We start from the raw sequence: 518,355 nt of genomic DNA on the forward strand, positions 1-518,355 counted from the left end.
CGTGAGGGGGGTGTAAAATAAAATGCACAAGTCAATCTGAAGGAATTTATAATCTAATTGGAGAACCAAGAACAATGAAACTGCTGAGCAATAATTCAAGATGGCACATTACTAAAACTACAAGACCAATCATGTGAATAATAATCCTTCTGTGTCAGAGTTCTAGAAATGCTATGTATTTCCAAACAATAGTTACCCAGCCTGTGTCATTCATATTCTATGGATAAAAGATTTATATATAATGAATGCTATAATGAATTGCATATAATGAATGCTAATTTGAAAAGTAATAAAACTTCAAGGGAAAATAAAAATAGAGGCATATAATTCTGTGGCGAGATAAAAAATATAATCCCCACAAGATTCTCCCCTCTTTTCATGCAGAATAGCATCTCATTTCAGAACATTCAAGCTATATGAGCCATTCCTGAAGTTAAGATATTTCCAAAAAAACATATTGATAATTTCCTTGGTTACAAAGTTATGTAACCTTAATTTCCACACAATTCAGGAAGGCCTGATTCTTTCTGGGCAAGCTCAAATTTAGATCAATTCATGTCTTCCACAAACATCTTTAAGTGCCTACTCTGTATCAGGCATGGGGCTAGGATCTGGGGATATGAACATAATGAGACAAAGTTCCAGACTCCCTATGCCAGCAGGGTTAAATGTCAGAGTGCCAGAGGCAGTAAGGTAAGGGGAAGAGCCTTAGAACTGACAAGTTCCCAGCCCTGGTCCCACTACTACCTAAGACTGTAAACTAGGCAAGCCATTGAGTTGGCCTGCAATCAAGTGTCTTCCTTTGTCAGTTAAGATCCACAGGCCTATCTCACCAAAGCTGCTGTGTGGGCTGAATGAAATAATAGCTTAAAGTGCTCTGAAATGCGAATCTGCAGAGATTTATGATGTCATTATCAGTTCCAGCACACTCAGAGGACTAGAAATGATTCCTATCTGACCATTAAATGCCATCTCTTCAATGGCACACTATTTTCATGGAGTCTAACTATGAAAGAGTATTTGGAAAACTGGTAAGATTTGAGTATTTTGTTCCTGGGCATTTAATTAGACTTTTTATTCACCCATTTAGGAGGGCTACGCACCATGTAGCAACACTGACAATGAAATTCATGCTTTTAGGCCAGTATTGACCAGAGAAATTCCTCCTCTTCCAATTCAAAATCACTTATGGAAGCCAGATGCATCTTCTTGTCTCTCTGGTGTGAACCACGCCCCCATAAGAAGTGTGGGTTTGAGGCTTCAAAGAAAAGGAAAGCTCACTTAAGAAAGCAATGGGGTTATGTATTCATTTGAAAAACCACCTCCAGTCTCATCATTCTTCTGGTGCTGATCCTTCTGCTTCTTCTGACCATCCCCGCCCTTTCTTCTCTCTATGATCTGCCTTTGGTTAGAATTTGACCCAAGAAAACACTCAGAACTGACGAATTATTCTACCAATGCCTGCTTATTATAGTCAAGAGGACCACACCCTCAGCTTCTTCTCCAGAGAAGTTTGACGGCATAATGTGATATCTGCAGGTGTTCTGGTATGGAGTCCTACACTCCACAGCTGGCCCTGAACTATCCCAGCCCTGAAGGCAGCTCCTGTCTGCCTCTTCGTCAAGATACAGAGGGGCTTTATGTTAGGAGAGCAACACTGCTTCCCCTGAATTCAGATAATAATATAATCCCCTGAAAAATCTAGTCTAGACTAGTTCACAGGTAAGCGAGTTCATTGAAGTATAATAACTGTGAAGATTATGTGTCAGAAACTCATTGTTTTAATTTTGGATATCCCACTAACTAGCTGGGTAAGGGTTAACCTTGCTCCTCCCTCCCCCCTTTTTTCAGCTGCAAGTGAAGTCCAAATAATGTCCAGCTCCCTCCGAGCCCTAAATATCGTATGATTTAGTATATTTTAATGAGGACTTGTAAAAGTGCAGCACTCGTTCCCAATGAGGGGCAAGTACGGTTAAATAAATTCTAAATGGATATACACTTCTTTCTCCAAAGAGAATCTACCCTCTTCCACCCATATTCCTCTCTTTGTCTAGCATGACCTGTCATTTACTGGCCATAACTTTCACTTTATTTTGGATGCTGTACAAATTTCTCTGTCATTAAAATGCCAATAAACCAACTCTGTCTCAAACTTAAACAACAGCATGTACTGTTGAGGTCATATGTTGGCTCTTATTTAAACAAACACTTGGAAGAAGAGGCAAAATGTCTTACTTTATGCAAGGGTAGAATGAACTTCAATTTCCAGTTAGAGAACAGTCTTCGGGTAAACAGAGCAGCTGAGGGAAATGGCTCAGTGGGGGGCGGGGAGAGGGGAGGGAGACAGGAGTTCTAGGGAGCAGAGCTGAAGCCACCTCCAGGAAAGACAAGGAAGTGACTGAGAACCCTGAGCCATGGAGTATGTGCCGGAGTCTTTGGGCCAGAGAGGGAAGTGTTTTTCCTCAACCAAAAGGCCAGAGGACACATCTGGGTTTTATAACCAGGTAACAGTAAAAAGGAAGGAAATTAGCAAGTCTTAGTTATATTGGGCAGCTTAATGAGTCAGTCTATGGAATTTCTACTCTATTAAATGATAGGCTAGGTTTGGTGGACCATCCATTCCCAGACAAGGTTATTGTACTTATGTCAAGACCCAGAAAATGAACATCTAGCTTCATTTCTACTTTAATAAAGTCTAGGGGCTGCCATTACAACACCTTCAAAATCTCCCATAACCAAAGAACTTTGTTTCTACATATTTTAGTGGTTCTCAACCTTAGCCACACATTAAACTTCCTAAAAGAGTTTGGAAAAAAATGGCAAACTCTGTGTTCCCTCCCATCCCAATCAAATAAGATCCCCTTTAAGGGAGGGGACAGAGGGGTAGAAAATTAAATCTCTCTAGGTTATTTTTTAAATATTTTTATTGATTTTTATAGAGGGAGCGAGAGAAATATTAATTAGGTACCTCCTGCCCGCCCCCTACCTGGGATCAAGCCCGAAACCCAGGCATGTGCCCTGACCAGGAATCAAACCAGCCAACTTTCAGTGCACTGGACAATACCCAACCAACTGAGCCAAACCAGCCAGAGTGATGTAACATGCGCTTGAGAGGTCCTTCTGTGCTCACTGGCAGTAAGTCCTTATAAAAGTAAAACAAATTTGTGTACTTTTTGCAAAGATTGCACATCAGAGAGAAGTTAGGAAATCAAAACCTGATTCTGAATCTGGTCCAAGGAAGAGATGAGATTTTGTTTTGATTGGCATTAGGAGACTTATGTAAAGATCCAAGGAATGCCAGGACACAAGCACGAGCTTCCTTCTGCTCCTTTTTCTGGCTTTGAGGTCATAGGCATTGCTTATCCTGGGGTCTTCACAGATGCTCCAGGCCACTTGGGGTAGAAGTTATCCAAATCCATCTGAGAGCCTCAGGGAGCAGTTCCTCTGGGCCTCAGGCTGCTTACCACTGCCTCATAGAGACACACAAAAAGGAGGAATGTCTTCTCAGAAACAGCTCCATAGAGGTAATTCTGGGAAAAACATGAACAATTAGCGTCATCTGATTACACAGAAGATGAATAAAAAGACCAATCATTTATGTTAATATTTACAAAGATGAAAAATATGAAAGCCCACATAGAGTCCTAAAGCAATGAAAACAGTTGCAAATCAAATCTAACTGCTAGCAGGATGCAAATCAAATCTAACCTTCCATAACATTTTTTTTTTAATGATGGATGACTTGTCTGGGATGTATGTTGTGATTTGATCAATTTGTAATAAAGTTGAAGTGTTTAGTCTTTTTCTTTTGCATCTACTTCCTAGTCTTTGTAAGACAAATGTATAACTTGAATCTTTAAAATTTTTTTAAAAAAGTGTTTGGATTTTCTGATGCTGATGATAAAACATGACAGATAAAAGATTATTGTTCATCCTATTTTCTTCCATAAAGAAAAAAAATTCGAAGGTGGCGTTCCTTTCCTGTAGATGTAGAACTTAAATGCAAACCAGCCTGTGACCGTGGAGAGTGGCTTCTCTAGCCTTTCTGCCAGCACTAGGCTGCCGGATGGCACAGCTCCGGGGGCACTTCTATGCTTTGTCCTCTCTGGCTGGCAGCCCGCCAGTGGGAAAGCGCCATGCCAGGCCGCTGTACGTGACAGCCTTGGGCAGCAGAGTTCTTAAGCAACCTTCTGAAAGCAATGCCAGGGTACGTGTCAGTTAAAATGTGGGGTGTTGGTTTCTTGTTGTCCATTACTGGAAATGAATGAGCTTCTTTAAAAATTAGTATATCGTAAATGGGTAGCTAGCCTTTCCCCAGGAACACTGGCCTGGAGGGCATCGGTACTGGTGACACCCACGGTAACTCGCTGGTGGCCAGCCAGCAGGTGATGCTCAGCTTGGTTGTCCTGACTGCACATTCGATCAGGAGTGTTGCTGGCAGGTGCAGGCAGCGATTCTTCCCACAATCCACCCTCGATCATGGAGTGGGAAAATGTTTCCTACCGAGGGCCCTGACCCAAAGGGAGGGAAGGAGTGATTGAGGGCCTCATACATAAGTAACAGCTGCCTGATGTTTTTACGGCGATAAAAACATTTTGTCCACTTTTAAAATTAAGAAAATATATCTTTTTGGAGTTTCAGATGATGCCAATTGAAAGAGGACACACCAGGAGATGGGAGAGAAGGACCAAAAAGGGGAGTTGGTAGAGGAGAGGGGAGATAAAGTGAAGAGAATGGAGAAGGAACTACAGGTATAAGAGGAGGAGGGGAAGGGAAATATTTACAAATGCAGGAAAGAGATACACGGCAAGAAGAATGGGAAGGAGATAAGGGGAGAAAAGAAAAGAGATACAGGACTCCAAGTCGAGTGAATGATTGTACTATGTGTGTATAGCTTGCATTCCTTTGGACTGTTAATATCCATTCACCTAGCATGCACTGCATACCTACTGTGTGCCGGGGTGTTGGGTAGGATTCAAACTTGCCTAGGCTAGTTCTTGCTATGATTTCAAAGGTATATACACACATCCAACAGCTCTCGTGCTAGGCAGAGCTGCAGCGAAGAGGGCAGCCAGGCCCTAGCATCTAGCAGGTGTTATTAAATGGTTCTTGGATGTGTTAAACGCTAACTTGTGATACAAATATATAAACATGAAAGAAGCACAAACTGTTTCTGGGGGGCGGGGGGGGGGGCGCGCACGGGGAAGGGGGAGGGGAAGGTAAGAAAGGTTTCCTAAAGATGGATGTTTGAAGGATAGGTGGGGCTTTTATAAGTCCAGTTGTGGGGCAAGACATTTTAGACAAAGGTCTCAGTGAGAAGCTGCAGAGCCTGTGTCGGTTTAGGGCCCGAAAATGAGAGATTATATGAATGCAGGGTTTGTATTAGGAAGGTGATATGGCTGAAAGCTGCTAATGTTAGGTTGTTCTGGTCCTTGAACATTGGTAAGAGATTACGTCTTATTTTGGACAAAAAGTGTGTGTGGGGGGGGACATTAGCAACCAAATGAAGGATTCGAATTAATGTTTCAAAAGATGAATTTGACAATGGCATTCAAAAATGTCTGACCTGGAGCAGAGTTTCTGACAGCATGATCTGTAATCCCATCTTTGATCCAATCACTAGGAGTGCTTGTTCAAAAGACAGATGTCTGGGCCATACAGATAATATATTTCTTAGCTCTGGGGTGAGGTCCCAGATCTGTGTTTAAATAGGTTACCCAGTGCATTAAATCTCCTATACTTGAAAGCTAGCCAAAACTGGCTTAGAAACAAGTCCGGCGAGGAGGTGTATTAGTTACCTATTGCTGGGTAACAAATTTCTCCAAATTTAGTGGCTTAATACAACACAAGTTTACTATCTCAATGTTCTAGTTCAGGAATTCAAGAGTGGCTTAATTGGGTGGTCTCATGAATTTGCACTGAAGCTACAGGCCAATGCTGCAGTCAGCTGAAGGTTTGACCAGGGCTGTGGAATCCACATCCAAGCCTATCCTGTGGCTATTGTCAGGAGTCCTCAGTCCCTCTCCACATGGGACTCTCCAGAGGATTGGTCATGACATAGCAGTTGGCTTTCCTAAGAGTAAATGATACAAGAGAGGGAGACACACATACAGGAAGACAAGCTACAAGGTCTTTTATGACTTAAAAAACCTTGACTTAAATCCATAAAGTAGTCTCTCCTTATTTGTTATTGGTCCTCAGTGCTAATATTAAATGGTAAATTCCAGGAAAAAACAAAACAAAACAAAACAACCAAAACTACAAACTCATAAGTTTTAAATTCTGTGCCATTCTAATGAAATCTCTCCTGCTCTGCCTCATCCTAGATGTAAATCTCCTTTTGTCCAGCATATTCACATTGCCTATGCTACCTGTTCCTTAGTCATGGAGAGTAGTCCTCTTGATTATTAGATCAATTGTCATGGTATGCAGTACTTGTGCTCAAGTAACCCTTATTTTATTTAATAATGACCCAAAGTCATTCACATAACGTTTATTATAGTATACTAGAGGCTCACTGCATGAAATTAATGCACATTAACAGGAGATTAATTAGAAGAAATATTTTAATATTGCTATTTGCCCTTTCTCTATAATAGAAGTGTCAGAGATGAAAGAAAATTAGTAAAATGTATATGAAAATCTTCCTCCTGTCAGAGTTTGGGGCACGCCATGGAACCTAGAGTCAAGTCCCTGCCCACCACCAGCAGCATGCCAAAATGCAGAAGACCCAGACCCAGCTGGCCCCACCCCTGTCAAGCCCCTCTGGACAGGGGGGTGCAGGCTCAGGTCCCCTGGCCAGATGCTGGGTGGGTGGGGGGCACAGTCTCAGGTCCTCCATCAAGCCCTGCCAGATGGGGGTGTGGCCTAAGGCAGGGGGGGGGAACACGACACACCTGCTTGAGGTCTCCCCAGCCCAGTGCCAGGGTGGGGGGTGCAGCCTGAGGTCCCCCATCAAGCCCTGCCAGGCGAGTGACGTGGCCTGAGGTCCCTGTCAAGCTCTATGGGGTGGGGGGCACGGCCTGAGGTCCCTCACCCCAACCAGATGCCATGCAGCCTTAGGTCCCTGCTGCTTGGTTGTGACATTATGGTCCCAGCTAATTTGCATATTCCTCTATTATATAGATAGACTGTTATAATTCTTCTATTTTATCACTAGTTACTGTTGTTAACCTCTTACTGTGCCTCATTTATAAATTAAACAATATCATAGGTTTGCATATATAGGAAGAAACAGGGTATATACAGGGTTTGGAACTATCCCAGGTTTTAGTCATCCACTGGTGATCTTGGAATGTAACCCCCACAGGAAAGGAAAGGATTATTATACTGGGAGGTGGGGATCACTGAGGCTAACTTGTAGTCTGGTACTACAGGAGGCAAAATCCACTACCTGGATATGAAGTGCTAACTTGAAACTATAGCGTGCGATGGGAAATACTATGAGCTAACGTGTTTGAACGCTTAGCACTTCCAGGAACGAGTGTAAGGCATGTGACATGTATTATCTCACTCAGCCCTGGAAACCACTCCATGGAGCAGGTAGGCACTGCTGTTATTCAGCGGGAGAGAGGGGGGAAATGGAAGGGCAGAGGGGTCAGCAGCAGTGTGGGAGCACTGCTACAAAGAAAGCCTTGTCAGGACGCGGAGAGAGATAGAGGGTAGCAGAAGGCAACTGGCTGTTACAAGTGTCCTATAGGATGTTTACTGGCTGATGAACCGCCCTTCACGGTTCATCAGCTGTTCACTTCACCACGTGTTCGGATGCATTTTGAGCTGGCAAAGCTGCTAACCAAGGGGGAAAGGACACTCCAGCCAAAAAACACCCCACAGGCCACTCGTTTAATAAGCAACGGGAACCGAACCCAGACCAGCAATCCTCCCTTGTTAGGATCCCTAAAATGATTCCTAAATCGCTAGTTCTCTTTCTAACCTTGACCTTCTGCAGTTTGGAGAAGCTGGGAATGAGAAAGTTTAATATTTTACCAGAACAAGTCAGGCTCCTGAATTTACTAGACGGGCTGTGGAGGGGGCGGGAGGTGGGGGGGTCTGATTGATGCTCACTGTTTTATCCTATCTTTCCCCAAGATAGGACGTGCAGTTTGGGCTTTACCACATCAAGTCACCCCCTTGGCCCACCCCACTTCCCTCCTCCTCTCCTCCCCACACACACCCTCTGTACGCTCTCCTTCAGTGGCACCTGAGTCTCTGCTTCTGCTCCAGTTCCCTGCAAGATTTCCTGTTCCCCTCCTGGGCTCCTCCCTTCAGCACCACCCTAACCTGTTCTTGCCTAAAATCACAAGATTCTTGACTTCTTCACCTCTCCTCCAGATTTCCTTTCTCCCCCCCCCCTTTCCCCCCCTCCCTGCTGCTGTTGTTTTCCATCCCCACCTCTCCAGCCTTTCTCCTCTTGTCCCACAAAGCCACACCTGTACCCGCAAGTGCCTGAGAGTCTGACCCGTTTATTGAATGGCCACAAGAGAAAGAAAGTAAGTTGCACGAGACGCAGGAGGAGCAGAACCTGACAGATGAGCCCACTTGGCTGCGGGCGCGACGACTCGGTGTAAGTGAGAAGGAGCGGGCGGAGGCGGGGGGCGGGAGCGCGGCGCGGGGGGCGGGCAGGGGCCGGGCTGCGGATATTAATAAGTTAAACCAACCGGGCCGGAATGGCGGGACCTGTGCTCCCAGGTGTCTGGGGGGAAGGAGGGGAAGGCGGGGGAGGCCCAGACCAGGCCTGACACCCCCGGGACCGCGGGCTTGGGGCTCAGCGCCGGCCCCGCCGCCCGGGCTGGAGCGCGGCCAGGGGCCGGGTGGGGCCAGGCGCGCAGCCAGTCACCCGGGCATGTGGCCGTGGGTGGGGCGGCGGCGCGGGCGGGCCGGGCCCAGGGACGCCGTTTGCCAACATCTCGCCGAGTGTTTGGAGTGTTTGTCCGGCAGCCGGTGCCGCTGGCTGTGCCTCTGTCTCCCCTCCCGCCCCGACAGACAGCTGCCGCCGCCCGCACCGCACTGGGCGGGGGCGCGCGGGGCCAGCCAGGTGAGCCCGGACCCTGCAGGGGGGCGCGGGGAGGGGAGGGAGGGGGCTGGGGAGTGGGGGCGATTGGGAGGAGGGGCGGCCGGGGGCTGGGTCCCCGGATCGTGGGGATGCCCCGGGGCTGAGTCTGGGTCCCGGGCCCGCGCCCTCCCCCCGGTAGCACCGCGCCCGGGCGGGCTCAGGTGCGGGGCCGGGCGGCGATCTCCGCCCCGGGAACCCGGCGGCCGGTGTCCGGTGTCCGGTGTCCTGTGTCTGGAGTCGCTGGCGGGTGAGCCCGAGGGCGAAAGGGGGGAGAGGGGGGCTCCTGGTGGCGGTAAGGGGTCCCCGATGGGGCGGCCGCGGGCACGTGGGGAGCCTCGGGCAGCTCTGGCTGCGGGCGGGGCTCCGGTCCCCGCGGGGCGTGTGCGCGCGCGTCAGCCGGGTTCCGCCCGCGGGGAGCTGGGGGAGGGCGGTGGCCGCGTTGGGGTGTCAGAGGGCGGTTCTCAGGGTTCTGGAGTCCCTGTAAGCAGGGCCTGGCGCCCCGCCGCCCCCGCGGCCAGGCCTTCCCGCGGCCCCCGATGGCGCCCCCGACGGCGCCCCACGTGGGGAGAGCCGTGGGGACCTCCTCCGCCCCAGACCTTCCCGGAGAGGCAGAGACGGGGTACTCCCTGCGGCTGGGGTGCGGAGGGCCGGCCTGCTTCGGACCGGACAGTGGCCACGTCCGTTGGGGGGAGGGGCGATAACCTTCCTCCACCAAGTGGGCATCCCTGACCCATCCCCCGTCCTGCCCTCCGGGGTCCTGCGGGAACCCAGGTGGACGGGCGCGGGGACCGTGACAGTGAGAAGTCACAACCTGTCCTGTTCTCGGAGGTGTCTCTCCCTCCCCAGGGTTAAAGGGAAGAGGTCAGGGAGGCAGCTTTCTCTGAACTTAGTCTCCTCGCCTCCTAAATGGCTGTTTTTATTTGATTGACTGCTCCATAGGAACGACTTAAGATACCAACATTTTTTAAGTGAATAAGTGGAAGGCATATGTGGGCATAGATTTGGCATGCGAATGGTATTTTCTAGATAAGTCCATGTGTACAGTCATCTCAAGTTTCTAAAGAATGGTATATATTTGCAAACCTTAACGAATTGCTCTCGCCTCTCATAGCTCGTTTTATCCTCAAAAAACGGCCCTTTTGCAGAAAGATGAATAGGGTAAAGTTGAACTAAGGTAGCTGAAAACCTGAAAACAGCTGGCTGTTTTACAGTAATGAAAATCCAAACTATTCATAATATGAAAGTAATACTGTCTGTACTATGGTGTTTTTGTGATTTAGGCTGTATCGAGGGCTGTTGTGTTTTTGTTTTGTCGCAGAGTTGAGAACAATTTTCATTTTGTGGAACAGGGTTGTAGAAGACCTCCCTGAGTTAATCCATGGGTGTCCTGGAAAACAACTGGTCCTGTGACCCTTCGATATTTATTTTTGGAGTAAATAGCAGATGTGGGCTTGGGGCTTGTCATTGCTGTCTTTTAAGAAAAGTGCTATTGTAGAAGAAAACTGAGTTAGCTAAGCCTTTTCTTTTTACCGGATCTTGAATAACTGGAAGTTTGCCGTGCTCAGTATGTTAGGGGATAGGCATTTGATTCAGTATCAGCAACAATTGTCCTGTCAGTCAGTGAAAGCGGGGGGAAAACCCTAGTGAATTAATTTCCTCGTTTCTATTTCCTCCACCCAGGCTGATTCCACTTGCCCCTGTAACTTCACATAGATTTCCTGGCATAGTCCTCAAATTATAAAGATTCTCGGGGCAGGCCTTCATTTCACAGATGAGGAAACTGAGTCCAGAGAAGTGAAGTCACAGCCAAAAGTCACTCAGTTCATGAGAGGCAGAGACGGAAGGAGGGGGGGGGGGTGTTTGTCCCTTGCTGGCTGTCCTCTGAGCACCCTGTGCTGGGTTGACTTTTCCATCTGAGAGCAGGGGAGGAAAGAGTTCATTCACAAGGAAGCCAGCGAGCATCTTTCCTTCAAGATCCACTAGGTAACCTCAATGCTGACAAGCCGTGTTGACTCGGACAGGCAACGCAAAAAGCTAAAACCGGAAAGAGCTGGAGCATCTCATCGCAAAGCTGCTGTGGGACCCTTCACACTGTGAGCGTCTATGCCGCTGGTGCTATGCCTCGTGGCTGAGTGAGAGGGGAGACTGAGGAGGAAACAGTGAGCAAACACCCACACCCGGGCCGGCCAGGGGGGTCTTTTCAACACCTGCCCTCCGGAAGCTTAGCTGCATGGCCAGGGTGAGGCTCCTGCCCCAGAGGCACTCTGCCAAACACACCTTCAGTTCAGCGTTTCCATGGCTGCGAGGAAAGTTCACAGGCAGAGCCACATCCTGACGATGCTTGCCTAGGTGCTCCACTGTGCGGCTGGAGGACAGTCGAGCCAACTCGGCCCCATGCTGCCCAGCTCCGCCATTTCCATCTTCTCCATCTGTGGTACTGGCGAGTGAGGGGCTGAACTCCTAGAATTAAAGGAGTGCGTGGGTGTACAGTGCTGAAGATAGTGGCTGGCACAGCAAGCGTATGTTCTTATTACCAGGAGTACTCTGAGCGGGGGGTAGGGGAGGAATGTGAACTTGGCACTCTCAGGGGACTTGTTTTTAGGCTTTACTCACGCTGTTACTGTGGCTAGGATTCACCCCATTCAAAATGGGGAACAGAGCAAAAGCCTCGGGCTTTAGTGGGCTCATTTTCTACCATATTTTATTTCCACCAAAGTCAGCGATTGGAGCCAGGGAAGGGCCAACAGAAGGACATTTACTGGAATGTTAAGGAGTTATTCACTTCCGCTCCTTATCTCTTCAGGAGTTAAGGGTTCCCAGGAACCAAATCTTCCTCTGGTTCCTGTCGGCTACAGACATGGAGGGCAGCCTCAGGACACCTCTCCCTGAGTGTGAATTTAGCTATTAGAACCCCAAAGTCAAAAAGCACGATCAGACATCAGTTCTCTGGCTGTTATATCCTTTGAGTGTCAAAGCAAAAAACAAAGACAGAACCTAAGATAGGCATGCCTGGCTGAATTGGAGTCAGACGCTGCTTTTAATTCTGTTTTCATTTTCTCTTAATACAGTGCTCCATTTGCATTCAGGTAGACGAATGCTGTGGGAGATAGGTTATAGGATGCAGTTAGCAAGAACAGTTGTAGACCCAGTAAAGGTCTTCGCGACTCAGTGAATCGTTAGTGAATGTAGGCAAGCCACACTTGTCTCAGGAGACGGGTGGGTGGAGGAACAGTTTGCAAGGAGGAGGAGGAGGAAGAGAGGAAACGCTAGGACACTCCCAGAGGGTGGGAGGAGCCACACAGTCTGGACTCATGGATGACAACAGGGGAAGGAAGGAACGAGGAGGCTGAGTGACTCGTCTCAAGTTTAAGAGCCTTTGAACTTAGTTTGGAGAAGTGACATTTGAGAGAGCAGGGCTACATGGTGAGATGATGGGGCATTACAAGCACCAAATTATTAATCAGTTTCTTAGAATTTGGGTGATCTTATCCTATTGAAATACCTGAATGGAATTGTATACATAATTTCCTTCTGATTACCAAAGTATGAAGGTTTGCTATTTAAACACACACACACACACACACACACACACACACACACACACGCAATCAAACAAATGTATAAGGTAGAATGAAACCTCAATGGAATTGTCAGCCATTGTGACTGCAGTAGTCTATGCTACACTTTGGTAAGAAATCAAAGTGAACGACTCCTTAACATTCCCATAAATGCCCTTCTACTGGCCCCTTCCACGACTCCAAATGCTGACTTTCACAGCCTTTTTAAAGGAGCCTCTACTCAACAAGGATCCGTTGTAATGCTCGCCATCCCCCCGTTTATCTGACCTGTAAATTTAGATTTTATTAAATTAGGTTATCTGGAGGAGGTACACCTAAAACCTGGTGGCCTTCCAGAATGTACGGGAGGGTTCTCTCCTGCACCTGCACTGTTTTCATGGTTCCAGTAGGCTGCCTGGACATTACATTGTCCTGTGAAGAGGAGAGTGCGTAATTGCATTTATTCAGTGTTGCTTTTAAAGGGGAATGGGAAAATAGCTTTAATATTTATTTCTTCCTTTTCCTTTCTCGAACATGGTTCTATTTCGATTCGGTTTGAGGTGGGTAATTCTGTATTTTGTTTTGAAATAAGTTGTTTGGAGAGAGCCTTTTCATTTCCTCCCTTGCCTTTTTAAAAAATTCTTTTCTCAGCCATACGGTTGGTTTGTTAGGCTCTGAGGTAATCATATGTTTGCTTGGTTGGGACAAGGCCAAACTTCTGTTAGTTTTTTTGTTTCCCTGAGATTGACCCGTAAAAAGTCAGGGTTTGTTTTGCTTTGATAAAGTATCTTTGGAAATTACGGGATAGAGGTTACACAAACTGTTAACAAAGTGTGCCTCAGCTATTCTTTCCTCTGCCCCAGAAACAAAAAGCGATACTGTATTTCCTCTAAGCTTTATTCATAAGCCCGTCCTTGCCCGGCACCTATATATTTTCATACTGCCTGTTGCTCTCTGCAGGTTTATGAACGGCACTGTGGGCATCGGCATGTTTGGTGCCAGGAACCAGGAGCCAGGCTGCTGAATTATCATCCCAAGCCTTCTTTCGGGATTGCTGTGAGTCTCTGAGGAAGGTCCCTCCAAGTGCCAGCCCCGGTGGAGGCACACCTGGGAGCCATTTTCAAGAACCTTTGCCACAGGTGTAAAAGACTCCAGGCCCGAGAAGATGCTGAAACAGATACTGTCGGAGATGTACATAGATCCCGATCTGCTGGCAGAGCTCAGCGAAGAGCAGAAACAGATCCTGTTCTTCAAGATGAGAGAGGAACAGATCCGCCGATGGAAAGAAAGAGAAGCAGCGATGGAAAAAAAGGAGTCCCTGCCAGTGAAATCCAGACCAAAGAAAGGTAAGCTTAGCTACGCGCTGGCTGTGGACGTGTCAGGAGAATGGCTTCTGGCTTGTTTTCACATTTCACACCAGTCAGATGCAAGCCAAGGTTGCGTTCTTAGATGGACTCTAAATGTTATGGAGATTCTAATAGTGCAGTGTATCAACTTGAAGTCAATACTTGGGTGCGTGCTCACACACACACACACACACACACACACACACACACACACAGCAGTTACCCTGGAGTTGTGTGAGCAGATCGTTTGCCTGAAACCAAACAGACATTCAGCTGAAGTACCAAGCCCCCAGGAGTGTGATGTGAGGGGCATTGAGGAAGGTTTCTGTCCCCCTGTTGTCATCCATGCCTAGTGCTCTACTCACCAGCATAGCAAGTGCTTGCGTCCGCATCTCTATGGCAATTGTGTTTGCATTTTTTAGACTTTAAGAGATTTTTCTTTGAGTTATCTTCTTTTTTTAAGGGAAAAATCCCTCTTAAAATACAAATACTGATATAAGGAAAAAGGTCATAATACCTTATAGTATTATAATTTTTTTTTTTAGTGTGAGTTAACCTATGTATTTTGTCCTGACCCAAATAAATCCCTTTGGTAGCCTGAGCGGGCCTTTGAGACCAAGGGGTAGGGAACACTTTGTACATCAAGACTTAAAATATAAACACATACACTCCTAGAAAAGCACATATTAACCCCGCCCCCAACCAGCCACTCTCCCTCCCCTCCGACTCCTTCTGTCAAATTCTGTTATGGATGAATAACTAAGTTGTTTTTTTAAAAAACACACAGTTTCAAGGTCACTTACACAGGTATTCAAGACCAATCTCTCCTCAGTTTTTTTTATTAAGCTTAGGGAAAATAAAATTTGATAAAACCATTCAGGGTTTTAAAGATTGAGAAAATGAGTCTTACTTGAATGCTGGTATGTACACAGACACTAAAGGAAGTCACTTTAATGACATTTGCCTTATGCTTTTTTACTAATAACTTTTCCGAATTAAGTTTTATAATGATCTATATTAATAAAAGGGTAATATGCTAATTAGACCAGACGTCCTTCCAGACAAAATCATGGTGGTGGGGCTGAGGCAGTGGCAGTTAGGGGCGATCAGGCCAGCAGAGGAGAGCAATTAGTGGGGTCGGGCCGGCAGAGGAGAGCAGTTAGAGGGATCAGGCTGGCAGGGGAGAGTAGTTAGGGATTAGGCCGGTAGGGGAGAGCAGTAAGAGGGATCAGGTTGGCAGGCAGGTAAATGGTTATGAGCCAGCTGTCCCGGATTGCGAGAATTGGGCCTAAACCAGCAATCAGACATCCCCCGAAGGGTCCCAGATTGGAGAGGGTGCAGGCCGGGCTGAGGGACACCCCCCACCCCCCATGCAGGAATTTCTTGCACCTGGTGTCTAGTATATTGTAGAAATAAATGAGTACCTCATTTATTATTGTTATTATCCATAACAACTATTGGTTAAATACTTGTTTTGTCAGACACTAGGCAAAGCCATTTATACACATATCTTACCTTCACAACACATCTGCAAAGTCAGTATTAATATTCCTATTTTACAGATGAATGAACTAGACTCAGGGAACATATGCAAGGTCACACCTGCAGTAGGTGCCGGTTCTGTTGGATCTCACAGTATTCTGCACTGTTCAAAATAGACTTTTTCTCTCAATACGCAACTTGGTATAGACAGAAGCATAACCCTTTCATCGTTCTGAACTGGTTTATGCCTCTCTGTGCATTCTTTTATTAATATAGATCAGATACACCTGGGCCTCTTTGGGCACCGTGGTCATTGTGGACATAGCATATTGATGTGGTGGGTGACTTTGAGGACTAGTGAGAGTAGAAAGGTTCAGTGGCCCAGATTCTGTTAGACTTTGGGCTTCTGCTGTTTGATGAATTGATCTCCTTGTGGTGACTTAACACATTGCGGACCAGTAGTTTTATTGCTAGCTTTACCCAGTGGCCAGATAAGTTTCTATTGAACGCGTACAAAAAAAACATTTTACATGAATGTTAAAGGCATACTTTAAAATTAAATACCCATTGCATTTTGAAGTCATTTATTACATGTTCTTGAAACTAATATCTTTTTAAAGTATGATACTCTGTAAAATACTGCGTAATGTGAAATGGAACTACACAAAGCTGGCAAATTCTCGTGATCCGTCCACAATGTTAAGAAGCAATTTCCATTTATTTGCTTACATTTTTTCTTGTGCAGAGCTTTGAATCTGCCTCTCAGAACACCTGTATGACTACGTTAGCTAAGTGATCGTGGAAATACATATTAATATATGAGGTGAAAGTTCTATCAGCGTTTCATGGGAGAAGTTTATTCCTCCCTTAAGTTTCATACTCGGAAAAATATTTTGCATTACCTAGTTCCTCTACTGATTACAGGAAAAGAGAGGTTTTGAGATTCTTTCCCTACTTCCCCTAAAAAAACAAACAAACAGCAGTTCCCTCTTTCCTGTTGTTCTGCCTCCCAAGTCAAAGCCGCAGATAAAGTCAGTATTATCAGGGCAGGTGGTTTCCAGAGAAGTGTTTGTGCTGCAAACTTACTAGCCTCCGTCACAGTTTGTCAGATGGCTCATTGTGGGCTTCTGCTCTTTTCAGACCTAAGCTCCCTGCCTCCCCTGCCTCCTCCGCCTCCCCTCTGCCTTCCCTCTTCCTTCCCCACCTCCATCCCCCCACCATCCTGCTTGCACCCAGCTGACTTGAGTACTGCTTTTTCTTGGCAGCTCTTAGCCAGGCTATGGCTTTGGAGACTGGCCTTTTCTCGGCTCTTTAGATCATCTTTGAGCTTGTTTTGTTTTGTGCATTTGTTACCCCAATAAATTTAATTTAAAAAATTCAAATACGTATATCTTATGCCCAACCCTTACTCCTTTACACCATTCCAGCTCATCACTCAGCCATGCTTACATTGTCACCTGGTCATTTTCTTATTTTATTTATTTATTTATTTATTTATTTATTTATTTATTTATTTATTTATTTTATCTCTAAATAGTTCACTGTGGTGAGTTTTGAAGGAGCATGACTAAAATGTTTGATATGGTGCATGCCAGATGCCTGTCCACTTTTTAGTAATCTTAGGGCTAACGTAGGAGGGGCTGAAAAATAATTGGAAGTATGGATTTAATTCTTTCTAGATCAGAAATTCATTTCCAAATGAATTCCAAAATGTGATTCTAAGAGAGACAGAGAAGTATGGACCTCCTCTCCCTGCTATTGAGCACATGAAATGAGGCTAGTATGATTGACGTGTGCTAGAAGTGTCGATTACTGATTTCAAAGGCTTGGTAAGAAGAAAATAATAATGTTATAGTCATTCTATATTGACATCATCTTTTGGATATTTTGGGTAAAATAAAACATTAAAATTCATTTCACCTGTTGTTTTGATTTTGTGATGGAGCTACTAGAAAATGAAGTTATAGATGTCATTCATTTGGACAGAGATACTCTAGACCTCACAGACCACAAGTGGTCCACAGACCACTGGTTGGCAACCGCTGCTCTAGACCATAAAAGCAGCACCAGCCAGTGTTTATTGATCTGATGGTGTATCGGACCCTGAGCTCAGTGCTTAACTATATCATCACATTGATAATCACCATCAAACATGAAACTCAATTAATGTTCACACTTTTGAGACTGAGGGGCATTAACTAACTTCTCCAGGGAAATAACTAGTAAGTAAGTGAAAGAGCTGAAGAGGACCTGGAGTCTGACTCTCCCAAAGCTGGTGCTGTGAACAGATATGTTACACGTTGAGCTTACCTGGAGCTTAATAACAGTCACTATTGTTTGCAGGCGCCTTTCGGAAACGTATGCTTGCATTGAGGCCCTGCCCTGGAGCCTTTCTTCTGTATGGTTTTTGCTTCTGGCACCACAAACAGAGGAGGCCGGTACTCAGTAGAGGGCTGCCTCGAATTTGTTTCCTTGGGTCTCTACAGTTGACGGAAACCTAGTGCCATAAGCTAGCATCTGGTCACTGCCTGTGTGCCCTTGAAATGGACTTGGAGCCCCGATACTTCATTTGCTAGATTTTCATTGTTATCAAGTGGACAGCTTCTTATACACAGAGCCTTCCCTTTTTTGTGAAACCACGATCAAGCCATTGGTTTGTGCCACTTGCAATGTTTACTTCCCATTCTCTTTACTCTCTGGGAGAAAAACTTACAACTAAGTGGAAGTGCTGCCCATTCTCTTTACTCCCAAGTGGAAGTGCTGCATAAACTTCCTTCTCATAAAATTCTCAGATTACAGAATGAACGTAATTTCAAGGTGAAGTTGGCAGAAAATCCAGAATGCCTCGATAGCACCATGTATATACATATGCTAATTTTAGGTTATTTTAACTTAGAATCAATAATTTTTTTATTTTTTATTTAAAATCATTACTTAATTACAATTAATATTCAACATTATATTAGTCTCAGGTAAACAACATAGTGGTTAGACATTACTATAACTTAGAAAGTGATCCCCCCATAAGTCTAGTAACCACCTGGCACCATACATAGTTATTACAATATTATTGATTATAATCCCTATGTTGTACTTTACATCACCATGACTGTTTTATAACTGTTAATGTGTACTTTAAATATATATACTAGAGGCCCGGTATAGTGCACTGGTGGTGTCCCTTGGCCTGGCCTATGATTATTGAGCTGAAACCGGCTCCCTGACATCCCCTGAGGGGTCCTGGATTGTGAGATGGTGCAGGCCAGACTGAGGGACCCCACCAGTGCACATCAGGGCCAAGAAGGGACACGAGAGGTTGGCCAGCCAGGGAGGGATCGTGGGAGGGCTCCAGGGCGTGTCTGGCCCATCTCACCCAGTCCTGATCTGCCAGACCACAGCAGCAAGCTAACTTACCAATGGAGCATCTGCCCCTGGTAGTCAGTGCAGGTCATAGTGACTGGTTGACCAATCGACTGTCTGCCTCCTGGTGGTCAGTGCACATCATAGCAAGTGGTTGAGTAGCCTTACCATATCATTAGCATATTATGCTTTGATTGGTTGAATACCCAACCAGACACTTATATATTAGGCTTTTATTATATAGGGTTTTATTTACTTCAGAGAGTGAGAGGGAGAGATAAAAACATCAATGATGAGAATCATCGACCATCTGCCTCTTGCACTCCCCCTGCTGGGAACCCAGGCACATGCCCTGACCAACAATCGAACTGTGACCTCCTGATTCATAGGTCAATGCTCAACCACTGAGGCACACTGGCCAGGTACAAATGTCTTTTCTTAATGTCACTGTTTCTGCTATCCACCCACTGACCTCCCAATTACTAAATCTCAAAATGCTGGCATCATCTTTGAGTCCTTCCTTGATTCAGCTGCTTGGATTTTACTGTCCTGTTTAACACTGTCATTTCCCTCAGCCAGGCTGCAATTACCGGTTACTTCCCTCCTAGCTTCTTCACCCCTCTGCTCTCCCCATTCTCTCTCCACTCAGTCACCCAAACACACATCTCCTACTACCTTGATTCACCTACATGCTGACATGCCCTAGTGCTTCCTAAGTCACTTCTCTGACCCTGGTACCACCTGCACAGACAGTCATGGACTCTATGTTGGTCAGTTGGTCAAGAACATGGAGCTAATACTTTCTGAGCCTTTGTCATGTGACAGTCCTGTGAGGTCAGATTTATTACCTCTCTCTTATCAAAGCAGGAACTCCGTTCAGAGCAGTAAAGTGACATGTTGGTAGAAACACTGGGATTTTAATACCACTTTCTGGTTTATGCAGTACAGGGCCTAAGTTTAAATCCTTCACCCATGTGTCTAGGACCTGTGCCTTGGGGGCCTCAGCTCCCTGGCAAGGTTCTTCCCCCATGGTCAGGTGACTTCTAAACCCTCTTCAGCTCTGTGTGAGACCTTCTTCCCTGTAGCCCCTCACTGATTCCCTTCTCTGTGCTTTGATCATGCTGTTCTTTGTGTTGGGCACCAAGCCCTTTCCTGCTCTAAGTTCCATATCCATCCACCAAAACTCAACACAAAGAACTTCTCTTATTACTTCTTTTCCATCCTTTGACTTCTGACTGGACTTAAACATTTAAGATGGTTATATAAGGTGGCCCTTCAAACTGGTTAGTTCATCTTAAGCATTCCCATAGTTCCTTTAACATCACCCTTCCCAATTCAATGCCTGCTTCCTCCAGCTAGAATGTAAGTTCCCTGAGAGCAGACAGTGGCTTGTTTTGTTTATAAGTGTTGACACGCATCTACCTCAGTGCTTGGCACATAGAGGTACACAATAAAATTTATTGAAGAAGTAACCCAATGCCTCATTTGCTCTCACAGACTCTAGGTGACTTGCAGGAAATGGCCACATCAGTGTTATCCACGCATCCCCAGCAGCATGGAGCTCTGCATTGTGCTCAGAGTTAGAAACTCTTACATTTTTGTGGAGTGAACTAAACAGAGGCCTTACTTATCTTCCCTCATGTTGGTCAGACACTGAGGGTGTCGGAGCCAACCCTCATGTTACTAGAATGACTTCCCTGCCTCCCCTAAGGTTTTATGGTGCTGTGTGGAGCCATTTGAAGCCTCTCCCATCTCTTTGCTTTCAGGCCCCTTTAAGAGCTCCTGCAAGTGAGGAATAGTCAGAGCAGAGATGATCAGCTGTGCCTCTCTGTCAAGACCCCATTATTTTGGCAACTGACTAAATCTGACATTTTACATCTAATTCTCTTTTTTCTTATTTCAAAACCACGATTTCTTCAGTGTCACCATACTTTCACCACCCGCCTCCTTTGAAAACGTCATGACTATCCTTTGGTTCTCTAAGTTTCTAAGCACCCTTCTCTGTTCACAGCAGCTCTGGGATTTCTCTCTCTCACTCTGCAGAGCCATGCCTTCTGCTCCTGCCTGCAGTTCATGGGACTCTTTGGAGATGGTTTTGGGGAAGCGTGTGCCATGCTACTGAGCAGAGCTGCTGGGATCCTTGGCCCTCCCCCCCGCCCCGGCCCATTTGGCACTCTGCAGTCTCCTCTCATGGCATATCCCTCCTGCTGTCAATACTGGTAGAGGATCACTTAGGTGAAGGTTGAGGAATGGACATAGTAAAACATACTATGAGTTGCCCTGAGAGAGTGATAAAGGGCATTTGGTGAGGTATGACAACTTTCTCAAGCTAATGAGCCATTTGGCATTTCCCCAAACAGAGCCCCAGCTCGTCCCCAGGAGGGCACATTCAGGATTGATCTTCCCTTTGTCCCTGGTGTCACCTCCCTGTCTCTCCCCTTGTGACACTGCGTGAGGTCAGCTTCCTTCGGAAGGAGGATTTGACTCCTTTTGTAGTGAAGACTAGGACTCAATCCCCCTGCCCCATATCCCAGTTAGAACGTTACCAGCCTGCAGAAAGTACCCACTGCATTGGGCAGAATGGGACGCCCAACACAGAGGACAAATCTGACTTTGAGCAGCCTGCTTGTTTAATGTATCCTCGGGCAGCAATAGGAAGTAGTCAACAATACCGTATATGGCAACACTTTCATTGAAAACTTTCCTCTAGCCAAAACCGGTTTGGTTCAGTGGATAGAGTGTCAGCCTACAGACTGAAAGGTCCCAGGTTCGATTCCAGTCAAGGGCATGTACCTGGGTTTCAGGCACATCCCCAGTAGGGAGTGTTCAGGAGGCAGCTAGTTGATGTTTCTCCTTCATCGACGTTTCTAGCTCTCTATCCCTCTCCCTTCCTCTCTGTAAAAAATCAATAAAATATATATTTTTAAAAAAAGAAAAGAAAACCTCCCTCTACTTTCTGTAAGGAGACAAGACAATCCCTGTGTGAATTTCTAACCTATAAGCATGGCTGCCTGTGTTCCAGTTGGGCACCCTTTCTTTTCATGTACCCAGCATCACTGGGCAGCTTGAGATCCTCAGGGCCCAGGGATCTTGACCAGATCCAACTGTGGACCCGGAAGCCCTGGGTAGGCCTGCTCTGAGACCTCCAGAGTAAGGGACTGTGCCTCTTGGCCTCTCCCAGGCGTCTCCACCTTCCCCACGGTTCAGGAGCATAACCTTGGTGGCCACATGTCAGGAGTAGGGCACTAGAATGTAACCCAATCCTTGCGACCAGTTGTAAACAAGGGTTATTTAAGTAGCTTCACCAAGTATCACACTACCTACCAGTAGCATTATCTTCTCTCCGCTGGTGTGAATCTCTGAGCAGCCATATAAGGAAACAATAGGAGAGTGATGATAGCAGTTAACCTCTCTTGAACTCCTGGTATATGGCAGGCACTAGGGGATATGCCTATACACCCAGCCTGCCTGCTCCTTCAGCAGTCCTGTGTAGTAGATATCCATATTCCCATGCTGCAGAGGAGGAAACAGAGGCTTAGAGAGATGACTAAGTAATTTGTCCAAGTCACACACCTAGTGAACGGCAAGGCTAGGATTTCAACGAAAGCCAGTCTAACTCTCAAAAGCGTGTTTTCGCCCAGCAGTGCAACTTATAAAGATAGTGGAAACACCAAATCCTGGGTGGGCTGTTAGTTCTCGGGTATAAGGAGATGCTTAGACTTCAGGGGTTCTGATATCTGATGTTAGCCCCGTTACCCTAAAGGTTGCTGCACACAATGCATGCTTTCATCCCATCTCGCCTCCTTCATTTATAAAGTGGGCATGTACAGAACCCATATTCATTGTCTTGGCTGGCGTGGCTTACTTAGTTGGTTGGAGCATTATCCCATATACCAAAAGGTGGTGGGTTCAAGTCCTGGTCAGGGAGATCCCCTGAAACTGATGGATGTGTCTTTCTCATCGATGTTTTTTTCTCTCTCCAATATTCTCTCTAAAAATCAATAAAAATATTTAAAAAATATATTCAAAACAAGCATCACTGCAGCTGCCATGTCCATTGTTCTCTAGGAAGTCTGCTTGTTCCTGGGCAGGTTGGAAGTGCTTCACTTCTTCTAATATCTGCATCCCCCCAAAGACCCTAAATACTATAATGATGGAAAACTTAGTAACCCCTGACTAGAGATATTGTTCAATCCGAATTTTGTTTTGCTTGCAGAGAACAGCAAATCTGTTCATTGGAAACTGGGAGCCGATAAGGAAGTCTGGGTGTGGGTGATGGGCGAACACCATCTAGACAAACCCTACAATGTGCTCTGTAATGAAGTCGTTGCCGAGAGCACCCAGCCCAGAGCACAGCAGGAAGCAGAAGAGCTCAGGTATGCAATCTGCAAACCCATGAGAGCCTCGTGCTCACAGGATCGGGTGGGAGAGTGGGGTTGGATTTCAAGGGTCACAAAAGAGACTTAGATCCCTCTGGAGAGTCTCTTTAGACTCCTGGTGATTCCTGTCCTTCCCATTGAACTAACGGTTTCCTTTTCCCACTTGTTGTTCACTTTGACGTGGATGTGGTTTTCCCAATGATCACTGCTTTCCCTGGAATCGTGCTAAAGCAACACAGGCCGGTACAGCTGGACATCAGGAATATAAGTGACCGTTCAAGCTTCTGGCCCTGTGGGCAGCGGATAAGCAGGCCTGTTAGGTGCTCCCCCCCTGCTGGGCACTGGGAATTCACAGATTAACATGGAGCTTCAGTCTGGCAGGAGAATCAGGCAGCTCCCTGCAGCCAATACAGACTGTGATATGTGCTACAATCAAGTTCTAAACAGAGCATTGACGGAGCCTGTGGTTCTCTAGGCAATGTTGAGTTCTGAGTATCTGGGGTACACATAGGCCTATAGTAGGAGATGGGGGCCATGCTCTAACGTGCCTCCAAGGCTAGGTTTAGGAGTTCGGACCAAATTCTGTGGACAGGGAAGAGGTACTCTGAATAAGGAAGTGACAGGATCAATGAGAGGTGATAGGGTAGGAGCAGTGAGTGGGGGATGGGTCCCCTCTGTATTCTGGTCGGGTGTCCTCTGTGAAGCCTGCTGTTCCTAGAGTGTTGACAGTCCTATCTGAGCTGGTGAAACAGAAACACACACATGGCCTTCAGTTCAGATCCTCAGGGCTGGTGATGCTGCCCTCCACCTCTGTACCTTAGAACTACACACGGACATACAGAACTAAAGAAATTACCCTCTGCTGATCACAGGAAGGTGGTATGCCCCGGCAGATGGGCAGACCTGGGTTTAAATCCTGGCTATCTGCTATGTGGCCTTGGATAAATTATATTATTATATTATTTTGAGCTATTATAAAAAGTAAAGGTGCCCAGTTGGCTAGGCTCAGTGGTTGAACCAGGAGGTCATGGTTCGATGCCCAGTCAGGGCACATGACTGAGTTGTGGTCTTGATCCCCTGTAGGGAGCATGTAGGAGGCAGCCATTTGATGATTCTCTGCCATCACGGATGTTTTTATCTCTCTCGTCCTCTCCTTTCCTCTAAAATCAATATATATATATATATATATATATATATATATATATATATATATATATTTATATTGTTTTGTTTTGTTTTTAAAGCAAAGGTAATGGGCCTTCCTCACAGGATTGTTCTGAGGATTAAGTTAATCTTTTTACAATACCAAGCCAAGAGCACAGCAGATTATAAGCATGCAGTCAATGGTATCTGTTCCTGGTTTTCACATCATCTGAATGTGGGCATCTGCTTTGGAAAAGCTGTCCCTGTTCAAGAATGTCTTTGATAATTCCACATTTGTTTCTCTTCAGCAAAACTCAGTCCACAGATTTCACCAACAGCTTGACCACGAAATCACACTACTGTGATCTGCAAACACCAGGTACCTGGGAGTCTCCGAGCATCTGTAAGAAAGCGTCAGGACAGGAGGAATCGGACCCAGGCTCGAGACCAGCACCGACCCTTAAAGAAGAGAAAACCCTGGTGAGTCTTTCCTGTCTGTAAATGTGCAGAATTTCATCCCTGGGGAGACAAAGGGATTGGGACCACTGAGACAAATGAGCTGGCAACACATTCTTAAATTGGCTTTTTTTTTTTTAAGAGGGGGAGCCCTCTTACTAGTAACTTGAAGGCCTTACTGTTCATTTCAGTTGGGGGATTTGGTTCACCTCTTCTTCATGGGACTGAAGGTGTGAAAAGAAAGAAGTCTAGGAACAAAATGTTATATGTTAATCTACTCTCAGGGTTTATTTTCCCCTGTTTTATGTCTTCTAATCAGGGGTCCGCAGCTTTTGCTGGGAAGGGCCAGATAGCAAAGGGTGTGGGCACTAGGGTCTTTGTCTCAGCTGAATGGGCTTGGCGGTTCCAGAAAAACCTTATCTACCAGGCGGGCAGAGAGCCGGGGTCAGCCCGCAGGCTGCAGTTTGCTGGCCCCCCTCCCATAACGCCGGCCCACTTGTGATCCACATTGCGTTCTCTTGAGTCTCCCCTTTTTGTTGAGGACAAACATCTGCACCTCTTTGGTTTCATAGGTTCTGCCTGTGGTTGTGGGGAACAGCTGTTTCCTCAACACAACAGAATTTTATACTCAGAACTGGTAGGGCTTCTCTCCTGCATCAGGTGTTTCAGAAGCTCAAACATAATTTGCTGCTTGGAGGATGGTCTGGAAGAACAAGGATACTATATTTTCAAGTACCTCCTGCTGCTAGGAATTTCATTACATTGAGAATTAGCAGGGGATTTGCATGTTGATTTCTACTCTGGTCCTCAGCTCTACCACACAAGTTACATATCTCAACCTCTCTGAGGCCATGGGAAAAGGGTTCAATTATCTGTCTTGGCTTATCCCATGGCCAGCACACTGCTGAATGTCTCCTTTCATTCTCAGCACAGGTATGAGCTAGGGCAGTGGTCTGCAAACTCATTAGTCAACAGAGCCAAATGTCAATAGTACAACGATTGAAATTTCTTTTGAGAACCAAATTTTTTAAACTTAAACTTCTTCTAACACCACTTCTTCAAAATAGACTCGCTCGGGCCAAAGAGTCGCACGTGGCTTAGTAGGGGGGTTTGTGTCTGTCCTTTTTACAGGTGAGGAAGCTGTGGTTAGGTGTGCTTACTATGTCATCTGCCCAAGGCCTTCTAGCTAGTAAAAGACCGAACTGGAATTCAAAACTAGGTCTGCTCCATCGCCTTATTCACCTGAGGAACGTGAAGAAGCTTTACAGAGGGCTGTCCATACGAGGCTCCAAATATTTAGGGCCAGAGAATCCTAAAATGTTGCTCATGCCCCAGGGTCAAACCTGAGTACTTTCAGGGACGCACCAGGTTTTCCTAGGCCTGCTCTGCCCTCAACACCTTTAATACCGAAGGGTCTCCAGCCGCCAGCCCCCTTCCCACCTCCCCTAAAGTGAAGAACAATAGCGACAACAAAACACCTCCTTCCAGAGCATTAAGTATGCACGCTTCTCCTTGGATTACAACACTTTCCTGGAAAACAAACTTCACTAGGAAAACAAAAAGATTAAAATACAAATTAGATATCACGGTTCCTCTTCTTTCCCCATGCCATAAATATCAGGACAGTGGCACTTCTTTAGATGCTTGCCAAACTCTCCTATGGAAAGAGATTGGGGGGGGGGGAGAGGGGGGGGCGGGGGGGCGAGGACATCTGTGGGTACAGGCGTGTGGGAAAAGCGAGTAGAAGTTTTTTCTGTTCCTGCCTTTCATCTTTACTTGCGTCAGAGAAAATGCTTCAAGGTCTTAGAAAAAAAATGTATAGACAGTGAGACGGCCTAAATGGACTGATTTACTCACTCATTTTAAAAGTGCCCATTATGTGTGTGGGAGGCAGTGAGATGACCACTTAGGAGTGAAAGCAGGGTCCCTGCTGCCGTGAGCTCTGTGGAGGAGGAAGCAGGGGAGACTGCAGGCAGCACCTCATTTCAGATGGCTCCTGCTCCAGGGAAAGGACGTGTTTCCATGGGCCCCATTGCGCTAGAACGGGAGCAGTGCAGGGACTGCAGGGCAGCTTTGCAGGGGACAAGCCGCTGGAGATGGCAAGACAGGATGACTGCGGCCGGCGGGTCCAGCGAAGGGACAGTGTGACAGGGTGTGTGCAGCTGGGGGAGCAGGGGGTTCTGACTGGATGTAGATGGGAAGGAGGAGAGGTTGTTGTGATTGAGTGAGAGGGTGGGGTGGGCAAGGCCAGGCAGGAGAGGGTCTTGGGGACAAGTTAAGTGTTTTGACCCTTTTTAATTTATTTTTATTTTTTTTTTATTTTTTTTTTATCAAGAACAATTGGAAATTGTCAGTGATTGTGGAGCGAGGGCTTGACCTGATCAGATTTCTATTTTGAAAGGGACTTAGCTGTCACTCAGCCAGGTTCTGAGACGTGTAGGTTGGGAAGCAGATGCCACTCTCAGGCAAAAAAAAACAAAAAAAAAAAAAAAAGTCTGATGAGGAGTTAATAAGGACCAGAGAAGATGACAGGCTGGGCGATGCATTGTGTGAGCAGACACCCTGCCTCCAACCCCGGGAGGGAGCTGGGGTAAGCACTGGACACTCAAGGCTGTGGATATCCTTAGGGACTCCAATGTGGACAGCCCTCCAAATGCAGTCAGTGCCAACCTCCACCCCCTCCTGCAAGAGAATTTGGGAGAGAACAGCAGTTCTGAGTGTGGCTGGGAGAATGGCAGAGAATGCTAATTCAGAGATAAACTCTTTTGTTTCTCTGTTATATCAAATTTGTAGGCTGGGAACTCTTTAATTGGTTGCCCGACTATCCTTGCCCTAAAGGGGACCTTGAATAAAACTGTATCTGCTCTCTTGTAGATTTTATTTCCAGAGAATCACTCACTATTTTTACAGAAATGGCCTTCAGAGTGGACCACACTGAAAAAACAGGAAATTAAAAAAATAAAACAACACAAACATCCAGGATGCAAAGCATTCAAAAAATAGTAAGACCTTGAAGATAACAGATTAAAAATCCTTGAGCAAGATTCTTCCCCTTCATATTCTCTTTAACCAAATGGAGTTGGAGGTGAAATCTTCTCACCCCTACTGTGTGCACACAGACACACACATTGCACAGGGAACACACAGGCAAAACACACACACACACACACTCTGCACACACTCCACATACTGCCACAAGGCTCTTGCACCAGCTTTTAAGTCTTTCATTTCATTATAACAACTGATAATAAAATCTGGCCACTAAAATGTACATTTTGCTTGTAAACTTGACCTTGAGACCATGGAGGTTTTCCAATATACTTTTAAGTGTTATTTTAATTCATATCATTCTGTTCCCATTAGTAGGTAGCAGTGAAGGAGCAACCCACCAAATGATTTTCAGACATACCAGTAATGAGACACTTCCACTTAGCATTCCCGTTGAGACCACAGTTTTCCTTGCAGCCTACTCAGAAACCGACAGTTCCCTAAAAGCAGATTTTGGTTTTCTGCTTTCTTAAAGGAGAGACTCAGAAACCAGAAACTAAGATCAGACCACTTCTCTGAAAGAGAAGAAAAGAATAAGCTGCCGAAACTGGTTTGGCTCATTGGATAGAGCGTCGGCTTGCGGACTGAAAGGTCCCAGGTTTGATTCCAGTCAAGGGCATGTACCTGGGTTGTGAGCACATCCCCTGTAGGGGGTGTGCAAGAGGCAGCTGGTCAATGTTTCTCTCTCATCGACGTTTCTAGCTCTCTGTATCTCTCCTTTCCTCTCTGTAAAAAATCAATAAAATAAAAAAAATAAAAAAAAAAAGAATATGCTGAATTGTCTGTTTGGACCCTTATTCATCTCCAGGTGCTCTTGCATAGCAACCAGAGTTTGGGGGTTGATCTGACTTAGACTTTCTGTAAAGGATGAAAAGCAGTATAAGAGCCCAGACCCTTAGGTGATTTAATTAGGAGTGAGTATGGCTCTAGCCGGTTTGGCTCAATGGATAGAGCATCAGAGCTTTGCAGTCAAGGGTCCTGGGTTTGATTCTGGTCAAGGCCACATGCCCAGGTTGCAGGCTCAATCCCTATTAGGGGGACATGCAGAAGGCAGCCGATCAATGATTCTCTCTCATCATTTATGTTCCTTTCTCTCTCTCTCCCTCTTCCTTCTCTGAAATCAATAAAATAAGTATGAAACCCTGGTGAGTAGGCAAGGTGGAGAAGCCTGCCCCACCCCAGAGAGATGCCCTTGCCTGGCCTGGAGGAACTAGCTTGGGGTCACCTGGCTCTCATCCATAAAAAGCCATACTGCCAACCCCGGAAAGTGAGTTAGGCTCCCACTTAGAGTCAGGAAGCCCACGGTAAGCAGGATGAGAAATGTGTTCCTGAAGTGCAAACTAGAATTTTGAGTTGAATATGAGAAAAAAGGAATAATCCCAAACCAGTAACTATTTCCCGTTTGTATGTTCCCTTCTACTATACATGCAGAACGCATGCCAATATTATTTTTTTGTGAGAGATAAAGTATTGCCTACACCAGGTAAAAAGAGATGAGGAATTCATTGTGCTCATTTTGTTAATGCAGGAGGACAGCCATAACCAGCGAGTAACACAATTACCATGTAGCTCTGTGTAACTGTAATAGAATTTTGTAATTTGTAAGATAAAAATTTACATGAGACGTATTTTTAAATCCTGGGCCTTAAAAGCCTTTTAAACTGTTGTGTTTGTATAAACAGGATGCTGCATGAAAAGCTTAACATAAATTACAGATGAGGAAAATATTTCTAGTCTTGAGAGTAGTACATTATGAAGTTGATGACACACTTCATTTTGTTGATATTTGCAGTAATTCACTTATCCAGCTCACTAGAGGTAGTGTTCCAGGAAAAACAGATGGAATCCTGAGTTAGGAGACATGGGATCCTATTGACCACTAGGAGTCAGTCATTTGATCTCTAAAAAAATGGAGGTTACCGTGGCTACATATCACTGGTTTGAATGTAAGAATGAAATGAAATCATAAACATAAAATTGTTATGTGAAGTATTATGTCTGATATAAATATTTTTTTCTATCATTGTTTATAGTTAGGTTCCTATTTTCCATTGTGTCAAAACTTCCAAAATCTACCATGTGTTTGAGACTCCTTGTCTATTCTCTTTTTTTTTCTTCTTCTTTTTTAAAATGTTTTATTGATTTTTTACAGAGAGGAAGAGAGAGGGATAGAGAGTTAGAAACATCGATAAGAGAGAAACATCAATCAGCTGCCTCTTGCACATGCCCTACTGGGTATGTGCCCGCAACCAAGGTACATCCCCTTGACCGGAATTGAACCTGGGACCCTTCAGTCTGCAGGCCAACGCTCTATCCACTGAGCCAAACCAGTCTCAGCCCTTGTCTATTCTCTTAACAGTCCTTTATTTATACCGATACTTTATATCAAATGATTTCTTTCTTTCCCTTGCTCTTCTTTTTTTTCATGGATCAGGCATCAGGGATCTCCCTAGTGAGAATGTAAGTGTGGCCTTTGAAACTCTCTTCTGTATGAAATGCTTTGCCTGAACAGCCCCTATCAGTCCTGCATTATTGCATTTTCTGGAGACATACTGCCCAGCTCTGCACTTGGCACATTGCTTTGAGGGGCTGTAGGGGGGAAGGTGTGATGGAAATAGATGGATGTTCATTTAGTGTGGCCATTCTGCGCTTTCATCTGCTTAAAATGAGCTCAAATAGTGTATTATTTAAAGGTGTGCCACCAGAGTACACATGGTATTAGAGTCTGTTGTACTTTAAAGACAGGCGATCCAGGAGTCTCTGTGCAGAGATTTTGCTAGAGAAACAAGGAGAAGACTCACAAGGGTCCCTGTTGTCCTAACTCGTGTCTCAGGAACAGCATCCCATGGGGACTGGGTGCTGTATTTTCAGCAGTAGAGCTGATTGTCCCGCTTTTCATCTTGTTAGTCCAGTTGGCCTTAGGAAAATACCTCCACTCTCTCTCTATTGTTATTCTCTGTCACTTTATCAAAGCGCAGTCCCATTGTTCTGACTCTCCCATTATGTTATAAAGAAAAAAGCGAATTCCCACTATGTTCAATAGCTGAATATTATAGTCAGCACTGGGAATTTCCTCTTTCATTTACAATGGCGGGGAATAGAATGATCTGATTGGCCCAGTGACCTGGCTAGCAAAATGGGTTAGTTATAAGCCATCAATTTTCAGATAAATTTGAATCCAGTCTATCTTGATTAGTATTAAAACTAGACTGGTATTTCTTTTAGTGTTTGAGAAAGTGTTTTACGAATCTATAATGTGTTCATCCATTCAACAAGTACTTATCGAGGCCTTACTAACTGCCAGTCCCTGCTGTGTCTGCTGAGACTCAAGATGTCAGCGAATTAAGCCAACCAGCTCTTTGCCACGGAGGTTATTATTCTGCCCATCTAGTAAAGAGCACCATAGATTTAAGAGGTTTTTAAGGACAGAGTGAGTAAATACTTAACCTAGTTTGTTGGCAAAAGTAAACTCTTGATTTTACTTTTTCATCTTCACAGTAAAAACTGAGTGTTAATAATGTTCTATTTATGGGAACTTTCTGCTTTACTTGGGGTTCAAGGTGTTTGGCATTTGGTTTGATTGCATAGCCCTGCTTTTAAATAGAGCAAACATTAACTTAGTGACCAGACTGAACTATTTTTTTTTTTAATAATACCGGTGTTTATTTTATTTTATTTAAATATATATTTTATTGATTTTTGTACAGAGAGGAAGGGAGAGAAATAGAGAGTTAGAAACATCGATGAGAATCATCGATCAGCTGCCTCTTGCACACCCCCTACTGGGGATATGCCCGCAACCAAGGTACATGCCCTTGACTGGAATCGAACCCGGGACCCTTCAGTCCCCAAGCCAATGCTCTATCCATTGAGCCAAATCATTCCCAGCTGAACTATTTTTCAAACCAGTTCTAAAAGTGTAATTAGAATAAATCCTCATACTACACAGAGTTTCTATGGAGATATAATTTATAACCATTTAACATTGATGTTGCCAGCTATCAATGTTGCTAGCAGCAACTTTTAATAAACAAACTGTTTATGTCAATTCAATTTGCCATACTTCTAAGTTTAAAGTAATTTTATATATATGTATATTCCACCCTTTGGCCAATATGGATGGACTCTACTCCCAGATTTAGTTGGGTCTGCACTAATTAGAGGGGCCATATTCTGACTCGGTGTCTGGAGGATATCCATTAGCCCCTAATGCCATTGGCTTTCAAGTTTTCTCTTTACTTATTTTTTTTGAGTTTTTGCATAAATACAATATAGAAATTTTTCATTTATTATTAAATTATTGGTTAATAACATTATATAAATCACAGGTATACAACCTTATCATATGACATCTGTGTGTGCTCTACTGTGTGCTCACCATCCTAAATTTAATCTCCTTCCATCACCATATATTTGATCCCCTTTTTCCTTCTTCATTCCCTCTCTTCCCCTCTGGTAACCACCATCCTGTTGTCTGTATCTATGAGTTTGGTTGTTGTTTGTTGTTTTGAAATCATACAGGAAATGTATGATTTCATGTCCTTTTCCATCTGACTTACTTTACTTAGCGTAATTCTCAAGATCCATCCATGTTGTCACAGATGGCAATATTTCATTTTTTTTATGGCTGAGTAGTATTCTATTATATATATAAAAGTGTTTACCACATCTTTTTTATCCAATCATCCATTGAAGGACACTTAGTTTACTTCCATGTCTTGGCTATTGCGAATAATGCCCCTGTTCATTGCAGCAATATAGTTTTTATCTATAAATAAAGCAAATATGAAGCAGATAAGATTGCTTTTACTCTTCCCACAGAGTTTAGCAGTTGCAGAAGTCTCTGTAATGTGGCAGATGGGAGGTGACTGCAGTGGCCTGCATGCATGAAGGCAGACATATGTTCTCTGGGACACCCTGCCGAAGGAGCAAGCTGTAGACATGGAGAGGACATGGGGTTCAGTCTCTGCTTTTCTACCTGTTATTATGTCACTTTGCCTTTTGAATAGAGGGAAAATACCAGTTTGACACCCTTATGGGGTTGATACGAAGGTCCAATGACGTGTTGGACTTGAAAGTGCTTTGTAAGCAAGCGTTATATAGGTAGAGGGGTAGTTTGCCCTCCTTCCTTGTGCTCTAAATAGGAACAACTGAAGAGCATATTCCCTGGAAGTCAGCATCCTGTGGAAGCTTCAGAGGTGGCATGGCACCTTCTCCCAGAAGCCTCTTCATCCCTCCTCTGGGCATGCTCAGAGAGGCAGCGGTACTCCTGAGGTTGTCTCCCTTCGGTATTGGTGTCATAAATGACCTCTTGTGAGCCACTAATCTGGCTGTCTTTTAATACAGGAAACCTCTTTTCTATTACACCATTTTCAGTCTGTTTCATTGTACTTGGTGTATTGCAGGGATTTGTAGCACATGTAAGTGTACCTGAATGAACCTGCTCTACACAAGTCGTGATTGTGTTCTTCATATTGTTTGAACACTTGAAAGTAATGGCAGATCTTCTTTCACCTTGAAAAATTAGTATTTTTATAAATGGGGTTCTTAGCATGTGTGAATGGTTTCAGAATTTACAATGTGTTTTCGACATATGGGTGCCCTTGAATGGAAATATCGATCTCTGGTCTGGTTGTTAAACGAATCCATTATTTAGGCTAAAACTCTTCTTCCCAAGAACCAGCTTTGGTAACTAAAACCAAAACCTAAAACTTCAAGCCAACGCTGACTGCCTGCCACCAGTAGATGGTGCTGACGGTCACTGTGGTCCCTTTAGTTTAGTCCCTGGCACCACAGCACCACATGCTTTCCATTGTCTGGTTCATGTGTCTGTGCTTACTTTTGAGTTATTTTAAGAATATTAATAGCCCATCATGCCTGGTAGGTGTAAAACCAATGAGTATATTGAAAGTGCTAGTAAGAAAAGGAATATGAAATGACAGGGGGAAAAATAATAAGGAAAAAGCAAGTAGTAAGAAAACACTGTTGAAGGGATAATTCCAAGGGACAAAGAATAGCTCATCAATAGGTTTAAAGGGTTGTGCCCACACAGATGGCTGTAACTGCCAGGTGATGGGGGAAGAACTGAAATACCCAACACGTTGGAATATATGGGTTAGAAGAGCAGTGCCAGAGACCTCTTAGCCTGATGCTAATCCAGGAAACAATTCACAGTTTGCTCAGCAATGGAAAGGCTGAGCCTGGTGGGGATGCGGCTGACTAAACCTTGGTCCAAAGTTCTAGTTGACAGGCCCAAATCCTCCTGAACCATATGATGGAGAGGCTCTGAGTGCAGTCAGTGCGGTCAGAGCAGTATTACAGTCCTTGAGGAAGATTTCCAACATTAAAGACACTGATTTTTTTTGCAAAATGGCGATCTCTCATAAATCCCATGTCATTGAGGAAAGGGAGGGTAAGCCTGTTTTTAAGCTCACATTCCTTATAATGGGCACATATTAAGGGACTGCAAGAATGAGCCCTCCAAAGCTATCTTGGACTTTTTTTATTTTTTATTTTATTTTATTGATTTTACACAAAGAGGAATTGAGAGAGATAGAGAGTTAGAAACGTCGATGAGAGAGAAACATCGACCAGCTGCCTTTTGCACACCCCCCACTGGGGATGTGCTTGAAACCAAGGCATGTGCCCTTGACCGGAATCGAACCCAGGACCTTTCAGTCCGCAGTCCGATGCTCTATCCACTGAGCCAAAATAGTTTTGGCTATCCTGGACTTTTGAACAGACGGACTTACACCAAAACCTGATAGAACAGTTCTAACCTGTTCACAAATAGAGGAACTGGATACTGTACTCTTCTGTTTTTGCTACAGAGCAGCAATGTATTTTTTTATAATATTGAAATAGGAAAAAGTGAGACAGTATGTAAGTAGCCATTGTGAAACCTATAGGATTCATTACTTTGCCAAGTGATATAAGCAACATAAATCTCTAACCTCCAACTTACTTTCCTATCATAATGTAAAAATGTTGACATAGTGGCAAAAGCATAAACTCTGGCACCAGCCAGCTGTGTGAGCTTAGAAAGCTACTCAGCTCCTCTGAGACTCACTTTCTTCATCTGAAGATTAGGCATGATGCTGCCCATCCATCAGAGATGTTGCCAGAAGTAAAAATACGACTATGTCACTAACACAGTGCCTGGTCATAGCAGGCCTCCAGTGACCAGTAGCCACTAGTGGAATTAGCATCAATAGCACTGCCTATGACTCATAAAACCTCTCAGCAGAGAGTTTGACAAGTGTGCAACCTGCAATTGTACCAGCTTTATTAGCTTATATAGACCAAACTTGTGCAACAAATCGACCAGAAAGGCAATGGTTAAAACACAATAAAAGTGACTCTTTCTCCCTTAAAACACCCGGGATGGGGTTCTGGTTCAGAAAGACTCTGTTGTCCTTATTACCAGTATGACTGCCACCTCGATTCCAGCCCAAAGGAAGGGGGGCGGGGGGAGGAAGGGGGCTGGATGCATGTATGAATGAGGTTCTAGGACCCGAATAGAAGTGGAAAATACCGTTACCTCCACTGTATTGGAGAAACCTTATCCAAGGGGTGCTTCAGTGGGCTGGGAAACATTTAGCTAGATCAGAAAGCAGGTCTAATTAAGCAAGTTTAGTGTGTGTGTGTGTGTGTAAATATGGCTAAGTTGACTTGCACAAGTATGATACATATAAAGCTCTTTCTAGTGCCAATCACACATGTGTATTTTGATCTGTCATTGTAAATCATGACATGCCAGCTACTGCGAAAAAAGGGGTGAAATTGAGGTAGCTGCACAGGTGTATTACACAGCATAGTAAATACCTAAAGTACCCTCTGTGCTCCATGCTGCTTCTTGTTACCAACCTTTTGCTGAAAATATGCAATTTCTAATCTATCCTAAAATTCAGTAATGAGTCCTCGAGCACAAGGCACAACGTCATGGTAATATGGTGTATGGGTGCCTATATTGGGCTCTGTACTCAAGCCAGGGACTGGGTGACAGGAGCCTGTGCACCTGACCTGGTTTTAAGAGGCACTTGGTGTGATATTCCAGCTTAGTCACAATGCCAGAGAGGTTGGCACGTGGCCAGCAGGAATGACATCAGGGAATCCAGACAGTGGATCTGGGAACCCTACTAACAGGAGTTGCCTCTTGGGAAATCCGTCTAGATTAGCAGAAACCCAGATACTGGGCTGGGTAACAGGGTCAGGGGAAAGGGAGGGGAGGAATGTGATCAGGCAGGGAAAGTGGGCAGAGTGCTCAGGCACCAAGCTGGTATTCCAAGCATGCCTCCAGTCTTAGATAGGGAGCAAGGCATATACAGTTAAATGGCAGAGACTAAGCATTTCCCTGGTCTGACCTAAAGCAGGGCATGGGTAGAGCAGGGATTAAGAGAGGAAGAAGAAAGTTTAAATTAAAAAGTAATATTGAGCCAGGCCAGCATGGCTCAGTGGCTAAGCATCAATCTATGAACCAGGAGGTTACAGTTCAGTTCCCAGTCAGGGCATGGGTTGTGGGCTCAATCCCCAGTGTGGGGCATGCAGGAGGCAGCTGATCAATGATTCTCATCATTGATGTTTCTATCTCTCTCTTCTTCTCTGAAATCAATATATATACTAGTGGTCTGGTGCATTGAAAGGAAATTAATTAGAAGTAATATTTTAATATTGCTATTCACCCTTTATTTATAATAGAAGTGTCAACCAAATTCATGATCTACAATGGCAGATCAAAATGCATGTGTGTGATTGGTGCCAGCAAGAGCTTTATATGTATCATGCATGTGCAAGTCAGCTTAGCCATATATATATATATATATATATATATATATATATATATATATATATATATATATATAACTTGCTTAATTAGACCTGCTTTCTGATTTAGCTAAACTTTTCCCAGCCCATTGAAGCACCCCAACTTCTCTTTGAGGTAATTGTTAGCAACACAGCAGTGAATATCAACATGAAGCAGATTATTATTGTAGATCATGCGGGGAGAACAAAGGTAAAATATTTAATTGCAGCAGAGTTTGACTATAGTCTGTGCAGTGAGAAAACCTGAAGTCATTTTCAAGTTACACCATTTCTTACTTCTTTTCAGTCAGGTCAAGTTTCTAAGCTTTCTAACTTCATTTTCCCACTAATGAAAAGAAAATAGGATTCCACCATGTCTCCTATCTACCTACTCCAGGACTTCTGTGAGGATCAAATGAGATGAGGCACAGGAAAATGTTTCACAGACATTTGGTTACAGTGCAAAATGTTTGCACCTGGCTATAAAGCAAGTTGTGTTCCTGGGCTGAAGAAACTCCAAGGAGGCTAGTTGCTAAGGAAAGGAAGCTGGATGTGGCTACATGATGTCATTACCCGGAAGGACATTTAGCATATTAGCCATATATATATATATATATATATATATATATATGTGTTTTAAAAAGCAGTAATGTTGACATCTAGAAGTCATCTCAGGGACCCCGGTGCCCACTGGCAGCAAGCCATGCAAACCTGCTTGTCATGAGCAAACCACCAGCTCCAGGCTCTGGGTAACACTTGATTGCTAAGCCCCACTGAGTTGGGGGCTGAGGCTGCACTTATCCCAGTGTCTCCGTCGGCATCTGCTCAGGAACTCAGGTGTTGATGGGAAACTGGTGGGTCCAACTGTGAGGGTGGGGGCAGCACTAGGGCACACTGAAAGGAGGGAAACATTAACTGATTCTTTTCTGAAACTGCATTGCAGCTCTAAATGGTATAAAAATGTGTTTCATTTAATTTTTAGTCACCCTCCAGTTCCTCAAGAAATATTCAGCAAATGTTGACAGATTCTATCAATCGTATGAAGACATATGGATTTCAGCAGGTAAAGGAATTTACATTCCATCTTCAGGGGGCTAAATGCATCGCCATTTCCACTAATGTTTCACAAATTGCTACATTAGTCTCATGCAGAAATGAAATTAAGCAGAGAATATGAAATCTGTCTTTAAAATCGTGTGAGCCTAGCTATTCATCTGGAGTTGAAGGAGTCCTGAGTGTCATGCAAAGAACAGATGCCAAGACAGAGCCGCTAGACTCCTGACGAGGTTCTAAAACGAGGCGATATCCTGGGCTGCTGCAAACACTGTGGGAAGACTGACTTCAGCGAGCGATAAATGAGGCACAGACTTGGCAGAAATAGTGACTTCAGACTAAGTTCCTTATGTGTTCATTGTTTCTATGAGCCTGTCCCTTTACAGTGACCAGCCTTGTGTACCACCTGTGTTCACTGTGCCAGAGGCCCTCCGACACTCAGAGCTCTCTCCCTTCGGCCAGACGTGGTCCTCCCTTGCAGGCCAGGCCCACTGCCTCACGGTGCTAGGCTGGAATTGCATTATCCATTGCGGACAATCAGTAGCATAGGCTGGTGCTTGCAAACTGTGGTAGGACTTGACCTGAAGAGAGTCTGGAAAAGCAGGATCAGATATGAGGCTGTACAGAGAAGGTCCCAAGTGACCACAGGCCTGAGATTGGGGCTGTGGTGAGGCAGGCCCCTGAGCTGTGTTCAAGTGGCCAGTGAGATCGATTCCCTGATTTCTCGGTAGGGACATACATGAACTTGGATAATTCACACAACTGAGACTTCAAGAAATCATAGTGAAGTTTTGGAGCTATAGTCCTCTAGGTATAACACGTACTTCTTTCTAAAAAAGCAGCAATAGCATATCTAAAGGAAAATTTCAGTAATGCTGCCTGGAGTACATGAAATCATTTTAAATAAGGACAGGTGAGAAAGACAAAGGATCTGTGTTCATTCTCCACCATTTATTGAGTTTCCCCCCAAATGCAAGGCACTGCTATGGGCATTGGAGACACAGTGAACAAAACAGATAAACGCCCTGCCCGGGGAAGCTTGTATTCCAGTAGGAGGATACAGACAGTAAACATTCCTACCAAGTCAGCTTGTCAGCAGTGGTGTGAAAGAAAACAAGTCAGGATAAGGGAGCTGAGGAATGCCAGGAGGGTGGGAATTGGTTTCTTAGGGCAGTGGTCAGCAAACTCGTTAGTCAACAGAGCCAAGTATCAACAGTACAACAATTGAAATTTCTTTGGAGAGCCACAATTTTAAAACTTAAACTTCTTCTAATGCCATTTCTTCAAAATAGACTCGCCCAGGCCATGATATTTTGTGGAAGAGCCACACTCAAGGGGCCAAAGAGCCGCATGTGGCTCATGAGCCGCAGTTTGCCGACCACTGTCCTGGGCACATGGCCAGAGAAAGCCACTCTGAGAAGGGGATATTGGAGTAGAGACCTGAAGAAATGAAGGAGAGGGAGCTATGTGGATGGATGGAAGGAAAGTGTGTTCCCAGCAGAGGGAATAGCAAGTATGAAGGCATAGAGGCTCACCTGACATGGCCACGGAATGGCAGAGAGCTCAGTAAGTGAGAAGAGAGATCAGGGTGAGGATCACAGAAACCCCTACTTATAAGGAATTTGGTGTCTGGGAATTATTTCAAGCCCTGATGATAGATGAGATCATCTGGAAAGTAAGTTTAGATGGAAAAAAGAAGTGGTCTGAGGTCGGAGGCACATCGGTGTCTAGGCTGTGCCTGAGGTTTCTTGTCTCTACAATGAGGACGGTGGACTAGACCAGTGGTGCTCACACACTTTAGGTCTGAGACAGCCAGGCTCTCACAGTGTTCATATCTTCTCACGGGAATGCCCAGGACGTGTGCCATTTCATTACTTCTCTAACTTAAGAAATTACATCACAATTTTAGAGAATGCCTGAGTAGGTCACATACCAAGCTTCTCTGTAGAACAAAGGTATTATAATAAAACAGGCCTCCCTATTGCAGGGTCAGGAGAGGGTCTTAGGAGGAACTGGTCGGCAGGCCAGGACGAGAGGCTTTCGGAAGGAGATTCCTTAGTAGCTGAATCTGCACCTGGCCCAGTGTCCAGCCTCAGCACAGCTGCCTCTGCACTCCCCATCTTCACCTGGACTCTCCCATGCCTGGCTCAGAGCCCCCATCCTGGGCCTTTACCTTGACTCTCCAAGCCTCCGTCCTGGGCCTATATGCTCCCAATAAAATACTTCTAAAGAGGACATGAAAGTTATCTAAATAGAGAAAGTAAAGATCAACCTATGAAGATTTGCTAAAAGTTTTCTGAAGGAATTCTTAAGAGACGCTCAGAACAAGTTAAGTTTTCTAGCTGCGTTGAGTAAGTACAGTGGTCAGGGTCAGATCTCATTCACTGTCACTCTGTGAAACTCATTAATTTTGTCTCCTTTCCCACGATGCCCATACATAATTACACTGTAGATTAAAAAGGAATATGATTTCCTAAAGATAGCACACTCAAACATTTTAGTATCAGCTGCATTATTAACTTAATATTTTCCCTTAGGTAGGCTCATTTTGTAAATTTTTCACTTCTTCTAAGCAATGATATTTATTATGTCATAGCCTAATGTTATAACCACATTTTTCCTAGGAATTTTAAATAATTTATTTTTAAAAAAAATATTTTTATTGATTTCAGACAGGAAGGAAAAGGGAGAGAGAAAAACATCAATGATGAGAGAGAATCATTGATGGGCTTCCTCCTGCATGCCCCATACTGGGGATTGAACCCACAACCTGGTCATATACTCTTGACAGGAATTGAACCCGAAACCCTTCAGTTCGCAGGCTGATGCTCTATCCACTGAGCCAAACTGGCTAGGGCTAATTTTAAATAACTTAAAAATATACATGTGGAGCCATAGCCAACTGGAATACAAAGCTCCACTTTTTAAAATTTTTATTTTTCAATTAGTATACTTTCAATATTATATTGTTTTAATTTGAGGTGAATAGGGTAAGAGTTAGACAAACATAGACTTTACCAAGTGTCCCCCGGATATTTCAAGTACCCATTTGGCACCATAGATGGTAATTACACTATAATTCACTATAAAGCTCCACTTCGTGTTTCAGGGTATGTTTTCTTTTTTCTTTTTTCTTTTTAAGCTTAGACATTGCTAGCAACACTTTATTTCTGTTGCAGGCTTGTAAACAGCTTCCATAAGGGGATGTCAAAGTTATGCAGTCATTTTAAATACCAAAAGCTGTTCTTTGGTTTTATAATATTGGTAAACCGAGGGGACTTAGTTCTAGGCAGAAACAGGGTATACGAAAAAAATGAAAACAGTAAACAAGAGTTTAGTAATATTTGAGGTAAAGTACAATTTATGAATTACCACCTTTTACATCAACTGTGATTTATGACTTCTCACAATAATTGAAAACAAGTTTCACAACACCAAGGTTTGGATTTTAATTCTAGTGAAACAGTTTAATAGCAAGAAAGCCTTTACCTTTCCAGAGGAAAACACAAAAGGACAAATTCCGCTGTCACTTTTGCGATGGAGAGTGAAACAATTGCCCTGCCCCTCTCAGTGTGTGCCCTTCCTTAGCGAACCAGGGCTTTCCTTTAGTGCCCCGAGGTTTTCTGATGAGTGCTCAGCGGCTGGATCCAAATAAACAAAGTACAGCTTAGGCCTCAGTGATTTGATGCGTTCGTCTCTCTTTAGTTAAAAATGAATTCCCTTGACTGTTCTTAATGCTACAGACCTGTACACTTAAAAGTGGTTAAGATGGTAAACTTTATGTCATGTATATCTTACCACAGAAAGACCCGAATTCCTTTTTTAAGGGAAGGCTTGTGTTTCTTTTCCATAGTTCTTATTTTACATTTCCCATTCTCAAAGAGGATGCTTTTAAAAAATATCTTATTTTTTTTATTAAAAAAAAAATCCCCTTTGAGTCACCTAAACCATGTGCAAGCACCATGTGTTCAGACGCAAGGTTTGAGGGCCCGTGAGACACAGCTAGGATGGCTGTAGGAAGCTGCCATTATGCTGTGGAGCCATCGGCAATCACAGTGTTTCACCTGCGACCATTCAATGGTATTTACACTCCACTGCAGGGGACTCCGTTTAAAGCAGACAAGTGCTATGTCTCAGAAAAATGAGTATTTATTGAATTCTTACTATCTGCTACACACTGTGCTAGGCACTTAAAAATAAGAATTATGTAACCCTCACTGTAACCCTATGAAATATTCTGAATTTTCTCATTTGTCTCCGGGGAAAGCAGCCTGAGAGAGGTTTGGTACCCGGCAGTGGAGATGGGCGATCCGATGGCACTGAGCCGGCTCCGGGTGCAGCAGGCACCTGCTCTCCCCGCAGTGCTCCATGGCCTCTGGGACCAGGGGCAGTTAGATAGGAGTCAGGTGCCTCGAGCCCTCCTCCTGGAGAGAAACTGCCCGCCCACTCACTCACTCGTGTTTGTTTCTGTTTTGTTTGTTTTTTTAATCAGAAGAAAGAATCCACGAAGAAAACACAAGATGAAGAAATAAAACAAATTGATGAGGAGAGAACCAAGCAGATTTATAAGAGCTGGAAGGAAGACTCGGAGTGGCAGGCATCTTGTGAGTACCCAGAGGCGGCTTCTCTGAGCCAATTGGTTCACAAAATGAAATGGTCCATCTGCAAAGCACTGAAAGAGGTCACTGAGAGACGTTTTCACATTAATTATTACTGATAGGCTCACGAGCCATTTTTTGAATTGCAAAAAGGTTCTCATTCATCTTTGGGCCATCAAAATGATGGTATGTCTACCTGATAGGATGCTATATTGCTGTGGAAAACAAAAACAAAAACACAGGTTTCCAAAGAGTGCTTTATGACCTTTGAATATGTTTATATTTTTTTAGCTTGGAGAAGAAAAAAGCATTATAGAATAGTATGCAAGCTGTCTCTATTTTCAGATGTCCAAATATCTAAAGGAAAAGATTTGGAAGGCTATTTATTAACGTGTTAACATTCGAGAAGTGGGGTTTGGGATTACTTATTTGAATTCTTCTTGTTATTCTGTGATTTTCTAAATTTCCAACAGTGAATACATCTTAACTTTGTAATCAGAAGAGCACAGGAGAAACAGGCTGGATATCTTAGCATCCTTCCCAAGCCTGTGACCCACCCTGACACCCTTTTGAATTAGCACGGCCAGAGGTAACCCCCTTGGGAAGAAGTCAAAGCAGGCGAGGGCAGAGCAGAGGTACAGAGGTTGCCTGACGAATTCAGGTTTGAAATGGGACTAGGGTTTCCATCGGACTCCGACAGAAGCCTGAACTGCCAGAGCAGCCCGGTGGCAGCTGGAGGAGGAGGGGTGGCAGTGTTTGCAAGATGCTGATAATCCTAAATCAATCTTCGGACCCATTACAAGGACAATTTTTGTGAAATGAAAACACTTGCAAGAGCCACTCATTTGTGTGCGGTGAAATCCTTGCATAATGGGATATCTTTGGCATCTCTTTGAAGTCAAACATAACAGGATTTGACTAATGATGCCTAAAAGGTAAATATACTCAAGAAAAATTATCCTTATATCCTGCATTACAGTCCTGTAATACTGTGTGACTGAACAAAAGCAAAATAAAACAATAAACCCTCTGTTTACAAAGCAAATAGAGAGAGGCAGCCTTGGGGTGCTTTTGTGTGTACCAACCCTCTCGGTGATGGTCTGTGGTCAGAATCACTTTACTTTATGGGCTGACAGGCTCAGCTCACTGTGGGCTCCGCCTGTGGCTGGTGGTAAACCTCCCTGCCCGACCGCCTCCTGCACAGCCTGAGCCACTGACAAGTTGCTAACAGCTTGATTCTTGCTCAGGACTCAGAGCACGTGTGACATCTTGAATTTTTATTTGTGTGAAAGGTTTATCGCCTCTTATGGTTTGAAGACCCTCTGCCAACTGGAATCCTCACCCGGGCTGTGACTCATCACTTAGTCTTGCCACCTGCAGGAAATTTTCCAACCAAGGGTTCCACGTTTCCATCTTGTTCCTTCCTCCTCCTCCTCCTCCTCCTCTCTCTCTCAGAAAGTCCCTGAACTCCCTCATTGAGAGGAATTCTGCACTGAGCACCAGGCAGTGGTGAACACCGAAGTCCTAACTACCTGAATAAGAGGCGGTGACCATGACTGCTCGTTCTTATCAGCAGATGCCAGAGTCCGCTCTCCAGCTGTGTTGCTGATTCTTCTAAGCTTCTCCAGGGGCTGGCAGGGGCCTTTCTCAGACCTTTTGTCATTCCAGTACGAAAATCCAAAGCGGCTGATGAGAAGAGACGCTCCTTGGCTAAGCAAGCACGGGAAGACTACAAGAGGTTATCCCAAAATGGAAGGAGCAGTGAGGGACTGCAGAGCCCCCCGAGTGTTCCTCTGAAACCAAAGAGACCGCCCCTTCCACCCAAGCCGAAATTCCTGAACCCAGCGGAATACCCTCCCAAGCCTTTCAGGTGAGAAGCCGCGAAGATGGCTTTAAGGATAAGGGTTGAAATGAGCTGAGTAACTCAGTTTAGCCTCTCCTCTAAGCCTGACTTCCTAAGATGCCTTGTCCGACTCTCCTCCCCTTCTTATCTCTAAAACATCCACAGTTGTTATAACTGACACTAGAGGCCTGATGCACGAAGATTCATGCAAGAATGGGCCTTCCTTCCCCACCTTTGTTCTGGCCAGAGCCGCCTTTCTGCCTTCCTCCTTTTCTCAGAGGCAGCTGGGGTGGTTTTGGAATGCCTGTGTATGCAAATTAACCTGGCATATTTATTGGGTTAATTTGCATACCCACTCCTGATTGGCTGGTGCATGTCACAAAGGTATGGTCAATTTGCATCTTATTCTTTTATCAGTGTAGAGATACCCAGTAATTTGGTGAAGGTGTGCCTTAAATTCGCTTACTTCCTGTGCCACCAGCCCATCCCCACCTGGTGGCAGCGAGTGAGCCAATGAAGGGACAGGAGGAGACAACTACAGTTCCATTGATTCCCAATATTGGTCTTAGCAGTGAAAGAATATCAGAGCAGGGCTGAAACCGGTTTGGCTCAGTGGATAAAGTGTCAGCCTGCGGACTGAAAGGTCCCGGGTTCGATTCTGGTCAAGGGCATGTACCTTGGTTGCAGGCACATCCCCAGTTGGGGGGGAGGGGTGCAAGAGGCAGCTGATTGATGTCTCTCTCATCGATGTTTCTAACTCTCTATCCCTGTCTCTTCCTTTCTGTAAAAAATCTATACAATATATAAATATATATATGTAATATATATATATATATATATATATATATATATGTGTGTGTGTGTGTGTGTGTGTGTGTGTGTGTGTGTGTGTAATATATATATATAAAGAATATCAGAGCAGGGACCTAAGGGCTTGCTGATTTCCATGTTGTCGGTAAAGCAATTTTCATTGCTCAGGATTCAAGGTTTGGTGGTAATTCTCATTCTGGGGTACGTAGGCAGCCTCACCTGTTGAGAATTTGGAAACATTCCTTTTTTGAATGAACTCTTTGCTGACTATGGTACTTTTGCCTCCTGGATTAGGCAAAACAATTCCTAAAGAAAAGGTACCATAAAAATCACAGCAGAAGCTGACTATAAAATTATTTTCTCCTGGTTACTAATATATGTTTGTTTATATTCTAATATATAGAAAGATGGCATGCAAAGTAACCAGGAGAAACCAAATATTGACTGAATGAAACAGGACTTTCTATAAAGCCTTGCCTTCTGAAATAAAAACTGAAAATGCTCCTTTGTTGTGAGAGTGGAGAAATAAAAAACAAAGTTTTCCTTCGCTCGGAGTCAGTAGTTTTCGGCAAGGTTTGTCCCTGATAGGTCTATGACCGCAGGGGTAACACAAGGTGCACCTTTTCCTATATAATTATTTCTGCTTACTCAACGGAAGAGGTGCCATTTGGGGACTAAATGACCATGTTTTACAAAGTGACAGTTTGGGGAACGACTTTTTTCTTATGGGCAACAAAACTAGGAAGGTAATCAGGAAGCAGGTCTCCTGGCAGTTTTGTGACCGAGTCACAAAGACGTGAGCTCCTGAGGGGGCCTGGCCAGCGCCTGAGCTGATCTGGGAGCATTGGCCAGGGACCCCGGCAGGAGGCGCGAGTACCCATGTCTGTTCTCCAGGCTTTACCGAGGCGGGAGAAAGACCTGTGCCCTCACCCGCTCTATTTTTAGAGCACAGTGTGTGTGACTGACAGCCATGAAAGTGGCCTTTACTGAGGGCAATTCTTGTTTTAAGCTGTGCTCATTTAGCTCATTCTTTCCAACTTAAGACTCTGGTTTGAAATGCTTCCTGTGAGGCAGCCAGACTGGATGGTTTTAGGGCTGGTGCTTTAAACGGTGGTGACCGAGGTCACCTAGGAGCCAGCCCAGGAAATCACAGAGACTGGCTGTCCTTGGAGTTCTCCCTTGATCTCCAAAGACTCTTCACGGAAAATAAAACTAATTTCAAAGCTAGTAAGAGAATTTATGTAATTTCAAGTGACACAGCGTCTGCTTCCAGGAAAGTCAAGTATCATAGGCTATTTTCTCCTAAATGTTCTGTATGTATGTAGATGCATATGTACATGCATGTATGTCCATCTGATATATATGTCCCATGTAACTCATGGAAGCATACCTATAATAATAAAAGGGTAATATGCTAATTAGACTGGACAGCCAAGTGACCTTCCGGATGACATTCTAGATGAACTTCCAAATGAAGCCGAGGCTGCCGTCTCAGCCCTCAGAGCCCCTTACGTGAATTTCATGCATCGGGCCTCTAGTGTTTCTGTAAAAGCATGAAGAGCCATAACATTAATTTACCATGAAAGGACATTTCAGTAGTTCATCCAAACTAGTTGTTGTTTTTACATGGAAATCTGTTCAAATAGTGGGCTGTTGTGTGGAATATGTGTATTCCATGGCAGTTGTACTTTTGTAATGGGACTTAAGTTCTGCTATTACCCAATTGCTTTCCGAAGGCTTCTGCTGCCTGCATCTTTCTCCTCCCAATCTCAAAACACTTGTCTTCCTTTAACTTTGTATTTCTCAGGCCATCTTTTAACAGAACTAAGCCTCTTCAAAGTGTGTTTGAGGAAAAAAAAAAAAAAAAAACATGTCAGGGAGCTGAGTGGATAGAGAAAGAAGGGAAAATCAAATAATGAAAATGTTAAGAAAAAACTTGTTTTATTGCATTTGATTTCTTTTGTTTGCAAGTGCATGCTCTCTAGAAAAACAGTGCTGGCTGCATTTTACTTTTTAAAAAAATATATTTTATTGATTTTTTTTTTATAGAGAGGAAGGGAGGGAGATAGAAGCATCATGAGAGAGATACATCGATCAGCTGCCCCCCTGCATACCCCCCACTGGGGATGTGCCTGCAACCAAGGTACATGCCCTTGACCGGGCCTTTCAGGGCCTTTCAGTCCACAGAGTGACACTCTATCCACTGAGCCAAACCGGTTTTTGCGCATTTTACTTTTTAATGTTTATTTTCTCAAGTTTTAATCAGGAGTTAATGGAGCTTCTAATTCGTACTAAAAATGAATTAAAATCTATGTGTTAACATACCCAAGACTAGCCCTGTTAGAGCTAGAAGGACACATGACAGATTTATTTTCTGCTTTTGAGGCGCGTGGCAGTGTGCAGATGTCCAGCCTCCCAATAGCTCAGCCCGTGTGATTAAATCTTTAAATGTCTATAATCCTCACCTCTCTCTTCCTCTCCCCACTCTCTCTTTTTTCTCTCCCTCTTCCCCCACTCCCTGGGGAAAAAGTAGGTTTACAGTGTTACAGTTGTTCATTGGAAAATAACACAACGATTAATTAATAAATAAGCATATACTCTCTTTTGCATACTTACAACTGTAAACCTACATTGGTCCCACTCTGTATATATGTTTCTGATGGCATTATTTTAAAATTAGATAAATATAACTTGATAAATGGTCCTGTAAATAACAGAACCCAGGGAGTGACAAGGACAGCACCCAGCTCTGCCCAGGAGGACATCATCCGATGGTTTAAAGAGGAGCAGCTACCCCTGCGAGCGGGCTACGAGAAGAACTCCGACGCCATAGCCCCCTGGTTCCACGGTGAGTGCGGCAGGCCCTCAGCGGCGCCTCCCCTGAGGGTGGCTAGAACTGCTGGCCCACCAGCAAGGCAAGAAGACACAGGCTTCCTTTTATTTGGGCTGCCCAAGAAGTCTTTGAAGTTATTTCCTCAAGGCAGTTTTCAAAGGTTTCTCAGTGAGTGACATTCTCATGTCTGTAGAAAGAGCCGGCAGCTATGGTGGTCGCTGCACGCACTGTGGGTTAATTCATCACCACAGATAAATCACCTCCAGGTGGGCGGGGAGAGCGGTGCCAGTGCTCTTGACTGTGATTCCCATCAAATGGCACTGCCTTCCGTCCACAGTCCATGGAGGGAGTCGGAGCTGGTCTTTGGGCATGGTGGGCAGGGCGTCGGTGGGGCACTAGGAAAGTCAGCTGTCCAATAACTCGTTGAGTGACCTTGAGCCCATCATCTTCCTTCTTTGGAGTAAATCAGTTTATCTGAGCCTCGTTTTTCCTCTTCTTTCACATAAAGAAGTTGAACTTAAAAATTCTGTGCTTTTGATCTTTGTTTCCAGTCATACATAGTGAAGGTTGCACAGTAGGTTCACTGGAACCTGAGCAGATATTGGCTAACAAACTATTTCTTTATATGACCCTAGAAACTTGATTAATTCAAGTCCCTATCTACTCAGCTCACATTTCACTGACCTCTCAGTTTCTTGGGCTTCAAAGAAAGGAAGTGTTGTTTTTGTTTCTTTGTGTGGTTGTTTCTGTTGGTTGTGTTTTATTGTTGTTTTTGGGTGGGCTTTTTTTTGTTTGATTTTTTTGTTTGTGTTTTTGTTTTTTTTGTTTTGTTTTGTTTTGTTTTTTTGTTTTTTTTTGCCTCATTTGGCTTCTTAAGTCTGTAGTTAAACTGGACCAAGTGGTTCTATCTACAATAAAAGTGCCTTAAACAAAAATAAAGTTTTCTCACAGAGCCAGTTTGTCCTGAAGGCTATTTCGGTTGGAATGATGTTAATGCCTCTTTTTTAAGTAGCATCATCTCACACATATTAGGAAATATGTCTACAAAAATAAGCTCCCAAACATATAACAGGCAAACTCTTCTAAAAAGAACACAATTATTTGTGGTAGGCTTTCTGCTGAAGGGCTGCTTTTGTAGTTAGAACGTTCCCGGAAAGCTGGCTATAACCTGGAAAACACTTGTTCTTGGGCAATTCAAGCTTTGGGAGGTGTCCCTTCCCAAAGGAACTCCCCTCCCTCCAAGGACCAGGTTGTAAAACTCCTTCCTTCCCATTTTGCTTAAAGAAATTGGGAGAAAGAGTGACAATATCATCAAAAGAGAAATAGAACACGGGTCAATTACCTACATGTCATGGCTATCACCACTTGTCTCAAATTGCATTTTTAATTTTCCTCTTTAAGATAAAAACTGAGGAAATCAGCTGCTATGTAGCTTCTGTGTCATTGGGAAGAAGATGCCTTCATCCCCAATGATGAGAGTGGTGGTTTAACAGCAGGGAGTGAGAAAATGTCCATTGATGTTATTAAAAATCCTGGTACTTTAACAGGCAGTTCTATTTTAAACTATTTGCTAAAATCTGGGACTAAAAATCCAGCTAGAACTTTGGTTTAAAAATAAGACTCTTGAGTTTTACATAAAAAAACTTATTAGTTGCATAATATTATGTCATCTGCAAATAATGACAGTATTACTTCTTCTTTTCCAATTTGGATACCTTTTATTTCTTCTACTTGTTTTTATCACTATGGCTAGCACTGCCAATACTATGTCAAATAGGAGTGGTGAAAGTGGGCATCCCTGTCTTGTTCCTCTTCTTAGGGGATACTGTTTTAGTTTTTGCCCATTGAGTATGATGTTAAAATACCTAGGAATAAACTTAACTAAGGAGGTAAAAAAATCTGTACTCAGAAAACTATAAGACATTGAAAAATGAGATTGAGGTAGATAAAATCAAGTAGAAGAATATACAATGTTCATGGATTGAGAGAACCAACATCCTTAAAATGTCCATACTACCCAAAGCTATCTATAGATTCAATGCAATCCCCATTAAAATACCAATGGCATATTTTACAGACCTAGAAGTCTCCAAAAATTTATATGGAATGAAAAAACAAACACCAAATAGCTGGATAAATCCTGAGAAAAAAGAAAAAGGTAGAGGGATCAAAATATCAGATATCAAGCCATATTACAATGCTACTGTTCTCAAAACAGTCTGGTACTGGCACAAGAACAGACATAGGCCAATGGAACAGAACAGAGAACCCAGAAATTGACCCAAGCTATTATGCTCAATTAATATTTGGCAAAGGAGGCAAGAGCATGTAAGAGCATGTAATGGAATCAATCAGTCTCTTCAATAAATGGCGTTGGGAAAATTGGACAAATACATGCAAAAAAAATTAAACTAGACCACCAACTTACACTATACACAAAAATAAACTCAAATGGATAAAAGACTTAAATGTAATATAGGAAACCATAAACATCTTAGAAGAACCCATAGGCAGCAAAATATCAGACATAACTCAAAACAGTATGTTTACCAACACATCTCCTAGGACCTAGGACAATGGAAACTAAAGAGCAAAACTTAGTTGCTTTTTTATTGATTTATTTTCATGCATACAAATATTTATCATGGAGTAAGCAAAATAAAATATGTATAAACATAATACATACACAACCATGTAGTCACTATAAGTCATTGTCTTCAGTTTTAGGAAGACAAATTTCACATATTTCTGAGATAAAGAGAGATTATATCTTTTTGAAGTATGATTATTTATCAGGAACCCTGTTTTGAAATATTGGAATAGAAACTCTCCTTTATTGGCTTACCATCTTCCTTTCATTATCATAAGTTATCCTTCCAAAGTTATTGCTTCAGTAACCTAACTTTTAACCTATAGAAGTTCATGTGCTCACCCTTTCTCTTAAGTAGCTTTAGATAATGATAGTCATGGGTCAGAGAGGACAAGGGAAATGATATTGGATCATTGGTTTGTGGGGCTAAGTGGAAGGTGGCCTGCTGTCAATTGAGAAAAGGAACATAGGAGGCTGAGGGAACTTAGGGAAGGGGAAAAGAGGGAAGATAATGAGCTCATTTGGGATAAAATGAGCTTGAAATGTCTTTGGGACAGTCATGTGAAAATATCCATTTGGCAGGTTAATGGATCAGTGCTAGATAACAGGTTGGAGTTGTCAGCACATGACTAAAAGCATGAGGGATGAAATATTTCCAGCAGTTGTGTTGAGAATAATGATAGAAGACCCAGGATAAATCCCAGGGAGTCCTAACATCCGGTGCAGCAGTAGAGAAGAGCAGAGAGCCCAGATCTCTGTCTCAGTTCTCCTTTTCCAGTTGGGATCATAATGAAGGAAAATGGTGTGTGGCTTGGAAATATCCTGCCATGGGTGCATGCTCGGTGATGCTAGTTTTGTAGTTGGTGAAGTAGGCATTGTCTCTGAACACCTAGATGTAGGATCTTGATGAAAAATCCCATGATCAAGCAAGATCCTGAAATGAAATGCAGACCTCAACTTCCTGAGCATCTTTTTGTGATCTCAAGCAAATCTAGATATGCAAAGAGTCCCAACATCTACCTCTCCCTCAGCAAGAATTAAAGTTTTTTTACAGACCATCAACCCTACATTTCACTGGAAGCACATGGAAGCCCCCACAGTTTTGGCAGAAGGCCTGTGAAGGAATTTTGTAGTTGGTGTTTTCGGATTTTTTAAAATATATATTCTGCAAATTAATGTTAGTGAATTTGGACATTTTATACTCAGTCATTTAGGAGGACTGTTGGGAATAATTTTAAACACAGTCATTAGAAGGACTATTGCTCAGATTTTTCAAAGGGACTTTATCATGTGATGATCAGGTTCATCTATGTCAATCCCTCATCTGGCCTCTAATATCAGCCTGCTAACTGGTCTCCATCTTTCTTCTGTGGTCCCCCCCAATCCTCCACATAGTCAAACTTCAATTACAGTAAAACCCAAGCTCCTCCTTATGGACCACAAGAGCCTACTTGTGCCAAAACCTGTTTGGGTCAGTGGATAGAGTGTTGGCCTGTGGACTGAAAGGTCCCAGGTTCAATTCCGATCAAGGGCATGTACCTTGGTTACAGGCATATTCCCAGTGGGGGGTGTGCAGGAGGCAGCTGATCGATGTATCTCATCAATGTATCTTGCTCTCTATCCCTCACCCTTCTTCTGTGTGAAAAATCAAGTGTATATATATATATATATATATATATATATATATATATATATATATATATAAAGCCTACTTGTTCAGCCTCCAACATTTGCTCCAGACTCATCTCAAATCGCTCTTCCTACCTTGCTCACTGCTCTCCACCATGTGTGTCACTTCTGAGGCTGAGACACCGCACTTGTCCCTTCCTAAGGGCCTTTGTAGTTGCTCTTCTTAAAGTTGCTTTTCTCAGGGCCACTTCCTAAGAAAGTGGCTCACATGACTGTGGAGGCTTACTGGATCCCAAATCTGCTGGGTAGGCGGACAGCCTGGAGACTCGGGAAGACTGGCAGCTTGAGGTCAAAGGCTGACCGCTGGCAGATTTCCTTCTTGCTCATTCATCTCCTAGTCTGTGATTTGTCATTTAACTTTTTGGCACATTTTGAAGCATTGGAGTTTTATACTTTAGTGAGGTTGAGTTTAGCTATTTTTCCTTCGTGGCTTTTACTTGTGGCATAATACACAATCCACCTGTAATTTATTTTGTATATGATATTTGGTGTAGAAACCTAATTTATTTCTTTGCATACAAAGTGGCCAGTTTTCCCAACATCATTCATTCAATAGCCCTTCTTTTCTCCACTGACTTACAATGCTGTCTCTGTTGAATGCCAAGATACTGTATGTGGGGATTACTAATAAGTCTCTGAATATCCTGCTTCTCTGAAATTGTCTTAATGACCCCTTTATATACTCACATGGCTTTTAGGGAAATATGTCAAGTTTTAAAAGCTTTGTTGAGATTTTGACTGGAATTACATTTAATTTGTAGATTAATTTAAAGAGGTAATTGCCATATTATGTTATGTATCTTTTCATCCATGAACATGGTAAATCTCTCCTTAGATTTATTTTAAATTGTTAAGTAAATTCCCCATGCCGAACAAGTACCTTTTATAAAAAGCAAGTTAGATTTAGTCCTGTGTGTTTATCATTATTTCTATTTTGAATTAAATTTTTAAAATCACATAATTGGTAGTTGTAGATGTAAGGAAATTATGTTTTTATATATTTAGCTTGAGTCCAGTAATACTTAGTGATTCTAATTGTCTGCCAGAAATTTTGTTGGAGCTATAATTTTTTTTTGAGATCCTAATGTGTGCCAAGCATTATGCTGAACACTTTAAAGGAGGTGATTTTTTAATAATATATTTTTATTGATTTCAGAGAGGAAGAGAGAGGGACAGAGAGATGAAACATCATTGATGAGAATCATTGTTTGCCTGCCTCCTGCATGCCCCCCACTGGGGATCAAACCTACAATCTGGGCATGTGCCCTGACCAGGAATCAAGCCACAGAGGCCAGGCTAAAGGAGATCATTTTTATTCCCATTTTATAGAGTAAGAAACTATTAAGTTCTTCTCCAGGCTTCTACCACTAGTTGTGGTAAAGTCAATAGTCAGGTCCAGATCTATTTACCTTCAAAGTCACAGCATGTCTGAGTTATTTTGGGTCTCTGAGGTCTATTTAACCTCTTTTTGTGCAACAACAACAACAACAACAAAAAGTTCTCCCGGGCCTGTCATGGAGCCCACCTTCACTCCAGAGGGCCTCAGAGCTGTGCCGTCCAATATGGTCGCCATTAGCCCTCTGTAGCTTTTTACATCAAAATGAATTAAAAATTAAATAAAATGAAAAGTTAAGTCCCTCAGTCACACTGGCCACAATTCAGGGGCTCCATGGCCACACGTGGCTAGTGGCTACCCATGGACAGCACACACAAGGCTTCCATCATCACAGAAAACCCTGTTGAGGTAGCACTGTCCTACAGGGTTCCTAGGCCTCATGCAGAGAGGAGTGGGCATTTTTCTCTGCTCCCTCTCAACCCCAGCTATTACGACCAGGCTTCCAGGAGCGTTAGCCCAGCTCTGCCCCAGGCTCTGCAGAGCTGGGAGCTGTCAGTAAGCTCCCGCATGGTGACACCTGCTTTCTTCTGGGCACTGTAGTTCAGCCCCGCCCTGCCTGGATTGAGCTCTAAATATAATAGACTGCCGCTGGGAGAGCTGGGTCGTTTCAAAAATTGGTGAAGTAAAAGCAAGCTTTTTAAATCACCCCCTTTTCACTAGCACAGAAATCCTCCTGCGACCGCAGATAAGTTCCGGTTTTGTAAGATGCGAGGAGAGAGCTGGTCAGGGGGGCGGAGGCCTGGAGGCCCTCAGCCTCTGTGGCTGCAGGGAGACCACTGCTTCTGGATTCTCAGTCGTGCCCAGGCACATCATGGGATGAAAAATGCTGAGGAGATTGCTCGAGTCCCTGGTGATTAATATCTGACACCGGATTTTGGCTTTGCCTTCACGAGCTCCCTTTGCGGGCACACAAAGTTCACTGCTTGGCGGTAATCGCCGCCGGGACTCCCTGGGTGCGCCCAGTGCTCTCATTGGGATCATGACAAATTGGCTGCCAGCTTTTATCATCAGATGCACCAAGAGGCTGTGCTTTTCAGGAATAATAATCCTGCCTAAAGCAAAAAGGACGAAGCCTCATTTCAGCAGCGCTTCCCTTCTGGACCTGCTGTCAGTTCCACCGTGTGTCAGGAGCCTCCGTGAGGACCTGTCCTGTGCTGCAGAGTCATTGTATTGTGTTCAGGTGTCTCTGGGGGAGTAGATGGTGCCAAGATCTGTGCGTCATGGGCAATCATTACAGATGCAGGGGCTTCAGGCGGTTTGATTTACAGCTACTGTATGACCTACTGATGTTAGGAGCAGTTTGACCTTAACCCAGGCTTAGGAATCCGAATCCATCTGTAGAACATCATGTTATGAAGTATAACATCTGCGCCATCTGTTGAAGCCGCTTGGGATTTCAGAGTGAGTCAGTACGTCAGGGAAGGGATAGAAATCTTACTCCAGCATGCCGCTTCTCCTTCACTCACGATTCATCAGTTCCTCGGCTCTGAGGGGAGTTTTCAGGGTCAGTGACAGATATCCCTGGTTTCAGAGGCAGTCAAATCCGGAGTCTTCAAACCTCCGTCATGTGCGGTCCCGGGGCTGGCCGGTTACCTATTGCCTTGTTTCAGCTTATGGTCATCATCTGTAACTTACCAGCAGGACTGGGTGTGCTTAGGAAGGTAAAACTGGCCAACAGAAGCACCGGTCCATGTCTGCAGGAGCTTATACAGGGATCATTGGAGCATCCAGCATGGACAGTGCAGGAGCTGAGCCCAGAGGCTCACTCAGTGTCTATAGTACCTGCATTGCCAATGGCTTGGTTGTAGCAGGGAAAGGGTGGAGAAGTGACCAGATGTGATGGGGACCAGGCACAGGCATCACCAGCCCTGCCCGGAGTTAGTGCAATGGAGCTGGGGGCCCTGGAAGGGAGGCCCTGAATCTTCTGTTCCAGGGACATTTCCTACCTCTGAGGGGGCGGCTGCCAGGCTTTTCACCGCCCCCAGTCCTTACCCCAGCATCTCACTGGGGCTGAGCCTCATGAACTGCACTTAGAGGTACAGGCTGGGTGTTGGGAGTGGTGCATGGCAGAAGAGAAGGCACAAGAAAGGCTGGCTGGTTGGTGTTGGCTGGGTGAGCTTCATACCACAAATCATCATCCGACAGGATTTCTCAAACCCTCCCTTAATTAGAGGTCTACTTAACAAAAAGATCATAGAAATATTTTTATTTTATGTTTTTCTCTGGGTAATTAGGATTCAAGTCTCAATTAACTTTACCACCAACAAGACTAAAGGGCTATGATAATCCATTGCCTTTTCACCAGGAGGTGTGTGTCTGTGTGTGTGTGTGTGTGTGTTTCCTAATGATGAGATGCTGAGTATCAGTGTGGTATGGGAGCTTAAGCCTGCTAAAAAGCAGAAGAGCACTAGGAGAATGCCGCCCCTTCCTCCCAGATCATAACTCCACTTCACCATCTTCCCAAGGTGTGTTTGGGCACATTCTATATACTTTAACATTATTGATTTATCTGAAGAATTACAATGGGGATAAAGGGAAATCTTGAATAGGAGTCAGACCTCATGAGTTTGAGCCAATTGGGGAAAAGTCTGGTCTGAGTTAGTGTGAATTCATGAGGCATCTAACGTATAGATATATGAAAAAATATGAAGATATATATGCAGATATTTACATATTAAGATAAATACATAAGCACACATACAACTGGGTAGTGCCTGTGTGTGTATATATGTATATATATTCATATTCATATATATGAAGAGTTTCATTCCTTTGAGTGTATATGAAGACAGATATGTGTGTGCGTATGTGTGCGTATGCTCTTATTCCTTCATGCCAATGAGCATCATTTAGGAGTAGCTATAGAGAAAGGGCTTTGTTGACCTGCATCTGTCCTGGATCCGTCACTGACTTGCTGACTTCTAGACGAGGGTTTCTCAGCTTCAGTACTATTGACATGTTGAGTTGGATGGTTGTTTGTGGTGGGAAGCTCTCCTGGCCACTGAGATGTTTAGCAGCATCCCTCGCCTCTATGTCCTGGATGCCAATAGAGCCCCACACCCTCCCTGCCCACGGACAACCAAAAAGCCTCTCAGTAATTTCCAGGCACGGCCCTCGTTGGGAACCATTGTTCTAGATCAAATGGGATCATTCCCAGGACATACACTGTCCACCAGTAGACTGAGGAGAGCACCTCCAAGGCCCCTTCCAGATCCCACACTCCCAGGCTGTCAAGGGTCCGGCCAGACTCAGAAGCCATCTGACCCCCCGTGTTGCTGTAACGGGGTGAATAAGTGGAAGTGTCTTCTTCTGAAGGTTAAACATTTACGTTCCTATCCATTTGCTTATGCAACCTACCCTGCCGACTTCCCAAAGACCAGAAGAGGAGTGATAGTGGACTCTTTTTAGGTGCCCCAAATGGACTTAAAAGTCATACTTATTTTCACTGAACTTGGTCCACACAGCTCTGTGTAACAGAGGAGAGGTTTGGGAATGAAAAGCCTGCCTTTCTCACCCACAGGAATCCTCACACTAACAAGAGCGAATGAACTCCTGAGCACGTGCCTGCCGGGCAGCTTCCTGATCCGAGTCAGCGAGAGGATCAAGGGCTATGCCCTGTCCTACCTATCTGAGGACGGCTGCAAACACTTCCTCATCGATGCCTCCTCCGACTCCTACAGCTTCCTGGGCGCGGACCAGCTGCAGCACGCCACCCTGGCGGAGCTGGTGGAGTACCACAGGGTGAGCCGGTGTGCAGACTTGACCTGCTCTGCGAATCCCTGTCCTGCAGCAGCTCGAGCTCTGAAAGGCAATTATAGAAAAATGATTGAGACAAGTACTGGGGGATTCGTTTTTGATAATTCCCCCCCCTCTCCCAGTCAGGATTCTTAATTGCATTTCCTTTATCCTCGAGCCTAGTTCCTCCTCAGATACTCAGAAAGACCTCACTGGGCAGAGAACATAGGAGATGCTAAAATCTCTACGCCTACACTGACCACATCTGAGAACACTCTCAAGTTACAATTCAGTGCAGGAGGTTTGCACATGAGAAAAATCTGTTTTGAAATGATCCTAGACTATAAAGCTTTGTATAAATCAGTGTCTCCCAAAGTGTGGTACGCGTACCCCCAGGGGTACGGGAAGAGTTTGGTGGGGGAACGCATTGCACCGGAGTTTGGTGGGGATATGCACTGCACTGTGCTTAGCTGCGCCTAATTCTACGTTCTCATGAGTATGAGGGGTACTCAGCATTACGAAAATTATAGAAGGGGTACACATATGTCAAAAGTTTGGGAAACACTGGTGTAAATCAAGGGTAGGCAGGAAGTTTTTGTGGGATCCCCTTTCCACATCCTGAGTAGTTTGGGGTTCCAATTCAGGGTTTGAGTTCTGGAGAAGTGCCGCACACAAATGAAAGGAGACTAGAAGAAATTTAATTTGGCAATAGGGGGGCCAGCTGGTAGTCCAACTCTAGTGGGAGAACCACACATTGCTCTGGTCTTGCTATCCCTTTTATTGAGGCTTTGGGGGAAACACCCATAGCGCTTAGGCAGGAAATCACAGTTTACACAGGACAAACAGAGGTGGAGGCTGCTTCAGCTAACAATGTCTCACCTACAGGGTGAGTGGTTAGAGCAATTAATGTTGTTGACAGCCTTCTTGGCTTCCTGTCCACATCTCTCTGTTAGCGAAACAGTAATTGGATTCTGGCAAGTTCTTTGTTCTCGAGAGGTAGGAGTGGCACGGCATCATTATTTACTCTCAACCTGCCCAGCCTGACCTGTGCCTTCTGATTCACAGGAGGAGCCCATCACCTCCCTGGGGAAGGAGCGCCTCCTGTACCCCTGCGGTCAGCAGGGCCAGCCTCCCGACTACCTGGAGCTCTTTGAGTGACAGCCCCCAGCGTGTCATCTGCAGCCCCCGGCTGGCATTTCCTGTGGACAGACACGGCTGAAATGGACATCAGTGTGTGAAGCCAAAATACCCTGCCGCAGAGCCAGTCCTGATCAGCCAACAGTACCCTTGTGGTCCTACAGAAATCCCTCTTCTGCATACACACTGGAGTTTGATGCTGAGAGATCACCTCTGCATCCTATGAACTCCGGAAGTGAAGGGAGATTCCCCATTTCAGCAACTGCCTAACATGAAGGATACCTCCTCAGAAATGTAGGGAAGGCAAAGGGAACAAAGAAGAAACGGGAGCCTTTTAGGAAGGAAGGTGTCCTTTAAAAGCAAGTAGCTCGTGGGAACTACTTCACGGCCTCCCCACTCTCCTTTTGCATCATCTCAAAAAGTCTCAGGGCCTGCTGATGTGAAGTTCCATGCTGGCTTTAGGGAGCTGGCAAAGGAAGCCTTTATGGATGGCTGAGATGACTCTCCAAACACACTTCATTTACTGTGCATGTTGGAGCCAGGATGTAAGAGACATAGCGAAACAAAGTCAGGAATGGAAGTTGAATGCGTTTTAAGTATAAGGTGAGGGGCTTAACAGGGACAAAAAAAAAGCACTATGGACCAGGAGAGCGAGCTGGTGTCTGAGTGTCCTCAGCCTGGAGAGGCAGGACATGTTGCCCATCTACCTTGGCTCTACCCAGAGTGCACTGGGGATGGAGTCTGTGCACACGTGAGGTCCTACGTGTTAGTGGTGACTGACATGAACACAATAGTGAACTGTGTGGATGCCACTTCTTGTGGGTTAAACTGCGTCCCCCAAAAGATATGTGGAAGTCCTAGCCCCCCATACCTGTGAACATGACCTTATTTGGACATGGGGTCTTTGCAGATGTAAGCAAGTTAAGATGAGGTCATACTGGACTAAGGTAGGGCCCCATAATCATTGCCTGGCATCTTCATAAGGAGAGAGGGGTTTGGGAACAGAGGCTCGCAGAGAGAAGGCCATGAGATGACAGCAGAGACCAGAGTGATGCAGTTGTCACCCAGCAATGCCAAGGACCACCGGCGACCGCCAGGAGCTGGGAGAGCCGCTTGGACAGGCCTTCAAAGGGAACCTCGCCCCGCCGACACCTTGATTTCAGACTTGTAGCCTCCAGAACTATGACAGAACAAATTTCTGCTGTCTTAAGCCATGACTTTATGGTACCCCTAGAAAACCAGGACAGACATTTGTGTAATTACAGAACCCGATGTGCGTTCTATACCATACAAATGGGAGATGTACAATCACAGACCGGCACCCAGCCCTCCTCATAATGAAGGGAAAATAGGAGATGAGAAGAACCTCCCACTGGCTCTGTTTAGCTCAGGACAAGAATTGCTCAGTCAGGAATCTTCTGGCCCATGCACCCCACCTCCACCCCACGCTCCATCAGGGGGAAGGCCTGACCTAGGAGGCTCGGGGTCACCGAGATCGTTCTCTGGGAAGATGGAGATCTACTCAGACTTCAGGCCTGCCTCCCCACATCAGCAGGAGGAAGGAGAAGGTGGTAGCAGTTTGTTCCCGAGGTCGTTGGTTGTCTAAAGCACTCGCCGACAGTGTGACCCACAAAGAGTCGGGCACCTGTCTGTGCGTATATATGTGTGAGTGTGCATGGGCGGAGATGTGTACGTTAGTGAGGAAGTGTTTAAACACAGAGTTGTTATGTTTCTTGAAATGTTCCATGTGTTTTCTATTGTCTGAGAGACAACTGTCCGTGAGTGTCCAAGAGTCTCTCCGCTTCCTCTCTGTGACTCAGCAACCATGAAGTGACAGGATTGCAGAGGTAGAGCTGGGCCAGAAGCCAAGAACTCCTGTTCCCACCTCTTCCCACCATGAGCTCTGTGGTCGTGGATAGGTCCCCTCACCTCTCTGAACCTCACCTCCCACTTCTAATGAAATAAAACAAGGGATTTTAACTTGATGATCTTTTTTATTTTCATTCAGCTCTGAAATCTTTAGGCTCTGGAATGAATAGAAATGTACCCTATAGTCACTACTAATTATGAAGACATACACTGAGTAACCAGATTATTATGATCTCTGAACACATAATAATCTGGCCACTCATTGTGTGTGTGTGTGTGTGTGTGTGTGTGTGTGTGTATGTGAATATATATATTTATTATATATATTAGAGGCCTAGTGTATGAATTCGTGCATGGGTGGAGTCCGGCCAGCCTGGCCAGGGGGAGGGGACATGGGCAGTTGGACGAGGGGATAATTTGCATATTAGCCTTTTATTATAGGATATACACTGAGTGGTCAGATTATTATGTGTTCAGAGATCATAATAATCTCACCACTCAGTGTATAAGATTCTAGAATCACCCTCTGCCTTAAATTATTTTGGAGGAAGTAAGTACAGTTATATGCAGATATAACTATACCAAGTGACCTCTTACTGGGGGAAGACTTAGAACATGAGAAATGACTGGGTGAATGTACCCTTACAAGGAGCAGCAGATTGGAGTTCTGCACTATTTTACCCTGGTGGTTACTGACTCTCAGAAGAATAAACTGCCCAGTGTTTGATGATATGCTAGTGAGGAGTAACACCTGAAGTTCTTAGGGAAGAAGGGTTTGCAGAATTCAGAAACTGATGACAACTAAATGGGTTGAGGAGGCCTGAATTATCATCCCAGCTCAGCTGGTAAGACCCAGTCTCCCTGTGTCTGACCCTAGTTATGGCCTAAGGCAGTGGTCAGCAAACTCATTAGTCAACAGAGCCAAATATCAACAGTACAACGATTGAAATTTCTTTGGAGAGCCAAATTTTTAAAACTTAAACTTGTAACGCCACTTCTTCAAAATAGACTCGCCCAGGCCGTGGTATTTTGTGAAAGAGCCACACTCAAGGTGCCAAAGAACTGCATGTGGCTCTCGAGTTTGCCAACAGTGGGCCTAAGGTGAGGCCATCCAAACCCTAGCCCTGGTCCCCCTTCATCTGTTCACTCAAGAAGCCCAGCACTGACCTCCCTGCCCAAGGTTTCTTGGTCTGGGATGTTCCCCTTAGGTCTGTCACGTGCCACAATCCCAGGTGCCCCAACCTGCCTGCCTCTTGGGACTGTGGCAGATGCCCTTCCCTGACCGTGTGGATTCTCCTCTCCCTCCACTGGATTCCGGCATCTCCTCTTAGAGCCATCCACACGCTCCGGCCGCCACCTCCCACTGCGGACCCTCCCTACCTGAGAGGCCCCTGGTCTGGCCACTTGCCCTGCCCTGCCGCAGGAAGATGCACGGAAAGGTTCTCTGTCCCTCAGCATCACCAGTAGCGCTGAGCAATATCAAGGAAGTGTGAGTAGGTCCAAACCTTACACCAAGAAGAGGAAAAACACAGGGGTAGTTAAGAAAAGGGATCAGACAAAGGAGGAAAAGTGAAAAGGGGCATGGACAGGCTACACCAGAGCCCCTCGGCACTGCCCTCAACAACCACGGGCCACGGCCAGTGTCTTATCTTCGAGGTGCTCTTGAGGGTGCGAGGGGCTCTGGGAAAGGCTTCCCATGCAGGTCGCTCTCTACCCTCAGGACAGACAGCCCCACAGGCTACAGGTGTGGCTTTCACGTGGCTCCGTGTGAGGCTAATAATTAGAACAAGCAGGTCCCTTTTCCCTCCAGCCTTCCTTTCCTTTCCTTGGAATCTGAGGGTTTTAGTTTGCTTTGTACTTATTTTTAAATTAAAAAAAAATTTTTTTCCCCTTAACCTTTGCCATTGGGGTTTAACATCCTAGCAGGCCAGGTGCTATTTACTATTCTCGTTCTTAAAACATGAGTTGGAGGGTAGTTTGGTTGTGGGCTGGAGGTGGGGTTAGAAACGGGGGATTGATGGTGGAGGTAGAGGGAGCTTCTGGAGTGTCTGTAGTCTCCTCCTTTCAAGCTATGGTATCCCTCTCAGGTGGCTGTAGAGTTAATCCATTTGCCATGCATCCCACCTGGGCACTGCCTGTAGCCAGCCAGACAGACGGACACTGGATGAGTCCTGGGAAGAGGCCGCAAGTGGCCTGTCCCTCCCTGAATGTCGGGGTGACTGTGGCCATGATGGCCTTGAGGCGGCACAGCGCTGGCTGCCCTCCCAGGCTGCCACCAGCACACACACACACACACACACACACACACCCCCTTAGAACAGCAGACAGGCAGACACAGCCGGGGGCACAAGGTGGACCACTCCAGAGGCCTGCAAGTACGAATGGCAACGCAGAGACTTTGAAAGGCACCTCTGCTGACTGAGATGATTTGCTGTGTTGAAACCACCACCCAAAGCCCCTAACCAAATGGCACAGTCCCCATAGATGTTGGCAGCTACACAAAGCAGGGATTCCTGGCAGTAAAAACAGCTTTGAATGCAAATAGGAAGCTAATCAGAAAAGGGATCACACAAATCTGATAGGTGTGGCAGTAAAACACACCCACCTTCTGAAGGACCGCCCCAGGGCTTTATCAGTTCTCAGCAACCTTGTCAAATCTTTTTCAAAAAGGAAACATTCCTACCTGCTCTCAGACAGTCTTTTAAGTCTCCTCTTGCCTTAGGATCCTGCCGGAGAGCCTGCTTCCACAGTTTCAGGGCCCTGACCTGGGTTAACACACAGCAGCTGGAGGGGGTGGGGCCAGCTCGCTCCTCGTTCCTGGGTGGCTGTTAACAACCTTTCATTCATTGATGGGATCCTGCAGGTGGGACTGGAGAAGGGGGTAACAGTGGGAGTCCTTCAAGCCACAGGCTCCTCACTGCTTCCCTTTGCTGTCTGCGGTTAAATTCCAAGCCTCTAATTACAGTGTTTCAGGGGGCCCTTTGTTAGTGCTTTTGGAAGAGCCACACTCAAGGGGCCAAAGAACCGCATGTGGCTCTCGCGCCGCAGTTTGCCGACCATGGGCCTAAGGTGAGGCCATCTAAACCCTGGCCCTGTTCCCCCTTCATCTGTTGACTCAAGAAGCCCAGCACTGACCTCCCTGCCCAAGGTTTCTTGGTCTGGGAGGGGTTGGGGAGAGGTCCTGCTATGGACTGCATGTGCCCCCAAGGGGATGGTATTAGGAGGTGGGGCCTTTGGGAGGCTCAAGAGGCCAGGCTTTAGACTCAGGCCAGGCCAAAGCTTCCCAACCCCCTTCCCAGAGACCTTCAGGCCCTCTGGAGCTGGGACGCTGATGGGAGCCTGCAGCCAGCCACTTCCTGGCTGGGCCCCTGAGCGAGCTCTTTACCATTCTTGAGCTTTGGGTTTTTGCACCTGTAAAATGGAAGTAATGACATCACCTACCTTAGGAGGTTGGCAGTACGTACATAAAGCGCCTGGCTATACTCCTTATTTCAAAAACCTGTAATGCCTCTTAACTGCCTAGGCCAGTGGTCGGCAAGCTCATTAGTCAACAAAGCGGTAAACCGAGGCTTACGAGCCGCATATGGCTCTTGAGTCTTAGTTTGCAGACCACTGGCCTAGGCCCTAGGTTTGCCTCTCTGTTGACTAATGAGTTTGCCAACCACTGCCCTAGGGGGTCATCAACTCCAAACACTGAGCACGGAATTTAAAGGAGAAATTATCCATTATATCTTGCTAGAGGCCCAGTGCACAAATCTGTGCACTGGGGGTAGGGGTCCCTCAGCAGGGCTGTGACCCAGGAATCGGGCCTCAACCAGCAGGTGGACATCCCTCTCGCAGCCCAGGACCCCTTGCTCCTTACTGCCCACCTGCTCACTGCTCCTTAGCGCTGTTGTAAGGTCAGGCCTGTTTCTAACTGCCCGGGAAACGGCCAAGAGATTGCAATCTCAACCTTATGTTTGCATTTCCCCAGGCCAATTTGCCAATTTCCCCAGGCCAATTTCCCCAGGCCACCTGCGTGTGGTTTCTGCCTATAAAAGCTTGTAACTAACCTCTGTTCAGGGCTCTCAAGCGGCAGTCTTTTTCTGGACTGCTGCTTGTGGGTCCCTGCGCAGCGCTTGGAATAAACCTCCTGCTCTTTGCATCAAGACTCGGGCTCTGCGTTTGATTTGGGGTCGCCGCTCATCCTTTGGACCGGGGGTCTTTCAGGCCTTACACTGTCATGGAGGCAGGAGAGGCTCCCACTGCCACCACTGCACTCACCAGCCATGAGCCCGGCCTCTGGCTGAGCAGCACTCCCCCTGTGGGAGCACACTGACCACCAGGGGACAGCTCCTGCATGGAGCACCTTCCCCCTGGTGGTCAGTGTGCATCATAGCAACTGGTCGTTCTGATCATTCCGCCGTTACGTTCACTTAGGATTTTATTATACAGGCACTCCTCGTAACCCTTCTTTTGATAGACTGAAATTGTTTTCAGAATGGCAGAAATAAAGGACAACAATGCACACACGATGGGCTCCTGGTCTGCAATGTGTGCCCCGCAGTGGCCCTCTGATCACACTGGAGAAATACTGGGCTTGGGAATTGATATTGAATAACAACGGCTGAACGTGAATGCCTGCCACGTGCCTGCCTGATGTGTCCCAAGGATGCCAGACAGACTAACTCACTTACTCTGTGGTGTGCCGGTAAACAATGAACAACCGGCTGGGGTTGGGGGTGAAGGATGGGGTTCTGAGGGGAGTCCTATGTGTACTGCCAGTCTCCATGGCATACGGGTAACTGCTCTTACTATGGCTGACTTCAAGGTCCCGACCAGCCGTTACTGCGTGAGGAATGGGAAGAGGCACTAACGATCGGCTCTCATGAGGCTGCCGGTTGAAGGAGTCTGAGGTTTATATTAGAGACCCCAGCTCCAGTAAGATGACTGGGGTGAGTTACTAGGCGGCTTAGTATAATAAGAACAGAGGGAGGATGCAGAGGGTGGGAAGGAAACTAATACATGCCCAAGACTCGGTGCCTCCTGGGCAGCATCCGGATGTTTGTGACTGGCTCCTTCAAGCCACAGGTTCATGACTGCTTCCCTTTGCTGTCTAAGGTTAAATTCCAAGCCCCTAACTACAGTGTTTCAGGAGGGCCTTTGCTAGTCCTTTGGGGGAGGGAATGGGGAGAGGTCCTGCTATGGACTGCATGTGCCCCCACAAAATTTATACGTAGAATCTCCAACGCGATGGTATTAGGAAGTGGGGCCTTTGGGAGGCAATTAGGCTGTGAGGGTGGGGCCCCTGTGAGGGGACCCGTGTCCTTTTTAAGAACAGGAGAGCTCTCTGCCCTGCGAGGACACTGACACTGTATCCGCTGGTGCCCTGATCTTGGGTTTCCCAGACTCCAAACCTTGAGAAATTAGCATCTGCTGTACAAGCCAGTCTACGCAATTTCTGGTAAAGCAGCCCAACTCAGACAGATCCCCGAGTGCACTGCTTTAAGAGGGTCCTTCCTACTTTTTGATAAAACTATCTTAACGGATTATGCTCTAAAAAGAGAAAAATAGTTTAGCATTGTGCTATTTCTTCTTCTTTTCTGCTACCACCAGCAACTTTAAAACCCAGTTATTTGCCGAAACCGGTTTGGCTCAGTGGATAGAGTGTCGGCCTGCGGAGTAGAAAGGTCCTGGGTTCGATTCTGGTCAAGGGCATGTACCTTGGTTGTGAGCAAATTCCCCTGTGGGGGGTGTGCAGGAGGCAGCTGATCGATGTTTCTCTCTCATCGATGTTTCTGATTCTCTATACCTCTCTCTTCTTCTCTGTAAAACCCAGGTCTTAGCCACTCTCTCAGGCACCTGTGACACCGCAATGTAAACCAGCACCACGGCCGGTGAGCCAGGGGCAGCTTGGGACTGCTCCCCGAGAGGTCCCTACGCCTGCCTGACCCTGGGCCAGACATTTGCTCCCTGCTGCCAGCCTGGTTGGAAACGCATCCCCGACTCTGGGAGGACACAAGCAGGGCAGAGTGTGCAGGTCCGCCCCACAAAGCCCTCCAGACCACTGGGGAGCGGTCCCGGGATTTCTAGGATCACTGTTACATGTAAAAATATGAAACACAATCAGAGTTTAAAGACACCTTGGAAATCATTTCTCATTTTCTTCTAATAAAAAGGACAAGTAAATTGTATTAAGGGCCTGGTTTATCATTATGGTTTTCTCCTCCCCCTAGACCCATAGTCGGCCAACAGCGGCTCTCAAGCCACATGCGGTTTTTTGGCCCCTTGAGTTTTTAGCAAAGACCAGCTTAGGAGGACCCTAATTAACTTAATAACAATGTACCTACCTATATAGTTTAAGTTTAAAAAATCTGGCTCTCAAAAGAAATTTCAATCATCCTACTGTTGATATTTGGCTCTGTTGACTAATGAGTTTGCCGACCACTGGCCTAGACCACTGGTTCTCAATCAGGGGTGGCTCTGTCCTCCAGGGACGTTTGGCAACGACTGATTGAGAGACCTCCTGGCATCTGGTGGGTAGAGGCCAGGGGTGCTGCTCAATATGCCACAGGGCACAGGGCAGCCCCACAATAGTGGTCTAGCCCCGAATGTCCACAGCGCCACAGCTGAGAAACCCTGGTCTATGCATAAAAGACTTTTCCAAAAACGAAAGATATGGCATTCTTATTCCAAGAAGAAATCATATCCACAAATCATATTTTATTAGCTGTCCAATGCCACCTTCCACTCATGCCCTGTGTTTCAATTAAACGTTAGGAACTAATTAAATTAAACTTTAATTGTAACGTTAGTACAAATCAATACAATGCTTCCCCCCCCACCCCCCCATCCCCCAACACACCAACAGCTTGAATGTTTCTGAAGCTTTTCAACAATGACTTGACTGTGGGCAAACAGAAGACAAGGAATCAGAGATAATTAGCTCGTGCAACTAGTGCTGGCTATTAAATAAATAATTTACACATGAATGTAGAAACCACTCAGTGTTAAGTGTATTTATTTTTTTTAAATAGTTGGAAATTGTAATAAAATGCAATTTTCAGAAGCATCTTGGCGATGGAGTAGAACAGCTTCGTTTAAAAAAGAATGAAGTTACTCCCCCCGGATGGGGGTGGGTGAACATGTAGAAAACCTCCCAGCCCCGGAGACTCGGGCCGATGGAGTGATCCTGCACAAAATACACTTTCCTGCAGTTCCTCTCGTGGAAGCCAGCAGCCAGGAAGAGCACCCTGCTTGGGAAAGAGAGCGTTTGGTTCACACAGTGTACTTTGGTTTATTTAAACAGGTAAGAAAGTAGTCCCCAGTTCTCTCTTGCCAAAAAAAAAAAGTGTGTTTTCTGACTTTTAAATAAATCAAGCTACTGCCAGCCTGAATGAGTTTTCTTTTCTGTTGAGGTTAAAAAAAAAAAAAAAAAAAAAGGATATTTGTATTTCCCTCCAGTGTTCAGTCGCTCCTCTTCGGAAATACTCTGCAGATACAGTCTGGTTATAGATTGGTCCTCGGCAGCCCCATGCCACGCCTCCCGCCTGCTGAAGGTCTGACGTGGTGCCTGACAGGCCCAGCGTCGGCCAGGTCCCCGGATGCGATATCCACCTCTGAATGGAAAGTTCTCCTAATGCATCTAAAAGTATCTTCTTAAAAAACATAAAAGTGTACGCTAGCTTGTGCTCCCTTTAGTAAGGCTTGCGAATGGGTCATTAAATAAGCAAAATATAACTATTAAGCAAAAGAAAAGTGCGTTTTTTAAATAAAAGAAACAAACGGAGATGGTTAAAACTACAACCGAAAAGATGAGATTATTTTTGGTTAATTTGGGGGAAAATGATAACAAGTTATGATTTCTTTGTTTTTTCTTTCTTTCTTTTTTTTTTTTAGTCCACTTGGTTTTGCTTAATACACTCACAAGGATCGTCAAGTTTACAGTCTCCTCGCCTGCCTTGTTTTAGCATTCCAAGACACCAGAGACTTACTGATACAATCATCCCGCTGGGGAGAAATGTTTGCCTTTCATTCTAGTGAACTTTTTACAAAACCGGTCTTCATTCATGAATATTGCCATGAGCACAGAAAGCAACAGGCCTCACTTCGCCGCAGACACAATCACAGCCTCCACGTGGCCGAGCGCACCACCTCAACGACCATTCTCCTTCCTCAGACACTGCAGAGGATCCTTGGGGCTACTTCTGCAGGCAAAGCGGGAGATGTGCATTCCTGCTGCATAGAACCACACAGGCAGAAATCGGAGGCAGAGCTCTCCCTTTGTCCATTACCAATCAGTTTTTTTTTTTTTTTAAACTTCTTTGTTGGCCCTTTATGGAAGTCGTTTCCTTGTTGCAGCCACTTGTTGCAGGTTCATTGCAAAAGGAAACAAACAAACAAACAAAAAACATCTCCCCCAACCGTAATCCTGGGAGTTCATGTCTTTTTGCTGCTGGACTTCTGTTTCTGCTTGCGAAGGTGAGCCTCGATCTCGTGCCGGAAGACCAGCATGCCCAGCTGCCCGTGGGAGGCCTCGTTCATGGCCTTGGACTGCATGCACATCTTGTACTGCTCGGGGGTCAGCTCGTCCACGCAGCGCTTCTCGTGCCAGAGGTGGAAGAGGCCCCGCACGGGCGTGCGCACCACTATGAGGTTGCTGTGCAGGTACTTGCGGTACAGGTGCACGTCCTCGCCGCCCCAGCCTTTGATGTCCAGGTCAAACCCACCTGAAAGGAGAGAACACACTGCTGAGTCACGCCAGCCCGCGTCCCCTGCTTCCCGGCGCCGCACACACACAGAACCGCATGAAGACAAGAAGCTGTCAGGAGAGCTGTGTGCGGCCGCCCCTCCGAGGTATGAGTGTCCATTCAGGTCAGAGAACTCAGAATTCTCGAACACAGAGGACCTTTATGGAAGCTCCCAGAGGTTGACCTGGCTGCAAACAGAATCCCAGCATTTGCCCGCCTCCGAGAGCTGTCGGCAGTGCTAGTGATGAGCCCCAGCCTCCAACCGAGAGCTGTAGAAGCACCCCACCTTCCACCCGAGACCTCCAGGTGAAAATTCCCGTGTTTCCGTGTGAATGTGACCTCCTCCTGCCACTTCAAATGGAATACACCAGAGGTGGGCAGTGGGAAATAGTAAAACAGGATCTCGGTGTACAAAAAAAAAAAAAAAAAAAAAAAAATCACATCCCACAAAAGCACCCTTCCTTTTGGAGACTAACGTGGTCCCCAAACGCTGGTGAAATGAGTCCTGTTAAAGGGACCAGCCCCAGGCAGTTCTGAGGTTCCATGCCAACAATCCTGTTTGACGTAGGAATGGACAAGGAGAGTAATGGTCCCCTAAACCCCTGGTCGGCAAACTGCGGCTCGTGAGCCACATGTGGCTCTTTGCCCCTTGAGTGTGGCTCTTCCACAAAATACCATGGCCTGGGCTAGTCTTATTTTGAAGAAGTGGTGTTAGAAGAAGTTTAAGTTTAAAAAATTTGGCTCTCAAGAGAAATTTCACATTGTACTGTTGATATTTGGCTCTGTTGACTAATGAGTTTGCCAACCAGTGCCCTAAACTCTCACCCAAGGTTGAGATGCCCCTGGTTGGTTCTTAACCTAAAGTCCGCCATGCCTCAAGCAGAACCAAAGAAAAGTTGGCCTCTCTTTGTCCTAGTTCCTTGTCTCCCCTGGGAGATTTCTCCAACTCATACAAGACAGAGAGGTGATTCTCAACACCTTCTCTCAGTTATCACAGAGCCCTTTGTCCCCACACCATGCTGCTCCGATCAAGGCTATTATTGTTGGACTCCTCACGGGGGGCTCCCCACACACAGAGACCACACTGCGCCCACCCCTGGTCCATGTATACGAGGGCTCCGTCTTCCCCCCAACAGTGTACAGGCAGAGACCATTCTGAGTCAGGGGTCTGGAATCTGAGTCTTGGTTCTCATCCAAGCTCCCACTTTACCTCTCGTGAGCTCTGGTTTCTCTATCCTGAAATGAAGTAGGTGTCATAACCCATGACGAGACAGTCATGTAAGTGCTTAGTTCGCTGTAACTGATTTATGATTCTCATCGGTATCATTACATCTTATTAAGTAAAAGTTATGCGAGTATGTGATGCTTGCAAATGAATGCAAGGTTGCAAAGAATAATGGGGGACAGATGTAACCCAAAGATTCTTTCTGAGCTCATAGCAACAGCCAACTGAGAAAGAGCACCTTCCCAGCTGCCATTCCCATGTTTTTTTCTGGTCTATCAACGCCCCGTCTTTAGGGGGGAAAAAATGTATCATCACCCCACATTTGATAAATAAGGATCATCACAAAATACTCTCTCCCTGTATAAAGAGCAAGGAAACAGCTTCTTAAAATGGAAATCTCCTTTAGAAATATATATATATATATATGTCATTTTGGAAACTGACTTGCACAAAATCATTTAGGCTTATTTCTTAAACAAATCAAAGCACACCTGTGGTTCGCTGCTGGTTATCCAGTCTCCCGCTCCTGGGAGACTGGCTTCCTAGGAGCACTGCGGCTGCTTACGAGACCTGACTGCAAGCCATTTGAGTTTTATTTTTATCTTTAACTGGTGATTCCTGCGAGCACTCTGCAGGCCCTGCAGACCACCTCTACCTCTGACCAAAACCGGGGCTGCTCAGATAGACTCATGCACCTTAAAAAGAGAAGCTGCAGGCCTTGGGCTGAAGGGGGAGTAGACAGGAGAGAGCAGGTGGAGCCAGAGCCCAAGATCGAGGTTTCTGGCCTGATCACTCACTCCCAAGTCACCTATCACCCACAATTCTACTCCCTTCAGAGGCCCATGAGTTACGACTGCCGTGGGGAGAGTGTGGAACTCCCAAGGGGGACAACATCCTGACGGTGTCCCTCACTTGGCCTCTGAGAACCTTGGTCTCCTCAACTGCAACCGAAGGGCCTGCCCTGTCTGTGCTCTGGGAATGTGTGTGTGTGTGTGTGTGTGTGTGTGTGTGTGTGTGTGCACAGTGATGGTACACTCAGAGCTTCAGGTGACATCTGGAATTTTTGAAGGTACAGCAGATTTCCCAAGATTTCCTGGTGTGTGATTTTCTAAAATTCCCCATGTTACCCTATATATTTTTTAATGGATTCCCCCTACTGGGGAGGCCCAGGATGGCCTCCATGATGGGGCACAGGAGCCAGACAGGTTGGAAGTCAGCACTAGGACTAGGGGAACCATCTGGACGCTGTCTTTATCCAATGAGCTGCCTCGAATCCGCAGAGGGGAGCCTTATGTGGGGTGGCTGAGAGGTGCTGGTGGAGATTACAGGGGTTAAAGCACCGCACACTCCCAGGCCACCTACTGGCCCAGCTCCAAGCCCCTGACAAGAGGAATGAACCTGAGCTGCCTTTTCTGAACAAGTGGCACCTCCTTTGCCATCAGGCAACTTGGAAGCTGAACGGCCAGGCTCCCTCACAGCCCTTCCCTGGCCTCTAGGTGGCAGTAGAGATGCAGACTGGTTGCCAGTGGGTCTGCCTTACCTATGTTGATGAAGTCTGACCGGTACTGACATGTCATCCCAAATCCAAAGTCCCTCCAAAATCCAGTTTCCTTCTTTATGACCTGCAGGGAGAGCACCGTCATTTGAGAGGGAAGGACAGAGTGGATAACAAGAAACAGAGCTTATCCACATTAAGCAATGTTAAAAAGCAAGCCCAGTCCCGCCCTGATAAACAGCCACAACCCCGTAGGGGAACTGCAGATGGGTTTGAGTCCTTCTGGACGATTAGGAACACAGTCGGCTCCCCAATCCCAACACAGGGCCTTGTGATTTTTGGCACCTCTGGGCTGGAATGTTTCTAGGGTACAAGGCATGGAAACACACACACACACACACACTCACACACACACACACACACACACACACACTCTCACTCACTCAAAAACAAACGGGGAGCAAGTTTTTGAGCGGCGCCATGGAAAAGCCACCTACGTGTCTGGCCCGACACCAGTGCCAGCGAGAATTGGAGGCCTCGGCCCCTCACACAGGGCCGGGCTGGGAGCCAGCAAAGGGCTCAGGAAGTTGAGAGAAGGGAGAGAGAACAACTCGGGATTCAGCTGCCCTGGCACCGCGCACACCCGGAGCTCCCCCGGGCAATGAAAGGAAAACCCGGGGCTGCAGCGTGTGACTCGGGCTCCGCTCCTGCTTGTGGAGGAAAGGGGCCCGGCGCGTCCAGGTTATGAAGGAAGACTCTGTCCATTCATCTTTGCTTTCCAGCCAAACGGCTCCCCAAAGCATCTGCCGGTCGTTGCCCAGGCGGCCAGGCTGCCGAGAGGCCATCCAAGCCGTGATGGCCTTCCAAAAGCCAGCCCTGGCCCTGCCCAACCTCTTACTTTGCGAGTAAATTTCCAAGGTTCTGGCTGAAGCAGCAGCAAGACGTTGACAAAGTTTGCTTCTATATTTTTGGCTGAGGTAATTCTGGGAATGGCTTGGGGGCCTATTTTAATCGCTATTTTTCATGACTCATTTTTGAGTTCACAGAGGTGCTTCCAGGAAAGGAAGTCCCCTGGGTGGGTGGGTGAAGGGGAGGCCGCACCAGGTCCCCATCCACACGGACTGCTGCCTTTCCCACCGGGGACGTCCGGCTCCATTCACAGCTAAGGAGACACAGTGTGTGTCTCGTCCCATGTTGACCACTGGCTGGCTTTTCTGCCTCAAGTAGGCCCCACACTTCTTCGAGTCCCTGTTTCCTTTCCAATAACTGAGGAGGTTGAGCTAAACCATCCCTAAGGTCTCTTCCAGCTCTAAGATCCAAACATTGATCCTATCACTACTATTTCACCTCCCTGAAGTTTCCCTGTATCTCTGCCACAGGCTACGCTGTACTGGACAAACGGCTTGCCAAAAGGCTGATGAACTTGAACCCTCTTTTACTCTGGGACCTAGGAAACAATCTTATTTTCACTATCACCTCCACGGGGATGCCGCTTGCACTGCCGCCAGCATGCATCAGGCCTGCCACAGAAAACCAAGACCACCAGCGGCTCTGCCGGCTACTGTGGTCCCCAGCACACACTCTCCAATCCTTCTTCAGAACAAAGGCCTGTGATACAAACTTCCCAAGTGACAAGACAATTTCATTAGTATCAACCACAAAGGTTTTCCAGGGCAGAAAAGTAAAAAAAGAAAAAAAGAAAGAAAAAAAAAAAAAGGAAGAAAATGACTCTACTGAGTCATTTTAAAAACTGATTTCTGCTTCATCCCTGATATACCAGGTAAGCTGTTCCAGAGTCATTTTAAAAACTGATTTCTGCTTCATCCCTGATATACCAGGTAAGCTGTTCCTGATGCAGCTACTGGCTTAATATCCCTTTTTTTCTCCCCAGGATGCAGACAAGTTTTCTAAGCTTCTGGATAAAAGTGGAGTCGAAGAATAGTGCCAGCATCCAACTTCACATACGTGGCGGAGGTGTATATGAGTGTAAATGAGAAAGGTCCAAACAGGGAAAACAATGTGCCAGGGCTTGGGAAGAAAGACAAAGGGGCGCAGGTTGCAAGAAGTAGCCACTCCAGGGCGGGGGTGAGTGGACACAGTCCCCGGTAACCCTGTGCATGGTGAGGAATGGCCCTCAGCTGCAGGCAGCGTGACAGAAACAAATGGAGGTGTGAGCTGGGAAGGAGCTACGTAAATACGTATGAACGTTGGCTTTAATGTGAGCAAGTCACTGTCTGAAGAGCTCATTGAAACGTAGCCCTGGGTGGGAACCGATCGTGCCCACAGCACATGCTGTCAGGGCGAGATGGAGCGCACTTATTAGAGTTCACTTATTAAGGGCCCACCCCACGCAGCTGCGCGGAGCCGCTGACTGGAGGGGTGCCCCGGACCAGCAGCCGAGCTGGTAGCGAGCGCTCCCCAGTGCACATCAGATCACAGCATGGTCCCATTTAAAGCCCTGCCAGGGTTTTAATTGCATGCTCTCTAATGCAATTAGAGTGAAATCCACGAGGAAACCTCCAGCCTGCAAAGGCCCCACGGCACCTGGCCCCTGCCTGCCTTGCCCAGCTCATGTGTCCCTTACATTACAGACCCCTTATATTCTGCCCCGTGAACTCGCCAAGCTGACAGGTCTCCACAGCTGAATACCCGCAGAGATCCCTCCCAGGTTCACCCTTTCCCTGCTCACCCTTGGGCTCTGCTCCAATGTCACTGCTCAGAGTCATTCATTCAGGCCCTTCCAGCCACTGTCAACCCTTCCCAGCCATGCCACACTCTACACCAATGTTCTCCAAACTTCTCTTATGATGAGAATCACCTGGTGGAATTGTTAAAATACAGATTCCTGAATCCCAACTAAGAAGTACTAAACTATGTAGAATTTTTGGGGACATATAGTAGGTAAAATCGTATACTTAACTAGTGCTTAACTAGTGTACACTTAACAACTCCACCAGGTGATTCTCATCATGAGAGAAGATTGGGAAACACTGCTCTACACCATCACCTGGCTGATGTTCTCTATGAACATCACCCTGTTGTATTTGTTTCTCAGCCGACTGTCTTTACCCACCACCTCTGGTGAGTGCAAGCTTGGTCTCCAGCACCCAGATCACTGTCTCCCACGTAGCGAGACTCAATAAATTTGGTAAGCCATCAGTTAACATCATCGATGGGTACTACGACTTCAAGCCCAATTATGTACATCAAAATCAATTTTACCATAGGCTAATTGATATAAACAGTTGAGTTCCTACTCAGGCACCTCATTAATATTATAATGAACCAACGCTGAACAAAATGAATTTATCTGAGGACCTGCTACACTTCTCCGATGAACAAATGAGGAGCAGAGACAACATCAAGCCAGTGGAAATGTACATGGTCCAAGCCCAGAATCTTGCCAGGGATTGGACCAATGAAGGCCTAGGAATTCCTTTGGGAAAGCCCTCAGAATTGTCACTCTGGACCAGCAGCCAAAAACATTCTCCCCTTCCCGGGGTCTAAGCAGAGGGCTTAACTTCTTAGCACCTTTGCTCGAGGCATAAGGAGAACCTCTCTTCTGGTCAAGCACTGAACAGACACACCAGTCTAGGAGGAAGAAGCAGCCCTACGATAGAGATTAGACTTTGGGAGAGAAACATCTCCCCCTTCTGTCCTGAATTTCCCGATGTCTTTTCAAGTGCTATCTTCACTTTTAACAATTTCTGTCCAGGGCCGGCCTCCTCTTAGCTCTCTGAACCTCCTTTCTCCCCCACCTTGGATCCCATCGGAGCACCGCAGGGCAGGAAAACACACCGGAAAGGACAGTTCTCCCTCAGGAAGTTGCGAGGCCTTCTGCTCTGTGGGTGATTCCTATGATTGGGGTGATTATTTTACATTAGGACCAAAACACAAGGCATACATCAGCACCTCCCTCCAAAGACAGGGGAAGGCCGCCACCCTGCAGGTACACGGGGGCTGGGGTTGCAGGCAGCGTCTGTCTGCTTTCATGGCACTGACTTGGACAACTACCCATGATGCAATCTGGGCCCTAAGATAAAATAAAAGTAACATATATTCAGGCGGAATATTTCCTCTAAAGACAAAAGAATCTCCAGAGACCTGAGGTAGTGTCTGAGGAGCCTCATGTTCACCAGAAATACTGAATGGTGTCCATTAACCTAATTTCTGCCCTCACTGCTGGCAGGCAGGCAGGCGAGCAGGCGGTGTGCAGTCCACAGGCCCCATGTGAGGAGGCTTCGGGCCTGGTTTAATGCTCTGCAATTGCCATCTTGAATTTCTTAATGAGTTTTGAATAAGGGCCCTGTGCTTTCACTGGGCCATGCAGGGTGAGTAGCCAGCCCTGTCTACAGACACCTTGAAATTCAGGGTCCTCTATGGCTCAGTTGGGTGCCTCCTGACCCCACACTATGCAGTTCTTATTCTCTGGTACCGAAGGCTTGATGAGCACACGGTGCAAGATTCCAAGGGCCAGCATGTGGTATGCATGTGCCCGAGGGCTGGGCGAGCACCCTGTGCACGATTCCAGGGGCTGCATATGGTACCCATGTGCCCAGAGGAAGGCATGGTGCCATGACCATGTCTATCTCTTGAATAAAGTATTCTGGCGCCAAAGCTTTCAAAGAATTGGCTTAAGAACAGACTCAAATGCCATCCCCTTCAAGATTTGTACTAACCCACACTTCCAACAAGGTGTCTTTTATCAATATCTGCATTAAACACATCAAGTGTCTTCTGAAGGGTAGCATGTTGGACAAGGAATGGTCCAAGTTTCCTCTGTTGGGGGTCTGTAACCAAAGGACAGACTCTGTGCTCTCCTGAAGCGCACTAAGGCCAAAGAACACGTCCCTTCGGCATCATCAGCCCTGTCTCCATCACACTGGTGGTACCTGCACTCCCGATCCTGCCACTCAGCAGTCTGGGCAAGTGACTTCTGCCTCTGAGTTTGAAGGTTCTCGTCTGTGAACTGAGCATAATGATGTCTCTTCGCATGCAGTAGATGGCCTGACCACTAACTCAAACCAGAGCACGACACGAGATAATGCGGGCACGGTGCTGGCTTACAAACCACTGCACGGATTGCCTCTGTTAACGTTACTCTTGGTGCTCAGTGAGTATCTGCTCCCCAAATAAATAAAAACAGACTGTGCCTGGCCAGCACTCTTCAGGAGTTTAAAGTGAAATGCTCAGACACAACCTCAGGCCTCGAGAGACTCTCTTGTCTTTAGAGGAAATACTCCGCCTGAATATATGTTATTTTATTTTAGGGCCCTAATTGCATCATGGGCAGTTTTCCAAGTCAGTGCCGTGAAAGTGTAGTGGTAAATACTTTTGGGCGGTAGAGGTAAGGGTTTAATCAGAAAGAGGGTGAGGACATACCATGACACACCGAACAGAGCGGCACAAAGTCATCAGACTGAAATGATGGGTGGGCCGCATGGCAGACTCTGATGCCAGGCACTGGGGGCAGTAGAAGAGGTGAGGAGATGGAAGGAGATGAGAAGGCACTGAGCAGGGTGCTCACCTGGCAGAGCGGCTGGCTTGGGTGTCTATCACTCTGGTACCCTGTGCCAGGTGCTGAGGTTTGCAAACATTTTCTCCATAATCAGTTTTAGGGTCAGTTTGTAGAAGAAAGTTAATCCCAACAAGGAATCGGGGCTATGCTAGAGCATCCAGGGTTGTGCAAGTTTCTTCCCAACTCTGTGTTGAGTGACATCACATCGGTAGCCTGGAATAGGCCTCAGTGGAGAAATTGACACCACGGGAAATGGCCAACGCTCTGAATCTGGGCCTTTCCCCCCATTTCAGAGAGTGGGCTGTTCAACATTTACTAGCACACCACTGGCTTTATGTCATGAAAAAAAAGTTTTTAATGGAATTAATCTTCACTTTGGAACTGTATCTCTGGCAGAGGATGAAGGAAAGACTGAGTACAGAAGAGGGAAGGAGTCTAAAGACAGAAGTGGTTAGAGGCTCCCCACCATGGCCCTAGCAAGAACTCACAAAGCTTGAGCCAGGAAAGTGGAATGTGAATAATTATTGAAGTTACAGCCATTTCTTTCTCAGAGAGCTGCTTCTACATGAAAGCACCAGCAAGTTTCGAGAAATTCAATATTCGGATAAAGTCCCATGATTTCACTTACTACTTATTACTAATTGGTCTGTACTCAAATGTAGAGAAACAAGTAGTCTGAACATACTCACAAATACCCTATGTGTGGTTTCTTGCTTGTGCCACCAGACAAAACATTATCCAATGAGAGTGGCAATGCTGGTAGCCAGGAGAAGTAATGGCCAGCACCTTGACGATGAGATCATATCTGCAGGGCTACTGGAAAAGATGCCTCTTGTTGGCAAGAATAAATAACTTTTGCTACAGTGACAATCGGGACCTATGTTCTCCCTTTGGACACTGATGTATTCCAGGAAGGCTATCACGAATGCATTAATATGCCGAAGCCAGTTTGGCTCAGTGATAGAGCATCGGTCTGTGAACTGAAAGGTCCCAGGTTCGATTCTGGTTAAAGGCATGAACATTGCGGCACAAGCCCGATAGGGGGTGTGCAGGAGGCAGCTGGCCGATGTTTCTCTCTCATTGACATTTCTAGCTCTCTATCCCTCTCCCTTCCTCTCTGTGGAAAAATCAATAAAATATAAGAATGCATTAATATACATTAATATACATGCACCATACACTTCTAGACTGAGTGCAAATGAACCCTTGGTAGGAAATTTTTCCTAATCTATCCCTCTCTTATAATTCCTCACCCAAGGATATTTTCCCCTTGATTTTTAGAGAGAATGAAAGGGATAGGGAGAGACAGAGAGAACCATCAATGTGAGAAAGACACATCGATTGGTTGCCTTCCCGCATGCACCCTAATGGGGCCAGAGATCAAGCCTGCAACCGAGGTACATGCTCCTGACCAGAATCGAACCTGGGACCCTTCAGCCCCAGGGCCTATGCTCTATCCACTGAGCCAAACCAGCTAAGGTTTATCATTCCTTTTTATTTTATAACTCATTAGCTCCTCCACATTCCATCTCTATATTAGCGTCTGTAGTTTGATGTTCTCCTTTGGGCTTTTTGTCAGGTCATTTCCTTTACATTTCAGCTCTCATCTAGACTCTAAGCAAATCTATTTATTCCCCCTGCACTAGAGTCAGGAAATCCTAGTTTGGGCCTGTGCTCAGCTACCAGCTGTCTGTGTGATCTTCAGTAAATCTATAGACAAGAGAGTAGTTGAAATTATATTGCAATCACTTCTGAGTACATAGAACTGTTTCAGTTCTCTGCTTCCCTAACACCTAACTAGTTCTCTGTAGGCAGCAAGTGCACAAAAAATGGCTCACCCAGTAAAGAACAAAATCAATACTTTCCTTTTTTGGATGGAGACCCCTGCATCGCACAGACAAATGCTGTGTTTCTCTGGACTAAATAGTCACAAATAGTGAACCCCGAAAGAGCAAACTTATGTGGTCTAGGAAATGTTAAAGGTTGCAGGATAACTTAGAGGTTCCAGCTGTCGATACAGCAATATGGCCTGACCTCTAATTCATACCTCTGGCTTCCCTTTCCTCCTGCTTCCCTGCAGGAATGGCAATACAGGATAAACCTATTAACCTGTAAAACGACAAGAATTCCTTGCAAGCAAATAAGGTCTTCAGGAGTTTAAAGTAAAAACTGTAATCTCATTTGATGTCAAATGTCATGTGGTATTTTATTCAACATCAAAGGGACTTTTATTCTGATTGGTTGAAGGAAAATAAATTGTTTCCCATTCCCCTCTCAAAACCTATCAGAAGCTTAGAACTCTTACAGAATGGGAATAAGAAGTTTTTCTGTCTCAATGAGGGTAGATAAAAATTGGTTTGGGGCCGAGGCCAGTTTGGCTCAGTGGATAGAGCGTTGGCCTGCGGACTGAAAGGTCCTGGATTCGATTCCGGTCAAGGGCATGTATCTTGGTTGCGGTCCCATCCCCAGTAGGGGGTGTGCAAGCGGCAGCTGATCGATGAATCTCTCTCACTGATGTTTCTAACTCTGTCCCTCTCTCTTCCTCTCTGTAAAAAATCAATAAAAATATATTTTTGTAAAAAATTGGTTTTGGGGAGTAAAACCTCTTACTGGTACATATGGTACATAAAGAGACATTCACCATATCCGGGGGAAGGGAAAGCTGTATTATTACTGTCCTGTATGGCTTGTGTCCCAAGTGAAACCGTGCTAGGACATGAGCTTGTCCAACCTGAAAGAACCCGAGCTGACACTTTCTGGAACATCCGCTGCCGGAGGTTAATTGGAGCGGGGCACAGGAAACGGCTGGGAAAACAGGTTTTGCTACTTTTGGAAGCTTGAACACAGAATCCATCCTACAAAAGAATCTCATAAAGCACATATTTTTACCCTAGCTGGTTTGGCTCAGTGGATAAAGCGTTGGCCTACGTACTGAAGGGTCCTAAGTTCAATTCTAGTCAAGGGCACAGGCCTGGGTTGCAGGCTCAATCCCTAGCAGTGGCTGTGCAGGAGGCAGCCAATCAGTGATTCTCTCTCATCACTAATGTTTCTATCTCTCTCTCTCCCTCTCTCTTCCTCTCCAAAATGAATAAAAACAGTGTGTGTGTGTGTGTGTGTGTGTGTGTGTGTGTGTGTTTAAAAAACAACAACAACATATATTTCCCATGAAAATCAGTTTCCTCTCCCATTGCACAGAAGCATGGGAGACGTGGTCCTGTCACATGACCATCCTCACACAGCAGTTTCCTGCCCAGCCTATGAGGTGCTCAATGGGAGGAAATATGGCTTTGCTTCAAACAGGAGACAGAGCGAACCAAGGCAACGAACAGACGACCCCAGGTCAGATGCTCCCCGGAGACCCAGCCTGAGCTGCAACACCACCTTGACAAGCCCAACTTGACAAGAACAGGAAGTTGATTCTCCGAGGGGCATGCCTCTGTGAGGCACAGAGACCCTCTTCTGGCTTGTCTCATCTTCCTGCTGCTGCCCTGCTTCTCTGCTAAGCGGACTGACTCCTGCCACCACCAATGGAGACAACTCGGCTTACAGAATGGTGGCTTTGTGGCTCCACCATCCATCGCCTGTGCAGCTAAGATCATAGCAGAGAAGCCACCCGCCTGTGACACTGCTGATGCTAATGTCCACCCCAGTCACCGTGATATGTGGGAATGACAGCATGATGGGAGGGTGCTGGATCTAGTCCCTGCTCCCCCACCGACTCGCTCCCTGTGTCCTGGGGTGACAACCCCTTTCTGACTTCCGGTTTCCATCTGCCAAATGGGAACACAATGTCACCTTTCTTACCTTGCAGGGTTTGTTAATAATAAAGAGAAAATGCGCTGCATCCATAACGCAAGAACATCGGTTTCTAAAAACCACAGGAGAAAACTAGGAAGGTGTGAAATTACCTTTCTGTAAGGTACTGTTCCTATCTGTTTTCCACTTTTAAATATTGCAAGCACTTTTCATCAACAAGGCACTGGGAGCAAAGGCCAGCGCGTCTGCCAAACGTGAAAATGAATACAGGACTCAATCCGCAGATTTCCACGCACCTGTACTCCTGGTCAGGCACCCTAGTAATGACAGACATGAAACAGCCCCAAAGAGGCACCTGCGGGGAGTTACTCACCAGCTGCTGCTCTAAGGGAGGGACCGCATCATGGTGGCCGTAGATGATGCCGGGGTTGTACTGACTGAAGAGGACTGGGTAAAATACTTTCTTCCCTGCAGACCAGAACACAAACATTCGCTGAAAGCAACAGATGAAACCTCTATAGGTGTGCTCATCTATAGTCAACCCACGGAAACATCCCAGGCATTTGCATCGGCTCTCCCTTTTCCCTCCACTCAAGTCTAACGCAGACCTTACAAGTTCTGCACCAGGGTGACTGGATGAACAGACTCTCAAAGATGTCTAGCCTCTGAGCCCAGGAGTGATATTCAAAATAGCAATATCAACCAATGAGAGTGGGTGTGAAAGACAGTCCTAATGTAAGGTGACCAGACGTCCCAATTTCTAACAATGTGTCCCACGGCGTTTTTAAAAAAGTCCCGATTTTTGGAAATCCAAAAATCGGGACTTTTTTAAAAACGCCGTGGGACACATTGTTAGAAATTGGGACTGTCCCACCAAAAGCGGGATGTCTGGTCACCTTATCCTAATGCCCTCTGCCCTGCCAGACATTAACCCTTTCATTGCTGGCTTGTGGGGAAGTCTGAAGGGTTCCCAGAGGCTGGGGTGACTTTGTGCAGCAGGCGCAGACGTAGGGAGTTCAGGGCGTTACTCTTTATCAATTTATCTGAAGAGTTTCAGTATTTTAACAACAGGCCTGCCCATTCCAGTAGTGATCAGCTGAATACCAATCTTGCCTATAAGTCAAACGCCATGAGAATAATTTCCACATTGTGAGTTATTGCTGCTCCACTCACTTCTTCCCTTGGTGACCACCCACAGCTACTCCTTTCCCTTTGGTTTCAGGAAGTTTCTCCAGGTCACACCCTCACTGTCTCTCTCCTGTGAATGTTCATGAAAGCCGGCTGGCCTCCCAGGTGAAAACGGAAAAGAAGTTAGCTTGGGACAAGGAGTCTTAGAATTCCGGTGGCTGACAAGCCCGCACTGTGGCACCGAAGGAGAAATCCAACCAGGTGGTCTTCCTTTCCTTTGTCCTTGGGGGGATTAAGGCCGAGTCAGAAGCAGGACAGCAGAGTGAATGGTGAAGAGAGTGATGCCCGGAGTGTGGGAGCCAAAGGCCCCCTGAGGGAGAGAGAGAGGAGCAGACGCCGCACACCCTTACCTGGCTGTGTGTTCAGCCGGCACGTGTTGAGGAACTCGGAGGTGAAGTGGATGTCGACATCACAGAAAAAGAGAAGGACGTTGCTCCCCTTCCAGAAGCGGGCTCCTACGTCCAGGCCCTTCCCCCGGGAAAACTCGCCGTTCAGCTGGATGAAGGTAAAGTTCCGGAAGTTGGCAGCTCTAAAGGGGAAGACAGACACAGTCCCTCAGGCTTCCCAGGTCAACAGAGACCCCTGGAAAATACACGACCAAGGCCGTCCACATCTGGACATGTTTCTTTTGTAACCCCGAGGGCAATGAGGCGACCAGGCAGTGACAGGATGACCCAGACTCTTTGGAAATACACGGGGATTAAAGGTACCAAGAACAAACACCTAGGGAAGTTTTAACAGCAGTTTATGTCTTGCTTCTCAGTAATTTTCCCAAATTGAAAACTGTACTGTCATGATTAATGAATATATGTGTGTGTGTGTGTGTGTGTGTGTGTGTGTGTGTGTGTGAGAGAGAGATGGAGAAAACTTGAACCAGTGAAGGCTATGTCAACAAAACCCAGGAAAATCTCCATACCTTCTGAGGCAATGAAACCACTAGGCCAAGGAAATGGAATCCTGTTGGAATGGCTCCACCTTGCATCCTCTCCTCTGTATTCAGCTCCAGGAGCCAGACCTGATAGTCTTGATACATGCCTATCCCCAAACCGATCTAAATCTGGATTCCTTTCCCACGCTCAGGACATGCAGAAGAGCGAGACAAGGAAAATGACAGACTTGGGTTCAGGAGACCAGAACGGCCTCAGATCTGGTTCTCGAAAGATTAACTCTGTGATCTAGGCATTCACCTCCCAGAACCTCAGCTGCCTCATCTGCTAAATAGGAATAATAACAGCTTCCTTAACCGTCTCATCAAGTTATTAGCTAAGTAAACACGGCCAGGAGTAGAAAGCACTATGTAAGCATCAGCTACTGCTGTCTCTGGCACGGGCGAGGATTCCCAGGCCCAGAGCAGTGAGGCCAAGACGTGTCTTCCTGATGCTGTTCTTTCCCAGGCACAGCAGGACCTTCTGAAATGGGACAGATCTCCGCACAAGTTCCAGGAATTCATTCAGTACCTAGTGGGATGGAGACTGTCTCCTACCAGGAAGAACTAGAGAACCACTTATAGTCCTGTCCTAGCTCCTAATTCCACCTTCACAGATGCCTGACACTTGGCAAATCCCCCTTTTCCTGCTGACATCACCCTTCTTTTCATATCTGAGCCCTCCCTATACCTGGCCTATCCCTATCCCTCAACTTCTCTCTAATCCTGATGTAGTAAAAAACAAGTTCAAAAACCTATTTCCATTTTTAAAAGTATGTCTTCCACTTGGGTAAAGTTCAACACAAATATAGAGTCATAAACTTGTCAAATGCTAAATTGCACTTATATTTTGTAACTTAATCAGCGGAACCAGTTCTGCTACCCCTTCCTAGACCTCTCATCTTCTTTCAGATCTGGGAGCGAGCTTGGGTTTTTATCTTGGTAATCTGTGGGCCCAACCTATCTGAGTCCGATGCCAGACATGCTTTTCAGATTCAGATCAAGGCAGGAGGCCTGGTGATGGGAAGGGCTCTGGCGGATGAGTCAGGAAACCCGGATCCAGGACCTAGAACCGTGCCTGGCCCCCACGAGTGAAGGTGTTTGTGAGTAAACATGTAAACAGATGAATTATTCTAATGCTAGCCCTGCCTCTAATGTATCGGGGGCGAATCACTTCATTTCTCTGGCCTCGGTGTCCTCACTGCACAAAGGCCCTTTCACCCTAACATTCAGCACTGCCCCACATTTACAGGCTCTCTCCTCTCCCTCAGGGCTTGACCTTCCCTCTTTTCTCCAGCCGGGGCCGAGGTCATCTCTCCTGTGAGTAGAACTGTGGTTGTGCTCCACAGCCTCTTCAGTCCTCGGTTGGCCTAAGTGAAGGACAGCTACCTCCCAGTCTCCCATACTGTCCAGATGCAGCCATCTTTGTCTCCCTGGGGGTTTCCAAAGCCCAGCTCCTGTAAGCCAGGCTCAACTCACTTCTCCCTGCCCTATTTGCTCAGTTTTCTGGAAAGTGTTACCCTGGGGCATTGCCTGGTCTTTCGTCTGTTCATCCAAGGGGGTCTCTAGGTTGCCCATGACTCATGTGCCATCTTGAGACCCATGTTTCTCTCAAAGCCAGGAGCAGGTCTCTTGCTTTGCTTGTCTTAAGGTTCATGCTCTTTGAGACCCTCCCAGACTGCGGGGTGAGCTATAGCTACTTTGCAGGGCAGAGAGGACTGACATGTCCAAATGCAGGGTAACAGCAAGGCTGTCCTCATTCAGGTTGTACCTGACTCATAATTCATGATCCCCCTCCAAGAGGTTAACCATATTAACTTGTGTACTGGGCAGTGATTGGACAGGGATGGGAACTAACACAGTTAGTTCTGCCCACACAGGAACCTCTCACCCCACGGAGCCAGTGCCCATCTGGCACCAGCAGCCTCTACTTCCCTCCAAACCCCACTCCTTCCTCTATACGAAACCCTGCCCTGACCAATGCTGCCCAGCAGGAGACACGCATTGTTACTGCGGGCCTGGTGGCACACATATGTGATGGCCTTATGTTTAAGGCCTCACCAGGGAGCTGGACATCAGTGCACACAGAGGCAGGGTGGGGACAGAGTCATTGATGGCCTGGGAAGCACATTAGCTGTCATGGGCACTGTGGTTCCCAGAGTGGTTGCCAGGTCACCGTGCTCAGCTATCCGTCCACCTGCGAATGGATAATGGTACTATCCTTCTTCTAATCACTCAACGCCGGCACTTCTTATAATTAACCATTATCTTGGGAACCCCACCTTCTTTTCTGCCATTGGGAAGGCACTCTGATCTTTAACAAGTATCCTCGACAAAGGAAGAGGGCTGATCTGGAAACTCCAGAAAAAGAAGAACCTGGAAGTGGGAGGCAGTCCTCCCATCTCAAGCTCATCGGAACCAGCACCAGAACACATGATGCAACAGGAAAAAGAGAAACCAGCTTCTGCAAGACCATCAGGCCTCTTCCCTCAAAACATCCCCTATTTTCACTCAGAAACACTGCTCGTTGGGCAGAAGATTCACATACTAGCACTCCTTGTTCAGTAGTATTTGAAACAGTGTATAAGAGGCAGCCAAGCCATGAAAAGCAAGGACATTCCAATGCAGAGCACTGATTTGCCCCAAAGTGGTCTGGCAGTTGTGGGTTTTAAAATGTGCACATGGCCACAGGGCTGCAACCCCCAAATGCAGACCATCAAGGTGCACAGACAGGGACCCTGTTTTGTCCTTGGTCTGTCCCCCACTGCCACACAGTGACCAGCCAGAAGATGGCTGTTCATGGCATGGACATGGCTGGGGCCTCCTGCCTCTGCTCGGTGGTTCCTCCCGGAATAGGTTTCCTCCACCCATTCCAGTGAAAGTCCCACTCAATCTTCATGGCCCATGTCAAGGGTCACTGCCTCTCTCGTGCCTTGTTGCAAACGAAAGCCCCTCTCTGGGCTCCTAGGCATCACTCCCAGTCCTGCCTCTGTCCTTCTGTGCCCAGTGCCTTCTTGTGCCTTTGCTTTGTGTAGACACGCACAGATGACCTTCCAGGCTCAATATCTTGGAGGCCAGGGATGCCTCACTTTGTGTTTCTATCTTCAGAGGTGATCTGACACCATGCAAGAAGAGGTACTCACAGGGACACAGTAGATGATCAAGAAACACTAGATTATTGATCTGTTTGGCTCTTGATTAAGAGCCAAATCAATGGGCAACACTGAGGCACCTCTCAACTCTGTCATTGTTGGAAGGCGCTGCCCCAAAATGCCACCGTCTTCCCTCAGGTGGGCACCGGAGAAGCCCCTGCACCTAAGTCCACCTCCCATACCACAGAGTCTTGACCAACAGATTCCAAAAAACAGACACAAACCTAAGCTTTTAACAAGACGACAAACAGATAAATAACAGAACAAAAGAGAGCCGAGGAAAACAAGATACACTCTGGTCTGAAATATTTAATTCACCCATGCAAAGAAATGTAATATTTCGAGGCACGTCTCATAAGGCACGGACATTTTTCATGGTAGAATGAGAGCACTGCATTCTATACTTGGTGATTTCCTATTATGCATCAGAGTCTGCAGTTTCAAAAGGACACATGATTACTCATAATTATTTCTTCTTTTCTTCTCGACTTGTATTATTGGCTGATGAACTCTTGAGTTCCTCATTGAATTCATTTCCTTTATATAGTAAGTCTGGTATATGGGGACTCCTCCAAGTTATACATAATCATTCTGATTGAAGGTTATAATGATCCGAGAAAGCTAGGGTTTCTGCTGAAGATTTAATTTCTCTAATTGACTTGCATTTCCCAGAACTGCTGGATTAAAAAAATGATGGAAGATCTTGCTGTCTAATATGATTTACTCTAATACATACTTCTTCTCACGACTGCAAGGAAATTCTCTTAACATGACACTTCCCACAACAACCCTTCATTTTAAAAAAGCACTTAAAAACTTACATAGGAACCAGCATTATAATCAGTGTATAATTTACAGTTTTAAATCTAAGAGCCCTAAATATTAAATCACCTGGAAATTCTACTTACTGAAGACATTTGAATACGTAAAGGATTTAAAATAGGCACACTGAACAATTAATTTAGAATTTTCTAGATTCTGAGCTTATACAAGGCTGCTATACGACTCTGTTTTAGCAAGTTCCTTTTGAAAAGATAAACAAGTAACAAGTCATTGGCTAGACTACCAAAGGAAAAGAGAACTCAAATTAATAAAAATTATAAACAAAAGAAGAGACATTGCAATTGGTAACACAGAAACACAAAGTATTACAAGACACTATGTGTAATTATATGCTAATAAATTACATAATTTAGAAAAAAATTAATTCATGAAACATACAACCCACCAAGTCTGAATCATGAAGTAATAGAAAATTCTGAACAGATCAATAATGAGCAAGCAGACTGAATCAGTAGTCAAAAATCTCCCAACAAATGAAAGCCCAGGACTGGAGAGCTTCACTAGTGAATTCCACCAATTCTTCTCAAAACTCTTCCAAAATACTGAAGAGTCCTCAGATAACATTGTTATGGCCAACAATGTTTTATTATAACACTAGAGGCCCAATGCACAAAATTCATGCAAGAGCAGTCCTTCCTTCCCCTAGCTGCTGGCACCAGCTTTCCTCTGGCACCTGGGACCCAGGCTTCCCTCACAGCCCTGGCTTTGTCCAGAAAGACTGAATGACGTCCAGAAGGACATCTGGTCTAATTAGCATATTATGCTTTTATTATTATAGACGGATGATAGGTCATAGGAACTTAACTCTTGTTCATATCAATTAGCCTATGGTAAAATTGGTTTCCTTATACATGTTTCACTTACAGTCACAGATCCTCTTGATGACATTGAGGACTTACTGTGTGTAGCTCCAAGCAAATGTCTACCTCTGCCAGCATTTCTCAAAGTGGGAGCCATGGACCACCCGCATCAACATATGGTACTCATTCTAAGTGTTGCTTCACAAGCTTCATCTCAGGCCTATCAACTCAGAATTTCTGGGGCTGGATCCCAGGAATGTGCATTTTTTAAAGCATCTCTGGTTATACAAAATGCATTTATATTTGAGAACCACTGAGTGTGATGCTGTACTTTGTGATTAACTGAAGCTTAATATGGAAAACTCTGTGGAATAAGAATCATATATTGAGAACTGATTTACACTGCTTTCTTTGGTAAATATTTTTTACCAAAGTCCTTATAAAGAAATATATATTATGACACACACACAAACACAAAAAAATTAATATTTAATGAAACAATATTTATCCTTACTACTTATATCTGCTATCTACTCTATTTCAATTATTTTATAATACTGAGCATAAATCTACTTCACAACCTTCTAATGAATCACAAATTTCAGTTTGCAAAACACTGATTTATAGCAATCAACTGAAAAGTAAAGCTCAACTGAGTGAGCATAAACTGAGTGAGTAAAACATTGCACACAGACATCAAAGTAGATTTTTAAAAGATATCCTTAAAATATATACAATTAGCTGCATTTAGAGCAGTTTAATCACAATGCTGATACTCAACTGAAATAAATTTCATTTATATTGATTTCATATTTCATTACTTTCAACTAACAACTATGGATTCCAGGATGGAGTACATTGGAGTGAAGATTTTAAGACATGAGTCCTGGAAGTTCACAGACAAGCTTCAGATCCTGGCTTTCCCAGGTGTCAGAGGGCAGCCTGAGTAACAACCTCTCTAAGCCTCAGTTTTTAAAACACAGCTAGTAGCATCTACTAGTCTCTCATAAGGTTGCTGTGAATATTAAATAAGATCCTCCACATAAATAATAATTATTATTATGCATGTGAACAAGAGTTATACCTTCTTAAAAGAATAATAAAGATGATTTTAAAAGCTTCTTACTTAAGTTTTCATCTAGATTACTATGGGCTCGGGCTGGCTGCAGAGAGTGGGGCATTCCTAGGGAGACAGTCTGATCAAAGCAACACAATGGAGGGTGTAGGCCAGGCCCCAACGCATCAGTGACATCAATATTGCAGATATCACCAGTTAACAGAATGAGGCCATCCGCAGAGAAAAACAGGGTTCCAATAAATGTTGCCAAGATTTCTGTAGCGCCTATTTCTTTAAAGAGGTCAGTTCAGTCTCTAACACTAATTCTCTGGGTAGATTAACCCCTAGAAATTTTTGAACATTTTAAGTAAAGGATCCCTACCACTCAAATGATGATAGTTTTCTTGATCAGACTCTCTTCATTCCTTCCTCACCAAGCACCCTGCTGACTGAGAATTTAGTTGCCAGGTAATTTGATATGGTGAAAAATGCCTTTGATAAAAGAGTCCATAAGCATTCTAATCATTTGAAAGGGTATTTCCCACAACAATATCTAAACAATCTCGCTAAACCTCAGTTTTTGAAATGGGGCTAATAGCATCTATCGAGTGACATTGCTGAGAATAGTAAAGATCATTCACATAAATAATAATAATGATTATTATTCAAAGATAAGATGCATGTGAATAAGAGTTATACCATCTTCAAAGAATGATAAAAATAATTTTTAAAGATTCTCATATAACTTTTCATATATACCATCCATCAGACTTGGGTAAATTTGGTTATATGTATCTATGAGCAAATGTCTTGTCATCCTTTGATGTTCTGGAAAGTGCCAGACCTAATAGGACTGAGAGTCACCTGGATAGCTATTAAAAAATTACCTTGGAGCCCTAGCTGGTTTGGCTCAGTGGATAGAGTGTTGGCCTGTGAACTGAAAGGTCTCAGGTTTGATTCTGGCTGAGGGCATATGCCCTGGATGTGGGTTCAATCCCTGGTGGAGGACTTGCAGGAGGCAGCCAATCTATGATTCTCTCTGATCATGGATGTTTCTATCTCTCTCTCTTCCTTTCTCTCTGAAATCAATAAAAATATATATATATTTTAAAAACCCTTGGAATGGGCAGCTGGCTGCAGCCCCTGGGATAGACTGCCACTTTCTCAAAGGCTCTCAACCCTGGCTGTGTGTTAGAATCATCTGGGAAATTTTTAAAAGATCAACTCCCAGGGATGGATATTCCAGAGACATTAAAACCTATCCACAGTGCAAAATACACGAATTCTAATAATTCATGCTCCCCATTCCTAAGCAGAGGTGAAAAGGATATTGCAACCCACTGCAGTTGAGATATTTCTATTTCACATTTAGGATGTTCAACTATTTTATTCTCTTTGATCTCCCTTCAACAGAGGCCATAGCTTTAAGCTGTTACTGGTTTTAAACTCTTAACTCATAATTGATTTAAAACAGAATTCAGCAAACTTTTTCTGGAGAGGACAAGAGAGGAGAGAGTTCACGCTTGGTGAGTCATACATTCTCTGTCACAACTATTCAGTTCTGCAGCTGCACCACAAAAGCCACCATAAATAGTATGTAAACAAATGAGCATGCCCGCATTCCAGCAAAACTTACAAAAAGAAGTGCTGGGCAAAATTTGGCTAGTGGACTGCCTCAGAATGATTGAATAAATATAATTAGCATTCTGTTTCTTCTGCTCATTAATACAAAATTAGTAACAAAGTGTGAAAATAAATACAGAGTGCGCCCAATCTTGGAATCTTATCCTTTGACTGTCACCCGATTACCCTTTACCAGAAATTCAAAACAGAGGCTCTGTTTATATTTAGGCCATATTGTGAGAATCAAAAAGTCTTTTCTGTCAAAGGTATAGTTTAGATACGAACTCCATTTCCTTTTTGTATAAACCTCTATTTTGTAGCTTAACCTAGAACGGTGGTCGGCAAACTGCGGCTCGAGAGCCATATGCAGCTCTTTGGCCCCTTGAGTGTGGCTCTTCCACAAAATACCACAGCCTGGGCGAGTCTATATTGAAGAAGTGGTGTTAGAAGAAGTTTAAGTTTTTAAAATGTGGCTCTCAAAAGAAATTCAATCCTTGTACTGTTGATATTTGGCTCTGCTGGCTAATGAGTTTGCCGACCACTGATCTAGAACAACCCCGCCCCTTTGTACCACCCCTCTTGAATTAGTTATTTGAATGTGAAGCCAGGCTCTTAAGCCAATCAGAGCACAGTGAAGCAGAGTCAGGGATAAAAGGAGAATGTGTGCCTCCATCACATTTTTTATGGGCTATGCACCAAGCTAAAGCCCAGAGAGGTTAAGACCAGTATCTGTCTCATCCTCTTGACACCACTTAAGAGCATTTCTAACAATTTGGATCTAGTCTGACTATTCCTGCCACTACTACCTTCTAAGCTTCACTTATAAGGAAACTACCTCCCATCCCCTCCCCCAATTACTCAACTGAAACCCTGCAAACCTCCGTAACAAACCACAAGGGATCATGGTAATACCATTCCAGCTTTCTTACTAGTAGTAAGTGCCATAGATGTTTATTTATTAAATAAATATTTGCATATTTGTAGGGGGGGAAATCCATCCCTGCTATCTTTGAACATATTTATTCCCTAACTACTGATCAATGGGGTATAAATACAAATCCTAAGTCTAAAGTTTTTAAATAATTTCTATTCAACTGAATAAATTTCACCAAGGACCCTGCCCCAGTTACCACTTCCTGCTTTCCTGTAATCTCTCGATATGCATAATGAATGAAAATCAGAAGAGTGAGACCACTGGTTAAGTGAATGCCACCCAAGCATGGATGCCACCCTTAGCCTTACCAGCTGGCTGAGATGGCGCTGCCTGCATGGCCGTACCCTCCCTAATTCCCACATTGTGACATAAAGACCTCAAACCTGCAGTGCTAAGAGTGCAGACATCCAATCATGCTCCCTAACCCTACCCTGGCTGCTCACGGCAGTTTATCTCAAAGTCAAAATCAACAACACCCTGCACCATGAGCACTGGTGTCAGGCAGATCTCCCCCTACACACAGCCAGCAACCGACCAACCTGGAAGTTCCCCCCCAGTGTTAAGGAAAATAAGACAGAAATAGGAATTTTAGCCTTAGATACGTGTATGAGCTCAGTGACCGTGATTCCTGATTACAGCCCCATGTCGAACTTACCTGGAAGTGTTTTCAAGTATTCCCTTGACCTCATTCATTTCTTCTTTCCCAAAGTAAACAACAGTGAGATGAATCCTCCCATCCTGTTGGATGCATGTCTCCCTAGAAAATAAAACATGTGTATGTCTGGACCTGTTTCCACAGTAACAGGAAAGGCCCAAGCAAATAACCTATTTTGTAAAGTACAAAAGGGTCTTAAAATAAGCCTGACCATCACGATGACTTGTATTTGCATTGATTTTTACCAAGAAACAATAAAATTTAAATGTGCAGATCTGATCAATGGAAACTCAAAGGCTACAGGGCCAATCTGCCATAAACCTGGCCCATTGGGACACCTAGAGTAGTCTATGAAATAAAGAACACACAAATTCCATGTACCGATGAGCAAGCTAAAGCCCAGAGAGGTTAAGACCAGAATCCTTGTCTATGGACTTTGCTCTTGTGTGCTAATCTGTCTTAAAGATTGAACACATAAAGGTAGAAACATTCTTCCATTTGGGACTCTAGAAACTCTTGGGAACACCCAGTGGCGTGACTGTCCAAGGGAAGGATAAGGCATAAGTACCGTTGCAATCTGTCACCCTTCCCAAGCAGATACATTTACCTTCACTACATCCCCATTTCTCCTCTCTGTGACTCTGTCCCAGGCACTGGCACCTCACACTCCAGGGTCCTGGCAGCCCGCTCGGTGCCGGGCCTCCGGCTCTGGACTGGTCTACACCTGCTGACCCCACTAAAGCTTGGCATTTGCCAGGTCCTGCTCTCTCAATGGTAACACCTAGTTTCTGTGTAGCTACCACGGTATGATCCTCTGCCGAGCACTTACTTCATCTATACTACAATAGTATGTGCAGTATGTATTCATGTATGTGCAGAAATGTGTAGGTCAAAGTATATGTGTAAACATGTGCTTTGGTGTACATGTCTGCATATACATATATGTGTATGTGTGTGTATAATTTCACAGGTGTTTTCTGGAAGCATGTTAATGGAAAGATTCTACTGGCAAGATGACTTTTTGTGCTATCTTGATATTTTGCATGTCCTTCCATTTTATTCCTTTTGTCTCTGTGTTAGCTACCTTTCTTAACCCCCAAACAACAGTCCATATCATCTCGTTCTGGAAATCTATGTGCTCTAATTGCAGAGGCCAATTTATTCAATGCATTTTATAATGACATAAAAAAGGAGTGATTGTCTAGTTCGGGTGACTGGGAGAAATTCAAAGAAATAGAAGATACAGTTCCTCACCTCAAAACACTTACATAAGGAATAAAATAAGCTCAAATAAAATAAGAACACCTCATGACAGTGATAAAAAATGTAGGGAACTCAGAAAACACAGGAAATTCTGTGGGCTGGGGCCTTGAAATATGGACTGGGTTTAAAAAGGTAGAGGAGGAAGAGAATTCCAAGTGGGAGAAATCTAATGCATGATTATATTGACCCTGGGCAACAGGTACGCATGGCCCAGCCTGCTCACAAGGCTTGGTTCTGAAAATTCTGTTTATTTCCTGTGGAAGAAAGGTAAGAGCTGCCTGTGAACCCAGGCTGATGGCAGAGCTCCTAGAAGCAGACTCAGGACCAAACACAGAGGCCCCGGATGCTTTAATACACAGAGCTTCCCTCGGAGCCCCAGTCCCTACAGACTGAATCATCACTTCCCGACAATAAAATCCTCTGTACATAAACGATCCCTTTTGTACACTCACCAGGTAGAACAAAAGCAAACACACAGCTCCAAGCACCCAAAAATCTGTTCTTTATAGAGTTGTGTTTGCAGTTGGAAAAAGTCCATCTCAGAATCATTAGAGGGTCACGCACTGAGCCTGAATAAAGAAGCATTCTCATGTGTTTGTGTTTCTCTCCCCTCCCCTCTCCCTTCCTGGGACATCTTTACTGGCATTTTAAAATCCATTCAAAACACTTCCTGTTTTCAAGGAATAGAACTGACACTTTGGACCTTTCCTTTCCCTTCACCAGCTGAGGTTTCCTGAGAAGGCAAAGCAGAATTTGTTCAGAGATCCACTCCGGGGTTCCTGGCCGTGTATTCACTTATTCCTTCCTGCATTCAGCTAACAATAATCAAACAAACAAACAACAGGCTGGGTGCCAGCTTCTCTACCAGGGGAGCTTAACAATGAGTCACACATTCCTGCCCTTGAGAAGCCTCCTCTTGTTCATGACTGAAACAGTCTGTGATGCAATAAACAAATGCTTGATGAGAGGAGGAGCATAGAGCTATGGAAACATCACTGACTGCCTGAATGGTCTTGTAATGTTTGTATTTTTCCAAGAATTCTCACTAGACTCCGTCCCAACGATGTGAATGAGAAAGGGTGTGCCTGGGGATGACTGTACATGAAGCTGTCGGTGTTTTGCTATAATGTTTTGTACCTGGACACAGCCTGCCTGGACCCCACGAGCTAATTTGGTTCTGCAATGCATTATTCTCATTGTGTGAATTGTAAGAAGAATATTCATGTATGGCCCTGTTGGGGAACCAACTATCCAGTTTCCCTGGGATTCTCCATGTTTTAGCACTGAAAGTCCACATGGCAGGAAAACTCTGTCCCAAGTGATGGGACAAATGGTCACCCCAATGGCCTGAGACTTCACAGTGCATTGGAAGAAATGGACTGCGGAAGAGCTATAGTACAAGGCAGGATGAAATGACTGCAGTAACAGTTGAGCAGTCTACGAAGGGTGTTTACCTTTTAAAAGATAATGATTTAAATAAATTAACTTCAAACAGTGACAACTGCAAACCATGTACCAAAAATGTGGAAAATAGCTAAGGTCTTGCTGCCACCAAATGATCAATGAAAGGGACATAATTCTATGCCTTAAATATCACAAATAGGAGACGAAGGAAAGAAACAGAAGATTTTATTTTAGCTTCATGTGCCTTCCAGCTCCAACAGCTGCCTCAGAAAGAGGAGCCGGGGTCGGGGGAAGGCAGCCCAGGGGGATGGCTACTCTGGGGAGAGACAGGAGCTTCAACTTCCACTTCAGGGTCTCAGCACCAGTAGAGCCACAATGGAATATTTGGTCTCTCCACATCAGATGGCAAGTAGAGAAGAAAGGTAGAACTAACCTAATTGTTCTTTGTGAAGGAACCCTTCCAAAAAGAGTGTACTTGGCAGAACCAAAGGACAAAAGACCATCACATTGTCATGATTCATCAAAAGAGAGGAAAGAGGAGAAGAGATAAGAGATACCAATAGCCAGATGACATATCTTATACATGTCTTACACACACACACACACACACACACACACACACACACACCTTTAAACAGAGGGCCAAAGCTTTATCTTTTCTCTTCTTTTGGACTTACAGGAGTTTTGGAAAGAGCTGCAGAAGACAAACACATAAATGAGTTAAGAAAGTAAACAAATGGGGCTGATTCTCTCTAATGAGAGAATAATCTGTCTCAATCCTTGGCCAAGGGCCCATTCTGAGAGACAAATAATCTGCCCTCTCAAGGAAAGGATCCATCCAGTTTGGATCAAGTGAGCCTGGTGCAGCTCCCAGATCAATACCAGAACGCAGAAGAACCACAGGAAGTGGGATCCTCCAAAAAAAGGCTGCACAAAACCCCAGCTGAGTTCTTTCTCTCTTTCACATGTTCTTTCAGTCCATAAATGAAGCAAATAGAACAATAAGTACCCTGTCCTCAGAATATCACTGGAAGTGGGACACAAACAGTTCTTAGTCAAGATGCAGAGGTAGCCAAGAAGAATCCACTTCTACATCAGAGCACACAGGCCGGATGGCCCTCTGTGTGCCATGCAGAAGAGGGATGAATACAAACATCATACCTACCACATCTCAAGAATAACAACAAAATTAAAGAAAGAAAGAGAAAGAGAATTAAGAGAGAAATAGCATTCAAAAAGTCAATGAAAAACCAAATCTGAAAGAAAAGATAACTCAAACAGAAGAAAATGTCTTACAAACATTTCACACTTTCTTAATAAAAATGTGAATTCTATTTTTAAAAGTTCAAAGAGGATATGACAAAAACAACAGTTCCTAGGCATATTCTATGCTCAGAAAATGCACTGATAAATGAACAAAAAACAAAACAGAATAATTAAAAATACCAAAGTACAGAATAGATATATCTGAAAATTAAAGACCTTATAAAGAAAAGGCTTGTGTGAAAATAGATACAATACAAAGCATTAAAAAAGAGAAGCTAAAAAAAATGAGAACACCTGAGAATATACAATTGTGTCTGCAAAACAGAGAAACCAAACAAATGAAGCAAGACAAGTACTCAAAATGAGAACAGCAAAAAAAAAAAAAAAAAAAAAAAAAAAAAAAAGTTCCCTGAAACAGAAAAATTTACACAGAAAAATAGGAAACTGAATTATAGGAAAATCTGAGAGAACACAATGACATTTCCCTGAGACATATCCTGATTAAGTTATTGTGATTCAAGGCAAAAGAAGGAATTCTTTGGACATTTAGGCAAAAGTAAGTCATTTTCAGGAGAGACTAAAATTGTCCTAACTCTTCTTCATGGTACCATTAGATACCAAAAGAATATCTACAAAGTCCTGAGGAAAGAAAGTGTTCCCTAAGAATTTTAAGTTTGGCCAGATATAAATATCAAGATAACAAGCAGACATTCTAGTCTGAAGAATGTCTGATCCTTCTTGAAGGAATTTCTTGACCATGAAATACAGTAAAAAAAACCAAGGCCTCAGAATTGAAGAAGTTATTGTTGGAGAACTGCTAATGAAAACACTGAATCCATGTAAGTATTGGAATTGTAGTTATAAAACAGAATCTAAACGTTACAAACCCTGAGAAGGTAAGACTAATACAAAGTTGAAAAAATTGGAAAATGGAACACAGGAGAAGGAGGAAGCATCACTGTACTGATTTTCTCTTCTTATTGTAATTTTCCAACCAATCCAGTCTAAAATTAAAAGTATTATGTAATAAAAATTGCATAGTAATTTCAATCTTCTTTGCAAAATCACTTATGCAACTTCAGAGGGATCTCTTATGGGAACTAATATCTCTTATAGTTGAGAAACACTTTCTTAAAGATCAGCAATTTATCCTATTGTACTTCAGATTCTCTTCTATAAATTTAAGTAAGGTAAATTTTAATTATTTAATTAAAAATAAAACATATAGTATATCTCATGTATTAAATTATTCCTAGTTAGCAAGTTATTCTTTTTTTTAATTTATTTTATTGATTATGGTCTCACATAATTGTCCTTATCCCCCCATTCCCATCCCAAACCCCTCCCTAGATATGCCCCCCACACCCCCATTGTCCATGGCCATTGGCTAGGCCCTTATGTATGCACACAAGTCCTTTGGTTGATCTCTTCCCCTTATCCCCATTCTCCCTTACTTTCCCTCTGAGGTTTGAGAGTCTGATCGCTGCTTCTTCTTCTTCTTTTTTTTTAATCCTCACCCAAGGATATTTTTTTTTCATTGAGTTTTAGAGAGAGTAGAGGAGAGAGGGAAAGACAGAGAGAAATATCGATGTGAGAGACATATTGATTGGTTGCCTCCTGCATGATCCCTGACCAGGCCCAGGCTGGGGAAGAGCCTGAAACCAAGATATGTGCACTTGATTGGCATCAAACCCGGGACCCTTCAGTCCACAGGCTGCTGCTCTATCCACTGAGTCAAACCAGCTAGAGCAGTAAGTTATTTTTATATATGCAAATATAAAAAAGGCACCTAGAACAATATTCAATTAATATTTAAAATGATGAATTTGGAGAGGAAGAATCAGGAGTGAATTTGTAAATAACTTAATCCTTGTTGTGTTCTATATTATTTAAAGGTCTTATAATAACCATGTATCACTTTTACAAACTAAAAAGTCATGTTTAAATTACAAAAGCAAAAAAACAACCCATCACCTGTCACTAAATTTTTTTTTTTTGTCTTTTTCGTTCTTTTTTTTGTTCCTCATTTTTTTTTATTAAGGTATTATATGTGTACTTATCTTACCATTACCCCCTCCCCCCACCCCCGCCACTAAATTTTTAAACAAAATATACGGTAACTATATATAAGACAGAGAGAATCCGAAAGAAGTGCCTACCACAGTTAATAACTTTCAGTCTTGGGATGGAAGGGACTTCATAAAGACAACATCAAATATTTAATAAATAGCCCTTTACATTTTCTCCCAATACTTTTTATGGTCATATTACCTGCATTTAAATATTTAATTGACCAGGATTTACTCTGGGTTTTGGTGTGAAGAATCAGATGTAATTAACAGTCCTAAAGCCATGACTGGGCAGTCCATCCTCTGTTGGCTGGTTGAAGCACCACCTTTACTGAGTTCTGACAGAATTAAACAGCCTCAGGTTGGAGTGCCATCTCCCACCTCATTTTTTTTCAGACCTCAGTGCACTCAGAAACCTGGACTACAGAGCACAATCCCCACTCAGGCTTCTGTTCCAGGGTCCTCTGTTCTGGGATGCCTCTCTGGGTCCCACTGTCCTTGTGTCTATTATTGCTGTAGCTTCCAGCTTCCTGTGAGTAGGTTTCCTCTCCACAAAGGCAGGCGCTACATCTCCATCTCCTCCTCTCAGCCCTGCGTTTGGTGGAGTGTCCGCCACACACACAGGCCCCCTAAGAATTCCCCCCACGTAACAGGTCTTCCCACCCACCATCTCCCGCCTACAGCAACAACAGGCGTCTCAAGAGTGACAGTCAAGGAAAAAGACCCTAGGATTTTTGTCTGTTTTTAAAACATTGACTACAATTATATTTCATGTTACCCTCTCAATTTTGGTGACTTGTGAGTTAGTTATTTACTTTTTTTCCAACAATATTTCCTTTCTAAGTTAATTCCTTGTAATACTCATGACACTAAGGCAATATATATCTTACATACATTGTGATATGTATGGCAGCCATACATATCTTACCATTCAAGGCTTCCAGGCCTCTGGGGTCCTAGGCAAAGAACTTGGCCCTTCACTGAGCAGACATTCCTTTAGCATAGCACTACCTTACCAAGCCCAGCACACTCAGAGACTAGCCTATGTGCAGTGAAGCAAATCTCAAGGCCCTTCATCTGGCAAGTGCTAGGCAGCTTCCTGGCTAAAGGAACTTACTTTGAGCTAGTCCTAGCCATGGCACACCAGCTGCTGGGAGTAGTGGTTTGGCTAAATGCCCAAGTGCCAGCCTCAGGTTTCATCCTTCTAAGCAGGTAATGCTTAATCAACCAGCAGGATCTGCCTTCCAAAAAGAACACAGGGAGAGAACATAGAAACACCAAAGGGAGACAGAAGCCAACGCCATAGTCTCTTCAGTACTAAAGCCAGAAGAATGTGGTCAACAGTCAAATAATGGTGCCCACTGGAGTATTCTACAAACTGGAGATGGATGAAAAGATCGCTCCAAAGGATACCACAGAAAAGATCAAAGGGCCGAAACTGGTTTGGCTCAGTGGATAGAACATCGGCCTGCAGACTGAAAGGTGCCAGGTTCGATTCTGGTCAAGGGCATGTATCTTTGTTGCTGGCACATCCCCAGTAGGGGGTGTGCAAGAGGCAGCTGATTGATGATTCTCTCTCATCGATGTTTCTAACTCTCTATCCCTTACTCTTCTTCTGTAAAAAATATCAATAAAACATATATATATTTTTTAAAAGATCAAAGGGAGTTATGATCACATTCTTCAAATATCTGAAAGGCTGGGATGTTTAATAGGAAATTAATTTGTTCAGTCCTTCCTTCAGAGCCACTGAGTAGAAATTACAGGAGGGTGGACTTCAGGACCTAATAAAAGTGAGCTTTCTATCTACAGCTGGTCAGCATAAAGACAGCCCACCTTGTTAAGAAGGTAGTTACCTGGCATACACACACATTGCACAGAAAAACCACATGCCAGGAGTGCCCTCAAGGATTCTGAACTGAGGGAGGATTAGACCAAATGACACTCAAAAGTCTCTTCTAAGACTACTGAATTCTGACCTTCAAATTTAACTACAGTAGAAAAGGTTCCTCTTCAATTGTAAAAATTAAAAAAGAGCACATTCACTATCCAGAATTTTGAGATGTATCAACCATATCTTTATATGAAGTGTTACTGGCTTTGAATAATGTGAATTTAATGATAACAGATTATAAAAATAAGTCTGATCTTCCAGTATTTATAATTAAACACCCACAACTTGCTATCTTGTGTGTGTGTGTGTGTGTGTGTGTGTGTGACTTGTTATCTTTAAAACAAGCTGGCTAAGTAAGTGAGCTGATTAACCTCGACCAGTACATGAATGTAACAGCTTATAAGCCCCAACACTGCACAAACCTTTAAAACAGCATTCCTGCATCTGAAAATAAAGCCCACTTAGTCTCCTTGAGAAGCTACAGAAATGAGTGCTTGGAAATTTCTTGGCACCATTCTAAATTTAATCTGAGGAGCCACAGATTAGAATAAAAAATAGATTCTGATTCAGTCCACTCCAGCCAATTGCTAGAGCAGGGCAGCCAATGAAGCCAGCTTCCAGCTCAAGTCCACGGCCACGTGGCGCCGGCTCTGAGAGCCCAGGAGCGGGCCCACTCTACTGGTGTGATAGCATGGTCCCTGCTGTCCCCAGGCCTGAGCCCAAACCCAAGTTAGAGCTGAAGGCCACAGGTGGGGTGAGGCCTTCTTTGTAGATCCCGAGGAAACCCCAATCCTTCCTAGTTTCCCTTTCCAAGGTAAATCTGCTTATCTGGCAGTTTTCTAATTGCTTTAGGGAAAGGCAAACTCAAATGATAAAGGCGATATGAAGAAAACAGAGTTGAACAAGGAGAGAAAGCCGCCTTTGTCCTCGGCGGGGGAAATGAGGGAGATGACGGGAAATGATATCAGCATTTAACGCGCACCCGTGGGGGAAGATAAGCAGGTGCAAACACACAAACCTGAAGTTCTGCATGAACTGTCGGAACTTGTCCACCCGCTTTGCCAGTGGCACGATGATGTTGATGAGCGTGTTGGCCATGTTGAGTTTTTCTTTTTTTACTTTCATGATGGGGCCAAACGGTCGGAACAGGACAAGGCGCCTGAATTCGTGCTTGTGGTCCCCTTTGAAAGTGAGCTCATACAAAGTGCCTTTATCCTTCTCTGTGCGGTAGATCCCTGTTAACAGAAACACGAGAAAAGACAGTGTTTTAATAGCTGAGATCTAGCATGAAATGCCTTTTAAACACACACACACACACACACACACACACACACACACACAAATAAATTAAATTACAATTAAGCCTCTACCTCAAATAATTATGAGAAAACTCAAAATGCTGCCACTTTCAAATATCCCCAAGGAAATCAAAATGCCATTAAATTTAAAAATCACAGTGATGAAGACTTCATAAAAACATGGGGGGAGAAGTTTGTAGTGTTGGAGACGAAACTATATTTAGACGCATTCAAGAAAGGACTGTAAAGCAGTATGTCTAAATAAGACTGGTTGTGATGCAGAGTTGGATAATGTGCTTTTTTCTGCCACTATTATCTTCACTTTCTGCAATATGATTTGGTAAATATAATTATTATACTTATTTAATTTAAATACTGTGTTAATATTTTCTCTTAAAATTTATCACAGCCATTTCAGATGAACTGACCAGAGTGGTCTCTTCAAGGTAACTTGGAGTGGCTCGGGGCCACTGCTATGGGTCACGTGGCCCTCTGGAAGCTTCTGGAAGCATTAAAGCAGAAAACAAAATACCTGTACTATGACAGGCACACATCTTACGTTCATATCGTCCTTCCTACCCCTGAGAAGCATCATAGGCCAGTGCTCCAGAGCAAGTCTATTGATGGCACCCCCGAAACTGTGCTCCATCCCATGTCACTGTTCCTGAAACTCCACAGTCCCACTTGTCTGGTTGAAGATGTGACGCAGCATCTAGCTCAGCTCAACTTTGAGGGTGAGCCTCCCATGGGCCTGGCCCAACAGAACTCTCCCATCTAGTGGGCACAGCTCCTGGGGCACCTCACTCCACGGCCTTCTCAATATCACCGGTATTATGGCGTTTTTTCCTATAGTTAAAAAAATAAAGTCAAATTCAACAAATCACCAGATAAGCTTCCCCATTTCTTATCTGTGATTTGCCATGGGTCCTGTCCCACCCCACCCCCCACCCCCCTTCCTTCCTCAGTCCCATTAGCTGGAAAGCACCTCCCAGTCTTTGATCAGCTATTATACAAAAGCAAGCTTCCAGGGAAAAGATCAGCGGGGTCAGCTCCAGTGTGCAAGGCCTCTCCCAAACCACTGCTCTCCGCTCCCTCCCGCTCCCTCCCTCTTTTCTTTTGTGGGAACCACAGGTCTTTGAAAATGCGGCCAAGTTCTGCTCTCTGTTCTCTGCTTCGCAGGAGCTTTCATCTCACACCCCGGGTTTACAGCCTCTTTGATCCTGCCCAGAGCTTGGATCTCCTTCAGGTGCCACAGAGAGGGCTTTGGCATTGCACATTTTCCGTGTCGTTTCTCACAGCTGCCCCACGGGCCTGTCTGGAGATGCAGAGCGTGCGATCTGCCTGCAGTGAGCGCGGTGACCCAGGGCCTGGAGCAGCCACAGGGACGGAGTCCTCTCTGAAGCCCTGGCCTCCCTGGGTGCCGGCAGGCTGCTCAGCAGCTCTCAGTGAGGGACCAGAGAGAAGTTCTGCTGTGCTGCTCCTGCTAGAACAGAATCCGGAGTCCCTGCAGGGGCCCCTCATGGGAGAAAGCAAGAGGTTCATTTCTTTTTCTTTGTCTTTCTTTTTAAAAAAATATATTTTATTGATAGAGGGATAGGAAGTTAGAGAGGGATAGGAAGTTAGAAACATTGATAAGGGAGAATCATCGATCAGCTGCCTCTTGCACACCCTCTACTGGGGATGTGCCCGCAACCAAGGTACATGCCCTTGACTGGAATTGAACCCAGAACCTTTAAGTCCACAGGCCGACGCTCTATCCACTGAGCCAAACTGGTTTCGGCGGGGGGTTCATTTCTAAAGAAGCTCCAAGGGCCTCTGTGAACATGTGAATGAGTCCCTTCCCAGCCTGCTGATTCTCTGGAGCAGTGGAAGGCAAACTTATTAGTCACCAGAGCCAAATATCAACAGTGCAACGATTGAAATTTCTTTGGAGAGCCACATTTTTTAAATGTAAACTCCTTCTAACGCCACTTCTTCAAAATAGACCCTCCCAGACCGTGGTATTTTTGTGGAAGAGCCACATTCAAGGGGACAAAGAGCCGCACGTGGCTCGCGAGCCACAGTTTGCCGACCACGGCTCTCACCGCGAAGGTGTCTACACAGCTGGGCAAACCACTGGCTCCCAGGGTCCAAACCAGGCTGGGCTGAGCCAGGAAGGATTCAGTTTGGTAACGGCATCTGTACCACCTAAACAGGCCTGCGGGGTCAGCGGTTGCTTCTTGTCAAACTTCTGTTACTCATGTCAGCGAGTGTCCCCTCTCCACTCAGCAATCAACGGGGGCGGGGGGGGGGGGGGGGGGCAACTGCTGACAGTTTAACGTGCAGATAAAAATGTACACCCTGCCTGGGATTTCTTTTTTTTTAACGGAATCATTTTCTTTCTCAGCACCAGGATAAGAATCATTCATTTTTTTAAAAACCTAAATCCCCAGATTTGAAAACACAGGTAGAAATATACAGAAACCCGTGTCAAGGGAGGACATCTATTTAGAAGGAACCCAGAGAAGGTAATAGTACCCATTAACGATTTTCCTTATAACCCTGTCAGGACGGCTGCCTCCGGGGAGCCTGTGTGACAGGCGATAACCGTGTGGCAGGCAGCCTTTGTTCCGGCTTCCGGGCGGGGCACTCCGCTATCAGGCAGGCCAGCACACCCCGGCTAATCCTGCAGCCGAGTTTCAGCTGCTGTCTCATTGTCTTCCACATCCTATGCCCTGAAACAGTTATTACATCAACTTTTTAAGCATATTTCCCCATCCTCTGTCTAATTAAGTTAACCATGGTGCATAGATCTGATTGTAGATCCCTTCATTCTATTTTAAATACGTCATTCAAAACTCCCTTGCAACCTGTCTCCACTAAAACCCACACCCAGCCATCTGCCCACTACACCCACTGGCTCAGAATCCCACACCTAGACACAAACAGCACTCAGTCCTCCAATAACACAAAGGACAACCCCTAACTGGACCCTTGCACCTTCTAGGAATCTTCAGTGGTGGAGACACCAAGGGACCGAGGGAAAGGGGCAGAAGCCTTCTGAGGCAGGAATGGTTTTCCACGGATAAGCTGGCTGGCGTGCACAATGGCTAATGCAAAGCGAACTGGCCACACAGACACCATCCCTGTAATATTCTGTAGGATCATTTTTATGCACTATGCAAATGGGAGATCAAAATGAGAACTTTGGAATTAGCTCACATTTTGGTTGAGACACCCTAACTGGCACCCTCTTTTCCCTTCTTTCCCTCCATACTTAGAGTTTGGTGTTTTCTGTTCCTTCTACAAGCATCGCTGGTCTTATCCTACTCAAGGGGGCCAAGCCCTAGGATGGTCAACTAGATGGGATTCCTCCAGCAACCCATGATATAGCTCCATGGTCTGTGGCAAATGCCTATGCCTTCAGTAAACAGGGAGCTAACTAGACGCAGTCCCCTCTAAACATCCTATCTTCAAGGTAGGACCTCAGAAACCATGAGGTCAAGGAGGTACCACTGCTTACACGTACATCCTTGTCCTCTCTCCACATAAGGGTGCACAGGTTGTGGCCAATGTTGCCCAAAAAAGTCTCCACTTTCATCCCCGCCTTTCCCACCTTCCTACAGCTGGATCACTGCCATCTTCTGACGACCATGCTCCAATTCTCGGGCCCAATACATCCTGCACGTATCCTTTGATCCTTAGCCTCCTGGAGGACTACTCTAATCCTGCTTTCCCCTGAGCTCAGGAGCCCTTACCAGCATCCCAAAGCCTACAGAATGAAGTACCAATCCCATGGCCAGCTCTTAAGATCTTCCTTAATCCAGCCTCGTGTAAAATCTGGGCCCCAGTCAAGCTGGTTTATACCGAGCACACACAGCTACTCCTGCCCCAGGAGAAGGTGGAACCCTCTTGCACTGCTGGTGGGAATATAAAATGGCGTGGCTTCTGTGGAAAACATTTGGTGGTTCCTCAAAAAGTCAAACACAGAATTATCATAAGATCCAGCAATTCCACTGCTGGGTATGTACCCAAAAGAAATGAACACAGAGACGCGGACAGATACTTGCACACACACGTTCGTGGCAGCATTCTTCACCCAAACCTCACCAACAGATGAATGGATAAACAAAATGGGGATTATACACACAATGGAATATTAGCCTCAAAAAGGAGATTAAACTAAGAATTTATATGCATATATGCACAGCCCATAAACAAACAATAGTGTGGGGGAGGTCTGGGGAGGGGGCAGGAGCAGGGTGAAGGGAGCAAAGGGGTGGGGGGAGAGAGGGAATAGGACATCTGTAATATTTTCAACAATAAAGATAAAAAAGAATGAAATTCTAATACACGCTATAAGATGATGAGCCTTGAAAACATGTGCTAAGTGAAATAAACCAGTCACAAAAGGATAAGTACTGTAGGATATTGTAGGATTCCACTTACATGAGGTACTTAGAAGAGTCAAACTCAGAGAGACAGAAAGTAGATTGGTGGTTAGGAGCACTGAATGTGGAATTAGTGTTTAATAGACATAGCATTCCTATTGGGCATGATGAGAAGTTCTATAAAATCTATATATAAAAACCCCAATATGGCCAAAACTGGTTTGGCTCAGTGGTAGAGCGTCGGTCTGCAGACTGAAAGGTCCCAGGTTCGATTCCGGTCAGGGGCATGTACGTTGGTTGCAGGCACATCCCTGGTAGGGGGTGTGCAAGAGGCAGCTGGTCGATGTTTCTCTCTCATCGACGTTTCTAGCTTTCTATCTCTCTCCCTTCCTCTCTGTAAAAAAATCAGTAAAATATATTAAAAAAACAAACAAACAAACAAACAAAAAACTCAATATGCAAATAGACTGAATGGCAGAACAACCGAGCAACCAAACAACCAGTCACTATGACGTGTGCTGACCACCCGGGGGCGCACACGAAACATGGTAGGCGCCAGCAGCCAGCAGAAGAGCATGGAACGTGGCGGGAGTCAGCCATGGTGGGCTGGTGGAGCAGGTGAGCAGGGACACCAGACCAAGGCGGGACACCGGTGGTTGTCATCAGAGTGAGCCTCTGGTGGTTACTGAAAATCCTTTGCTCTCATGTGCTGCATTCCTGCCCAGCACTTGCACCTGCTGTCAGCACCGGCCCTGCTTGTACCGTGGCTGGTGCCCATCACTGGTCCCAATCACTTGGCACTGTCAGGGGTGCAAGCTGGTTTGGCCCTGTCAGTACATGGAAGCGGCAGCAGCAGGAGTGGGCTGCTGGCAGACAGGGGATCAGGGCTGTGGTGAGAAGGGTTAGGCGGGGGCACAGAGAATGGGCCCAGACCTGCTCCTATGTTCACAACAGCCTCATGGCCAATAGTCCCTTTCAAGGTGCACGAATTCGTGCACTGAGCCCCTAGTGTGAATATACTTATGCCATGAAACTGCACACTTTAAAAAATTTACAATGGTAAATATTATGTAATGTGTATTTTACCACAATAACTATCCTCCTATGAAAAAGCCTTGCACTTTCTCAAGACATACTTCCTCACCAGTCAGCCTTTCTACTTCCACCCTCCTAAATCTGCCCTCCTCCTCTGAGAAGATTCCATGATGTTCTCAAACCAAAGTGCTCATTCAATCTCCGACACTTTGGTATAAGGGCTTTCAAACTCTTCTGTGCTGATCTACATTTCTGGCACATGCGAACGTGAAAGGATATCATCTAATCCAGCCTTCCGATTTTACAGATGGGCAAACTGAGACCCAGAGAAACTGCGGTTTGCCTGAGTTCACCAGATGTGCTAATGACTGACTAGAGCATCCTCCTGTGTGCAGTTTACCCCTTAGAGATCACTTTGACGTGCAACATCAGTAACTCAGATTGTAGAAAAGCAGGGACAGAAGTCAGAATAAACAACAGAATGTCTGCAGTAAAGTCTTACTTCATTTACCCACAGATAATCTTCACAGCTCGCTTAGGACTTTTCTTTTTATTTTAACACACAATAGTAACAGTTGCTAAACAACAATCATCTGAATTCATAGTCTATAACACATTCAAAGCAGCACATTCTGAAAGAAGGTGTGTTTTCATGAAAAAATATATTGCTTATAATAAAAAAATCAGTATGCCGGCAAAGAAAATCTATAACAAGCAGAAATGCAGACAGTAGTAAATAGTGGCAGGTCACCTCCTGACAGCCGGGGAGGAGGCAGATCATCATTTTAAAAAGAAATTTAAATGTCTGAGATAATTTAATACAAAGCAAAACACTCCACTCATGTAAATTGCCTTTGAAATATCACAAAGAACATATTCCTGCTTACTGTGTTTTTGCAAGAGCACATTATCCTACCCTGTTCAAGAAAGGAAACATGGAAATAACTTGAGAAAGATTTTACTCCAAAAGAATGCTTCAGTTATCCAGAAAACTCTTAGGTAGAATATCTCATTCCCAGACCACACGAGATAAATGAGACATAATTACAGTGCCATCTGTTGTCAACTCTGTTTTCTTAGAGGAAGTAGCTGACATTCAACATTGTTGAAAAGAAATGTTTTACACCTTCCAAATGCTCAGATACTATAATGTAAATAATTCCTTCCCACTTAAAATAATAATTAAAAAAGTAACCACTTTCAAGCTTTCTCTCACCTGCAGGGCTATAGACATGTCTGTCCATACTTTGCTTTCTCGAGCATGACAGTGCATCTGTGCACAGCAGCTTCTGGACAGGTCCTCATTCAAGTTTATCACCATTTTCAACATTCACTAAATGCTTCTTCCATTCGCTAAGACGTGCACCGACTGACATCCTTACTGAAATAATTCATGAAGCTCTTTTTTTATTTCCATGTATTGCATTTGGTGTATATATTCATGTCACAGATTAAGGCAGATAAATTTAACACTTGGTTCTTGATCAGAAATTTCTAACAGCTTCCCTTACTTGAAGCTCCTCCTGACTTCATCACTAGTGCTAGCTAGCAGTTGATTTTTTTGCAAGAACCACTTCCCCCTACCTACCTAGCCTACCTACCACTCCGTGAAAGTGATAGGTATTTGACAATAAGTAGGAAGCAAATGGGCCGGGCTCCTCACCAGGTGACCTACCAGCCTCCCCTGATTCATGTTCACTTGACATGGCTATTTTTTTTAAAATCCTTATTGATTTTTCTTATAGCTATTGTTTACTGTGGATGGTGTTCTATATTAGAGACATAAAGATGAACATGGCAAAAATCACTGTGCCATCAGGATTCCCATTCTAGAGAGGAAGGCAAGTAGGTAAATAAGACAGGCACAAATTATATACAAAGCACCTATGAGAGTCTGCCCAAGACATAAGGGAAGAGAAAGGAGGGCATCTCCACCTGCCAGAGGGCATGGACAGTTTGATATGAAGATATGTCAGCAGAACTGAAGTCTGAGTGGGTGTTTACCAAGGCGACACAATCAGAAGGGCATTCTACGGAAGATAACAGCATAAGCCAAGATACGGAGTAAACAAAACAAACAAAACCCAACATGTTATGCTTGGCAAACTTCAACAAGGCTGGAGCGTGGAAGGTAGGTGTGGGAGAGAGGTGGGAGATGAGGCTGGCAGGTCAGGTGGTGCTCACTGGCCGGCCCACGAGGTCATCTTCACAGACCTGGAGCTCAGGGAGCACGCTAGGCCTTTCACAGGAATGAGACGCGGCCATTTCAGTACCATCACCTCACAGCAGTGTGAAGTGTGGATGGACGACACGGAATGAGATCAGAGAGCAATGAGGAAAGAATCACAACGATTCAGCAAGAAATGAAGCGTCAGTAGAGATGATGAAAAGTGGGCACAGGTTGGAGAAATTGGTTAGAAATGGGATGGCAGGGGAGGGATGGGGAAAAGGTGGTGTGACTCCCTTCAGTTACAGGTGAGAAAAGAAATATGAGTTAAGCGCTGGATATGCCCATTTGAGGAGCTGCCTGATAAGATCTGAAGCTCAGAAGGCAGGCTTTTTAAAACAGAGTTAGGTGCCCCCAATACGTAAGATGAAGCTGAGGGTGGGGGTCAGATCACCCAGGAAACCTGGGATCTCAGGGTGCAGGCCTGCGATAGCCCAGCCACGCAGGTGCAGAGTGCTCAGGTCCACAAAGACAGGAGACAGCGAGGCCCATGGCATTGAGAGAAGCACAGAGAGAGGCAGGAGAGAGCATCAGGGAGACCACCCCACCAGTGAGGAGGGGCTGCTCAACATACAGTTGTTAATCAAGATTTAGAACAATGAGAACAAGCCTAAACTGGTTTGGCTCAGTGGATAGAGCGTCGGCCTGCTGACTGAAAGGTCCCAGGTTCAATTCCGGTCAAGGGCATGTACCTTGGTTGCAGGCACATCCCCAGTAGGGGGCGTGCAAGAGGCAGCTGATCGATGTTTCTCATCGATGTTTCTAACTCTCTATCCCTCTCTATTCCTCTCTGTCCCTCTCTCTTCCTCTCTGTAAAAAAAATCAATAAAATATATTTTTTAAAAAGAAAAAAAAAAACTATGAGAACATAATACTTTAAAATTTTAAAAATAAAGAATAATGAGAACAAAATGAGCCACTGGCCAAGCGGGCCACTGGTGACCTGACCAATAACTATTTCAGGTAAGTGACAGGAACGAAGCCCGATTTGAGAAATAATGAGAGATGAAGTGGCGAGAGTAGGCTGAGTAAGTATTTTTCTATTGTTTTCCTTGACACAAGCACCGTCTTTGTGTCTCAAGTACCTTTGCTTTGCCCATCCTTTCCCCTCTGCCTGGGATGCTTTCCCCCAGGCTCCTAGCATGACAGGTCCTTCTTCCCTTTCAGGTCTCAACCCAATGCCACCTCCTCAAAGAGGCCTTCCCTAGTCTCACTCTCTGAAGCCACCCCTCCCCCAGTCCCTCTCTGTTACCCTATTTTTATTGCACATGAGCTGAAGGTGCTTACAGTGCTTACCCACCTGTTTATTACTGTTCTCTTCACTGAAAGATAAGCACCACGAAAACCAGAAATCTGTTTCTGCAAAATGAATTCCTGCTGCGCAGAACAGAAGGAAGTGGGGAGGGAGGGAAGAAGGTGCTTGGATAGGGAAGGAATGCCATAGAGTAGTAGCCGGAGTTAACAGTGTTTTGGTTTTTGTAAGGGAGGCAGGGAGAAACAAATCCATATGCCAAGAGGGAGGAACAAATAGAAATATATGATGAGAATGCAGGCTGGAATGAGAAAAATGGAGGTGGGTGGAATCTACAAGCCAAGGAAGGACCTGGTCTTGGACAGAGAAGGGTCAGCTGTTTGCCAAAGGAGGACCTCAGGCTGAGAGCAGGGTTGCAGGTGTGGGGCAAGGAGCCAAAGGAACTCCTTGAGAACGCATGTCGGTAATTTCTCAGTGGAGCAGGAGAAAGCAATCAGACTTGGAGAGGAGTCATGAAGGGCTGGGATGGTGACAGTGGGATTGGGGGTCACTGGTCCAGGACTAGGCGCTGCGGGCCTGGGCTCAGCAGGGAAGCGTGGTGGGCCAGGAGAAAGTGGCTGAGGGAGAATAATATGGGGTCCAGCAGAGGGAGGAGTAAAGCCTAAAGGCAGGGTCACAGGACGTGAAATGGGTCAACGTGAGAATAAACAATGAAGTCTGGAGTGACCACAGAAGCCATGGGAAAGAATGGATTTCTGAAGAGTGTGAGTTTAAAGAGAAAATGTTGAATGTTCCAGGAGGTGAACAGACCCAGGATGGGGCTGCCCTGGAGATCGGGCCTCTGCACTTCCTCCCCCTCAAGGCACTCACGTTAGTCAGACCAGACAACGTGCTGCTCGAGACCCCAGCTACACAGACCTCTTTTCACCCCGAGTTCCTATTCAAGGATTGGTGAGTTTTTAGAATAAATGGCGGGTCTGTCTCTTTCCATAACCCGAGTTTAAGACACCGGCGGTGAAAATGTACACAGACTAGACGTCTAGCTGAACGACCAAGTTTAAGAGGCTGGATCAAGTGGTGGGGACTAAGATAGCAGAGAGTCCTGCGGGGATTCCAGAACAAACACCGAGGAAGGGAAGTCAGCGCGGCCATTGTCAGGGTACACTTCCGAACAGCTGCAGGACTTCCTTTCCAAACACTGCGAGACAGTACATCCAGAATGTTGTTGAAAAGCAGAAAATTTAAGATAGAGGCAGCAGGAATGAGCAAGGTCAGAGATCAAGGAGTGTGTGCCCACACCATTGTCTTTGGCTAACCATTGAGCTACTCATGCACAACTGCTGAAACAACTTATCACCAAATTAGAGGCCAAAACAGCCTCACTGTATTTACATTACTGCGACTCACGGCTGTTTCTCAAACCCCATTCACAACTATCATCTTAAATCTAAAAACTCTTCCGAAGAGGTAAGCCATCTATCTACCTATTTCCTTTTACTGGAGCCTTTAGGTACGCTGATTAAGTAACTTGTTCAAGATTACAAATCATGTGCACACAGACTGATGGGCATAATGACTGAATTTAAGAGCATGCCATGGTACAGCTCTTTAAAGGCAAATTAACTTTACAATCAAAAGAATATTTATAACTCTCTGTTCTGTTCTTTTTGAAACTGACTTTTGAAAAATAGAAAAACATCAATAAAGATACTACAGAAAACTAACCAACTTTCTAAGGCAGTGGTTCTCAACCTTTCTAATGTCTCAACCCTTTAATACAGTTCCTCATGTTGTGGTAATCCCCGACCATAAAATTATTTTCATTGCTACTTCATACCTGTAATTTTGCTACTGTTAATGAACCGTAATATAAATATCTGAGTTTTCTTTTTAAAAAAATATATTTTATTGATTTTTTTTTTGTACAGAGAGGAAGGGAGAGGGATAGAGAGCCAGAAACGTCGATGAGAGAGAAACAACAACCAGCTGCCTCTTGCACACCTCCTACTGGGGATGTGCCTGCAACCAAAGTACATGCCCCCGACCGGAATCGAACCTGGGACCTTTCAGTCTGCAGACCGACGCTCTACCACTGAGCCAAACCGGCTTTGGCTAAATATCTGTGTTTTCAAAAGTCTTAGGCGACCCTGCTAGCAGTTCTCAACCTGTGGGTCACGACACAGGTTGAGAACCGCTGCTGTAGAGCCTAAGACCATCAGAAAACACAGATATTTAGCCGAAGCCAGTTTGGCTTAGCCGAAGTCGCCTAAGACTTTTGAAAACACAGATATTTACATTATGATTCATAACAGCAGCAAAATTACAGTTATGAAGTAGCAACGAAAATAATTTTATGGTTGGGGGTCACCACAACATGGGAACTGTATGAAAGGTCGCGACATTAGAAAAGTTGAGAACCACTGTTCTAAGGTATAATAGACAAGTCCTACTTAACACTTGCCTTTGAAGATTAAGATAATACATTATTGATTGAGTCACTGACATCTATTTCCTCATCTTTAAAATGTGGGACTAATAGTAATACATACTGCTTCCTAGAGCTGTTGAGAAGATTAAATAAATTCATACATGTAAACATGCAAGCCTGGAACATGGGAGGGGCTTAGTGATGTCAGCAACAGCAATAGCGATAACAACTGTCAACGCTGTTACCCGTGTTTCCCCGAAAATAAGACATTCTCTGAAAATAAGACCTAGCGCATGGAAAGATAAGACATCCCCTGAAAATAAGACCTAGCGCAACTTTGGGAGAAAAATTAATATAAGACACTGCCTTATTTTCGGGGAAACAGGGTATTGTGTTATCATCCCATTTTGCTTCATTAGCCATTTAATGCCATAGTGCTCTCGGTCAGACAAGTCACACACAGCTCAGGGGCAAGCCCCCTCTTGTGTTATCACTGACATGAAATATGCTTGGAAGCTGAATCCAGTCACTTATTTTTTTTAAAGCTGTCATAACTGGATCCAGAGGTGAGAGGATTCTTGGTATTCTGGTAAAGAGCCTGGTGATACACAACATAGCACATGTAATATTTGAGTCTCGGTAATCTTTTAGCGATATTCCAATAATATATCTTTAGCTGTTGTTTGAGAAATGCCCATTATCTTCCCCCACCCCCCTTATTTTTTTGGCTGAAAACAACAGGAATGTATTATCTCCATTCTGGAGGCCAGAAAAGTCCAAGACAAGGTGTAGGCAGGGTTCGTTCCATGTTTTAAAATTAAATATATTGGAGGGATGTTGGTAACTAAAATTATATAGGTTTCAGGCATACAATTCTATAATACATCATCTGTATATTATATCATGTGTTCACCGCCACAACTCAAGTCTCCTTCCATCACCATTTATCCCCCTTTAATCTCTCCCTCTTCTCCCCAGCCCCTTTCCCCTCTTGTAATCAACATACTGTTGTTGTCTGTGTCTATGAGTCTTCTTTTTCTTTGCTTACTCCCTTCACCTTTACACAATCCTCAACCACCCTCCCCCCTGACAACTGTCAGTCTGTTCTCTGAACCTATGAGTCTGTCTCTACTTTGTTTGTTAGTTTCTTTTGTTCATTAGTTTTCAGATGTAAGTGAAATCATGTGGTATTTGTCTTTCTCCGACTGGCTTATTTCACTTAGCTTAATATTTTCTAGATATATCCATACTGTTGCAAAAGGTAAGATTTCCTTCTTTTTTACAGCTGAGCAGCATTCTTTTATGTAAACGTACACAGCTTTTTTAATCCATTCATCTACTGATGGCATTTGGGGTGCTTCCAAATCTTGGCTATTGTAAATAATGCTGCGATGAACATATGGGTGCATATATTCTTACATATTCACCAATACATCTGATAAGGGCTTGATATCCAAAATTTATAGGGAACATAAAACTCAACACCAAAAAGATAAGCAATCCAATTAGGAAATGGGTCAAGGACCTGAATAGACACTTCTCCAAAGAGGACATTCAGATGGCAAATAGACATATGAAAAGACGCTCAACATCACTAATCATCAGAGAAATGCAAATTAAAACCACAATGAGCTATTCTATCATCAATAAATCAACAAACAAGTTTTGGTGAGGATGTGGAGAAAAGGGAACCCTGGTGCACTGCTGGTGGGAATGCAGACTGGTACAGCCACTGTGGAAAGCAGTTATAAAATTACCTCAAAAAATAAAAAATGGAACTGCCTTATGACTCAGCAATTCCACTTCTGGGAATATACCCAAAAGAAACTCATTTTTAATGTATAATATCAATGGGAATTTTCAAGTTGTAGATTGGAACTAATAGCCCTTTATCAGATATAATGACCTTTTATCTCACTATACTACCTTCTCATACTGGTTTGCACAACTCCACCATCTCCCCGAACCCAATCATTAATATAGTTAGAACAGCCTCCTTCCCAATGCCTGAGATTCCCAACCTCCAGACTAATGCTGAGCCTCTGTTGCTTGGCCAACGCCTATGCCAGAGGCTCAGATCTAACCCTGACTTTGCCATTGACTTTGTACCACCTTGAACAAGATATTTAATGACTCTGGGTTCCTACAACCAAGTCTTAAAAATCAAGTCACAGTGTATATTTAAAGCACTAACTTCTTTGTGCTTCAAGGAAAATAGTAAGGCATCTCTTATAGGCATTAATCGATATTTTATTTAGTCAGTGGTAAGAATTCATTTTAGTGAGACAAAGACAAATACCATATGATTTCACTTAAGTGTGGAATCTAAAACAAAATAAACAAGCAAACAACACAGAAACAGACTCATAGATACAGAGAACAAACTGATGGTTGCCACGAGGGAGTGAGATTGGGGGTTTGTGTGAAGAAGTTGAAGGGATCAAGAAGTATAAATTGGTAGTTTTACAATCATGGGGATGTAAAGTACAGCATAGTCACTTATATTGTAACAACTATGTATGGTGTCAGGTGGGTACTAGATTTATAAGGAGGATCATTTTGTAAATTATATAAATGTCTAATCACTTTGCTATATAACTGAAACTAATATAAAATAATATTGAAGGCCAACTGCAATTTAAAATTCTTTTTCAAAGAATTCTTTTTAACTTAACAAACAGGCTATGTAAGATTGACTCACTGAATATTTGGGGGAAATAATGTGTATTTTTGTAGAACTTCTGAACTACAGATAAGCCACATCAAACTGAAGAGCAAGAAAGAAATCTGAAGGCCTAGAATATAGGTCACAATGTTCTACTGTAACAGACACTAGTCAATGCCAGTACAAACTGCCAAGCTTTAGAAAAGATAGATTTGTGAACCTCACACCAGACCTATTAAATTGAGTCTGAGGACTAGCTTCTGGAAAATCACTTCTTTACCCCAAATTTGTTCAAATGTTAGATAGTAAAATGGAAAATTAGCCATCATAATCTATATTATAAAGATAATATGCAAATTAAGCCAGGACTCCGTAATAGATCAGGACCAGATAGGAGGGGGTTACATATGCAGGTGAGGCCCGGAATGGAGACAGAGACAGAGGCAGGGGGCCTTCCCGAGCTGGCGCGGTGGCTCAGGTGGCCCCAGAGCAAACACAGACAGGGGGACCAGGGGACAGGCGCCAGTCCAGCCTCCCACAGCACCAATCCAGCCTCCCACAGCACTGATCTGGCCTGACTCCTGCGATGGCCAGTGCTGTGTGAGTCAGGCTTGGGTCCCAGCCCCCTATGGTGTGCCTCCTCGAGCGCCTCTAGTCCTATATAATAAAAGCCCAGCAACCAAAATGGTGGAACGATCAGAATGACCATGGCCCCTCACCCTGGCCAGCCGCTCCCAGCGAGCAGTTAGGGGCGATTAGGGAGGCAGGCAGAGGCGGTTAGGTGCTAGCAGGCGGGCAGAGTGGTTAGAAGCAATTAGGCAAGCAGGCGAGTGGTTAGGTGTGATAAGGCAGGCAAGCAAGCAGTTAGGGGCCAGTGGTCCTGGAATGGGAGAGGGATGTCTGACAGCTGATTTAAGCCCGATCTGCAGGAATACCTGCAGTATCAAGCCTAAACTGGCAGTCGGGCATCCCCCGAGGGATCCCAGATTTTGAGAGGGTGCAGGCTGGGCTGAGGGATGCCCCCGCCATGCACACATTTTGTGCACCGGTCCTCTAGTAAGTAGTAATAGTCCAAGTCTGTCTAGTTTCTGATGAGAGACAAGCTATGACCAATGCCCGCTAAACATGCACTGTGACAGGGCTGGACCTGTTATCCTTGTTGCTTCTATAACAGTCACAAAATGGGAGAGGAGCTGATGCCCACACCATCCTATAATGGGTAGGGAGTGAGGTTTTCTGTAAAGTTTGCGCAGCTAAATCCTGAAAATGTTAATATGTCAATAGTTTGGTTTTTCTCTCATTGCTGTGTTGCATTGGCATTGTTTTGTTATTATATTATTAATAGCCAGAGTTTTGTTCTCTTTTGTTGCTGTATTACATTAACATTACTCTGTTGATTGTTCTGTTAATAGCCAGAAGTTTGTTCTTGATGTTTTGGTTATGGTAAATAATTTGCCTAGAGCTTTTGATGATGTAAATAGGAGTGTTTAAAAACAAGGAAAAACAGGGGTGATATGTGGAGAGCAGCTCCAGTGTCTGGACAGGTTCAAGCCTTGGACTAATGAGAGGGCACAGTCCAGGTGCATATAATTGAGTAAGATTGAGACCCATGAGAATGTCTAAACATCTTAACCATGCCCTTACTTTACCTCGTGGAATCTGCCTATAAAATAAAGACACGGCTTGTAGTCCATGGCGCTGTCGCTAGCTCTCCAACAGAGAGGCTCTCTATCAGAGAGGACAGTGTCCCACCCAGACCCAGCTTTCTTCTCTTGTCTGTCTTTTCTCAATCCTTCACCACCCCCTCTCAGGATCACCAAACCTGGCTGAGCTGGCACACAAGGCGCCCAATGTGGGGCTGAGTATGCCATGGCCGTGCCGGCTCAGCACCAGAGTCTGTAAAGACAAGTAAAGCATGCCTGTCCCAGAAGGCACATGAACATAAATGAGCAGCCACAGCATTGTGGTCAGGGCTTCTGAGACACCCCAAACTCTGTTTGGAAGACTTAGGGACAGCCATTCAAGAGAGGCATATCTGCGATAAGACAGGCACATCTGTGATAAGATAGGAGGAGCAGCTGAATAGCAGATAAAGCTAATATGGGACAGGAGAGGACTCTGTAGGCAGATTGACCATCATCTATAATAAGGTACAATAGAATGGAGGAAGAATATGGAACATACTCTATACAAAACGACAGAAGTTCTGGAAAGCTGGGAGAGGGGCCAGGTGAAGAACATGGCAAGACATGAGGTGAAGGGTCAGGCAGATTACACATCATGAAAGGTCTTATGAATCACACCAAGGAGGCCTGACCATGTGCCACCATGCAGGCTTTTGGTTTTGTTGGGATATTAGTTTGTGGATTTTCTTTTATTCGGGGGACAATCACAACAGCTAAAATATAGAAATCCGTATCTTTATACAGAAGTATGTTTAACCACCACCAGATTTTAAAGAAAAAAACCTGGAGATCAGCTTTTAATTGGAAGAATGAATCCTATGTTATACTTTCCTTCAGTTCCTTAGAAACAAAGTCTCAGACATGGACACACTTCAACTTGGTCACCAAGGGAAAACACAACACACAATGAGTGTAAAAAGCATTTGGGTGAAAACACACTAGAAAACAACTGACTATCAGGAGCTATTAAGTTTTTCAGTCCAATAGAACACTAATACAATAATCTGCTCAGAGCACTAAGCTATGTCTGGAACGTGGTAAAACCCTGTGAGGTGGCAAGTCATAAAATGACAACTTAGGTTACAAAGCCAAGGAAAGTTCTTTTTTAAATGTATTTATTGATTTTTGGAGAGAGAAGAGAAAAGGATAGAAACATAAAAATATCCATGAGAGAGAAACATCATCTACCGGCTGCCTCCTGCACACCCCCCACTGGGCATCGAGCCTGCAACCTGGGCATTGAACCCACAAGCTGGGCATGTGCCCTGAATCAAACTGGTGACCTCTTGGTTCATTGGTTGAAGCTCAACCACTGAGCCAAACTGGCCAGGCAGCCAAGGAAAGTTCTTAGAAAAACAGGCCCAGGAGAAAGAGAGACCTAAATTTTCACTCCATTCAACCATTAAGTCACTCTATGACTTTGGACAAAGTCAATTGTCAAAGTTTCACTTTTCCCAACTGTACAAAGCAGGCACTAAACAACACATGACTCACTCTGTCCATGAAATAACCATAAACCAGGAGAAACACAATTGTAATCTAAGTGGCTTGAGATCACCATTTTTATATGCTGGTGGCCAGGAATTCAGAAAGGATGGCTTGTCCCTGTTCCAGCATGTCTGGGGCCTCGTCTGGGAATGCTGGAAGGCTGGGGGTGACTGGACAGCTGAATGCATAATCCTCAATCTTAGGACTATGAGAGTCGCTGCCTCTACAAAACTCTTTCGGTAACTTAAGCAACATATCATAAGACTGAAGTTGTACAGCTAAAACATAAAACCAATTCCATAGGATATCAAAACAATGTGGTATCAAACCCACGTGATCCATTAGACATGCAGTTTTCAGATGGCAGTTTATATATGGATTTTTTTAAACTATAGAATTATAACAATAGGTACTATTTAACCTATTTAGGCAGTAACTCCCTAAATATTTTTTCTCAGGTAAGTCATGGCCACCAAACTTTTTGACAATGTTCCCATCAAGGGTAGGTCTCTGTCCCCTTGAATCTGAGTGGGCTTGTGATGGCTTTGCTTAGCAGACAGCAGGGTGATGCATCTTCCCCTTTGTTTGCTGGCACATTTTCTCTGAGAGCCCAGAATGCCATGTAAGAAGTTCTATTGCCCCGAGCTTGCCATGAAGAAGTCACACTCCAGGGACAGCCCACGCACAGACACTCCTGTTGGCAGTCCTGATCCTCGTGTCACCACATCCCAGCTGCCAGGTCTGTGAGTAAATGAGCTTTCAGACGATTCTAGACCCCAGCTGTCCAGTCACACCCAGCCTTCCAACACTTCCAGACGAGGCCCCAGGCGTGCAGGAACGGGGACAAGCCATCCCCACTGGGTTCTTTCTGAATTCCTGGCCTTCATCATATACAAATGGTGATCTCAAGCCACCAAATTCTGGGATAATTTGTAATGCAGCAATAATAACGAGACACGAGTAACTGATGATGACATGTATGCCGCTCAGTAAGAGTAGATACAAACACTCAGTATCAGTTCCTGTGCTTGTGGTGTTATTGGCATCCTCTTACCACACATTCACTAGAACATAAGGCCACCCCACCTCTGCACGGAGCTGGTCTAAGAGAATTCCCCAAATAGGACTATAATTTTCCTCATTAAAAAGTTCTGGTCCTACTAAACTCATGGGCAAATGGGCAGCTAAGACCCCTAAATCCCACACAATGAGCATGGCTGCAATAAATTTAGCCTAGAAGACTTTTCAAGTGGATTATATCAAACTCTTATTTGGACCATAAAATCACATAGCAAAGACCCCTTGCCCAAATACCCACAGGTAGCTACTTTAATTAGTCTCTTAATGAACTCTCTAAAATAAAAATGTACCCTGGTTATGTAAATAGTTAACTTGGAAGACAAAAACTCTAGCATATCAATAATTACCTTAAGCCTAAGTGGTCTAAATTCACAATTTAAAAGGAAGACGTTGGCAGAATAGATTAAAAACACACACATACAACACAACTATAGGCTAGTCCCACACACACACACACAAAACAAACTCACTTCAAATTCATTGAGTGACATAGTTATGTTGAAAGAAAAAGGATAGAGAAAGATATACCATGCAAACATTAGTAAAAAAGAAAAAATGGCTATGTAAGATAAAATAGATTTTAGAACAAAGAAAATGACTAGAGATAAAGAGGCACATTCTAAAATGATTTTTAAAAATGGACACCCCAGGAAGATATAATGATCCTAAACTGTTATGCACCGAACAGCAGAGCTTCAAAGTACACAGAACAAAAACTGATAAAGCTGAAAAGAGAAACAGACAATTCCACAGTCATAGTTGGGGACTTCAATTCCCTTGTCAGCAGCTGATAGAGCTACTAGACGTGAAATCATGAAAGACAGATAAAATGTGAACAACACCATCAACAAACAAGATCGAATCGACATATATAGAATATTCTACCCGCCAGTAGCATATGACAAATATCTTTCGAGCATCTATGGAACATTCTCCAAGGTAAGACTATTTTGGGGGCCATAAAGCAAATGAAAAATTTTAAAAGAACTGAAACTAGATTGAGTGTACTCTCTCATCATCATAATTCAAAGTAGAAATCAATAATATTAAGAAAGTCTCTAAACACATGGACATTAAACACACTTCTAAATAATCCATGGGTCAAAGAGGGATTCTCAAAAAAAATTTTTTAATACATTCAATTAAATAGTTGTATACAGTTGTTAGATGCAGAAGAATTGATATTATGGGATATCGAACCAGGAATAATTCTATTGAAACCCCTGATGTTAAGTCATTTCTCTGACAATGTAACATATCGATAGGTCTGTTATCTTTTAAGTATTCATAACAATAAAGGTATAAATAAGTGTACCCAAACATTCTAGAGCAGTGCCTGGCACATTATAGGTGCTCACATACATATTTGTTGAAAGATTCAATGTTTAGCTTTCTCGCTGTGTGGCCTTCGAGGCAGTAGATAGGAGCACAGAAGCTAGAGCCAGGGTGAATGGGTTCAAGTTCCAGCTGTGTACTAGCAATCCTGGGCAAGCGACTGAATCTTTGCCTCTGCGGCCACAGTCATAAAATAAGATTGATCATAATAAAAGACCTATGTCATAAGATCATTGTGAGGACTGAAGTGCATATACAGCACTCCATACACAAGGTATTTTAAGCACTCAATAAGTGTTAGCTAGCATACTAGTATTATTTGGGGGTCTGGGAAGAAATTTTTCAGTCCTGCCACCAAAGAAGATTATGTACTCGTTAAAGAGAGAAGGGCAACATATTTCACTGGTTTTTATAAAAAGAGTATCACAATTTCCAGGGACCAGCCTCCTGGACAGGCACAGGCTTGAGAACCACCACCTTCAAAGCTATTCCAGCTCTATATCTTGTGATTCCTGTAAAGCAATGCTCACGAGCATGGCTGCACACTGGAATCACACGGGGAGCCCTAAAAAGATTGATGCCCTGCTCCCACCCCTCAAGATTCTGATTTAAATGGTCTGTAGTGCGGGCCTAGCGTGGGCCTGGACTATCCCCAAGAGACTGCATTGTGTGCCCAAGGTTGGAAAGCACTGCCTTAGGGAATGCAATTTCAATGCCTCCACAATGTACTGATTCCCAAATGGAGGCACAGCCACTCACAGGCAGTCAAGGAGCACACTGGGACTCTTCGGTGTGATTCTGGGAAGTAATGGCCAAAGTAATGTCTTCCCTTTCTCCACCACTGAACTGCTCCCCGACTGAATTACACTGGTATAACGGAGCTTTAATGTTGCAGGGGCCTAATGCAATGGGAGTTTTTATCCCTGGAAGGCCTAATCACCAAATACAACTAGAGTGAACAACACTGAAATCAATAGAGCTGCCAGCCCTGTTACTCTCTTTAAAAGGACCTTTAAGAACATTGTGCATCTTTGCCATGCATGTAATGGTAATGACCTTGGTAAGCGCCGGTTCTGCCCGTTATATAAAACACACTGGGAGTTAGTGTCTGGATGGTGGACATTTCTATAAGAGCACAGAGAGAAAATATTGGGAACACAAGGAGAGCGTGAGTGCCCGGAGGCTGGCTTAGTGGGTGGTGTTTTGGACGGGGAATACAGATAGGAAAGCCCAATGGTAAATGGCCTTGTGGATGACTATGGTTATGAGATGTGGGTTGTTATGATGTGAAGAGATGGAAGGTGGAAGAGATATGAGAAAATATTATACTTTGAGACAGGGACCCATCTGTAAAACTTTTGTAAAGGTTGTCTTCCGGGTTCAGGGCCCATTTATCCCAGTGAAGAGGGCAGTCATCAGCTGTCACTGACACAGAATAAGACAACTCAAAGGCCACCGCTATTTAAAAAAAAAAAAAAGACTCCAGACTCCGTCCTCCTTTGTATGACAGTCTATTCTCCAAGTACATCTGGGGGGAGGGTCTCAGAGGATTGGGCGGCCACGGTGAGAGCCAGGGTTCTCAGAGCATCATTTGTGGGCCAGTGGGCCACGTGCCCTGCAGACGGGCCTTTGGTTTCATCCATGTTAATAATCTGGTACATCCGGATTTCTTTTTCTCCCATTGTTATCACAGGTAAAATCTGCTTTACCTCCCCCCCCCCCCCCCACACACACACACTTCTTTTTTCTCACTAGTTCTTCTTCATATGCTTCTGGCATCTTAACTATAGTAGTTGAGGCTTATAAAGAAATCTGGTGCTACAGAACAGCACAGTTCAAAGGTGTAAAAAGTGCTGTAATAACCAGGCACATACCCAGAATTAAGGGACATGCATGCAACAGATACAGACTGTTAGTATTCCCCATTAAGTGTCTTTAGAAGCTATGGGATTCCTGGAGGACCTGTGGGAGAGCCACATTTCCTGACTTAGGTAAAAAGGATTTCTACCCGTGAATCACACAAACACCTATCTTCAGGAAAGAACTTTTCCCTGCACATCTGGACTATTAAAGAACAGGTGTGGGATAAACAGTGGGATGACAGATGCCTCTACAGCAGGGGATATTTCTCAATGTGGTGGGGAGGCTTATTTTCAGTTTAAATTATAGATACCTACAGCAATGGCCATTTCAGTTGCCTCCTTCTGAAATTCAAATAAGGACACAAGTAATGTATTTTATGCAAATCTGGTGAAGCACACTGACGCTGAATCATCACCGGGAAGCTCTGACGATGAGTAATTTGGTCTTCAGGAGTGACTAGTGCTAAGGAGTAAGATGTGAGTGTGTAGAAGGACTGGTTTCTCTTGAGGTCTCACCTCCCCAGCAAGCTGACCCAGCAGTGACTACCTGTGAGATCAGAAGCAATTCTAACAACATTGGGAGGAGCGAGGAGGAATCTTTGTTCCTCATAAATAGTGACACTGGAGTTTCCACAGTGACAGGCCCAGGCAGAGCAATGCACTCTGTCCCTGCTCTCCGAGACTCCCAGCTGACATGCTAGTAGTGAAGGTCGCTGGGCCCATGCACTTAGCGAGTTCCCCTCACATCAGGCTAACTCACTGAACAAGCACCTGTGATGCTCTCTGCAGCTGGAAATAACTTTAAAATTCTTTCCCAAGTTTTAAAGGCTGTCCTTACCCTTAATCAGACACCAGCCTTTGATGTGGCAAATTCTTGTGTGTGGCTGGCAAAGTTACATCTCACTCCTAGGCAGCCTGTTTATGAGAAAATATTACACTTCACCTGTGCACCTACAATGCATATAATTTCTCAAAATTTCTCCATGTGCTGGCCCCCACGTGTCCTGGATGTCTGCCCTCCCTTCCGCCCCTCACTCCCTGTCCACACCTTCCTAATCTCCATCCTGATTTATCTTCATGCGTTTACAATGTCTCTTATTCCCAACCAGAGTAGGGGTTTTATCTTATTTTAAAATCTTTGCTGCACTTTTAAGACCTAGCAGATGGGCAGGCATTTAGCAGAAACTCAGTAAACACATGTGGACAGGTGTGAACTGAGAGAACGCTATGCAGTCGGGCAGCTAAGGCCCCAGGCCTCTAGCTAAATGGACTTTAGAACTGCCCTGGGGGAAGAGAGTGTGAAACTGTGGACACGAATACGCTCTTATAGTGAGAAGCCATCTCTATATCCTCAGTAGGCAGCACAGCAGTCGGAGCACAGAGAGTCGGCGTGATTATGCAGGGATTACATCACTAGCACAATCATGCCCAAGAGCAATTCAGTTTGAATCAACAAATATGCATCAACTCCTTTTATGTGCAAAGTGAAGAACTGTAGAGAGACAGAGATAAACAATATTTTCTCTTCCTAACACAGACACATGCACGCACACCCCTGAAAACACACACACAGAGTTCAGAATAGTTATCAGTATTTCTTTCCTCTCCCTCACTGCTCTGCCTCTAGACCAGCACTGTCAAATACAGCCACCTGTCGTAATGGAAATATTCTTAATCTGTGTTTTTTCCAAATGGCTACTGGGCACTTGAAATGTGCTTAGTGGAAGTGAGGAACTAAGTTTTCATTTTATATAATTTTAATTTTAAACAGCCACACTGGACAGGAATACTAGACCATGTCATCTATATCCGAGGATTCCACTTCCTTTCCTTCTTTTCCTCAGCCCACTGCAATCTTATTCCTGCCCTGTTACCACACTAACAGTGTCCTTACCAACCCACCAACAGTGATGACCACCATCAGTTACACAGGGGTCTACCTCCCAAGAACAAATCGTGTGTGTGTGTGTGTGTGTGTGTGTGTGAATCTATTATCAAATTTTGTTTCTAACAATTTGCTAAAAAAAGAAAAAAACAACAAAAAACAAGCTTCATGTAGCTTAGACATCTGAAAGACACCTACAACTTGCAAAAGACACCCATGTTTTTATACACACACACACACACACACTCCACCTAGAGTCTTCCCATCTCCTTTAAGAACAAAGGACCCTTTTGGTTACTCAGGCTAAAATCCCCAGTCATCTCCGACTCCTCTCTTTCTATCATCAAGCTATTAGCAAACCATGCAGGTTCTGTCCTCAAAATGTGCTCAGAATCTGACCACTCCTAACCACCTCCACTGTCGCCAATGCCTGGTTGCCACCTAACCATTGCCACTGCAATAACCACCAATGGCCTCCTCACTTCCACCCTGCCTGCCCACAATTTACTCTCAGCACCCACCCCACCCCCAAATAATCCTTTGGAAGTGTAAGCCACATCATGTTACCCTTTGCTTCAAACTAGCCAGGGCCTTCCCAGTCCACTGAAGGTAAAAGCTGAGTTCCCCACAATGATTCACCTGGGACTCCCTCTCCTCCTCTCCTCTCTCTCACCCACTCTGATCCGCATGCCAGGCCAGCTCCTGTCCAGAGCCAGGGCACCAGCTGTTCTCTCGGGCACCTTCTCCCTCCAGAGGCACGCATGACCTGCTCCCTCGCCTCCTCAAGTTCCTCTTCAGATGTCACCTTCTCAACAAGGCCTAGTCTGCACACCTTATGTAAGGCTGGAGTATTCACCCCAGCAATTCCCCCTCCTTTATTTTTCCCCTATAAAGGGAATTACCTCTTACCATATAATATGCTTGCTTAGGTTTATTCTCTTCCACTATTAGAACTTAATTAAAGCTGGGCTTTTTTGTCTAGATTTCCCTTCTGGGTCTCCAATACCTATGACAGTGCCTGAGTGGGTGCTCGATAATGTTGTTGAATAACTGGGACTGAAAACACTGCCTACTATTTAATGCCCGTGTCAGTACATGTCCTCCCAAGAAAACCAAGGTGAGGAGAAATCCTTTACCCATTATTTTTAGAGAAGAATGTTAACCTACATTCAGATGCCAACTCACACTTTTACGTGCTGCTTCTTTCCTAAAGAATTGCCTTATTTTTTCTCAAGCTGACAGCTCTAAAGAGCTTATATTTTATCCCTGAGAGCTGTGCTTTACCACTTACTCATGTTCTGACTCATAGACTCATCTATCATGTTAACATTTAAAAAGCACTATGAACTAGGCCCTAAAACACAGTCTTGCCTTAAAAATAATTTCACGATAGACAACCAACGCTCAAAAGAGGTCACCTGTTCACCTCCTAGCAGTCACTGTGGTGTCTGGATGTGAAAGGAGAGTTTCTTTTACTGCTACTCTTGCTTAGCCAAACAGGTGCCAGATCCAAAGAGCACTGGATGCCCGTCTCCGTGACAGGGAGGCCCCAGACACAGCTCGACCTGCAGGAAGGGCCCCACATGTCAAGACTGTGGCAGAGTCTGCACTGAGCACAGAAAGCAAAACAAATGAACCCCAGGCCAGAGAAACTATAATCAAATAGCAATTAACACAACAAATGGAAAGCTGATAAGAATGATGGGTAAAATTCCAGACAAGAATAATGGTCAAGCTTTGAGAGGCTCAGCTGTTCATAAACTCCAACAGGTGAAAAGTCACAGCCCTAATAAACCTGCCTGCAGCTTCAGCTAAGGGGCCTGGTGCGCATCTGCTCTTCACACTGCTTCTCAGCCCAGAGTGTCTCTTCATGTGCCAACTGCGCTATCCTGCCTATGCCATCCACCTCCTATTAGGATTCTAACTAGGAAACATTGTGGGGAATCACAAAATCATAGTGCTCTCTAGCCAGAGGGCTTCGGAATGGAACACAGCAGCCCAAAGAAGGAAATGAAGAAGAAAGAAAACTCACCTTCCAATGTATGCTGGAATAATTGTGAGTGAATAGTGATATTCATCCTAGATCCTAAATTTCCCACACCATACAGTTCCCAAGAGATACCCTCCCACTTCAACAGTTGCTGTATGTACAAAAACTGTGATTTATAGACTGCAGACATTTGACCACAGATCACCATATTACCTTTGGGTTAGATCACAATTTCAACTTTGTGATCTTCTCAAACCTTCTTCACCGAGAAACCTGTCATTTTGCTTATGTTAAATATTTTGGAGATGAGTCAGGAAAGGGAAATAAACCCACCACTATCTCAGCGTAGTGTCTGAGAGAAGTTCAACTATAATTCCAGAGGGTATGAGGAGCCAGGGAAGGAGTCTAAAGTTTCTGGGACAATAAAAATGCTTTCCCCAGGCCACCAACAAGTAGTAAAAATAATAGTAATAATTATTAACATTGTTATGTCAGGTACTGCTATCAAAGCATTCTGTGTAATAACCCTTATATTACTTGCAAAAGCCCATGAAGCTCTTATTTTACAAATAAAAAAATTGAGGAGCTGAGGGGTTAAGCACCATGCCCACATGACACAATTAGCTAAATGGCTCAATGAGATATAAATCCATGCAGCCCGACTCTAAAACCAAACTTATGAAAGAAGATAGTACAGGGATGGGAATGTCTAATAAATATTCCCCACTGAGATAATAGACAACAGAGCTCCTAAAACTCTTTCCTAAGTGAGAAGCACACTAAGGAACACCTTTTGTTCTAATATTTGGTCTCTGAACCCAGCTCTTCACAAAGGGTTCCTGAAACCCTTCTAATCTACTTGGGTGGTAGGACTGCGTTTTGTTTGTTTTTCTTTTTCTTTTTCTTTTTTAATATATTTTATTGATTTTTAACAGAGAGGAAGGGAAAGGGATAGAGAGCTAGAAATGTCGATGAGAGAGAAACATCAGACAGCTGCCTCTTGCACACCCCCTACAGGGGATGTGCCCACAACCAATGTACATGCCCTTGACCGGAATCGAACCTGGGACCTTTCAGTCTGCAGACCGACGCTTTACCACTGAGCCAAACTGGCTTCAGCAGAATGCGTTTTGTTTCAATGTGGTGACTCTGAGTGGGCTCCTGGGTGACTCCTGGATGAGGGGTAGTCAACAGAAAGACCAAGTCATGATCAGAAGCTCAGAATTTTCAGCCCCATCCCCATTCTCTAGAGAAGGGAGAAGGATTGAAAATGGAGTTAATGATGTCTGCATGGTGAGACCTCCATAAAATCCCAAACATATGGGGTTCAGGGGGCTTCAAGGTTGATGGACAGGTAGACGTGCAGGAAAGAGGTAGGCCTGGAGAGGGCACGGAAGCTCTGCACCCCATATTCCACATACCCTGCCCTAGGCATCTCTTCCATCTGGATGTTCATCTGCATCCTTTATCACATTCTTTCATAATACACCAGTAATCTAGTAAGTAAAATGCTTTTCTGAGTTCTGGGAGCTGCTGTAGCAAATTAATCAAACCCAAGAAGTTGGGTTGTTGGTAGTAGATCGGTCAGAAGCACTGGTGATAAATGGCACCCTAAGTGGTTGTTAGGGACATGGAGGATCTTGTGGGACTGAACCCTTAACCTGTGGAGTCCCAGGTAGACAGTGTTGGAATTGAGTTGAATTGTATGACACCCAGCTGGTGTGAGAGAACTGCTTGCTGGCTGTGTGCGGAACCCCCCAACCCCCACAACACACACATACACACACACACACACACACACACACACACACACACACTGGAATTGAGCGTAGAATCCTTTTATCTGCCCATGAGTCACAGTAGAATTGAAGGGATTTCATTTTACATAGAGCCAAGATTACTGAAAATTACTTATATGCAATTATAATTGTGTGTAAATATGGCCAAGAAGAAATAATAGCCCCCATGCGAAGGGTAGAAGACAGGTCCAGTATGAAGATGAGAGATGGGGTACCTAAGATGGCTTAATAGGAGAGAAAGTGGTGTGAATAACAGTGAGGAAAGAGTGTCCTTGGAAGAGAGGAAAGATGGGCCAAGTGAAAGAACCAGAATGATTCCTGGAACACCAAATGCACACATTAGCTTTCTACTTTAAAGCCTCAAATAAAAATACATAGAGATATAAAGGAGTAAAAGCGTCATATGAAATCATCACTGTTAAACATTTACTGAATAGTACAGTGGTTATTTTTATGTGTTTAGTCCTTAAATTCTTAGTCTCTGTCTTAGAGGAAAAATCAAATAAGCAAACATAATTCGTCATATGGCAGAGCCACCAAAGGAAGTGACCTTCTTCCTCTTGCGCAAGGCCAACCCCTCTACTGTGCCCTTGCTCCTACACCCTCTGTGAGTTCATTCATTCAGTCAACAAATATTTGTCAGTGTCTGTGTGTTAGGGCTTCACATTAGGGATAACCAGTGGTATGAGGAATGTTTCCTTATCTTAGTCTAGTGAGGTGGGCACAGAAAACTTAATCACAGGACACAAATACTATGAAAGTGAATGGGGTATGCACCAAGGGTCCCATCTTGTATTTTCACTGGCTCCCACATCTTTGACAATCACATCTTTCCTTTGTCTCACAGAACAGAGCTGAGTATGCATCTCCAACTTTAAATTAAAAAGAAACACCTCCCCTTAAATCCTTCCATCATTTTGCTAGGAAGCTTTTACTCAGGAAGCCAAGCTGAGCTGTTATCTATCAGCTGTGATGATTCATTTGCACACATTCCTTACCCTCTGAGTTCTAACCAAAGCCTCTGTCCACAACTTGAATGGCATAAACAGAAGCAGAATTCTGCTCCAAGCTCAGAAAATGACTGATTGCCTCTGTGGACTAATTACCACATGGACCAGCTGCCTTCACAGATATCCCCCAAATATCTCTAACTTCTGGGTTTCGAGCATAAGAGCCAACGCCATGCACAAGCCAATCCTGATCAATAGCCTTGTTCCTCCAGCCGACTTTCCAGCCTCTGGAAATAGCACATGAAGCACCACTCATTTAGGCATTTTAAATATATGGCCCGCAATACGACCAAGCTGCAGATGGCAGCCACCTAGGAGAGGCTGCTGCAGCTCACACCACTTCTCACAAATTGACTGGAAAACATATTTTTGGGAAAGGAGGGAAACGGAAGAGGCAGGTTGTAAAAGAAAAGGCACGGTTGACAGCAGGTTCTTTTTTTAAGAGAAGGAAGAAGAGGTGTTTTCTTCTTCCGTCTTGCCATTTCAAACTCCCATCCCTCTCCTAGGAGTACTGGGAGGCTCAAAAAAACAAGTTAAAAATAATGTAAGAAGCCAGAAGGAAAGAGACTCCGGCAGAGAGCGCCAGAGCTGCTGGCAATGTCAAACGCAGGCTCTGCCAAACGGTGGTTTGGGGCCATGAGAACCGAAGGCCATCGCCCCTCAGAGCTCATAGTTGAGGGTAACCCTGCATCCACGTGGAGCTTTATGTTGAGTTCTTCCCTCAGCTTGGATACCTGCAATCGATCATGATCAAGGCAGACATGGAACTTAGGGCACACAAAAGCTATGTTCAAACTTCTCCCCAGGGGCTGATCATGTGAATCTTAAGGACTAAGAAGGACCCGGGACCAAATTATAAAAATTAAATTAAATTTAAAAAGCAGAACCTAGCAGTCATTGCTGCTCAGGGGTCTTTCATGCAAACTGAGCTTCACAGAGAAGCCTCGGTGCTAAACTGCCTGCCTCCCTGCTACTACCAGCCTGCACTGTGCTCCTGCCATCTGAGCCAACCCTTACAAAGCTGTTCCTGAAGTCCTATTGCAACCAACAAGACTGAGGCTTTCCCGTCCAATTGGAGCTATGCAGATTTGGTCAACCAAAGCAGCCCTATTCTGACCAATCAGGAACCAGGGGTGGGACTTCTGTCTATATAAGCCAGCTCCCCTCTGGCTTATTATTGTCAAACTGTTTGCACTAAATAAAGTTTCCTTCTTCACCACACCCCAAACTGAAGCTTCAGTTGACACCTTCCTAAAAACAGCTTCCTCCAGTCTTGGTATTTAGGGTAAAGATTGGTCAAGACTAAGAAAGTGACCTATAATTTTTTTTTTTTCCTTCTTGATTCTCCAGATGGACCAGGAAGCAGGAAGGAAATGCACTAATACCACCACCAGGAATTCTGTGTGTGTTTCAATCACCAGGATTTGTCACTAGGAGGAAGTCAAACATAGTTTCTTCTCCAATCATAGCAACATGATTCAAACATTGTTAAATGTCTTTTTGCAAATTTTCAAAGTAGAATGTCCAAAAAATAGAGCATAGCCTATAATTTTACCATGGAGGAATAAAACCATAAATGCTTTGGTAGTATTTTCATCCTACAGATCTTTTTCTTTACACAGATAGAAGTACATTTTACAATTATTTTTCACGATTAAAATTATAGTTATTTTCAGGGCATACGCTTTGCCCCATTTTACTTAATAATTACTGAGTAGATGATTTTTAGTTGCTACATAGTATTCCACTATAGAGATGCCACATGATTTTACCAGTCTCCTATTGTTAAACATTCAGGTTGTTTCTACTTACTCATATTCATTAGAGGCCCTCTCATAATCTGGGACCCCTCAGGGGATGTTAAACTCTTGGTTTCGACTGGATCCCTGCAGGCCAGGCCTTATCCCTGCAGGCCAGACAGAGGGACCCCACCTGTGCATGAATCCGTGCACCACGCCTCTAGTATGCATATAAGATCTTTGGTTAGTCTATTCTCACCTTTCCTCCTTCCCCCTTCCCTCTGAGATTCATCAATCTGTTCCATGTTTCCATGCCTATGCATTGAGTGTCTGCCCCCTGGTGGTCAGTGCACATCATAGCTACCAGTCAAATGGTTGGATGGTCACTTAGGTTTATGTATATCTAGATTATAAATACTTCTATAATAAATGTTCTTGATATAAATATTCATATGCATTTCTGAGAATAAATTTTCAGAGATGAAAATACTGGGGAAAGGTATAAATATTTTAAAGGCTCTTGATACAAATTACCTTACACAATAGTTGAACTAATTTGCATCTCATTACTCAGTATACACGTTCATTTCACCTCACCCTCACCAATGCTATGTATTGTCATTTTTTAAATGATGGCAATTTACTTTTCTACTTTCATTTTAACTTTGATCTATTTCTCGCCTTTTCATATGTGTATCAGATACTCATGTCTCTTCTTTTGTGATCTGTTGATATATTTGCCCATTTGTCATCATGATGTGTGTCTGGATTTAAGTTAAAGCCAGAACTTGTATCATGCTCATGTGTACCTTTAACCAAATAAAGAGAGATCTTTTTAGATTTCACCCTTGGTTTTTCACGTGTGTCTCTCTATTGAGAGTTGCAAAAGACATGAGTGATCCTTTTTTTTTTAATTTTTATATATTTATTGATTATTTACAGAGAGAAGAGAGAGGGACAGAGAATTAGAAACATCGATGAGAGAGAATCATTGATCAGCTGCCTCCTGCTGGGGATGTGCCCGCAACCAAGGTACATGCCCTTGACCAGAATCGAACCCGGGACCCTTCAGTCCACAGGCTGATGCTCTACCCACTGAGCCAAACTGGTTTCAGCATGACATGACTGATTCTGAATAACTTTGGTACCTAATTGAAGGGTACTAAGACATACTTTTACATCCACACACTTTATAAGAGGCTATAGTCGGCTATTTTTCATGAATTCTGGTGCAACTGGAGATTACAGAGATTAACAATTTCCTTAAACATGGAGAAAAGGCCAAAGTACACTCTGTACTATTAAGAAAATCTAGTTACTTGTTGACCATAAACATATTCATACCTCAAAGAGGTTCAGCCATGAACTTGAAAATGAATCATGTTTATAAACTACAGCCTTATAGGGACATTGGCAACTTCTGAGAATCCTTTAGAAAATGCCTAGAAATTCATAGGACTTAAGTAACAAAATATTAAGTGCATGAGAGTCATAAAGGCTCCTTTTCAGAAAAGCACATAGCCCTCATCCTGAGATCAACCAGCATACCCGTGAGCTATATCTAGTAAACAAGCAATAAATGTTTGGGTAGTAAACCCACTGGCCTCTTCAGATTCCAGCACACTACCCCTGACCTCCAGTTTCAGGTCTCATCTCTTGCTTGTTTCTTGGTGTCTAGCTGAACTCCAAATCTCTATCCCTGTCCAACCCCTTGAACTCTGTGCCATCTGCCTGGGCCCCCCTGCCAACTGGTGCCAGCCAAGCCTTGCCTGCGTTGGGCCCGATGCCCCTCGCCTCACTTGGTTTTGTCCTCAAGGCTTTCATGCTATCGGCATATTCCACTTCAGCAGCAGCTGCAGGCCCAGCTGTGTTTTGGTCTCTGGAGCTGTTCTAGCTGCCAGCCCAGCTTCTATCTCCTCCCCATCCCTCCTCTGACAGCTACCCACCCAGGGAGGCAAACATGCTTTCAGTTACTACGCCTGAATGTTTAGCTTCAAACTAATGATAGTGTGTTTGGAAAATTAGTTCCAAATTGGAAGTTCATTTTTAAGGTGATCAGTTGATTCCATGGTCAGAAACATATAAACAGAGATGCTTCCTATTTCTGCCCGTTGAATTAATCTTAGAGTAAAAACAAGATTGAGCTCTTCCTTCGTTCAGCCTCTGCCCCAGCCCTCTGCTCAGTGTCTGCCTATATCGTATATAATAAGAAGGATAGGATCTAGCACTTACATAAGTTGAGAAGATATTTGACATCAATAAATACCATAAAGCCTTAAATTCTTTTTGGAAAAAGACAGGATATAAATAAATATGTTCATAGTAACGTATTCATTAAAAACTCTTGAGACATGTCTATGGAAAAACCCTAGGAGTCTATGGTTAGATCTAAAGAACTGCCATCTCCTGAACAAATATAGCATCCCTCCTCTCCTCCTACCCCACTGCCAGCCTCAATTCAGGAGTCCTCATCACCTACTTTTAAAAAGTCTTTTCATTAGTCTCCCGGCATTCACTCTTTTTTTTTTTTTAAAGGTCAGAGATTGTGTCAGATTTATTTTTATGTATTTATAAGTGGCTCTATTGAGATAGAATCCACAAACCAAACAATTTACCATTTGAAGTATACAGTCATTTTTTTTACTATATCCACATAGCTGTGCAACCACAATCTAATTTTAGACCATTCATCTCCCTAAAAAAGAACCCTGTACTATTAGAGTCACTCTTCTGCCCCATCCACCCACCTGGAGTCCCAGGCAACTAGTTCTATCTCTATAGATTTGCCTGTTTTTGGCATTTCATACTAATGGGGTCATACACTATGTCATCTTTTATTTTTTTGATTTTTTACACAGAGGAAGAGAGAGGGATAGTTAGAAACATCGATGAGAGAGAATCATTGATCAGCTGCCTCTTGCACACCCCTACTGGGGATGTGCCCACAACCAAGGTACATGCCCTTGACTGGAATCGAACCCGGGATCTTTCAGTCCGCAGGCTGACGCTCTATCCACTGAGCCAAACCGGTTTCAGTTATGTCATCTTTTATATATGGATTCTTTCATTCAACATAACGTTTTCAGGAAACATCTGTGTTGGAATGTGTATCATTTCTTTCTATGGCAAATAGTTTTCTGTTGTATGGATATGTCACATTTTATTAATCCATCCATTGATGAACTTTTGGGATGTTGCCACCATTGGGCTATTATGAACAATGCCACTAAACACATTTGTGTACAAGTTTTTGTGTGAATATATGTCCTCATGTCTCTTGAGTGGAGTTGTTGGGTCACATACTAACTCTATGTTTAACACTTTGCCCTACAGGGTACACTATAAACCCTTAGATCATTTCGGACCATGCAACCTTACGGCTAATTCTTTCTCCCCTGTGCCACTTGTGTAAGGTGTGACTCTGTGCTTCCATTGCCTGTGTACATGAGCGTCCCTCCCCCTGGGCTATGGGGCTTGTGAGGGGCAGGGACTGCGTATAACTTTGTCCATTCCCAGCTCTGACAATGCCTGTTACATAGGGCATGTCCAATGAGTGAATAGACCACTTAATATTCAAGTCTTTAAAAATCTCAAACCAATTAAGTCTCACTGTCTCCCATTACCCCATCTATTCCTACATTTAACAAATTTTGAAGTTTCAAGTGGTGCTTAACCTAATTACCTCCTCCTGCAATTTAATTTCCTCTTGGCTCTGTTCTCTGCCATCCGTATTCCCCCTACAAAGCCCTCCAGATGAAGTCACCTCTCAGAATCATATCTCACATACCAAAGAGAGCTCTGCAAGGTTGGGAGAGGGTCTATTCCTTCCCTTCCAGCCCACAGAAACACCAAGGGGCTGGGGACAGAAGGAGAGCCAGGTAGGATTCAGGTAAGCATTTCCATGATGGAGTCCCTCTTGTTGGTGTTCACCCCCCTCCCACCTCAGCTCCTGGAAGTCCTATAAAGAGCATAAAGTCATCTGGCCAAAAGACTCAACGGATCTTTCCCACGGAAGAACACGCCCATATCGCTCTGTGGATGGAGACTTCCGATCGGCAGCCTTTGTGGAAACAGATGGAGCGCGAGGAAAGATGCCTCACAGGCCCTGTCTACTGCTTACAGTCAGGATCATCTCAGCGCTGCCATCCATCTGCTCCCTTCCCTGCGTAAATCAGAGAAACGCTGTCTGCTCTACGGAGACATTTACAGCGAAAAGGAAATGAGGGTGGGTCGTCATCTATTTACAAATGGGTTATGTCTAAACGTTCATCTGTAAGTCACTGAGAAGACACAGAAACAATGCGATCTGTGCGGGGACATCCAGCCCAGCCCACAGAAACCCCTCCAGCCCACTTCGCGCCTGTGGTAGGGCATGTATTGTCCTCTGTACATCAACCCAAGCCTCGCTGTGAAATCCATTCAGTTATCACTTCATAAGTTAGAAAGGGACAGCCCCTGTCCCACAGGACAGGTGGCAGACTAGGGACTGGGGGCTGTAAGCCAATGGCTCCTCAGGACACAGGCTCCGGACCAGAGGGATGGATGCGCAAGGAAGGAAGGAAGAAAGCAGAGGTGACTGCCAGGGACAGGGCCCCAGAGGAAGGAGCACAGCAGGATTGTAAGAGAGTGCACAGCTCCCTGGGTTGTAAGTCTTCACTTTATTTCCTAACCAAGGGTTTCTGTAGGGTAGGGATACAGAGATGGGCAGGCATTGACACTTCGGCCACCAGTGTGTCTCCAGGCCTGCAGGGGGAGGGGAAATACAGGGAAGGTGGATAACTGAGGTGGGAACAAGATATTCCCTTTTCCCTTCCCTCCTCCTATCCTTTTCCTTCCCCTAATCTAGCGATGGTGGGACTGGCATCTACACTGGCGGGAGGGGAATGGGGATTCTCCGCAGACCAAAGTGAAAAGAAAAGGATGGAAAAGAATAGCCTCAAATTCTGGCAACGAGGAAGGAGATGGCCCATCACCCTGTGTTTGCAGGAGTTTGCTTGTAAATTATAAATTGTCACTATGAGAATCATTTTACTTGTAGGGTCATGTGGCATTTGAGAGAATAAATCTATTTGCCCAACACTTCAACATTAAAGCTCAAACAAACAGTAGAGATAGGGTTACCAGATGGGGTTTGGGGCAACAATGTCATTTCTTTGATTCATGGCTACAGAAAAGAGGTCATCACGTTTGGGGTTTCATTCAAACTCTAACCATGGACTCCAGATTTAGGATGTTGCCACAGCATTCCCATTCACGAGTAAAATCAGTGCACGTGAGCTCTTTTAAATGGCTGGATTGCGCGTGATGCTTGAAACTAGATTGTGAGAAGAGATTACTGATTTGTAGAGAAATGGAAGTAGACAAGGTGATCAATAGGTTTCAAATTATTCCTTTAAAAAGTGGTTGCATACTTCCACCTCCACTCCGGGATATATAATAATAAGCTTGAATACGCATCTCTTACAACAGAGATGAGCAGGTTATTTTCAAATACAAGACATTTTGAACTTAATGGAGAGCTGGGGTCACAGAACTAATAGCTGTCCCTAAACCTGCGAACGATGGGAACCTGCAGGGAGAGGAGAGGCAGGAGCACTTGCCCGCTGGGCCAGATGCCCTGCACACTGGTAAGAAGAGATAAAACAAATGATGAAGGCCAAGTGCCGGCTGGCAGGACAGGAAGTCCCTGGGGCTCCAAACAGTAGAGGAATCCGGACTCTGGGGCAGGCTCTTTCTCCAGGAACCTCACTGGGTACCTCAGAGAAATTAGTGTCCATGCGGTGTCAGCCCCAGCGAGGGAACAGCAGCCATGTGGGAGGAGGCAAGACTCCCATCAAGCCTTTCTCCGCTCTCTCCCCCTAGGGAACAAAAGCCTTATTGGTGGGGAAAGGGCAACAAACCTTGCCACCCTCAGGGAACTGGTGAAAACTCCTTGGGGCTGGGGGAAAGGAGGAGTCAAAAAGCCTTATTGCTGGGAGCGGGACACGAGAACACCCCAAGACCCAGTGACATGGTGTCTGTTTAGGACTGAGAATTAATCAGAGATGAGATGACCCCAAATGGGAAAGATTGCTATGAACGCTGTGCAGTTAATGAATTAAAATACCTACTGTGGCCGAAACGGGTTTGGCTCAGTGGATAGAGCTTCGGCCTGTGGAATGGGGGGTCCTGGGTTCGATTCCGGTCAAGGGCCCGTACCTTGGTTTCGGGCACATCCCCAGTCGGGGGTGTGAAGAAGGCAGCTGATTGATGCTTCTTTCTCATCGATGTTTCTCTCTCTCTCTCTCTCTCTCTCTCTCTCTCTCTCTCTCCTCTCCTCTCCTCTCCTCTCCTCTCCTCTCCTCTCTCCTCTCCTCTCTCCTCTCTCTCTCTCCCTTCCTCTCTGTAAAAAATCAATGATATATTTTTTTAAAATACCTACTATGTGGCAATTACTACTGTTGGAAGCTGTCCATAAAGACTGACTGGAGGTAAATGAAGAACCGTAAACCTAGATGGGAAGTGGGAAGTACCCTCGAGTGCAATATACTACTTTAAGAAGAATGAGGGAGGACTTCCTGAGGGAGGAAGAACGAGGACAGATTTCTGAGAGGGAGGTCTTACAGAAGGCCCAACACTGGGGGGTAGAGAACCCTAGCTTTTCCAGAAAGGAACTGCACAGGGAAGCAGGACTGTCCGGGCACACAAAAGAGAGTAAGCCTTCAGTGGCAGCAGGGGGAGAGCAGGGAGGAGCAGTAGAAAGTGAAGCTAAGAAGATTCGTTGGGATCAGAAGGTGGAAGCCTTCCAGGACTGCCTACACCGTGGATTTAGATAAAATCCCAATCCAGGCAAGTGGTCTATTTGGGAGAACATAACAGAAACAGAAACCTTGCTTCCTCTCTTAAGGAACAGACAAGCTCACCCACCAGCTAGCTCCCTCAGGGGTCTCAACCAGCGGGTTTGAGTTCAATATTCTCTCCCGACTCTTTCAACTCCCTGCCTCTTCCCATCCACGATGGTGAGAAGACACTTGTCAGAGCAGTTCAAAGCTTTCCGTGGTAAAGGATCCTGGACCTGCACCCCTTCCCTCGGTGAGCGAACCACCACTTGTCTTCTGCGGCTTCTTCCTGGGACTCTTTCTGCTGGTCTCCCCCAGGATCCTGTGTTTTTCCTTCTCTTCCTACCAAACCTCTTCCCAAGAAAATGTATACAACTCACCAGAGTAGGTCTTTCTCCCAAAAGGGTTTACACATCTGGATGTGTTTTTAAGAGGGTTTTCCACGTCATCCGGGACTGGAGCAGCACGTGTGCTGCGTCAGAGACCCCGAGGGTGGAGGGGGTGGGGTTGGTGGGTGGGGAGTAGGCCTCAGTGAGGAGCTAAGATCTGAAGTTCTAGCCCTCTTCTGCTGAGTGACCCTGAGGATGTTAATCTTTGTGTTTCCAATTCCACACTGACAAAAGGAAGATGAAAGTGTCCACCTCACTCACAGAAGGGGAGTCAGAAAACTGGTGTTTGTGCAATGTCAGAAACAGTGCCAGGTGCAGACAGGAGGTGAGTGAGAAAAACGCCGCCCCCGGCTCTGATCCGTGGGGCCTCCAAGATGCTACAATTGTTTGAGCATCTGAGCACCAAAGCAGGTGAGAGGGGAGGCGGGCTCTTTGGGACTCAAGAGCTGAGCTCACTGCCTTCGGAGGAGAAAGGACCTGCCACCTCCAGATGCAGACAAACCCTGTGAGCCCTGCTCTTGTCCAGCTCAGGTTCCCTGTGAGCTGTATTCCTAGTGACTCCTGGGTCCTGCTGGCTAAGGTGGTCTTTGCCCTAACCCCACACCACCACCTGTTGGAAGCTGCCCATTGCCTTCACTAGCAGAGAGGGGTGGACCAGGAACCCGGAAGGCTGATTATCCTTGAAGGCTCTGAAAGGTCAGAGCCAAGCACCTACTGTCTCACTGACACAAAGGAAGCTGAAGCAAATTCCACCTTAAATCCTTACTGATGGGCTGTCTTTGGAATTGCCTGCCTAAGGGCTATGGGTGTATCCGCAATCTGAATAAATGGAATAGCAAGGCCAGAGTGCGGTGGAGTCCTTCTTCTTGAGCTGGGCTCCCACGTGGCCCCCAATATTCCCAAATTAAATTTTCTAGTCTCTTTCATTTGTGTGCAGCCTCCTCCAAAGCCCGAACCCTAAACCTGAACCCTGAACAACATGGGACATGAGGGGGCGGGGGGGGGGGATGGGGAGAAGGAGACACTCGCAACCACCCTATTCTTGAGTCAGCTGGCTTTCTGGTACCCCACCCCCCTGCTGCCAACCCTTTCCCCACCTCACTCCCTCTCCAGAAACCTCTTCCTATCCTTTGAGACTGGCTCAGGTCCCACCTCCCTCAACATCTTCTCTGACCACCTGCTTGCATCCAGCCACCAATTCTGAAGCCCAGGCAGTTCCCCCAACTGAGCCCTCAATCACTCAGCTTTCTGTCTCCTTGTGAAGGTGCTCTGGTTCTTCAGGGGCAAGGCCTGGCTTTACCCTCCTTTCCCAGCCCCCAACCAGGCGGGGAGGCTCTGCACACACAGCAGGTGCCCCATCCAGCATGTTGACAAGGCCTTGGTGCAGGACCTGACCTGCGAGCCCAGCAGAGGACAAAGGAGGGGTCTGCTTAAAAACTCCGGGTCCTTTCTGCAAACACCACTTCCTCCCCACACGGCAGCACAGGCTGAAGGTGAGCAGCCGCAGCCACGTCATCAGGGCAGCAGCGTTCCTGCGAAGGTGGCCTTGCCTGCCTATCTCCCCCACCCCTCCCACTGCTATTTGTGGGCGTGCGCCCCAGTTCAGGCTCTCTCCATCCAGCCTTTGCTCCCCTCTCCTGCTGAAGCCAAGCTCCTCTGTCTTGGACAACCCAGAGCACCACAAGCGCCCTCTTGCAGCTCATTCTTCATAGAACCCAAAGGCATGCAGAGCAGTGAGTCCTCAATTTAAAAAAAAAAAAAAAAACTCCCCTGAGAACAAAGCAGTGTTGAATGAGTACAATAAAAGTACTAACCCCAAAATCATCATAAAACCAAGTCTGACTCACCGGCTCCTGCCGTTTTGTAACAAAACACTCTGTACACACAGGAGGTACATAAAAATTGGGCTCCATTCATCCCAGTCCAGGGAGGGTCCACAGAACTGATGCTCAACACAGGCGTCAGCATCACACGTGAACCTTCTAGTTCTATCTCCTCTCTCTTTCCCTCTCCCTCCTGTCTTCTCAACCAGGGAAGTAGGACCTCGATAGCAGGGCTCAGTGCAAAATGAAAAGGTAGGGTCCTTTGTCTAAAAATGATGGAGAATTTCTTTTACTCCCTGGAGGGCTGGGATCCTGCCCACTGGCAGAAATCCAAAGCTGTGAAACTCTCCTCTCAGCATCACCACTGGATGAATTCGCCGGACAAAGTGTAGCATTAAACCATTTATTTGCATGAAAGTCTCTCTAGTTTCAGAATAACTTGCATTTCTCTCTCAGAGGAGCTCAAAGCATCAGAAACAAATGAGATTTGTGGGAGGAAGCAGGAGAGATGGGACAGGCAGGGTGAGATGGGATAGAGTGGCAGGGAGAAGTGACAGAGAAACCTAGAAGCAGGCCAGCCTGTTCAAAACTTAGCAGCAAACCAGCGTGGTGGGTCCAGTACACAGTGACGTGAGGGTGCTCAGAAGGGCGTGCTGAGTCTTAACGCCCTCACTTCCTGTGGAGACGCTGGCTGAGAACCGAGGCCCAACGCAGGACCTGAAGTTCTGTCAGCTGGCCTCCCCGCCCCATGTTCTCTTCCACACACACAGGCAAGGCCCACCCACCGTGCAGAATCCTGCCCTCCTGTATTTCTGCTCCGAGATCCCCAGAGGCCCAGAAACGCACCTGAATGTCTGCCTAACCATTTCTACCTCAAGGCACAAAGTTGCTGACGAAGAAGCGTATCACAGAAGGCACACTGAGGAATGGACCTATATTCCCTGTCCACACAGTCCAGGTACCTGGTTCTCCAAGCATCCAGGACCTGGAAGTAGATTTGACTTGTCTAAAAAAAAATTAAAAAAAAATATAGCCACGTGGTCACAGGGTGTCCCTTCGAGGTCATGATGAGACTTAGACAAGGGGAGTCAAACACTCAGTATCTTCACACCTTTGCCTTCGCTCCCTAGGAAGCACCAAGGCCTGGCTGTAGAGCACAGGAGGTTGGGATTGCTGTGCAGACAGCGACTAAGGTTTTACAGCTATTTCCATTGCCCCCTTGGTTTACAACACATCGGAGGGTGCCCTCAAAACCTTCAGCTTCTTGGGGATCGTGGCTTGGCTCCCTCTCGCCCCCAAATCAAGTCCTCTAGCCCCCGACAGCCCTCTCTTGCCACCACTAACCCTGAGAAAACTGCAGGAGGGTGAGCTGCAGAGGCTGGTGACAGAAGAGCAACCCCGTGAAGACAGACGTTAGAAATGCCTCACACAGGATTCCTATGACCAGCTGTTTGGATTATAAAAGAGGGATCATGGAGAAAGCTAAACTGTTTTATGGGACGACATCAAATGTATGTTTAAAACAAAATGAAAGCCAAAAGTTCTGCCATGCAGAGTCTGTGTACCCCACACTGAAGGAATAACTAAACCACAAGCACAGAGAAGGAGTTTCTGTTGACTGGAGGAGATAAACAGCCAGGCTTCTAGGGCATAGGACATGATCATGTTTTTCTACGTTAGCTTTGTTTCCCAGATGGTTACAAAAAAAATTCATGCGAGAATCCAGCATAAAAATCAGTGCCAATGAAACATCTGGGGAAAGGGAAAAAGGAGGCAAATGTTGTTCCCTATGTGTTTTAGAGATCCATAAGAATTAAAGCAATCCTATATAATAAAAGGCTAATATGCAAATCGACCAAACGGAGGAACAGCCTGTCACTATGACGCACACTGACCAGCAAGAGGCAGAAGCTCAATGCAGGAGCTGCCCCCTGGTGGTCAGTGCACTCCCAGAAACCAGGCTCACGGCTGTTTGTCGAGTGCAGCAGCGGTGGCAAGAGCCTCTCCCGCCTCCGAGCAGTGCTAAGGACCCCTCGGGGGATGTCCGACTGCTGACTTAGGCCTGTTCTCTGCAGGGCTCAGGCCCCCACCCCATGCAGCACACAAATGCACCGGGCCTCTAGTATACATAATAAATTAGACAGTCGCCAAGGAGGTATTCTCCTGCTGCAGGCTTCACAGAATTGTAGAAAGTGGCCACAGTGAGACAGGACTATAAATCATCTACTTGAATTCCTCCTTTTATGGAGGAAGAACCCACTGGGTAGGTGGGGCATCCTCAGTCAGCCAGCAGCGTGGGCAGCAGAGCACCCCTCAGGGATGGCACCTTGGCAAAGCCAAGAAGAAAAGAAGTTAAAGCAACGCTCTATATTTTGCAGAAGGCTGGGGCTGGGCAGGGCCTTGGAAGACACCCAAGTCCAGTTGAGGAGACCGAGTCTCAGGGAGCTTAAGGGTGTTGGTCAAAGTCACACAGTTTCCCACGCTCATGTCATCATGCTACCTGCCTCACTGCTGGCTTTACGTTTTATGTGACTATTATCATCTGGGAGCATCCCAGGGGCTTTTATTATTATTTCTTTAAACACAAACAATCCCCGTGTTCACTGTATTAGTTCAGAGGTCAGCAAATCGGCCGCCTTCGTTTAAAGCTCTGAGAGTCTGGACCACCCCCCTGGTAACATAAAATTTTCCCGGGGACTTCTAAATTACTCCAACTTTTGGACTACGAATCACTCCCCAAACACAAACTCAGTTTCTCTAAGGTTATGTTTAGAAACCCAAATAAGGTACATTGAAGATATATTTCACCCTTGTAAGGTCCTATCACTTGCTCTAACTCGTGGCGGAAAACAGACTTCATATCAGACCCTTTCCATTCCCTTCTTCCTCCGTGACTAGGTGTAGATCAGAGAATCGTGATTCAGGATTAGAAAGGTCCTCAAACGTCAGTCAGTCCAACTGCCTCTCTGAGTTATACCCGCCTCACCTCGGAGCCATCTATTCGTGTTTGTCGTCCCAGGAGTCCCACTTTGTTCTAAACATCACTATGTGGCAGAGACTGGTTTGGCTCAGTGGATAGAGCATTGGCCTGCAGACTGAAGGGTCCTGGGTTCGATTCCGGTCAAGGGCATGCACCTTGGTTGCGGGCACATCCCTAGTGGGGGGTGTGCAGGAGGCGGCTGATCGATGTTTCTCTCTCATTGATGTTTTTAACTCTCTGTCTCTCTCCCTTCTTCTCTGTAAAAAAAATCAATAAAAATATTTTTTTAATAAAATAAAACATCACTATGTGGAAAGCGCTCCTCCGCTGAATTTACCTCCACCCCCCTGTACCTTCCTCTGACTAGCGGGGGTCTTTTACCAGGTCCCGTTTGCTGAGAATATAAAGGATGGCCTCCACAATCTTCTGTGACAAGAATGGAAACATGACATAAACGGCTTCTTATGACACTCAAACATGTATCAATACAGGGGTGGGCTAAAGAAGGTCACAGATGGAAAACAAAACAATAAGATTAATAAACAGTAATATAAAAATAAACTCTGTGTTTCACTTACTCACAACTGCAGACCTGCCTTTACCCACCCCTGTATATTTAAAGGGCTTGTGCCCATTTTCTCATCCTATGAAAACAGCTGACTAGACTTTCACCAAATGTAGAGTGATCTGCTTTGAAACGCAGGCTGTGTGCTGCATGTGAAACCAATGTCACGCAGCTATGATTACGGGGCCTCTGAGAGAAAGTCAGGCGTATCTCAGGGCAAAGAAACTCAGGGTCAGAGGCCTACGTCACTGCCGATCAAGAACAAGAGTCCTTGTGTATTAAGCTGCTGTATCAGAAAAGCAGACGGAGATTTCAAATATGAATGCAGATTAAAGATCGGAAGAACAAACGTTCCAAATTATAGGCGCTAATGTATAATCAAGTTCTTTTGAAATGGCTTTGTACGTAGGCAGCTTCTGTAGCATACTCCAGTGGCAACCAGGATTCATTATTCAAGGATATTTAATGATTTCCCTGGGGATCAGCTAGTAAGATAATATATGTGGAAATGTTTCATAAACTCTAAAACTATAAAATCTGATGCTGTATCATCATGATATTTCTGTCTCTGAGTGTTCACCGTGAGCATATACTTACTGTCAAAGGTGCTAGGCATTTTTAACATTATATACAAGTGAATAAAAAACAAACAAACAAAAAATCCCAACCCTGACACCAAAAGCTTGGTCTTGTAAAAGATTTCTTTACCTGGCTCTAGGTGTATGAAAAATGATACTATGGCAAAATTGCATGAATTTATGGTTCACATATAAAGTTGAAAAAAAATCCTAAGACAGGAAAATTCCCAAAGAAAACAGGCATAAATAACAGTGGGAGGGTTTTTGCTACAACTGAACAGAGTCTACCTTGCCATGCAGGCTGAGAGATGGTGGCTCAGAACCAAGCAGGGAGTGAAGAAATGTGGGCCCAGAGACATGTCTGGGAAGCTGTAATGAACTCTATCATGAAACAGGGGAAAGAGCTGGATGCCCTTGAAGGTACTTCCTCTCCCAAATTATTAGTTGACTATAGGCCCTGTGCATGAAATTCATGCATGGGGAGGGGCCCCTCAGCTCAGCCTGCACCTTCTCCAATCCAGGACCCCTCAGGAGGTGTCCGACTGTTGGTTTAGGCCTGATCCCTCTCACAATCCAGAATACTGGCTCCTAACCACTCGCCTGCCTTCCTGCCTGATCGCCTCCTAACTGCCTCTACCTGCCAGCCTGATCAACCCCTAACTGCCCTCCCCTGCCGGCCTGATCACCCTCTAACTGCTCCCCAACTGTCCTCCCCTGATGACTTGATCGCATCCCTAACTGCCTTCCCCTGCCAGCCTGATCGCCCCTAACTGCTCTCCCCTGCCGGCCTGGTCATCCCTAACTCTCTCCCCTGCCAGCCTGATCGCCCCTAATCACCTCTGCCTTGACCCCTGCCACTGTGGCTTTGTCTGGATGTCCGGAAGATGCCCAGTCTAATTGGAATATTACCCTTTTATTAGTATAGATGTTGAACCACTGACAATAGGAAAACTGATAGGGAAGATGATTCTAACGAGTCTTCCAAGAAACTAGACAAGCTGCTTTCTTGTGAAGTTGGACACAATCAACCACAAATTAATACTAGCTTGTTCTGTGCCTATTAAAAAAAAAAGAAAAGAAAAGACTCACTCATTCATCTCACTATATTCATGTGTTCCTTAGGGCCCATCTATACAATATAACCTGATGGTTAAGAGCATGGCTTAACAAGACTTCCCAGATTCAAATCCTGGCTCTGTCACCTGCTAATTGAGTAGCAACCTTAGGTAATTTACTTCATTTGAACCTTCATTCCCTTATTCACTAATGGAGTCATTACGAGGAAAAGGTGAATTAATAAGTAAGAAGTCCCTGGAACAGTGCCTGGTGTATGGCACGTTACCACCTTTCTGTTCCTGGGCCTCACAGCCAGGCCCCATCTCAAGGAGAGAAGCGCCTGTGAGAAGAGATCAATTAAAACTGCCTCTCATACTCCGCTGGGGTTTCAAAGTTTTAAAGTTTTATGTTTACATTTTGTTTTACGTGTTTCTCTTCTTCTTCTTTTTTTTTTTTTTTAAATGAAAGCAAGAAGTTTACTTTCTTCTGCCAAAGAACAATGAATCTATCCACTCAATGATTGTGGTTTCCATGAGAAAGTAAGTGGAAACAGATGTTTCTGAAAAATAAAAACCATACTATATAGCACTGGTGTCGCTCACATAAAACTTTCCACCAGCCACCCCCAGAGCCAGCTGCCAGCCCCCCACAACTGTGACCCCCCCTTCCCCGCTCCCAGATGCCTGGGCCCAGACACCTCTTCTTCTACTTTCTACCCCAATCCACAACGTGCCAACCTTCGATGAAATCTGAGGCCGTGTAAGGATGCTGGTTTGGGCTGTTCTCTGCGGGGCTGTTGAGGGTCTCCAAGGCTGATTCGATGGCCTCCACCAACTCATCCCGCTTGTCCTTCCTCACGGGTTTCTCTTCAGGGTGGCGGGTCAGGCCCATCTCCAACTGGTACACCTTCTGCAGGGTGAAACTGTCGAAAGGCACTGCGGCGTACTCGGTGGCCAGCTTGACGCCGGCGTGCACCTCCGCCTTGTCCACCTGCGAGTGCAGGAAGGCCAGCAGGTCGGCCTGGGTTTTCTCGGGAGCGCCCGGCTCGGGGCCCAGGCCCGCGGCATCGCTGGCCTGGTACTGCGCATTCCGGAGCTGCTCACTCCTCTCCTGCAGCTCCTCCTTGAGCTGTGCGATCTGCCTCTTGAGGCTGCTGATGTAGTTGCGGTGCTGCTCCTCCCACTCCTGCAGGGCGGCCTGGTACCCTTCCTTGCCTGTGGGGCCGTTGGCCCTGGGCAGCCCCAGCTGCTCCTCGTTGCCTTTGGGAGTGCAGGCCAACATGTAGAGGACGGAGACGGCACAGCAGAGAAGCACGAGCAAAACCACCACCCGAGAGATCCACGCAAGCAGCCCCCGGCGAACCATCGTCATTCAGGAATCAGCCATGCGTCCAGAACTGGCGACATCCCAGAACCTCAGGGCCCCATGGAAGGGCTTGCCCTGGACTAGACCACGGGAAGCATGCGTTTGGGGCCCCCTGAGCTGCCTTCATCCATTTCTTTCTACAACACGTCTTGTCTCTCGAAGTCAAGCATCCCGTGGGGCACGTTTTCTCCTTCTACAGGATGGTCTTCCAGGCAGAAGCAACAAGTTAGCTGAAACCTCCAAATGGTCACACTCAGACCCATCCTAGCCTTCCAAATGCGCAGCAGGCAACAACAGGGGACCTAGGGAGAGACCAAATGACAAAACACTTCATCAAGATAAGAACACTCTTATGTTCACGATGCCAATCAATGTTCAATAGACCGCCCATGGGGTTTACAGGAAAATGCTTATAACAGGTGATTAAATATTGTTAGATGTTTGGAAATCATAATGCAAAGATGCATCTGCAGAGCAATGCATATAAATAATAAAGGATAGCAAAAAAAAAAAAGATTGGAAAGAAATATGGCGAAAATTGAAATCTCTCTGGATGGAAATATTAATGGTGATTTTTCTGTTTCTCTACACTTTTCTGTATCTTGTAAACTTTCCACAGTGGCACCTATTATTTTGGTGGTTAAAAGGGGGAAAGCAAATTTTAATGACATTTAAAATTGAAGGCAGGGACTTCTCTGGCCAGGTCAGCCCAGGCTGCAAAAGGTGAGGCGTGAATGGGCTCACCCTGGTGCATTCATACAGGACAGGGTTCCAAGCTGGCTCAAGGGTCTTCAAGCTTATGATCAGGAGACAGGGAAGTTCAAATACACAAATAATAAATGTGGGTGATAATATATTCGGGAGGAGTCAGGGGACAATGGTTTTAGTGAACTCTCCAATTCTCCTGTGGACTGGAGATGGTGAGTTTCCCATAGAAAAGGATGGGGCTGGGAGAAGAACAGAGACCAGATATACTGTCTGCTCGGGACTCAAATCCCAGGCATGTCTCCACTCCAGCCTCCAGGAGGAATTCTGTGTCCTGACTCTCATCAGAAATATCCAGACAGATCATAGGGCCTTCCATTTGACTACATGCTCTGCCCCTCGACTCCAAATGCCTGTAACATGTGAGTCAGCCTAACTTGCCATTCCCATTTCCCCAGGCATCCCTCCTTTTCCTCCACCCATCACGGTCATCACTACAACACTGCTTCTTCTGTGTTCTCCCCCAGTACCTATCTGAGCCAGAAAAAAAAAAAATAAGGAATGATAAATGGAAAATAGATCAAATAACATTTATTGTTTAGAGAGATTTTTATAAGATCTTCCTAGATGCATCTTTTTTTGTCACTTCTCTTAAAAACAAGTTCCCTGGGGGTACCATGCCCTGCCCTTTTTATAAAAATTTGACATTTTCAATAAGCCACAAATGAAAATATGAATTATTCTTTTAAAAATATATTTTATTGATTTCAGAGAGGAAGGGAGAGATAGAAACATCAATAAAGAGAGAGAATCATTGATCGGCTGCATCCTACACGGCCCCTACTGGGAATCAAGCGGACAACCCAGGCATGTGTCCTTTGGGAATTGAACTGTGACCTCCTGGTTCATAGGTCAATGCTCAACAGCTGAGCCACACTGGCCAGGCAATAAGTAAATTTTCTTTACATAGTTTTCACCCAACCCAGAAATCCAGGTTTTGGGCCAATAACCATATAATCATCTCATTTACTGGCAGGTCTGTCCCATTTACTCGAAGGAGGGCTCCAGGGAATTAGAAACTTCAGGGTCTCTGGGAGAAGAGAGTGATGTTCCTTCTAGCATTCTCTCTATGCTGATAATATAGTAAACAATAAAGGCTCATTGGCATGTATGCACCTGCTATATGCCATGGCCACACACGAGAGTCTCCTTCTGTTACCCTGGTGATGCAACCCTTACCGATATTATTATGTTATCAAAATAATTTATTTCTTAATTTCCTTAAAGATTCAGCACATAATACTCTCTCCAATATTTCCCTGGGCCTGAAAATTTTCTTTTGTATAACTGAGAACAATATGCAGTTATTATTGCTGAGTTTAAAGTATATTTTAGCCCTGGAAGCCTTTTCTATCTGGTGAAAATCTTGGGATTCATATAATTACTATAATTCTGTGATTAAAAACATCTCAGCTTTGGTATTCAGGCACCTTGCTGTTTTTAATGAAATCTCTCAGATGAACTCATTACATCCAAGTATTAAATTACTAGGGAAGACATGTTATCACATTATTCTGCCACTTTAAAGACTTTTTACTTTAAATGAGTTGTCATTAAAAACAAAATAAGCAAATCAAAAACCAAAAATGAAATACTCAACGTAATTTATTGGGTGGCAGAAACCCAATCTTTCCAACAGATTTTTTAAATGGAATAATTGTCACATTTGCATAATAAATTGAAATCATGTTGGTTAGCTGAAGCAATGTATTAAAACTAAAGAAACTTAAAACTGCACAATAATTATTTTGTGTTCCATAAGGCTCTTTTAACATCTAGTCTGGCTTTTGAAATCCACTAGTACACTTTTCTAAGTTATTTAATACCAGTGACCCGGTGCACAGTCTCGTGCACATTGAAAATAAATTAATTAGAAGGTGGCCGGAGGGTGGGGACTAGATGAGACAGTGTCAGACCTGCCCTGGAACCAACTTCCTGTGGGCCCTCCCCCACGTCTGAGGAGTGAGCAAGGGTCCCTCCAGCAGGAAGGGAATCGGGCCAAAACCCTTTGTCCAGACTGAGGTTTTTATTTTGCTATAAAAAATGCTGCACAGTGTAACATCTAACACAAAACCCTTTGGCCAGGAATCGGGCCAAAACCGGCTCCCCATATCCCCCCGAGAGATTCCAGAGTAGGGAGGGCACTCTACAAAGTTTCTGACATACACGGTGTGGAACGTAAACGCAAGTGCGCAGTAAACAACATTCAGGGCCGACAGTGCCCCAGCAACAACATACCCCATGGCCAAAGGTGGAATCATGTGGCCTTGTGAGGAATCAGGCTCCCTCCTCTCTGGTTTCAGGGTGCGTCACCCAAAAACCACCACTGCCAAATCACCGCAGCTTGGCAGCTCCTACATCGAGCGTCTGCCCCCTAGTGGTCAGTGCATATCACAGCGACCGATCAGATGGTCAGACTTTTATATATAGCCTTTTATATATAGAGATAGATTCCATTCTTCAGGATTCAAAAGGAGGAAAAAAAAACATATTTAGAAAGAAATGACTTATTTTTAAAAATATTTTTATATTTTCATTGATTTCAGAGAGGAAAAGCGAGATAGAAACATCAATGATGAGAGAGAATCATTGATTGGCTGCCTCCTCCATGGCCCCCACTGGGGACTGAGCCCACAACCCAGGCATATGCCCTTGACCGGAAATGAACCTATGACCCTTCAGTTGGCAGGTCGACACTTTATCCACTGAGTCAAGCCAGACAAGGCTGACTATTTTAAATGAACAATAAAAAGCCTCATAAATTACTACCAGAGAAGCAGGAATGAATTTCCCTTTTTACGTGTCAGGAGCAGAAACTGTAGGTGAGAAACAAAGTTCTGCATCCTTTCACAGATACGATGTTTTGCCATGTGTCTAGCAATCAAAATAGTAACAACTGGCCACGCTATAGAGACCGGGGGTATCTGTGTGCTGAGGTCAGACGCCTATCCTTCGGCTGACCCTCGCTTCTACGGAAACTTCAAGGGGCAGCACAGGAGGCCACTCTTAAGAGCAGATGGTACTTCACCAGCTGCACCACATCGAGGAGAGAACACCTCGATGAGATGCAACCAGACCAAACAAACAGCTCAGCCCCACAGGCACGGGGCAACCTCTCCCTCTCCCCCCGCAGAGGTGCCGGGAGAATTAGACAGTTAACTTTTCTAATGTGTTTACAGACCATGCCATTACCGAGCACTGTTACAAGTGAGAGAAGACAGGGAAAAGACAGCTTCGTGGAGCCACGGCAGCACTGTGCTACTGTTTTTAAAATTTATAAAGGCACCCAGATTACAGCTCAGTCTTTGGGGTGGTTGGGGACAGAGAAGGAATGGAGAGCAAGAAGGATCCCCTGTCAATAGCAATTTTAAGACCTTTGGGAGAAGAGCGATGCATGTTCCTTTCTCTGTTTGTTTTAAATATAGAAAATCCTTTGTGCTGATCAGGTTCCTTGCCACTCGCATTTTTAAATGTCCTTCCTTACTCATTGCTTTCCCACTTCCTGTCCTGGCCAAATCCCTGAGGATGGTTCTGTGATGCATTCTGTCCAAAACCCCAGAATCATTGAGAACTAAAGGGAACAGCCAATCCAGGCCAGGGGTTGCCCAATGAGGTCACAGCACTTCATAAAGCTTTAAGGAGGAGAATCTCAAAGCCAAGTGGGCCTATGCTCTGGGGGCCAGCAAGGGAGCGGGCTCCAGACTCCAGGTGGAAGTCGTCTGACGGCCTTGACATCCTGCCCCGGCCAGGAAGTGTCCCAGGCGTCCCCCAGGTCTCCACATCACACAGCACTGACTCACCAACAGGTCACATCACAGTCTGCTCCATCTGGGATACTGCCATTACTCACCCTTATTAATAACTCCGACTATGTTCTATGCGATGCATAAGAAAGTACAGCAGACAAAACGATGAACCAAAAACAAACTCCAGCATCAGCAAGTTCATAAGCTTAATGGGGAATTACGGCCTCACCAATAACTATGAGCCCAGAGAGACAAACACCACTAGAATAGATACAAGGTGTTAAAGCCAGTGCTCCTCCCTACTAAATGAGGGTGTGTTGAGGAAGGAAGAGGGTTGAGACATATAAACAAATACATTTTAAAGTGATATAAGCTTAAGCAGAAACCGGGTTGGCTCAGTGATAGAGAGTCGGCCTGCAGACTGAAAGGTCCCAGGTTCGATTCTGGTCAAGGGCATGCACCTTGGTTGCGGGCACATCCCCAGTAAGGGGTATGCAAGAGGCAGCTGATCAATGATTCTCTCTCATCGATGTTTTTAACTCTCTATCCCTCTCTCTTCTTCTCTGTAAAAAAAATCAATAAAATATTTTTAAAAAATAAAAATAAAGTGACATTAGCTTAAAACAAATGTGAGGCACCAACACTATGTGTTAAAATAAGATAGGCAAGTGGCTATAGGTACAGTGTATCATCTCATCTTAGAGTGGAAGCTCTTCAGAGCGTGAAACTAAGACACTCTAAGTTTGGTCCAGAGACTAACACTTACCCCAGATGGGGATGGTGGAAATTAGAATTTGTGTGGCCAGAACAGAAGCAGCCAGAAGCATGGGTGTATGCATGTCATTCTACAGGTCCTGGTGAACATTTAGATCATGAGAGCTGCACGCTGTGGTGGAGAGCGCCAGACGTGTCTATTAATGTCCACGAGATGCTCAGAGACCTGAAGGGTCCCAGGACAAGCCCTGCTGACGAAATGCTGTCAGGAAAGCAGCAGGCAGGAGGGACAGTGGTGTCAGGGTGAGACCGGGTCAGGCAGCAGCACATACTACAAGGACAGGCCTTGTGAGTGATAAAGACGACGATTCAAGGAGTGGCAATAAAATCTACAAGACACCTCCACCCGGAGTGCAGGCCCAGCCAAAGGGGTGATGGGGAAAAGAGCCAAGCAGTGTCCCCTGGGCCAGGACGTGGTGGACCAAAGCCCAGGGCGGCCGCGGGAGTCGGCCCCACACAATCGGCCCTTTGATGACAAGGACACAAGCTCACCTTCAGTCCAAGGGCGAGCTGTACTAACAGAGCGTAAACTGAGGTCATATCTCCTGTATAAATATACCATCTGGGATGTGTGTGGGGAAGGCATCGTGCAAGGATTCTTACTCAGAGAGTTTTTAAATGCTCTCAGAAATGTACATAAAGCTAACATTGTACTCCTGACTCCAACACACAGCTTCATTTAGAATTCCCTGCACCACGGTTTAACTCCTGGGTGCAGGGTGTGGTGGCCAGCTTCCGAGAAGGCCCTCAAGGATCCCTGCCTCCTGGTCTTCACAACACTGTGTGTTTGCCTCCCACACTGGGGTGGGGCGGGGGAGGGGGGGGAGAGGGAGGGGAAGAAAGGGGTGTTGAGGGGAGCAACCAGCATCAGATGGCAGAAGTGGAGAAAATGCTGCACAGGTAACAGAAGACAGACCAAAGCCACAGTAAGAGCTTAAAGATCCTGGATGTCTAGGCCACATGTGTACAGACTTTTCTGTCCAATTTTCTTTTCCATCTGCCTTCTCTTAAAGGAAATGAGTATATATACAACCCACTCCTGCCACGGCTTTGTGGAGTTCGCAGTAATCTGCCTCTTGGACACACGTTAGTCGTTTAGGGCTGAGTACTTGCAGAGAAGTAAAAATAGTCGGGAAATGGGTATGACCAGAGCTCCCCCTCTCCCTAAGCCACATCCACCGGGAGCTTTAGAAAAGGGTTTCCCAGCTGTCACAGCTCTTCCTGGGACTCAGGTTCCTTTCTTCTTATAATCATTAGTTTGTTAAATCGACCGGGGTAACGCTGGTGAATTACACTAAATACACAACTTTACGATATCTGTATTCTCTATCCTCAGACTTCCTTTTCCCACTGAAGTCTTTCGTCAGCTTGTACTCATGTGCCAAGTGCTTCATCCTCAAGAGTGTCCTGGTAGCAACTGCAAAGTCGGGGCAAGGTTAGCAGCTCAGTGTCACTGTCTACACATGAAGAGGTGCTAAAGCCACAGCCCACAGGAGGGACAGGGCTGTCACGCAACGTCAGCAAACGTCCAGCGTGTCGGGTTGGCTGGAAGAGGCTGAAGCAACATCCCCCGACCGCCCCCAGCACTGACACCAGGTGACCTGGCCCGACCTGGTCAGCCTCACACAGAAGGGGATCCACGCGGGTGGGTGCAGCCCAGGACAGCCCGGCAGTTTCGCTGCTTCCCTCATCTGGCCTTGGCGCTCAAGATCAAGTATGTTCAACCTAAACAGCACATGCCAGGCACTACATAGCTTTTGAACAAGTTCCTGTATGGAATTTATTCATTTACACGTTAGACGCAAGTTTTACAGTATGGTTGTATTACATATTCACAGAACAATACCCTATAATAATGGCGTGCAAATTTTGTAAATGTTTTCTCACCCTGAGGACCATCCTGGGCACCCCAGGGACCCTGCCCCAGGCTCCCACGAACCTGACCTCCCTGACTGTGCTCCAGGTTTCCAGGGGACAGACGCAGCCACAGCGATTCCAGAGCCCCTGCGCCAGGCTCCTGCCTCGCTGCCTGCTCCTCAGGGTGACTTGCCTGCCTCCGGACCCCTCAGCCTCCAGACCAGGGTCCCCAACACCTACGGCCAGGCCACACATCCAGACCCCCCTGCCAGGCCCCTGCAGGACCATGCTCCCTCCCTTCCTAACCCGGAGGACTTGGACTTGGCATTCAAGACGGCCCACGAGGGTCTTCTCTGTGAGGTCCTCCCTCTAACTGGGCTCTGAGCTCCAGGGACCAGCATGAAGCAACCCCCCAAAAACCGGCCCGATCGCTTCTCTGTCGGGAATGCCCTGGTTGAGAGGTGCCCCTCCGTCCACTCCGCTCCACACTGGCCTCCCGAAGGAATCATTCTGATTCCTTTCTCTTCACTTTGCAGCAGGAAAAGGGAAATGTGACAAAAAGAAGCTGGGGTCCGCTAGTCGGAAGGTGAAGACACAGAAATGAATTACAGCCCCATATGCCCAAAACGCAGGAAACAGCTGCAAATCCTCTTTTGTTTTTACTTTGGTTTTTAATTGTTGGCCCACTTCTGTAGGGAAGGCTTGATAGGGAGGGTCTTCCTGAATATGCATAGATTCCCCACCCCCACGCCACCCACTACCCCCCATCCTCCACCCCCCTGCACCCCCTTCCCCGTTGCCACCCCCAACCTTGTTTCAGTGAGCATCTCAGGCAGGCAGTTGGCCTAGGAGGTGGGCCTGCAGGTGGAGTGAAAAGAGAAGACACTTAAAGCGACTTAGGCCCTAGCCAGGCTGGCTCAATGGATAGAGCGCCAGCCTGCCAACTGAAGGGTCTCAGGTTCAATTCCAGTCAAGGATACATACCTCAGTTGCTGGTTCCTCCCTGGCCCAGCCCTGGTCAGGGTGCAGCAGGGGGCAACCAATCGATGTGTTTCTCTCACATCGATGTTTCTCTCTTTCACTCTCCCTAAAAATTGATGGAAAAATATCCCTGAGAGAGGATTAACCAAACAAAAAAAATCAGCTTAGAATCTGGAGGAGTATCATGAACCCTTTCCAGGCAGGAAGGGGTCTCAGGCACACATGTGGGGCACACACATGTCAGCGGCCCAGAGTCCACGGAGACACCGGGCTCGGTCCCACGGGGCTCTGGCTCTCTGTGGCTCACCTGCATGGCCAAGTGAGAACCCCCCGAAACCGGCCTCCCACCCCCTCCTGCTGCTCACAATCACAACCACTTAGTGGGCCTTTACTTCAGGCCAGACATCACAGTAAGCACTTACACACATTATCTCATCTAATCCCCCCAACAATCCCAGGGGCTGAGTCTCATTCATGATCCCCATTAGAGATAAGGAAACCGAGGCTTAGCGCAGTGAAGTAATTTGCCCTCGGCTCACCGCTGGCAGGTAGCCAAGCCTGGGTTTAAATCCAGCTCAGTCTGGTGCTAAAGCCCTGGTCTTAACCCAGGAGGCTAAACTGTTCATCACCCTTAATGATCCTGGTAAAAGCTGACGCCTCATTCTGCACCCACCGTGTCCAACTTTTCTTGCTTCTGAACTCACCAGGAGTCCTCCCATTTAAGCAGGCTTGGCCCCTTAGATGTGGCAGGAAGCACTGTTTCTGTGTAACTTTTTTTGCCTCCCCAACCAGCTTTGCTCTGCAGTCCCACAGCCCTTACAGCTGTGCGCTCTCCCTGTTCCTGGAAAGAATGCTGGTCCCGCTGAGCCCAAGGGCAAGCCTGGCTGTGGCCCCTCGGAGGGGCGGGGGCAGAGCTCTCAGCAGCCCGGGGCTTCTGAGCAGATGCCAGAAGCTTATCCCCACATCTCAGGTTGAAGATGGCGCAACTAAAAAGCATCCCGGCAAACAAAATCTTCAACCCTCGGAGAGATGGTCTTCTTTGAAAGGAAAAGAGAGAGCACCTCTAGGTCGGTGAAGGTGCTGGCTGACATCACCACGAATTCTCTTGCCAAACACCGAGTCCTCGCTCTTTCCTCCAAGCGTGACAGATGAGATGCCCAGGCACTGGCTGGCCCCACATGTCAGCTCACACGCCACGCTCAAGTGCAGGCAGCTCAGCCCTGACATCATGCCGGCTCGGGGAGGTGCGCCCTTGGGGAGAGCAGGTCCCGGTCCCGCAGCCCAGTGCAGCTTCTAGGGAAATGCACTCTGCTAATTGGCAAGGAGAGGACTAATTAAAAGTGAGCAATGCTCTGCAGCCGGGCGCCTTCTGGCTAAGCAATAAGCACGAGGCCCTGGGCGGAGGCCAGGTGGAGTGCTGAGGGCAGAGGTAAGAATGAATCACAGCACACTGTGCGTCCAGCTGAGGTGGCTCCAGGGGAGAGGGCCTTGACTTCACTGTAGTGAAGGCAGAACAGGGAGGACTAACGGAGCCCCCTTATTAGCAGACAGAGGGGGAGAGGAAGAGAGAAATAACGTTGACCACATGTGTCTACCAGGTACCAAAGCAACGGTTTTAAAACATCTCTAAACACAGAAATCCCAGAACAAAGCATTATGGAAAGCCTAATGCAGCCACAGCTAAAGGTAACTTACTTGGGGTCAAAGTTAGTCAGTCACCTGGTGTCCTTTCGGACAGATCACCCCAAAGAGGGGGCTCCACCGAGGACCATGAGGGAATCCCTAGATCTCGTGCATTATCTGCTCGGCACCTACATTCCTGTGAGTGGTTGATCCCTATTCTCTAAGAGTAGGACACTAGGGTTTGGGGAGGCCGGGTGACCTACCCACACAGCAGCCCCCAACACTACTTCAGTCATCTACTCGGTCAACCTGCCATTTCAGAGGGTAGACGGAGCCACACAACATGAGCACAATTCAAACCAGGGAGGCAGTGCCCACAAGCAGAGCCACCAAAAAAGAGCAGGACAGCTGGGAAGACATGAAGCAGGGGATGCCTCAGAAAAAGGACAAAACAGCCCTTCAAGAGAACCAGATTGCAGACACCCGTCTTTTTTTTAAAAAAAGTGCAAAATGGGGATCCAGCTGCAGGCGAGAGGTTGGAGGTGGGTCCAGCACTCTCGCCCTCTCCATCGTGGCCCCGGGTGAGTCCACAGAGCTGGGCAAAGCTGTTAGCTCTCGCACTTGTCACCTCGTGCTGGCCTGAGCTGCCCTCTCCCAGGGGTGTCACTCTAGCCCCTTCACCCCAATCCTGGGCATCCGTCAGCATGCTTCAGGAGTTGTCCCGCCCCAGATCCATGAAAGAAGAGAGTGAGCACAGCTGGGTCCCCATCCCCAGCAGCGAGGCCAAAGGACCAACCCCTGGAAACATCTGGACTCAGAGGTGGTGACGCCCACACTCGTGAGCCTTTGTGTGTCCTGCTGGCCTGTGTGAAGTGAGGAGGGCTAAGAAGGAAACTGCTACTTTGAGTCCAGACAAAAATACACGGCGTGGCTGCTCTCACTCCCCTTTTCCTTCCCCACCTACAAGGAAGACATCAGCACACGGACAGGGCTTTCTTTGGAAAGTGGTTATTAGGCCTCGGTCTAGAGAAAGCACAGATTGTGCAGATTATTTTAGAAACCCCATGAAGCTGGAGCGGTGAAGCCTTCTCTCTTTGTGCCTGAGTGTGGAAACAGAACCAGTAACAGAAAAAAATAACGGGGATGCCCGCAGCTACCTAAAGGCAAGATGGCCCCTGTTATGTAAATAAACATTACATAGTTATTATTTTTCACACAAAAACTAAAGCTGATTGCAGGCCATATCATGAAGGCTCCAGTTCCAGCCCAATATGCCTCCAGCCCCTCCCAGTGTCCCCTACCTTTTCCTCAGGTCCCCACTTCCAGCACCTGTGCCAAGCCTGCCTGTAGTCAGCTATCCCTGCTAGGCAGTTAACTGATTATTAAAGGATTCACTGAAAATATTTTAAGATATTACTCCTATAAAGAAATTTATCTGCAGCCCTGGCCAGGTGGCCCAGTTGATTGGAGCATCGTCCCATACACCAAAACATTGTGGGTTCGATTCCCTGTCAGGGCACATACCTATGTTGCAGGTTAGATCCCTGGTTCAGGTGTGCACAGCAGGCAACTAATTGATGTCTCTCTCTCTCTCTCTCTCTCTCTCTCTCTCTCTCTCTCTCTCTCCTTCTTTCTTTTCTTCCCCCCCCCCCCTCCCTCTCTCTTTCTGAAACTCAATAAACATATCCTCAGGTGCAGATTTTAAAAAATTTATCTGCAATAGACATTGTCCTATTTCTACACAAAATAGATGGCACCGAGTACTTATTTAATACAAGGTTGTTTTATAGTTTAATGCCATTTAACAGCCCACTAACATGTTCACTCTGCACAACTCTTCAAATATTCCATGTTCTGTAAACTTTCACCTTGCTCTCTACGACCTTACTCTCCCTGCCTCTTCCTCCTACTTCTCCGGTGTCTCCTATGAGGCAGGTTCTATTAATATTTTGCAGATAAGGACATTTAGGCAGACATTAGTCACCTCCCAAGTCACCCAGCAACGAAACGACAACACTGGGTTTCTAATCCAAGCAGGGTCTCTGCTCTTGATTACTATGCCACCCTGCCTCTCTGTCATTTCCCATGAGCTTTAACAGCGGCGTGTTCGTTGTAAAGGGAAAGCACAGAGGTAGGGAAGGCTGACCTGGGGATGCACAGGTGAGGGTGTAAGGGCAGGAGGGGAGTGGGACAGGTTTTACAGCAAAGGGCCCTGAGGGGAAGACAATTCTCATCAGAACCCAACCTATGATGGCACCGACCTCAGACTTCAGCTTCCAGAACCACGAGAAATAAATGTTTGTTATTTAAGCCACCAGCCGACGTCATTTTATATTAGCATCCTGCGCTGACTACAACAGGCCCTCATATCATGGCAGGGAATTTAAATTTTACTCTTTAGGTCCGTGGTCGGCAAACTGCGGCTCATGAGCCACATGCAGCTCTTTGGCCCCTTGAGTGTGGCTCTTCCACAGAATACCACAGCCTGGGCAAGTCTATTTTGAAGAAGTGGCGCTAGAAGAAGTTTAAGTTTAAAAAATTTGACTCTCAAAAGAAATTTCAATCGTTGCACTGTTGATATGGGGCTCTGTTGACTAATGAGTTTGCCGACCACTGCTTAGGTGATGGTCAGCCAGCCCTCTAAGTTTTGAAAGAAGACAGTCACAGGGCCAGGAATTAATGTTAGCCACGGTCAGTGCTGAGATGAATTGGAGAGGGAAAGCCCAGCAGGAGGGAGCCAGGTCTGAGGCCACCACACCACCTCTGCGCTCTAAGTAAGGGACATGGAGCCACAGTGCTCACTGGAGGTGCATTCAAACTATTTCTGGACTTGGGGACCATTCAGATGAGGGGAGAAAGAGAGCCTCCATTGAGCACGAGGCCCCGGGTGTAGCTTGTGTGACTCAGAGGAAGAGCTACATTGAAAGGGACACACACAAGAGAAGGTTCAGCAGAAACACGAGTTTGGTTTCAGACACGCCAACGTCACCTTCAGATCTGCTTTCACTCTCTGTAGGGCTTTCCCGGCATGTATCTCCCACTGACCTATTGGTATGTTCATAGTTCAGTGGCTGAGAGCGCACGGGTGCTGGGGTTCAGCCCATTTGAACCCCAGTTATGTGACATCTCTTGTGTCCTGAACACAGAAAGCACGAGGCCCAGCTCATAGGGTCCTTGTGACCAGTAAATGAGATGGTGTGTGCGGTGCTCAGCACAGCGTCTGGCACAAAGGTGATATGCAACCAACGTGAGCCAAAACCGTACCTGAGAGAGAAGCCTGGCATGCATGTTGTTTTACTGATGAGGAAAATTACCCATGAAGAAGCAGCTGGTGGGCAGACGAAGTTACGAAGCTGGCTTAGAGCGCAGTCAGAGCCAGAATCCACAACTCCACACTCCCAGGCTCTTGTCTCTTATGTTAAACCAAAGTAACTCTCATAGCCTTATCACCCCACAACGCCCAGTTTATTTCTTAAAAGAAAACTGGTCGTGTGCTGGAACATTCTCCCCATGCTGCCCTTTAAACAAGGTGGGATGGATCTCACGGGCGTTGCCGGGAGAGCTTTCAAAGACAATTGCATGTCAAAGGCTCCGCTCAGTGCCCCTCAAACAGCGGAAGGGTACAGGGCTGGCTTTCTGTATGTGTCCTGACACCACTGGGGCTGCGGGATGCTATATTTCACAGCTGTAGATGGGAGACTGCAAGCAGTAAGCAAACTTTTGTGACCAGAGCACTGATCCTTCAGGCTCTGCCAAGTCACCATGAGAAGCTGGGCAGATACTATCAGAGGGAAATCTCAGAACCTCCTAAGGCTCAGAACCGGTGTTCTAATTTCAGCTGCGGGCACTAGAGATATTCCTGGGGTGCAAAAGGAAAGTTAAAACAACAAGAGAAGCTGCTTCCCAAAATAAGGCTTTGAGATGTCTCCTTCAGCTCCTCTTTTGTCTGCACCTCATTATCCTGATACAGAACAGCTCTCAGTCCAAAGCTGCCGGGACGGGCACAAGATGCCCCTTCCTGAAAGATAAATAGGAATAGCATCCTCTGGGATACTCCAAATTGAAACTGTAATAACTGCTGAAGTTACTACAACTGTACTAGCCCAGTGGTCGGCAAACTCATTAGTCAACAGAGCCCAATATCAACAGTACAACGATTGGCATTTCTTTGGAGAGCCACATTTTTTAAACTTAAACTTCTAATCCCACTACTTCAAAATAGACTCGCCCAGGCCGTGGTATTTTGTGGAAGAGCCACACTCAAGGGGCCAAATAGCTGCATGTGGCTCAGGAGTCGCAGTTTGCCAACAGTCTGCAAGGAACAACACAAACACAGGTCCAATGCCACGCCACAAGGACGAGGGCCCCCCCTGAAGCAGCCCCTGTGGATGAGGGTTCGACACCAGCCCCTGTGCCACCGCCGACGTGGCATGTGGGGCGGGCTCTCCTGAGAAGCACGTCCTCCACAGAAACACGAACACAGGAAAAAGCTCTTCTGAAATGCAGCAATGGTATCACAATGAACGTGACTTTTATCCATCAGCCACCAAATACGCACTGAACGCTTACCATGTGAAAGGGACCCTGTCAGCTTTAGTAGGGGATTAAGAGAAAGGTCATTGTCCCTGTCCTCACAAAGGTAGCAGCGGGCAGCGGGAGGGACGGGTATGAAAGTAACTATGGTGCCAGGGGAGTGTGATCAATCATTAGGAATATAAAACAAAAGGCTGCTGTAGTTCAGAGAAGATGATTGTTGCCGAAACCGGTTTGGCTCAGTGGATAGAGCGTCAGCCTGCAGATTGAAAGGTCTTGGGTTTAATTCCGGTCAAGAGCATGTACGTTGGTTGTGGGCACATCCCCAGTAGGGGGTGTGCAGGAGGCAGCTGGTCAATGTCTCTCTCTCATCGATGTTTCTAACTCTCTATTTCTCTCCCTTCTCTCTGTAAAAAATCAATAAAATATACTATGAAAAAAAGATGATTGTTCTGGTTGGAAGGACACAGAAGTTTCATGGGATCCTTTCAAGGTGGGTCTTCTTTATTAGGTAGCGATGAGGACACTTGGATGAAGCCCTAAATGATGATGACATAAAATATGCAGCAGATCTAATTAAGGTTTTTCCACTCTGACTCCAATTCCACTACAAAGGATGCATATTGTCTTACTAAAAAAGGAGGGAAATAGAGAACTCTAAAAAATTCACCATTTTATTGACAGTGTCTATTTTTTTTTCCTCTAGATATGTTTCCGGACTGTGTCGGCTAGTATTCAAACCTTTTCCTTATGCCCCAGGGCAGGGTGAAGATGCGACAGACCTTGTCACAGTTCTTATTAATTATTTTAATATTAGTTCCCTCTATATATTGTAGAAACAAAAAAAAGAGTTGGAGTTTTGTCGGGTTTTTTTTTTTTTCTTGAAATCAAGCTAATCGGTCTCAAAGATTGATGTAAATGCAATTATCCTTGGAGAAGTGCATCTAAGGAGGGCTGAGCCTGTAATGAGCATTGCTTTATCTCTATTAAAAGCCTATAATGAGATAAGATTTTTAGGGAGTTGCCTTCGCTACAGAGGCTAATTCTGTTGCTTGCCAACCCTTAGCAGATGTTTACTGCCAACGTTCTGGCTCAGAGATGGGCCTGACATAAGCAAAAGCATAACAAAACAACGCAGAGGATAACACCTTTGTCAAACATTCCACAATCTCAGCTTAAGGACCAGACCTATGATGCTGAAAAGAAAAAAAAGAAGGCCATTTCCACCGCATAACTTATAAATCAGCACTTCGGCTCTGAGAAGCGACCATGGGAATCTAGAAACAGTGGGAAATGCAAAGGAACCCCACCTTCGGGCCTCACCCTCGAGGGCAATGAATTGCCTCCGTTTTCTCTGGCAAGTCAGAGAAGCAGGCAAGGCCCTCCTGTCTACACGGTTTGCCTCGTTTCTTTGCCAGGCCACGGTCTCCTCCCAGGGCATTACAGTCTCAGTTGCAAAGCTGACCAAGAAGTAACGTCAATTTTCTTTAAACAAATGTGAAAATAAATGCTTTTCAGAGTAAAAACTACAACCCTCACAATGGGGGGCGGGAGGGGGGGGAGGGGGGGGAAGAGGGGGGTCGCAGGAGGGGGCGGTATGATCACTGCTTTTATCTTCATTAAGAACCTGCAGACATTCCAAAGGGGTATCACTGGAGGTAACCAAATTTAGAGGCGAGAATCAAGAAAAATAAATCCTTGTTTACAAAAGAACTGCAGTTCAAGCCCGAGTCTGGTCTCAGACCACGGACACCTGCCGCCTCTCCCAGCTTTTTCCTGCCTGCTCCCCAATGGCAGCGCGCACCCCCCCCCTCCCCCAACACACACACACACACACACACACACACACACACACTCACACACACTGTCCTTCCCTACCTGGCGCCAGGTGTGTTCTGAGGCCTTTCCTGTAGGGCCCTGCCCAAGCAGCTGCACTCAGCCTCCCCTCAGAGACAGGGCGGGCAGCTGGCAGAGGCTGCTCAGTGTGTGGTCCAGCCCACAGAGGTGAGCAGAGACCCTAAGCCTTGCTCAGGAAGGTGAGTAACTGGCCCAGGGGGAAGATGCCAAGTGGGAGCAGGGCCAGAGCAGCCAGACCTGGGAAGTAGCTGAGTCACAGGAAGGCCCAGAGCCACAGGTCCACAGCCTGAGCGCCTGTCAGCGCCAGAGGGTGAGGCCAGAGCATCTCCCCTCCCTCCCCTGGAGGGACTCCCATCAGGGCCCACCAATGCTGCTCCCTGTCCAATCCCACCTCCAATCCCACCCACCTTTCTGTCCCTAAATCAACAGGTTCCAGGGACAAGAACACGGCCCTGGGAGGCAGGAGCCCGGTTCCTCCCAGAATCTTGTATCCCTTAACCGGGAGGTAGGACAGCCACTCTCCACAGCAGCTCACTTCACCCAACTGAGGCTGGCTAGGCTCAGGGTCAAGCCTGGAACTTTAGCTGTGCTGGGGGTTCTAAGAAACCGAGTCAGTGGTTACTTGGTAAGGCTGCCATTTCCTAGTAAATGAAAACGTGATGATGCTAAATTAAAAACTTGAGATGAATTCCAGGGGGCTGGAAACTCTTCATAGATAAGATGATGTCCTAAATCCTCATGACATGCTACTAAGGGAGCAAGGATCTATCTTTCTTTTTTTAAGACATGGAAAAACTTAAGTCCCAAAAGCACCACCTTTCTAAACGAATGTAACATAATCAATCAGCCTGCCAGAATGTCCATTCATATCTACACATAATTAAGAAAGAAAATGTATGTCAAGTAAATTAGATGTTAATTTTGCCATGTGGATCAGACACATACGGGACTGGTGAAGAAACTGCAGAATGCCCAACTCAACCCTAACTCAATATACGACTTTGAGTGAATCACTTCAGTTATTGACGTTCCCTTATTTGGAAAACATTCTAGGGTTGGACTAGATCAATTCTGATGTCCCTTTGGCTCTCAATCAAAAAATGTATGATTCAATGGCATCTCCACGCCTCCTATCAACTAAACAACCTTGGCCAATCGCTGAACTTCTCTGGGCCAATCAATTCCTTCTCTGGGCCCACGTTTCTCAAGTGTAAAAGGGAGGTAGAAATTTACCCACCTCTAAGCGGCAGATCTGAATGTCTTAGTTCCTCAGAGGGTAGCCAAGGTAAAATTTTCTTTATCAACTGTGACTTCCGTGGAAGAAAAGGACTTTATTTTCTACGACTGAATTGGACTTGGCTTCACATCGCTATACTGCACTGAGCAGACTGCCTCTGCTACCCGGTTTGGGTGTACTCACTGCAATGCAGGGATTCTTTCCTGTTGGATTCAAGTGTTACACTGCGTCAGTCCGAAGCTCCATCCCTTTGCAGGCGACGGAGCCCAAGGCTTCTGCTGCCTTCTCCCTGGGAGCACCGGCTCCTGGGAGGGAGTGGAAGAGCCTGTCTCTCTCGACCTCCTGCCACCTGGCTGCCTGAGTTTTTCTTTTCCATGCTCAAGAAAAACAATCTTATGTCATATCCTGCATCAATACTACAGTTACTGTAAATTCTATGCTTAGGCTGCCAGCTTTGGTTTGTAAGAAAACACAGGTCCTTTTTGGTTGTTGCATTATTCCCTTCTTTCTCTCTCCCAACAAAGCCTGGCTTTTGGAAACAGAAGCTGCTTGCTTTCAGATTATTGTCTCACCATGGGCCTCAGAACAAACTCTCCTTTGGAGCCTGGAAGCCCAGCCATGGCTCCTTTATCCAGGCAGTAGCCACCTCCTCCAGAGAGAATGGAGACCCTAGTTCCAACGGGAGGAACGCTGCAGGGCGATGAGGAATAATTAGGGATTACTGGGAACAAGAACACTTGAGCTGGGTGTTTTCAAAACTATCACCCATGTTACAAAAGCCTTTTGTACGTGTCTTCTCTTTTGGATTCCCTGAAACCGCTCTCTACATTAGGTTTTGATCATTACAAAAGAGCTCCCTAGCCATCTCCCCACCCCAATTTCCAGCCCTGCCTTGTTCCATAATCTAATGGTAGGCGTGCTCAGATGACTGATGGTGCTCAGATTACCAAAAAGGAAGTGAGTCTCTCCCTCCCCCCGCCCCATGGAAGTGCATGTTCAGGCTGATCATCCCCTTGACAGAGATGGATAGAGAGCTAGGTATGGGCTGACATGCCTGCTTTGGGATCCATCTAGCCCTGAGGACAGGGTTTGCACATACCCCCCATCTCTCTGTACTCTAGTTCAACCAGAAAACAAGCTGCTTGTCAATCGTACTCAGTACTTTCCCACTGCCATACCTTCGTTCACATTGTCATCTTTATAACAGTCTTCTCTTTTTCATTTCCTACTTTTAATTTACCCATTTCCAAATCCTACTCCTCCTTTGAGAATACCCTTAAAAGCCTAATTGTTCATGAAGCTTTTCTTTACTGAGAAAAAAACAGACCCTAAGTGCTAGTTGGAAAGCTCGGTTGATTCGAGTAGTGGTCGGCTAATTGCGGCTCTTTGGCCTCTTGAGATTTTAGCAAAGGCCAGCTTAGGAGTATCCTAATTAAGTTAATAACAATGTACCTACCTATATAGTTTAAGTTTAAAAAATTTAGCCCTCAAGAGAAAATTCAATTGTTGTACTGCTGATATTTGGCTCTGTTGACTAATGAGTTTGCCGACCACTGGGTTATTGTTCCAATAAGCCACGGCATGTGCTCTCTTCACACAGGGACCTCTCCTGCAAACTGCACTTCACAGGGAAGGCTGCACTGAGCCACCTGCCTCTGCACTGAACTGCCTGCCTGCCCCGTAATTCTGCCATCTGAGCCAGGCCATATAAAGGAGTTTTTGGAGTCCTATTTCAACCAATAAGATTGAAGCTTTCCCCATCCAATTAAAGTTATGCAGCACCAACCAACCAGAGAAGCTCTAATTGTCCTGACCAATCAGGACAATTGGTCATTGTCCTGACCAATCAGGACAATGCCTATTGGACCAATCAAACTATGAAGATTTGGAGTCCTCATTTGCATGGAGGCAGACCAATCAGGGATAAGGGGCCAGGGACTTATGTCCATATAAACCAGCTCTCCTCTGGCTCTAAGAGTACACTTTCCTTTTCCACCTAAGACTGAAGACTTTGTCTCCCTAGCTGAGCTGAAACTCGAATGTCTCCCCAGAGCAAAGCAGAGCAGATGAGGGCAGCACAAAGCAGACCAGCCATAGAGCACTGAGGAGCAGAGCTGTCTAGCCAGAGAGGCACCTCGCCCCCAGGGCCACCTGCCCCAGGGCTGTTTCACAGATGTGCTGTACCACAATTGAGCGGTTTTGCAGTGAATACAGTTTTCTTCTTCACCACATCCCAAATTGAAAATTCCTAGTGGTGTCAAATTGGTGCCAACGACCCATCAGTTGACAACTGTTATATAGTCTATCCAGCTTGTTTCAAACATTTTGATTGCATATTTCTTGTGGCTCATACCATATTCTGTCTCCAATAATATATTTTTATACCTCACCTCCTCCCAACAGATTTAAGCTCTCTGAAAACAAAGACTAAACCCATTTTATAAATGAACAGTATAGAGGACATAGAATAACATGCTGTTTCAATCTTGGAACATGTATATTTTTAATGCCTCTTGCTGTGTGAATATAGGATAAATTTGTAAAGATTCTTTTCTTCAAGAATGTGCAGTCTAATTGAAGAACAAAGAATTAGAAACATGAAAAACAAGCTTAAATAGAATTTAATTAGAATTCTTAAAGATGCCAGCATAATAAGATGCCTAAAACCACTAGGGCAGTCAAAAAAAGAATTTTTAGTGTTAAGTAAATCTTTCTGGCAAGTCTCTCTCGCCCTCTTCCAACACCAGATCAACTGTTTTGGGTACTAAGATCCAACATTTGGTCTTCTTTCCTAAAGGTCCAAATTTAAAATAAGCATAATAGGGAAATGATATCTTGTCCAGTGATATGTGAAAAATAGGATAAAGTTAGGGGAAAAAATCCACTTGATACTAGAAATCTCACATATGGATATAATATTCAGCTGCATAAGAGTGGTTATGTAATAAAGAAGCACACTGCAGGGAAATCAAGTGCCCATCCCTCGCTCTGCTGGGGATGGTGTTATGTAAACAGGACAGAACACCGATCACCAAACTGCAGAAGCCATTAAGCCAGGGGCCAGAAAAGATGAAATGAAATATACCAAGAACCATTTCTTAGCAGAACTAAAGGCAAAAGGACTAGAAAATTGAATCAGAAGTGGAAGAGCCCCAAGTGACCTAAACTTATTCCGGAGTATTTAAAATGCACAGGGAATGACAGTTTAAAGAGGCATAAAAAGTGCCTAGAAGAAACCAAATAATACTAACAGACATCTTATTTGAACTAATCTTGTATGTAGCAAGATTTTTTCCTTTTCAAGTCAAGTGGTGATTGTGATCCACACTGTTGTGCTGATTATCAATATAACAATATACTCTGTGTATATCCATTGCCCTTCATCACAGTTCCTTCCAGGAGAAGCTTCAAACCCCAGAAAGCTGCCCACAGAGCCGTGGTGACTGACACAGCCAACGCCTCTGCTGGTTAAAGTGGGTAAGGGCACAGAGGTAGCCGAGGGGACCAAGAGTGTTTACAAAGAACAGTGAAGGCTTAAAACCATCTGTGACAAGAGAAAGACTGTAACAACAGATGGATTTCCAATAGATTTAAAAATTTTAAACCTATTTCCAAATTATAAGCCCTGTGATTATTATCTGAAAATAGCTGACATCACACAATAAATAAGAGTCTCTGACATGTTTAATGTTATGGAATAATTAGTGAAGCTTTATAGCTCTCTACAGGCCTGTTAAAAAATGTTAAAGAAGTTCATCGTGCCTTAAAGAATTCATCGTCCACGCTGCTCCCTAAACTGATGGTCTAAGATAACTTCGTAATTTACAACTTCTGTTCCAATGACAGTGGTAAGAGAGAGAGAGAGATTGATTGCTATGTAAAATAGATCCCCTTGTAATGAGTGATCCATCAACTGAACTCTCCTGATTAAAAGGTTTAGGGAAAAAATATATACTCAATCTCAAAATGACCAGTTGAATTAAATGTCCATTAATAATAACAGTAATAACATTTTAAACATGTGCAATCATTAAGCAATGATTAATAGCCCCAGATAGATTAACAACTGAAAATTAAGATTTTGTTTCCTATAACTGAACTAAACATCATATTCCAATTCAATTTCTGGAAATTTAAAAACTAATCATGATTCCAATTGCAAGATGGTGGCTTGAACCATGCACTTAAGCTAATGTAATACACCATATTAACATAGTGTAGGAGAAAAACCACATGATTTTATCAAGTTGGCACAAAAAAGCACTTGACAAAATTGAACATCCACTCATAATAAAAACTCTCAGACAACTAAGATTAGAGGGAACTTCCTTAACTTGATCAAATATATCTACCAAACAAACAAACAAAGCAAAACAAAAAACAACAACAAAACAAAACAAAACAAAAAAACCCTATAATTCAAATTATATTTATTGGTAAAATACTGATTTTGGAACAAAGCAAGGATGTCTATTTCACAACTTTCATTAGATATAGTACTGACAGTTATAGCTAATATAATAGTCAAGAAAATAAAAGGCCTATAGATTGGATGTGAAGAAGTAAAATGCCCTTATTTGCAGATGACATGATTAAGTAGAAAATACAAAAGTCAATTGTATTTACACATACTATCAATGAACATGTGGACACTAGAATTAAAAAAATAATGTTTGCAATCACTCAAAAAATTAGAATACTCAGTATAAATCTAAGAAAACATACATGATTTAAGTCCCTAAAACTACAAAACAGTGATAAGAATTCAAAGGTCTAAATAAAAGAATTCAGGGATCAGAAAACATATTCGTGGATTAGAAGACTCAATGTAGGAAATATACAAATTCTCCCCAAATTGGCATACAAATCTAATGCAACCCCAATAAAAAGCTTAGCAAAAATGACTTATACATATAGACAAGATTATTCTAAAGTTTACATGAGAAAGTGAAGGAACTAGAATAGCTAAAACAATTTTTAAAAGAAAATTAGAATTATTCTACTCATTTCAAGAATGATTATATAGCTACAGTGATTAAGTATGTGATACTGTCAGAAGGACAGACACACAGACTAATGAAAGAAAATAGAAAAATTGAAATAGACCCCAGTAATATGCCCTACTAATTTTTTGTACAAGTGCAAAAGAAATTCACTGGAGGACAAATAGCCTTTTCAACAAGTCAAATTAAACATCTATAGTCTCCTACCTCAACAAAACAACCTGAACCTAAATATCACACCTTAAATAAAAATTAACTCAAATTGATCACAGATTCAAATATAAGATGTTAAACTATAGAGCTTTCAGAAAAGGAAAAAAAGCCACATGGGACAAAATCTTTGAGAACTAAGGCTAGATAAAGAGGATCTTTGATTTAGCACCAAAAGTATTCCTATATAATAAAAGCCTAATATGTTAAGTGTATGGTCGTCCAGTCAGCTGTTCAACAAATCAAAGTATAATATGCTAATGATATGCTAAGGATGCTCAACTGCTCGCTCTGACAGCACTGACCTCCAGGGGGCAGACAGTCAACTGGTTGACCAGTCACTATGACATGCATGCACTGACCACCAGGGGGCAGATGCTCCAACCAGTAGGGTTAGCTTGCTGCTCAGGTCTGGCCAATAGGGACTGAGTGAGACAGGCCGGACATGCCCTGGAGCCCTTCCAAGGTCCCTCCCCACCAGGGGTCAAATGTAGCGAGCCAACCAGTAAGGAGCAGTGAGCAGGTGGGCAGTAAAGAGCAAGGGGTCCCGGACTGAAGAGGATGTAGGCCAGCCTGAGGAACTCCCAACCCCCTGCCAAGTGCACGAATTCCATGAACCAGGCCTCTAGACCATAATAATAAAAGCATAATATGCAAATCAATTGAACAGCAGAACAGTGGAACAACAATCCAGACAAATTTCTGGACGACCTTCCGGATGAAGCTGGGGCTGCGAGGGCTGAGGGGCAGCTGCCGAGGTGGCGGGGCTGGGAGGGCCATGGCAGCTGAGGCTGTGAAGGCCTACCCTTGCACAAAGTTTGTGCACTGGGCCTCTAGTAATGAATAAAAGGAAAAACAGGTCAATTGGACTTCATCGAAATTAAAAACTTTTGCTCTGGAAGAAAAGCTTTGTTAAAAGGATGAAAAGACAAGCTAAATATTGGGAGGAAACATTTGCTAAATACAGATTTAAGGAAGGACTAATATCTAGGATATATAAAGATCTCTCAAAATTCAACAGTAAAAAACACACACAAATAATCCAATTACAAAAAGGGCAAAATGGCATAAACAGACATTTTGCAATCGTGGAAATAAGCCAGGAGGCCAAGGCAATGATCCAAACAGAAGATAACCATGGTTTGAATGAGGATAAGTGAAAGAACTTGAGCTCTCTATTGGATGTAGAATTGAAGGACTGGCAAATTTGGACTGGGAAATGAGAAAAGGGAGGTGTTATGGATAACATGAGCCTTTGGAGGGTTTAGTTTCCCAAAGTAAAGAGGCTGGAAAAGGCTAGGAGGGGAAAAACAACCAGTTGTGCTTTGGGCAAGGCCAGTCGAAGATGACGATGAGAAGAGTGGAAATGGCAGGTTTTACGTCATTCTCTCTGCACACTGGGTCTAGGTTATAAAGTAGGCCTTCTATCCTGTCCAACTGCTCCTACCATGATTTGCTGTCTCTCCTCTGAGCCCTCCAAGCTCATACTTGCCCCCATGCTGGTAAATATATCTTCTCTCTGCCCGGAACATTCTTCTGGAGACCTTTGCCTAAGGGCTCCTTCTGTCTGTCAGGGCTCAGCTGAGACATTTTCTCCTTAGAGGCCACATGCTGAGCATACACCAGGAAGTAGTACTTGACTTCCAATCACTCTCTATCACATTTTGTTTAATTTTCTTCTCAGAAGCAGCTATCAGAAATTATCTTTTATTATTATTATTAATTTGGGGGAGAGAGAGAGAGAGAGAGAGAGAGAGAGAGAGGCATTCATTGGTTGATTCTTGTATACAACCTACCCTGACCAAGGATTAAACCCAAAATCTTGGTGTGTCAGGACAATGCTCTAACCAACTGAGCTAACTGCCCAGGGCAGAAATTATATTATTATTAATTTTCTTATTTTTTGCCTTCCCTCCAAGAAATTTAAGCCCATTAGACTAGGGATCTTTGGTGTCTTATTCTCTGCCATAATCTTAGTGTCTACAATAGGATGTGGCATATAGAAAGCACCAAATAAGCGCTTTTTTACTAAAAGTGAGGGAATTTAGACCGAGTTTTCTATAAATCTTGTATAGCAGAAGGACTGTTAAGTAGAAAAAAAAATTGCCTCTTAATATATTGCAAACAAGACTGTCTGATAAATATATGCTTTCCAGATCAAAGGAGGTAGTTGTCCCACTAAATACTGAACTATCAAGACCATATGGGGAATATGCAGAGTGAGGGACATCACAACAATATCTGCCCTTGAGAAAAGAAAATCAAAATGACTGATACTGGAAATATTAGCCTTGGAGACTGTGCTTCTTCCTGACCCATTCTATAAAATGTGATGCACCTCCTGTACCCCCTACTGAGGGCCATCTTAGGCTACTGAACACAGGTGGCCAGTGAGATGACCTCAGGAGAAGGGAGAGAAGGGGATATGAGGTAGACTGGAAGAAAGGTCTGACTCAAAGTGGTCGTAAGTGTATGGGCCCATCACATTCATTCCTCTGAAATGAAGAAATATGGACAGAACTGGTCAACTCGTTGATGGAAGTTAAGAGTCATGGGGAGAGTAGCAGGGCTACAAAACACTAGATTAAAGGTCATAAATTCCTGATACGAAACTCTTAAGATAACATCTCTACAATGGTCCCAGGTTCTGAAAAATGAACATGCCTGGTTTCCACGAGATTCCTATCTCCCTCGTGTTTCTTGACAATTTCTTAGCTTCATGCATTATTTAGAAGTTTGTTCCTTGCTATCAATATTGTTTAACAACCTACACATGCAGCCAGAAAATCAGGTCCTACCCCCGTTAATTATGGTCCTTCCATCTGTTGGATTATTCTATGGATGCTTAAAACGATTGTTAAAAGGGCTGAGTGGTAACATGGGGAGAACAGTGACGCTATCATGTCCCCTGTGTCAGGAATTAAAGTAGGTCTTCCCCTCTCCCTGTTTCCTTGCCCCCTGGGTTCTCACCACAGTGGCTCACTTGCAGATATGAAAATGACTAAATTTGAGTTCAAGTCTCTGGCACATAGTAAATGCTTAAAAGCCTCTGTAAATGAATACATGTTTGCATTGTGATCATAACTGGAGAAACACTGTAATGCATAAGAGGCTGGGAGGAAAAACACCAAAATGATCATTCCCAAACTTTGTAGTGATCCAGTCTCAACCCTCAGCCCTCATTTCACAGACTCCATGATTCAGCCACACTGGCTGATGCCACGGATTTCTCAATATCCAACACCTTCTCCTCACCTGCAGAGCTTTGTTTCTCCTTGCTCCTTTTACCTGGGAAATCTTCCTCTCCCTCCACCACCTTTGCCTGAATGATCCCCATGCATCCTTCAGCATCCAGGAAGCCCCCCCGCCCCCCCCCCCCCGACCCCATGCACTCACCTAAAATAGCACACCTCACATTGCACTGTGGTTCCCTGTTCACCCAACCCTCTCCACCCACCCACCCCCTTCTTCGCTGGTGCCTCCACTGTAGGTCATGCATGTATCAGTATCCATGAAGCAATCACATATATTTTCTCCCGGTAATAGAGCAATAAAAATTTTTTACTGTTGTTAGCTTGGTCCTTAGAGGTTTTCAGTATTTATTTTCATAAAAATGTGTTTTGTAGTAGGAAATAAATATAATTCTGAAATGTTTCCATATTTCCATTCCTTGAAACGAGTGTCTGAAATGGCAGGATGAAGGGCCACTTTTAAATGAAGTCCCTTTAGGCTCGTGTCAAACATGGCTTTTGGCAGTTCTCATTTGGATCTCATAGCATTTGACAGAAAAGGTCTTCAGTTATCAACAAATACTGGAATGGGGACAAGACATATTTATTAAAAAGAAGAGGAAACTTAGGCATGGGTAGATTTTATTATGAAAAATATTTCCAGTCCAAGGAGATTGCCTAGTGTTTTATGGAAATAAAAGTATTTGAATGAAAAGGAATCATTCTCTAAAAATATCCCAGAAAGAACAGTGAAAGAGCAAAGAAAATCTCCCTCCCTCACCCCCCCCCCCCCCCCCCGCCACCTCTCTCTCTCTCATTTATTATTCACTGAAGTTTATTAGGAAAGCCATTTAAATTCCCTATAAAGAAAACACTGTCAGTCAAACCAGAGCTGTGTCATGTAAGCCATAAAAGAAGGGAAGAATGTTCATTTCACAGGAGATTGAAACTGTGTTAGTGGCAAAGGGATCATTAAATATTTTAAACAGCACGTTCCATGGTATGGTTCCTTCTGACAGTCTCCCAAGCCCCAGATCCCTCAACTTATTTTTCTCCTTGCCTCCACAAGCGCTTTCCGCCCTCCCACTTAGCAACCTCCTCAGGCTCAGAATGACACCTGGTGAAATCCTAACGGAGTTATGGAGACAAGAGATGATGATTAATTTGTGCAGGGGGGGGGGGGGGGGGGGGGGGGAATGTCAGAGTTTTCAGAATCTGTGTGGGTGGCAGTGCAAAACACCTTCCCGGCTTCAGCATCAAGACACACAGGCAGCCACTGCTGCCAGCCTTTCCTTCGCCATCGCATCATTTTTCTTTATGGGAAGCCTCTCCCATCGTTCTATCTCTTTGGAATAGTTGCTATTCAAAACAAAACCAATAAAGAAGACAATATAATTTCTTAATTGTTTTAATTGCCTAAATGTTACTAAAAGGATCGGGTGCCTTTTATAACAATGACATTATAAGACCTCATGAAGCCCAACCCTAGATTCCAATTCCGTTTCCTGACAAATGCAATTTCGGTTTCATGTTTCAATAATGAAATATCAAAGAGGTGAGAGCGCTTCCTAGACTGTTCACCCACTGGTGTGACTGTTCAGTGGCAGAGAGCGTGGTCAAAGCAGAGCTCCTGGCACTAAATCCAATTTAAACTGTAGGACACCCACGTCCAAGAGTCTGAGAAGCCAGCACCTGCACATGCAAATGGTAACCCAGATCCTGACTGAATTGTAATTTTTTAAATATTAGGTTTGGCCTGGCCAGGCAGCTCACGTGGTTAGAGCATCATCCAGATACTCCAAGGTTGTGGGTCTCATTTCTGGTCAGGGCACATACAAGAATCAACCAATAAATACATAAATAAGTGGAACAACAAATTGATGTCTCTCTCTGCCTTCCTCTTTCTCTAAAATCAACAAATAAGAAACAAAATAAAATATTAGGCCCCTAAGAATTCTAAAAATAGAAGTTTATTTATACAAAGAATACTCACATTTTCTCATCTTTGGCTCCAGATACCCTTATCCAAGGCAAAGTCTGATCCTGGTGACAGTTCAGAGAAACAAACACATTGTCTTTCGCCATCACTACCACCTACTTCAGAGTATTTTCGTAAACACCGCAGGCCCGCGGCTGCTGACCTTAGAAAGGCCTGCCTACAAGGCTGGTCCCTGACCGGAGTCAGGCAAGTCTGCTTGTAGAAAGTTCCCTAGGCCAATATGAAGAGCTTCCTTACTGATAAGGTTGTTTGCTGTGCCTCAGCTGTTGGTATAAACAAAGTTATTTATGGTCAACACCTGCTTTCATTCTGAGAGCATGGCATTCTAGTAGGGGTTGCTAGGCAGAAAATGCCTGCATGACCCCAAAAACAGCACTACATTCAGTCTCAAATGGGCTTTTCTGGGCAGAAACACCGGAGACCGTGGGCTGCGTTTTCACTCTTAGGGAGCCTGCACTCTGTGGGACCTTTCACACAGCACCCAGGGGAAGACAGCATGCGGACTCCTCCTTACACCTGGCTGTGCATCCTGCTGTCACTGTCATCCATCCTAGCCACAGTCTGGCTACATGCTGTGCGTCCTTCTAGCAAATCACCCAATGTGCTGGCTGATGGTTTGGAGGACCCTCAAAAACATGGCTTAAAACAAAACATCAGCTATTCCTGTGTAAATACTGTGCGTTTGTTAATGTTTCTCATGGGGAAAAACGATGCCATCATTGCATCCGGCCTACATTACAGCCTCATGCTGCTAATGTAACAGGTTTCTATCACGGAGACATGACTGTAACTTTTTACAGGTTGTTCGCTGCTATTTAGGTGACAGAAAATCAGCAGTTTGATGACCGCAAGGTCATACATGACTGTCAAACTATAGATTTAGACAGAGCCCCAATAATAAACCTGCTCCTTGCCAGAGACAACAATGTAAAGCAGGGCAGATGGCGGGAATGTGTGCTGCCACCCCCCAGACTTGGACTCTGTTCCTCTAATTCAATCTTACGAAAATTATAACTTAATAGGACTGCCCTCCACTACCCTTTAAATATCCAGTTAAAGAGATATTGGTTACCAATGATCTCTGAGTAACGTTTATTACTGAAACAGTGAACATGATAAACATGAAGATGCAGATGTTTAAAATAGAATGCGCAACTTTACTTTTTTTTCTGCAATGGTGAAGAAAGAAACTATGGAGAGCTTCCTGATCGCTCTGAAAGAAGAAAACTCTGGTATTTAGCCCTTTAGGAATACACAAAACTAAACCAATGCTGACCGCAAATAAATATGCACCGTTGGAATCATCTGTTTTTTTTAAATACTCTGATGTTAAAAATCCTAGAGAGGTTCTAAAACTGGTTAACCCAAATATTTCATTATATTTCCAGAGAAATAGGGAACATGGCCCCATAGCTATGGAGACAGCCAGGGGTAGAATAATCAACTCTGTTGGCTAAAAGCTGAAACAATTCTTGCAGAGTTTTGACTATGTAGTAGGGTTGATCTTCAGCCATCCTGCTAAAAAACTATGGACACACTACCTTGTACTCTTATCTAAGAAACAAGAAAAGCCCTCTGAGGAGACAATAAACAAATAAAATATAGAGTACAGAAAAAAAGTTAGGCCTCATTCCTTTTAAAAAGAAAACGTCCTTTTAAGAGACAAAGAGTGAAAACCATGAAAGGAGCCAGCCCGTTCTTTCTGGCACTTTCCATTTCCAATAACTTAGCTCCTAGGACAGCGGTCGGCAAACGCATTAGTCAACAGAGCCAAATATCAACAGTACAATGATTGAAATTTCTTTTGAGAGCCAAATTTTTTAAACTTAAACTTCTTCCTACGTCACTTCTTCAAAACAGACTCGCCCAGGTGGTGGTATTTTGTGGAAGAGCCACACTCAAGGAGCCAAAGAGCCTCATGTGGCTCGCAAGCCGCAGTTCACCATGGTCCTAGGACAAGGGTGAAACCAGAGGTGCCCAGAGATTCCCACAGTTGGGACTGGAACACAGCAAGGTCATGCCCACCTCATTCCCGAGGCTGGAAATACATTGCTCTCCAAGGAACCTACTGAAGTCACATTTCTGGACTTGACTGACTAAAGGCCAAATCTCTGCAGGCTCATTCACAGCAATGAAACAGCTGCCATATTTGGCATTTCCTCTGTTTCACAGGATGTAAGCTAGCCTCTTGGCTGAGCAGAGGTGAAACAAATTAAATTCCCCAATAAAGATTTTTCTATAGCCCCACCAGTGTGATTCAGTGGTTGAGCATCAACTCATGAACTTGAAGGTGACAGTTCAATTCCTGGTCAGGGCACATGCCCAGGTTGTGGACTTGATCCCCAATAGAGGAACAAGAGGCAGGGAGCAGCCCATCCATGATTCTCTCTCATCACTGAAGTTTCTCTCTCTCTCTCCTTCTACCTTCCTCTTTGAAATCAATAAAAAATATTTAAAAGAAAAATATTTTTCTATAGAACAAATAGCATTTAATTGAAGGTTTAAATTCATACATAAGACTTTCATGGAGAACAAGATTTTGCGAGTTTTCTCACAGACTTATCCTGGAATAGCAACCTTTTGCCTCTGACTTTTCTTTTTTAATTAATAACTAATGCTGAGAATGTATGAAATGCCATCATTGATTTTGTCAGATGAATTAGTGAATGGCAAGTTTGCTGACAGCAAGGACTCTGCCTTGTATTATTCCTTCCTGATGCCTAGAGCAGGACAGTCAATAAATGTTTCTGGATGAATGAAATTAGTATATTAAAGACATAGGAAGTAAAAAAAATATAGGAAAGAAAAAAACTTTCAAAAAGTAAGTTAAAGTATCGGACAAAACCATAATATGCTTTTCCTTCCAAAGTCTCCACGCAGCCAAAGATGGAAGATTCTGAGAGGAGCTCACCAGGAACCGCTATGGCAAGCCCAAAATAAACAAATAAGCAAGGCACACAGTTTGTAAATGGCAACTGTAGTTTTGGGTCTGATAAAGTTTGAAATCCAAATAACCCAGAAAAATTCATGACACGTGGTTGCCATAGTATTGAATCAAATGACTATAGTACTTTTCATTGTTTTATCACAAGGGAAAAATAATTTTTACAAGGAAACCAGGAAAGGTTTAATATGTTTTACATACTTAATTCAATTAGATGTATGTACATAATAAATGTGTGTACATAAACTCAGTCAAATAACTAGTATTTTTACCCAATTTGTATATTCTGGAGACCCAGGGACCAAAGACAATCACTTTCAACTCTTTTAGCTGTTTCTCTTAGTATGTACATGCATATTTTAACAAATATTCTTCAACTGTCATTTCTTATTCATTTTTAATGTTTATTGGCTTCCTGCTGTGACAGATGAAAATATAGCTCTCTTATCTTCTACACATATTTTCCTGCATCCCACCAAAATCCTCTCAATTTAACTATATCATCATTTTGGTTACCATAATATTTAGTATTTGTATTACATTATTATGTCTGTTCAAATACTGTTCATAACTGAACCCTATAGTATTCCATGATTATATTTCTTTTCTTGCACAATCTTTTGTTTTGCCTACTGTGAATAGTTACCTCAATTTTCCATTTGCTTTCTTTTCTTTTCTTATGTATTTAATGTTAATTTTCCCCAAACTTTAGCACAGAACTAGAAGATTCATCTCGTCAAAGATAAACATATTACATACGTAACCTTTTGGATTTGTTTGTTTCCTTATTCCCTGGCCTCTTTAGCCTCCGATCTGATCTGGAAAGGTTGTTCTCCAGCCCTCCAGGTGTCACCTGACCTTCCCTTCACTTCTTATCAGTGATCTTCCCTCACTTTGCCCTACTTGCTGCGAAATTTTTGACTTATTCTCTCATGTTGGTAGAGCACTTCCTCCAAGAACTACCCAAGAAAGAGTGCAAGGGAGGCTAATTTTTGAAACCTTTCATGTCTGTCTGGAAATAGCCTTATTTTGCCCTTGCATTTGGTTGACAGTTTGGCCAGATACAAGATCCCAAATTGGAAATTATTTTCCCTCTGATTTGGAAAGCCTAGTTCTATTTCTTCTAAATTCACCATCACAGTTGAGAAGTCAGACACCAGCCTGCTTCCTGAGTCTTTGTCTATAACCTACTTTTTTGCTCTGTTAAAACTTTTAGGAAAAATTTATCTTATTCACAGACTTTATCAGATGTGTCTTGGAATTGGCTTTTTTTTTTAAATGTGTTGTGCTTGGAACACAATGTACCACAATGTACCCTTTCCATATGAAAATTAATGCCCTTCAATTTTAGAAAAGTATTCATATAATTCTATCACTTTCTCCCCTGCATTTTCTTTATTTCCTTTCTAAAACTCTATGATTAATCAGATTTTGATCTCCCTAAATGGAGCTTCTTATTTCCTCTTTTCTCTCATGTTTGCTGTCTCTGCCTTTTCATTCAATTTCTGGACCGTGCCATCCACATTCCAACTCTTTGCTGAATTTTTAATTTCTGTTATTATATTTAATTTTGAAACCCTGTTTCATGAATGCAATATCTTCTCTAATCTCTCAAAGAATAGCAATTATAATTTTTGGAAGTTTTTCCTCCCTGCTTTGCCCTCTTTCCTCTGAAGCTCCTTTCATGATTGTTTTAATCTCATTCATTCATTATCCTTAAATATGTGATGATCTTTGGCAGTCCACTGTGAGACCTACAAAGTTGAACTTCTGTGGTATTGGGTGGGGTGCCCAGCTATTTTATGGGAGACCTCCAAATAGGAGGTCAGTGGTTACCTGTAACTGTAGTTCAATTACTCAATTGGTCAGTTTCCCAGACAAGGATCTTCTCATTTTCTAATCCAGGGATAGGGAAATATAAACCTGGTTGTCAGAGTTTTGGGTGCCCAAAAGATATCTCATCTGTATCTTGTTTCCAAGTCCAAAACCTCTCTAATTTCTCTAGAAATTATACCTACCAGGGGTATCTGTCCAGCCACCTGGAATAGGAAGGGGTTTAACTAACATCACCAGTTTTCAACTTCACCCTTCAAACCTGTCTTTCTAGCACAGCTTGTGGTTCCAAGTGCAGAGACTTCCGTGTCCTGACCACAAACCATCCCTTCAGATTGACTTCCCTCTCGGTGGGCAACTGGCTTTCAATTTTCCACCCTCTGCTAATTCAATTCCCATTCATCCATGTGCTTTCTACCTGCCAAAAATGTGTTAGCATCCCTTATCCTCCGAGCTGAGCCCGAGCTGAGCCTCCCATTTTCCTTGTCCATGTAGATTTATGCCTTTTTTTTTTTTTTTTTTTTTTTTTTGGTTACCTACCATTTTGGGTAGTCTCAGGAAGCAGAGATAAATAAGTATGTTGAAACTGCCATATATAGCCATAAGTCCAAAAATCTTTTTAATCATAAAAAAAAAAATCAGGTTAGAAGTCTTAGAAGACTCTCTAAAATAGAATATCATCCCTACTGATTTACTAACATTTGGCCATACATTGGCAGAAATACTGTGTTCAATTTTTGATTCTATAAATCATGATTTATAGATGGCATGAGAAGAATTCAGATGGAACAAGAACTTAAATAGATGATTCAGAAACTGGCTTAAAAGAAAGAGCTAAACAAACATTAGGTTATACTAAATAGAGGAGGTAGATGGATTTAGTAATGACCATCAAGTAGATAAAGAATTACTATAGACACAGATGGTTGGCCCCATCTCTCTGTCTCCATTTAAAACAGAATAAGAAAACAGACTTAAGACATAGCGTAAAAAAAAAAATCATTTGACAGTGAAAGTATATTAAATATTAGCAGGAGAGAGAGTGGAATTTTCTTTTCTGGATCGTATTAAAAGTGAGAAGAGTCCACTCCTTCAAGGTGAAATCCTGCACTAGATGACATTTAAATTCCTTCCAGCTGCATATTTCCTTTCTTTCCAATAGACCTGTATGCAGAAAATAATCACTACTACTCCAAGTTTCTTTTTTTTTCTTTCTTTCTAATAGAGACAATCGTTTCTGAGGATAAGAAAGATTATTTCTAAAGCAAGTTCAGTTCCATTTTAAAATTCACACTGGCAACTTTCAATAAATTTTTTAGCAAAATTAAAGATCTACATGTTAAAAGCATCACTATACTCAAAATGTGGATAGCACTTCAATATTGAGACAAAAATTAGCATAGCTCAATTATGTGTGTGTGTGTGTGTGTGTGTGTGTGTGTGTAATTTTGGGGAGGAAGGGAGAGGGAGAGAGATAGAAACATCAATGATGAGAGAGAATCATTGATGGGCTGCCTCCTACACTCCCCACACAGGGGATCAAATCTGCAACACGGGCATGTGTCCTGACTGGGAATCAAACCCTGACCTCCTGGTTCATAGCTAGATGCTCAATCACTGAGCCATGCCAGCCAAACATTATTGTTCAAGTTTTAGATTTTGCTTTGCAATAAGTTGCACTTTAAAAAAAATATTAGTTTCCTGTGTAAACACAAACTGAAAATAAACTCAAAAGTTCAGTTAAATAGAATGCTTATAAGATTAGAAGGTAAATTATTTCTCCTTCCCATTTGCCTTTAAGAATTCACTGACCAGAGCAGGACAATGGCTAATAAGGGGTCACGAGGAGGGACGGGGCAGCAGAAGATGTACTTAGGATAGTTGAGCCTTTGAGGACTCGCAAAGGCTCAACTACATGAAGCCCTGCCTCCATCACATGCTTGATGTTTATGTTGCTGCTAAAGAAATATAGTTTTGTGTCTATTTGTTTTTAGTACATAAATATGGGCTCACCTCATGCCTCTCAGAAATCTATTCCAGGTAGGCTGAAGACCTAAATGTGAGAGACAAAACAAAGCTTTTAGGGGGGGAAAAAAAATTCAAATTGCCTTTGTGACCTCTGATTAAGAAACAAAAAGTGCTAACTACAAAATACTGATCAACTGGATCACAACAAAATTAAAAAACTATTTATTAACAGATACCCTCAAAGAAGGAGAAAGGTAAGTCAGATAGTGGAAGAAAGATGTTTGTAATATATATAACTTACAGACAATTAAAATCCAAAATACATCACTGGCAGTTTGACATTTCCCAAGGGGTCCCGGATTGCGAGAGGGTACAGGCAGGTGGAGGGACCCCACCAGTGCACAAATCTGTGCACTGGGCCTCTGGTATTCATAAAGTGGAATATTTTACAGCAATAAAAGTGAACGAACTACAGTTACAGGTAACCGTGGAATGAACCTCACAAAAACAAAGTTAAGCAAAAGAAGCCAGACACAAATGACTCCGTTTAAATGATTCTACTTAAATTAATTTCAAAGTAGTCATTTGAAGTCCATTATTTCAGAGGTAAAACTATAAATAAATCCAAATAACTAACATTTGTACAAATGTGTACAGTGATTACTCTGGGGTTAGAGAGGGCATTGTAACTGGGAAAGACCACAATCAAGCTTCTGTGGGACTGGTGGTGTCTTGTACTTTAAACGAGACAGTGGCTAAATAATTATTTTGACCGTATTTTATGTTTCTATGTACTTTTCTTTACTAGGTTATATTTCAAAATTTAAATAGTAAATATAAGCAAATATAGTATTACATACAGTAAATACTCTGACTCCGTAGCCCATACTAACAAAGGAACTACTGTTAACTATTTGGTGTGTATCTTTCCAGATGTGTCTGCATGTGTTTTTTTTTATAACTTAAAAAAAAAAAACTACTGCGAAGACATCCAAAATGAAATAATGCAATACCAAATTCACTGCAGGGGTTTACAGGGAGATGTCGCTGTACCTCCTTCTCATAAGAGGCAATCAAAATTTCACTGAGACCCTTGGAACTTATAAACAATTATAGCAAGGTCTCAGGATAGAAAGGTAATATGCAAAAGTCAACCACTTTCCTGTAAATAAATAGAATCTGAAATTAAAAATACAATACCATTTACTTTGTGCCACAAAATATGACATTCTTGGGTATAAACTTAACAAAATATGTAAAATATCTACCCTGTTTCCCCGAAAATAAGACAGCGTCTTATATTAATTTTTGCTCCCAAAGAAGTGTTAGGTCTTATTTTCAGGGGATGTCTTATTTTTCCATGAAGAAGAATACGGTACACATTTATTGCTAAATGAAAATAAAGGAAATTTATTACCTGTATACGGTACGGTAGTACGGTAGTTGTCAACACAAACCAGACAAACTGTGAATCCTACAGTATCAAGAATTTACTCATTTATTCAATGACAATCATGTCATCATTTTCTGGAACATCATCATAACAATCCAATTCCTGAATTTCCTGGTGAATTTCTTATGACTCCATTTCTTTCAGAATCAGTGGACCAAATCTCTCATGTTTAGCCTAGGAGGGGCCTTATTTTCAGGGGGATGCCTTATATTTCACTCAAAAGGAAACCTGTAAGTAGGTCTAATTTTTGGAGGATGTCTTATTTTTGGGGAAACATGGTACGCTTAACAAAATCATAGGAGAACTAAATAAATGGAGAAATGTTCCATATGAAAATACTCTAGAATTTAGGGGTGTCGAACTCAATCAGAGAAGGGGCCAAAATCTAAAATTCAGCCTAAATCTCGGGCCGAATGGTTTACTGAACAGTCATAAACTGTCATTGTGATGGAAACGCAGCGGAGTGCAGTGATGACAGCGCGGTGCGGGCCACATTGCAAGGCCTGGCGGGACGGATTTGGCCCTCGGGCCTTGTGTTTGACACATGTGCTCTAGATGATACTATAAAGATGCACACATGTCATTATGCATATGCCCAAAATCATAGAATGCACAGCACCAATAGTGAATCCTAATATAAACTATGGACTTTGGGTGATTCTGATGTGTCAATGTAGGTTCATCAATTATACCATATACTTTGGTAGGGAATGGTGATAATGGAGAAGGCTATGCATGTGTGGGAACAGACGGTATTTGGGAAATGTCTGTACCTTTAAAAGAAATTTTAAAAATGGTCCCAGGTTCGATTCTGATCAGGGGCGTGTGCATTGGTTGCGGGCACATCATCAGTGGGGGATGTGCAGGAGGCAGCTGGTCGATGTTTCTCTCTCATCGATGTTTCCAGTTCTCTATCCTTCTCCCTTCCTCTCTGTAAAAAATTCAATAAAATATATTAAAAAAATAAAAAATAAAAAAAAAAGAAATTTTAAAAATGTAATTATTATTCTCAAAGAGCTGATAAAATATTGCATTCATAAAAATAAGTGCAGGATGATATAGAAAATAAAAAAAAACACTTTTCAGAATACAGCAAAAGAAGAAAATATAAGCATCTAAAAAAAAATTTCCAGTTTGTCCAATAGGAATCCTAGAAAAAAGTGAACAGAAAAAAGCGGGAGAAAACTAGTAAGAGAAAACTGGAAAATGAATGAAACACAAATGGGGAAATTTCAGAAACCCAAAGTAAAAGAAAATATCCTAAAGTTTTCCAAAGAGAAAGCATACATCAATTGCAATCAGATTGGTATAAGACTTATCAGCAACATTGGATATCAAAAGGGAGCAATATCTCAAAGCTCTCAGGAAATCCACTTATTAATTTATCAAATACATAGTATCAATTTTGGTAACTGTAAAGTCAGTGCCCATGACAGGAGAGGATGGGAAATTGGGAAGAGAGGAGCTGAAGGTAAGGGTGGTGGTGCAAGACCCTCACCAGGTAAGTCAGGGACCAAGTGATGCCATCTAACGGTGATGAGCAAGATATAAAATATTACTTAAATTACTTAAAGAGAGGAACAAAAAATTGTGGTATCACTATGCTGAGTAAAGGAGGAAGGTGAGATAGAAGTGTGGCAGAAAACCAGTAGACACTGTCTAAATTGACACATGAGGAAATAACTGTTAAATGATATATAACTAGCGGCAGAGTGCATGAAAATTCATGCACTGGACGGGGGCTGGAGGGGGGGGGTGTCCCTCAGCCCAGCCTGCCCTCTCTCACAGTCCGGAACCTCAGGGGTGGGAGGCGACCCAGTGATTAGAAGGTGACACCCTATCACACTTCTGCTACTGCCACTGCCAGAAGCATAAGCTTTGGGTGGCCCTGGTTACCTGAGCCTCGGGTGGCCTTGGGCAGCTGAGCAGCCACCATCTGAGGCTTGCCTACGCCTCAGACCGGCCCTCAGCAGCTGGGGACTACGGAGGCAGGCGCATGGAATGGCCTGGCCTGCCTGGGGGTGGGCTCAGCCTTGCCATGCACCTGCCACTCTAGCGGGGCTGAGGGGACTGGGCACTGCCATCTTGCGGCTATGGGCACTGCCATCTTTGAGGGTTTGGCAGTCAATTAGCATATTCCCTCCTTACTGGCTATGGGTGCCTCCATCTTTGTGACAGTGTGAGGGTCAATTAGCATATTCCCTCTTTATTAGATAGGACAACTATCATAAAAAGCAGTCACAGCAGTTAACAGTGGTCCCTTTTGGCAAGAAGACATGGGGATGGAAAGGAAGTGAGGCAAAGAAACCATTGGGTTTTTTTTTTTTTTTTCTAAGCCATTCTGCATGATTTGACTTTTTAACCATGAGCATGAGTTACCTTGATAAAAAATTAAAATGAAGCATTAGTGAAAGATATATTTATAACTTGGCTATTGATCTGTTGTTACAAGAGAAGCTGTGAGGACTAAGAAATAGATGGTGAGGCCACCAACAAAGACAGCACTCAGACAGAAGACGAGACCCTGCAGCACGATGAAGAGTCCGGTGGAGAAGCCATAGTCTGAGGTACCTCTGGCACACCCAGAAAGAGATGACTAAGGACCCGTGGATGTGCAGATCAAAGGCTCAGGGAGAGGGCTGGGCTGGCGATGACAGTTTGACAGCAGTCTGTCTACAGGCCAGTGAAAGCCAAGCGTGTGAGCGAGACCATCCAGGAAGAACATGTGGTGGGACGCATAGAATGGGCCAAAGGCGAAGCCCTAGAGAACATCCATGTCACGTGGACGGAGAAGCTGCAGAAGAGAAGCAGGAATGTTTGGTACATGGAAGCCAAAGGGCTGGAGTTAGAAAAGTAACAAACTATTATATCAGAGGCAATAGAGAGGTCCACTTTAAAGACCCATATCTCCCAAACCTTTCAAGATTCCATATGCTTCCCATAAGTCCTCTCTGACCTAAGCATTTGAAGTCTGTCCAATCGACTGAAGCATAATTCCCACAGAACTAACAAGGAACTAAAGCAAGACCCGACACTGGCTCCGCTGGCCACATCTGCAAGCATTCAAACGCATCTCTGTGGTGAAGGCGCTGCGTGGTGCTCCAAACAATACACTTGAGGGCTTCACGTGGCGTGTTCCAGATGGCTAGGTTCTAGGGGAATTAAAGAGACCCATTTCCACTCATATTTCCTTAAGAAATGAAATTGTCACCCTTAGAGACTCTGCCTAAAAAGATGGTGCACCTGCTTTGTGGGAAATATTCAACCTGATGTGTAAGCTACTCAAAATGCAACTTTGTGGAAACACTCACTGCACACACTCCTCCCCTTGGAAGCTCAGCCATGGGGGAGAGTCACAGACACGGAAGAAGCAAAATGCTTATCTTCACTTTGCCTCCGGAGCCCCGTTGTAAAGCATAGGAAACCCATCTGGACTGTGTGTTTTTTTCCCCTCCAAGAAAAAGAACAATAACACCGCAAGGCTGTGAGGACAAGCACGTGCAACATCCTGCATTAGCAAACGACATGAAAAGTGTGTTCTGAGCGGATGCAATCCTGATTTAACCTGTGTTCCTTTTGCCCTGGAAGGGAGAAGATACAGACGGCATTCACACATCCAATGGATCTGCCTTTGGTATAAATTCAGCATCAAGGACCTGTCCCTGCACCGCAGCGGAGGGGCCGGCTCCCCAGCAGAGCTCTTTTCCAGTCCAGCTAATGAGCTGGCACAATCGGAACTCTGCATGTTGGGGCTATTCTGTATGCAGGCTTGTATCTGCTGCAAACAGGCACAAACTAAATAGATTCTCTTTTTTCCCCCCAGGATAATTTCTTTAGTGCCAATACGCAGAGCTACAGTAATCATATTAATGCTCTATCTATCTTGAAGCAAATCTCACCTCAAGACTTAGCAATTTTTAGGTCAGTGCAGAAATCAAAGTAGAATGTTATGGAGTTTCCAAATGCAGACAGCTATGTAAATCAGATACAAAGTCACTGGCACCTGTAGGCAGATGTGCCGCAAACAAATCCTATGCTACTGCAGATGTGAAAGATCACGCAGCTGGCAAACAGTCACCTGTACATCCTTCAGAAAAGAGCAAAATTAAACCCTGGAAAAGCATTGTAATAAGGCCTCGTCGGGTGAAAGGGAACAGGCAAAATGGTTGAGGAGCCTGGATATCCCTTATATCCCACATTCCATTCTTCTGCAAAGCTTGATGCTCCACCTTTAAGATATATCAAGAAGTCACCAAGCTGTCACTATCTCACTCCCTGCTCCCAATTTCCATCTCCTTGGCCTCTTACCATAAAACTGCAGTAGCCTGTTCACCTCCATGTCACTTCCCTCCTTGTCTCTCTGCAGAGTGTCCCTTTCAAAACTGCAGTCAGACTGTGCAGTTTCCCCGCACAAACTCTCCAATGTCTGCACTTAAAATGAATCCCAAAGTACACCTGACACTTGAACAGCCTGGGAGTTAGGGGAGCTGACCACCAAGCAGTTGAAAAATAGCGTATAACTTTTGACTCTCCCCAACTACTAATAGTTTACTATTGACCGGAAGTCTTACTAATAACATAAAAGTCAAATAACACATATTTTGAATGCTCTAAGAATGAACAAAAGGGACCACATACTAACCTGAAAACCTCAGGGAAGGCCTGCATGGTAGTCTTGGGAACGCAAAGACCTAAAGTAACCACAAAGGATGGTCTGAAATTAAAATTTAACTAAAAGCAGTTGTGGTGGGTAGTCACCTCCAGTCAGGGGTCCTCAAACTTTTTAAAGTGGGGGCCAGATCACGGTCCCTCAGAGAGCTGGAGGGCCGGACTATATGAACAACTAATTCCTACTGTAACACCTTGGCTGCGCTCACTGCCCAAAAAACCTGGCGGGCCGGATCAGACTCCTCTGCGGGCCGCATGTGGCCCGCGGGTCATAGTTTGAAGACGCCTGTAGGTGGTATCTTCCCTGACAAGGTCAATTTTACCTAGGCTGAGCTTATTGTCTTTTTTGCATCTATGACAAATCATTGAAATGTCACAGTAACTTGTAACTTCCCTTTTTTCCAGACCCCTCAGGGTGCAACCAACTGCCCTGGGTGCCAGGACAGAGACCAGGAATTCCTTCATTGTTATTGTTATCATGTTGTTGACTATTCTGTACCCACCTAAGTAAAAGAAGTATGTGTCTGTCATTTTACTCTTTATCAATCCTTGAGCTTCCCCCAGCCCCCCTCCCCCCCTTGCTTTCTCCTGCATCTCTATTCTATCATCAATGGATTTCATGTAACCAACCAACATCTCCTCCTTGGATTCTAATGTATAAAAATAGGTGAAAAACCACCATTCTCCAGAGCATTATCCCAGAGCATTATCCCAATCCATTGAGATTCTGCTTCCCGACAATTGTCAACAGTGTGCATCAAATAAACACACAAAAATTCTTTCTGGATTTGAATGTTTTTACATTAACATGTGTATTATGTTCTGTATTCTTATAATAAAGTAAGAATATTATTTAAAGGAAAGGAAAGTGTTATTTAAAAATTCATAAAGAAGAGAAAATACATTTACAATATTCTATGTATTTATTGAAAAGATCTACATATGACTGGATCCACTCAGTTCAAATTGTGTTGTGAAAGGTTGACTGTACTTACTATAAGGTTCTCCCTCCTCCCAACTGGTGGGCGGAGTTATGACATTACTGGCATCGGTCACAGAGACATCTCCAAGACATTGAGCCATCAATCAGTGCGTGCCAAAGTGTCCTGGAGCCCACCCCTTCCTGTTCTGCCCTGGTTTGGCTCAGTGGATAGAGCGTCCGGACTGCAGACTGAAAGGTCCCAGGTTCGATTCCCGTCAAGGGCATGTACCTTGGTTGCGAGCACATCCCCAGTAGGGTGTGTGCAGGAGGCAGCTGATCGATGATCCTCTCTCATCGATGTTTCTAACTCTCTATCACGCTCTCTTCCTCTCTGTAAAAAATCAATAAAATATATTAAAAACAAAAACAAAAAAAGCTACCTCTTAGCACACTTAACTTTCCTTTCTTATGGATTTATGGTTCTTTAACAGATCCCATTTATTTCTGTTGTCAATAGTATCATTATATATATTGTGTAAACACACACACACACACACACACACACACACGCACACACACAACTTCAGAGCCACTCCTGTGAGATACAAAGCCTTTCCTCAACTGACTACTTGACTCTTTGTTCTTGCCAACATAATTGCAGAATTAATATTTATTTAATAATTTGGAATCCAAGGTTTCCTATAACTGACCACATTATACCATCAGGATTTTCAGGTAGTTTCTAAATATGCTTGAAAAAGAATACGTTAATACAGAAACATAAATATAGATGATCTGGAAAGTTAATTAACATCAATCAAAACTGTCATATTTTACATCATATTGCTTTTGTCTAGGTTTTATTTTTTTAAACTTACAATACTTGTCTTTTGCTTCCAGAAATGAAAACTAGTTTTAGAATATACACTACTCAACTACTGACTCAATACTCAAGTCATTAGTGTCACAAGTTATCTAAAATAAGAAAAATTCTTTCTACAGGACACTTAATTTAGAAACTGAAATGGAATAATAACAAACTTTAAATATAATTGTCTTTTTAAATGTTTTTTCAAAGGATAAATCCATGAAACAATTTATATAAAGAAATTTTCTCATCATAAGCCAAACTAAAACATTCTGAGCACGATTTGAAAGGAGGCTAGTTTCCAAATATTTGATATTCCTTGAACTACATGGTTGGATAAATTGTTCTATTTCAATGCAACTGTGCCTTTCACATCAAAAACCTTAACTTTTATTCCTCGGGGAACTTCAGAGTGAAGTGAAATATTTCAATGTCTTATTTTAACAAATATGGTACAAGAAAGGAAAACTATTATCTCTCATGGGCATAGATACAAAATACCCCACTCAAAATTTTAGCAAACTGCATCTGATAATATACAAAATATCAAGATGATTTTATTTCAGGTACTAAGTAGGTTTAACGTGTTGAAATCATGAATTTAATTTCTCATATTAACAGTCTCGAGCAGAAAAATTATATAATCTCAATAAGTCTAGAAAATATATCTAATAAAATACAATATGCATGATTTGAACCCCCTTAGAAAAGTAGGAATAAAAAATCACCTCTTTCTTCTTTATTAAATTGTCTACACTCTCTCTCTCTCTCAAAAAAAAAAAAAAAAGCTATAGGAAACAGCATACTTAATGCTTAAATGCAGAAAATTTCTCATTGTGATTAAGAGGAAGAAAAGGAAGCCCACCAACAGATCTTATAGATAACAATGAACCAGGGGCCTAGCCAGTGTAGTAGGCATAAGTACATGGTGTAAAGACTAGAAAAGAAGAAACAAAGCTATCATTATTCACAAATGATGTTTGTAGAATATCCAAAAGTTCTTACAGATAAGTTGAATGTAGAAAATCAATTAGCAATGTAGAAAAGCCAACTCAGTTTCTATATAACAGCAAACAGAAAATTAAATCCTAAAAAATATGACATACCTAACAATAAATCTAACAAAAGATATGTAAGACTTCTGAGGGAATAATGTATTGAGCCATTTTGAAAGACAAATAGAGGAAGACTCAATATTGTAAAGATATCAGTTTTCCTCAAATTAATTTATAGATGCAATGCAATCCTACTCTAAATCCCAAAACTTTATGAGGGGTGTAGAACTAAAACAAGTTGATTCTAAAATTGTACATAGAAATGTTAAGGGCCAATACAAGTTAAGACTCTCTTTAAGAGCAAGAATGCCTTCTCAGCACAGCTGGTGTTGCTCAATGGTTGAGTGCCAACCTATGAACAAGAATGTCAGTTTGATTCCCTGTCAGGGCACATGCCCAGGTTGTGGGCTCAATCCCCAGTAGGGAGTGTTTAGGAGGCAACCAATAGATGATGTTTCTCTCTCATTGATGTTTCTATCTCTCTATCCTTCTCTTCTTTCTGAAATCAATAATATATGTATATATGTGCCCTGACAGAGAATCAAACATATACATATATATACTTTTTTTAAAAAAAAAAAAATGCCTTCTCAAATATCAAGACTTATTTTTTCAAATAAACCAGTGTGGTCTAAGCATAGAATAGACCAACAAAACAAACTAAATGCTCAGAAAGAGACTTATACTCATGATGATATGTGATATATCACAGAGGTGGAAAATACCACTCACAAATCTCAGAGGGAAGGTGGGAGGGGAGCAGGAAGACATTCACCAAAGAACTTACATGCATATACGCATAACCCATGGACACAGACACTATAGGGTGGTGAAGGCCTGGGGTAGAGCCAATGCAGGTGAAAGGAGGGCAATGTGGGGGTGGGGCAAATGGAGGGACATCTATAACACACTCAAAAATAAAGACATAAAAAAATAAATAATATATGTAAACCGCAGTAACAAAAATGGATGCCAGGTTCCACCCTCAGAGATTTAGATTTAATTTGTTTTGGTTGAGATCTAGGTAAGTTTTTTAAGTTCCTGCAGATGTAAGTTTTTGAAGTTCCTGTAATGTGAACCTGGGCTGAGAACCACAGAACCAGGTGACCGGCCCCAACTCCCTCTCCAAACTCATTAATCCCCACAGACCCCTCAGCCACCACCCTTTGTCGTTTGGCTCCTCAAAAAGGTCAAGCTCATTCTGGCCTCGGGGCTTTTGCAAGAGTTGCTCTCCTTGCCTTATATGTTCTGTACTTTATCTGCCTGCCCATCATGCACTTCAAGGGGTCTCCTTGGATAACCAATCAAAAGAAGCCGCAGTGACTCTGCAGCATACCTTACTTTAGTTTGCTACATAGTACTTATTCCCAAATATTTTTCTTGTTTGTTTATTATCTGTTCTCTCCACTAGAACACAAGCTCCATAAAAGCAAAGCCCTTATCGGTGTTGTTCGTCATAGCTTCCCCAGCAGCTGGAGCAGTGCCTGGAACATGGTAGGGATCTCGTAAACATGAGTTGGATAAATGAGTGATAAGCACATGGACAATCCCGGTCACCTCTACTGCACAACGTGCCTGGCACAGAGAAGGGCCTCAGAGTGCATTCCAATTCAGGCTGAAAAGAACCATTATGCTATAGATTTGGCCAAATGTTGAAGGTCATAGTCATCCTTGCTGAAAAATATCCTTTTCCCAACCTGTATACACAATATAATCCAGTGTTACTTTAAACACTAAATATAAGCCTATGATTGTCTAACCATTATGCTATACACCTGAAACTAATACAAAATAATATTGACTATAAACTGTAATTGAAAAAAAAAAAAAAAGACTAAAATCCAACTTTCAGAAAAGTTCTAAAATGGATAAACATCTTACAGAAAATTACCAGTCTATCTGCATCCCAGAGTGATCCAATGTAAAGTACCTCTCCCATGTCCCCTAGCATAACTGTCACCTCTCTGGGCAGTGAGCATGGCTGCTTACTCACCAGGCTGTAAATCTTCTCAATTAAATCTTTCAACCTATACTTACAATATGCATTCATATCTATAATCATGTTGTTAGAGATACCTTTTAAACTCAAGATCCTCTCATAATCAATTTTAGTGAAAATAAAATAGGAAGTCCAAGGTTAAATGAGAAAGAGAGATTCAAACATTATATTCTTTAGCTGGGTACCAAAAGTAGAGGCACCTCTATTCATAAGTAAAAAAAAAAAAAAAATCAAGGCTGATCTAGTTTTTAAGTGCCCATTTCTAAATTTATTGAGAAAATCATCATTATCAAAAAGTAGTTTCTACTTTTTAGTGGGCTGAATGGTGGTCTCCAAAAAAATCCATCTACGTCCTAATCCCTAAAACACCTGTGCATATTATTTTATAGGGCAAAAGAGTGATTGTTACATTATACAGCAAAAGATGTGATTACTTAATATTCTTGAGAGGAGGATTATCCAAAGAGACCCAAACGCATCCCCATGTATCCTTAGAAGAGAGGAACAGAGAGGATTCTGACACAGAGAAGGCCATGTGATCATGGAAGAAGAGACAGATGCCTAGAATTTCCAAATGCTACAATATGCAAAAAAAGGATCCTCCCCTAGAGCCTTCGAGGAAACACAGCCCTGCCAGCACCTTGATTTTAGACTCCAGCCTCCAGGACGGGGAGAGAATACATTTATTTTAAGTCTCCTAATTTGTGGTCACGTGATACTACCACCACAGGAAACTAATACACACTTAATTGATCATTAATACGCACTAGACATTATGAAAGCACGATACAAGAAATTTGACAGGTATCCAAAAAAGGTTTTGTTTCAAAGTAAATACATTTCTTTAACATTTACATTTTAAATAAGAACATATCGAACATATTCAATTCCCATTTTGAAGGACAGATCTAGAATCCAGTGCTCTGTTCTCATTATGATTTGAAGCCACACACTTGGAGCCTCTGTAAGGTAGTTTCCCTTCTGAAAACGTCAGGTTAAAATCCTTGACTCCCTCAGGGTTGTGGGGAGAATGTGGAAAAGGATGATAAGGGCTTGCCCTCAAGGATTCATGGAGTCTTAGAGCTAAACTCTCCCTTGAAGAGTACTGAACGCTAATCCTCGTTCTAGGGAAAGGAACACAAAAGCTCGTGAGGGTGAGGTCTTTGCCAGGAAAGAGTTAGCGAGATGCCAGGTATCTGGATTCTGGCTCAGAGCCCTTTGCACAGCAATGTGCTGCCTCTGGAAGCTTGAGGGTGCTATTCCCAACTCAACCAAACTCTGCTTTCTTCCTCCAGTAATAGGCATGAGTTTTCTCTGATTCCATGCATGTACCTGCTCACCTTTAGGGATAATGGCAACATGTGGGGTTGGGATACAGACTGTTTCAACGGAAAAGACTCAAGCCTAGGCTTGATAGAAGAAAAAAAATGACAAAACCAAACCCTAAGGTGTACTGTGATGATAATGAGCCGGTCCTTGCTCAGAACCAATTTCCAGCAGCCCGTAGAGGAAGCCTTAGGCAACTATAAACACCAATTCTTCCAGCATCAATCAGCCAAGAATGAGTGAACTGATCTGTCTGGAATCCATCCCAGGGAATAACAAACAATCTAAAAGACCATATCTTAGGGAATAAGGGTCAGTATTGCCATCTTCCCATTAAAGAGACAGTGTGATACCCAAAGGCAAAGTGTGTGCTAAAGTTGATCATCTAATCAGGATAAAAACTTAATTACTGGGACTAGGAGGCAACTTTCTTAATCTGATGAAGAATATTTGCACAAATCCCAAACAGGCATCATACCTATTGATGAAATGCTAAAGTTTTTCCATTCGAAAGACATATGCATCCATATGTTTATTGCAGCATTATTTACAATAGCCAAGATATGGAAGCAACCTGTATCCATCAATAGATGAATGAATAAAGAAAAGGTGCAGCCAAAACTGGTTTGGCTCAATGGATAAGAGCATCGGCCTGCAGACTGAAGGGTGCCAGGTTCGATTCCAATCAGGGGCATGTACCTTGGTTGCGGGCACATCCCCAGTGGGGGATTTGCAGGAGGCAGCTGATTGAATTTTCTCTCTCATCGATATTTCTAATTCTCTATCTCTCTCTCTTCCTCTTTGTAAAAACTCAATAAAACAGTGGTGTATATATACAATGGAATATAACTCAGCCATGAAAAAGAATAACCTAGAGGATTGTTGGGCTGTGTGAAATAAGTCAGACAGAAATAGACAAAGGCCATATGATATCAACTGCATTTCAATATATCAGCACACAGAGTTAGAAAATAAAATATTTTTAAAAGATACCAACAACTGCCGAAACCGGTTTGGCTCAGTGGATAGAGCATAGGCCTGCGGACTGAAAGGTCCCGGGTTGGATTCCAGTCAAGGGCACGTACCTTGGTTACGGGCACATCCCCAGTGGGCGGTGTGCAAGAGGCAGCTGGTCGATGTTCTCTCCCATCGACATTTCTAACTCTCTATCCCTCTCAATTCCTTTCTGTGTAAAATCAATAAAATATATTTTTTTTAAAGATAACAACAACTATATCATTAAAAATATAAAGTACCTACAAATAATTTTAACAAAAAAATTGCAAAACCTATACTAGAAAAATTACACAACTTTACTGAGTTCTCTTAAAGCAACTCAGGTGTATGCATAGGTTTTAGTGATAACAAAATGAAAGAAAAAAAAATTTAATGTAAATATCATATCTTCTCATTCAAACATTAGTTTTTGAAAACTAGAGGTTTCTTGATGTGCTTTATAAGAATTCTGATCAGACAGGAGCAATGTATGTTCTTATGGTAGACTAGAATTCTTACTATTATTCTATATTTTAACTAAACATTGAAAAGTATTTGAGTTTCCACATTAGGTATTATATTAATTGGGGGGAAAAAGACTATCTAAAGGGGAATTTTATGGATATATTAAACTTTAACACATCTGAGAACCTACTCAGTGAATCCATTTGTAAGTGGCCTTAAACAATGGATATACATTTGGGTAAACTCATCCTTGCATGGGAAATATCTGAATTGTCTGCCTTATGTTTTAGTCATTCCCCTGTTAAGGCTACCTTCAAATATAGGTGGAATGAACTGCTTCCTTTACTGTGGTATTTATAAAGTAGCCTTCTCAAAATGATCCATTAGCCTAAAAGCATCAAACAGCCAAGCATCAATGGCTAAATCCTTTGAGCTACAGTGCTATGGCTCCTGCAATCCATTTTTAAAAGAAAAATATTCCTTGGAGGAGATAACAATGAGTCACTATCCAATTTTAATACCAAATTTAATTTACCCAACTCAGAAACAAGATTGTGGGGAGTCAACTGACAGTGCAGAAAAAAAAAAAAAAAAGCAGAGCACTCTTAGGGACAGATCTGGAGTACCTGCTGCTTCCATTGGGCAGACGGGTTGGCACAGTGAGGTATCCTAGAAAACACATGACATTACAGTGCTGAAGGAAAAGTGGAAAGATGCTAGAGACAAGCATAATGCACTTGGCAGTTCAGCTGAGGAAGCATTCCTGCTGTCACGATGTGTTTGAGAGATTATTGATTATGGCACTTTATCATATCCTCACTGGCACTGCTGATGGCCTACTCCCCGTGGCACCCTAGTGGAACGTGGTAAAACCATGAAAGCAAAGGTTGTTTTATTCTCTTATAGATGCCACAGCACAATAAAGCACTTTGAACCCAGTAGGCACTCAATAATACCACTTGATGGATTAAAATTCATTTAAAAACAAGTTCTGAAAATACAAAATGTGTATTTTTAAATTAGAGCTAGCATTTTTCTTTAACGTTAAAAGGCTGGTTGTTTACAACACCAAGTGTTGACAAAGAGGTGGAACAACTGGACCCTTCAATGATTGCTGGTAGGCATCTAAATTGACACAATCAATTTGTAAATTGTTTATTAGTACATTCTAAAGATAAACATAGATCTACTCTGTGACCCAGAAAAATTAAGAACACATACGTCTACCAGAAAACATGTACAAGGATATTCAGAGCAGCTTTATGTGTAATAGCCAAAAACCAGAAAACACAAATTGTCCATCAGCAATAGAGTAGATATATACATCTTAGAATAGTCACTCAATGGAATATTACACAACAACAAAAAGAACAAACTACTTTTGTGCAGCAACATCGATCAATCTCACACACACAGCAAAAGAAGCCAGACATGAAGGAATACATATCGTATGATGCCATTTACATGAAGTTCAAAAATAGGCAAAACTAATCTGAGAAGTGTTAGGAGGTTAGAATAACGGTTATCTTTGGGAGAGGGAATATTAAGTGTGAGAGAGAGGTGAATAGAGAGCTTTTTTTTTTTAATTCTTTATTATTGAAAGTATGACATTATGTCTCCTTTTCCCCCCATTGACTTCTCCCAGGCCGATCCTGCCTCTCAGCACAGGAACTCACCTACTGTCTTTGTCCATCGGTTATGCTTATAAGCACGCACACAAGTCTTTTGGTTGCTCTCTTACCTCCCACCTTCACTCCCTTTCCTATCTTCCTTCTGAGGTAGGTCTGATGGTCTGTTTGATGCTTCTATGTCTCTGGATCTACTTTTGTTCATCAGTTTATGTTGCTCATTAAATTCCACAAATGAGTGATAGCATGTGATACTTCTCCTTCTCCAACTGGCTTATTTCACTTAGCATTACGCTCTGTAGGTCCATCCATGTGGCTGCAAATGAGAAGCATTCTTCCTTTTTTATAGCAGCATCGTACTCCATTGTGTAGGTGTACCAGTTTTTTAATCCACTCATCTGCTCATGGGTACTTAGGCTGTTTCAAATCTTAGCTATGTAAATTGTACATAGGGGTGCATGTATTCTTTCTGATTGGTGTTTCTGATTTCCAGGTATATATTCCTAGGCTAAGGGAATGTATTACCACCAAGCAATGCAAGAAATGCTCAAGGGACTGCTGTGAAAAGAATAGAAGGGGAAGAAGGAATACAGGTATAAAAAAAAGGTACCTATCAATAATTACCTTAAATGTAAATGGATTAAATGCAACAATCAAAAGACATAGGGTAGCTGAATGGATAAGAAAACATGTCGCATATATATGAGCTGTCTACAAGAGACCCACATTAGAACAAAGGACTCACACAGACTAACAGTGAAGGGATGGACCTGAGAGCCTTTTTTGTGTCTAGATATGTTGTAGATCTTGATTTCTGTGAAGATCACATAGGTATATTCATATGTAAAACTTCCCTGAGCTTCACATTTAAGATTTGGGTACTTTATGTAAATCATACCTCATTAAAAAGATAAATAAGAAAAAATGTTTGCTGTTTTCCAATGCATAGCATATGTTTTAATCACCTTAATTAGTAGAAACCAATTTTTAAAAATCTATGGTTGCTTTAGGCTAGGGGTGTCGAACTCAATCAGAGAAGGGGCCAAAATCTAAAATCCAGCCTAAATCGCGGGCCGAATGGTTTACTGAACAGTCATAAACTGTCATTGTGATGGAAACGCAGCGGAGTGCAGTGATGACAGCGCGGTGCGGGCCACATTGCAAGGCCTGGCGGGACGGATTTGGCCCGCGGGCCTTGTGTTTGACACATGTGCTTTAGGCTATGAACACTGGATAGGACCTTTCAGCCAATGAAATAAATAATAGTATTTTTTCTCCTACACAGATACATAAGCTGTTCAGTCTCAATAGTTTGCTCTTCATTAACATATAAAAACAGCTCTAATCAAAATCCAGACATAAGCAGAGAGTAAAAGGTAATGAGGACAGGCACAGAAAGGAGCAGACCCCTCAGCTTCATGGCTGAAGAGCTTCCTTAGGGCTGAGGGCAGCAAGCAGCTCACGCTATCCCTGAGGGTCCTCCTACCTTAGTGAGACAGGTCCAGAGATGTCTCTGATTCCGGAAGCTCTCCATTTGTCACGCGTGCAACACCCATCTGCTAAACCCTCTCTCTCACGTGAGCCCTTCCCTGGCTACAGACCTGCTAGTCAGGAAGTCACAGAAACCTCGCGTGGGAGCACTCGCAGCCAGAAATCTCAGCCAGGGAAAGAGTTGCCACCTCTTTCTCTGCTGAGTAATATGGCCAATATGGCATTTGCACCAAAAGGACGCTAAACATATTTTAAGTTAATGCGTAAGACAGAAAAGAGATTTTTTTTTTAAATTAACTCCAGGTGAAAATTAGCAGTATTTGAAACAATCCTATGGAAAAGCCACAGGCAGGCCATGAACTTCAGCTCTCACAGCCAAGGCTCATGGAAAACAGCCTCAGCTACTTCAGCCCCTGGCTTTTCAGAGACCTTTAAAGCAACCTACAGTCCATCAGCAAAATAGGAACAGAAACCTTTGCCCTTTTTGCTACCAGACAGTGGCCATCTGAAAAGCTATTATGCGATACGTCTGAAATTCTTAGAAGAAAGTGCTGTACATTCTGGGCTTCGATAGGTAAGATGGATTCAGTTGAAAACCTTTCAGTTCAAACTGTGGGTCTCATTTTCACCAACAAACAAGTGATCATACTGTTTTCCCCTGTAGCTGACTCCCCAAATGAATGAAACTCATCTTATGTCACATAATATTTTAAATGACTAGATAAAACCATCCACCAACAAGTGTTGTTCTCAGGTTGAAAATTGTGCACTAGCCAGTTTGGCTCAGTGGACAGCATCGGCCCTCAGACCAAAGGATCCTGGGTTCGATACCTCAGTTGCAGACTGGATCTCCAGTGTGTGATCTGACTCTCTTACATCGATGTTTCTCTCTGTCTCCCCCTCTTCCTTCCACTCTCTCTCAGGTGAGGATCAACAAAAACCAAAAAAATTTACTAAAATCTGCCAATTGACTAGAAAAACGGCAGCAACAACGAAGAAATGTGAACATTTCCCCTTAAAATAACAATTGTTTCCATGTTCTTTTAATTTTATAGCTCGATCTCCCCATCCCCATAGCATCAAGGATCCTCTTCCCCAGAAGGCCTAAATGTTTATCTATAAAAATTCATCTTCTCTGGCTTAGATGGTGTGGCTCAATGGTCGAATCAGGAGGTCACAGCTCAATTCTTGACCAGGGCACATGCCCAGGTTGCGGGCTTGATCCCCAGGGGGAGAGGAGGGGTGCAGGAGGCAGCCAATCAATGATTCTCTCTCATCATTGATGTTTTTATCTCTTTCTCCCTTTCCTTTCCTCTCTGAAAATAATAAAAAATATTTTAAAAAATAAAATTCATCTCCTCTGATAAAGGGGATGAAAACTTTCAAATTCACGCCATTAATGTTCTCCCTTCCTGGTCATTTTTTATGGCTGTAATGCAGCAAAATAATAGCAGTATCTCAGGGTTACACTAACTATGAGAAAAATCACAGTAATTTTTAGCACAGGTTAGCATAGTCAAGAGAGCAAAAAGCAACATGATTCAAGAGTCCCTTCTAGGGTAGGAAGAATCACTTTGCAAATTATATAATTGTCTAACCATATGCTTAACACCTGAAACTAATATAAAATAATATTGAGAAAGAAAAAAAAAGAGTCCCTTCTGGGAAGCTAGCCTTACTGATATAAAGGCTCAAATACCAATAAATGGACAAAGTCTCCTTTGGCAGCAAAAGAAACACTTTATGTGTATACACCACTCACAAAGAAAAAGTTTTAATTCAGCAGCATAATAAAATATTCCATTAATAAAACATTCCATTAATTCAGCAGTATAATAAAACATTCAAACTAATTCTACTTATCAACTACAAATAATTTTACCCTTTGGTGGGTAATGTGGCAAGGCATACATCCTGCGCAAAAGGGAAGAAACTGAATAGCAACTCTAAAAACGGAATTTCATAAGGACTATTAAATGTTTGTAAAACTTAATGTTTTATTATCTGGGGCCACTTATGACTGATCCATACTCAAGTGTTTCATAGCAGTCCATAAAAGACAAAAGATATTATTTTTCATTCTGTCCCAGTTAAGATAAATAACCTGGAATGAGATATGGTTGTTGGGTACTTTCTCTAGAAAACGACCATGATCCAAAAAATCATAGTTAGAAAGCAAGAAGGCAATACAAGGGATTTCGTATCAAAACTGTACTTGTAACAACTCGTGGAAATGACACGAAATGACAACTACATAGAGGACAAAGGATGGAATGAATCAAGGGTGGGGTTTGAATCTCCCACCAACAAATCATTTAAAGTAGGGGTGTCGAACTCAATCAGAGAAGGGGCCAAAATCTAAAATCCAGCCTAAATCACGGGCCAAATGGTTTACTGAACAGTCATAAACTGTCATTGTGATGGAAACGCAGCGGAGTGCAGTGATGACAGCGCGGTGCGGGCCACATTGCAAGGCCTGGCGGGACGGGTTTGGCCCGCGGGCCTTGTGTTTGACACATGTGATTTAAAGGGATACACCCCCACAGCTGTAGCAATCCAAAGTTTTACTTTTATTTCAGGACATAAAAAAAAAAAAAAATTAAAAAAAAATGAAGTCAGTTTGCTTCATCCTCTTCTCACCTAGCCACACCCAGGAAATTAACCCGGACCCACCATTCCTTCTCTCAAATGCTGTCTGAGCAATCACAACCAGAGACTGTGATCCAAACACCTTCTCCCTCTGCCCTTTCAAACATCGGTCAGTGGATGGGGGCCTTCCCTTTGCTCCAGATGAAAACTCGGGCGGTGACAGGTCCTTTCTGTTCACTCTTACATAGCCGAGTCACCTAAAGTCATAAAACAATCTTAATTTGGAGATTACTTCCTTCCCTGTCCCTTTTAATAATCAATACTTCAGCCAAAACCGGCTTGGCTCAGTGGATAGAGTGTCGGTCTGCAGATTCAAGGGTCCCAGGTTCGATTTCGGTCAGAGGCATGTACATTGGTTGCAGGCATATTCCCGGTAGGGGGTGTGCAGGAGGCAGCTGGTTGATGTTTCTCTCTCATCGATGTTTCTAGCTTTCTATCTGTCTCCCTTCCTTTCTGTGAAAAATCAATAAAATATATTTTATAAATAAATAAATAAATAAATAAATAAATAAATAAATAAATAAAATAAAATAATCAATATTTCAGATCTGTTTTTGAGATCCAGCCTCCCTTCCAGGACCAGGCTGGTTTCAGACCCATAGTCTTGGGGAAGGGGTGGGTCAGGCTTTCCTCCTTACCGCTGCTGATCCCCTCAGGACAGGAGACAGAAGTAAGGAGAAGGGCAAAGGAATGAGAAAGTTCTCACAAGCCTGACTCCAGCATAAGCTGATATCCCGTTCACTGGGCCTGTCAAATACCCACAGCGCATCCTTCCCTGTGAGCTGCCTCAGCGGGTTGTTAAGGGGTGTCATTGCCAGAAACCTCTCTTCTCCAGGTCCCCTGACCCGGACAAGCTCATCTCAGTGCTGTCAGCCTCCACAGGCCTTGGAATATAGTGTCTATTTCCATCCTCTTGCTCCTGGGGGCCCTCTTCATGGCCCGCCTTCTCGGCAGTCACACCGCTCTCGTGTGTGTGTGTGTGTGTGTGTGTGTGTGTGTGTGTGTGTCTTACTTCTGGTGCACAGACAACAATCACTTAGCTTCTCTTGGCTCCAGTAATGCTCCTGGGCAGGCGGTCGAAATGTCAAAGGCCAAGGTCACAGCCAGCCCATTCCTGGCGCCTGAGGTTTAGGAGCCCCACAGCATAGTCCCCGCCAGCTGTCAGGCCACAGAACTGCTGCTCCGAGGAGCCCTGCCCCTCCCACGAGGTGGGAGTAAAAGGGCAGGCTGTGGCTAAAATTCGCTCTCCTTTCCACAGTCTGATGGTTAGAGCTGTGAGGCTGGTTTTCAGAACTGCCTTGCCTGCCAACTCACACGTCTATTGAATTTGGATCCCTAGTGGAAAATGCAATTTTAAAATTCTATTACACCTCTCCATTACAATCAGAATGGCCAAAGAGGCTCAACTTATTGAGTAATAAAGCCAGGGGTTTTATTTTTTCCAATAACTACTACCATTTGCTACATACTGTGTGTTGCCTTTCCCCTTGGAAAGTTGAGTCGTTTTTACTCTCAGTCCATCCCAAAACGTTTTAGTCCCTTTTGGTTGTTAAAATAGTCTAGTATATACAGCACTAACTGAAGTATTCTCGTCTAAAAATAATGGAATCTGAACCTAACCGAGTTTCTAAATCTACCTAACAGGTAAGACAAGGGACAGTGAGACAAGTTAAATGTCACCAGAAAGAAGCAACCAGTAAGGAGTTTTAGCCTTGGATACGTGTATGAGTGAAATAGGAGAATAGCTACGTAATAAAACTTACAAAATACAGTAACCAAATGCACAATGTGCTTGAATTACATACAAATTTTAAAAGAAATTGAAAACCATACCTTTGAAACAATTAGGGAAATCTGAATGTGAATTAGGTGCTATATGATATTAATTAATATGAATTTTGCCAGAAACAATAATGGCATACTGGTTTTTGCAAAAAAAATGAAAGTCCTTATCTGTCATTTTTACATGTAAAATGGCATAATGGTTAGAATTTGCTTTAAAATGTTCCCATAAAAAGTTTAATAAAATAAAAGTTGGAGAAGGGCAGATGAAATAAGATTGGCAAATTATTGATCATTGTTGAGGCTGGGTAATGAGTGCATGGGAATTCATTTTAGTCTACTTTTGTGTATATTTGAAGATTTTCGTAATTAAAAATATATTTAAGTTCATGCAACATTTCAAACTCATGTTCAATTCTAAGATCCCTTCCTCTCTGCAGAGCAGACCATGCTGGTGGTTCTACTGGCTCAGAAGAGGGGAGGGAGGGAGGGAAGGAAGGAGGGAGGGAGGGAGGCAAAGGTAGGGTTGCTGTCTGCTCTGTACCTCCCTCTTCCCTGTGCTCACTCATCTGACAACAAAACAGAGAAACCGGTTATACCACCACATCTTCTCTCACCAAGGCCCGGGGAGACCTCTCCCTCAGCAATCAGTTGTCATTTCCTTTGTTGGAACCCTGCTCTTTCACATGACTGACACCTATTGCAGCTTGATAAAGATGGACAGGTGGAAGACCCAAAAAGCCCTGCTGGCAGGGGTATCGATTCTGAATGGCAACTCTGGGCATTGATGGTCCCTTGTTAGATCTCATTGCATCCTCCAGCTGACCTCCAGCAGACAGCCTCTCTCATTGACATGAGAGCCTTTTTACGCCACCAGGTGATAGCTCAAGGTATTCTTCCCTCTGCAGGCCAAGGTCAATACTTGGGTCTGCTCATGAGTGGAATGCTACTTGCATCTCTTTCAGAGACCATACATTTGAGGAGGTTGTCTTGCTTCTTCTGCAATGGGTTATACCATCACACCTTTTCTCACCAACACTCTCCACACTCTGTTAGCACTGGGGCAGTTCAGCAAGTCCTATGAGAACTAGTAAGAGAAGACACAGTCTTCACTTCTTAGAGACCCCAAGAATTTTTTGAGCAATCCTCTTGCTCCTCCAAACCCCCTTAGCATCTCTGCCCTCCTTTGGGGATGAGAGAGGGGTGGTTGTTATTTACAAAGGTTGTACTCAGAAACATCCCTCCCTCTCTATCCCACATCTCCACTTATCACTGTATAGATTCTACAAGTTAGTGCCCCTTGCACTTATAATTGGACTGGGGGTCGTATCGGGCCTTGAAGAACTTAAAATGTTGTTTTCAACAGGATACTAGCTCTACTGTTGGAGCTGGAGCACATGGCTTAAAAGATTTCAATTAGCACTTCCCACTGCTCTGCTGCATCTTTAGGTATCAGGATACCTTGCCAGGCAATGAAAATATGAAGGGAAATAAGACACATCTCCACTGGCCTTGAAATCACAAGGAATTAATCTGGATACAGGATCTGCCACTTCTTAGATGTCTGACTTAAGTAAGAAACTGGAGCTGCTGGTGGAGTAAGATTTGTGTCTATAACCAGAAAATGAGAGGTGGCTGAGATGACTCCCAGATCCCGGAGTACTCTCAACTAACGATGACCAAAACTACTGACAACATGAGTCCCAACTTCCACCATGGTTCATCCGAAAGTGAAATAAGTAAAGAGCTGGTTGCCATGCAAGGTAAGTGGATCCTGTTGTGCACTGAATGGATCAATAGGAAAAATTATGCCATGACCAGCTGGTGCAGGTCCACACCAGCCACATCCCTCCTGGTTCAGGAACAGGTGGTGTGCACTAGCCATCCCTGAGGCATAAGGCAGCATGCAGACTGCAGATACCATCCTTAAATTCTATTCCCCCAGCTCTGCCAAGGTATTTAGAATAATTATTTATCATAATTTCTAACATTATCTCTCTCAAAAGCCAAGCCAGCACACAACCAGCTGAAAGGACTGTGAGATAAGCTATTGCAGTGGGCATTTGTCATGCTCTGAGACTTTGTGTACACCCTTCCTGTTCTTAGGAATCAGTTGCCTATGAACCTCTTGCACCAAGGAAGAGGCATTTATCTTCTCAGCCTCTCTTGCATTTAGGGTGAAACATTACCTCTAACTTTAAGTAAAAACATATTAGCTTTTATTTAAGTCACTGTACTTGGGGGTAGCTTAGCCCAATCTCTAAGACATAAGCAAAATGAAGACTTTCAGTTCTACAGAACTGCAGACCATATTACCTCAAATTACTTATAAACTTCCATGAGGCAGAGAAAGAAGGGGGAGAGAGAAAAAGGAGAAGGAGGAGGAGGAGGAAGAGGAGGAAGAGGAGGAGGAGGAGGAGGAGGAGGAGGAGGAGGAGGAGGAGAGGAAGAGGAGGAGGAGAAGGAGAAGGAGGAGGAGGAGGGGAGGAAGAGGAGGAGAAGGAGGAGGAGGAAAAGGAGGAGGAGGAGAAGGAGGAGGGGAGGAAGAGGAGAAGGAGGAGGAGGAGGAGGAGGAGGAGGAGGAGAGAGCTTTAGACAGAGAGATATTGACTTAAAACTGTGTTACAAATCTTCCTCTAGCCCTGCACAGCCAAGTTCTCAAAATAGTGCCAGCCCTAGTTGTCTCCATTTTCTCATCTCTCAGTTCCTCTGTCTGGCTTCCACCTCCTCCATTCCACTCAAGCTATTCTTCCTGAAGTCACCGCTGATTTCTTTTCCAAAGCCTTGACTGTCCAATGCCTTAGCAGTCAGGTTAACAAAAATATACCAGCCTGAAACTCCACTTGAATCTCTATGTGTTGACAGTATCTAAATGAATACATAGCTGCATTCTGCTACACACCAGAAAATATTAAATCTTCTGTAGAGAAAGATAACAGCGTTCAGAGATACTGCAAATTTTTCTATACAATGTCAAGTAGTTAATAAAAACTTATAAGCATGACGACAATGATCAAAAACTAAGAGAAAAAAATGGATAATATACATACTCCAGATGTAATATCTAGGCAATCTAGACATTGCAATTACAAAAGACATTTTCATAGAAATATGTTTAAGAAAATAGATCATAGATGGAGAATTTTATTAGATATCTGGAATTTATGTGAAAGAATCAAATGGAGATATCATAATTGAAATAAAAACCCAATAGTTAGGTTTAACAGCAGATTAGAAATAGTCCAGTGGGGTTTACTAAAGTGGAAAAGGTGTCAGCAGAAAACATCCAAATAGGAGCACAGAAAGAAAAAAATTCAAAAAACAGAAAATGGTTCAAGTGGTTCAAGCAGAACAACCGATCAATATGATGAGCACTGACCATCATGAGATGTGGATAAAATAACTAACATACATATAATTAGAATCTCAAAAGGAGAAAGGAGAAAAAAGCAATAGCTGTAAAAATAGTCACCAAGCATTTTCCAAAATAGATACAAAAGGCTCCATGAACCATAATTAAGAGAAATATAAAGAAAACACACCGAAAGCTCATCACAGCAAAACTTCTAAAAACCAATTACAAACAGAAAGTCATAGAAGAATCCAGGACTGAAGGGGAATGTGGAAAGGTAGAAATAGCAGACATTAAAATAAAAAATAAAAAAAATAAAAAAGCATGGTTAGGCCTGACTTATAGTTTCATGCTCAATTATAAACTGTTGATAACCTCTCTCACTCACTTCCCCTTAATTGAAACTAAGGATAAAAGGTCAGATCATGCCCTCTTAAAATCTCAATGTTCCAGTGTTTCCCAAAGTGTGGTACGCATACCCCCAAGGGTACGAGAAGAGTTTGGTGGGGATATGCACTGCACCGTGCTTAGCTGTGCCTAATTCTACGTTCTCAGGAGTACAAGGGGTACTCAGGGTTACGAAAATTATAGAAGGGGTACACATATGTCAAAAGTTTGGGAAACACTGGTTTGGGGCAAAATTCTGCAAGATTATCAACTATAACATATAAATTATTTTCTTTGTTTCTTTTTTTTTTAGTTTTTTAAAAGATTTTTAAATTGCTTTTTAGAGCAAAAAAAAAGGGGGGGGGGAGAGAGGAAGAGAGAGAGAGAAAAACATTGATCAGCTGCCTCTTGCAGCCCTACCCACCCATCCCCACTCCCCACTGGGGACCAAACCCGCAACCTGGACAAGTACCCTGATAGGGAATGGAACCAGAAACCTTTTGGTGCATGGGATGATGCCCAGCCAACTGAACCATACTAGCAAGTTCTTTTTTAGTTTAAAAAACCTGTCATCCTATATAATAAAAGCCTAATATGCAAATCAACCAAACTATGGAACGATCAGCAGAACAACTGATCAATATGATGCGCACTGACCATCAGGGGGAAGATGCTCAACAGAGGAACTGCCCCCAGCCCTCAGGCCCCAGGCCAGCTAGGGAAGGTGCCAGTGGGGGCCTCCTGTGCCCCCACAGAGGGAGGTGACTGGCAGCAGCAGCAGGGGGCAGGTCCAGCAAGCGGGCAGTGCCAAGCCAGCCAAGGCAGGTGCCAGCTAGGGGCCCTCCTATCACCCCATTGCTTGCCTCACAGATCGGCTCTGGTTGCCGGCCAGGCCTAGAGACCTTACCCATGCATGAATTTTGTGCACTGGGCCTCCAGTATACTTTATAATATAAAGATAAAAGGATTTGAAGTCTGATGCATCTCTAAGTCCTAAAGTGAATATAAAAATACATCAACTACTGAGTATCATCAGTATACCAATATATTATCATAATTTGACTTTCTAGGAAATCAAGGTCCATTAAGTAGAGAATAAAAATGAGTTATTATTCTGGTGTGGTGAGATTGATCTTTTAACACGTAGACAGAGAGCTGCTATTGTTGATATTTAAAAGTGGTGAGCTCATCATAATTTCAGAAGATTCAGTAATTTATTCTGATTTTCCAACAACTTGGAAAATTATTCATCTTAGTTAACAGGGGGGAAAAATCAGATGGAAATGCTTAAAGACACTTTTATGATAATAATCTACCAGCCCAGATTCTGTGTGAGTGATGTAACTTACCCAAATGAGTCCTGGAAATGCTGGGACAAAATAATGAGGCTTGAAAACACAAGTGTCCTGTCACTTAGCCTTTTCTCAAAAAACCCATCACTGCTACTAGGCACTACAGCTGCCCTATGTGTCCCCACTGACTGAGATTTTTAGAGATTGTTCTGGTAAATGAGAGCATAATAGAAGAATATGACTCCTTAGACCACTCAAAACCTGTAATGCACATTAATGACACTATAGCGTGCAGGCTGAGGGAAAGAACCCCTGCTATGCACTTCCCCTTAAAGTCCTGAAATTTTAATTTAAAGATCTTGAGAGCATCTACTGAAAGCAACATTTTCTCCAGCTCACACTGAAGGAAATCATCCAGCTTCAAGAATGATATACCTGATCAAGACCTGGTCAACTGAGTAATCCCCCTCAACCCTTCCTCCCAAGCCTAGTGATTGGTTTAGAGATGGAAACATAACCCAATCAAAGCCAATGAGAGTCATTCTTGAGATTTGCTATCGATAGAATGTTAAGAAGCAGCATGCTCACCCTTCAGCTATAACTAGGTCTAGAGACACTGTAACTTTTGCTACTACCTAAAATGAAGCCAATATAAAGAATAGAGCCAATAGCTCTGAGTCCCTGAATCAAAGATTCCGAGAATCCAGTTGCATCCTTGGATGTTTATATAAACCAATACATTCCCTTTTTTTTTGCTTGAGCCATTATGAACTGTTTTTTTTTTTTTTTTTTTAATATCTTGTAGAAAGAGTTTCTACTAATATGCTAAACTCTGAAGAAAGACAGACATTTTAACAGGTGCCATTGCGAGATGCCTCAAAAGATTTGGCTAGTTAGTGAATAGAGTGGACCAACAGCCAAACGAGACCACAGAGGGCAGGCACTGACAAGGACACACATACTTTGGAGAGGGGGAAAAAAGTCTAAGATGCACTGAACTTAATATAAACCTATGAAGTGTATATAATATCAAACCAGCCTCTAACATGACAATAAAAGTAAGGTCATTCGATCTCATGCTAAGTGACCTTTTCTCAAAACTTAGCAGGCGACGAATGTCTCAGTCCATTCCGTTAATAAGCAGCAAGCATCCAGAACAATGTAACGGCAGAGAGCTACGTTCGGTTTTCATCACAATTGCCAGCCACCACAAATCCAATTCCATTGCAGGTCTTGCTTTGGCTTATGCTCACTCGCAGGTATTCAGTTTCGGCTTATGTAAACTCTCCGGTCCCCTTTCCTGCTGCCTAGCACTAGACAAGCCACACAACCTCCACATTTCAATGGACACTGCCAACAAAAACCCAAGGGTCGCTCTGCCGTAACTGGGCAACTAGAATAAAATGTCAAAAGGTTTACAAATTCTGCTGGCCACCTGCTTTTACTCTGGGTCTGACAGAACACAACTCAATGAGGCTGAACACTGACAACTGTCACTCTGTGCAGCCTGCAGCGTCGGGGTGTGTTTATGTCGCTCAGTTGTGACTGAATGACACATTAGAAGCACAAAGCGGGCCAAGCCCAATAGTCTGCTACATGAATAGCCTTGGCTGAAGTGTTTCTTAAAAATACTTGAAGGCAACACTCCCTAAGGCGACGGAAGTCTTGAGACTCTGGAGAGGTCTCTCACCTCTACACATTTTTCACCTGTAGAACGTTAAGAGTCACACTAAATGATCACCAGCCAGAGCTAATATTTGAGAAATCTGTGATCCTTAAACCTGGAAGCTTCCAGTCATGTGCCTCCCGGGCAACAGTATCTGGTATTCTGTAATTAAATTATGGGGACAGTTAATATTACTCATACTGCATTTTTGCAAGTCTATGGTGATTTTCCCATTAGCATTTCAAACCGAGCAGTAATAAAGTACTTTTTTTTTTAATAGAGCAAGGCTTAGCTTGGATTTTGAATTAAGAGAAAGCTTAAGCTAACAGTTAACGTTGGATTAATGTTTACTTTGCTAATGTTCGCTTTACATCATCTGGTGATATTCCATTTCCTCCAAGAAAATGTTTATGCCATTATAAAGTTCTAGCTAATGCCGCTCAATTCTAGACGCGAGACCCGCTGCTAGTGAGCACGATTAACTGCTTATTCAAAAACCAAATGCTTATTTACAAAATCAAAAGACACGTAGCCTAAATAGACTCTGCAGAGAAAAATAAACCAATCCCCCGCAACCATATTCTTTTCTTTCAGAGTCTGTCCCAGATTGGCTGGTAACAGAAAGCATTTTCGGCTCAGGGCTGTAGTACTAAAGAATAAGCAATAAAGCATTGTAAGCCCTCTCTTTATTTTTTTTATTAAGAGCTTGTTAGCCTGCTCAACTGCAAAGAAAATATTCGGACGCAGGAGTGATGGCACCCCTACTATGTGTACAACCAGCACCAGACAGCACGATGGGCCGGGGGAGCATCAGTGTGGACTTCAGCAGACTTAAAAGTGGGTTTACATTTGAATTCCGGCCCCATCACTTTCTCTCTGGGTACCGCTGGACAACTTCTCTCTCTGAGCCGCCACGTCTCATCTTTATTTAAAACACTAATAAGGAATAGCTCCAGGGGCTGTTCTAGGGAATAAATAAGGGAATTTTACATGTAAAGTAAACTACATCGTGCTTGGAACATCCTGCAAAAATTGGTTCCCAGTTGTTTTCCTCTGGCCCACACTTAGGCGAGTCACCCAGAGCGCCCCAGAGAGAACGCAGGCCTCCCCTGGTCTCTCCTCCAACCCTGAGTGAACAGGAAGGGGCTGCTTTCCGTTAGAGGAACTAGTGGTGCAATTTTTGTGGCAAGACTAATGAGCACATGGAAATGAAGAAGGAAAAGCAAAAATGATCCTCATCGAGGCACCTCATCAACCACACGCAGACAAGCTTGCTTTTCCTGCTTCCGATGACACATGTAGCTGGCGGGGCCTTTCCCACAAGCTGTCACCCAGCCTTTGCGGCGTGGGTAGGCTGGGTGGATTCTGACTCCGTTTCCGTGCCCTGCGTTCCCACCTGGGCCCTTTCTTAGAGAAATCCACCCGCAGCCTGTGGCTGCACCACGCCGCTTCTCTATCCCTGTGTCAATTCCCGGGGTGGTTACTCTCAAACCACTAATCTTACTGAGCTATTTCCTGCCTGGTTTCTCACGGGCTGCTGGGGAGGAGCAGAGATTCTGGAAGACGCTGGGCCATGAGATATAAGATGGGAAGAACCGTAACAGAGAACCTTTCTCCAAGGGAACATCCAGGTCAACGCCACATTACCAAATCCTCGCTTCCTGACCGAGCAGAGCTCCCGGTCCTAGCAGCACCCACGTGAGGGGTTTGGGAACAGGACCCTGACAGCGGTCCTCCTCGTTACCATGTACGCCCTTCCCGCAACATCCGGGACCACGCCTGCAAAGGAGCGGTGCCAGGCCCAGGCATGCCCTCCGGGCGAGGCCCAGAGGCTGAGCCATCACGTCACATCAGTGTTTTTTTTTTTTGTTTGTTTTTTTTAAGGATTTTTTTAAAATATTTTTTAATAGATTTTTTACAGAAAGGAAGAGAGAGGGATAGAGAGTTAGAAACAAAGCTGAGAGAGAATCATCGATCAGCTGCCTCTTGCACACCCCCTACTGGGGATGTGCCCGCAACTAAGGTACATGCCCTTGACAGGAATCGAACCTGGGACCTTTCAGTCCTCAGGCCGATGCTTAATCCACTGAGCCAAACCGGTTTCGGCTATCAGTGTTCTTTCAACAGGAAACCAAGTCCCTTTAGGAAGCATGCTCACCATCAAAAAGAATTAGGAGGTGGACACACCTGCTGCAGCCTTAGAGAAAAGGAATGAAACGTAGAGACCTTTTCCAGGTAGAGTGGTTTTCAACCTCTAGAAACAGAAAGACCACGTACAGAGCTTCTCAAAAATGGTGACAACTTGGCACCAGCCCAGACACACAGAATCAGAAACTCGGGGGATGGGCTGGGAAATGTGCATTTTCTAAAAGCTGCAAATCAAAGGTTGAGAAACGCTGGCAGAGTCTAGGACCACGAGTGGGGTGCAAAGCAAACTCAGAATCGGGTTTTGGATTATGGGCGGTATTTTCAAAGGCCGGTTGGTGGCACACTGCTCTTAAAGGGGCAAAGACATGGCATAAAGGAGCCTTCGAAGAAGAAAGCCGGGAACTGTGAGGTTCAACCAGCATGTGTCTTTATTTTAAAACTCCCAGATCTTTATTAGGCAAAGTGCCTTGTACCCTACAAGGTAGAGGACCTTTTCCAAATGTGTCTGATCGCCAAAACCTCCCTTTGAAAAGCATCCATAGCACTTACCATCTCTGGAAAACACTTTGGGGACCACTAATCAGATGTATTTGTTCTCCATTAACTGTCTCTAGAGGTTTCCTGAAAGGACAGTGTATTGAAAAACTTCATTTCAAACCACGTTTGCCTTGCCACCCTCAGGGCTGGAGTGCAAGGAGGTGCAATGGTTGAAAACTGACTGCACTTGGAGATGAGTTTGGAATCAGGTGATGAGGTTCCTGTTTCCCCCGTCTCCCCACCTGGGATGCTACTCTAAACCACTCACTCCTTCTCCATCTTGGTCTGAACACAAGGAAAAATAAAATCTACAAAGTTGTGAGTGAGAAGAAGACTGTGTATACACATCACCCAATTTCGTGGAATGAAGTTGCCAAGGGCATCCACATTTCAGTAAACCTCCTTCTGTAAAGATGATGCAACAGAAGCCCCAGGTGCTGTGATCCTAGGAGCTGGTGCTAAGGGCATAAATGCCTCTGCATTGCAAGAGAGATCCTTAAGAGAGAGATGCCTTCCAACTTTGGGTCAGGTAATGCCAGTTATCAATCAAAGGCCTACCTTTCTTCTCTGATTTCCCACCTTGGGAATCAGAAATGCAACCTTTCAACACAAGCAACAGACGTCCGGCTATGATCAATTACATACTCTCTTTTGTGACCAGCATTTCAAATACATAACAACAGCAAAAATGCCACATGCAGGGTGATGACGACGATATTAATATCGTAATACCACCCTCAATATCATATTCTAGCCAGTGAGAACTCATCACAGACACTATTTTTCCTGTAGGTCATTATTTGGTTCTGAGCAACATGAAATGAAGTTCAGCTAAGCAAACTTCGGAAGAATCCAGTAACGTATACTCTTCCGGGAATACTAATCACTTAAGTGTAAATATTACCGTAATCAACAAATTTGCTGAGTGTCTCCTCTGCACCTGGCAGTATTGCAGGAGTGGGAAACAGCCATGAACAAGAGATTAAATAAGCTGCCATCAATGCAGCTCTTATTCTAGATCTAGGAATCTAAATTTTTAGAAAGTTAACTAGATTTTTGTCCATTTCCATTTTCTTTCAAGGTTTACTCATGATTATAAACCCAATCTCCCCTTGATTCCCCCAAATTCTGAATTGTTAGAGCTGAAAGAAATGTCTTTGGCAGCTCTGTGCATGGCGTGAATTCCAGGCAGGCAGGCAGGGGACCTAGATCTTAGCTGTGTTTGTATGTCTGACCGTAGATGAGCCCTTTACTAATTAATCTGAGCCTTAATTTCTACATCTGTTAAATGAGGACTGGATTCGAGTCCGACTCAAGCACAGTAGTCTAGGATGTTTGGAAATATATGGGGGGTGGGGGGGTAGAGAGAGGATGCAACCTTCTGGCTGACATGATGGCTGAGTAGGCCCAGGAATGCTGAGCATCCTGCACATCACAGGACAAGCCTGGCCTAGGTCACCGAGCTTGTGAGAGCTGAGCTGGGAGCAGGACCAAGATCTGCTACACCCAGTTTGGGGTCCTTTTCAGGACACCATGCCAGTTCATTCTTTTAAGGATTATCTAGAGTGCCATACTCGCTGATTTCCATTCATTTGAAAATAGGCCAGGTAAGATCGCGAAGGTGCCTCTGATGGGAAAGCTGTCTGCCAAGATCCTCTACTCTGAAATCCTCGGACTGGGTAGAGCAGGTCACCTCTAGTTATTGTTCCAAGACTAGCTCGATTTTTAAAACTTCTCCTAATTCCTATCAGGAAAGTCTTTTCACAGCTGAAGCTCATAAAAATAAAATAAAATTATTATGTCACCTAGATCTAATGTCTACTAAGATCTAGCTCATTTGCACAGCTATTGTATCTTGTTACACAAAGATATAAACCTTATTATAGCCCTGGTTTTCTTCCAAAGCCCGAAGGGGATAATGCTAAAATATTTTACAAGCAAATTCTCACTCCACGGAATTATAAGCAGCTGTGGGGAGAATAATACGGGAGCCAAGCAAAAACCTTAAGTAAAAACATCTTATCAAGTAAGCAGTGTAGTTAAACAGCTAATCTTTTGATTCTCTGGTAAGAGGGTGCAATGCTGGCTGGCTGAGCGGTGAAAATCAGACATTTCCCTGATATGTATCATAAATGAAAGGAGGATTTTGCATCTTCAGCCAATTAGGTTGAAATGTCATCTCTGCCTCCTGTCCGTGTGTGGCGAAATTAAAATCTGGCTCCTTACAGTTATTTAACCTCTAACCTGCCCTTAAGGCATATATTCGGGTGGGCGGATGGCTATAGAAAGATTATAAAATATCTCCAGAAAGATTCTTATCCCTAAATTGATGGTTCTCAAACTGTGCACTGAGGCACCCCGGGGCACCAAAGAGAACTCAGTGTGCTTCAGAATAGTTTAAGTTTCTAAGCAAAGCACTGTGTTACTAGACACCTGCTGGACATCACGCAGACTCCTAGCTCAAGGGAGTTCACATTTCCACATTAGAGTGAGCTACGTTCCTTCTGATGATATGACTGCTTTGCGAAACTACATTGCAGCAGTCACTGTGATAAAAAGCAACTGCTGCACAAAACGAAGCGGCAGTTTGTAATCTGATTCCAACGGTTTAGAAGCTGTGCGGTGCCCAAGAGATGCACACATCCCGTCATTAAGTAATCGGGCTTAGGAATGAGAGCCAACTATTATTTTTTCAATTTACTGTATTTTTTCCCCCAAACAGCTACTAAGTTGTTAAGACACATGCATAAACTAGTGGACCTAACTAATTAATGAAAAACAAAAACAAAACACGGTTAGCCATTTCTATTAGTGTTAGGAACATTAATGAGACACTAATGGCATCATGAACTGAGAACGTTAAACCTCTGACCTAAACATTTTGGACAAGCTCCAAAAGACGGTGGAAATAGGGAAGTTTCTTTTTCAAAGAGCAGCTATTTGGAAAGAGATCAGCTCCTGGGCCACCTCTCTGAGCAGTCACAGCGGCAGCAACAGCGGAAGGGCCAGCACCGCCAGGTCCCAGCTCCCCACGCCACGTTGGTCGCTGCCACCTGTGTGGAGGGTTCAAATACAGAGGGATCTGCATCCCAGAACACTCAGCTGCAGCGGCCCACGGACCACTCCATGCACTCTGTGAGAACAAGGATGTCTCCCTCCTCCCGGAATCTCCCGCATCTTGCAATGGCTGACTAATGGTGGATATCCAATTAACTAATTAATGAACCAACAAACAAATGAATTATCTCAATTATGTAAGAAGGGAAAGAAAAAGGGAAGAACCAATGAACAGAGATCTCCCCCCCCCCCCATTTCAGAATGTGAAAATGCATATAATGCTAATGTTGATAAGAATTTATTGCATACCTACTATGTGCCACGTACTTCACATGGCACATAGTAGGTATTATAAACATTAATCTCAATCCTTAAAACAATTCTAAAAAATACCATGCATTCCATTTTCCAGAAACAGAAAAGGAAGGGCAGAGGGGACAAGTAATTTGGACGGACTCACATTGCTATTATACTACTAAGGTTCCTCTCCTCCAGAAACACCCAAGAATGGTCCCACCACCAAACTGCTCAATAGCCATGTGCACCCCTAACTTAAGAAATTCAGTAAAAAGGGTATGTCTAGCTATCACCTTCACTCTGCTTCAAAGGGAATTAAACTACCTGAATAAACCTAGCACGTTGAATACAAGTATCAGGTTGGTGGTTGTGCACTTTTGATTTTGTTCCCCAAACCAACATAAGACAATGGATAGCTGGAAATTAGAAGTGTAGCAAATAGGGTAACCAAGAAGCTATTTTCCTGATGCACTTTTGACTCTTCCTCAAATTCAGTTATCTTCTTGCCCCTAGCCAGTTTGGCTCAGTGGATAGAGTGTGGGCCTGTGGACTAAAGGGTCCCAAGTTTGATTCCGGCCAAGGGCACATGCCTGGGTTGTGGGCTTGATCCCCTCCAGTAGGGGGCGTGCAGGAGGCAGCCAGTCAATGATTCTCTCTCATCATTGATGTTTCTATCTCTTTATCACTCTCCCTTCCTTTCTGAAATCAGTAAAAAAAAAAAAAAAAAAAAAAAAAAAAAAAAAACCTATTTTTAAACATTTTCAGTTATCTTCTTTCATTCATCTACTTTTTTGTCTCAACTTTCTCCCTGATTTTACTCGGGGAAAATTTTGAGACCTTCGTTGAGGGGGAAGGTATAGACTAAAAAAAGAGGTTAGAAGAAAAATACTGTTTGAAATGAACTGAAGACTTAAATCCTTTGCCGTTTTATCACCTTCCTTATCAAAACTTCAGGAAGCTCCATTCATCCAGCCCATATGTAATCTGCTAATCTATACCCAAGTACAGTTCTCACTCCAACAGTAGGTCAGAACTCAAATTAGGAGAAGGCTATAGGTGAGTGTTTTATTTTGCTCTGTTGTAATAAATTATTATAAAAGTCACATGTCATAAATTGTGTGATGGTCCTTAATCAACTTTTCATTTAATCCCTTTTCTCCCCCTATCAAGACTTTTACTTCTTGGTTATATCTCACAGGCTTGGGACAAAGTGGGCTATTGGCACATATTATAAATGTAGAAAACATATTTAAAGGTATAAGCAGTCCTGACTGCCAGTGTTTATTATACTGTATATGAGATCCTGGTTCTCCTATCCATTCTCTGGGAAATTTCCCAATAGATTGTCTTCCTGTGTAAGTAAGTCTGGTTGATTTCTATTTCTTGGAACCAAGAATCCTATTAAATTATATCCAACACTTTAATTTGCCAACAAATAGAATTTTAAACATTAACTACCATTATAGTTTTTAAATAGGTATTATAGTCTCAATATATGTTTCTTGAATTGAAAATATGCAACTTTTTTTTTCAATTTAAATCCTCACCCAAGGACATGCTTAGAGAGAGGAAAAGAGAGAAGAGGGAGAGATGTGAGAGAGAAGTATCAACTGGTTGCCTTCCATTAGTACCCCAAATGGGGATCAAACCCGTAACCTAGATATGTGCTCTGACTGGAATCGAACCACAACCTTTTGGTGCACTTGACAATACTCAGCCAACAGAGGCACTCCAACCGGGCGAAAATATGCAACTCTTTATTAAAATACTTACATGTAAACATTAATATTCCTAATTACCATATATATGTTTAAAGAACTTCAGGAAAAATATTAAAACATCAACTTGGGTTGAATGTTTTTTTCTGGTGACCTTGACCATATGATCATGTTTGTAATGCTATGAAAATCTAAGTAACGATTGAGCTGCAAGTTTCCAGAAGGTTAAAATTATTTCGTTTGTCCACCCTCCATCTCTGATTTTCATCCCCACGTGCCCCCCAACCCTCGCACACACAGCCCCATCAGCTCCTTGCCCTCCTCCTTCTGCACAAGCCTAGGCTGTCCGGATTCAAGGTTCACTCTCAATTCTTCAGGAAAGCTATTACATAGCAGGTCAGGGCCTTTCCGTGAACAGAAAACTGCCTCCTAAGTGTCAGCTAAACATTTTGAAATGGTGCTCTTTCAAGCACCAGAGTGTAATTTACAGTTTTAGAGTCATGATTTTCCACATGAAAGGTCCATTAGTGTGATGAAAAAAAAAAAAAGAAAGAAAGAAAAAGAAAAATAGCTGGCTCTTTTAGAACAGTCAAAATCAAAGCCTGGAGTTTGTCATGCCCTCTCACTGCGTCAGACCAAACATTTCCACTCTTAATCATAAAAATAAATTTTTAAGTGTCATACAAGCATTTCTGGATGAGCAATAAGATCCTATTTGTTGAAGAAAAACAAGTGAGGAAGTGGGTAATGTTGAATCAGATTTTAACTGCAAATATAAGCAAATTAGGAAAAGAAATAACAAGGTCTAAAATTAAGTTTCAAAGATCTTATCAATGTAAACACAGTTTGTTTTATTACATAATATACTTTAAAATAAAAAATGATTTTTTAAAATTTGAGCAAATGAAAAATAAAGCTCAAGGAAAGAAAAGTCTCCAAACAAAATAAATCCCTTTTGATTGATTTAATTATTTAAGTGTGAACCTTGAGGGGAAAAAAAGACACCTACTAAGAAGGACTCCTAGTGGCTAATTGGAATCAATTAAAAAACAAAAAAAAAAACAAAAAAAAAAGCCTCGTAGCCATTTCCACACAGGGGCCTCTCCTGCAGACTGCACTTCATGGAGAAGGCCGCACTGAAGCACCAGCCCCTGCACTGAACTGCCTGCCCACCCTGTTTTGGATCCTATTTCAAACTTAGAAAGGAGTTCCTGACATCCTATTTCAACCAATAGGACTGAGACTTTCCCCATCCAATCAGAACTGCTCAGCCTAACCAACCAGAACAAATCTATTATGAACAATCAAGACAGTGCCTTTTGGACCAATCAAGGTGTGAGGATTTGGAGTCCTTGTTTGCATGAGGACAGACCAATAAGGGACCAGGGGTGGGGACTTTTGGGCATATAAACCAGCTCCCTTCTGGCTCTGAGAGCACACTTTCCTTTCTCACCTAAGAATGAAAATTTAGTCTCCCCAGCTGAGCTGAAACACAGAGAATGTCTCAGCAGAACAGAGCAGACCAGCACAGAGAAGAGCAATCTAACCAGAGAGGGGCCTGGCCCTGGCCGCCTAGCCCCAGGCCTGCCTCACAGCCAAGCTGTATCACAACTGAGCTGTTTACACCGAAAAAAGTTTCCTTCTTCACTGCACCCCCAATTGGGGATACCTGCTGCTGTTGAATTGGCACCAATAATCATTAGTTGACAAAAAGATTAATTATATTTTGTAAAGTAATGTCTTTAACTTACCTTATTTTTAACTATGGTAAAATACACACAACATAAGATTTACCATCTCAACAATTCTTCAATATACGGCTCAATAGTGTTAAGTACATTCACACTGTTGTGCCACCAATCTCCATAAGTTTTCATCTTGCAAAAACTAAAACTCTTTACCAACTAAACAACACTCCATCCTCCCCTCAGCCTCTGGCAACCAGCATTCTTCTGTGTCTTTAAGATTTCTGACTACCGCCTCATATAAGTGGAATCAAGTCCTTTTGTGACTGGCTTCTTTCACTTAGCAAAATGACCTCAAGATCCATCTACGTTGTAGCATGTGTCAGAATATCCTTCCTGTTTAAGGTGGAATACTATTTCATTGTACGCACACACCGCATTTCTCTATCCACTCATTTATGGATGGAAATTTGGTTTGCTTCCAGCCTTCTTTGACTTTTTAGACAATTTAAGTAAGCAGGCACTGGGGCTGGAGCCAGGCCACCTGGGTTCCACTCCCTCCCCTCCATGGCAGCACAGAAAATACAAATGTTAGAAAGAAAGAAGGTAGAGGAAAGAAGGGTACACTGTGAAGCAAGCACCCAGCAAGTTAAAATACTGACACTGCTGGGCTCTGATGAGGACTTTCAAATACCGGAATGTTTGTTTTACAATATGAATATGAACAAACGTATGTTATATGCTGACCATGCAGAGACAGTGCCTCCTTTGAGGGCAACGATGGCCAAAGGACAGATATCTAACAGATAAACAACAGAGTAACAGGGAAAATAGATGCAAGAGGGACACAATGGCCCAGCCCCATCCCAGACCAAGACTCTAGAAAGGCTTCCCAGAGCCGAGTCCTAGAGAAGGAACAGTCAGGAGGACACACAGGAAGGAGAGGCACTGCCAAGATGGGACAGCAGAATAAGACATGGACATGAGAGGGTGAAGCACAGCCTTAGAGGCGAGATACTAACTTGAAGAAAAGGAGATCTCAATATGCAGGGCCTCAAATGAACAGAAAAGAAAAAAAACAACAACACAAGGCCTAATTAAGTGTCGATCAATAGGAAGAAATGAAAATCCACCAGAAGTCAGGCATCACTGGATACCCATTCTGGTGCCAATATGAATCTCCTGGCCCTTGGCTGGAGTAGCTAAAAACAAATTTCGGCTCAGAGGTGCATGTTAAAAGCCTAGCAGCAAAAGCTGAAATTCATTAAAAGCTCACAGACCTGATGTCACACATTCCATTATATGGAAACTAGTAGCCCCATGCACGAAATTCCTGCACATTAAAAAGGAAATTAAAGGAATATTTTAATACTGCTATTTGCCCTTTCTCTATAATAAAAGTGTCAGAGATGAAAGAAAATTAGTAAAATGTATATGAAAATCTTCCTCCTGTCAGAGTCTGGGGTGCGCTGCAGGATCCAGAGTCAAGTCCCTGCCCATCAGTGCAGGCCTCAAAATCACGAGAGACCCAGACCCGGCCAGCCCCACCCCCATTGGGAGAGATCCACACCCAGCCAGCCCCATCCCCGTCAAGCCCTACCAGGTGGGGGGGGTGCAGCCTCAGGTTCCCCGACCTGAGGTGTAAGGTGCAGCCTGAGGTCCCCCAACCCAGTACCGGGGCAGGGGCGTGCCTTGAGGTGCCCTGTCAAGCCCCGCCAGGCAAGGTGCATGGCTCGAGGTCCCCTGTCCCAGCCTGGCTCCACCCAGCCTCAAGTCCCTGCTGATTGCTCGTTAAGGCTCATTATGGGATCTTGGCCTCCACTGTGGGTGCAGCCATATTGTGTTACGGAAACCCCACCTCTGCTGTGGGCGCCATCTGTGAGAGCGTGATGGTTAATTTATATATTCTCTCTTTATTAGATAGAATACTCTTAAAGTCCACTACATGTCCAAAAGAAGGCCACCTTACCAAACACTAAGTGATCTACTCAAGTCTCTACCTTTTCAAATATAAGCAACTTGCCAAGTTACTACATTATAGTTTTGTATTAGTATTTACTTACAACACCTGCTTCGTTCCAAAAAATATTGAATCTACTACTGTTTCATTTTATCTGGTAGTTGTATCACAGGGGCTCAAAGAACTTTGAAGACCTATAAGGTTATTGTCTATAGTTTCTATTCCCCAGGAACTACACAGGAACTAATTAGACCAGTGATCGGCAAACTCATTAGTCAACAGAGACAAATATCGACAGTACAATGACTGAAAATTCTTTTGAGAGCCAAATTTTTTAAACTTAAACTTCTTCTAATGCCACTTCTTCAAAATAGACTCACCCAGGCTGTGGTATTTTGTGGAAGAGCCACACTTAAGGGACCGAGGAGTATCATGTGGCTCTCGAGCTGCAGTTTGCTGACCACTGAACTACACCATGAAAATGAGAAGACCAAGATCTGTGCCCTGCTCAGGTCTGAGTCCAAGAGACCATCCTGCAAACAGCGATGATAATGCAATGACACGTGCCAGTATAGAAGGATGTGGAAGGGGTTAACAGAATAAAAAGAGGCACCTTCAGGTCCGGGACATACCTTTGTTCACTTTTCGGGTCACTCACTCACCCTGACACTCATTCATTCCTTTCTTCAGTGACTTATAGGCACCAGGAGATTTTTCTAAGTCAGTGGTCGCCAACCTTTCAGACCTCATGGATCAGTGGTCTGCGCCACCACGAGTTGGCGGCCACTGTTCTAAGTGTTAAGATACCTGTACAGGAATGCTCCACAGATGGCTGCTGAAGGATGAATAAAAGTTCCTTGGGTTGGGGGTGGGAGGATGGGAAGGAAGAAAGTATTCCAGGTAGAAAAAAAGAGTTTGGTGACCAACACAGCTTCCAGCAGTCACAATGAGTGGAGGAGGGACAGGCAAGAGAGAGAGATGGAAGGTGGGACACATGAAAGGGTGTGATTAGGAGCACAGGTTGCAAAACAACCTTAACAGGAGGACCAGGATTAAGGATGCGTGGAAATGTGGATGGATTTCAGGATAGAGAGAGACAAAACACCAACATGCCCCACCAGTGTGGCTCAGTGGTGAGCATCGACCTATGAACCAGGAAGTCACGGTTCCATGTCCAGGTTACGTGCTCGATCCCTGGTAGGGGGTGTGCAGGAGACAGCCAATAAATGAATCTCTTTCACCACTGATGTTTCTATCTGTCCCTCTCTCTTCCTCTCTAAAATAAATAAATAAATAAGTATATATATATATATATATATATATATATATATATATTTTTTTTTTTTTTTTTTTTTAAAGAAATACACCAACAAAATGGGGTAAAAACATGATGAAAAGCAATTCACTGAGAAGGAACGAACCATGGTTGAACAGGCTTTGTGAAGGGCATGTATAGGACACAAGGACGTATGTCAAGCATGTCAAACTCAAAGGCTAACATGGGCCAAACAAACAACCTTTAAGTTTATGTGGGCCACAAAAAAACAAAAGCTTCAATTTTCATAGAAACGTAGGTTTATTTTGATAGAGACAAGCTGAATACAAAGGGCTGAAATAAATGTAATCGTTAACATAAAATAATAGAGCATTTTAATAAAAATTAATATTTTTTCTTGAATATTAACTTACCAGACACTGAATAACTACACAAATTAATAAGGGTAACACAAATAAACCTACTTTTCTTGTTCTCCAAAAGTGAAATATTTCCTGTTGTGCACACCAAACAAGTCAGTCCAAGACTAGTGACATGGCAATTGGTTGCTAAAATATTCACTGCTAGTATTAGTGGAGAGAAATGATGTACCTACCTTTAAGGCGAGTTAAGGGAAATGAATGCAACACAATTATTGTAATCAGTCAACAGTGAACGTTGTAGTTCATTATTAATAATTATGTATAACAGAATATTGTAAAATCAAGTGACGAAATTTTTATTAAAATGATTCTTACATACTGTTATATTAGCTGGGCCGCAAAAATATTCATTGTGGGCCACAAGTGTGACATGCTTGATGTATGTATTGCAAACTTTTTATGGCCTCACGTTATTAAATATTTGGATCAAACAATTGAAACAGGAATTTGGGGGATAAAATAGGACAGGTTTAGGAAATTTGGGAAATTAAGGGGACCATAAAGGAAAGCACAGGGCTGCAGAGCAGCAGAAGGTATATTTCCATAGAATAGAAAAGCTGAAAAGCTGCAACAGGTACATTTCCATAGAAGAGGGAGCTGGGAGCAGCAAAAGGTCTATATTTACATAATAAAAAGGAAGCCCTTCATCCAGAAGAAGAAAGCCCAAAGGGAATAGGAAAACAATAAGGAAGGGATGGGTGGGAACCTCACGTCTCAAGTTAGGTCCAACCTTTGAACCCAGGAGTTACTAGAGTAACCAGTCTAAGGGAATGGTGACCAATCAGAGGAGATATCAAGGCACCAGGATCTGCAGCCTTCATAAGCCACAGGGAAAAGGAACTCATTCAGTGGGATCTTCCCCCACCCCCTCCCTATCTGGGGAGTCCATTCTCTGGGACTCTTTCCCTCTCCCCACATTGGAGTCTGTACTTGTTCTTCGATGAATCTCCACCTTAGCTATACTCCCTCTGTCCGTGGATTAATTCTTTGATTCCGGCGGACAAAGAATCCGGGTTCCAGTCCAAAAATTCCGTTTCCCAATCAAGCCTGTCCTTGATTGCATTCCATGACCTCCATGCATTTGGTATGGATTTTCTGCCCACCGGAGGGAGAAACAACCCTGACACTTTTCCCAATGTATCGTTTGTTTCTTGCAGGTCTGCTGAAGGTCCACACTCTGAGTCTATAAAAGACTGAGTCAATAGGAGCAACTCCTGGAAAACTGACTCTCCCAAGCTAAGACTGCCCCGGTGGAGACTCGGTAACATTCTATTTCTGTGACCATCACTAAACCCACCTTGTGATGTCCAGCCCTGCCCATTTGCTTCCCACTCCCCACTCCAAGCACTTCCTGTCTTACTACTCTAATAGCTTCATATTAAAGCACAAACATCCCATAACTTTGCATTGGCCCAAGTAGACCTCAATCGTTTATTCTTTCATACAGTTAACTCAGGGTGTTAATAATTATAGTCTACATTGTCTTCTAATGACATTGTTCTCTTCTACATCATCCAAGCCATTCACAAAAACATCAAAAGGTCACAAAACCTAAAATTAGAACAATTCCAGATGCCCTACAGGTTGGCCCTAAATCACTCAGTCCTCTTAACCTCTCGACCTTCTGCTCAGAAAAGAACTTGTGAAAAAATTATTCTTTGGTTATTTTTGCATGTATTATTAACCTCTGGCCAAGGTTGTTTTTATTTTTCTATTTTTGGCAATTCAGACACAAGCCCTTTTAAACTCCTCATATTCTATTGTTTTAGTACAAAGCACTTCATTAATACAAAATCAAATGTTTTGACTTCCACTTTTTGAATATAACCAGTGTGACGAAAGTGAAAACTAAAAAAATACAAACAGTGAACAAAACCTCCACAGAATCGTGTTAAATGAAGAGGAAGAGCGAAGGGAGTTTTCTTGCTGATAAGCGCATGCTGAGCACAGCTTACCTATTTTCATTATGATGTCTATTGACTAATTTCTAAAGAAAACCAAGGAAGGTTTGCTCTGCTGAAGATAAGAGTCATATTTATAACTTCCCAATTCATACTGCTGCATTTCACCATCTATGATGTCTCAAGGTTCCTTTTTTTAAAAAAGTTCAGTTTTGCCAGATGTAATAAAATATCTTATTGCAGAGAAACACAAAATTACTGGTTACAAGAGCCGAACTAAAGCAACTTTCCAGAGACTGACATCGGTCCCCACACTAACACCAACCATGTAATCCACTGGGGGACGAGTCTCCCAGAGTTCTAGAAAGTATACCCCTTCGTTGTTATAAGTCAGAAAGGGTGATCACTCTTCAATTTCCTAAGCCATTCTATTGAAATAATTATTTGGAGACATGGTCAAAAATTAGGGGCTACATATTTGAGAAAACTTAATATTCTGTCACAAGTTCCAAAAGGAGAACAAATGCTCCTATTCAAGCGAACAGTTTTGTTGTTTGTTTGTTTTTAAGAGTCCTGCCGTTCTTCTAAGTGCATGATTGGTTTAAGTCATTTGCCACTTTGGGAAGAGAGAAATTCTGAAGAAGTTGGTAAAGTCAAATGTAGATTACAAGCCTTTACAAAATGAATAAAAGGACTCAAAGCAGCTAAGTAATTTCATTACTTTGAAACAGTTTCCATATCTTAAAATAATAGCTTGCTATTAATCCAACTATTGAGAGTGAAATGAAATTAACATATTTCAAACATAGCCAGAATACCGAGTTCAATCAAACCAGGCAAAGCTCATTTCTTGAGTAATTTATGATTAAGAGGCTCACTTACCTGGAAGCATGTAAGAAAAGAAGGTTGTGGATGGAACTACATCATTCCTCTACTGGGTAAAAAATACTTCGGCTTCTCTGCTTGACACGGAAAGGACTCTAAAAAAAACAAAAAACAAAAATAAAATAAAAAATAAAATAAAGAAAAAGAAATAGGAGGGTAGCCCCTGTGGATTTCCATGTCTTAAATGTAGGTGGTAACATCTTAAGTCACTTACGATTTAAAATACAAAGCATCTAAAGTATTGCCCCCAAAATCAGAATGGCAACGGGTACAAAAAAAACACAAACATTTGTTTAAAAAAAAATCACAGAATCATGGTTTAACAAATAGTGAAAGCCATGAAGAAGTGTATGTAAAAGCAAAGCGGAGGACTCATAAGAAAAAAGAGAGAGAAAAAAGAAAGAATGAAAGAAAGAAAGGTGCCCGCTGCCCGCGCTGAGACCTACCTAACGGGCAGCTGGGGCCGGAGCGGCACTGAGGCCAGAGCTGCCAGGTGGGGCAGGAGCTGAGCGCTGCCGCCTCCGAAAGGACCGCGCTCAGCGCCACCAGGTTGTCTAATGGTTGTGCAATGATTTAAAAAAAAATAGCAAATCCTCCTGGAAGTTCTCCACGAGGGAGGGGAAGGGATCACACGTTTCGAAAGAATCCGGAGGGGGGCAGGAGAGCCAGATTCCCAGGACCAGCCGGCAGCGCGGCTGCTCGGCAGCCAAGGCGGCCCCAGCAGCTCCGATGCAGCGGAGCTCAGCGCAGCGCAGCGCAGCGCAGCGCAGCGCAGCCCCGGGCTGGGGGGCGTGCTCGCCGCTGGGCCCCTGGGAACCGCGGGCACAGCCCCAGCCCCGCCCGCCGCCCTCCCGCCCTGGGCCCAACGCCCGCCTGTCTTCCCAGCAGAAGGAGGCAGGAGAGATCGAGCCACACCGCGTGCCCCCACACCAGCCCTGCCTCGAAGGAATCCCACTGGAGGACACAGATGTGTCCAGGAAGATTTAAAAAAAAAAAAAAAACAGATGGAAAGGAGATAGCAGGCCAGGCACTCTGGAAGCAAAAGCAAGGGGAATGTCCTGGAAAAGGGACTCCGCCCTCCTGGTCGGTGTGTGAATAATGCTATCTTCAATTAGTTACCGCAGAGCCGGGTCTTTCCCAAGAGTTTTCAGATTTTATCTCACCTGTCTTTGTACTTCAAGTAATAGCGAAAAGTAAAAAAAAAAAAAAAAAGTTAGAAAACATGATCACTCTTCAATTTCCTAAGCCATTGTATTGAAATAATTATTTTGGGATATGGTAAAAAATTATGGGCTACATATTTGAAAAAAATGTGTGCCCGTTTTGCTGCAAGAATTAAAAAAGGTGCCCAAAGAGAGAGACGTAACCCACTCAGGCCTGCATCCTCTCTTCAAGGGGGACCATCTCCTGGAGGCTGAAGCTGATCTCTCACAATTGCATGTCTTCCTTCACCTCCGTTTGAAGGTTTTCCCTGAAGCACGGACATTAACAAGGTCAGCAGGAGGATGAGATGCATCGCTAAAGGTTTGGAGTCCATGTGTATCCACACACTGCAATCAGTGGGTTTCCTGTTCAGTGGGTTCTCTCCAGTCCTCCCTGGCAGCGCCCTCTAGAGGCTGCAGCGGCAGCCCAGCCCCTTCTGGCTTTGATCTCCCGGAGTGCACTTCCCTCCCCACTTGGCTAATTAATCTATGTCTAAATGGAATTGCAGTTGGCAGAAAGGCAGCAATGCCCAAGTGGAATAATCGCATGAACCCGGATCTGAGTTGTTTTCCATCCCTGACAACAAATGTTACTCTGGAGCCTGCAGGCCAAGAGTGGAAATGAGTTTATAATTTGGCTTTCCATCTCATAGTCTTATTCTCAGCCACTTAAATTTTCTTCTCTTTTAGCATGCAGGGGGGGGGGGGGGGAGCTTTGGAGGCTAAGTCACCAGCATGGTCTTTCTGGATCCTTAATACATTTTCTTTGCCATCTAAATAAAAGCAGGGTGAAATCCCCATTATTCTAACCCACTCTTGGTTTTTGTTTTCTTTCTTTTCTTTCTTTCTTTCTTTCTTTCTTTCTTTCTTTCTTTCTTTCTTTCTTTCTTTCTTTCTTTCTTTCTCTTTCTTTCTTTCTTTCCTTCCTTCCTTCCTTCCTTCCTTCCTTCCTTCCTTCCTTCCTTCCTTCTTTCTTTCTTTCTGCTTTTCTTCCTTCCTTCCTTCCTTTCTTTCTTTCTCTCTTTCTTTCTCTCTTTCTTTCTTTCTTTCTTTCTAGGGTTGGCAGAGCCAGTTGAGACTTTATTTGGGGGAGGAGGGAGAAACACTTGATTTGGCTTTTACTTGGGGGCACAGGAAAGAGGTGGTCCCCCAGGCAATAAACTCCCCCCACCCCAAGGGTGAGCGGAGGACCGGGGCTGAGCCTCAGGCAGGGCTTCCTGTGCCCACAGCTTCGGGGCACAGCTCCTTTCCCGAGGCTTGGAGGATCGGAGGGCCCACAGTCATCATTCACTTGGGAGGAACATCAGAGGATTCAGACACCAGCTTCCCATCGCGGGTCAACATCTTCTTCACAACCACCATCTTGGAGGAGCTGGTGCTGCTGAAGCAGCCAGAGCTCCCACCAGAGCCCATGTTGGCCTGGAAGCCCAGGCCATCGTTGAGGTTCCCATAGAGGGGGTCATCAGCTCACCTGAGTAGCAGCTGGTAGTCTTGGTGTGGATACTCATGTCCTGCATCCCCGATTCCAGCCGGTTCTCCTCGGCCTCAGCAGCTTGCAGTAGGTGGCATCTCCACCTCCAGGGCCAGCTTGTTGTTCATAAGCTCCTGGTACTCACACAGCTTCTGGGCCGTGTCCCGAGTGGTGTTTCTCAGAGCAGCCTCCAGCTCAGCCACCTTGGACTGAGCATCCTTGGCGGGCAGCTCCCCACGCTGCTCAGCATCAGCAATGGCAGCCTCCAGGGAAGCCCTCTGGCCTTTGAGCCCTCCATCTCAGCCTGGAGTCGGCTGATATTCCAATTCATCTCAGAAATCTGAGTCTTCGTGCGATGCAGGTCATTCCCATGCTTCCCAGCCAACATCTGCAGCTCCTCATACTTGATATGGTACGTGGTCTCAGCCTCAGCCCAGCGCGCGGTTGGCGTTGTCCTCATACGGGTCCTTGACCTCGGCGATGATGCCCTCAAGGTCCAGAGAGCGGTGGTTGTCCTTGGACAGCTCCACAGATGTGTTGGAGGTCTGGGACTGCAGTTCACAAACCTCCTCCTCACACAGCTGCCTGTAGAAGTTGATGTCATCAGTCAGCCCTTCCAGGTGGGACTCCAGCTCTACCCTGTTCATATAAGCTTCAACCACATCCTTCTTGATGAGGACAAATTCATTCTCCATCTCTGTGCGCTTGTGGATCTGCTCCTCGTACTTATTCTTCAAGTCCTCCACCAGCCCCTGCATGCTGCCAAACCTTGCTTCCGGTCTCAGTTTCTCCTGACCCAGCGTGTCCAGCTGCCGCTGAAGGATGTTGATGAGGCTCTCAAACATGTTGTCCATGTTACTGAGAGTCATTTTCTGCTGCTGCAGGAGGTTCCATTTGGTCTTCAGAATCTTATTCTGCTGCTCCAGGCACCACATCTTATTAATGAAGGAAGCAAGCTTGTTGTTGAGGGTCTTGATGTGCCCCTTCTCCTGGTTGTGCACAACCTGGATGTTGGGGTCCACCTCCAGCTTCAGGGGGCTCAGCAGGCTCTGGTTCACTTGGACAGCCATGATGCTCCCCATACCCCCAACCCCGCTATAACCCCTGGCCAGACTCATGCTGGTGCCCAGGCCACCTCGGTAGCTGCTGCCCACGTGGGAAAAGCACGGTTGAGGAGCTGATCCAAGTGCCCTGTCCACTGGAGTATGAGCGGCTGCTGAAGGCCTTCTGGGTCATCCTGTGGACATGGTGGAGGCTGGAGTGGAGGCGAGAAGGCTGAACCAGACAGAGATTCGAGAAGCCAAAAAGTTGCTTGTCCAAACCACTCTTGTTTTAATAATGAGACTAAGTAGACTTTTAGCTCTTACCTCCAACTGATGATTAACAATCTAATTTGTTCTTCTCGCACCAAACACTTGAAGAGAAAGGCTTAGTTTCTCATCTACACACTGTAGTTTACATTCATCCCGCCTCTAAGAGTCTGGTCCTAGGAATGCCAAACTGCAGGTGAAGAGCTACAGGATGGCTCAGCTCCTCCCTCTTTTCCTACTAACAAACTTATTAAAAGTGTGGTCCTTGGCTCTCAGAAGTACATTGTCTCCTTAGCGATTGCACACATCACGTTCCCCAAGAAGGTAGTCATTCAAGCTAGAGATGGAAAAGGAAAAAGACAGGAAGGCAGAGCCACTGACAAGACTCCCTTGGAGATCACTGTGGGAGGATTGCTGAAGGTGAACCACATGCTAAGGAAACGTGGGTGTATTCAACTGGACACATCCGCCATGAAACCTCAACTGCACACCTATCACATTCCATACACTGTGCCAGCTGCATTACACATGAACTTATTTGACCCCCACAACAATGCTATGGATACATGCATAATATTCCCATTGTATAATACAAATGGGAAAAGTGAGGCTCAAAGGTGTTAGGAAACCTTCCCAACTAGTATATGGTAAAACTGGGACTTTTCTGACTTCAAAACCTAAGCTCCCATCAACAGATGAGTGGATAACAAAGCTGTGGTACATTTATACCATGGAATACTATGCAGCTGTAACAAAGAAAGATCTCTTACCCTTTGAGACAGCATGGAGGGATCTGGAGAGCATCATGCTGAGCTAAATAAACCAGTCACAGAAAGAAAAGTATCACATGATTTCACTCATACATGGAGTCTAATGTAAGCTCATGAACAAAATAGATCCAGAGACAAAGAAGCATGGAACAGACTGACGAATCTCAGAGGGAAGGAGGGTGGGGAGAGATTAACTGGGGAACATATATGCATATATGCATAGCCCATGGACACAGACAATAGTATGTTGAAGGTGTGAGAAGGGTGGGTATAGGGTGGAGAGAGTCAATGGGGGGGAAATGGGAGACATCTGTAATACTTTCAATAAAGATAAATAAATCTATATAAAAGCCTATGTGACTGAATGGCCAGTCGCTATGATGCGTACTGACCACCAGGGGGCAGATGCTCAAAGCAGAAGCTGGTGATCAGTGCACTCCCACAATAGATGCACCGGAGCACATGGCTGGTGAGCACAGCTGAGGCAGTTCAAGGCTCTTCTGCATCCGCAGCAGTGCTAGCCAGCAGCCCAGCAGTGGGGCAGAATGAGCAGGAGCAGCATGGTGCTGGAACTTGGGCGCCTTCCCAGCCGCCTGGGGTGCACTACTACATCCCTTGGGGGATGCGGACTGCAGTTTTGGCTGATTCTCACAGGCCTCTAAATCAGGCCAAAAACGGCGGTCCAACATCCCCCAAGGGGTCCCAGATTGTGAGAAGGCCCAGGCCAGGCTGAGGGATCCCACCAGTGCACAAATCCATGCACCAGGCCTCTAGTAAGTAAATAAGCCTAAATTCTAAAAAGAAAAAAAGAAAAAAACAAGTCTTTACTTTCTCTATTATGCAACACTGCCTTATCTATAGGTGCTAGTTCTCGGATTCCCTAACAGAGGTAGGTATTTGCTTCATTAAGGTGGTAACCTGGCAGAGACTGGGCCATGGGAACTAAGGCCATGGGAACAAAGACCCTCCCCAATGTCCTGAATCCCTCATTCTTCATAAGAAATCACAGTGACAAAAGCACACTCTTGGACAAGTCTTCCTGAGTATCAAAGAAAAAGACAACAAGAATGTGCTAAAAATTAAAACAAATTTCAGCAAAGCAACTGAAGGTACACGGAGTAAAGTTACCTTGCTTTGTCCAATTAAAAAAAAATAGCTCTCAGTAATATTCCCTCGGTCTAAATACTTGTATCCAGGACTGAGGTCCCCTCTCCTGTCAACAGATGCCCAATGTGTTCTCGAGAGAGTGAGGATTATAGAGGAGCTTCTGTGATGGTTCCATGAGTTATAGTAACAAGAGAAAGCAAGATGTGCATGAGAGTAACTTGGAGAATGTCCATGGAAACATCACATACTTGGGTTTTGGAAATGTCCCAGGAAGTCTGCCCCACCCCACAGTAACAGAGTTCGTCATACATCTACTAGCAGTGCTCCATACATAAGTCAGCTTTCCATCATGCTAAAAGAAGACTACCAAAAGCCAACTATTAAAAAGAGCAGTTGAAAATGAGGACACTGAGACCAAGGATATTTTAACAGTCTAGGAACTGGCTTTACTCACTGTGCAATGCATAAGGGAAAGTCCCCAGCATTTTCATCTCCAAGGAACTTCAAAAACATGACTGGCCCAGTGGTGCAACAATACCCATCCATGAGCCTTGTAAGTTCCGAAGCTCCCTCACCTTCACAAGTGTAAATCTTTAAATCTTTATTTAATCTAAACCATATGTCAGACACATGGATTCCTGAAATGTGAAAAGTAAGAAGGGAAAACTAAAAAGCCCTTTCATCATCAATGTGCCTCAAATAACAAATGAAAAGCACTAAGAGACTAAGTATGTGTCTGCCAAATGAACCTGCCTCATGAAATTTTCTTTGTGCACATGTAGATAATAGCATGTGTGTTTTTAAATCTTGATGGTAATGTTCTTTTATTTGCATAAATCAATGGCGTCCTCTTTGTTATGGTACTGGAAGACAGAGCAGGGTTAGGGTCAAGAACTGTGTAGCAACTTCTAAAATTATCTTTCTCAAGAATTTGTTTCCAGAAATAACATGCTTTTGGATGCTACACATTACAAATCACATGTCACTATATTCTTGATCACGTTCCTTTCATATTAAATAAAGTTACTGAAAATAATAGGTTTTAGGACACAACTAACTTTAAAAGCCATGAGCTCTTCCCCCAAAATGTTGTTCTCTATTATTCTGTGAAATGAAAAACAGGATCTCTGTGACCTGGTCTTATGTCTCAGAAGCAGACCAAATGAGAAGGTATCTGTTTCTTTCTTTCTTTAAAAAAATAAAATAAAATAAAATAAATAAAAAATAAAAAAGATATATATATATATATATATATATATATATATATATATATATATATACATATATATATATATATATACACACACACACACACATATATATATATATATATATATATATATATATATATATATATATATTTGATTTTTTTACAGAGAGAAAGGTAGAGGGATAGAGAGTTAGAAACATTGATGAGAGAGAAACATTGATCAGCTGCCTCCTGCACACCCTCCACTGGGGATGTGCTCGCAATCAAGGTACATGCCCTTGACCAGAATCGAACCCGGGACCCTTCAAACCACAGGCAGATGCTCTATCCACTAGGCCAAACCGGTTTCTGCAAAGTATCTGTTTCTTATTCCTAATCCTTCCAGGGCAGGTAACTATTACTTTTTTCACTTCAATTTCTTACTCTGATGAATGGGGATAATCTCAGATACTATTTAGCAGAGCTATTAAGACTATGAACAAAATTATCTTATACTAAATTATCTGAAGTCTCTTTTAAAATGTATGGGTTTGTTATCTTTAAGAGTATCAAATAATTTTTCCTTATACTCCAAAGATTTATCCAGTGCCTCCTAAGCTAGGCAATGCGGGGGAAGGGGGGAGGTTGCTCCTGTGAGTTTCCTCTTTGAATCATCTGCACATTATCAACACGGGAACCACTAACATGATGAAGGAGGAAATGACTCACCTGCTAAATAGAGATACAAATTATATGCTGTTAGACAGTCTGATTTGGATTGGAGAAGAACAGAGCAATATCTAGTCTCTTGGAGAGAAACTAAATTGCTCTGTTTGCCATTGGTTGTGAGACCAATAACCCAATTGTTTCCCTAAATCAGTTAAGATGCAGACAGACAATTGATGTACCTCCATAAAAGAGAGCTGTTTCCCAGTACACTGTCTGCAGTGTCATAGTTATACTCACATGCAATTGTTCCGTTTATGAGATACCCTCTCCCAATAAATTCTTCCAGCCAGCCCTGCTCCTGTTAGATCTTGCAGCTGCTCGACACGTGTTAGGTATCATCACAGATGCTAATGAGGCATGAACAGTGTTTCAGAGAGACCTGCTACAAGGAATCCTGTGCAGAACAAGATATTGTGTGTTCATCTGTTGTGGACTAACTGGGTCCCCTCCAAACTCATATGTTGAAATTCTACCATGTTTCCCTGAAAATAAGACATCCCCTGAAAATAAGACCTAGCACATCTTTGGGAGCAAAAATTAATATAAGACACTGTTTTATTTTCGGGGAGACAGGGTAGACCCAGTGTGATGATATTTGGAGGGTAGGGTCTTCAGGATCTAATTCTGTCATGAGGGTGGAGCCCCCATGAGTGGGATTAGTGTCCTTCGAAGAAGAGGCCAGAGGGCTAGCTAGTTCTTTTTTCACCATGTGAGGATACAAAGACATGTCAGCTGTCTGCAACCCCCAAGAGGACTCTCACCAGAACCCAGCCATGCTCACACCATGGTCTTGGACTTCCAATCTCCAGAACTGTGAGAAATAAGTTTGTGTTACCCAGTTTATGGTGTTCTGTTATAGCAGCCCAAGCTGACTAAGACATCGTCATAAATGCTTTACTATAAGACTTCAGACAAGTCTATAACTTGAGTCTCCACTTTCAGATATGAATAATAAAGGCGTTGGACTAAATCAGTGAATTCAGTAAAAGAAGATGATCTATTCGTTGTCTTCCCACCCCCATTGAGAATCCCGGAGCATAAGAAGATATGTTACAGATGGGATATGTTACAGCATTTAGACTTAGATGTTAAGACTTGGAAATGGGAGCTTAAAAATAGTACAAGCTCTTGTAAGAATTAAAATTGTGGCTTTCTGAATAGAAAGATTTTACCAGACTACTTGATGATAGGAATCATTTGGCAATCAAAACCATGAGTTTATCCATTAAACAAGTGTTACATCTTGTCGTTGCCTTTCTGACACATAGCTGGCTGGTAGAATCAAGCATGCACAACTCTCCATTCAGCAAAGTAAACTCACCCCCAAAGAAGACATAATCTCAAGGTTACAATGTCCCAGGCAAAAGAGGCCTTTGCATAGGACAACTCAACAAGAACAAATCCTGTATTCCAACACCCTACACACCAACGGACCAGCCCCAATAGAACAGAAGTAGCAACGAGGAGATGGCACAAGTGTGTGGTTCATAAATACCAGACCAAGTCCCAGTTCTGCCAGTGAGTTATTGTTTGACCTTGGGCAAGTCACCTGCAACATAAAAGTGTGGACCAAATAATCTCCAAGTTACCTTCCAATTCAGAAACTGCACTTCCTTTTTATTGTTCCCCATAAAAATCTATTGCCACTAGAATGCTTGCAGCATCTTTAAGGTCAGTATACACATCTCCATTACGGGCCATTTTTCAATTCCCGCATTCCCAGTCTTCTCGGGAAGAGTGCACTCAGGACAATTGCCCAGGACACAAGTTTGAGATGCAGAATGGATAACGTTTGTTTTCTCTGGCTTCTTTATGATCCCCTCTGGCTAAATGCTACCCTCTGCGCTGCCAAGTCTCCGTACTCCTGGCACTGAGGCATGATCTATAGTATTCATAGGACTGGTGACAAGGTGATAGATGAAGAAATTAAATCTTTCACCAAACTTGAAGGGGCATTTTGAATGGGAATTTTTAGCCTCTTCCTTCCCAGATGCAGGAATGTCAATAGTTGAGAGATACTATGATGTTGGGGGGGGGGGGGGGGGAATCATTCCAAAAATGGACTTGCCTCCCAAATGATCTGTTATTATCTTGCAAATGTATTACTTTTGCTATATCAATTTTTTTTTAGTTTATTTCATGTTATGCTCCAGCTGAGAGGGAATTGGGAACACACTGTCTACATTTTCAAATAAAGGACTGAACAGAATAACTATTTCACCATGAAAATGAAAACTATGTGTAAATATTTATACAATTGAATTTAAGTCAATTCATTGGATGAGGCCAATGGAAGGATGCTTTCTTTATACTGAGAGCCAACAGGACAGGAGAAAAATTTAATCTCAACATTCAAATAAATAAATAGTAATACTGCTTATAGACACTGTTTTAAAAATATGCATATGGAATATAAATGGGCATTATTCTCAGGGATTCTACAATTGCTATATACTCTTTACTATGTATACAGAATAACAATGAAATGGGTAGGGGTAAGAACAGAAAACACAGATATTTAATCAATAAATATTTTTTTAAATATATTTTATTGATATTTTACAGAGAGGAGGAAGGGAGAGAGATAGAGAGCTAGAAACATCGATGAGAGAGAAACATCGACCAGCTGCCTCTTGCACACCCCCTACCGGAGACGTGCCCGCAACCAATGTACATGCCCTTGACCAGAATCGAACCTGGGACCTTTCCGTCCGCAGACTGACGCTCTACCACTGAGTCAAACCGGTTTCAGCTAATCAATAAATATTTTTAATTATTTAAAAATTATTCTCACTCCATACCATGGCCAGTTTTGCAGTACAGAGCAATAAAAAGAAATGAACTATTTGTACACAGATCAACATGGATGATAATTATGCTGAGTGAAAGAAGACAGACAAATAGCAAACATCCTGTATGATTTCATTTATATAAAATTCTAGCAAATCAGTTTTGCCTATGAATGAAGTGGAGGGTTGGGAGGGGCCAAGAGGGATCAGAAGTGGCAAAATGGCAAGATTCCCAAGAGGGACATGAAATTTTCCTGGTGATATATGTGTTCATTGTCTTGATTTTGGTGATGGTTTTGTGTATATATCAAAGCTAATCTAACTGTTTTATATGCTGAGTTTATACATCGATGGGACGATGCTGTAGATCATGATTTACTGATTCAGAACTCTGATGGCTTAAAGAAACCGTGCATCAAACAGCTGTATTTATAAGTCTGAAGGCTGATCTTTTGCATGGTAGCAGCAGAGAAGGTCATTCATGAAGAGATGGTGGAAGGTGGGGGAAGACAGCCAGATAGAGCAAGAACAGAAATGGCCACACAGCAACAGACTTGATTTTGCCCGTGACTGTAAACCTGGGCAAGTCATTGCTCCTTAAATCTGTTTCCTCTTTGGTAAAATTAAGGGTTTGGACCTAGTCAAATTCTAAGACTCCTTCCAACTCTGTGATTCTGCCAGGCCACTTTTGGGGAGCACTCCTTATATTTTGTAACTGGGGTCAAAATTTTCCCATGATATCCCAGCCAGTGTGGGTCAACAGTTGAGCATTGATCTAGGAACCAGCAGGTCCCAGTTGGATTTCTGGTCAGAGCACATTCCCTGGGTTGCAGGTTCGATCCCCAGTGGGAGGTGTGCAGGAGGCAGCCAATCAATGATTCTCTCTCATCGTTGATGTTTCTATTGCTCTTTCCCTCTCCCTTTTCCTCTGAGATCAGTAAAATATAATTTTTAAAACATTTCCTACATAACAACTGCTGGAAACAAATCAGTTTCACTAAAAGAGATGTTGACAGGAAGCCAGGAAGGCTGGTCAACAACCTTAATTGCTCCAACCACTCACCCTTTAGTTGAGACATTGTTAGCTGAAGCAGCCTCCACCTTGTTTGTCCCATGTAAGTTGCTGTTATTTCCTGCCTAAGGGCTACATGTAAATTTCTATTTATGTTGCCTAAGATGTTTTCCCCAACACCTCAAAAAAAGGGATGGCAGAGCCAGAGCAAGGAGTAGTTCTCCCACTAGAGGTGGACTACCGCCTGGCCCCCCATATCGCCAAATTGAATTTCTTCAGTCTCTTTTCATTTGTGTGTGGCCCTTCTCCAGAACCCAAACCCTGAATAGTAATCCTTCCCATGTGGGACGTGAAAGAGATTCCTACAGACAACAAACATACTTCAGACACAAAGCTTCCTCCATCCCCTCCAACACCTGGATGCCCCCTCCACACCTAGCAAATTCCTTCATTACTTCCCTAAGGTAGTCTCTTCCCAAGAGCCAGCCCTGAGGGAAGGCCAGGAGAGAGGGAAGGTTTCTCAGGCAGGGCCCGCCATGTTCTCCCATGCACTCGGGCAATCTCTTCTCTTCAGAACCACTGAAGAGCTGACTTGGACTTTTAGGTGGTGAAAAGGAGGCACCCCACCACCCAGCACTCATTCTATTTTCCCTGTGACGCTTCTGACATCTGAGATGATCCAAAGTACTTAGGATGCCCTGGCGATAGGTGCCAGACTCCATTTATTCCATCCCTGTTGGTTCTCTAAAGTGGCCATTCTTCTTACACTAAAACCACATCATTTCCTCCTTTTAAATGATAGATTTTGTGACCCTCTGGGAGACATAAGAAATAAGAGCAACTAAATAAGGCAATTTTAAACCATTTCAGAATCCATAAAACCTTCTCCTTTATCACAAAAGAAAAGAAACAACAGCAGCTTCAGGGGATGGTGGGGTGGAGAGAAATGTAGCCAACAGGGGACTTGAAATCTTTAAGAACAACTTCTCCCTTCACCTTTTGGGGAAAAAACAAAAAACTCAGGTACAGATAAGTATTGTGTTTATCAAAGGGAAAGGAGGGAGGGCACAGGTAGAAGAGGGTAAATGTGATGGAAGGAGACTGCACTGTGGTAGTGAGCACACAATGGAATATACAGGTGATGTATTACAGAATTGTACACCTGAAACCTATGTAACCCTATTAACCAATGTCACCCCAGTACATTCAATAAATAATTTTTTAATTAAAAAAAGAATAATTTCTCCCATGGATTTTTGTCTCCATATTTAGCTGACAATTATTTCTGGTTTTAGCTGACAATTATTTCTGAGATAAGCATTTCTCAAGTACGGTAGAAGGTGAGAATGAGGGAGTTGGAGGAGAGAGCTTAACCGAAGAACTCAGATGCATATATGTATAACCCATGGACACAGACAATAGTGTGGTGAAGGCCTGGGAGAAGTGCAGGGTGTAGGGGGTCAGTGGGAAACAGGAGAGATCTGTAATACTTTCAACAGTAAAGAGTTTGCCTCCCCAATGTATTTTGGAAAGTAGTTTTGTTTTGTTAAAACAAAACAAAACTACTTTCCAAAATACATTGGGGAGGCAAACTTCAAAAAATATGTTCAAAGAAATAAAGCCATCTTGGTTATCACATTGACAACTGTGGCATTGCAGCCTTAGGTTCAAGGAACCCTTTTCTGACGATGTAATGGCCTCAAAGCCATTCACACAACTTTTATTACAGTAGACTGTGATAAGAGCTCTATTTTTATCGTGAATGTTAGTATTGCTGTTCAGCTCATACTGTGACAGACTTACAAGTTAAACTTTCCCGTAGGTATGTATGTATAGAAAAAACAGAGCCTATGTAGGGTTCTGTATCACTCGTGGTTTTAGACATCTACTTGGGATGTTGGAAAGTATTCCCAGTGAATAAGGAGGAACTGACTATATAATAAACCAGAAATTAAAATATAGATGACCCACAACAGCCAGAGATTTACTGAATTCATTCCAGCTTTTGTCACTGCACAAACATGGGTTTTATGTGTTTGTGTTCACTAGGAGCACAATTTTCTAATTTTTTGCTCGAATTCTCCATCTATCCATGTAATCCATTTATCAGTCATTTTAAATGCATCCATATTCCACTGTTTTGCTAAATGGTTTAACTAATCATCTTCCAGGTAGTTGTTTCCACACATTATAACCTAGTCAAGCATTTTTTTTTCTTTTTCACTGAATTTATTGGGGTGACACTGGTTAATAAAATTATATAGGTTTCACCATGCAGGCCAGACAGGAATGGCAAGAAATATTCAAGGTGATAAATAACAAGAACCTACAGCCAAAGATATCTACCCAGCAAAGCTATCACTCAGAATCAAAGGACAGATAAAGAGCTTCACAAATAAGAAAAAGCTAAAGGAGTTCATCATTGCCAAACCAGAATTATATGAATTGCTGAAGGGGGTTCTTTAGGAAGAGGAAGAAAATAAATATAAAAATAATGAACAACAAATACGTAACTATCAACAAGTAAATCTAAAAACCAAGGGAGTTAAAAAATCTGATGAACAATATTAACTGTTGAATATAATAGAATCAGAGGTATGGAAGGGGAGTAGACTGATGATTCTCAGGGAAAAGGGGAGTGGGGGGTGCGGGAAGAGACTGAACAAAAACTGTGCACCTATGGATGAGGACAATGGGGGGTGGGGAAAGGGCAGAGAGTGGGGTGGGAACCTGGTGGAGGGGAGCAATTGAGGGGGGGGGGAGAGGAACATTTGTAATAATCTGAACAATAAAGATTTATTTTAAAAAATTATATAGGTTTCAGGTGTACAATTCTATAATACATCATCTGTATGTATACCTGGCATTGCATCATGTGTTCACCACCCCAAATCACGTCTCCTTCCGTCACTATTTTTTTTTTTCCAATCACCATTTATCCCCATCCCCTCTTCTCCCTTCCCACTCCTCTTTCCCTCGGATAAGCACCATTCTGTTGTCTGTGTCTATGAATTTTGTTTTGTTGCTTAATCCCTTCACCTTTTCACCCAACCCTGCACCACCCCTTCCCTCTGACAGCTGCCAGTCTGTTCTCTCTCTCTGAGTCTGTTTTTATTTTGTTTGTTAGCTTTTGCCCATTAGATTCCACCTATGAGTGAAATCATGCAGTCTTTGTCTTTTCTCTGACTGGCTTATTGCACTTAGCATAATGCTCTCCAGGTCCATCCATGCTGTCACAACGCATTTTTAAATACATAAATTTTAGTTTTCCTCTTTGAGCTATTTTCTTAGGCTATGATCTGAAAAATGGGATTAACAGTCTAAAGACCATTATCGGCTAGGTGGTTTTTATTATAAATTACCAGGTGGCTCTCGAAAGGAGATATTACAAATTTGTAATGTCACCAGAAATATATGAGCTTAGCTTTTCTTCATAGCGAACACTGGGCTTTCTGGGTTCTATTTATGTTGGGGTAATTTCAAAAGAATGATGTAAAATCCTTTTGTTCTTTGAATCTGTCATATGTTTGCTTAATACCCTCTTACTGCATCTTTTGAAAAATATGTATTGATTACCTACTACCTGCCAGGTGCTTAATGTGCCTTATAATTCACTCAATACCCCTGACTGTCTCATAAAATAGAAACTACAAATGTCATTTTTACTAAGGAAACTGAGTCTCAAAAGATTAAATACTATGCACAAGATTTCAAGGCTAGCCGAAACTGGTTTGGCTCAGTGGATAGAGCGTCGGTCTGCCAACTGAAAGGTCCCAGGTTCGATTCTGGTCAGGGGCATGTGCATTGGTTGCGGGCACATCCCCAGTGTGGGGGTGTGCAAGAGGCAGCTGATCGATGTTTCTTTCTCATCGATGTTTCTGGCTCTCTATCCCTCTCCCTTTCTCTCTGTGGAAAATCAATAAAATATATATATTTTTTAAAAGATTGCAAGGCTAATATTTGATGCTGTCAGGATTCAAACTCACTATCTACTTCCTGTGGGTCTCCATTACATCATCCTGCCTCAAAAGCACAACCTTTAAACATCTGACTAGTTGTTCTTTTCTTCTCAAACATCTTTAACAGTTTGCCTTTTCTTTCTTCCTCCTTCCCTCCCTCCCATTCTCCCTCCCTTCCTTTCTTTTTTTTTTTTTTCTTTTCTTTTTTGTTTAGTTTTCCTATCTATTGAGGAGTAAATTACCTGCTTACATACAGCCTAGTGAGTTTTTACATACCATCACAATGTAAGTACCACTCGGATCAAGGTACAGAATCTTTTATCAGCTTAGAATTTTCTTTTTTTTCTTTCTTTTTAATACATCGATTGGCTTTGTGCTTCTCATTCTATATAGATCTAGTATTGAAGCTATGCAAGTTGGTCCTTAATAAACTCTGTTTAATTGTTGAAGGTCAAAAGAATGAGAAGTGACCTCAGATATTATGTGTTCCCACCTCTTAAACTTCCTCCAGATGTGGAAACTGAAGCCCAGAAGGAAAGTGACCTATCCAGGTTTTAACAATTCAGAGCTGTTTCTGCCAAACCATACCACTCCCACTTCCAATGGCTGGTTGCTCTCCACTCCTTACAATAAAGACACAATGAGTGCTGACAAAGAAGGCAGGGTATATAGCAGAGAAAGAGGGCCGAGATGAAGATTTTTTTAATTGTAATCATTATTTTTATTTTAAACTAGGGGTCCCTCAGCCCAGTCTGCCCCCTCTCACATACTGAGAGCCCTCAGGAGATGTCCTACTGATGGCCACCGGGCTTATCAGGGGATGGTGCCAAGTCCATCACCCCGCTGCTACAGCTGCCAAGGTATTTTCATCAACATGGACTCCAGTCCCTTCACCATGAAAAAAATGACAACTTTCTTTAGGCATTTTCAAGATGTATCTTTCATAGGATATGACATTTCTTTCTTTATTTTTATTTTTATCCTCACCTGAGGATATGTTTCTATTGATATTTTCCCCTTCCTAAGCCTAAAGCCTCCGCCCCAGGCGTTAGGCTTGGGAAGGGGTCTCCCCCACTCAGAACCTCCAATCACAGGTTTGGCCCCTTCCCAAGCCTAAAGCCTCTGCCCGATGGCCAGCTGTGAGTGATCTGGGGGCCAAGGAGGTTCCCTGGACCCATGTATGTATGCAAATTAACCGCCATCTTTGTTGGGTTAATTTGCATACTCACTCTGATTGGCTGTGGGTGTAGAAAAGGAATGGTCAATTTACATGTTTCTCTATTATTAGATAAGATTAGTCTTGCAAAGTACCCAAAAGGTCAGATTGATGAACAGAGGCTCTTTAAACTGACCTGACTATAAAACACTATTTTTTAACCTAAAAGTATCACACTTGAAATAACATAAGTTTGCCCTTCAGCATAATCTACTTATGAGGAGGGACACTTATTCCAATGATGCACCATTGCTCGTGACTCCTATTGAATGCCTCCTTTTAAATGAACTTTCAGAGCTAATTAGAGTGAAACCAATTTTATTTTTACAAACTGCAAAATTAGCAACAACAGAATAAAAACAATGTGTTCCTTTTAAATCACTAGGGAAAAAAACAACAATAGCAATCCATATAACAATATCATAAAGAATGTTATTTTGATTTACAGAACCTATCAAAAATGACAATAAATGTGAATTGGTGAAACATCCTCCATTAGGCTAATCAGACTCACACTTGAAATACAGGTAGGCATGCAGATAAGGGAATAAACAGGAGACAGGAAAACAGCATTCTAGGCGGGAAGAAGCACAGACATGCGGAAGTATGGCAGAGTTTGGGACCTGCAAGGAACTCAACCATGACTGGAACTGCAGATGCCCATGGGAAAGTGAAAGCAGGTAAGGTGCTTAGAGAAGGCTGGGGGCCTCCTTAGTGAAAGAATCATGTCTTTCTGAACCCAGTTTGGCTCAGTGGATATAGCGTCAGCCTGTGGACTGAAGGGTCCCAGGTTCGATTCCGGTCAAGGGCATGTACCTTGGTTGCAGGCACATCCCCAGTGGGGGGTGTGCAAGAGGCAGCTGATTGATGATTCTCTCTTATCGATGTTTCTAACTCTCTATCCCTCTCTCTTCCTCTCTGTAAAAAATTAATAAAATATATATTTTTTAAAAATCGAACTCAAAAAAAAAAAATAGTTTAAGAATCATGTCCTAAAGGAAACAAAGCCACTAAAGGAATTTAGCAAGAAACTGAAATGGTCATATTTCTGTTTTAAATGCTCATTGTTGAGCGGGAAAGGTGAAGACTCAGACATGGAACAAACCAGAAGGCTCCAGAAGTTCCCCAACTGAGAACTGGCAGCAGGTGCCAGGCGAGGGACAGCTTTCAGAAATATCTAGACATGGAATCCAGACTTGGTGATCATTTCCACATGGGGTGAGGGAAGGGGAGGGATCTACTCAAAGTTTCAAGTCTCTTCTTTAAAAAAAACAAACAAACAAAAAAAAAAACACATTTTGAATCATTTACACATTCATGTCACAATAACAAAGTGGCCCTGTCCTCAGACTTTAAATTTTAAGAAATACTGACTGAATTCTGACAACCAAAAGGGAAGCGGAAGCCAATGAGTTGCTTGAGAAACTAAGAAGAAACAGAACAGCCCTGTTGACAAGACACGGAATAATACAGTAGTTATGAGGCCAGATGAGCTTGGGTTCAAAACCCAACCAGTCCACTTGAAACCCTGGCAAGTTATCCTTTTTGAATCTCAGTTTCCTCGTGTCTAAAATAAGGATAATAATGAGGCCTACCTAAGGAGGTGAATCAGGAGATTGAAAGTGCAAAATGCAGCACCTAATACAATGAGTACTCACTAAATTATCATATTATACAGACAGGAGTTCCTAGGGCTTGAAAAGAATAACCTTTTAATTAAAAATATTAGCTTTCATTGTTAAGATATCCCAAGTTCTGGGTATTGGGCAAAAGAGAGCCTCAACACCCTGGTAGGTAGCAGTTGTTCTAAAACTATTGTCAGATGCTCCTTCTCAGTTTTGTGAGAATCAGCAAGCAATCTTTTCTGTCAAAGTGGATAGAGGAGTTTCTTAAGTCCCACCATTTTGACTTGCATGACTTGCAGTTGCCCAGGAGGCCACTATCTTAAGTTTTGGTTTCCCAGAAGCCGAGGTTTCATTTTGCCAATGTCAATCCCTCCCCATACATTGAATTAACCAATTGTGCAAGAATATGAACGCAAGCTCTGACCAATCAAATCAGAGTGAGGGGCAGACAGCATCCTATCTAATAAAAGGGTAATATGCACATTAACCATCACTCCGTCACAGAGATGGCAGCACCCATAGCCACAAGATGGCGGCACCCAGTCCTCTCAGCCCCGCCAGAGTCCCCCAGTCCGGAGAGCGTGGCCGCGGAGAGCAGGCAGCATGAGAAGCCTGGTGGAATGCTTGCTTTGTTGCCCCAACGATGAGGCAAGCATTCCGCGCCTGGCCATGGATGGGCCTCTGGGCCATGGAGAGCCTCTGGGCAGTGGGCATGGAGCGGCCAGGCCCCACAGAGAGCTCTGGCACACGAATTTGTGCACAGGGCAACTAGTCAGACATAAAATCCGAGTGGACTTCCATTTCAGTGTGCTCACTTATCAGACCTTCTGTTGGTTGTGCACCCTTCTGCAGAAGTAAAGATATGTGCCTTGCAATCTGGTTCCCAAGTATCCTTTACCAGGACCCCCGGCTCTGGGGCTCACCATCTTTCTGACACTTTTAAACAGGGTCATCAGAAAGAGCCAAGGTCCTCACCTGGGGCTATGAGATGTTCCCACATCCAAAATCTACCAGAAAAACTTTGGAAATTAGAGCTTAAATGATGATGACACAGTAACAAACATCTTTTAGGTAAAAGGATAGGAATTATCTATTTTATATTTTGAATTGATAAGCAGAGAAAACCAATACTATGAAGAAAAAAAAGTTGTAAAAATATTGTGAAAACCTTGAGACCTTGGTAATTTTGACAGAGGTGATAAGGGATTAGTCCATATTCTAGGAAACCCTAGTAGAATAAAGAAATGTATAAGAAGCCATTGCTTGCCGAAACCGGTTTGGCTCAGTGAATAGAGCATCGGCCTTTGGGATGAAAGGTCCCAGGTTTGATTCCAGTCAAGGGCATGTACCTTGGTTGCGGGCACATCCCCAGTAGGGGGTGTACAAGAGGCAGCTGATCGATGATGTAAAAGAGGCAGCTGATCGATGATTCTCTCTCAGCGATGTTTCTAACTCTCTTTCCTTCTCTTCTTCCTCTCTGTAAAAAATCAATAAAATGTTTTTTTGTGTTTTTTTTAAAGAAGCCATTGCTTTAGTTAAGTCAGTAACATCTGTTAACTTTCTTCCTAGCATTCCTAGGGAAGTCAGTAGGTACAATAACAACACTTTTTACTGCAGTTTTGGGAGAAGGAGGGCAGTGGCATTTTGGCAAATGTTTAACAACTAGCTCTCCCAGGAAAATACTGCATGCATATCTATCTATATCTGGTGCATAGTTCATTATAAATTTTATTGATATAAAATATTACTACACAATTTTAAAAATAAAATATATACTGTTCTTTATTCTAACTTCAATACAGCTGATTCATTTATTCATTTTTGCCAATTCTTGCATCTGTAGATCTATGGTTGACCAATGAGTGTAGTTCCAACATAAATGCTTGATGTTTTATTTTACATTAAGAATAAGACACCAAAACCAGTTTGGCTCAGTGGATAGAGTATTGGCCTGGGGACTGAAGGGTCCCAGGTTCGATTCCAGTCAAGGGCATGTGCCTTGGTTGCGGGCACATGCCCAGTGGGGGGTGTGCAGAAAGTGGCTGATCGATGTTTCTGACTCTCTCTCCCTCTCCCTTCCTCTCTGTAAAAAATCAATAAAAATTTTTAAAAAATAAAAAAAATCAAAAAACACCAGAATAAGACAACAGATCACTCGTTTATCAATGGCAGGAATGATTTTTTTTTTCTGAGTCATATAATTGTTTTTGAATATTAGAAGAGTATTTCCACAGCTTTTTTTGCTATTCATGTTGTAATGCTACAGATAGGAGACACCATTAAGTTTAATTGGCAATTGTCTTCATTTTCTTAGATCTAGAAAACAAAGCAATAAATCATGTCCTGACATATAGTCAATACTCTCATGAAGTACATAGTTCAACATGGCCAATTTAAAGCTGGAACATGAGGACCGCTAAAGGAGTACGCAGCAACATACCATAACATTGTTATATAGTATTTCTACCTTTGTACCTCATGGTTGCACATGCATGCACTCCAGGGGTCCTCAAACTTTTTAAAGTCGGGGCCAGATCACGGTCCCTCAGAGAGCTGGAGGGCCGGACTATATGAACTACTAATTCCTACTGTAACACCTCGGCTGCGCTCACTGCCCAAAAAACCTGGCGGGCCGGATCAGACTCCTCTGCGGGCCGCATGTGGCCTGCGGGCCGTAGTTTGAAGACGCCTGCAACCCCTTCTCAATGTCTTCATCCAGGTCATCAGTAAAAATGTGCCCCTTTTTGATGGAATTCATAAAACATGGTGGTTGTTTTACTATTTGGGAATCACATATATCCATGCTGAGATAGTTGGAATTCCAAGGATTATCTTTCTTATATTTGGCCTCCATTCTAAGACATCACCTCACACCACTGTGTGCTTGAGCCAGCTCCTATTGACTCCCAAGAGATAATTGTTAAATATTTAGAAAGTTTGCAAGCTGGATGTTAAAAGTAAATTATGCAATAGTAATTAAATTACATTTAAAAGTGAAAAACAAAAATATTAAATATTCAAGATTCATCACTTCCTCTTGATTTTACTACCTTTTATTAAATATTATCTGTGTTCTTGGAGTTATTCTAAATACATAAAAACAGTAGCATATATGAGTGTGGGAGGGATGTAAAAAGAACTGAAGTATTCTGAAGTCCTTGTATTGTCCAGGGAATGATAAAAATATCCATTTGTATTGGTCTTTAAGAAGTCAAACATGAGTGTTGTATGCTTTCTAAGGTAGCCACTAAAAGAATGTGTAACTAAAGAAAGCAATAGAAAGGGTGGGGGAGGAAAATTTTAAAATACTTAATTAAAAATAAGGCAAGAAGTTGGTCCGAAGGTTGTGGGTTATTGTTAAGCTGATTAAAAATAAGGCAAGAAAGGAGAGGAAAATGCACAAGAACAGGTGGGACAAAGAGAAATCAAACAGTAAGAAGGTAGACTGAAACGCAAATAGATTTCATGCAAGGCAAGCAGACTAAATGATCCAATTAAAAGCCAAATACTGCTCCTACGAGACATAATTTAAATATAAGGATACTGAATGTTTGACAGTAATGGGATTTTTTTTAAAAAAGATATACTGTGTAAAACTAACAGCTGTAAGAGCTATGTTAATCAAAGCAGACGTTAAGGGAAAAACTACCATCACCAGTTAATATAATAATGTAATAAAATAGCCTAGAAATCAATAAATCAAAAAGTGAGGAAATGAAAGAGAGAAATAACCATAATCAAAAATCCATGATTATAATGAGATTTTAACACATTTCTCTCAGGAGTTAATAAAATAAACAGAAGGAAAAAAAATCATTTTCCTAGCCTTTTAATTTTAACCTCTTTATAGCCTTAATTTAGTCCATTATAAGCAGCATAATGTTGGTCTGACACATTTTTTAATTGAACACCACTATTAACACTCTTAAACACTATACCCAACAACTGTAGAATATGCGTCATTTTTCCTAAGTAAATAGACTGTTTATAGCAATTGACTACAGGCTGTGCCAGAAAGCATGTCTCAACAAACCTATAAAGACTGAAATTATATCGAGTGAATTCACTAATCACAGTAACCAGAAATCAGTAACAGAAAGAGCTGGAAAATCCCCAGGTGTTTGGATATGAACCAATAAACTTTTAAATAATTCATGAATAAAAAAAAAAAACTTTACTTAGAACTAAACGATAATGAAAATATAAATCCTTCCAGGAGAAAATCTCTCAGCCAAGAAGGGTCCTTTGATCCACCCACTAAAAGTGATGGCTATCTGCTCCCTTTCAATGATATGCTGGCCAGAGGAACCTGCCCCTTTTACTAATGGACATACATTGAGCCTAGGACTAAAAAGAGGCCTTCACCCCTTCCTAGAGGGTGGAGGTCATTTCAGGGAATTAGTTAAATATCTTGAATCTGGACCCTGTGTAGCCACCCCATGGAACACAGAATCTTCTTCTATTTTACAGTGAGAGATGATGTAGCTAATTATGTGCTAAAGACCCTTCATCCTTCCTTCCAATGCCCAGCATTACTCTCCTATTGGTAGAATGGCCACCCCCATCTAGACTATTTGAACTACCCACGCAACAGTGTAGATGTTCTGTAGATGCCACTCTGGTTCCTGATGGCTCTTATTCTAAAGAGACTAATATCTTAAACAAGGGACCTGCCTTGTGATGTTGGGAATTACATCTACACCCAAATTATACAAAAACAAAAAACAAAAAACACAAAAGCCACAAAAATATTCTGGCTTGAAAATAAATTTCTTATTCACTACAAATGAATATTTCCTCATGCTATAGTCTCCTACTGATTTGATGGGCTGACAAGTATGATCTTCCTGGTGATCAGGAGGAATGTGAAATGGTTTTGTTAAACACATAACACTGTCTCTGCCTCAAAAAGAGGTCAAACCTCATAGTCTGTTGAGGAGGAAGGAGGAAGGAAAGGAAGCAGCATTCACTGATCTGGGGTACCAAGTTTAATGCTAAGAACTTTGCACACACTGTGTTTAAACAGAAAGAAAACTTACGAACCAGAAGCCTTGATCCCCATTTTACTGATGAAGAAACTGAAGCATAGAGTCATTAAACAAGTAACTAAGGAGTTGAACCCAGATCTATCTGACTCAAAGGCTTGCATTTCTTTTCGTGATTGTCTCAGCTTACTCTGACAGGAGCCAATAGCCCAGTCAAATTGCCTCTTCAAACCGTGGCTCCCACACCACACTTATTGAATAAGAATGTCCAGGGCATACGAACCTATGCTTTTAACACATTTCCTAGGGGATTTTCTACTACACTTGATCATGCACTCTCTGAGCTATGCCAGTGAAATTCTAAATTATTCTTTTTGAGAAAGAAGAAAAAATGTATGAAAAACAGGTAAGATTCAGTAGATTTAAGAGAGGGTCCTTGTGGCAAACTGAAAAGCCTCAGACCAAGGACCTAGAAGGTGTGGACATTGGTTCTAGATCGATTAACCTCCTGCGTGACCTCAGGAAGTAGTCTGTCCTCACTGAATCTGTTTCAAAGGAAGATTACATTTTTTTCCACTGGAAGATGTTATCGTGTTTCCCCGAAAATAAGACATCCTCCGAAAATAAGACCTAGCGCATGGAAAGATAAGATATCCCCTGAAAATAAGACCTAGCGCAACTTTGGGAGAAAAAATTAATATAAGACACTATCTTATTTTCGGGGAAACAGGGTAGCATCAGTCGAAATGATCTCTAAATCCCCTTTGGCTTTAGATAAGGTGAGAAGTGTAAAGTGAAGCAATAAAACAAATATAGAATGAAGGAAGTAGCAATGGTAACTTCCTATATAATAAAAGCCTAATATGCTAAGTGCCTGACGATTCAACCAGTCACTATGACACACGCTGACCACCAGGGGGCAGAGGCTCCGAGTGGTAGGTTAGCTTGCTGCTGGGGTCCAACCAATCAGGACTGAGTAAGATGGGCCAGACACACCCTGGGACCCTCCTCGGTCCCTCCCTGGCCCTGATTGTGCATTGGTGAGATCCCTCAGCCTGGCTGCACCCTCTCACAACCCAGGACCCCTTAGGTGATGTCAGAGAGACGATTTCGGCCTGATCCTTGCAGGCCAAGCCGAGGGACCCCACTGGTGCACAAATTTGTGCACCAGGACTCTAGTTTATTGTAAAATAATAGTTAATCCCCAAAAGGGTTTTGCAGGTATAGACAAGCTTTTTCTAAAATGTATGTGGGAAGACAAAAGACCTAAAGCAGCTGAAACAATTTTGAGAAAGAATATAGTTAGAGGAATCACAATACCCAATTTTAAGACTTACTGTATAACTATAGTAATCAAGACCATGTGCTATTGGCCAAGGAACAGACACACAGCTCAACAGAACATGTGTAAGACCCCAGAAACAGCTCTACATAAATATGACTAGCAGAAAGTTACAAAAACAGCTGATTGGGAGGATAGTGTTTCTAACAAGTGGTGTTGGAATTATCTATTTGCTGTCTATATGCAAAAAGAAATTAATCTCAGCCTTACACCTTAAACAAATACTAAATCAAAATGGCTCCATTTGTATTGTACATCTGAATGTAAAATTTTAAAATATAAATCTTTTAGGTGGGGGCGAGGACAGGAGACATAACACCAAAAGCATGATCAATAAGAGAAAAAAAAATAAATTAAAATTATTTCCTCTGCAAAAGATCATGTGAAAAAGATGAGAGGACAAAGCCACAAGAAGGGAGAAAATATGTGCAAACCACACATCTGACAAAGGATTTGTATTCTGAACATATACAGAACTTTCTCAACTCAACTGCAAGAACACAAAGAATCTAACTTTTAAAATGGGCAAAAGACTCAAACAGACCTTCACCGAAGAGAATATATGGATTGCCCATAAGTACCTGAAGAGATGTGCAACTTCACTAGCCATTGGGGAGATACAAATTAAAGCCACACTAGACTAGGATGCCACTTCACATCTATTAGGGCAGCAAAAATAAAACATAGTGGAAACACCAAATTCTGGCCAGGATGCAGAGACAGCTCTCTCTCGTCCATTCCTGGTGGGAACGGAAAGTGGTACAGCCGCCAGAGGAAAACAGTTTGATAGTTCTTCCAAAAGTTAAATACACACTTTAACATACAACTCAGCAATCACCATTTTTATGTATTTACACTTGAGAAATGAAAACATGTTCTCACAAAATGTCCATGAGTTTTCAGAACAGTTTATTTGTAAGGTCCAAAACACCAACAGCAACCCAAAGGTCTTTCAATCCAAAGGAGTAAGTGGATTAATCCACAACCCAAAGGGAGTAAGTGGATTAACAAGCTGTGGTATTCCCACACAATGGGATAGTAACCAGTAATAAAAATAAAAAAAAGGAAAAAAAAACTACTGATGTGTGAACAGGATGGACGCGTCTCAAGGTCACTGCATTGAGTGACAAAGACCAACCTTAAAAGGTATGATTCCAATGGTGTGACATTCTCAAAATGTGAGGAACAGACCCGGGTTTGCCATAGCTATGGGTGGAGGAGAGAGGGTGCAACTATAAAGGAACAGCCTTTGTAAAAATGGAACAATTCTGTTCCCTAACTTTGGTGGCAGTGGTTACACAGATCCAGACATGTAATAAAATTTACAGAACTAGACACACACATAAACATACAAAAGAAAGCATAACAAACTGGGTGAGATCTGGACAAGCTTATAGTTCAGTTAATAGTGTAGTACCAACATTAATTTCCTGTTTTTGAAAAAGTATTTTCATTATGGAAGATGTTTTCACTGGAGGCAGCTGGCGGAAGGATAATGGGAACTTTCTGCACTATGTTTTCAACTTCTTGTGAGTTCAAATGATTTCAAAATAAAAAGTTAAAAATAGCTACTATTTGTTGAGTACTCTCTATGTAGCCATGTTGTTATGAGAACTATATATGTAATTCTGCATATTAAATACTTAAATATTTGCATTCACCATATTTTACAGATGAGGAAACCGAGTTTCAGAAAAGTTAAGTAATTTGGGCAAGGTTCTGGTTGGAAAGTAATACAGATGGACACAAATGAGGAAGCCCAGTTCCAAAGCCCTCAATCTTAGCCAATAAGCAATACTTTTTACAGAAAGGGAAAAAAAAAAAAAGAAAAAAAAAAAAAAGGCAGGGCAAAAGGTCAGAATAAAAGGTAATACTACAAAGGAAAAAACAAGAACACAAGACACACAAAAAAATGCACAAGGCATGCAAAGGCCCAGAGTGATCTTTAAGAGAGCACACCTCTGTGTTGATCGGCGGATTTCTAAAAGACCGAGGAGAAGCTGCAGAAGGGCAAGGAGCATCTTCAAAGGAAAATAGAATAGGTCAGAGCCACCGGGATTATTCAATCTAGAGGAAATCACCAAGTGGCTTAATGACCAATTATGAAAGCTTCTGAGAGTGTCCAGAGCATACAGGACAAATGGAAGGAGACTTAAATGGGAAGAAAAAAAAGGAGGGGGGGTTTAGTGTGACATTAAAAAACCTTTTCCTGACATCTGAGCAGGGATAAAGCTAAAACAGATAAGAGGGCAATTGACTTTTCTGGGACCTTCAAGGAGAAAAATGCAACTGACAGTTCATTCTACAGAAAATTAAACCTGTATGGACTGTGCAGGCCCCATAGAGCGCACACCATACATGCGACCTGTTTTAATCAGCTCATTATAAAGTAGGCGTAGCCATTCATTCTCACTTTACAGATGAGGAAACTGAGCTTCAGAGAGGCCCTCCAGCTGCCCAGGGAGGAACATGTGAGGTTCAACCCAGGTTTCTTTGCCTTCAGAGTCCAAACCTATCCACACACTGTGAGCTTGGAGATGTAAGTACTCGGGGAGCCCCTGGCTGCCAGCCTAAAACTGAATCAAATCATCAGTGATGGCCCCTTCCCGCTGCAAAAGGATCTATCCCTCAAACTTCAACTACCTGGCTTCACATCAGCTCCCTCTCCCTCCAGCTCTTCTTCTGGGAACTCAATTTTGTATGGTAAGTAAACCTATGCTTCTAATTAGCATTCTCCTCACTCCATCCCTGTGGGGTATGACAAATTGAATTAGAAGAAACTAAAGAGAAAGAGTAAGCACAATGACTCCTATTTTACAGACAAGAAACTGAGCTGCCCAGTGAGTCAGGCATAGAATCAAAATTGTGTATGGATGGAAGGAGACTGGGGAGGGAGTGGGAGGGAGAGCTGGGGGATGCAATCTCCTGAAGATTTCAAAATGCAATCTCCTGAAGATTTCATTAAGTAAAGGCCCAGCTGCAAGGACCCTTCTCATGCAGCCAACAGGGGCCATGGGCAGTCACCGGCTTCCCAGACTCCGCCCTGTGCAGTCAATGACACTGGCCATGGTTAAGATGCCAGAAAAGGTGTGCCACCAAAGTTCCCCAGGGGTGTGTTTTGTGTGTATGTGTGTTCCAATAAAACTTTATTTATGATGACTGAAATTTAAATTTCCTATAATATTTTGCTAATTTTTTAAAAATTAAAGACTATTTTTCAGGAAAGTTTTAGGTTTACAAAAAAATTGAGAAGGAAGTAGAGTTCCCATATATTCCCAACCACCCTCCTCAGCTTCCCCTATTACTAACACCTTACATTAGAGCGGTGCATTCATTGCAAGTGATGAAACCATTATATACACATTATTATAAACCAGCAATTTTCAACCTTTTCTCATCTCATGACACACATGAACTCATTACTAAAATTCTGTAGCACACCAAAAAAAAATTATATTTTTTGCCAACAAAGAAATAGGTATAATTTTGATTCATTCACACCAAACGGGTATTGCGTTGGCTGTCACCATTTTTTAATTTGCTAGTCCAAAGGAAAAGATGTCAGTGCCCCTGACTAAATAGTCAGGTGTTGCATGTTTTAAAAATCCTTGCAGCATACCATTTGAAAATCGCTGTTTTGCACTAAAGACAGTTTTCTGGATTCTACCAAATGCATCATGACACGTAACCACCATTGCAGTATCCTGCAGAATAGTTTCATCATTCTTTTAAAAATACCTAAAAATCGGTATGTTTTGCCTGCTCAGCCCTCCCCACCCCTGACAACCACCGATCTTTTTACCGTCTCCATAGTTTTACTTCTCCAGAACGTCATAAATGGGATCACAGGGAATGTAGCCTTTTCAGACTGGCTTCCTTCACTTAGCAATATGCACTTAAGTTCCTCCATGTCTTTTTTGTGGCTTGATAGAAACTTTTTTCCTAGACCAGTTTTAGGTTTATAGAAAAATGAATCAGAAAGTACAGAGAGTTCCCACATACTGCCTCTCACACATACACAGTTTCCCTTAATCTGTGTACTGTGATGCATTTGTTACCACTGAACCAATATTGATAGATTATTATTAACTAAAGTTCACACGTTAACATTAGGGTTCATTGAATTTTCACAAATACATAATGACATATACCCATCGTTAGTTCATTTCATTTTACCACTGAGTAATCCTATATAATAAAAGGCTAATATGCAAATTGACTGGATGGCAGAATGACCAGCAGAATGACTGGCCACTGTGACATGCACTGACCACTAGGGGCAGACACAATGTAGGAGCTTCCCCCTGGTGGCCAGTGCACTCACACAGGGGGAGTACTGCTCAGCCAGAAGTCAGGCTCATGTTGGTGAGTGCAGCGGTGGTGGCAGAAGCCTCTACCATCTCCGCAGCAGTGCTAAGGATGTACTGATAGGCCTAAGCCATCAGTCAGACATCCCCTGAGAGCTCCTGGACTGTCAGAAGGTATACACCAGGCTGAGAGGGGACCTCCTCCTCACCTCTCACCTCCCCCCCCTTTGCTGAGTGCACAGATTTTGTGCACTGGGCCTCTAGTATTTCATAATGTGGATGTACCATAGTTTGTTTATTAACTATGGAAGGCTACTTTGATTGTTTCCAATTTGGGGCAATTATGAATAAAAATGCCATAAATATTTATGTGCAGGTTTCTGTGTAAAGATAGTTTTCAATTCATTTACTAGCTAAACACCTAGGTAGGAGCACAACTGCTGGGTCATGTGGTGAGAATATGTTTAGTTTTGTAAGGAACTGCAAAGTCTTTCAAAGTGGCTGCACCCTTTTGCATTGCCACCAGCAATGCATGAGAGTTCCTGCTGCTCCACAGCCTTGCCAACATTCGGTGGTGTCGGTGTTTTAGATTTCTTCCATTCTAACAGGTGTGCAGTGGTATCTCGTTGTTTCAACCCAGGTGCATACTTTTTAAAGCGCACTGCTCAGTTCTCTAAAATAAAAAAGCAAGTCAGAATAAACTGCATAATAAACTGCCAAGATTCAGCCCATAAACTGTGATTCTCAGAAATTCCAACCAACAAGAAGGCTTTTTTAAGAGAAAAACAACCTTTCAAATAATTCCTATTGCTGAAGGCAGGGCTTCCATTACTTGGCCCCTGAAATATACTGAGCTTTAAAATGCCAAAGCAGAAGAAACCGGTTTGGCTCAATGGATAGAGCGTCGGCTTGGGGACTGAAGGGCCCCGGGTTCGATTCCGGTCAAGGGCATGTACCTTGGTTGCGGGCATATCCCCAGTAGGGGGTGTGGAAGAGGCAGCTGATTGATGACTCTCTCTCATCGATGTTTCTAGCTCTCTATCTCTCTCCCTTCCTCTCTGTACAAAATCAATAAAATATATTTTTTTAAATAAAATAAAATGCCAAAGCAAAAACTGTCCCTTCTTCACTAAGATACCAGAATAAACTTTCAAAGGCACTAGTACACCTGCAGTGTAAAGAGAAAAAAAATGTCTTCTGTTGTTCACTGGCCAGGTAAGTCGTTTTCTTTGATATTGCTGGGTTTGGCTTTGTTTAACAAAGTTCTTCTCGGATTTAAACAAACTCTGTGCACTCCTAAATAGCTTTGCACTATTTCTGACACTAAACATGGTGGGTAGGTTAAGGGAGAGAGGTTTTTTTTCTTTTTTTATAGTTTATCCAGATGTTTTCTCATACGTTTTATAGAAACTGGAGCGACAGAGGAATGGCAGGAAAGTTTTTGCTGTGTATTATTACACCTGTTATGGCTTGAACGTTCAAATAGTGAAAGTTATTTTCTTACTGTATTTCTTTCAAAGTAGCATTTCACTCCAGCATGCTCATTATCTCCACAAAGAGTCAGGTAACAAAGGGCAAAAATCATTCTTGAACAAAGAGAAATTATCCCATTTCATATTTATCGCAAACAAGTGAACTTGCCATGGTTATGACTTTATGATTATGAAATTTAACATATTCAAAAGTCATATAACACATCTACCTTGAAAGTCATTGGCAAGCATTTTAAAGGTTTAAATGGCCCATTTTATGGTCCCATTCCTGACAAGCAAGACAGAACCATATAAAACAGGTGCTTTCTCCTCAACCGTGGACCTGCTGTTTATGGAAGCTCCTCCAAAGCCTTGGAAATAGGCCATAATTAGGTGGCAAAGATGCCTGAAAACATCTCCAAACCAAATGGCAAAGCATTTAAGAGAAGCATCCAAAAAAAGGGCATTTGCCAGGAATAAGCATAACATTTGTAATACCTTTTCTTTTGTGTTCTTCTCACTACATTTTGGAGGGTACATTCAAATACTTCTGTCCTTAACCACTAGCTACATAAAGAATGGGTGCTAGGAGTCCCCATATTTTATATGGCAACATCCTCTAGGCTACAAAACTTCAAATAAAAAGCTAGAACACTCGCACTTCAGTAGAGCTAAGAAAATTCTCCCATTTTGCTGTCAACCTGAGCAGAGTGACTCGGCATTCTGCTGAGAGCTTTTTTTTTTTCAAGGTAGTTTTGGGGCCAGTGAAAATAAAATAGTGTAACTTTTTAAAAATTTCCAGTGCGGTACTTCTGGCCCAGAGAATACTTGATTTTCATTGCTGAACTGAAGGTTTCTTCACCAGGTCAGCCATCTATCCCTACTAATTACGTGAAGTCTCTCAGACAGGAGAGTTGAAGATGTTTAATACAGTACAAGTAGCTAGAAGTTTTTTGCAATCCATTTCTTTCCTTTTTCACCCTACAGCTTGACAAACATACCACTCCCATCCACACCAAAGATGGAAATTTCTCTAGTATACTTCCAATGTCCACACCTTCGTCCTTGGTCTGAGGCTTTTCAGTTTGCCACAAGGACCCTCTCTTAAATCTACTGAATCTTACCTGTTTTTCATACATTTTTTCTTCTTTCTCAAAAAGAATAATTTAGAATTTCACTGGCATAGTCCAGACAGTGCTTGATCAAGTGTAGTAGAAAATCCCCTAGGAAATGTGTTAAAAGCATGGGTTCTTATGCCCTGGACATTCTTATTCAGTAAGTGTGGTGTGGGAGCCACAGTTTTTAGAGGTGATTCGAGTGGGCTATTGGCTACGGTCAGAGCAAGCTGATCGATGTTTCTCATCGATGTTTCTAGCTCTTTATCCCTCTCCCTTCCTCTCTGTAAAAAAATCAATAAAATATATATTTTTTTAAAAAATACGTCTGAAATCAGCACCATTTTGGCAGCTTTGGGGTCCCTTCGTAGAGAAGGGATGACTTTGTTTATAGTCTGTGTTTATTTGTCTCGGAAAAGTAGGGATATGTGCCATGGGACACAACTGGTTTATTATTTTTTTGTATACATCTGAACAACATAACTCCTCTGGCCAAAATCGGTATTCACGGCCATCGAGGTTTGCAGGGGCTACATACACAACCAGTAGTGCTTTACACAACTTTAGAGTGATCATCATAACATCCTTCTAGAATATTCTATCCAACAAAAGTAGCATATGTCTTTCTCCTCAGAGGTTTTATAAAGTTTTTTAACCTAATTATGTAATGCATCATTTTATACCATTTGAATATGGATGCTTTCCTAAGGCAATCAGAATCCTTGGGACAATGGTTTCAAATGCATCATTTATTCAAGAAAGCAAAGACTTCTGTTGTGTCATCTATTTTCATTTAAATGTCTTAAGAAAATTGTTCTGCCTTTAAAGGCTCCCGCTTTCTCTCTCTCTCCTAGTTGATATGCAACCAAACCACCCTGTTCTTTTCCAAGAAAAACCTTTGTTTCCTCAAGTTAGAGTTGGTGATTTTTGTATTTAGATTTAATAGCAGCAATCATTCTTTTTTATTTACCATATGCAGTTGGTAAGATTTCATATTTTACTGTTTTTTCTTTTTGCTTTAGAGTAATGTGCTGCTTGCAATATTATTATTATTTTTTTTGGTATGATAATGTCATAAGCCTAATTTTCCCTTCTGTTAGGTCTTGATTATTCCCCCCAAAGGCTGATTTTTAAAATGAAAGCATTTAAAACTTAATGTTGGCGGGACGATTATGTGGTCACATGCATTTATGGGAAAATAAGCTACAGACACTGGTAATATTATTCCATGCAAATTAAGTCCAATGCAGCACATGTAGGAAGCAGCTTCCCCTCAGGGCTGATCCGATTGTAAAACTGAGGCTGAAGGTTTTAAAAGGTAATAAAGACTGGGAGGGCACATAACTGGGAATCATTGTGTCGCTGCTGTTGCAGAACTGACTTCTGAATATCATTTTTATCTGACATAGAGAATGGCAGCCTAAGCATTAGACCCACATCATGAGAGTTTACTCTACATTCACCTGACCAGTGTTTTGTTGTTACTTTTCCACAAACAAACGAAAACCGGTGCCTCTTCAAGACAGTAGCTGAAATTGGCTGCAGGAACTGGTTCACCAGCCCCTATAAGGTTATCTGGAGCCAACCTGCACGTTGAGAGGGATAGCTCTTTTAACTGAAGGTAGAGGACAGGCTATAGGAACTGTCAGTTTCTGGGAGGCAGGAAGGTGGCAGTGGATCAAGCTGAGTGGCTTCACAACCAACCTGTCAGGTCCTTGAGCATGAGCACTCAGTAAGATTTATCTCCAGGGTCCCAGCCCCTCGCATACGCTGAAACATTCTCTATGCCTCCAATTCCCTTCCTGCCTATTAGGTCTCAGCTCAAATGTCAGCTCCTAAGAGGGGCCAACAGTGACCAGCCCCTGCCCCAACGGTGTTTGCTGCTATGGAAGGCAGTGCAGACAATGAGAAACAGACAAGGTCAACCTTCAGGGAAGAAATGGACATGAAGCTGCCTGGAGTGAGAACCACACTCCATCAATGCCTACTTGTCTTTGGGCTCAACCCAACCCTGGACCACCCTTCTTCTTTCTGCCCTGCAAGACTTGAAATCTCACTGGACTCTGTCTAATTAATTAGGGTCTCAGCAGCATCAAAAAGGTTGTCCCCTGGTTTGGCTCAGTGGATAGAGCATCGGTCTGCAGACCGAAAGGTCCCAGGTTTGATTCCGGTCAAGGGCATGTACCTTGGTTGCAGGCACATCCCCAGTAGGGGGAGTGCAAGAGGCAGCTGATCGATGATTCTCTCTCATCGATGTTTCTAACTCTCTATCCCTCTCTCTTCCTCTCTGTAAAAAGTCAATAAAATATATATATATATATATATATATATATATATATATATATATATATATATATATATTAAAAGGTTGTCCCCAAGTAAAGTAAGAGAAACTGGAGGAACTGGAAAGGGAACAATAGAGAAAAAAACAAAGGAGAAAGGGGTAAGAGGTATTTGAAATGTATTATAATTGAATGAAATCGAGATACTCAAAGACTCGAATATTAAACAGTTTCAGGAGATTTTTGCAAGTACTTATGTAAATGGGCTGAAAGAACAGGAGCAGGAAGGAAGGCCACTGAGCAGTCACTTCCCAAAGAGAAGAAGGGAAAGCGAAAGAGAGGGAGGAAAACAAGCTAAAAAATCCATCCTCAATTCACTGCTCACCACCTTGGATCAGCTGAACTAGGCCTCTGTGAAGATATTTTGTAAATTCAACAGATTAGCATTTTTATAGATGACACCTATACATATAAAAAGCCAGTGACCATAAGAACCATAATGACTGGTTGCTACGATCCCCCTCCCCCTGGCCAGCGCCACCTCTGATCACCCCCCACCCCAAAAAAGGGCAGGGCCAGCCCCCAAGCTTCTGCAGCCCCTCCCCACCCAGCCTCACCCAGAATGGTCCCCCACTCCATCAGGGGCAGGGCCAGCAGGCTAACCACCCATGGCCCCTCCCTAGGCTGCTGGCCCCTGACTGGCACCCCTTATCCCATTCGGGGGTGGGGCTGGCTGGCCCACCACCTTTGGCCCCTTATCCCAGAGGTGCATGAATTCATGCACTAGGCCTCTAGTTCTGATATAAAAGCACACACAAAGACATACATAACTTCCAAGGTCGGTTAAAACCACCACATATATCATTTGCCAAAGGCTTTTAATGCTCTAAACATCTACCTTCTGTGTTCTTTTTCTGATCTTTTATGGCTCACCAATAACTAGATGTGTCATGATGATCTATTTGCTAATGAATCCTCCCTGTCTCTTAGGGACTCTGAAAAGGGAAAATCAGAGGAGTAAATGTAAATGTTTTGCTAGGCGCTCTACAAGTACAAAATTAAAGAGGCCCTTTTATCCTGGAAGGAAAACATTCTACTCAAATGAAATCTCATTTTCAAGTGATCCAACTGCAGAACAGTCAACAATAACAGCTTTATACCCAGATGGGAGAGGAGGAGAAAGGCATAGCATGCTTGCCCCTAGGTTAAGAAGGGTTATATTTAAACAATGAGGGATAAACATGGCTATAAGATGGGGTCTGGGGAAAATATGCTGGCTATTTTTTCTTTTCAATTAATGGAAATTTTGCCCCCAAATTTCCACAGAAACCTTTTTCTTTTCTAATGTGATTACTCACTGCATTATGAACTACTGCCAGAAAGAAGTCAAAGAGCTGCAAAACTCTGTTAATCACATCTGAAGCAATGTGGGGCAGGCCTGACACAAAATCAGGGTATCCCCAGTGCCTACATGGCCTGGCATAGTTGGCCATGCCAGGAGAGATGCATAAAAAAAACACACAAACAAACAAACAACAACAACAAAAAAAAAAACCCAGCAAGCTTGGGAGATACTCACAACAGGAGGCAATACTAAGAACTACATTACCCAAAGCTTTGGGAATCAGGGATACCGGTCAAGTAATTTAACACATTTTGACAAAAAAAAAGTTTCCCTCTCTTCCCACACCTGCAAAGGAAGAGGGCTGCTTTTTGTTTTTAATATGTATTTATTGATTTTTAGAGAGAGAGGCAGGGAGATGGATAGAGATAGAAACATCAATGAGAGAGAAACATCATCCATCTGCTGCCTCCTGCATTCCCTTTACCGGGGATCAAGCGACAACCCGGGCATGTGCCCTGGCCAGGAACTAAACCAGCTCAGCCACTGGGCCACACCAGCCTGGCTGCTTTCCCTTTTTCTTCATTGATTTAGAGCAGTGGTTCTCAATCTTTCTAATGCCTCGAGCCTTTAATATAGTTCCTCGTGTTGTGGTGACCCCCAACCATAAAATTATTTTCGTTGCTACTTCATAACTGTAATTTTGCTACTTTTAATGAATTGTATTGTAAATATCTGTGTTTTCTGATGGTCTTAGGCGACCCTGCTAGTGGTTCTCAACCTGTGGGTCGCGACAGGTTGAGAACCGCTGATGTAGAGCCTGAGACCATCGGAAAACACAGATATTTACGCTAGGATTCATTAAAAGTAGCAAAATTACAGTTATGAAGTAGCAACAAAAATAATTTTGTGGTTGGGGGTCACCACAACATGAGGAACTGTATTAAAGGGTATCGGCATTAGAAAGATTGAGAACCACTGATTTAGAGAGAGTAGAAAGGAGGGAGGGAAGGAGGGAGGGAGGGAGGGAGGGAGGGAGAGAGAGAGGGAGAGAGAGAGAGAGAGAGAGAGAGAGAGAGAGAGAGAGAGAGAGAGAGAGAGAGAGAGAAAGCTAAGAGAGGGAAGGAAACATCTATTTGTTGTTCCACTTAATTATGCATTCATTGGTTGTTTCATCTATGTGCCCTGACCAGGGATGGAACCTGCAATCTTGATGAATCAGGACACTAATCAACTGAGATACCTGGCCAGGGCAGAGCTGCTTTTCTCAATTAGACCACAGACAAGGAATAACTGCTCTGACCCACTCCATGTCGCCATGAACAGATGGCAAAATAGTAAAAGAGTTTCTGAATTTACAGTGACGTATCCATATGCCTTATCTAGAAATGTTCTTTGGAAATACTGACTTTTAAAAGGTTAGTTTTTAGAAACATAGAATAAAAAGATGGGGGGAAAGGGTGATTAGAAGGTCAAAATTAATCAATTTAAACTGAACATCACTTCAGTCTAATAAAATGCCGACAAGATTAGACCAATAAAGTTAAGCTTTATATTGTAACATGTAGTATATTCCTGTGTAAGGAAACCAACTAAATATACCAAGATTATATAAAGGATTTGTTTTCTTGTAAGAATCTTGTCGTTTGCTACATGTGGAAAAACCTGCATAAGAGCAATGCTAAAGAAAGCATGTGCCAGTAGAAACACCATCATACTTTTATACAGCAGGCTATGCCTCTCCGGGTGCTGTTTTATGCATTACTTTATATTATTGTTAAAGTAATCATTATTCCCATGTGTAGAAATCAGCCCAGGGAAGTGGCTGAGCTACAAGTAAAAGAGAGTCAGTGATGGAATCCATCCTATAAAACCAGGTTCCTAAACCCTAAATCTGATGCCTTTATTATTCTCCCCCTCATTAAGGGCAAAAATTAATTTCCTTAATAAAGGTAGTATTGCATGGTGGTAGAGTATGGGCTTTGAAAACTAACAAATCTAAGTTCCAGGCCTTGTTCTGACACAGATCAACTGTTAACTTTAGACAAGTAACATATCCACTCTGGCCTCGGTTTTATCATCCGTAACATGGGGGTAACTGTATAATGGACCTACTATAGCCATTATCATTATACACGAGTTTCTGGTTTTCCCTCCCTTTCCAGCAGACTCCGCAGTTCTCACCCCCCTGCAGGTAGATGGTGCCATGTGACTAGTTCTGACCAATGAAAGGTGAACAGATGGATGGCATATCACCTCCAGGTTTGAACAATGCCAAGTCCATGCATGATGCTGCCGCCTTTCTCTTGCCCGGCCTTAGGCTGAGATGGCAGAGTCATACTGAGATTAAAGCAACTTGGATCACTGAGTCACCGCATAGAGTGCTGTTGCCCTGTTGACTGAAGCCACTAAAACCATGGGGTTGTGACCACAGAATTACCTAACATATGGTGATTAACATATTCTTTCTAGTTTGTGGGGAAGATCAAATGAAATTTTGAGGAAGTTCATGATACAGTGCCTTGTACAATCACCAATTAATAAAAGTCAGCTCCACTGTTATAACTGTACAGTGGCAAAATGTGAGAACCAGAATCATAATCTCCAGATGCCTAATTTACAGTCTATTTATTCCCTCAGCAAATATTTACTGAGTATCTACAATGTGCAAAGTATTATGGACGGAGGTGAATATATAGAGTTGGACAAGAAAGACACTGTAGCTCAGACAGTCCCAAGGAAGCAATGTCTTTAAAATTTATCTAGAGCCCCCTTTCTGAGGGAGGTGATCCAATTCCCCATAAGTGTGTGTGGGTATATACCAGTGACTTAGAAAAAGCAATGGAGGCCTGCCCGGGCAAGGATTTGATGTATGATAGCACCCATTTGAGAAGCTCCCAAGGCCTCAACTCGGCCTGCACACAGGCCTCACTAACCATGCTGGCTGCTGATGAGAGCTCTAAAAGTCCATGCAGCTGGTGGAAATGACAAAGATACCCAGTGAAATATTTCTGATTCTCATCGAAGATCATACAGTGAGCAAATACCGGGTGGGGCAAAGTAGTTTTACAGTTGTGAATACACAAAACACAGAGTTTATTATTATTTATTAAATATGGTATTATTTTCCATACAAACACCTGAAAAACCTACTTTTGCCCCACCCTGTATCTTATTAGTATTAACGTCTCACATCACATCCTATATCATAGGCCAGGCGTGGCATCACTATAACAAGAAATAATTGTATATCAAACTCATTTTATGAAATATTTGTATTTATAAACATAAACACACATCTAAATCTCCTAATATTTTGTTATGATATTTTTTTCTAATTCTCACCTGAGGATATTTTTCTAGTGATTTTTTAAATTTTATTTTTAGAGTGAGTAGAAGGAAGGGAGAGAGACAGAAAGAGAGAAACATCGATGTGAGAGAGACACATCGATTGGTTGCCTCCCATATGGGCCCCAAGCAGGGTTAGGGATCAAGCCTGCAACTGATCTGTACATGCCCTTGACCAGAATGGAACCGAGATCCTTCCCTATCCACTGAGCCAAACTGGCTAGGACAATCTCCCAATATTTTAATCTCAGTGCTTTCTCCTTAATTCTTAAAACTATCCTTTTCTGACGTAGAAGTTTCTCCAAAGGCTCCTGGAGTACAGCTGCTAGAATATTCTTGACAGAACACCAAAATGCTGCTAGACATGTTCTCAGTGTAATAGCTCTGAGTCCTTGATACAGCCATATTTTCATTTACTTGGATAAAATGATTACATCTGGAAGAAGTATATACTTGGACTCAAAACACAAAATCAGCATCCTGCTGCAACAGAAAATACACACAACACTATAAATTCTAGACCAATTCCTGTAGGATTGAACAGTGAGGCACTATAGCATTGCTCAGTAGTCGATCTGTCACACTCAAATCTAATTTAAATTTCCAACAACTTTGCTTTAGAAGTTTTTCCAAGAAATTTGGTCTTTGTCTGACTTGCCTGCTGTAAATTCTATTAACCAAACTCTGCAGAGCCTTATGTTATTCTTGAATAATTCTAAACTTAGAAGTGGGAGGGCAAGATATGAAAACTCCAGCAAACACCTTCGTTATTTCAGAAAGTAAACTTACGAGTTTAAGACTTAAACTTTGGTTTTTTTATCCTTTCAGATTATCCAAAAGGCTGGATTCAATGCTTGAACAATTATATTTTCCAAGAAATAAGAAAGAAACCCTAATGATACCCACTAGCCTGCACCCACCCTGTGAGACTCAGGCTGCGTAAATATGACACCAGGTCTCCTGCTTGATCTTCTCCTGCCTTTTCTTCCACAACCATGGACACATCTGGAGCAGAGGCAGAGTCGGTGTCATTTTTCTGGCTCATCTATCTGAAGTCTCTCCTTCCTTGAGGTTTTCCTGTCTCCTTTCAATATAGCCTCTACCTGCGTCACAAGTAACAGTGACCTGCTCAGCTCTTTTTCCAACAATCATTCCCTTCCTTGCAAATGTCTTCAAGCTCCTTCAGAAAACCCATATGCCTCCACTGTGCTTCGTCCTGAAGTCAGCCTGCAAGACACACTCCATGGCCAACCCCCAGGGGAATGTGGAGTTTCACCAGTGATAATAGATGGGAGTGTGAAAAATGACACAAGTGAGCCATTTTTAAATGAAACCAGAGCAGCCGTTCCAGAGAAATTCCTGAACCTTTGGGATGTTTGAACCGGGCAACACTGTCCTCAAACAGCTGTCTGCAAAGCTGACAGGAAAGCAGATATCCTGACCGCAAGGACTGATGATTACAGATCCTTTGTGAAGACAGAATCAGTAATCAGTCATGTTTAGCTACAGAATAATTCAACTTGTTAGCACCAATAGAAATTTCTTCTACTCATGTAATCATTTCCCTGCCTTTTCTCATAAAACTCCTTGCCTTCACCCTATATTCGGGACACAATTTGGGTTTCAGTCTGAATCGGTGTTTCCAGAACTGCAACTTATTTTTACAAAGTAAGTACTTTTTGCATTTTGGCTTTTTATTTTTAGGTTAACAGGAGTTTATCAGATAGTAAACCCCACCACTCCAGATTAATAAAATTCCTTAATCTATTAAGAAGATGACTATAAAATAGTACTGCTGCTAAGGTTTGGAGCACTGGGGCCTCCACATGGAGTCATTCAAGTGTTCCTGCATGGACAGTTGCTGTCTGCACCAGCCTCCCTTCAGGGGATAGGTCATTAAAATGAGATGTTCCCACAAGCAGACATGATCTTCCAAAAATAAGGACATGGTCTGTTTGTTTTTAGTTTCACAACACATGCTTGAGGCATTTTTTAAAATGTATAGAGAGAGGATAAGGAGAAAATGGCAGCCAAATAAACAGATCTTTCTCGCATCCCCTCCCAGGCCTAGACTGGAAATAAAACTGAAGTGGGGAACATACACCCAGAATTATCCACTGAGGCCCAGCTGAGCTGTAAAAAATGCCCACGAGTCCTTATACGTGGTAAGAAATACATGGTAAGAAATACAAGGCCTTATACACGGTAAGACTTTAATAGATAAAAAGAAGAGGGTTTAAGCCGAAACCGGTTTGGCTCAGTGGATAGAGCATCAGCCTACGAACTGAAAGGCCCAGGTTCGATTCCGGTCAAGGGCATGGACCTTGGTTGTGGGCACATCCCCAGTAGGGGGTGTGCAAGAGGCAGCTGATCGATGATTCTCTCATCAATGTTTCTAACTCTCTATCCCTCTCTCTTCATCTTTGTAAAAAATAAATAAAATATATTTTTAGAGGAAGAAGAAGAAGAAGAAGAAGAAGAAGAAGAAGAAGAAGAAGAAGGGGTTTTTTTTAAGGAGCAAAAGAGTTAATATACAGATTTTTAAAAATTTCAACCTCACTGGTAATAAAGAAATGCAAATTGAAACAACCTCATTAGCTGTTGGTTATCAAATTAGCCACACTCACACACAATGCCAGTTGGGAGTAATGGGTCCCAGGTTCCCACTTACTGCTGTCTGGAATGGATGGATATTCACTCTGGTAAATAATTTGGCAGGCATTATGTATCACGTATCTTTAAAGTGGCCAACCTTTTTAACCTATTAATTTCACTTAGAGGATCAATCTAAATGAAATCATCATAAATCTGGACAAAGATGGATGCACTACGATACCCACATAGTCTAGCCAGCGAGGCTCAGGTGGCTGAGCGCCAACCTATGAAACTTCACTTTGCAAATACTTGTTTCCCCTCTGCCAGACTTGGTTGCTTCCTGTTTATCAAGAGTAATTATTACCCAGTGGGTGTTGCTCAATGGTTGAGCATCAACCTATGAACCAGAAGGTCACGGTTCGATTCCCGGTCAGGGAATATGCCCAGGTTGAGTGTTGGATCATCAGTGGGGCCATGCAAGAGGAAGCTGATCAATGATTCTCTCTCATCATTGACGTTTCTATCTCTCTCCCCCTCTCCCGTCCTCTCTGAAATCAATAAAGAAATATATTTTTAAAAGATATGGTGGCTTATTTAAAGCTGGGAACAATTTAAAGTCCTCACACTGGAGAATGATTAGTAAGTTATGAAGTATATTGCCTTTAAAATTAGGCTCATAAAAATGTTTTAATGATGGAGAATTTATTATGATCTACATTAAATAAGAAAGGAGAGTACAAAACTGTGTATGTGTTGGGATGTAAGGTACGATAACATGCACATTCAAACAGACACACACATACACAAATACCAAAAATAAAAAAATGCCAAAATGGCCAATATCTTCATCACTAAAAATTAAAATTAAAGGTTGTTATTTTATTCTGTGTATATTTCTACATTTTCCACAATTAATATATTTTCATTTCATAGAAAAATATATAACTTGAAGACAGGCCACAACCCCTCTAATACTCATAAAGCCGAAAGTTATTCTAAACTATAATTACACAACTAAAATGACCTCAGGTATCTAATCTAAGAGCTTGTGTTGCAGGTTAAAAGTCATTATCACTGTTTTATAAAACTCAGACATATCCTAAATTCATCAAGGTCTCATCCCAACAGCAGTCAGCCCTATATTAACAACAGAACACTCTATATGCAAGACACAGGTCTAAGAGTAAAAACACCAGTATCAATAAAAGGCAAGGATCAGTGTAAAAACCCTGTAAGCAGCAAAGCTGAATTCATTAAAAGGAAAATAATCAATAGCCTTGATTCTATATTGGATCAGAGTAACGCCTTAATGTAGGCCTGCTCTCCCTGTGACAGGAAGCTGGGAACAAGACTCACCAGTTCCTTGATTCGAATACAATGAACAAAGGAAACAATGTCCTGGGGTTATCAAACAGGGAGAAATGAGTCACGCTGGGGAGCATGACGCAACAGAACCTAAGACACCCTCTAATGAGGACACGAAGAGTCTAACCCACATGCTCACGTGCCAACTTCATTTGGGCGGAGAGGATACACTGGGGTAGAAACTGTAGATGGTGCAGCCACACTCACAGGGGTTAAAATCCTCACCACACACATAGACAAACTGTGTGCTCTTTAGCCAGACTCTTCACCTCTCAGCATCTGTTTCCTCGCCGGCCATCAAACATAAATCATAATTAACCCTGCAGGGTGGGTGTAAGAGCTGAGACGGTGACTACTAGATGCCTGGTTTAAAGCCTAGTACTGTATGTCTAACAATGAACAGAGCCCATTCCTCTTCTATGAAAACCAAGGGCCACGGAGGCCAACCATGCATCGCTGATGCTGTGGGCAATGCTTGTTGTCCCTTTCCTGGACCACTTGCAGGCACTGGGAAGAAACCTTGCTTGGGGCTGGCAGCGGGGCTGAGACAGGTAGGAAGAGAATAAATCGGCAGTAACCCTGAGTCATTATATAAACCCAGGCTGTGTCGGTCTCTGTGGATTCCCCAGGCAGCTGGCCCAGGCTCTGCTCGACTGTACCTCAACCCAGATTCCTAACTGCCTGGGACAGAACTGAGGACAAGGAGATGGAAAAAAACAGCAAAATAATCCCCGGAGAAGGAACAAAATAACTACAGAAGGTGAGGGAGGGAAGGTGAAAATTAGAGGAAATACAATAAGCCTTATAATTACAAGAAAAATAACAAGAAATAAATTGGGAATGAGAAACCAACGCTAGCGTACGCCTATTGAGTAACACTTTCAAAAAGAGGTTGAACAAAGGATGAAGAAAATTGGCAGTGAGGGGAGGAATTAATGAAGACAAAAATCAATGTAACTCAGTAGAAAGCCAAGAGAAAAATACTAGAACTGCACCGTACGTATGGGTAAAATAAGAATGCTGCCTGTTGTGCAATCAGGACCCTAAGAGAATTAGACAATGACCTTGGGGGGTGGAGGGGCAGACTTGCACAGCTCCAGCCGCCACCAGGAGCTGACGAAAGATCCCAGGTGGAATGGCTGATCATTGAAAAGTTAAAGGGCAATACCAACAACTTGTCAATGGATTAAGGCCTCAGTTTCCAGAGAAGTAATATAATTTGAGGAGATACTGAAAATCATTAGCAGCATTAAAATGGACTGTAATTACTTTATGGCTAGTTAAATAATGTAATAATGAGCCCTTCTTTAGAAAATAAAAGCAATTATGTCAGATAAATGTGACAGCTCCTTACACTGTTACACTTTTCTTTTTAGCTGGCAGAAGAGCATGCTGGGTAAAGAAGCACCATCCAGTGTGAGAAAGACCTGGTTGCGAATCTCAGTTCTGTCCCCTTACTAGTGTGCACATGTGAGTTAAATTCTCTAAGCCTGAGTTTCTCATCTTCCTCGTTTCATTTAACAAAAAATTGTCAGGAAGACCTAGCATATCGTAAGAACCACATAAACGGTACCTACTGTGAAGCTGAAGAGCATCTATTGTGTGGAGCTATGTTTTAAAGAGGAGGGAAAAGGCACACTTCCTCAAGGTCAAGACCTTGTCAAGTTGCTAAGAGGAAAGAATGACAGCCACGTTGATAAATAGTCTGGTGTCTGATGCTCAGCTCCTCAGAGAATACGTACCTTATCCCCTTTGTCCTAGCAACAAGGTTAGAACTGCATGGCTCAGTGATTCAGCCCACCACATAGCATCCGGGAACCTGTCTACTGGCCCCTTAAATAAGAGCCAACCTTCCGTGGCCCCCATGGCATCCCCCACAGTAGGCCTCACAGTTGCACAGCAGCCAACCTTGGGCAGTACAGGCCACCCTGAAGGTCATTTCCAGGGGTCCCACAGCATCAAGGGCATTCCTATCAGGTTGGCAGAGGTCAACTGAGTGGCAGCATGCCGTGTATCACCTTGACCCGGTGCCATGTTCAACGCACCTGATAAGAAACCAGCATTTTCTGATTGATTCCAGTGACTAAAAATGGCCATGTGCTTCTACATGCCTCTTGGAATGTAAAGTTATGTTTGCTTCTCTTTCATTTCCCCGGCTCAGCTGAACATCCGAAAAGAACCTAGTGATCGTCTGCTAAACGAATTAAAAATGTATAGCTCAGCGCTAATCACAATTCTCACCACAGACTCGAGTTGTGTTTCAGGAGAGCAGAGTATGCACTCTGTAAAATTCAATGGCTGGATTGTTTGCCGAATGTAAAACGGGGAAGAAGAGGGCTGCAAATATTTTGGATTGCTCGAAATTACTAAGTGCAGGTCACATGTTATAGGACACTAGAATCTGGTCCTATTTACTTCAGAAAGTATATTAATATTTAAACGTCTTTAGGAGGAACTGTCTTGCCTACATCCTAAAAAAAAAAAAAAAAAAGCTGTATGGTCAGCTCGGTTAGCAGCAAGAATGTGTATAATGAGACGTTTGAGTAAAAGAAAGAGGCTCTCTATGCTGTGTCCATCTCAGAAAACAAACGCAACAGACAGCGCTGCTCAGCCAAGACGCTTCAAGGGGCCTTAGAGAGGCCACAAGGCTCCGACGCAAACGAAAACATGAAATACATGTTTTTCGGGGGTTTTCCAAACACTTGGTTTTGTTTCGGTATCTCAAAAATACTTTAGAAGTAAGTGAACATAATGACAGCTTCTTGCATATTATACAGTTCCTCTTGGTAAACAACTCACTATTCTACTCTGTCAGAACAAAGTATTCTCTTCCTACTCCTTCCCACGAGCCTGCTGCAAAGCATCAAGCAATCTTAATCAAATTTCCAAACATGTATGGGTTTTTAACATATTCATGAATAAAATTGTATTTTTAAAAGTTAAAGTTAAAACCTGACTGTGAAAACAAGTATGAGAATACTTCGTTGGCGGGAATGTATTATTTATTGGAGGGCAACCTAGCCAGACTAAAACCTATACTTTGACCATTTCTAGATTCCATTTCAGACACACTATCACATGTACACCTGCCATTTCACCCAAGCTTCTTATAGTATCATAAGAATAGAAAAACCTAAATACCCACCAACTGGGAACTGGATAACTGAATTATATCCATAAAACAGAATAATGTGGAGTCACCAAAAAGAATAAGGCAGTTTTATACATAATAAACTGAACCAATAGCCACATGGAAATCTCACATTGTTTAGTTTTAAAGCAAGGGGTGGAAGTATATAGAATATGCTGTTTGCATATAAAAATGATAAAGACAAAGAAATGCTCACATATAATATTAGCAGTTCATATTTGTTGAAGGTATTCTGCATGCCAAGTATTGCTTAGTGTTTTTATGAATTATCTCATTAGTTCTTCTCAGCAACTCTGAAATGTACTATTTTTTTCTGGAGATATATGCTATTGATATTCACATCTTACAGATGAGAAAGCTGAGGCACAGTGAGGTTAAAGTCACGAAGTTAGTGGCCAGGGTTCAAACGCTATCTGGCCCCAGAGCTCACCGCCTTAGCCATAACTATTTGAACTTTCTAGTTCATATATTATCCCTGAAAGTGTTCATAAAAAAACTGGTAAGGGTCCAGCTGAGGTGGCTCAGTGGTTGAGCGTCCACCTGTGAACCAGAGGGCATAAGCCTGGGTGGCAGGCTCAATCCCCAGTGAGGGAGGGAGAGAGGGTGGTGCAGGAGGCAGCCAATCAATGATCCTCTTTCATCATTGATATTTCCATCTCTCTCTCCCTCCCCTTCTGCTCTGAAATAAAAAAAAATATGTTGTTTTTTTTTAAACTGATATGATGTGTTGTCCCCTAGAAGGGAACGGTCCGGATAGAGCTTGGGGAGGGAAAGCAGGTTAACTTTTCACTGAAACTTCTGAACTCTGTAGATGTGTGTGACCTTTCAAAAAATAAATAAACGTGTAGTAATTTTTTACCTGCTTGGATTAATTGGCAATGACAATATGAATTATTGTTATGAGTAAAATAGATATTTTTGAATAAATATAGTTTTATTCATATATGTACTTGTTTATAAAGACTTTTTAAAAATGGGAAATAAAACTTCACCCAGTACAGAATTCACAATTATGCATACAAACAATTTCTAAGGTAATAAAGGGGAATAATAAAATACACATACCAAAAAATAGCATGAACTCTATTGCTACAGGGGAGGTCTGAGGTTGTTCACTTACTGCAGATTATCCCAGACTCGCATCAAAGACAGAAGTTTTTAGACTTTGTTATTTCTAGATAAAGAGACAAATTAAATGCATCCCAAGGTAGCAGAAAAGAACAAAGGCATACTTGATCTATCTCTTAATTATGGCTTAGCTCTAACAATAAGAGAGAAACCCAGCCACTTTTTTCCGACAGAGTAAACATTCATCATAAAATATAAAATCACACCATCCTAACATGTAAAAGGTATAAAATGTCTGTAAGGTAGGACCCTGTGCTTTGTGTGTTTATCTGAAATACAGGTCAATACCCAGAACAGTGTTTCTCAACCCTGAATATGGGTACATATCAGAGAGGCCTTGTGATGTGCAGATTCTGGCTCAGAGAGTCTGGGATTGAACCCCAAAACTCCCACATTGCTAATGAGCTCCCAAACAATGCCTGTACTGCGGTGGGCACACTGCATTGTGGGTAGCAAAGTGCTAGACAATATGTGTAAAACAACTATAATTTGATAAATTGCATTTTAGAACTAAATTGCAACTATTAAAATCTCAGCCCCTTCTGAAACGTGTGAAAATTCAGCCAAGAAATAGCTTTGAATAGATTTGTAATTTCTCTTGAAAACGAAGCGGGGTGCCATAAAGAGGGAAGATGTACCTGTAACTATGCTGCTTTCAAATGTGGTCAGCAATTCGAAGTGGATTTCAAAAGAATCTGGGGGTGATCTGGTTCCAGGAGTGGCTGAGGAGAGCTAGTAATTAGCACAGCCTTGTTTACAAAAGTAGGCAATTTCCAAGCACTTAACGTGTTTTCAGCATAATGACCATTCATCGTAGGAGCACCAATAACTCTCAGGTGCTGGTGACAAGAGCAATAGGGTCCCTGTCTGCCAGCAGGTTAGATAGGGAAGCAGAACAGATGCCCACATCACAGGAGGGTCTCTCACAGGAGACAGGCGGTACTAGAAAATGTGGGGGGAGGGATGTGAGCAAACAATACACTTAATTGCTGAAGAAATCCACAGCAAAGAAACACAACCACTGGGGTAAGGGACACATACGGGGTGGGTTTTGGTAATGATGTGAGAGAGGAAGTGAGTCGGCTTCTTAGACAAGGTGAAGAAAAGCAACCCAAGGGGAGCAGAAGAGAGCAGCACACCCAGTCACAGTCAGAATCAGGGCCCAGGCAGAGCCATGAGGCGGGCCCCTGTCGAGCATAGATCTCTATGAAGAACTGAGACACAGTCGTTTTCAAGGTGAGGCCATGAGAGGTTTCAGTTTGACCTAATTTACAATGGTAACTAGAAAGTTCCTGACTCCGGAGTTACCAGATAATTCTATGAGTGTGCAGCATCTGGAGAACACTGGGTAACACAGAAGAAAAAGTGCTTTCAGAATGGACAGGAGAGACCAGTCCTCAAAGTCGACATTATCTCTGGGCCTCGGTTTTGTCATCTATACAGAGGTCAGCAAACTTATCTGAAAAGGGCCAGGCCGTGAATTAATTTCAGACTTTGCATGCAAAAACAGCCAGAGGCGATATGTAAATGAGTGAATAGGAACATGGCCATGTCTCAATAAAACTTTATTTTACAGAATTGGCAGCAGGTAAGCTGGATTTTCTAACGCCCTGGATTGTACAATGGGGAAGATAACTTTCCTAATCCTATATAATAAAAGGTTAATATGCAGATCAACAGAACGGCAGAACAACCTGTTGCTATGACGCGCACTGACCACCAGGGGGCAGATGCTCAACGCAGGAGCTGCCCCCTGGTGGTCAGTGTGCTCCCACAGGAGGAGTGCCACTCAGCCAGAAACGGGGCTCATGGCTGGCGAGCACAGGGGTGGTGGTGAGAGCCTCTCCACCTCTGTGGCAGCTGAACATTGCCCTAGGTCTCCCTAACTGTGAGAGGGTTCAGTCCAGGCTGAGGGACCACCCCTAAGTGCACAATTTTGTGCACTGGGCCTCTAGTATTAAATATTTCTGGATCAATATCAGGAGGGGATAGTTGATAAAACTAATGAGTCACACTGACATCGATACAAATATTCATTGACTATAACATCTATGTACATCTACACACATTTGCTCCCTATCTCTCCCTGTCATTGTTACCTCCATCCTCCTAATTCATGGGTTGAAGAGTCTCTACTCATCCACCTTCCTCCTCTGGGGCCTCACTCCTTAAATGTCTCCTGTCTAGAATCTTCAACCTCCCTCTCTCTATTGCCTCTCTCCATCAGTATATAAGCAGCACAAATCTATTCAGCTCCCCAAAATAATAACCCCCTTTCCTTTGGCTGTGTCCCTTTATATCTGCCACTCCATTCACAGTCAGCCTCAGGAAACAGCAAACTGTACCGGCTTTCGCCACTTCCCAGCATATCCACTAAAATCCCTGTATTCATGGGATTTTGACCCCGCTACTTTTTCTGGAAGAGACTTTCCCAAAATCTCTGGGCACTTCTCAGTCGTTAACTCACTTGATCCCCTTCTAGCAATGGAAACTACTGACAGTCACCCCTTCCTTTAAACTCTTCCCCCTCCCCCCTTTGGCTTAAGAGACCACACCAATTTCTACAGCTGAAGGCCTCTCTGGCCTCTGGCCTTCTTCACATGCTCCTCCTCCTCCTCCTTCAAGTATTTCCATTCACCAGGTCTCTGCTTTGAATCCCTCTCTATGTAATGATTTATGGAATATAGGTTTGAGACTCATAAATGTATTTGCATTAAAGCCTTAGAAGTGAATTCTGAACTGATGAAAAGTGAATCTCACCCCTTCTCTTCAGACCTGCCCCACCCTCCCAGCTTTGCGGGCCCCTCAGTGGAGCCAACATCCACCTCGTTACCCAACTCAGAACATTTCTGCTTCTCTATTTCTCTGCTTCTTTAACCCACGGTCATCGGACGGTCATCTCCTGTCGGTTTTAACTTCTCATGGTTCTCACATGCTGCCCAAAGACTCCCATGAAGCCTTCTCCGTGTGACTACAAGCTTAACTCTGGGCAGGGCTGACCCTGCCTCTCTGACTGCAGAGGTCCCCACTCCCGCTTCTCGGGCATGTGCTATGGCTATCACCTGGAGGCTCCTTCGGATGGCCTGCTGTGTGCCTCAGGACCCTACCCCACTCCAGCCCCATGGCTTAAAAACCATGGTACATCTACACAATGGAATACTATGCTGCCATAAAAAGAAGGAATTCTTATCATTTGCAGCCACCTGGGTGGAACTGGAGAACATCATGCTGAGTGAAACAAGCCAGTCAATGAAAGAAAAACACCACATGATCTCACTCATTTATGGATAATAAAGAACATTATAAACTGATGACCAAAAAGATAGATACAGAGACAGTAAAGCAACAAACAGACTGTCAAATTACAGTGAGTAGGGTAGGGAGATATGGGGGAGATAAGAGATCAACCGAAGGACTTGTATGCATGCATATAAGCATAACCAATGGACACAAAACTCTGGGGAGGGAGGACATGTATGGAAGGGGGAAGAGGGGGTAATGGTAAGATATGTACACATATAATACCTTAATTAAAAAAAAATGAGGAAAAAAAATAAATGCATCTATTTACATGCCTTTAGTACTCAGCCCGCTTCTTCAGCCAGACATTTCTCCTGAGCATCCGACCCCCATACCCAGCTCCTCACACACACATCTTCTTAGTCATGCTAAAGTGCGTAGGTTTAGACTGCCCAGCACACCTCCACATGCCCCCCTTCTTCTCCCCACCCCCCCCCCGCCCCTCCTCTGTAATGGAATTCATCTTCCTTGTGAGGCCATCCTAGGTGGTGTCCCACCAAAAGCAGGGCCCAGTCAGAGCCCTGCACCCCTCTCAGCGTGCCCGGGGCACAAAAGTGCCTTGCTCCACAGTCACCGAAAACACACCTACTGCCTGCTTGTAGAGTGCTTGGGAACCGCCACACGGGGTGCAAACATTAGTCATCGAGCAGTCATAGCCATGGGACATAATATTTTCCAGCTGTTTCTCCAAATATGAAATAAATAAGAATGAGAAATACTTAATCCCTTTTTTACCAGGTCACACCCTGTTAATATCATAATGAGCTTTAAACATGTTTAACACTTAAAACCTGACCGAGTCGTACTGTGAAGCTAACTCTGTGACTGTGTGACGTACCAGAGGAGCAGAGCTTGTAGTCAGGGGAACCTGGACCCAAATCATAACAGCCCCATCCCCTATGATGGCGTCATCAGAACAAGTTGTTTTTGCCTCAGTTTCCCCATCTTTAAAATGAAAATATTGTGGGATCTCTAGAGATTTTAGATCAGGACATTTATAAAAAGTGCCCAGTACAAAGTAAATTTTCCAGAAGTATCAGATAAAGTAACGATTTTCAACCTTTTTCATCTCATGGCACACATAAACTAATTACAAAAAATCTGCAGCACACCTAAAAGTATAGTATACTTGACAGTGATCTAACAAAACAAAAAACAAAAAAGGGCATAATTTTTAGTCATTCACATTGTTGTGTTAGCTGTTGTCATTTTTTAAAATTTGACAGTCTAAGAGAAAAGAAGTCAGTGACCCTGACTCGCTAGTCAGGAATGGCATGTTTTAAAAGTTCATGCAGCACACCCATTGAAAATCGCTGAGATAAACCAAAGTCGAGATTTCAAAGAAAGCATTTTCCATTTCCACTAAAATGTAATTTCTTAGAAGTTCAAAAATCACCTCATGATGGGAAATAATTGAAAAGGAAGAGAAACGAAGACATGCCTTCACACACTTAGCAAATTGAGTAACAATCAAATATATTTTAGGGCAGTAATTTTTGTAGAACAGTATGGCCTAATCTCTCTTTGAAAAAAAAAAAAAAAAATGACTGGCAAAAATCATTTTCCTGAAAGAGAACAAAGATTTTCCTCTGTGACAGACCTCTGCTCTATTATGAGCAGTCAGAAGTTTTTTCAAACCACTCTAAACTTCAAACATTGAGAAGCTGGAGAAAAAAAAGAAAGAAAAAAAGTCTAAGCTCTTTATCACCTGGACGCCACTCCCAGAGAAAACTTGTGCCCACTTTGACAGTCTTTCTGAACTATGCATGTGAGATTTCAGGAATCTTTATGCGCCATCCAAATTGCTAGCCTTTTGTAATCCTTTGTTTAGCAGGTTTGCATCCTGTTATTGAATTAAGTTCTTTCCTTTAATTATTGAATAAAAATATTCTAACTATCTGCTTAGGGCCTTCCACTGAGTACTCTGGAACTTAGAAATGCGGATAAAACATGCAGCTCTCAGTCTGGTAATGGAGATAAGATTGAAAAAGAGTAAGCGACAAAAATTAGTAAGTTTATGATAATGTACCCATGCTACTATGGTCATTCAGAAGAGAATATGCCATTCAGGTGAGAGAGGGGAAATTAGAGAATTTTTTTTTCAGGGAATTGAAATTTTAAAAAGGCACTGAAAACTGTGCAGGACTTGAGCAGAATGGGGTGGTGGGACATTTCAAGCAGAAGTGAGGGCAACTTGCCCTGGCTGGTTTGGCTCAGTGGTTGAACGATGTAACCAGTGGCTTTTTCTAATTTATGTCACAATATCAACAATTATTTTGGCTGCCTCCCAAATACAGCAAGGAAATTTGAATGTCTCAAACCCTATAAATATGTGAAGGAAGAAAAAAAACAAAAAACAAAAAAAACAAAAAAAAAAACTCCTCTAAAAATCTGTCGTCAAAAACTAGCCCTCACATAGGACCTCCACTCCAAATTCATAGTGCCTGGGTGGCCTGGAAAACCTCAAGCCAAAAATTTGTTTGAAGGTGGTCCCAGGTTGGTAGAAACTCAATAAATCTGGCAGCAACAAACAAATTTCTAGAGGAACCCACCTTCAATCTAAACCTACAAGAAGCCCCACAGACAAATATACAAAAAAACTGAACTTACACTTAAAAGTCACAAATATACAGGAGCAAGAATGAGCTGAAACATGCCACACACACACACACACACACACACACAAATCAGCAAAGATTTCAGATATTGGAATTATCAAACACAAAATATAAAACAATTATGTTTAAAGTAATAAAGATAGGAACTGATAATTGAGTACAAAACAAGAAACTATTAAAATAAGCCGATTTTTAAAATAACTGAATAAAACTTTCAGCAATGAAAGCATGTAAGATCAGTGACATTTAAAACACAAAGAATGTGTTTCCTAGCAGACTAGACACAGAAGAGGAGACATCTTGTGAACCTTAAGATAAAGCTGACTTAAATTACTGAGAATAAAGCAGAGAAAGACATAAAATGGCGTATTGGTGAGAGTTAAAGACATGAGAATGTTGGAGGTGTCTAACAGATCCAGTTAGGTTTTCATGAGAAAAGAACGGTAATGTATTGGAGGCAATATATGAAGAAATAATAGCTGGGTGTTTTCTAGAACTGATAAAAACACCCATCCAGAGACACGGAAGGTCCAAGAAATCCAGAACAGATTCATTAGATCTCCACACCTAACACAGAACACCAAAGACAAAGGGATCTTAAAAGCAGCCAGAATGAAAAGACAGATTACCTTCAAAGGAACAACAAGGAGCTGATTTCTCAAGAGCTGATTTTTCAAAAAAAAAAAAAAAAAAAAGTGAAATAATACTTTTCTTGTGATGAGAGAAAAAAAAATAAAGGTCCATCTAGTGTTAATACAGGCTAGGGAAACGTCTTAATAACAAGGGCAGCCCTGGACTGGTAGCTCAGTTGGTTAGAGCATCACCCCAATACACTGAGGTTGTGGGGTCAATTTCTGACCAGGGCACATACGAGAAACAATCAATGCATAAATAAGTGGAACAACAAACTGATGTTTCTCTCTCTCCCCAATAAATAAAAATTTAAGAAAAAAAACAAGGGAAAGACAGACACATCATGGAAAGAGTACTTTCGACAGAGGGAACAGAAAGTACAAATGTCTGAAAGGACTGCATGACGGAGGTGGAGTAAAGGAGGAGAGCCAGGGGATGAAGGCAGAGGAATACCAAAGGGCAGATCACATGGGCCTTTAAAGCCAATTTTAAGAACCTGAACTTCTCCATTTGGGGGGGGAAGGGGTTAGTGGAGGGTCCAATAAGGCACACGGGCTGAGCCCCACAGTGCTGAGTGTCCAGACATCACCAGTCAGACGCCAGAGGCGGAGAAATCTCAGGCATTAAGGCACTTTTCCTTTCTTCTTCTTTTTTTTTTTTATAATATATTTTTATTGTTGAGAATATTCCAATATCTCCCATCTCTTCCCCTTCCTTCCCCTCCTCCCTGTCCCTACCCCGGCACCAGGTCTTCCCTACCCTATTTATTAGTTGTGCCATGGGCTCTGAAGATCTATAATAATAAAAGCATAATAAGCTAATTAGACTGGATGTCCTTCTAGCCGTCCTTCCGGAGGAGCGGGCCCGGTGCCAGAGGGAAGCCGGTGCTGGCAGCGGGGGAAGGAAGGTCTATTTCATGCATCGGGCCTCTAGTAAGTATGCAAGTTCTTTGGTTTCAACCTTGAGAGCTCACTCGGGCAAAACAATGATGGAAAAATTATGGCTAATTATTATTCAGCCAACCATACTTTATTAAGGTATGTTTCAAGATAGGAACCACCAAGAAAAGTCATGAGGAATTCCAAAATCCAAGCACCAGAGTTTTACCAGCCATGGTATTTTAGGGGGACTAAAAAGTAATACATAGTATTTACCTTCTCATCTACAAAACTGTGTGTTACATATGTCTTTGGGGTATGATACGCAAAAGTCAGCATCTGATGGCTAGTTACATTTAATGGGAAGTTGTGAGTAACTAGCTTCATAAATGGTTTTTCTATTAATCTAGGTAATTGAATCACTAGTTCAAATCTCACTGATAATGCAAAGATTATTTTTTCTACCACTGCTAACCATGAACATTTTCTGCAGGATAGCTTTGGCATTTCAATGTCCAATTCTCCTTCATGATAATATATATTCTGGGCAAGCTTATCAAGGTTTCTCCCAGAAGAAGGATGTGCAATGGTATTTCTTTGCTCATCATGTTAAATTTGTACCGAAAAACAGAATACTATCATCCAGTCCCCATTTACCTATGTCTTCCATCATTTCCCATCTATCACTCTCAGCTCTAAGCAACCTTTTCTTTGCCTCAACTGTATCACAATCCTTCACTAGGTCTCTTCCCCTAGTCCTAGATGCCCTCCACACTCTCTCGGCATCAACATTAGTTTTTATCACCAATTCAAACACCTCCCCAAAGTCTTCTGCAAGTAACTGTGTGTTTCCCACAAAACAAAACGTTTCTCGGGAGTGGACAATTGGTCAGAGGCAGCCCTCAGAATGTGCCTCTCTGTACTGGCTCTAAAAGTATTCCAATTGAATCTGCCCAGATCTCATAAATTATCACAAAAGTGATTTTCATCAAAAATTAGATACCAGCTTAAATTCTGATTTTCTTTTTTTCATACTTAAGAGTACAGAACACACCCTGTTCACCGTTGCCTGGGCTGTTGGCTGAAGGCCAGCTGGTCATCCAATTTTGCCTCATCTGTCGCTACAACGTTGTCAGCCCAGACCTGGACCATCAGAGCACAGAACCCTCCGGCAAGGCACCTGCACAGGGCACCGAGCTGTGCTGCCTGCTAACCACACGGTGCCCACCTTTCCTCTTGCTTGAAGAGCTGGCAGCCAATTATGGCAAAAGTAACAATGGCTCACACTCACTGAATGATGATCATACGCTAGACTGCTCTAAGTGCTTTCTAGGCAGTAATCCATTTAATATTCTAATAACTACAAGGTGGGTACTATCATGGTCCTTGGCCTATAGATGAGGAAACTGAGGCCCAGGGAAGTGAAGTGACTGCCCAGTCTCACAGCCAGGAGGTGGCCAGGCCCTGATTTAAACCAGGTCCATCTGTTGCGCTCTGAAGCTCACATTCTTCATTACGATGTCATACATGTGACTCTAAAGGGTCTACCATACTATGCCAGCCATGGGACCAAAGAGGATAAAAATGTCTGTTCCACAATTTTAAAACAAGAAAAGAAAGAGAAAAAGAGAGAGATGAGAGAATGCAGCAGATTTAAGACAGGAGCCAGACGGGCCTGCGTGATCATCCCGGCTCTTTCAACTAACTACACAACCTCAGGCAAATTACTTAATCTCCCTAAGCCTCAATTTCCTCATCTGTAAATTGGGGATAATTACACCTTCTATGGCTGCTGATGAGTGGCAGAAGTCAGATTCAACCCCATAATCTTTCTATCACACGATGGTGCCACATCCTCCAGAAGATTATAATCTTGCAAAATAGTGGGAAATACCAGTGCTTCTCTGCTGCCAGCTGGCTCGGAGGCAACTGTACCTCCAACCAGAACCTCCTGACCCATCACATCAGAAAGCCTGGGGTTCTGAGTGAGCTGGCCACACACAAGCCACACACCGGATAACAAAGAAGGCCACCCCCTTCCTTATGAACAGCCCCGATGGCAGAAGGAGAGCCACCCCCATGTAACCCCCTACGTCAAAGATGAGAACATCAAAAATGAGTACGCTAGCCGAAACCGGTTTGGCTCAGTGGATAGAGCGTCAGCCTGCGGACTGAAGGGTCCCGGGTTCGATTCTGGTCAAGGGCATGTACCTTGGTTGCGAGCACATCCCCAGTAGGGGGTGTGCAGGAGGCAGCTGATCGATGTTCCTCTCTCATCCATGTTTCTAACTCTCTATCTCTCTCCCTTCCTCTCTGTAGAAAGCCAATAAAAAATATATTAAAAAAAAAAAAATGGGAACGCCAGCACCAGGAACCAACACCTTCTTTGCTCAGAACACACTCCTGCTCACACAGAGCCGAACACCGCCGTCTTAAGTAGAATGTGCATCCCCGAAACCTCCAGAGTGACCTCACCCTGTCAGGACAGGGCCTTCCGATCCTCCCACCCAGAGCTGCAGGGTGCTGGGAGCCTCGGGCCTCATTCCATGCTCCACAGACAGAGCATGTGACGATGAGTCAGGGAGCAGAAGTACCTCATACGATCAGCACCCCGCAGCTGCCCCAGTGGAATGCTGCCGAGCCCTCTTTCAGGGTCACGCGGCAATACTGAGGACAGTTGTTTATAAAAATGAAGGTAAAAAATTTTAAGAGAAAGAACTCTCTAGAATCTACGGAATGTGCCAAACCAACAGTGCCTGTGTGAGGGAGCTGGCTGCACGGTTCATTCTCTGAGACTTTTTTCAAATGTCCTGTAACATCAGAGGACAGAACATACACCCTGTTCACCGCTGCCTGGGCTGTTGGCTGAAGGCCAGCTGATCATCCAATTGTGCTTCATCTGTCGCTACAACGTTGTCAGCCCAGACCTGGACCATCAGAGCACAGAACCCCCGGGCAAGGCACCTGCACAGGGCACCAAGCTGTGCTGCCTGCTAACCACAAGGTGCCCATTTTTTCTCTTGCCTGAAGAGCTGGCAGCCAATTATGGCAAAAAATAAAAATAAAAAACAATAATGGGCCTCACTTATTGAGCGCTGATCATATGCTAGACTCTGTTCTACCGGTAAGAGCTTCGAGGGAGTCATTCATTTAATAATCTAACTACTAGGGCTCTATAGATTTATTTATTTTTTTAAGTAACACAGGCAACATGTCGTCTGGATTGGAAGAGACATAAGGACCTTCATTCCTGATCCATTTCACGTTCCTCTGGGTTGTGTCCCCATAAAAATAAATGGGACCGACGCCCGGAATGTTCCATGTTGTGGGCGGATGCGGTCATCCGTCTGCGAGGGCTTCAAGGTTCGGGTCCAACTCCGCTCCTCATAGACGTCCTCCTGGCACGTAAGGTCACGGCTGAGCCTGCCTCTCCGGCGCCTCCGCAGTCTTTCTTATGGGAACGGTCTCTCCTCTTACACTTGCTTTGACCCTTGCATCCCCGGATTTCAAGATTTCGTAAGCAAGCCCGTATTCCATGTTCACTATTTCCCTTCCTCATTTTTACTTTTCTCTGACAAAGAGATTAGATCATTTTAAGTTCTCCCTCTGGCAGCAACTCCTTTCCCGCCTGCCATTTCAAGTTGTCCTTCCCACCATTTTCTCCTGCTCTTTATTGCAATTCAGTAACTAAAGCAAGTACAACCTAAATTCATGTTCCCAACACTCTGATGTTTTCAATATATATATAATTTATTTATTTATTTATTTTATTTTATTTCAAGAGGAAGGGAGAAGGAGAAAGAGACAGAAGCATCAAAGATGAGAGAGAATCATTGATCCGCTGCCTCCTACATGCCCCACCCTGGGGATCGAGCCCAAAATCCATGCCATGTGCCCTGACCTCCAGCTTCTTAGGTCCACACATAACCACTGAGCCATGCTGGCTGGGCTGACTTCTAAAAAATCAAATTTAAAATGGAATATGGACTTGTTTACTCAATCTTTTGCCTCATTGCACCTGAGCAAGCAAGATGGGCCACCAGTAGCTCCACTGGAGGCCTGGGAGAAATTTCGGCCAGGGTTCTCGTGCTTGCTGCCTCTGCTCAGACCGACTTGGTCTGACCTGGAAATATGGTCTCAATATGTGTGTGGCCACGTGTTTCCATCAATACGTAAAGGACACAGGCTTCCTTAAGCTGGACTAAGTGAGCTTCCACGAATGGGCCATTCAAGACAGCTACCTTATTGCAGAAACAATGCTAGCTCTTTGCACATAAAATAAAACATTTTCAATTCAGGGGTGGGAAAATGTCAAGGTGATGTTTTGGTTAAAAAGGTTTCTATCGCCCAATAACTGTATGCAATCTAAATAGTTAACCTCGGTGTATTTGCCAGGAAACAGTGTTTCCTCTCCCTGGAAAAGTCTCCTATTATTCTGTCGTTTCCTCTTTCCCAATCGGAAACCTTTCCGTCCCAAAGCGAAACACAGCAGCTGGCCCCAGCGTGCCCGTGTGCAGGAAGCATGTCAGAAAGCGACATTTGTGGGGCTTCACTCCGCTGGCTACAGTGGCCAACGCCGGGGAAAGCTTCACTGGGCCCATCACTGCTCCCCTCAGTGAGTGATGGGGAGAGGGCAGGACCATCTGCTGCCGCGCTAGCCGCGCTGCCATCTCGCCCCACTCAGGAGGCTGCTGTGCAGCCAGCCGCTCTGCGCCCTCAGCCACTCCCGACAGAACGCCTCTGCCTCCACTCCCCACCCCGGACAAGCAGAAAGGTGGGAGCCTGGGCATCACCTGCCTGCAATGCCAGGCACCTCTGTAACCACAAAGAAAAACAGCTGGTGTTCCACAGACCTGGAAGAGCTGGTGGATGACAGTCCCCGTTAGCTGGGGTTTTACTGCCTACAGTTTCGGGCACCCATAGTCAGCTGCAGTCTGAACATGATAAGTGAGACATTCCAGAAATGGGCAGATCATAACTTTTAAACCTCATGCCTTTCTGAGTAGCATGATCAATTATTGCTCCGTCCCGGGACATCATCATCCCTTTGTCCATCAGGTCCGCACTGTGTATGCTCCCCACCCAATGGTCACTCGGTAGCTGCCGAGGGGATCAAATGCACTGTCCTTTGTCACAGTGCTGGTGTTCAATTCCGGCTTACTTTTTAAAATATATTTTGTTGATTTTTTTACAGAGAGAAAGGAGAGGGATAGAGAGTCAGAAACATCGATGGGAGAGAAATATCGATCAGCTGCCTCCTGCACACCCCCCACCGGGAATGTGCACGAAACCATGGCACATGCCCCCGACTGGAATCGAATCTGGGACCCCTCAGTTCGCAGGCCGATGATCTATCCACTGAGCCAAACCGGTCAGGGCAAGTCCTGCTTATTTTACTTGGTGATAGCCCCAAAGTGCAGGGAGCAATGATACTGGCCATTCAGATATGCCAACGAGAAGCAGTCAAGTGTCTCCTTCAGGTGGAAAGGTAGGTATGGACAGGAAAAAACAAAGCCTGTGCAGGGTTCAGTACCTCCACTGGGGGTCTTATCTCCCGCAGATCAGCAGGAACTACTGTACAACGTTCTCTGCCCACGTATCTATTCTGTTTCTCATCAGTCATGATTGCGCTGCCTCTACAATGCCACAAATTCCCCAAAGAGTTGGGAAACCACTTCCCTGGCACAACATCAACATTTAAAGATAACCACAGTCTTGCCAAAACTGGTTTGGCTCAGTAAATAGAGCATCGGCCTGCGGATTGAAAGGTCCCAGGTTCGATTCCAGTCAAGGGCATGTAACTTGGTTGCGGGCACATCCCCAGTGGGGGGTGTGCAAGAGGCAGCTGGTTGATGATTCTCTCTCATCGATATTTCTAACTCTCTATCCCTCTCTCTTCCTCTCTGTAAAAAATCAATAAAATATATTTTTTAAAAATAAAATAAAATAAAGATAACCACAGTCTTGATGAGGATATTTTTCCATCATCCATGACTTAAGATTAGGTCTGTACTTAATGGTAGTTTTTTGTTTTAATCTCTTACCGTGGCTTAAGGCTAAATAGTACGAAAACCCTATGTTTTCTTTGGATGATTGTTTTGCTTTTAAACCTCTCTCCCACCCCCTCAAAAAATCTAAAAGCAAAAGGTGTTGAAAAGCACTTGCTACAACTAAGTATACCCAGAACACATCACAGATTTAAAACAACCAATGACCTAACATTCCCATTTGCCCCTCCGCTTGGGATGGGGTCCGATAATGGCCTTCCTTCCAAACAGCACAGGATTCATGCTTTCGTGAGCTGGGAACAGGCCATCGTTGAGGCTGCAAGAATGCCTTATTGACATGCCAGGCAGGCATGGCCAGAGATGGCAGCAGTTCCTTAAGCTTCACCACTTCAACCTTGGGAAAGGGAGGGAGGAAGGGAGAGGGAGGGAGGGAGGGAGAGAGAGAGGGAAGGAGGGAGGAAGGAAGATAGGTCACCATTTGGGCATGGGGGAGGAGGACAAGGAGTAAGTCTGCACTTTGTGATACTTAAGGAGATAAATGCTTCACCTGACAGCCTGTGGGAAATGTAATACCACATTTCTGTTGTGCAAAACGCTTCAGCTCCTCAAGAAGGAATCTTAGGAATGAGAGCTGAGAAGAGCAGAGGAGATAATCCAGCCCTCCTCTTCACTCCCTGACCCCACTCCCCACCCCCACCCACCTCCCTAGAGCTACAGTTCTCTCTCCTTGGGGTTTGGTATGACCCTGAAATTGCTTTCAGATCTGGCTTTGATGAGACTCTGGCAATTTCAAAACAATAGACAAATGTCACTTTCTATACAAAACCAAAATGACACTCTCATCACAGCAAAGACTTCCAATTACCAGCAAAGGGACTCCCAGCCGGAGAGAGCATGCCCGCACCCAGGACCCGACCCTCCCCTCGGAGATGCCCAGGCGCTGGCTCAGAATAGGCCCTTGGACATAAAGCAGGTTTGCCCTCGTTACCTCTCAGCATTGAGATATTCTTCCCAAATGTTTCTCAGACTCACATTTGTGCTGAAAACATTTTTCAATGCTGTACATCTAGGAGAAGAATGAACTCATTACTGGTTTCGTTGGATGGCTGAGTAAAAAAAAAATGGCCTTTCCACCCAGCTCCCAACTACCCTCATTGATACATTTGGCATTTCTGAACGTAAAATACAAATTTGTTTGTAAAAGTAGTCACTACTGAACTATGTGAAAGACCACGGTTCTTTCAGGCTGTGAACATTGTGTTTAAACTCGTTTCAAAAGAGTTAGCTGGCCTCCTAAGATAAGACCTAGGAGCCAGCCCTCAAAAGGAAGGATCAAGAAAAGGCCACTGTCTCGGAGTCCCTCTGGCGACGAGTGGACTTTTGATGGAATGAATGCCCTCATTCACAGCCTGTGCTGAAACCTCCCTGCAGGGTGATGACTCACGACACCTCTTCCCGACATCCAGCCCGGAATGCCACGGACCTCACCACCATCATCGCTGACGCAACCACAGCCCAGAGCCACTGCCCGCCAAGCGCAGGATTCGGCTCTGCCATCAGAACCAAGGTGGGCGGGTAACATCGAACCGTGTGGCCCTCTCCCGTTCGCCTCCCGAAGGCTATGAACTTCCCCCGTACTTCACACATGATGCAAGGGTGGGGGCTAGTTCCATTTGGGATAATGAATAACTAAAAATGTATGATGCTCTTGATAAAAAAGTGTATCCTCTACTCACTTAAAATTACTTCAACTTCCAAGAGTTTGGTCCCATCTCCCTGGATGGGGTCAAGGGCCCCCATTCCTCTAACCAATATTGATCCTGCTCCAGATTTAGCTTCATCTTTCCTCTTTCCAGTCAGACTTTCCTCGTTTTTTTTACATTTTCTTCATGACAGCCCTCCCTTGGCAGTGCAGGTTTAGGTCATTCTCATCCTTTTGAAGTCATTCCCAATTGCCTATCTAGATTAAGTCCAGGTAACTCTCAAGACCCTTCTCTTTCAGGGTGTGAAATGTTAAGTAAAAGGAGGGTATTGTACGCTCTGCTAATGCTTAGGAGCCTTGAGCCACGTGCTGGAGGAGAAGGAACAGGATATTCCACCAGCGTTCTTCCCGTAGCGCCAAAGCCCACGTTCCTGGACTTCTGAGGTCAGACCACCAAGTGCCAGTGACGTAGGGAAATGAAACGCATCCAATCCGCCGCCCTCACTTCACAGCTGTGTGAACGGAGGCCCAGGGAAACCCCGGAGCTTGCCCCAGACCCTGTGAAGAAAACCCCATCTCTTACTTCTTTCTATTCTACTTCACGTCATTTATTAACATCTTCTCCTCAAAAGACATCATTTCTTTTCTTTTTTTCTTAAAAGACATAATTTCTACTTAATGTGTGATATGTCGCTCCATATTACAATGAAAGAGATGGGTCCATGGCACTCCCTGTGAACAGCGCACGAAGTATGGACAGATCAAGATCATAAACCAAACACGACCACAAAGTGACAGTGAGGAAAGGTGTTTGCCATTCAAAACCTAACGTCTCCCCCTCAGAGGAGGGGCATTTACAAAAACCCAAGAAGGTCACTGGCTGCTTTGTGAGGGAGAATGTGAAAACCATACGCCACAGATCACTATAAATCACACCGACGAAAGTGGAGTGTGAGACTATACCATCCACATATTTTCATTATAAAAGTAGTAAATATTGGTAAAAATTCAAAAATTTGACAAAGCATATGATAAAAGTATTAAACGCCATGAGTGATCTTGGAATTTTCTTGAACCTTAATATTTTAAAAGGAAATATAATTAAAGTACAGGTTATAACTCCTCTGAAAATGAGGATAGTAAAGTTGAACAAAACTGTAAAAACTCAAGATATTAAGAGAATATGAAATGAATTATGAAAGTGAAAACCTAAGCCGCATATACTGTGGCCTTTAACTTCCCAAGGGGAGAGAAAAACTGGCTCCAAAATGAAAAACACAGTAATAATCTACACTATGAAAAATGGTTTTGATAAGTATGTTTTCTACTTTGCTTTCAAAAATGCAAAGTGGAAAGCTAAAATCGCACATCCTTTCACCATTTCTTCTTAACTTATGTAAAGTAATCATGATGGTCCCTCCCTCCATTCCTGTAATCCCACCTCATCTGGCAGCCACTCAGGGACACAGTGTAGGAACAGATGCTCTTCAGCTTGTTTCTCCACTAACAGAGTCCCAGCTCTCTCTCTCTCTCTCTCTCTCCCTCTCCCTCTCCTGCTCCCTCTCTCTCTCTCACACACACACACATACACACACACACACACACACATTCACACATGCATACACACATACACTCACACAAACATACACATATACTCACACATACTAATACTCAGATAAACATTCAAACATATATACATACATACATACATACACACTCATGCACACATACACATATACTCACACATACTAGTACACATATAAACATTCAGACATATATACATACACTTACATACATACATCACACATTCATACACACATACACACATATACTCACACATACTAGTACACACCATACACACATACATATTCATAAATACATATACACATGCAATCACACATACACTTATATACACGTTTACACACATATACATTTACATATACACACATTCACACATACATTTACAAACAAGCACACACTTTTATACATACATGTACATATGCATACACACATATATGTATACATGTTTATACATTCATATACAAACACACACACACCTTATACAACCATATATACACATACCACACACACACATACACATATACATTCATAGACACACAAAATTTTACAAAAATAGACAAACATTTCACTTGTGAGTCAGCTAGCTTTCTTTGAATATATTTCAGAATTTAAAAACTAAACAAGGAACAAGTTGAATTTTTTAGTCATACATAAAAATTAAGTCGCTGCTCAATTATTTTGTGAGTAAACTTAAATCTAAAGATTTTTAGTTATATACTCCTAAACTGCTCATCTATCGTAAATAAGAAAATGGTATAAATCACAGAGGATTAGAAATATATACTTGTGAGACCTTTTGAAATTCTCTGAAAAATAGTTTATGAATTTCTAGAAATCATGGTTTGGAGTCCTCACCAAAACACGTTTTTTAAAATTGCTCTGGATAATTATTGACTGGAACAAACTCTGCACAAAGCAGAAGGCAGAACCAGCACTGTATCAGAGTACTCGCTGCATGACATTGGCATCAGTCAGATTGATAACATTCTGAAAATCACAAGGTTTCTTAGCAGGCTTCTTAGAGCCCAGACACATGGATTCTATTCAAAAGTATTTCAATAATTTGCCATGTGGCTGTGAGAAAATAATTTAAGTATGTGAAATTTACCTTCATTTCCCCAACAGTACTTTGGATCAATTTGCCAATGTAAGCTCTAATCCAACCTAGTAACTATGCAACCACAGGGCGGAAAAGAAAAAGGGGGGGAAAAAAACTGTTTCTGGAAGCAAAAAATTTTCTCTTTGATTTTATGTGTCCTCGCTTAATTAATTTTAGAATGAGATGAAAGGCACTACCACAAATATCACAGATATCAAAACCATATGGTCACGCTTCTGTTTATCAAACTACACAACCACGGTAAGTCTTTTCTCTCAAAACCCATGTCTAGTGTGAAATAACCAAAGGCTTGGGGCTGCTCATAGAGCTTCTCACTGCAGCATGAAGGTTTCCAGATCCACCTGCTGCCTTCCTCTCCCACGCCCCTCACCTGCATGTCCCCCACAGTCCTGCCCATGAATGACTGGCCACACTTCCAAATAGTCTTCCCTTCCCCTTTGATTTTGTTACCTCCGCCTGGAATCCTTTATGTCCCCATGTCTACAGCCTCCCACCTGACAAAACTCATCACTCTGGGCTCATCACAGTGTGCCCCACGCACGTACGTCCACATGCCCAGATCACATGGGATCTCTCCCTGACCTCCCTTCAGTGCCTGCTGCAGACCTTGTAAGTAGCAGAATCGCAATCATCATTTACCTCATCGAATAATCTGGTGGGTGTCTAACTGCTTCCAAAAATTTAATCTGTATTCCCTGAATAAAAATGGCACAATCTTAACAGCAGAAGGTTACTGTAGCCAAGTTATATCCTGAATATTTCACTTTAGTTTATTAGCTCTTTAAATTATTAATAACAAAACGTCATTAAATATTTACGTGCGTGCATATATAATGCCTTCTAAGACGCCCGGATCCCTGCCCCTCTGTTATTCTACGCCATCTCTTGGCAGGTCAGAAACATTTATCATCGTCTATATGGGAAACCAAGGACCAACCAACAAGTATATGAGATCAAGTTGGAGACCAGAACTGTTTATGTGCTGCTGAAGACAGGAAAAGTGGAAAATAGAAATCTTATTCCCAAGCAGCTTGTCGTTGACTTGCAGGGAAAAGATAACACGTGAGGCAAGTGGAGCATATGTGCTTCAAGCGTCTCTATGGTTCCTGTCTTAAAATAGATTCCACGCGGCTCCCAGCAAAGGTAGCGTTAGCCCCTTCCGTTAATGTCCACTGTACACGTGGCTCCCCTGGGGGCAACGGTGAGAGCCGGGAGCTAACAATGCCAGGCAGGCCTTCCTGGAGCCCGGGGTACGTGGCACACTCTGCAAGTGCCGTGGGAATCCCAAGCACAATGTGGCCAGAGGGGTCATAGAGGCCACAGAAACAAAGCATGACTTAAGCTGGCTGTTGAAGAAAATACAAAGTTGGAAATAGTGGGAAAATAGGAACAGGACGTGCAGGCGGCCACGAGCATGGGCCCACAGGAGAAATGGCACAGAGCCCAGTGGCCAGCCAGCGTGCCGAGCAGAACCCAGGTCCCAGATCAGCTCGACAACGCCCTCTGCTCACAACGGAAATCTTTGGCCTGCCCCCTCCAATCGTCCCTTCAGCCATTTCCCCAGATAAAGGAGCCAAGCCTATTAGAGGAATTCATATGTAACAATAGCTTTTTAAAGATTTTTTTTCCCCCTCTAATTATAGAGGCAATCTGTGTTTACTATTTTAAAAAAATACTTAAAATTCAGAAAAGGAAAAAGAAAAAATTTAACAACCACATATATTATAATCCAACCACGTTTCCTTCAACATTTATTCAACAATTGCAGTATTAATGAGGATCTACCATGTGCCAGACACTTTTCTAAGCTTTTTGGACACATCGGTCAGAAAAAATAGACCAAAAACCAAAACAAAAAAAAACAAAAAAAACCTGGCCTCCTGCAACTTATATTCTATCAGAAAAGAGAAACAATAAGCACTAATATGAACAAGTAAATTGTATAGTATGTTAGGAAGTGGTAGTACGGAGCGGTAAGGAGCAGAGCAGGGTGAGGCCATTGGTAGTGCCTGTGAGGTGGAGGGTAGAAATGGCTACGGTTTCAGGAGGGCAGCCCTGCTGGTGTGGATGGAGAATGTAGCATTACCAAATTGAAACCATACTGCTTTACAGGTTTCCCCCACACACACACACTCATTTAGATGCATTTCCCATGCCATTAAATATTATTGTGCAATATGATATTTTAAATATATTTTTATTGATTTCAGAGAGGAAGAAAGAGAAATATCAATGATGAGGGTCATTGATTTGCTTCCTCCTGTATGCCCATCACTAGGGATCAAGCCTGCATCCCGGGCATATGCCCTGACCGGGACTTGAACCATGACCTCCTGGTTCATAGGTCAATGCTCCACCACAGAGCCATGTCAGTCAGGCTGCAATATGATCTTTAATGACTGCAGAGAATTCTATCTGAAGAAAGTACCATAATTAATTTCTTCATTCTGATCTGTGGGGCGACTAGACTTTCTCCCTTTTTAAACTATTATAAGTATTGCTTCTATTTCCTCAAAAGAAATGTAAAGAATTGGATATAAACAGTGTTAAGGCTCGTGGTGCACACTGTAACTGCACAGGACAGCAATCTCTTAAAGCTGCATACTCACACTCTTCTTCCTCTCTTCCTTTCAAGGTTCCTGCCAACCACACCTGACCATCTTTTCATCAGACTCACAGAGGTGATCTGGCTTCCCTATCGCCCCACCAGCAGCAGCAACTCTGTATGTCAGAGAGGAACTCTTCCCTAGATGCCCACCTAGCACAGTGACCTGTACAGAGCAGGACATGCAATAAATACTGGATTAATAGGTGAACCAAAAAGTGAATGAGTACTCAGAAGACACTCTGGCTTTCCTACAGCTGGGAGATGCTTAAAAATCATCCCTTCCTTGCCCTGACTGGTTTGGCTCAGTGGATAGAGCATCACCCTGTGGACTGAAAGGTCCCAGGTTGGATTCCAGTCAAGGGCATGGACCTTGGTTGCAGACACATCCCCAGAGGGGGTGTGTAGGAGACAGATGATTGATGTTTCTAACTCCCTATCCCTCTTCATTCCTCTCTGTAAAAAAATCAATAAAGTATTTTTAAAAAAAGAAAAATCATCCCTCCCCCTGAGGCTTCCTTCCACCAAGAGAATCATATCCATCCTCCTTCTGAGTCAGGTCTCAGACACAGTTGGCATCATCCCAACATGGCTGTCATGGGTTTCCCTTATGCCTTTAGGATGCTAGAAACAGCGATATGACCTGGACAACTAAAGACTACTAGTAACTATCTAAATAAAATGCCAACTAGCACCAAGAGACTATGCAGAAAATATTTCTACTATTTTCCCTCTTTCTAGTTACCTAAAGGTGACAGTTATATAATTTCTTACGCCCAAAACATAAAAGTGTATCTTTTCATAGTTCATAATCCACTATTCATCCTAAATTCCAACCACGCAGTTTTAAATTGCTACCCTCATAAAAATAAAATAAAAAATAAACACACTGTCACATAAAGAAGAAGGAAAAAGCCTTACCATGTATAAAACTTGACAAACGAGAAACTACTGCACACAGAAGACCAAAAAGGGAACAGGCTACATCAGTTATTTATCACGTAAGCTGGCTCATTATGGGATGATGCTACTGAGCACTAAGAGGTTCACTGCTGGGGCAGTGGGAGACTGGGTTGTCAGCACTGCATTTAACTATTAGAATAACATCCTCCAAAACCCTCCTTCTGAAAGTCCACTTTTAGAAGTTAGAAAGGGGAGATCCAAGATGGCTGCACCCAGGTGAACACCTAGCCGCAGCCGCACACAACAATTTCAATAAAATACAACTAAAATATAAAACGGACATTGCCCAGAACTACAGGAAGGTTGACTGACTGGAAATTCTACAGTGAGAAGTAAGGAGAAAACCAGAAGGAGGTGCGGAGGAGCTGGAAAAGCCCAAGGTACAGAGACGCAGCGCGCGGAGAGGACGGAGCCGGAGAGGAGGGAGGCCGAGTGCCTGGCGGGCGTTCCCAAGCGGAAAGGAGATAAAACTCCGACTGTGCTGGGCCCCCGACTGCTCTGATCCCCAGTTTTAAGCCAGACCCCGGGGACTCAGGCTCAGCCATAGGGAGCCGGGCTGTAAGGCGGAACCCCGGGGAAGTGGCGAAAGGAGGTCCCAGCGGTGCGCACACTGCGCACAGAGAAGGGACGGTCGGCTGTGCCGCGGGATTGCCCTGACGGGAAGGAGACTGGGGCTCCAGACTGCTCTGAACGCCACCTCCAACTCCACTTCCAACTGAACTGAACCCCAATACCGGGCTCATTGTGGGAGAGCATAGACTGTTTGACAGCAGGCGAAAATCGAGGGCACCTTTCTCTCAGAGGCGCAGGCAGCAAGCTCTGACGGACCCGCATAGGGCGGGGCTGACGGAAGCCAAAGCTGCAGGCTCCACCCTGAAACCCCGTCCCATCTGTACCTGCGAAATGCGACAACAAAATAGATCACAAACGAAAGAAATGGAGGACAAAAAGCGTCTGGATATAGAGTTCAAATCTACGCTTATAAGGTTTTTCAAGAATTTCCTAGAAAAGATGGATAAGGCCTATGAGGATATGAAAAGAGATCAACTAGAATTAATAAGAGATCAACAAGACATAAAGAATACATTGTCTGAAATAAAAAATATTTTACAGAGTCCTAAAAACAGAAGGGAAGATCACAAGAATCAAGTCAAAGATTTGGAACATAAAGAGCCAGAAGACACTCCTCCACAGAAGCTAGAAGGCAAGAGAATCCAGAAAATTGAAGATAATGTAAGAAACCTCTGGGACAACTTCAAGCGAACCAACATCAGAATTATTGGGGTCCCAGAAGATGAGAGAGAGCAAGATATCGAAAACATACTGAAAGAAATAGTGACAGAAAACTTCCCCCACCTGGGGAAAGAATTAGACTTACAAGTCCAGGAAGCGCATAGAACTCCAAACAAAAGGAATCCAAAGAGGACCACACCGAGACACATCATTATTAAAATTCCAAGAGCAAAAGACAAAGAGAGAATATTAAAAGAAGCAAGAGCAAAGAAGGTAGTAATCTATAAAGGAGCACCTATACGATTGTCAGCTGACTTCTCAACAGAAACCATGCAGGCCAGAAGGGAATGGCAAGAAATATTCAAGGTGATGAATAGCAAGAACCTACAGCCAAAAATAATCTACCCAGCAAAGCTATCACTCAGAATCGAAGGCCAGATAAAGAGCTTCACTAATAAAAAAAAGCTAAAGGAGTTCATCACCGCCAAACCAGATTTATATGAATTGCTGAAGGGGGTTCTTTCAGAAGAGAAAGTAAACAAAGATAAAAATTATGAACAACAAATACGTAACTATCAACAAGTGAATCTAAAAACCAAGGAAATTAAAAAAATCTGATGAACAATATTAACTGTTGAATATAATAGAATCAGAGGTATGGAAGGGGAGTGAACTGACAATTCTTGGGGAAAAGGGGAGAGGGGGGCGTGGGAAGAGACTGAACATAAACTGTGCACATATGGATGAGGACAATGGGGAGAGGGGAAAGGGCAGAGGGTGGGGTGGGAACCTGGTGGAGGAGAGCAATGGTGGGGGGGGGGGGGGAAAAGGAACATTTGTAATAATATGAACAATAAAAACTTATAAAAAAAATAATAAAATAAAATAAAATAAAATAAAATAAAAAAAAAAAATAAAAAAAAAAAAGAAGTTAGAAAGGAATCCAGAAGGCCATCTCAAAAGATTTCCTAACTTATAATGTAGCCTTGGAAAGAACAAGCATTCTTCCTCCTTCTGAGTCATATCTCAGATACATTCGGCATCTTCCCAACAGGCTGTATTTCCTTTAATGACTTTCGGATGCTGGAAACAGCCATATGACCTGGACAGCTAAAGACGACTCGTAACTACCTAAAGAAAATGCCTGTTAGCGCACAGAGACCATGCAGAAAACACGTCTACTAGCAGTGAGAACACACACCCTGGGGCGACAACTGCCCTTTCTGTGAATAACCCACATGGCCACTCATTCACTGCACTACAGACAGACTGGGACGCAAAGAACAAGGGCGAGATGGAATTCAGAGTCTTCACTGGGTTTCTGAGTTTAAGAATTTGAGCCACGTAATTCCTGTATCTTCACAACCAACCTGGCTGTGCTTCAGAGATGCTGAAAATAGGGAAGGGAAGGATGCTAGCTGCAGCAAATAACTGTTGAAAGAAGTTGAGTTTAGCCAAGACTGGTTTGGCTCAGTGGATAGAGCGTCGACCTGCGGACTTAAGGGTCCCAGGTTCGATTCCAGTCAAGGGCGTGTACCGTGGTTGCAGGCACATCCCCAGTGGGAGGTGTGCAGGAAGCAGCTGATCGATGTCTCTCTCTCATCGATGTTTCTAACTCTCTATCCCTCTCCTTTCTTCTCTGTAAAAACTCAATAAAATATATTTAAAAAAAAAAAAAAAAGAAAGAAAGAAGTTGAGTTTAGAGAAGTGGTAGAGGCAAGAGATATGAATCTGGAAGCTGCCAATAAGGCATTTCAAACATAGAACTATCTTACTGATGAATACCTCTGACAGTCATCCTCCCTCTGACTACAACTAGAAACTCTGGAAAAACTACAAAAAGCTGAGGACTATGAAAAGGAAACAAAAGCAGGCAGATAGTGCCCACAGTAGTTAAAACAGTATGATACCATTGTAAGAACAGATATATAAACCAACAGAATAAAATAAAAAGCCCAGAAATAAACCTTCACATGTATAGTCTAAGGATTTTTTTAAAAATATATTTTATTGATTTCTTACAGAGAGGAAGGAAGAGAAATAGAGAGCTAGAAATGTCAATGAGAGAGAAACATCGGCCAGCTGCCTCTTGCACACCCCCTACTGGGGATGTTCCCACAACCAAGGTACATGCCCTTGACCGGAATCGAACCTGGGACCTTTCAGTCCACAGACCGACGCTCTACCACTGAGCCAAACCGGCTTCGGCCGGTCTAAAGATTTTTGACAAGGATTCCAGATCATTCAATGGGGGAAAGGACAATGTTTTCAACAAAGGATGCAGGGAAAACTGGACAGTCACATACAGAAGAATGAAGTTGTACATTTGCCTAACAACATATACAAAAATTAATTCAAAAAATTAACACCAATCAGAAAGGATATATGCACCCCTATGTTCATAGCAGCACAATCTACAATAGCCAGAATTTGGAAACAGCCTAGGTGCCCGTCAGCAGATGATTGGATCCAAAAACTATGGTACATCTACACAATGGAATACTATGCTGCCATAAAAAAGAAGGAATTCTCATCATTTGCAGCAACCTGGATGGAATTGGAGAACATCATGCTGAGTGAAATAAGCCAATCAATGAAAGAGAAACACCACATGACCTCACTCATTTGTGGATAATAAAGATCATTATAAACTGATGAACCAAAAGATAGATACAGAGACAGTAAAGCAACAAGCAGATTGTCAAATTTCAGCGGGGACGGGAGGAGGATCTGGGGGAGATAATAGATCAACTGAAGGACTTGTATACATGCATATAAGTACAACCAATGGACATAAAGCTCTGGGGAGGGAGGGGATGTGTGGGAGGGAAGGAGGGGGGAAAATCAATAAAATATGTAAAAATAAATAAATTTAAAAAAAATAAATAAAGTTGGCACTGGGCAAAAAAAATAAAATAAATAAAATAAAATAAAATCTCTACAAATGATAAAACAAAACAAAAACAAACAAAAAAAATTAATTCAAAAAATGGATCAAAGACCTAAAACTCTTAGAAGACACAGGACAAAATCTTTATAACATTAGATATAGTAATGGTATTTTTGGATATGACACCAAAGGCAGAGGCAATGAAAGAAAATATAGACAAATTGGACTTCAAAAAAAAAATAAAAGTTTGGGAGAAACCAAGATGGTGGCATAGGGTAGACACCTAAATGCAGCCTACCACAACAAATTTGAATTTAGAACTGGAAAACAGGAGAAACATTGCCCTGAAGCACTGGACGGCTGGCTGAAAGGAGGCTCTACTATCTGGGAAGGAGAGAGAAGGCATGCTGAACCTCAGGAACTGTGAAGGTGTGGTAAACTGCGCACGGAAAAGGCAATCACCAGACTTTGCTGCTGGCTTGCTTGCAGAGCGCGAAGAGGGCGGGCCGAGTTCGCTACTGGCTTACTCCCTGTGCACCAAGAGGGCGGACAGCTAATGTGCAGCTAGCTTTCTTGTTCGGAGGAAAACAGAACCACCCTATTGCACTGATAGACGGCCCCAGACAGGGAGAGGCCAGACTGTCAGGCAGTGGACAGAGATCTCTTGGAGGTGTGTGAAGCCAGCGGCCATTACTGCGTGACTCAGAAACCAGACCCTTGTAGGGAGGGGCTGACGAAAGCTTGTCTGCACCACCAGAGACTCCGCCCCATTTCAAGCAGAGCACAGAAGCCCTTCCAGTGGCTAGCTTTCCCATTCGCTGCGAATAGGACTCTCGTAGGAGGGACAGACAGGAATCCAAAGCTTGTCTGCAACTATACTAAAGAGGTGCCTGTGCCTGCAACCAATCTTCCAGGAATCAACAAAGCTTGTCTGTGCCACCCCCAGACTCCGCCCCATTCATGCGGAATACAGAAACCCTCCTAGCTGAGACACTTCTGATCCTTATAGCCAATTGGCTTGGAGATCAATGCTTCCCAGTGATACCAACAACAAGCAAGGCTTAATAACAAGACTGCACACACAGCCCACAAAGGGCTACACCAAGACTGTCCACCTCAGGTAACTGGGAGGCTGACCCACTGAACCATAAAAGACACCTTAGCACACAAAGCCACCCTACCATCTCAGGGAAGCTGTGAAAATGCCTAGACAAGGAAACAGATCACAAACAAAAGAAATGAAGGACAAGAAGCGACTAGATATAGAGTTCAAAACCACACTTATAAGGTTTTTCAAGAATTTCCTAGAAAGGCCAATAAAATAAACGAGACCTATGAGGATATGAAAAGGAATCAACTAGAAATAAAAAATACATTGTCTGAAATAAAAAATATTATACAGAGTCCTAAAAACAGAATGGAAGATCGCAAGAATCAAGTCAAAGATTTGGAACACAAAAAGCCAGAGAACACTCCTCCACAGAAGCAAGAAGGTAAAGAGAATCCAGAAAGTTAAAGATAGTGTAAGAAGCCTCTGGGACAATTTCAAGTGAACCAACATCAGAATTATGGGGATCCCAGAAGAAGAAAGAGAGCAAGACACCGAAAAATACTGGAAGAAATAAGCTCATGAAAAGATGCTCAACATTACTGATCATTAGGAAATACAAATCAAAACCACAATGAGATACCACCTCACATCCATTAGAATGGCTCCTATCAAAAATAAAAATAAACAGAAAATAGCATCTTAGTGAAGATGTGGAGAAATTGGAACCCTTATGTACTGTTGGAGGAACATAAAATGGTACAGCTGGGAAAGAGTATGTTGGCCTGGCTGGTGTGGCTCAGCTGATTGGAGCATTGTCCCATACACTGGAAGGTTGCTGGTTCAATTCCCAGACAGGGCACATACCCAGGTTTCAGGTTCATTACCCAATTGGGGGCATATAAGAGGCAACCTATTAATCTCTCTCTCTCTCTCTCTCTCTCTCTCTCTCTCTCTCTCTCTCTCTCTCTCTCTCTGCCTTCCTCTCTCTCTAAAAATCAGTATCTTTGGGTGAGGATAGAAATAAAAAAGGGGAAGGAAGGAAAGAAGGAAGGAAGGAAGGAAGGAAGGAAGGAAGGAAGGAAGGAAGGAAGGAAGGAAAGAAGGAAGGAAAGAAGGAAAGAAGGAAAGAAGGAAGGAAGGATGTTACTTCCTCAGAAAGTTAAAAATACAAAATTAGCATTACCATATGATCCAGCATTTATTAATGTACATATAAAAATTGAAATCAGGGTCTCAAAAAGGTATTTGTACATCCATATTAACAGAAGCATTATTCAAAGTACCCAAAATGTAGAAGCAACACAAGTGTCCATCGATAGATGAATAGTTATTCAAAATGTGATATATACATACAATAAAATATTACTTAGCCTTTAAAGGGAGGATATTCTGACATGTGGATGAACCTTGAAAACATTATCCTAAGTGAAATAAGCCAGTCACTAAAGAAGGCAACTACTGCATGATTCCTCTTATATGAGATACTTAGAATAGTTAAAACTATAGAAGCAGAAAGTAGAATGGTGGTTTCCAGGGCCTGGGGGAAGAAGAGGAAATGCAGTCATTATCTAATGGTATAGGATTCTAGTTTTATAAGATAAAAATATTCTAGTTTTACAAGATGAAGAGAGCTATGGAGAGGGAGGTAGTGATGGCTGCACAACATTATTAATGTATTTAATACTACTGAATTATATGCTTAAAATGGTTAAGAAGGTAAATTTATGTTATGCGTATTTTACAGCAATAAAAAAAATGGGAGAAAAAAGCAGAATGTAGAAAGGAAACAAAAGTTGGGAAAGCAACCTGCAAATTGTTAATTCCTTTCTCCCTCTCCTCTCCCTCTCTTCTCCTTCTCCCTTGCTTTGCCCCAAGAATGAGCCCATTCACATAAAAGGTCCACAGTCCGATAGATCTCAGACAGAAACCCCATCTGTATCTCTCCTGTGAGCCAAAAGGTGTGAGTGAACCACAGAGAGGAGAGAGCTAGGGAAGGGGATTCTCCACTTCTACACTTGGACCCACCCAAGTCTCAAGTTCATCCTTGAGGGGCACATGTCAGGACAGACATAGAACAGAAAGCAGAGCCTTTGGAAAAGTCAACTATGTTGGAACCTCCACTCAAAGAGGGTGAGACAGAGAGTGGTCTACATCAAAACAAACAAAATAACAAAAACAACAACAACATTCTCAACGAATAGAAAACATAATATTCACAACATTCAGGACAATGTAAAATTACTCAATGCAGAAAGAACCAGGGAACTGTGACCAGTTCCCAAGGGAAAGAATAATCAATAGATGCCAACTCAATATGACCAAGATGATAGAATTTTCAAGCAAAGGCTTTAAAGCAGCTTTTATGGTTATGTTCCATGAGGTAAATGTTCTCAAAATGAATGGACAAATAGATGTTCCTAGCAGAGAAACAGAAACTATAAATAAGGACCAAATGAAAATTATAGAACTGAAAACCAGAATATCTATCATCAAAAACTCATGGGATCATTTCAAAAGCAGAATGGAAAAGCCAGGAAATGTGAAGATCAATAGAAATTCCCCAATCTGAAGAACAGAAAGAACATTATAAAAAATTATGGAACAATACAAAAAATCTAATAGGTAGCATTGTTGTATAAAAAGGAGCAGGTAATGAAATTAAGACCAAAAGTAAGTATTTGAAGACATAGAAGGATGGAACTAGATAAGAACATCTGTAAAGTAAGTGAAGAGAGAAAAGAAGGCACTCAACACCTGAGCCTAGGGATGTCCAGGATTGAGACATTGGCAAGAAGAAGAGAAACCATCAACAAAGACAGGATGAGAACTGAAAGGCTGATAGCCGAGAGGCTGAGTACTGAAAGCAGGGAAGAAAATCAAGAAGAAAGGAGTAAAGGATTGTGCCAAATGCTGAAGATGAACCAAGTATGATAAGGACTGAGAACAGACTATTAGATCTGACAACATACAAGTTATTAGTGACCTTGATTATACCTGTTTGTAAAGTGGTGGGGACAAAAGCCAGAGGAATAAAGGAGGGAGGGAAAGAAGGAAGGAGGAGGGAGGGAGGGAGGGGAGGGAGAGAAGATTGTAGTTATTCATTTGAAAGATCTACAATAAAGGGGAGGAGAAAAGAGTGATAGCTACATGGTGAACAAGAACAGACCCAGAGATAAGGAGCCATGGGCCTCAAAGGGAGGGCGAGGATAAAAGGGAGAGATCAACCAAAGGACTTACCGTATTTTCCGGCATATAAGACAACCCCCTAATTTTACAGTTAAAACATAGATTTAGGCCTATATTCGCTGTATAAGACTACCCCCCACTTCCGAGGCAACACCAGTTCTTTTTTTAATAGACCACCTCTCTGACTCTGGCCAATCTGAGCAGGCTTTTTACTAGAACACAGTGTAGCTTCGGGTACAGAACATGTATAATTTGCATGCATAAAAAGCCTGCTAGAATTGGCTGAGTTAGAGAGGCGATCCGAGCAGCCTTGCAGTTATTGGTGCAGGATCGAGTTGGAAAATTCGTTTAGCGGCATATCCAGACGATTTTCGGGATCGAGTTGGAAAATTCATTTAGCGGCATATCGAGACGTTTTTGGGGGGATACTCGGCGTATAAGACGACCCCTGATTTTCGGTTGACATTTTTTCGTTTCAAACGTCGTCTTATACGCCGGAAAATACGGTATGTGCATACATATGAGCCTAACCAGTGGTCGAGGACAATAGGGGGGTGGGGGCATGAGTGGAGTGGGGTGGGGGGTTGGAATGGGGATTTGAGGACAAATAAGTGATACCTTAATCAATAAAGAATTTTTTTTTAAAAGAGTGATAGCTACAGAGAGAAGTTAATTCAAGAGCACATTTTTTAAGAGAGAAGATATTTCTATCAGCCCATGCTGATGGGGCTGACCCAGGAAAGAGGAAGAATTAATGATTCGGGGAGGAAAAGATCCACTTTAGAGGAATACCCTTAGGTAGATGCGAGGAGACGAAATCCAGAGCAAGAAGGGCAGGCCTCGGACAGGGGTGAGTATGTTGGCTTAGGAGGAAAGAAATCTGAAATCTAGAAGGATGTGGGGGGTGGATTTGTAGTGTTAGCACTGAAAGGGCAGAGAGTCACTGTCTTCAAGTGTTCTCATCACCAGTGAAATGAGAAACAAGGTCACAACGTAAGGAAGGATGAGGAGATGCCGAGGAGGAGAAAAGAACAGGTGTGAAAAGTCGCTTTGAAGAGTGAGAGAGTATGTGATGGGGAAAGGTGGAAACAAGTCAGCAAGGAGGTAAGGAATTCTTCTGTCGGAAATGTTCAGTGACAGATGATTAACATTTTCAAATTGTCTGAAAAACATTATACCCCACTGCTCAGCTACATTAAAACACACTTCCAAAGTCATTGCCTCGGGACTAATCCCAAATATTAGACAATCACTTTCATCTTAATACCAGCATTCGGGGCCAAAGGTACGGACAGGAGGCAGAAAGAGGTCTCTGTGTATTTGCTTAGTAGCCTATTGGAGATCAGATAGATGGTGAGAATTAGTGTGAAATACTGAGACCTAGCCAACAGACAAAGGTCAGGGATGAGAGAGGAAGACTCCAGACAGGTCATTCTGCAGATAACCAGTGACTACACAGAAACTGTTCTAGAAGAAGCGGGAGGGGGGGGGGTGGGGGGGGGAATACAGCTCAACTTGACAAAGAATTGTCTTACCTGTCCTCATAGCTGAGCAATTACTAACGATATCTGACATAAATGCAAGTCAGGCTCCCATCAGAGAAGGCAAATAATCTTAAGGAATACTCCCATGTCCCCATCTTAAGAAAAAAAAAAAACCAAGACTAATGGTGAACAGGAAAAGATAAAGGAAAGCGGAGGAGGAAGCCATCACTGAAAGGACTCCCAGGTAGCAGAGAAGAATGAAAAGTGATTCCTGGAATGCACCAAACCAAAAATCTTAAAGACATTTACAAAAAAGACATTCTGCATCTCTTGGCCCATGAAAGAGCTCTTCATAATAGGGAGCAGATTCCTCTGGAGTGACAGAAAACACCCCAGATCAAGGAGGAGGCACCAGGAAGCTAGGGAAACCAGATAGGAGGAGACTCCTGTCTGACAGGGAATTCCGGTTTCCAGCGATTACAACGAGGAAAGCAAGAACGGAAACCACACAACTGGCTCAGACAGGCCCAGTGCTTCCCACTTCTATCTTCCGGACGTGTCACGATGCCTGCACTACAGATGGCAAACAGCCTCGTGGATGCTATGCAGACGGTTCCATAGAATACAAATGTCTTCAGTTTCTAAAAGACACTAGTTACTATTCCAGGCACTAGAACTCTTAAAGGTAAGAACATTCAAGAATGCTACAAAGCCATAAAAAAAAAAACAAAAAAAACAAAACAAAAAAAAAACACAATAATTTATGCCACATACAGATCAATCTCATTTTAATACCGAGGACGACACTGTTGGAGAATGTTGAGCTGATAACCTCTGTGGCCACTTTTAAACGCTAAAAAGCTGGTTCTTGCTCCTTCTCTTCAAATACGGTCTCGTTTTAACATGGTCATCAGCATGAGTATGAAATCTAACACGTGCGAGCGGTACTGCGGTTCCTGGGTGCACAGGTGAGTGCCAACAGCATCCCCTGGGGTTCAAGGCCACCACGCTCCCCTGCATGTCCTCCTGAGCCACCTACCCCCAAACAGATGCTGGGGTTTGACCCTCCGACAACCAGAATGGCACACCTACCTGCGTCCTGATCGTAACAGAAGATGGAAGCAACGGGGGTGCGAGGCCCGGTTCCACTCTCGGCTTTGTGTTTTGTTTTACATAATTCCACTCACAGTCTCTGACAGCAGTTTCCCGGCCTGTTAAAATGAGGAAGATGGACAAAAATCAGACACTGTGGAACGAGAAGGGGCCCCACACACCAGTTTAGATTTAATTCATTTACTGACGTACACAGAGCAGCCCCTTTCAGAGCCAAACTTCTAAAAATAGCAGCCACCATGACAGGCACGTTTTGTTCTGAAAGTTCATTTGCACATCAGTTCTTTGAAACTGGGAAGGTACTTCACCCCAGAAATTATGTTATTAGAGATGGTTGGGTTTCCATGTCAACCCTCAGAAGCCTGATTAACTTGTAACATGCCTGAATATATATAGTTCTACAATAGTGCTATCACAGCTCGCTGGGATGCCTCCCACCTCCTGGGGCAGCCCCCGCTGTCCTTGCCAAGCCACCACTACCGACCATCAGGTACTAAGAAATTCTCAGGCAAAAAATAGAAACAGAAAATGAGGAAAGAAATGAGGTGGAAAGACAGGTATTGGTTGGGTGTGGGGAGTTGGGGCAAAGAAGGAGGGCCAGCCCAGCAGATCTGTGAGAGCAGAGCGAGGGGAGGGCAGCAGAGAGAGAGAAGCCATTTGCCCTTTACTCGCCTCCACCCCCACTACTGGCTCCTTTCATCACAGCAGACCTGCTACCACCACCGCCAAGGCCACCTCCTGAGGAAGACCTGGGCGCTGGGAAGGAAAGGGTCTGCGACAAGGGCAGGACACGTGCTCTGGATCTACATCGGATATGGGCTAATTCTGCACATGAATTACCCACAGTCCAGAAGGGGAAAGAGCATTTCTAATAATTATTAGAAATTCAATCTGGACCTTCCCAGTGCCCTTGTGCTGGGGTGCCTGATCTCACCCCTTACAGCACCTCACCTGCTCTGGATGGGGTTGCAAGCTCCCATACGCTCCATTCACTCCTCCCATGTTCATCCCTAGCCCTATCTATCTTAGGCTGGGCAAGGGCTGAACCTATGCCCTGGGCACCATGCTGAGAGGGTCCTGCTCACACTTCCTCCAGCTACACCACGTCCATGGAGCTCCAGGGATGTGCCTACCCAGACCCCGCCCCATCTTCTGGACCAGCGGTTCTCAATCTTTTTAATGCCGCAACCCTTTAATACAGTTCCTCATATTGTGATGAGCTCCAACCATAAAATTATTTTCATTGCTACTTCATAACTGTAAATCTGCTACAGTTATGAATCGTAATGTAAATATCTGTGTTTTCCAATTGTCTTAAGCTCTACCTGTGTTGTGACCCAGAGGTTGAGAACCGCTAGCAGGGTCGCCTAAGACCATCAGAAAACACAGATATTTACATTACAATTTTACATTAGCAAAATTACAGTTATGAAGTAGCAATGAAAATAATTTTATGGTTGGGGCTCACCATAATATGATGAACTGGATTAAAGGGTTGCAGCATTAGAAAGGTTGAGAACCACTGTTCTAGACCATACCACAGGTCCCTGGGACCTGCTTCAGTGCTTGCCTGGTCCAAGCTCTCAAAGGTGGTACCCTTCCTCCAGTTCCTACAATGGAGCCTGTCAGCAGAGGGTGCAGACAGACTTGGGACCCATGGCCAGGGATGTCAACATGTACCGCAGGGAGATTCTGGACAAGGAACTCGAGGAGTCTGAGAATTCTAAATCTGAATCTGGCTGCCCAGGATGCTAAGACGGTATATTTATTAAGAAAGGAGCATAGAACTGGATTTATACAAAGGGTGTCTTATAACTTTGAGGTATTTGTTTCATTTTGCTGCAATTAGCCAGGCAGAGAAAGACAATACTATATGATTTCATGTATGTGTGGAATCTAAAGAAAAATATAAACAAACAAACAAAATAATAACAGACTCATAGATACAGAGAACAGACTGATGGCTGACAGGGCAGAAGGATTGGGGGTTGGGTGAAAAGGGCAAAGGGACTAAGAAGTACACGTTGGTAGTTACAGATCAGTCATGAGGATGTCAAGTCCAGCATCGGGAACATAGCCAATAACACTGAAATAACTCGGCAGGGGCCAGGTGGGCACTCATAATATCTGGGGGACTATACTCTGTGAAGCACATGGCTGTCTAACCATAATGCTGTACATCTGGAACTAATACAGAATAACGCTGAAAGTTAATTGTAACTGAAACACACTGTTGATGAAATATTTATTTAGAAACGGGGAATGGAAGCCTCCAGTGGTCTCCTTGCCCCGGGCCCAGCAGCTGCTTGAGGCGGGCCGGGCCGTCTCTCCTCTCCCTGCTTTTGGCTGCCAGGCCCTGGGCCTGGAACAGATCAGAAAGTTTGCTCATGAGCTGGCAAACTAACTCACTTCCCTTCCTGGGGCCTCTTCTTCGTTAGATATAAAATGGCTCCCAGCACCCCCCCAACAGGTTCCCCAAACTTTCCTCCTGAGGGGGACACTTCCCTCTGCCACACACCTGCACCTGTAAGATCCCAGCCAGGCCCCTTGCGGTCTTCCCCCTGGTGGTTCCCCGGGAGGGGAGCACTTACTAGTGCACCCAGGGGTGTAAGCAATGTTCAGGAAAATTGGGTCTGGCCAAAACTGGTTTGGCTCAGTGGATAGAGCGTCGGTCTGCGAACTGAAAGGTCCCAGGTTTGATTCCAGTCAAGGGCATGTACCTTGGTTGCGATCAGTGCAAGAGGCAGCTGATCGATGATTCTCTCTCATCGATGTTTCTAACTCTCTTTCCCTCTCTCTTCCTCTCAGAAAAAAATCAATAAAATATATATTAAATAGAAAGAAAAAAAAGAAAAGAAAAATGCGTCTAAACCTCCCATAAGTCACGGGTGCAGGTCTCAGGTTACCTCCACGGGGTCCAGGACCATGCCACCGCCCAGCCTGAGCAACCTGCTGCCCCGGGCCAGGCCTGCCTGCCCACGCTGGAGATCTGGGTCTCTGTGCAGCCTTTCTGGCAGGCACAGACCGGGACCAACTCAGACCTGCTGCACATTGGAAGGCAAGGTCCTGCAGCACACACCAACGTCCGGGAAATCCCTGAAAGCTGTGCTTCTCTCTGGGAGTTCGGTGTGCTGCGGTCCTTTATTCAGGGAAGCGCAGGCAGAACAAGTTCACCCCGGGCACAGCATCCCTTTAAACAACCCTGGGTAACCAATGTGCCATGTCAGGCAGGGCGGGCGGGGTACCTAACAGGCAGCTGGGTACCGGGGCAGGGCTGTGGCCAAGTTCAATGTCAGGTCAGGATATGTGATTGGATCCATGGTGTGATTCACACTGGGTCAGACTTTCTATGATTTGCAGTAAATTCCACAAGTTCTTAGTATCCTGACCTTTCCCCTGCTTTGTTCAGTCATAATTATTATGATCAGCAATCCTGCCTGGTCAGGTCACAATGATCAGGTCACCTTGCCCTGGCCACTTCCCACGACTATGGGCCAGTCATCATAGCATTTTATTAATCAGACACCACTCCAAAAACAAGTTTCAAAAAGTAGAAATTAGATTTTTTTTTAAAAAAGGCCTGACAATGGAAAAACTATCAGAATTACTAAGAATTTGCTAGTATGTCAAAAATGAAAATAACTGCCTACAACTGAACATTTACAATTTTTCCAATAATTGGTATTGAAGCAACTGGTTAAGATTTGGGGGGGGGGGGACAATAATAAATTGGGTTCCTACTTCAAAATATTCACCAAATTAAACTCTAGATCTAACAAAGACAGCACATGAAATCATAAAACTATAGGAGGAGAAGATGCAGGCCAATATTTACAGCTTCTTGAAATAGGTCAAGAATCCTGTGTCAGCCAAAACCGGTTTGGCTCAGTGGATAGAGTGTCGGCCTTCGGACTGAAAGGTCCCAGGTTCGATCCCGGTCAAGGGTATGTACCTTGGTTGTGGGCACATCCCCAGTAGGGGGTGTACAGGAGGCAGCTAATCGATGTTTCTCTCTCAATGTTTCTAACTCTCTACCCCTCTCTCTTCCTCTCTATAAAAAAATCAATAAAATATATTTTTTTAAAAAAGAATCCTGTGTCACTCCTACTGGGATGCCACTCCCACCCTCACAGCTCTTGGCTCTGAAGAGAGAAGCCTCCCTCCCCTTACCCCCCCACCCTGGGGTCCAGAGACTCCCCTGAACACTGCCTCCCACTCACTAAGCCTGGGAACACACAGAAGCTCAAGCGGCAGGCCCCTCCCTGACACCAGCCCTGGGAGGGGGAGCTCTCTGGGCAGGAGGAAAAGCCAGGTTCCCATCAGGAAGCTTTCATGTTCACGTAAGAAACATTCAAACCTGAGAAGAATTTCCGTGAGTTTATTGGAGCCAAACTGCCTACAACTGCCAGGAAACAGAATCTCAACGGACTGAGATGATGCTCTGGAGAGGGGCGGTTTTGCATCTTAGTTTATGCATTGCAGTCGAAAGAGGAGGCATAAGTGGGTTCCATGAAATCCATTGGTGATAGATTAGGGAGGTGGGAGAAAGCAAAGCAGGGAAACCTCTGGGACTGGATATAACGGAAAAGAATAGACATGTCCTTTCACCTAGGTGGGTACAGGATAGTTAACAGTCAACAATGAACTCAGTAACAACGAAGGGATTTGTGGTCTCCGCAGAGCGGGGCCTGTGCTCTGAGGGTTCTGGGAAAAGGAAAATTGCGTTGACATTCCAACGATAAGTTATCATCGATGCAAAAAGACAATATGCTCAGTTGAGGTAAAGACTGACCTTTGTCAGGGAAGATACTGGCCTGGGACATGACTACCCACCATAAACAGCTTTATAGTTTAAAATGTCTTAACTTCAAACCACCCTTTGTGGTGACTGTAGGTCTCTGAGTTTGCAAGGCGGCCACACAGGCCTTCCCCAAGCTTGTCAGGTTCCATGTGGCCCTTTTCCTCCACACTTACTGTGGAAGCTTTTCCGGTCAACTGTCTAAGGAGAGCGCAGAAGGGAAAAGGGAACTTAAGCTCCAAAGCTTTAGGGATTTCTTGTGATTCCTTTTCACATTATAAGTAAACTAGAGGCCCAGTGCACAAAATTCATGCACAGGAGTGGGGGGGGGGAGTGGCCCTCAGCTCAGCCTGCACCCTCTCGCAATCTGGGGCCTTTCAGGGGATATCTGACTGCCGGTTTAGGCTCAATCTACAATCCTCTCACAATCCGGGACCGCTGGCTCCTAGTTGCTCGCCTGCTTGCCTTATCACCCCGGTCTCTGGTTGTTCCACCATTTCTGTAGCCGGGCTTTTATTATATAAAATATTCACTCTGTATCTAATTCTGTATTCAAAGTTTTACATTTTCCTCTTAAAATGAAAAAAAAAAATTGCATAAGCATCAGGCCCAAAAAAACCTGGACCCATCCCTGCTCGCACACTCTCTGCTGCAGCCAACCACTCACACATTTTACACAACCCACCTTGCTGCAACATGAACAGATTTTGGAGGAAGTGCTCAATAAGTATTCATTTAATTCTTATACATTTATAAAATGTATATTTATGATTATGGTTAAGAGCACAAAGGTTCTATCTTTGAAATTAGATAGAACCATTTAAGCCAAAGTTCCCTTTTCTATAAGATAATAGATATCTTGCTTGTTGGGAAGAATTGATGAGATAAGTATGTAAAAATGCTAAGAGTAGTACCTCATGCAGGGGAGTAAAAATTTAACCGCAAGAAAGTCTGGAAAACTATGTCTCAAGTGGCTATTTCTGGGTGGCAAGATGAAGGTTTTTCTTTACTTCCTTTTGTTCATTTGTATTTTCTAATTATTCTTTATACTTCTTTTTGTTTATTTGCACGTCCTAATCTATCGGCAATAAGCGCATACTATTTGAGAGGAAAAAAAGTTATTTGGGGATGATCCTAATTTGTATTAACCAGTTCTTAGTGTTAAAAAGCTCTGTAAAAAAATAAGTAAATAAAATAAAATAAAATAAAATAAAAAGGAGCAGTTTTGAAGAAAATTACCCAGAGTTGGGAGCTGGCCTGCCCTGCTGTCCTGTGGGGCTGAATGAGCTGCTGATGGGTTGGGACTAGAGGGAAGGACCTAGGAGTAAGTCCTAGCTGGTGTTTGACATCACCATTGCATTGCCAAGTATCGTCCCAAATAGAGAAGGGAGACAGAGGGTGATCAGCCTACCAGCCCCTGATCTTCGAGGTAATGAATGGGACCTAACATGAGCCCATGGCCCCAAGGAACTCAGAACAAGAGCTGGGAACTATTCTTACGCAAATGGTCCTCATCCTCAATTCTTAGTTGCTGACACTTCTGAATCTGGAAGGTGCGGTCCTTCAATGAAGGCTATTTCATTACAAGGTTAACTTAGATGTATCAAAATGAGTAAGAAAGGATGGTTTGGGAGTCAAGAGGCCTGGGTTCAAGTCCTACTTCTGCCAGTTAATAGCCCTATGACCTTGCGAGAATCACCTTCATTGAAGCTGCTTGCTCACCTGTACAACTCAGACAGTAGAGTCTATACTCAGACATCCAAAGGACCAGGTACATACATGCCTTCGTGAACTGTGAGGTGTCCCACAATGGTACAAACAACATGACGACACCTGTTAGCCATACACAAGGCAAGAGGACACTGGTTCTTTTCCTCCAGGAAACCAACCGTGGCTAACAGAGGATGGGAAATGTCAGCATTCGGTTCCATGCGCCACCTACGGCAGAAGACCCACAAGGTTGCTCCAGAAATAGAAGGCCAAAAAGAGAGCGTGGAACCAATGACAACACAGGGGCGTCCCATGGGAGGGAGGGTCTCTATGTCAGTCTGCACTCTTGATAGCAGGACTGAAACTAACACTTGCCAGTTTAGGGAAAACATGAGAAGGCGAGCAAGAGCTCACTCTGGCTTTCTCCACAGAAGGCGCTCTCAGGAGTGCTGCCCCCACGGCCACAGACAGATCCACTCATCCATCCTCTCTGAACTGCTCTCTCAAGGTTCAAAGTTCAGGGAGGAGCGTCCAGTTGGCTAGGAGGTGTGCCTGTGAGCACCCAGGGCAGATGCCTGCCTCCCACCAAGACGACACACAGAAGGGACATCCCAGAAATGGAAGACAGCAAAAGCCCAAACAAATGTGCACTCTGGTCTGAATGCCATGGTCGGTTCACGTGGAAACGTGGGCCACATAGAACTCCTCCACAGCCTGGGGTTGTTCACCCCTCCTTACCCTATTGGTACAAAAGAGGACAGCTGGCCTGGGCAAGAACCTTCAGGAAGGTAGCAATGCCAGAGAGGGACAGTATCAACCCTGAGAGTCATGGTGATTGTGGGACGAGACATGGGGTCCGTGGTCAGTCACGTCCCTCCCTTCTCTAATCCCACTTCCAACTCAGTCACGTGTCTCTACCTCTCACACTTGGCACAGAAATGTCTGTCAGGGACAAAACCATGTGGAACACAGAAGCACTCACACTAGAAAATGCAAACACCAAATATGAGTTTTTCAAATGCCCTCTCTGCTATTGTAGTGTTTATTAAGCGGTTTAGATATGTTCACGGACTCAGGGTCTCTGTTTGCATTAAGAACTGCAGAAATGTGCACGGTCTGACTGTCTTTGTGACTGTTAACTCTCGCACAGTGGTCGGCAAACCGCGGCTCGCGAGCCACATGTGGTTTTTTGGCCCCTTGAGTGATCTAACGCCACTTCTTCAAAATAGACTCACCCAGGCTGAAACCAACTTCTGCGCATGGGCCACAAAGTTTCAATTGCACTGTATGTGTGCACCTGCACATGGTATTTTGTGGAAGAGCCACACTCTAGGGGCCAAAGAGCGAGCCACAGTTTGCAGACCACTGCTCTAGCAGAATGAAGTAGTAGAAATGTGCCCAATGTGACTATTTTGTGACTATCGCTCTACCAGAATGAAGTAGAAATGTGCACAGGGTGGCTGTATTTGTGACTGTCACCCTATCAGAGTGAAGGAGAGGAAATGTGCACAGTGTGACTATTTCGTGACTGTCACTCACCAGAATGAAGTAGAAGAAATATGACTGTATTTGTGACTGTCACCCTATCAGAGTGGAGTAAAGGAAATGTGCACAGTGTGACTGTTTTGTGACTGTCACTCCACCAGAATGAAGTAGGCATCACTAAGGCCTCAAACCATCAGCATGCTTTCCGCTAGTTGGCATCGGAAACAACAAATTCCTGAGCCAAACATTTCAGCACCAATCTCTGTGTTTGACCGTTTCCACCCACATGCTTTCTGTGCTGAGAGGAAAACATAGGATATGAATGCACAACTCATGCCTCATCCTCTGTGCCCATTAGAAATTTTGGTTTACAGTGTAATTGACCTGAAAGAGAGGCCGTACTAATAATGTTATATATTTGCACATCACAATAATCCAAATGTACAGCGCTGCACAGATGTGCAAATTATTGAAAAATGAAATTAAAGCTGAAATTCTTTTCATCTAGCAGTTCATTAGCACAAATTACCAACTGGATTGCATTACTCCCTACACAGTGTGTGCCTCAAACCATAACCAATAGGAATAGTTTCTGAAATGTCTTCAACCATTTCTCATGTATCAGAGAAAATTTGGCTTCCAAAGACATGCGGTTCCACAATGAAACTCCACTCTCCCATTACTTTACTCCAGTCAGTGGTTTCACTCCTTAGAAAAAAAAAGAAAGAGACTACACATAGAGAATACTGTTATTACTGTGTCTATTACAACTGTAGCTCATGAAGCAAAAAAAAAAAAAAAAACCACTGCAATTTTTCAATTGCTGACATTTCCAGACCAATTTCTTTTATAAGTCAAAAAAAGAGAAAAGTGACTGAAGCAGATACTATACATGACCCTCTGAGGAAAAAGTCAGGTTTCTAATAAAATGCGAACACCCACACTGGCCTATGGGAATAAATAATCAGTTCCTTACATTTGAATAGACTCTGCCGTTCACAATTATTAGTTTAAAAAGCACTTGTACAATTGTGAGCCACAACCTCCTCTCCCTCACAACACCCCTCTGAAGCAGGTGTTCGTACTCCGTTTCACAGATGACCAGTTGACACTCAAGAGAGAAAATGATTCTCTGACTAGATCAGTATTTGGTCCCTGGAGCCATTTGTGGGGGCTTCTTCTGTTTTAATATATTTTTATTGATTGATTTCAGAGAGGAAGGGAGAGAGAAATAGAGACAGAAACATCAATGATGACAGAGAGTCACTGATCGGCTGCTTCCTGCATGCCCCACACGAGGGTTTGAGCCCACAACCCAAGCATGAGCCCTGACTCAGAATCGAACCCTGACCTCCTGGTTGATAGGTCTATGCGCAACTAGTGAGCCACACCGGCCCTGGGTCTTCCTATGGGTTGTTGTACTTCAATGAGTGACTTGGAAAAACAGGTTGAGTTTGTTGGTGAGGGTTTGAGGTCAGGGAAAAGAAGAACTCACTATGAATTCCAGTGAAGGTCACTGGGGATTGGCCACAGCATCCATCAATGGGGGAGATGGGTTTTTATTTAAAATCTTTGTGGTGGTTTATTGTGAAGCAAAAAGACAGGCAAAGGGCCACATCCTGGAGGGAGGAAAGAGGCTACCATAGGAGCTGAGCAATCCCAAGCAATTTTTTTGTTCTGCAGCAAATGTTTATCACATTCACTGTGTACAGACCTGGGCCATGAACTATGCACTGAAGAACATCTAGAAGAAACATTAAGTCACATCAGTGAATGGAGAAAATACCACCTTACATTTTATATTGGCTCCTTTTCTTCACCTTACAAATTCTCCCACTTTTGAAAAAAATAGAAAAAATAAAAGAAAATGAATGCTGTCTGGCTAAGTATCGCCACCCTCTTTTTATTGCCCTTTCTCTTTTCACACCTCAGCTCAGCATTTTGAAAGCACTGTCCATACCTACTGTCTCCATCTGATCATCATCATCAAATTTTTCCTGGTAGCCCTGCAGTCGGATTCCATCCCTAGCACTCCCACAAGACTGCCCTCCCCCAGCTCACCTGGGCACAGGGCAGACCTGAAAAACACTATTCAATTCAGCGTGTACCTAATGAATGGGCCAACACAGATTCCAATGGGCCCTGTAATTTATGGATAGCAGTGCAGCCTCCCCTGATCAAACAAGGGATTGAGTCTTTCGTTTAGAAGAAGCCACAGTTCAATGTTCATCAGAGACTCCTCATAGGTTTAGCAGTTCTGAAACATGTCACCAAATTCCTTGACACTTCTCTCATCAACAGGTAGCGTCTGCAGTCCCCACCCCTTTAGCACTGGCCCTCTAATAAAGCCCGCCATTAATGCCATGCGTCTCCAAGGCTGTCATGAAGACCACATCACAGCTTGCGACCTGGCTGTCTTGGGATGAGGACTCTAGAGACTAGCTACCGTGGTACGAGAAAGCCCAGACACCTCGGGGAGTGTCCTACATGAAGAGGAACCAAGATGAGCTCCCAGCCAACCTAGCAGCCATAGCTCCTCCTCCTACCCTCCATCCCCTGACCCTCCCATTCTTCTGTTGATCCACCCCAGCTGATGTGCACAATGTGCAAGCCTCCCATGCCAAGCTCTGCCCAAATTTCCCATTTGTGAATTCAATAAATGACCGTCGTTTTGAGCCACTATGTTTGGGGAAGGTTTGCTATGCAGCAATAAACAACTGATACACAAGACTATAGAAGATTCTGGCTTCTATGTAAAAATTCTAGAAGAAATACGGTGAGAATTTTCTTTGTTTTTAAACCCATTATATAAAATACAACACTATATTTTAGAGTTAACTGGAAAACTACATGTACAAATTTACCAGAACCTGAAAACTGTGTTTCAAAAATTAAAGTCACAAGCAGTTATTTTCCAACAGACTGCCTACTATCGACTGGGTAATTAATACATGAATACTCTTTGGAATCCATTGCTAGAGTATCAGAAAGTTTAATTTTGCATTTTTTTTTTCTTTCCAGATGGCAGCACTGACTGAATTTATAGCCAAGTAAAGCTGTTTTTAAGTCTTTATTATCCAGATTTCCTGTATCATTATAAATTCATCAATTTTTCTAATCTAATCCAGGTTCCAGGACATTGATTTCTCTACTTTGGGTCCTCGCTATTTCTGCAAAGGAACCATAACAAAAGCTCCTGCAAGTGTGATCTACAGAGCGATTCAACGGCCAGGAGCTCACATTTCTCCCAAATCAGAATCTGGCTGCAATTTACCAAACTGAAAAAAATAGAAACCATCTACACAACAGCTTTTTCCTTGATAAGCAAAGCCCACATGTCATAAACTACATGAGATATTCAAATCTGCTTGATCATAATGGACCTCTTTAAAAATACATGGCTGGAGTTCACATTTGCAGCTTGCAGATGGAAAAATAAAGCTATTCTGAATTAATAATTGATATGTGATTGAAACCCAGTAGGGAAGCAGTGATGTGTTATGCATACTATCTCACCCTTTTTATCCTGCAGGCCCCGAGCCTTCCCATGGGCTGTCGTGTCCAGTGAATGGCTGGGAAATCAGGCGGAGTTTGTTGGTGAGGGATCTGAGACGAGGAATTCGTGGCCTTGTAGAGGTCACGGGGGAAGGCTGCAGTGTGTATCAACTTGGGAGAGAGATTTCATTTAGCCTATCCTCGGTTTATTGTGAAATAAAATGCCAGGCGACAGGCCCCACACACGGGAGTAGAAAGAGAGAGGCCTTGCTGAAACCAGTTTGGCTCAGTGGATAGAGCGTCGGCCTGCGGACTGAAAGGTCCCAGGTTCGATTCCGGTCAAGGGCATGTACCTTGGTTGCGGGCACATCCCCATTAGGGGGTGTGCAAGAGGCAACTGATCAATGTTTCTAACTCTCTCTTCCTCTCTATAAAAAAATCAATAAAAAAATATATTTAAAAAAAAAAAAAAAGAAAAAAGAGAAAGAGAGAGGCCTGAGCATGGTAGCAAATGCCCCACACTGCAGGTGGTGGGCCCCAGGGGTCCCACTAAAACCCCAGCGCAGAGGCCAGTTGCTCAGGCAGAGGGTCCCCCCTCAGTGCACACACCAAGTGGAGCTGCCAGGTCTCCCTGCCTCACACAAGCCACCAGCCTGAGCCATCGGGAGCATTTGCACCAAAAACTGAAAGTCCATTAACCAGCCCAAACAGGACCTCGTTTTATTATGTTTTTAATGCAACCCACCGATTTACTTTCGGCAAGAATAAAATGTAAGAAAGACATTCCCTAGGGATGTGAGACCAAACACAGGTGGCCCATTGCTTGGCCCATGGAGACAGCAGCCATTGGCCCTGCCAAAGCAAAGCCCTTGGGGGGTCGGGACACCAACCTCTGACCCAGTGACCTCCCACCTCCACTTCTCAGCCCTGTGCCTTTCACTAGTTCTGTGAGCTCTTTAAGCCTCAGTTCCTCTGCTGAGGGTGGAGATCACACCACCTGCCTTTGTGAAGAGCCAAGACACTGATGCAGAGGCTCCCAGAGGGTGTTCCGGGGACCAGCAGCACCAGCACAAACTAGTGAGAAATGCCCATGATCGGGCCCCGCCTCAGACCTGCTGAATCAGAAACAGAGTGGGAGGCCACACGTGGGAGAAGCTATCTGCACTTTAAAAGCCCCGTAGGTGACTCTGAGTCACACCAAGGTTTGAGGACCACTGCATGGCTATTCTGACAGCACAGAGCCTGGTCTGTGTTAGTGGTTCCAGAAATGATCATTATCTTGGACGTAAATAGCTGAACTCAGCCAGCTTACCTCACCCCTTCTCCGAAAGGCAGATAAGTATTCAATGTCTGTGATGATGACAATGGAAATGGTCACGATGATGACAGAGATGATTAAAATGGCGATTTTTCTACAGAGAGTGGCTGTATGGAAGGGGGGCAGATCAGAAGATGACCTAATTCGTGGCTGAGAATTTATATGACTAAGTCAGAAAAGTGTTGCTTCTGTAGCCACCCAGGACATGAAAGGACCCTTTCTACACAGAACTTTCCTTTATTTTAGTGCTCCCTGTCATGGAATTCTTCATCATTCTCCCAGAGTTTCAACCACTGCATGGGTGGGGCATCTTTATTCTGCCAAAGACCATTTGGATATCTATAATATCATTCTCAGGCCATTCACACTTATCAACTTAAAAACTAGCCTGCTATATTTGGTCAAACATTTAATTAGCAGGAACTGTTTGACATTGAAATTGGGACTCAAAAGAACTGTTGGCCCAGAAAGGAACTCACTACAGACCGATTCATTTGCCTCTCAGCATAACCATTATGGCTTGTCTCAGTTTCGATTCTTACAAGGGTATTTCTTGGATCACATAATCTCACACATCTAGAGGAAATAATGAACAATATAAACTGATTAACAAAAACAGACCCAGAGAAAGAAAAGCAGCGATCAGACTCTCAAATCTCAGAGGGAAAGTAGGGGAGGGTGGGGGTAAAGGAGAGATCAACCAAAGGACTTGTGTGCATGCATACGGGCCTGGCCAGTGACCATGGACAACAGAGGGGTGGGGGCATATGTGGGAGGGGTTTGGGATGGGAATGGGGGGATGAGGACAATTATGTGATACCATAATCAATTTAAAAAAAAACACAAAACATTTAATTAGCTCACCCCTAATGTGTTGTCATGGCCAGACCAAATGATTTTGAGCACCTGATATGGCCCGAGGGCCGAACACTCCCCACCCCCTAACTTACAAGGAGGTTTCTGGGAGACCTGTCAAAGGCCGGCTGCTGAGTCTTCACAGGGGTAGGAATCTAATAAAGAATCTAAACCGCTTCCTGAAAAGGACCAACCTCTCCAAACGTGGCGTTTCGGTGGGCCAGAGGACTAGCACCTGACACAAGACAGGCTCACAGGCACAAGCTTTAGAAAATCAGCTTAGCCCAATGTTCCAGACTCTTGAAGCCGCCATGAAAGTCTTTCTCTGCTGCTCCAGTAGGACCCATTAGGCTTTGGCTTCCTGTCAGCACGCCTGCCTGTTAGTCTCCCTCCATCCCTGCCTCAAACCCCTAGCTGTATGCTGGTGCTTTGCCTACTTGTAATTTGATTCATCCCCCCAACCCTCTTGCCCCATGCTCCCCTTGCAAACTACCTTTCCAGACTCTCTTGCCAGCTGGCTCCAGCTAGATTTAGGTGGAAGACTGAAGGAGAGAAGGGAGAAAGAAGCCAGAATACCTCTTCCCTTTGCTCTCTCTGCTTTGGATGGTATCTCCAGTAGTGGCTTTGTCTCCAACACGGCTCCATTCCCACCAGACAGGCCTTTCCTCCATGGTCCCAGCTGCTTCTGGTAGCTTCCATGTAGGTCCAGTTCTTGGCCTCTATTAGCAACACCCCCCTCCCTTCTCATTTTTCCATCAGCCTTAGAGGTGTTAGTGGTTTCCTGCTATTGCTAATCTCTGGGTGACCTCATCATCCCATTTGGCTTTCAGATCTCTCAAAGACTTTTGTAACTACGTCTTTGCACTAAATGGTTTCTATTGACTGTGTGGGCCATGACTAATGCAGCCCCCTCTCACATCATCAGCCTTGATCATGCCTCACCTGATGCTTGCCCAACAGACTCAGTTCCGTATCCAGCACTTTCTTTGGGGCTAGCTTCTTCTATCTTCTAGGTCTTTAGTGCTTATCTGTCTGTGATCACCAGTTTTGAGACCAGCCCATGCCACTGTGCCCCGAGGCCAGCCCAGCCCTGATCACCCAGATTTGGTACCCATCTAACTCCAGCTCTAGTGAGGACTGGCCAGTCTCTATGGGCATTTGCCACCTGTCGCTCCTTGAATTCAGCAACTAAGATAGCATGCACACTGAGGTTCTCAATAAGTATTTTACACTGTAAACTTTTTCCAGGAGCAACCACACACCATGAGTAAGTTAATCAGGCAAAAATAAATTTGTGATTTTGTGTTTTTTGTTGTTGTTTGTTCATCCTCACCAGAGGATATGTTTCCACTGGTTTTCAGATAATGGAAAGGAAGGGGAGAGACAGAGAGAGAGACACAATGATGTAGAGAGAGACACAATGATTGGTTGCCTCTCGCATGGGCCCCTACCCAGGCTAGAGATCAAGCCTGCAACTGAGGTATGTGCCCTTGACTGGGATTGAACCCGAGACTCTTCAGTCTATAAGCTGAATCTCTATCCACTGAGCCAAACCGGCTAGGGTTAAATGTGTGATTTGATATAACTATCTAACTGGCCCCAAATTCACCTGACACTTTCACAACATTCCACTTCCTTTTGGCCAGAGAGATATGGCAAATGAACAGACTAGAGTCAGAACACAGTGTTCTAGAAAATGATGATGCTCTTGGCAGCTGCCCACATAAGTGCAGTCAATACAGTATTAATGACTATCCTTGTTTGATGCTTCTTGTTTTGCAAAGAGAGCTGCCCCATTACAAGTCTTGCATTCCAAAACAAATCACTGAATTATCTTTAATGACCAACCATAGAAAGTTCAACTCTCTTAATTTTTCAAGAGGTTAAAGCAACAAAATAGAGAAAACTGCCTGTAACAAAGTTCATGGTGCTGATGACTTGGGATGGGAGCCAGGTCTGGCAAACACAGTGACTTTCCTGGGCAGACAAGCACTATATTTATACACGTTGCGTATTGCACCACAGCTTTTGGAAACAGTGTCCGTGAGCCTTATTAAAATGAAAAAGGAGCCCAGCCAGCATGGCTCAGTGGTTGAGCATCGACCTGTGAATAGGAGGTCACGATTTGATTCCCAGTCAGAGCATATGCCTGGGTTGCAGGTTCCAAACCCAGTAGGGTACGTGCTGAAGGCAGCCAATCCCTTGATTCTCTCTCATCGTGGATGTTTCTATCTCTCTCTCTCTTCCTCTCTGAAAATAATAATAATAATAATAATAATAATAATAATAATTTTAATAAAATAAAATGCAAAGGGGAATGAGTTTCCTTAAATGTTAAATTAACTACTAGAAGTGATCACTACCTTAATTTGTACTTCTGAGTCCTTTTGTAGTTACTCAGCTATTTCCAGTTTGCTCTTAAGCAAATGCAGGCAATTGTCTTTTTTAAAAGCACATTAATAAAAAAGAATAAAGAAAATAAAATCAGGCACAGATTTTCAGGTTAGTTTCTAAAACAATCCATTGCACAAACCCACAACTTCCCCAAGAGTTTGTGCCATGATGTCTGTGCAGCAAAGATGGCATGCAGAGGCACCAGTCTGCAAACAGTGAAAGACCCTTCCTTTTGACAAGCCCGGGAGACCACACACCAAGTCCTAGAGTATAGTGTTTTAACATCACCTAACAGTGTGGACAATGACTTAAAGTCTTAAGAAAATCTGTCTAGAGAAACATTGATTCATTGCATTTTCAAAGTACATTGTTACTTTTTTCCTAAAACCACTGACTTCATTTCAAGTTTCTACAGAGTTGTAAATAATTTAAATCATAATAACTTACCGTATTTTTAGGACCATAAGATGCTCCGGACCATAAGACGCACCAGTTTTTAGAGAAGGGAAATGAAGAAAAAAAGATTCTGAAACAAATAGTGTCCTAAAATATTTTATGTGCATTAAAACCCAACATCACAGTCATAAACACATGTAATCAACCCTGTAAAGTAAACAGCAGCAGTTAGAACCATTTTAGAGCCGGGCAAGCACACAGAGACCACACAGAGCCGGGCAAGTAAAAAAACTTTTTTTTTTAAGTATATGTGTAGGCTATATTTGGACCATAAGACGCAGGGACTTTTCCCCCCCACTTCTGGGGGGGAAAAGTGAGTCTTATGGTCCGAAAAATACGGTAATTTCCAAATAAGAATTTGGACTTCTATTATTTTTTTTTTTCACTCAAGTTTCTGGATGATTTCATCCTTGAAAATTTACAAAAGGAAAAAAATTTCAAGTAGGAAATGTTAGTATAGAGGTCTCACCTGATTCTCATCTTTGCTCTGCAACTACCTCATTGTATGACCATAAGTGTATTTCATAATCTCTCTCCTAGCCTCACTTTCTTCCTTGTAAACATATGGTTGGCCCATTTCAGACCTATAATGTTCCAATTAAAATGATTGTTCTATTACTTCGAAAAGATATGCATGCCTGCTGACCTACTGGGCCATATAGGACACCAAACACACAAAGCCATCCTACCAATTCAGGGAAGCAACGAAAATGCCAAGACAAGGAAATAGATCTCAAACGAAAGAAATGAAGGAGAACAAAAGATTGGATATAGAGTTCAAAACCACGGTTATAAGGTTTTTCAAGAATTTCTTAGAAAAGGCCGATAAATTTAATGAGACCCGACCCTCGAGGATATGAAAAAGGACCAACTAGAAATTAAACATACACTGATTGAGATAGAAAATATTATACAGAGACCTAATAGCAGGCTAGAGGAAAACAAGAATCAAGTCAAAGATTTGGAATACAAAGAGGCAAAGGACACTCTTCTGGAGAAGCAACAAGAAGAGAGAATTCAGAAAGTTGAAAATAGGTAAGGAGCCTCTGGGACAACTTCAAGCATACCAACATCAGAATTATGGGGGTGGCAGAAAAAGAGAGAGTGCAAGATACTGAAAACTTATTTGAAGAAATAATGATTGAAAACTTCCCCCACATGGTGAAAGAAATAGACTTACAAGTCCAGGAAGTGCGCAGAATCCCAAACAAAAGGAATCCAAAGAAGACCACACCAAGACACATCATAATTAAAATGCCAAAGGCAAAAGACAAAGAGAGAATCTTACAAGCAGCAAGAGAAAAACAGTTACCTATAAGGGAGCACTCATATGATTATCAGCTGATTTCTCAACAGAAATTATGAAGGCCAGATGAGAGTGGCAAGAACTACTCAAAGTAATGAATAGTAAGAACCTACAACCAAGATTACTCTACCCAGCAAAGTTATCATTCAGAATTGAAGGGCAGATAAAAAGCTTCACAGATCAGAAAGAGCTAAAGGAGTTCATCACCACCAAACCAGTAGTTCATATAGTCCGGCCCTCCAGCTCTCTGAGGGACCGTGATCTGGCCCCCACTTTAAAAAGTTTGAGGACCCCTGTCTTAAAGAATACCTTTCAGCATATAAATGCATATCTTAATATACAAAAAGCCAGGGGCTGTCACAACCGAAATAACCGGATGGACGACCAAACAGCAGGCTGCGTGGGGCAATAAGGCCAGCAGGGTGGTTAATGAGGGATGTCCAAATGACTGAACAGTAGGCTGCATGCAGCAGCCAGGCCGGCAGGGGGGGAGGGGGGCAGTTTGGGGCAACAAGGCTGGCAGGAGGTGCAGTAAGGGGTCCTCAAACTTTTTAAAGTGGGGGCCAGATCACGGTCCCTCAGAGAGCTGGAGGGCTGTACTATATGAACTACTAATTCCTACTGTAACACCTCGGCTGCGCTCACTGCCCAAAAAACCTGGCGGGCCGGATCAGACTCCTCTGCGGGCCGCATGTGGCCCGCGGGCCGTAGTTTGAAGACGCCTGCTTTAAGAAGAGGAAGAAGAAGAAAAAAGATAAAAATTATAATCAACAAATACATAGATATCAATAAGTGAACCTAAAAATCAAGTGAATTAAAAATCTGAGGAACAGAGTAAACTGGTGAATATAAGAGAATTAGGGGCAAAGAAAGGGAATGAATTGATAATTATCAGGGGAAAGGGGGTGTGTGGGGGTTCAGGAAAAAACTGGATTAAAATCATTCACCTATGGATGAGGACAATGCGAGGGAGTTAAGGGCAGAGGGTAGGGTGGGAACTGGGTGTAAGGGAGCTATGGGGGGGAGGGGGAGAGGGGAGAAACAATTTTAATAATCTGAGCAATAAAGATTTATTAATTTTTTTTTTAAATATATTTTATTGATTTTGTACAGAGAGGAAGGGAGAGAGATAGAGAGATAGAAACATCAATGAGAGAGAGTCATCGATCAGCTGCCTCTTGCACACCCCCTCCTGGGGATATGCCCGCAGCCAAGGTACATGCCCTTGACCGGAATCGAACCCGGGTCCCTTCAGTCCCCAAGCCGACGCTCTATCCATTGAGCCAAACCGGTCTCGGCAAGATTTATTAATTTTTTAAAAAGATATGCATGCCTATGTTCATTGCAGCATTATTTACAATAACGGAGATATGAAAACAAAGTGTCTGTCAATGGATGAATGGATAAAGAAGATGTGATACACACACACACACACACACACACACTAGAGGCCCAGTGCACGAAATTCATGCACAGGGAGTGGGTTTCCTCAGCCTAGCCTGAACCCTCTCCAATCCAGGACCACTGGCTCCTAACTGCTCACCTACCTGCCTGCCTGATTGCCTCTAAACTCTCCCCTCCCCCCCCGCCAGCCTGGTCACCTTCAACTGCCCCCCATGCTGGCCTGGTCACCCCCAACTCCCCCCTCATGCTGTCCTGGTCATTCCCAACTGCCCCCTATGTTGGCCTGGTCAGTCCCAACTACCCCCCACCACTGGCCTGGTCACCCCTTACTGCCCTCCCCCACCAGCTTGATCACCCCTTACTGCACCTCCTGCCAGCCTTGTTGCCCCAAACTGCCCCCCTCCCCCCCTGCCGGCCTGGCTGCTGCATGCAGCCTACTGTTCAGTCATTTGGACATCCCTCATTAACCACCCTGCTGGCCTTATTGCCCCACGGAGCCTGCTGTTTGGTCGTCCATCCGGTTATTTCAGTTGTGACAGCCCCTGGCTTTTTGTATATTAGGATATGCATTTATATCCTATATAATAAAATCCTAATGTGCAAATCAATCAAATGGCAGAACAATTAGTTGCTATCGTGCACACTGACCACCAGGGAGCAGACACTCAACGCAGGAGCTGCCCCCGGTGGTCAGTGTGCTCCCACAAGGAGAGTCCACTCAGCCAGAGGCTTGGCTCACAGTAAGTGCATTGACAGTGGTGGGAGCCTCTCTCGCCTCTGTGGCAGTGCTAAGAAGCAACAAACTAAACAGTAAAGAGCAGCAAGCAGACAGGCGGTAAGGAGAAAGGGTTCCAAGACTGTGAGAGGGATGTCTGACTGCCAGCTTAGGCCCGCTCCCCTCTGGAAACGGGCCTAAGCCAGCAATCGGAAATGCCCCAAGGAGTCCCAGACTGCAAGAGGGTACAGGCCAGACTGAAGGACCCTGCCCCCTCCACCCAGTGCATGAATTTCATGTATTGGGCCTCGTGTGTGTGTGTGTGTGTGTGTGTGTGTGTATACACACATATATACATACATACACACACACACACATATATATACACACACATACACAATAGAATACTACTGAATAAAAAAGTGAAATCCTTCTATTTATAACAATATAAATGAACCTTGAAATAAGTCAGGACAAAAAAGAATACCATAATACAAATTCACTCATATGTGGGATATTAAAAAAAAAAAGCAAAAAAAGCAACTCATAGAGGCAGACAACAGATCAATGGTTACCAAAGGCAAAGGGTAAAAGGTGTTAGTTGTGTGATGATAAATTGAAACGAGATCTTTGGTGGTATACATGCTGAAGCTTATACACATGTAAAATTCTAATGTTGCACACATGAAACATATAATATTATAAACTAATGCCACCTCAATAAAAATGACAAAAATAAATTAAATGGTTGTACAATTGGCTCCAGAATAATAACCTTAAAAAATGTAGATTTCAAGTCAAAGTAAATATGAAGCCGGATAAAATTATTTTGGAAGCTCCATTCCAGTTTGGGCAGAGATTGTGACTATAAGAGAAACAATAATGTAAAGACAAAGATTTAGAATAGTTTCCAAAAGACACTAAGGGTTAGATAGTGTAATGCACATGCTTTTTTTTTTTTTTTTTTTTTAACTTGGCATCAAAAGCATTTTCCTTCAGTACAGAAGATTTTGTAATATTTCTAAATGATCTAGCTCAACAGCATTTGAAGAAGGAAAAAATCAAACATTACACTACATGAGCTTTCATCCTGTCACAAAGCCATTACAGCTAATGAAAAAGGATGGCATTGTTCGGTTTTATTCATAGTTTCTTCTTAATAAAATAAAAAATGATCAGAAAAGCACTCCGAATATAAATTTTTAAAGATGCAAGACCAGTAGCTATATATATATATATATATATATATATATATATATATATATATATATATGCCTATAAATACTTTGCTTTTAAATGTGTACAAAGTATTGCTTCTGCCTCCTGCTGAGTTTTGCCTTTTTCCAAGACGTTGTGAGTAATTAGACATCCTGCAGCCCAGGTCACTGTCATCAGAAATTTGGGGGCCTAATGAAAAACATTCTGTCTCTTACTTCAATTTTATACAATCTGTCCTAAACACTACGAACTAACCCCCTGTATAACCAGCGAAGCAAAATATTGTGTGCCGTATTTTTTGTCACCTACCCTCAAGACAACCAATTATCTGTTACCCTAAATTAGGTCTAGGAACAGGGAAGAGAAAAAAAAATAACACCTGTGTAGCTCTTGCTGCCCAATGCTTCACAAACTTTATCCTATTTAATTAGACTAGCATGCCCCAAACATTTTACAGTTTCTAATATTCTCCCCAATATAATATACTAGAGTAGGGGTGTTGAACTCAATCAGAGAAGGGGCCAAAATCTAAAATCCAGCCTAAATCGCGGGCCGAATGGTTTACTGAACAGTCATAAACTGTCATTGTGATGGAAACGCAGCGGAGTGCAGTGATGACAGCGCGGTGCAGGCCATACTGCAAGGCCTGGCGGGACGGATTTGGCCCACAGGCCTTGTGTTTGACACATGTGTACTAGAGGCCCAGTGCATGAATTCATGCACAAATTCATGCACAGGTGGGATCCAGCCTGCTCACACCGATGGGGGCCCATCTAGCTGTGGGGGGAAGAGGGAAGAAGCCACAGGCAGTTGGTGACCAGCTGGTGATCAGGGTGTTGGGGGCCGACCGGGGGACTGAGTCAGCTGGGGGCTGGAGGGTATGCAATTGGATCCTGGATCAGACTGGCTGGCTGCCACAGTGCACGTCACAGCCACCAGTCGCTTTGGTTGTTCTGCCTTTCCGGTCTCTGGGCTTTTATATATATAGATGATAACAATAACAGTAACAGTTGTTTTAGGATTAGATTATTTTTAATGTTTTATTTAATACTTTAGACATAAAAACAATATAATAACCCAAATTAAAGTAACACTGTTATTTATTTTTTTAAATACATATATTTTATAGATTTTTTACAGAGAGGAAGGGAGTGGGATAGAGAGTTAGGAACACTGATGAGAGAGAAACATCAATCAGCTGCCTCCTGCACACCCACTACTGTCGATGTGTTTGCAACCAAGGTACATGCCCTTGACCGGAATCGAACCTGGGACCCTTGAGTCCTCAGGCCGATGCTCTATCCACTTAGCTAAACTGGTTAGGGCAACTCTGTTATTTAAATAACACTTTGAGTGGGGGAGCAGCAAACCTTTCTAATAAGAGGCCAAAGAGTAAATATTTTATGGTTTTTCAGGCCAAGAGAAAAAATTGTAGATATTATGAAGGTATGTCTTTAACCAGAGAACACACCAATTTCCTCAACTTTGTTACTAATGAAAATCAAAAGATAGTGTCAACAACTGAATATAACACAGGTCAACTAATGAGGAAGAATCGAAATCTCTAGGGAGGGATAATATTTCACTTACTCGAGGCTTAGTGTTAGTGTTCCCTATCATCAGATGGGCTGCAAATACCCATCTATAGAGACCATTCTTAGGTCGTGGGCAGTGCGAAAACAGACAGCCGGGCACACCAGCCTATAGTTGGCTGATCCCTGCTTTATGCCTTACAACATGTGTTCACTGATCATTTCTCCAACTAATAATGTTGATAATATACTTTCAGTAATTTAAAAATAAATTTGATGAGTATGAGTATAAACCCTGTGCCAGACACTTCTTTAGACTATAGGGATACAGAAATGGGCAAGTCGGGTCCCTGGACCAGGGATACAGTATGACTTACAGACAGGCCTGCCCCCAAGGGGCTGTGTACTTTGGAAGCACCAACACTAATTGCTGTGAAAGAGATGGATATGAGCCAGGTGAGGGCGAGCAGCGCAGGGAGACACTGCCTGTGTCTTATAATAAGCCACTTGCCAGCTGTGTGACTCTGAGTAAGACATGTAACCTCTCTGGGCCTCCAATTCCCAACTGTACAGTGAGGGTGATAGTAACGGTGCCTACCCTAGCAGGTTGTGAGCACTCAGCAAATGAATTCGTGCACAGCATTGGGACAGTGACTGGCACACAGGAAGGATGTGCAGGTGTTAGCTGCTCTCACTGTGACAGAGGGGGTTTTGACCAAAGTGACTCTTCAAATGGTGAGTGGGAATTTCCCAGGAAGACAGGTGGAAAGGGAGCCTTCCAGGCAGAAACCAGCACATGCAAATGAATACAGGCATGAAAAGCAACCCTGATTGGTCTGGTGCAGCTCGGAAGTGAAGGGCAGGAGATGAAGTTGTTAACAGATAGCAGAGGGCTTGTGTGTGCCATTCACAGGAATTGCTCCTTGATACCACGAACAAGGGGACCCCTACGAGTTTAGCAGCTGAGAGCATCGGCATCATAGGATCTAGCAACAGAGGGAAGGATGGCAAGGAGGAGGCCAAGACGAGGACCAAAAAGGCTAGATAAGAGCTACAAGGAGAGATGGCCATGGTCTCTGAAAAAATAAAAATCGTGAAGATGCAGAGGAGGGGAGGACTTGGAAGACAGGTAGAAGCAGTTTCCCAGTCATTGAGACCCTTAGCTGTGGGTCACAGGGAAAAGAAACGAGGAGTCGGGAATGACACCCAGAACTCTGGCCTTGGTAAAAGATGAATGGTGGACTGATGTCCATGATGGGAATCCAGAGGAACAGTAATGAACATGGAGCAGGACCAGACAGAACAGTGAACCAGATTAGCATTGGGAACATCTGGCCATATCCCCTGCAAGATAACAAGACACAAAATCGCAGGCCCGGGAAGAAGTGTCTGATTTATTAGATAGCGCTCATGGGTTAGCTTTCAACTTTGACTCTAAGTTGAGGCTAAATAAGTCTTCATAATTCATTGCCATGGTTCTTCCTTACTTATAAACCTTGCCTGAAAATCGTTCTTATCTACGGAATCAGGCTAATTTCCTTCCTTCTCGGCAGTTCATGATTATATTGATAGTGGTTTTTATATCACTGTCAACCTGTCCATGCATGGAAATGTAATAGACAGGATATGGGCCACACGACAAAGCCTTCCTCACCATTAATCAGGGAGCACCTACTTTGTGATGCTGTACCTTTAACTATAAACTAAGGAGCCCTCCTATACCTATACTAACAATTAGGTAAGCTTAAAACATCCTATGCTCCCATCTCTTCCTGCAATTGTCTTTTCAAAATATATTTTATTGATTTCAGAGAGGAAGGGAGAGGGGAAGAGAGCTAGAAACATCAATAATGAGAAAGTCATTGATCAGCTCCCTCCTTCATGCCTCCTACTAGGGATCAAGCCTAAAACCCAGGCATGTGCCCTGACTTCCTGGTTCATAGGTCGATGCTCAACCACTGAGTCACACCAGCCAGACAATTGTCTTTTCTTTCTTGAACAAACTTCTTAAAGGCAAAAACTTAATACATGCTAAAAAGCATCAATGACTGGACTATTAGAAACTGTTAATCTGGAGGAGGCAATCAGATGCTGATTTGGAAATAGACAAAAATTCCTTGAAGCCCATGAGGTGGCTTTCTTGAAGTGAGGTCCCACTGTGGCAGAAACTGCTAGCTGACCATATAATATCTGTCTTTCCCTTTTTCCTAAATAACGGTTATCTGTATTTTTATTGAATTTATTGGGGCGACATTGGCCCAAAGTGAGTCTCTTTCCATCCCCATCTAAGCCCTCTTTGCCCAATCTCACCTCCCCCACCTCCTTTCCATCTGGCTACCACTATACTGTTGTCTGTGTCTATGTATCACATGCATATTTTTCGCTTAATCCCTTCACCTTTTTCACCAATCTCCCCAAAACTCGTCCCTCTGACAGCTTTCTATGTATCTATGTTTCTGTTTTTATTTTGTTTGTTAAATTATTTTGTTGATTAGATTCCACATATAAGTGAGATCGTATGGTATTTGTCTTTCTTCTGACTAGCTTATTTCACTTAGCATAATCATTTCCAGGTCCATTCACAATAATAAATTCAAAATGAATAGACTTTCAAGTAAGTCATTAAATAAAAATAAAAAACCTAGAAGAAAACATAGACAAGTAAAATCTTAGACATCTCCGCTAGCAATATTTTTGCCAATATATCTCCTCAGGCACAGAAAACAAAGAAAAAAATAAACAAATGGGACTTCATCCAACTAAAAAGCTTTTTGCACAGCAGAAGAAACCATCAACAAAATGAAAAGGCAAATCACTGCATAAGAGAATATATTCATCAGTGATACATCTGATAAAGGGTTAGTTCCCAAAATATATAAAGAACTTAGATAACTCAACACCAAGAAGGCAAACAACCCAATTAAAGGATCACCTGTATTTCTGAGGCTGGAAAATTTCCCTGAGAAAATTACCTTTCCCAATATCCCTTGAAGATAGAGATGGTCAATAAATACTAGAGGTTCTTTGGTAAAGTTTCTAGGAAGGAAAGTTAAAGGGAGTTTATCTATCAACTCACAGGTACTCTTCTGACCTCCCACCCTTCATTCTTCTTGCTTCAGTGAGCCAGACTGATGGCTGGATCTGCAGCAGCCATCTTGAGCCCATGAGGGAAAGAGATCAAGTGAAAGAACCTCAGTTACTCTCAATCCTTAAGATACCAAAGCTATGCCAGCGAGTGTCTACCTCAAGTCTTCTTGATATGTTAAGGAAATATTGTAAATCCTTAGGAGTTTAAGACCGTGCATTGGGGTGGAGTTGAGGGCAACATCTGATACTCTCAACCAAATGCATTTCCCAAGGTGGTATACTTAGGATACTGAAAAGATCCTGTATCTCTGTGAAGTAAGACACTTAATTTGCAATAATTAAGTGTTACTGGATGATGACTATTATGACGATGACTTTAACACATCCTAGGTGGCAGGCACTGAGGCACAGAAAGGTTAAGTAATTTACCGAAGGTCTCATGGCTAATAACTGGTGAGGCTGGGCTTTGACTCCAGGAAGTCTGGCTCCAGACTTTTAAATATAAGACAATAATATCAAACACAACAAACTAATATACACTGCACAAGCTAATCTCCACAGATATGCTAATCTTAAAAAAGTTTAATTGATTCATTAAAGAAAATTATTATTACATGGTATCCCTAAATTGCTCTTCTGTTTGAGAAACTATTTACTGTAGGTCTGGCAAAGCATTTGACTGGTTTCATAATTGTTCTGCATGTGACATTAAATACTGCTTGGACCATTACTAGAGCTCCTTAATAGAAGTTCTTTCTTCCCACTATCCACCAATGCAACATTAATTTCCTGAAAATGGAGCTTTGACGACATATTAGTCCTTCACAGAAGTCTTCAGTGGATCCCTGTTGCCTGGGTAAAGTCTGAACTCTTTAGCCTGCATCTTCTCCAACCTCTCTCCCACCTTCCAATCACTCCCCCTCACCTCCAAATCCTCCCGCCAAACTAAGCCGCTGACGTGATATGTATTCACCTGATATTTTCCATCTCGGTCCTTGACTCATACTGCCCAGTCTATCAGGATGTACATCCTCTCCTTCCCCAGCTCCACGTGGCCGCACCAGACCTCCATCCTCAAAACCCAAGTCAAACGCCTCATGTGCCACACCAATGGCTCCTCGTAGACAGGGCTGAGCTGCCATGGATCTATTTTAGGAGGAAAAGCCCTGGGTTTCAGGATCTCCCCTACAGAGGGTAAGTGTTACCCAGCCATTCAGCATCCCCCACTTAGACCAGGGCCAAGGACTAGATCCCTTTCCTACACTATGCACCCTCCTCAGCCTCCCTCCCGGTGTCCTTTCACCTCCTCCATATTTTAACTGATCAAAATCAATACTATAGACAGTCTTCAAGCTAAAAGTACTTCACAACAGAGAAACTTGTAGCCCTAAGGACGTGTGATAAAGTAGAAAGAGGAAGGCCATGGAAAGCTCTCCCCAGTACTGAGAAGTCCAGCCAACAAGAGACCTTTCTAATCTGTAACCAAAATCATGAGAGGCAGGGAAATCCATGAAGTAGTTCACTCAAGGTTGTTATGTCATAAGAAGGGGATTGCTTCTCCTCAGACCCTCAGGTAACTGAGGACTGACTACTATGGACCACACAACCTCATGCACAGGGAAAACAAGTTTAACTAAATAATACAGAGTCCTCTTGTGGTTTTGTGAGTCTCACTGATTCATACAAAGCTATCAAATTCATTTACTTAAAACAACATATTCTAAACCACGTCATGCACAATGTCTGAATGGGGAACTCTTAGGTATGACTAATTTCAATTCTCCTCAAGGTAAATTACAGTGAACCGTGTTCTCTAGGAAACTGCCCATTCACAGGATGAGCTTGTTTTTCTTACCTCAACTCACAGTGTCAGAAGCCTTAGATACAGTGTGTGGATAGCTGGCTGTTCCATCTTCCCAGCTATCAGCTGCTGATTATTTTGATTTGCTCTTTTTTTATTTTATTATTCTGATATGCTTTTCTAGCCCCCAGTAAGACTAACACATGATGCTGCACATGGCAAAGTTATTTAAAATTCTGAATGTATAGAAGCACAAGGATACTCCAAATTTAATGGTTAATTGGGGAAGTCAGTTAGTTGGTCATTCTCCCTCTGTTCTTTCCTCTCCCCTCACTTCCCCCAATCCCTGGAAAAACAAGGCATAAATGAATGTGCTGCCAAACAGGAGAAAAGAAAAGTACCAGAACAGTTGAGTCACACACCGTTCTGGACTCTTGTTTAACTGGGGGTTAGGTGGATTTTCCCAAAACAGCACTAAGACTGATTTTTTTTTTAATTTAAAAATAGGTATCTTAAACACAGGGAAGCATCCAAAATGCAGAGACCAAAAACATGTCACAAATGAAAGAACAGAAGAAATCTCCAGAAAAAGAACTAAATGAAATGAAAGCAAGTAAACTACTAGATACAGAGTTCAAAACAATGGTTATAAGGTTGCTCAAGGATCTTAATGAGAGCTTCAAGGATCTCAGTGAGAATTTCAAGAACCTTAGTAAGCACATCAAAGACATGAAAAAGGACCAGTCAGAAATTAAGCATACACTAACTGAAATAAAGAATCATTTACAGGGATCCAACAGTAGAGTAAAGGATCCTGAGAATTAAATCAACCATTTGGAATATGAGGTAGCAAAAAACACCCAATCAGAAGAGCATAAAGAAAAAAGAAGCCAAAAATATGAAGAGAGTGTAAGGAGCCTCTGGGACAATTTTAAGTGGACCAACATTCATATTACGGGGGTTACAGAAGGAGAAGAGAGAGAAAACAAGATATTGAAAACCTCTTTGAAGAAATAATGACAGGAAACGTCCCCTACTTGGTGAAAAAAAATAGACTTATAAGTCCAGGAAGCACAGAGAGTGCTACACAAGAGGAACCCAAAAAGGCAAATAACAAAACACATTATAATTAAAATGCCAAGACAAAGAGAGAGTCCTAAAAGCAGCAAGAGAAAATCAGTTAGGAGGAAGAATAAGGAGGAAGAGGAAAGGAATCTAATGAACAAAATAAACTGATGAATAAAATAGAACCAGAGGTATGGAAACATGGAACAGACTGACAAATCTCAGAGGGAAGCCGGGAGGAGGAATGGTAAGAAATTAATCAAAGCACTTATATACATACTAGAGGCCCGGTGCATGAAATTCATGCACAGGTACCATCCCTAGACCTGGCCTGTGATCAGGGCCCTCTTCCCCAGCTGCGTACTTCTCGCTGTCCCCCACCCCTGGTTCCCTATTCGCCATCAGGTGATCAGAGCCTGCCAGCCAGGGAAAGGGACCGAGAGGTGGCCAATGCACCTCATAGTGACTGGTCAAGCGGTCATTCTGGTCGTTGCGCCATTAGGGTCAATTTGCATATTACCCATTTATTATATAGGATACGCATTACCTATGGACACAGACTCAAAATAATAAAGGCCTGGGGCAAGGTGGGAACTGGTTGGAGGAAGGCAATGGGGGAGGAAGGGAGACAACTGTAATACTCTCAATTATAAAGATTTTTTAAATAAATAAAATAAAATAAAAATAGATTTCTAATTTTTCTCTGCCCACCCCCAACATATACAACCCTTATAAAGTCAACCACAGCATGGAGGAGACCTATGTATACCCCTCTTTTTTGTCTGTCAGTGAGCCCATCCACCCCCAATTTAATATTTAATTCATTAAAATTAGGATAATTCTTTCTCAGCTCTAAAAGTTCATAATAGGGCAGAAGGTCATTGTCCCTGTAGTGTGTGAACCGAAGCCCAACTCAGTCTGCATCTGTGTTGTCAGGAACAGAATTTCCTCCACATCCTCAAAGGAAATGATACTTCCTAAAAGGAAAACTACCACGGAGGCTGATGGTTACCTCTGGGAGCCAACCTGCCTGTGATGCAGGCCACCAAAAACGTGAAAAATGCAAGCACTAACATCAGACCCTGGAATGCACTGAATCAGGGTCAGAGGCGTGCCTATTCCTAGCCTCGTGTCCACAAACACCCAGATTTTAGCCTCCTACCACAGGGAAGAAGAGGAATACTTTTAATGGATGAAGACTGAAAAGCGATAATTAATGTCTGAACAGCTGCAACCAAGGGCATCCTGAGGTCAGGGTCCAGGTCACCCCTGAGGCCCACCCCCCTCCGAGAGTGTGACACCAAGCCCAGGCCCTGTGTGGTGGGCCTTCTCTTCCCTCCACATCTTATCTAAGTGAAATCAACATCACAAACAGTCTTCAAGTTAAAAATACTTCACAACAAAGAAACATAAGAATGTGTGAGAGGGAGGAGAAGGGAGACCTATGGAAGCTCCTACCAGCACGAGGGGTCCAGCCAAGGCGGGGCCAGTGTCTCTCTGATCTACTGACCAAAATCAGCCAAGGCAGAAAAATCCAGACAGGAGTTCCAGAGGAAAGCACCACGAGGTTAAACAGGATCTGAGAACAGCAGCAGTGTGGACGGAAACACTGGTGCGGAAGCCGGGAAATTCTAGGTTTGTTGACAGATTAAGGAGTTTTGTGTCCAAAAGCACTGTCTAATTAAGCCTGGCCCATGACAGGGCTTAAATCCCAATTAACAGCTCCGTGAACTAAGGGACTGAATAGTACAACAGTCACCAATGTACGCATTATTTACTTTACAGCTGCTTAATTTAAGATCATGGCATCCATGTGGGATTGGTCAGTGGTCCCAAGAACGATACTCCAGCCGAAACCGGTTTGGCTCAGTGGATAGAGCGTCAGCCTGCGGACTGAAGGGTCCCGGGTTCGATTGCGGCCAAGGGCATGCACCTTGGTTGTGAGCACATCCCCAGTGGGGGGTCTGCAAGAGGCAACTGATTGATGTTTCTCTCTCATGGATGTTTCTAACTTTCTATCCCTCTCCTTTTCTCTCTGTAAAAAATCAATTATATATATATATATATATATATATATATATATATATATATATATATATATATGTTTTGTTTTGTTTTTTTAAAGAATGATACCCCTACAAGCCTGTGTATAAGTAATACAGTATCAGAAACGGGACCGTTTTTATTGAAAGTGTCATTGACCACAAATGGGAAATGTGTCCACTCCCTGTGAGAATTTACACTAAGAGAATACAGGTCAGGGGGAAAGAACATGCTGGAATAGGTGACCTCTGTAGTTTATCATCCAAACCAGAAAACTTCTAAGAGCAAAGGTGTCCCTATTAGTAATTGCACTCGGACAACGGACACAAAAGGGGCTTTCAGGCTCCAGGGTGTGAAGTCGCCCTGCCCGGGGGCCACATGCAAGTCAATCAATAATGAAGAGCAAATAAATCAATCAATAATGTTTAACAGGATTTTAAAATCCACCCCAACATACCCTTAAAATTCAATTAAATATAAACAGCAAAAATCCACTGGAGATCCATGCTGAGAAAAAATATATTGCTAAGCATAAATTAATTATAATAATTTAATTCTATAAAATGCAAAATAAAAAATTAGTACAGCCTGGCTATGTATGGAAAGTGAATACAATTTATAATGACATAATGACCAGCTGAGAATTCGCTGGCAGGGTGCTGTGGTCTCCTCCTTTGTTTCAGGGCGTATACCAGCAAGCGGCAAAATCATCTGCAACAAGGATGGTTCCTGCAAAAGAAGCCGGTTGCCTTAACAATTACATGCCTGGTGACCGGAATCACACCGAGATATGCCATTAGGATCTCTTCTCGGGAGGGAGAGAGGAGAACAGAGGGCATTTATCAAAAATATTTTCTTTCTCTCATTTTAAAAAAATCAGAAGCAAACATGGCACACGGTTAATATTTATTAATTCTAGGGAGTGACCCATGAGTGCTTGTTATAGTACTCTCTGTACTTTTCTGTGTGGGAGAGGAAAAAAAGCGAGCATGTTTGAAGAGTAAAAATTCTTCATTTAACACGTCTTGCATAATGTGTTAAATTGGGCTGAAACCCTGTAATTATTTCTCACCATTACTGTTTGCCAGCTTCGGAGACAATGCTCCTGAACTCATCATTAGCATGTGCTCCTGCTGTATTTATACATGAGGGCTACGGAGAGTGCTATCAAATACTTCGCAAATTGTCTATTTCGCATTCTCCTCTTTTATTCAACTGAATGAATCACTCCCTTAAGCGTCTCTCTGACACTCTTACTAAAAAATACTGCAGAGAGAAGGATTAATAAGACAGACTCCACATTCGCCAAGAAAGATAACTCTGTGATTCACCACTCTAACAAACCCTGCTGCTGTCTTACAGCCTAGAATGTTCTCTTTTCTTACAATCACCCAACGCACCATTCTACCTCTTTCAGGAAAGCTCGCCTGATTGGTTTCCATCCACTTTGTAGCTCCTTTATCCTGAATTCCTACATTCTCCTTTATCACTGAACTAGAGGCTCAGTGCACGATTCGTGCACAGTGAGGTCCCTCGGCTGAAACCGGCTCTCTGACGTCCCCCAAGGGGTCCCAGATTGTGAGAGGGTGGTTCTCTGGTGACACACCCTGGAATCGGACTCCCTACTCTCTAGTTCCGGGTGCATCACCCAAGAACCGCAACGGCCAAGTCACTGCAGCTCTGCATCACCTGCGTTAAGTGTTTGCCCCCTGGTGGTCAGTGTGTGTCATAGATACCGGTCAGAGCATCTGCCCCTGGTGGTCATTGAGCACCATAGGTTGTGGTCTGACAGTCGCTTAGGCTTTTATATATATAGATTCCCCAAAAATGATTTGTGCTGGCTTGTGCGATTCTAAGCTATTTCACGAAGAAGTGACCCTGGACCATATGTCATTACAGAGAGTAGTTGGGTGATTTCTGCTCACAGGACAGAAAGGGATAATGAGCCACATAAGAGATATAATTTATTTGGGGAGCAGGAAAAGGAGAACAGCAAAGAAGGAAGTTCATGAAAGGCTCCAGGTAAGAGGTAACATTTCAGTGAGCCTTAGATACCGAGTTAAATTTCCCCAGGAGAATTTTGTGAAGAGGGACAAAGACTTAGTATGGCTAGGAGTTGGACTCAAGAAAAGACATACTGAAGCCCTAACCCACAGTACCTCAGAAGGTAGCTGTATTTGGGAAAAGCATCTTTGCAGAAGAAATTAATTAAAATGAGGTCATCCTAGAGTAGGGTGGGCCCTCAGTTCAACATGAATGGTGCCCTTATGAGATGATGACCATGTTAAGACAGACACACACTACCTGCCACCAATCTCTGCTCTGGGGACAAAATGTAGAGAGGCAATTTCAATGTCTGTTGCAAGATTTTCCATGTTCAATGTCTCTGCCTTTGAACAAGCCTCCTCTATTTACATATGCCAGTTCACTCAGTCAGGTGCAGTCAGGCCGAAGTCCTGGGAACTCTTCCTTTACTTCTTTAAAGATAAGACATTCTGACCTAAAGACCCAACAAATTAATATCAAAACTTAAGGGCAATTCTCATTTCCCTTACTTTCAAGGTCTTATATTTGGGAGGAGTTATATCATACACATGTGAGTTTAATATTTTAACATGCTAATAAAAGACAAGTGTGCCGCCGAAAATGGTTTAGTTCTGTGGATAGAGCATCGGTCTGCAGACGGAAGGGTCCCAGGTTTGATTTCAGTCAAGGGCATGTATTTTAGTTGGGGACACATCCCCAAGGGGGGTGTGCAGGAGGAGGCTGGTCAATGTTTCTCTCTCATTGATGTTTCTAGCTCTCTATCCCTCTCCCTTCCTTTCTGAAAAAAATCAATAAAATATATTTTTTTTAAAAGACAAGTGTGCCAATAACAACAAAAATCTGACCATTAGGACTATATATTAGCATTGTATGCTAGCACTATATCCTACCTAATTAAGAGGGAATATGCTAATTGACTGTTCGACCCTCAAAGATGGTGGTGCCCACAACCAATAAGGAGGAAATATGCTAATTTGACCCTGCAAACCTGCTTCCGGAGTCCCCTAGTCCCCGCAGCTCTTTAGTCACTCACAGCTGGCCCAAGGCCAGACATGCCTCGGATGAAGACTGCCCAGCCATCCAGGGCCAACCAAGGCTCAGGTAACCAGGGCTGTCTGTGGCTTGTGTTACCAGCAGGGGCAGCAGCAGACGTGTGATAGGGCATCACCTTTCTCTGATCGCCAGGTCACCTCCCTCCCCTGAGGGCTCCCAGACTGTGAGAGGAACCAGGCCAGGCTGATGGATACCCCCCACCTCCAGTGCATGAATTTTCATGCATCAGGCCTCTAGTGTGTGTGTGTGTGTGTGTGTGTGTGTGTGTGTGTGTTACTAGCACACGCACAAGTAACATTATACTACTGTGTTTCCCCAAAAATAAGACATCCTCCGAAAATAAGACCTAGCACCTGGAAAGATAAGACATCCCCTGAAAATAAGACCTAGCGCAACTTTGGGAGAAAAAATTAATATAAGGCACTGTCCTATTTTCGGGGAAACAGGGTAGTAACAGAAAATATCACATTGCTTTCATGCTATCAAAATAGTAGGCACTATTCTGAAAAAGAATAAATATTTATATCAAACTTCAAGGTTGATGACTTTGTTAGTTCTCAGGAAATGGAATTTCTAAAACTAACCACTAACAAGTAGATGTTGCTGGGATAAAAAGAGAAGATAAAGGCAGGGGGAGGAAGGTAAGTCAAGTCAGCAGGTTTATTTTCTAGTTCAAGAGTACAGAGATTGTGGTTAGCTCCTCCCTCACTGTGTGACTTTCTTTTTGGGGAAAGTGCCTCCTTTGAGAGGCTCATAATTAAGCTTAATGATACACCTCTACCACTTAATGGTACTGTACTTGAGAAAATTCTATAAACACTTTGGAAAATTCAAGTGGCTACATTATGACCTATAAACAGCCCTAGTCCCAAATTCAAATGAAAATAAAAACAGCTGGCTTGAAATAGAGCTCTCACCTATACTTCTGCTTTTAACCTAAGAATCTATCTTTAAAGGGTAGGAGAATTTTTCTATGAATGGAAGTAGTAATATATTACCATTTATTTTTAGGAAGGGGGCTTCAAATATCCCATTTCTAAAACTATAGGATTTTCTGGCTCTTTGGAATATTTGTGCCCATAAATTCCCCCCATAAAATGGAGTTTCTGCATAAAACCTCCCTCCTGGCTTCCCCGTTTCCAATCACCTGAGCAAGGCTTAGCCAGGGAAGCAACACTCATCCAGCAGCATGCTTGCATTCATTCCTGTAGCTGCTGCGACAAATTCCCACCACACATTTATTCTCCTACATTCTGGAGGTCTGAAGTCCACAGTGGGTCTCACTGGGCTAAATCAAATTGTGAGCAGGGCTGTGTTCCTTCTGGCGCTGGTGCGCAGGGGAGAATCTTCGGGGGGGGGGGGGGGGGCATTTCTTTATCTTTCCCAGTTTCCGGAAGTCACCTTCTTCCTTCGGTGGTGACTCCTTCCTCCATCATTAAAGCCAGCAATGGCTGGCTGAAGTGTGCTCACATTGCATCAGTCTGGTCCTCCTTTTCCTTCATCACATCTCCTTCTTGACTCCTCTAAGATTTGTGATTACATTGAACCACTCAGATAATCCAGAAAAGTCTCCCCATCTCAAAGTCATTAATGCTAATCACATGGTCAAAGCCCTCTTTTCCATGTCGAGTAACATACAGACTGCAGACATTCGGATGTGGCCATCTTTGGGAGGCTATTATTTGATCTACCACACATGATTGCCTGATAAATAAGGATTGACAAAAGCAGTGAAGTTGCAGAGTTCAAAACAAGGCACAAGCCCACCCAGTGTGGCTCAGTGGCTGAGCATCGACCTATGAACCGGGAGGTCATGGTTCAATTCCCAGTCATTTCGGTTTGCAAGCTTTCTCTCCAGTGTGGCATACAGGAGGCAGCCGATCAATGATTCCCTCTCATCACTGATGCTTCTCTCTCTCTCTCCCTCTCCGTTCCTCTTTGAAATAAATGTAAGTATTCTGATCAGATATCGAGGTTCCACAGCCTTAAGGGCCGGACGTGTAGACATGGTATGTGCTCCTTATGTTATGCCCTTAGGTCATGACCTCTCAGGAAGATGAGAGGGCTGTCATGGGAGGGGGGTCAGGTGGAAGGGAGAGAGCACCACATGCACTTGGTGCCCCCACAGTCCCTTCAAACTAAGCTCAAGAGAATGCAATGAGAGCCCTGAACTTCTACAAAAACTCTGTGGCCACATTACCTAGAGAAAGTCATGGGGCCTCGAATTTCCTAACAAAATATTGGAAATTCAACCCGAACCGCCTGTATATTAGAATGCACATAAGCTCCACGTCTTTGTTTTTTAAAGGTATTGTAAATAGTGACAAACTTTAAGATAAGTGAAAACTTGCCGGGACCGGTTTGGCTCAATGGATAGAGCGTCGGCTTGGGGACTGAAGGGACCCGAATTCGATTCCAGTCAAGGGCATGTACCTTGGTTGCGGGCACATCCCCAGTAGGGGGTGTGCAAGAGGCAGCTGATCGATGACTCTCTCTCATCAATGTTTCTAACTCTCTATCCCTTTCTCTTCCTCTCTGTACAAAATCAATAAAATATATTTTAAAAAAAAGATAAGTGAAAACTTAATTTTAATACAGCAATATTTAGGCCTTTAATAAATGAAATAGCCCTATAGTACTAAAATGGTGCATTTTTTTTTTAAAGATGTTTATTGGAGACACAAAAAAATGTTAGGTAGCTTAACAAATATGGAACATCCATCCAATCTCATATTATACCACTATTTTTGTGAAATAAAAGAAAGCACTTATTTTTAGAATGAGTATAAAATTGTGAGAATATAATACCAACTATGTAAAAATATATTAAGAGACAATAGAAGGAAAATACATCAAATGTTGGCAAAAATTTTCCTCTGGATAGCAAGTGCATCCGTTTGTGATATTTAGTTGCAAAGAACAAGGACCAATTCTGAGTAACTTGAACAAAAGAGGTTTTATTACAATCTGGAAGCTCAGGGCATTGAAAGCTGGGAAACCAAGCTTGTAAGTTAGTCTAAGGCTCAAGACTTCCAAGTAACAGCTTTGGGAATGTGCCCAAAACCTTCATTTCCTTAAGCCACTAAAACTATTGTTGAAACCATTGCAACCATCTGGCCTTACCCTAATTAATACAACAGAAGCAAGATGACATCACAAGGGTGACAGTAGTTCTACTCGCTGTGTGTGCACTGAGCATCTGTGTCAAGAGGTGGTTAGAAATCCACACTCAGAAGCAGATGCCAGGGCTTAAATCTGGGCCTCACCACTTACTAGAGATGTAGCCTGGGCAAGGTAGGTAGCCATTCTGTACCTCAGTTTCCCTATCTGTAAAATGGCGCTAATGACAGTACCTACCTCATAGGGTTCTTGTGAAGATTAAGGGAATCCGTCTATGTAAAACATAAGAGTGGTCTGCACAAAGGAATCACTACTGTAATTTCTCAATTACTTTAAAAAGAGTCTTCTCCATTTTACAGTCATCTTTCAGCTATTCGATCTGGGGGAAAATTAAGATCTAGACATCAGCCTTAAAAGTAAAGAGTGAGCAAGGGGGAAGGCTAAGTATCATGTCCAGCCTTCTTTGCTTCTGCAGCAGGAATCAGTAATAACTGTACTAAGAATGAACTGTTGAGGAAACCTTAAACTCATGGGTGTGAGCTGAAGATAGAGTTTTATTCTAAATTCTTCTGTTTCAGACGTCTGTGAGTTTAGGTCAGGCTTTTAGTCTTGTTTGCACACACTTGTTCTAATCTGAGCGCCCACACGCACACACGCGTGCACACACACACACACACACACACACTGACTCAGAGGCCACATGCTCCCTCATTTCAGCCCCCGATTTATGCCGTGGTGGAATAAAGTGCTATTCATTCAATGAAGAGGCATGTTGCTGCCTCATAAAAAGGTAGCTTGTTAATTCATTTTTCCAGTTTTAATACTTTCTTACAATTTCTCTCCCCCCACCCCAATTTTGGGATGGTGTTAGGTGTGTATTACTGCATTGTGGGGGAAAAAAAGTTAACCCTTTTCAGGAGACTTAACTAACATGAAGCCTGAAAACTTTCAAGAAGATGAAATGAAGAATTAAAGTAAAATTGTTCTTCAGGCAAACAGCCAGCTTTCTAAGGAGCTGTGTATGGGCTACCAATGTCATGTCCCTAAACAAGCTTACTGAGGGGAGAATGTTAACTCTTTCAAGCTGGATATATTTCCCAAGACCATTTTAACACAAATTTCCTCTTATTTCTTCCCCTGAAATATCCTGTGGATATTTCCATGACAGTATAAACCAAAGGCTCCCCAGCTTTGACTAAGTGTGCATTGACATGCATCACTGTGGCAAGGAAGGAAAGTAACGTCCTTTGAAAATTAATGCACGCACTCATTTTTCATCTCCTAACACCGGCTCCGGGGGGAGCTCAGCGAGCTCTTAGGAGGAGAAATCAGGCCACGGGCTGCTGTCACCTGCCACCCCCAGTGTGCAGAGGGGGAAACCTCTAACTGGGGGTGCCAGGGGAGCCCCCCAGGCTGGAGACCTCAAGGTAAATACTTCCAAATCTTTCTGAAAGATGATGGGATTAAGGAGTACTAATGGGTAGTTACAGAATAGTCGTGGGGATATAAGGTAAAACATAGAGAAGATAGTCAACAATATTGTAACAATCAATGACGACAGGTGGGAGGGAACACTTTATAACCTATGTGAATGTTTATTGACTGTGCTGGACACCTGAAACTAATACAAAATAGCGTTGAATGCAAAGTGTAATAGAAAAGTATTGAATACAATGATTTTTTTAAATCATTCTAATGGCACCCACGGAATATTTAGTGGCCCCCCAATCTACAATCATAACTCTCTTCTGAGTGGGGCATAAAAAAGGGAGAAAGCTCATTCCTTGAGAAGTGCAAAGCCAGAATCGCATTAAAAGTCATCACACTTGCCCTAATCTGTTTGGTTCAGTGCATACATAGAGCATTGGCCTGCAGACTCAAAGGTCCCAGGTTCGATTCCGGTGAAGGGCATGTACCTTGGTTGTGGGCACATATCCACTAGGGAGTGTGCAGGAGGCAACTGATCGATGCTTCTAACTCTTTATTCCTCTCCCTTCCTCTCTGTAAAAAATCAATAAAATATATATATATATATTTTTTAAAGTCATAACCCTCCCTTCTTGAGATTCTCAACAGCACCACTCCCCAATTCCAGTGCTCCAGCCAAAGGCTCACAAAGGCAGAGATGGAACAAGCTCTGGGAAAGGCAGCCCGTGGCTCCGGGAACAGCTCCCAGCGGGGCTGGCTGTGGAGAGGTTTAAAATGCAGTCACCAAGAGCATTTGCATAGTGAAGTACTTCCAATCAAATAGAGAGGCTGATTATGCTGGATGACTAAAAATGTTCTGCACAGTTACACTTGTGCTATGTACGTGCTGAAGTCGGAATGACAATGCTTGAGTAGACCGCTATTCTGGATGGACTTGATCCAAATAGGGGGGGGGTGGGGGCGCAGAAAGTAAAATCCGTACAGTGAGCCCACGGGAGAAAATAAGTGGGTCACTGCTCTGAGCTGACTACTGTCTGACCTTGTGTGAGGTCATCTGGCAGCCGTCCCTCCCAGTTCCGTTGAGTGACTAGTGGAGTTGGGGCTCCAGAGTAGGAATGACAGCCCACAGGTCCCAGACCGTTCAAATGGTCCCTGCTCATGCCCCTGACTGTATTCCTGGAGCAGTGTGTCCTTTGGATCCCTGGTGCTTGTCAGTAACACTGAAATGATTCTTGTGGTCCATCATTCTAATAATGTTGCAAACTACACTCCACCTGCCACTGGCCAGAACTTCCTCACGAACCCAGAATCACGGTTCCCAGGCAGCCTGAAACCAGATCTCATGCACCGAGCTCGGGACAACTGGCATTCTTTATGCCACCAAGGTCTTTGAACAGATACCCCTAGGAGAAAGGAGGGGGGGAGGGGTGCTCATCAAAGCATCACGGAGAACTAACTTTGACAGGGGTCCCCATTGGGAGTGTGGAAAAGTAAGGCTTCCTTAAGAAAGGAAATGAGGCTGAAACCTGTTTGGCTCAGTGGATAGAACGTCGGCCTGTGGACTGAAAGGTCCCAGGTTCGATTCCAGTCAAGGGCATGTACCTTGGTTGCGGGCACATCCCCAGCAGGGGTTGTGCAAGAGGCAACTGGTCGATGTTTCTCTCTCATGGATGTTTCTAGTTTTCTATCCCTCTCTCTTCCTTTCTGTGAAAACTCAATAAAATATATATGTTTTAAAAAATTAAAAAAGAAAGGAAATGAGGTGCCCTCTCAAGGTGGGTAGATTGTGACACATTATCTTACAACCTACAGACTGAGAAATTTGAATCAGATGACAACCAAGTTGTCAGGCCATACTGTAATTCTATCTTTGGTTTTGATGTCAGTAATGCATTGGTAGCACACAGAAAACAAGACCGTTTCTTTAAGAAGTGTCATTTGCCAGACCCTTTCTTACCTTCAATTCTAAATCTGTCGCGTTAATAGAATAAGGTAATACTGCAATCTGGATCAATCTGGCTTTAATCACATTTCCCCTTTTTCTAGAAATTGGTGTGCAAAAAAGAGCATGTTTTCAAGTAAATTAACAAAATTGGATTCCTCCTACTGTTTTTGATGGTTATTAACTAATAAGAGAAATCTGCACTCAAAAATGCTTTCTGTAATTTCCTGAAATACAAAAGTTAAAGAGTTTTTAACAGTATTTCTACCACAAGATACACCAACTTAAGATCAATAAATATCGATTGTGGTCAACTCTATTTATCAGCTGCCATAAAATATAGACCAGAATTAGTTGCTGTGCTCAAAGACAATCTCTTGAAAACCAGAACATGAAAACAAATTCTGACTCACCAGCACTTGACCTTCCCCTTAGATATTAAATTTCCTCAGTCCTGAAGTTAGAGTAAGAAGCAGCTGTCTCTTCATGTGACCTCTCCCCGGCACCAGCACAATGGCCAGGCACATGGCGGGGAGCAGGGGGTCAGTGAACATGTGTGAGAAGAATAAACAAGGAAAATATCACGGCTCAAGAGCTTACAACATATACCAAAAGTAAGAAGTAGTCAGATCAGACCTTACTTTTGGCAATAGATAAAGTTGCAAGGAGTTACATATGTGGATTGTTATAAATGATACCATTTCCAAATACACCTCCTTGCTATATGAATTGCTACCTACATTATCTTGCATTACCGCATCCTGTGAAGGTAAGTTTGGTGGGTGTTATTTTAGAACTAGAGACCCAGTCCATGAAATGTGTGCACTGGTAGAGTCCCTAACGGCTACCGGCTGGGTACGCCTCCCTCCTCTCCCCTCCTCTCCCCCACCAACCCCGCCCCTTGGTCAAACTCCCAGAGGAACTCCTAGTCGAGGGGACAATTTGCATACTATGCTTTTATTACATAGGATTCCCAATTGTAAGCTGGGCCCCTTGCTATCTGGCAACAGGTTCCATTTCCTAGCCTCTCTGAGCTGGGTGTGACTCTATGACTAAACTCCAGTTAATGAGATATAATTAAAACTATGGGGTGCAGTATCTGGAAAGGATCCTTTATTTAATATATTTTATTGATTTTTTACAGAGAGGAGGAGAGAGGGATAGAGAGCTAGAAACATCTATGAGAGAGAAACATCGACCAGCTGCCTCCTGCACACCCCCTACCGGGGATGTGCCCGCAACCAATGTACATGCCCTTGACAGGAATCGATCCTGGGACCTTTCAGTCCATAGACGGACGCTCTACCACTGAGCCAAACCGGTTTTGGCTGGAAAGGATCCTTTAAAACGAGGAAGCAGGCCCTTCCTCAGCCCTCCCAGTCCTCCTGCTGCCTGGGACACATGAAATGGCTGGAGTTTAGCAGCTTTCTCTGACCATGAGCAAGGAGACCACCTTCATGGGCCATGGCAGTGACCTTGGAGGCTTATCCCCGATAACTGTTTAGAGCCACCATCTCACCCCCATACTCCCACTTCCTGTGTTATTCTATGTGAGAAAGAAAGAAACTTCTATTTTGTGTTACCATTGTTCTTTCATTCATGTGATTGAAAGAAAGTTACTGCTCACCAGTACAGATAATTTCACACTCTCTGGACCTGCTGATACCTAAACCCAACTCTCCGTCTCTCATGGGCACTTCAGTGGGTCCTCCTCAGATGGGTGATGCGTTCAAGTCCTCTGTGTGTCACTCCCACCAACACCCAATCCCTGAGATTCACCCCACAAGCTCTGTTGCTCGGGCAGAGGTTGCCCAGTCCCAGATTGGCTCTCCATCCCTGCACCGGCCACGTCTGGTCCCTGGGGAGCACACACCATCACTCCAGCGAACTTACAGCTGCTTCCACTCGGCCACCCCACCAACACATCTCACCGGAGTCCCAGCCAGCCCACCACGCTCCCAGCAGGAGGGGACACAGGGCATGCGCTTCGGGCGGCCTCTCTCTGGGCTTGGGGTGAGGGGGCAGCACCCCCACCTCACATTTCCTCCAGGAAGAGGGCTTGATGCCAGCTCCCAGCAGAGGCTTCTCCAAATAAATCCCCTCACAAGCCCTGGATCAATGCCTTTTACACCCTCAGAGTGAGGAGCGTTGTCAAGAACTGTGAACCTAGTGTTCAGCAATTTCCTTTGAAAATCCCCATTCCGGTCTTTCTCACAACTTATTTTAGTAGCTGCTATCGAGTGTATCTTGAGGTGTTAGTCAAATTTTCCAATTCAACAGCCTGCCACAAAAATAATAGATTATGGGGGAATGCGCATTCGTGGTAAAACTATAAAGCAAAGCAAGGAAACCATTAACATAATATTTGGAAAAGCAGCTACCCTGGGGTAGGGGTAGGGGTGTAATGGGGGTGGGAGTGGGAGGAAGGAAGGAAGGAAACATGACCAGTAAGCACAAGAGAGGGGCTACAAAGGGAATGTTCTAGATGCTTATCTGGATAGATATTCACTTTATTATTTATTATTACATGGTAAAATGTACACACGTTACATAAATGTATGTTTATTCATCACTTAGGAATTTAAGTGTCAACAAAAGAGGAGTCCGAAGATCACATCTGAACTCCAGAGCAAGACAATTTGGAAATAAGACTGCAATCTGAGAATTAGCCTATGAACTCAACACAAAATGGAGGGACGGGTCAGAAAAATGACTTTTTTTACAAGTGGCTGAAGGGTTTCCTCCAAAGATCGATCGATCGGTGCTGGTCTTAGGGACTTGTGCTGTGGTGGTCAGTTCTGTGGCAGAGACAAGGCCCTCAGCACATGTCATCTGCTTCATTGTCTGGATGACAGACAAGGGGCAAACACTGCAGAGAAGACCACTGACACCTCAGAACTGTCTGCTAGAAAAAGTCTGCAAATGCTCACTCAGCGCTGAAAAGGAGTCTTGGCCTAAACCTCCAAGGAGCTGACCCTGCTGGCCAAAGCCACCGTGGCCCGCCAAGGCCGTCGGAGCAGTAGGGACATCATTGGTAAGGTTTTCTGGATTCTCTCGGCGTTACTTTTGCAATTGCCAAGCCAACTTTTCTGATGATGCTCTGGCTCCTTTGGAGCTTGTCTGCGGGGAAAGAAGCTGCTGATCGTGTAGGTTGTATTGTTGTTACTGAGGCGATGTTAGCTTTATTATCATGAACAATGACAGCTCATATTTCTTGTGTGCTTCTCCCCCTTGATCCTCACAACAATCTTAATCCTACCGAAAGGCAGCATGGGAAAGGGAGAAAAAGCAACAGACTGCCAGAATGCAGACCCTGGCTCTGACCCTCAACAGCTGTATAACCCTGAGCAATGCATTAAGCACGCTTGGGGCCTCAGTTTCCCCATCAGGAAAGTGGAATCATGGTAATACCTACTGCACAGGGTTGTGGTGAAGATTAAATGAGTTACTATCCTAAAGCACGGAGGCAGCAGCTGTCACATGGTGAGTACAAGATAAATGTTTGCTATTATCCCCATTTTATTCAGAGTATTAAAGTCACTTGACTAAATTCCATAGCAAGTACATGAAAGCTAGTCTAACACAAATATGTGAGGCTTCGGACCCAGTGTGTTTACCCACCATGCCTGTTGTTAATCGCCAGGACAGTGATTTGTCAAAATAAATTAACACCTGTGCCCTCTGGGTCCTCCTTGACCTCAGGGCATGGTGATTCGATGGCTTATTCAAGGCCTGATGATGGCCATTGCAGGCCAGACTCCAGCCCTTCAAAACAGAGACCCGACTCTCCCCAGCTGAGCCCTGCTCCGGCCCAAGGACAACCAACCTCACCTTGAATAATCCCAGGACAGAGGTCCGCTATCCTGCCCGAACTTAGAGATTCTCAAAGGGAGGCCCCTGGCTCCGAGTACTCATTTTCTAGCAATAGGCCAATTAGCAAATATACTAGTAAAACATGAAATCTTCTGTAACCCAGGTAGACTCAGATTACATCCACTCTGTCTTCAGCTAATTGCCACTCCCCCGGTGAAGGGCCCAGGAAAATGGGAACTGACCCAAGCATCACCCTCTACAAAGGGCCCCACCATCCTAAAGAAAACCCGCTAACCCCCGTGTGGATCTGGCTGAGCCGCTGGGCTCTCTGAGGTTCAGCTTTCCCACTTGAGGAGCAGAAAAATTAGCCAGGATGATCTATACGTTCTCTTCCATTCTTTGATTTCTTACAGAGAGAAAGAGAGAGGGACAGAGAGTTAGAAACATTGATGAGAGAAAACCATTGATCAGCTTCCTCTTGCACACCCCCTAACTGGGGATGTGCCCGCAACCAATGTACATGCCCTTGACTGGAATCAAACCTGGGACCTTTCAGTCCACAGGCCGACGTTCTATCCACTGAGCCAAACCGGTTTCAGCAATTCTTTGATTTTTATATTCATGTTTTAATTCAAAGCCAAATCTCATTTTGATTTGACCATATTCAAAAACAACTCAGAATAAAAGCTCCCTCTAAGGAGATACACTGCTGTCTGCAATGCACCCATGGAAAGCAATGCTGTTGCTATTTGCAGTTGTGAAGGGACAAAGTCTCTTTCAAAAACCCCAACGTGAGCTGCTGGGACCCCCGAGAGAAAAAATCCTATTGGCCTAACAATCATGTTACATGAAACTTGTGACTTAAAAGCTTTTCTCCCTGAGAATCATAAGCAATAAACTGGGCCTATTCCTAATCTGACTCATGCCCATCAATATGTGAGCAAGCGCAAGCCTGTGGGTCTGTGTAGGCTCATGGCAGACTGCAGATTCTTTTAGAAATGTAAATAATAAATGAGAAAGCACTGTGAACACTCCAAAAAAAGGACAACATTCATTACAGAGGTTGTCTCACAATGATGGTAGATAACTTATCAAAGATACTAGAGTGATTCATGATCTCATTTTTTGGCCCTGTGCAAACACAATTGTGCTGTTAAGTCATTGATGCAAATATATTTTTGGATTAGGCTGCACAGAAGAAGTGGAAAAGGTGAGAATGAACCACCACGTGGACTTTTAGGTGATGGAGGTTTGACATCTAAAATCGCTCTTTTGTTACCAGGAACAGGTATAAAATGCCACTACTTCCTGACTGGTTTGCTCTCCTTCCAAGCATCATTGCAACTTGCAGTCTTATCTTTTAAAGCCACTGTAAGATGCTTTTATTTAGTAAAATTAACTTTACCAGCTATACCTAGTCAGAAACCCGATTCATGAAAAAATGCAAACTATAAATAACATATTTTTAAAAGCTTTCGTAATCTTTGAGACATGACCCTTCTTAGTGACCCAACCGTGCTGAACCCTTCATCAAACGCTCATGCGCTGTGTTTGGTACACTGGACCCTTATGCGGGGGAGAAAGACAGATGATCCAGGAGGCTGCGGGATGTCATATGTAATGACCAGGCTATTACTCTGAATGATCATGCCAGGCGTGGATGGCACATTTTGCCTAATTGGACTTCACACAAGGGGGAGAAATGCCTTAATATTTAATAAGTATAATGGTGTAATAAATGTACACAAATCAGGCCTGATGAGGAATATTGCTTATTAAAGAGAGAGACAGATGGCTACGGGAAAGGTAGAGTCGTTAAATGTAGAGTCTCACAGGCTCCCACTGTGAACACCAGCCACGTACTTTCAAACTGCCACTCCCACCCAGACACTCCATGCATGATTTGGTCCCGTCCTCCCACTCCGCGGGCCATAGATACACCCACACCATAGATGTAACAAAATAACCGGGTTCCAATAGATCAACGCTGCTGCTTCTCAAAGCTGTCTTTTCCTAACCACTTTTACTGCTGTCGAAATCCCAGTGAGCCACGATGTCCAACATCTCTTATAATTGTTTCAGTTAGATAATTAGTCCTCCTCTTTATTACCCTTCAAGAACACTTAATGTGTTGGAAGCCTTCCCGAGTCTATTAAATCCAACGGCCTGCCACAAGATTATGAATACATAATTTGTTTACAGGTAGCTTTTAAGAAAATACAAGGTAAGGAGGCATTATTCATGGATATGGTAAAAAAAAAAACAACAAAAAAACAGGCATGCTTATGACCTAAAACTTATAGCAAAAGAGATTCCTAAGGGAGGGTCATCTCTTCAGTTCTCCAAAATCAGAATGACACTCAAATGCAAGGGTCCAGGAAGGCAATCTGCATATTTGTGAACAGCTTCTTACGGACCCTGCTGATGATTAAGTTGCTGCACTCATTCACTCCACACATATCTTTTGAGAATCTGCTGTGCCTACGCACTGGGCTCTACTCCGCGGAATGCATCAAAAAATTTTGTAAACTAAGGTCCTTATGCTCCAGGAGTCCACGATCTTGTCCGAGTATGACATAAAAGCAACTACAATGTCCATCGCCATGTAAGCCTTGGTTACATCTGGTACTTATGGGGGTACCAGGCAGTCTTGGGAGTAGAAGCTTTAATGGCAAACAGACCTATTTTGAAATGCTGGCTCTGCCTGCCATAGTCAAGGTACTTCATCTATCTGAATGTCCCTTCTTCGCGTATTTTTGTATGGGTTTTTTAAAGAATATTCCACAAGTAAAGTGCTTCAATTAGTTCTTAGACTTCACACAAGGAGAGATAAATGCTTTAAATCTTCTATACGTAGCAGATTTCTTCCTAAATCTGCTACGTATAGAAGATTTCTTTCTGCCATTTCTGTATTCCCAGGAGAAAACTGGACCTCCCTTTCATTGAAAAACTCTGTATTCAACCCCTGACAGAGCTGCAATGATAACCATATCAATGATAGCCAGATAAGATGTGGATCTTATATCTCCTTGGGCACCAACAATCCCATGTGCGAAGTGTGTCCCTAACCAAACTCCTCCAGAACTGTTCTTACCATGTGTTCCCAGAAAGATCATGGATTTGAAGTGCAGAGAACAAAAGAATTTCAAGTTTTAATTTACTAGCTAGATGTTTACAGATGAAGCTGAGATCATGAAGCTTATTGCCATCATTTCCACTCTGGTGTTATAAAATCAACAGGAAATAAAAACCAATCCCCTTGGCTTTGAAGTAGGAACCGAAAGCTTTGAAGTAGGAACCATCCCCAGGGAAGATGTTCCACGTGTCATTAAGACATAACTTGATAATAAGTTCCCTACTTTGTATTTCGTTCTACTGTGAGCTCCTTGAGGTCAGACACTCCATCTTCCCATCTATAAACCGCTAGCACTGAGCAAAATGCTAGGCACGTGATAGGAGCTTCGTAAGCACCTTCTCAACGGATTCTGAGAGCAGACAGTTGTAGAGGGGGCATCATTGTAGGAGAACCAGAATAGCCTTCCAGGAGCTATGGTACCTAAGGCTGTGGCATGGCCCATCGAGAGCAGCATGGAACACAGGAGACTGGGGTTCTGTTCCCAACAATGTCACTGCACTAAGTTACTTAAGTCACTTCACCTCTCTGGGCTTCTTTCTGTTCATTTGCAAAATATGAAGCTAATTGAAGTGATCTCCAACATGCTATCATTTCTGCTCGACCAAATGATCTCAAAGGTATTATTTTTGTTGATATAATCTTGCTGACCAATGGTCCTCCCATTACTTCAACAAGTCGCTATCAAGACTATTAAATGAAGCCTACAAATCCTACAGAATCTAAGGGTCCCTTTCAAATGCACAATTTCGCCATTTCAAAGATTTCCAATTTATATAGATAATATAAGTGAATCTGGACAGCTTGACTTAAAGCTCTTCCAATCATTCTCTGACCCTCATTCCTGAGTGATTAACAGCAGCAGTAACACGTGTCTATTTCACACCTGCATGACATTTGCCCCTTCCCCCCAAATCATCACACAGTCACCTGTGGAGACCTGGAAAGGGGGGTAAAGGAGCTGGTGCCTCCCTTGTGCCTTCGCCTCAGGCTGGACCATCACAAGCAGAATAAGCACCTCCCCAGGCTCTCAGGCAAAGGACCAATACCCACCTCCCACCTGCCTCTTCCCGGCGAAAAGTTCAAACACCTTCTGATCACCCGGTGGTCACCAATAAAACTCACCATTTGGTGAGTCTGGGGAAGAAATTGCAGTCTGGTCATCACTGAGCAGATCGTTTCTACCGTTGGCTTCTGAGGCCACTGTCTTGAATGGGAGCAAAATCAAAAAAGCTACAGTTCCTGCAGCCGCTCCTACCTCATCTCCATCAGACCATGAACATGAAGTCACCTCCTGCATAAAGGGTCTGAGGAGGTGTTCTCATCCCCACTAATAACAGCCCCAATGCATTCTGGTCCAGACTCATTCTCCGAGGAATACAAAAAGGTAATTCCAGTAAAGCTGGATAGATTCTCCTGAGTACGCAAGAATATTCATGGAAAAGAAGTCCTCGGGATTTTTAATTACTCGAGTGAATAAAACACACTCTATAAAGAAAAAACATTTTTGAGACAACCCAACATGTTGAGTCAGATCCAACGAAGAAAGGAATTTTATGCTCTGATGTTGGCTTCAGCCACCATTTGGATTGATGAATCTATTCGCAGTCCATAAATTTCATTTCATAGCATTCCAATGGCCCTTGAGTCTAAATTATTAAATTCCTACTTTAAGGATTAAGAACTTGCTTAAGGCTACAGAGTGAGGCAGCATTGGAATCCCCTCTCTACCCACCTAGTCTCCTTCTGTAGCAATTTGTCTATACCTCTATCTGGAGGAGAGATTAAAATTTAAAAATCCTCACACTCAGCTCTCTCCTGTTAGTCAGGCCCAGAAATCTATAGGACCCAGAAATCTCAGGGCCATGAGTTTAGAGAACATCATTTCGATAGCACGCAGAGCTTGCAAGTCCAAAGTAATATCCGCTAAAACACAAGTCTCCTCCCTCGATCCCCATCATATAGCTTCATAATGTACTTCATAAATCTTACTTCTATACAAATAAGATATCCAGCTGAAACCGGTTTGGCTCAGTGGATAGAGCGTCGGCCTGCGGACGGAAGGCTCCCGGGTTTGATTCCAGTCAAGGGCATGTACATTGGTTACGGGCACATCCCCAGTGGGGGATGTGCAGGAGGCAGCTGATCGATGATTCTCTCTCATCAATGTTTCTAAATCTCTATCCCTCTCCCTTCCTCTCTGTGAAAAATCAATAAAATATATTTAATTCAAAAAGAAAAAGATATCCAAGAGAATCTTGGGTATTTTGAGTTACTTATGTCTATGGAAGCCCAAGAAGAAGCACTTATTTCCTCTCCATCTATATACAGAGTGGATGAGAAATTAAAAACAAAAAAAACAAAAAACAGTTACTATCCTTGGGACAGCTAATTAAAGTAGCCGAGGGACATCAGGAATTAATTCTTTTTTTTAAAAATATATTTTATTGATTTTTTACAGAGAGGAAGGGAAAGAGAGAGAGAGCTAGAAACATCGATGAGAGACAGACATCAACCAGCTGCCTCCTGCACACCCCCCCTTGACCGGAATCGAACCTGGGACCTTTCAGCCCGCAGGCCAACGTTCTATCCACTGAGCCAAACCGGTTTTGGCAGAAATTCATTCTTTAACATCAAGTTCCACTCATTGTCTCACTCCCCTCAGTCCAAGACTGTCAGCTATATAAGGGTAGCAAGGGTGATTTTCTAGGATTCATTTCTATCCTGAAGGGCCTTATCATAGTGGCATGCACACAGTGGGTGTTAAGACACATTTGATTATAATCATCTGGAATTTAAGATATTACAAAGCTATCCAAGAGTAGAATGAGAAGGTCTAAGGTCCAGAGCAAACATGGGCTGCTCCTTCTCGTGTTCCCAATGCACTGGGTCCTCTTCCATGCTTCCCTCCTATGCGCCTCCATCACCATACCTACTGGCATGTATCAAGCATGGACCACATGCTAAGCAGTTTGTGTATGTTACCTAAATCCATCTGCAAACCGCCCAATAAGATAGGCACTGTTACCCTCGTTTTACAGATGAGAAAGCTGGGATCTCAACAATTGGGCAATGTGCCTGAGATCGCAGCTAAAAAGTGAAGTTGTGAGGCTGGGTGAACTGACTCGAACTCCCAGGCCCGCTCACGAGGCTCTGCTTCCTCATCCGATGCCGCTTCCCCTATTTCTCGCTCAGAGCACCCAGCACACACTCACTCTGCTCATCTCCCGAAAACCACATGAACTCACTTGGATTTCGTTTCAGGGGCTATTCCTCTTCCTACAAAGCTATCCTTGTGTTGTTTTCTGAACGTTTGCTTGCTCGTTTCGTTTTAATACACCCTACTAAGCCTATAAAAGGAGCCGTTGAAAATTACAGTAACTTGCTTTACACTGTTCCTGATTCAAGACTGATTTTAGATTTTTTTACACTTTTTTTTTTTTTAAACCCTGAATCAAGCTTCTCTTGCACCTGGGCAGGTTCTGTTTGCTTATTCACAGAAGGGCTGGCTTATGCCTGTGTGCCAACGCATAATAAACAATGAGCCAGGGCCTCCGCTCCCTGGCTGAGGGAGCCGGTCCAGGTCTGTAACGGTTGTGTGAAACCCGCGTTCCCTCCCTGCCACCCACTGCATGGACCCTGGGCGCCAAACAAGGCGGCTCATTATCATAAAGCCACTAGGAACATCTCTCTGAAAACATTCTCTGATCTCACAGTCCTGCCCCACTCTACAGAAATGCCAGCAGGACTCCATGCAGGGGGCCCCTTAAACCCGGCTCTCTGCCTCCTTGGGAAACAGATCTGGGGGTATTTAACCAAATCTCCAGCTTGGGGGGGGGGGGGGGGTTGAAGAGGCTTATTTTCCTGATACCAGCTACCCCTTGAAGACCTAGAGTGGGAACTGGCAACAACCAATCGTAATTGTGACTGGCTTTTGGGAACAACCCACCATAGGAGACGTCCCACTTTTGGCGGGACAGTCCCGATTTTTAGTTAATGTTTAAACTAAAAATCGGGACTGTCCCGCCAAAAGTGGGACGCCTGGTCACCTTAAGCTGGAAGCACACAGCGACATCAAAAGAGGAGGCGGGGATGGGGGACGCAGACCTCTTCCTAACTTCCAGCAGAGCCCACTCTGCCTCAGGCTGCACATCTGAGCCCCTGACACCACCTTGTGGCCCTCAAGAACAAGCTGCCGATAGTCTCACCTTGCTCTCCACCTACTTCCCAAACTCTTTCCATTTGACGCACCTCCACCTTGGTTCCTGGCTTGTTCCAATTCCCATGAGGCCAGAGCTCTTGGCTCCTCCCCCAAACAGCCTCCCCTTCACCCTTTAGACCCAAACCTTATTCCTCACCACAGGCGCCTGTCCTGGGCTCCCAGATGCCACTGCCTCCTGGAATTCCTCTGCTCCTGGCCAGCCTGGGTGCCAGCCCCGAGTGACGGGTACCCTACACGCTGGCATGAGCTCACATGTCACTCAGCACCACTGCCACAGACACAGGTCTGTCACAGCCCAAGAGGGAGAATCAGAAAGTAATGTTTTCAATGAATTCATCACAGTCTACCTTGGATCTTTTTTATTTTATTTTATTTTATTTTTATTAATTTTTCACAGAGAGGAAGGGAGATGAATAGAGAGTTAGAAACATCGATCAGCTGCCTCCTGCTACACCCCCAACTGGGCATGAGTCCGCAACCAAGGTACATGCCCTTGACCGTAATCAAACCTGGGACCCTTCAGTCCACAGGCTGATGCTCTATCCACTGAGCCAAACCGGTTTCGGCTCTACCTTGGATCTTATAGACCTTTATCACCCCCATAAGCATGGGAGGGGGATGAGGGAGGGAGGGAGGGGAACAGGTGAGAAGAGACAGTTAAGGAAGAACAGGGCAGGAACCTTACCGCTCACCTCTCAATGCAGCACTGTACGCTGCCCGCTCAGTCTGGCCCCCTGCTTCTCCTGGGCTCACTACACACGTGACCCCAGCCCCCTCTGGCACCCCCTCTTCTGGCCCAGCTCTGACCCGTACATATGCCAGCACTCCGGGGATGTCCTGATCTGCTGAAGCGCACAATGGGCGGGGTGCTGCAGAAAAGGCCCAGACACCACCTCAGGCCTCAGAGGCCGCCTCCAGTACCTGTGGACTAGGGTCCTGTCCCAGCTCAGAGGCCGTGCCGGTCAAGTTCACAAATGTGTGGGGCCCAGGCGTGCCCTGAGGCCACTCTGGAGGCTGGGAGACGTGGAGGGCGGCCAGGCAAAGTCTGCGGTTTGGGGTCATAATAGGAGATTTTTTAAAAAATATATATTTTATTGATTTTTTTTCAGAGAAGATAAAGATAAAGAGCTAGAAACATCGATGAGAAACATTGATCAGCTGCCTCCTGCACACCCCCCACTGGAGATGTGCCCGCCACCAAGGTACATGCCCTTGACTGGAATCGAACCTGGGACCCTTCAGCCCGCAGGATGCACTCCATCCACCGAGCCAAACCCGTTAGGGCGATTTTAACACCCATTGGCACCAGAGGATAGATCTTCCCGACATAAATTCAACAAGGAATCAGCAGCCTTAACTAACGCACCAGATCAGATGGACTTAATTGATATCTACAGAACTTTCAGCCCCAATGCAGGAAAATATGCATTCTTTTTCAAGTGCACACGGAACATTTTCTAGGACAGACCACACATTCGGACACAAAACAAGTCTCGATAAATTTTAAAAGTTTGAGGACGGAAAAAGGGTCTTCGTTCGGTGGGGTGTAGGGTCAGGCAGCCCAGAGAGGGCAACAGAGGAAGGTGCTGGGCCCCGTCTTGGCAGCTGGAACCTAAAGTGACCCCCAGTCAGCAGCTCTGGGCGCGCAGGGGCATGACGCCTGCGTCAGCTGTGAACGGAGGACAATCCCATCTTCTCTGCACACACAGTCTTTACCGGACACTCAGGGTCCAGCTGCTGCCAGCTGGAGGGCAGGGGGTTTGAGCCGCTGGCCAGTCCGTGTCATCAGCAAGTAGCTTCGCCTTTGGACAAAAAGCCTCTCCCTGAAGCAGATCCGGGAGGCGGGGGAAGTCCTGGTTTTCTGGGCTGTGGGGCTCCTGGGAAGTTGCTTTATTTACATCACTGATATTTTATGTCCACAGACAGACGTGGATGGGGCGGGGCAGAGGCCCTGGCTGCAAGTGTGGAAGAACCTGCCTCTCCAATCCAGCTTCCGGCCTTGCTTCCGCTGCCCCCTCACCATCTCCCTCAGGGCTCAGTCCCCTCCACAGATCCCCCCACCTCCACCTCCGCCCCACACTCTCCCCCGCCAGCCAAGAACTTCTTTGCATACCAGAAAAGGAAACAAAGTCACTTTCCTCCGTTGTGGCCACTAAGAACGGTCTTGTAACTCATGCCTTTGCACCTGGGGCTGCTCAGACTAGGACAGTCATGTGTATGAATCCCCCTGAATGGGGACAAGTGGCAGATTCTTTTTTTAAAAAAATATATTTTATTGATTTTTTACAGAGAGGAAGGGAGAGGGATAGAGAGCTAGAAATATCGATAAGAGAGAAACATCGACCAGCTGCCTCCTGCACACCCCCTACTGGGGATGTGCCTGCAACCAATGTACATGCCCTTGACCAGAATCGAACCTGGGACCTTTCAGTCCGCAGACTGACGCTCTATCCACTGAGGCAATCTGGTTTCGGCCAAGTGCCAGATTCTCGGTGAAGTGCAGCGAGAGGCCCTCCAAGGAGCATGGGATGAACCGGAGCCAGGGAAAAGTTTCAGGTGGGGAGTGCTCTCCTTTTCCTGGTTCCCCCACCCCTTTCAACGAGCATGCTTCCTGGAGGAGGAGGGGACCTCAGAGAAATGGGTGGGTAGGGATTAAGCTGAGTTCCCTGTACACCTCATTCTGTTCTTACCTCAGCCTTCAGGTATTACTGTCCCCACTGTGTGCACAAGGAAACGAAGCCTCTGGATGTTCAATGATGGGGCCAGGGCTCCCAGTCAGTAAGGGGTAGAGTTGGGATTCAACCCCAGGATTGCCCAGCTCCAAAGGCTCAAATGCTGTCCCGTCTACTGCAGTCTTACCCATGTACTAGAGGCCCAGTGCACGAAATTCAGGCACTGGTAGGTCCCTAAAGGCTGCCGGCTGCTGACCAGGGCCTCCTTCTCTCCCCCCGCTGGCCCTACCCCCTGGTCAAACTCCCAGAAGAACTTGTCGAGGGGACAATTTGCATACAGGATTATTTTCCATAAAAACTGTAAACCTACTTTTGCCCCTTTCGGTATCTGTTAATGAATGCATGAATGGTGGATTCCAGCCTTCGAACCTTAATATTCTGAAACCCACACACCTGATTTTATTCATATATTCTGCTTATCACATGACCGCCAAGTGCCTTGATAAGAAGTTAAACGTTGTACGGAAATAAGTTGTACTGCTTGTATTGTATTTTGAGCTACTAGGAAAAGCTACATCTAAAAATCTATAAATAAAAAGTGCTGAAGCAGACCCACTGATAAAAATTCATTTGTCATCTTGCACCATCGTGTCCAGAAATGGATACAAACATAATATTCTAGGGAAAATCGATGTTTTCACAGTTTTTGTTAACCCTCCACTCTACAACAGACTAGAGGCTGCCAATTCAATGAGTATTTATGCCGACAAACAGCACAGAGGTTCTGACCTCGGATCCTGGAGCCGGGCAGACAGGGACTCAAAGCCCAGGCCCACCACGTAGGAGCTGACCTTGGGCAGGTAACCCGCCTCGCTAAGCCTTGTTTTTCTCATCCGTCACGTGCAGAGAATAACGGCGCCGCTTCTTAAACTGACTGCGGGTTAAATGAATGGCTCACGGCCCACACTCCGCAGAGCTGCTGCCAGGTGCTCCGTACGTGTTGGCCATTTGTATTCACGTGAAGAGAACTGGAACGCAAGTGCAAGGAGGAACCCGAAATGAACCGCTTGCTTTTGCAAACATTATGACGAGCACCAAGTTCACCCGAATCCTCTGCTCTAGATTACTGTGGTTACTGGAAAGACCTACCCTGAGAGCAATGCCACCAATAACAGTGACAATAACCAGCCGTAGCATAGTTCTCGTTTTACTACGTGCCAAGCACTTTCCTTACCCCTTTCACAGGCAAGTTGTGCAAATGTCAGGTGCCACACAGGAGTGCCCAGAGGGAAGGGAGCGGGGCTGAAGCCCAGGCCACTCTCTGCTCACCACACCATGTGCCCTGAGCCAGGACAGCCCACCACCAGGGGCACGGTGTGGGCTAGCAGCAGCCCTGTCTACTCATGTCATCGGCTGCATGAACATTAGCAAGTTTCTAACGAATGGGAGACGGAAGGAGAAAGTCCCTTTCAAGAGAACGAACCCAGGGCCTGGGTGGGAGAACACCGTTTTCGTTCAGTCATGCGCCCCTTAACCACAGGGAGACGGTCTGAGAAGTTTTCATTAGGAGATTTTTGTCCTGCAAACATCACACAAACCTAGATGGAGAGCCCACTCCTGTCACTGTATGTGCTATACTTCCACACGACTGGCCGGCCCGTAGTTCCATTTACACGCGCATCAACACAAACACGTGATAACTGGGACGTTACTACAGCTACCGTGTTTCCCCAAAAATAAGACATCCTCTGAAAATAAGACCTACTTACAGGTTTCCTTCTGAGTGAAATATAAGGCATCCCCCCAAAAATAAGGCCCCTCCTAGGCTAAACATGAAAGATTTGGTCCACTGATTCTGAAAGAAATGGAGTCACAAGAAATTCACCAGGAAATTCAGGAATTGGATTGTTATGATGATGTTCCAGAAGATGATGACATGATTGTCATTGAATAAATGAGTAAATTCTTTTTTTTTTTCTGATATTTGTTGAGTGTTTATTAATTGTCAGACTGTTTTGTAAGGATGAAATACATACTCTCTCATTAAGTAGCTCTCATGCTATTTAATGTTACAATAGCTTGACAGAAATGTATTATGACTCTTTTTAATTTAACGTGAGAAAACTGATACACAGTGAAATTAAATAAGCTGTTTGGATCATGAGCCGATCACTTATGGGTCCAATATTCCAATCTATTAGCTTGGCCTCGAGCTTGCACTAGGTGATACTCTGTAAGTGTATTTTTCTGTGCTTATAACTTGCAAGATATTGCTATAAATTCTACCTACTCTAAGATAATATGAAGAAGATAGAGTATGTATTCTCTCCCCCCCACACACAGGAACAGTTAACATTTGGTTTTTTATTATTTTTTAAATTTATTTATTGATTAAGGTATCACATATTTCTCCTCATCCCCCATTCACAAACCAAACCCCTGCCCCTACCCCCCTGTGTTCCTTGCCCACTGGTTCAAAACAACTATTGGCCCAGAAAGAAACTCACTACAGACTGATTCATTTGCCTCTCAGCATAACCATTACTGCTTGTCTCTTTTTCGGTTCTTTTATAAGTGCATTTCTTGGATCACATGATCTCACGCATCTAGGGGAAATAATGAACAACATAAACTGATGAACAAAAACAGACCTGGAGACAGGGGAATAAATGAGTAAATTCTTGATACGGTAGAATTCACAGTTTGTCTGGTTTGTGTTGACAACTACCGTACTACCATACTGTATACAGGTAATAAATTTTTCTTTATTTTTATTTAACAATAAATGTGTACCATATTCTTCTTCATGGAAAAATAAGACATCTCCTGAAAATAAGACCTAGCGCGTCTTTGGGAGCAAAAATTAATATAAGACACTGTCTTATTTTCGGGGAAACAGGGTAGATAGCACGAGGGGAGCTCCGTTATAATCTTACGAGACCACCGTCATATAGTTGGTCTGTTGTTAACCAAAACATTGTTATGTATCACATGACTGTCATTTCATTAACAGAGTGGGTGAGTATACCTCCAAAATCACCAGTGAACAACACCTATTCCTAAGCTGCAACACTGTATACCTAAGTGCCTTGGGACCCCCAAAATAGGCAGGGAACCCTGTGTTCAATATAAATAAACAATTCCCGTCTACTCTGCTTCCTGCTTCCCTCTTCCTCCATCACCTCAAATGTCCCTGTGTGCAAAAATGAAACAAAGTACCAGCCAGGACCCTGCGAGAACCAGATGTGACGTTCCGCATTATCTAAAAACAACAACAAAAATTCATAGTTCTCTACGTGAGAGGTTCCACGTTTCATTGCAAAATTCTAGTGAACAGTCCACCCAGGAGGCACCTCCCAAGTGCAGGTTCCTAAAAATGACTCCCGTGTATAAAGACTCGTTCATTTCCAACCACCTCGCACATCCATAATCTTGGTCAGCTCCAGGGCTCTTGTCCAAACTGGAACGCCTTGTTCTGCATACAGCTTTATACATTTTGGCTTTGACTCAGCGTCATTCTGGGAAGAAGGGAGAAACCGAGAGGCGCCACAGCCTTCCCCAGCCAGAGGTTTGAGGGCAAAAGCAATATTCTTCCCGTGCTACAGAAGCATTACTTTGTGCAAACGGGATCTGTGTCCTGTTTACTATGCTCAGAATCCTGAAAATTATCCAAAAAAACGTTAGCTTCATCAGAGGGAAGGGATCATCAAAATGATCTGCAGCCTTCACACACAAGTTATTTCTCTCACCCAGTGCCCCTAAAGCATACTGATCTAGACCGGGACAGAAAATCGGCAAAAATCAGATCGCCTTGTTTTACAAGACCCTATCAGGTGAAAAATCAGAATTGGAGGCCTGATAGCACTCTGAACTCAGGGGTGTTCTGCTAAAAGAAACCCTTTGATATGGGCCTGCAACACACTGAACTCTTCTCTAACTGCTTGTTTTACAATGGCATTCAGTAAATTTCACTGAAAATAGAGTATTCCCTTACTCATTTGCAAATGATATGGCGGTATTTCCAGTAGAAATGTTTGCTTGCCTACATTGTTAGCACTTTTCCTACCAAACAGCCCATTGTAGCTGATAAATAAAAGCACCAACACACCTTAAAGTTGTTCCATGGTCTCAAGCCTAACTTCATTCAACTCAGACTTTATTTTTTTTAAATATATTTTATTAATTTTTTATAGAGAGGAAAGGAGAGGGATAGAAAGCTAGAAACATTGATGAAAGAGAAACATTGACCAGCCGCCTCCTGCACACCCCCTACTGGGGATGTGCCCACAACCAATGTACATGCCCTTGACCGGAATCGAACCTGGGACCTTTCAGTATGCAGACCGGCGCTCTATCCACTGAGTCAAACCGGTTTTGGCTCAACTCGGACTTTAGAAATAAGAGGGGGTTTTTCAAAAACTCACAAAAGAAACATGCTTCTCAATGATGCATCTTGGAATATAATAAACCATATGTTTTAAAGGTAGAGTTGAATGTGGTCCCCTCATAAAAATAAAATAAATGGTCCAGGAACTTCACTGACCGGAGAAGATTCCTTTTCTACCTACAACGAAGCTCTATTGTTGCTGTTGCTAGGAAATAAAGCCATTTTAAAAGATAAAAATAAGCTCCACCAAACACATCGCCAAAACACACACACACATACACACACACACACACACACACACACACCTTGAAAATTCTAGATCAAAACCCTATATTTGATTTTTAGGAAGTTTTTTAAAATCATATATTTGAATATAAGGGTGTGCAAAGTAAAAAGCCCAATTCTCCAATCTCCTGTAAGCCTTTGCATCTAAAGTCATTCCAAAGGGTACCGAATCTGTCATTTCAGACGGCTTTCATTTAGTGTTAGGCCTTTGGTAATGCTTTTCACACAAGGTTGCTCTTTCCTAATAAAGTATTCGTGTTGGGAAGCCAGGAAGGTGAAGCCCTCTGCCGCCTTACAGGACGGAATAACAGCCATAACTGCCAGCCCGGGTGATACACGAGGCAGAGGAGGCCCCTAGTGGTGAAGCCACCGCTCCAGTCTGGCCTCCGCCGTTTCATAAGACTGCTTCATCACCGGGCAAAATCAATAGGTAATAAAGGCCACCTGAGCTTTGCTTCTCTAATAACCTCTATTAGCCCTAACATATAGCATGGCTATCATTTAGAATCCCAAGGCCCTTTCATCCGAAATAAAAAAAAAAATGAAAATAAATAAATAATAAAAAGCTGTGGCCTGCAGAATAACTCCATTACGTTCTATATTTCAAATCAACAAATGTTTATTGAGCCCTGCCACCCTGCCCGGCCCGGAGCTGGGCAAGGAGAGGGGGTAGACAGGAGAGAAGAGCACCCTCACAGGGCGTCCCCTGCCTTCTTTCCCCGTGTAATCACATCACATTGAGGACAGAGCGAGGACAACAGGAAGACCGGAAAGTATGATTCATCATCCTAGGATCCTAGGACGGATTCTCACCAACAGGAACAACCTGAAGGATCCCCCACACCAGCCTCAACATGTCAGCTCCTCACTTTCAAACATCGACAGAGGGCAGCCTCTGAGGTTGTTCAACAAATGGAAACTGAATGGATGAATGAAAAGTAAGATTGCAAAGAAAAAAGAATTTTAAATTTTTTTTAAATATATTTTATTGATTTTGTACAGAGAGGAAGGGAGAGAGATAGAGAGTTAGAAACATTGATGAGAGAGAGTCATCGATCAGCTGCCTCTTGCATACCCCCTACTGGGGATATGCCCGCAACCAAGGTACATGCCCTTGACCGGAATCGAACCCAGGACCTTTCAGTCTCCAAGCCAACGCTCTATCCATTGAGCCAAACCGGTTTCGGCAGAATTTTAAATTTTAAAAAAATGTTGAAATAGGTCGGAATTGGGGATTTCTAAAAGTAAAAAAAGACAAAATGCAGCATTGACAAAGGAAGCTCTTACTGTGCTCCAGCCATTGGACTAAGTTCCTAAATGTTACTTCATGGGGCACAGCATCTCCATACGGGGAGGGACGGTGCTGGCATTTTACCACATGGGAAGCCAAGGCTGGGGAAGAATAGTGACTCACCCTGGGCCATACAGTTACTAAATGGCAGAGGCCACTTGCAAGCCAGGTATCTGGGATGGCAGAGCAAACGCTCGCTTCAGTGCATCCAAACGATTGACGCTTTGCTTTGAGCCCCAGCAGTACCGTTTGCAAGCAGACATATGCGATTTGGAACACAATGCTGAACAACACCGTGTCATTTAGAGCCCATGTCGCATGGCAGTTCAATGCAGAGAAAGTATGGAATAGATCCTGGGTTCCAGTCTACTGGGTACGGAGGGCCCCTCCCTGGCTTCCCAGGAGCTGCTGTTCTGTAGGTACACAACCCACAATCTCATTTCCTATTCCACACTCACACACTGTCAGGTCCCTTGCTGTGACTAAGGCTTTCGTTTTTTTGCTGTATGCCTCTAATTCCAATTGAGAGACTTTTCTCCTTCCAATTAGCAACATGACAACACTGCGCGGGACTTACTAATGTTCCTTGTTACAAGTAACAGGATTGATAATTATGACTCTCTTGTATGAACACTGTTCGCAAAATCCAAGAAATCTGGTAGAATTACATTTAAATGTCTAGTTGGAAAAAAAAAGGTGTGAAGGAACAGTTATTTTTATCGTCTAGACCCATCTAATGACATTTATGTAAAAATACTGAGGCTTTGAAATCAGAATAAAAGTGGAGTATGCTAAGTAACCATTCTACGACTTATTAGTGTTTACAGTTTCAGCATGCACGGTGCTGTTCAAACCTCCTCTGCCATCACTCTGTCTTTGCTCACCGATGAAAAGATAACTTCGCCATCACGGACGGCGGTGCAGGTGCAGGAAGCGTGGCGGAAACAACAACTTTGCCTCCTCTTGGCACAGCTTCCCTCCTCCTCCTTCCCGCCCTGCGCACCCCGGCACCCCCAAGCCCCGCCCTGAAATAGCTCCTAGCAGCTGCTGACCTCGCAAAAAACACTTCCTCAGGGCATCCCGGGTCACGGTCAGGAGCCCGGGGTCCGGTCCCCGGCGGGAGAGAGAGCTCGCTGCCCGCCCGCCGCCCGCGCACGCCCCCGCCACCCTCTCCATCGCTGCAGAACCCGCACCCCAGCCCCGCCGAGCAGCCCCGCGGGCACGGGCCACGGCCACTTTTTTAGGGGTTCAGGAGGAAGACATTCAGCAGCTACAGGCCACCGGAAAGGTGGCGAAGCCAAGGGACACTCAGAGGGTCCCAGCCCTTCCCGGACCCTCCCGGGAGCCTCCCCCTCGCGTATCCCCGCCCGCCCGTCCCCCCGAAGACGTAGCCCTCCCAGGGCGCAGAGTCCCCTCCGCTGACCGGAGCCCGCAGCCCGCAGCCCGCAGCCCAAAGCCCCGCGGGCAGGAGGCGGGAGGCCGGCGCCGCACCCCACTCCAGGCTGCACAGCCTCCCCGAGGTCGCGGGCTGCAGAGCCGGGAAGCCGCCCCGCCGCTGCCCCCACGCGGGCCACACCCGGCCGGCCGGGAAGGTCAGGGGAGGGGACACCACTCACCCCGAGGCTCCCCGGGCTGCCCCGCCGGCTCCTGCGGCTCCCGCGCCGCCCGAACTTTCCCTCCTGCCCGGCCGCCGCCGCCGCCGCGGGCTCGGCTCCACCTCCCGCTCCGGTGGCCGCGGAGCCTCCGGGGCCCGGGGGGCGGGGAGCGGCGGCGGCGGGCGGAGCGGCGGCGGCGGCGGCGGCGGCGGCGGAGGCCGCGGGGCTGCGCCCACCCGCCCCCCGGCGCCCCCAGCGCCCCCTCTGCAGCTCGCGCCTCTGCCCGGCCGGAGCAGGGCGCCCTCGGACCGGGGCGCAGGGACCGGTCCCCCTGCAGGTGGGCGGCTTTTTGCACGTGACGGGTCCCCGAGATCCAGCGAAGTTAGGGGAGCGCTGAAACACCCAGGGCGGGGTGGCCGGGGGTCTGTTCCACAGGAGATGGTCCTTCCTCTTTCAGCACCGAGCGCCCCGGGCTCCCTCCCTTCCCGCGCCGGCCGGGTTCCTTAACCCTCGCCGGGCTGCCCTCCCCTCCAGGGACCGGCTTACTCACGGAAACTTTGTGAATGGTGCCAGGGAGAGCGGATTCTGTAATCCGTTATAACAGAGCTTTTATTTCCCCGCGAAGGTGAGAGCCCCGTTAACCCGAAGACCCTGTCCCGGCGGGGAAGGGATGTCTGCAGGGATCCTGGACGCCGCTGGGAGGCCCGGAGAGGAAGCGGGGGAAGCATGGAAAACAAGCAAGTGGGGTGTGGAGTAATGAAAGCCACTCACAGGCACAAACACAGGCGCAGGCACAGGCACAGACCCGGGGGCCTCAGGTGCCTGCAGTTGTCACTGCTCCAGCACCTCTCTGCGGGATGGGGAGTTTAGAAGTGTCCCAATCTCCAGTTCTCGGCATCAGGAAGGGGACTGGGGAGAGGAATCAGGGTTCCATAGAAGACGCCAGCTCTCCGCCTCTGCAGAAGCCACCGGCAGAGGCTCCTCGGCTGAGCCACAGCAGAACCAGAGGGAGAAACCAGCCATGTGATACCTGGTGCAGAGCTCCTTCTACTGCCCGGCCACCGAAATGCTCCCAGTCCCCTTCTGGCACCAGACTTCAGGTGGGCGCGTGGTAGGCTTCAGGAGGCAATACTAGGGGTGTCGAACTCAATCAGAGAAGGGGCCAAAATCTAAAATCCAGCCTAAATCGCGGGCCGAATGGTTTACTGAACAGTCATAAACTGTCATTGTGATGGAAACGCAGCGGAGTGCAGTGATGACAGCGCGGTCCGGGCCACATTGCAAGGCCTGGCGGGACGGATTTGGCCCCCGGGCCTTGTGTTTGACACATGTGCAATAGACAGTCCTGAAGCAGCCAGTAAGCAGTTCCTTACCTGCGGGAGGGAAAATCCTTGCTTCCTACCAACTCCCCAGCCCACCTGAGCTCATCCACCGTCCAAACCAGGCTGCCCTGGCACCTGGGGTGGCCCTGTCCCCACCCCCACACACCTGGCTGAGTGAATGAATCAGTTTTGGGGCATGAGATCCTCACAGCAACTCAGTTGACATCTGGGGAAAGAGGGAAGAAGCTGGTGTTTACCAAGTGAATGAAAAATACATCTGTTCTGTTACCACCCCCACAATGGTTCATGGTAGTGGGGGTCATAAATAAATAATCAATCCGGCATCCACTTATAGGTAGGAACAAGTCACTGGCCAAGCTTCCTCCACACATCATCTCACAGCAGCCCAGTGGGGCGAATCATGTGACAATCCCTTTGTGCAGATGGAAGGGCCACATGGAGGTTGGGGTTAGCTATGAGCTGTGTAAAGGTTCAAGCCTACACAATCGAGTACCGTATATTCCGGCGTATAAGACGACCCCCTAATTTTACAGTTAAAACATAGGTTTAGGCCTATATTCGCTGTATAAGACTACCCCCCACTTCCGAGGCAACACCAGTTCTTTTTTTGATAGACCGCCTCTCTGACTCTGGCCAATCTGAGCAGGCTTTTTACTAGAACACAGTGTACATGTTCTGAACCCGAAGTTACACTGTGTTCTACATGTTCTGAACCCAAAGTTACACTGTGTTCTGCATGTTCTGTACCCAAAGCTACACTGTGTTCTACATGTTCTGTACCCGAAGCTACACTGTGTTCTAGTAAAAAGCCTACTCAGATTGGCCAGAGTCAGAGAGGCGGTCTATTAAAAAAAGAACTGGTATTGCCTCGGAAGTGGGGGGTAGTCTTATACAGCGAATATAGGCCTAAACCTATGTTTTAACTGTAAAATTAGGGGGTCGTCTTATACGCCGGAAAATACGGTACTCTCTGAGTAAACAAGTAACCCCTTCAAATATTTCCACCTGTCACCAAAACATTCCCACGCCTCCATGTATGGATGGGTGGGTTGTTAAAGCACTGGTTTTCTTTCCTCTCCTGAGGTATCTCCCATCCCTGTGCAGTGACATCGCCACAATGTCGACATAATAGGGTTTAAGCGGGGAATCTGGTTTGAAAGGCAGGCCAGGGACTCGCCCGTAGGTAGACTCAGATTCCGGCTTCATGTGGGAAGATGAAGGAGGTTGCAGCATCTCTATTGCTGTCATCTAGAGGAAAAAGGGAGATCATCTCAGGATTAATTAACATTTCCTTTCATTAGTCTTGTAACAAAGCTTTCAGTTAGGATCCTAATACTATCAGCATAGCAATATCAATATGTGGCATATCAGTACACATCAATATATATCGAGTCCTAAAGCCAGTGCTAGCTAAAGGGTTTGGTGCCTCTAGGTACATCTTGACAATAATTAGTACATGAAAAAATAAGGCAGTTGAAAAGGTGGTAAAATTATGAGCACAGTAGATATTTGGATTATCTTTGGGGGCCCTAATTCTGAAGCAGTGCCAGCCATTCTTAGGTTCTGTCATTAACAGAGCCCTTGAGGGGACAAGACCAGCCAGCTTAACTCTGCAGCTCCCCTTCCAAAGCAATGCCTACCAGAATAGAGACAGCGAAACCTGTAAAAGCTAGGGTTCCTTTACACTTCAAAGTACCCAAGGACAAGAAAAACTGGGTTAAACACCAAATCTAGACGTTAAAAAAACAATTTTCAAGGCTTACTACAAAAAAAAAAAATCCTACTTTAGTTTTTAGATACAGTGCCATTATGTAGTTATACATTTTTCATAACCATCATGATTTAGTTATCAGAATATGTTATTTGAATTTTTAAGCACATTATATGGGGCTGGTAATGTGGTAACAGTAAAGAATAAATAGAGCCCTAGATCATTTGGCTCAGCAAATAGAGCATCAGCCTGCAGACTGAAGGGTCCCGGGTTCGATTCTGGTCAAGGGCACGTGCTGGGCACCTGCAGGAGGCAACCAATCAATGTGTCTCTCTCACATCGATGTTGCTTTCTGACTCTCCCCCTCCCACTCTCTAAAAATCAATGGGAAAAAATATTGAGTGAAGATTGAAGAAAAAAAAGAGAAGAAGAAGAAGAAGAAGAAGAAGAAGAAGAAGAAGAAGAAATGGAAAGTTCTGGAAATAGAACTGATGCCAGTGATTTAATCCCCTTGGGGCAGGAAAGCTAGCCCGTATAAAAACGCATTGTAAAACAGTACATACGGTATCAAACTTGCACACTCACAAAATGCAAAATATGTACATTATAGCATGTAATTTGTTTAATAACTTGTTTTAAATTAAACTGCAGAGGTGTTAAACTTTAAGTACAGGAATATTTCACACAGTTCCACGTCGGGCTTCTCGCCAGGATCCTGAAGAACCTTTGTCCAGAGACCCAGGAGCTGAAAGAGCAGCTGTGAAGCTCGTCATTAAAACACAACCACTCTACTTCCCGAGAGAGGCACTCAGGCGGTTGCTCAGGTTGTGTTGACTCTTTAAATAGCTTTGATAATCGGTGTTATCTGGTTTTTAGATCACAGCCAATGTGCTGTGTAGACAGAGGTAGCGCATTAGATGGGAGAGGTCTGTTGTACTAACGCATGGAGACTTGCCAGGCGGCGATACTGTGAGTGATGAGTGGTGAGTCATGGAGATAGGATCTAATTATGTTCCACATAATCTACTTCAGAAATCTTGAAAATATGCAATACAGTTCCAAATAGGTTTTCGTTTAAAATGAGTAAAATAAATAACGTTAGACCCAAAAAGGCAGACTTTGTTTTTCTAAGGGGAGAGGGGGAAAAAATCACAGGGGTTGAAGACCTCATTCCGTGAGCACTGTAACTCAAACACAGTCAGGCTTAATTAATAGTTGTTGTCGGAATAAGGGATGCTTTTAACCTGAATGTTGTGCATGGACATCTCTAAGTATGCACATTGAATCGGTGAGCTGGTTCCTCATGTTTTCGATCTGACGCTCTGCACTCTGCGTGCTGCTCCTCTCCAGGTCAGTCCGGGAGGAGGGCGTGCCAGGAGCCTGGAGCAGCTCCACGCTGTCAACAGTGAAACTGAGCTTTCACGTCAAAGCCACCTACACCAGGTGCTTCACAGCGAGACTTTCCATTCTACTTCCGTGCACTGAGCTTCGCCACCCCCTTGTTTAAAGAAGAAAACTAAAGGGTTTCAGCGGGAACTTCAGAAAAATAAGCGCCGGGAAGCACAAGAGACGAATCCACATCTGGCCTGGGTCTGCCTGAGATAAATTCCAGATAGCTCCATACAGATCAGCTCAAAACGCTGTCTTTTACTTCGATAGCAGTTGCACTCACTCGCCCGTGTGCACCCTAGCTCATGCAGGCCTTTCATTCTGCAAACCAGGAATACAGGTTCTCAAACCTTTCCCTTGGAGACTCAAGTCTCTGGTTTACAGAGAAGAGGTCCTCTAACTTTCACTTCAGCTTTAATTATTTTTAACTCTGATAGACTATTTCAAATGATTGTCATTGTTTCTTTCCAAGCATTCCTAGCATCTTTTAAAAGAAAAACACCTTCATTTATCATTTAAGACAATATCTGCAAGGCCTCTCCACATTCAGGCCCCACTCAGTGTCCTTTCGCTGCTATAAATATACACTATGATAAGATCTCCATTAATAAGAGAATACGTTTCAACAATACACATTATTGTAAGAATCTTCATTGCCAACAGTAGAAATGGGATGGTTGAAGGTGTACACAAGGGTGTTAAAATAGGAGTGCTACTGTATAAAATATTAACATTGAACCGGAAAAAATGGCCTGGGGATAGGAAGGGAGAGTAGAGTTTAAAAAATCAATAGATCCAAACATAAGAAATGCCTAAAGGAGATGCAACAAGTGAGATACCCACTAAAAAAAACAAAAACAAAATAGACATAGAAAGACAAAGATGACGCTTATAAGGAAAACAAACCTTACCAATTTCTAGGAAGGGTATTTCCTTTCCTTCTTTCCTAAGTACCTAAAGCCTGTGCGGGCAAGAGGGTCATTGTGTATAACCACACACATGTGCATCTGAGGGGGACTTTGTCTCCCAAGCAAAGTATTGCTCCCCTTGCTGAGACAGATGAGGCTTTTTGTAAATAACCAGGAGATGTTTTAGTCAACTTATTATTCACCCAACATCAGTAAGCTAGGCAGTGAGTGTGTGCCAGGCACTATAAAAATACCTGCACAGTCTTTAACTTCAAGGAACCTAAAATCTAGAAGGAAAAAAAGCCAAACACAATATTATGCAAATTCAAAGGGAAAAATAAAAAGAGAGATCCCTGGGTATGCATGGATGGCTTCATGTTAGAAGTGGCTTTTCAGAGAGATCTTGAAAAATTAGTGGGATTTTGATGGGAAGAGAAAACAGGAGGGTGGTATCCAAGACCTAAGGCCTGACCAGAGAAACTGAGATGGGTAACTGCTCAGCATGTCCTGAGCAGTGGCCATAACATAGGGGATGTTGAGGGAGCAAAATAAGCATCTAAGAAGTGGCCTGAGCCCAGATTAGGGCGGACTTTGAATGCCAGATAAGGAACTGGTTCTATGAATTTCAGAGGTGGGAATGTGTGTATATGAGCTGTCCAATCAACAGCTTATCTTGCTTGCTGAAGAGCCCGTCTCTGAGAGGCCCTCCATAAGGCCCTGAAAGGGCAGTAAACTAGCCCCCGGCTCTGAGTGGAATATGGGGATGAATCATGGTTGACATATTCCAGCCCCAGGGCAATATAAGGCCCGCAAAATCATTTGGTCTGGCCCTGCCAAGGTATTAGGGGTGTGTTAATTAATGTTTGACTAACTATAGCAGGCTGATTTTTAAAGTTGATAACTTTGTATGGCCTGAGAATCTATATATATAAAAGCCTAAGCAAATGCTACAACCAGACGACCGGATGACCGGATGGTAGCTATGACTGCACTGACCACCAGGGGGCAAACGCTCAATGCAGGAGCTGCCCCCTGGTGGTCAGTACGCTTCCACAGCCAACCTCTTGTGAACCAGTCCCCCAGCCAGCCCCTATCGGCCCCGAGATTGCTGGCCAGGCCAAGGGACCCCACCCGTGCACAAATTCATGCACCAGGCCTCTAGTGATGTTATAAATAACCAAATGGCCCTTGACAGAAAAAAGGTTCCCAACCTTTCACATGAAAATCAATGTGAAAAATGGCTGAGCTATCATATCTATGGGATTCTTTTCTTTTTCTTTTTTTTTTCAATATATTTTATTGATTTTTCTACAGAGAGGAAGAGAGAGGGATAGAGAGTTAGAAACATCGATGAGAGAGAATCATTGATCAGCTGCCTCCTGCACACCCCTACTGGGGATGTGCCTGCAACCAAGGTACATGCCCTTGACTGGAATCGAACCTAGGACCTTTCAGTCTGCAGGCTGATGCTCTATCCACTGAGCCAAACCAGCTTCGGCATATCTATGGGATTCGTTAGAGGAGAGGTCTGGTATCAATTAGAAATAGAGATCTAGATAGGTCACAGCCAGAGATATAGAGAGAGTGGGGAGTCCCCAAAATAAAAAATATCCACTGAGCCAAACCGGTTTCGGCACAGATGTTCACTTTTTCCCCCCAGAAACACTCCCCTTTCTCTTCACTCCCACCACCCCACTCCCCAGAAATATTTTTGTTTGTTTGTTTTTTATTTTTATTTTTTTATTTTTTACATATTTTATTGATTTTTCCCCTTCCCTCCCTCCCACACATCCCCTCCCTCCCCAGAGCTTTATGTCCATTGGTTGTACTTATATGCATGTATACAAGTCCTTCAGTTGATCTATTATCTCCCCCAGATCCTCCTCCCCTCCCCGCTGAAATTTGACAATCTGCTTGTTGCTTTACTGTCTCTGTATCTATCTTTTGGTTCATCAGTTTATAATGATCTTTATTATCCACAAATGAGTGAGGTCATGTGGTGTTTCTCTTTCATTGACTGGCTTATTTCACTCAGCATGATGTTCTCCAATTCCATCCAGGTTGCTGCAAATGATGAGAATTCCTTCTTTTTTATGGCAGCATAGTATTCCATTGTGTAGATGTACCATAGTTTTTGGATCCAATCATCTGCTGACGGGCACCTAGGCTGAGAAACAGTCATTTTTGTTATAAGACCTCAAGACCTTTAAACTGCAGACCCAGCTGTGTTCAAGCCCTGAGTGTGTCCTACAAACATGGTCATGGGGAGGATCCCCAGTACAGGGTGCCGTGGTCCTGCTGCCCTCAATCTGTATCCACTGAAGAGCATCTGCCTGCCCGCAGCTACACCCTCTCCCCGGGCATCTGCCTTTCCAGGCAGATTTAAGGATGAGGCTTGGTTTTCTGGAGGCACGAGCTCTCCTCTGAGAATGAGCATCCTCTGCTTTGAAGCCTGTATTTCTGACCTGAGCCTGATCTCTTCTTGTTTTCTCTCCCGGCTGCAGTTCCTCCCTCCACCTGCCGTACTGTTCTCTAACCGAAGCCTGCATGGACCTTGACAACACAAGCAAAGTTAGCTTGGATCTCTGCACCTGAAAAATACCTGTCTTTGCACCCGAATTCCTGTTGCCCGCTTCCACACTACCTCACAGGTACGGCAACATCTCAGGCCCAACGTGTGTGGTATCCCTTCAGAAGTGTGGGGGGAAGGGCGACTAGTCCGGTCTCAGAAGGGCCAACTCTTCCACCTGGTTAGTTCAAATAATGATAATGCTATTATTATTATTATTATTATTATTATTATTATTATTACTGCTACTACTATTACTAAGATATTGGCTTTTGCTATGTTCCAGGCATTGCTAAACGGGGCTTAGAGAGGTTAATCATATAACTTCCCCAAGGTATTATAGCTAGTAGGCCATGGGGCTAGGATTCACACCCAGACCAGCTTTCTTTCCCTTTGGGCACCCCCCTAGGATTCCCATGTCTTTGCCTGAGACAAAGGAGTTCAGGTTACTAATGAAATCTTTCAAAAAATGGTGTCTACAGGGCAAAAATAATAAAAATCCCAAATTCAGCTCTAGCTCACCTGACTCGCAAACCAGTGCTCCTCTCCTGTGCCACATGTCCTTCTAACCTTCCAACTATAATTGTTTTCAGGAAGTGCAGCGAAGTACTACAATGGAACATTAAACTAGATATTAATGCATCTGCATCATTATCTGCTTTTTTCTTTAGTCACATGACATTGTGTTTTGAACTCTAATTGAGGTGATAATCAACATCCTTTATGCATTCTCCATTTATTAAGCCAACAATTAGACACATACTGTGTTTACCTAACCAAATAGAGAAGCTTTTTTTGTTTCTTTTCCTTCACACAGAACAGATACTTCAGAGGGACCACTCAGAGCCAGGGAAATTGAAAGGCCAACCAGGCAGCTTCTTAGAGTAACAGCCTATAAGAAGAGACTAACATTTCACTAGAATAAATCAGAGTTATAGCCCCAGTTAGCCTGAGAAAAATGTAACTGGCCTCACTACTCTTGAAATAGATGACATTCTGGAATGGGAAAACCAACACCACACACATACACACATACACACACACACACACACACACTCCGATTTATATTGAGTATTTTGTTAGTGTGTAAGTGCCAAATAGTAATTAGATGCCTTTAGCAGAAATTCTGAAATAATGTGTGGCATAATGTTTACTGACGTGAATGACATTTTAAACCTAAAATGTTGTCTGTTTCAGAAAACTAGAAGAGGAAATGGAAATGCAAAAAAGAATTGCAGAAAAATGGAAAATAAATTTAAACAAATTTATCATCAGCAAATGAAGTTAAATAAGTGGTTCTAACTCCATCCCATGTTCATTACTATAAATTAGCTTCTTCCCACTTCCACTACATAAAGGCTACATGATTATTTAAAGAATGTAATTTGAGCGATGTTGCATTACTAGCTTGGTTGGACTGCACGTATGAAAATCTAAAGCCAATGTCAGAACCGCTCATACTTTTTCACTATCAAAAAAAGGAAGAAAGAAAGAAAATGGCCTCTGCCACTTTGGAAGACAGTTTGGCAGTTTTTTTAAAAAAGTTACACTCATATCAACTATGTGATCCAGCCATTTCACTCCCAGATGCATACTCCAAAGAGAAAGAAATATATGCCAAGCAAAGAGCTATACACAAATGTTCACTGCAGTGTTGTCTGTAATAGGAAAAAAATGGAAACAACCCATATATCCATCAACAGTTTAATGAATAAAGAACTTGTGGTCTATCCATACATTGAAATACTACTCAGAATGAGTAGGATTGAACGATTTAGACACTCAACAACATGGATGAGTTGCAAAGCAATCATGCTGAATGAAAGAAGCCAAACCAAAAACACTACATATTGTATGCTTTCGTTTACATAAAATTCTAGAAAAATGCAAACTAATCCATAGGACAGAAAGAAGATCAGTGATCGCTTGGGTATGGGATGGATAGGAAGGGGTAGAAGGGAAGAATTACAAAAGGACATAAGAGCCCAGCTGGCATGGCTCAGTGGTTGAGTGTTGACCTATGAACCAGGAGGTCAAGTTTCAATTTCTGGTTAGCACATGCCCGGATTTCGGGCTGGATCCCCAGTGTGGGGTATACAGGAGGCAGCCAATCAATGGTTCTTTCTCATCATTGATGTTTCTATCTCTCTATCCTTCACCCTTCCTCTCTGAAATACACACACACACACACACACACACACACACACACACACACACACACTAGAGGCCTGGGACCCAGCGGGGTCCCTTGGTCTGGCTGGTGATTGAGGCGGGTCAGGGCTCGGGAAGGTTGGCCAGGGGGAGAGGCAGCAGGAGGTTGGCTGGCCATGGGAGATTGGCTGTGGGAGCACACTGATCACCAGGGTACAGTTCCTGCGTTGAGCATCTGCCCCCTGGTGGACAATGTGCATCACAGCAACTGGTCAACCAATTGTTCAGTGGTTCAGTTGCTTATGCCTTTATATATAGAGATTTTTTTTTAAAGGGCATGAGAAAACTTTTTAGGGTGATGGATATATGTTCATATTCTTGGTTGTCATGATGAGCTTGTCAAAACATAGTTTTGTCAAAACTTAGCCAATTGTACATTCCAAATATGTGCTATTTATTGTATATTAATTATATCTTTCTAAAACTATATATTTTTAAATTAACTTTAAAATTTTAACAATAGGCCTCTGCATTTGAAAGCACATTCTGTTTCTTGCTTTCAGTAAGAATCAGAAAGAACCTTTGGAGACTAACTAAATATTCCTGATCTTTTTGTTCAATGGCTAAAATAGTGGTTCTCCAAATTTATTGGGCATAGAATACTTGAGTGGCTCATTTGAATCTAGATTCCTGTGTTTCACTCAGGGGTGAAAAAAAGGACCAGAAAAATGCCGGTATTCCATATATACATAACTATAATATATTTTTTGCTGAGAAATTTACAACATTCAATGTGTTTTTTATTTGCTTTTATAAATTTCATAAAGTTAATTCACTCTTAGAGAATGCTTTGGTTTTCTGCCAGACTCTGTCTATAGCTAACCTATGGTTGCAGTTGATTAAGTATAGTTTCAACATGACAGATGGATGATTTTTTTCATTGACATTAATGAGTAAAACCAAAGTGAACCATCATTTATTAATGATATGAGAGATTTCTTTGCTACATTGTGGAATAGCTTTTGAATATTGGAAGAATCTTTCCTCATTTTGTACTACTCACAATGTAGGAAGATGTGATATTGTACAGTCTAATCTGCATTATTAACATTTTCTCTATCACTTTCTTAAGTCTGGACAATAAATTAAAAAAATATATCAAGTCTGGCTTGTATTTGCCAATTTCCATGGTATAAATGCTTTTTATACCACATAGCCAATTTTTTATTTATTTTTAATATACTTTATTGATTTTTTTAAATAAATTTTTATTGTTCATATTATTACAAATGTTCCCCCCCACCATTGCTTTCCTCCACCAGGTTCCCACCCCACCCTCTGCCTTTTCCCCACTCCCCATTGTCCTCATCAATAGGTGCACAGTTTATGTTCAGTCTCTTCCCACATCTCCCTCTCCCCTTTTCCCCAAGAATCGTCAGTTCACTCCCCTTCCATACCTCTGATTCTATTATATTCAACAGTTAATATGTTCATCAGATTTTTTTTTAATTTCCTTGGTTTTTAGATTCACTTGTTGATAGTTACGTATTTGTTGTTCATAATTTTTATCTTTATTTACTTTCTCTTCTGAAAGAACCCCCTTCAGCAATTCATATAATTCTGGTTTGGTGTTGATGAACTCCTTTAGCTTTTTTTTATTAGTGAAGCTCTTTATCTGACCTTCAATTCTGAGTGATAGCTTTGCTGGGTAGATTATCTTTGGCTGTAGGTTCTTACTATTCATCACCTTGAATATTTCTTGCCATTCCCGTCTGGCCTGCATGGTTTCTGTTGAGAAATCTGCTGACAGTCGTATAGGTGCTCCTTTATAGGTAACTACCTTCTTTGCTCTTGCTGCTTTTGATATTCTCTCTTTGTCTTTTGCTCTTGGAATTTTAATTATGATTTGTCTTGGTGTGGTCCTCTTTAGATTCCTTTTGTTTGGAGTTCTGTGCACTTCCTGGACTTGTAAGTCTAATTCTTTCACCAGGTAGGGGAAGTTTTCTGTCACTATTTCTTTCAGTATGTTTTTGATATCTTGCTCTCTCTCATCTTCTGGGACCCCCATAATTCTGATGTTGGTTCGCTTGAAGTTGTCCCAGAGGTTTCTTACATTATCTTCAATTTTCTGGATTCTCTTGCCTTCTAGCTTCTGTGGAGGAGTGTCTTCTGGCTCTTTATGTTCCAAATCTTTGACTTGATTCTTGTGATCTTCCATTCTGTTTTTAGGACTCTGCATAATATTTTTTTTTATTTCAGACAATGTATTCTTTATTTCTTGTTGATCCCTTATCATTTCTTGTTGATCCCTTATCATTTCTTGTTGATTCCTTATTAATTCTAGTTGATCTCTTTTCATATCCTCATAGGTCTTATCGGTCTTTTCTAGGAAATTCTTGAAAAATCTTATAAGCGTAGATTTGAACTCTATATCCAGTCGCTTTTGTCCTCCATTTCTTTCGTTTGTGTTCTATTTCGTTGTCACATTTCGCAGCTACAGATGGGGCGGAGTTTCAGGGTGGAGCCTACAGCCTTGGCTTCCGTCAGCCCCGCCCTATGCGGTTCCTGGGTCTCAGGGTCCTTCAGTACTCACTGCAAGCGTCTCTGAGAGAAAGGTGCCCTCGATTTTCGCCTGCTACCAAATAGTCTAGCCTCTCCTGCAATGAGCCCGGCACTGGGGTTCAGTTCAGTTGGAAGTGGAGTTGGAGGTGGCGTTCAGGGCAGTCTGGAGCCCCAGTCTCCTTCCCGCCAGGGCAATCCCGCGGCACAGCCAGCAGTCCCTTCTCTGCGCGCAATGTGCGCACAGCAGGGACCTCCTTTCACCGCTCCCCCGGGGTTCTGCCTTACAGCCCAGCTCCCTCTGGATGAGCCTGGGTCCCCAGGGTCTGGCCTAGAACTGGGTTTCAGAGCAGTCAGAACTGGGACCCAACACCATCGGAGCTTTTATCTCCTTCCCACTAGGAAATGCCAGCCAGGCACTCAGCCTCCCTCCTCTCCAGCTCCGTCCTCTCCACGCGCACCGCGCGTCTCCAAATCTTAGGCTCTTACAGCTCCTCCGCGCTTCCTTCTGGTTTTCTTCTTGCTTCTTGTTGTAGAATTTCCAGTCAGTCGACTTTCTGTAGTTCTGGGTAATGTCCATTTTATATTTTAGTTGTATTTTATTGAAATTGTTGTGTGCGGCTGCGGCTAGGTGTTTACCTGGGCAGCCATCTTGGATCCTTCTATCCATAGCCAATTTTTTAAAATATTTTTTTACAGAGAGAAAGGGAGAAGGATAGAGAGCTACAAACATCGACCAGCTGCCTCCTGCACAGCCCCCACCAGGGATGTGCCCACAACCAACGTACATGCCCTTGACTGGAATCGAACCTGGGACCTTTCAGTCCGCAGGCCAACGCTCTATCCACTGGGCAAAACCGGTTTTGGCCCACATAGCCAATTTTTTTTCTTAATATATTTTATTGATTTTTTTTTTTTACAGAGAGAAGGAGAGAGGGATAGAAAGCTAGAAATGTCAATGAGAGAGAAACATCGACCAGCTGCCTCTTGCACACCCCCTACCGGGGATGTGCCCGCAACCAATGTACATGCCCTTGTCCAGAATCGAACCTGGGACCTTTCAGTCTGCAAACTGACGCTCTACCACTGAGCCAAACTGGTTTCGGCCCATATCGTCAATTTTAAGCTACTACTGAATGTGCAGCTGGGATAAGATACACAGTAGCACACCATTATGTGGGATTTCTACCACACAAATACAATGAGCATGACCTCAAGAACATAGATAATAATAAAGTGTAGTGAAGTACAAAAGAAATGATGAGTTTGGAATATTTTTACCTTTGTTTTTAATATAATTTATTTAATGGTAAGCTTTATAATTCAATTTTTAAAAAATATATAAATATTTTATTGATTTTTCTACAGAGAGGAAGAGAGAGGGATAGAGAGAAACATCGATGAGAGAGAATCATCGATCAGCTGCCTCTTGCACACCCCCTAAGGTACATGCCCTTTACCGGAATCGAACCCAGGACCTTTCGGTCCGCAGGCGGACACTCTAGCCACTGAGCCAAACCGGTTTCGGCTATAATTAAATTTTTAGTGACTTTTAGTAGATAATTAGTTCATAAAATTTCTTAAAATTTAATAGTTGGCTCTCAAGAGACAGTGTAAGTTAGCTCCAGCAAACCGCTGGCGCCACCTCAGCCCTAAGAAATAAGGTCCTCTGAGACAGAGACCCAGGAATTTTGCATATTTAATATCTCCCAAGATGGTCTGAGGTAAGATGCCAGCAGAAAATCTAATTACTTTTTTTTTTCTATTTAGCTAATAAGTAGGTAATCTTCAGAGGCAACATGTTCCAGGGATGGAGTGCAGGGTTAGGCATTAGAGCACTACGGTTCTCACTCTAGTTATGCCATTAATTATATGGCCTTGGGCATATCACTAACCCTCTTAGTTTCCTAATCTAATAAGAAAGGAATGGGACTAAGAAGGGATTAATAGATGTAATTTTAAAAAGATTTACTTACATACTGAAGTATTTGTGAGTTTAATGATCTGCTATCTATGATTTGCTTTAAAATGCTTCAGGAAACAGAGAAAGAAAAAAACTGTTGGGCTAAGAGGTAGATAAAATAAGCTTGGCAAACTGTCTTTGTGATGAGAACATGAGGATTTCTTACACTATTCTCTCTACTCTTGAGTATGTTTGAAATTTTCTATAATAAAAATGCTCTGAAAGTCACTAATAATCTCCTATCTTTAAAAATATGTTTCAGATCAATTAAATAATATGTATGCAAATTGGGGATATTGAGACATTTTTGTTAACTTTCTATTTTGTTTTCTAGAGTATCCAAATTGCAAAAGCCCAATATTTGAAGGTTGTAGAAAGATTTAAAAATTCATGACTATGATAGTAAATGTATGAAAATTGCATTTGTTGATTTGGTATTAAACTAAGACAGCAAAAAAAAATTGTAATGTTTCACTTCACCCTTGGGTTTCTAAATTGTTTAATGTGACAGGGGTTGGGATCAGAAATTAGCATCTCTTTGGGATTTAATGCTTAGGAATCTAAATCTGCTTGGAAGTCGCAGAACAAATGAATGGCTGAGCCACCAGGGTCCAAAATCCATGCAGTCATTTGAGCTAAATAGTACTAGGCAACATTTAGAACTTTTACATTGTGGATTTAGTAATTTTTTATTCGTTCTAATTATTAAAAAATTATAATATTAATAAGGCTACTAAAAATTTTCAGTTTAGGAATTTTAGGTCCCTCTTGTATAAATCCCGTACAATAAAATTAACTCTATAAACATCAATTAAAAGACAAATTATTGGATTAGAATAATAAAAAAGGAAGCAAGACCCAATTACATGCTAATTAGGAAAAAAAACAACAACTTGAAAATGTACTATGCAAACTGTAACCGAAAGACAGTAGGAGTGACTGTATTAATATCAAAAATAGACTTCAGAACAAGGAGTATTGCCCAGGATACAGAGGGTTATTACATAATGATAAAGGAGTCAGTTGCCAAGAAGACAAAACAATCCTAAATGTACACACTGTACAACAGAGGTTTAAAATACATGAAGTAAAAAAACTGATAGAACTGAAAGGTGAAATAGAAAATTCCACAATCCCCGAGCCCACAAAGTCTAGCAGCTAAACCCCAGTCTCACATGAACTGGATCTTCAGAAGGGCGCTAAAGTAGTCTCCCTTTAGTAGCACCTTCTGATACACACCAGAAGGTGAAAATTATTTCTTAAGAAAGCATCCTTTATTTTGGCCCTCAGGATTGCAAGTGATTAAAATCAACAAAATCTGCCCTAGCCAGTTTGTCTCAGTGGATAGAGCGCCATCCCATGGACTGAAGGGTCCCAGGTTTATTTCCAGCCAAGGGCACGTACCTCGGTTGCAGGCTCAAGTCCTGGCCCTGCTCAGGGCACATGCAAGAAGCAACTAATCAATGTGTCTCTTTCACATCGATGTTTCTCTTTGTGTGTCTTTCCCACTTCCTTCCATTTTCTATAAATAGACATTTATCTTTTCTATAATTAATAAATAAACCAAATCTGAGCTCACAGTGCAAGATCACCAAACATATAGGGAAATTAGCCACCATGAACAAAGGCTCAAAAACAATAAACTTAGAACTCCAAGAACTTCAGCATTGGAATTAACAGACACAGAATACTAAATTAATTTGTATGAAGAGGGAAAACTGAAGTACAAAATGAGCAATGAGAGCACAACAAAACATAAAAATGAGCCAATACTTTTTTTTAAATAATCAAATAATCAAAAATAACTTTAAAATATAATCATTAGCTCTAAAGCCTCAATGGATGGGGAAAATGGCAGAACAGATAGTTGAAAAGAGAACTGGCAAACTTACGGATAGGTTAGAAGGGACAGCACAGGTTGCTGCAGAGAGACAAGGAAATAAAAAAAAAAAATGTGCCATGATGAAAATCATGAGAGGTGCAGACAAATGACTTGAAAGAAGTGGTCAATAAATTGATTCCAGATTGCGTTGGAAGAGACATAGAAAATGCTTCCCAATCTAGTATCTGCTCTTTTCTGTCTTTGTTAGAAAAGTCAAAATGCTGAAAAAGTCCAAGTTTGAATTGGGAGAACTCATGGAGCTTCATGGTGAAGGTTGCAGTTCTGGAAGAGTTGCTGTGAGACGGGTTAAAGTTGAACAAGAAGAAAGATATGAGCCCCCAAATTCAAGAATCTATTCAAAAGTCAGGACTTTCAATGGTAACATATAAAAATAAAAAAAAATCCTATTTGTGATTAAAAAAAAAAAAAAAAAGGTTCTGTTTCCAAATCCGGTCCCATTCCAAGGTGCTGGCAGTTAGGACTTCAACTATAAATCTGGGAGAATACCATTCATCCCAAATCAAACCCAGATGTACGGCAGTCACAGAGCAGATAAAGTTTGGAATACTCACCTGGCAGGGAGGATGCCATGATCACAAGGGTGGCTTTCTCAGGACGAAGCTTATCCATTGCACTTCGGATGTGCTGGCCCCTGGGATTTCCCCAAATGTGGGAAACTCAACTGCTTAATTTGTGGTAGGAGACTGTGTTTCCACTCTCCCCTAAAAAAGAAAAGAAAGAAAGAAAGAAAGAAAGAAAGAAAGAAAGAGAGAGAGAGAGAGAGAGAGAGAGAGAGAGAGAGAGAGAGAGAGAGAAAGAGAGAGGGAGGGAGGAGGATGGGAGGGAGGGAGGGAAGGAGAGGAAGGAACGAAGGAAGGAAGAAGGCAAGGAAGGAGGGAGGGGAGGGAGGGAGGGAAGGAAGGAAGGAAGGAAGGAAGGAGGAAGGAAGGAAGGAAGGAAGGAAGGAAGGAAGGAAGGAAGGAAGGAAAGAAAGAAGGAAGGAAAGAAGGAAGGAAGGAAGGAAGGAAGGAAGGAAGGAAGGAAGGAAGGAAGGAAGGAAGGAAGGAAAGAAGGAAGGCAGGAAAGAAGGAAAGAAGGAAAGAAGGAAAGAAGGAAAGAGTTCAGAATAATTACTCAAAGAAATATTACACACAGCAGTAACACGAATGGTAACAACTACATGGGATAAGATGGATAATGTTTATTGGAAAAGCAAGTCATAAAAGACTAATTCCATTATACTATTTTTACATAAGAAAAAAACAAATCTAAAAGAATATAACTTAGGGATGTGTACATATATGTTGCTATTTTTAAAAGACCAAGGTATGATAAATATAAAATTCAATATAACAAATTTTTGAATTCTTCTTGGAAAGAAGTAGAAGAATGGAACTCAGGAGTATCCCACAGTATTGATCATGTTCTAATTCATAAATTGGGTGGTGAGCATTTAATAAACCATTACTTATACATACTTCTATCATCGTATTCATAATATTCATATCTATAAAATGTGAAAGTATATAATTATTTTTATATATTATTTAGTATTTATCAAATATTACCTAATAATATTAAGTGTTAAAAATCCCTCTTATGATAACATATCTCATGTAAATCTATTTAGAAATGGATGTTAATTCATTTTTATTATTTCGCAGTAGTCCTAATTTTTTGTTATATTCTTAGAATAATTTAGTGGAGGTGTAGAATTATAAGAACTCTTTGTAGATAATAGAATGTGTCTCTGGCACATGATTATCCACATATCAGACTCTTCTCTTTTTGTGCAGTTCAAATTTAATACATTTGTGATTTTATCTCAGGCATAGTGATAGCATAGCCAGAATCTACTTCTTTTCATCTCCTTATCCTTGTAAATTAATGGTTGTGATAGTATAATTATACTGATTACTTTTTTTAGAGCTGCTTTCTCAGCCTCAGCGCTATTGACAATTTGGGCCCATAATTCTTGGCAATGGGAAACTATCCTGTGCCAGTGTAGGAAGTTTAGCAGCGTCGCTGGCCTCTACCACTAGATGTCAGTAGCACACCCCTAGCCCAACCCCCAGGCATGACAATAAAAAAAATGTCTCCAGGCATTGTCAAATGTCTCTTGGGACAAAAACCACCCTATTTTGCCGGGACTGGTTTGGCTCAATGGATAGAGCGTCAGCTTGGGGACTGAAAGGTCCTGGGTTCGATTCCAGTCAAGGGCATGTACCTTGGTTGCGGGCACATCCCCAGTGGGGGTGTGTGCAAGAGGCAGCTGATCCATGACTCTCTCTCGTCGATGTTTCTAACTCTCTATCTCTCTCCCTTCCTCTCTGTACAAAGTCAATAAAATATATTAAAAAAAAAAAAAAACCACCCTATTTTAGAACCACTGTTCACTGTTCTAAAATAGAACATTCGTGATTCAAATAACACTTAGATTCCCCACACTCTAATTTTTTCGTATCTACTTCACTTTCATTTCATGCCAAATATATCCATTTTGTTCCTTAATATAGAATCTTAGTGAACTACCAAAACAATGCTGACCACAGTATCACATTCAAACACTTGTAATTACTGGGTGCATGGGTGGTTCAGTGGTAGAATTCTCGCCTGCCAAACACTTGTAATAACTGAATTTGATATTTTTAATGTTTTATTCACAAAGGGGTGTGGATGTAGAATGAAGAAAAAGCACCCGAGTTTCTCTCTGTTGTCCTGGTAACAAACCTTAAACTTTAATTTTCTATAGCTGTAGACAAATACATGCTTTAATTTAAATTTTTCCAATTATGACATGAGACTGTAAAATACATGCAGAATCTTTTCTTCTTACTTTTTTTACATAAAGCTCCTTGTATTTTTACAATAAGCCCATCATTCTTAAAATATATTTACCAAAAAGAAAATTATTGGCTCAAGATTATGAAGAGTTTTAGAGCTCTTGAATGTATTGCCTTTACCAAAGGGTTGTACCAGTTCACACCAGCATCATAACTGGTTTGAAATAGTAATATCACTTAGTACATAATACTACTAAAACAATAAAACTTTTTCCAACCACCTTGAACCATGGTTGGCAAACTGTGGCTCTTTGGCCCCTTGAGTGTGGCTCTTCCACAAAATACCACAGCCTGGGCGAGTCTATTTTGAAGAAGTGACATTACAAGAAGTTTAAGTTTAAAGAATTTGGCTCTCGAAAGAAATTTCAATCATTGTACTGTTGATATTTGGCTCCGTTGACTATTGAGTTTGCCGACCTTAAAGATATTGGCTTTCTCAGTTCTTTGGAATGCTTTCCAATATCTAGAAACTTAATTCTAAAAGCCCAATTTCTAGAAGGAAATTTTTTCAACACAATACACAAAAAACTGACAGATAACATCACACTCAATAATGAAAGGTTGAAAGTTTACCCCCAAATCAGGAATAAGACAAGCATGCCCACTCTTGCCACTTCTATTCAACATAGTACTGGAAATCCTCCCAGAGCTATTAAGTGCCGGGGGCAGGGGTGGGGGGGGAGAGCGTCCAAATTGGAAAAGAAATAAAATTATCTGTTTGAAGATGATATAGTCTTATATGTAGAAAACTTGAAAGACTCCATCCACACAAAAACCTGTTAGAACAAAGTTGCAAAATATAAAGTCCACCCACAAAAATCAGTTTTATTTTTATACATGATCAATGAACAATCTAAAAAGAAAATTAAGAAAATAATTCCATTTACAATAGCATCAAGCAGAATAAAGACTTTGAGATAAATTTAACCAAGGAGGCAAAAGAGTACATTGAAATTATAAATCAGTCCTGAAAGAAATTAAAGAAAATATAAATAAATAGAAAGACATCCTGTATTACTGGAATGGAAAATTTAATATTGTTAAAAATGACAATACTATCCAATGTAATCTACAGACTCAATGCAATCCCTATCAAAATCTCGATGATGTTTTTTGCAGGAATAGAAAAATCCAACTTAAAATTCATATGGAATCTCAAGGGACCCCAAATAACTAAAATATTCTTTAAGAAAAGAACAAAGTTGGAAGCTCTCACACTTCATTTCAAAACTTACTACATCCCAGCCAGTGTTGCTCAATGGGTGAGTGTAAACCCAGGAACCAAGAGGTCACTGGTTCAATTCCTGGTCAGGGAACAAGCCCAGGTTGTAGGCTCAATCTCCAGTAGAAGGTGTGCAACAGGCAGCCGATTAATGATGTTTCTCTCCCATCGATGTTTCCATCATCTATCTCTCCCTACTTCTTTACCTTCCTCTCTTATCTAAAAATCAATAGAACATATTTTAAAATTTTACTACAAAATTTTGGTAATCAAAAGAGTGGGGTACTGGCAAAGTACAAAAACTTTACAATATATACCAAAATAAAAACCATACTAAAAACCAGCAGAAAAAAAATGAATTTAGCATTTATTGAGCTTTTAAATAAAGTAGCTTTTTAAAAATGAACGTAATTTTTTAAGCATAAAGGAAAAGATCACCATATGTGGATGCAACAACAACAAAAGCAAAATTAAAGGCTAACAAACAGTACAAAAGACAAAGGTGAATATCTTTGCATCATAAAGAACTTTTATCAAACTCATTTCCACCAAAAAAAAAAAAAAAAAGAAAGAAAGATGAACTCCTAAATTTTACAGGAAGGTCTGGAGATGTACATACTAAACCAGTCCTTGAGGAATTATATTAAGGAGCTGTAGTAAAGGAGATTCTATTTTTATGTGAATTGAACACTGTTTTAATTTTATAATAAGCATATATTATCCTTAATTTTAAAAACATACATTTTTTTCTTAATAAATCTTTATTGTTTAGATTATTATAATTGTTTCTCTTTTCTCCCCCCATAGCTCCCCTTCACCTGGTTCCCATCCTAACCTCTGCCCTTACCCCTCCCACACTGTCCTCATCCATAGGTGTATGATTTTTGTCCAGTCTCTTCCTGCATCTTCCACATCCACTTCCCCCTGAGAATTGTCAGTCCTCTCCCTTCCTATGCCCCTGATGCTATTATATTCACCAGTTTATTCTGTTCATCAGATTTTTTATTCATTTGATTTTTAGTTTCACTTGTTGATAGATATGTATTTGTTATCACTTTGTTGATCATAATTTTATCTTTACCTTTTTCTTCTTCTTCCTCTTCTTAAAGAATACAGTATTCTTTAAGAAATCTTCAGCATTTCATATAATACTGGTTTGGTGGTGATTAACTCCTTTAGCTTTTTCTTATCTGTGAAGCTCTTTATCTTACCTTCAATTTCTTATTTGTGAAGCTCTTTAGCTTTGCTGGGTAGAGTAATCTTGGTTGTAGGTTCTTGCTATTCATCACTTTGAATATTTCTTGCCATTCCTGTCTGACCTGCATAGTTTCTGTTGAGAAATCAGCTGACAGTCATATAAGTACTCCCTTGTAGGTAATTAACTGTTTTTCTCTTGCTGCTTATAAGATTCTCTCTTTGTCTTTTGCCCTTAGCATTTTAATTATGATGTGTCTTGATGTGGTCCTCTTTGGATTCCTTTTTTAGGGGTTCTGTGCACTTCCTGGACTTGTAAGTCTATTTCTTTCATCAGGTAGGAGAAGTTTTCTGTCATTATTTCTTCAAATAGGTTTTCAGTATCTTGCTCTCTCTCTTCTTCTGGCACACCTATAATTTACATGTCAATATGCTTGAAGTTGTCCCAGAGGCTCCTTACACTATCTTCATATTTTTGTATTCTTTTTTCTTTTTGTTTCTCTAGTTGGGTGTTTTTTGCTTCTTTATATTTCAAATCTTTGATTTCATTCTTGGGATCCTCTAGTCTGCTGTTGGATCTCTGTACATTATTCTTTATTTCAGTCAGTGTATGCTTAATTTCTAAATGGTCCTTTTTCGTATACTTGAAGGTATCACCATATTTCTCAGAGGTTTCTAGAAGATTCTTGAGTAACCTTATAACTGTGGTTTTTTTGTTTGTTTGTTTGTTTTTTAAATTTATTTATTTATTTATTTATTTAAATAAATTTTTATTGTTCATATTATTACAAATGTTCCTTTCCCTCCCCTTCTCACCCCACCCTCTGCCCTTTCCCCACCCCCCATTGTCCTCATCCATAGGTGCACAGTTTATGTTCAGTCTCTTCCCACATCCCCCTCTCCCCTTTTCCCCAAGAATAAACAGTTCACTCCCCTTCCATACCTCTGATTCTATTATAATATATTCAACAGTTAATATTGTTCCTCAGATTTATTTTTTTTTAGTTTCCTTGGTTTTTAGATTCACTTGTTGATAGTTATGTATTTGTTGTTCTTAATTTTTATCTTTATTTACTTTCTCTTCTGAAAGAACCCCCTTCAGCAATTCATATAATTCTGGTTTGGTGGTGATGAACTCCTTTAGCTTTTTTTTATTAGTGAAGCTCTTTATCTGACCTTCGAATCTGAGTGATAGCTTTGCTGGATAGATTATCTTTGGCTGTAGGTTCTTGCTATTCATCACCTTGAATATTTCTTGCCATTCCCGTCTGGCCTGCATGGTTTCTGTTGAGAAATCAGCAGACGATCGTATAGATGCTCCTTTATAGGTAACTACCTTCTTTGCTCTTGCTTCTTTTAATATTCTCTCTTTGTCTTTTGCTCTTGGAATTTTAATTATGATTTGTCTTGGTGTGGTCCTCTTTGGATTCCTTTTGTTTGGAGTTCTGTGCGCTTCCTGGACTTGTAAGTCTAATTCTTTCACCAGGTGGGGAAAGTTTTCTGTCACTATTTCTTTCAGTATGTTTTCGATATCTTGCTCTCTCTCATCTTCTGGGACCCCCATAATTCTGATGTTGGTTCGCTTGAAGTTGTCCCAGAGGTTTCTTACATTATCTTCAACTTTCTGGATTCTCTGGCCTTCTTGCGTCTGCGGAGGAGTGTCTTCTGGCTCTTTATGTTCCAAATCTTTGACTTGATTCTTGCGATCTTCCATTCTGTTTTTAGGACTCCATAAAATATTTTTTATTTCAGACAATGTATTCTTTATTTCTTGTTGATCCCTTATTATTTCTAGTTGATCCCTTTTCATATCCTCATAGGTCTTGTTTATTTTATCGGCCTTTTCTAGGAGATTCTTGAACAACCTTATAAGTGTGATTTTGAACTCTATATCCAGTCACTTTTTGTCCTCCATTTCTTTCGTTTGTGATCTATTTGGTTTAGGCATTTTCGCAGGCAGTTTTCCTGATGGGGCGGGGTTTCAGGGTGGAGCCTACAGCCTTGGCTTCCGTCAGCCCCACCCTATGCGACTCCTGAGACTCAGGGTCCTTCAGTACTTGTTGCGAGCGCCTCTGAGAGAAAGGTGCCCTCGATTTTCGCCTACTGCCAAACTGTCTATGCTCTCCCCCAATGAGTCCGGTATTGGGGTTCAGTTCAGTTGGTAGTGGGATTGGAGGTGGTGTTCAGAGCAGTCTGGAGCCCCTGTCTCCTTCCCGTCAGGGCAATCCCGCGGCACAGCCGGCCGGCCCTTCTCTGCGCGCAGTGTGCGCGCCTCCGGGACCTCCTTTCGCCACTTCCCCGGAGTCCCGCCTAACAGCCAGCTCCCTATGGATGAGCCTGGGTCCCCGGGGTCTGGCCTAGAATTGGGGTTCAGAGCAGTTGGAGCTGGGCCCAGCACAGTCGGAACTTTTATCTCCTTCCCGCTTGGGACCGCCAGCCAGGCACTCGGCCTCCCTCCTCTCCGGCTCTGTCCACTCCGCGCGCGCCACGTGTCTCCATACCTTGGGCTTTTACAGCTCCTCCGCGCTTCCTTCTGGTTTTCTCCTTGCTTCTTGTTGTAGAATTTCCAGTCAGTCGACTTTCCTGTAGTTCTGGGTAATGTCCATTTTATATTTTAGTTGTATTTTGTTGAAATTGTTGTGTGCGGCTGCGGCTAGTTGCCTACCCGAGCAGCCATCTTGGATTCTCATAACTGTGGTTTTGAGCACTATATCCTGTAGTTTGCTTTCCTCTATTGCTTTCATTTGTGACCTGTTTCTTTGTCTCTGCATTTTGGTTGCTTCCCTGTGTTGACAGAGTGGCTTTATGTGCTAACTGTCCAATAGGGCCCAGTGGCTGAACCTCCCTAATTAGTTGAGGTGGACACTCTTGGTGCACCCCTTTGTGAGCTGTGTGCAGTCTTGTTGTAGTTAAGCCTTGATTGCTGTTGGTATCACTGGGAAAAATTAACCTCCAGGCCAACTGGCTATGGGGACCAATTGTATCTACAATGGGAGAACTTCTGTGCTGGAGACACCCTTATAGGGCAGGACTTGCTTCAGTGGGGCTTTGGCGCTCACTAAGTCTGTCCCCTGAGTGTGTCTCTTATGGATGTGAAGAGCTGTAATCTAGATGGTCTCACTCTGACCACTGGGTACTCTGGCTCTTGGATCTCCAAGGAGGTGAAAAGTCAGCCACTACCTGAAGCCATCCAGCAGGAGCTACAGAGAGATCTGCACCTTCTTCCTCTTTGTTTTGGGTTTGAAGGTGCCCAGAGGAGGCCCATCTGTGAAGCAATGCAAGCTGATGTGGAGCCTTGGGCCTTCTTTTGGCGGCTCTGGGATTCTCTGACCCAGTTGCATTTTGTTAGGTTTAGATTGCCAAGGCCAGGCCATTCATATACAAAAGCCTCTGCGCACAGCTTGAGTGGGGTTGTAAATTGGATGGGGCAGGGTCTTAAGGAATCACCAGCACAAACAGCAATGGCTGACGGTCAGCCCTGTCCCGAAGAGGTGCTGGGTCTCTGCCTCCCACGGCACTATGCAGGAAATGATCACTGCCGGCACTTCAGAGGGAAAGCCGCCCTCATGTTTCAACCCAATGCCAGACAGTCTAGTTTCTCCCCGTATGAGTCTGGGTCCCCAGAGTCTCCCCCAGAACTGGAGTTCAGAGCAGTCGGGAGCTTGTATTTCCCTCCCGATTGAGAAAGACAATAGTGTATGCAGTTGCCAGCCCCTTTCTCACACACCCCCATACCTCCACACTTCACTTCCACACCTCCACATCCTCTACCGGATTCAATTCGCTTTTCTCTTTCCTTCTATCGATAGTTGGAGAATTTCCACTCAGCCAGCCTTCCTATGGTTCTGGATCATATTTGTTTTGTCTTTTAGTTGTATTTTTGATATGGTTGTGATCAGCAGCAAGTTCAGGTGTTTACCTATGCCGCCATCTTGGTTGTTTCCAAAACATACATTTTTAAGGTAAAATGCATCAAAACAGATAAACAATTTATTTCAAAAGGAAATAATACTAAACATAAGTAAATTATTATACCCTGTCATTATTAAAGATAAACAAATTAAATATATACTATCACTCTGCTTCTATCAAATTATAAGACAGTAAGAAACATAATTCCCAGTGTTATTATATAATGATTTATAGCAATAGAAATTGACACAACTCTTTGGTAAAGCAATTTGAAAATATATTCAAGAGCTCTAAAACTGTTCATTATCCTGAGCTAATAATTTTCTCTCTGATAGGACCATTCTAAGAAATAATCCAATTTAAAAATAATACATAAAAACCTTTATAGGAAAAAGTAGAAGTGATAAAAGTCCAACAATATGGATATGATTAAATGTATTATACTAGTATATACACGTATGCATTCAATGAAATTTTAGACAACCAGTAAAAGGATACTTTTTTAAGATATTAAATAATATATAGTGTCACAGAAAAAAATTTTCCCAGCCGGCGTGGCTCAGTGGTTCAACAGCAACCTACGCACCAGGAGGTCAGAGTTTGATTCCCTGTCAGGGCACATACCAGGGTCATGAGCTTGATCCCCAGCAGAAGGCATGCAGGAGACAACCGGTCAATGATTCTCTCTCATTGTTGATGTTTCTATCCCTTCCTCTCTGAAATCAATAAAAACAATTTTTAAAATTCTGAATTCCTAAATAATTATAACTACATATTTTTCTAAATGTCTATACACAGGAGGAAAGAAAGCATCAGAAATGAATATTCCAAATGTTATCCCAAAAATGGTTGATTGTTCAAGCATGTAAACTCTAACCATAGGGCTGGCACAAAAGGAGTGTTAAATAAAGGCTAGCCCCTCTTAAAATTAATTAAGTATTAGTTGTGGTGAATTGTGGGTAATTTATGTATTCATTTTTGCTTATTTGTTTTTTACTAAATTTTACACAAGAAACACATATTGCTCATATAAATTTTAAGGGGGTTAAGTTTTTTAAAATTTTTAATGCATATTTTTAATATGTGAGTTTTACTTTCTGAATACATTACTGTCCTTAAATTCACTCTGAGCCAGTTTACTGAATCATATTCACTATCATGTGTTAATATTGGTCAAGATAAGCATTCTGGAAAGAGAAACTTACACTTTTTATACTATATACTTCTGTAACATTTTATGTTCTTATTCTGAACATGTATACAGATATTATTGCCTGTGTACTTTTTAAAATAAAATTTAAAAAACTTGAAGAAAAACTAAAAATCTTTTTTCTCAGATTATAATCAGAGCACATAATCCTCTTGCTAAAAAATTCAGTAACTACTCAATTAGTTATCTCAAACAGATGATAGATTTTAGAATGGCGATTGCTGTATTAGGAAGGTAGGCGGAAAAAGAGAGAAAAGCCAAGTAGCCAGTTATTTCTGCGCTTTGTTGTCTTGGTAACTAAGGCAGCTGGTTGAACTATTTTCTATTATTTTCCAATCCTGTCACAGAAGAAATTTTCAAATGGGAAAGCAGATGTGCCAAGGGTATAATTAATCTCCCCGAAAATGGCCTATTAAAATAATGTCAGTGGACATGAGGATAAAAATGAAACCAAACAAAAGATCTAAAAAAAAAAAAAAAAATATGAGCCTAAAGCCGAAAAGGGTTACACATTTGGTTCCCGTTACACAGTAATATGAAAAATTTTGCGACAGGCCAAACATCTCCACAGCTGGACTCCACGGAGGCCCAGCAGGCCTACTCAGAAACCAGTCAGAGTGGGAAAAAGCTTCCTAGGGCCAAAATCACTAACACAACTAAATAAAACTCCCACTGGTAAAGGCTTCAAAGAGGAAGATGTATGACTTCATGGGATAAATCCGTATAAATGGAGTCTGTTTTCAACAGCCATGTGCAAAATGAGAAACTAATGCTACCAGAAGTAACTTGACCAGGAAAAAGAACCCTGTATGCAACCAGCATGACAGGGCTGCAGGAGTCCAAGGACAGGTCACAAAGCACTCACATGTGCGCAGATTTCCACAACAGGTCAGTTACCATCAGCCACCCAGACTGCGCCAATGTCCAAGTGCAAATGTAAACAGAGATAGATTGCTCTTAGTTGGGTTCAATTTGAGGCTAGTTTCAAGTCCGCAGAACTTGAAGCAACTGAAAATGTTAGCAACTTTTCGCTCACCGGAGAGTGTAAAATAAAATCAGGGAATTCGTTTCTTATTTATTTATTTTTTTTAATCTCCACATTGCCCAGCACAGAGGAATGGTTTCTCTTTTAGTTAATCAATACACCAGCTGGGAAAATGTCAGAGGTCAGTTATCCTCAGATTCAGGCAATTATCAGATTAAATAAGCAGCATTATTATCTGCATATGCTATTAATGTTCAACAAAAATCTTCCGGGCCAAATGTGTGTGTGTGTGTTTTTGTTTGTTTTTTGTTTTTTGGTGTGTGTGTGTGTGTGTGTGTGTGTGTGTGTGTATTTTCTTTCTTTCTGAAAGGGTTTATTGAGCCATATGCTGGCCAGAAAAAGAACCAGGTTGTGGGGCGCACAGTCTCACCCAGCAGCAGCGGGGCTAGACGCAGAAGGCAAACATGGCCAGTGGCTCGGGACTGACAGGCCCTTTTATACCTTGAGTTTGGAGAAGAGAGATGTAAGCTGTTCTGAGTGAATTTACGTTGGCTATAGATAAAGGGGCAAGAGGAGGTGAGGCAGAGAAAGTTCTGGGATAGGTGCACAGTCCTTTAGGAAGAAGTGTTTACTGCTTTTGCATTGGTTGTGGGCAAATAGTCCCGAAGTTCAGCACACGAAGGATGCTGTTGCACCTGGTGATCAGCTGTTCCTTCTAGAAAAGGGCCGAGATAGTTTCCTGGGAGTTAATTCAGGGTTTCAACATTCATTTAGGAATGAGAGCAGTCTTTTGTTGGCTTTCTGTATTAATTGATTAGCCTCCCTGTCTCTCTCCCATTCCCCGGATCACTGTAATTTAATTTAAAATATCTCAAAATTTTCCTCTTGTTACTAGCTTGAAAGAAATTGTTTTTAAATATATTTTATTGATTATTTTTTATAGATAGGAAGGGAGAGGGATAGAGAGCTGGACACATCGATAAGAAAGAAACATTGACCAGCTGTCTTCTGCACACCCCCTAAAGGGGATGTGCCCACAACCAATGTACATTCCCTTGACCAGAATCGAACCTGGGACCTTTCAATCTGCAGGCCGATGCTTTACCCACTGAGCCAAACTGGTTTTGGTGAAAGAAATTGTTTTAAGTAAAAACAAACAAACAAACAAACAAAAAACCAGGTCATCCTAAAAACCAGATCTTTTTTTTATATATGTTCTTTTTTTTTTTTTTTTTTTTTTTTTTTTTTTTAGTTCTTTTTTTTGTTGTTGTTGTTGATTTCAGAGGAAGGAAAGGAGAGGGAGAGAGAAATAGAAATATCAATGAGAGAGAATCATTGATCAGCTGCCTCCTGCATGCCCTCGACTGGAGATCAAGCCCACAACCCAGGCATGTGCTCTGACCTCCTGGTTCATGGGTTGACACTCAACCACTCAGCCACAGTGGCCAGGCAGAATCATACTTTTTTAGCTACCCTCTTCCCAGGAGCTTAATTTTAGGACTTTTTTTTAAATATTTAAAAGTAAAGTTTCTAGTAATTTTTCTAATTACCAAAATAAATTATGCTCCTTGGCATCCCCTTCTAAAAAAGAAAGAGGAAGAAGACATGGTGGAGGAGGAAGAGGGCAAAAAAAACAAAATTGAGACAAGCAATAAAAGAAAATTAACAGCAGGTCCAATCTCCCAGCAACAGCCACTGTGACCATCTTGGCACTGCATGTCCAAATGCTTTTCTGCACATATACAAATGTCCCCTAAAACATATTATTAATAAAGCTTTTTTTTTTTTCACTTAAAATGTATAAAATGTTTTTCTCTTTGCATTTCTCTCCTTCTCCTTCTCCTTCTCCTCCTTTTCTTCATGAACAATTTGGTCTATGGATCATTAGATCACAAAGTTGGGCTGAGCAAGGCAGGCATGAGTGTGGGTGACTGTGAGGGGTGGGGTTGGAGGAGGTCCAGCCAGCATATAGGACATCAGTCTGACAGGGTGAGGAGGAGATGGGGGCATGGGGAGCAACCTTGACAGACTCATGTGAAATGTCAGAAGCCAAGTGGGTGAGGAGGTTGACAGCATGAAAGACAGCCCGATGATGCACAGAGGCCCCTCCCAGGGAGATGGAGTCTGGGCGGGGTGAGAGGGCATCTGCCAGGGGTTGAGGAAGCAGAGGTGACAGGAGATGGATCACATTGGAAAAGATTAACAAAATAACAATACCTAATATTGAGGATGGACAAAATCAGCATTCTCCTACAATGCTGATAAGAATCTAGTTTGTCATCATTTTTTTGGACAGCAATTTGGCAACATTTGACCTATTAAAAAAATCTTTTAGCCGGTACCGGTTTGGCTCAGTGGATAGAGCGTTGGCCTGCGGACTGAAAGGTCCCGAGTTCGATTCCGGTCAGGGACATGTACGTTGGTTGCGGGCACATCTCCAGTAGGGGGTGTGTAAGAGGCAGCTGATCGATGATTCTCTCTCATCAATGTTTCTAACTCTCTATCCCTCTCTCTTCCTCTCTGTGAAAAATCAATAAAATATATATTTATAAAAAATCTTTTAAATGTATATACCTTAGCCGAAACTGGTTTGGCTCTGTGGATCAAGCATCAGCCTGCGAACTGAAGGGTCCCAGGTTCAATTCCGGTCAAGGGCATGTACCTTGGTTGTGGGCACATCCCCAGTGGGGGGTGTGCAAGAGGCAGCTGATCAATGTTTCTCTCTCATCGATGTTTCTAGCTCTCTCTCCCTCTCCCTTCCTCTCTGTAATAAATCAATAAAACATTTTTTTAAAAAAAACCTGCAGTGTGCTTCCATTTGTTAAAAAAAAAAAAATAAATAAATGTATACACTTTATTTAAATAACTTCACTTCTATGATTTCACCAAAAGAAACTGGACATTTGAAAAGATATATTTACAAAGATGTTTAGCAAACCATTATTTAAAAAGCTAGAAACAACTTTCCGATAATAATGAATATGTTAAACAATTCAAGGGACTATAATGAGGCCATAAGAGGTAGAGCACAATGGAAATGTTTCTAAGATGTAGTTTTGCAAAAAGCAACTTTAAAAGCATTTTCCAGTGCAGTGCTTTTGTTTCCTTTTTAACATTTGTATTGTTTCATACCACGTACGTAAACAGTAGTACCAAAAGAAACGGGTATCGCTGATTTACCGCGAAGTGAGAATCTTGTAACCCCCATCCCGGTCCCTAGACAACCGTTCCCTGAAGGGTTCTCCCACAACCTCCCAAGCTGTGCTTCCTTTCTTTTCCCCCGAATAAACCACACTCCTGACACGATTGCAGCCATTTCCTCACTTTCCTTTCTAGTTTCGCCACTTTGTGTTTATGTCAGTGAATACTGTAGCTTGGTTTTACCTGCTTTTAAACTTTATGTAAATGGGATTATCTGGTGCGTGCACTTTGGTTCCGGCCTCTTCCACCCCCTGATGTTTCACATAGTAGTCATTTCTCATTGGTGCACATTGGAATAAGGAATGCCTTTCTAAATACTTGTATAAATACGTGCACAGGTAGAGTCCCTAGCCTGGCCTGCGATTAGGGCCCATCAGGTTCCCACCTTCCCACCTCCTCCTTCCCTTGCCACACACACACTACCACTGCGAGGTTCTCCCCCCTAAGCCCCGCCTCCCCAACTCCCCCTTCCTTACTACCCGCAGGCCCCCACTGTGTAGTTCCCTCAGTGCCTGACCGCCTCTGGTGGCCCACCATGTTCTGTGCTGCCCCCTAGTGGTCAGCACACATAATAGCGTGCAATCAAGCGCTTGGTCTCCCGGTCAAATTCCCGAGGGGACACTTTGCATATTAGCCTTTTAGTAGTACATATATAGATTCTGCTCTGAGAGGACATTTGGGTCTATTATGAATAAGGTTACTCTGAACATTCTTCTATATGTCCTTTTTTTGTGTGTGTGCATAGGAACACACATTTCGTTGAGTAAACATTTAGAAGTGAGATTGCTTAGTGAAATGACATATGGATCTTCAGTCTAGTAGATAATGTCAGTTTTCTAAATTGGCTGTAACCAGTTGACATTTTCATCAGCAGAGTGAAAGTTTCCATGGTTATACTTCCTTAACAATACTGGTTATTGTCAGTCTTCCTACATTTTAATAACCATATGAGTACAGAGCACTATCTTGTAATTTTAACTTGCATTTTCCTTATTTCTAATGGTTTTGTTGGCCTTTTAGACATAGTCTTTAATTGAATGCCTGTTCTAATCTCTTGCCTGTTTTTTTCTATTGAATTGTTTATCTCTTTCTAGAAGTAGAAAAGAGATTTTTTAAAAATGACTGTATAGATATTCCATCATGATAATAATAGTTATTTCTGAGTAATGGAATTATGTGTGATTTATATTTTCTTCCTTGTGCTTTTCTGCACTTTTCTAATTTCTTATAATGATTATGTATTAATTTCAGGACATTAAGTATTGCACAATTTTAATGGATAAAAACAATGGGTTTTTTGGCAAAAGATACTGTCTAGGGAATAAAGTTTGAATGCTTAACTGTTAAATTAATGAGATGTTTGGATGATTTATGGTAATCATTACCAAACTATTCAAAGGTGTTTTATAGCTAAAATTGAATAATAGTACCCTTTTCCAAATTGCAATGGTTTCATTTATTTTGTTTAATGTCTTATGACCAAATTGAATATATCAAGTTATCAAACTATATACACAACAATGAATTATTAATATGCCAAATAGAATCCAGCAGAATAAAAATTATGGAAGAGGTTTGGGCCATAATTAGGACAACATATTCCTGTCTCAAGAAGAATTTTTGTTTTCACTCCCATCAGAACTCCTATTAATATGGCAGCTTCTGCACATGTGTCAAACACAAGGCCCTCGGGCCAAATCCGTCCCGCCAGGCCTTGCAATGTGGCCCGCACCGCGCTGTCATCACTGCACTCCGCTGCGTTTCCATCACAATGACAGTTTATGACTGTTCAGTAAACCATTCGGCCCGCGATTTAGGCTGGATTTTAGATTTTGGCCCCTTCTCTGATTGAGTTCGACACCCCTATTCTAAAGTAAAAATATTTGCATCCTGTCAAATCATAAGTTTAAAGGTCTTAAATTTCTCATACTCTGAAATTTTATTTATCTAATATAAATTGAATAACAACTGTGTAGGATAAAAAAGAATTAAAACATGATGCTTGACCTCAGATGCCATATAATTAGAGAAATAAAGTGAGCCCTTAAGAAAAAAAGAAAATGCATAATAATGTATAAATTATGTAGGGAGTCAAGGAAAACAAATTTTGTAACATAGGATGAAGCCTTAAGAGACCGCCTAATACTAGAGGAACATAAACCTTGGACAAGTATTCTTTTTCTCATTATTGGGACTGAGGACTGTGTCCCACAGTAGATGCTATCATACAACAATAACTTTTTATCTAAATGGATGCTACCCTCTTATTATTACCATAGTGGCAGATCAAATAGTATTAAGATGGTCTCTAAGCTGCGACTCTCCAGGATACCAACCCTTTCTTTGCTGTTTTGCTATTCTCTACATCAGTGGTTCTCAGCCTTTCTAATGCCGCGACCCTTTCATACAGTTCCTCATGTTGTGGTGACCCCCCAACCATAAAATTATTTTCGTTGCTACTTCGAAACTGTAATTTTGCTACTCTTATGAATCGTAATTAAATATCTGGTTTTCCGATGGTCTTAGGCGACCCACAAATTGAGAACTGCTAGCAGGGTCACCTAAGACCATCGGAAAACACAGATATTTACATTATGATTCATTAACGTAGCAAAATTACAGGTATGAAGTAGCAATGAAAATAATTTTACGGATGGGGGTCACCACAACATGAGGAACTGTATGAAAGGGTCAAGGCATTAGAAACGTTGAGAACCATTGCTCTACATCTTACATAGACACAAAAATGTGCTTTCTTTTAGCCAAAGAACTAAGGATGCCTTGCATAATCTGAAGTATCTTGGAGAAGGCCTTGAAATGCCACTAGAACATCAATTTCCAGCTATCACTCTCAATAATTCTAAGTTCCATTCAGCACCCTTTAGTCAGTTTTTATAGCTGTTAAATTAGAATTTTGATACTGAGAATTTAAAAAGAACTACTCCAGGGTGTAAAACTAAATAAGCCTGTATGTCAGTAAAGATGGCAATGTAGGAAGTGCCGGAAATTTCACTCTTCATCTGGACAACATAGTAGCAAAATTTGTCTTAATGTAATTATTTTTAGAATTCTATAGTCCATGCAAAGGCTTGTAACTTCCAGGGAAAGAGGTGTCTGGTAAATTGTGGTTAATTTGGATCGATTTCAGCCTCCTACTCATCTGCCCCACTTCCAGATGCATGGAAGGCAGCTGCACCAGTGTTCCTAGAGTTTTTGCAGGAGCCAGAATGGTAAGCAATAATTTGTCCTCCAAATACCAGGCATCTTGTTCTGGTCACCAATTGCTGCTTCTAAACATGGAAGTGCAGACACAGAGCAGGCAATCACTGTTGCAACTTCCACCACTATCATTTCATGTTCCTCCAAGGAAGCAACTTTCATGGGACTTAAAGAAACGATGGCTATTTTATTCCCCTTATAAAGTTGGGGAATAAAATTCTACTATTTAATGGAAATGCAATAGGTAAGAGAGAACCTGAACGGGTCTGAAAAGCACGAGGAATTTTCAAGAGCATGGCTCAGAGTCCCATGGAGCTATACCTACTGCCTCACCACACCTCCCTGAACTCACACCTGTGGCCTCATGGAAATACTGAGAGTATACAGAAGGGTGTGCATGGTATGCTGGCAGAGGGAATTGGGTGACCACTGAATAACAGCTGTACTAGGGAGCAGCCCTAAAACACAATGAGGACAATATCTCCAGTAGCTAGAACTTCGGGCAGTTCATCCCGGATGGTCCACTCTCGAAAGACAGTCTAAGGGTGTGAGTCTCTACCAATGGACGGTCTGACAGGTCAGGGACTTGGAAAGAACAAAATTGGAAGGTTGGTGACAAAGAGGTCTAAGAGAGAAGTAGGTGGACTCTCAGAATGGGTGCAACGTGTAAAGGCAGTTGTATCCTACGTAAATGCTCCCCAGAGGACATCCACAGCGAAGAAGACTCTCACTAACCTGATGGAAGTAAGAGGACTCATCCTGAGGACATGGAATATAATCCACTGGAGGCTTGGGGTTCAGCTAAACTACATCCTGTGAGGTTGAGGTGGGTGTTATCCTATAGACACATTACTAGCATATGCTTTAAACCAACCAAGGGTGGGAGGAGGGAGTCGCCCCTTAAATTATGCTGAATAATCCACCAATGGAATTCTTCATAACTGTCTCCCCAATCTTGAGTTCTGAGAATTTGAAAGTGCTAGTTCACCAGGGAACATAGTCATGTTCTCACTGAATTGAAAACAAGACTGGGACTCCTTATACAAGTGACCAATAGGCAGAAAAGAAAGGGGGTTACTTTATGAGCCTAAATTACTGATCCTAATTACCGAGGGAAAATAGTCACTGCTACACAAATGATGCAAAGAGGCTATCAAAACCCGAGAATTCATGAGGCACCTCTTATTACTCCCATTCCAGTAATAATTATTGTCTTAGGTTCAGTTACCCAGTAGTGCCTGAAACACATGCTTTATTGAGGGAGGAGCCTTCAAGAAAACCCTATGAGGGAAGGAAATAAGGAAGGAGCAGGGCTGAGCATGGATGTGGTCTCAGACAAATCTGCTTTAGCACATAAACTATGCCATGGATTTGCCCCCTTGAGACAAGGGCACTAACTTTTTGTACCTAATCACCCCTTTGGGAGTTATTAACTTTTAAATGAAGCTGAAGGCATTTCTCTAGAGAAGGAGGCAGCTCGAGGGGTTAGCCGCCAGTACTCACAGCAGCTATTAGAATCTATGGGCGACTATTGCAACCCATGAAGAACATGTCCTCTTCTGAAAGGAACCAGTAGAAATAGATTGAAATGGTAGATATGGGGATAATTGATAGTACAAATTCTCCGAAGAAGCCAACTCTATGGGATTCTTAGCACAGGTGAAGATTTTGGCCTTGAATAAATAGGACTCTTTATCCTATGAAACTAGAGAGAATGAAATTTGTGTAAAATTAGAGGTTTTAAAAAATTTGTAAACAAAGGGTCAAGAAATTAAAAATTCACCTAAATTTTATTGATAGCCTATTATTAATGCACTAAGGACCCAGTGCACAAATCCGTGCACCTTGAAAGGAACTGTGGGCCGTGAGGCTGTGGTGGGCATAGGGTGGGTCTCTGCGCCTCTGCCTGGCTCCTCCTGTTGCAGCCCCCAGTCCTCTTTCTGCCAGTAACCCCACTCCTGCTGACAACACTCCCACATGCTGACGGTGCTAGCCCTGCTCACACCCACTGATAGCATGGAGCGATTAGGGCCAGTGCCAGCAGCGGGTGTGAGTAGCGACCACTGCCCTGATTGCCCCTCAGAAGCAGGGGGAGGTGAAGAATCCCTCAGGGGCAATCAGACAGGGCAGCCACTGCTCTCACCTACATTTTATCAGGTAAAAGTTACCCTGATCTGTTTTCATTTTTTTGCCTTCTTTTCTACAAAGCCAAATATAATTTTTATCACAGCTTTCCTCATCTACAAAAGGATCGAAAAAAATTAGGCTGTTCCTGTGCATAATCAGAGGACATTAAACAGCACCTTTGGAACCATAATGCTTCTGCGCTACGTCTCAGAATGACGGAGGTAAATGTAGTGAGTCCTACCAGAAGATACCATTGAGAATGGCAATAAAACAAAATCAAATTTTAAAAAGTTCTGAGGAAAGGGGAAGATACTTAACATTACCATTTTTGGAATGGGGTAATAAGCAAAATAACCTAATAAAAAGAGCTCAGGCATTGAGTTGATATCATTGGCACTTTATGTTGTGTTCCTGTGTGCCTGCCCTATTGTCACTTATCTCTAAAACCAGTCCACAAACATAAATAATCCACCACTAATTTTTAAGATTGTTTACTTATAAAGTATTATAATTAGTATGTATTATACTTTATGTATAACCATAAGTAGTAATGCTATGTATTTATATTTACTTAGAATATTTATTTTCATGTTTATATAAATACCTAGTAATTTCTTTAACACACACACACACACACACACACACACAAAAAAAAAATCAGTTTTGAATCCTTAATCCCTTGGTTTTAAATGGAAGTTATTGGTGGTAATAGAATTTGCCAAAAATAAAATTTTCTACACAACTTGGATGGAAAAATCTAATGCACTAATCAGAACCCACATTTTGGTACATTCTTTTTCTTGAGCAACTATTGCTTCCTAAGGCCTTCAGTGCGGCCTCCCTACCAAGAGAACATAAATTAGTTCCTTTTCCTTCCCTCCCATGCTAAACTAACCTGAAGTTTCTGTGACAATGACACTGATTGTGGTTGGAGAAAATACTTAAAATAGCATGTTTTTCTGTAGGTCATCCGTCCATAACATTGTAAAAATCCTTTGCTGGGACAGGAGTAATCGCCTCTGCAGCTCCCACAGACCAATTACTCCAACTGCTCAATAAGTGTCTGCTGGGAAAACCAGCGAATAAAGGCGCAGCCATAAAACACAGACAGCTGAAGCCGGTTTGGCTCAGTGGATAGAGTGTCCGCCTGCGGACTGAAAGGTCCCGCGTTCAATTCCAATCAAGGGCATGTACCTTGGTTGCAGGCACATCCCCAGTAGGGGGTGTGCAAGAGGCAGCTGATCGATGTTTCTGACTATCCCTCTCTCTTCCTCTCTGTAAAAAAAATCAATAAAATATATTAAAGAAAGAAATACAGACGCACTTGGAAAAGATAAAAGGCACCAGACCAAACGCAAGGAGGCATCACACTCCCCTCTGCACCGAGCACCGTACCCCAGATTTTACTCCTAATCTCCTCCCGGGCCGTGACCCAGAGGCCATCCCTTTACCCGGCCGGGACCACGGGCATCCTTCCCACCGGCTCCCAGACCGCCCTCGGGTTTTCCTCTCAAACTTCTCCCCAGCCTGGTCCCTGGGACCAAGAGGCGCGGGCTCTCGAATCAGTTTTGAATCCTTAATCCTCTGAAATCGCCCGCCACCCGGGACAGCCCGTCTCCGCGCGCCGCTTCCGAAACCAGCCCGCGCCGAGCCGTCAGCACCGGGAAGCGCAGCCTACCGACCGCGGGCTCCCGCGCATGCTCCCTGGCTTGACCAGGTTCCCGGTGAAATCCTCCAGAGAATCCACTTCTCCAGGTTTTGGAGGTGACCTGGGAGACTCCCACAAAACACTAGCTCCGCGGAGGAGGAAGCGGCCCGCGGTCACTGAGAGCCGACCGGAAGCAGGCTGCCCACAAAACCCGGAAAACCCTTCCCGATCCACTGCCGGCGCCTGTGCGACCGGACATGCGCAGTAAGCTCCCCGGCGGCGGCGGCAGCCGCCACGGCGTTGGCTGTGTCTGCGGAGCCGGAAGGTTCGGTCGCTGGAGGCCGCCGGCCCGACCCCCTCCGGGGCCATGTCGGCCCAGGGCGACTGCGAGTTCCTGGTGCAGCGCGCCCGGGAGCTGGTGCAGCAGGACCTGTGGGCGGCCAAGGCGTGGCTGATCACGGCCCGCAGCCTCTACCCCGCCGACTTCAACATCCAGGTGAGCGCGGCCCTGCGCTCCGCCTCCGGGGAGCGGGGAGGACCGGGATGGGCCGCCTCCTGCCCGTCCTGCCCTCCGTTCTCCCCCTTCTCTCTCCCTCCTCCCCGCCCCGTTCCCTCACCTTCCACAAGCCCGCTCCCCGCGAGGCCGGCGCCGGGGGTCCCCCAAACCCCCTGAGGCCGGTCCGGGAGGAGGTGTGGCCCCGCGTGTGGGCTGCTACACCCAGGCCCCGAGGAAGGGCTTTCGGTCGTTCATTTATCATGATGGCAGCACCTTCTACTTTATATATATATATATATATATATATATATATATATATATATATATATATATATATATATATATATATATATATATATATATAATTGATTTTTTACAGAGAGGAAGGGAGAGGGGTAAAGAGCTAGAAACATCGATGAGAGAGAATCATCGACCAGCTGTCTCCTGCACACCCCCTACTGGGGATGTGCAGGCCACCAAGGTACATGCCCTTGATCGGAATCGAACCTGGGACCCCTTGGTCCACAGGCCGAGGCTCTATCCACTGAGCCAAACCGGTTTCAGCGCCTTTTACTTTATTTTTTTTTTTTAAAGAAATAACCCTTATTTATTTATTTATTTATTTATTTTAATATATTTTGTTAGTTTTTACAGAGAGGAAGGGAGAAGGATAGTTAGAAACATCGATGAGAGAGAAACATCGATCTGCTGCCTCCTGCACACCTCCCTGGAGATGTGCCTGCAACCAAGGAACATGCCCTTGACCGGAATCGAACCTGGGACCTTTCAGTCCGCAGACCGACGCTCTATCCACTGAGCCAAACCGGTTCCTGCTTATTTTTATATATATATATATATATATATATATATATATATATATATATATATATATACACACACACACACATACATATATATATATATATATATATATATATATATATATATATATTTTTTTTTTTTCCCCCCCCACACACAGAGAGGAAGGGAGAGGGGTAAAGAGCTAGAAACATCGATGAGAGTCATCGATCATCTGCCTCCTGCACATCTCCCTGAAGATGTGCCTGCAACCAATGTACATGCCCTTGACCGGCATCGAACCGGGGACCTCTCAGTCTGCAGGCCGACGCTCTACCACTGAGCCAAGCCGGTTTCGGCGCCTTCTACTTTTAAAACATGATTCCGCTAATCCCAGGACCCAGCTAATCCTGGGACCCAGCCCCGTGGCCCCGGTGATGCTGGACTCTCGGTCACCCAGTCCCCCGGCCCCGGGCGCTGCGGGCGGGGGTCTGGCGGTGACCAGCGGGGCTGTTCTGTGTTGCAGTACGAGATGTACACCATCGAGCGGAACGCCGAGCGGACGGCCACCGCGGGCAGGCTGCTGTACGACATGTGAGTGAGTGGGGGCCGGGGCTGGACCTTCCCGCCCGGCGCGGACCTCTCCTGCGGGTTTGTCTCCGCGAAGAAGTGGGCCTTGGGAGGAAGAACGAGCTTCACGTCCATCCACATCCCTACTTAGATGGGACCCTATTCCTTCCCTTCATGGCTGACATGCCTTCTGCAGAGAAGTCTGTTTTGTTTCTTGCTAACATTTGCTGTCCAAGAATTTCCTTTATTTTGGAAATGGTTTATTTTATTTCTTTTATTTTTGAAATACATGATGCTCTATATAAAAGTTAAAGCAATACTGAAGCAGTTCAGAATAAAAAGTGAAAGCCTCCCTATCCCCTCCTAAATTCAGCCCGAGTTAAGTTTTGTGTGTGTGTATGGTCACATACACAGAATGCATATAATCCACGTTTGGGGTTGGGGGTGGATTACAAAAGCGAGGTCATACTAAGTATTATGCAGCTTGATCTCTTCATCCACTTTGTAAAGGTAGAGATTGACTTCATTCTTCTTCATGTCTGCATAGCATTTCATAACCACTCTTTTATTGGTCATTTCCAGATTTGATGTGCAGTGTCCATAGGCAATTTTGTACTCCTATTTTGATGGTTTCTGTAGAATCCGCATGGATTTTCCTAGTCAACGTTTGCACATTCTAAATTTTGATACACTGTCAAAGTACTCTCCCAAAAAATACTATTCTAATTTTACATTTTCACTAACGGTGTATGCGTGTCCCATTTTTCCATATCTTTGCCAACAATGGATATTATCAGACTTTCTATCAGATTTCCTTTTTTGCCAGTGTGATAGGAAATGGTATTTTGCTATTTTTAAATAGTTATCTCCATTATATTATATTTCTAATCTTTTCAAATGTTCTCTTTGGCTACTTGTGTGTTTTTTTTTTTCTGTGATTTGCCTTTGCTCACTTTTTCTTTGGGTATCTTTATTTTTCTTGTTGATATTTAGAAGTATTTTACACATTATGAAATATTATTTTTTCACTTGCAAAAATCTCTAAAAAGTTTTGTGGGTACGCTCATTTTTAAAAATATGTTTTTATTGATTTTTTATTTTTTTAGAGAGGAAGGAGAGAAAGAGAGAAACATTGCTTGGTTGCCTCCAGTGTGCACCCTGCCAGGGACCGAACCCACAACCTTTTTGGTGTATGGGAAGCTCAACCACTAAGCCACACTGGCCAGGGCTGATACCCTCATTTTTTAAAATTAGTTTTTATTTTTATATCTTTATTTTGGTTTGTTTTAGTACATCTACATAGTAACTTGGAATAATGAAAACTGTGTTTTTATTCAAATGTTAATGTTCTTTCTTTTTAGATATTATATAGAATCTGACATTTTAATTTAATGCATTCATTTTAAAACTAGGTTTGTGAATTTCCCAGATCAGCCGGTGGTATGGAGAGAAATCAGCATTATTACATCAGCATTAAGGAACGATTCCCAGGATAAACAAACCCAATTTTTAAGAAGTAAGAATGGAGTAATTACTTACTAGTATGTAAATTACTGTTTCTGGAATACCAAGTTAAATGTAGTAATTTAACCAAAAAATGACATCTGTAATATTGGTATCCATATGTATGCTTTATTCTCGTCAACGAAGTCTGTACAAATGGTGTCACTTAGTCCCTGAAGCATTTGCTTACAATCCTGTAAGCTTCCTTAAAGGATGTGGGTTTATCCGTTAGTTAAGGAAACTGAATATATTTTTAACAGGTTTTACAGCATTCGGAAAGTATCTGTCCATTAGGCAGATCTCCACAAAACAGGAGAGAGACTTTAATAATTTATTGTCTTTCTTTAATCTTTTACTCTGTGTTGGTTGCTATAGCCAATCAAGTATTTCAAATTCTGGATAAAAAAGTAGACCGTTTAGGTCCTTTCATCTTAAACAAGTGCATGTTCTCCGTTTCAGCCAGCAACAAGCACTCTCCCACTTACTGTTGTGACCCTTCACATATATCATTCTTGTCTTCTGGATCCTTAAAAGGTTTTTCTGGTCATTCAACAAACATCTTGTGCTCAGTACTATCTGACCCAAAAGCCTTCTGGGTTGTAGGTGAAACCCAAGAACAGTGATCCTTCACATAGTATTGACTGTTCTGTATATAAAAATGCCTTACTTCCACTTTTGCTTCAGTGTTCTTTCTGGAAGGGACTTTTAAAAGTGTGTTATACTCTGTACAGGTTTATTTGAAACTCTTCCTGGTCGGGTCCAGTGTGAAATGTTACTCAAGGTTACGGAACAATGTTTCAACACATTGGAACGATCAGAAATGCTGCTGCTACTTTTGAGACGCTTCCCTGAAACAGTGGTGCAGCATGGGGTAAGATTTGATCCTTTCCTTTTCCTTAAGAGAAAATAAAATTCATCAGTGTGCATAGGAGCTATAGTGGATATTGTAAAGCAGAAATTCTGAGGAACATTAGATAAGGTTGAACTTAAATCTTTATTAGTAAAGCTAGAAGGATGTCACTATTACCAAACTATTCATTTCCAGAAGTTGTTTTATAGTGTAAGAAAACAGTCACTGAGCTTAAGTAGTTTTTTAAAAATAGTCTTATTCTAATGTTTTAAAAAATGTGTTTGAGTTTTAATGAGAGCCATAGTGTATATTCTTTTTTTTTTTTTTTTTTTTTTTTTTTTTTCTTACAGAAAGGAAGAGAGAGGGACAGAGAGTTAGAAATATTGATGAGAGTGAATCATCGGTCAGCTGCCTCTTGCACACCCCCTATTGGGGATGTGCCCACAACCAAGGTACATGCCCTTGACTGGAATTGAACCCGGGACCTTTCAGTCCGCAGGCTGACGCTCTATCCACTGAGCCAAACCAGTTTTGGCAAGTGCAGCCACTTTTGATTTGAGAATTTAGGTCAGGCCGACACTCCATCCACTGAGCCAAAGCAGCCAGGGCCATAACTCTGACTTTAAACTTTCTGTGCTGTGTAATCCTTCACATTGTCCCACCCCAACCTTGTGCATGCCGAGTAGTCGAAAGGAAGATAATGCTGACATCTTGGTGAATTTGATCAGCCAACTTTCTACAATGCTAGGGCATCAGTAATGGAAAGGTGGCTTCAGACTCCTACAGTCTGTCCAGCCTGCTTCAGGCTGTGCGACACATCTTGAGGTAGATAGTAAAGTTAGTTTCCACCTTTCTTAGGAAATCTCTACATCTTTGTTTCTTACACATTTTGCTAGCGTTTTAATATTACCATTTCAGAGGAAAATAACCCAGGCAAGGTGATCTGTGGTCAAGTAGAATTAGGGATTCCCTTCTGAGCTGTGTTGCTGGTATCTTTTTGTTTTCTAGTCTTTAATATTAGGTATTTGTTTCTCGGGAAGCTTGAATATACAAACTATGTGGTAAGTTTAAAAATACCCTATTCCCCTAGCCTGTTTTGCTTAGTGGTTAGAGCGTTGGGTCTTGGACTGAAGGGTCTCGGGTTCAATTCCTGTCAAGGGCGCGTACCTCGGTTGCAGGTTCGGCCCCTGGCCACGGTCGGGACACATGCAGGAGGCAACCAACCAATGTTTCTCACATTGATGTTTCTCTCTCTGGCTCTCCCCTTCCCTTCCACTCTCTACTACGAATCATTGGGGGGGAAATATCCTTGAGTGAGAATTAAAAACAAAAAATACAATTTCTTTGTGTAATTCTGACATGTTAAACTGTAACACATTTAAATGATTAAATGTATTTTGAAACAGGTTGGCCTTGGGGAGGCACTGCTAGAGGCCGAAACCATCGAAGAACAGGAATCTCCTGTTAACTGCTTTAGAAAATTGTTTGGTAAGAAACATTGTATTTTGTATTAATTCCTTATGCTCCATAGAATACGCAGGGTGAAGATCATTTCAGGATCAGGTCATTGGTAGAAAGCAAAGGAACTTTTCATATTTCAGCATTTACATCCTTGTTTATTTTTTCAGTCCAGAAAGCATTTTAAGCAACTTCTAAGTTTTTGTAATGTAATATTTGATATCTCCCAAAGAACATGTGTGACTGTATATTCAAGTACGCAGTGTAATAATAAACATACACCTTACCCACAATATAGAATCTGCCCGTGTTTTCTCGCCGATTTCGCCCACTGGTTTGCCTCTGCACTGCAATTTTCAAATAAATGTGCCATAAGGGTTTGTCCCCCCGTACATTTTAAGTACTACATTAAGTGAACTCTAAAATAAATTTTGTTTTTGTCTGAACTCTACGATAGACAACTAAACCATTTTTTTCTTACTTTTCCTCATCAACAGTTTGTGATGTCCTTCCTTTAATAATTAACAACCATGATGTTCGGTTGCCTGCCAATTTATTATACAAGTACTTGAACAAAGCAGCTGAATTTTATATCAATTATGTCACCAGGTCTACTCAGATAGAGAATCAGCATCAAGGTAAGTGGGAATGTACTACAATCTTGTTTAGACAGACTTTAGTAAAATTACAAAGTCCGAAATCCCTCGTCACTCTGATCATTCCTTCTGGATACATACCAGTTTGAGAGTGTTTCTAAAAGATGGTGTCTAGAAAAGAAATACTGCGGTTAAGAGATGAGACTTTTCTGGACTCAATTTTACCCCTTAACTGCAACAGTTAACTTGTTAAACTCTGTTAATACACTGAGCTTTATACATGTACTACAGCTCAAAAGTCACTTCCTACTATACCAATGGCCAGTGTAGGTCCTTGAGCAAGACACACACGAGATTCTGTGCTCTAGCTTTTTGAATAGGGAGTGAGACTCTCCCCCCCCCCCCCCATCAAGTGCCATATAAACAGTTAAGTAGTAATGTTAATTGCAGGCTATTTTTTTCCTTACGTCTCAGGTGCGCAAGAAACATCTGATTTAATGTCACCTAGCAAACGTAGCTCTCAGAAGTACATAATAGAAGGACTGACTGAAAAATCATCCCAGATTGTGGACCCTTGGGAGAGGCTGTTTAAGATTTTGAATGTTGTTGGAATGAGATGTGAATGGCAGATGGATAAAGGAAGAAGGTAAAAAATTGTTCATTTCTAGAATTACCTAACAAATCTTTGATAGCATTATCTCAGGATCCTAAGAAACAACAACACTTTTTTTCAAAGCAACTAATATATTAATACTAGAGGCCTGGTGCAAGGAATCAGCCCTCACAGCCCTGGCTGCCTCTGCTCCGGCTTTGTCTGGAAGAACAGCCAGAAGGTCATCTGGCTATTCAGTCTAATTAGCATATTAGATCTTTATTAAATAGGATATTGGTACATCTCGCTTTGGGTAAATTCTATAATATAGTATTTATGCAAAAGAAGGTAGTTTTTCATTTTATTAACAGATTCCCAACAGAAATAGTAACTCTTAAGATGATGTTGAGTTTGAAGTACTCCTTGATGTTTGGAGGAAAGAGAAGCTACTTGGCATGTCAGTGTCATGAAATATTGATCTAATCACTGCTCTAATTCAGGAGAATTTGCATCCAAATGTTTGGCAATAAAGACTAGTTTTATGTGCCTAAAGCTACATTTGGTAAATATGATAGCTCTACTGGAACATTTCTCTTGACCTTTCTGCTGACAAGCCCAGAGTAACTAAGCAAATTTTATCATTCTTGGTCTTTCAGAAGCTATGGTGATATTTTGCATAGAATGAAGGATCTCTGCAGATATATGAACAACTTTGATAATGAAGCTCATGCAAAATATAAAAACCAAGTGGTTTATTCCACTATGTTGGTCTTCTTTAAGAATGCATTCCAGTATGTCAATAGCATACAGCCATCTCTCTTCCAAGGTTTGTCTAAGAATTTTAGAGTATCCCAAAATACTGGCCTCGGTGGGGATGGTGAAGATGAAAATGCTTTACCTTAACATTGTTCTTGGATCCGGATAATTGTGGGGTGATACCAGCACTTTTCTTTTAGTTATTGTTGGTTTATGTAAGTACATCTTCATTTAAAGTTTATATATAAAAAAAAATGTAGTGGCAATATGAAATTAAATGCAGACATTGAATGCCTGTATTTTGAAAAAGCAGCAGATGTAGCAAAGTATTGAAGTAGATTTCACAAAGACTTTGCAATAGGCAAAGACTTACACACACACTAGTATAGTGCTTGCTTCGGCAGCACATAGATTAAAATTGGAATGGTAAGAGGAAAGAAAGGGAGGGGAGGGGAGGGGAGGGCAGGGGGAGGGGAGGGGAGGGGAGGGGGAGGGGAAGGGAAGGGAAGGTAAGGGGAAGGGAAGGGAGGAAGAAAAAAATATATATATTCATATAAATTCTGGAAAATAAGAAAAATACAAGTGCCTTGACCCATTTGCTCAATGGATAGAGCATCCGCCTGCCTGCGGACTGAGGATCCCAGGTTTGATTCCAGTCAAGGGCATGTACCTTGGTTGTGGGCACATCCCCAGTAGGGAGGATGCTTCTAATTCTCTATCCCTCTCCCTTCCTCTCTGTAACAAAACAAACCAAAAAAAAAAAAAAAAAAAAATCAATGAAATATTTTTTTTCTAAAGAAAAAAATACGACTGTGAAATCTCCCATAATTCTTCCAGTATAACACAGCTCTCATTTTTGTGTATTGCCTTATAGTCTTTTCATATATTAGATTTGTTTGGAATTTGTAACCATCATGTATGTGTAATTTTGTAGGCTTACTTTTTTTGGTAATTTTATGATTCATGATTATGGTAAAAAAATTTGTAAAAACATAAGAGCAAATACAAAAAAGGAACTTTTTTTGTAATCTGCTACTGATGGGAGAATCTCTGTTAACATTGGTGTATTCCTGTACACTTTTTCTATACATATATATTTGTTTGTTTTCCTAATTGGGGTCACACTCAACAATTTTTTAATGATCTATATTTTACATAAAAGTTGAGTAAACTTTCATCTGATATTAAGTGTTCTTTTCCTTGCTACATTTTTAATTGTTGATGTTTTACCCCACCCATAGGTCCTAATGCCCCAAGCCAAGTTCCACTGGTTCTTCTGGAGGATGTATCAAATGTGTATGGTGATATAGAAATTGATCGTAATAAACACATACATAAAAAGAGGAAACTGGCAGAAGGAAGAGAAAAACCCATGGTAATCCTTTTCAGTGATTATTATTAAATTATATGCTTATGATTGTTTTTAGAAATTAATCTTTGTAAAATATGGCTTTGGAACTAAATTGATAAAGCTTAGTTCTTTAGTTATAACATGTAATTACTGTATAAACCAAGTGGTTCTCAGCTAGAAGTAATTTTGACCCCTAGGGACACTTGACAATATCTGAGGACTTTGTTGTTGTTAATCCTCACCCAAGGTTATTTTTCCATTGCTTTTTAGAGAGACTGGAAAGGAAAGAGAGAGACAGAAACATCGGTGTGCCTGACACATCGATTGGTTGCCTCCTGCATGCGCCCCAACCAAGGCCAGGGCTCAAGCCTGCAACCAACGCTTGTGCCCTTGACCAGAATCGAATCCGAGACTCTTCAGTCTGCAGGCTGACTCACTATCTTCTTAGCCAAACTGGCCAGGGCAGAGGACATTTTTGATGGTCATGTCATAGCTGGGTGGGGAAGGGTTGCTATTAGTATGTGATGAGTAGAGACAGGGATAACTGCCAGAAATTCTACAATACGCAGGAAAACCCCCACAACAAAGAATTATCTATGTTCTTCACATTCTCTAAGCAGAGTTCAGACGATGAGGACTGTGCACCCAAAGGAAGGAATCGTCACATTGTCATCAATAAAGCAGAACTTGCTAACTCAATTGAAGTGCTAGAAAGCTTTAAGTTGGCCAGGGAGAGCTGGGAGTTGCTGTATTCCCTAGAATTCCTTGACAAGGGTAAGATATGCTTGTCCTATTAGTGTTGCTTAATTTTTTCTATATAAAACCATTGTGCTAAAAAAAAATTTCTTGATATGTCAAGTCACTTATGGCTAAATTAAGATATTTCATCAGTTATTAATATTCAAATAACCATTCACCTTTTATTATAGCTTCTGCTCTGAGTGTATATTATAGTCAGGGTTGGGAAAGGGAAAGTAGAAGGAGTGTTTTGTATCTTTTAAAGTTTCTATTGCTGCCCTTTTTTTTTTTTTTCCTGGGTTTGTTTTGTGCTTTTAATTATCCTATCCTATTGCTCTACATATTCATTAACCACATGTAACTAAGAGTACAAAAGGTAATCTATTTTCCACCTGCATTAACTCCACTGCCTGAAAAACCTCAAAATCCAAATGCTATAGAAAGCCCGTTTTCTTTGACGTATAGACATAAAAATAGGGTGTTTCATCTGATTAATATTAAACTATTAAGTATATCAGCATTTCTTACAAATGACCAGCACTTTATTTTTGCCATCCTTTGGAGTCACTGCTCGTTACTTCCTTTTAGCCAGTGGACGTTCATGCCTGTCCTGCTTCTGTCAAGTGCCTACACAGAGCCCGTGTTCATGTTTCTAAGTAAATATAGCATCATTCTGTTTCTCCTGTTGCATCTAGACTTGTGAGCATGTATGTGACTGTTCCTTTAGCTACAAATTGTCTTAAAAAGGAATAAAACACTTAATGTTGCATAGTATTTTAACTAGGGTAAAAATAAAACAAGATCTTTGGTGGGGAGGAGCAAAGTAATTGAAAACATAAATGAGGTGATGTGTGTGAAAAGCATTTGGAACCGTTCTTGGCACATCGTATGTGCTCAGTAAGTGTTGGTGCCTAATAAGAACGTGCTTGTGTATTACCAAGTATTCTGTTCTAACTTTACTGTCTAATTGAAATTCTAGACCATTGTTTTAGAAATCAGACTCTGTAATTAATGTCTATTTTTTGGTAATGTGTTTCTCTGACTGTTGTTCTCTCTTATTGGGTTATTTATTGTAGTTCTGTTCTGTGTTACATATTTCTGGTAAATTTGCTTTGAATTCTCGCTCAGAATTTACAAGAATTTGTTTGGCATGGAAGACGGATACTTGGCTTTGGTTAAGAATCTTCCTCACTGATATGATCATCTATCAGGTAGAGTCATGTGTATGTAAGCACCTGTGTCTGTACAGGATGACTGTTGCTAACCATCAGCGTGCGAGATGTGTATGTCCCTCTGTGGGCTGTTAGTCCCTGCTCTCAAGACAGGTGTTCTGTCTTCAGTGACGGAGGAATTGTGGTTCACTTTCATCTCACAGTAACTCCAAAACAGCAAGGCTGCATCTTCTGTGTTGCTTTTGGTATGTCTAGTCCAGTCCTTTGTAAAAATAAGATTTTTACTTTTCACTAAAAGATGGGTACTTCTCACTCCTTCTCTACTCTGGTGAAGAGTTTCTGCCTGGCTCTGCTGTTGCTGAGCTCCTAATGCTTGGAATGGAGAGCGCAGACCATTCACTGTTGGGATGGAGAGCTTTCAGCCTCTCGAGGAAATGGACAGGTTGCTGCTTTCACCCTTCATAAAAGGGAAGTGGTCTTTGTAGTAAAATGTTGATGGAGGAATAGGGTATTCAAACTGTACTTTATCAAAGGGCTTGTGTCATTTTATTTAGTCTTAAGAATTAAGACCAGAAAGGCCATTGCTAAGTCTCCTTATTCCTCCTTGGGTAATCGAGCAGAGGTCCCGTATTTGTAATTATTTGCTAGTTGCTTAGAGGTTGGTTGGTTGGTTGGTTGGTTTTTAATGGCAGTGTTTTTCCCCTTCTTGCTGTTTACCTTTCTAAGGGTCAATATAAAAAGGCAATAGCCAGCCTGCATCACTTAGCAGCCCTCCAGGGATCGCTTCCTCAGCCTCAGCTCGCCGGACAGGGGACCCTGGAGCACCAGAGGGCGCTCATCCAGCTGGCCACCTGCCACTTCGCTCTAGGGGAGTACAGAGTGAGTACTGACACCATGCTCACCCTCAGGGCACTCTGCTACCCTGGTCTGCTCTTTCTCCTTGAGTGGCTTTTTAATTCTGTGCATGTTTACTTTGAAACTTGGTCTTTCTGCCTAGATTTATTACCCAGTCTGCTGGGAAATCATGGTGATTTTGTTGTACTTAATTTTCCCTCTACTATAGCTTCCCTGAAATTGGGCTTCGGTGTTTTATTATTGTTCCATTTTGCTGGAAGATTATCTTTCTTCCTTTTTTTTTTTAACTTTCTTGCCTGAAATCCTTCAGGGTGGAATCAGGCCTGATGTTCTGAACAGAGAGGCCTTTACTAAGTGGGGAATGAGGACTTACATTAGCTTATCCGAACCTTAGGGTATCTCTGTGGTCGTGAACCCCTCCTTCACAGTGTTCTTTATCTTGGATCTCTCACTACCTATCGCAGTAGTTTGCACAGCTTCCATACTCAGTAAATGTTTGAATTCAGTTCATACTGTATGTCCTGTTTTCTATCTGGTGAGTTAGTAAATGTTTTAAAGGCAGGGACATACTTCTTTTGGGTTGCCACTATGCTATTTAATACATTGGTAGTTTGATTAAGTAGTGAGTTTTGTTTTGTTGGTGTGTGTTTTTTAACAACAGAGAACGAGTTATTGGTCCTTCAGAGGTGTGGTACATAGATTTCACCTTACTGTTACCTTCTCTGTATGTTGAGCAAACAGTGGTGGCCACCTGCAGGATCTGGAGGCACTGCCACAGACGTTGTGTGCACGTGTTGCCCAGTTGTGCGCAGAGAGTCAGTGTGGAGTCGGTTTGCTTTCAGTGTCAGAAACTCCACATCAGCTCCTTCTCCTTGTCTTTCAGATGACATGTGAAAAAGTCCTGGACTTGATGTGCTACATGGTGCTCCCCATTCAAGAAGGAGGCAAATCACAGGAAGAACCTTCAAAAGTAAAGCCCAAATTTAGAAAAGGTACAGTGACAAGTTTTATTTTGTAAAAATAGCTTTAGGACCCAAGGCTGGGAAATTTTTCGTAATTCGTTATAAGATAGTACTGTGAGATCTGCAGGGCTTGACAAAGTGAATAAATAGTTCATCCCTTTTTCTTGGCTGTAAGTCTGCCTTTCTTCCAGAGTTCTCTTCATTTCTTAAGTGTGTTATCTCCTCAATTCTGAACTCCTTTTCCTTCCTTTACCAATTCTAGGAAAACGTGTAGATGGTACATATCCCTCTTGAGCTCCTTTGAGCTGCACTTAAAATTGCATGTTGTTTAAACACTACATAAATTTAGCTGTAATGTTTATATAAGAAAGATTCACTGTCACTGATCTAAATTTCTACCTCAAAAGTCAGAAAAAGTTGAACATATTAATCCCAAAGAAAGTTGAAGGCAGAAAATAATAACATTATAAGCATAAGTCAAGGAAATAGAGAAAATTAATAAAGCTAACAGTTGGTTTTCTGAAAAGAACTAATAAAGTTGGTAAACCCTAACAAGGCTGATCCGGAAGAAAGTGGACACTGCCTACCACCATCAGGAATGCAAGGGGGAATGTCACCACAGAGCCTCCTAAAGTCAAGGACACTGAGAGAATAAGTTATGAACAACATTATGCCAATAAGCTCACCAATTTAGATGAAATAGAAAAATTCCTTGAAAAATACAACTGACCCAAATGGACACAAAACGAATTAGAATATCTGAATGTTCCTGTATCTATCAAAGAAATTAAGTTTGTTATCAAAAATCTCCCACAGAGAAAACTCCAGGTCCTGATGGCTTCGCTGGTGAATTCTGCTAAGCATTTAGGAAGAAATAATTCCAATCCTACCTGCACTCTTTGAGGAATAGAGGAAGAGGGAATACTTTTCAGTTCAGTTTTTAAGACCAACATAACTCATAGCAACCAAACAAGAGCATCACAAGAAAACATTAAAGGCCAGAGCTCATCCTGAACTTAGATGCCAAAATCTTTAACTAAATAGTAGCAAGACAAATAGAGCAAATATATAAGAAAGGTAATACTAGTGACTGAGTATACAGGGAATGCAAAAGTCATTTAACATTAAAAAATCAATAACTAATTCACCACATTAGCAGAAAAGAGGAAGATCATGATTGTCTTAATAGGTAGAACTTAATTATGTTTATATTTATTATTCCTGATTTTAAAAATCTTAGCAAACTTAACTATGAAATATTGAATGCTCCCCAAGATCAGCAGCAATAGAAGGATGTCTGCTCTCACCACTTCATTCAAAATAGTCTCGCCAATATAGTGGGCAAGAAGAGATGAAGGCATAAAGGTTGAAAAATACTGCCTTTATTTACCGCTACATATTTGGCTACATAGAAAAGCCTAAGAAATCTCCAAATACAATACCATCAAAAAACATAGCATACATAGGGATAAATTTAGTGAAATGTCAAAATCTTGTTGGTAGCCCTGGCCAATAATGGATCAGTTCATTGGAGTGTCATCCTGTACACTGAAAGGTGATGGGTTTGATTTCGTTCAGGCACATACCCGGGTTACAGGTTCAGTTTTCTTTTCGGGTGCATCCAAGAGGCAACCAGTTGGTGTTTCTCTGTGTCTGTCTGTCTGTCTCTCCTTCTTCCTCTCCCTTCCTTCTTTCCCCTCTCCAAGATCCACTTTTAAAAAAAATCATGTTTGCAGATAGAAGACTCAGTATGGTTAAGGTACCAATTCTCCCCAATATATCTATAGATTCAGCAAGTTTAGGGAAGAAGATTGATAAATGAAATTCAGAGACTATTCAAAAACCAATTTCACCTCCACTAAACATAAGTGTGGTTTAACTATTTATGAAATCATGTGATTGTTGCTTATCCTTTTTTTTTTTTTTTTTAAAGTATCTTAAACATTTGCTTTTCAAAGCTGTTTTCTTTTGATAATAACAAGCATATTGTGGGCTTTTGTTAGGTTCGGACCTGAAGCTTCTGCCTTGTACGAGCAAGGCTATTATGCCGTACTGCCTGCATTTGATGCTAGCTTGTTTTAAGGTAAGCTTAAAGTGGTGGGACAGTTCATTTTGTGTGAAAGAAATTTAACTTGGAATATTGTTTGGATGATTCAGAATGACTTCAGAACTCTGAGATCAAATGTTAGTTTAGTCCTTTACAAATGCAGGTGGTGCAGTGAGGCAAGTGCGTGGGCTAGGAGCGAACAGACAGTTATTGAACACAGACTGCGCTGGGCCAAGACGAGGAGGAAGTGATCGCCATCCTTCAGAAGTTTGCAAATGATAATGGAACAAATATGCGAATAACCTTGCTTGTAGCCTGTTCAGTAAATATTTATGAATAGCTCTACAATTCAGAATGTATTAGTTACAGAAGAAGGGATTGTAAATGTTGGGTTCCTAGAGGAGAGTGAGTATAATATCATAAAGGTACAGTGGGTGGAAGCGCTTCGGGCATAAGGATGAACACAAGCAAAGGCCCCGCAGAGCTGGGGAAGGCTAAGGACCTGGCAGAAAGCCAGGCCCTCAGCTGCAGGCGCTGTGGAGCCCGAAAGTAGACAGGTTTTATGAGCAAGAGGACGATAATACAGGTTATTCCAAACTTAACTCATCATCAGAACCACGTGGGGGATAGAAACAATTGACTGTGTGATTTTAGGCATGGCTGCTCACGTGGATCAGAAAGTCCTTTGCCAGTTTCTCCAGTTCACACTGCTTTTACTTCCTTTTTGCTCACTACCTTTCTCTCTCTCCAACTCCATGTTTTTCATCCCTTCTCTCCTAGAGGGTTTCTTGCTCATCCTCTCCCAACTGCCTCCTTAAAAGAAACCCCCCAATTCTCTCTATATAGATCACTCTGCCTTCTCTGGCCCTTATTCTCAAATTCAAAGCATCAGGCCCACGGTGCGTGCCCAGGTTCCATCTCGGTACCATGTAAACCCCGCCAGCCCCTTCGCACAGTGCGGGGCCGGGGGCTGAGGCTTCTCTGTCAGGATTCCCTCCTTGGTAGGCAGTTGTGTGCTGCTTTGCAAGGTCGGTTTGTTTTCCCTTCCTTCTTACTGTAATGACCTTGATTGTGCATTTTTTTTTTAAGGAAGTGATATTTGGTGTATTTTGGATTGCCTCATGATTTCCTTTTCCTTCTGTGTCTGCATAAACCCTTGTCTTGCAGCTCAGAGCTTTCACGGACAGCAGAGATGACATGGCTCTGGGGCATGTGATCGTACTGCTTCAGCAGGAGTGGCCGCGGGGAGAGAACCTTTTCTTGAAAGCTGTCAATAAGATTTGCCAACAAGGAAATTTCCAATATGAGAATTTTTTCAATTATGTTACAAGTATCCTTTTTCTTGTTTAAGCATAAGAAATTCTGATATTTTTTTTTAAATGAATGCATATTCCAAGAACAAATGGCCCATTCTGGATAGAAATAATGGTTTTCACTATTAAGGGGGGGGAGGGGGGGGGGGACGCAGAGAAGGATTGGGGATCCAAAGTGGGACAGTTGCCATTGGTCTTGTGAAAGTCATAAAAAATAAAAGGTTTCAAAGAGGTCATGTAAAGAATCGGGAACATCAGCAACTCTGTTCCATTGTCTATTTCCAGGGATTTATGGGGAGATGCCCAAGATGCCTAAAGCAATAGCCTCCCAGTTCCTAACAGGCCCAGAGTCGCTGGTATGACCATAGGGTATATAATAGCTCTCTGGCCTTCATCTTTCCGAAGAGAGCCTCCTGACATCAGCCATCCCTTGGGATCAGCTGTTGGAGTTCTACTCACCGCTGCTCAGGGCACCAGTGTGCAGCCCATAGTCGCTTTCAGTGATAAGAAGTGTTGTATTCAGACTGCCTGATGGGGAAAGACCACATTTGAATGGAAGGCTATGCATCAGTTTGGCGTTTCTACTTTATTGCTTATTTCAATACATTATTTTGAGTTGCGAAAAATCTAATATCCTTGTCCAAGTGCCTAGAGCAATATTCTTACCTTTTTTGGGCGTGCAATGCCTCTCATTTCTTATTAAGAATACAAAAGATTTTGCTCTTATGATCATAAAGAATTTTATATTGCCATCTCTGTGAAAAACATGTTTACCTTTGTAGGTAGTTTGGTTGGTGTAAGAATCATTAGCTTTAGAATCAGGGATCTGGGTTCCAGGACTGACTCTCCAGCTGTCATGGGGTGTTAGTTCCTCAATGGCTACAAGGCGGTTTCCTCTTCCGAGAGACCAGGGCACCTTTGTTCTCGCACGTGGTTAACCTGAATCTGACCTGCAGATATTGACATGCTGGAGGAATTTGCCTACCTAAGAACTCAGGAAGGTGGGAAAATCCATCTGGAATTACTGCCCAATCAAGGAATGCTGATCAAGTAAGCAGACTGTCTTTTGCTCTCCCCTGCTAAATGCTCACCTTTTGTGTGCTTATAGGAAATATTTGTAAATTTCTATACCTTTTAAAAATTTAATAGAAAGGAACCCTAACCTAGTTTCGGTTTTTAAGAGCAGATTTGATTCTGGTGCCTTTTGAAAGGCTTGGCGTTTCCTTAATGACATTTCTGACCAAACGTTATTTAAACTAGGATGTTTTTGTCACTTCTGAAACTATCTCACCAAACGAAAGTCTCATTCGTGATATCTTTTCCTTTCTAAAGTTTATAAGACTAAGTCAGTAATGTCTAATTAAACATAGAGTGCTTCTAATGAAAACAAGCCAGGCTTCATTGAAATACCAGATTAGGATAAGTCATCAGGAAAACTATAGACTTTAGTTATAAACTGTACTTGAATTTCACTGTTGAACTGAGACCCACTAAGCAATCCTCACTGCTTTAGCACAAAGAAAAATAGCTGGAGCCTCCAGAACACACCTGTCCCAAGAAATGATGGTGCCTGCTCGGTCTCAGGCATGCCCTCCCATACCGAGAGGAAGTTAGTGACCATTTATGATTTTTAAATAGCTCATAAATCTTGCTTCTCTCCTTCAATCATCATAGTTTGAATGATATATGATGCTCTGTGCTGTAAATGCCACACATAGTGTGATTTTCATACTTCCTCCTTTGTGTCCTGCATAGTCAGCATGTGCTAAGTCAGCGTTAGAGTCACTGCAGGAGGCTGACGCAGAGGGAGAAGGCAGCGCCGCTAAGGCTGACAGTGTCTTCCTTTCTCCCTCGCTTGTGACCTGAGCGAGGATTCAGTTGTTGACGGAGAAATATCCACAGCTTGTTCTATCTCTGTGGTCTTAGAAATGCTAAGAGGAGGAGGGGAGAGAAGTTTGTTCTGGATTTCTGTGATCGCAGTAATTTGTGCATCGCAGACACATGCTGTCAATAGTGGGGTCTTGTGGAATCCAGTCTAAAGAAAGGGAAGACTCAGTGGGGTTCTTGTCCTTCATCTTAAAAATGTTATTAAAATTGTAAACATATAAAACAAAAGAACAAATGCTCTTTTAAGAGAAAAATGAGACATTTATACACTCAGTTGCTTCAGCAAGAGGGACTGGGCATACTCATCGTCCCATCTCCATTCAGAGACTGAATGCGACCTGGGGAAATAATTGCCTGGGTCAAGATATTCTGAACAGTGTTTGAGAATGAAGGTTCCTTTTGACCTGGGAGCCTTCATAACCCCTTTATGTTGTGATTTTGTGATTTCTTTTCTAGGTGTGAGGCTGGGTATACAAACATAGCTTTTTCGTTAATTCCCATTAACACTCATCATATAAATTATCATACAGCCTTAGGAGAACCAACTCCATTTACTGAGGAGTAAACCTACAGAAGATCTCACTTTGCTTCTGGGGTGGGAACCTTTCCCTGCCCAGGGCCATTTGGATGTTTATAACATCATTCGCAGGCCATACAAAATTATCAACTTAAAAATTAGCCTGCTGTATTTGGTCACTCAATCAACTCACCCTGATGCCTTAAAAGGGCCAGAGCAAGTGATTTTGCAGGCCTCACATGGGCCGGACATGCCCCGCCCCCGGTGTAGATACTGCTTAACGATTTGTGGAAGTGGGAAAGAATAGATTGCCAAAAATCACCAGTTGAATCTCAAAGTTTATTATACGGAATCTCTTTTAGCCAGTTTTTACTGAGCTAAACCGTGACGGGTACATGCAAACAACCCCTGAGATAAGGGGCTTGGACACCCAAATAGTATGGCAGAGGGTTGTTTAGGATAAGGCAGGGATACACAGCATGCATTTCTAGGCTTTTGAGAGGTAACTCCATGCTCCATACCATGGTCAGCATAACCCTTAATTGCTAGACCACTAAACTTAGGAAACCTGTTTGAAAGCAGAAATAAGGATTGTTACTTAGTGAATTTGCCCCGTCGTCACTAAGTGAGTCTCAAAGTCCATTTGAAGCCTGCATTTCCAATTACTTATGCCCAACCTACAGCGGAAGAAGCAAGCGGCATAAGCCAGAGCATTCTTGCCAATTGAGGTACGGTGAAATCTTGAGTAAAACTATATTCCTTTTCCCTTTGGGTTGCAAACAAATTCTCTGAAGCCATTGCAGACCTTGTGGGTGGCCCCTGCGCCTGCATGGCAGAGATGTTGTGAGCAGTGTACAGCCCCTCCCCTTGGGTAAGGTTGTGAGTCCGTCCTAGTTGTGGCATCTTGGATGCAAGCAGGTACAGTACAAACACCAGGCACCCGGGGCCTGCCCCACAGGAAGGATACGCTCTGTATTTGTCACATAGACATTTTGCTCTTATGTATGTTAAAGTAGAGAAAAATTTCTGTGCTGATATTTGCAGTCTCTTAGTTGCATTAGACTGGATGAAATAGGAAACGGTGTCCTATGTATGCTTTGAATAGGATGGATAATAATCTATGAGGTGATCACCCAGCTAATGTACTAAATCTTTGTTGTTACAGAATTCTGCAAAGCCATGGGTCCCAGGCTCTTTCCCTTCCCAACCCCCATTTTTCCTTTTCTCGGTACTTTTTTGAAATTCAAACTAATCTTTCTTTGTCAAAAACATTGCCAGCCCCTCTAATCCTCTTGGAAGGCCTCTTAATTTGGGGCTTCAATCCCGCCCAGGATGGTTCCAAGGAGCCACCAGGTTTATTCCTAGGACTGGCGTGAGCGTGAGAAGAGTGGAGAGTGAAGGAGGCTGGATTTGAAAACACGTCTTCTCAAACGTTCACCCCTCTCCCCACTGCCATTCAATCGCATCTCATCGTCCTCTTCCTCGGTGGTTGCTTTTTATGCCAAATCTCAAGTGGGCGGAGCGCGGGGACCCGGAACCAGGATGCCTCGGGACGCCCCCGCAGCGGGTGGGCGAGAGCTGCGGTCGGGGCCGTGGCGTTAACGGGTTTCTGTATGGTCTGCTTCCCGTCCTGTGCATTCTCTCTGGAGTGTTGTTTTTGCAGTGCAGGGTGAGTCGGTGTGGGTGTTTGAATGCTGCCGTTTGCTGTTTTTTAAAGGCCTACTAGCCCTCCCATGGGGTTACTGCAGCAGGAATTCTTACCTGTGCTTCAGCCCAGCATACAGACTGCTGACAGGTACCAAGTGGAAAACACCTGCTCATATAGTGTGCTGTTTTGTCAACATGTTTTACTGCCCATGGTCTTCAGCTCTTTGTTCCTCAGTGCTCTTTTCCATGCTTTCTTTATTTTTTAATTTGTTCTGCATTCCTTGGCAAACCATCTGGTTGTAATATTGTAACATTTCTTATTTTTTTGCCATAAGTTGCCAGTGTTTTTTGTGTTCGGTTTAAAAATCATTATGGAACTGGAAAAACCTGAAAGTTATATAAAACTGTGTCAGATTCAGTGCACATTAGGCACTGAACTCTTCTTTTGAGAAAATGTAAGGCATTCCGTTATAAACATTGGAGGATGCTAAAGCTTATGTTAAGTAAATGCTTACTCTTAAATTTTTATACGAGTGACCAGTGTTAAGATTTCGGTCTCAACAGGCATTAGCACAGTATTTGCCTGTCACCGACACTGGTTTTTCAGACCTTGTCTTTCTGAATTGAAAATATTGGATAGGCTAGAATGTCACGGTCATTAGCTGACCTATCCTGTTATTAAACCACAAAGCTAATTCTCTCCATCTAAATTTATCGGAGGGACACATGACTGAGTTGTGCTGCTCTGTATATATGTGAAACCATATATGAGCCATGATCAGCAGGATACAGTCGATTATATTTTTACTAGTATTAAGAAGAGGGTTTGCTTTGCACCACCAATGCCCATGATTGTTTGCAAATACCAGTAACTTCTGATTGGGCAGAGTTGGCTCCAGTTTGGAGTTGTAGGCTGGCTCCCAGAAATGCAGCCTCTCCGGACAGCCTAAGGCCTGTGTCTGTTCCCAGTGGGACTCGTGGCCTCGGCCTCACTGACACTGTGTCCTAATTGCCACATGAGCCAGGCAGACACGACTGGAAAAGTCCACAAGAACTGCTGTTTTACCACAAAGTTCCCAGCATTGCAGCCTGCCCAGTAATGTCACCACTGGCCTGGCAAGGCTGGGTGTCTTTCCTTCTTTGCACTGCAACTTTATGACTTCACTGTACTTATTTTACATGCTAGTACAAGTTTTAAAAACAATCATTTTAGAGTGGTTTCAATACTGTTATTTTGACCAACACATAAATATCTAACTTATTACATATGCTGCTAAAGCGAGCACATAAAAATCTAAGTTTAGTCCCTGTTACTGTGTGAGAGAAGCGAGGCAGTAGGGGGAGGGGAATGGAGGTGGCTTCTATTTGTCTAAACACACCCAATGACTGCACTGGTGTTAAAACTCCTCTCCTTTTCATTGAACCCGTTGAGTTTTGCTAGATGTTTCTCTCCTTCACGTTGGTGTCTTTCCTGGGATTTCCTGTGTGGTTTCCCTCCCTGAAGCAGCGGTCCCCAACCTTCCGGGCCTCACGGACCCCGGGTTGGCGACCGCTGCTCTGAGGCACACCCTGGAGAACGTAGCTGGAGATCTTTCCTGGTGCTCCCACAGCCCTCCCCCCACTGCAGGCCTGTGCACGTGGACTGGACCCCGTCTGCAGGTGGCTTTTGCTGGCCTTTGACGAGTGCTCAGTGACTGTGCCGCTCCCTCCCGCCTGTGCCAGACTCTCCCTCGTCTTGGGAGCCAGCAGACCTGGCAGCAGGGGACAGAGACGTGCATGTGACCGGTGGCTGCACAGTCCCTGAGCCCTTCACGGAGCCCCGCCCACGGGGCCAGGTGCCTACGCTGCTGGTTGGCACTCATTTTGGTTTCCCTCCTCCCTGCTGCTGCCTCTGCAGTGTGGACTGGACCCAGTCAGCCCACAGTAACTGGTTGTGCACATGTCAGCGTAGGGATGCATGATGTCCAAGCTACAGGAGTTCACGAGCGAAGCAGGTGGCATTTTACCGAACATTTAGATCTTTAAAATCTTCTTTTCTTGAATGGGAAAGGTGTCTCTCTAGTTTTAAGTCTTTGAGGAGGAATGGGCAGAGGGGGCGGTTTGGTTAGGGCTTTCCTTTCTTTTTAAAATGTCTTATACTTAGATCTGAGGTAGGCTTCCCTCCTACCCCAGAGGCCCTGCCCTCGGAACCAGCGCTCAGCACAGTGTCCTCTGTTTCCCTGTCGCCGCCCTCAGGCACCACACGGTCACGCGGGGCATCACCAAGGGCGTGAAGGAGGACTTCCGCCTGGCCATGGAGCGCCAGGTGTCCCGCTGCGGGGAGAACCTGATGGTGGTGCTGCACAGGTTCTGCATCAACGAGAAGATCCTGCTGCTGCAGACCCTGGCCTGACGGAGCCCTCTCCGCCAGAGACGCAGGAATCCGGGGGAGACGCCAGGCCTTGACAAATGCCGCTTTACCCCTCTGAAAACAAAGAGATCCATCTAAGTTCTGACTCCCGGTTACCTAAAAATGGTTCCCGAAAGCCTGAGAAGCCACTTCTATTTTTTAAAAGTCTTTTTTTTTTTTTTTTTTTGTAATTTTTGTAAAACAAAAGAATCTGTTTTGTAAATAAAAAAAATCATCCCACATTTGGAGGTTTTAGAAATTCATTGTGGTGTTCTTTACTTTAAAACATTACTCCTTTACTCAGCCACAGTGGCTGAGTGCCGACCTGTGAACCAGGGGTTCATAGTTGGACTCATGGTCAGGCAGGGCCCCTGCCCGGATTGCAGGCTCTGTCCCCTGGCGGGGGCATGCAGGGAGCGGCCGACCAATGATTCTCTCTCAACGGTGTTTTTATCTCTCCCTCTCTTTTTCTATGAAAAAACATACATTATTCCTTATATGATCTCAAGATTTTATTTTCCACATTTAGGCCGTGGTTAAAAAATCATATCAACACTTCTAGACCTTTTCATTCTGGAAATATTAATACCAAAAACCTGTAGCCAAAATGAACCTGTGAATTTCCGCTGAAGGAGCCATGGGGTCGGGGGTGCAGTGTCTGCCAAACTGCCCAGGAAAGGGAATGGTGGAGGGGGCGCCTCCTCCCCACTCAGGCCACGGGCTGGCCCGCTGGTGTCTGCCCAGGCACTTGGCCAACTGGCTTCCAGCCCTGGCTCTGCAGCCCTGCACTTGCCATCTCCCAGGGACAAGTTTGTTTCTCTGCCCCAGGCTTGTTGGAGGAACTCAGATGGCGACGCTTCCCTCAGGTGGTTGTAAACACTAAGTGTGACTACATGTGAAATGCTTAGAAGAGGGCCTTACACATTGTAATTGTTAGTCAGTGTTAGCTTATCAGGCGTACATTTTTCCTCTGGTCTTCCAGAAATATGTCAGTAAACAGCAAACAAACATTTGTTTCTAGAGGCTCTTTGAGAATGAAATAGCTTAAGAAATTATTCAGCTACTTTGCATAAGAAATTTTAGAAATCTTTTCTAAATGAGTCCCTTTTTTATTGCTATATTAAAATCAATAAATGGGGTTTTTTAAATCTCAGAAATTGTTTACTCTAGCTCATTTTTAAAATATGATTTGTTTTTTGCAGAGAGGAAGGAAGAGAGAGCGAGCCAGAAACATCAATGAGAGAAACATCAATCAGCTGCCTCCTGCACACCCCCCACCGGGGATGTGCCCACAGCCAAGGTACATGCCCTTAACCGAAATTGAACCTGGGACTCCTGAGTCCACAGGCGGAGATCCTATTCACAGCCATACTAGTCAGGGCTCCTCTAGCTCATTTTAAAGTGTTTGTCACCTTAATATGAGTTGATAAATATATAAACCTGTTGATTTTATCATGGAGTGTCCCCCAATAGCTTTCAAATTAAACAGTCTCTTACTGCCCTAGCTGGTGTGGCTCAGTGGATAAGAGTGTTGGCCTGTGAGCTGAAGGGTCCCGGGTTCGATTCTGGTCAAGGGCACACGCCTGGGTTGCAGGCTCGATCCCCAGCAGGGACGTGCAGGAGGCAGCCATCCAGTCAATGATTCTATCTCATCACTGATGTTTCTATCGCTCCCCCTCTCCCTTCCTCTCTGAAATCAATAAAAATATTTTGAAAAATAAATTAATTTTTAAAAAACCACTCTCTTACCTTTTGGTTTTATAACACCTTCCTCATATTGGTGTTCGAAGGCAGCATGCAGCAAAACAAGGCATTCCAATACCCAAATGGTTCGGCTCCAGGTAACAGTCATCTTCACTTATTTAGTGGTGCCACTCCTGTGTGCCAGCCTGCAGGAGAGGTGGAAGGTGTGGCCACAGATAGGATAAGATGGAAGAACAAGCAGCTAGCCATGCAAGCTGGGAAAGTCAGGGAAAAAACTGGTTTCTGTAGAGCAAGTCCTAGTAGTCAGGAAAGGATGCCACCAGAACCCAGCATGGCAGCAGACACTGGGAGCCCTGTACTCGCGCTGCAGGGAGCAAGGCCGGCTCTCCTTACAGCCGGAGTTCGGATGGAATTCTGCAAAGGAACACAGCGTGATGACGGCATCTCATCTTACTGTTTTGACATGCACCATTAGATAAGGAGTTTATCAGGTCTGAGGCAGTTAATGACATAATACAAGTGCCTACCAGTCTTATCAACTTTGAATTTGGAAATGCATGTAGCCTGAAGAAAAACAGTATTTTGGAACCAAAGCCCAACAAATACTGATTACCAAGAGAAAAATGTTGGCTGGCTACACTGGGTGAAGAGATTATACACACAACTAAAAGCAAACATTGGTTATGTGTATTCTTTCTAATTTTATCCCTTTTGCCCGCACAAAGGAGGTAATGGTCCTCCACACAGCCACGGGCATGGTCTAAGCCGTTCCCGTCACTGCTGGTTTTCTAAGTCGCATGAAGCCCTTGTAGCCAGTGAGCCCTGAGGGGAAGGCTGCCGGAGGCTTGGGGTGGGTCTTCTGGCGAATGCACTTGAGGCACAGACGGGAGGTCCTCTCCTCCCAGAGCGCGTCCCATTTGAGTGTGTGTCCCATTTCCCAGTAAGCGGCCGTCACGTGGTCCTCCCACAGCCCTGCCGCGAGCCGACTGAGCCAAGCAGAGGGGCGTGCTCCTCCTGACTTCTCATGTGAGATAAACTTCCCTTCCAGCCCAGCTGAGTCAGGATTTCCTGTTCCTTAAGGTGCAGGACATCCTAACGGACAGACTCCCCAATTTAAAGCAAGCTGGAGAATTTGTCTGGAGAGGCCCAACCCAGCTTCACATGCTGGGGCTTGGGATGACAGCTGTGACCACCCATCACGAGTCACTGCAAGAAGGTAGCAGCAAGTGCCCTCAAAGGGGACTGTCCCCACACACCTCAGTTCCACCAACATTTTCATGAGGTGTGCCAGACACTAATTTTATCAGCACTTCAATATTAAAGACAAAAACAGCCAGCATTGCTTTGCTTTAATAAATATTTATTTAGTGCCTGCTATGTACGAGGCGCTGTGTTGGTGCCAAGGAGATGCAGATGGACAAAGCATAATGAGCTCACCGTCTAGCATGGGAAACTAGACATGTAACCAGGAACTATCATCAAGTGACTGATGCCAGGAGATTGGTCCCCATAAGATATTATGAGAACCCAGGCGAATAAAATATTACTTTTGGATGAGAATACAAGTTTGGAGAGGTGTCTTACAAGTAGGGAGTCTAAAGTGACAGGTCATGGGTGGACCTTGGGAATAGTATGCTAAGTGAAATAAGTCAGGCAGAAAAAGCTGAGAACCATGTGATTTCACTCATACGGGGGCTACAAAATGGACACTCATGAACACAAACAGCGGTGTGGTGGTCGCCAGAGGAAGGGGGTGGGGGCTTAAGGGTCCTAGTATATGATTACAGAAGATGATTGGACTTTGGGTGGTGGGCACACAGTACCATATATACATCTTGTAACATACAAACCCACACCTGAAACCCATCCTATATAATCCTATATAATAAAAGGCCAAGAGGAGTCACGACCGAAATGACCAAGTGAAAGGTCACAATAAGGGGACCCATGCCATGATCAGGGGCATGGCCGCCCTTCAAAGTGCAGGTGGCTCCTCACGCAGGCCCGCCAGTGCCCCAAAGGGGACCCGAGTCTCAGGCTCCCCACCCTCGTGAGCCTGCATCTGGTCTCACCAGCGGCTGCTGCTCCCCTCAGCCATCATCCCACGGGCACAGGAGAGGAGAGGAGGAGGAAGCTGCCGGTGTGAATGAGATCAGAATCAGATTGCCCTGCTAAAAGCCACACACTCCCACCAAACATCAGTCCTATAGATGTTTAAGCTCTCCCAGTGTACCTCCATGCCCTGCCTCTGCCTCTGCAGATAGGACCCCGCCCCTGACATGGCTTCCTCCAAGTAGCCATCATCTTGGGAAGGTCAATGCCTGGCTGACTGGCCAGGCCTCAGACAGTAGACGCCCCGCAGACGCCATGACAAAGAGGTCATGGAGGGTCAAGACACTGCCTCTGGTTGAAGCAGGTGCTGTGGGAGCAAAGTGACCAAAAGAAATAGTTATGTCCAACAGCCATCTAACGCCACACATGATGTGTGAATTAGTCATTGCTAGAGCCGAATTCAGTACTGATGTGCCCCATTTTAAGCAGACCCCCCCCAAATAGACTTACCATGTTGATAATCCACTTTACTACAGAAAGAATGTACAAAGATTCTTGAAATAAGCAAAATATTTTGCACCTCATAGTGCAAAACGTTTAAACATCATTAAAAATAGCCTCTATGAGTAACGAGAGTTGATATTAACAAAATCTAATAGCCCCAATTCAAAATGCCATTCAGAAATGCATCTACTATGTAAAATCAAAGTATGGGATCCAGGGATTGGAAAAAGCAACTTTACTCCATTCTACCTACTCATCGCCTCAGACTTACACTTTGCACAAAAGTCTCAATAAAGAGATGGAGCAGAAGGAGAAGTAATGCCTCATGGCTGAAATTTACCTGGTTCTTGATATTTATAAAAGTTGTGTTAACTTTGTGCCTGTATTACAGAAACACAATACAGCGCTGTCCCCATCTTAAAAAGGACTTCAAGTCTCTGAGAATTCCCGGTAAGGTGAACCAGTAAACAGCCAAAGCAGGATCAGATTCCAGTACAATTCTTATCATAAAAATTACTGAGTAAAAAACTGTCCTCACTCTCCCTCTAGAACAAGAATTAAAAGGAGCCAAAACCGGTTTGGCTCAATGGATAGAGCGTCAGCCTGCGGACTGAAAGGTCCCAGGTTCGATTCCGGTCAAGGGCACGTACCGAGGTTGCGGGCACATCCCCGGTAGGGGGTGTGCAAGAGGCAGCTGATCAATGATTCTCTCTCATCGATGTTTCTAACTCTCTATCCCTCTTCCTTCATCTCTGTAAAAAATCAATAAAATATATTAAAAAAAAAAAAAGAATTAAAAGGAGCAAATAAATATAATGAATGAACCCGAACCCTCAGGGACTAACACAGGTTCTGTGAGGCCTAAAGTATACTGAACCAGAAAGACTAATTTTTTTTTTTTGGGGGGGGGGGGGGATGGGGATTTTTAAATAAGGTTCAAAAATGACCTTATTTGGAATAGGAAAATAAATTACAAATAATTGTAGGCTTGGGAAATCTGCCCCTTTCTCTTTTAAATCATTTCAGGCAGCAGGCTATCCAAAATGCTGCTGGAAGCAACTTGCTCGCTCTCTCCCCCAGAACAGATCCAGCCCTCTCAGCGGCTCTGAAGCTTCCTTAGTTTTACCATAAAAATAAAAACAAAATAACATTTCAACAACACTCCTTTCTGGACAAAACTCTTTCTTTTAAATTTTTTTAATTTTACCAAAGTAGTAAATACATAGTTCATAATGTATCTTTTCCCCCCTCCAATAGGTGTGTAGTGTAGTGGTACAGCATTGTTGTTTTTATCCTATTGTTGACACTATTATAGATGTCTCCCATTTCCTCCCTTTACCCTCCTTTACCCATCCCCCCACCTCTGGCCATCACCACACTTTTGTCTATGTCCATCCCCCTCCCCTCTGACCTCTATCAGTCCCTTCCATCCTATATAATAAAAGGCTAATATGCAAATCGACCAAACGGTAGAACCATTGATCACCAGGGGCAGATGCTCAATGCAGGAGCTGCCCCCTGGTGGTCAGTGCGCTCCCGCCTCTGTAGCAGCGCTAAGGATGTCTGCCTGCAGGCTTAGGGAGCGGGCCTAAGCCGGCAGTCAGGCCTCCCCACAGGCTCCTGGACTGCAGGAGGGCACAGGCTGGACCCCCCACGAGCGCACGAATTCCGTGCTCCTGGCCTCCAGTATGATCATATTAACCAGTGTCTCCTGTGGAGCGCGGCTGCAGCGTTCAGGCAGGATCAAGCCTCAGATTGACTTGTGGCAAAGCCACCAACAAGTCCCAGCTTGGAGGGCAAAGCCCTCCCAGCACAACTATAGTCAAAAGACTACGGTTGTAAGCTTGACCTTAGCGTCCGACCCCGCAGTCCTAGGTAGCTGAGGGGTGTGGGCTGCGGGGGGCGCAGCAAGTGCTGCCAGAACAAGGCTTGACAGAGTCCAGAGAATGGCAACAGCAGGAAAGCAGATTTGAAATTTGCAAGAACACTGTAAACATCTTGCCCTTGTTTTGCTTTGTGTGATTTGACTATGAAATAAAGACTCAGCTTACAGGCTGTGTCACTGTGTCCTCATCCAGGCACAGCGATCCACCTGGTCCCAACTGTATTCTCTCCATCATTTTCTTTAGTCCTTCACTGCCCCTCCTCAGGTGCAGTCACCTCAATAAATTTAATTTTTAAAAAATGTAGATAGGAGAAAAGTAAGAGGAAAAAGTAATCCAGGAAGACTATGTTCAAAGTCAGAAGCAGGAGGTCCTGGCTAAGTGAGGGAGGCGGGAGGGGGTCTGTTGGGGTCGGAATAAGTAGGGTGGGCACAGGGGGGTAGGGACAGGAAGCTGGAAAGAGGTTTTGGGCTCAACTGAGAATAGTTATGTCCGCCCGGCAAAGTTGTATCAAGGTCAATGGAAGCTTTTATAAGGAGGTGATGTGCTCTGAGCCCAGCTTCAATCAGCCTAATCCAGTGACAATGGGTGTGACTCTCTGGGACGAAGGACTAGGGGAAGGAGGCCAGGATAAAAAGAAGTAGAGTCTAGACGAGAATCATAGGTGGAGACAATGAGCGGGAAGAAGGCACAGGGGGAGATGGAGACAGAATGGGGAAGACCTGGCGATGGACTCAATATGGAAGAAGCAGGGGTCATGGAGGGTGGGTGGAAGACGGCCACGGTTTTATACCTAGAGATGAGATCCACTCACAGAGCTGGGAGAGTACCAAGAGGAGAAGGTTTGAACTTGGGACAAGAAAGGAGGGAAGTGGTGAGCCCGGATGCTGGCGGACATCCAGGGGAGGGACCTGCAGGCAGTCCCGAGTTCGGGGCAGGGGTCGGAGCTGGAGCACAGACTAGGCAGTTGTCCGTGCAGTGGCGACAGCAGAAGCAACGCTGAGCGGGCCCCGCCTTGCCACGGAAGGATGCTCTGGAGTACAAGCTGTGGTCCCGTTTCCCTTAAACGTGGAATTCTCAGAAAATTCCCAAGTATGATGATGCACCACAGGAACGATGCTGTTTCTCTCCGTGTGCCCTCCCCCCCTCGCTCCCGAGAAACAACTTCCGCAGCTGTAATTCCAAGCAGGAAAGGTGCCTCCATTGTGGAGGGTCATTCCGAAAAGACAGACTCCAACGAGAGTCTTCTAAACTTGTCATTGTCCCTTATTTTGAAGAGTTTTCGGTAGTAAAATTATTTTTCTAAGGATTTCAGAAAAGCTGTTGATGGACCCCACCTCACTGAGGACCTGGGAGGCCATCGCTATCTCCCTCGTTTCACAGATGAGGTACCTGAGACTCAGACAGGAGAACGTCAGCATCGTCCCCACGCGTGTGGAAATATACACCCTATCGGTTTTATCATCGGCGGTTCCCTTTAATCAAAGCTGGGTCCACGCTCCCGCCCGGCCCGCCAGAGTCCCCCAGCAACACGCGTCCGGGGGAGCGGTCAGATTTTCCAGAAAACCTTCTTTCTGTAGAGCACGTAGGCGATGAGCACCCAGAGCGCGGTGGCGACGAGGTTCTGGACGAGGTGCTCCTTGTGCGACTGGCTGTCCTGCAGCCGCCACTGGAAGGGGAAGTAGTTCTTGAACACCTCGTGGCCCACGTACACCAGGATGGAGTTCATTCCTGGAGCAGAGAGACGGTCGTTCGTGTTTTCCTTCCACTCATCTATTTAACTCCCTTTTTAAAAAATACTTGTATTGATTTCAGAGAGGAAGGGGGACAGTGCTAGAAACGTCAATGATGAGAGAGAATCTTTGATAGACTGCTTCCTGCACGCCCCGTCTATAGGGGATCAGGCCCGCAACGTGGGCGTGTGCCCTGACCAGGAATCGAACTAATGCCTCCTGGTTCAGAGGTCGGTGCTCCAGCACTGAGCCACGCCAGCCAGGCTTGTCTACTTAATGCTTGAAATATGATTTTAGTTCAGTGGAAAAAAACAAACAAACGCATGCTCTGACATTACTGGCTACTGTCAAAAACAAGTGGTGCATATCTTAACTCAAGTGTAAATTATATTAAAAATTATTAGAAAGTCTTCCTTTCGTAACAGCGGAATTCTTGAATATTAAATCTGAAAGGAAAGCAAAATTTTAACTCAGATTTCCTCACAGAAAACTGGAGGTCCACCGATACTGGTTTGGCTCAGTGGATAGAGTGTCGGTCTGCGGATTGAAAGGTCCCGGGTTCGATTCCGGTCAAGGGCATGTACCTTGGTTGCGGGCACATCCCCAGTAGGGGGTATGTAAGAGGCAGGTGGTCAATGTTTCTCTCTCATCGATGTTTCTAGCTCTCTATCCCTCTCTCTTTCTCTCTGTAAAAAATCAATAATATATATATATATTTTTTAAAAAATAAGAAAACTGGAAGACCAAAGAAAGCAACTATGATTAGAACCAGAAGGAGGCAATGAGTCACTGAAGGTACTGGGCCTCTCGGTCTCCAGGCAGAACTGCACTATAACCATCCTGCTTATCTCTTGGTGTCATCTCTTAACATTTCTTCTATATCGTCTGTAAGGCGGTGCACTTACAGTAGGAAAGAAAGAATGCCTCATCTCTAAAGCATTGGATTGGGATGATAGGCCCCAAATTGTGGCTGGGGACAAACCAACTAGATCTAAGTAGGTAGACTGGACAGGCCAGGGCTGTCCTGGGTGGCCTGGGCCTGTGTGGCCCCTGCCGCTTCCTCTCTGAGCCTGCAGTTTGGGGACGTACCACCGGCTGGGGCTCGAGGTCCCCTGAGGGCACACTCTGCTGGTCTCTGGGCCAGTCCAGCTGGTCACTGCAGCAACTCTGTCTGGGTCGGGGGGACTTACCTGGGTAGTGGAACGGGGATCCTGTCCACAGTCCCTTCACATCCACGATGGGGTACAGGACGAGCAGGATGAAGAAGGCAAAGGAGCTCAGCGTGGTGACGTATGAAATGGACCTGGGAGGAGGGGGGTGGGTGTCTCGGGGCTCCTGAGAGCACACCAACGCGAGCGGCTCCGGGCAGCACGCTGGCGTGGCTGTTTTCTGTACCTACCAGAGGTTCTTGTTCACCGGAACAAAGCCCTCGTTTTCAGAAACCTTCGTCAAAACGACAGAGATCAGCCCCTGAAACGAGGGAGAAGGATGTTAAAGGCTTTTTTTCTATTACCTCACAAAACAATTAATGTTTCAAAACTGGAGAATAGTATGTATGTCATTGCTTAGGGAGGGCTGAAATTGTGTCATATCGTATTCTTTTAACTGGAAAAAATATTTTTAAGATGCGTAACTAAAAACGTTCTCTAAAAATACTTTTTCAGCATTCCTCTGAGAGAATGCTACCTGTTGCGATGTGGTGACAGTTGCTAAACATTTTTTAACTGAAATACGTACGCGTGAAGGAAAGGACTGTTAGGAAGGACCGTCGATACTCACTAGAAAACAACACCAGGCCGTGAATCTGATCAGGATGTCCTTGGTCTGATCTTTGTAATACAGGAGTATTTTTCCTGCCTGGAAAAGAAGACACAGTCTGTCCAAGAGAACTGCCGGAAGGTACATTCTAATCTCACATCCCTCCATTCTCTCACCACTCCCCTGAGCCCGCAGCCAGGCACACGGCTGGGCGCGGGGAGTACCCAGAGGAAAGGCATGTGACCCCCCGCCCTTGCCTCGTGGAGACTGAGGGGCACAGGGGCCACCTGAGGGAGGAAGACATTACAGAGGAAGTGCCACAGCGTTCAGGCTACAAGTGCAAAGCGGGAAGGGCATTCGGGCCCACTGGAACAGCAAGCCCAGAGCAGGTGAGAATGGGTGAAAACGCCCACCAGCCCTCAGTGCCGCAGGTAATTCAGAATGGCTGGGCGGTGGGCCGGGCGCGAAGGGCAGGCAGGTGGACCTGTGGCCTGTGGGTCTCACTGGCAGGCAGGCCTTCTCCCACAGGTCTGCCAGATGGCCCGATCTGCCCTGGAGGAGGCACAGGGACAAAGTGGAACTGGAGGCAAGGAACACTTTAAACACAGTAAACCCTGAACTTTGCATAAAAATCCCCCCAAATTAGGAACTAATTTTGGGAAATATCCAACTATAAGAAAGTGTTACTTATAATAATAGCTAAATTTTATGAATGTTTTCAGAACTTTACATGAATTAAGTTATTTAATCCACTCAACACCTTTATGAAGTAGGTGCTATTGAAGCTCAGAGGGGTCAAATAAGGTGCCTGAGGCTACCCAGCTAGTTGCGAGGGGGCGGGGTGTAGCCCTGGTTCAAACCCAGGCAGCGGGTTTGCACTCTTCAGTCCTATGCTGCTCCAGCAGGTGCAGACTTAGCTAGAGAGCATGTGCAGGAATTAAATGAAAGCACAATGTAAACTACAAAGTGCTCTGGAGATAAAGGCAGTAATTCTGAATACAAAATTATTTAACCACCCAATTGTATATGCTTTCCAACTGCACTATTCAAAACAGAAGCCAGGAGCCAGAGGTGACTACCGAAAATTAAATTTACTTAAAATCTAATCCTGGCCAGTGTGGGTCAGTGGTTGGACATCATCCTGTGCAAGGAAAGGTTGCCGGTTCAATTCCCAGTCAGGGTATATGCCCAGGTTTCAGCTTGATCCCCAGTAGGTGGCATGCAGGAGGTAGCCAATCAATGTTTCATTCTCCAATCCATGTCTCTCTGTCTCTCTTTCTCCTTCTCACTTCCTCTCTCTCTCTCAAAAAGAAAAAGAAAAAATCCATAGAAATAGTTTTAAAAATTAAATAACATTTAAAATTCAGCCCCTTATCCCTGGCCAGGTAGCTCAGTTAGTTAGAGCGTCGTTCCAATATGCCAATGTTGCAGGTTTGATCCCTGGTTAGGGCACATATAATAATCAGCTAATGAATGCTTAAATAAGTGGAAGGACAAACCAATGTTTCTCTCTTTCTCTCTCCCCTTCCTCTCTCTAAAATCAATAAATAAAAAAATAACTTAGCCGAAACCGGTTTGGCTCAATGGATAGAGCATCGGCTTGGGGACTGAAGGGTCCCAGGTTCAATTCTGGTCAAGGGCATGTACTTTGGTTGCAGGCACATCCCCAGTAGGGGGTATGCAAGAGGCAGCTGATCGATGACTCTCTCTCATCGATGTTTCTAACTATCTCTCTCCCTTCCTCTCTGTACAAAATCAATAAAATGTTTTTTTTTTAAATTACTTAAAAGAATAAACAAACAGCCAAAACCAGTTTGACTCAGTGGATAGAGCATCCGTGTGCAGAATGAGAGGTCCCAGGTTCGATTCCTGTCAAGGGCATGTGCCTTGGTTTCGGGCACATCCCCAGTAGGAGGGGTGCAGGAGGCAGCTGATCGATGATTCTCTCCCATTGATATTTCTAATTCTCTACCTCTTCCCCTTTCTCTCTGTAAAAGAAAAAATCAGCCAAAACTGGTTTGGCTCAATGGATAGAGCGTCGGCTTAGGGACTGAAAGGTCCCGGGTTCGATTCCGGTCAAGGGCATGTACCTTGGTTGCGGGCACATCCCCAGTGGGGGGTGTGCAAGAGGCAGCTGATCGATGACTCTCTCTCGTCGATGTTTCTAACTCTCTATCTCTCTCCCTTCCTCTCTGTACAAAATCAATAAAATATATTTTAAAAAAACTAAAAAAAAATCAATAAAATATACATTTTTAAAAAATGTTTAGACCTGGAACACACAGAAGAGGATATGTTCCAATGACTTTAATGAAACAGTTTTTTCATTAGTAACGAACCAATAATCCCAAACTGTCAGAAAAAAATGTTTCCTGATAAAATGGACGCGTACCTGAACTCCCAAAAATGCCATCACGATGGAGTTGATGGTGCCCAGGATGCCCTCGGGGTCGTAGGCCGTCGTGGTGTGATAAAGCACCTGAACAAAACAGAACAAGAGGCAGCACTCGCTCCCTGGCCACGAAAATGCACACGACCCATAGACTAGATATAAGCTTCCATGCACTCCGATATTTAATGTGCTTCATTTTTACTGCAGAAATGCACGGCCAACTTGCAGGGATTGTAAGAATAATACCTCCGGCCGAGACGGGGTGTGTGACTGACACTTCAGAGGGGACCCTGAGACCAAGGGCCAGCCGTGGGCCGGCACCGCCACCTCGACGTCGGGTGGCTCAGCGACACGACACATCCCTGACCGGTGTCAAACCATTTCCAAGTTTATTCTTTTGGGTCAATCCTGTTGTAACATCAACAGCGTCCTGTCTTCTTTTAAGACAAGTAACATTGAACACATCTACCTGTTATTTTATTATAAAATAAGTTGTTGCCGAAACAGGTCTGGCTCAGTGGATAGAGCGTCAGCCTGCGGACTGAGAGGTCCCGGGTTCGATTCCAGTCAAGGGCATGTACCTTGGTTGCGAGCACATCCCCGGTGGGGGGTGTGTAAGAGGCAGCTGATCGATGATTCTCTCTCATCCATGTTTCTAACTCTCTATCCCTCTCTCTTCCTCTCTATAAAAATTCAATAAAATATATTTAAAAATAATAATAAAATAAGCTGTTGTAGGAATTACAGAAATTTGGAAATACCCAGCGTAGCAGGTGCTGTAGGGTGCCACCCAGATTCCCCCTCCCGTACCCTGCAGGGCTAAAGCCTTCCCGCCTTGCTGCTGGAAGTGGCAGTGGCCCATAGCTCTCAGCCAAGTGCCTCTCCGGATCCGTCCCTGACTGAACAGAGCTGCCTCTCCGGAGTCAGACCCCCTTGCTGGGGGAAGTGCACATCCCACCAGGGGACTAGGGCCAGATCCCTCCCCTCAATCCAGGACACCTGAGTGCTACCCCAGTCCACCCCGCTCACCATGAAATCAGCTGAGGCCTCCATGGGACCGGGATGCATTGCCACTGCTCCCTCGGCCCTTCATTCCCCAGCAAGCCTGGGTCCCACGGGACTGCCTGCTAAACTTCCAGTCCCAGAGTGAACCTGTCTCAGAGTTTGCTGCCAGGAAACCCTACCTGCGACCAACCTACAGAAAAGCACTAGGCTTCGCGTCTGACACAATGTAGACTCACTTTGAAATCCAAAGTCATGTCCCCCTACTGCCCCATCATGAACACTTAAGTCCCCGAATTCAGTCACCTTTTCAAATAAAAATCAGTCCCTGTCCTAGTTTATGGAATGGTCACAACTGCCAAAACCAGTTTGGCTCAGTGGATAGAACGTCAGCCTGCGGACTGAAAGGTCCCGGGTTCAATTCTGGTCAAGGGCATGTACCTTGGTTGCAGACACATCCTCAATGGGGGGTGTGCAAGAGGCAGCTGATCGATGATTCTCTCTCATCGATGTTTCTAACTCTCTATCCCTCTCTCTCTTCGTACAAAATCAATAAAATATATTAAAAAAAGAAATGGACACACTGAAAGCTGGCCCACCCTTTCTGCCTTCCCTCCCTCCTGAGCTCCTGGTGTCCGTTCCCAGTGCAAGCCCGTGCCACTCACAGTTGAGGAAGGATGCTGATAAATGTGATCGTATCCCAGGAGCAAGCGGTCAATGTAGCCAGCAGCTCCTCCGGTGCAATTCGGGTACGCCCCCAGGTCTCCGATACCACCAGGCCCGAGGTAGCCTCTGGGGAGGGAGAACACGTTACCGGACAAGACTCCAGAGGGATAAGAGTGCAACTGGCTGTGCATGCAGCCCACCAAAGAGCCAGGAACCCCTCTGGCGCCAGGCCCTCTGACCAATGCTCTTTTTTTTTTTTTTATGTCTTTATTGATTAAGGTATTACATATGTGTCCTTATCCCTCCATTAACCCCCCAAACAACCCCCACCCCCACTCATGCCCTCACCCTCCTGGCGTCTGTGTCCATTGGTTAGGCTTATATTCACGCATACAAGTCCTTTGGTTGATCTCTCCTCCTTTCCCCCGCCCTCCCCTGTCTTCCTCCTGAGGTTTGGCAGGCTGATGCTGACCAATGCTCTTTCGACTAGACTGCTCCCATGTTAGGCTCCAAAACCTCCATTCAAACTGACGCTGAAAAAACCCCCTGGGGACACTCCTGTGGACACACACCACGCTCTTCTCCCAACATAAAGCGGCCTCCATGGAGAAGAGAGAGTGGAAGGGATTCCCTGGACTCTGGGAATCTAAAAGCAGAGCCCCAGAGGTCTGAGAAGGCAGAGAATGACGAGCACAGAGGGATTCCCTACACGGGGTCACTTACGTGGGGCATCCGGGAACAGGTAAGAAGAAGGTCAGAGCCAGCCAGACGCTCTCCAGCACCAGGATGACAAGCCACTGGGGCCAGCTGGACGTGATGTCCTGAAGAGAAGGGCACCTTCTCTCCTGGGGGAGGCCATAAAACACACAAGCTGAATGCAAGGAGAGCGAACAGGAAGTAGCACGCAAGCATGTATATCTGGGACATTCCCTCTGATTCTTCTCCTGGCCTTTATTGTAGCAATGCAGAAACACATGCATGTTTATCTCATATGTACTGCGTGACCTAGATGTGTCCTCTCTATGAAGAACCACAGTAAAACAATAGGTACAAAGAAATCGGTGGACAATTCCAATCCTATAAACAAAGAGAACTGAACACAGATGTTCACACAAAAACTTGTCTACAAATGTACACAGAGTCATTAAAATGCTTATTAGCCAAAAAGCGAAAACAAGTCAAATATCCATTAACTGATGAATGATACAAAAATGTGGTTCAATCTCAAAATGGAACACTAGTCACCAAGGAATCCAGGCTAATACATGCACAGCATGGATGAACCTTGAAGACATTACGCTGAGTGGAAAAAAGCCAGACATAAAAAAGCACACATATTGTATAAGTCCACTGCTCTGAAACATCCAAAACTGGCAAATCTATAGCGACAGAAAGTAGATTAGGGGTTGCCTAAGGCTAGGGGACTTGTGGGAGACTAGTAGTCAGTGTAGGGTTTTTTGGGGGACAGTGAAAATATTCTAGAACAAGATAGTGGTGATTGAATACACAACTCGGAATACCACTAAACATCACTAAATTGTATACATCAAACACGTGAGCTTTATGGTTTGTGAAATATGTCTTCCATTAGGAAGGAAGAAATAGCTGTCACCTTGGTAAACTCAGCAATTTATAGCAAGACAGAAAGTAATCACAAAAGAAGCAACTTGTAGAAACAAACAAAAAACAAACAAACAAACAAAAAAGAAGCAACCTGAATACTTCTTACAACAAAGAAACAGTCAAGGACGTACTGCCATCCTCCCACACTCCAGCTTGGCACTTCCCTCCATGCTGAACCTTTGCTGCCTTTTGTATAGATGCTGATATGTACTACAACTCAAACAAAATACAGCCCAGCTGGCGTGGCTCAGTGGCTGAGCACTGGCCTAAGAACCAGGAGGTCACAGTTTGATTCCCGGTCAGGGCACATGCCCGGGTTTCAGGCTCCATCCCCAGTGTGGGGCATGCAAGAGGCAGCAGATCAACGATTCTCTCTCATTACTGATGTTTCTATCACTCTCTCTGAAATTAATGAAATTATTTAAAAATATATATTATACATTATTATATATATATATGCCTAAGCAACTGGCTGATGGGCCGGCCAATAGCTATGATGCACACGGACCACCAGGGGGGCAGACGCTCAATGCAGGAGGGGAAACCACAGACATGGAAACATGGAACAGACTGATGAATCTCCGAGTGAAGAGAGGAGGGGAGAGGGTGGGAAGAGATTAACCAAAGATCTTATATACATACTAGAGACCCTGGCCTGCACCCTCTCTCAATCCAGGACCCCTCAGGAGATTGGGGGGGGGGGGTCACAGAGCTGGTTTTGGCCCTATCTCCGGTGCACAAATCCACAAGGAAATTAAAAGAGATTGAAATTAAAAGAGATTGAGTCAGTAATCTAGATGATGGTGATATTATTTTAATGCCAAATACCTTTTGTTACTGGACACTTAAAAATATGTTAAGAGGATAGATCTCACGTGTTTTTTTACCACAATAAAACAAAACAAAAAAAACCTGACCGATAGGTCTGGCTGGGTAGTTCAGTTGGTTAGAACGAGGTCCCAATATCAAACCAAGATTGTGGATTCAATCTCCTTTCAGAGTACATACAAGAAGCAACTAATGAATGCATAAACAAGCAGAACAACAAATCCATGTTTCTCTCTCTCTCTCTACCTTGCTCTCTCTCTCTAAAAATTAACTTTAAAATGGCTGATATAAAGACTAAATAAAGCCCTAACCAGTTTGGCTCAATGGATAGAGTGTCGGCCTGCAGACTGAAAGGTCCCAGGTTCGATTCCGGTCAAGGGCATGTACCTTGGTTGCGGGCACATCCCCAGTGGGAGGTGTACAGGAGGCAGCTGATCAATGTTTCTCTCTCATCAATGTTCCAAATTCTCTATCCCTCTCCCTTCCTCTCTGTGTTAAAAAAAAAAAAAAAAAAAAAAAAAAAATCAATAAAATATATTTTTTTATAAAGACTAAATAAAAATAATTGAAGTAAAAAAGAATATATTTGACTAACAGAATCAAAGAATCTCCTCAAGTACAGTCCTGCACTCGGAACTAAAGAAAGCTCTACAAACTACAGACATTTCCCCCCTCTTTTAAAAAACAGGGTTTCTCACCGAGACACAGCTCTCAGGCACAGGCTTGGCAAACAGGAGCTCCAGCACGGCCACCACGAAGTAGGTCACCCCAAGCCGCTGGAGCACACCGGGGATCCGCACCTTATCCCAGGACACTGCGGGGGCCCGAGGCAGGGGGAGGTTAGCCAGCATCTCTCATCTCGCCCAAGACACTCCTTTCTCCTCAGGGGGCAGGCACACCCACGTGGCACCTGCTCACGTCCTCTTTAAGCTCTCGGAGATGGAAACGCTTTGTGTGGTCAGCAGACATGCTCCGACTCACAGCAGAAAGCTGGCCCGCTGGGAGGCTGGGATAACAGAAGTGTCTGCCTCGGGCTGGGGGTGGGTGTAGGATCCACCGACAGACTCTCCCTGCCCTACAGGACACCACCGGGCTGGGTCACAGGGAGAGGGGAAACCCTATAATGAACCTATAATATATCCTGCGAGCAGTGGCCTGCCTCTGGAGACCCGCCAAGTCAACTTTTCTGTGACACCTTCCCTTGTGACCTCTACCTCCTCCCAGTGCCTAGCCTTCGTGGTTCTTGCCTGTGGGGTTCCTCTGGCTAGTATCTACCCTGTTTCCCCGAAAATAAGACAGTGTCTTATATTAATTTTTGCTCCCAAAGACGCACTAGGTCTTATTTTCAGGGCATGTCTTATTTTTTCCATGAAGAATACAGTACACATTTATTGTTAAATGAAAATAAAGGAAATTTATTACCTATATACAGTCAACACAAACCAGACAAACTATGAATCCTACAGTATCAAGAACTTACTCATTTATTCAATGACATTCATGTCATCATCTTCTGGAACATCATCATAACAATCCAATTCCTGAATTTCCTGGTGAATTTCTTGTGACTCCATTTCTTTAGAATCAGTGGACCAAATCTCTCATGTTTAGCCTGGGGGGGGGGCTATTTTCGGGGAGATGCCTTATATTTCACTCCGAAGGAAACTGTAAGTAGGTCTTATTTTCGAAGGATGTCTTATTTTCGGGGAAACATGGTAGCTATTTGTGTCCATTTCTGCCACGGCCCCATGAGGACAGTGACCAGCGCCTTCCTCGGTTCTGACACTGGGTCCCAAACAAAGAACTTACATCCTTCCTTCAGCTTTCCTATCTCGCTCACGCCCATAAGACAATGTCAAAGGTGTCATGCCTGCCTAGCAACCCAGATGGCATACAGGTGGCAGGTGACAAAGGTGAATTTTGAACCACCACATAACAGCCTTGTTATGAAAGTTACTGAAAGCAAAGTGGGAGGAGGGTAGGGTCTGAGAAACAAGGGGCCTGGTCAGGGCCCCACTTGGCCCCTCACAGCACTTGGATCATCTGGAGAAAGCACTCCCAACTCTCGTGGCAGGAGATGGGTTTAAGTGGCCCAGGTCTAAGAGACCAACAAAATAACAATAATGCCCAAAGTTATACAAGCATCATGTATTCTTTTCTAATAACTATTCTTTTTGTAGGTGCCTGCGGTGGAGAGATTACACTTCTTTCAAATTATACCGTGTAGTTTCCATATTTCAACCCGAATATATAACAACAGAGGGGGATCTACTTACATGGACCAAGGCAATAATTGGGGTTCACAATGATAATTCCTATGCAGATTAACAGGAAACTCCTCCAGGCAATTTTCCCCAGGAGTCTGAATTTTGAACATCCCCGCTGCAGTATGGAATTCATTGATAGAAAAATGGAAGACCCCATAATAAACACAAACCTAAAAACAAAGAAACAAAGAAACAAAAAAACAGCTATTACCCCATAATAAACACAAACCTAAAAACAAAGAAACAAAGAAACAAAAAAACAGCTATTACCCCATAATAAACACAAACCTAAAAACAAAGAAACAAAGAAACAAAAAAACAGCTATTACCCCATAATAAACACAAACCTAAAAACAAAGAAACAAACAAACAAAAAAACAGCTATTACCCCATAATAAACACAAACCTAAAAACAAAGAAACAAACAAACAAAAAAACAGCTATTACCCCATAATAAACACAAACCTAAAAACAAAGAAACAAACAAACAAAAAAACAGCTATTACCAGATAAAAACAGCTATTAACAGATATATATATATGTATTAACAGATATATATATATATATATTAACAGATATATATATATGTATATATGAACAAATTTTAAGGTATCAATATTTTATAATCTGTTGCATAAGAGAAGCTACACATGACTTTTTCAGAGTAGCCAATTACTGAAATGACATCGGGTTAACAGCAGAGGAGACACAGCGAGGTGGTTGGGTTTGCGTGCCCTGGAGTCCGTTCTTAGAGGAAATTCTTCAGGACTGAGTGCAATTTCCAAGAACAACTGTCCCATTTAAACAGCAGAGAAATAAGGATGGAGATGCTACAATCCCATCAGCTCAACAGTCACTAGCATGCCCTCCAGTCCTGGAGAAACAAACCACACACTCCAACCATTTCTCTCACTCCTGCTCCTGGAAGAAAAATGAAAGCTATTTTATTTCTTTTCTTTTCTGATTTTGTCTGAACCACGCATCTCTTCTCTTTCCTTTCTTCTACCATACTAAATTACCTCTTTAAACAAAATCAGAAGAGCAATTTCTCTATTCGGAGAAGGGTCACAGAGATGCATTCAGAGCAACTGCACACCTTGGTGTCTTCCGGCTTCCTTTTGGGGTCACGGAATCAGATAAAAGCCTCTAGGAGAGGACTAGGACGCAAGCCACTTTTCTGTAGGGACCCTCACAGAGAATATATGTAAATAATGAGCAGGTCGCCAAAACCGGTTTGGCTCAGTGGATGGAATGTCAGTCTGCGGACTGGAAGGTCCCAGGTTCGATTCCAGTCAAGGGCATGTGCCTTGGTTGCGGGCACATCTCCAGTGTGAGTGTGTGTGTGTGTGTGTGTGTGTGTGTGTGTGTGTGTTTGTGGGGGCGCGCGCGCACGAGCAGGAAACAGTTGGTAGATGTCTCTCTCTCATTGATGTTTTTAGCTCTCTATCCCTCTCTCTTCCTCTCTGTAAAAAAATCAATGAAATATATATATATTTTTAAAATAAAATAATAATTAGCTGGTGGGCTTGTAAAAGTTCCTACTAATCTGGCTAAAACACACACACACACACACACACACACACACACACAAACAAAAAATCTTCCCCCCAAAAGCCCTGCGTTTATAAGACAGTTTCCACCTTGTAGATGGGGTCAGGGTCCCCCAGCAAGGTTAGCACACAGAGGAGTGAAGACAGTGTTCAGAGCTCCGTGGTTATTCCAAATTTTACTTTAGAATATCATTGCCCTGTTACAGACTTACCAGAATTCCCCGATACCAATAGACAGCGCTACTTTTAGAAGTGCTTTTTATACTTATTTTCAGGACTCGTGGTAGTTGTCATTTCCTACAGGATTCTAGGGCCTCGTGCGGTACCTTGTGTCCACACTAGCCAAACGGCCCCCCTGAATCAATCATCTTTTAGAGACACAGGCCTAGGGTAAGCACTGCGCATGCGAAGTGTGAGCACTGCGCGGCACAGTTTTTGGAAGGCCCTCGTCACCGCAGAGAAGTGGCACAGGCCTGGCCCAGAATGCAAGGCTGGTCTCAAGAAAGGCTCCCACGTCAGCTGAGAAGAAACCCCGGAGAGGACCAGCGGGAGAGCTGGCGGCAGACGAACTCACCATGGGAACACGAGGTCAGCCACGGTCAGCCCTGCGGGGAAACACCAACACGGAGAGGTAAGAAAAGGGACTCACGAGTGTGAATACTTCCTAAACGGAAAAGGAAAACCTGGGGAAGGAGCACACCGGCCCTCCCCGTAATTAACGAAGACCATGAGGATGAGTGCTAGCCTGTGAAGCAAGAAGGAGCACACTGGCCCTCCCCAGGACCCTGCGACCTGGGCCTGGGCCTACAGCCTTGCCTAAGAACATGACTAGCGGGAGAACCAAACTAGAAGCTGTGGACAAGTCTGTAATCCTTACACACTGCTACTCTAAATCCATTCTCAAACCAACCGCCACGGCCAACGCACAGCCATCACTCAGCACCTCTCAGACTAACTGCAGGTCAACGGCCCCATGGAGGACAGGGGTGTCCGAAGGTATGTGCATGGCTCCACGGAAAGGCAGCTCCAGCTCACGACAGGGGTCATTTACTACGGAGCTCTTTTTCCTTCTTTCTTTTTGTTGTTAATCCTCACCCGAGTATATTTTTCTATTGATTTTTAGAGAGAATGGAAGGGAGAGGGAGAGACAGAGAAACATCAATGTGAGAGACACACACGGACTGATGGTCTCTCGCATACACTCCGACCAGGGTAGGGATCGAGCCTGCAATGGAGGTGCGTGCCTTTTTTTTTTTTTTTTTTTTTTTTTTAAATATATTTTATTGACTTTTTTTATAGAGAGGAAGGGAGAGGGATACAGAGTTAGAAACATCGATGAGAGAGAAACATCAATCAGATGCCTCCTACACATCCCTTACTGGGGATGTGCCCACAACCAAGGTACACGCCCTTGACCGGAATTGAACCTGGGACCTTTCAGTCTGCAGACCGATGCTCTATCCACTGAGCCAAACCAGTTTCGGCTACAACTGAGTTCCTAACATCTGCAGAGTCCCTCAGTCCCATAGCAGAGACCGCAGAGTCCCCGTGTTTTCACAGTGAGGCAGTGCAGAGCCACAGAGCACAAAGGACAGAAGGACAAAATAACCTAAGGATCATTCTTTGGGGGCAGGAGCCTGCTGGGGCCTCATCTCCAGCTCCTGAGGGACGCTGTGTGGCTCTCCTGCCCACAGTTCTCTGACCGGGTCCCACTGAAGCGACGCTACCTTTAGGAAATAACTTACCATTCCAACTTGCATGTTTGAAGTACCAGTATTTCCCTCCTCCGTAATTAACGAAGACCATGAGGATGAGTGCTAGCCTGTGAAGCAAGAAGGAGCACCGTGAGGGCTGGCACATGTGACACAGGACGGCCGATGGTCAGAGTCACACTCACAAACACAAGGTGCAGTCATGACACAAGAGGGCATGTAGCGAGTGAGGAATGGTTGCTTCTCACCACCACAGTCAGGACCCTCCACCAAGGTCCCTCCGTTGCCAACATTTCTAACTTAATAAAGTCTGCGTGATTTTTACAATATATTTTTATTGATTTCACAGAGGAAGGGAGGAGGAGGAGATAGAAACATCAATGATGAGAGAGGATCATCGAGCTGACTCCTGCACGCCCCCTACTGGGGATTGAACCTACAAACCAAGCAAATGCCCTTGTCTGGAATCGAACCTGCAACCCTTCAGTCCGCAGGCCTCTCTATTCACTGAGCCGAGCTGGGTAAGACATAAATGAAGTCTTAAGAAAAATTTACACTGATAGTAAACTGTGTAACCTGAAAGCAAAGCAAAAGATTCAATGCTAATTATTCAGGTGTCTAAAGTTCACAGTCACTAGAGCCAGACTTGAAGGTTCAAATCTTAGGTGCTTCTCTCTTCTGAGTCAAAAGACCCTGGGCAAGACTCTCACAGGCACCTCCATGTGCTTCTCTGAAAGAGGGAACCTACCCCACACAGGAAACGCTGGGACTCTTACAATGTTCACAACAGCACCTAACCAGTGCTGGGCAATTTTCGGCACTTAGTAAATGTTAGCTCCTGTCTACCTAAGAACGTTTTATCTTCAAAAGTGGCAATGAGAATCAAAAAGAAAAATTAATATAACAACACTGATTCTGGATATGCTATTGTTTGAAGCGAATTCTGTGGAATGCAGGCAACAGGGACTTTAGTATGCTAATGTGATCATTTATGGGGACCCTGGAGCTCAACTGCTCAGGATCAAATCCTGGCTGTCCCACCCCAGCCGGTTTGGCTCAGTGGATAGTGTGTCAGCCTGGGGACTGAAGGGTCCCAGGTTCGATTCTGGTCAAGGGCATACACCTTGGTGGCAGACACATCCCCAATGGGGGGTGTATAGGAGGCAGCTGATCTGATACTTCTCTCTCATCGATGTTTCTAACTCTCTAACCCTCTCCCTTCCTCTCTGTAAAAAAATCAATAAAAAAATATTTTAAAAACACACACACACACACACACACACACAAATCCTGGCTGTCTCAATCTTTCTGAGTGACCTTGGGCAAGTTATTTAATCCTCAATCTCTTCATCTGTGAAACAGGCATCTTAAACATATATACCTCATAGAGTTGTAAAAAAGGTAAGTAAATTAAGACATTTTAGAACAGTCTTAGCACGTGGTGAGAACTCAAAACTGCTAGCAATTGCTACTATTACCATCATTTTCGTTATTATTGCCTGGCTTCACATATGCACACCGGGAGCTCTGCTGACGCTGGGACAGGATTCCAAGGTTATCACTGGAGTGAGAGACCCTGGTGAGTAGAAATGGAAGACCCGATACCTAGATATTTGTTTTCAGCTCTACACTTTTACACTTTATTTTCGGAGTTTCGTCCTGGCGTTCATTCTTTTATCAGAACTATAAAACAACTAGAGGCTGGATGCACAAAATTTGTGCAAGAGTAGGCCTGCGCAGCCATGGCTGTCTAGACCCTTCCCTCGAAGCCGCAGTGGCCCCGGCTTAGGCTTTTGTCTGGGAGGTTGTCCAGAAGGACATGTGGTCTAACTAACATATTATGCTTTTATTATTATAGATAATCATTTACTATACGATGCTGTGGGTTTGTTATAAAAAGGCCTGGTATTCTAGTTGTTTTGCTAGTGGTGGTGAAGGCTGAGAACAACTCTTTGGGGTGATGGTGTTTCGTTTCTAAACTAATGCGTCTTCTCATCTGTCAAGTGACTGACCGGGCATGGGGGTGCATGTGGATGTGGAGACCCCCGCGTACAGCTAGTTGCCTAAATGCAAATCACCTTAACTCAGCAGAAGCTACACACCAGGGGCAACTGGCTCTGGTCTTGCCCCACTGCTCCTCACCAGCGCACAGTACACTGACTACCAAAGCTTCCCAGAAAGGAGAGGATGCTGCTTTTCTTGCTTTTTTTTTATTAATCTTCACCTGACGAGATTTTTCCATTGACTTTTGGAGAGAGTGGAACGGAGAGGGAGAGACAGAGAGAAACGTCGATGTGAGAGAGACCCATCAGCTAGTTGCCTCCTGCACACACCCTGACCAGGGCCGGGGAATCTGTGACTAAGGTACATGCCCTTGACTGGAATTGAACCCGGGACCCTTTAGTCCACAGGTTGACACTCTATCCACTGAGCCAAACCAGCCAGGGCTGTTGCTTTTCTTTTACAGCTAGAAATCCTTTCTAGCCTAGAAAGTAAAAGAAATATGAAATACGTTAGCATAAAAGTGTGTTTATGTGAAAACATGTAGCCTGAGGCTGCCTGTGCCCACGGGGGAGCCACGTACCCCCTGAACGTGTCCACACAGCGGAGGCGCGGAGGCACCACGGACGGACGCCACACTTGCGGTTGGGCATCGTCACCGAACAGGCCTGCCCTGCTTGGAGAGCCCAGCTCCTTCAGAGAAAAAGGGGAGACAGTGATTCATACTGCCAGGGAGCACATTTCATTTTCCCACTGTTCAGAGAGGATGAACCACGTGGAAAGCTAAAGATCGCTGTTCGGAGCAACACTTCAATTTGCTTTTGTAAATATCCCACCTGGAGGCTTAGTTTTTCCTTTGTTTGGTTTCGTGCCTTTTGCTGAGCTTGCCAGGCCTACGCTGACACACGCCCACGAAGAACTGGTTCATGAGTGCATCTGTGCAAACATACCAGCAAGAACGTCCGCAAGGGGGCATCCATATGTCCATAATGAACTTGTCAGCACAGCAATATGCTTGACCATCTCAGGAGGCCTTGGCATTTACAGAATCAACACTGGTGTCTCTGGTGCTCAGTGACCCTCTCTACATAACTGGGCTGATTCAACTGCGCTGCCTGCAGAGCCAAACGTCCCCACATCGCACATCACGAGGCAGCCCAGAGCCCAACCTCAGGGAAGCACCAGAGGGACAGTGCCCTTCACAGAGCTGAGAGAGGCTGCTCTGTAGTAAGAATACAGGACACGTGACCTGGCCTTCCACAATGTAAATAAGATGAATTAAACCAGATACTACAGATGACTAAATAGAAAACTGTAAATCCCAAACCTACAAAACCACCCAGACCACACATGACACCTTCTAATAACTCACGGAGTTGATGAGGCGATCGGTTTCCCGAGAATTTATTGCTTTAGAAATCCAATTATTGAAGTCATCCAAACTGTAAACAAATAGAAGGCACAGTTCTTTTGTTTTCTTTGGCAGAATTTCAAAATGACCGGATATCATATTAATTGGTTAAAATGAAAATCATGTTAAGTTCAAATTCCATACAAGTCAAAGAATTAAACATTAAAATTTTTTTTAACATACAAAAAAAGTGCAAATCAAAGTTTATAGCACCTGTATTTTAAATGCTTGACTCTTACAGCAACATTTTCTCATCAATAAGAATAGGAATAAAGAGTTGTTGTGAGGGTTTATTGAGGTTATTATTCCCTGTGGTTAGAATTCTTATTAATAATGCTAATAATACTAATAAGAATTCTTATTAATAATATATCATATCACTGAAATAAGAATAGCAAAAAATTTCAAACAAGCACACTCAATAGAGAAATGACCCTGTTACATGGTCTATGACAGCTGTGTAACAGGGTGAGGTACAGCTATTAAAAATAACAAGAATGTGGCCTCTGACTATACAAAGAAATACAAATCTAAACTGTTAAAAACAAAAAGCAAAAACCCGTTACACAGACTCAACTACAACTAAACTAAAATGCATATGTGCATACTGAGAAAGCTTGAAAGTAACTTCAAAGTTATTCAAATATATATTGGGTTCTTATTTTCTAGCAGGGTACTTTTGTCCAAAAAGATATCCAGATGATATTAAACTGATTAACAAAAGATAAATATATTAACTGGTTTTTTTTTTAAAATGAGAAAAACTCGCCGGGACCGGTTTGGCTCAATGGATAGAGCGTCGGCTTGGGGACTGAAGGGCCCCGGGTTCGATTCCGGTCAAGGGCATGTACCTTGGTTGCGGGCATATCCCCGGTAGGGGGTGTGCAAGAGGCAGCTGATCGATGACTCTCTCTCATCGATGTTTCTAATTCTCTATCTCTCTCCCTTCCTCTCTGTACAAAATCAATAAAATATATTTAAAAAAATAAAATAAAATAAAATAAAATGAGAAAAACTCATTTTACATGAACTTTTACATAAACTGTATATTTAAATTATCCAATACATAGGATTCTTTTCTTTTTTCTTTCTTTGCTTTTTTTTTTGTGTGTAAAAGTTCCAAGCATATGCAAAAGTAGATGAACTAGTATAGTAAGTCTCATAGCCCCACCTCCTAGCTTCAACAAGTATCTACACATGTCAGTTTTCCTCCACACTCCCACACAATACCCTTTTTATTTTAAAGAATCCCAAACATCATATAATTTCATCCATAAACACTTCAGTATATATCTCCAAACAATAAAAACTTCTCAATTTTTAAACATAACATACCTTCATTGCATTTTAAAATATTATCAATAATTCCTTAATATTATCAAATACCCAGTTCAATTTCTCAGTCTCATTAAGTTTTTCCTTATAGTATATATGGGGGGGGGGGGGGGGCAATGGTATATGTACAAAGATAATAAGTTAATTAAAAATAAATAAATAAAAGTTTTTCCTTACAGTATAATTGTTTAAATCAGTATCTAAGCATGATATATATAGTCAGTGAATATATTTATGTTGTTGTTAATCCTCATCAGAGAATATTTTCCCACTGATTTTTAGGGAGAGTGGAAGAGAGAAGGAAAGACAGAAACATTGGTGTAAGAGAAATTCATCAATTGGTTGCCTCCTGCATTAGCCCTGACCAGGGCCCAGGCCTGGGAGGAGCCTGCAACCAAGGGATGTGCCCTTGACCGGAATCGAACCCGGGACCCCTTGGTCTGCAGGCCGATGCTCTATCCACTGAGCAAATTGGCTAGGGCTGAATATATTTTAAATCTCTTCTCTTGTTTCCCCACAACTCAACTCCTATTTCTAGCTGATTCAGTACTAATAATATCACTGTTACATGAAAAATATTAAAACAGAGACATCTAAGGAAGGGTGAAAAGGAGAAGTTAAAATATTTTAAAATTGAACTTTTAAAAACTCTTGTACATGCTTGTTCTCCAAGTGAAAGGAGAGAAGTGGTGTTTTTACTACTTTTTCTGGTTCAGACAAACCTGAACTTCCCCAGACTTCCATGGGCATGCTGGGGAGGGCCGGGGCAAGGACAAGGACTCTTGCTTTGCCAATCACAGCATTCTCCTGCAAAGGCAGACTCTCATGCAAAGCAGAGTTTCGGCTCCACAGTGGAGTGAGGTGGTACCTCTTCCCATTGCCAGAGCTTGATATCAGCTAGTAATTGCTTTAGAAAGTGATGTAACAGATACATTCGCATGAAAAGCACCCCATGAAGAAAATCCTAATGAACTGGAACAGTATTTGCACCATATCCAAAGACTGACAAGATGATACCTTAATTCAAAGAAATGAAACGCCTCTGAAAGGATTATACTCTGTCCCTGAAGAGCAGGTAGATCCCACACTTGCTTCTGAGCAGCAAGTCATCCTGCTCCCCCTGCATACAGTCAGATTTCTCCTGCAGGAGCTATTTCTGGGATGCACAAAGGCAGTGGGTCAAAGTGCATGAAAGCCCTAAAATTGTAGAGCTCCTGGAGTGAGCAACCTTAAAGGCCAGCTTCTCTTCCTTCCAATTGGCATACAGCTCACCAACCAAACCCTGTGGTCCTTCCTGGGACCCTAACAGGCTGAGTGCATGAAAAATCAATCTTATTCTTTTTGTAAAATACAGGAACTTTCCTTTAAAAGATGATCTGCCAGGCCCGGATCTATTTTACTTTCTTTTTCTTTTCCAGTCTATTAATTCTCTCTCACCAGAATCCCTGGTACTCGAAGAAGAATTTCCTCTCACACTGCTAACCCAACAAAGGGAAGGAGTCCCTGCTGGGGTCCGGAGGTACCACACCTCAACCTCCGTCTCTGCTGCCAGGTGCCCAGGCTGGCAGGAGCTGGGAAACTGGATGAGAGGGGCGGCCCCAGGACTCAGAGCCAAAGGGAAGAAAGGGTGATTTTCACCGTGGAAATCACCTCCTAAAATCATCACCACTTCTACTCGTTATAAAACAGGATGTGAGACTCGTTCAGGAAATTATTTCTCAAGCGTTTGCTTCTGCCTTTTCAGCCACTTGGGAGGACTGAAGGCAAAGACCCAATAGAACGGGGCTATCATTTCACTGGAGCCAGGGATCACCTCTGAAGCTACATTGAATCCCTAATCCTAGGACTGGAAGGGGCATGGTGAACACAGTGAGTATTCCTTTCATCAAAGAATACTACTCCTTTCCCCAGGGGTGCTTACCTCAACAAGAACCTTAGAAAGCACACGGCAATGATGACCGCTAGACCAACAAGGAGCGCAATATACACAGCTATAAAAATAACAGAAAGCACGTTATCACCAAAAACATCATCATAAGAACCAAAGTTGTCACATTATTAGATTTTATCTGTAAATGAAAAAAATGCAAAAAAAATAAAATAAAAATCACAACAAATGAAGGAAAAGCCTATATCGATATGCTGAATTTCCTATAGACAACTGAGAACACTTCAAAAGGGGAGTGCTAATTTTCATTATGAAAAATACCAAATTACACAAAAATACGGAGAACTGTACAATAAACCCACGCACACCCATCACTTAAATTCTATTATTATCAAAATATTATCACTCTTGCCGAAACCGGTTTGGCTCAGTGGATAGAGCATTGGCCTGCGGACTGAAGGATCCCGGGTTCGATTCCAGTGAAGGGCGTGTACATTGGTTGCGGGCACATCCCCAGTGAGGGGTGTGCAGGAGGTAGCTGGTTGATGATTCTCTCTCATCGATGTTTCTAGCTCTCTATCCCTCTCCCTTCCTCTCTGTAAAAAATCAATAAAAATATAAAAAAATATATTATCACTCTCTCTTTATCTATTACCACTCTCCCCTCTGCTATTACCACTCTCCCCTCTACATGCCTAAAGTGTTTTAAAGCAAACCCCAGACACCCACCACACCCCTGCATCTCCAGTTCTCTCTCTAAAGCAACGGTCTCGTAAAAGATGTGTCAGCATCCTGCAGCTCCTGACATGATCCACTGAGAAGGGCACGCCACTCCCGCAATAATCTACTGGAAAAGCACGGCCTCTACCTCATCCTGAGAGAACAGCAAATAAGCCCAAATAACAAAGTGGCCAGTCTTCTTCAAAAGTGTCAAGGTCGCCCTGACTGGTTTGGCTCAGTGGATGGAGTGTCAGCCTGCAGACTGAAGGGTCCCAGTTTCAATTCCGGTCAAGGGCATGTACCTTGGTTGTGGGCACATCCCCAGTAGGGAGTGTGTAGGAGGCAGTTGAATCGATGTTTCTCTCTCATCGATGTTTATAACTCTCTATCCCTCTCTCTCTCCATTCCTCTCTGTAAAAAATCAATAAAATATATATTTTTTTAAAGTGTCAAGGTCATGAAAGACAAAGACCTGTCCTAGATTACAGGAGGAGCCCACATTCAAATACAAAATTAGAAGGAACAACAGGAGAAAAAGCCGAAACCGGTTTGGCTCAATGGATGGAGCGTCGGCCTGCGGACTGTAAGGTCCTGGGTTCGATTCTGGTCAAGGGCATGTATCCTGGTTGTGGGCACATCCCCGGGGGGGGATGTGCAGGAGGCAGCTGATTGATGTTTCTCTCTCATTGATGTTTCTAACTCTATCCCTCTCTCTCTTCCTCTCTGTAAAAAAAATAAATAAAATATATTAAAAACAAAACAAACAAAAAAACACACAGGAGAAAAAGGAAAAGGATGTAGATGAGAAGGCAGCATCGTACCAATGTGAAGTTCCTGATTTCAGTAATCATACATGGGATCTTTGTACTATGATGATATATCTTAGGGATTTAGGAAAAACTGGGTAAAGGGTATATGGGAACTCTTTTTTTGCACCGTTTCTAGAAGTCTAAAACTATTTCAGCATTCAAAGTTTCTTCAAAATGGACCTTTTGTGATATAACCACACTGTCATACACAATTCGCAATCATTCCCTAGCACTGGTTTTTGTAGTTAGTTCAAATCAGGATCCAAACAAGGTTCACATCTTGCATTGGCTTGTGTTGTCTCTCTCTCTTTTTAAAATAGATTTTATTTATTTATTTATTTATTTAATATATTTTATTGATTTTTTACAGAGAGGAGCAGAGAAGGATAGAGAGCTAGAAATGTCGATGAGAGAGAAACATCGACCGGCTGCCTCTTGCACACCCCCTACCGGGGATGTGCCCGCAACCCATGTACATGCCCTTGACCGGAATCAAACCTGGGACCCTTCAGTCCGCAGACCGACGCTCTATCCACTGAGCCAAACCGGTTTCGGCTTGTGTTGTCTCTTAAGACTCGTTTCCTCATAGGCAGCCATTTACTTGATTCTAACACTGGGTCTCCGTCTCATGCTCTAGATCTGTCAGTACACTTCCTCGTGGTGCCACCAAACGTGTTCTAGCCTCCAAATGTTCTGTACACGGGGAGCAGCTGTAAGGCTTGACTGAAAAGCTCGCCGTCTTGGGGAAGAATGCTTCCCAGAAGGAATTTTTCCCACCGTACTCGGAGCACCTGAGACTGACCCTGTGCCGACGCTGTGTTCAGCCTGTGAGCCTGACCCCTCCCTGGTTAAGTTCCCGTTTCATTGGATGGTATCACCCACTCATGATTTTTTGCCCAAAGCAATTACTTCATTAGGGATTGCGACATATTCTGCCATCCTGCCCTACATTAACTGGGACTCTTCTCTATAAAGAATTTACCCTCATCATCTAGGAGTATTTAATTATCCTCAAATACAGCTGAAACAGGAAAAACAGGATACAGGCTTCAATCTTTCCTTTCAACTGACAATTTTAGTTAGCATCAAGTGTTCCGTAACCTCAAAAGCAACCCAAGTGTGTGTTTGGGGAGAGGGGCCTTGCTCTTTTGAGTTTCACAGTGAGCTCATTGGGTTTTGTATATTCAATGTGTTTCCATTGATTACACTCATTATTCTTTTTAATACTTAAATTGTCCCATGTTGGCTCTTGCATACCGGCTCTTCCATCCTCTGACATGATCCATAGGCTTCAACAGCTTCCCTGTGAACAGCACTTACTAATGCCCTAAGACAGTGGTCAGCAAACTGCGAGCTGTGGTTTGCCACTCTGTTGACTAATGAGTTTGCCAACCACTGCCTTAGGGAAAAACACTTAAAAAACATTTTAATAATGTACAAATGTCTTTAACCTGAAGTCAAAACTCCTGGGTAAGGATAATGCCTTAGAGCAGTGGTTGGCAAACTCATTAGTCAACAGAGCGGCGTCGACCACTGCCCTAGCACTTCCTATATTATCTAGTGGAAGGCTCAGAGTGACATATTCTTCAGTGGAGTTATTACAGAATGAAAGCCCCTTCCTAACCTAAGGGACCTCTGGACTCTCAAGACACACACAAGGAAATATATTTGACAGTCGATTGCTCTACTTCTAGTTTCTTTCCAGTACATTAACCTTTTTGTCTTTATTTATGCTTCAAAATTAAACAACTATGAGGCTATGTTGATATACCATATAATTTCTTTATATATCACATAATCTTCTTGGTACTTTACCAATGACACAATAAGTACATTTTAAATATACCATAACTATGAGAGAGATAATCTATAACCCAGGTTTTAAATTGCAAAGTATTGCAAACAGTACTCAAAAACTAAAACACTCGAAAATACAAATTTTTAAAAAATCAACAGAGTGTATACATACGAAGGTTGCTGTCGACTGGATTCTTATTAACGACTAGTTCACAAGCGGTTTCATTGACTCCATTATGCACGGGCTTGACCAAGAGAGAATAGTTTCCAAATTCACCAAATTTGTATGTCAGCCTATAAAGATTAGGTAAAATTAAGAAAAATGATTAGATCAAGAGAAAAAGAGCTTGATTTGGAGTAATGAAAACAGAATGACAGGCATTTCTGGATGCAGACCAGGAAAGACAAAGGAAAATATCTTGAAAGAAGAAAAAGCTAAAAGCCAAGTAAGAAGAAAGCAGGGAGAAAACAGACTTCAGGAGATCACAGCAAAGCGGGTACAAACCTGCAAACTTCTCTCTGGTCCAGAGTGTCGTTGAGTTGCAGGATGGATGAGTGCTGGGTGCTCACAGCCACGGGGGCCACGCTGGGCTTCCCGGGTTTTCCAGGCCCAGAAACACTGCCCAGGACCTGGGGCAAGCACTACAAAACAAAAGCACGAGCACACGGTCGAGGTGCTGGCCAGTCTGCTGCTTGCTGGAGGACACGGACATGTCCTGAGAGGACTTTCTTTCATACTCAGGAAAAAATGGTTCAATTTCAGTAATTTAGATAAAATCTGCCCATGTAACTATGTGTTGTTATGGAAGTATACAACCTTCATTCATAAGTAGAACTCTCACATAATTAACAAATATAAAGTGTACATTACATCTTGCATTCTGGTGTTTTACTATTCAGCAAATCAATTTCCATGGTTCTACACAATTTGCATATTTATAACTTTTAATGATTGTATTATATGTCATAAAATATTACAATTTTGCATTTTTAGGCTGCTTTCAAAGCTTGTTTTATCTTTCCATATGTAATTTATATAAATTATATTGAAAAAAAATAAATAATTTAAGTATATTATATATATTTACAATTTATATAAGTTATACTGTTTTAAAAGATTTACATATGGTACTCTTATTCACTTAAATTCTTTCCCTAAAATAAACCTCAAAAAAATAAAATTACTAGGTAAAAAATAATAATTTTAATGGTTCTTGTTATATATGCCAAACAGTACTCAAGAAAAATTACAATATATTTAATAGTTTGTTTTTTTTAACATATTTTATTGATTTTTTTACAGAGAGGAAGGGAGAGGGATAGAGATCTAGAAACATGGATGAGAGAGAAACATCGATCAGCTGCCTCTTTACACACCTCACTGGGGATGTGCCCGAAACCAAGGTACAAGCCCTTGACCGGAACTGAACCTGGGACCCTTCAGTCCACAGACCAACACTCCACCACTGAGCCAAACCGGTTAGGGAAAAATTACAATATATTTATTTTTCACAAGTCTTCCCAGGATTTAAAAATCATTCTTCTTTTTGTTCATATACTAGGTATTTAGGATATCACAACATTAAGATTGCATTTTTAAATTATCAGTAGATTAAGTGATTCAATATGCTTTTGCAATTTTGAGTTCTATGGTGTAAGCCATCTTTTAAACAGCAAATTCCCTTGAACATATAGTAGAAATGTCCTCCTCATATACTGTAATATTAAACTTTTAACTATCAGCTATTTCCCCATTCTAAGGCTTTCCTTTTCATCATGTTATATCCTCATTTTTAAAAAAATATATATATTTTATTGATTTTATACAAAGAGGAAGGGAGAGAGATAGAGAGTTAGAAACATCGATGAGAGAGAGTCATCGATCAGCTGCCTCTTGCACACCCCCTAGTGAGGATATGCCCGCAACCAAGGTACATGCCCTTGACCAGAATCGAACCCGGGACCTTTCAGTCCCCAAGCCGGTGCTCTATCCATTGAGCCAAACCGGTTTCGGCTATATCCTCGTTTTTAATTACAAGTGTTTAAAGTTTATTCAGTCGTGCTAATCTGTCTTGTCATTTCTTCTGTTGCTTTATTAGTTTAAAAATGTACTCTGCCTTTTTTAGTATTTTTAAGTTGTGGAGGTTTTTTAAAATTTGAATCTACTTGGGGCATTTGATAGATGGTATATAATAATTCTAAATGCCTTTCCCCCAGGTTTTAGTTGTAATATGTTAAATTCTTATGTAAATTAGCTTTTGCTTCTTACTTACTTTGGTCCTGGTCTTCACTTCATATATACATATATACATATATATATATATATATATATATACACACACACACACACACACATACACACACACACACACACACATATACATATACGTGTGTGTGTGTGTGTGTGTATGTGTGTGTGTGTTTATTGATTTCTGAGAGGGAGAGAGATAGAAACTTCAATGATGATAGAGACTTATTGATCATCTGCCTCCTGCTCGTCCCCCACTGGGGATCGAGCCCACTACTTGGACATGTGCCCTGACTGGGAATTGAACTGCGATCTCCTGGTTCATAGGTCAATGCCCAACCACTGAGCAACACCAGCTGGGCTTCACTTCTTTTTCGACTACCTAACTAGCTGTATCTTCACAACTGTTTGACCTGGTCGTCATGATGCCCATTCACCTTTTGGGCTGATCTTTGATTCTCTTGCTCACTTACTTTTTCATATAATTTTTGGAATTATTTTTGCAGATTCTATAAAGTGTCCATTTATATAATATAATAATAACAATTGTGTTAAATGTATAAATTTGGAAAGTGCTGCCACTTTCCCTGTTTAGGCTTCATATCAGAGTGCATTGGCTATTGCTCCATTTAACCTCTATTTTTTTCATTAAAATTTCACCATTTTCTTTTCATATGAGCTCTAAAGATTCCTCAAGGATAAAAATGTCAAAATAAATAAATGTTTAAATATGCTAACTTATGCCCTAGTCGTTTTAGCTCAGTAGATAGAGTGTTGGCCTGTGAACTGAAGGGTCCCAGATGCGATTCCAGCCAAAGTCACATGCCCAGATTATGGGCTCAGTCCCCAATTGGGGTCATGCAGGAGGCAGCCAATCAATGATTCTCTCATATCACTGATGTTTCTATCTCTCTCTCCCTTCTCCCTTCCTCTCTGAAATAAATAAATACTTTTTAAAAAATGTTAAATATGCTAATTTATTCTGCATGATAGAATTTCATTTAAGACTTTTAAACCCATATTAATTAGAAAGTTTGGATTGCATTTCTTGTCATTTCTTTGCCGAGTCTTAAGATGAACATCCAAACTATACTGCAGAACAAATCAGATACAAGCCATCATTTTTTGGGAGGTGGGATATGTAGGTTAATTTATACAGATTAAGAGTTACTTATTATTTGAAAATGTAGAAAATGTTACCTATTTTTAGGTAGAGAAATTTGTTATAATTTTCCAGATTTCTTAATCAGCTGCTGATCTATTAATGTTCTCAATTTCTTGAATTAATCTTGATATTATTTTTTTTAAGGAAACCAATCAAGTTTTGAATTTCAAATTTATCAGCCTGCAATGCTTCACTGGACCATAATTATTTTAATTACAGTGGTTATATATACACAGCTAAAACCAATTCTTCATCATCATGAGCCTCTCCACTCTGCTCATCACCTGGCCCTGGAAGATACCCAGGCGCCTCACTTCCTTCTCCGGTTACGCATTAGGCAAAGGAGTAAAATAAAGCATGCTCCATCAACTCTGCTCATCACTGAGAAATGGGATTTTTAAAATATAGGTAATGGAAAAGATAAACAAATGTTGCTCATTGCCAGGCATTCTCCATGATTATATTTTCTCTGATTCTATAGGCTGTTTGTTTCTTTACCTATAAAACTAAAGTTAACATGTGAAGGGCTAGAGGTATGAGCATCAAGGACATACCCAATGACCCCCAAAGTCAACAAAACTGTGAGCATGAACACTCTACCTACACGATAGCAGCGTTCAGAATTCCAGTAGACAGTCAAGTTTGTCCTAAGTAGTTCATTTTGGATGAGCAGCAAAGCCTGGTCCATCTTCAGCTCTACATGCTTTTTTCTGTCTAAACCTGGCAAGAATTAGAAGGGGAAAAATTTTTTTTTTAAATCAAAGAAAAACCAAGCACCTGAAAATGTGTTTGATACAAAGTACACCTGCGTGAATGGTGGCTTCGCAGGAGTGCTGCTCAAATGCCCGCATTCTGGGGGCCTCTGGTCCCTTGCTTTGTATATACACAGATATGCATGTGTATACACACACTCACAGATCCTCTTTCACACAAGGGCCTCCACTACACACGAGACCTGTCAACACCAGTCACATCCAGTATGTAAAACAACTGTGTCAGGACCTGCCATTCATCAAGTGCTAAGATGTGACTGAATTTAGGCACTGAATTTAGTCGTTTCCACGTATCTTCTATTTTTATAAGACAATCTCAGGAGCTAGGTATTTTCTCCATTTCACAGCTGAAGAAATTATGGCTCACAAGGATTATATAACTGCCCATGGGCACAGAGTTTTTCTGTGAAATGTTTGAATTGCTCAATTTGTGTGATTCCAGAGTCCAAACTTTCCTGGGCCACGCTAATCAGCTCTGAGTGCAGTAGGGGCAGCATGAGACCAGCAGAACCTCAGACCTACGGTCAGGATGAGCAGGTGAGCAGGGTTCGGGTGCGTTTTGCATGCCCTTTCACTGAAGTCTGAGAAGCCCTGTTTTATATCACTTGGGTTAGGAATTATGAATGTCCTTCTAGCTTCCACAGCAGATGTGTGTCCGGTGAGGAGAGAGGATAAGCTTCCGTCTGAAAGGCAGAAAGACCTAACTGCTCAGTGTTCCCTGGGCTTAACGATCCCCACTATCTTAGGTGCTCTTAGGAGCCCACCGAGACACCACAAGCTAAATTTAAGTTTGCCAAATTTGGGGTGAAACAAAGTGAACTAATACTAGCTAAAGCTACAGTAAAACATTTCATTGAGACCAACTGGACCATTTATATCTATTACTAGAGGCCAGGGGCATGAAATCATACACAGGTGGGGTCTGGCTGGCCCTATGGGGTCTGATGGGGAGGTTGGGGGAGCAAGGGAGGTTGGGAGGGCCGATCGGGGTCCTAATTGGACTGGTTGACTGTCGCAGTGCTTGTCATAGCGACAGGTCGTTCCGGTTGTTCTGTCGTTCCTGTTGCTTGGCTTTTATATATAAATATTACATGAATTAGAAATGAATTGACCCTCTAGCTTCTAGGCAGAGGGAAAACACAGGGAACTAGTAACACACCTAGAAAGGTAATAATCTAGCCTCTTTTATTTAGTAATATGAAAGCTTCCTTCAAGGCTTAAAAAATAACAATAAGTACAAAAGCCCTGACCCCAACTCCAGACCAATTAAATCAGAATCTGTACCCCAACCAGCAAGGTTTTTAAATGTTCCTCCCCAAAACAATAACGAAAACTCCCCAAGTAATTCTAATATGCAGCCAAGATGGAAAACAACAATCAGAGAGACTATAAGTGCAAAGCCAGGGGATTTCGACATCTTTGTAATTTTTGAATCATTTGAACATTTTTTTAAAAATCAACGAGTCTGTATCCCTCAAACACACAAAGCATGCAGTTCCTAAGCCATCCAATGACACAAATTGAACATGATGTTCAGTTTCAAGAAAAGCTGCCAACTCCTGACACAGCTGACTAGAAATATCAGACTAACACTCAAGGAGCATTATCTGCAAAAGAGCAACTCCAGCTGGCTGGTGTTGCTCCATGGTTTGAGTGATGTCCCATGCACCAAAAAGTCACTGGTTTGATTCCCCCCTGTAGGGTATATACCCAGGGTTGCAGGCTCAATCCCCAATAGGGGGCATGCAGGAGGCAGTTGATGGATGTTTCTCTTCCTTTCTCTCTAAAATCACTAAAAACTTATTTTAAAAAATAGAGCAACTCCCTCCTCTTCTTCCTGTCTACAGTGTCTAAGTGAGGATATAGACCAAATAAAGTCACCTTTCAGTAGCCCTAAGGCACTGGTCAGCAAACTCATTAGTCAGAGCCAAATACCAACAGTACAACGATTGAAATTTCTCTTGAGAGCCAAAAACCGACTTCTGCACATGGGCCACGAAGTTTCAATCGCACTGTACATGTGCACCTGCACATGGTATTTTGTGGAAGAGCCACATTCAAGGGACCAGAGGACTGCATATGGCTCGTGAGCCGCAATTTGCTGACCACTGCCCTAAGGTAATGGTAATTTGTGTATCTGACTTTTATTCCACTTCCAAATATTTAACTACAGGTACTATCTCTCTCTGCTCAGGAGTATCTTTGCTGGGCATATTTTAAAGGACATAGCCTCAGTGGATAGAGCGTCAGCCTGAGGAAGGAAGGGTCCCGGGTTCGATTCTGGTCGGGGGCATGTACCTTGGTTGCGGGCACATCCCCGGTGGGGGGTGTGCAGGAGGCAGCTGAGCGAGGATTCTCTCTCATCGATGTTTCTAACTATCTATCCCTCTCTCTTCCTCTCTGTAAAAAATCAATAAAATATATTTTAAAAAAATAAAAATAAAAAAAATAAAAAAAAATAAAGGACATAGCCTACATATTTTTTTTTTTCTATTCTGAAATAAACTTGAATCCTCAAATCATATGAAAATGGAGTTCTTAATAGGAAATTGTTCAGCCCACACATGGACTCCCGGTGGCACGGAAGTTCTGGCAGTCCTTCACAGTGTGGTGAAGGTTCTGGGGTGGATCACTGAAGAAGACTATGTTCTTGCCCTAGCCAGTTTGCATACAGGGGTCCTCAAACTTTTTAAAGTGGGGGCCAGATCACGGTCCCTCAGAGAGCTGGAGGGCCGGACTATATGAACTACTAATTCCTACTGCAACACCTCGGCTGTGCTCACTGCCCAAAAAACCTGGCGGGCCGGATCAGACTCCTCTGCGGGCCGCATGTGGCCCGTGGGCCGCAGTTTGAAGACGCCTGGAGAGCATCAGCCCAGGGACCAAAAGGTCACAGGCCCGATTCTGGCCAAGGGCATGCACCTGAGAGTAGCAGGCTTGAACCCTAGCTTCTTTCTGGGCACTTGCAGTTAGCAACCAAACGATGTGTCTCTCTCACATCAATGTTTCTCTCTCTTTCTCTCTCTGGGTCTCTCCCGCTCCTTTCCACTCTCTCTAAAAATCAATGGAAAAAACACGCTCCGGTGAGGATTAACAACAACAAAAAGAATACTACCGCTCTCCTTCACTGTATACAATTGCTATTTGCAAACTACTTTTCTTCCCCTAAAATAATGATCATTATGAATTGCTGCTAAAAGACAAAGGCTCTGTCCCTGGCATTGTGACAGCGGATTATGCAACCTTTTGGGCTGTTCCCTCAATTATAAAAGAAGGGGAAGAGGACCAGACTGAGTCCAGGGAGGGGTGGGAGAGGCTGCATACAAACCATAATCAGCTAAGACACTTTTTTCAAAATTTGTTCTGTCGTCGCCCTACAAGACTTTGGGGAGGAGAGGCAGTTTGAACTTCACCCTGACACCCAAACACCCGTGCTCTGATTCAGAAAAAAAGGGAGAAGAGGGTTTGCTGTACTTGGCTGATCCCACAATCCCCGACCCAAGTACCATCTGGAGAGGGTCTTGGGGTCCTAGTTCCAGGGGGGCTAGAGAAAGGCCCTGGAATTTGCATTTTCACCATTTGCACTGGCGAGGTCCCAGGCTTTAGGGAAGCAGCAGATACGCTGAGAGCCTCTCCTCCCGGCCTCTCACTTCCTTGGCAAAAAAATAAAATAAAAATAAAAATAAAAATACCCGCACAGGCTGTGCACCTCCCTCGGTGACATCCCCACCAACTGCAGGGTGCCCGTAAACCACAGCCTCCACTCTTCCTCCGGTCAGCTCCGAGGTAAAAAGCCTCCCGAGGGAGGCTGGGGGGAGGTTCGCTTGGGATGGGACTTCGGGAGTTTTGAGGATCACACTCTGCGGTCCCCGCCCTCCGCTCGCTGCCTCCCGCTGCGCTTCCCTGCTCGCTCGCCGGCCGCTGGCGGTTCGCTCCCGGGTGCAATCCCAGCTCCGAGCCCGGCCTTTCGGGGTGCAGCTCTGGGCCGGGGCTGCGGGGCACGGGCGTCCCGCAGCTCCAGCCTTGGCGTGGCGCGGGCCCAGTCCGGTCCCCCGGGGAAGGGGCTGCACTGGAGCGGAAGACCCGCCGCACACCGGCCCAGAGGAGCGATGGCCATCGGATGCTCCGCCTCGGCCAGCCCCCTCACCTGGCTCTGCACCGGGGGGTCGGAGGCGCGCACACCAGAGTCGCCGGAGCCGCTGGGCGCCCGCAGCCCCGGGCGGGCGGGCGGGGCGCGGCTCTCGGAGAGGTCGCGCCCCGCTCCCAGCCGCTCTCCCCGAGCTCCGGCCCTGGGGCGGGTGCCGTTGGGATGTCCCCCCTCCCCGCTGCACGATGCTGACCCCCGGGGTGCCAGCGCCAGCGGCCAGCGTGCCAGCGACAGCCCCCCGGTCCGGACACGCCCGCCGCCGCGTAGGAGAAACAAACATTCTAGTTCCGGAGACCCGCTCTGCGGAGCGCCCGCGCGGGGCCGGAGGGGGCGTCGCCCCGCCCAAACGGGAGGGGACCACCGCGCGCCCCGCGGTCCGGAGCCTCCGCGCACTCACCTCGCGGGCCGCGCTCCAGGGCGTCGCCGGAGGCCAGCAGCGCGGCGCTCAGCGCGGACGCGGCCAGCAGCAGCGCGGCCAGCGCCCGGCCCGCGGCCCGCGCCCAGCTCATGTCGCCCGCCGCCGCCGCCGCCCGCCGCTCCAGCCCGGGCGCCGCCTTGCCTGCCGCGCCGCCGCCGCCGCGCTCCCGAGCTCTGCGCTTCTTGGCGGCGCGCGGACGCGCGCCCGTCATCGCCTCCCGCCCGAATGCCGTCACCGCCGCCTGAGTCACCGCGGGGGCGGGGCGTGCGGGGCGGGGGCGGGGCGTGGGGACCCAGGGGCGGGGCATGGGATCCTGGGGCGGGGCTTAGGAGGCGGGGGCGGGGCTGCGGAGGCAGAGGGGCTTGCGGAGTCAGGAGCCGGGACGTGTAGAGCGGGGGGCGGAGCTGCGGAGCCGGGGCGGGGCTGCGGGGTGGGGGCGGGGCTGCGGGACCGGGGGCGGGGCCGGCAGGTGTGCGAGGGTCCGAGGAGCCGGCCCACGCTGGGCCCTGCGCTCTGGGAAGCTTCCTAAGGAAAGGACCTAAGCAAAGGACCAAGATTCTCTCCAGGTTGCTTGCTGCCTTTTGTTATCGGAGAACCATCCAGAAGAGAGGCCTCCCACAGGCCACAAGCCACTACTCCCGTGTCTGATCACCTCTCTGAGAGGCATTCTGTTCAATTCCTGCGTCTGGTTATTCAACATGCAAATGGAGGTTGGTGTCTTCTGTCCACTGTTCTGGAAATGGCATGGTAAGTAAGACAGGCAGAGCCCCGGGCCCAAGGCATTCACTATCCGGAGATGAGACTTAAAAGCCATCGTGCACCACCACTTTGAAGAGCTCTTTGGCAATCTCTGATAAAGTTCAAGGCTAGCAGACACCGTGACCCCGCAGTTGCACTCGCAGCTATACGACTGCAGAAACTACCATTTCTATAAAGGGACATGTGCGATAACGCTTGTAGCACAATGCGTTATAATCGCAAAAGCCTGTAAATAATCTAAATATTCATCAGTAGAGGAAATTGATGTGATGAGATATACATATATATATATATATAGCAGTATTGATGATCTAGAGTTACATGTACTGAAATGGGTGAATCTCAAAATAAGGCAGAGGGGAAAATGCAAGTTGCAGAAATGCCTTTGTAATAACTTATATGTCAAGTGTGAAGCCAAGAACAACAATACTATATGTTGATTAGGGATAAATGCATATGTAATAAAAGTGTAAAGACACATATGGAAAGATAAATGCTAAACTTACAGCTAACATGACACTTAAAAAACTAAGTGTTTTCCCCTTGGATCAGGAACAAGGCAAGGATAACCGGACTCATCACTTCTACTCAGCATTGCCCTGGGGTCCTGGTCAGTGCAAGAAGGTAAGGAAAAGAAAGGAAAAAAGCATACAAATTGGCTTTATTCAAATATGTCATGAATAAATGCATGTGTGTAAACTTTTAAGGAATCTCCCACACATACCCCAAAACTAACAGAATTTATTTTATTTTAAAATATATAGATTTTATTGATTTTTAAAAATATTTTTTAATTGATTTTGTATAGAGAGGAAGGGAGAGAGAGAGAGAGTTAGAAACATCGATGAGAGAGTCATTGATCAGCTGCCTCTTGCACACCCCCTACTGGGGATGTGCCCACAACCAAGGTACATGCCCTTGACCAGAATCGAACCTGGGACCTTTCAGTCGACAGACCAATACTTATCCACTGAGCCAAACCGGTTTCGGCAAAACTAACAGAATTTATAAGTGAATTTAACAAGGTCATAGAATTCAAAATCAATATACAAAAATCAATTGTATTTTCTTTCTTTTTTATTTTTATTGTTTTCTTACAGAGAGGGAGGGAGAGAGACAGAGAGTTAGAAACAGGGATGAGAGAGAAACATCCATCAGCTGCCTCCTGCACACCCCCCACTGGGGATGTGCCTTGACCAGAATCGAACCTGGGACCTTTCAGTCCACAGCCGGACGCTCTATCCACTGAGCCAAACAGGTTTGGTTCAATTGTATTTTCATATCAAGATGTAAACAAAATTGGAACTTGACTTTTTAAAAATAGCATTTACAATAGAATTTTTTAAATTAATACATAAATAAATTTAACAAAAAAGGTATAAGACCTGAACGCTAAAAACTACAAAACATGACTGAGAATAATTAAAAACCTAAATAGTTGGAGAGATCTAGCATGTTCATAGATTAGAAGAACCATTACTGTTAAAATGCCAGTTTTCCCCAAACTTATCTCTATAGATTGAGTGCAATCCAAATAAAAATCCCAGTAGGTTATTTCTTGTGTGTGTGTGTGTGTGTGTGTGTAGAAATTGACAGCTGGTTCTAAAAATTATATGGAAAAAAAATCTAAAAATCTAAAAATATATGGAAATGTAAAATGACTTTGAAAAAGAACAACAAAATTGTAGGTCTTGCACTATCTGAGTTCAAGATTTACTAGAAAGCTATAGTAATCAAGATAGTGTGCTATGAGCATAAGGTAGCAATAGAGATCAACAGAACAAGATAGAGCGTCTCTAAAAGTAAATGCACAGAACTGAATTTTCACCAAGTTACCCAAGAAATTTAATGGGGGAAATAATGTTTTCAATAAATGATGCTAAAACAATCATTTCAATAAATAATGCAATGTGAACTTTAACCCTTACCTCACAGCATACACACAACCGGATGAGAAATGAAATATGGACCTCAATGTAAAAGCTAAAACTATAAAGACTTCTGGAAGAAAATAAAGGAGAAAACCTTCCTGACTTTCTTAAACAGTATATAAACCATTTTATTTATTTATTTATTTATTTATTTATTTATTTATTTTTGTTAATCTTCACCCAAGGGCATTTTTTTCCATAGATTTTTTAGAGACAGTGGAAGGGAAAGGGAGAGACAGAGAAAAGGAAACATCGATGTGTGAGAGACACATCAATTGGTTGCCTCCTGCTCCTACCCAGGGCCAAGGATTGAGCCTGCAGCCTAGGTACGTGCCCTTGACCAGAACTGAACCTGGGGCCCTTTGGTCCACTGGCAGATGCTCTACCCATTGAGCCAAACTGGCTAGGCCTAAACCATTTAAAACACAAACTTAAACACAGTTAAGAAAATGAAAAGGCAAGCCTCTGGCTGTGATAAAAAGATTTGCAAAAGACATATCTAGTAACAGACTTAATTCCAGGTTACATAATGAACTCTTACAATTTAATAATAAGCAAATTATTTTAAAATAGGCAGAAGATTTGGACTCTTCACCAAAGATGTGAATGGCCAATAAATATAAAAATTTATCTTAGGGAAAATGCAAATTAAAACTACAATGAGCCGAAACCAGTTTGGCTCAGTGAATAGAGTGTTAGTCTGCGGACTGAGGGGTTCCGGGTTCAATTCCAGTCAAGGGCATGTATATTGGTTGCGGGCACATCCCCAGTAGGGGGAGTGCAGGAGGCAGCTGATCGATGTTTCTCTCTATTGATGTTTCTAGCTCTCTATCCCTCTCCCTTCCTCCTGTAAAAATCAATAATATATATATATATTTAAAAACTACAATGAGATGGCACTACACACCCACTAGCATTGCTAAAATTAAATGAGCTGATAATAACAAGTGTAGACTAAGAGTATGGAGCAAATGGAACTCCTGAATATTGCTAATGGGAATATAACATGGTATCAGGCGTCTTCAAACTACGGCCCGCGGGCCACATGCGGCCCGCAGAGGAGTCTGATCCAGCCCGCCAGGTTTTTTGGGCAGTGAGCGCAGCCGAGGTGTTACAGTAGGAATTAGTAGTTCATGTAGTTCATATAGTCCGGCCCTCCAGCTCTCTGAGGGACCGTGATCTGGCCCCCACTTTAAAAAGTTTGAGGACCCCTGGTACAGATGCTCTGAAAAACAGTTTAGAAGTTTCTTATAAAGTTAAACATATTCTTAAATGTGATCATAGGAATATTCCTAGGTATTTACCCAAGAGAAAAGAATTGTATTTAAATGGTAACAGCAGTTTATTTCATATTAGCCCCAAACTAGAAACAATCCAATGTCCATCAGTAGATGGCTGATGAACATACATATAATGGAATATTACTTACCAATAAAAATATATAAATTACTGCCCTGACCAGTTTGGCTCAGTGGATAGAGCGTCAGCCTGTGGACTGAAGGGTCCCAGGTTCAATTCTGGTCAAGGGCATGTACCTTGGTTGCAGGCACATCCCCAGTGGGGGGTGTGCAGGAGGCAACTGATTGATGTTTCTCTCTCATCGATATTTCTAACTCTCTATTCCTGTCCTTACTTCTCTGTAAAAAATCAATAAAATAAAAAGATATAAATTACTGATATAAACAACAACATGGATGGATTTCAAAAACATTGCAATGAATAAAAAAGGCACAAAAATGTTTATACCACACTGTATAATTCCAAGTATGATATTCGGGGAGAAAAATTCTAATCTTCCTAAAAAGCAAGCAGAGTCATTGTCTGAGGCCAGCAATTGGGAAAGGATTGAAGGGGGTGGGGGGAGACACATGGGAAATTTTATGAGGGAAATTTTAAAAAAATATATTTTATTGATTTTTTACAGAGAGGAAGGGAGAGGGATAGTTAGAAACATCAATGAGAGAGAAACATCAATCAGCCGCCTCCTGCACACCCCCCACAGGAGATGTGCCCGCAACCAAAGTACATGCCCTTGACCAGAATCGAACCTGGTACCCTTCAGTCCACAGTGGACGCTCTATCCACTGAGCCAAACCAGTTTTGGCTATGAGGGAAATGTTTTATGTTTTATCTATAGGGGTAGTGGCATGAGTATATAAATGTATCAAAACTCACTACAATGTACACTTAAACTGGTTGCATTTTATTACATACTAGAGGCCCGGTGCACAAAATTTGTGCATGGGGGGGGTGGGAATGAGGGGGAAAAAAGCTGGTCCCTCAGCCCGACCTTCACCCTCTTGCAGGGGATGTCTGACTGCCAGCTTAGGCCTGATCCCCCTGGCAGTCAGACATCCCTATTGCAGTCTGAGGTTCTCACAGTCCTGGACCCCTCGCTCTTTACCTGGCTCCGCAATCACCACTGCGCTCACCAGCCATAAGCTCGGCTTCTAGATGAGCAGTGCGCTCCCCATGTGGGCGCGCACTGATCACCAGACGGCAGCTCCTGTGCTGAGTGTCTGCCCCCTGGTGGTCAGTGCGCGTCATAGCGACCAGTCATTCTGGTTGTTCCGCCATAAAAGTTGCTTAGGCTTTTATTAAATAGATAAACCAGGTTTGTGCCTTAGACAATTAGATGGATGGTGTTGTGCCACTTACAAACATAGGAAACAAGCAGCAAAGCCAGCACAGAGAAGAGTAATTTGGGAAATGTTGAATTTGAGGTATTCTTTGTATGGACCTGTTTTCAGTTCACTTGGGTAAATACTTGGGAGTGGAATTGCTGGGTCACAGTAACTCTATTTTTAACTTCCTGAGGAGTGCCAGACTGGTTTCCAAAGCAGCTGTACCATTTTACATTCCCGCCAGCAATATTTGAGGGTTTCAATTCTCCACATCCTCACCAATACTGTCACTGTCCATCCTTTTGATTACAGCCCTCCTAGTGGGTTATGGCAGTTTTTATAACAAAAAGCAGCAGTTGAAACAAAACTGTGGGCAAGCCTAAACTGGTTTGGCTCAGTGGATAGAGCGTTGGCTTGCAGACTGAAGGGTCCCAGGTTCGATTCCAGTCAAGGGCATGTACATTGGTTGCGGGCACATCCCCAGTGGGGGGGGGTGTAAGAGGCAGCTGATCGATGATTCTCTCTCATCGATGTTTCTAACTCTCTATCCCTCTCTGTAAAAAATCAATAAAATATATATTTTTTTAAAAATACTGTGGGCAGGCACATTCTCTGATCAACCAGAGGACCCAGTCCACCACAGGCAGTAGACTAGGGGATAAGACTGACACCACGGCCGTGTCAGTGCCTGTGGTGCCCTATCTGACCGTTAGGGGCAGTGGCTGTCACTGCCCTGGGGACCAGTTAGAAATGCAACGTTTCGGACTCTAACCCAGACCTTCTGAGTCAGAGACTCTGGGGTCCCTGTGATTCCAGGGAGCCTACCCCTCCATGTCAGCTTTTACCACCTTATTAGGGATGATTGATATGCACCAAATCCATCATCCTCTGCAAACAATGACGGTGAACAAGGAAAGAGCTTTTTGAAGATTCAATCGTGCAGCTCAAGCTTCCAGTCATGAGTGACAGTGTCGATGTGAAATGTTCACAATAATTTTGGACAGAGAAAACCCAGCAGGAAAGTGAACACGAACATCACAACTACCATCCAAGGCAGTAACACTTGTCATTTCCCTCATACTTGTTGTTATAAATATTCCTTATTCATTAAAAATTTCAGCCCAGCTGGCATGGCTCAGTGGTTGAACATCGACCTATGATCCAGGAGGTCATGGTTCAATTCCTGGTCAGGGCATGTGCCCAAGTTGTAGGCTCGATCCCCAGTGTGGGGCATGCAGGAGGCAGCCAATCATCAATTCACCTATCATTGATGTTTCTCTCTGTCTCCGAAATCAATTCCATATAATAAAAGGCTAATATGCAAATTGCCCCCTTGATGGGCAGTTCGACCAGGAATTTGACCAGGGGACAGGGCCAGCCAGCCAACTGCCCATGGCCCCTCCCCCTAACCCCACCCCCGATTGGCCCCACTAGCCCCATTTGGGGCTGGCTGGCAAGACCCCACCTGTGCACAAATGCGTGCACCGGGCCTCTAGTAAAAATATATTAGAAAACAAATATCAAAGAGCATGACATCCTAGTTCTCCTTAAGCTCCTAGGTAGGAGGATGGCACTGAAGCTTCACAGAGCAATCATTTAAAACAGTAAGGGTGGCCTCACCCATCAAAGGGAAGCAGACCAGGGATACTCACAGGACCTGGTATATTGATTACCATCTAAAAAAAAGAGGAAAGAAGATTCTTTGCACAACTACTCTAGGTTTCTATCCTATACTGCCATTTAAAAATCTCCTCTACCTACCTTTCTTACAAGCTTACAAACTCAGTCCTTAGGACAGGGAAAGGCTCTTTTGCAGCTACGTCTTCCTGTAGTTACTTCCTCCAGATACGGGTCAGATTCGCTGCTTCTCTGCCGCTTCTCCTGCGAGCGATGGGTGTCAGACGTGAAGCCAGGCTTAGATCGAGCCGGTTGCTCTGGCTCAGCCACGCCTGCCCCGGTGGCCAGCAGGGGCAGCTCCTCCCACGTGCGCCCGGGCACAGAGGAGGAGCCACCGGGCTGCACAGCAGCAAGCTCAGGGTCCCAGCAGAACCGCGGCAGCCGTTCTGCAGCCGTTCTGCTTGCTCCTGAACCCGCCCCCTTCCCTGACCGGGCTTGGGCTTCACAGCATTTCTCTGGCCTGGGACGGCGCGGCGTCTCTGAGCGAGCTCAGGACCCGCTGGTACGCGTCCAGGACGGCCTGCGCGGTGGGCCTCTCGGCCGGCGGCCGGCTCTTGCAGGCCTTGTGGATGTCAAACAGGTGGAATCGGACCACGTCGCTGCCCTCGACGTGCCCCAGGAGGAAGCTGGCGACGTCGGGGATCTTCCAGATGTCGGCCTTCTCGTCGTAGGGGGGCATGAGGTCGTCGCGGAAAGGCACGTCCTCCCCGAAGGGCCAGCGCTGCTCCGGGGCCACGAAGTCGCCGCGCAGCTCCCGGCGGCCGCACTTGGCCAGCGCCCCGGCGCTGCGGTTCACGGGGGGCAGCGCGTCCAGGTCGTTGGCCACGATGCTCAGGTTGCTGGTGAGCAGGTACTGGGACAGCGTCTTGGGCAGGTCGCTGGAGTCGCACATGACCCGCGTGCCCAGCGGGCTGTGGTGCAGGAAGTGGAGGATGCCCACGTAGTCCATGGCCAGCTGCAGCCGCCGCTGCCAGGTGTTCACGGCCTGGTACTTGGAAAGGTTGAGCGTGGCTTCCAGGCTGCCCAGCGACCCCAAGGGGTGGTACTCGGTGAGAATGGTGCCGTCCTCCTCGCAGAAGCCGAGCAGCGTGACGACGTGCTTGCTCTGCAGGGCCTTCAGCATCTGCAGGCCGTGGAGGAAGTCGTCTCTCATCTCCGGGCTGGTGAGCCGTGAGAGGGCGACTTTGCGTCCCTTCCACTCCGAAAGGAAGACCTGAAACAGGGCCAGAGCACATCGCCTGTGTCAGGGAACCGGGAAACCACTCCACAGATATCTTTCTTTAAGAATTGGGTGTGGCCGAAACCGGTTTGGCTCAGTGGATAGAGCGTCGGCCTGCGGACTGAAAGGTCCCAGGTTCAATTCCGGTCGAGGGCATGTACCTTGGTTGCGGGCACATCCCCAGTGGGGGGGGGGGGGTGCGAAAGGCAGCTGATTGATGATTCTCTCTCATCGATGTTTCTAACTCTCTATCCCTCTCCTTTCCTCTCTGTAAAAAATCAATAAAATATATTTAAAAAAGAAAGAAAGGAAGGAAGGAAGGAAGGAAGGAAGGACGGACAAACTGGATGTGGTACAGAGGACATGGAAATTGACGACACAGACCCGGCCCCAGGGTTGCTCTTAGTCTAGCTATAAAGATTCACATATGAGCAAACACAAGATACCCAGCGAGGCTAGTGCCATATTAGCAGGAGGAGGCAGAGGGACTGACTCTGGCCAGGGTGCTGTGGGGCCATCTGTCTGGAAGGAAGAGAAAGGAAGAAAGAAATGTGGGTGAGTGCAGAATAGGGAGTGAGGATGTCTGGGTGAGTTTTAGGGGGCAGCAGGGCCCAGATCAGGGCGTGTGGCAGATCACGGTAAAAGGTTTGTATTCTTCCCGCTGAGGACAACGGGAGGCCACTGAAGGGGTCTTTAAGGAAGAGAACGGCGTGACCTGAATTGAGTTTAGGAAATGACTCCGCCTGGTGCATGGTGAAGGGCAAACGCGGAAGCAGGGGTGCCTGTTCCTGAGGCAAGAGCTAATGGTGATGTCACTCCAATGGGGCGGGGACAGAGGTCATGGGACAAGGTTGGGACGTGGGTGAGAGGACTCCAGATGACTCCCAGGTTTGGGCTCGAGCAACTAGGTGAGAAGTGATGGCGCTTTCTGCGGTTTTAAGGCTGGGGAAGAACAGGTTTCAGAACAGGGGATTATCAAGTGCCAAACCAGAGGTACTTAGATGCTCAAGAGACCTCCACACCGAAGAGTGGAATAAATAGTTGGATAAACCAATCTGTGGCTCCGGGGAGGGGTACAGGCTGGAGATATAAATTTGGGAGTCACCAGCACATAAACTGTATTTAAAGCAATGGAACTAGACTAAATCAACTCAACGTGTATCTAAAGAAGACAAAAGAAGAGGCCCAGGAAGGAGCCAAAAGGAATAAGGTTTCTCAGCCTCAGGACTGCTGACATTTCTGGGCCAGATATTGTGTGTGGAGGGTGACTAGCAGCATCCCTGGCCTCCACCCATTGGATGCAGCAGCACCCCCCTGTAAGCCCCACTATGACAACCTCAAACGCATCTCTACTCATTGTATCTCTTCTCATCGCCGGGCGTCCCCAAGTGCTCTCTGACGTGGAGCAGGATGGGGAACAGCAGCAGCAAAGGAGGGTAATCAGGAGTGGCCAGTGCGGGAGGAGGAATGCTAAAAACACACCACAGCGCCAAGAGCCAGGGCTGCAAGCAGAGAGGAGTCAACTGGATTAGGACGGCGAGAAGGAGCGAGAGGAAGACAGAGGAGAGGAAAGCGCGGGCCTCTGTGTGAGCGCAGTGGAGCAGTTTGGGAGCCCCAGGGAAGAAGGTGGAAGCTTGAAAGAGAGAAGAGGCAGAAGGGCTATGGCAGTTTTACTGCAGAGGGAGGGGGCTCAAGAGAAGAGATGTTCTTACTCAAAGTGCCCACTTGTGTGCCAGTAGGAACCAGTCTCAAAGTGGGAAACATGGATGATGCAAGAGATGGAGGGAAAGACTGAAGTCAGGGAAGTTGTGAGAAGCCAGGGACCAACCACGCCTGAGCTGGAGGTTCAAGGACTAGTGGTGGGAAGAAGAGGAGATTCCCTTCAGGTGGATTCTATTGTACCTCATAATAAATAACAAGATCGTCAGCTGAGGCAGGGACTGGGGGTGTTGAGGAAATATCTGTCTCGGAGATTGGGAGGGAAAAGGTACTGCAGGCACAGAGCAGGCCAGCCGGTCTGTGCTGAGTGCACAGCTGAGATTTGTGGCCATGCACTCAACCACACAGCGGTGCTCAGGGGCAGATGGGTAGTGGGTCTGGGGCTCTGCAGCCAGGCATGATGGAGACAGACGCCAAGGAGCTGTGGCAAGCGTGTGTGGGAGAGTGATGGGGGTGATGGCCACGGGACCTCTGCTGCGGGGTAAATCGGGGAGTGCAGGCAGGAGGGCGTCAGACAGTGAAAACATAACAGCAGTGGCCTCAACGAGACAGGAATCACTGAAGCAGGGGCACTAGGGAGGAGGTGGGGGGCGGAGAGGGGGGCGTCAAGAAGTCTGGTTACAGAAATCCCTTCTGAGAAACCCTGTGGGGTGTCAGGGAGGAGGGCGCCCACCCGTGTGCAAAGGAAGAAGCTCGTTCCTTCGGGGCTTGTTCAAATAAGGGAGGAAGAAGGAAGGACAGATGAGGGAGGAGAGACAGAGCTATGGCAGTTTTACTACAGAGAGAGGGGGAATAAAGGTTCTTATTTCAAGAGTGCGTGTGTTTGTGCACCGACAGGAATGATCCTCCGAGTGGGAAAGACTGAAGTCAGGCACCAGCCACACCTGAGCTGGGGGCTCCAGGTCTCCTGGAGGGCAGTGAGCGCCTGCGCTGGGCCAGAGCCTGCGCACGCATTGAGGCTTCGATGGGGCAGGACGAACAGACTCCGGACCCCACCCCACTAGCATCGGTGCTCAGGACACCTTTGCCCCGAGAGCAAGTGTTGGCCAAAAGCACACACAGAACATATGTGAACAGCCTCTAGTCACACTAACAAACAAACCACGTTTCTTAGAGTTGGTCCCCACGTCATTAAATAGCATATTTGGATGGGCACCATGTGTAGATTTCCCCAAAATCCAGTCTGTCCTCATACAAAAGTGATCTGCCACCATCAAAGCTACTCAGAAACATACCTTTGAGGCAAAAAGCAATCCCAAAAAATAAACATTTTAAAATGTTCCAAGGGATTCCAATCATACGACACACGCTGGCGGGAACCTCTTTGGAGGGGACAAATTCACCGCTATGTCCTCTTCTCTCCTTAATCCCTTTGGGGTGCTTTCTTCACATCCGAACGCTCCCAATGCCATCCCAGAGGTATAGTCCCCAAACCAGGACCTCCAACCAACCGCCTGCCGACGTCTCCGTGTGGACCTCTGAGCGGCCTCGACATGTCGCCTCACGCACACACCCCGTCGGCTCCTTCCCCTCCTCGTATCGGGCAACGATGAACCTATTCGTCCTGGTACCCAGGCCAAGCACCTTGCAGTCACCCTCTTTCCCTCGTACCCCACATGCAATCGACTGCCTCTACCTTTAAAATAGGACTGAGTCCACTTTTCTGACTGTATCCACCGCTAACACCTTGTCAAGCTGTGACCATCGCTCTGCTGCCAGGCCTCGCCCGGCCACCTCCGATTCCAGCCCCCTCTGACTCTGCGTGCCCTCCCTCCTCCTCACCCTGCCCTCCGGGCTCCCGGGCTTCTTCCTGCTCCCCAGACAGCCAAGCAGGTTTATCTCGGAGCCTCTGCTGGTACCCACCTCTCCTACTGGAACACCTTTTCCCCAAATACCCACTCTCGGACGGTCCCGGCCACCTAGAGCAGTGGTCGGCAAACTCATTAGTCAACAGAGCCAAATATCAACAGTATAACAATTGAAATTCCTTTTGAGAGCCAAATTTTTTAACTTAAACTTCTAACGCCACTTCAAAATAGACTCGCCCAGGCCGTGGTATTTTGTGGAAGAGCCACACTCAAGGAGCCAAAGAGCTGCATGTGGCTCGTGAGCTGCAGTTTGCTGACCACGGGTCTAGAGGAACAAGCCTGTCACCGCCCTGCTTTGTCTTCACAGCGCATCATGGACATGCTTCATCACAGTTTCTTATTTTCCTGATCGTCTGACTCCCCCACTGGAAAGCAAGCTTCAAGGGTCTTTGTTTCTTTCACTGCCTCACCCCTAACAGCGACAATGAATGAAAGAATGAATGAATGAATCTTTAAAAGAACCAGTTACCTTGCTTTACGGTTTTACTTTATAGAAATGCCTGTCCCTTCTTCCTGTCTGACTTTTTTTTTTTTTAATTTCTTTATTGATTAAGGTATCACATATTTGTCCTCAACCCCCCCAATCCACTAACTGACTTCTTCCTTTACGATGTCTCCTCTCCACACTTATGGGAGCAGCAGCCGGCCGGGGTCCCCATCTCCCAAAATAAAGACCAGCACTTTATGGAGCGGCAGCCGCTCACGCATGTTCTGCTCCCTCCTTCTCTCTCACTAGTCATTCAATGCATCCTCACAAAGGAGCTGTCCTTGTTCAACAGCCCTGAACTGGCTTCTAGAGTCGCTCTTTGTTTTATCAGCGAGCCTCGGTTAGCGTGGAAACGATGACCACCAAAAGGCAGCACACTCCTTGCTGATGAGACAAGGGCTCTCGAAGCCTCTGGATTCACCCCTTTGGTTTCTCTCATTAAAATTAAAAACTTTAAAAAAATCAAGATACCATCAGAGAGTATGAATAGTAAGAATGAAAAATATTGCCCACAACCCTTCACTGTAACACAATTTCTATCATTTATATATTTTTCTACATAAATACATAATTTTGCAGTTGAAAACAATATATTCAACAATTTTGTATTTTGCTTTTTTTTTTTTTTTTTTTTTTTTACTTCTCATCCTAAATTTTTTTCATGTTGCTGACCACGTTCCTAACTACAGTTAATGGTGACAGAATATTCTGTTAAGTGGTTGGACCATAACTTAATTAACCATACTGCTGCAGTTACTATTCCTAGTTTTCTTTTCCTAACAAAAACAAAGCAGCCTGGCCGGGTGTGGCTGTGATTGAGCATCGACCTATGAACCAGGTGGTTACAATTCGGACTCCTGATCAGGGCACGTGCCCAGATGGCAGGCTGAATCCCCACCCAGTGGGGACTGTGCAGGAGGCGGCCGGTCAATGATTCTCTCTCATCACTGATGTTTCTCTCTTTCCCTCTTCCTTCTCTCCGAAATCGATAAAAACATATTACAAAAAAAAAGACACACGCACACACAAAAACAAAGCAAAGCATTTCTTTAAGCAATTAGCTTTTTCCCTCCCACCGGGTTGTTTTATTCGATGTGCAGTCCCTGGCTCATGATGCCACGCTGCATCCACCCATCCACACCGAGACGGTAACACGGAGGTTGACCGGGAACTCACTCTCTTCACGGCGCCCTCCCCGACGCGCTTCAGCGGCCTCACTTCCGTCCTCAGCTCCGCGCAGGACAGCCACGCTGAGCAGCTGTCCATCTGTCCCACTCTGAAGTGCCCGTAGGGACAGCGCCGGGGGTCCGGGGCAGGACGCCGAGGGGCGACGAAGAAGCGATCGAGGCAGAGGTAGAGGAGCGCGTTCATGACAACCAAGGCCAGCAGCAGCCCCACCACCGGGGGCACCTCCCTGTGGGGGGCACTCCTTCTGCCATCCTGAGGCTTCGGCTCCATGCTGTTATCCTCTGTGATTTCCTGAAACGTAAAAGTGAAGTAATAACGGCTTTCTTTTATGTTCAGTAACAAGTGGTTTTTTCAAAAAATATATATATTTTATTGATTTTTTACAGAGAGGAAGAGAGAGGGATAAAGAGTTAGAAACATTGATGAGAGAGAATCATCGATCAACTGCCTCCTGCACATCCCCTACCGGGGATGTGCCCGCAACCAAGGTACATGCCCTTGACTGGAATCGAACCCGGGACCTTCAGTCTGCAGGCCGATGCTCTATCTACTGAGCCAAACGGTTTTGACAGCAACATGTTTTGTTTGTTTGTTTGTTTTTAATATTTTTTAAATTAATTTTTTACAGAGAGGAAGGGAGAGAGATAGAGAGCTAGAAACGTTGATGAGAGAGAAACATTCTCTACCAGCTGCCTCTTGCACACCCTCCACCAGGGACGTGACCGCAAACAATGTACATGCCCTTGACCAGAATCGAACCTGGGACCTTTCAGTCCGCAGACCGACGCTCTACCGCTGAGCCACGCCGGTTTCGGCGGCAGTAACGTGTTTTGATGGTGACGGCCTGAAGGTGGCCCACCCTCTAGGCCAGTGGTTCTCAACCTTCCTATTGCCTCGACCCTTTCGTACAGTTCCTCATGTTGTGGTGGCCCCCAACCATAAAATTATTTTCATGGCTACTTCATAGCTACAAATTTGCTACTGTAAATGAATCGTAATGTAAATATCTGTGTTTCCCAAGGGTCTGAGGCTCTGCAGCAGTGGGTCTCAGGCCGCGACCCACAGGTGGAGAACCGCTAGCAGGGTCGCCTAAGACCACCGGGAAACACAGATATTTACGTTACGATTCATTTACAGTAGAAATTTACAGTTATGAAATAGCCACGAAAGTAATTTTATGGTTGGGGGGTCACCATGACATGAGGAACTGTATGAAAGGGCCGCGGCATTAAAAAGGTCGAGAACCACTCTCTAGGCCTCTTCTATGCAAGGATCCTGCACGTGGGCATGTTCGTGAGGATGGAAGAGATGCCTGGGCGCTAGGCTCACACCACATGCTCAGTGTCAGCTGCTCTCGGTATTTATTACAAACCACAGTCTGGGCTCCTCCGTTATAGATTCAACTAGAGGCCCGATGCGTGAAATTCATGCAAGAGTAGGCCCCCGCAGCCCAGGCTGCCTTGGCCCTGGCAGCCCTGCCTCTCAACCTCATTTCTTTCCCCCTCCCCACACCCACTGATTGTCTGGAAGGTTGTCCGATCTAATTAGCATAATTACCTCTTTATTATATCGGATTAGAAGGAAGGTGTTAGTGTGCATCCGATTTTGTCTTGACTCTCCCACCGAGTTGATACTCAATGACGAGTTAGTCAAATGAAAGCAAACTGGGGGTGTTCGTCCAGTGGGGCCGGGATAGAAGCCGGACAAAGGAGAGCCGCAGGGGGTTCGCTGCGGCTGCAATGCCCTTGGACCCAGCAAAGGAACTGGCGTGTTCCTGGGAAGCTACTAAAAAGCTCCTTAACATTTTTAAGCAGCAGCAAGCGTGAAAGGCGCATCTGGGGTGGAAGGAACTGAGGCCGAGGGACTGGCAATGAGCCGGGATGAGAGCCAACAAGTAGGTGAGCGAGAATGGGGTGGTGAGGATGGAGAGAGGGGACGCAGAGATGGAGCTCACACTCTGTAACCGCTCAGGGCCTGGTCACTCACCAAAGGAATGCCCTGGCGCCGGTGTGAGGACCGTGGTGAAGGCAGGCATCGCAGCTTCAGTTGTTGGATGGTGGAGGGCTGGGAGGGGAGAAGGCTGGGGCAGGGCCCTGGACACCAGGTGCTTGACACTCCGGGTGCTGGATGCAGGAGCTGCTCACGAACGAGAAAGGGAAGGAAAGCAAAATCAGTTTTTACCAATTTACAAAATAAATATCTTACCCAACCAGAGGAGAAACAGATGAATGTCACTCGATACAATTTAGAATAAACCCTTAATTAAAATAATTACTTTAAATATTCCGATTCTATAGTAAAGGTAAGAGTCGGGGAAGACAGGACCACTAATAAAACAGTTAACACCGCCGAGACCGGTTTGGCTCAATGGATAGAGCGTCGGCTTGGGGACTGAAGTGTCCCGGGTTTGATTCTGGTCGGGGGCATGTACCTTGGTTGCGGGCATATCCCCAGTAGGGGGTGTGCAAGAGGCAGCTGATCGATGACTCTCTCTCTCATCGATGTTTCTAACTATCTCTCCCTTCCTCTCTGTACAAAATCAATAAAATATATTTTAAAAAAACAAACAAACAAAAAAAACAGTTAACCCCGACCGACAGCCATACGGGTGGAGCGTGGTCCCTGCCCTTGGGCTGCGGGTTCTGGTCCGGACTAGGTTGCAGGTTCGATCCCCGGGCATAACCTAGGTTGCAGGTTCGATCCCCGGGCAGGATGCATATGAGAGACAACCGATCTATGTTTCTCTCTTTCTCTCTGTCCCCCTTTTTTCCTCTCTCTCTTAAAAAAAGTAAGTCAATAAATAAAATGGCTAAATCCTGCTTTTTTAAAAAAGAGCAGCATACGTTTACGCCAAACAGAGCTTGGAGGCGGCTGGCACAGCTGGCACAGCTGGCACGGACGATCGCGTGCAGAATAAATTCTGGGGGGGACCTACCGCCAGGAGTTTGATGCCCAGCGCGCCGGGCAGACGCGGAGGGGCCCCGCGCGTGGACGCGGCTCCCGGGCCGGCGTGGCCTCCGGGGGCCTCCGGGCGGCGCGGCTGCCGGGCGAGGCGTGGGGGCGCCGGCCGGGCGGGGGACACACCCCGCGGAGGCCGAGCTGCGCCCCGGGCCAGCCCGCAGCACCGGGTCTCTCCCTGCGGGGGCACAGCCACTCCCCCCACGACGGGCCCCCAGCCCGACCCCCAGCCCGACCCCCAGCCCGACCCCCAGCCCGACCCCCAGCCCGACCCCCAGCGGCGCCTACCTGCCCACCCGGCTGGGCTCGAGGCCTCCTGCGCCTGCGCAGCCGGAAACCAGCCCGACAGGACGATCGCGAGGCTGCCCCCGGGCGCCCCCTGGTGTCCACCGCCCGCCGGGCACCTGGAGGCCCGACACTGGCTCAAGGCAGATTCCAGACTCGGTGGCCAGGTCAGTCTCCTCCTCTAGCTTCTTCTCCACAAACATAGGAGGACGGATGTGTTGACCTATCACTGTCTTAGACCAGAAGCGCAGCCTGGTGCTGGGAAACGGCAGGCAGAGAGGGACCCGGTTTACAAAGGGTGGCCCTCAGACCAAATGCTGATGCTGCACATCTCCAGGGAAACTATTAGATGTGAACATCCCAGACCTGCAGGGTGGAGTCCACCCATCTGTGCTTAGCCAGGCCTCTGGGCCACGCTGATGCCCTGCAGGTTGAGAATCACTGGTTGGAATGTAAAGTCAGAGCAGAAAAGCTGATCTTCTCTCATTCAGACGCCCCAAAGGAGGAGCCCTGGGATGGGAAACAAGCCTATTAAATAATATATATTTTTAAAGAACATAAAAGAAAATGAGTGAGATATGAGAAACTTTTGAACAGAAAACTAATCAAGATGTAACTGACAAGGCAGGAAATTAAGAAGTGAATAAAGTGAAGTCAGTTTTGCTATAATACAGTAAATATATATATATATTTACTGTATTATAGCAAACATACTATATATATATATATATATATATATATTTCAGTATGTTTGATGTATTGGGTATTTTGATGTATGAATGATCACACACATGTGCACTCCCCTCACATCTGACAGGGTATTCAATCTATCCAGTATGTTTGAGCCACACACATCCACACTTGGCGTCCGTGCTGACAAAAACACTTTGGTGGCTGCCTTGGTCGGCAGAGGCACTTCCCCTGATCAGCCGGGTGGCCTCCCACAGAGGGGAGTGGGCCTCAGTCATCAGTAGGTCATCCCCGGCAGGCTCCCAGGCTATGAGAAGGGACAGGTTGGGCTGAGGGACAGCCCCCAACCCCAGTGCACCAATTTTTGTGCACTGAGCCTCTAGCCTATAATACAAGTATGATATGCTAGACTTGACGTCCTTCTGAATGAAGCTGGGGCTGTGAGGGAAGCCTGGGTCCCTGATGCTTGCCGGCCGCTGGAGGGAAGCTCGGGTTCTGGGTGCCAAAGGGAAGCCGGTGCCAGCAGCCAGGGGGCGGGGGTGGGGGAGGAAGGAAGGCCTACTCTTGCACTGATTTCAGGCATCAGGCCTTTAGTTTAAAACAAAATGCCATATATTTTCTACAGAAAGTATTAAAATATTAAATCTTTCTGAATTCTTGAGATCAGTTTTGTGCTCTTTACAACTTCTTTAGTGGTAGTTTACTGCTTTGAACACTGAAAATTCTGTATTGATAAAGGTGTATGTGTAGCTTAACACTCCAATGTCTTTCTGTATTGCATAGGCTGGAATGCTATGAACTACATTTCTCAGGTACCTTTGCGGTTAAAGAGGTTTTTTTTGTTTTTTTTTTTAATGTCATTTAGGTTCTTTCCTAAATGACATCCTAGATGCACTAAAGTGAGCCTTTACTTTGGAGCTGCATAGCATGGGAAGGGAAGCAGATGTGCTCATGTGAAATGATCCCAGGCACAGGCAAAAAAATCTTAATGGTCCAGTTCTGTAGTGTGGCTTTGGGATGTATTTCTGGGAAGATCAGGCAGTGATTCTGTGAGCTACTTATATACCTTAATAAAACCTTTGGATTTAAACCAGCTTTAGTCAATTTTGTTACATGTAGTCAAGAACTGACCAATTCAAACTTTAATAACAGTTCCTAAAGCATAATCATGTTTCTGGTTTCTACAGTTCTGTGTATTTTCTCCCCCGATTGTTTTAAGCTGGGAAAATGTCCTTATATATAGTTAAATGCTATTTTTAAAAATGAAACTATTTCTGGGAATATATCTTAGAAGTCCTGAAACACTGGCTTGAAAGAATATATACACCCCTAAGAGAGTGGCGCAGATGGAACTCTTGAATATTGCTAATGGGAATATAACATGGTATAGATGCTCTGAAAAAGTTTAGAAGTTTCTTATGGATAAAAAAAAACTGTGGTACACTTACACAATGGAATGCTACTTGGCAATAAAAAGAAACTCTTACCTTTTGCAACAGCATGGATGGACCTGGAGATTATTATGCTGAGAGAAATAAGCCAGTCAGTGAAAGACAAATACCATATGAACTCACTAATATGTGGAATGTAATGAACAAAATAAAGTGATGAATGAAACAGAAACAGAGGCATGGACACATGGAACATTCTGACCACTGTCAGGGGAGGGTGACTGGATGAAAGAAGGTGAAGGGATTAGCTAAAGAATGTATATGCCTAACCCAGAGACACAGACAACAGTGTGGTGATGGCCAGAGGGAGTGGGGAGGGAGCTGCGTGGAGATGGGCGAAGAGGGACAAAACGGGGACATCTGTAATAGCGTCAACAATAAAAATAAAATAAAAAGTCAAACTACTATGGTGTTGTTTTAGGATACATCTATAATTTTATTACAAAACCATTCTTTTGGCATTAGTTGGTTACAGTAATAGCAAGATATTGTGAGTGGCATAGCAGCTCTGAGTAACAATTGCATTTCTTAAGCTACCTCATATCCATTACATATAAGTTATTCATAATCATTTATGCTGCAAATCCCGATGCATATACCATTCAGGGAGGAGTTGATGCTAAGGGATTAAAGTAAATGTTGAAAAGACTACAAAAGGACCTTTATGGGATTTTTTTCCTTCTCCCTCCCCCAATTTACTTTGCTATAAAATAATCGAATTTCTTAGAGCTAGTCTGCATGGCAGCAGCACCCAAGGAACATCGTACTTAGTTCTTGTTAAAAAGCAATACCTGTGCAGGGCATGTTTGACACTACAGGCACAGGGAATGATCGCTCTAGTTTTAAACTCCTGCATTAGAGTCTCTTAAAAAAATAAAAGCAGTCTATCAAGTTCTTCTAGATGGTGTTATTGCTGTACATTTGTTGGTGGGTCACTTTCTGTGCTGTGTTTGCTTTGAAGAGATCTTCCAATATATCTCCAATACTCCTTTCTTATGGTATCCTTTTCTTTAGCTAGGATTTCACATAACTAAAAATGGAAAACAGACAATTAATTAAAGAAAATGCGTAATTAAATCTTCAGGGCAAATGCTTTTGAGCTAATACAGCTTAACTTAATCACATTCAAATGAGATAAACCACCAAAGCAGCATACTATGTTCACTAGTGATGTAGTATTGTTCTAAACAACAGACATAGAACTGCACTGAATTCTGAGTAACTGTGTTGAAAGGAACACGAATATTAGTGGCACTGGGAAGACCCAATTCTGAGATAGCAAAAAGCAAGTGACGAGTCCCAGGAGCTTACCTCTAATGCTTTATTAAGAATGTCCTCCTTGTTGTCACATTGGTTTTCTAGCATATCTTCATAGATATCCACAAGAAAAGCAATTAGGTAGGGGGAACTATGACTTGGTTGCAAATCAAGCAATTGATTTAACAGATTGGGATATTTGGAAAGACCACGATCCTGCAAAATCCTAAAACAGAAATTATTCTAAATTTTGAGAAGAGCAAAAAGAGTAGAAAGATAAAGAGAAAACAGCCCCTGTGACATAAGCAAAAAAAGGAGACATTTTGAATGAAGCTGAAACTAAATGAAATTCACACAAAACTAAAGCAGAAAGTATCAAAATTAAGAAGTGAAGAAAAACACAGGAAAGTTTTAACTTTCCTTTTAGCTCAAACCTTGTAGGTTTAACAAGTAAGACTTGTAACAGATCTCTAGAAGTGAATCAGGGATCTGCAATTGTACAATCTGACTGTAAATAGTTGGCCTTGCCTTACTGTGTTCCTGAGCTGCACATACACTGAGGGTGTGTGTTCCATTTTTTATTTTTTTTTCACTGTTTAAGTCTATAACAGCTTGTCTCATAGAGAAGAGCACAGGAATAGGTTAGACTTTGTTGCTGTATTCCATTCTTTGACATACAGGATTCATAATTTCAGTTATAATTTATTATTGTTCACTCATGGACTACTCTAAAAACTGGGCTGGTATATGTGCTTGGGAGGTGGAGAGAAGGGTAGAGGACACTGTTTTTGGGTATTGCCATAATACACTTCTGCTCTCAGAGAAAAACAGAAAAATTTTAGTATCATTTTGGAATCTGATTATGGAACATAGTCTGTAATGCATCATATTAACAGGTTGTATTTTATAGAAAACGAGCAAAAAACATCCTCTTACCCTTTCAAATAGTTCCATGCACTTTCATTGTGTGGTACTAGCTTGATCATTTCCAGAGTGTACCTATAAGAAAAAGAGCACAAATATGTGTATGATTTTAAGAGCAGTGCGATAATTAGAAACAGTTTTAATAAGATAGTAGCATAGCTTAGATATGTGCTTTCATTTCTCTCTGAGTGGACTTTGTACCCTCTCTAGGTCATATTTAAGTCTCTCCAGGCTCCAACTGTCAATTTTTCTTGACACAGTTCTTCCCTATTGAATATTTGTATCCAATTCTGGAGACGGACACTCAATATGAAGGCTCAATTCATAACACAAAAGAAATTAAAGATTTCCTTTAATTTAGGCTTTCCCTCTGAAGGAAAATGTCAGCTAAAATAAGATTTTTCTTTTATTTGTAAAACAATCTTGGGGGGAAAGTCTAAGATCTATTTATGGCTGTCAAATCCTTAATTGTTGAAAAAGGAGAACTACATAATCTTAGTAAATGCTTGATAAATAGTAACTATTATTAACTGTGCTAGTAGGTTATGTACTCAAATAGAAATATTACCATGATGTATTTAGTAAAGAAGAAGAAAAAAAAAGCAATGTGTATAATATGATTGCCTAGGTTGCTGTGTGTTTGCAACGCATTTTTATAAAGCTTGAAAGAATTCATTACTTGTAGCTCACTCTAAAGAATGGGATATGGGCCCTGGCCAGGTAGCTCAGTTAGGTAGAGTGTTGTTTCAATACGCCAAGGTTGTGGTTTGATCCCCCATCAGAGCACATACAAGAATTGACCAATTAATGCATGGATAAGTGGAATAACAAACTGATGTTTCTCTCTCTTCCCCTTACTCTTTCTCAAGTCAATGAGGAAGGGGAAATACCCCACAATTTTTCAAGAATGTGAGGAAAAAGAATAGGAGATTATGATGTTTAATTTTATACAATTCAGCATAATTCCCCACAAGTATTGCATTGTTTTTATAATAAAAGGGGGAAAAAACTATAGAAAATAATCAACTACATCTATATTCTTAGAGTTGAATTTAATTAACAAACTAAATTACTAGAGAAAACTACTGCTATTCTTAGCATCTTAAATATTTCTTTTACCTATCTAAAGGGTATAATAAAATTTAAGAATGAAAAACTCTTAGATTCTTGGCTGATTATTTTTATTTCTATTTGGTTTTAGAAAGCCAGTGAACTTCCTTTAAAAACTATGAGAGAAGTCTGCATTTTTAAAATATCTTATTATGTTTAATCTAATGTAGTAGGTTACAGTAAATAAGGAACATATATTTTTAAAGTTCCTAATTATTAATTGGATTTTTTCAAGGTAGAATAAACTAAAGCATCCTAACTTTGGCAAGGAAGTTAACTTTCTAAAGGATGATGCTTTGCGTTCCTTCAGAGCACCCTTTTCCTAATCCTCACAACAGAATATCAGCTATAAAAGGAAAAAAAACAGGAGCTGTTAATTAACTTTCACAATTAAAATTATACACCCAACATACAGAACAGTTTCCATTGAATTCTACTGCTTTCACAACACCTTTTATTTTAAAAAATCTTTATTGTTGCGAGTTCTATTATACATATGTTCCCCCACTGACCACTTCTAGCCCACCTCCAACCCTCACGCCATTCACATCTTAGTAAAAAAAATCATAAATCAAACCATCATTAAGTCAAGGACTGTCTGTATAGGGTATATAGGTCAGGTATGCTTCACATACTACAATGCACAGGACAGCCCCTACAATAAAGATTTATCTGGCTCAAAACCCTGCAGTAGAACAACATGGCATCAGGGGACTATTATCCAACATACAAAAGAATTTAATATGATAGTTTTAAACAAAGCTTCCTAGGCACTATGAAATCTGATTTCTTCTCTATCTACAGTAGCAACAATATTTCAAGGAAGTTAAGACATTACAAAGCAGAGGTATACTACATAGTTGTAAATTTATCATTACCAATTTCATCTAAGTATTCTGTCCTTAGTTCTGTGAGGGAAGAACTGGGGGCAGTCCTGACCTTTGCAGTATCCCCAATTCCTGACATATAGTAGGCACACAAATATTCTTTTATTGAGTGAGCAAGTGAAGGAGATTACTAACTGGACTTCTCTTTCCAGGATAGCCCGATCACTGTAGCCAGTGGTGTTGGAAATTACAAAGTATCTTTGGTTCCAGACAGAATTGTTTCTCACATCCTCTTTAAGAAGTTGGTCTACATATTGCAGCTCATTATCCCAAAGTTTAAATTCCTAAAAGAAAATAAATAAACATCTAATTAGAAATGTCTCATTATTTATAAACAATAAATATTAATCAAATTTCAGCAAAGCTAAGTAGGTCTAACTGAAGATGTAGGACTCAGCACACAGTTGGAGGAGAATGACAGTTGCAGGTCAAGCAAACGCAGTGGGAAGAAAAGAAATAAAAAACAAGGAATTGGTTATGAGGGATGAAAACAATCAGGAAGAGAGAGCAGCCAAAGCAGCCTGTAATCCAGTACCATCTTCTTGAGAACAATTTAGGTAACCAGACGCACAATTATGCTATCTAAGCCAACAATTATTCTAAAGGACAAAATCAAAAGCAAAAGAAGTATATTTAACTAAAAGCTTATGCATTGTTTATGGTGAAATTTTAGAGGAACTTAAACCCCACCAAATTTAGTAAGAAAATGATTAAATACAACATTAATTTGATGAGATTAATTTAATATTAATACATTAAATAAAACAAATATTCAAAATGCACACATATGAAAAAATTAGATGTAGAGAAAGACCCACAATTAGGTTCAGGCATGTTTTCACATTATAAAGCTATTTTTTAGAGGAGAAACCAAGATAGTGACATAGGTAAACACCTGAACTTGCTGCCTTGCACAACCACTTCAAAACTACAACTAAAAGATAAAACAGACATCACCCAGAACCACAGGAAGGCTGGCTAAATAGAAATTCTACAACTAGAAGGGAAAAGAAAGCACACTGAGACTCAGGAGGTGCAGAAGTAAAGTGCAGAGGTACAGAGGCCCACATGCACACAGAGAGAGCTGGCAACTGAGTACACGGCTGACTTTTTCAATCTGTAGGGAGACACAAGCTGTTGACTGCTCTGAACTCCAGTTTCAGGTGAGACTCTGGGGACCCAGACTCATATGGGGAGACACTGGACTCTCTGGCAGCGGGCAGAACTCGAGGGTGGTACTTGCAGTGATGACCAAGGTACACTGAGACCTGGGGGGAGGGGGGGTGTCTCTTAGGGCAGGACTGACGGGAAGCCATTGCTATTTGCTCTGCCCTGAGACTCTGGCCTCATCCAAGCTGTGCACAGAGGCTTTTGCATATGAATGGCCTAGTCCTTTGAAATCTAAACTTACCTTTCAAAGTGCAGCTGAGTCAGAAAGACCCAGAACATCCAAAAGAAGGCCCATAGCACCACAGCAGCTTGCACTGCTTCACAGCTGGGCCTCATCTGGGCACTTCCAAAACAAAGAAGAGGAATCTGCAGATCTCTCCATAGCACCTCCTTAGAGATCCAAGAGCCAGTGTACGCAGAGGTCAGAGTAGGGCCATCCAGATTACAACTCCTCAGATCCATAAAGGGACACACTCAGGGGGCAGACTCAGTAAGCAACAAAGCACCACTGAAGCAAGTCTTGCCTCATAAAGGTGTCTTCAGAACAGAAGTTCTCCTATCGTAGACATAGCTGATCCTCACAGCTAATTGGCCTGGAGGTCAATTCCTCTCAGTGATACCAATAACAATCAAGGTTTAACTACTATAAGACTGTGCACATAACCCACAAAGGGGTGCACCAAGAGTGTCCACCTCAGGTAACTGGGGAGGCTGACCCATTGGGCCCTATAGGACACCTAGCACACAAAGCCATTCTATCAACTCAGGGAAGCAGCCAAAATGCAGAGACAAAGAAACAGATCACAAATGACAGAAATGAAGGAAAGCAAATGACTGGATATAGAGTTCGAAACCACGGTTATAAGGTTTTTCAAGAATTTTCTAGAAAAGGCCAATAAATTTAGTGAGACCCTCGAGGATAGGAAAAAGGACCAACTAGAAATTAAGCATACACTGACTGTAATAAAGAATAATATACAGCCGAAACCAGTTTGGCTCAATGGATAGAACATCGGCTTGGGGACTGAAAGGTCCCAGGTTCGATTCCGGTCAAGGGCATGTACCTTGGTTGCGGGCATATCCCCAGTAGGGGGTGTGCAAGAGGCAGCTGATCGATGACTCTCTCGTCGATGTTTCTAACTCTCTATCTCTCTCCCTTCCTCTCTGTACAAAATCAATAAAATATATTTTAAAAAAAAAAAGAAGAATATACAAAGATCTAACAGCAAACTAGAGGATCACAAGAATCAAGTCAAAGATGAAGAGATAGTGTAAGGAGCCTTTGGGACAACTTTAAGCATACCAACATCTGAATTATGTGGGTACCAGAAGAAGAGAGAGCAAGATACTGAAAACTTAATTGAAGAAATAATGACAGAAAACTTCCCCCACCTGATGAAAGAAATTGACTTACAAGTCCAGGAAGTGCACAGAATCCCAAACAAAAGGAATCCAAAGAGGATCACACCAAGACACATCATAATTAAAATGCCAACAGCAAAAGAAAAAGAGAGAATCTTAAAAGCAGCAAGAGAAAAACAGTTACCTACAAGAGAGCCCCCATATGATTGGCAGCTGATTTCTCAACAGAAACTATGCAGGCGAGAAGGGAGCAGCAAGAAATACTCTAAGTGGTGAATAGTAAGAACCTACAACCAAGATTACGCTACCCAGTAAAGCTATCATTCAGAATTGAAGGTCAGATAAAGAGCTTCACAATAAGAAAAAGCTAAAGGAGTTCACCACGACCAAGCCAGTATTATATGAAATGCTGAAAGGTATTCTTTAAGAGGAGGAGGAAGACGAAAAAGGTAAAGACAAAAACTATGAACAATAAAGTGACAACAAATACATATCTATCAACAAGTGAATCTAAAAATCAAGTGAATAAAGTCTGATGAACAGAATTGGTGGATATAATAGGATCAGAGGCATAGAAAGGAGTAGACTGACAATTCTTGGGGGAAAGGAGTGTGGGAAGAGACAGGACAAAAATTGTACACCTATGGATGAGGACAGTGGGGGTGTGTGTGTAAGGGCAGAGGGTAGGGTAGGTATTGGGTGGAGGGGAGCTATGGGGGAAAAAAGAGGACAGCTGTAATAATCTGAATAACAAAGATTTATTAGAAAAATAATAAATCCTCTCTCTCTTTAAAAATCAATAAATAAAAAACTATAAAATAAAAAACAAACAAAAAAATGATGGAGAAGAGAATCCGTACAGATAATTTGGAAAAAAAAGTAGAATGATCAAAACTTACAAATGCTAAAACAGTCAGGGATGTTAACTATGAAAAAGTAGAGTTATTTTTCGTATTTTTTAATAGAAAAAAAAGTAGAAATTCATAAAAAGTTAAAAATACTGAATACCTTAAAAAATATATCCCTTTACTCTAATTTAGTAAAGTTTAGAATTTTAAAGAAAAAAATAATTTGATGAAATAACCTTGGTATAATGAATAGCGCAGAAAGCAGTAATTACTGGGGAAACTTTCACAGAAAACAACACTAGAATTGTTTGGTAGAATAAATTAAATGCCCAGAGTGGGAGTCCTAACTATTCTCTTCTATTCAAGATTTAGCATAAAATGTTAACAAATGGGCAGAAATAAAATATATAATAGTTTTTGTAAAATCATATTCCTAAATTTATATATGCAAAAACCTTAGTGTGTACAATGCTCTTGTTAATTAAAATAACAAAGTTGTATTAAAAATTAGAACTACTTTTTCTATTCAATTTGTTGGCAAATATAAGATATGATATATATTCAATCTAAAAATATTAAGTTAGTATTATTCTTCTTTAATATGAAGCTACTTACAAATATATCTCAAGAAATTATAAAGGTTAACCAACATGAATTGTCAGCTAATTAAGTAACTTAATAATTATCAATAATGATATACTTATTCTGTGTTTATATCTATATACGTAAACTACATGTGTGTTTCAGTTCAGAAGTATACTTGCAATTTAATAATTTTATTTAATTCAGTTAAAAAATAAAAAGTTGGAAAACACTGTAATAAGAAAGGCAATACCTGAATAACCCACTGTCGATGTTGCCAGGCATGATAATTCTTTGCATCCTGATTAAGAATATCAGCAATAAACTCAAGCTCCTGAGATGGATCTTTTAGCCACTCCACTAAGACTCGCCTATGATGCCTAAAGCCAGGTGGAAAAGGGAGAGAAGTTTTGTGTGAATATTTTCAGGAACTAAAGTAACAGTTTCATGTACTGCGCTAGGTGATGTGAAGGGACACTTAACAGAAATCATCTCTAATTCTCAAGGCTCTACTGGAGAGAAAAGGTAACAAAAAAGATACTCTAGCCGGGACCGGTTTGGCTCAGTGGATAGAGCGTCGGCCTGCAGACTGAAAGGTCCCGGGTTTGATTCCAGTCAAGGGCATGTACCTAGGTTTCAGGCACATTCCCAGTAGGGGGTATGCAAGAGGCAGCTGATTGATGATTCTCTCTAGTTGATGTTTCTAACTCTCTATCCCTCTCTCTTCCTCTCTGTGAAAAAACAATAAAGTATATATTTTTTAAAAATCTCTTAAGAAAAAATTTCAGAATACTAAGTTGAAAAACATAAAACAGTGATTTGTGAGTTTTGTATAAAATGAAATCAAATACCGTATTTTTTGGACCATAAGACGCACCGGACCATAAGACGCACCAGTTTTTAGAGAAGGGAAATGAAGAAAAAAAGATTCTGAAACAAAAAGTTCAGTGTTACCACTACAATGTGTAAACCCATAAATTATGCAGAGACTTTCTATGCTCTCTTTGCATAGTTTATGGGTATCTACACATTGTAGTGGTGAAAGAAGAGGCTGGAGAGTGTTTTACATTATGGTAAATGTTATTGGTTTGGTATCACAGAAAGTCTCTGCATACAATATACCGGTATGAAGATTGTTGCAGTACAAACATTTTGACAGTTACCGGTATAATAGTATGAAGAGAAATTCTGACTTAGCGGCGTTATCAATCAGGGCATCCAGCGGAGGGCGGAGTTTACTGGTGGGCGGAGATCTACAGTACGCCTACCCAGTAGTCAAGCACGGCAACAGAGGGCGGAGAGGAATGATTGGGGGAATAGACGCGGCATTCTTCCGGGCACGGAGTACGGGCCAGCAAGGGGTACAGGCAATGATTACGGTTTGGATTACGCAGTTACCGTACACCGCACCTGGCTGACATGGAGATATGGCTGCAGCGAGGGCATGGAGGCTGACTACCATACATGGGAACTCCTCTACCACTCGGGGTTTACAGAGCGGGGCAGACACTCTGGGCACGGAGGAATGGACAGTGACTGCAGCAAGCACACAGAGCCGGGCAAGCACACAGAGACCACACAGAGCCGGGCAAGTAAAAAAACTTTTTTTTTTTTAAGTATATGTGTAGGCTATATTTGGACCATAAGACGCAGGGACTTTTCCCCCCCACTTCTGGGGGGGGAAAAGTGCGTCTTATGGTCCGAAAAATACGGCAGTTTAGAGATTAAAGAATGTTTAACTCAAGCAAAGTCTTTTAACAATCACAAAATGCTATCAAAAAGCAATGGCATAAGACTATAGGATATTTATCATTTTATCAAATTTGAAGCTCCCTTGGTTATAAATAGACTGTCAGTTTTCCTTAAGTCCAAAGTGTCACTGTACAAGCAAATTAATACTCATTTCACTAGTTTGTGGGCAGAATTGTAGCTATGACAAGTGACAAAATTGTTGAGTTTTCCATGTTGGAAAAACAAAACAATAGAAACTATTCCTGATGAGCTATAATAGTTGCTATCCCTTCTTTTCTCACAGCAAGCCCTCAACTCCCATTTATGATCCACCCCACTATGTGCCTTCTTTTCTCTTCCTACCACTTCCCTCCTGCCCACCCAGTCACCACCCTAATCAAGCGGGAGGACTCTCATGCCAAGATCACTAACTCATATCCACCTAATTAACAAACTTGTTGGTCATCTTTTAGTCCTTACTTTCCTTGACCTATCAGCAGTATTAAAACTGTCATCCACTCCTTTCTTCTTAAAACTCTCTCTTCTCTTGGTTTCTGTGGTGACACTAACTTTTGGTTTCCTTGCTCAGTCATCCTGATATGCTTCTTCCTCTTCTTTTTTTAAATATATTTTATTGTTGTTTTTTTTTTTAGAGTGGAAGGGAGAGGAATAGAGGGTTAGAAACATCAATGGAGAGAAACATCGATCAGCTACCTCCTGCATACCCCCGACTGGGAATGTGCCCAAAACCAAGGTACATGCCCTTGACTGGAATCCAACCTGGAACCCTTCAGTCCACAGGCTGATGCTCTATCCATTGAGCCAAACTGGTTAGGGCCTGGAATGCTTCTTAAATGATGTTCACTGGTATTCTATCCTCAGCCTTCTCCTCTAATTCTCCCTGAGCATCCTCATCCATAGCTATGACTTAACTCCTTTGAACATTTTCCAACCATGTACTAGACTATAATACTACATAGGTTTTTCCAAAGGCACATCAAACGCCATTTGTTCAATACTGGATCCATCTCTCTTCCCCAGAAATGTGCTGCTTTGTCTTATAAATTCCCCAGTGGTTGGCACTACCATTCACCCAGTGGTCAAGTCAAATATATTGACATCATTGTTCTTCACTCCTCCAATAAATTAAACTTCAAACCTCTTGCTTCTGTCTGCAATCCCTCTCTGGAATATATCCTTCTCTCTCCTAAACCTCTTCCCCAACCTCTCTTAGGCCTAACCCAGTGTAATGGCCTACACCAGGGCTGTGAACCTATTCCATCTATATTCCACCCTATAGTCAGGGTAAAACTTCTAAGACACAAAACAACCATGTTACTTCCTTAATTAAAAATTTGGCAATAGCTCTGTACTGCCTAAGATCAAGTCCACACTCCTTACTAATGTTCATAAGGCTCTTTATGATCTTATCCCATTTACTCTAATCACAGGGATTTATACAACTCCCTGAGTGCATTGTGCTCTTTCATGCGTATCCCCAGAATCGTTCCTCTCAGAACTCAACCTTAAATCTCAGGCATAAAAACAGGAATGTGTTGATTATTATACTGGGAAAAAAATGGTATAACTCCTGCATTTTGAGCAGGCAGTTAGTGGCACAGAAAGTGGAGACAGTTGCTTCTGCTACTTCACTAGCTTCACTACCACCTCCTCCTTTACCACCACCACCCCCCCTTCAACCTCCACTTCTTCCACCAACATGACCTCCATGACTATTCCACTGTGAAATAACTGGATTTATTATTTGCTTTTTCCTTTTAGATTGTACCTGGTTCATTTTTGTATCTCCAGCATCGGTATAAATATTTTAAATAAAAAAATAAGTATAAGATCAAATACCAAAAAGGCATTTTTTAACACAAAGAAAACATTTCACATTTTTAATTAAAAAAATTATATATTTTTATTGATTTTTTTTACATAGAAGAGAGGGATAGAGAGCTAGAAACATTGATGACAGAAAAATACCGATCAGCTGCCTCCTGCACACCCTCCACCAGGGGCGTGCCTGCAACCAAGGCATATGCCCCTGACTGGAATCGAACCCGGGACCTTTCAGTCCGCAAGCTGATGCTCTATCCACTGAGCCAAACCCGCCTCATCACATTTCAGATTTTTTAACTTAAATTCTTTTTTGAGACTAGCAGAATTACATGCTAGATGTTTTAAATAATAATAGTAGCAAACATTTTAGTGTTAAGCATGGGTCAGGCACTACTTTAAACACTAAAAAAATTGTTTCATTTAATCCTCCTAACAACCCTGTGAGGCAGGTAACATTAGCTTCAATGCAAAGTACTAAAATTATAAACAAACAAACAATTCCCTATATTTGCATCACCCATTGGCAGGTACTATCAGCATAGTAACACGTTTCCCTCCTATTTTCATCTTACCAAACTTGGTAGTTTTTGGGCTGTTCTTCAATTATTGCAGTGATGTAGTTCATTTCCTCATGTAGGTCTTTTTGAAGTGACTTTAAAAGAACTCTCCGGAAATGCCTACAGCAAACAACAAGCATTCAAAGTCTCATTACTCCACATAAATAGCCTCCCCACAGTATCAAATAAAGCTACAAGAAAACAGAATAAGAAATTTTTTTTTTGGGGGGGGTGTCTAACTTCCTATATATATATATATATATATATGGTCATTAGAAGAATCAAGCATTTAAACATATTTTATTGATTTTCCACAGAGAGGAAAGAAGAAGGATAGAGACCTAGAAACGTCTATGAGAAAGAAACATCGACCAGGTGCCTCCTGCACACCCCCCCATTGGGGATGTGCCTGCAACCAAAGTACATGCCCTTGACTGGAATCGAACCTGGGACCTTTCAGTCTGCAGGCCGACGCTCTATCCACTGAGCCAAACAGGTTTCGGCAAGAATCAAGCCTTTAAAAGTAATTTTTTTTCTTCCTATCCTCCCAAACCCTCTCTTTGAACAACTATTAGTTTGTGCTCTACAACTATGAGTCTGTTTCTGTTTTATTTATTCATTTATTTTCTTTTTTATTTCACATATACGTAAAATCATATGGCATTTGTCTTTCTCTGTGTGACTTCACTTAGCATAATATCTGCTATGTCTACCCCATGTTGCCACAAATGGCAAGATTTCATTCTTTCTTATTGCTGCATAATATTCCTGTGTATACAGGGTGTGGCAAAAGTAGGTTTACATTTGTAATACAAATAATACAATATTTAATAAATAATTGTACAAGAATAAACTTTTGCATACTCACAACTGTAAGTCTACTTTTGCCCATTGCTGTATATACAGTACACTACATCTTTATCTGTTCATCTATTGATGGACATCTAGGTTGCTTCAATTTCTCGGCTGTTACTAGTAAAGCTGCAAGGAGCATAGATGTGCATAATCTTTCCAAATTAGTGTTTTTGCTTTCTTCAGATAAATGCCCCAAAGTAGAATTGCCTAGGGCTGCTCGAGGCACAGGCAAGCCTCAAATGGCAGGTGTCCAGCCGCCCAGGGCTGCCTGAGGCTCAGGTAACCAGGGCTGGCCGAGGCTTACACTGCAGGCAGTGGCAGCAGCAGATGTGTGATGGGGGCGTCGCCTTCCTCTGAGGGCTAGGTCGCTGCCCGCCCCTGAGGGTTCCATGACTATGAGAGGGGGCAGGCCAGGCTGAGGGACACCCCCTCCAGTGCATGAATTTTCATGCACTGGGCCTCCAGTTATTAATATAATAGTTCATTTAGGTAATTATTTAAATCACATGTGTCAAACACAAGGCCCGCAGGCCAAATCCGTCCCGCCAGGCCTTGCAATGTGGCCCGCACCACGCTGTCATCACTGCACTCTGCTGCGTTTCCATCACAATGACAGTTTATGACTGTTCAGTAAACCATTCGGCCTGCGATTTAGGCTGGATTTTAGATTTTGGCCCCTTCTCTGATTGAGTTCGACACCCCTAATTTACATAGTTCATTTAGATAATTATTTATATAATAAATTAATTCCATTACAAACATTATCACATATTTTACTTTTAAAACCACCACAAAAATGCTACTTGTAAATAAAATAAGTGTAGCGGATAGTGAATTCTTTATCTTCCACAGAAGGAAAAGATAATATTGGGTCTAGTAATAATTAATGTCGTTTTTAAACATTCATTTAAAATCTTGCTTGGTGTTGACTTGTATTGACATAACCTTCAAACACGTGGTATCTACAGAACGTGTGAAGTGCAATTAACAAGTTTTTCTTGAAAAAGTTTGTGTTTGGTTTGGTTTTTGTTGCAAAACTAGGGCTAAGAAGATGGCGGATGAAGAGCATATTCGGCACTGCATGCTTTACGAGTTCCAATTAGGAAGAAAAGCAAGTGAGGCTGCAAAAAACATCTGTAGTGCTCTTGGTCAAGATGCAGTTAGCGCCAGAAAATGCCAGCGTTGGTTTGAGAAATTTTGCGAGGGAAATTTTTCGTTAGATGACAAGAGTGGTCGAGGCCGTGTGTCCAATTTTGATCAAGAAGCTCTTCAAGCTCTTTTGGTGCAAAATCCTCAAATTACCCAACAAGAGCTTGCGACAACTTTAAATTGTTCACAAAAAACAATTTCCAATCAATTGCGTGCACTTGGCAAAGTCCAAAAGTTTGGAAAATGGGTTCCTCATGAGTTGACCGACAACAACCGTAATCAAAGAGTCACAATTTGCAGTTCGCTCCTCTCGTCAAAACCGTTTGCCGTTTTTAGAGCAAATTGTTACCGGAGATGAACAATGGGTGCTGTATGTTAATTTGAAAAGGCGGCCTCAATGGTTGGACAAAAATGAGGCTCCGCAGCCCACGCCAAAACCTGACTTGCATGCGAAAAAAGTGATGTGTGTTTGGTGGAATTTTAAAGGAATTCTTCATTGTGAACTTTTACCATCTAACCAAACCATTACAAGTGCAGTGTATAGTGCCCAATTGGAAAGGTTAGCCCAAGCTTTAAGAGAAAAAGAACCCGCGCTGATTAATCGGAAGGGCGTAATGCTTCACCACGATAACGCACGACCGCTTACTGCAAGAATCACTGCTGAAAAACTGCGCCAGTTGGAATGGGAAGTTCTCCCTTAACCTGCATATTCTCCTGATATTGCCCCTTCCGATTACCATTTGTTTCGTTCTTTGCAAAACTTTCTTCTTGGAAAAAAATTTAATAATGAAGAATGCCTCAAAAATGCATTGACCGAATTTTTTGCATCAAAATCACAAGAATTTTACAACAGAGGGATTAAAATGCTTCCTGTGCGTTGGGCACAAGTAGTAGAAAACAACGGCAACTATATTGTTGATTAAATTTTGTTGTATTGTTTAAATAAATTCGATTTAAAAAAGTATTAGAAAACAACATTAATTATTACTAGATCTATATCTAAATGAAAACAAAATTAAGCATACTATTTAGAATATACAGTTTAATTCAAGAAAAAACAGCTAGAGTTACTACCTTTGAGGAGTAGGACTTTGGTAGTAAGAAGGAATGGGGCAGAGGGTGCTATTTTTCATATGCAAATTATTATTTTGACAAAAGTTAAAGTTTAGTTAAGAAAAAGAAAAGCCATCCAAACTAAAATGTACGATATTTAAACAGGAAATATTAATAATGTATTACTTACCACACTGTATAATTGGCTGCATTTAACTCTATAGCATCTCTGGTTAATTTAAAAGCTCGCTCACTTCTTTCATCACGCTGCAGAACGGCCCGGAAATAATCATAAACGTCTCTGACTGCAAATAGCACAAAACTGCATTAGGGCTATCCTTCTTGATTAAAACTACCATTATACTATAAAATGTTGTTATATCTTACAAGAAAAATATTTTATTGCATTATTTAGAACAATAAGCAAAATTAGTCAAATTATTGTGTGAATACCACCCTGAAAATACTTCAGTATCACAGGCACAAAGTTTCTAAACTTGTGTCTTTTTCCCCCCCACTGAATGTTGTTTTTGAGGTCTGTGTCCATGTTGTAACAGATCTAGATCTGTTTAATAGTTATATAGTAGTAGTAGTAAATTGTATGACAATACATTTTATTTACCCATTATAAGCCTGGTGCACGAAATTCGTGCTCTGGGCAGGGGGTCCCTCAGCCTGGCCTGTGCTCTCTCACAGTCTGGGAGCCCTCAGGCAATGCCTGACTGCCTCGGGGGTGGGAGAAGCTCCTGCCGCCACCATTGCCCGCCCCCAGCAGTGAGCCTGGCTTTTGGCTGAGTGGCGCTCCCCCTGTGGGAAGCACCCTGACCACCAGGAGGCAGCTCCTCCATTGAGCATCTGCTCCTGGTGGTCAGTGGGCATCACAGTGACCGGACATTCTGAGATTTGCATATTAACCTTTTTTATATAGGATTCTCCAAAACATGGATATAGAAGAGGGAACAGAGGTACAGAGGTTAAATTTAAATAATTTGTTCAAGGTAATAGTAAAATGAAGTTAGAATGCGAACCAGGTGGTAATAAAATCTGGATAGTGACTTGCATTCATTCATAACCTACTAGTGTGTCTTCTGATGCCATATGCCAGAGTGAGCTCAGAATGTATTATAGAAGCAGCACTCAAGGTTGTAAGATGTGGGCATTTTCCAGTTTTACTAGATATACCACACTGCTTTCCAAAATGGCTAAAATATGAAAACTACCATCAGAAATACATGTATCTGTTTATATGACCTAATACTTGATATCACAGGTTTAATCTTTGCTATTCAATTCATGGGAAGAAATGGCATTCCCATTTTAATTTGCATCCCTCTCATTCTTAATGATAATAAGTTTCCCCCCTCCACTTAATAGACAATGAAATTTTCTCTTCTATGAACTATCAGTTTATATCCTTTGTCCTTTGTTTTTTTTTTAAATCCTCACCTGAGAATATTTTTTTCCATTAATTTTTAGAGAATGAAAGGGAGGAAATAAGAGGGGAGAAAGAGAGAGACATCACCCAGACTGGGGACAGGGACTGAACCTGCAACCGAGGTATGTGCCTTTGACCAGGGATAGAACCCAAGACCCATGGCTAATCAGAATCGAACCTGGAACCCTTGAGTCCACAGGCCGACACTCTATCCACTGAGCCAAACCGGTTAGGGCCCTTGGCCCATTTTTTAATGTTTGTTTCATTAACCTTATAAAGTTCTAAATTATAAATTCTCTGTTTAATATGGTATATCTTCTCCAACAATGCTTTTTGCCTTTCAATTTATTCATGGTGTCTTCTCTTATACACATTTTATTTATTTATAATATATATTTTATTGATTTTTTTGTTGTTGTTGTTACAGAGAGGAATGGAGAAGGATAGTTAGAAACATCGATGAGAGAGAAACACCAATCAGCTGCCTCCTGTACTCGCCCTACTGGGGATGTGCCCACAACCAAGGTACATGCCCTTGACCGGAATCGAACCTGGGACCCTTCAGTCCACAGGCTGACCCTCTATTCACTGAGCCAAACGGGTTAGGACTCTTATACACATTTTAAATTTTGAAATATTTATATATCAATTTTTGATCGATAAGTCATATTTCATTATATTTTCCTTTGTGGTTTGTAATCATAATATATATAATTATTTAAAATGATGATTCTTTTTTATCTTGCAGAAAATACCTTATTATTTTTAATAAGAGAAATGTATGATTATATTAGTTTTCTCTAACATCTTTGTTATAGGTACTTTATGAATATGAAAAAATTGTGGTTTTTCATTTCTCTGATCACTAGTTTGGATAATATCTCTTTGTAGATATTCTCTATTTTTTCTAGTATTATATCTCCAAATATAACATCTCACCATGTGAAAGCTTTTTATTTTTTTATACAGTTATACTCTCTGATCTTTTCTTTAATCAATTCTGTCTTGTAACTTGCTCAATACCACCATCTTCACTCCAAGAATGAAAGATTATTCTCTAATATTTAATCCTAGAATGTTTATAATTTTGTTCTAAAATTATTTTCATGTAAGCTATAAGATAGATATAATTTTGCTTATATCCAAATGCATAGCAAACTGTTACAAAAACATTATTTGATTAATCTATCTTTTTCATCTAGGTATGAGATAGCCTTTCTATCAAATATTAAATTCTCATTGATACTGATGATGTATTTTTAGATTCCTTACTAATCTATTTCTGTTCCAGTTCCACATGATATTTTTAGTAATATATTTTCATATTTGATAAGGCAAACCCTTACACCATTATTCCTTTTCAAACATATTTTCGTATTACTTCATAATAAATAAATAAAAGACAATTAGTGCTTTTTGTAACAGAGGAATGATCTTGGATAACAAAGCCTAAACTGAAATATATATGTACATACATAAAACTACAGAACTAGCATTCCATTTTATTCATTTCACTTCCCTAGAACAACTAACAATTCACATTTGCACGACCTTCAAAGTACAAAGCATTTTCACATTCACTAGGAAAGAATGATACTTTGTCAAAGAAAATAATCCATTCATTTTAATATCAGTAAATGTATTCCAACTGAGCCTAACACTCATTGTTAAAATATATTTCAAAATGCTCATGTTTCAGCAATCAAAGTTTATTCTAAATAAAACAGTAACTTATTTATGTTGTAGATTAACTGTAAATGAAAAATACAATCCCAAAGTAGCTATTATGTATTATAATATAACACTCATGCCTTGGCAGGATAGAGCATTGGCCCATGCACCCAAGGATGGCAGGTTCGAATCCCGGGCAAGGGCACATACCTGAGTTGCAGGTTTGATCCCCCACCCAAGTGGAGGCCTGTGAAGAAGGCAATCAATTGATATATCTCCCTCACATTGATATTTCTTTCTTCCTCTCTCTCCCTCTTCACTCTCTCCCTCTCCCTTCACTTCCTTCCACAAGCTCTAAAAATCAACTGAAAAAATATCCTTGGGTGAGGGTAACAAAAACATACACAAGAAATAATGTAACAACATTCATTACTTAGAATACGTCTTTTTGGACAAAATAAAACACTTAGTGTTTTATTTTATAAAAAACACAATGTTAGCTTATCACAGTCATTTAGATCTTTGTCAGACAAAAATCTATCATTTACCTACCCATATTGTGAATTTCTACTCTGCTACCAAGTTTGACTTTCAGATCTTTTCCTAATAAAAATAAACTTACATTTTTCACTATAAATGATCTGGACCACTGGATTGGGGCCATCGTTCTGTGGCACTGGCTCTATATCAGCCCATTCTGCTCTGTCTCTGAAATATATATATATATTTTTTCAGTGATTATATTCAAGTAGGTAAAAACAAAACAAGACAAAACAAAAAAACCTCTGGTATTTTTAAAATAGCAACAATTACACTTACATTAATACTAGTAGCTTTTAAACATCTTAATGTAACTATGGTTGGCTTCTTCATGACCAAGTTTTGCCACTTTGCTTTACATGTTCAACTTTAAAATAAAAATAATGTAAATTATCTTCCAAATAAAATAAAGTTTTTAAATTTAAGATTTATAGGTAAGTAGAAAAACATATTTTTGCAGCACATATACAATAGTGTTAAATTAGAAATCAATCTAATTCATTGGTCTAATAAGCCTCTTTCGAGTTAGTATTTTTTAAAGACTGAGTAACAATTTACTAGGAATGGACATTTTAAAATCAAAGTAAGCACTATTAACTTATACAACCATCTGAGTTAAATTTTGGTTGGCTCTACCACTTACCAGCTGTGTGACCTTAAGTTACTTAACCTCCCTGAGCCTCAGTTTCTTCTTTTATAAAATGGAGATGATAATATTTTTTTAAAATATATTTTATTGATTTTTTACAGAGAGGAAGGGAGGGAGATAGAGAGCCAGAAACGTCGATGAGAGAGAAACATCGACCAGCCGCCTCCTGCACATCCCCTACCGGGGGATGTGCCCACAACCAAAGTACATGCCCTTGACCGGAATCGAACCCGGGACCTTTCAGTCCGCAGATCGACGCTCTACCACTGAGCCAAACCGGTTTCGGCTGGAGATGATAATATTACCAACCAAACTTAAAAGATTGTTTGGAGGATTGAGATAACATGTCTTCACTTAAAATGTGCATTCAATGAATACTCCCATTATCCATGCTAAAATAACATTTTAGTGGCAACAACTGGGTACCATCACACAGACATTTCTGTGTGAACTGCTGTGTGAACACTCTTTACCTATATTCTTTTCCTTTCACTTATTTTTTAGTTCTCTATACCAATCAGCTATTGACAGCGAAGATTCTGTGGCATCCAGGCAATTCTGAAATTGCGTCCACCAGGGAAATCACGGGAAGCAATTACCAGGGGTGTGAGACATGAGAAGAGTAAGGCTGTCATTCAGTCACAGGGAAGGAGCTATAGCCACGTGAATAAGCTGAATATTTCACAATTCAGACAGACAGGAGGTTGGAGAATGATGAGCTCACTCCCCAACCAATCTAAAACAGTAAAACAATAAAACAATACCAAAACCTGGACAGCGACTTGCACTCATTCACAAAAACAAGGCAAATAAGCAATCTAATGAATTTACCTAGAATTACAGGAGGAGGGAAAAAAAGTAAGACAAAAGAAAAAAATAAGACGTAAGGACTTCTCACTAGTCTGTCTGCAGGTTCAATTAGAGCTGGGGAACAAGGGTTGTCAGAAAACAAAGAGCTGATGGAGATGGGACCGGGTGCTGGCAAGGATGCTGAGAAAAGGCAGCAGAGTCTCAGCAGTTCCCAGCACCGCCCGCCACACAGCACCACGTCCGAGGCGGGGCAGGGAAGAGAGTCCAACAACCAGCATCTTTCCCTCCGTGCAGCCCAGCTAGGTGCCTGGCTGATGCTAGGAGTTAAAATGTTGAATGAAAATGCCCCCAGTCCTTGATGATCTTATACTATCGATAGCTTTCTCATTTCAGCAGAACAAATCTCGGCAAGTCCTTAACAGCTTGTCTTTAAAGCGAGCAAATCTGCCGAAACCGGTTTGGCTCAGTGGATGGAGGTCAGCCTGCGGACTGAAAGGTCCCAGGTTCGATTCCGGTCAGGGGCATGTGCATTGGTTGCGGGCACATCCCCAGTGGGGGGTGTGCAGGAGGCAGCTGGTCGATTATTCTCTCTCATCCATGTTTCTAGCTCTCTATCCCTCTCCCTTCCTCTCTGTAAAAAATCAATAAAATATATTAAAAAAAAAAAAAGAAGGGTCCCACTCACAAACCAAACCCTCAAAAAAAATGTTAAAAATAAATAAAGTGAGCAAACCTGGAACTTATTTAAATAATCATTTCCTGCCAGATTGTCAACATGTACCCACCCACCCCCTCTGGGATACAGGTTACTCTCAGGCTATTTTTTTTTTTTTTTTTTTTTTTGTGGGAGCGGGAGCAGGAACAGCGCGGGAGATTTCTTAAATTCCTGAACCAGCGACACCTACACAGCCTGAGCGTGCGGTCCGGTGTGCACAGCGGGGTCCAGCGGCTGGGCATCCCGCCGCCCCGTCTCCCGGCGGCGGTGCGGGCTCAGGGCAGCGCGGGGGCCGCGGGCGGCCTGACCCCGCAGGGCGCGCCCCCCGCCGCCGCCGGACCGCGAGGCCGGGAAACTTGGCCCGACCAGCGGAGGCGGCGGGAACCGACCCGGAACCGCCGCCGCGGGGAGCCCCCCGCCCTCTGGGAAGGGCCTCGGCCCCGCGGCCCCGCAGCCCCGAGGCCGCGCAGGGGGCGTTACCTGTACAGAACATAGGTGGGTGAGTCCAGGCTCAGGAACCCGTCGTCCATAGGGGACGGCGCCGCTTCTCCGGCCTCAGCCGCTATCGCTTCTTCTTGCTGCTGCTGGGGCGGCGGCGGCGGCGGCTCGGGCTGACCCGGCTCACTGCCCTGCGTAGCCTCGCCGACCCCCTCGGCAGCCGCCATCACGCCTCGGCCCGCAGCGGAGTCTGCGGCGCAAGCCCCGCCCCTCCCGGCCCCGCCCCTCGCTCTCTTCCCCCGACGGAACCCCGCTTCCGGTTTCCGGGCTTCCTACCATAGAGAGGCGGGCCAGAGAGGCTCCGCCTGGCGCCTTAGGCCCGGCTGACCTGGAAAGAAGCTCGCCTGTGCACGGGACTTCGTCCACCTCCCGAGGGGCTCCGGGTTTCCGCCACGTCGCCCCATCTGTGTATCCCTCCCACGTCCTTGTCCTCGGCCTTTGGGAACGTGCTAGTGTTGTTAGGAACCCTCAGCAGCGGAGATGGCTCTCCTTTCTTGTGTTCGCAGTTCGGAGCCATGGATGAGGGCAGCTGGCCTACAGCCTGAAACCCAACCCAGTCCCAACGCCTCCATCTCCAGGGAACTGGCCTCCACAGGAACCTTTGAAACGCCTTTATGTTCCTTGTACATTCCCCCCCCCCCTCCCCTTTTGGATGCTAAGAGTTTATATCACAGAATTTAAGTAACTCAGGGTTTTCGTCTTTAGACATTAAAGTTCTAATGTACAAGTAATATATGTATAAGTTATAGGTAAGGCAAACATTTATTTAACAACATGACTTAACCTGTCTTGTGCTAGGGTTGCTCATGGCAGTAAATGAAGTCTCTGACATTCTGTTGAAGAGGAGCAGTATATACAACCTGATATATAGAACTGGAGGTGTTCAGGGTATGCCACTTCAAAATAAACTGCTTTGGCACATTTTGAGCGTAGGCACTAGCAAAAACAGCAAAGGCATGGACAAGCTTACTCCCGCCCCCTTTATCTGCCTAAAGTTATATCTTCCAAAAGGAACTCAGTTGTCATAAATCCCCAGTCCAGGAGTTTTGACAGTTTGACCACACCCAGACAAACTGTCACAAGTTATCATGTGTCCTATCAATTCTTCTAAGGGCTCATTAATCTCTCCTAAAAGTCACTTACTCGCCCCTAAGAGGCCTGCATTGCATCCCCTTTCTTATTAAGATGGTGTTTAAGCTTGAATTCAAAACAACCTCAAGGAATTACTAATTTTCCCCTAGGTCTCTCCCAGGTACACATGAACTGTACATGTTAATAAATGTTTGTTTTTCTCTTGTTAACCTGTCTTTTATTACAGGGGACTCAGCCAAGAACTCAGAAGGGTAGAGGGAAACAAGTTACAGAGGCAAAAGAAGAGTCCTTGGAGCTTAGGAGACCGGAAAGCAAAGGTACAGCTGGAGGAAAAGGAGGAAGATGCAGGTGTGCTTGAGAGACAGCAGCAGCTGAGGGGAGGTGATGGAAAAGGCAGGGGCATAGGAGAGCCTGGGGGCGAGGAAGAGGGAGCTTTGTCCTTCATCCTAAGGGCTTTTGTTTACCAAAGGCCGTGACTTTAGGGGAGGTATCAGGAGAAGATCCAATAGAACGTTCATCAGCTTCCCAGGTGGGTCCTTTCAGGGTCATGGTCTCTACAGATGGCTTGGCACTAGTCATTGGAGCTGGCACTGATGTCAGCCTTGGCACTGTTTCACCTGGGTTGGCTGCTTTTCTGGGCCAAGAGCTGAAACACAACTGAGGCCTAGATGTTATCTCTGGTATGATGAAACTCTGTCTCTGTGGTCAACAGACTCGAGTCTTTGTTCCTAAGATTAATCGATGTGGGTCAGAACCTCATTGTCCTGAGGGCTTCATGCTTAAGGGAGTGGTTGTTCAAGGGCTTGTATGGGAGTTGGATAAGGCTATTTTCCGGCCCCCTTGCTCCTTCTCTAAGGGGGCTCACCACATGAGTAATCACATGCCAATGGAGGAAAAGTACAAACCACATGACAGCGACAGCAATATGAAAGTTGGGGTGGGTGAGAGTCTAAAATACATGACTGGAGATAGGCTAGGGAAAGAAAGTTCCCCCTACACTACTTGCATTCCCAGTTTTGTCCCTTGCATCTGGGGTTTTCCATCCTGGTGACCTTCCGTACCTGGCTTATGGCTCCTACTCTGTTCATATCTAGCTGCTTACTATGTCAAAATAGAAATCTTCCTTTTCTTTGAATCCAGAAGGGTAGCTGGTGGTAACTTGGTCATTTCTCCCTGGACAAGTTACTGAGAATTGGAGTGTAAGCAGTCAGCCCCTGAACCTTGTCTATGACAGTTTTGACAAAAGAGAAGTGATGCTGGGTAGTTTCCAAGGTTGGGTCTTATGTTTCACTTGGGTCTCTGAGAAGTCTTGCTGGGGATGATGGTGTGTGTGTGAAACTAGCTGTATGTACTAAGTCCATCTACCCTGAGACTCAATTTGTGAGTGTCCAAACTAGTCATGTCAAGAGGTTGTCTGGAGTTACCGGATTTGCCCTCTGCTTCTGTCCATATCAATAAAGATATGAAATATGTGAGAGTAGCCTCCAGATGACTCTAGACCAGGACATCATCTAAGTGCAAAGGAATGAGGGACCCCAATTGAGAGCAACTGAGTGTGTCTCCAAACCTGAGAGGGATAATATAGTTATAAAACCATTAAGTTTTGGAGTGGTTTGTGATGCAGCAATAACCAGAACAATAGCATAAATGTTCGTAAGGCAAACTAGTAGACTTCAGCTGGGCTACTTCTCTTTAGGAACATTTCTGTGTTGTGCCCATACATTCATCCAAATCTTTGAAGTCAGACTTTTTTTGTGTGATTCAGACTACCTTTTCATGTGCTTCAATATTAAATACTCAGGACACTCAAAAAAATGTTAAATTTGAGTACCTCTATATATATACACACAAACACATATATACCTATATATGAAAACATATGTTTTTCTGACATTAAAATAAGCTATGTGTACACTAGTTTTTAAAATCTTGGTGCTAAATTCACTTCTGAATTTCTTAGCTGATTATTTTAATGTAAATATATTTCCACACTACTACTTCCACCTTACATAATACAAAGATGCCATATTTCAATAATGTTTAGGGTAAGATGGAAAAAGGGTGAGTTGTAAGAATCTACAAGGCAAGAAAAGGGGCACTTATTGCCGAAACCGGTTTGGCTCAATGGATAGAGCGTTGGCCTGTGAACTGAAAGGTCCCGGGTTCGATTCCGGTAAAGGGCATGTACCTTGGTTGCAGGCACATCCCCAGTAGGGGGAGTGCAAGAGGCAGCTGATCGATGATTCTCTCTCATCGATGTTTCTAAGTCTCTATCCCTCTCCCTTCCTCTCTGTAAAAAAATCAATTAAAAATATATTTAAAAGAAAGGAAAAAAAAGGGGGGCACTTATTGTCTGTTTACACAGAATGCCAACAATAATGCTTTATATTGCTAAACAAATTAAATACTCTACCATTGGTTTTTGCTGTACTGTCTGGGATAAGATTGATTACATTAACATGATAACTCTAAGAGGGGAAAAGCCATGTCTAACTTTCACCCCTAAGAACTTTGAACAGTCACTTTATAAAAATTAAATACCAGCCTAAATAAAAACAAAATCTATAATTGGTACCAGAAAAAAAACCTCAAACATAGTCGTTTTACCCTAAATCAGTGGCATAATCTTTAAATTGATAGGACACTATATCAAGTGCCAAATGCAAGTGGATGAAAACTATTAGACAGTTATTAAATACTAGTGGCTTGGTGCATGGATTCGTATACATTGAAAGGAAATTAATTATATTTTAATATCACTGTTCACCCTTTCTCTATAATAAAAGTGTCAACCAAATTCACGATTGACAATGACAGATCAAAACATATGAGTGCGATTGGCACCAGCAAGAGCTTTATACATATGCTGCATGTGTAAATCAACTTAGTCCTTTATACATATAGAATAAACTTGCTTAATTAGATGTGCTTTTTTGATTTAGCTAAACTTTTTCCAGCCAGGTGAAGTATCCCAACTTCTCTTTCAGGTAATTATTAGCAACACAGCAGTAAATATCAACATGAAGCAGATTATTATTGTAGCTCACATCAGGAGAACAAAGGGTAAAATGATTAACTGCAGCAGTGTTTGACTATATTCTATGCAGTGAGAAAACTTGAAGTCATTTTCATGGTCAATTTCTTCTTTTCAGTCAGTTAAAGTTTCTAAGCTATCTAAATCTCTTTTCTGGCTAATGAAAAGAAAATAGGATCCCACTGAGTCTCCTATCTACCTATTCCCAGACTTCTGTGAGGATCAAATGAGATGAGGCATGGGAAAAAGCTTCACAGACATTTGGTTAAAGTGTAAAATGTTTCCACCTGACTATAAAGCAAGTCATGTTCCTGGGCTGAAGATCAAGGAGGTTAGTCGTCGCTATGGAGAGGAAGCCAGGCATTGCCATGTGACATCATTACCTGGGTGGTTGGACATTTAGCATATTAGCCTATATAGATAGATAGATGTGTTTATCATGGGTTAAGAGCAGGAAAAAAAAAAAAAAAAAACTCAGCTGAATTTTTATACAAGTCTTTATTTACAACTTGTTTAACAACTGTACACTTTTTGCAGCCTTGAAAACATTTTTTGTACTTGAATGGGAAAATATAGTTTGACCAAATCTTAACTTTATTCTTCATATACATATACATATATTATATGCATACATATAAACATGTACATATAATTAATACCATAACAAGTTGGCAGTCATAGAATTAAATGAATAAGTGATATCAAAAGAAAATATAGATTTCAAAAAAATTAAAAATCTGTCTTGGACTTTATATCTTAGTAATTTTAATAAAAATTTCTTACTGAGGATCTCTATCCAGTCATTCACCTCAGAAAAAGTGAGAAATTCACCAATTTAACACAATAAATAGTTGGTAAACATGTGGAAAGATACTTGTATGCCAATGTTGCTAAATTTGTATTGACTCCACCTGTAAAGTGAGAAATTTAGCCCTATGTGGATTTCATTTTTGGGTTATAATGACAAAGAATGAAATTGTGAAATGATTAATAGTCAACCAGAAATAAGAACATACCTACCAACCTCCTTTTTGCAAAGGCTAAACTTCGGTGGAAACTACAGTATCAAATATGAAACTAACAATTCACAGAACAATCAGTAATACTTAAGACATGAGTATAAGGCTTTAGAGCTGGGACTGTAATCAATACAACTCCAACTCCAATATTCTAAGGTGTTTTTCAGCTCATCTGAAAAGTTTAAAAAGTGTAAATCTGGGGGGGGGAGGGACACAGAAAGGAGGAGGAAGCCTCTTTCTATCCCCAAATCTTTGATAGAATTTACTAATAAAAATAAGGCAAATTATTAGATATGTTTGAATTTTATCATTCATTACACAACCAAAAGCTGGGTATTATAAATGAGGCAATTGTCAAAACATGAACATTGCAACACAAGACAAACTGGACATGACTCTCCGGAGTACACACAGCATTCTAAATTACACATAACCTGCAAAGAGCAGTTAGTGACAGCAATGACATTTTAGTGCATATGAATTTTAAATAACTAAGGCTATTAAAAACAAAAGGCTACTATTAAACAATCAGAAGGCCTCAACTCATTGATTGCTACTTGTATACAGTTATTTCCTGTATTAATACTAAAATGCTGTTTCTTATTTCAAGCATATTGAAAATTTCCCTTAGTAGGACTCTCTGTGGAACACATTAAATTAGGACACCAAGAAAATAATAAAATCAAATCACACCATTTACCCATTTGAACTTGAACAAGAATTTCATCATAATCGGCTTGGAATTTGATACTAATGGAACAAATCTGTTAGGAATAGGAAAGTATTATGACTTCCTAACAAGATAGTTTAACTAAGGACCAAAATGAACTAAAAAAAATTATGATTAGCCTCTATTTTCATTTAAAAAAACTCACCAATGGCCGGGCTGCTGTGGCTCAGTGGTTGAGCATTGACCTAGGAACCAAGAGGTCACTGGTTCAATTCCCAGTCAGGGTACATGGCTGTGTTGCAGGCTTGATATGCCCCCTACTGGGGAATTGGGCAGGAGGCAGCCAATCGATGCTCCTCCCTCTCACTGATTTTTCTTATTTTCCTTTGATGTTTCTATCTATCCCTCTCTTCCTTGCCCTCTAAAACAATCAATAAAAGCAGAACAAACAAACCACCTCACCAATGGATTTGAGCATTGACCTAGTTAGATCCTTTTAGTTACATTAAATGCTTTAGTAATAGGCTAAGTAAATTAATAATTAAAAAATATTTCATTAACTAAAGTCACTGCAATAAAATGATTGTTTCATGTATGTATGCTTCATACATGAAATTTAACGATTCATAATCCAAGTTATAAAGAGCAAGAAACTGAAAAAAAAACAAATTATTTGGATCTTGATGTACCTTTAAGGTGGAAGACAATATGATCTTAGGGACAGAAAAAAATGTTGGCAACTTTCATTAGCTCTTTATAGATTTATAAATAAAAGAGAAGAATGTGTTTATCAATTTTTTTGGTAAGTAAATTAAGCATTCATCAGTTTCTGCTTGGTAAATGTTAGAAACTATCATTAATGTTAAAACACTACATAAAAAAAACCCTGAAGATACTAAATTATGATTTATGAAATGATTTAATTATATCACTTGAAAAGTGTGAGAATCTGTTTAATAGTGTCAACATAAAAATAAAGTTGAAAACAATATATATACTGAAAACTAGTTTCAAAGAATGGGGTTTTCATCTTTCACAAGGTCTCTGAAAAGAGCTGGTATTAATTTTGCAGTGTTATCATACATTAATTGAATACCTTTATTTTGTCCTTATTTTCCCTTTGAGTATTACAGCACTAGCAAAAAGTATTTTCTGCAGTGACAAAAATATTCTAAATCTGGTTTGGCCAATATAGTAGTCACTACCTTTGTGTGGCTGTGGTTACTGAAATACTTAAAGTGTGGCTAGGTGACTGAGGAACCAGGTTTTTATTTTATTTTAAATTGTTACATGTGGCTAGCAGCTAATGAATTGGACAGTGCAGGTCTAAAATCTACTCTTATCTAGATTAACAAGAAGCCAATGGATGAGCATGACAATTAGGAGACCTATCCATTCAACAACTAATTAGTAGATATCCAAAACATATTTCTTTCTTTTGTGTGTGTGTGTACAAAGCACATCAGAATAGGCAGTACTGCAGAAGGAAATACTACAGCAACTTTTCACACTATAAAAACATTTCTCTCACCTGACAAAACAAAACTCTATAAGAATATTCTGATGAGAAAATCTTCCTATTCTTTGGCAGTAATCATGTGTCAATGCTTATGAAAAAACAACTATTTTAATACTTTTTGACTATCATTTGAATGCTATTATATTTGAATTACAAATGGACGAGTCCTGACTCCTAAAAACATCTCTTAGTAAGCTAGAAACTTTGCTATATTTGAACTCAAGAAAATGACCAAGTTCATACAGCATATCTATTATAGTAGAACTAAGAATATTTCTGTAGTATTCAGCCCTCTTAGGGCCAGCCTTTCCCCATCAGCTCATGCCCACCACTCACCAGTTTCTCTGACTTCATAGTTCCTGGCACTTGGCTTTCTTTCTCCCGTCTTTTGGTATAGGTAGTGATGAAGCAACTATGAACCTTAGTTAAGGACAGTTTGTAGATTTGTATTTTAGGAGCCAGGGAAATCAAAGGTAAGAACAGCTTCTGATTCACCAGAAGACTGTTTACTTTTTATTACTGCAACTCCAGAAAACAAAACGTTTCAAGGGTGTTTGCATTTGAGAGAACTTGGTTTCATGAGTTATTAACTTGTAAAAGTCTTACTGTGAAATATAAAATTTAATTCATGTTTAGCAGCCCCAACCCACCTTCAAATAGATTTCCAGAGTTAGAACTTCAGTTCTGACTATAAAAATCTCATTAAGAGTACAAAGCCCATTTATCTAGGCAATATTTTATATTTTTCTTAGTGAGTGCTCCAAAATAAGGAAAAGAACCCCAGTGGACAAAATAAAACATGCCACAGAAAGGTAGAAGGAAAAAAATTATCTAATATTAGTAAAGTGCTATGAATCTTGCAATGAAGTATAAATAATACATAAATGATTAGAAGTAACAGTAAATAATATCTCATTTCTAATAGTGACATATATAAAATAAACATGATAGAATGTATATACAGTAATCACTGACCGTATGTTGACAAATATACCAAGAATAAACATGAGTCCCTTTTATGAATTTCACAACATAGTTGCTAAACTAATTACTATCTTTTGTCAATTTAGAAATCTCTAAAGTCTCCCACGTACATTATTATTAGAGCCTCAGCATGCTTTGACAGTTTGCTTTTTCTCACTTTGAGATTGTCCTTCTCATGGCATTTAATTTTTCCTTTAAGCTCTGAGTAGATAATTCAGGATATTTGATAGCTCCTGAGGCCTAAAATTTTGAAGCTATGGATACCTTCTCTCTGATGACCATCTAATTCAGAGCCTGGATAATGTATTAGGTATATAAGGGCTCTTCTTGAATATATATTTTTAAAATGTATACTCTTGCCTTCACTTTAAAAAAATTTTTCTGTGGTGCTACTACGACGTATAGTTAAGGGGGACAGATTTCTCCTCACCTCATCAAATCACAGTATTTTTAAAAAAATATAATTTCATTGATTTCAGAGAGGAAGAGAGAGGGAGAGATAGAAACATCAATGATGAGAATCATTGATTGACTGCCTCCTACACACCCCCTAATGGGAATTGAGCCTACAACCTGAGCATGTGCCCTTACTGGGAATCAAACCATGATCTCCTGGTTCATAGGCCGATGTTTAACCATTGAGCCACACTGGCTGGAAAAATCACAGTATTCTTAATGACCTAAAATCACTGCCTTAGTTCTAGTAGTGGGTTAACAATTTCAAAATGAAAACAGATGCTTTTCCCTCCAATATAACATATATAGTTAATAGTGTGTGCCCAGTTAATGACTAATAAAGGGAAGGATAATTAAAAAATAAATTATGTTTTTGCCTATTCTTTTTTATCAAATGATCACATAATAAAGCCAGAAAATTTTATGTGAACTTTTACTTTAGGAACATCTGTTAAGACAACGTAAGTTTTAATTGTATTAATACTTTCATCTGCCTGGATGTATTTTATAACTAGGCAATTTCTTATCCCAATAATCCACTCTACTCTCTAGGATTTGCCTTAACGCAATTCTATTACTTTCTCAGATTTCTATGCTCATTTATATACAGCATACAATCTTATCTTACAGAATGTTATTATAAAATATTAGAAAACAGAAAAACACTGAAGAGACAGAACTGTAATTGCTGATATCTAGAAAGCATTTATAGATCCCCCACTACTGCCAAAACTCATAACTAGGTTCAAGTGTCTAGTTTTTCAATAACTAATGTCCCTTCTCTATTATTTTAAGTGCAATGTGAAGAATCTAAGTGCATTTAAAGATAACATTAAATATGTCATAAACTTTTACATTCATAAAAATAATACATGCGAATTATATTATCTTTATGAATATAAAAGGCTATTAAAAAAATCAGTACATACTTCCCAAAAACATAATCAAGCGATTTAAAATAGATGGATGTCATTACATCTGCACTGTCCTTCATTTACAAAAAGGAAGCTAAATATTAAGGCTTCCGTGACTTGAGGGAGCAGGGAGGGGTAGAAATTAGCTGTTTGTAACAAATTATTTCATGTGTTTTAGACTTCTGAGAAATGAATGATATTTACTGCAAAAACTTTAGGCCCTAAAATTATTGTGCTGAAATTAGACAATAAAAGCTTTGCAAATTTTCAATAAAAGGAACATACACCAATTTTTATTTAAATAAGCTTTATAGAAAGTAAAAAATTGGATGACAGATACATTGAGAATAACCTTCCTCATATAAAAACTACATGATATAAAATCATTATAGTTACAAAGAATGAGCTCTGAAACCACTTTCTAAATGTAATGAAACTGGGTTGTACAACTACCAAAGGAAGCTGCCAAAGTTAACAGTGGGAGCTATAGGAAAAGAGATGATCATTATTGAATGGAAAACCCTTTTTAACTTATGTATTTAAAAAGGGCAAAAAAACAAAACAAAACAAAACAAAACAAAAAACAGCTTCAAGAATTTTCCAAGTTTCTGATATCCCTTTTAATTTTGTTGAGTACGCTCCTTCATCCTACTTTGGGATATCACACAGGCTTTGCTGTTAAGAAGTACAATGCTACATCCGTTCTACAGCCATTTCTAAGAAAAGGGCCCCTTCATAATATAAAGCTAAAAAGTAAAAATATCCTTCCATAGTTTAATGAACAGACAACAAAGAGCCTTTTGCCTTAATGTTAATTTTGTCCTTAGCAAAAGCAAAATGCTGAGTACTTTACTCTCACTGTAGGACCAGAGGTGTCTGATCCATGTGTCTGTGAACTAGCTGGGTTTGTACTTACTAGCTGAGCTGTGGATGTTTTTTCAGATAAATCTCACATGCTCCAACTGAGGATAACTGTAACATTCCCGGAGTCTGAGATCTGGACAATTGGAGATTAAATGCAGAGAGTTAAGATAATTTAAAATTTTAGATTTGTGTTTCAAGATAATTATTATTTCGGGATAAAGATTTTCAAGTTTTTAACATGGTTATTATCTTTAAAGGAATAAATGCTTCTCTAAGAGCAAGAGACACTCAAAAATATTTTATGTCATTAGTTAACAAGAATGGACAAAACTTATTGAAAAGGAGATGTGAGTAAAGCAGCACATAAATAAAATGTCTTTTCTTCAACTAAACT

General features: G+C 43.4%; 6 protein-coding genes, 2 long non-coding RNA genes, 1 other non-coding gene and 1 pseudogene across 34 annotated transcripts; 4 read left to right on the forward strand and 6 right to left on the reverse strand.

The window, feature by feature from the left end:
- Positions 1–9,009: 9,009 nt before the first annotated feature.
- On the forward strand, positions 9,010–60,291 carry SH2D4A (SH2 domain containing 4A). Of its 2 annotated transcripts, XM_036459260.2 has the most exons (10): positions 9,010–9,034; positions 13,570–13,955; positions 23,014–23,173; positions 24,628–24,799; positions 37,608–37,688; positions 42,171–42,282; positions 43,945–44,146; positions 47,647–47,777; positions 56,958–57,178; positions 58,238–60,291. In XM_036459260.2, exons 2-10 carry the CDS (start codon positions 13,775–13,777, stop codon positions 58,328–58,330), a joined length of 1,353 nt encoding a protein of 450 aa, XP_036315153.1. In that variant the 5' UTR covers positions 9,010–9,034; positions 13,570–13,774; the 3' UTR covers positions 58,331–60,291. The 2 variants fall into 2 exon arrangements, with proteins under 2 accessions (XP_036315153.1, XP_036315155.1); XM_036459262.2 differs by lacking the exon at positions 37,608–37,688.
- A 6,718-nt stretch (positions 60,292–67,009) lies between these two features.
- Positions 67,010–366,555, reverse strand: CSGALNACT1 (chondroitin sulfate N-acetylgalactosaminyltransferase 1). 6 transcript variants are annotated; one of them, XM_045588829.1, is made up of 11 exons: positions 366,008–366,151; positions 304,297–304,415; positions 225,139–225,236; positions 181,302–181,341; positions 146,069–146,998; positions 100,993–101,209; positions 92,079–92,180; positions 82,440–82,618; positions 81,275–81,369; positions 71,673–71,754; positions 67,010–68,886 (listed from the first exon to the last, which is right to left on the reverse strand). In XM_045588829.1, exons 5-11 carry the CDS (start codon positions 146,700–146,702, stop codon positions 68,597–68,599), a joined length of 1,599 nt encoding a protein of 532 aa, XP_045444785.1. In that variant the 5' UTR covers positions 146,703–146,998; positions 181,302–181,341; positions 225,139–225,236; positions 304,297–304,415; positions 366,008–366,151; the 3' UTR covers positions 67,010–68,596. The 6 variants fall into 6 exon arrangements, with proteins under 6 accessions (XP_045444785.1, XP_045444784.1, XP_045444787.1 ...); XM_045588828.1 differs by lacking the exons at positions 181,302–181,341; positions 366,008–366,151 and adding an exon at positions 366,537–366,555; XM_045588831.1 differs by lacking the exon at positions 181,302–181,341 and having other exon boundaries at positions 366,008–366,153.
- Positions 227,398–229,065, reverse strand: LOC118729708 (annotated as a pseudogene).
- Positions 366,556–383,025: 16,470 nt separating the features above from the next.
- On the forward strand, positions 383,026–383,186 carry LOC118731121. Its single transcript, XR_004991813.1, has one exon. It is a non-coding gene; the product is annotated as a U1 spliceosomal RNA (small nuclear RNA).
- A 21,092-nt stretch (positions 383,187–404,278) lies between these two features.
- INTS10 (integrator complex subunit 10) lies at positions 404,279–426,778 on the forward strand. 15 transcript variants are annotated; one of them, XR_004991157.2, is made up of 18 exons: positions 404,280–404,518; positions 405,843–405,910; positions 407,299–407,402; positions 408,121–408,260; positions 409,646–409,727; positions 410,195–410,335; positions 410,768–410,939; positions 411,542–411,711; positions 412,883–413,016; positions 413,610–413,766; positions 414,859–414,941; positions 415,629–415,781; positions 416,641–416,749; positions 418,723–418,802; positions 419,934–420,096; positions 421,036–421,129; positions 422,423–423,211; positions 426,366–426,503. XR_004991157.2 is itself a non-coding variant. In XM_036456571.2 (18 exons), the coding sequence occupies exons 1-18, from the start codon at positions 404,390–404,392 to the stop codon at positions 426,520–426,522; spliced, it is 2,214 nt and encodes a 737-aa protein (XP_036312464.1). In that variant the 5' UTR covers positions 404,280–404,389; the 3' UTR covers positions 426,523–426,778. The 15 variants fall into 15 exon arrangements, 12 of the variants coding, with proteins under 12 accessions (XP_036312467.1, XP_036312472.1, XP_036312464.1 ...); XR_004991156.2 differs by lacking the exon at positions 426,366–426,503 and adding an exon at positions 424,201–424,284; XM_036456571.2 differs by lacking the exon at positions 422,423–423,211 and adding an exon at positions 424,201–424,278 and having other exon boundaries at positions 426,366–426,778.
- LOC123653280 lies at positions 405,053–430,081 on the reverse strand. The gene is made up of 3 exons (XR_006742991.1): positions 428,663–430,081; positions 414,266–414,270; positions 405,053–405,085 (listed from the first exon to the last, which is right to left on the reverse strand). It is a non-coding gene; the product is annotated as an uncharacterized LOC123653280 (long non-coding RNA).
- Positions 430,082–432,961: 2,880 nt separating this feature from the next.
- Positions 432,962–467,142, reverse strand: HGSNAT (heparan-alpha-glucosaminide N-acetyltransferase). 4 transcript variants are annotated; one of them, XM_036456587.2, is made up of 19 exons: positions 466,885–467,140; positions 462,172–462,287; positions 458,660–458,796; positions 458,327–458,448; positions 454,862–454,931; positions 451,567–451,636; positions 450,778–450,887; positions 448,227–448,303; positions 447,056–447,086; positions 444,941–445,101; positions 443,363–443,478; positions 440,937–441,058; positions 440,213–440,339; positions 438,546–438,632; positions 436,175–436,252; positions 435,795–435,865; positions 435,586–435,698; positions 434,178–434,393; positions 432,962–434,144 (listed from the first exon to the last, which is right to left on the reverse strand). In XM_036456587.2, exons 1-18 carry the CDS (start codon positions 467,114–467,116, stop codon positions 434,212–434,214), a joined length of 2,022 nt encoding a protein of 673 aa, XP_036312480.1. In that variant the 5' UTR covers positions 467,117–467,140; the 3' UTR covers positions 432,962–434,144; positions 434,178–434,211. The 4 variants fall into 4 exon arrangements, with proteins under 4 accessions (XP_036312480.1, XP_045444795.1, XP_036312481.1 ...); XM_045588839.1 differs by having other exon boundaries at positions 432,962–434,393; XM_036456588.2 differs by lacking the exons at positions 432,962–434,144; positions 434,178–434,393 and adding an exon at positions 434,425–434,447 and having other exon boundaries at positions 466,885–467,142.
- Positions 460,052–469,199, forward strand: LOC123653279. Its single transcript, XR_006742990.1, has 2 exons — positions 460,052–460,136; positions 468,894–469,199. It is a non-coding gene; the product is annotated as an uncharacterized LOC123653279 (long non-coding RNA).
- Positions 469,200–473,617: 4,418 nt separating this feature from the next.
- POMK (protein O-mannose kinase) lies at positions 473,618–483,746 on the reverse strand. Of its 2 annotated transcripts, none has more exons than XM_045588840.1 (4): positions 483,624–483,746; positions 482,364–482,513; positions 480,366–480,668; positions 473,618–475,109 (listed from the first exon to the last, which is right to left on the reverse strand). In XM_045588840.1, exons 3-4 carry the CDS (start codon positions 480,645–480,647, stop codon positions 474,339–474,341), a joined length of 1,053 nt encoding a protein of 350 aa, XP_045444796.1. In that variant the 5' UTR covers positions 480,648–480,668; positions 482,364–482,513; positions 483,624–483,746; the 3' UTR covers positions 473,618–474,338. The 2 variants fall into 2 exon arrangements, with proteins under 2 accessions (XP_045444796.1, XP_036312486.1); XM_036456593.2 differs by lacking the exon at positions 483,624–483,746 and adding an exon at positions 483,313–483,514.
- Positions 483,747–486,182: 2,436 nt separating this feature from the next.
- FNTA (farnesyltransferase, CAAX box, alpha) lies at positions 486,183–507,612 on the reverse strand. 2 transcript variants are annotated; one of them, XM_036456590.2, is made up of 9 exons: positions 507,392–507,611; positions 504,820–504,905; positions 501,282–501,396; positions 498,050–498,154; positions 494,155–494,281; positions 490,075–490,223; positions 487,955–488,017; positions 487,073–487,244; positions 486,183–486,791 (listed from the first exon to the last, which is right to left on the reverse strand). In XM_036456590.2, exons 1-9 carry the CDS (start codon positions 507,574–507,576, stop codon positions 486,669–486,671), a joined length of 1,125 nt encoding a protein of 374 aa, XP_036312483.1. In that variant the 5' UTR covers positions 507,577–507,611; the 3' UTR covers positions 486,183–486,668. The 2 variants fall into 2 exon arrangements, with proteins under 2 accessions (XP_036312483.1, XP_036312484.1); XM_036456591.2 differs by lacking the exons at positions 501,282–501,396; positions 504,820–504,905 and having other exon boundaries at positions 486,188–486,791; positions 507,392–507,612.
- Between the last annotated feature and the right edge of the window lie 10,743 nt (positions 507,613–518,355).

The sequence above is a fragment of the Pipistrellus kuhlii genome, unplaced genomic scaffold, assembly GCF_014108245.1.
Source record: "Pipistrellus kuhlii isolate mPipKuh1 unplaced genomic scaffold, mPipKuh1.p scaffold_m20_p_3, whole genome shotgun sequence".
Lineage (NCBI taxonomy): Eukaryota > Metazoa > Chordata > Mammalia > Chiroptera > Vespertilionidae > Pipistrellus > Pipistrellus kuhlii.

What these genes read in the sequence shown, in the direction of transcription:
- CSGALNACT1 (XM_045588828.1), bottom strand. Translation starts at nt 146,702, where the DNA reads ATGACGATGGTTCGCCGGGGGCTGCTTGCGTGGATCTCTCGGGTGGTG. An exon ending in CTCCCTTAGAGCAGCAGCTG is followed by an intron (nt 71,755 to 81,274) that starts GTGAGTAACTCC and finishes CTCTCCCTGCAG; the next exon opens with GTCATAAAGAAGGAAACTGG. An exon ending in GTCAGACTTCATCAACATAG is followed by an intron (nt 68,887 to 71,672) that starts GTAAGGCAGACC and finishes CTCTCCTTTCAG; the next exon opens with GTGGGTTTGACCTGGACATC.
- POMK (XM_045588840.1), bottom strand. Translation starts at nt 480,647, where the DNA reads ATGGAGCCGAAGCCTCAGGATGGCAGAAGGAGTGCCCCCCACAGGGAG. An exon ending in GGGAGGGCGCCGTGAAGAGA is followed by an intron (nt 475,110 to 480,365) that starts GTGAGTTCCCGG and finishes GCCCTGTTTCAG; the next exon opens with GTCTTCCTTTCGGAGTGGAA.
- HGSNAT (XM_036456587.2), bottom strand. Translation starts at nt 467,116, where the DNA reads ATGACGGGCGCGCGTCCGCGCGCCGCCAAGAAGCGCAGAGCTCGGGAG. An exon ending in CAAACATGCAAGTTGGAATG is followed by an intron (nt 447,087 to 448,226) that starts GTAAGTTATTTC and finishes GTTTCCCCGCAG; the next exon opens with GGCTGACCGTGGCTGACCTC. An exon ending in ATCCCCGTTCCACTACCCAG is followed by an intron (nt 434,394 to 435,585) that starts GTAAGTCCCCCC and finishes TCTCTGCTCCAG; the next exon opens with GAATGAACTCCATCCTGGTG.
- FNTA (XM_036456590.2), bottom strand. Translation starts at nt 507,576, where the DNA reads ATGGCGGCTGCCGAGGGGGTCGGCGAGGCTACGCAGGGCAGTGAGCCG. An exon ending in CCCACCTATGTTCTGTACAG is followed by an intron (nt 504,906 to 507,391) that starts GTAACGCCCCCT and finishes TATATATTTCAG; the next exon opens with AGACAGAGCAGAATGGGCTG. An exon ending in CCCAAAAACTACCAAGTTTG is followed by an intron (nt 494,282 to 498,049) that starts GTAAGATGAAAA and finishes ACCTGGCTTTAG; the next exon opens with GCATCATAGGCGAGTCTTAG.
- SH2D4A (XM_036459260.2), top strand. Translation starts at nt 13,775, where the DNA reads ATGCTGAAACAGATACTGTCGGAGATGTACATAGATCCCGATCTGCTG. An exon ending in CAGGAAGCAGAAGAGCTCAG is followed by an intron (nt 23,174 to 24,627) that starts GTATGCAATCTG and finishes GTTTCTCTTCAG; the next exon opens with CAAAACTCAGTCCACAGATT. An exon ending in AGCTGGTGGAGTACCACAGG is followed by an intron (nt 57,179 to 58,237) that starts GTGAGCCGGTGT and finishes TCTGATTCACAG; the next exon opens with GAGGAGCCCATCACCTCCCT.
- INTS10 (XM_036456571.2), top strand. Translation starts at nt 404,390, where the DNA reads ATGTCGGCCCAGGGCGACTGCGAGTTCCTGGTGCAGCGCGCCCGGGAG. An exon ending in GATAGAGAATCAGCATCAAG is followed by an intron (nt 410,336 to 410,767) that starts GTAAGTGGGAAT and finishes CTTACGTCTCAG; the next exon opens with GTGCGCAAGAAACATCTGAT. An exon ending in TCGCTCTAGGGGAGTACAGA is followed by an intron (nt 415,782 to 416,640) that starts GTGAGTACTGAC and finishes CTTGTCTTTCAG; the next exon opens with ATGACATGTGAAAAAGTCCT.